A 459,428-nucleotide genomic window follows, 5' to 3' on the forward strand; every position below is an offset into this window, starting at 1 on the left:
ATATTTTTTTTTTCAAATTTAGGTGTGAAATTTTCTTACCGAATACCACGCAAGCTTAAATTATTCCTGGAAATTTTCTTTCGGGCACGAATATTTTAGGAAAATTATCTCTCGTCTTCGACTCGGGATAATTTTCAAAATATTCGTGCCCTCAAAAAAATTTCCGAAAATAATTTAAGCTCTTGTGATATTATAAGTGAAAATTCGGAATTTTTTTAGTTTTTATTAAAAAACATAATTTCTTGATAATATGGCAACATTGGTAGTAGACTAAATTTACAAGAAAGAAAATCCAGAAAAGATCCAGTGGTTCTCAAAATTTTTGCAAAAAATCATTTTTTTTGGAAATTTAACTTTTTTTGTAAAATAACTCCGTTATTTTGGACTTATTTGAAAAACGATAAAGAGAAAATATGTTTCTTTTATCGAGATATACCACTCCTTAAAATACTTGCACTTATTTCTGGGACACCCTGTATATCATCTCTATTTTTTTCAAGCCCTGCACTGGCACAAAATTCTGTCTATAATCTTCAGTTTGATCATTACAGTTCTAAATTTACGCAAATGACAAACGCGTTTGTAGTATTTGAAATAAAACAGAAGTTTTAGATAATATGAGATAAAGTGTATAGTTTTACTCACATTTTATTTTTTGAGTGTCTTGAGAGAGACTTTTTTGGAAGACTGTAATTAACTTTCTCTTTAATAGAATATTTCATGGCACGAAAAAGAAATATTTTAGACTTCAATGCTTCAAAAATATATCAATATCGATACGTATAATAATAAGTTTAATAAGTTACTGGTGGCCAGAGTGTTTACCACTTTTAACGTTGTATAAATTTCTTCTTTTAACACAGATAACAGATTATATGTTATATGTGCTTTTAAGCACTTAATTTTCCTTCATTAAAAGTTTCTTCTCAAATCAATTTTTGTTTTTTAATCAACATGTTTGTTGAAACATACTGTATGATCTATGATTCTATTCCACCTGTTAAAATTGACATATCCTATAAAGATTATAATAAAGGAACTCTCAATGGATTTGCCGTCCAATGACAAAAATAAAACAAAAGGAAACTTTTTTCATTAAACACACACATCCGCACAAACGCACCGTTTCCGGTTCGATTCTCTACCATTTCCTTTAGGCATTATCCCGGAAAACTTTCCTAATCCGTACGTCGTGTTGCATCAATCTTTGTCCGGCGTCCTCCAGAGCGGTCCCTGCCTTTTTCCCAAGATGCCAGATGCGAGATACGATGTCCATATAATTGGTTGCCGAATATGGTGACATTTGGTTCAAAATAAAATATTATAGATGAGATTTTTTCTCTTTTAACTCGGAAATGCGTGCATGTTTCGAGTTAAAATTAAAACCATATACTCAGGTCTACAGTCTTTTGGAGCTGGAAAAAATAAGTTAACTTAAAAAAAAAATACGGCCGTTTATGCCGCAAAAAAACTTTATTTCGACACTTCCAAAGGAATCAAAATTTATAGGGTATTTTCCGTTGACTTAGAGCTAAGTATGAAATTTGGTAAGTAAAGGTCGAGGTAAAGGTATGTCCATAGTGCACCGACTTTTCGCTTTCCGGCGACCGGCTTATCTGGAGCCAGGTCTCATCGCTTTGTGAACCTGCGCAATTGACGCTGGTAATGGCCATTAACAACCGCTTGCGGGAAGCGGGAATGTTTCATTTCGCACCACAAAGCTATTTCTTGAAATTATATTATGTTTCTTATTAATTAGCTATTGTTATAGTAATCATATTTATATTATTATATTAAACTGAAATATATAAATACTCACGTTCATGAAATTAATAGGTCTTATTGTGAACATCATAAGTTATATCCACAACTAACAGCTCACCCTCAAAAAATTTCGAATATTTCCGCATAGAGAAAGAAGCGTTCAAGTACATTTTAAACCTTTTGTGAAACAGTGCACTATGGACGACCTTTATTGGTTCAAAAAGTTATACAGGGTGAGACAAAATTAATATTGAACATTGGTCACCTTCAAAAGTATTTTACTCTTTTATTTTAAATAGAACACCCAGTATATTATTCCGATATTCAATGGAGAATTCATGTCTCTTCAAAATACTATTAAGGTTGCCTACCCCCTAAAACAAAGATTTTCCTAGATATTTTCATTTACATGATTTGATCTGAGTAGATCTTTATTATTTGATAAAATCTAGGTGGCTGGTGATATGGTCTGACGTTATTTCAACATAGCTGTCTAATTAGTCCAACTTTAACAACTAGTTATCATTTTGTGTCAGTTAAAACAAAAAACAACCTCAGAAATTTGCCGAAAATGCAAACTTATCCTATATCAGAGAGAATTGATATGATTCTATTAGTTGGTGAATGCAGGGTGCATTCATCAATTAATAGAATATGTAAATGCTCCTGATTTTATCTAGTCTGGGATTTTTATGGGGATATGTTAAAGACAGTGTTGCCAAAACTCGACCAACTATTGTCAACAACATAAGAGAAATTATTATAGCTGCTTTTCGAGGTAGAACTCCACATATGCCTTTTAGAATGAAAAGATCCTTTTGAAAAGACAATCATTTTATGCAGTTAATAAGACAGGAAGCATTTTGAGCATTTGATATATGATCTAGCTTATTTTTGTCACATAATTATAGGTTTATATTTAGTTTTAATCCTATAATAATTAAAATATGTTTTAAACGTGTATCTTTTTATTACCGTTGACTATTTTACTCTACAATCTTTAATTTTTGTTAAATTAACAATAGGTATATCACAGCCACCCTAGATTTTTTCAAATACTAAAGATCTACTGACGCAAAATCATAGAAATTAAAATATCTAGGAAAATCTTTGTCTGAGGGGTAGGCAGCCTTAATAATATTTTGAAGATATATAAATTCCCCATTGAACACCGGAATTATATTACTAGGTGTTCCATTTAAAATAAAGGAGTCGCTTTTAAAAGAGACTAAGTTCCATATTATTTTTTTCTCACCCTGTATAACTTTTCGGGTCAAATTTCAATTTGGTTTAACATACAATGGTTACTGTAATTAAATTTCAGGCTATACAAGGTCAACTAAAATTTAGGTAGCTGTTATCGAAATTTAAAATTTACTCTTCATTTTCACAAAAGGTGATATATGTGGAAATGCTTAAATTTTATTTAGGTATTTATGCTTCCTTAATAAAACTCACCTTTATTTTTTTCCTAGAATCCGTAAATCAATTAATATATAGGATGTTCCATTAGAAAAAACACAACTTTTATGTGTAACTTTTTTGGAGGACAGCCTGTATAATTTTATATATTTTTATAAAATGCTTTCAGTTAACCTACGCATATGCTGCTAAAATCTCATTTCGATAAAAACTACCGTTCTTCTTGGAGCTTCCGCGGCGTTGAAAAGCGCCATCCTGTATAGGAAAAAAATCTGAAAACTATATACATTTGTAATTAAATTATAAAAAACTTAAATAGTCTTTATATAAAGTATGTAATCAATCATCGAAGTTAAGCATAGATGTCACCATTTATATTGAAAAGGTTGTAGTTTTGTGAGGTATACTTGAAGAGGTATACTTGTATTCATTTAAAACTTCCCAATATGGCGGACTTCAGTATGGGAGGCTTAAAAAACGAAAATCTCTAAACTGGAATCGACTGTACTTCAAATCGTTCAAATTGATAATCTGTGGTAAATCCAATTGAACTCTGACACTTGGCTGACATTGACGTTTACGGTTCCTTTTTCTAAATATTTTCATTATTTTTTGAGTTTTTATTCTACTTGATTTTGTTCTTTCATTTAACCTGCAACCTGCAGTACTAATATATAGTTATACATAATCTTTTCACCGATCAAGAATTGACGAATAGGCTGGAAGATATTCAAAATGTGTAAAACGCTTAAAAACGTATTAGAATGAGTCAATACTCGTTCACAAATTCGTGAAAATAAATTAGTCCAGATGTTTGTAAAAAGGTTTCTAATTATTTTGAGAAGTTTCATCAGTAATTAAAAGAAAGCCATGTATATTAATGAATGTTTTTATCCATATTTGTTAGTTAATTCACCAACAGAAAATAACCTATAGTTGTGGTTGTGATATATTCTGATGTGTTTCTGGCAATTTAAAATAAGTTAATATTTAAACAAACATTTCTGGCTTTCCTGACAGGAGTGTGGACACAAATTTAATAAAGGTATAATGTGGATAATGTTCTGATTATTACAGTTTGCATGGATGTTTTTGTATGTTGTTATATTTAATAAAGTATATTTAATGAGTTTTTGAGTATTTCTTTTTCCTTCAGAGGATTGTGTTCTAATCTTTATATATTATAAATTTTCATAAATTATATCTACAAAATTTATTACCTTATAATTTGTTTGGTTTAAGTTTAACAGTATATAAAAGAACTATTTAAATAAGATGTTTGAAAATATATAGCTGTTTTTGCACACATCAATTCAATTTGTGATAACTGTACTGAAATAAAAACAAATTAAGAGAAATGGGGTGATCTATCAACTATAACATGAAAAGCATCATCCTATTTCCAAGTGTTGTATTAATTTCACTTATTAAACAACTATAATTATTCAATAATCTTGATAATTCTAGGAACTCTCAGATATCGTCAAAACATGAAAACAAAAATTTACTTCCTATAGTTCTTACGTCCCTTTAACTGAAATATAAAAAACAGGGCAGTTAATACTGAGAAAGTTTTTAAAATACCTTTAAGTAAAATCTCTTCTGATCTGCGGTAAAATACCTTTATTCTTATTAAATAATTTCAATAATCTATGTTTTTATTTATGACAACCATCTAATAACCTAACTTTAACGTCAACTTGACAATCCTGAAAAATATTATTGTTAACCAAAGAGTAAATCAATTTCTGAATTCGCTAACGCCAACTTATTTTTCATTAAAAAAAATTACCAATTTTCGTAACTAGGTCGGCCATATTGAGGAACTTTTAAAAGAATAGTACTATATGTAATAAAACACTGAAATGTAAAACAGAAGCGATATATAATATATTTTTTCCTATTTACACAACATGTACGTTAAATAATAAGTGGATATTTTGCGTAAGTCTAGGGACTAGGCGCTGAGTCTGACAGTACTTCCGAGGGCGTACCATCGCTGGAGTTGATGGAAAAGGTCCGGTTGGGCGCACGCCTCTGTCTTAGTACCGAGGCGTCGAAATCCGGGTGTCTTCTTGCATGTTTGCTGAAAAAAGAAATAAAATTTGTTAGAATTGTAGGAAAAGTTACAGAATTAATATTATTTAACAAATTGGCTAAGTTACTGCCGGCGGCATTAACTTAGCCAGTTTAGCGTTAAATTAATTCAATTTTTCACCGGCATTTACAGATTTCAGGCATGTAATACCATCGGTTATAATTTTTTTTTGTATACCTTAGCCTGTGTGGTGATTTAAATAGGGTTCTTTAGAAAAATTTATAAAATGTTTTAATTCAAATTATACATTTTATCCCTTTCAAATTCCCTTTTCATGATTATCGCGCGATTCAGACACACATTCCAGGTATAACCAACTTGAAAACTTATTAAGGAGTAGGATATAGCTTGAGGAAGTACCCCATCCCCTCTTCAATTCCCAAGAAGCCCACTTTATTGATGTAATTTCCACAGTCCTGAATTTTCCCTGTCTGGCGTTACATAATTCACTTCCAGATTACTTCATATAATCTTATAATCTAACACATGTATTATACGCTTGTTCAAAGAGTCAATGCGTATATTAAGAGTCAGTGACGCAATATAATATATAATAAATAAATTTGATTGTTTAATGTTTGATTGTCTAATGTTTTTAGTGTCTTGTCCTGGCCGGTTAAAAGATTCCCAAATCGTATTTTTAATCATATTATCTCAATTTTTTCAAATGGAACGAAGGTAACTCATTACCATATTTGCAAAAGGCATTCTTTTACTAATAAGTTTGTACCACACACTTGGTATTTCGAGTCAAAATGTCGTTATCAACCGTATGATTCAATTTCAAATAAACCATATACGAAAATGTCAAAAGTTGGCATGTGTCAGTTGGCGTCATTCTATTCAGAGTTCCATTTTCTATCTAATAAAGTAAAAAAAAATACCGGGTGCCATTTGAAAATCAAAAGTTGTAATCATTTACACGAAGCGACGGAAAAAAATAATTGAATAAGTCAATCAATCCTAATTTATGTCATATACTAATATACCAAATCTGGTTTTTATCTGAAAAAATAAGAAAGTAATTGGGGTGAGCCCCTTTTGAGACGACCCGGATTATACAATATGATCGAAAATAAAAACGGTGTCAGCGATGGCTATGGAATGAAGATCGTTGTCATTTTATATGTAAAATTATAGCGGAATGTTTTCGATATTCATTTCCAAGCCAACCGGATGCCGTTTTTATTCGATTATACAGTTATTTCATTGATCCAAAATGAATTCAAGTGACTCAATCAATTGGGTTGTGAAAACGCGCTTTTACGCTTTCAGATTATTCATACTATTGAAAACTTCTCACTCTATGATTCGACTCTGTTATAATTTACGAACCGAAAATTCACTCTGGAACAAATCCAGATCCAGGCGAGGCAGTAATCAACTAGTGGAGCAAGATAATCCGGTCCAGAAACAAAAGCCGATCGATCGGCTCGAACAATAAGGCCCTATCGGTCAAACTAATGGATAACGGAGCTTTGGACAGAAAGGGAGGAGGAGGGTAGAAAAAAGGGCTTGTTTCGAATTAGGACATTGGTAATAATGGTGTTGATTTTGTATTACATATATTAAACAGATGGATAGCTTTTCCATGATTTTCTTATATTATTGTTAATTTTAAATTAATTTAACTTGAAATATACATAGATTCAATAGTTTTCCATCACTCTGTTTTAATATCAAATCATTTTTCGGGAAAACTATTTTTTGTGTGCTTACTTGTGTTAATGTTTATCATAGTAAATCATCGCATATTTTAGTAAAAAATTGGTGCCGGGAGGCACGTATAGCCGCCCATACTAAAATATGTTAATAAAAAGTTGGTAGGCAGTTCTTTTAGTTTCAATTATCTCAAAAAACTGCGACTTTGACTGATTTTGATGTTATTACAAATTTTGTTGCAAAAAATTGAAAACCGCGTTTCGCTAGCTACTGTAATTTTGGAGTTACGATTTTTTTAAATTTTTAACCCCTCCCATACCCCTTACCAACTCCCCACCCCCACCAAAAACTAATGGCCAGATTCTCGGGTGCCACAATATTTTTGTGCCAAATTTGGTTAAAATCGGTTTAGCGGTTTTTGAGTTATCGTGTTACAGACAGACGGACAGACGGACCGACACCATGAAAATATTTTGTATTTAGGTCATTTACTTATGACCCAAATAACTTATTTTGAGTGAAATTAAAAAAAATACTCTTTTTTTGCCTGTCTTAATAGCCTGCCATACCTGTTGGTATACCTGTTGGTTGGTTGGTACGGTAAAAATGTTTACTTCAATTATATCCGATATAACCTTTTCAGTGTGACTATTCTTATAGCAAAGTCAGTCTAATTTTACGATATAGAGTGTCAAAATCAATCGTCATGTCATAAGTAAGCTCTGGTTGAAGAAGGTCACTCTAAAAGATTCGTAGCTGATAGACTTGGTATTTAGCAAACTGATGTGTTACGAATATGGCATCGCCAGTATAAAATTATCAAACTTCCAGACGAATTCGCTGAATGATAGACCTAAGAGCGGTCGAAGACGTATTACCAATCAACGGCATAGCCGCTATATCCACTTAACTATGGCAATACCAGCCTTCTAAAGAGATATGAGACAAACTTTGAAGCTTCGAATATCGAGTTGAAAGAATGGCCCAAAGTAACGCTAAAATACGACCGAAAAAAACGGCACCAGACATGGCTTGAAATTGAAGACCACTGTCTTTTTTATGTCAAATTATATGGTGAGTTTTATCGATAGCAATGTTTACAGAGTTAAAAATATAGTCATGAGACGCCTATATCATGATCTAAGCCGTGTCTTAGATCACAGATATTTCTTATCCTTTCATAAGTAATATATTTCAGAAAATCTATATTTTCAAATGTTCTTTCTGTCCATATAATTTTGAATATTTATATTACATTTTAATTAATTTTTTTGTGGAGGTATTTATTGAATTCTGATTCCTAAAAAATATATCTCCAATATAATATATTTAAATATCTAAAAATACTAAAAGAAACGAACTCGCGCAGCTTTTGAAATATATTTTCTACTCTATCTTTCTTTGGCTTTCTCGCTTACTGACAACCTATAAACTGACAAAAAAAATGCGAAAAGAAGATGAAAATTTGCCCACAAATAACTTTCCAATTTCTATATCATCTTTGAGAAGATAGAGGAAAACAAAAACGAAATCCTTTCAATAATGGATGCGGATGTTGGTCCAGATTAGGGGCCGTGTCTGTTTTCGTGCGATACGAGAGATCAAAAAAGAAAAAAAAATGCGGCTAGTGGGTGGTTGGAGGGTTCTATATCCTAAGATAAACTAAAAGTAGTATAAACGGATTTATTTTTTTAGTATTTACGTAAGAAGGTATTTATTAGTACATTAGTACTTAACGTACAGAGTGCCATAATTTGTTACGGCACTAAAAGGGATGTAAATACAGAAAAAATCCGGTGGCTCTCAATTTTTTTTTTAAAAAGTACATAAATCATTTTTTTTTTAATTTCAAAAGTTGAATAAATCGGTTGTTTCGGACTTACTTAAAAAACGATAAAGAGAACATATATGTTTCCTTTATCGAGATTTACCAGCCCTGAAAATATATATAAAAATATGTCTATGAATAAGTCTGAGTCAATATGTAAATGACTTTGACTTACTTGACCAAACGACTCAGTTTTCCTGTTCCAATAAATGACCAAAATGTATTTAATTCAATTTAAGATAAAGAACTGAAAATTATTTTATAAATTGATAGAAAAATCTATCTCGATTTATTATAGCAAAAAGTGGCTTTCGATCTGAGATTAGGGATGGGATTTTTCCTATATATCGATAACTATTGATTAGTAATAGGGAATATTATTAATAGGAAATCCCCCAGTAGATCCGGTAGTCATTTAAATATTCCAACAAGAATTATTGGACGGGAGTGAAGAACGTAGGGCAAATTTCTTAATTTTATAATTAACAAGTACTTAATTCTGTGAATTTATTAGTGTTTAATAAATACATTTTCTTTTGAAGTAGTATGTTTACTTATCTATGAAATATATTTTATTTTTTTAAAGATCCTATTATGTTTACAGTGTACTTTTTGTAACTTTTTATAGAAAATATATATTAGGACATTTTTGACAGATCATTGTAGTAAATCATAATATATTTGTTATATTGTGACGTAATTTCTGACTGTGCTTGTTTGGCTAGGGCGGGATTATTTTAAAGTTTCACCTAATTTAGTATTTTTGTATCTCATATATCTAACTCAAAAAAAATCGTATGAACCATTGAAAAATTCGTATTTCCATTTAATCGACATTTATTATATTTTAATTTACCTAAAGATTCACCAAGGGATAAATAATATGCAAAAAAACATAACTATAAAGTTATTGAAGTCACTTCACAAGGTTCAAAAAAGAAGTTTGATCTAAGCAAATGGTAATTATACCAAATACGTCTTGACTTAGATACGATGTTACATGTCGATGTTATCGAGTTATCCATTGTTATTCGTTTACGATTACTAGCTGAGATACCAATAGTTACTACAATAACACTTATCGATATATTGATAGTTATCGATAATTATCGCTATATCGATACCTAAAATCTATCGATAGATAAATTGCGATAACTTATCGAGTCTAATTCCATTACCGCGCCTCCCTAACCGAACGTTTGAGCAATGAAACCTCTGCCATGGACTTTATTAAAACGATCATTTTTAGCGGAAGAATTTATAGATTTATTTAGAAAATCGCCCGGAAAATACCTCGGGAAATTCTCTTATAGAGATTTTCCGAAGAAAAGCTAATACCTCAGAGATAAAACGTTGTCGGCTAGGTGTACCGTTCTATCTCTATCCCGCTCTATCCATGACTCTATCGCTTGATCTCTTTCCCGACTCCCTGGTGCTCTCCCGAAAACAAGCCAGTAATGAGATAATCTTTTTAGGTTTGTTTTTTTCTAACTCTTTCTTATAAACACTCTTTGTTTTCTTTGTTAAAAATCTATTTTTAAACACTGTCTTGTTTATACTTAATTTAATTCGAAGAAATAATTAAAAAGATAGTTAATTGCCTGCAGTTTTCTCATAAATTTAATTAACACTTAGAAGACTCCCTGTTCTTGGTAGATAAAAATATATTTTAGTTTTCATTTTTTTTAAAAGTAGAAGTAAAGAAAGATTTGCCTAAATTATTATTGGTTTTCATCAGAGTTCTGAAAAAGCAACTTTTTAGTTTTTCTCTTCATGTTCAAAATTAGTTTCGCGAAACTTATTAATAGATATTTATATCTAATATTCCCTGATGTACCGACCGGCCAGGCAAACTCGATATTAAATAGTTTTCCGTAAGTTTCCGCAAAATTTTTCGTATAATTCTCAAGTCGAACTTTTCCAGGCCCTTTGGGATAATTAAATGTTTAATATAAAGAAAATATATTATTGATTTAAATATTAATGTATTTCGAAGTACTTCCAGTTCAAAGTGATATGAAAGTCGTCTATTAGTGTTTAGGTAGTTATAGAATTTTTTGTTATAAATATTGGAGAAAATAGTAAGGAGTTTAGAAGATATCATCCATGGTTTCAACAGAAAAATTATGGTACTACTTCTCAGTTCCAGTGAACATCGTAATTTGCGGAGGTAACTTGCTGTACCCTATCGAACGTCATTGATTTCATAAAAGTTTCATACACATTGTGGGAATGAATGCAATATATCTCGTAAACTGTAAAACATAAAAAAAAATACATGTAAATTTGATAGCTTTTTTTATACTCTTTACTTTTAAAAACTTTGCGACATTAAAAAAATGGTTTCACCCGGAAAAAAGCAAAAAACTGCGTTTGAGTGATTTTGGCGCCCTCCAACTTTGTCCCCGTGGTTTAGAGGTTTGTTACTTAGAAATTAAAATGTAGAGAATTTAATTCTCTTAATTTTTTGTTCCAGGAAATTTTCTGTGGGACCTACGGTTCAGACAGAAAATTGAATCCAAAATTTTTTGAGTTTCTCAAAAACGGTGGGGTCGGGTGGGGGTACGAATTTTCGAATTTAATGTTTTCCACTGGACCACTTAATTTTGAGAACCACTGGATCTTTTCTGGATTTTCTTTCATGTAAATTTAATCTATTCCCTATGTTGCCATATTATCGAGAAATTATGTTTTTTAACTTAAAACTAAAAAAAATTCGAAAACCCAAACCATATATTTTGTCGCAAAAAAAAGCTCATAGGCTTGTTTCTGAGGCCGAAATATACCAACAGTTAAAATACTTGCACTTATTTTTGGGACACTCTGTATGGACGATCCTGACATTTATTGTTCCTAAAACTTTTAGTTCAAATAAAGAGAAATTATATAATACTTTCCTAAGATTTCTGTTTGAGTTTCTTTTAGATCTTCGTTAAGAGAAAAATAAATAAATGGGAAAATGAGATTTTCGTTGGCAAAACCGAGATATAGAACCAACGCCAAGAAAATAACAAATCATCTATCTAAATAAAAATATTTTTAAGAAAAAATTAAATAAAAATATAATACAATTTCCAAGCTATAAGTCGAATTATTTCATTAAAAATGGCCATAAAGTTTGATTTGTTCCATGATACCAAAACTTTTAAATCGAATAAAGACAAATTAAATAACGCTTTTGTAAGATTTCTGTTTGAGTTTCTCTTAGAAACTTTACCGGAGAGAAAAATGGGAAAAGAAAAAAACTGCCACCACATCAATTTAACTTATTTTAATTTCCCACTGATCGTGGCTTCAAGGGGAGTGAAGGATGACGAGGGAGACAAACACCCCTTGAAACTTTTTTATTGCTTTTAATTGGGCAGCAAAACTGGCAACGAATTTGAAATAATGAAGCGATGGCTCAGCATAAATTTTTATCTAATTTTCATAATGACCGGGATCGAAGAAGGATTAGAGCAAAGTTTGTGAGAGAAGAGGAATGAATATATCTTAGATTAGCCTCGTTATTTTTACTTCATCCCTTTTTTATTTGGGAACTGGTAATTTAATCATCTCGTTAATTTTGCTTCAGGTTTTTTCTTTGAGAATATATGTAATTTGATAAAAAAATATAAGGAAAAAAATGAACTGGTATTTTGTTAAACATAATATCCGCTAATTATGTTGAAAATACAGATATTTGTCAAAAAGTTTGGGTAGTATTAATATGTTGTTATGTATTATAATTAAGGTAACCCAAATATGCAAGACATCTGCATACTAAACATAGTAATAAGTAGTAACATAGTAGTTACTTAGTTAGTTTAGTAGGTTTGTATGTGAAAAAATCTACGGAACTCAGTTATAAGATAACCGAGCAATACTCCCTTCGTATCGAAAATTGCAAAGTTTTAAAACTGTATTTGAAAAACCATGTTTAGTTTCATAAAAAGTAGTGCAGTGATGTGAAAACTCCCATTTTGTATCTCTACACCTAAACGAGAATCCCTGTACAGGGTGGGTCAAATTGGACGCTTTTAAAGGGAAACGCAATTTTCTATAGATGGAGACGAAAACTAATATCGGTGTCTGGAGCTCAATTTTTATAAAAAAACATGATTGTGAAAACCGCACATCGATATTTGTTACCGTTTCAGAGTAACGGGGTGTTTTTCAAAAATGTGCATAATTAATAAAATGCTGTAAATTATTTGCTACAGAAAATTTTATATTTTTATGAAATCATTTCCAAAGCCCCTTTTTACGTAGAATTTAATTATTTAAGAATATATATTTTTTTTAAATTAATAATTTAAGAGTTATCAACAGAAAAATTGATCTTTTATTCGGGACACCCTGTATATTTTAAATTAACCGAAAAGAACTTACGAATTACCTTTCCAAAAAAATATATAGCACACTTGATATTTTGTTATAGTCCTCTTCGAAATAGAAAATTTTTAAAAGTTCGCCACTTTCAACTAGTAGGTTTTGGAGTCCTTATTGATGATTTGCTCTTTATATGGAACTCGAAAACATATTTTTTCCAGAAAGACGAAGCACCGCCTCAGAATGCTGAAGTTATCAGAAAATGTTTGCAGCCAATTACGGACGGGCATTATTTTACATAAATTCTACTAGAAGTTAACCAAGATTCTAGCCGTTGGCCGTCCAGGCCGCCTGATTTAGCGCCTGTGGAATTTTATCTTTGCGGAAGAATAAAGGTTATGTTTAAATTGTCCGTATAGTCTAGACAATAATTCGAAGTACTTAGCGGTTATGCTCAAAATGGTCCCGTCTGTCCATAACAGAAGACGTCGAACACCTTTAGCAAAATCTCATGTCATGGTGTGCTATTTATTTTTATTGTAACCAGATTTAGTTTAAATGTGTTGTTAAAGAAGTTGTTAAATATAGTTTAAACTGTTATAAAATTCTGCGTCTCTCATTGCAAATATTATTTTAATTTTAATTGCTGCTCACAGCTAGAATTTTCTTGCAATACAGCCATCAGGCGCCGCGGCCGTTCAAATCCTACTTATTCAAAGTGAGCAAATTTTAGAAGCTAAAAATTTTTTGAAAGGTAATTTTAAATTATTTTCAATAAATTAAAAATATACAGGGTGTCCCATATAAAAATCAAATTATCTGTTGATAATAATTCTTAAATTATTAATTTTAAAAAACTTAACCATTAAATTCTATGTAAAAGGGTGCTTTGGAAATGTTTTCATAAAAATACAAAATTTTCCATAGCAAAAAAGTTACAGCGATTTGTTAAAAAATGCACATTTTTGAGAACTTCGAAACTGTAACAGATATTGATGTGCGGTCTTCACCATCATGTTTTTGATAAAAATTAAGCTCCAGACACCTATATTAGTTCTCGTCTATCTCCAATAAAGGGTGTTTCCTTTTAAAAGCGTCCAATTTGACCCACACTGTACACTTTCTAAAATAAAAAAGTTTAGTCATAAATACCCGACAAAAATATATACTCATACGTATTTACGTCATCTGGCCGACCTTAAAATCGCTCTTTAGGTCTAACAAGCGAAGACACGTCGTCGTAACGAGACGTCAAAAAACACCTAATAGTAACCACTTACGTCAAATGATCGCTCCTCATAAATTTCTTGTTGCAGACTGGACACGCGAAGTTTTTCTCGCCGGTGTGGGTGCGGGTGTGCCTGGCCAGCTCGTCGGACCGCGCGAACTTCTTCCCACAGCCCGTCCACTCGCACGGGAACGGTTTTTCGCCTGGAAAAAAGAGGAAAATGTAGCATAGAACGGCTCTAAAACAGTGGAAATAGCGGAAAATGTTGGGTTTTTGTTGAATTGAAGAAAGTTTACACTATTAAATTAATCACTGTTACTTTTCTTTGATGATAAAATGGAGGAATGTGAAACATCGGAAAGGTTTAAGTTAGTAGAAAGAGGTTGTGTTTTTTTATTGAATGTGGGAAACTTTACACATTTTTAAAATAATTTGTGTTATTTTATGAAAAAAGGGAAACAATAAAGGCAATAATTATTATTATTTCAGATATTCCTGATTCCAGTTACTAAACAGTGTGGTTTTCTATTAAATGCTACACTATTGGTAAATTTTAATATTGCACCCTATAATATACCGTTACTTCGAAACCAATTTACCGGTTGCATATACAACTAGCATGAACTTTTATATTCATGAGGTTTTCGTAATCGGGTTTCGTAATAATGGTAATTTCGAAGTAAGACATCTTTATGAAACCTGATATACATTTTCTATGTATCAAAAATACCTTTTTTGGTGTACAAAGAATATTGATTATTTTTGGAGAAAAAAGTGTCACACCTTACACCTCGAACTTCTCTTAAAATAAAAATTATATTCAAAATCTCCATTCATTTCTAAACATTTTTTTTTCTCTTGATTTTTTTCGTCCGAAGTATAGTTTTTGCTTAAAAAAAAAGTCAGTTTATTTCTGGGTCAAATAGCTGAAAATATGATGCGGTGACTGTTGTGTGGATATAATTTCTGCATCGCGCATCGGCTGGAAGGAAATTAAGAAATAAAACAATTTTTTTGTATATCAAAATAAGCATTTTGATGCATGGAAAACGTGTATCAAATATACCATCAGAGATATTTTGAAAAACAATTAGAAAAACAATTAGAGAAATTTGAAAAGTTAAGATATTTAAGACATATATTCATATGAAGTTTTTTTCTTAGAATAGGTCCAAAAATCACCTTAAATGTGCATGTCATTAAGGAACACCCTGTATAGTTGAATTTTTTTTAAGTCTTTAAAGTAATTTTATTATTTTATTTGTAGCAATCCATCTATGGACATTTCAACTATATGGCAACCAGTTAATAAAAGGCACCAATGCTGGAGTCTGATTGCAAGCATCTCCGTGACAGGTGAGTAGCTTTGTGTATTATACAGGGTGAGTCTTAAATAAGTGCAAATATTTTCAGGGATGGTATATTTTCACCCCAGGAACACGTCCATGAGTTTTTTTCGCAAAAAGGTGTTGAAAATCGTGTATTTTCTTTTAAATTTCCTGTATATTTTTCGAAACCTTTTAGAACTGCCCGTTCACCGCACGTATTACCATAGTTACGGCTTTACTCCATGGTTACGGCGCTAAAAGGAATGCAAATAGAGAAAAAATCAATCAATTTTTTTTAAATTTTAAAAACTTAAATAGCTCGATTATTTTGGACTAATCTGAAAAATGGCAAAGAGAAAATATGTTTTTATCGAGATCTACCAGCCCTGAAACTATTTGCACTTATTTACGACTCACCCTGTATAATTTTAGAAGTTTTACTGTTTAGATTACATCATGGAGGAATAAGCGATAGTAGCGCTATAGCTGTGGCAAAAACGGGATTAGCCAGCCATTTTGGTGTTAGTTTTGTGTCATTTGTGCATTTTCCCCAAAATTTAATCAAAAATTTGAGTATTTTCTGTTAAAAACCTATTGAGTCGTGTGCTGTACGCAGTTGTAGTACTAGAAAAGGTATCGATTCCAAGAAAATCACATTTGGTGGATTAATATGACAATATCGCAAGGCAAATATTAATCATTATATTTGCTTTTATGATTTGAAGTTTCCGTAATGTGGTCCTGATGAAGTAGTTCACTGGCAGGTCCCGTTTTTATTTTATAGAAATAATTATTCTAGCGCCTCCCCTCTCTTATTCCTCTATGGTTCACGCATAATAGCGACTCTCATATACTAAATTAGGGACTTTTTACATATGAGACAAATAAAAACAACCAAATTTTTAAAAAATAATTAGTAAGATTAATAAGAAGAAACCCTATTCGATAACGAAATTAAGACACTCCAAAAAATATATTTACGGCAATTATTCGATTCTGATTTGAAATGTCTTCGTTTTAATAATATTTCGTTTCTTTGAAACGAAAGGAAAAACATGTTACATAATAAATGAGACCGGAAACTGAAGGGACAAATTTAATAATAAGTAGGTCTTCGATTATCAGCTGGCCCTTCGATTGGGTATTTCTGTAAAAAGGGACGAAAATTCCCATTTCGGGTCTCGTTAGGGGCGGAAATATTTGAATTTTTTATTCAAATTTTTTTTATCGACGACTTTCAAGAGGGTCGCTTGTTTTTTCATTTTTTTATCGTGTATATTCCTAATGCAAATATAAATACATAATGCATGTAAAAGTAGATACAGAGGTATGTAAAATGGGACAAAATTTGATAAATACAAAAAATCCATACAATTTTTTACAGTTATTTTAAGTATTTAAGTCCCGTCTAATCGCTGTCTGATTTTAAAATCTATTTGAAAATGAAATATTTAACTCTTCTTAAGATAAAACTGCAAACATTCTCGAAATATCTCTGCTTTCATTTTCAAAATGTGCATTTTAAGTATTTAGATATTTTTTCCATAGCAACTGTTAAAATAGCCTTATAACTAGTAAAAATAGTAGGTAAAATAGTACTTTAACCGCAAGGGTAGATTAAATGATACTTTAACAGCGAGGATAGGTTAAAAACTTTATTTCTTCTCGCACGTTTTTTAATTGCTTCCATTTTTGAAAATGTTTGTATTCCTTTTCATAAGTTATTCGGGATTTAAATGGAAGTAGTTTGGATATGGAGTTTGTCGTCTCAGCCTGAATATCTGTTGGTAATTTACTTATTTCGTTTTGAGCCATTTCTGGCTCCAATTCAATCAGTAATCGACACGAAAGAGAATTAAAAAATATTGACTTGAAACTGACAACTACAGAGACAGCTTTATTTATTTGTCAAATTACATAGAAACCAACGCCAACCCAGCACAATATTTTTTCTACTAGTAATAAATTCCTTGAAATAAGAATTTCTGAATATTTTTTACTCCCGAAATTAATTCACTCGCGATTTCATCGCTCGTGAATTAATCTTTTCGGTCGACGATAAAATACCATTTTATCGTCTTGTATAAAAAATAACTATTAAAAAGCTTATCCTTTGTTCTTTGTGGTTTTTTTGCTTCAGACGACAGGAGGAGATATAACCAAACCTCCTGAATTCATTAAGCAGTTTTTGTTCCTTAGTCGAATTTGCTTCATTACATACTGACTGCCATTACTCGTTGACGAGTATTTGACATGCATCAGATGATGGTTACGCAAGGCGTTTTCTTTCATGAGCTATTCTGTGACCGAAAAGCCCGATACGTGATGTTATCCCTCTTCCGCACTCCGGTCATTCAAAAATCTCATTACTTTGTTGCCTCTTTACTCTTTGGTTGTCGTTGTTAACTGAGTTTACAATAATTTTTGTTCTCCATTGCGTTCTATTGTGCGCTGCTTACTCCCACTGATTCTGCATGCTCATCCCCTTTAATTTTTCATGGAAAATATTCTCTTACCCTTATTTGCTTCATTAATAAAAATACCGCTGACAAATTGGTTTCATTTGGATCAACTCAGCTCGGTGTTTACAAAAAATAACTATTGGATTTTGTAGATTTTATTCGAGTGGCGAAATACCCAGAAGTTTTTTTTGAAGAAATAAAATAGCCACAAAGGTATACCTAGAGAATATTTTAAAGTAAATTTACACAGTTATAAATTAATTAATTTCTTTAGTGATTTAACAGAAATTTAGTGTAAGTTTTCATCAGCCGAGTACCATATAATTCAGTTAGAAGAGTTTAGTTTGCAGTAGGAAATAATTTAGTTAGTATATTAATATGGTATAGGTATATAACCATAAATCAAACTGGTTTAAATTATATTACTAAGAATGACGAAACTAAAATTTTAAAACAAATTAAATTACCGTAACTTTATGCTTGTAATACAAATATATTTAGTAGAGATGTTAATTTTGTTACATAGCATCGAAACAAACACTCTTGCTCTATGTTTTAGAGAAGCATTGTTAGACAACATAAATATGTTATCATACAATTCCCAAGCATTCGAAATGTGTCCCAATGATATCAACCACCGCTTCAAGTAATAGAAGGATTTTGAGGAAGTAATCAAATTCAGTCATATCATAATTTCATTCATTTTATATTAGTATGGTCATAAACAAGCGAGGCTATTGTGTTTTACTGTTGGAATTACACGTACATTTTCTTGGCAGTCATTGGCAGTCGTTGGCATCACTCTTACGGCAGTCGACAGTCGACTATAATTATATGACAGACATATAAGACGCTTGGCAATTAAATTATATTTAGGCAGTAGGTACATGTACATTTTTTACTCAAGTAAGACACCCCTCGTAATCAAGGGAGCTCCTGATACTATGTGTTTATAATTAGGTAGTTAAGGCTTATTTTCTTTTTCTTAGTTTCTCGTACTTATTACTATTTTGCTAATATCTTCGATTTAAAAAAGAAAATCGATATGCTGTTTTCTCTTATTAAGCTTTTATACAATCTTCAGGGAAAATTAGATATATTGTTACATTTAAATTTTTTGAAAAAATGCTCAATGCTCTAAGACAGTCTCCCTTAGCTTAATTTCTTAAGGTGCGAACAGACCTGACGAGACGAGGGCGAGACATTAAAAATTTGCTCAGTGTGGACGAGTCTCGCGAGGCAACCCACGGAGTCTCGTTGCTATTCATTCTCTGTCGGATTTTCGACCGTCGATTAAAGAAATCTCGAGGCAAAGTCTGGACGTGTTTGTGGTAGGCTCGCTCAATGCGAGATATTAATGCATGATATACATAATTTGCTTGTGGGAGGCGTCCCTAAAAATGGAATGAAGCAGTCTCGCGCTCGTCTCGACAGGTCTGTACGCATCTTTAGTGGACAGTCGATCGGAACGCTTATTCATTTTTCAGTTTATTCAGTGAGTTCACAATCCAATTACGCATATAATATCGATTTTTGGTAAGTTTAGAGAACCTAACACGTGGAATATCATGGTTTAAACACTAAGGGGGTCAATTTTTTATTTCCCGTTTAAAAAAAATTATAGAAAGAAACTTTAATTTTTAAATAAATTATGTTCGGAACTATGCCATCTTCCGCAACTGATAGCTTCCGTCACTTGCGTGTAGGACCCTTATTGCCTATTTGTAATAACTTATGATCAGTGACCTACTAGACATTGTAGAATAGAAATTGAAAGGAAAATAGTGAATATACCATATTACATTTTAGAAAGATATTGAAATATACAGGGTGAGTGTTATATAAGAGCAAATATTTTCGGGGCTGGTAGATCTCGATGAAAGAAACGTATTTTCTCTTTATCTTTTTTCAAATAAGTCCAAAATATCCGAGATATTTTACTTTCAAAATTTAAAAAAATATATATTTTTCGCTTAAATTTTGAGAAGCACTGGATCTTTTTGGGGTTTTCTTTCTTGAATAAATTTACAAACTCTCCTGCCTATGTTGCCATATTATGAAGATTTATGTTTTTTAACTTTAAAGTAAAAAAAATTTCCAATTTTTTTTTATTTCGCAAAAAAATCTCAGATGTGTTTCTGGGGTCGAAATACACTATCCCTAAAACTATTTGTACATATTTAAGACTCACCCTGTATAAAAAAAAAACACTTTTGTAACGTTTTTAGTTCGTTACATGTCTTTTTTATATATAATATATGATGTCTGGCCTATCATCACCAGATTCCCTCTCGTTCAGGCTGGATAGATTATTTGACGCGTAATTTTTACGTTCCCTGGTCGACAACCCTGTTATGGTTTGGCACAACCCTGTTATTGCTCTGTGGGAGCGCGCGCTGTCAACATCGCTTCTGTCAATTCTCTGTGATCTAACTTCACTTTTGGTTAGACTGTTTGGCCTGTCAGACGCCATTAGTCCCAGTTTTTGAGAAATGGTGATTATTTAAATCTTGCTGTGTAATCTGAATCAGCTGCCATTCGAAGCTACAGGTAAAGCTGAGTTATTTTCCTTTTAGATTCGATATTATTAGTGAATATTTTTAGGGTAGAGTTACGGATGTCCCAACTTGTATTTGTATTTGGCTGGCACGTTGGCGTCCCTTTGCTTTTGTCCTCCAGAATGTCATTTGGAAGAAAGGACAGATTGTTTATTATTTATTGAGCCCTCGGAAGTATTTCGAGGTAGGTTCATTTTGTTTATTAGACGGTGTTTGATTTTAAACAAGAGTTTCGTGTTCTTAGGGTCTTACGGACGGACATTGTCTTACGGACAAGTGTCCAAGGTATGGACTATTTTTCAAGGTCCTAGTAGTGTTCTCTTGTGCCACTATCTTATGGACGGATGTCCCATGGACAAGTGTCCCCAGTAGGATTGATTTGTCTTACACATAGAGTGCCCCAGCGTGGATGTGGCTTGAGCCCCGTGCTGCTTCACCCCCATTTCTAAGCCTGGATCGCCGACAGACAGTACAGAGATGCTAGACCTCCTCGCGCTGCTACTGTTTGAAGCAAGATTACATAAAGAACAGCTAAGTGTAGATTTACGTTCTAGTTTTTATGTTTTAGATTTTCTATATTTTCAGTCTTAAACAGTAACGTAATTTTAAATAATATCGTACGGACTATATTTAGTGGTTAGATTATTAAGAACATTTATGTCGATGCAGTAGTTGCAATGTGATTTAGATTTTAGGTTTCATTATATTACGCCTTGTAATAGTATTACTTTCTATAGATATTATTATTGGGCTATATTAACAGATGAATAACGAGACATAGATTCTAGAATCTACAGGTTGCAACACATCAGATTTAACACCGCATAAAATTTAACAATTTAAATAAAGTAATGCTACTTTTCTTATATTTTCTATAACGTTACACGCATTGTAATTTTTCATAGTCTTTTCATAGAACATATTTAATATTATTTACATACATAGTTTTACTCAGCAAATAACCACTATAATAATAATAATAATTATTATTATTAAAATTGTACAATGCTATTTACCATCAGAATTCATCATGAATAAATATAGTCATTAGTTTTAAGTATTATACAACTGTGTTTTCTTTCTCTGTACATGCCTGGCGCCCAATATCTATTTTTTTGTTTATTGTTCTTAATTAGTTTTCTTCCCAGTGAAATACCTTATCCACGACTGCTCTCCGATGAAAAGCTGCCGTTCGCAGTGGTAGTTGTTTAAAAAACGCTACACTTTAATAGAAATGTAAAGAAAAATACAGAGAACAAATGCTAGTTTTTTAATCATTCCAGACCATTCGGCTAAGCAGTCATCTGTATGACAAGGCCGATAAAAAAACTCTCACTTCACTTTACTATTATGCGGTACAAAGCAGTACAAAGACAGCCAGGTGAGCTAGTTTAACAAAAATTGAATTAAAATAGAAAAAATCTATCTATATTTTATACCAATTATTTAAAATCCTATTACCTGAGTGTGTCTGGAATAAACTACAGGCCAAGGTCGACCTCCATAAACCTTCCCGAGGGGAAAATTTTGGCGCTAGGCCCAATAAGGAAAAGGGGAGAATGCCGGGAGACGAGGGGACTAACTGGGGGGTATAAATTAGTTTAGTTTCCGTTCCAAAAACTTGCCTCGGTCCGGATATTTTAATTAAAGATTGTTGGAGAAACTTATGTCGTTACAAGATAATTTACTAGAGTGTGAGAGCGCGACGGGGGGCCGGGAGGGAGAGCGGGAAAAAGCAATTAATATTTCCTATAAAATTACACGCCATACCGTTTCGCGTCTTTAATGGAGCCAGTTAACGATCCGTTATATATTTCATACGAGAGTTTTTAGTATTAGTTGATTATATATAAGGAAAGTTCGTAAGTTTCGTTGGAAAGTCTCTTTCTCAAAATAATTATTGAAGTTAATTAACTAATCTACATAATGTTTGAACGTTTTTAGAAGTAATTAAATTTCTATAGGCTTTTGAGCTGAGGAAAATGTTATAACGACGCGCGACGTCTAGTGGTAGGGGGGATATTCGAATCCTTGTATTCAAATTTTCTGGTTTATGTTACTATCCGAATCATTGTACTGAAGTCTTCCTAGACAAAAAAATTGACTATATTAACAGAATTATTATACATTATTATATACAGGGTGTCCCAGAAATGAGTGCAGATATTTTAAGGGGTGGTAGATCTGGTCAAAATAAACATATTTTCTCTTTGCCATTTTTAAAATAAATTGAAAATAACCGAGTTATTTAACTTTGAAAATTTAAAAAAATAATCGCAACATTTTGAGAACCGCCGGCAGATATTGCCAACTACATCCAATTACCCGGATCAAGCCCGGATTTCAGTTAAATCGACGCACTGTGTTGCCATATGGACAAGAACGTGTATGTTTAAAAGTAAGTCATAAAATCACAACACCTGAGGAGTTTGCAGAGATGCATTACATTTTTAAGATTGTGATATTATTACATAAAAAAAATTAAAAGTTAAACGTTTAAAAGTTAAAAAAGTTAAATTAAAAAACTTACCCAACATTAAAAAAGATACTTATGACAGATCGATGTAACTGCGACAGTTCTCTTTTTCGATACACACTTAACTAAAATACACTTCATTGTGCTGCTTTACTTGTACATGCTATTATAAAAACTGTTAAAATAACAGTCCCCATTTTTAACTTAACACATTATTTTCATATAGGCTTCATCACAATTTGAACCACTGATTTACAAAACACCTTGAAAAGCACACATTACACATTACTTTGAATACCTTTCTGAATGAATAAATGTTGAGAATTATTGTCTCTTACCGCCACTTTACGAACTACTTTCAATCTAAGAAAATACATGTTTCACTCAACAATTTTAAATACGTATTTTGTTTTTTCGCCATTTTTTCGATGTATTTCGACAATTCCGTTGACAAACCAACCGTCGGCCAAGACAGTCGCGCATCACTGGTTGGTAACGGCTCACTGCTCCTTTGTCGCGCCGGCGTGTCGAGCTTGCGTCATGCGAGGTTGCCGCAGTTTCATCAATTTCAAATTCAAGACACTCGAAGCAATCAAATTCTTATTAAATTTAAAAATTAAACAGAAAAACATGAAAGGAAACAAACAAAACACAAATGAATTGATTATTCGAATGTCTTGAATTTGAAATTGTTGTAACTACGGCAACGTTGCTTAACATCGTCGTCTGACGCAAGCCCGCCACGACGGCGCGGCTCAAAGGACCAGTTCACACGAGGCACTCTTGGCCGGCGCGCGACGGTTGGGCTGTCGAAATACATCGAAAAAATAGCGAAAAAACAAAATGTGTATTTAAAATTGTTGAGTGAAACATGTATTTTCTTAGATTGAAAGTAGTTTGTAAAGTGGCGATAAGAGACGGTATTCAAAGTAATGTGCGCTTTTCAAGGTGTTTTGTAAATCAGTGGTTGAAATAAAACAGAGAAACATGAAGGAAAACAGACAAAACAGAAATTAATCGATTATTCGTTGGGCTGTTTTCGATATATTGAATTCTAAATTACGATAAACACTTTAGGAATTTCTTTTTTGTGACCTGGTTGTAAATAATATGATGAATAATTTTCGTAAACGTCATAAACGTAACGTTTTAGCCTTTTAGTTAATTTTCGGTAGTTTTTGTTAAGTTTTCGTTGAAAGGGTAAGTACTAAAAATAATTAATGTGTTTTTTTTCTATAATAATTATTAATAATGAGCACTGATAAAAGATTAAATTTAACATTCCTAATTTTTGAGTAGAAATTTGTCTATGAATTTCTAAATGTAGAACTATGTAGAATGTGGATAACATAGGAGGTTGCAACACTGCAAGGTTTAGCTACACTGTAGAGAAATCTGAGGTGAATAAACAAGTGGCACTAAAAAGTTTTTTCAAATTTCCCGGAAAATGTCAAGAAAAATTTTAAATTTTCAACATTTTTTTTTCGCAAAAAAAACCTCATAGGCGTGTTTCTGGGGTTGAACTATACTACCAGTTAAAATATTTGCACTTATTTCTGGGACACCCTGTATATGATAGAAAAAGTATGGTGTCTAATGGGCTTGGAAATTATGACCTATAACATTTCCCGTATAATTTTACATATAAAATTACTCCGATCTTCATTTCCACTTCATCCACAATGCAGTTTTTTGGTATTATTTACCCTATACAGCGTTGTTCATCACCTACGACACGCAGTATTGTAGCTAAACGATTAGATTTTTACAATTTGTAAAAATATACAGGGTGCTTCATTTCAATTAAACTAGTTATTGCCGTTTATATCTATTTATTTAATATACATTTTTGGACACTCTGTATAAGGTAGTATAATTTTTATTATTGCAACACAATATCTGATCAATAAATAATCTTCAGTAAATATTTAGTATTAAAAACGTTGATACCCTTGGAGAAATGAAGCTTTAAATTTTTTAACTGCAATTTTACAAAATTGAAAATATTTCAAAAACTGTTTAAGTTTGGTAAACTTTAATCAAATTTGCCTTTATTTCAATCGTAGAATCTAAAGATAGAATAATATACAGGGTGTTCCATTTAATAAATAGAACTATAATATTTTTTACTTATTAGGGACACTCTGTATCTTGTAAAATTATTTTTAAATTGTAGCTCTAATAGTCCATCAACGAACCCAAAACTTACAATTTGTAAAGATCTCATCGTTTAGCTATAATACTCCCTGTCGTATGTGGTGAACAACCCTGTATAACTGCATACCAGAGAATATAAAACGTCCACAGGTAAAGAAGTGATAATCACAGCCATATAAATTATGACTTTTAATAAAGAACTTATATTTATATTGTTAAACTTGTACTAATACTGTAATTTTTGTACCTAGTTAAGGCTTCAATTCTTAATTAAAAAAGAACTGTCAGCATATTTTCTTATTGCCTAAGGGACTACTGATTGCTAGACTACTGTTGGCAGGTATTGGAAACAAAACAAAGTGTATCATTGATAATAGAACTTTAAAATTTCTCAATACTTTTTATAATTCAATTTTTCGCATATTTATATAAAGTTTTAGATACTGATAGAAGCTGTAGTGCGTTGGACAATATTGCTAATTTTATTAGATAAACACTAAATTTTAAAAGCACACCGTTTTAAACTTTTTTAATAACGTGTCATTTATCATAACCGAAAACTTTATGCTGGAAAATTTAAATTACGTCCGGAAAATAAACTGGAAAACGTCATCCGAAAACATATTTTTCTCGTGCGAATAATAGATGATCTAACATTTTTAAAAATGTAATTTTCCAGATAAAATGGACCGAAGTAGCCATACATTATCTTATGTATGTTGCACCCTAACTTGTGATTCTTTTTCACTTGAAGTAATATTATAATACTTTTTGTAAAATAAATTATTATACAGGGTGGTTCGAACTGTATTCTGTAAACTTTGGCAGTATATTCGGTAGATAAAAATAAGTTAAAACGTTCGTATAAATGTATGTCCTAAAATACTTAGTTTCGGAGATACAGGGTGTAGAAATTTTATTTTTATTTCGATTTTTTCCAAACAATTTCTGAAGTAACGTCAATATTTGGATGAAAATGACGTCTGGGAGTTTTTTGACATAAGAAAAATAACTGTATAAAAGTACTGAGTAAAAAAAATACATTTCTCTGACTTTTTACTTAAAAAATGTCTCTTGGTAAAAATCGCTACGAGTAACCGTTCTCAAGATATTTAGAATGGAAATAGTCAATAAATATCATTCATGACAAAAAATAAACACGTTGAGACGATAATTATTTGACTGAAATAATAAATTCGGGATTTTTTTTTAAATTAATCATTTTAAAATTTTTCTGAGAAGAAATGATATGAAAACAGTTTCTGTTGAGCTTTTGGCACAAAAACATATCAAATTTATGATTTCAGTCTAATAACTATTTAGTCAACATGTTTAATCAACAGTTTAGTCAACATGTTTTAACATGTTTAATTTATAAAAATATAAATAATATTAATAATACTAAAAAGAAAAAAGAATTTTTGGTGCACCCTAAATTGTTTTCTTTACTTTATTTTTCCTCCATTATCTAAATCACTGAACTGCGCGTCAGTAATCCGACCTAATGTAAAACCGTCCACCCTTTGGCTCCCGCACACGCAGCGGGACGGACGCGACCCTAATCGAAGTTAAAAGTTCATGAAGTGTATAAAGGGCTTTAGTAGTGCGAGGAAAATCCGGGGATTTTCGGAACCATTTCCCTTTTAGGGATCGGTGTATCGCAACTCAGATTTTTCACCTTTTTTCTTCTTTTTTTTTCTCGTTTTCAGTAGCGTAACAAGAATATTTTTTGAAAATACTTAGTTTTTTGCTACTAGAAAAAAATCTATTAAATAAAATAGTTATTTTTTCACTTGTGAGCAGTTCACGTGTTTATCAAAAATATTGACATTTTAATACAAATTTTGTAAAAGTGAATCAAATTATTACGTGTAAAAAACCATTTGTTACACGTAAAAAACGATTTTTTTTTTAATTTTTTATCTTAGGCGAATAAAGCTGTTAGACGTAAAAAACTATATTTTACGCGTAAAAAACAATTTTTTTTGCGTAAAAAACTATTACCCGTAAAAACTATTTTTATGGGTATAAAACTATTTGTTACTCGTAAAAAAAAACATATTTTGTCATATAGACTAATATATTATTGAATATTATTTTTGTATAAAATTTTACTTCAACCCACCAATGTCCACTGTATTCTATATACAAAGATGATCGTATATGTGTATGGAGACGATTTTAAGAGATTCGGTTTATGAAAAAACGGTAAAAATGGATAACAACCTAACCAGTCTTCCCATGGAAGCTTATTAAGTAGCGCTTAAAATGCATCGTAGTTCCGATCCACACTAAAGGATTATCTTAACCAACCTACGAAAATGGAAGAGGGTATTTTTAAGTCTTTGTGTCTGTATCTATATAGTAGATTATAAAATAGGGGATGATAAGCAAAAAAATGGGAAATTGTGCAGTTGTTTTTTATGTAAAAAATATTATCTTTGAAACAAGTTGACTTACATCAGTCGTTGATGTAAGTCAATGACCTAGAGATCAGAATCATTAATTTTTTCTATATCTAAATTAATGGCTACTACTAGTGGTTTCTACAGATTATTGGTAGTTCTATAAATTTGTTGACTACCCACTCTTCCATTTAACCACCACTAATGAACTGTTCTCTCCTTTCCCTCCACCTTTTTATCTCTTTAATTCATTTTTAAGAAAGAATTAATTCGCCATGGTGCGCGCTCTACCTTAAATCCACCGAACTACTTAACGTCTGACCGTGGCTCGTAAATCATGCGATAAGGGGGCGCCACCGTGTGCCGCTGGCTTACGACATCGGCGGAAGCCTGGGCAAAGCCCCCGACCCTACAGATTAATTAAATTACAGCGAGCAGTCGGAGCGGTGTTGTTCTTGTAGTTGTCGTAAAGGTGAGACTCTGGTGTCGGTAGGAAAGAGAGATGGCGCTGGGGAAGACTTAATTTACTTAAAAGTAGGGATGCCTACGTATAAAATACATCGTTTTTGACATATTTTACATTTTCTAAGAATGATGACTAAATTATAAATATCAATAAAAGACACCTAAATAATTATAATTTCTTCATTTACCCTGTATATGAAGTTATACAGAACTTTCACAAGTAAGTTAGTGTGATTTAACGAAGTTGTTTATTAAAGAAGTGGTATCCACATCCATATAAATTGTGACATTAACACAGAAATTATATTTGCATTGGTAGATTTTTTTTATCCCACTTTTAACAAGCTTCAATTTTCAAGCTTCAAGTAGTTTTATACAGGTACGGACAAAAAGTTATTACGCTTCAAAACAGTTAAAACACATGTAGGTGGTAAACACATAATACGCTCTCTACTAGTAGGAGTCATATTGACATTAAAATCAAATTTCTCATGTCAAAAAACTCCCAAGCACCAATTTTCATCCACATATTGACGTTACTTCAGAAATTATAAAAAATCGAAATAAAAATGAAACTTCTACACCCTGTATCTCTGAAACTAAGCATTTTAGGACATACATTTATACGAACTTTTTTACTTATTTTTATCTGCAGAATATGCTGCCGAAGTTTCCGGAATACAGTTCGGACCACCCTGTATATTATTATATTATAACTATATCGCCACCGAAACGAAAATCTATTTTTTTTGTAATTAGATTTATGTTTATTTATTTACTCTGGATATTATTTTGAACATGTAAATTTAGACTCTGTACTCTCTAGTCTGATGTGTAGTTAAAATAACTATTGTACTTTAGATCAATTTAGCAATAAAAGTTAACTAAACTTCAATTTCTTTATTTATACTACAATAAGGTTGCTGTTATTTTATATGTAAAATGGAGAATCTAATCGATCGTAGCCATCACAGACGCCGTTTTTTTTCCGATTATACGGTATTATTTACCCTGTACAATTGCATCCCAGGGTATACAGAACATCCACAGGTAAATTAGTTAAATTTAAATATTTTTATTAAAGGAGTGATAATCCCATCCATATAAATTATGACTTTTAATACATAACTTATGTTTATATTGTTAGTTACTTTGTTTCAGTTTTAACAGTTCTAACGATTTTTTTGCTAGAAAATATATTAATAACAAATTAGAGAGTGTTTTGTTCAAAATTTAACACGTATATCCAAGAATGGCTAACATCTGTCACTCGTCTAGATAAAAAATACAACATTTTTAGATTTGTGTTCCTTTTATTACCCTATATGTTAGGTATTTACCCTGTATAGTTTAATGTGTAGTTAACATAATTATTGTACTTTAAATCAATTTAAAATTTGACCGAAAACTGATACAGGCCGAAACAAAATTGAGGAAAAAAAACACTCAAGATTGTTTTTAATTTATCTAACTTTATCTAAAAATCTCTTGCAATATCTCAATAATCACCCTGCATAATCAGTTCATAACCTTTCCAGACTATGATAACACACTAATTCAAAGAAAATAACGTTTGTGTGTACCATTATCTTCAAATTCTTAACTCCAAAAAACCATCAACCGTCGCTTAATACCAGCAAGCAGCAGGTCGAATCAGAGAACGCCAGATATAATGACGTAAGCTTTGTTCCCTAACATCAACAAAACCTGTTCCTTAATGAAGGTATTATTCCCGCGGCGTTAGCAGTCCACTTAAAACCACTAATGGTCCAAATCCTGAATTGGATTCCTCTCCGCTCCGTCCCCAAGTTTCGTTCTCCCCCGTAATTACCGCTCGTAATTTAATTAATAACTGGAAATTTATAACGACTAACTTTGCGAGCTTTGACTTCTGTACCTCGAATTTCTAAGAGGACATACAAATTATAGGTGTTAAGTACCTTATACAGCTTAGTGTTTAAGTACTTACACGTAAAAAATAGTTTTTTCTATGCGTAAAAAGTGTTTTTTTCTGCGTAAAAAAAGTTTTTTTAACAGAAATAAATAGTTTTTTACGTGTAACAAATAATTCTTTTACACGTGAATTTTTTTTTTGGGTAAAACAGTTTTTTATTAGAAACAATAAGTTTTTGACGCGTAAAAATTAGTTTTCTACGTGTAACAAATAGTTTTTTACACGTAAAAAATATTTTTTTTGCGTAAGAAAGGTTTTCTACCAGAAACAATAAGTTTCTGACGCGTAAAAAAATAGTTTCTACGTGTAACAAATAGATATCTACACGTAACAAATATTTTTATACGCGTAAAAAATGGTTTTCTACCAGTAACAAACCAGTTTTTTACGTGTAACAGTTTTATTCGTGTAAAATAATAAAAATAGTTTTTTACGTGTAACAAATGTTTTTTACACGTAATAATTTGATTCACTTTTACAAAATTTGTATTAAAACATCAACATTTATGATAAACACGTGGACTGCTCACAAATACACGTCGCGTCACTACGTATTTCTAAGCCGTTAACACGTTTCGTTACAACGAGGTCGTGTGTCAGGGGCGTCTCACCAGCTCGTATGTCACGGCCTTGAATTTTTACTCCCATCACGCGTAAAGAAGTTTTCCAAAATGTTTCATAAATCACGTCCTAAAATTACATCAGCAACTAGAAATATTTACTATTCTATTACATAATTATAATTATTTATTATATTATATTATAATTATAACAAGTACTGACCACACACAATACAACATAAAAAAAAAACTATAAACATATAAGCTAAAATTCGTAAAATAAATGGCAAATAATAATTATTATTATTTTTACACACACCACTGGCACTAGCAGTGGGATTGTGTTTGTCTCCGAATATATGCCCCGGCCCGTCCACAATTCAATCCCAGCATCTTCTATCTTCGTCACTTCAACGCTAACGGCGCCGATCTCGCCTATCTCTTTTTCACAGGATTGATTGTTGGACGGGCCGGGAATCCACGAGCTTGCGACGTTACTAATTGACATCTTGATAGAAACTGCAACAACCTGCCGCGTCTTTTCCGTGTTTTTAATGGACACAAATCGAAAAAAGCGCTTGAAACGGTAAAATCGCAAAAAACGCTCGAGACGCAAAAACGCAAAACGCTAAAACCGCTTTCTGTGTGGTCGTGGGCTAAGAGTCCATTTCACTAGTCCAAAAAAGTAGCAAAATAAGAGTTCGGCATTTAACGTTTTATGTAAAACTGGCTAGGTATTTTTACACTTCATTTGTGTAAAAATACCTAGGAAGTTAAAGATAATAGTTATTTTTTATACAAGACAAAAAATGGTAGTTTATCGTCGACCGAAAAGATTAATTCACGAGCAATGAAATCGCGAGTGAATTAATTTCGGGAGACGATAATGCAATTTTATCGTCGTGTATAAAACAATAATTTTTTCCATAGCGAGTTACGTTTTAAAAAATATTCAGAAATTATTATATCAAGGAATTTATTACGAGTGGAAAAAATATTGTGCTGGGTTGGCTTTGGTTTCTATGTAATTTGACAAATAAATAAAGCTGTCTCTTTAGTTGTCAGTTCTGAGTCAATATTTTTTAATTCTCTTTCGTGTCTATTGCTGATTGAATTGGAGCCAGAAATGGCTCAAAACGAAATAAGTAAATTACCAACAGATATTCAGGCTGAGGCGACAAACGCTATATCCAAATTACTTCCATTTAAATCCCGAATAACTTATGAAAAGAAATACAACAATTTTCAAAAATGGAAGCAATTAAAAAACGTGCGAGAAGAAATAAAGTTTTTAACCTATCCTCGCTGTTAAAATGTCATTTATCTACCCTTGCGGTTGAAGTGCTATTTTATCTACTATTTTTGATAGATATAAGGCAATTTTCAAAAGTTGCTATGGAAAAGGATTATACTATATCCGTATTGTAGCACATTTTTAAACAACTTATTTATTTTTAAGATTTTGATGGTCAAACATCAACAAAATATTCCTTATGTTTGGACTAAATTTTCTCCAAAATAAAGACATAATTTAAAATTTCGTTACAATTCTAACCTACTAACGATAACATTTCCTACGGAGGCTTCTGCGAAACTACTATATTTTAAAGTCAGTTTGTTGCTTTCAAAATCCTTTTCAAGAATATTTTTTTTATTATGGTTTTAATTATCTATTTTACTGTATTTTCTCTGTTTAAAATACATATATTTGAGTTTTATATACATCAGTATTTCATTTAATTTTCTACTATTCCATAATAATAAATTATTAAATACGACCCTTCGTGTTTTATGTTACCTCGTTAATTATTATTATATAGAGAAAATAATTCATTATCGTAATATTATTAATATTTTAATTAACAAACAGTATATCAATTTGTGAATTTAGTTTGTGCTAAAATAATGAAAATAATATGTAATATGGTGAAAGCAGGGTTTCCAATTTAATTATTGGTAAAGAGATTATCTATTCATTAGCGTTATTTAATAAAACGTATATAGAAGGATAGTAACACCATCTATTGACACATTAATATCCTTTTAACTTTTAGTTCTGATATTCGTTAGTTTTCACGGGTATTACTATAATATCTACAGGGTATCTCAAAAAACATGTGCCATTTCTCAGGTGAATATTCCTTCCTCCGTGGGGTTGATTCTGCTTTGTTTCGTAGCTACAGGATGTTAAAATTTTTAATATTTTTTAGATTTATTATAATTTTCTTCCAAGTACTTCTAGCCTTTCGAATGAAATTTTGGGGGTAAAAGTTACTATAAGTGCTAAATATTTTAATGCTAAAAAAGTGTCTATACATTCATCAAAGACGTGCATATGGGTTCACTGGAATAGTTTTCAAAAGAAACATGTGTGCCACTGACTTTTTTTTTTATATCAAAATCGTGTAGGCCGTTTAATGCCAATTAAAAGTTAGGTCTCTTTGATGAGATAAACACAATTTTATTAATCACAATTAGTAAAATTAAAATTAATATATTATATATTTCACCTAATTTCTTGTTAAATATTATTACTATCAGTTTTTATTACTATTAGTCCAACCTACAGCAATTTCAAATAAAAAAATAATGGTATTTAAGATAATTACAAAAATCCTATAATTTGAAAATGTTTTAACATCCTGTAACTGTAAAACTATGCATTTCCATACCCATGTTTATAGGAACTTTTTTCATATTTTTGGATGAGGAATCAATGAATACTTATTTAAGACTTTCGCAAGTTAATGATATTAATTTTTTTTAAAGGTTGCAATTAGACTTGCATCAAGGGTAATAAATAGAATCGCATTTATCTCATCAAGGAGGCCGAATTCGACAAAATATCAAGAGACAACTTTTAATCGGCATTAAATTGCTTACACTATTACGCTAACAACAGAAGAAAAGTCAGTGGCATAAATGCTTTTTCTCAGAGAAATATTCCATTGATAACACATATGCACGTCCCTGGTAAATATGTATGTCGACACTTTTTCAGCTTTAAAATATGTGGCATTTATACTGTAGTAACTTTTACCCTCAAAATTTCATTCAAACGATATAAGTACTTGCAAAAAATTTATAATAAATCGAAAAAATATTAAAATTTTAAGACCCTGTAGCTACGAATCAAAGCAGAATCATTTCTTCGAAAAAATTTATGTTAATTAAAATCGTTTTTTAAACCGTCTTTTATTGTATGAAATGTTTACTTAATCAATTTTATAAACATTATTATGTAATTTACCTTTGAAAAGAAAATGTTTGTGACTTGATTTAGAGATAATCAACATTAATGTGAAAATAAAAGGTTTTTTTCACGTTATTTATTTCTTCGATATTATTTCAAATCAGTTGTTCTACTTATCGCTTTAAATCTCCTTCTATATCTCTTAAAAGAAAAACTTTTCACCCTCCCGCTTTTATAAAAGTCAAAGATAAGCTTTTTCTGATGCGGAAAAACCCCAGGCGAAATTTCCATTCCCGCCTGTTTTCCCCGCCGAGTTTTCCTCACAACAAGACTCGCAATAAATTTTAAAGGAATACATTTTAATATCATTAAATTTATTTAGTTTTTTTTGTTTCCTTCGCTGTTTCTATCCTTTCCTCTCACATACTCGCCCACGCATCTGTCTGTTTTGGGAAAGGAAACGACATATTTTCCTTGTTTCCCGAACAGATTTCCCGCAGATTTTCCGGTGGTGGATGTGGAGAAAATGTATGGCATTTTTAGGGAAAATTATTCTAGATAAGCGTGGGGCAAAGTATTTATGAATTTGGTGTTTTGGTGTTTAAAACTAACGGACGGCTTCCTCTTTTTTTCTTTCTTTAAAGAGAAAATTGCAAGTATCGAATCCCTCATTACCAAAATTGTATGCGTTACCAAAAATTCATAAGCCGGATAAGTCTATGCGCCCAATTGTTTCGGCTGTAGGTTCTCCGACTTATAATTTGGCAAAATGGTTATCAAGGGAGTTCGAAAGTTTAGCTGTTTATGAACCCTTTTTCTCAGTTAAAAATAATATTGAATTTATTAACAAAATTAGAGATATAACATTGCATGAAGGTTAAATTTTGGTCTCCTTTGATGTATCTTCGTTGTTCCCAAGTGTTCCAATTCCACATACTTTAGGCTACTTGAAGGAATTACTGAACGCAAATGGTCTCGACAACAAAACTGTGATTGAATATATTGAGCTTACATCGTTATGTATGAAACAAAAGTGTTTTTAATTTAATAACAACTTTTTTGGACAGCGGGATGATACAGCAATGGGTAATCCATTGTCTCCATTTTTGGCTAATTTATTCATGAGCAGGTTTGAACTGGAAGCTAAGAATCAGTTTGAGTATTTTCCAAGAGTATGGTTTAGGTATGTGGATGATATTTTTGCTGTTTTTGACACACATTCAGACACCATAGATAATTTTATTTCTAAGTTAAATAATCGTTTTCCTTCCATTAAATTTACGCATGAAATTGAAAACAACGACAGATTACCATTTCTAGACTCGGTTGGCTAGATCTTGCCACGCCCACTCGCTGTCCACTGAGCGAGTATATAAACGCTCAACTTGTAGATTGTATTTTAGTTTATAATCATCTGCTGATGATGCTAACATGGTTAGCGAAACGCGCGTCCAGTGTAAAAGTGTTTTGGTGTATTGTGGTGATTTAGTGTTTTTTCAACAAAATCGACTATTTTTTTTATTTTATACTCTGAAAAAAAGGTTGGTAGACACCTCAAAAAATTCTCTCCAAGTATGAGCTCTTAATTTTAATAGGAAGGTCCTCCGCCTTTCAGTTTTCTATTTTTTCCTTATTATTAGAAAGAAAAATTCATATCTCGGTATCTACTATTTGGAAAAAAACATCTCGTCCCATATATGTTAGTAGTAAATTGAATTCTCTACAAAAACGATCTCTTACAATTTTTTTGTAAACCTCACCGTTCGAAAGTTAATGAAGGTTGATTATTTTAAGGCAGATTTCTTTTTTCTTGAGAATCTTATAACAAAAAAACAAAACTTATTATGAAACACGCAACTCAACCATTTAAAAATATTTATCGTCAAACATATACGGGGAAATTTTTACAAATTTACATTTCTATCCTTAAACTAAGGTTGTCGCCCACTAGACCGCTGCGCGGCGCGGCGCTGGGAAGAGAATTTTTTCCGGCTGCGAAGGAACTGCGCCCACTATAGCGCGCTTTTGAAACGCGGCAACGCTATTTAGTTATAGTGTTTTTTACTTACTGTAGTTTAGTTTTTAAAGCAATGAGTTCAAGTACGGACGAAAGCGTATTTTTTGTGCTCTTCTAACAGAGGAAGAGGAAGAGGGGGTGAGGAAAAGTTTGGACTCATACGATTAACAAAAAAAAAGAAAGAAGTTTGGAGAATTTTACCATCTTTTTCCAGATTTAATAAAAGACAAAATCATTTTTTTCAGTATTACAAAATATAAAAGAAACATTTTACGCACTCCTCAATTGAGGGTTTTAGAAGGAAAAACACCGGGTATATCTACTCATCATATTTTTTCAGAAGAGACAAATTACTAATATTTTTGATAATTCTTATTTATTCTGATGATGTATATTAGTTATGTGGTCAAAAACCCTGATCTTTTTATATATTTAGGTAATTAGAATTTAAAAATTGAGATTGTCACTTTTGTTAAAAAGTGGAGATTGCCAGTTTTGCCTCTACATCTCTCAATTATATTAAATCTTTGATAGAAAGGCATTTCGTCCATCTGTCTCTAGTGAGGGAAGACTAAAAAAAATATCATATTCCTTTATGAAAATCGATTTGCCTAATTTACCTTTAAAAATACAATTCTGCCATTGATACATATCACTAGTTCCTAGTCAAAAAGCCAACTGAAAAGACTCGAATGCAAAATTATTTCCCCTTGTGAGTACGCACACTGCAACGCGCCGAAACGCGGGAGACGGAAAAAAGTTGCTAGAGAAGTCTTCCGACTTCTTGACGGAAATCCCGCGGCGCGCTTCTGCGCTGCGCGCTCTAATGTGCGTTGGTCCATTTAAATACATGGCAAGCAGACAAAAGAAATTTCCACATGGCGCCGCGCCGCGTCGCGCCGCGGTCTAGTGGGCGACAACCTCTACTATGGAAGTTCTCTATTCGAAAATTTATTGGAAATTTATTATTCTTATAATTTTGTTAGGGATCCCGTGGGTCCACTAATTTATACTACAATAAAAACATGCTTAGGACTAAAAAAAACTAGAAAAAAATTTAAAACATTTCTTTGTTCATAGAAACACACTCTTACATTACAAAAAATTGTAAGAGACCACCTTTTTTGTAGATAATTCTATTTCCTACAAATACATAGGACGAGATATTTTTTCCAAATAGTAGATACCAAATATAAATTTCTCTTATTTCTTGTTCTCTTTTTTTTTCTTTTTCATTTATTAAAAATTGACATAAAATGTCGAAAATTAATATTCAAAATGTAACAACCGTTCTCTAAAACCTGTGCTTCTTTAAATTCCATATTTTAAATTAGACATTTTCGTCTTTCACTTTTCCTTTAAAGAAAGAAAATTATGTTATAAAATTAAATCACGCAAATGCCTACAACCCACAAACGTTAATTATAATATCTTCATTAAAGCTCTAAACATTCACAGAACGTAATTAATTACAGAACCGTCACCGAAAATAAGACAATACCAGTTTTCTACTTGTCTTGTTCGCTTCCTGTCTCTCTACAAGCCGAAACACTGTCCGTACACAGTGTTCGGCGGTCCTCCGGGTGACAAACTGCCCATCAGTGCGGATATGCATAATACACGAACAAGACCGTAAATTTCGCTGCTGGTCACGTCGTTGACAGGGGGTGGGGATACATGGTTCTCCCCGTTCCCTTTATACACCCCTGTTCCTTTACAGCGCCATGAAGTCTCCTGTGGCTGTCGGACATTGAGAAATCAGAAAATCTCAATTTGTGTTTAATAATAGATAGTTCTCTTATGTCCCCCTTTCTTGAGTCATAACTCATCATAAAGTCTCAGGGCTTTGGCAAAAGCCAGTATCTGTGACGGTTTTATAGTGGATAGTTCTCCGTCTTACCAAAATGTATTGCACGACTGGTTGTCGTCTTGAGACACTCACACCGGTATGCATAGTCAATCGCCAGCGAGTCGCCAAAGAAACGCCGTACGCTGGGTGAAATTTGTAATGCATAGTTCTTCGTTCGCCGACTTGACGCATGCGCATTTTGATATTCCTCGGCGCCGCGCTGGAGATTTGTTGGATGTGGAAAAGACCATCTCCGTCGTTTCGCCGGAAAGTCGGATTGCGGTAGTTTTGATCGAGTTTAGAATTATTGTGTGTACAATTTAGAGGTGAAGGTAAAAATGGATCGCGATTTTGACATGATTTATAATGTAAATAGAGATATTGTGGATTTGGAATTGATAATAAACATACCACGTAGGTAAGTGATAAAAAATTCACATGTGTACTGTTAAGTATGGTATGTAGTAATATATTAAGTAAAGAACTAAACATGTATGTACGTATTTTTAGATATATTAGGGACATGGAAAATCCCATAGAAAAATATAATGATGTGGAGTTTAGAAAACGATTTCGCTTCTCGAAACCTATCGTTCAACATATTTTGTTACCTATAGTTGAAGATCAGGAACAAACGACCAATCGTGGGCTGCCTGTTCCACCAATAATAGGTTTACTAGTGACTCTGCGTTTTTACGCGACCGGAAGTTTCCAGGTAAGTAGGTATTTACATTATTAATTATCAACTAGATATCGCCGCTTTGCAATGTTTAAAACACAATTTATAGTTATCAGGTTAGACAAAAGGGGCATAGTTCCTAATATTTTAAGAACGGCGAGAATATTTAAGCATTTGCAAGCGGGGAGCAAAATGTATTGCTGTTTATAAAAATAAACAAAATACATAGGATATAAATTAATTGTTTTCAGATAGTGTGTGGAGATTTAAGAGGATTCCACCAAGCCACTATAAGCCGTGTAATAAAGAAAGTTACTAGAAGGATTTCAGCCAACAGTCGACAACATATAAGATTTCCAAATAATTTGCAACAAGTTCAAAGACATTTCCAGAGAATTGGAAACTTCCCAAACGTGACTGGTTGTATTGACTGTACACATGTCCCTATCATTAATCCAGGAGGACTGAATGCGGAACTCTTTAGAAATAGAAAAAGAATATTTTCAATTAATGTACAGGCAGTTGCTGGGCCTGATTTAAAGATTTACGATATTGTTGCTAGATATCCGGGAAGCTACCACGACAGCTATATTTTTAACAGAAGCTCTGTTAAAACCAGATTTGAAAGAAGGCAGCTACCAGGATATTTGCTTGGCGATGCCGGATATCCATGTCTGCCGTATCTTTTAACTCCTTTTCGAAACCCACAAACTGAAGGAGAAAGAAGGTACAACGAAGCTCAAATAAGAACAAGGAATGTAGTAGAACGCTTGTTCGGGGTTTTAAAGCGAATGTTTTCTTGTTTGCGAAGAGGGCTTGCAAATAAAACTTCTACGAGTTGTTATATTATAGTTGCCTGTGCTGTACTTTACAACATAGCAGTTACACATCGTGAATTAATGGAACCAGCAGAAGAAATTGATGATGATATACCAGCAATTCCATTCCATGCTGGAAACTATAATCGTTTAGGCCAATTAATGAGGGCAACCATAGTGCGGAACCATTTCCAGTAGTAAATAATTTATTTTTAGATTTAAACACCCACCTACAGGGATAATAAATATAAGATGTATTTTAAAAATTTTTGAGGAATAAAACATATACATAAGCAATTGCTAAAGGGATTTATTTTGCGTAAACACAGTCAAGTTTTTCACGTATACACTTCGCGATTAACACATAATAATTTGTCTAATTCTCATTTTGCAACTGTTTTAACTTCAATTCTTCCTGAAGCATCTGCAATCTGGCCGCTTCTTTTCTATAAATAGCTTCTTCTAGCCGGATTTTATGCAGTTCGTCCATCTGTTGTTCTTCTTTTTTTATTAATGCCAGCCTCGCTTCAGTAAGTTCTGTAATCTGTTTATTTTTAATTTCTTCTCTTGGAATTGTTTTTCCTGAAAACATTGGCCACTATTAAAAAATATGTACGAGCCAAAGGCGTGCTTATAACTCAGATTTCACTAAATATTTTACACTAAGAGTTATTAAGTACTTACCTAATCTTTTAATTCCTTGTGAAGAAACTGGGGATACTTTCCTCATAGAAGTAGATACACAAGGTTTGTCTTGCTCAAGAACAATCACTGGTGGGAGCCGCGGTGTAGTTTGACTCGAGGATGAGGCAAATGCTGTTCCAGATGGTTGCATACCTGAAAGAATTTTAATTTAATTTTAGTTTTGAAATTTTAAAAGATCAATTTGATTTTCAATACTTAAATCATTGGATAACTACCTTGCTCCATAACAATCACTGGTGGAAGTGGCGATGTATTTTGACCCGAGGATGAGTCAACTGCAGTTCCAAGTGGGTGCATATCTGAAAGAATTTTAGTTTATAATTTTAAAACATCAATATTGACTGTCAGTACTTAAATCATTAGATACCTATCTCATTTTAGTAGAAAGTGTTACCGTTTAAATAAAAGAAAGAAAACCAACATGCAACTAATTAATTTACTAGAACTTTATGTCATACCTTCTATTTTATTTAAGTTAACTCCATCGGAATCATCTGTAACGTCTACTTCAAATGCAATATGCGGAACCAAATCATCAATAACTGGTTGAGGTGGTGGTGGAACAGGGGGCGGTCCACCACCTGTTGCCAACAGATCCCGTCTCTCCTGGGCTAGCTCAGCCTTTCTCGCTCTCTTCATTTTGTCCCATAGCCTTTTTAATTGGGTCATTGTTCTCTGTAAATACAAATAAGTATTAACACTGAAATGCTTATAGTTGATCACTGTTGCTTTGCCCTGTAGCGGACGTTTTACAAACTTGAAAATGATTTCCAGCATTTTTTTTTTCGGGCAATTTAATTAGGGAAAAATTTACGCCAAACCTCTGATTACTACTTCGTGAAATATACCCGGTACCCTTTATTAATGGATTACTCATTACATACATACATACCTTCTCAGATGTTGCAGCATTGAAATCCACAGTAATTTTCTCCCAAGCATTTCTTTTTTTTTCGATATGATTAGCGTCTGTCCTCTTATTTTCCAGTATGGGGTAATTCCCTATAATTTGAATAAAAAGTTCTTTGTCTGCCACGGAATATTTAATTGCCATTTTTAAACGTATTTGCAAGCGGCCCGAACTGTTAACTTTATTCTAAACAACTATGCACTTTCCAAAACCATCGGTACCGAAAAGATAACACATAATAATAAACAAAACAAGAATCCACAAATCGCCTGTTCAACGACACGGATAAAAAGATTACAGCGGTCCAAATCTAATTCCGCTGTTCAGAGCGCGACAATTGATTCATATTTGGTATGGGCCACCTTTAAAATACGTATATAAGGTGCCGCGCAGGTGTCGGCGTGACGCCGGCGAGCCTGCGGAGTAGAGTACGACTATGCAACGCAAACAGATCGCCGTCAATTCGCTGGCGACTCTCTCAACTCTTCGCCGGGCGATTCCTCCGTCAACTCGCTGGCGACTGACTATGCATACCAGTGTCTCAGTGATGAGTATTTCCGCAGTTTCCCTACAGAATCTGCATTCGCCGTTATTTCTTATGCCGGGTCCAGATCAAGCAGACAAAACAACGACAAGACAGAAACATTCATGTTTTACGACAAGTTGTGACAAATCCAATACATTTCTGCGACATTTTTGTCTCATTTTTGTTTTGTTTCAAAATTCAGAGACATTTCAATGTCCCGTCTCGAGTCGGTAAAGATCAAAGTGTCTATATTTGGCGCGGTGTGGACAATTTGTCTCAAGTTTGTCTTGTCGGAATTCCCCATTTTGTCGCAAGTTTGTCTTGTTTTTGTCTCAAAATTGTTTTTACTTTTTGTCGTCTGGCCCCGGCATTAGCTTCAATCTACTACCGTCTTTATCTTAAAAAATTAGCGCCGGGAGGCACGTATAGTCGCCCATACTAAAATATGTTAATAAAAAATTTCAAACACTGTCAGGCTGCATTTCGTCATGTTTCTGTTTAAGGTGCTGAGTACATCCACCCCTATATACGAGGCATGTTTTTTAAGTAAGTACCGTTTTGCGATTCCGCCGCCGCAGCGCTACGGTCGGCGTTCCGCGCATGCGCGCAGGTTACCTACATCTCTTGTCTATGCACAGACACCAGTACAGTCTGATTCTTCATTGTATACGTTGTTTATTGAGTGTTTAAGATGCTTCCGACAATCGTGAGCCCCGCCGATTGTGAAGTACGGGCTGTCATACGATTTCTTAGTGCTAAAGGCGTAAAACCGATCGATATTCATCGTGAGATCTGTGAAGTTTACGGACAAAACATTATGAGTGATGGAATGGTAAGGAAATGGGTGAGAGCATTTAAAGATGGCCGCACAAATGTGCATGATGAAGAACGGGGTGGGCGTCCTTCGGTCGTTAATGAAAATTTGGTGCAGAAAGTGGACGAAAAGGTGAAAGAAAACAGACGCTTTACAATTTCATCATTGTGCGACTACTTTCCTCAATATTCTCGTAGTATTTTGTATCGCATTGTGACCGAGAACTTGAATTACCGGAAATTGTGTTCACGTTGGGTTCCGAAAATGTTGACGGATTTGCACAAAAACCCAACGTTTAGGCAGTGCATTGACTTTCCTTGAGCAGTACCACAATGAAGGTGAAGATTTTTAGACAAAATTGTTACTGGTGACGAAACATGGGTGGCCTACGTCACACCAGAATCGAAACAACAGTCCATGGAATGGCGACATTCATCATCACCCAAAACAGTGAAGTTTAAGCAAACAATTTCTGCCCGGAAAATCACGTGCACAGTTTTTTGGGACAGAAAAGGAGTATTGCTAGTGGAGTTTCTGCCTCGTAATGAGACAATCAATGCAGCATCTTATTGTGAGACATTGAACAATCTGCGCTGTGCAATCCAAAACAAAAGACGTGGCAAGTTGAGTAAGGGTATTGTTTTGCTGCATGACAATGCCCGTCCACATGTGGCTAATCGGACCAAAGATCTCATCAAATCTTTTAAATGGGAAACTCTAGGTCATCCTCCATACAGCCCTGATCTGGCGCCCAGTGACGACCATCTATTCCTGCACTTGAAGAAACACCTGGGCGGTCAGCGTCTTCAAGACGATAACGAAGTCAAAACAGTTGTGATACAGTGGTTAACCAGTCAGGCGGCAGAATTTTATGAGGAGGGTATTAAAAAACTGGTGCCACGTTATGACAAGTGCCTCAATATTCACGGAAATTATGTAGAAAAGTAGATTAAGGTACAGGCTTTCATGTAAAAATAAAATTATTGCGATATCTTTGCACGTTTTTTTTTAAATTCCAAAACGGTACTTACTTAAAAAACATGCCTCGTATCTGAGTGAAAAACTTATTCCTCGTAATGTCATGCATAATTGTAATATAAGACACCATAATCAACTGACGATGCCTTAACATAGATCCGCACTTTTTCAGAGAAGTTTTACCTATATGGCCGTCACTAGTTATAATTCCCTTGATAATGATTTCAAACAATGTAATTTTGGTCAATTGAGGAAAAAATATAAAACGTTTCTTCTATCTTCACAGGAATGATGATGGTTTTGTATTTTTTGTTTGTGTTTTAAAATTATTATGTCAATTTTCTGTGATGTATAATTTTCTTCGATGTATAAGAATTAACTATGTATATTTTTTAATTTGTTAGTTTGTAGAACATTTTTTTGTCTTGCTGTAAAATTGCGAAGAAGATATAAAAATTCTTTCTCGAGATATTTTCATTAGATAAAATTTAAACCAAATTGTCTTTTCAATAATTACTTGTATATATGTATAATAATATATATACATTATATATATATATATATATATATATATATATATATATATATTTTTTTTCTCCTCCTTTCATGGGTGTGAGGTTATTAATTAAAAATGGAATTTTTTTTTTATTATGCGACGTTTCGCCTCATCATGGTGGGCTTTCTCAGGCACTTTATTCTTGAAGCCGCAGCCGCCTTGCTACCACCAGTCTATATAGAAGAATGTGTCACATTCTTCTATATATTCTTAATAACCTCATACCCAAGAAAGGAGAAAAAAAAAATATATATATATATATATATATATATATATATATATATATATATATATATATATATATATATATATATATATATATATATATATATATATATATATATATATATATATATATATATATATATATATATATATATATATATATATATATATATATATATATATATATATATATATATATATATATATATATATATATATATATATATATATATATATATATATATATAAATTTCTAAAGGTTTAATCATTAATCCTCATACCCAAGAAAGGAGAAAAAAAAAATATATATATATATATATATATATATATATATATATATATATATATATATATTATATTATATATATATATATCGCCACCCTTGTTGCATGATGTGTAATATATGTAATGTGTTACACATTTTTTTTCTTCAATAAAGACGATTATTATTATTATTATTAAAAGTTGGTAGACAGTTCTTTTAGTTTCAATTATCTCAAAAACTGCGACTTTGACTGATTTTGATGTTATTACAAAGTTTGTTGCAAATATTATTCCTAATCTTAAATTGAAAACCGCGTTTCGCTAGCTACTGTAATTTTGGAGCTTTGATTTTTTTAAATTTTTAACCCCCTCCCATACCCCCTTACCAACCCCCCACCCTCACCAAAAACTAATGGCCAGATTCTCGGGTGCCACAATATTTTTGTGCCAAATTTTGTTAAAATCGGTTCAGCGATTTTTGAGTTATCGTGTTACAGACAGACGGACAGACACCATAAAAAAATATTTTGTATTTAGGTCATTTATGACCCAAATAACTAATTTTGAGTGAAATTAAAAAAACGTTTTTTTTTGCCGATCTTAATAGCTTACCATACCTGTTGGTATGGTCGGCTAAAAAACGGGTTTTCTGGTCGAACTTTGAAAACAGTATTTAAAATGACAGACAACAGAGAGTAACAAGTTTTTTTTTGTTATATGTGATTTTCAATTCAAAGCAGAGACTATCATTGAAATAAATTTGTGTGTGTGTGTGTGTGTGAATTCATTTATTAATTAAGTCTCATATGATGCAAACTTTATCTCTGACACTGTTTGGACGTTTGTATTTGTATTTTTTTATTTACTAAAAGTGGAACCTACCACTGCGACTGCATGGACCTAATGTGCCTCACTTCTGCAAATTTTAACTCTTTGGAGATTATTCCAACAAAAATCATTATTAATTGTCCTTTCAAAGATATCTTGAAAGCATTTTTTATCTGAAATTGTGTTTTGGAACAAAAGAATCTTCTATAATAAAACAAATCCTTCTTAAAACTTTCCGAAAACAAATTCTCTCCAATCCTATCGCCCAATCTCGTTAAGATTAAAAGCCAAAAATCGGAGAGCGGGAGCAAAAAACAACGAAATGATTGATTAAGTAAACGGTTTGCGGCATTGCTCCGCGCCGCGCCGATCGGCCACCCCAATAATCAAATTGGATTTTTCCAGCCCCGGGCAAAAGTTTGCCGGTACGGATCTGGAAAAAAGAGGGCGAAAAGGTTTGACTGCGCCATGTAATCAATGTCGTAATTAAGGAAAAAGTCGATTGGAAATTACTGAATCGTGGCATTATAAATGGGAAAGTAAGAGAAAGTCGTTTTAAATGATACTAGATAGATTTCAGAGAAAACAAGTTTAATTTCTTTATTTCTCTACAAAACATAGAAATTAGTTTGGCATAAGATTCGTGACAATTTATTTAAGTGTGCTCAAATTGGAGTTAGCGTCCTCTTTTTGCTGCTCAAGCTAATCCGGGCGGGATATACTTTGTCCACGCGAAAAAGAACGATATAGTTTCCAGTCGGTCACCTGTCCATCTACTCACGTTTTTTAAAGTCGCTTAACTTCGGTGATCTATTAGGAACCTTTGTTTCGACATAGCTGGATCGTCAATATTTATTTAAGAGTGTTTTTTTTCATATTAGTGATAATAATACACTCACCGGCACGAAAAACGGGCACGTTAAAATTTTCATGTATTTCAAAGTTTTATATATTGTGTTCTGATGATCTTTTAAGCTGTTTGTAGGTAAATTATTTGACTTTTTAGTATGTCTTTCTAAATTAAAAATGAAAGTTGCAATTTGTAAATTATACGGGGGAAAACAAAATCTTAATATTTTGATGAAAGTTTGAAACACTCTGTGGAGTACGTTAGGAAAGCAAGAAATTAAAAATAATTTTGTCATCTAGGTGTATCTTTTCTCGAAAGTTTATTTTTTTATTCATCTCAATAGCTTTATTTTTTTTTTGGAGATATTTGCTTTTGAAGAAGACACTAACATTTTTTCATATTTTTTACATTAAAACCATGCGTTTGCTTTTTGTCCTAGTCAACAGACCTATAAAATAATGTTTGTGATTTATGTAATGTCACTACCTTTGAAGAATCATATTATTATTGTCTGTTTGGCAGTTACTCTAGTAGATATGGTTTTAAGTCCAAAAGTTAATCTTTACCATGATCAATTAAAGTAACAATAGGCGATACTTCAGTACTTAAAACCATCTCTACTAAAGTAAACATTAATAAACAGTAATAATATGACTTTTCAATAATAATGACATTACAAAAACAATAAAAACTATTCTATAGGTGTGTTGATGAGAAGCCAAAATTAATGGTAAAATTGCTGTAAACTACTGTCTTAATCAAAAGCGAAGGTCTCCAATAAGAATAGAGCTATTGAGATGAATCAAAAAACAAACTATCGAGAAAAGACGTACCTAAATGACAAAATGTTTTTAAATTTCTGCTTTGTTAACATATTCCACAGAGTGTTTCAAACTTTCACCAAAATATCGACATTAATTGCATTTATTTCTGAGTAGACTGACTCATTGACAGATATTAACTTGTTCCTAACACATGCGAAAGCCTGAGTACAGGGTGACTCGAATTCGACGCTCATCATTGGGATTTCGGAAACCGTAAGAGATACAGGATCGGTTAAATGGAGGCAAAGTTGCGCAATTTGATGCTCAAGGAAATGCCGTATTGCATTTTTATTTTTTATTTTTTTTTCCATAAAATATTCTGGTGATGGAATTTTCTGTACGTAACGTCGGCAAATATCAAAGTGACTATATATAGTGTTTTAAGAGTGATGAAAGGGTTTAATTAAATTGAAAAAAAATCAGGTCCGTATTTAAAAAAAATTAAGTTGATGATGGTCGCCAGAAGGCGAAACGTCAGAGTCAATATTTAATCACACAGAGTTATAGAGCAGAAAAAGTGGCCATGAAAATGTGTTTTTCATTTTAAGTTATCTTAACAAATAAAGCCAGGAAAGAAAACTGAAAATTCCGGTTTTTTTTTCGAATATATTTGGAAGTATTCGGAATTTTTAAAAATGCAATACGGCATTTTATTGAGCATCAAATTGCGTAACTTTGCCTCCATTTAACTGATCCTGTATCTCTTAGGGTTTCCGAAATCCCAATGATGAGCGTGGAATTCGAGCCACCCTGTACAAGGGCACGTGGATCTCAAGAGTAACGAAAACGACTCAAAAAATTAATATTCCTAATTAAAGCAAATTTCTTTTAAAAATACAGCACAAATCAACAATCTTATTGCAAAAATAAAACACCTTTTCATTCAGTGCACTCGTTACCCCGCTGAAAACCTTATTCATGTCCGACAAAGCTCCCCTCTCCACTACAAACGAACGAGACGATGCCGATGGACGAACAAGCGGCACATATAAAAGCTGTAGGTTAATTGAAAAGCCGGGAAATATCTCGTCCCTTATTGAATTTCCTTTCTTTAACCGGACAAAGGGGTATCTCTTGCTCTGCTGTCGTGGAATCGGAAAGGAAGGGGAAGTGGAGCACTTGAATGCCCGGCGGCAAGCATTGCGATTTGTTCTGGATGGTCTTATTTGAGGAGGCGAGTCTTTGATCTCTTCAACTTGCGAAGGGAGGTGTTTTTAATTAGGCGAAGTCGATGTAATTTGTAACGTTTTGAGGCGAAATTGAATTGTGTCAAACGGTGTTGTTTGAGGAAAAAGACGAGTTGTAAAATTGTAGTGTTTGAAGCACTTTAATAATGTGATTTAAAATATTTCTTTAGTTAACTACTCAACCAAGTTATTTTTATCATTTGTAAAATGGACTGTATTACATTTATAATTATTCTTTTAGTTGTCTCAATACTGAACGTTTTTCTAGGTTTTTTCAAAAACAACATAAACTTTTTCAATAAAGCTCCTCATTTGCTTTTTACAGTAGAATGGTAAAAAAATCACTAAGAGAGAAAAGCATTAAAATAGTAGTTAATCAACTTACAAGGAATTGAAAACTCAGTTGTTATTTAAAGCTGATGTGATTAGAAAGAAATAAACAATAGAAAATATTCTGTCAGTGGGATGGTCTGACAAATGTGCAGTTTTTTATACCAGGAGGTGATAAGCCATTGGTACAGACCTTTATGGAAGGTTTAGTATCCAAAATATTATATAGTTTCAGCAAACGATACCTCTGGATAATATAATATATTATTTTTCTTTTCATCTTCTTCTTCTTAAAGTGCCTTCTCCATTCAGTGAAGATCGGCAACAACCATGGCAAATTCCTCTCTATTTTTCGCTCTTCTCAGCAAAGTATGTGAGTCCAGGCCTGTCCAATATCTAATGTTCTTCAGCCAGGAGCATTGCCGTCGTCCGGGTCCGCGCTTTCCCTCAATTTTACCCTCGATGATGAGCTGAAGGAATTCATACTTGCTATGTCTCATGATATGGCCCAAATAGGCTGCTTTCCTCTTTTTTATTATGTCGAAGAGTTCTCGGTCCTTGTTCATTTGGTTTAGAACTCGTTCTTCGAGACACGGTCAGTCCATGGTATTCTCAGCATTCTGCGATATACCCACATCTCAAATGCTTCCAACTTATTCATTGCGCTTACTTTGAGTGTCCACGACTCAACCCCTTAGAGAAGTGTGGAAAGTACGTAGCACTTGACGAAGTTGTCTTTTATATGGATGTTGAGACGTTTATCGCACAGTAGGTTCCGCAATTTTAGGAAGTTTGATCTAGCCATCTCAATTCGAGCTCTGATCTCAATGTCTGGGTTTAGGTCTTCACTAATCCAACTGCCCAAATATATACACTTTGAGACTCTTGCTATTGGTGTCCCACCTACGACTACCTCCGTTGCCTGTCTTGCATCTCTATTTATCACCATGACTTTTGTTTTGTTTGGATTTATCCTGAGACCCATTGAGTCGCCCACCGAGGACAGTCTATCAAGAAGTCTTTGCAGGCCCTCAGTGGTGTCTGCAATAACGACGGTATCATCAGCATATCTCATGTTGTTGATCAGCCTGCCATTCACTTTTATGCCGTCTTCTGATCCCTCAAGCGCATTTCGAAATATTAGTTCGGAGTACATATTGAAGAGCATAGGGCTCAATACGCATCCTTGCCTAACTCCACGCTTGATAGGTATTGCTGTTGTTTCAGTTTCCTGTAGTTTTACTGTCGCTACTTGTTGTTCGTATTGCTTTTGGATAATTTTCAAGTCTTGGGTATCCAGGCCTCTTCTTTCAAGGATGCTCAGCAATTCCCTGTGGTTGACGCAGTCGAATGCCTTCGTGTAGTCTATGAAGCATAGGTGTACCTTCTATCGTTGATCTCTGCACTTCTGCAAAAGCACCGATAGCGCAAACAGGGCTTCTCTTGTCTCCAGTCCCTCGCGAAATCCCATTTGCCACTTATGTCTAGCTCACATTTTCTTCGGATTCGATTATGCAGAACCTTTAAAAACAGCTTTAGGACTTGACTTATCAGACTTATTAAACGAAACTCATCACATCTTTTTGCACCAGTTTTTTTAGGAATATGTATAAATGTCGACCTTAGCCAGTCCTGCGGTATGTTTCCGGTATTGTATACAGAATTGAAGAGGTTTACCAATAACTTTAAATTGTCTCCGTTTATTAGTTTTATCAATTCTGGGTAGATGTTATCCGGTCCAGCTGCTTTCCCGTTTTTGGTGTTCTTTAAAGCTCTCTCGATTTCTGAGATCATTATATCTGGACCATTTTCAGTTTCTATTTGAGAGTGAAAAGAGGGGCCACCGTCATCGAACAGTTCCCTTATGTAATTGGTCCATACATCCTCTAGTTTTTGTTCGGTTAGGATTGGTTTATTCTCACCGTCCACGATTCTGATACATGTTCGATGTTTGTGTTTCCCAGTGACTTCTTTGACTTTTTTATGTAGGTTAAACAAGTCATGTTTTTGGTGGAGCTCCTGGACTTCGCGGCACCTCTCCGTCATCCACAGTTCTTTGGCTTCTTTGTTCTTTTCATCATCTCATTTAAATAATACAACAGAATGTGCGAACTGGAAACTCCCACTCTATGTTTATATTACAGTGTATTAACTAGAGTATATATAATTGACATTGTGTACCCATCTAATATGATGGTCTTAACTTTATGCCTTTTGTGTTAATTTTTAAGCTAATTGTATTTTATATATGGATTTTATTTTATATTTTGACTTATGTACGCCACTATTTGTATGGTACTGACATCAATAAATTATTCTATTCTATTCTATTCTATAATTCGTTCCGTACTCCTACAGAAAAATTTAAAGAAGGCGTCCATTCTTCTCAAAGAGACATGGTTTAAATTAAAAACTAAAAACTAAAAAATTAAAAACTCCTACAGAAAGAGAGAGAAACTACTAAAAGAATAATTATAAATGTAATAAAGTCCATTTTACAAATGATAAAAGTAACTTAGTTGAGTAGTTAACTAAAGAAATATTTTAAATCACATTATCAAAGTGCTTCAAATACTACAGTTTTACAATTCGTCTTTTTCCTCAAACAATACATTACAAATTACACCGATGCCGCCTAATTAGAAACACCTTGCTTCATAAGTTAAAGAGATCAAAAACTCGCCTCCTCAAATAAGACCCTCGTTTACAAATCTCAATGCTTGCCGCCGGGCATTCAAGTGCTCCACCTCCCCCTCCTTACCGATTCTACTTGTATATTTATTATGTTCCTTTAGAACAAGTAAATGTTTATCGTTAGTCCATTTTTTATGCGTGTCTTTATCTGTGACTGGTACTTTTACAATTTGTGACTGTATTTTTAACTATTTTTAAAGTAAAGTAACCAAGAATTTTCACTACAATATGTTTTTTACTAAACTAGAATTTACTAAAAAAAATCAGTTGTCGAACACAATGCTTTTCAAATAAAATTCCAGGCATTTAAAGCACACAAAACGGAACAACCTTTACAACATTCTATTCTAGTAAAAAATCCGCTTAATAGACTTTTATTATCGCATCCGAATTCCGTTTTCCATTTGGTCAGCCCTTTTCCAACCACGGAACGCTTCAAGTGATACATCAAAAAAGCCGTTTTTTAAGCACGGGCGCTTTTTTAGTCAGTCGCGCCCACAAAACCGACTAATGAAATGTGGACTTCAATTAGTTTTTATCGGGAAACACGGACCAAGTTTTCCCGGCCGTTCGTTGTGTTCGCTTTTCCACAGAGACAGAAAAGGGGATGAATGGGAGAGAGACGGGGATGGGGGAGAGGAGGATAGAACGTGAAAGAAAACTTGAAACGAAAATTTAATTACCGGGGCTCTGTGTCCGGACATTGGAAAATGCAAATTGAGTCGGACGAACCATCTGTTTTTCCCTGTGGTGGAAAAATCTGCAAAGAGAGTGGTAGTGTGTGGGTTGTAGGAGTACGGGACGAATTATTTAAATGACATGATGAAAGGAAAATTTCTATTATATATATTTGTTGGTTTTCTTTATTAAATCTTGATATACAGGGTCCCCGTCCATAGTGCGTCGGAGCTCTATAGTTCCTAGAATAGAAACAAAATTCCCAAGATTTTTTTGTTTAAATGCAAACCTAAAGTATGTACGAGGATGTATTTCAGGAAAATATTTTAACCTCTATAGGGTGGCTCAAAAAAGTGTCAAATCATAATTATTAATGATTTATATTACAACTAGCGTGTGTTCGCGTCGAATTAATCATTTGTAATGGTGATAATAAAGCAAAGCAAGAATTTCCATTGACATACAAACTGGTTAAAATTTTCTCACATTTATGTCAGCATGAGAAAAAACAATATGGCGATATTATTATATAACTTAGTAATATTTGAGGGGTAGTTTCATCTCCTTGGAATTTGACTTTTGAAAAATCCGATTGCCAAAAATATGCTTTTTACGTCAAGCAGTTTAAGCCAAATCGTGGATAATCAAATCAAACCCAACTTTTTGAAACACCCTTATGATTTTTTAAAAAATTTCCAAATATGTTAAAAAAAAAACAAAATAAACTATGCGTGTCCAAGCGTTTTCTCGAAAGACTAACCGTTTTTTAAATAACAATTATTGTAATATTTGAGGAGCGTTTTCACCCTCTTGGAATTTGAGATTTGAGAAACCCCTCCTTATCGAACCTCTACACCCCACAGTCAATCCGTTCATCAAAAATCAGCTTTAAACGTCAAGCAGTTTAAGCAGAATCGTGATTACTCAATAGTCATATTTTATGAAACACCCTGTATAAATTTTTAAAAAATCTGAAAATATGTAAATCAAACAAAATAAAATATACGTCATTAAGAGTTTTTCCGAAAAACTCACCGGTTTTTAAATACAAAATATTCTAATATTTGAGGGGTGGTTTCTTGTCGAACCTCTACACCCTAAAGTCAATCTGTTTTCCAAAAATCAGCTTTTTACGTCAAGCGCTTTAAGCAGGATCGTGATTAATCAATGACCAGATTTTTCGAAACACCCTGTATACATTTTTAAAAAATCTTAAAATATGTAAAAAACAAAATAAAATATACGTGATTAAGCGTTTTTTCGGAAAATTGACCGTTTTTTAAATAAAAAATATTGTAATATTTGAGGGGTGGTTTCACCCCCTTGGAACTGGAATTTCGAAAAATCGCTTCTTATCGAACCTCTACACCCTAGAATCAACCTGTATGCCAAAATTGAGCTTCTTACGTTGAGTGGTTTGAGCAGGGCCCGAATTCTGTAACTTTGACATAAAAACGTTACGTTTCAAAGCGGTGAGCGAAAGTATGCGATAAGCGGAACGTCAAGCAGTCGATTTTGGTATTCTCGTTGCTGTGCGAATCGTTTTCTGGATACGCGTTGAGCACATATTGACAGCATCGTAATTTCGCAGGTATCTAATAGTCAAATGTGACTAAAACAATGAAAAAGGTCAATGTTACGTGAATTTTATAACCTATTGTTGAGTTATGTCAACCTATTTATCTATGGATATGTCATTATTCTTATTATACGAGGGAAATGTTGAAGACGCTTCTCAGCATTTTCGATGTTTTGAACAATATTTATAGCTACCAACTTGTAATTTGTCGATTACTTATTTAGGAATTTATAGAACAAGTAGTAGTTTTAACTAAAGAGCAAGATAACGCACGAAATCACAATTTTTTCGATTTTCACTGACAGTTCGACAAGCAAAACGATCCTTTAAGGCAACCGTTTTCAAAGCGCTTAGTGCAATCAGTAAAGACGCTAAGCGCGTCAGACGAGAATACCCAAATCGTTAGTTAAGTGCGCGCTCAGCAAAAATTAACGTCATATACGTTGAGCGTCTAAAAGCGCTTAGCGTTTTCTACGTTACAGAATTCGGGCCCAGGATCGTGATTAATCAGTGAGTCAGTCACTTAAGGATTTTATATATTACACACTAATCCTTTCACATGAGCAAAAGCAACTTTGCACATCTTTTTACAAAAGACGTTTTTTTCGCGTTTTTATTTACATTTTACTTTTTATAAATAATTAAAAATAGAAAAAAAATATTTGCTATTTTTAATTATGCTACATATTATTGTTATAAATTTTATTCGAAGTCCAATTTGCAAACTTTGCAAATTGGACTTCGAATAAAATTTTAAAGCAAGATGAAAATTCTCAACAGACAAATATTTTTTCTTTCTTTAAAGTAGCATCATCATCATCATTTTTAGCTTGTTCAATAATTTCCAATTATGGTATGGCCTCCCTTACATATTTAGATTCTCTCTTTGTAATTGGGCCCATTGTTGTCTATTGTAATTATCCCTGCTAATTTCGTAATATCATGGTCCCAACTCAGGTTTGGTCTCCTTCTAGGTCTCTTAATTCCTCGTGGGTACCATGCTGTAATTTTTATGGTCCATCTGTTGTCCGTCCTTCTTGCCTGGGTCCTGCCCATTGCTACAAGAGAGATTTGATTCTGTTGATGATATCTATTACCAGGGTACGAGCCGCCACCTCAAGGAAGGCAATGGCAAACCACCTTGAGTATATTTGCCTTGTACAGCCTCTCAAATAGTGCCGTTCGGATTCGGCAATAAACTGTAGGTCCCGTGTACTTGTGAAACACTGATGACACACATCACAAATACATGCGAGAGGTAGCCAACGCTCTATACAGGGTTGTTCACAAACAAGATACAGAGTGTCCCAAATAAGTAAAAAATAACAAAGTTGTATTTTTTTAAACGGAACACCCTGTATATTATTAAATTTTTAGTTTCTACGATTAAAATAAAGGTAAATTTGATTAAGGTTTATTATACTTAAACCTTACCGTTTTTGAAATATTTTCAATTTTGTGAAATTGCAGTAAAAATTTTAAGGCCTCATTTCTCCAAGGGTATCAAAGTTTTTAATACTAAATATTTACTGAAGTTTATTTACTGATCAGTTATTGTGTTGCAATAATAAAAATAATACTACCTTATACAGAGTGTCTAAAGATTTATTTTAAATAATTATTAGCTTCAAACGGCAATAACTTGTTTAATTTAAATGGAACACCCTCTATATTTTACGAGAATCAGATGCACAATTTAATTGTCTATCAAATTATATTATACCATTTTTTACCTATCTCTTTAAGTTTCCGTAGAAAATGCATTTTCTTGTAATTTAGAACTTATTTATCAATATACCCATGGACTATTGACATTTTAGATTATTTTTAAAGATGTACAAATTTTTAAAGAGTACAAATATTAATATTGTCGATATAATTCGTTTATTTCATTAAAAAATAAAAAAAAACTGTTTAAATATTTGTTAAAGAGGATCAGTTAATATGATTCCAGTATTCAAACAACATTAACTGACTGTTTGCTTTGATTAATAATAATTGCTCCAAATACTAAAAAACTGAATTTTGTATGGGCATTAGACAGTGTGATAAAAAGTAACACCTTAAAAATGATATTTCATTTTTTAATAAATGCTTATTTATAACTACAGAGACTTTAATTTGATAACTTATTATTATATTGATTTCTGACTCAAATCCACATTTATTTATAATAATTTAATAACGAACACAATTAAGTATGTAATTAATTAGTATATGGGCGCAAATAATGGTGTTATATTTAATTAATGGTATACTCTTTTATAAAGATTTAAATAGTTTTCTTTTTGCATACAAATGGGCTAGTAATATTATCGTTTTGCTAAAAACGATAATATTACTAGTCTGTACATTTTGTACATTTGTTGCTTTAAAAACAATCTAAAATGTCAATATTCCATAGATATATTGATAAATGAGGTCTAAATTAAAAGAAAATGCATTTTCTACGAAAACTTGTAGGGATAGGTAAAAAATAGTATAATACAATTTGATAGACAATTTAATTGTGCATCTGATTCTCCTAAAATATACAGGGCATTCCATTTAAATTAAAGAAGTTATTGCTGTTTGAAGCTAATAATTATTTAAAATAAATTTTTAGACACTCTGTATAAGGTAGTATTATTTTTATTATTGCAACATAATAACTGATCAATAAGTAAACTTTATAAATTATTAAATATTTAGTATTAAAAATATTGATACCCTTGGAGAAATGAAGCTTTAAAATTTTTACTGCAATTTCACAAAATTGAAAATATTTCAAAAACGGTAAGGTTTATGTATAATAAACCTTAATCAAATTTACCTTTATTTTAATCGTAGAAACTAAAAATGTAATAATATACAGGGTGTTCCATTTAAAAAAATACAACTTTGATATTTTTTATTTATTTGGGACACTCTGTATCTTGTAAAAATATTTTTAAATTGTAGCTCTAATAGTCCTTCAACGAACCCCAAACTTACAATTTGTAAAAATATCATCGTTTAGTCACAATACTCCGTGTCGTATTTGGTGATCAACCCTGTATAGAGTATGACACTGTAAGAAGAAAGAAGAATATTATCAGGGTCTTTTGTCGTATCCACTATATTCTTTTACGGTCTTTCTTGAGCCATTGAGCATTGTGCGACCTGTAGTTTCCTTATAAGTTTTAAAGTATAATTTGTATTAATTGACTTCTTATTCTACTTATTTTAATTTTTTTTATATAGAAAGCATCTCTAACAAAAATATATTAAAAAAGTGCAAGACATGCCAGAGTCTTACAGCAAGACCAAAATCAACTCCAAGATTAATTTAATTGTGGTCTTACTATTCCATTTGCTTATCACTATATGTTTGAGGTTTCTCATAATAACAAAATATTTTAATTTACTGTTTTAACGATTACTACCATTTTCTAAACAGCCCTTTGCTTTAAAATGCTTCAGCACATCGCAGAATTTTATTTTCTTCCCCTTAAAAAGAAAATTCTCTCAACAAAATTTCCCTAACTCCATCGAGAACCAGTTTGGAAACTTACCGGTTCCAGTCCTAACTTTCCAATAATATCCCTCCGATCGCCAAGCCATTAACGACTTGAACGAAATACTTTAAACTACTTAAGCCTTGCCCTTCGACAGTCGATTTACATCGACGTCGAGTTTCCATGGAAAACTTTGTTGCCACACTGTACAGTTTCCATGATAATGGAAACGGTCGAAGATTGAAGAGGGGGGAGGTGAAATGGTCAGTCTGTGGACTAGATCGATTGTTGTTTGAAAGCCGATTAATTCGAAGGCAGTGTATCTGATTGGTCTTTGAGTATTGAATGTTGAAATGGATTTGATACCCGAGCTGCAACAAGTCAGTTTTAAAAAGACTTACTTTAATGACTTAAATCAAATGACTTAAGTCATTAAAATTATTTAAATCAAAGAAAAACTTAAGTTTTCTGTGAGCTTGCAGCTCTGTTTGATACTTCTTAAAGGGTACTGCTGTGTCCCCATATAAGGTAATGCAGATTTTGGTACCGAGATTTAACATTTTTTGTTCCGTAAAATCAAGTCAAAATCTATCTACGCTCTTGCTTTCGTATCTACAGGGTGTTTCAAAAAACATGTTCCATCTCTAGTGGGGAGATTCCTCACGTAAAAATAAGACTTATTTTTCATATCAACATAGGTCCGATTCTACTTTGTTTCGTAGCTACAGGGCGCTAAAGTCTTAATAATCTTTTGATTTATTATAATGTTCTTCCGAGTACTTTTAGTGATGCGAATGAAATTTTGGGGGTAAGAGTTACTATAAGTGTAACATATTTTAATGGTAAAAAAGTGTCAATAAATTTATCAGGGACGTACGTCACTAGAATAGTTTTCAAAAAAAAAACATGTGCACCACTGACTTTTTTCTTTTGATATCAAAATTGTGTAGGCTATGTTTAATGACAATTAAAAGTTATCTCTTGATATTTTGTCCAGTCGGCCTCCTTGATGAGTGATGAGATAAACGCAATTTTATTAATCACAATCCATAAAATTAAAATGAAAATAAAATTAATAAATTTTATATTTTACCTAATTTGTTATTAAATATTATTACTATTAGTTATTATTACTATTAGTCCAACATTCAGCAGTTTCAAATAAAAAAATAATGGTATTTAAGATAATTACAAAAAACCTAATTTTAAAAAGCTTTAACATCCTATAACTCGAAAACTATGCATTTCCATACCCATGTTTATAGGAACTTTTTTTCATATTTTTTGATGATGAATCAATGAGTACTTATTTAAAACTTTTGCAAGTTAAATGATATTAAATTTTTTTAAAGGTTGCTATTAACTTGGATCAAGGCAAATTAATAAAATTGCGTTTTTTCTCATCAAGGAACCCGAAATCGACAAAATATCAAGATACAACTTTTAATGGGCTTATACTATTTTGCTAACAAGAGAAAAAAAGTCAGTGGCGTACATGCTTTTTTAGAAAAATATTCCATTGATAACCCATATCCCATATGTCCCTGGTGAATATGTCGACACATTTTATAGCTTTAAAATACTTTTGACTTTTATAGTTTTTTACCTTTATAGTTACTTTTACCATTAAAATTTCATTCGAAACGCTAAAAGTACTTGGAAGAAAACTATAATAAATCAAAAAAATATTATGACTTTAATTAACACACTGTAGCTATGTAAGAAAGCAGAATCGGACCTACGTTATTATGGAAAATAAATCTTATTTTAATGTGAGGAACCTCCCCACAAGAGATGGCACATGTTTTTTGAAACAGCCTGTATAAATTCGTATTTTAAAAAAGTATTGATAAGTTAAATCACAAAATACTTATTTTCAATTTTCAAAAAAAACCCACAAATTAATTTGACAAAAGACAATCGTTCGTTCGACTTCTCTTTAACTTTCCTAGCCTCGTTTGCAGAAAGGCTTTTGAAGTGAAGGTCTCGAAAAGAAAACCTCAAAGCAGTTAGAGACTATCGAGAAGTGCCCTACCGTGGCGACGTCACCGATGACGTTAACTAATGAGGTTTATTCATCAGATACACGCGAAAACTGCCGACGACGCCGCGCCTTCAGCTCCCTCTTGCGGCCGTCTGACGCGAATTCAATTAACCTGCAGTCGATGACTAATAGGCGTCGGTTGTCGTGACGTTTCTCCATTTCAATTGCTAATGCTGCCGAGGAAGGAAGAGCTGAAATGGATGGATAGTGCGATAAAGATGGAGAATTATATTTTAATACCAGTTGTTTTTCACAATTGGCTCACCCCTATGACTTTCTGATTTTTTCAGAAAAAAAAATTGATATTTTAGTGTAGAACATTAATCAGGTTTAATTGATGTTTTCAATTACTTTCCTACACTTCCTGTTCCACTGGAAATAGATTTCGGGAATTTTTATATGACATTCTCGTTTTTTACTACATTTCATAGAATTGATATTCCGAATAAAATCACATGTCAACTTTTGACATTTAGTCGAGACTATTTAGATGACTCTTTTCTGCTGTACGCCCGCCGGAGTCTTTATTAGTTATTAATAAAATAACAGTGGTAAAACTATACAGAATCAGTCTCAAATAAGTGCAAATATTTTCAGTGGTGGTATATTTCGACCCCAGGAACACGTCTATGAAGTTTTTTTTGCAAAAAAAAGATGTTCAAAATCGTCCTTTTTCTTTTAAATTTTTCTGTATATTTAAGAACAAATTTTAGAACTTCCTGTTCATCGCAAATTTTCCCACGGTATAGTTTCTTAATCTTTAATATTACGGCACAAAAAGAGATGCAAATACAGAAAAATTTCGGTGGCAAATTTTTAAAAATAAATCAGATTTTTTTAAATTTCAAACGTTAATAACTCGGTTATTTTGAACTTATTTGAAACACGGTAAAGAGATTATATTATGTTTCTTTTATTCATATCTACCAGCCCTGAAAATGTTACACAAAGCAGCACAAATAAGGTGCACTTATACATAGACTCATCTTGTATAATAAAACATTTCAAATGGAACAACAAACAACAGAATGTTTATTAAAATTATAAGTCTCTCAGAGAAAGACATCTCTAACAATAGTTATTTTACAAATTGGTGTTTATGTTTACTGACGATTATATTGATGCAAATTGATTAGTTAGTTAGGCAGTCACTAAGAATCTTACGTAACTTTAGTTAGAAGATTAACAATTTATTTTATTGCTAAATCAATCTTTTTTGAGCTCTTATCGGGACCGGCCGCGGCCCACCGGCCCACCGGGAATTTTCCCGTTTTCCCATATGGCCCATCCACCCCTGCCTTTGATTAATTGTTATTGATAGATTTTTAATTAACTTTATTTTTATTGCCATTTTAAAATGTTAAAGAAGCACAGCATTTATTTAGCTCAATGCTACCGAAAAGATGATAATAGTTATCAGAAAATGTAGTACTTTAACAACAGCAAAAATATGACGTTAATCAAAATTAATAATAGTAGTCCAAGAGTAAGGTACAAAAACATGCAAGAGAATTTTCGGAAGGTTCGTATTTTCAAAATCGATTGCATTTTAGTGTTAAACAGCAAAAGTGCAATGTAAAACAAAAATATAACAGACAGACAGAGCAGTATGGGGACACAAAGCGTTAGCGGTACCTACCTACCCGAAACTGAAAGTCTGGGTCTCATACATTTATATTAAAACTATACTATATGACATGTGTTTCGCTCATATACCATCATAGACTCATTAAAACAACACGGGGTAATTGGGGTGTTGTTTTAATATTTAAAATGTAAACGTATGTGTACAGGGTGGGTCAAATTCGACGCTTTTAAATGGAAACACCCTTTTCTATAGGAGATAGACGAAAACTAATATCGGTGTCTGGAGCTCAATTTTCATCAAAAACATGATGGTGAAAACTGCACATCAATATCTGTTACCGTTTCGAAGTTACGGGGTGTTTTTCAAAAATGTGCATTTTTAACAAATCGCTGTAACTTTTTTGCTATGGAAAATTTTGTATTTCTAAGAAAACATTTCCAAAGCACCTTTTTACGTAGAATTTAATGGTTTAAGTATAACTTTTTTAAAATTAATAATTTAAGAGTTATCAACAGAAGAATTGATTTTTTATTTGGGACACTCTCTATATTTTTAATTAATTGAAAAGAATTTAAAATTACTTTTTCAAAAATATAGCACACTTGATATTTTGTTATAATCCCCTTCGAAATACAGAATTTTTAAAAGTTCGCCACTTTTAATTAGTAGGCTTCAGACCCCTTATTGATGATATGCCCTTAATGGAACTCGAAAACATATTTTTCCAGCAAGACGACGCACCGCCTCTGAACGCTGAAGTTACCAGCAAATTTTTGCAGCCAATTTCAAGAATAATTGAATAGGTAACCAAGATCCCTGCCGTTGGCCGTCGAGGTCGCCTGACTTAGTGCCCATGGATCTAATCCTATGGATATATTTGAAGAAGAATAAAGGTTCCTTATTCTTCCGTATAATCTAGGCAAGAATTAGAAATACTTAGCAGTTATGAGAGGGTATCTTTCACCCCTACTGAGTTAATGAATTCCTCGAGAAATGTTCAAAAACGGCCCCGTCTGTCCATAACAGAAGACATATGTCGATATGTCGAACACCTGTAACAAAATCTCATGTCTTGGTTTGCTATTTATTTTTATTGTTATTAGATATTGTTTCAATGTGTTGATGTTGGTTGAATATATTTTAAATTGTTATAAAATTCTGCATTTCTCAAAGCAAATATTATTTTCGTTTTAATTGATGCTCACAGCTAGAATTATTTTGCATTACAGCCGGTGCCATTCAAAGCCTACTTATTTAAAGGGGGCGAATTTTTATATACTTTATATCTCGAAGAGGAATCGCGCAAAATATCAAGGGTGTTATATATTTGGAAAGGTAATTTTAAATCCTTTTCAATAAAATAAAAATATACAGGGTGTCCCATACGAAAAATCAAATTTTCTGTTGATAATTCTTAAATTATTAATTTTAAAAAAATTATACTTAAACCATTAAATTGTACGTAAAAAAGTGCTTTGGAAATGTTTTCATAAAAATACAAAATTTTCCATAGCAAAAAAGTTACAGCGATTTGTTAAAAATGCATATTTTTGAAAAACACCCCGTAACTCCGAAACGGTAACAGATATCGATATGCGGTTTTCACCATCATATTTTTGACAAAATTGAGCTCCAGACACCGATACTAGTTTTTGTCTATCTCCTATAGAAAAGGGTGTTTCCATTTAAAAGCGTCGAATTTGACCCACCCTGTACTGTCATTATAATTTTATTTTTGTCTGATGCTGCTTGTATGAGGCAAACATAAATATGCCAACTAGTTTAGATTTAATATAGGTAAATATATGAGGCCTAGACTTTGAAATCTTTTTTCTTTTTAATTTAAAAAATAGCATGTTCTATTCGGACAAAAAAAATCGTCTCATAAATATAATTTTTACTCCTAATGAAAAAATTAATTAAATATTATATACAATTTTTGTTTAATGTTGAGAGGGTTTAAAAATCACGGAATGGTTATAAAGATGTCACAGAAACTTCACATTTAAGGGTTGGCTTTAAAAGCAATAACCAATAAACAGAAAAGACACTAGTATACCGTACATGGACTAAAATTAAACTCAGTAAATCATATACATACACATGCAAATCGCTCAGCGTCATCGCTTCACACCCTTTTTCCCGAAACAAGGGAAGAAAAGCAAAACGGCAGAATTTTAAAACAATAAGCGTTGGCCCCTCGTTATTATTCATCACCTCGTGGCCCTTTGAAGCGGATAACGGGCCGTCAAAGTGGGAGAGAGGCCAGACCGGCTTTCATGTCAAAAACGTACAAGTTTCAAAGTCTTTGTACCCTCCGTCTGCGTCTATCTGAGCTTTTTACTTAATTGTTTAAAATTTAAAGGCTTTTGTCTCTTTCATTGCATTTTTTATAGAGGAAATCTCTGGTTGTTATTAGGCTAAAACTAACATTGTTTTGAAGATTAATAACTTTTCTTCCGTACCTATATAAAACTACTGAGTGAAAAAATATACATACATATACATTTTCCTGACTTTTTACGTAAAAAATGGTAAAAATATTGGTAAAAATCGCTACGAGCAACCGTTCTCAAGATATTTAGAATGGAAATGGTTTATAGGTCTCATTATTTACAAAAAAATAAAACACGTTGAGTAGATAGTTATTTAACTGAAATAATAAATTAAATAATAATAATTAAAGTGGGAAATTTTTATTTTTTTCAATTAATCATACATTTTTCTGCGAAAAAACGATGATAAAACAGTTTCTGTTGAACTTTTGGAACAAAATAATTTCAAATTTATGATTTTAGTGTAATAACTATTTAGTCAACGTTTAATTTATGTCAATAATGACAGGCATTGATAATTTCGATTCCAAATATCTCGGGAACCATTACTCGTAGCGATTTTTACCAAGATACCTTTTTTACATAAAAACTCCGTATATCTATTACTAAGTAGTTTTATACCGGTACGTACGAAAAGTCATTACACTTCAAACCAGTTAAAAAATATGTAGGTGGCGCCCTCTACAAGTAGGAGTCATATTGACATGAAAATCAAATTTATCGTGTCATAGAACTAACCCAGACACCAATTTTCGTCCAAATGTTGACGTTACTTGATAAATTATTTGAAAAAAATCGAAATAGAAATGAAATTTCTACACCCTGTATCTCAGAAACTAAGCATTTTAGAACATACATTTATACGAACTTTTTTACTTATTTATTATCTGAAGAATATGCTGCCGAAGTTTCCGGAATACAGTTCGGACCACCCTGTAGATATACGAGTATTTTTCAAAAAAATAGTTAATTTTCTTTTTTTTTCTTTTGCGAAAAAACTATTACACAAGTTCCGGGATCGACATACCATCTCTAAAAATGAGAACTTATTTTAGACTCACCAGGTATATTAGCTGAAGTATTTTAAAATTACCTACCTATTTAAAAAAATTGTGTACAGCTTGAGAAAAATATTTTCAAATTAAAATTATAATTTCAAAAATAATCCAAAAAAATATCTATCCTACACCAGTCTATCAAAGACATCGCAAGAAATACGAAGCAAATTATAATTCAAATAAAAACTCCCCCCTACGTCAAAGAAATCGTTCGCAGCAATCTTCCTTTCGCCGAAATACAAATCCATTCTAATAAGCAAAATTTTCCTCAGTCAGGATATCATATTCGAGATATTACGGCTTCAAAAGAAAGACACACAAAGATGTACAGCGACGCGGATGGGAGGCACACAAGGAGGAAAAACTGATAAAAATAAAGAAAAAACTTTTATTTTATGAGGGGGGGGATATTCCCCACTCTATATAGGTTTCGTCGTTTTCATTAAAAAGAGCAGAATAGGGATGTCTATTTTAAGAAAAAAATTCGATAAAAATTTGCCTTTTTTTCCATAAAATTATAATGCAATTCTCACCCACTTTAAGACTTCAGGTACATTGAAACATTACAAGTTAGCTTATCTAAAACCGATGACAATACCGGGTGCGTCTCAAAAGTGGCTCACCCCTAAACCTTTTTTATTTTTTTAGATAAAAAACGAGATTTGGTATGTTAGTATATCACATTAATTAGGATAAATTGACTTATTCAATTGTTACTTCCTGTTTCACCGAAAATGACCACAACTTTTGACTTTTACATGGCACCATCGGTATATTTCTACTTTATTGGATAAAAAACGATACTCTGAATAGAATGACATATCATATGTCAACTTTTAACACTTTCTCATATGGTTTATTTGAAATTGTCACATGCAGTTCATAACGACAATTTGACTCGAAATACCAAGTGTCCAGGTACCAGGTTATTCGTCAAAAAATGCTTTTTGCAATGAGCCACCCTTGTTCCGTTTGAAAAAAATTGAGATATGATTAAAAATACGATTTGGAGATCTTTTAATCGATAATTGAAGGACAAGACTCGAAAACTATTAGACGGTCAAATCTATTTTTCCAAAGCTCTTTATTAAAAATTGGTGATTTTAACACAGCCATGGCACTCTAGATTGAAATTTAAATACGATTTTTTTAAAGCAAAAATGTCAAAAGTTGACATATGATACGTCATTCTACTCAGAGTGTCATTTTCTATCAAATAAAGTAGAAATATACTAAGAGTATTTCGTATTTCTTAGTCGATGGACAGATGACATTAAGAGGGTGGCTGGAAACTGGATTCAAGTGGCACAAAATAGAAAGAAATGGCTAGAGTTCAGGGGGGCTTTTTTTTAGCAGTGGACGGTATAAGCTAAATGATGATGATGTTACCAAGAGTGCCATTTAAAAATCAAAAGTTGCAGTCATTTCCGGCGAATCAAGAACTGACCAAAAACAATTAAATACGTCAATCAATTCTAATTTATGTTATATACTAACATATCAATTCTCGTTTCTTATCTGAAAAAAATAAAGTTGGGGTGAGCCACTTTCGAGACGCACCCGGTATAATGACATACAGATGGCAAAATATTTAAAAAAAAATTTCAAATTATTCATTTAATATAAATTTACTAGATAAAAAATACAAAAGTTTTATACAGGTACGAACGAAAAGTTACTCTTCAAACCATTTGGAAAATATGTAGGTGGCGCCCCCTATAAGTAGGAGTCATTTTGGCATCGTAATCAAATTTGTCAATAAAATTCATATTCGTTAGGCAAATTTGTTTAGTAGTAAACTACTGCTAACAATTAGTTTCCGTTGGATTAACGCGGAAGTGTTTACAAAAAATAACTATTTTATTTTCGATGTACTTAAACAGCCGTTAAACGGTAGCCTACTAAAATGCCGTTAATAGATATTGTGACGTCGTTCATGTCGGCGGAAAGTAATGCCTAGCCATAAGCATTTTGCAAGAGCGTTTGCAAGAGCCACTTGCAAGAGCGAGTTTGCAAGTGGCGAAATACCCGTAGGAATTTTACCCGTGACAAATTTTTCATGTCAAAATTTCCCGGACTCCATTTTTCATCCAGATATCGTCGTTAGTTCAGAAATTATTTAGAAAATATCGAAATAAATATGAAAACTCTACAGTCTTTATCTCCGAAACGAAACATTTTATATTTTCTTTTCCCAACCGATCGATATTTAAAAATGTCGACATTTTTAGACATCTCTAAATGAAACTCGCGAATAAAAAAAACTTCAAAGACTGGCATGACTATTTGAATTATTTTTCGCAAAAATCTCTTTTGTTTCGCTGTTATTTAGACGAGAAAAGTTTCTTTTTATTATTTCTAAGAGAGCAAATCGATCTAGATCGAATTGACGTGTTTCTGTTGGTTTCGAAGTATTTTCGCTCAAGTTTTAGCATTCTTAAATTGAATTTTGAATTGAGGGATTATGTCGTAGTTTCCTTTGAAATCTGGCTTAGTATTTAGATTCGTTTTTCTTTCATCTATTATTTTTATAATCAAGAATCTCAAACTTTTTGGTTTTCATTATTTCATCATTGAAACTGGTCTATAAACGATACGGTCATTGAGGGCGCGATTTTTAAATGCATTGTTACCAACCATAGACATATAACTGGAATTTAAATTTCCTGCTGGCGATTCAGGTGGTAGCTCTGCTGTAAACAATGACAAGTTGCTGTAAAAATGTCAAGTCGCCGTATTTATTTATTTATTTCCTGACATTGTCATTCGTTTTGACACTTTAGTTTTCTATTACGAGTTTTTGGTTTAAGTGAATTGTGTTGGGATACTCTAAGCTTAAAAAATTTTACTACCAGACCTTGCAGTGGAAAATTGTTCATTTTAGAACCGCTTGTAGTGCGATACCGAAGGAGCTTAACAACCGTTGCAAAAAATTCATCACAATCTTATTAGATATTTTGAACGGGAAATTGGTAATAATGACCCTTTATGTCCTCTAAGTGCTGTTAAAGAGATGAGTTTTGTTGATGTAAATAATAACTGTTTATATATTTATAATTAATTCATTTTTGTTTCCTAAACTATTTTGATTAAAAGAAAATACGTAAACTCGACTTAAGATTTTTGAAACTTGTCAATCATTTGTCAAATTATTGCAAAATAACCAGAGAAATATCTTTGAAAGTTGATACTATTTGCAATATTGCTTCTATGCTTTTGTACTAATTTTAGTTTGTGTTATTAGGTAGGTAGCTCAACCCTATTAATATAAAATACAATTTTTTTTCAGATTATAGGTACCTTCCGGACTTTTAAATTGAAATGTACCAACTTATTTCTTTATAAATCAAAATAATCTACTTTAGAATTAAAATGACAAACACATTTTCATCGCTTACAAGGATTTTCTAGTTGGACAGAATATATCAGGCATATTTTAGTTGTTGATATTAATATGGCATTGTATAATTTCTGGAATTTGGTGGTTTTATCAAAAATTTAATAAAAAGCCCGATTTAACTTTTAAGGAATAAATCCACAATTCTAGCTCAAACTCCCAACAAAAACCTAGTTATATGTGTGTTACACCGACTAAAAACCACCGCAAACGATTTGGAAAGCGGTAATTATTACTGCAATTTAGTTGCGGTAGAGTTTCCTATATTTTCCGATCTGTGCTGATATAACCGTAGCACAAATGCAGGGTAGTTAGATAAAATCATGGCGGTTTATCAGCGGGTGGGGTGGTGGAAATAATAGGCAACGTAGATGAATTTGGTTTTGGTGTAAATGGAAAACGCAAACTAACGCCTACCTTTGATTGCTCAGAGTGATAAAAGGAACATTGCTTTTCACCCTTCAGATTTTCAGTTGTGCTCTATGGATACAACCAAAGAATATTTTTTACAACTGACTACCTTAAGCTGTTGCTACGATATTCTATTAATTTTAATTGTGTTTTTTAGACATTGTGAATGATCGTAAACTAAAAAGTATAAATTGTAATTGAATACACTAATTTATTCCACTAATTGCGAGGTTCTGAATGAAGTTTAGGTTTTTCAATACCAAAATAGTTTTTTTTTAAATTTTAGGATTAATTGAATTGGTATATGAAAATAATTGTCACATTTTCTCCTTTACAATATGGAATTATTACTTATTCATTTGTAATAGGTACTATGTTATACCTGGTGATCCGAATTGTATTCGTGAAACTTCGGCAGCTTATTTTGCAGATAAAAATAAGTAAAAATTTCGTAAAAACGTATGTCCTAAAATGTCTTATTTCGGAGATACAGGGTGAGAAGTTTCATTTTTATTGCGGTTTTTTCCAAATCGTTTCTGAACTATAGCGGATATTTGGATTAAAATTCGTGTCTTAGTTTTTTTGACATGAGAAATTTGATGTTAACATGAATCATACATGTTTTTGTAAGTCTTTTGAAGAGTAATAACTTTTCGTTCGTACCTGTATTAAAATACCGAGGGGTGTCCCACTGTTGGGATTACATCAAATTCTCTTCGCAGTCACTGGCAGTCTTTGGTATCAGTCTTAAGACAGTCGACTATAATTATTTGGCAGACATAGGCAGTCTTTTTTGCAATCATTGGCAGTCTCCTGGCAGTAAAATGATATTTTGACAGGACATGTACTTTTTTTACCCAAATGAGACACTCCTCGAGAACTACTGAGTAGTGTTGCACACATAACTTGCGCAAAGACCTAATTATCACTTAAAAAAATGTATCATTTCTAACTTTCAAAATATCTTGAATTCAAGAAATCTTGCAAGACTCTTGAAATTTCTTGCATATTAAAGTCTTGTCTTGTCTTGAAATTCAAGTATGAAGGAATTCTACAGGAATTCCAAGGAATTACGAGGAATTCCAAGGAATTACGAGGAATTCCATAGGAATTACTAGGAATTCCAATTATTTCCGTAAGAATTCCTATGAATTCCAAGGAATTCCTTAGAAATTTAGAGGAATTCCACAGGAATTAAAAGGAATTACAAGCAACTTTATAAAAAATTAACGAACATTAGTAAACCATGAATACTATAATAGGTAGTACTAAATTTAAAGAAAAACGTTTTGCAGGCGATTTTTTACTATCCGTTTTTCGTTTTCGCTTCCAAAATTTCCCAATATCAAATATCTACAGGTTAGATATTCTTTTAATTTAATATTGTACTCTCGATTATATATCTAAAATATTTTCCAATAGTACAGCCGAACCACCCCCGAGAGATCCACTTATAACGTTCCCTGATTTGGCCATTTTAAAGAAACCCTCATAAGATTTTTTTATTCAGTACTCAGAAAGTGTAAAGTTAATTTTTTCATTTCCTCGGAATAATACCTAGGTATATACTATAGGGAAATTAATACAACTTTAGGTGCACTTCATCTATGATACCATGCGTAATCTTATGGAATTTACTGGTGATCGTATTATGACGCGCAACTGAAGTTTTATTAATTTCCTTTCCTATAGATACGAGTATAACTAGGTACCTATCATTTTCAAAAATCCCGAGAAAATTAATTTTAATAAGTAAGTGCCGACATATTTCCAGTATTTTTACCTCATTATCCCCTATTAGTCCTAAAATTTAACTAAAAAAACGTAAATCTCGCAATAGTACTTTTTATTGTTAGATCTAGTACTTATAGAGACATTAGACATTTATAAAAATCACCAGAAAATTCATAGCGGAACTGCGAAACCGAAGTGGCAACGCTGGTTCAGACTGAAAGAGTTACCGAGTTCGTACCAAGGAATTCCAAGAAAGACCTTGAACGATTGACCTTGACCTTGAAGACCAGGAATTCCAAGGAATTCCGAAGGAATTACGAGGAATTCTGAGGAATTATTTGAGTAAAAGGAATTACGGTGTACACTTTTCCCTCTGCGGTTTACCCCTCGATAAAAATATTAAATTTTAATACTGCCATAATTTCTTAGAACCTACAGAACCAAAATAGTAAATTACAATACAGTATGCCTTTATACCTGAAGATCTGGGTATGATGGTATACTAAGATAAATAAGATAAAACTCTAAACCGTATTTTTAAAGTTTTTTTACATACAACTGTTTTTAAATTATCACCCGTTAAAAAATGTATGTCATCACAACCGGTTCTCCCCTATATATCTACTGCATACCTACATTGGAGCAATTTTGTCCCCCAATTTATCACTCTGAGCTCAGTCTAGTGCATTTACAGATCGTGGCTGATTTTGAGTTTGGAACTAGGCGGCGGCACAGCGCTAGCCTAGCCATTGTAACGCTGCGGTTCCAGCCTAGATTAGCTACACCGCCGAAAGGTAAATCGCATATATAAACGTGCGAAATTGTACGATTTCAGCTTATTCCAAGGTAAATTCTCGTGAGAACAATGCGATATAAATCAATAATAGCCAGGGTTTGAGCGCAGTGATTGATTTGATTAACCGATATAACGCTTAATATTGGCCTTTCAGGTCGCTTTTCATAACAAAAAAAGTCCCAAAAAGAAGCACTTTAAAATTAACCTATATAATGTGTGTCAGCCAAATGGAATAAATTTGATAATAACTATCGATTGATATTTTAAGTAAGGTATTTTTTCAAAGTTTTCAAATTCGTTGTGTCATGTAACCATTGGCCAATACCAGCTTTTATTTTGAATGCGTCATCCGTCATCCTGTATATCATTCAATTTATTTATTTTACAATAGAATGACATATGGAGTGGTCAGAATTAAAACCAAGTTCCATTTCTTACTATTTTAAGATAATCGTCTTTATACGTTTATAAATTATTGTTTTTTCCAGTAGAAAAATGGAATCAAGTCATACTTCACGCATTAAGCAGCTATAGCCTGTTTCTGTTTGGTTTCTGAATATTCTGTTGATTCCTTTCAGATGTGAACTGGATCAAGTCCATAAAATTTAAAGCTGTGCGCGACTTTAACACGCGTGCTAAAGTTTAGAGCTAAAAAATTCTTTTTTTGATAAAATGGATGACAACGAAACAAAGTCTGAACCATTTGCACCAAGCGAATCAGATTATCAGCCATCTGAACGGTCTGATTCTATCGATTCTGAAAGTATAGTTTGATTTACCATTATTTTCACTAATACTACATCAATATGTTGCTGTTTTTCTTACAAATACTTTTTTGTAGATATCTGACATGTTGATCTGAAGAAAACTGCATGAGGAAGAAAAATGTTATCATTTTATATAGACGTAACGTAACACACTCTAAAAGAGTAGTGAATATTAGGGACATGCTCCTCATTTGAAAGAGTCTCTCAAGGAGCCAATAGCGTAAGGGAGCGTTCACTCAATATGGACGTATAAATTCGATATTATCGATGGTGGGGGGAGGAAGGAGAAAGAGAAAGAGAAACAGAGACAGACAGACAGACAAACAAAGAGAGAGAGAAAGAGAAAGAGAAACAGAGACAGACAGAGATATTTATGCTTACCCCCACTCACTTTGGGCTGTCTGCCTGTCTCTGTCTGTCTCTGTCTCTGTCTCTGTCTGTCTCTGTCTCTGTCTGTCTCTGTCTGTCTCTGTGTCTCTTTCTCTCTCTCTCTCTCTCTCTCTTTGTCTATCTGTCTGTCTGTCTCTGTTTCTCTTTCTCTCTCTCCTTCCTCCCCCCACCATCGATAGTATCGAATTTATACGTCCATATTGAGTGAACGCTCCCTTACGCTATTGGGTCCTGGAGAGACTCTTTCAAATGAGGAGTATGTCCCTAATATTCACTACTCTAAAAGGCAACACATGAAAGACCTTCTTCCCTTTATCCCGCCTATATACCATAATTTTTATAAAAATCGAACAAAAAAAAACTCTTTAAATAGGCTAATGTGAAGTCAACAAATCTCTTAATGACGAAGAACTGAACAAATTTATATCTAAAATTTCAAATATTTTCAGAGATAAAACGGTTCAAGTCCAAAAAAGTATAAACAAACATTCTCAAAAATGACCACAGTTGTATTTTGGGTTACTCCAGTTTACAATTATACAATTTAAAATATAATAAAGCATTGTATCAAGTTTTCTTCTCCAGCTTGCTTTATTTTAATTTAGTAATATTAATAAACTTTAATTCTCATTTTCTCCATAATTATCTTCTAGGGCTTGGTCCAGTTCACTTCTGAACCCCTCGTGACCTCTGAACTGTTGACATTATCCCATATGGGTTATTTGAATTTGTAATATGCTGTTCATAACTACCATTTGGCTCGAAAAAGTGTTTGGTACCAAATTATTCGTAAAAAATGCTTTTTCCAAACATGGTACCCTCATTCCATTTGAAAAGATTGAGATATGAATAAAAATACGATTCGCGCATCTTTTACCTTACCTTAGATAAGACCCGAAAAAATTAGACGATCAAATATATTTTTCCAAGACTCCTTGATTAAAAATGACTGTTTGTTGTCATAAACACCCATGGCACTCTAAATTGAAATTTAAAATACAACTTTTTTAAACGAAAATATCAAAGTTGACATGTGATATGTCATTCTATTTAGAGTGTCATCGAATAAAGAAAAAAAGTTCTAAGTGTGCCATTTAAAAATCAAAAGTGGTAGAAATTTCCGATGAAACAGAAACAATTCACCGAAAATAATTGAATACATCAATCAATCCTAATTTATGTCATATACTAACATACCAAATCTCGTTTTTTATCTGAATAAATAAAAAAGTTATAGTATAGAGTAGCGACAGTCCCGTTTTCAATTTTCTTTGCGGCTGCGCGAAATAAGTAGGTTATCTGTCATATGAAGAAGCGAAGTTGCCACTGTTGCCATTTATCAAATATCTCTATATACTTTATTTCAAGTATACCTCAGGCAACGAATCGATTTTTTAATTATTTATTAGCTGTAAGATATTTTATACATTCAAATTTAGAAATAAGGATAAAACAAAACAAAAAAAAATATGTATAAAACTTTATAATTAATTCCACTTCAAATTGTGAGCAGTGTATACCATGTTTATAGGACCACTTCAAAAGTTGAGCAGTTAAATACGTAGTCTATCTGTCAAACACGTCAAAAGAGAGAGAAAGAAAATTTGGTCCCACCACATCAAAAGAGCCGACGGTTTCTGTCGCTACTCGGCGATCTACTTATTCTGGTATAACTTTGTATAAATATATTTAAAATTGAGAAATACTGAAACCTACAAAATATAACAAACGCACGTTTACATTTATTGACATACTTATAAAACTTACAACCCAATATAAAAACCATCGCCCCGAGACAACAAGTTTTCCACTTTTATGCTGAACCAACGATAAATTATTATATATGTCCATGTTTCCCGTACTCCAATCCCTTTTCATCCATACTCTTGCAACCGCCTTCTCCACCATAGCCATCTATAAAGTTTGAGTGTTATTGACCGTCCTGTTTTATACTTTTCGAGTACCGGGTACTCGAAAGCCGTAATGCCCTGAAATATTTCAGTATATATATCCAGACTGGATTTCGTGCAAGGAGGATATATCCTTCGCATAAGTTTTCTATTTCTTTGAAACGGAGCGGGAGAAAACGATAAAATTTCATTCGGTCAAAGTACGAGTGTTTTTCTTCGGAAAATTCTACTGCTTTACTGTATTTTGTCGATCCATTATATTGTTTTCTTTTGCTTTCGTTTTGCTGGCGAATCTCGATCGATGAACTGGTTTAAATCGCATGTTTTCTTTAGTATACAATACAAATATTTGCGACGCGTTGCTGTAAGCTGTCCAAAGAAATTTCGCAATAAGCATGTTCCAAAAATATATGTAAATTCGCAAATAAATCATTGTATTTCATAGATTAAGCCTTCATTACTTGCAATACATAGGAAATTATGAAAAACTCTATATCTTTTTAAAAATTAAATTATAATTTCAAACTTGAACATTCCCGTATGAGTGGTGACGTACAGTGTATCCCACTAAGAATAGCTCTCGGCTGTATCTCGGAAAGTATTACCCGTAGGGCCTTCGGAAAAAATAAGAAAATTGAATTTTTACAAAATTTTGCCTAGATGAGGGGCACTATAAATAATAGCTTCAGCTTCTTCAGTAAATTTTGAATATAATCGGTAAATTTTGAAATAATCATAATCATAGCTGTCAATGATGAAGGAAGGATCAAACCAACAATGATAATAACCAACAATAATGATAAGGCAATGAGGAAGTTGACGCACCGTCAACTTACCTACACTGCATGGTGTTTAAGTTACAGTAACTTAAACACCATGCAGTGTAGGTCTGTTTTGTCCGAAAATTTTTTTAACTGAAAGTATATTATTGGTGTAATGAATGTGTATATTGTAAGATACGACTGACTTTTAGTTTTTATATCTCCTGATGAAGTAAATAAAGATTTACGAAATATTGAGACATAAACAAATAAGTTTTTGAGTCACTGACCGCCAACCTGAAAATAATCCAAACAATCCTTTAAAAACAGTACGGTCGATATTCAATTTTCATTTATATATATATATATATATATATATATATATATCTAGCACAAATATAGTAGATAACATAATATAATCAATTCCGAGAATTTATTTCTTTAAGTATTTAATTTAAGTTGCAGTGTTTTGAAACAGCTGGAACAGTTGGAACTGGAACTGGTATAGGAAAGCACATAAACCTGTTCCAAGCAAAATATTCCTTATGTTTGAACTAAATTTTCTCGAAAATAAAGACACAATTTAAAATGCCCTTACAATACGGAAATACAACGAAGTTTTGTGATTACAGTGATAATTTATTTGGCTTTGTAACAAATTACTCGCTACTTTATGGCAAATGCTGAAACTCTGCAAACCTTAATCAAGACTTAATCAAAGCACGTGTGTTTGGAATTTTGGGTGTGGCTTAACACGACAGGATCGGGCTAAGTCTTAGGCAGATTTCTGAAATATAATATAATTTCCTTACTTAGCGTCAGATAAGTAATTATTGGTCAAAGTTTTTGTGTATAGATTTAAAATATTGGGCGAATTGTTTTTAGGAGAAGTAGAATTAATGAAAAATATTAAAATTTGAGAAGAGACATTAAATTTGGTTTGGTTCACGTGTACCTGTGCATTTATAGAGGAACCGCCACTGAGTATAGGCTAGTGTGGATACATTAAATGAATATCAGGATGTTTAAACTTATCCGAACTATTAATTCAATTCCGCATAAATCTTGCACGGCACACCGAACACAGATAAATCGAGTTAACGAGCTTCCTCCCTCTACACGGTATATATCATCTATCTTAAGAGGAACACGTACACTTCCAATAGGAACAGATTGAAACGCCAGCAGTGGCGGCCTTGCTTTGTCATATTCCCGCTTCGTTTCCGCTTGATGAATTTAATATTCGGCAAAGCGGTCTAGTCGCCTGCGTTACCGCCGCAAATTTACGGGCCTGTTTTCGACAGCTCGGCCCTTCTGCTTCTGTTGCTGTTGCTTTACTGACTCTGCTCTTCGTGCTGCCAGTGACGGGGTTTGTTTGTGACTTGCACAGACGGAATAACATGATTGCCGGGGAATTTTTAACTTATTTGATTATCGTATACATACTCTGTTTTTTTTTCTCAGGTAAGATTTCGACAGACGATGACAGAAGAAAAGCAGATGACGTCCCAACCAATCTATTTATTTTATTAAAAAAAGTTTCTAATAATTTTTAAGTTAACTATGGATGGGTTTAAATATAAATCTGTCATGTTGTCTCTTGTTGTTTTTAACCAGTGTTATTGGTTTATTTAAAAAATGACAGATCGTATTTCAATTTTATTGGTTTGACGAAACGATGAACGACAAATGAGAGACGCTGATGCGTATGAACTCGCCTTTAGAATTTTGACGCTTGTGGAAGTCTTTGTCAACTTTTGTCAAATAATACCCTGCGTTGTGGAAGATGATGCATTTTGTTTCGTGTTATTACGTATGTTTTGTGTCTTTTGAAGTCAAGTGGAGGAAAAATCGAGTGAAAATTAACTGTAGACCCAGAGCACAGTTTATGGTTAATACTAGCTGCCCAGGCAGAAAGTCTTATACACCAATAAAGTTACCATCAATAAAGTTTGTATACTATCTCGTCTTAGATAAGTGCATCTCGTATATGGTAGAAGGATCATACTAAACACATACTAAAAACTGCCCAGTAGCTGTAAGATGTCGAAATTACACGATAGGTAAATAATGGATTTTAGTACTGCAGAAAAATAATGTCAAAAGGTACTGGTTTAAAAAAAAGTAAGATTAAAGTTGATTAATCAACCTTTAAGGTATAAAATTTGATAAGTGTTATTATTAATAAAATAGTTTGTTTTATTTATTCCTGTGGTATATTACAAATTTGTATTTGTACATATAAGTTATATTGATAAATATAATCATAAATGCGGGAAGTCTCATGAAGCTTTAAAGTAAGAAATAGTTCTTTTTTATATTTTGGTATGTGGTGTCTTGTTTTTGTTTGTTTTGTATTAACACATACCGTTTTTTGTTAAATAAAATAACTGGATTATATTTTTTCAGTTTTATACAGTTTTTTTCACAATATTTTGAAGTAATCACTTGTCAGTCAAATTTTAAATATATTAATTTTCTGCTATGCGTTCCAGTTATACCAACTTATTTCTTTGTAAAATAAAATAAACTGCTTTGAAATTAAAATGACAGGCACATTTGTAAAATCGCTTATTTCTGGGGCTTACTCAACCGGGTCTCACAATACAAATTCACCTCAAATATCCATTTAGTTGGTCATTGGCAAGCACTCTCTCATTGTACATGAAAATAACAAAACAAACATTTACTGATCTGGATAAAATTGATAGTTAAATAGTAAAACTCACCCGGCGGTACTCCGCCCCCTAGCCACTGACATCACTGACATTCTATTCAATATATCTCATTCTATATCTTTCATCTAATTCAAATATTATTCGGATTTATTGGTTAATAATCTTCAACAACTAGCTAGGGTCACCTGTAATAGTATAGGGGCTTCCCCCGGACGCAAATCTGCCGCTAAACAGATTCGCATCCCAATCGAATAGGCCAATTGGGGTACCTCACTACCCCAACGCCGCATCGTGTCAATCGAGAAGACAAGGGAGACCTCAAACTCCCAAGACCAACCTCGAAGGCAAGACGTCACAAGAGGTTTTCTTCTCATGGTCAAACGACCCGTTGCCTTACAGTACATGCAACGTTTATAGTCAAAAGACTCTCAACCCCCAAATGTCAGCTCTATATAACAAAACACAACACAACAGCCGGCCGGCCCGTCTACTACTGACCTGCCGCAGGCAAGCTAAGCCTCCTCTTACATCACAATTTTACCTGATCACAAATATTTACATCGCTTGCCAATGAATCATACTATTTTCTCTAATCGACTTTCAAATAGAGTGTTTTAGCATTACTAGATAAATAAATAGAGAGTTTCCGAAGGAATGCATATTATTTATTAGAATACTAAATAAATAAAAGCATTATTATAACATAACGACATTGTCAAGGATCTTGTCGTTGGATACACTATACTCATATCGTCGCCTTCCAAACAAAGTGTCCTAACTAACATTTTGAGAATTTTACTTACTTACTTACTGCCATTACTCGCTGACTAATATTTGACATGCATCAACAGATGGTTATGCAAGGCGTTTTCTTTCATGACATTTTCTGCGACTGAGAAGCACGATACGTGATGTTATCTCTGTTCCGCACTCCGATTATTTAAAATCTCATTACTTCGTTGCCTCTTTACTTTGTGATTGTCGTTGTTAACTGAGTTTACAATTTTTCTCCATTGCGTTCTATTGTGCGCTGCTTCTTCCCACTGATTTTGCATGCTTATCCCCTTTATGTTTTCATGGAAAATATTGTATCTTTTGAGTTGTCCACCCAGTTTCCTCTTAACGTCTACAAGCTCACCGTAAAGAAGAACTTTCGGTAGGTGGTTCTCTTGCATCCTGCATACGTGACCAGCCCTTAAGCTGGGTTTCATGATTTCAGCGCTCTAGCAACTAGCTTTTTCAATGGCTGATACGTTTGAGACATCGTGGTACCATTCGATTTTTAACAGTTGTCTAAAGTGCCTCTGTTGTAATTTGTTTAATGCGTTCGTGTGCTGCGGTATGGCACCCTTTTAGTCACGTGATTAAGCTTGACCGGCACACCGTGGCCCACATTTACAGTTATTATTTACATCAACAAAACTCACCTTCTTAACAACACTTAAGGAAGATAAAGGGCCATTACTACCGCTTTCTCGTTCAAAATATTCTAATAAAGTTGTGATGAGTTTTTGACGGATATTAAGCTTTTTTGACGTCTATTACAGAGAATCGCACATTAGCCAGGAAAAAAGGTTTTCATCCGAGCACCTGCAAAGAAAGCAGGTTTCATCCAGTAATCGGATTAAGTGGTTATGTAATAAATAGTTCGCATTTTTCGGCCTTCAACTTACAAGATTGTCATAGCGATTCACTGCTAAATATGCCGACATTAGTCTGTCGCTTGCTGGCCAATAGGGTATATTATTTTATACTAATTAACTCTCTTTTTCATCAAAAGATAATATGTTTGTTCCAACCGGACGAGAGAACCGTCCTAGAACGGTAATTTCCTATCAGTCAATTCATGTGTTAATCTTGACAAACGATCAAACTTTTCAAACAATAAGTGGGCAACTAGAAATTACTGTCCCAGGAGCGGTTCTCGGCCCGCTTGGAACGAACTTAATATTTTACACTGATGACGTTGGAATAGGTATCTTCAATTTGTCTTTCATTACGAAAAATATATAATACCATAATTCGGTGAGCAGTAAAAACACACTTTGAAGAACAATAAACCGCCAGAACAAGCAAAGTAATTAAACAGAAAGTTAGTTCTAGAGAATAGAAAAAAAGCTCTCATATTGCAGCTCTCTTACTCTTGGACGAATTTAATGCCGCCCAACTTAACTGTTTGTCTCTCTCGTCAAAAGATAATATTTTACGCTAACGACAAATTTACATAATCAGGCTTAGTTACATTAGCGCGATAAAATGATAAATTACGAATTCAACGACGGTCTCAGTCGCGTTGTTTGGCGCTCGAGGCGAGACGACGCCGACGCTGAAGACGCTGTTACAGACGACGTCGTCTTCTCCCAAGACTTATTTGTTTTCCCCTGCTTTCTTAATGCTACAGTAATTTGAATGGACGTATTATTTTTCTTTTGTTCCTTGTTTAGCAAAATCACTCTCGATCATAATATTATATTCAAAAATCCCGCAGTAATATTGAACGGCGCATACCTGGGGCGTCACAAAAGTGGCTCACCCCTATAATTTTTTTATTTTTGGAACAACAAAATTTCTATTTTTTAAATAGAACCTTACGTATATTCCATATTTCAATTTTTCCTTCAATTCTAAGCACAAATCGAAATACACACAATGTACCTCAAATCAACTATTTCCGTGTTATTTACTTCTGAAAATATCACTTAAACAATTTGATTTAATTAATTTCGATATGTTCAGCTTCATTTAACGATGTCATTCTGCCGAAAATGTGATACTTAATGATATTTGGCATTAGTTCTCAAGTTAGCATTTATAGATGTATAAAATGGAAACAAATCAACAACAAAGTGGAAACAACATGGGAAGCCTTGATCCTGTTGACTTTCTCGACATGATATTGTCGACATATCCGGCATTACATTGTCGACAATCTCGAAATTATACAAGTCGGCAACAAAATTGAAAAAAAAACACTAATACAGTGGAAACAAAACCTGCAACAAAATGGAAACAAAATGGTAATAAATCAGCAACAAAGCGGAAAGAAAATTAGAACAAATTGGAAACAAATCGGAAACAAAACGGGAACAAAATGGAAAATTTTGATCCTGCCGACTTTCTTGACATAATATTGTCGACAAATCCTACGTTCACGACATAATATTATCGGCATTCTTGACATTCTCGACATACTTTACATTCTCGACATGGTGTTGTCGACATTTTCGACATGACATTGTCCACATACTTGAAATTCTCGACATGACATCTCGTCGACATTGTCGACATATCCGGCATGACATTGTCGACAATCTCAAAATTATACAAATTGGCAACAACATTGAAACAAAATACCGATAAAATGAGGAGGTATAGTCGACATTCTCGACATGCTATTGTCGACATACTCGACATTCTTGACATGATATTGTCGACATTATCGACATGATACTGTCGACATTCTCGACATACTATTGGCGACATACTCGACATGTTATTGTCGACATTCTCCACATGCCATTGGCGACATCATCGACATTCTTGATATGGTATTGTCGACATATCCGACATGATATTGTCGACACTCTCGACATGCTATTGGCGCCGTTCTCGACATGATATTGTCGACATTCTCGACATGATATTGACGATATACTCGACATTCTCGACATGATATTGTCGACATTCTTGACATGATATTGTCGAAATTCTCGACGACATGCTATTGTCGACATACTCGACACTCGACATTCTCAATATGGTGTTGTCGACATATCCGACATGGTATTGTCGACATATCCAACATGACGTTGTCGACATTCTCGACATGATATTGTCCACATACTCGACACTCGACATTCTCAATATGGTATTGTCGACATATCCGACATGGTATTGTCGACATATCCAACATGACGTTGTCGACATTCTCGACATGATATTGTCGACTTACTCGACATGGTATTGTCGACTTACTCGACATGGTATTGTCGACATTCTCGACATGATATTGTCGACACCCTCGACATGCTACTGTCGACATTCTCGATATGATATTGTCGACATGTTCGACATGCTCGACATTATCGACATGATATTGTCGACATTCTCGACATGGTATTGTCGACATACTTGACATTCTCGACATGTTATTGTTGACATATCCGACATGACATTGTCGACGTTCTCGACGCGATATTGTCGTCATTCTCGACATGCTACCTCTATACCTGCCGCTACTGATTCATTCTTTACACAATATTCCCGACTTGATAGAACCATCATAATGTTCGGAGGAATAATGCGACCACAGAGCGGAATTAATGATCGCTTCTCCATCGCATTACTGGAACTAAGCACGACCGGAATCGCATTAGATACCGCGATTGGCTTGAAATTAGCTTGGAGAATGCCGTAGATCGAGTTGCTAGCCTGCGGCTCTGGAAACCAGACAAATCGATACACGCAGCATACCGAATACTATTTTGCCTAATCCGATTACATAATATCTTCAGTGACGAGGAATAGGATTCGGTTATGCACTTTGCTACGAGTTTCGTTTTATTCTATTGTCAATAATTTATTGAAGAAAAGAGGTTGAAAGGGTTTATATGTAGTTCACAGAAAGGTAAGATTAAAGGTAGCCATACACATACAGTTTTTCCTCAAGGCTCAAGAACCACATACGTACGGATTTACACGGATATGTTCGAGTTTTTAGGATGTCCAGGAGGAAAAATCTAACCTTAAAAACTACTTAACTCTGTTGAATATTTTAATCGTTACGATTTACGATGTCACTCGTGGATATATATTGTAAATTCCTTTTTTCTTGTTTTGTTTATTTATTATTGCGGTTTGTGAATATAAGTCTTCCAACGATCCATTACCAAAAAAACTCGTAACACAAAATTAAAGTGTTAAAATGAATGACAATGTCAGAAAATAAATAAATAAATGCGGCAACTTGACATTTTTTACAGCAGAGCTACTACCTTAATCTCCAGCGCGAAATTTAAGTTCCAGTTAGTCAGCATGGCGCGGCATCGAATATGTCCATGGTTGGTAACAATGAATTTAGAAATCGCGCCCTCGATTGCGTAACTAAAAGTTTAACTGATATCAAATATACGTCAGTCTGCGACTTGAATATACAGGGTGTTAAAAAATGTTATATTAAATTGCAGTGATATTACGGATAAAAGAAAAAGTTCCTATAAACATATAACCTAAGATGCTTTCTAAAGAAGTTAAAAAAACCCTTGAAAGTTTTTATAGCACTTATAGCCCTGACTTGGAACCTATTTTGAAAAAATATAGAGCTTATCTGGTGTGTAACTAACATTGTTAATTAGTTTGATACACTTCATCTATATTTGTACTAGTACCTATTAAAAAAATTGTGATTATGCTAATACTAAAATTGAAGTACAGACTGCATATCTGGGCCATGTCATGCGGAATTGTAGAGCAAAGCTCCTGAAATTAAGTGTTGAAAGGAAGTTAGAAGATTGGAGAGGACTTAGGAAACATGTTTGAAAAACATAAAAGATTGGATTGTTCTAGACTCGCACACATTGTTTCGAGCTAGACAAGACATAAAATATTACGGCGAAATTGTTGCCAACTTTGTTGAGGATGGTACTATAAGAAGAAGAGAATTAAGATTAAAAATTAATTAATTTTATATTAAGATTGAAAATTTGGCTTCAGTAAAATCTATTTCGTCTTGATTTTTAACTGAGCGTTTACCGGGGTTTATATAATTTTCACATTTATTTTGGTTGAGATTTAACGTCAATTTTTTTTATCGAATATCTATTAGGACATTTAAATAAAAACCGGCAGACAAATACTGCCAACTAACTGCAATTGCAATTTTCTATATTTAAAAATAACTTTCTATTAATAAATTAGTTTCTGTCAATAATTACTAATTATCTTCACTGGGATTATTCCTAAAATTAAAAATGATTTAATCCCCATTCGCTGCAAACAGATTGGACGAATTTGCCAAATCGAAATCATATAAATCGTTAGCAGAGATAATTATATATGAAATCGAAATCATTTCGGAGATATTATTAATAATTAAGTGATGGCGAAAATGTATAATGTATTTTTAGAATCTCTGGTTTATTCACAACTTTATTTCTGTTGCAAATTTTCTAAAAATGGAGAAAGATTTATTGAAATATAAACTCCAACAAAACAATCAGTATTTCTTTATTAAACATTTTCATGTCCAGGATATTGCAAAATGAGGAAATTTTGATCGTATATTGACATAAACTCACTTATATTACATTTTTCCACGGACTTTGTAAAACCCTATTTCAAATAACTGGATCACTTAAATTTTATATAAATATACATATAAAACTAATTTTATTACTTTTGATGGACAGTACATGTTTTTACATCAACATTTTTTAACATGTCAATTTTGACAGATACGACGCCCGCGCCATCTTGATTTTTTTTAAATGTATAATAATTTCAAAAATGTATAGTTTAGTATATTTTGCACTTACCTTTTCGATATACAGTGACTAAAAAAACTACACTGACTAAAGTGCTCGGGTACCTCATTGGAAAAAGTGTAAATTTAAAGAAGCCGTTTTAAAGCAAACAATAATCGCATCTTTAGCCCTCCTTTTAACCATTTTAAAAGGCCATCCTTTAACCCGAAGCCAAATTTTCGATCTTAATATAAAATTAATTAATTTTTAATCTTAATTTTCTTCTTGTCTTGATGTGCCGACTTGTATAATTTCGAGATTGTCGAACATATCACGTCGAGAATGTCGACAATATCATGTCGAGAATATAGGGTATGTTAACAATATTATGCCGAGAAAGTCGACAGGATCAAGGTTTTCCTTTTTGATTCCGTTTTGTTTCCACTTTGTTGCTGATATGTTGCCATTTTGTTTCCACTTTGTTGCTGATTTGTTGCCATTTTGTTTCCAGTTTTTTGTCGTTTTGTTTCCACCTGGACCGGTCAGATCGGACCGGTTAGATTAGGGTACAGACACCAATTTTCATCCAAATTCTGACGTCACTTTATGAATTATTTGGAAAAAATCGAAATAAAACAAATTTTCTACACCCCGTATTTCCGAAACTACTACTACTACTACTACTACTGCCATTACTCGCTGACGAGTATTTGGCACGCATCAAAAGACGGTTACGCAGGGCGTTTTCTGTCATGAGCTTTTTTGTATTTCTGTATCTCCAAAACTAAGCATTTTACGACATATATTTATACGAACTTTTTTACTTATTTTTATTTACAAATTTACAAAATATGCTGCCAAAATTTCCGTCCTAAAAATTCATAAACAATTATGCATTATTGATTATAATAAATTCATTGATAATAAACTTCATATTTATATTAATATGTTTGAAAATGGTAAATCATGTTCAAATATGGAATAAATGAGATTCTTGGATTGACATTGTCGTTAATTTTCTTTTTAAGTTTATAGTTGATAGAGTTAGAACCGACAGATAGTTGTGGAGAAAGATCTATTATTGAGAAAGTAAAAAACTAAAGTACTTTATCACTACCAATGTCTCCGATTGTTCAAAGGATTGTGACATCTCTTATTATTTTAGATTGTATTATAAATTGATAAGTACATTATATTCAAAAAATACCGTAAAAAACTGACTGTGGAGAGTATATGATTGTTTTATTCAGTATATTTATTTTAGCACGACTGCAAATAACCCAATAAACAGGAATTTCGACAAACGAGTGTTTACACAAGGCCGCAGCGTCCGATTATCGTCGGTAATTCGTTGTCCGGCGCAATTTGTGTGCGTAAATTTGCACAAGGTCCCCAGGTGGGGCCGGTTAAATTCTATTTTGTTGTTATTGGGCCACTGGTCGTGATAATGTACCGACTAAACACAATTTCGACAGAAACGTGAATGTATTTTATTAAATAATGTGTGTCTATCTTTTTTTTATTTATAGTTTTTTTAATTGAAATCGGTAATAACTAATTAGTAATTAGTAGTCATGGGATAATTCAAGTTAAAAATTATTGTGTGCAACATGTGCAAAAAGCATATTTGTGGCATTCAGCATGATTGCAGCTCTCGACTTTGTCTCGAGCTGCAAAACTCATGCCTCTTGCAACAAAGATGTCTTTTTTTGCACTAGTTACACAAATAACTATTTTAAACAATTTCAAACCATTTGAAACGTCGAAAATAGTAATAAAAAGTAATACTAATTACATATCGAGAAACTATGGTTACGCTTGTTCAATTTGACACTTAATGTCAGTTTAATAATATATTTTTGTAGTTTTGTGCTTAGGCATAAAAGTGCTTTACTTTTATGCCTAAGCGTAAAAAAGACGTTTTTATATTGTAAACCAAGTCGCAAAAATTAATACTTTTGTGACGGTTGAAAAAAAAAATTCACGAACAAATTTCAAAAGAAAAAGCCATAAAATGTCGCTTTAAAAATTATACCTACTTTTATGTTGACGACTATTTCATTATTCGAAACTCCTCTTAAAAATCTACTTAATATTATTTACCCTCCGCTTTCGACCAAAACCACTTAGTTTATATTAGTTTATCTCCAACTTAAACAGCTTTTTTCCTCTCGTTTTTCAGATCCGGCCTTGATGATGAATAATGGAACGCCAGAAACCGAAACACGGTAAGTACCCTGAATATTTCGTTTCGTCTGTAAACATTTTCAAAGTCATCATCGTCTCCAGCGTTCTTTGGGCCGAATCGAGAAGCCGTGTAGGAATTACGTATGCGATATTAAAGTCATTCCTCATACGTTTGGAACGTTGCCTAAATAGGCCTTTTAAATGTCAGTCAAAAAAAGATAAGAAAAAATGGGGTGTATCAGGAAATGGTAGGAAACACGTCGAGAACGGTTTTGATTAATCTCGGAACACCCAAACAGCTGATTGACGTTTATTTTCGGGTTCATAAATCTAAATCCAGGATTCATCGTCACTGATGATACTGTATATATTTTTAGAGTTTCCTACATTAAACCGGTGTAGAGTTTTTTGTCACCAATTGACTCTAATTGCTTTCTGTTCTTCCGTTAATAGATGGGGTATCCAACGAGAAACCTATTTTTTACAGATAATTCTTCATGTAAAATTTTTTGAATTGAGGTTTTGAAAATGCCCAATGATGCTTCAATTTCACGATACCTGACATGTCCATCTTTTTGGATCAGCTTACGTACATCATCGACATTTTCCTGGGTGACTGTCGTTGTTGGTGGACCTGTTCTTGGATCGTCTCTGTATCAGTTCCATACTTTTTATTATACAGGGTGAGTCAACAATAGAGTAAAGTCCATTATCTCATTTGTTTCGAGATTTACAAAAAAACTTTAAATATAAAAATTATAGGGAAGGTTAAGATACACACTTTAAAATTATTATAGAGTATACAGGGTGCTTCAAAAAGGTGTGGCCGATATAACATATGTTTTTTTAAATGCAATACCCTATTTTTTATTTCATTTTTAGATTCTGCGTAAAATTCCATAACTTTTTTATATATAATGTTATATACCTAAAATTAATAGTTTTCGTAATATTTAAATTTGTTTAAACAAATGTTATTTTTGCAGTGTGATAAAAAATTGTCAGTGGTACCATTGTTTCTGAAGTTGGAATATCAAAATTTGGTCTGAGAGTTTTATACAGGTGAAGAAAAAGATATATGTAAAGATATTTTAGTTAAATGCTACAGGGTGTTCAAAATGTATTTATGAATTCCAGCTATTTAAAATTAAAAAATTTAAAAATTTTTAAATGGTACACCCTATATATTTTTATTTTTTCTGATAGATTTTGCAAAGCTCTTCAAATTTTATTAAGTATGTCATATACCTATTTTTAATAGTTTGCGATTTATTCCAATTTTTTTCTATTTTTACCCTAATTTTTATTAAAATTACGCTATAATATCATAGTTGCCGTGACGAAACAAAAATATTAATTACTTATTTTTAACAAGTAGTTTAATAGTTAGTTACAATTGTTATTATTAGTTAAAATTAATTAACTTTACTCAAATAAACTAAAATCGTAGTCGTGAATTTCTTGGTGTATTTCTATATTATGAAAGATGACACTTGGATTTTCCGTCGGGGCGAATAGCCACAGATTAGGGTAATACTACTAGATTACCTAATTGTTGACGACTACTGATGATATATCGCAATTTGAGCCATAATATTACTGAACTATGAAATCAAAACTCTACTAGTATAGGTATTTACTATACAGGGTCGCTGATATGTATGGGAACGGTCGATTATTAGGGAAAATATTAGTATAGATAATCTTATAAATATATTAGTATAGATAATCTACCATTTTGATTACTAAGTAAATCTAAACAGTGCCGTTAAAAATAAAGTTTTTTAATTAGTATAGAATATCATATCGTACATTTGTCAACTCATTATAATTATTATAGAAATAAAGATAACTAATATTGATACTAACAAATTGTAACAAAATTGTTGAATAGGCGCTTAAAGAGAAACTAAATCAAATAAACTGACTTGGTTTTACATGAGATCAAAGAATTGTGTTGCGAGACTTGGCATTTTTTACATTCTATGTTTTTGATGGGATAACATTTTCAAATAAAATTTTGTAAAAGTTGTTCAGGATTGCACTAACAAATTCGAAACAAAAACCGTCACAAAATGTAAAATTTCATCAAATACAATAATAGAAAAAGTTTAATATTCTATAACGTACTTTAAAATAGCCGAAATTCTGCTTTTGATAAAAAAATATGTATATGCAATTAATTTTACACTATTGTTTTATTTTTTATTCGAAAATTTCACAAAACAAAAACAAATTTCGTTGGTAAATGGTTCGATTTTTTTCCATTTCCTCTATTATCTCGTTTTGCCTATTTCATAAAAAAAAATATTCCGCACGTCAAAAAAATACATCCGCGCGTGATTGAAATTCTCATCGAAATAATATATCCGGCCCGAAAAAGAATGAGGATTATTAATTCGAAACGGGGCGCTATGCCGTGTATCGTATAAAATGGGGCAAATTAAAAATATTTCCATGGAAAATAATAAAATCTCTATCTGCTGGCGTTTTTCATCGGAAAAGATTAATTGGCAAAATACGAAAACTCATTGGGAAAGCGCCCGCGTTTTTTCCGCGCACGGACCATTGCCCAAATTGAACATAAATTTAATATCGACAGCCAGTGTGCGTATGGAATGGTTAATTTTTAGTGCTTGTTCAAAATACCCGGCCGTATTGTATTATTTTTATTCGTAATTCAATAATTTTCGAAAGCCGTTTGGAAAATGTTTGAAAGTGAATAAAAATACAGGGTGGCGCACCTTATTCGCCTCTGTTGATTATACGAAAACGGAAAGATGTAGAAACAAAATATTTTATGGGTATATGTGGGGAATCAATGTACACAATTTAAAATTATTTTGAAATATACAGGGTGTCTCAGAACTAAGATCCATACCAAAGTTATAGTTTTTCTTATGGAACACCCGGTATTTTATTTCATTTTTGGATTCTTGGAGCCAAAAAAAGACATTTATTATAAGAGTTAAATATGTTTAAAATCATTGGTGTTTGAGATATTTAAAGATATTTAAATATGCATGCTACAAGAGAATTGATTATCAATACCCTGTACATTACTTTTCAGAATTAATTCTTGTGCTGAGTTTAAAGGCAAAGAAATAAACTTTACTGAAAAATGTTATTGCTTCCTTAAATTTATACAGGGGTACCAAAAATTAGTGATCAATTTTAAGGATTTATTTTACATTAAAACTTTGTTATTTCAAATGCAACACCCTGTATTTTTTTAAATAAATCGAAGCAGATTTAAATGCTCTTTCAAACTATATTGGGGTTTCCTATACCTATACAGCTCAGATTTTGAATAAAAAGCGATTTTTAAATAAAATGGCAATCAAGATAGTAACTATTTTCAAAATCAACATTAGTTTATAGACTTATTTAAATCTATACCAGTTTACTTTTATTTAATTGACCTACAATAGTTAAATAAATAATATTTATTTAATATGTATTTATTATTCTCTCAAGGAAAAAGAAGAAGTAGTTCTTCGTTTTATTTTACGATAACTTGTAGATATATGAATTTTTTTATAAAAGAGCCAATTACGGCAAATTCAATTTCTTCACTTCCAACGACAGGTTTCTGCCTAATAGGTTTTTTATAAACGACATTCCCAATTCTGCGAAATAGCAAATAGGACAAGTAGTTTTTCAAAGGAACGCTTATCAGGAAGATTCCTATTTGGATATCGTTAGCTCTTGAGGCCAAGAAATAATTTTCCTCACAAAATAAAATCACTAGTAACATATCCATTCGTTCCACCAGCAGATATGGGTTTATTTTTCTTCATAAAATAAAGAATACGTACTTATTAAACTATTGTGGGTAAATTTTAGTAAACTATTTAAATAATAATGTCCACACACTAATATCGATTTTGAAAATAGTAACTAACTGTCACTAAAATAACACTCTGAATAGAATGACATATTATATGTGAACTTTTGACATTTTCGCATATGGTTTATTTGAAATTATAACTTGCGGTTCGTAACGAAAATTTGACTCGAAATACCAAGTGTATGGTATCAAATTATTCGTAATAAAATGCTTTTTCCAAATATGCTAATGAGCCACTCCCGTTCTATTTGAAAAAATTGTGATATGATTAAAAATACGATTTGAGCATTTTCTCACTGGCCAGGACAAGACACTAAACACATTAGAGATCAAATCTATTTTTCTAAGGCGCCTTGATTAAGAATTAGTGTTTATAACATAGCCATGACACTCTAGATTGAACTTTAAAATACGATTTTTTATTAAGCGAGAATGTCAAAAGATGACACATGATATGTCATTCTATTCAGAATGTCATTTTCTATCGAATAAAGTAAAAAAATACCCATGGTGCTATTTAAAAATCCAAATTTGTAGTCACTTCCGGTGAAACGGAAAGTGACCAAAAACAATTGAATACGTCAATCAATCCTAATTTATGTCGTATACTAACCTAACCTAACATAAACCAAATCTCGTTTTTTTATCTGAAAAAATAAAAAAGGTATAAGGGTGAGCCACTTTTGAGACGCACCCGGTATAAAAATGCTGAGAAATATTATTAAACGAAAAACAGTTATGTGGCACATCATTGAAATGCTCGTTAAAGCATTTCATTTTTCCTCAAAATCTGCAGATATTTGCACAGTCACACCTTCAGATAGTTTTCTAGAAACATTTTGGAAACAAGGTTTCTATTTATTATCGAGTCATTTTCGAAACACGAGTTTCTCTCTTTTTAGACACAAATATGATATAATGTAGATGATTTGTGTCCGACTCCATGTCAATTTTATAAAATAATGAATTAAAATTCCGTCATGTTGGCGTTTTTAACTAAAAATATATGTTTTTACCGGCTCGGCTGTTGAGCTTTTAAACTCATAAGAACGCGTTCTACCTATATTAATTTATATATTTTTATTTTCAGAACCACCAAACCATGATACAGAAATAAAAATCTATATTTCAAACAAAAATATTTTGTAGCAACAAGTAATGATATATAGAAGAGGCATTAAAAATATGAAAGTACATTATTAAATTAAACGACGAATTTGCCTTTGCCAGAAATTTTTTGTGCGAGAAAACCTAAAAACAAAGATCTTAAATCTCAATTTTGTGTCAAGAAACAGACACGATTATTTCATTATTCAAGGCATACGATTATTAGAAACATTACCTATGATGTGTCCAAAAATGCTACTTGGGTATGATACAAAATTAATGCAAAACTGTTAGAATTTAAATAAACGGAAAAACTTAATCTCATACTTTGTGGTTTTAATAGCCAGAAACCGTACTATATCTTCTCCCTTTAGAAATATTTAAGAGCATAAAAAAGAGGGGAAAAAGCGGAATAAAATAGCCATACGGAGTGCAAGGAGAGAAGAAAAATTTAAGCAAATTCTCGAAAATTACATGGCAGCCACTTTAAACGCCCCGATGGCGGACGTAGACATATGGTTTCTCGTTGAAAAGTTCTACAGGAAACAGTATTACATTCAAAAATAAAATGCGAAAAAAACGGGGCTACTATTTGTTTGTTCGCGCAAATTTCAAATGTACGGTGAAAAATTGGAGGAAAGTTTGCCAATTTCTTTCTTTTTTTTTCGGTGTGGTTGTTTAATTTATTATATATTTCGAGTTTGTTGTTTGTTTTGTCGGGGAAATTTGTTTAAAAGAAATAAAAAAATGGCAGACTTTTAGAGAACTTTATTAGAACGTTTGCGTGAAAATGGAAGAAAGGGTGAATCGTGAAATAAAATATACAGGGTGTTTCAAAAACATGTGTGCCATAAATGTGTGCCATAATTTTTTTTTCATACCAACATAGCTCCGATTCTGCTCTATTTTGTAGCTACAGGAGGATATAATATTCACTTCTTTTCAATTTATTACTACTGGAATTGTACATTTTCTTGGCAGTCGCAATTACAAACACAAATAAACGAACTAAATATAGCCAGCAATTCAGTAATTCTCAAAAATAAATTTATCAAAAACTAAAGTAATGGACAACGAACTAGTATACAGAAAAGACATTTTAGTAAATAACACAACACAGGAAATAGTAGAAGAATATATGTACAGGGTGTTCCTTAATGACTAATATTAAGGAGGTGAGATTTTTGGACCTATTATAAAAGAAAAAAAAATTCATATGAATATAATATGTCCTAAACATCTTAACTTTTTAGATATAGGGTGGTAAATTTTTTAGCCGACCATACCAATAGGTACGGCAGGCTATTAGAGGATCGGCAAAAAAAAGTTTTTTTAATTTCACTCAAAATGAGTTACTTGGGTTATAAATGACCTAAATACACAATATTATCATGGTGTCTGTCTGTCTGTCTGTCTGTCTGTCCGTCTGTAACACGATAACTCAAAAACCGCTGAACCGATTTTAACCAAATTTGGCACAAAAATACTGTGGCACCCGAGAATCTGGCCATTAGTTTTTGGTGGGGGTGGGGTGTTGGTAAGGGGGTAGGGGAAAGGGTTAAAAATTTAAAAAAATCGTAACTCCAAAATTACAGTAGCTAGCGAAACGCGGTTTTCAAATTAAGATTAGGAATAATATTTGCAACAAAATCCATACATATATATAAAAGCTCAAATGCTTTTTTTGTTACATCCATCCCGCCGAAACTGCTTTACCAATCTTTATGATTCTTTTTTTAAATGAAAGGTATATATGTCTAGATTTGTTATGAAGTATTTTTAAATTGTTGTATGGCTATTTCTTTGTGTAAATCGACTAAATATTAAAACATACCTGAAAAACACCTACACACAATACCTCCAGAAATAAATTATTTGTCATTGTCAGTGGTTTGTCAGTTAGATTATATATCAAGTTTTTAGATATTTTAGGGATTAGTTCATACAGCCAGCTTTAGATACATAAATATTAGAACAAAGGTTCGTTTAAACGACATTAGTGAATTAGCTACACAAAGCGATTTTAGAGAGTAAAAGTCCTCTTAGAGAGTAAAATTATGTCGGAACAATTTGTTGTATGAAAATTCCTTACTATGTGATCTAGAAGAATGAAATCCAACAAAAAGAATTAGAAGAGATTTTTGAAATTCATCAATCAAATGGGTAAAGTTAGTAAAAATTTATATAAAACTTGGTGACCTCTGGATTAAGTATACACATAAAAACTGGCACAAAGGATCATTTAAAAGACATGAGTTAATTATTTGGATAAAGCGATTTTATGAAATTTATAATCTTAGGGAGTAGAATAGGGAATGAAAGTTTGCTGTACGAAAATGCATTACTATAACATCTAGCAGTATAACATTTTTATTTTTATTCGATTTTTTGTCGAGCGAGTCTTAAATAAGTGCAATTATTCTTAGCGGTAGTAGGTATATTTGACCACAGAAACACGATTATGAGTTTTTTCGCGAAATTTTTTTTGAAAATTTGGAATTTTTTGAAAAACCTTTTGGATTTTTTTTAGTTTTTAGTTAAAAACCATAATTTCTTGATAATATGACAACATAGATAGGTAGTAGATTAAATTTACAAGACAGAAAAAACCGAAAAGCTGCAGTGGTTCTCAAAACTTAAGCAAAAAATATTTTTTTTGGAAATTTTTAAAGTAAAATAACTTAGTTATTTTGGAGTTATTTAAAAAGCGGTAAAGGGAAAATATGGTTTTTTTATCGAGATCTACCAGACCTCAAAATATTTGCACTTATTCAAGACTTGCCCTGTATAATACCCGGAAAATCGACAATTGATAATTTTCATATGAAATACGAGTAGCTCTAAAACTCTTAAAGACATAGTTTAAATAGGGCATTTGTAAGGCTCACTAGCTCTATATACAAAGTAAATCATTTAAATCAATGCATGAACTATACGAGGAACATAGTCGCGGGAAAAACCTAGTTTATAATAACATCAAAATCAGTCAAAGTCGCAGTTTTCGAGATTTTAACGTATAATTAATATTTTAGTATAGGCGGCTATACGTGCCTCCCGGGGCCAATTTTTTATTTTTTTTTCAAAATATCTCTGATGGTAGGTATATTTGATACATTACTTCCATGCTTATATTTGTATATCAAAATGCTTATTGTGATATACAAAAAAATGTTTTATTTCTTAATTTCTTTCCAGCCGATACAAAAAAATGGTTACTACACAAGAGTCACCGCATTATTTTTGCAGAGATTTAACCGTGAATTAAAGTGACTTCAATTTTTGAAGCAGAAACTAGGCGTCTGTCGCGTCCGTCGTACGAAAAAAAGCAAGAAATAAAAAATGTTTAGAAATGAATGGAGATTTTGAAAATAATTTTTATTTTAAGAGACGTCAGTGGTGTAACACTTTTTTCTCAAAAAATATTCAATGTAAAACCCGTATGGACGGCACTGGTTGAAATAAACAAAATTCTTTGTCCACCAAAAAAGATATTTTGATGCATAGAAGACGTGTATCAAGTTTCATAAAGATACAGATTTCTTTACGAATCAGAATAAAATCAGAGTTATTATGAAAAAAAAATGTTTTTAGAAAAAAATTACCACTTTATACGTTTGCTTATTAAGAATGCACTTTATACGTTTCATCGTATCTTAGAGAATTTTATAATGCTTTGATAAAAAGAAACCTCACAACCTCCAAGAATACTGTCCTAAAAACATATTTTATCATAGTTGCTGTGTCTTTTTTGAAGTATATTTTAACTTTACGGCACTTTTTTGGTTCTTTACATAAATAATAAATTTTTGTACGTAATTCTCGGCAAAGTTTTGCAAGATAAACAACATAAATTATTTTATTATATGCGTCTGTCCTTTAGCAGAAAATATAAATTTCGCCGACATAATATTATGTCGTTTGGCATATGTTTCTCGGTAGATTTTCCGTGAACAGCTGTAAAATGCAGAATGCAGCTTTAATATCATCATGGTTGACGGTGATATAATAAAATATTTTATATAAAATTTACAGTAGACCACCGCGGTTATAAAAACCGACATACGTGTTCTTTATGCATTTTTATTTAAATATGGTTATATGTTTATTGATACGGGGTTAGTGCAGTATTTGTCGGCTTGTGCAGATTGGTACAGATCGACTACTCATAAAGCTATATCAAATTCGTATAAATTATTGAAAATTAGCAATTTGATTCATTTTAAGGAGTTCTTTCAAAAGTTTCAAATAAAATTTTCTGTAAAATTATTATCCATAGCTTATTCAACAATTTTGAATTGTGATATAGCCTCCCTCACATCATTAGGTTGTTTTTGTAGTTAGTTAGCATGGTCCCATCGCAGGTTTGATCTTCTTCTAGGTCTCTTAATTTCTCGTGGGTACCATTCTGTAATTTTTGTAGACCATCTGTTGTTCGTCCTTCTTGCTAGGTGTCCTGCCCATTGCCACTTGAGGGATTTGATTCTGTGGACATCTATTATCTGGTTTGTTTGTCGTAACCACTTTATTCTTTTACGGTCTTTTTTGACATTGAGCGTTGTACGACTTGCAGTTTCCTTATAATCTTTCTGTAAAGTAAAATGGAGAAAACTTCAATGTAATTTTTAAAATTTCATGGGATTTCCTGTGTTCAGGTCGACGATGAGAAACGACAACACACGGTATAAGAAGTATCCTCTATTTTACAAATTTTAACTCTGTATATTTTGATAATCTAAGTTTTTACTGTCTTACATGGTCCATTGGATTCGAGCCATTTTCATATATCTTTAAAGAACCTTCAACCATGGATGATCATCATCATTCATAATAACTTTCTTAACGACACGGATTTATACCCCACAAAGACAATAGATTATCTCCTTCGTCCTCACACCCTCTCATCCCTGGGGGGTAACTTTAAGACAGTTTAAAATGACAGCCATTTATTCCCGAATTTGTTGCATCAGTCATGGCGAAGATCTTTCGCCATTTTGTGTACATTAATAAACGTCTTTCATGCCCCCTCCCGCTCATCTCATTCATTTTCTGCTTTATCTCGCGGGCCGTGTTAACTGTTTTTTCTGAATAAAGTTTCATAATAATTAATAGTATGAGATTATGATGGAGAAATTCAAATGGGTATTAAATTTTAGTCATTCAAATGAGATAAATTTTTAAAGCATTAAACTAATACGAAATTTTTGACAACATAAAATATATCAATTATTTAAGACTTTGCGATTTGAATTAAATATTTATTAAGATAAAGTATCCTCTTGGACACACATTGTGTTTAATTTCTGGCACGCTTGATTTTTAGAATCTAATTTTGTAGACTGTACAGACCACCGGAAGCCTCAAGGTTTATTTCAAACATGTTAAGAAATATGTCAATGTTCAACTACAACAAAAACAAAAAAAAAAGATCTACAATAATTATTAATGATAAATTAGATCATCCTTTACTGATTTTGATGAAAATTGAGAGCTTGTCAAAAGATAGGAGTACAACAGAGTACACTAAAAGTACGAAGAGTGCAATTGCTGAATACTCAATTGCTGTCCTCCTTTCACGCAGTTGAGCAGCTCTGAACTGTTTAAGAACGCGATACTCTCACTCCATTCAATTGAGTCATAAAGTTCCAGAACTGTTCCGCGTCATATGGAGGCACCAGGCTATCGCGCACCGCTCCTTTCAGAACTGTTCTCGAGTAGCCCCAGGGCGTAAAGCCCGGAACTCAAAGTTCGCGAATGGAGGACAGCAATTGCCTCGAAGAATTAATTGAGAGTCTTAATTGTTTTAATATTTATATACTTGTATACAAATTCTTAGTAGTTTTATTAGTAAAAATAAATACAGAGATTGCGAAAATCCAAACCTAACCAAACCTGAAAGAGAAAGAGAAAGAGAAAGAGAAAGAGAAAGAGAAAGAGAAAGAGAAAGAGAAAGAGAAAGAGAAAGAGAAAGAGAAAGAGAAAGAGAAAGAGAAAGAGAAAGAGAAAGAGAAAGAGAAAGAGAAAGAGAAAGAGAAAGAGAAAGAGAAAGAGAAAGAGAAAGAGAAAGAGAAATGTAGCCTTCTGTGATTAATCTCTCTTAGGCTGACGCGTCAATGAGTCTTTTTTTATAAATATCCATACCCTATTATACATTGTAAATGACTTTTATTATTACTATTTATATTTATTATACTATTTTCGATAACAAATACGAAATATTGAAATTCGAACTTGAATTTTCCGGAAAAGAAAATGCCTCGAATATCACCTTCCCTTTTCCTTCGGCGGAACTAAAGAAAAGCAGCCGCATTTTTATTATTTATGGGGGCCATTCGCTGTTATAAAGTGGCGCCGTTACTCTTTATCTCACAGATAGGACTTTTTAAATAACGACTCGGTTTTGATTATTTATTTTGCGTGCTGTTTCTGCGCACCCCCCTGTCCCGATCCCTGTTGCCACAGCCCTGTGATTTATTCCTTTAATTCTTGGGTTAAATGGAAATGAATTATAGGTCAGCGATAGTCTTTTGGTTTCCTCTGAGTTTTTAAAAGAAAGTTAAAGGAAACAATTCTAATAGCAACCTTTAATTTTTTTAAAGTCATTAACTGGCCAAAATGTTAAGTAAGTATTCATTGATTCCTCATCAAAAAAGATGAAATAAAGTTCCTATAAACATGGGTGCGGAAATGCATAGTTTTAAAATTACAGAAAGTTAAAACTTTTAAAAAATAGGCCTGTTGTAATTATCTGAAATACCATTATTTTTTAGGGGAATTTACTGTAAGTAGCACTGTACATCAGTGTGATAAATTTTAATAAAATTTAGTAATAAATTAGATTAAATAAATAATTTGTTAATGTTATTTTTATTTCTATTTTATTAATTGTGATTAATAGGAACTCGAAATGGATAAAATATAAAGATACAACTTTTAATCGGCATTAAACGGCCTACACAATAATTGTGCTAATAAAAGGGAAGAAAGTCAGTGGCGCACATGTTTTTTAGAAAAATATTCCAGTCATACATAAATCTGTCGACACATTTTTAGCATCAAAATATGTAGCACTTATAGTAACTTGTACCCTCATAAAAAACAACTCTTCTAAACATCTAACTGGAGGAAAATTATAATAAATTGAAAAAAATGTTTTTCATCCCCTGTAGCCAAGAAACAAAGCAAAATCGGGCCGATGTTGATATAAGAAATAAATCTTATTTTTACGTAAGGAATCTCGCCACGAGAGATGGCACGTGTTTTTTGAAACACGCTGTATCCCCTTCTGGTACTGACAATGAGTGCACAAATAAATATAATAGTATCAACAAACAAACTTAAGCGTATTTAAAAATACTCAATTTTTTAATAACATAAATTTTTATCAAAAAAATATGCTGAAACTGTTTTCATTTTCTCAACTTAACACATTTTATTTTGTAGTTATCAAGGGCACTGATTAACCACATTTATATATTTAGAAAGTTGCTGATCATCTATCAAACGCTCGATAAAAAATAATTTTCTATATAAAATTGGATTTGGTTTATTTCTTCGTCTCTTAACTCAATGTAAATTCCGCAATGAAATCGTTACGCTAATTTGTGTTTAAAACAAACAAATGCCGCACCAAACAATCACCATCCAGAAACAAAAGCAATTCCAGGACCAATAATCCGGACTCCGGACTGCGACGATCCGCAATTGTGTGCAACTCGCCACCAGCGCCACCTTGACGTTGATTGATGCAACGAGAGATTACCTTGAGTTTTCCTATTAAGGGCTGTGTGTGTTGCCACAAGGAATGTGTCTTGGAGCGAAATTGTTTGGGGAAAGGCGCTTAAAAGGAAATCAAATCGAATTTTACTGCTAAGAGCGGAGATTTTTGATGTTGTTTTATAGTGTTTAAAAAACTACTTTGTAGAGGTATTTTACAAATACTTTATCTTTACTTTCCTATTTCCCTACAAAAATACCAAGACTTTTTTTAGTAATTTGGATAATATTATTAAAATTGCGTTTAAGATAATATATCCAAAGCTATTTACAAAATGACAGAGATTGTTTTAATATATATACTGCCATTACTCGCTGACGAGTATTCGACACGCATCAAAAGATAGTCACGCAAGGCGTTTTCTTTCATGAGCTTTTCTGTGACTGAAAAGCCGCACTCCGGACATTCAAAAATCTCATTGATTTGTTGCCTCTTTACTTTTTGGTTGTCGCTGTTAACTGAGTTTACAATTCTTCTCCATTGGGTTCTATTGTGAACTGCTTTTTCCCAATGATTCTGCATGTTAATCTCCTTTAAGTTTTCGTGGAAAATGTCCTTCTACCTTTTGAGTTGTCCACCCGGCCTCCTCTTATCGTCTACAAGCTCACCGTAAAGCAGAGATTTTGGTATGCGGTTTTCTTGCATTCTGCATACGTGACCAGCCCATCTTAAGCGGGATTTTGTAACCATGACTTCAATACTCTCGCAGTTATCTTTTTTAAGGACCGATACGTTTGAGACATGATGGAACCACCGGATTCTTAAGAGTTGTCTAAGGTGTCTCTGTTGCAACTTGTTTAATGCCTTCATGTGTCGGCGGTACGGCGCGGCACCCAGGTTTCGCTCCCATATAACATGGTGGGGATTATAATTGCTCGGTACACTGCCAGTTTCGTTTTTGTACTCAAGTCATGATTGTAGAAAACCCTGTCTTTTAATTTCCAGAATGCTCTTGAGGCGCTGCTAATCCTGTGCTGAATTTGTTTTAATATACAAATTATGAAAAGTAAGATAATGTATGACAAGGACAATGATAAAAAATCAAACGTCACAAAAGTATTAACTTTTGACCAAATGCATAAAAGTAAAGAAATATGGATTCAAGCAGTTTTGCGAAACAAGTGCACATTACATAATCATAAATATAATTTGCAATATTAATAGTATACTTTTTGTAATCAACTAGTGCTTAAATGTTTTATGGACATCTTCTAAAATTATAATTAATATCTTTAAAAAATTTAGTTATAGCCGAAATAGCGCCAGTTATGACCCCACTAGCAAAACCGGTGCGTAAAACTACTCTCGCTACCGTAGTTGAACTCATCTACAAAGTTCTTTTAGCTGGAATAATACATTATAATACAAGTTAGACCTTCTGAAGATATCGAATTATTTACTTTTTTATTTTTATTTTTAAAATTTTCACAAATTATACTACCCAACACTTTTAGAATAATTATATAATTTTTTTTCGTACACTCGCTGTTTAAACCTGTGTATCTGTATAAGCCGGTTGCCTACGATATTTTCCGATGGTGGCAGCACCAACGGAGAATGCACCAAGTCTACAAAAGTACAAAAATATGTTATTCTTAAAAAAAACTAATAAATAACTTAAAAATTAATTTTATTTATTCATAATATTTACGTCAATTGTGCATTTGTATGCAATGATTGTACAATAAGCATAAACGTTAACACGTTTTGACGAGTAGCACAAAAATCGATAATTTGTCTTGTTAAACTGATATTAAGTATCAAATTCAACGAGCTTTATTTATTGTTTTCCCGCAACCATCCTGACAAGCGAAACCTTGGGTCGGCGTTTACATGCATAGGAGTGAATCGTTATGGCAATCTAGCCGGAGAGAGCAAAAATGCGAAATATTTATTGCATATCCACTTAATCCGAAGCTAGATTTCATGCGCTTGGGAAAAACACTTGCTTGTCTTTATTCCGTACATTTTATTTTATTAAGAGTGTTGACCGTACTCTTCATACACACGAAAATTGGCACCCACGGCTAGAAATGTCGACCCTAGTATAACTACTTACAAAGTATTACGTTTTATTCATTCAAAGCATTATTTGCAACGTTTGTTCCTTGCCTATAACGTCAAACCTACAGCCAAGCCACAAAAAGCATCATTTTTACTCTAATAAACAGTGCGTTATTTTGCTAGCAAGCAGATTTTGTTTTCTTAAAAAAGTATAAGGCCAATAAATAACATATTTATCATACAACAAGCCCGAATTTGGTCTCAATTGATCCCTCTAGTGCACTAAAAGACCGAAAGAGCCTTTCATATATACATACGAAATGAGAAAAAGCGAATAAAAAAATATCAAGGCATGTTTTCAGAAGTTCCAGTTAGAAGTACGAAAAAGAGAATATATTATACATATCTATATAAAATCCCTTAGTATTTATAGTTAATTATAACTTTCTTTCTATTACAGTATTTAATCTTATATGATTATCAATTATTTAACGCTAGTAAACCAATAAAACCACCTAATTTATCCCCTTTAAGCAGAGTTACCTAATTTTTCATCACTCACTTTCATTGTCCGTTACGTCCCATTTAAAATCGCATCGACAGCATAAGGTTTCCACAGTTACCATGGCCGAGGTGGATTATTGTAAATGAGAGTTGGTGACAAACAAATGAGGGGATGCAATAGGGTGAAAAAAGAAAGATGGCCGGTATTCGGTACATCTATCACAGACGTATGTTATACGTATTTTGTCGTGGGGTGATCGTCGGAAAGGGGATAATCCTGTCGAACCGGGATTTACAGCCAGTGGCGTATTAAAATCAAAGGAAATAGTTGATTAAGTAATGCTATTTTTTGGAGTGAAACTCCTTTAGGTGCGATGGGAGTAAAAATTCAAGGCCGTAACACGCCGCGGCCTTGACACTTTACGATCTTGACAGACGAGCTAGCGAGGGAAAAAGTGGTAAGAATTACACTATCGCACAAACACCAAAAAACATTTGATTTAAAGCTAAGAAAATCATTATAATAACCTTGATACTGTACCTGATACTTCTGACTACTACGGGGTGAGTCTTAAATAAGTGCAAATATTTTCAGGGCTGGAAGACCTCGATAAAAGAATCATAGTTTCTCTTTACCGTTTTTCAAATAAATCCAAAATAACCCAGTTATTTTGCTTTGAAAATTTAAAAAAAAAATTTTGATAAAATTTTGAGAGTTACTGGATCTTTTCTGGATTTTCTTTCTTGTAAATTTAATCTACTACCGATGTTGCCATATTATCAAGAAATCATGTTTTTTAACTAAAAACTAAAAGAAATTCCAAAATTTTTTTCAAATTTTTTTTTTCGCGTCAAAAAACTCATAATCGTTTAAGGGGTCGAAATATATACTACCCCTAAAAATATTTGCACTTATTTAAGACTCAACTGTATATACCTGCTGAAACTCTAAACAAAAATTGATAAATTTGTATTACAATTCAAATTCAAATTAACAAAATCGTGCATAATTTGTCCGATTGTGAGAGACCTTTTATTATTTATATTTATATTTTTAAGAATTATATAAAAATTTTATGCTAATAATTTTATTTATTTTTTTTAAACTATAAAAAATACTTTTGGCTAAATTAGAAACAGAAATACAAGTTTTAACATACGTATTTTTTTTTATAAAATGTTATGATATATGATGCGAATATGTAATAACGAAACATGAATTATATATTATTTACTGTCAGTTATGATTTATTACCTCGAAAAATATACTATTTATGCAAAATATCGACTAAAGTATACACATATCCCTGTAAATTTATGTGCCGTTGTAAATCTACGCCTATGCTTCATTTTTTTTCCGTTGCAGAGTTGTATTTGAAGCGTTAAAAATGGATCTGGCAACGAAAATGAATTGATGCGATATACCTGTCGTTAGCCTTAAGCGGATTACACCGAGTGAGATATTTGAAACAGCCTGTTTATTTTTATTTCAACAAGCTCTTGATAAAATTGATTGACAATTTATATTGTCATGGACAATTTTATTATTTAAAATAAATAAAATACATTAATTTTTTATAATCAGGCACGAAAAAAGAGCACCTTAAAATTTTTATGTATTTTAAAGTTTAATATAGTTTTTTGTTCTAGTGGGCCGATTTTGATGATTTTTCAATAATGATAAATTATTTGAGATTTTAGTTTCTCTTTCTAAATTAAAAATGAAAGTTCCGATGTGTCTATAGGAGGGCAAACAAAACGTTGATATTTTGGTGAAAATTTGAAACACTCTGTGGAATATGTTAAGACAGCAACGAATTTAAATATCATTTTATCAGCTTCATTTTTGGAGATATTCACATTTGAATAAGACACTAACATTTTTTCGTAATTTTTCACTAAAACCATGCCTTTGCTTTTGGTTCTAGCCAATAAACTTTTGGCCCTAGTTGGACCTATTGTTGTCTATAGTTGGCTATGCGGGTCTAAGTTATCCCTGCTAATTTTTTAATATCATCATGGTCCCATCTCAGGTTCGGTCTTCCCCTAGGTCTCTTCATTCCTCGTGGGTACCATGCTGTAACTTTTTTGGTCCATCTGTTGTCCGTTTTTCTTGCCAGGTATCCCCCCTTGAGGGATTTGACTCTGTGAATGACATCTATTACCTGGGTATTTTGTCTTATCCAATCTATTCTTTTACGGTTTCTTTTGGTTATTCCCAGCATATTTCGTTCCATTGAGCGTTGTATGACCTGCAATTTCCTTATAATGTCCGTTTTAACTGTCCAGGTTTCGCATGCATAGGGCATGACTGCCAGAACACATTGGTCGAATTGAGTTTCTTCCATAATATTCTTTTGTTGATTTCTGGTAGTAGAGTTCCCGAGCTGTGTATTAGTTGTTCCAAACATTCTTCTACAATTTCCAGTGTTGTGTTGTTTATTAGATTGACTTTTCGAATTAGAATCTTTATATATTTAGAGATAATTTTCTTGGAAATTTTAAGTTCTTAAACCTTGGATCGATGTATTCTTAAATTAATTTTCTTGGGACATTTAGGTTCCGAAAATACTAAAATTATGTTTTCATCCTGTTTAGAAAACTTTATTTAATCTATAGACAAACGTTTCGGCCCACAATACAGCCTTCATCAGTGTTATATATCATAAAAGAATTTACAACAATTAATAGCCAACGACAGACAATCTATCACAGTACACTGACATGATTTTCACTAAAGTTTTTCGAAAAATATGTTCATATTGAGTGTTGAGTTTCGAACAATCATACTGTTCGAAAAACTTTAGTGAGAATCATGTCATTGTGCTGTGATAGATTGTCTGTTTCTGGGTATTCATTTTTGTAAATTCTTTTATGATATATAACACTGATAGAGGCTGTATTGTGGGCCGAAACGTTTGTCTATACTATAGACAAACTTTATTTAGTATATAGACTCTATAGACTAAGTAAAGTTTTTTAAACAAGATAAAAATATAATTCCAGTGTTTTCGGAACCTAAATGTCCCAAGAAAATTAATTTAAGAAAATTAGAGTTAATTTTTGACAAATTTTATGTCAATTTTTAATGAAGTCTAGATATTGACCTCGCCAAAATTATCATCGATTGTCATTATGGTATTCATGCAGTTTAATGAAATCAATCCAATAATCACGACTCTAATAACGAAAATACGTGTGGAAATTGAACCGATTGACGCTTATTTATTTAGAAGCCCTTTCGTTTTTATTGCCGCCATACAACCGACATTCGTGACGTAATATCTCAGTTGTCGCACGTGTAGCCGGGCCTTAAAAAGCACGCTTCGCGACAAAATCACGAAACCCGATTTTAAAGGAATTGAATTATTGATGATTTTCGAGAGCAATGGGAAGCAAAGGAGAAAAAAAGCACTCCCTGTTGGGAGCTTTGAAGATATATATTGTAACTAGATAGATAACTTTGAAGATGTCATTTTTTGGACATATTTTTTTCTTTTAAACATGCTGTTATACAGGGTGGTCTGAATTGTATTCAGAAAACTTCGGCAGAATATTCTGCAGATGAAAATAAGTAAAAAAGTTCGTATAAGTTTATGTCCTAAAATGCTTCGTTTCGGAGAAACAGGGTGTAGAAGTTTTTTATTTCGATTTTTTTCCAAATAATTTCTAAACTATAGTCGATATTTGGATAAAATTTGGTGTGTTTTTGAATATAAATAAGGTGTTAAAATATAACTAAGGTAAAATAGGGTGTTTTTTGACATGAGAAATTTGATTTCGATGTCACTATGACTACTAGTGATGTAAAAATTCTAAGTAATCGTTACAAAGTAACCGTTACTTTACGAGGACTCGAAGTAACGCTTACCATTTGAATTTAGGGCTCGTTACTCGTTATTAAGCTGATTCGTTACTTTTGCGCCGGCAGTAATCGTAATCCCGGGAAATGCACGAACCGAGGACTCGAAACTCGATTCTGAAATATTCCTTACTTCGACGTAGGTCTAGTTGTTATCAATATGTTTATGTTTAAAGTGTTGACTTGACGCCGGCCGGTGTTTTGGATGGCAAATGTGTGATATTTTTATTACAATTATTATGGGATTGGCTCATGCCGACCCGGCGCCGGCGGTCTGTCCCTTTGTCGTTTGTTGCTGCTTTTTATTTAGGTAATTCCGCACGTTTTTTCAATTTTAGTTGAAATAATTAAGTAATATAAGATATTATTTAGGGGTAGTGTGTGTTTTATTTTTTGATTTATAGTTGCTCGATGGGCGAAGAATAGAAAATGTCAACGAGTGTCCGCGCATGACGTGACAACTAATCTTTGGCAGTTCTGTTTACTATTTATTTATTTTATGGATTGGGAATGATAAATAAAATAAGTATTTTTCTTGTGTTGTGCATTAAAATTTGTCTTGTCTTATTAAATTTTAGTCTAAATTAAGAAATTCTATTACAAAAATTGTTCCAATAGTATAGAATAGTTTAAATATATAAGTATAGAAGAGTTCAAATATTCATTATAAACTATTTGTTCCTATTGACTGTTCTGCAAACGAAGAGGTTATCTCCGAAGAGGTTATCTCCAATAGCTCAGAAGACTAGTCTCTGGTAGTTGTAGCATAGTTTTGATAAACAATTCAAACATGTGCGGTGTGTAGGTATGCATGCACAGGACAGGTAGATATAAAGTCAGCTGTTTAAATTAATGAGCTTTCATTCTTACATGCAGGCAGTCAGACCAGTCTAGTTTCAATAATTTTTATAAAAGAGACTTGAATGAAGATCAGAATCTCACTTATATAACATAAAATAAGCAAATATCTAGATAGGACTGGTTGTCTAACGAATAAGCTGAAATAATACTTACGACAAAAAACTCTTTATATACATAATCCACAGATTACAAAACTAAATCCTTCCGGGTAGACCAAATCCATAGAGACGGAAATAGCGCGGTAAAAAGACTTCAATATATAGGCTTATTCGCCTCGTTTCTTATTTTTGCTTTTTGTTGATGGAGAAATCGGAATGACGAGGGAATTATGAAATATTCAGCTGGGGAGAGGGATAAGGTGGAGAGCAAACGAAAGAGGATCGAAGGGTATAGGCTTGGAGAGACGGGAGGGCGTTTTGATTGGATGACTGATGAGATTGGAGAGATAGTGGCGGTCTGGCGTTCGGCTATCGGGCCCTTTTGGGAGTTATCCTCATCTCTATTTACTTTGGAAAGAAAATTAGTATGTTAATATTATATTTCCTTCTTTCTGATATTCTTTATATTCTTTTATATAGTTAAGTACGGGTAAAGTGTTTACTTGGCTTATTTATTTAACCTACTATTCAAACCAATGAATAGCATGATTAAAAGGGAGATCTCGATCTATCACTCGAGCGAATTTTTCGAATTTGCGTTGATACGGGTTTTATATAGAATACATTTTGAGAAAAAATGGTACGCCACCAACTTGTTTTATAATAAACATTGTTTTCAAAATCTTAATTTATTTTTACACAATTTTTGTCTCATTTTTGTCATTTTTTTTTTCATTGAACGTATACTTTTTGCTTAAAAAACATTTTTTACCCGAGTGAGACCTCTCGTGTAAATCATTTTTGCTTCGACTGGTTGGAAATTGAGATATACAAGTCCCTTTTTTTGGCTTCAAAAATAATAATTTTTATGCATAGAAAATGTGCACCAAATTTCATAAGACATCTATAAAAACATCAAACATCAGAGTTAGTATATTAAAAAAGATTTTTTTAGAAAAATCACAACCATTTTTTTGTATCTCAATACTTAATTAAGATGTTTAATATATACATGTTTATTTTATGCCACATTCTAATAAATAAGAAAACTTTAATTTGAGAAAAGCATATTCAAGTACAGGTTTTATTTCATAATAAATATAATCGTGTTTTTGGGGTCGAAATATACCTACCACCAATAAAATATTTGCACTTATTTAAAACTCACCCTGTATATAATTTTTAGTGTTCTTGAGTGTAAATAAAATTCGCAATTTAAATAAGAGTTTAAATTATCCACACGGAACCAAGTAAGAAAAAAAAGATACGAACAAAATTGATGTAATTTGGCAAAGGATATTTAAAATAACGTAAAATATTTTTTTTAGCATTTCCTTAGATATCGATACCAGAGAAAATATATAAATAACAAGAAATCTCCCTGGATTAACCATCCACCGTTTCATTTAATCCTTTTTCCTTCGAATAAAAAAGAAATGTTAACTACGACGAGTAAAATGGAAATAAAAAAGGGTAGAATGAGTAGGGAAGGAGGTGTGCAGGCGAAGGGGAACATAAAAAGCTTTGGGAGATTAAAGTAAACGATTGGGTTGTTTTCCAAAGGTGTATTATCCAGGAAAAACGTCAGCGAATTTGATAGCCGACTAAAAAATACAAAAAAGGAGCTGGCGAAAGATGGAAAAAGGGGGAAATGGGATTTTTTGCAAGCTTTTTCACTGTCAGATTCACTGTCTGTTTGTTTTGTAATCTTGGAGAATTATTTAGATTTTGGAAACCTAACCGAAATTCGAATTTATCTGGTTGTATAAGCTAAAACAAATCGTGGATTTTTGTTTGAATTTCCAAAAATTTCATAAGTTAAATTTGCCGAAGCATGGGGTAATGCCAAGAGATTTTCCCAAAATATGCCACCTATTTTTATTAGGAATAATTGAAATCTGGAAAAAACTTGTCCATGTTATAATTTTTGACACGTTTTGTTAGTTAACTGCATTAAAAACATATTTTTATAAAATTACAAAAGTTGTAGTAGGTAATTCAATTCTCTACAAATTTGTTAATAACCGTTTGCCGAAAAATAGTCCAGTAAATGAAAGTTGAAAGCACGGCCTAATTCGTCGATCGTAACTTTTCAGGCGTCAGGTGGATTGTGTACCTTTTGGGGAATAGTTTTAAGTGAAAAAAAAAATGCGGAATAGTTTAGGCGAAAAAACCGTGCTCGGCCGAAAAAATTGTCCCAAATGGCCGAAAAATCAGTTTTTCGCAAATATCTGCCAAAATATGCAATTTACAAAATTTTTCTTGGATTAAAAAATGAAGCAAGTAATTACCTACAAAAATGGTCCTTATCATTTTTTACGTAGAATTAGTAGTTTTCGAGATATTCCGCTTCGAAGATCCCTGAATTTTATCTTCAAGTCTTAACGGCTCCGGAGATAGATTTCGTAAGCATATCATTGATTAATCAGACAAATTGTTTAATAACTCTGCTAAAATTTAATATTTTTTGATTCAAAGTTCATTTAAAAGCTAGAATCGACATATATCATATTTTGGAACTTGTTGGAATTTTGTCATATTTTATGATAATAAAAAAAGCGGTCAAACTATTCCTTGGTCCGAAAATTTTCAGATTTTTTTAAACTTATTTATATTTTCGCTAATAACAGCTAATTTGTCAAGATTTTTTTGTGCGCGGGTGCCAGATTTCACAAGCATTGTCACACAATTTTATGTGTCATGATTCACAGCCCCTAGGCCATCAAGGGGAGTAGGACGTCCCTTGGATGCTAATATTTCAGACCAAATGTTGAAGGTAGTCCATTATATCCGGAAAAATGGACAAGAACAATATTCCCGGAAAGAAAAGTAAAGTAAAGATTTCAGTTAACATCTCCTTTCTGCTGCCAGGGCTAATCTGGACGGGGCCTACTTTTGTTTACGCGGAATCCGAACAGCGGTCCTCGGCCATATTATGGTCAATGGCCTACCGACTTGGCAAGTGTCTAAATCAACTCTTACTCACGAGATATTCGATCTCATCTGGCCTCAAACCGGCGTGAATGAGCCGTGTGTGTCAATAGATTTTACACTTTTGCCTTTATTGGACCACAGCACGATAAAGAGTTTGAAACCGGTCACCGGTCCATCCAGTAGTATCCCCTTACGTCGCTTAACTTCAGTGTTCTAATGGAAACCGGTGTTTCGACGTAGCTGGGCCGTCGCTCGTACCCCGAAAGAGTTGCAAGATATTACAGGTAATTTTGAACTTCTATCATGGATTTCCAACTCCTCATTGCTGTTTGTTACTTATAAAGTTATTATAAAATTTTCTTTTGTTTAAGAGACTTTCCGGAAATCCCAAAAAAGCTGAAGAAGCCACTCACGAATAGTCGTTTTTTATTAAAATGTAATTAAACTAATACTTCAAACTTTCTGAGTTGCTTAAAGAGACTCTCAGAACAACTGTTAAAAAATATTGACAAATAAGCTATTATTAGTGGCTTGGGTCATTTTGTGTCATTATTTACTGGACTAAAATGCCAGGTGAGCGAGCATGACAGTACAAAAAACTTAAATTCGAGATGGCGAAAACTTACAACAAATGCGCCGATAAAAAAAATTCTGAATATTTTTCTGCGCATGCCTAACATTGTTATAGAACGGTTCAAAATCGGTAATAACAAAAACCCGAAGTAAGCTATTGGCAAAACAGTGATTTGCATGGTGATTGTGTCATCAACATGTCAAATAGAAACTAACCGCGCCAAACAGCAAAAAAACCATCAACTGCGTTTGCTAGGCTTGTTTCATCAAACTAAAACTTGTTGATAGTGTTTAACACTTGAAGGGCAGCAATTTAACAAACTTTCCTTCCTTGTAGAAGGGTTCCAGTTAAAGGGGCATTATTTAACATTTAACTGGGGTTAAGGAAGGGTCGTCTGCATAAAAGGCGGGTCGACCTATTTCCTTGGACAGAAAGGATTTATTTGAAGGGTCAGCGAAGCCGAAAGAACTTGAAGCCGACTTATGCAAACGATTTCCCGATATAACTGAGCTTAGTTATAGTTATTTTACTCTATTTTAGCTGTAGTAAATCTCAGAATATACTAAAACACATAGTAACGTCAGTAAAAATATAATTTTAATGTCTTAACAAGATATTGCCGTTTAAAGCTAATAATTATTTAAAATAAATTTTTAGACACTCTGTATAAGGTAGTATTATTTTATTATTACAAGACAAAATTTAGTAAATAGAAAGACTTCAGTACCAGTATTTAGTTTTAAAAACTTAAATACGTCCAGAGAAATGAAGTATTAAAATTGTTACTGTATTTTTACAAAAACGTAAATTTTTCAAAAACGGTAAACCTTAATTATTTTTACCTTTATTTTAATCGTAGAAACAAGGTAGAAACTAAAAATGTAATAATATACAGGGTGGTCTATTTAAAAAAACAACTTTGATGTTTTATTTATTTGGAACCCTCTGTACTCTGTACCTTTTGAAAATAACTTTAAATTGTAGCTTTAGTAGTCCTACAACCAAATTGTCCATTACCATGTCCAATACCATACAAGTTAGAAGGGGGGTGCGACAGGATTGCGTGCTATCTCCACTCCTATTTAATTTATACTCAGAAGCTATTTTCCAAGAGGCTCTGGAGGACGTGGAAATGGGAGTCAAAGTTAATGGAGTGAGGATTAATAATATCCGCTATGCCGACGATACGGTCTTAATTGCAGACAATATACATGACCTACAACAACTGGTCAACAAGGTAGGAGAACAGAGCAAAGCAATGGGTTTAAACATCAACATAAAGAAAACCAAATTTATGATTATATCCAGAAACCCAGATGTGTTTATAAACTCCATTCTAACATTTAACTCAAGGCCCATAGAAAGAGTAGATAAATTTAAGTACTCGGGCATCTGGCTTTCTGAAGATTAGACATCAGACAAGGAAATTAAATGTCGTATCGAACAAGCTCGGCAGGCATTCTTGAGGTTTCGAAAAGTACTTGTCTGTTCTGAATTTGACCTTAGCCTTGGATTAAGATTCGTAAAGTGTTATGTGTGGTCGGTGCTCCTTTATGACATGGAAGGTTGGACATTGAAAGCAGCTACTATCAACAAATTGGAGGCTTTTGAGATGTGGCTATATCGCAGAATCCTGAAGATATCTTGGACGGCTAGATTGACAAATGAGGAAGTTCTCGAAGAGCGTGAATTATTTGAATTGATTAAAAAGAAAAAACCGCATACCTGGGGCACATAATGCGAAACCCCAAATATAAATTCTTGCATTTGTTGATCGAAGGCAAGATCGAAGGCCGGAGGGTTATCGGAAAGAAGAAAATGTCTTGGCTGAGGAATATTAGACAGTGGACAGGGCTACTAGATGTTCAGTCGTTAATACACACCGCCCGGAACAGAGAAGCAATGGAGAATGTTATCGCAAACATCCATTAATGGATTTGCACTAGAAGAAGAACTCCTACAACGATCCCATCAGCCACAATTTCTAACAATTTAATCGTGTGACTACCATACTCCATGTCGGATAAGGTGAATAACCCTGTAAAATATCAATTAAAACAGAAAATCCGAGCTAAACCGAGTTTTTTTTTACATTTATAATACGCATTGTAAATTTAATTTAAACCTATTACCTACTTTACTCAAATATTGCCACTGTCCCTTTCAGACTCAGACTCTGGATGCGTCACTGGACCCTCCATGTTAATTTGTCGTTACATTATTAGTAGATATCACGATATAACTCACCTGAAAAAAAAAATTTAATAATTAATAAAATATGTATAAATAAATATTCCTTTAATGCCAGCAAAGATATAATTATAATTAATATTTGCAAATAGCGCTTAAAAATATAGTCGGCTAGAAACATTTAGGTAGAATATGTTGTAGATCCTTAATAGTTAGTATACAACAGGTAAACGGAAAACAAAATATATCTGAGGCTCTGAGAAAAGCAAGGCTAGAACCAGAGGAAGTATACTCCTATTCTATCAAGCACCTGCACAAACCGGTGCGAGGATAGGAGACTGGATGCAGGCATAGAAAGGGGACATGACACAAGGTGATAGTGTTTCCAGTATAGGACTTCTCCTTAAAATTGGGGAAAAATACTACTTATACTTTTACTAACAATATAAGTTGATTCTAGTTCTGTTTTAATTATATGTTGATGATAATTAGCAAAACATGTGTTCTTCAAAGTTTATGATACGAATGGTTGTCGTCTTGGCGCACTAAATCACAAGGTGTTCTGGTTTCCCCATTTTCCCAAAGAATTCGCTGTTGTTTTTTTGCCTTTAATCTACTGAGGTGTTTATTAAGGAGATAATATCCTGTTAAAGACCCCGTGACAATCCAAAGATTGTTCTTACTTAAATTATGGAAAATCTTTGATTTTTCTCGGTCGTAAGTTCTAAAATATATATTGATTTAAAGATGTTCTATTGGATTCAAGTATATTGACTTATTTGAAATAAAAAAAAATCAGATACAATTCAGTAATTCTGAACAAACTTTTTTTAAATTATCTAGTTATCTTTAGTTAAAACGCACTTTCTTCTGCATGGATCATGATGCCATTTATAAGTTTTCAATACTCTTTCTTCTATTATTTTTTCTGGATCCATCGAAAGCAATGATGACCGAACGTGACTTGAAATAGATTGGGGCGAGGTGTATTATGACAGTAGGGGACGGCGCGGCGCGGCGGGTTGTTAGTGGATCGGTATGTAATTAGTATCGGATCCCCTGTGGGCTTCACTCCACCAGATTGCTTTCGAATGAAGTCGTGGAGCGAAAATACGATATTCGTTAATTTTGTTCAGGAATAGATTTTTATTTTTATAAATTTGTAATTACCTGTTTTCAATTTCTAATAATTACATATATTGATCCAACAGCTTTTCAACTTTTTAGGTTAAACCACAGCTTACAGAATAATATAGCTTGGACACTCGCCAATTTTTCCCACGCTCGAATTTAAAACGCCCTACTCCGACGATGCGCTAAATGAATTAAGCGACCGACAGTCAGCCTCATTCAGTCGATGCATAGCCTCCACCGGTGGCGCGTAGGGCCGTATTACGGAAGATTTTAATTCGATTTTTTTTCTTATATTTAACCATAGGTATTTGTGCTTTTATTTCAATTTTATTTTTATTGATGGAATGGGAAAAGGTTTTCCGGGATGTGCGGCTGCTGTTGGTGCACAAATAATTATGGAAATAATTCAAAATATAGTCTGTTTAAAGAATTTTGGTTTTTCGGGTTATTAGGCCGTCGTCGGTTAGAATTGCTTCCTAACGTTTCGCTAGCACGAGTGGCTAGCATCTTCAGAGGTGTGTTTGCTCCGATTGCTCACACTAGACTGTCTAACAGTCTAACAGTCTAGTGTGTCTGTCTAACAGTCTAGTGTGAGCAATCGGAGCAAACACACCTCTGAAGATGCTAGCCACTCGTGCTAGCGAAACGTTAGGAAGCAATTCTAACCGACGACGGCCTAATAACCCGAAAAACCAAAATTCTTCAAACGATGGCCGCGAAAGCCTAAACTACTACATTATAGTCTGTTTAATTTTCAATTCAAAATTAATGTTCAATTCAAAAGTATATTCACACTTTAGAGCTTTTCAAAACGATGAAGACTACTTATTTGGAGGCTTGCTAATGCCAAGTGACCATTTTTTTATTTAGTTTCCTCATTGGAGGCTATTTTTATAAGCTTTTATTTAACTTGCTTTGTATGTAACTATCTATGTATGTATGTATGTTTGTTCGGGGCAAATCTTGTAAGCTAAATTAAAACCACTTCCTTTTATTGTAGGAGATTGAAATTTGGCATGTAGGTTCAGTCCCGATGACAATACATTTTTTTGCAAGGCATGACCCGAATTTTTGACAGCTGTCAAAATGGCGGCATTTTTGAGGTTTTTGATTTTTTAAAATTCTATTTATGAATGGATTGGGCTGAAATTATATATATATACAGGTTGTTAACTCGACAGTTACTTATAGGGAAACAGAATGGCAACACTGCCTATTGAGAACGTATGCATTATTGATTTTTCTGCCGACTCGTCCCGTCCCGTCGTCTATCGACGAGCGGGCCGAGGTTATTTCAACCATAAAACTCTTGCCGCGAGTAATGAACAATTTAACAACCTGTATAGGTATATTGTGGGTATATACATATGAAAAAAAAAATGACAGTTTAATGACATGTCAAAATTTCAAAGTCAACCGATTTTCATAAAAATTGATATATGGGATGGCCATGGGCTAAAATGAAAGAAAAAAAAATTGAGCTGTCAAATTTGACAGCTGTCAAAAAAATTTCAAAGTTGTCCGATTTTGATAAAAATCGATGATGGCCGTGGGCTAAAATGAAAGAAAAAAATTTTGAGCTGTCAAATGTGACAGCTGTCAAATAATTTCAAATTTGTCCGATTTTGGTAAAAATCGATATATTGGATGCCCCCTACCCCATAGTCGGTTTTCATTTTATTTGTCTCACATTTGAACTGTCAAATTTGACAGCTGTCGTTTTTTTTAAGTTCTCCTTTTTTAATGAAAATCGATATACATATTATTAGGATACCCGTAGAAAGTTATTTAAGAAAAAAATTGAGTTTAAGTGTGTGGCACTGAGAAACCAGCATAACTAAAAAGTAGAAAATAAATTTTATAAAAAAACCTTTTTTAAAAACAAGTTTTTATTTAAATACACTAAAAAGAACAAAATAAACTTTTTCTTTAAAACTTTTATTATGAACTTAGAACGTCATTACACAATTTTAATATTAGATATATAAAAGCTTGACGCGAGATTTCTCTACATCGATAAACAAGTAAATTAACTAAAACCTGTGTCTACCCTGTCTCATTCTCAAAGTTTCTGTTATGATAGACCACTAGACCAGGAATTACAAGATAAAGTTGTCGTACCAGATTTTTATGAGTGCAAATGTACACTCAAATCTCGCGACAAGCTTTTATATAATATTAAAATTGTGTAATGACGTTATAAGTTCATAATAAAAGTTCTAAAGAAAAAGTTTATTTTATTCTTTTTAGTGTATTTAAATAAAAACTTGTTTTTAAAAAAGTTTTTTTATAAAATTTTTCAGAACAATTTTGAAGAACTTTTCTTAAATGAAAATATATTATGTAAATTCGTTAAATTATTTCAGACAATTAAATTCAACCATCAATCAAAATTTTCCTATAATGTATTTTTTGTTAAATTTATACGCAAAAGTTAGAAATTATTATACCTTAAAGAATATTACTAAGAACTTAAATGTAGCAAACAAAAACCGAAAGCTCCTAATTTAGAAACATTCGTAAATAACTATAAGTAATAATGTACCTATTTCATTTTGCTGTTATTTCTAGAAATAAATTAATTAATTTGTTTTTTAAATGTTTTTCTTTGAGAATGCATATTTATTTAAAGTCAACAATTTAAAACACGTGTATCTAAATTATGTTCTAGCACCAGTCGAATAATTTTTTACGTCACGTGTAAATTTTTTTTGAATACTATGAATACATCTCTGGGCTGACTGGCGCTTAGGCGGCTATTGGTTTTGGCGAGAGAGCTCGCCGCTCTAGTGTTCCCCCTCTTTCGAATCGCAAATCCGAGCGTAAAAAGATCAAAGCGGCACGCTACACTGTCCGAGCTGGTTTTTACTTAAGCTGTGGTTAAACCAAATAATTTCAAAATTGATATTAGTTGGCTATTCTAATTTTGCTCTGTGATATACAGATCTGATATAAACCTGATATGCAGGGCGGTCCGAACTGTATTCCGGAAATAGCAGCATATTCTGTAAATAAAAATAAGTAAAAAAGTTCGTATAAATGTATGTCCTAAAATGCTTAGTTTTTAGAGATACAGGATGTAAAAGTTTCATTTTTATTTAAACGTTTGCAAATAATTTCTGAAGTAACATCAATATTTGGATGAAAATTGATGTCTGGTAGTTTTTTGATATAGAAAATTTGATTTGGATGTCAATATGACTCCTACTCAGGGGGCGCCACCTAAACATTTTTGAACAGGTTTGAAGAGTAATAAATCTTCTTCTGTACCTGTATAAAACTATTCAGTAAAAAATATACATTTATGAGTTTTTTTTCGTAGAAGAGGTATCTTGGTAATAATCACTACGAGTAATAGTTCTCGAGATATTTGGAATCTAAATTATTTATACCTGTCATCATTGACATAAATTAAATATGTTGACTAAATAGTTATAGTTGTTGACTAAATAGTTAATAGTTATTAGACCGAAATCATAAATTTGAAATGTTTTTGTGCCAAAAGTTTCCATAATTTTTTCGAAGAAAAATTTATGATTTATTTAAAAAAATGAAAAGTTTTTAAATTTATCATTTCAATCAAATAACTATCTAGCTTTAGCTACCTCTTGAATCGCCAGCGGGAAATGTAAATTCCAGTTAGTCAGCCCGGCGCCGAACATATCCGTGGTAGTAGATAAACTTATCTACTCATGGCCGGCAAGAATATACTCAATAATGGGGCTCTAAACGACGTAACTAAAACTTTATTTGCTATTGCTTAGGACGCATCGAATTATAAAAACAATATTATACACAACAATCTTTATTTGAAGTGATAATACGTCTAATTAGAATCCAATCGCACCGCGCAGGCAAATCCGAGATGTACTTCACGTCGACATCGGTCCCAGGTCTAGAATTTAAACTAGGTTTAGATAATGGATAGAGGGTAGCGACGGGTCCAGGGCCTAATCTCCGGCAAAGGTCCGGACCATGGCGTCCAGAAATCCCGCTGTACCTGTCCAGAGGTCTATCCCGTCCGGGAGGGGATTAATTTGAGGTGGGGGAGGTTTGGAAAGTCTAGTTATTCGGTGAGTGTTTGTTTGTTGTCTTTGGGGGAGCGTTATTTGCAATTTGGGAAAGATAATCGTCGATTTATTTTGAGGATGTTTATTCTAAACTGATAGTAGTATAGTTTTTTGACATGTTTTCGGTAGGAAGATGATTTTATAACAATAATATAAAAATTTTAATAAATATGTTTGAAATTTTAAAGTTTTTTTTTTAATTTTAGAATAAAAAATGTGTGGTATTAAGTTCATCCTTCGGTCTGATGAACTTAATTGAGAAATTAGTATGTAGGAGTGTAGTATGACACTATAGTTAGGAGCACACTTACTTATGGCGCTGAAGTATGGTGAGCAAGTCCATGGAAGGAAAGCTTTTAGCAACTGAAATGGACTTCCTCAGAAGATCGGCAAGAAAATCAAAATTGGAAAGAGTGCGAAATGAAGAAATAAGAAGAGTAACGAAGAAAGAGATAACCATCATAGAAGAAATCCAAAAAAAAACAATTAATCTGGTATGGGCACGTAAACAGAATGGGAGAGGAAAGGCTACCAAAGAATATAATGAAATGGATCCCGACTGGAAAGAGAAAACGAGGAAGACCCCGAGAGACATGGTTAAAGGGGGTAACAAAGGCAATGTAATTGCGCAATTTACAAGCCGATGACTGGATGGACAGAAGGCAATGGCGGCAAGGAACCGGACTTATATATATTATATATATAGTATGTAGGAATTAAGGCATTTTTACCCTTCTGTATAGGTGGTAATAGATGTGGTAAAGCAAATGCTTCCTTTTAACACTAATATTGCTGTAAATACTCTAACTCTCTTCTTGAAAAGTGTATATCTCAAAAAACTACTCAGATGGATTTAAAAAATCAAACGAACAAAAAAAAAGTACCTTGATGATAAAGTGGTATTTAAATCTTTTCCTTTGTTAAAGTAAACCAAAGGGTGTTTCAGACCTTCGTATAACAGATACATGGAAAAATTTAAGGCACAAAAAAATAAACATTGTAACAAGAGGCTAAAAACAAATAATTTAGCTACAAATTTCAAAAAAAATCACCAAAATCTGCTCTCTAGAACAAAATATATTGAATTTCATGTTCCAGTCAGTGTAATTTTCTAGTTATATTTGCAGAAAATATATTATTTAATTTTATTAAGGAACATAATATATGTCATAAGTAGTTGTAATAAAATATTTTGTTACGTTTCTTTACATATGCCTCAAAATATATATTTTACGTAAACAATTATAATTAAACACCAAGAAGTAAAAATTTTGTGTTATACAGGATGAGTCTTAAATAACTGCAAATATTTTCAAGGCTGGTAGATTTTCGCAAAAAAAATTTTACAATTTTGTGTTTCTGGGTCAAAATATACTATTCCTAAAAATACTTGCACTTATTTACGACTCTGTATATTAAATTACTTTTTTAAAATTACAAATAAATATATTTCCATTAAATAATATTATCGTACGTAAATATAAATTTTGTCATATTTTCATTAATTTTTAGAAACGAGCCTGGCTCCATTTTGAACTTTTCACAATTAGCCGACACTTTTTTAATTAAAAATTAAACGCAGACATGGTATTTTCAAAAACACAGCACGAATTTAAAATAAAATTGAATCGAATTAAATTTAAATTAAAAAGCCTAAAACGGCGTCACGTAGCGTCGAAACGTAAACATTTTGTTACAATTAAGCTGGAACGTGGTGTTGTGAAGTCTAATCAGTTTAAAAACGATTTTGTGTATGGATCTAACAATTTCTATTAAAAAATATTATGCAAAAAATATCCAAAGAAATTCATTTTACATCATTGGTTAAACACACCGATTGAATTAGGCAATGAAAATGATAAATTATTATAAAAACGTTAATAACAAAATGTCCATCATAATCTGACAAGTTATGTATTATGAAGTTTAGAATTTTTAATCAATTGAAAAAGATAAAATTAATTAAACCGAAAAATTAGACAAAGGGACGAAATAGACCAAAATCCGATCCGATTTTAAATCGATAAGTTTCAAAATCTATCCGATAGGTGTTGCACGACCGCTCTTGTCGAAAATTAATTAGGCACCGACCATTAGAGCGGAAATCGCTGTTGGAATAGAAAACCTAGTCCAATTTAAATGCAAACCGTGTGTAAAACCAACAGTTTGCAACCGTTAGAGATTCCGGTAGCGTTCATTATTTCTTCCGTGGTTATAAAACAAGGGCACAGCCAATCACAGCATGCAAATTCGGGTGACTAATACCCTGTTTGGTTTTATCCGTTGCTTTTCGTCTATAAAACGGGTAGAAAATGCTAAACCGATACTTGATAGGTGAATGAAAATTTAAAAAAAAGCTTTTTGTGAAAGCGTTTTGAAATTTACAGTTTTTTATATTTATTTGAGATTCGAAATGACATTCTTTTAGGCACTAGTATCTAAAAGTGACACTTGTTTACGCACTAGTGCCTAAAAGTAAAAAATAAAACGTTATAAATAATGAAAAGTGGTCTCGTATAAGTTTTTCGACTTCTCGGGCACTAACGTGGATAGCGCAGTTTCAGCAGCTTGTTAAATATCCAAAAACTCATCATTATCACTTATTTTTCACAACACTTTTTAGGAAATACGTCGACGTGTGAACCTGGCAGAACTTTGTCATTAAACAATGCATAAACAATGCCTTAGAAACCGATTACCAGAACATTTTAAAAACTGTTTAAAAATAAATAATAATAATAGCATGAAAATCTCAAATTATCCGCTTTCGCAAAAAATCTTGTAAGAAATTCGTTGCGAAAAGAGTGTTTTAAGCACTCGACGCATTGTCCCGACAATTTTGCGTCCCGTACTTAAAATACATTCATTTCGCAACTTGTTACATAAATAGCTATTAAAGGCCTCCATCCTGATACTCTTACAGTAATTATTAAATTGAAATCTGTGTCTTTAGTGATCGATTTTGGCGTGATTCGTCAGAACTTTGTCAAAACGCTGTTCGTTTAACAGTTTTATAGTAGTTTGATGTTGGTTTTTATTAATCACATTTAAGTTTGATTATGAGCCACCAATTTCAGAAAATGAACAGACCCTATAACTCCATAATTATTACTCTATTCAGGCTGTCTGAAATGTGAGACTGACTATTAGAATCTCGGAAACTATGAGAGATACGAGGGAAATAAAATTATGACATCCCTCGTGTACCCATGTTGTCGGAGTATCTAGTTTTCGATCCAAATACCTGTTCTGTTCCTGCTTTTGTTTTGGAAGCATCAGTATACCACGTTATAATAATACTTTTAACCGCAATTCTTTTTATTGTTCAATACTACATTGAAGCGTCTCTCATAGTTATACATTCTCTGTAGTCATCCACTGGAAGTTGGAGGTGTGGAATTGGCTTTTTGGGGTTGTTTAGGGAACAGTATCTGCGTTTTATTCATTTTGATCAGGCCAAAGAAGGGCCTGGTGTAACGACGCCACCTAGAACACATTTATCTTAAAGGTGTAAAGTGCTCACTGGGTATCCAATTTCAGTTTTTGTTCTGTTATTACTAGCTTCCCAATCTTCCCTGTAAGAATTGTTGCTTTTGACTGGAGCTATGAATAAATATGCTACCTGAAAAGTGAACGGTTTTGTGTAGTCTAGCTGCATAGTGAATGTTTTCGCAAAAAAATCTAAAATAAGCTTTGTCCACCTTACTCTGTTAATTTCTCGCTCTAGAGTCACCTAGAAAAAGCCTTCGATTATGTAAATAGAGACAAGTTATGGAAAATAATGATAAAGAAGGTATTCCCCATGCACTTAATTTATGTATTAAAGAGCCGTTATCACAGATGTTTAATATAAGTTCTGTACAATTCCACACAAAATAGTTTTAAGAAATAAACCACTACAGCAAATACCGCACTTCAGCTTCTTGGGATGCGACGTAACCTATGATAAAAATAATGACTACATAAAAAAAACCCAGTCAGTGTATGGAACTATTGCAAAAACTTTTAAAAACAAAGCACGGCTAGAAACGCAAGTAAGTCTATATAATACATTAGCGGTACCGATATTATTATATGGAAGTGAAGTTTCGACTACCACAAAAGTTAAAGAACAAGGACTCAGAACAACGGAAATGACATTCTTACGAAAAATAGAAGAAATAAGTAGAGAAGATAGAATAAGAAATTACACAATAAGAAATGAACTTAAAATACAACCATTAAAAGAAAAAGTAAAAGTATATAAAAACAAATGGAAGGAACATGTAGAAAGCATGACAAATGATAGAATTCCACAGAAAATGCTACGATATCAACCTCCAGGAAGGAGAAGTATTGGGCGACCAATACTGAGATGGTGACGCGGAACAGGTTTTTAAACCTATACCGAAAAAGGGTACGACGAAGACGAGAGGTAGTCACGCTTACATTTGTAACACCCCGTAAATACTAAATGATATCAATTTAACCCGTTTTTAACCCTCTTACACCCCCACATAAAACGTGCGCATAGAAATTAAGCGATAAACTGTCGCCGAAGGCTCGACAGCGGCACCCTCTATACCGTTCCGTTTCGTCGATTCGAAACAATCGCCGTAATTAAGTGGCAACGTTGCGACGGTTTGGGCGTAATGCTGTTGACGTTTTCATGTCCGATCGTAGTCGAATGTGCGTGTGTAGATGGCTTTATGTGGAAACTAATTTATTTATTTTCTATCCGGATGAAAGAGAGAAGAAATGTTTTTGACGTTAACCGCAAGTTATTAACTCAGTGAACATTTTCACAATACGAAAAGTGGCACATGACTCTAAAGGCGCACGAGCCAAGCGAATTGATCATGATCAAGTCACAGAAATTCAACTGACTTCCGAGTTTACATATTTCATATCAAAAAGCTTCCGCTAGTTGATTCAGAATGGCGATAGTGCGTAAGGTTGTACTTCAGACTGCCAAAATTCTAGTATTAGAGTTGAGAAAAAGTTTATAGCTTAACGTACGTCTACTGGATGTGTGCCTACAAAAATAATTTACGCTATCTGTATCAATAAATAAAATAGTCGGTTTAAAATAAAATTAAGTTCGAAGTCAGCCCTGGTCTAAATGAAGTTAAGTCACGTCAACGCAGTTTGGTTCAAACATTTTTTCTCTCTATTATTTTGTTTTTTTTTTCTTAAAAAAAGAACGTCAAACTCTCAAACAAATTCTGCGGTTTTCGGTTCACATTTTTCGCATTTAAGTCGATCCAGTTCTGCCTGATTTCCTCGTTTTTTTTCCTTACTTTTTCCCTATCTGTCCATTTTCCCTTTACAGCGTAGAACGTTCTACCGTTGAAATTAATTAATTACGAAATAATTCGCGCGCTTGCCGAGATAAAAGTTGCCGGGAATTAGCGAAAACAGGGACAGGCGAAGGAAAAAACTTTTAAAAAAATGCGAGATGTCCTTGTTAAGGGACGCGGCACTGAGAAATGTATTTAGCCAAATTAAAAGAAGGAAAAAAAGTTTAAAAGAGCCATAAAAACAATCGTATTATTTTTGTAAATTGAAATAGCACAAGTTTAACGGGGAGGACATTAATATTATACTTAATTGCGACAATTTAATAGATCTAAGAGATTTTTCAAAATCTCTTGTACGCGATTTTTCTCTAACAAACGATATATACTCTGTTTTACACCTTTTTATATTATTACGGAATACGATTTCTGATAAATATACAAGGTGTTTCAAAAAACATGTGCCACCTCTCGTGGGGTCATTCTTCACGTAAAAATAAGATTTGTTTTTCATATCAACATAAGTCCGATTCTGTTTTGTTTCGTAGCTACAGGCTGTTAAGTACTTTTAGCGTTTCGAATGAAATTTTTAGGGTAAAAGTTACTATAAATGCGACATATTTCAAAGCTAAAATTGTGTCGACATATTCACCAGCGACGTGCATAATATGGGTATCACTGGAATATTTTTCTAAAAAAAGCACGTAAGCTACTTACTTTTTTTCATGTTAGCGAAATAGTGTAAGCAGTTTAATGCCGATTAAAAGTTGTCTCTTGATATTTTGTCGATCTCGGCCTCCTTGATGACATAAACGCAATTTTATTTGTCGTGATCCAAGTCTAATAGCAACCTTTAAAAAAAATTAATATCATTAACTTGCGAAGTTTTAAATAATTACTTATTGATGCATGCATGGGTATGGAAACGCATAGTTTTAGAGTTACATGATGTTAAAACTTTTTAAAATTTGTTTTTTTGTAATTATTATCTTAAATACCATTATTAGTCGACCATATCAATAGGTATGGTAGGCTATTAAGATCGACAAAAAAAAGTTTTTTTAATTTCATTCAAAATGAGGGTATAATATATAATTTATTAATTTTATTTTTATTTTAGTTTTGTTAATTGTGATTAATAAAATTGCATTTATCTCATCAACGAGGCCGAGTTCGACAAATTTAGACAAATCAATGGCGTACATGTTTTTTTGAATATTCATGTGATAACCCATATGCATAACCCATATGTCCCTGATGAATTTATCGACACTTTTTTAGTATTAAAATATGTAACACTTATAGTAACTTTTACCCTGAAAATTTTGATCGAATCACTAAAATTACTTGGAAGAAAATTATAGTAAATCGAAAGATTATTAAGACTTTAACACTCTGTAGCTACGAAACAAAGCAGAATCGGACTTATGTTGATATGAAAAATAAATCTTAATTTTATGTGAGGAATCTCCCCACGAGAGATGGCACAAGTTTTTTGAAACACCCTGTAGAGCATTTTGGTCACCAGATTGACCAGGAAAAAAAGCTTAGAACAAGATTCGGGAGCCCCCAGATTTATTTTCTTAACAAATAAAATACAATATGATTGAAAAAAGTCAGCGGCGTAATTTTTACTTATAATTTTGATAATATTGTTAAAAATTAATAATAAATACTGCCAAAAAATTTCTATCGGCATTAAGTTTAGCATTAAGGTTGTAAGTGCAAACAATATTTATTACATATACGGGATGTATATCAAAAATGGCTCACACCTTTAACTTTTTATTTTTTTGAGATAAAAAAAACAAATTTGGTATGTTAGTATATGAGATAAATTAGGATTTATTGACGTATTAACTGTTTTCGGTCACTTTATGTTATACCTGAAATGACTACATCTTTTGATTTTTAAATGACACTCTTGGTATTTTTTTTTCTTTATTGGACAGAAAATGGCACTCTGAATAGAATGACATATCATACGTCAACTTGACATTCAAGCTTAAAAAATCGTATTTTAAATTTCAATTTAGAGTGCCAAAACCATATATTAGGTATAGTTCAATACTATGGAAATGGTGATCGGAAAACGTGATGCTTTAACAACCTAAAAAATATTGCGTTAATCAAAGTTAATAGATAATAATATAGATGGTTATTAATCTATCAAAAAATAAAATCGAAATTATATTACCATAGAAACGCCGCGAAAAAAATTTTTTCGACTAAAATTCAACCATATTTTCATGTTTTTTTAAATTTCTCTAAAACTCCATGGAAATTTGAAAAAGTATTAACGATATTAACCATTTTAGAACGAGCAAACATTTTAATGAAGAATATTTTTCTCAAAATGTCAATAGTAAAAACGCTTTTCCGTTTGTCCGGGGACATAATGTAGTCTTCATTTAAAGTCTATAATATATTCCTACAAATATGTATGGAACTCTCGGTGGGCGAGTCTGACTCGCACTTGCCAAGTTTTTTAACTCTTTGAATTGGTGTTGGACATTCGGTCCACTACATCCCATTTCTCTATAAGAAGAAAAAGCATCCCTTACTATTCCAACAAAACCTGAGCTTTCTGTGCTGCAAAGGGGTTTGAAATAAAGCAACAAAAGCAACTTACCCTCCCCCCACCCCTGGCTGCGTCAATGTTCGTTAATTAAACTGATTAATTGTCTCGCAACTCGACATGACGTAGAGATTTAAAAGATTAACTCTCTCGAAAAAGGGGTTGCTGCGCGATGAGCGCAGAACGTATCCTTCCTGTTTCCTGATATTTCTGGATTCCAGGTTGAAGGGGTGAGCTGGATTTGGACTGAACGGTTCCCGAATCGTAATTTAAATTTTAATCAAGCCCGAGACGTTCGCTGTTGGTTCGAATTCCGCTCGGTGGGCAAAATATTTGTATTTCTAGTGAATTTCGGTCGGTAAATGGATAGCGCACGTCGAATTTCTTCGTGGAAGCGATGCATCGAGGCAGAAGTGATGTTATTCTTAATCGATTTAGATCTATTAGGGCGATGTTTAAAGAATTAGAAATATAATAGTAGAAAATATGCTAGATGGAGATTTCTACGAGCGTCGTGAGGACCTATTGTAATATGAGAATTAGATACTAAAAATAAAAAAAAATTGTGCGTGCACAATGTGCGTATATTTGAGGTAAAACTTCTTACTAACAGCTAATAAATTGAAGTATTTTGTTTGGAAAAGTTTATTTTTACGTGTAATAAATTGTTTTTTACACGTAAAAAATAGTTTTTTACGTGTAACAAATAGTTTTATACGCGTAAAATAAAACACGTCGCGTCGCTAAGTATTTCTAAGCCGTATCTATCTATCTAAGCTGTGTCTAGCTAGCTCGTATGACGCGGCCTTGAATTTTTATTCCCAGCGCGATTCCTTACCACTTTTCGTCTCTCTAGCTCGTGTGTCACGGCTTTAAATTTTTACTCCTAGCGCTCGTAAAGAAGTTTCACTTCAAAAAAACGTTATATGCCTTTTCACACTGATTAATTTGGCGACATGTGACGGGTATTTTTCAGGAACCGTGTTCCACAATAGTACAAATTTTAGGAAATTCATATAAAAGGAACAGAAAGATATAACCAAAGTTAGTGCCTGAGCCCTAGAGGGATAACGGATAGTATGGTGGCGGTAGCCATAAAAAGGAGTAGAAAATGAGAAAAAAAATCAAATACGTCAGATATTTAAACGGATGTTAACTGAGTCCTAAAAAAGCTCCTATTCAAAAAACTGACAACTTGGAAGCGAATAAAACTTATGACAGATTTTTTAGAAATATGTAATTTTTAACATCATATATCGATTATTTTACTACTACTTCGGCTTGTGGAAATCTGCAGATTATGTTATTCTCGTAAAGTTTTTTCATAAGTTTATTTTTAAAATAGGTACGGACATACCTGGAAAAAACTGATATATGCACTCAAATTATACAGGGTGGTTCGAGCTGTATTTCGGAAACATTCGCAGCATATTCTGCTGATAAAAATAAGTAAAAAAGTTCGTATAAATGTATGTCCTAAAATGCTTAGTTTCGGAGATACAGGGTGTGGAAATTTAATTTTTATTTCGATTTTTTCCAAATAATTTCTGAAGTAACGTTAATGACACTCCTTATGGAACTTTTTATTTTTTTTAAATTAATCATACATTTTTCTTCAAAAAAATTACGATAAAACAGTTTCTGTTGAACTTTTGAAAATTTTACCATGTTATGACCTCAGGTCGGTTATTATTGACTTCATAGCCCATATTTCATACAAGACATTATAACCTGTTAATCTGTTTTTAACTTCCAAATTACTTTAGTTTTATTCCCCACTTTGGAAATTTTAACGTCAATTCTTGGAAATTTCGACCAATTTCCAGTTGGTCAATAGTAGTCCAGGTGGTTAATTTAACGTAATTTTAACTTCAAATGTTTGTTGCGTACCCTACATGAATTTAATAAAAACGGAACTCACCCAATTAATAATTTCAGAACGTACTTATAATTTTCTAAACAATATGAACTGATCTCAGACACACCCTAAAACGCATAACGACGTAACGTTGAACGATCGTTGAGCAGATAGTAAATTACTAAGTAAAAATTCCACAAAATATTTTCTCTTGATAAACAATAAATTCCAATGTCATATAAGTTTTGTTTTAAAAAGTTTGTTTTCTTCGAGGAAAATTCCCGACAAAATTAAACCAGAAAATACAACATTTTAGTTGTGCACGGGGTTCGTCGTACCGGAAAACCCGTCGCCTTTAACAAAATATTTATCCCCCCTCCCCTCCACTTTATTTCACCCGCCCTCCCCGGGCGTACAAACAGGAACGACTGGCGTGGTGCTCGCGGCTGTCGCATTCCTGGAACTCTTTCCAGAAGAACAAATATATTACCCAGGATGCTGGCGGGAGGGAAGGCATTTTTTTAGCTACTTCCCTTTGAGTTGATTTTATTAAAACGCTGCAAGGCTACTGTCAAAGTATGCAAGCTATATATTATTCATAACTTAATTATGGTAGAGCGGTAGCACTTGGACATGAGAATTGAATGGACATAAAATCGAAACCAAGCCTCTTTAAATATACTCAGATGCAAAAAAAACAAGGGAAAAAATTTTGGTCAAGTTTAAAATGTTATATATTCTTTTATTTTCAGTCTTATTTCGTTGATTTTTTAGCAAAGTGTATATACATATATCAACTTTAATTCGTACTTATTATACAAGGGTATATTTTTTACCCTCTCTATAAAACACCATGTGCAATAATTTCGAGAGCAAATTTTCCTAAAACATTATTTTTCGGTCATCAAGGTTTTGCAATTTTATCAATTATCGTTACTTTTTGATGTTATTCTTCATAATGACTAGGTGGCTTTGGTGATTATTGTTGTGTACGATTGAATATGGTTCCTAGTGTCGTAGATTGTGCAAAAGTCATTGATCTTGTTGAAAATGGCCGAAATTATGAATATTCGCTTGGTCCTTGAAGTAGAACGGGAAATCATAGCACAACACATTTGCAGCCTTATTAATATTCAGGGTGGTCCGAACTGTATTCCGGAAACTTCGGCAGTATATTCTGCAGATAAAAATAAGTAAAAAAGTTCGTATAAAAGTATGTCCTCAAATGCTTAGTTTCAGAGATACAGGGTGTAGAAGTTTCATTTTTATTTCGATTTTTTCTAAATAATTTCTGAAATAACGTCAATATTTGGATGAAAATTGGTGTCTGGGAGTTTTTTGACATGAGAAATTTGATTTTTATGTTAATATGACTCCTACTAACTGTTTTGAAGCGTAATAAATTTTTGTCCGTACCTGTATAAAACTAACGACCGAAAAAATATACATCTCTGTGATTTTTTACGTAAAAAATATTTCTTTGTAAAAATCGCTACGAGCAACAGTTCTGAAGATATTTAGAATGGAAATAGTAAATACATGTCATTATTGACGAAAAATAAACACGTTGAGTAGATAATTATTTCACTGAAATAATAAATTTGGGAAATTTTAATTTTTTTAAATTAATCATAAATTTTCCTGCAAAAAATGATGATAAACAGTTCCTGTTGAACATTTGACACAAAAAGATGTCAAATTTATGATTTGAGTCTAATAACTATTTAGTCAACATGTTTAATTTATGTCAATGATGACAGGTATTCATAATTTATTTTCCAAATATCTCGAAAACCATTACTCGTAGCGGTTTTTTACCAAGAGACCTTTTTCACGTAAAAAACGTCGTAAATGTATATTTTTTACTCAGTAGTTTGATACAGGTACAGACCATATGTACAGGAATATGTAGGTGGCGCCCTCTACTAGTAGAAGTCACATTGACATCAAAATCAAATTTCTCATGTCAAAAAACTCCCAGACACTAATTTTTATCCAAATATTGAACTTACTTCAGAAATTATTTGGAAAAAAATCGAAAAAAAATGAAACTTCTACACCCTGTATCTCCGAAACTAAGCATTTTAGTACATACATTTATACGGACTTTTTTACTTATTTTTATCTGCACAATATGTTGCCGAAGTTTAAAGAATACAGTTCGGACCACCCTGTATAATTAGGATTGATTGACGTTTTCAATTGTTTTTGATTACTTCCTGTTTCACCGGAAATTACCACAATAAAACTAACGACCGAAAAAATATACATCTCTGTGATTTTTTACGTAAAAAATATTTCTTTGTAAAAATCGCTACGAGCAACAGTTCTGAAGATATTTAGAATGGAAATAGTAAATACATGTCATTATTGACGAAAAATAAACACGTTGAGTAGATAATTATTTCACTGAAATAATAAATTTGGGAAATTTTAATTTTTTTAAATTAATCATAAATTTTCCTGCAAAAAATGATGATAAACAGTTCCTGTTGAACATTTGACACAAAAAGATGTCAAATTTATGATTTGAGTCTAATAACTATTTAGTCAACATGTTTAATTTATGTCAATGATGACAGGTATTCATAATTTATTTTCCAAATATCTCGAAAACCATTACTCGTAGCGGTTTTTTACCAAGAGACCTTTTTCACGTAAAAAACGTCGTAAATGTATATTTTTTACTCAGTAGTTTGATACAGGTACAGACCATATGTACAGGAATATGTAGGTGGCGCCCTCTACTAGTAGAAGTCACATTGACATCAAAATCAAATTTCTCATGTCAAAAAACTCCCAGACACTAATTTTTATCCAAATATTGAACTTACTTCAGAAATTATTTGGAAAAAAATCGAAATAAAAATGAAACTTCTACACCCTGTATCTCCGAAACTAAGCATTTTAGTACATACATTTATACGGACTTTTTTACTTATTTTTATCTGCACAATATGTTGCCGAAGTTTAAAGAATACAGTTCGGACCACCCTGTATAATTAGGATTGATTGACGTTTTCAATTGTTTTTGATTACTTCCTGTTTCACCGGAAATTACCACAACTTTTGATTTTTAAATGGCACCCTCGGTATATTTTTACTTTATTCGTAAAATTTATTACCGTCAAATTTCCTGTAACAAATCGATTTATTCGAAATATATGCGACTTTGGAACGAAATATGTAGAACACGCAGACAGACATATTGGAAATTAAATTTTCAATTAGTTTCAAGGACGATAGACGGTTCGGGCATCAGTCACACTCTGGCTGCAATAGTTTCCGGTCGGAATTTCATTGGATCCGCGTAATTTCACCCAAATCGTAGCCCTCTGTGCCCTCTAGCCACCCTTTAACCACCCTTTCACGCTCCCACCCAAGTAGTTAGGAACAAGTGTCGTCATTATGGAGTTAACGACGTTAAACTGAGTATAGTTGCATCTCTGTAACCGGTTTTCTTGGGTTAGAGAAAGAGGGAAAGGGGAGAAGGGACTAGAAACGGTTAGATAACTTATGGCTAGGTATCGAACACACGGGTCGCAAACGTTGCAGGTGTTTGGTGTTAAAGGGATGAGATAATATATCAAAGGGTTGTTACCTGAGGGCACTTAAATAATAGTCCAAGATCTCAGGGCCATCAGACGTTAGTTATCTTCGCACAAATAAAATATATAGACGTATAAGGTGACTAACAATGACTTCTGCTGATCAAACATAGTTCGTTTAAGTAGAAGTTGAATACAAACTTTTGAAGAGGAACTACACTCTGATGCAAAAGAATACGACGGAAAATTTTTTCGTCAAGTTTAAAGTGTTATATTTCTTTTACTTTTAGCCCTATTTTCATGATTTTTTTTCGCTTACTCTATATAAATATATCAACTTTAATTCACACTCTCAATTTTTTTATAAACTTTAGTATTTGGCTTATTTTATAGGGTTAATTGATTTGACTTTAATTTTAAAACATACTCTGCAATAATTTCGTGAGTAAATTTTCCTAAAAGATTTTACTTTTCGATCAGAACCATGTCACCTGAGCATTTTGTTTTTTCATTCATGTCAACAGATGATTGGGTTAATTTTTAAGGAGCTTAACCATAGTTTCTCGATATATGTACCATATGATCGAATAAAAACGGCGTCAGCGATGGCTATGAAATGAAGATCGCTGTCATTTTATATGTAAAATTATATGGGAAATGTCATCGATTGTCATTTCATAGCCATCTCTGACGCCGTTTTTATTCGATCATACATAATTACATACAAGGTATGGCTTTTAAATCTTTTTCTATTATTTGGAACGTTTAAAATTGTTTAAAAAATAATTTGTGTCGATTGAAAAAATAGCATGTTCTATTCGGAGTAAAAATGGCTTTAAGTGGCATTTTTACTCCTAATAAAACAATATACTAATAATTCAGGGATTCACGTGCACATGTGTCCTTATTGAGGAACCTCCACTGCTTTACAGTTCAAATTTTCTATTCTGCCATACAATATCGTCGAGATAACTGCAAAAACACTCTAAAAGATTATATGACATAATAAGGATAGGGAATTTCGCCAAGACCGCTCCTTTTGCATATTTTAAATGAAAAATCCGATTGCTAGCGCTGGAATATTTACTTTTGAATGCAGTTCGTGGCGTCGCTGTCTGGCAAAAAGTCAGTCTGCACGTAGACTTTTCTTTTTTGATTTTTTTTTACTTGCATTTGCATCTTTTATTAAGTCCTAATGTAATAAAGACGTCTTTTTATGTCAGGATTGTTTTTTAAAGAAAAATCGGACATTTTTCTTAGATTATAACTTTGAAAAACCACGACGTTATTAGATTTGTAACAGAAAATAAATGTCGTAGATGATATACATGGCAACACATATTTATTAAAATTATTATTTTTCCACTGCAGATTCCGTGTTAGAACCTTAATAAAACAGACATTTTTATAAAGTCATATCAACAGAAAAGTGAGTTTTCTACGATCTTCTCTATAGGTATCTTGGAAACTACTGAGATAGAGTGTTAATAGCAGTTTTGCGAGGACAAACAAATGCGCCCTTCGAATTTTTTAATTTGTGTAATGTAAATTGTAAAGTTAGGTTAGGTTGGGTTATAAATCATAACAAAATAAAAATACCATGCCAACTCAGTGAAATTATTCAAGAAAGATGAAAATTGGCTATAACTCAGTAATTTTTCGAAAAAAAAACATATAGCTTATATCGCTGAAAGGCTTAAAAATGGCGCTTTCTTGAAGTCATTGACAACTACGATTTCCGTTTAAAAAAACATATGTTTGTGTCATATCTCAAAAATGAGAGTCTTTAGAAAAAAACACAGTCTCATTAAGGATATGACTATCTACAATTTTTTGTCTGAAATAGATTATAATGGAATTAGGGACAATTTTTACAATAGCTGAAATTTGTTTTTTTCGAAATATTTAGTAAGCTATGAACTTTTTCAAAAATCTGAAAAGGGCATATATTTATGACCCCACAAAACTCACAAATCATCGCAGATAAATTACGATGATTCTAAGTTTAAGAACTATAAAGAATAATAAAAGTCATTAATCGCCGTTTCATCAGGTTTAATGATTAACTTTTCGCTTTACGATACAAAAAAGTAAAGACAACATCCTAACTCTTCTTAGTAAATTTTGACTTGTTTTTAACAATTGTTTATAAAAGTATGACACTAATGACAGTTGGGAGTTGGAACTTTTGGTGTTACAACAGGAAAATAAAACTCACTACAATACACCAAAATACTTTAATTTTAACACTACGCGCCGTTAACTATGTTAACATCATCACTTTGAAACTCCATAAATCAGTTCTAATAATTTGCTAATGATGCTAACATGGTTAGCAAAACGCAATAACGTAATGTTAAAAGTAAAGTGTTTTGGTATATTGTGGTGAATTAGTGTTTTATTTTGCTAAGACTTTAATATACATCCAAACATATGCTCTACATTAAAAAACTTTGATAAGTCAATTTGAAATAAAATCAGAATAAATGTTTTTTATAGAACAGACATGACACGCCAATATTCATCTTCAGAAACTGTCAACTTTAAAGTAATATTATGGGTTTGCAAATAATTCTTAAAAGTTTAAATTGGTAGGATGATGTACCATGATAAATAAAGAATTAAACAAATGTTATAGTTTAAAAGCAGATTCACTTACACATTTTACGATCTAACTAGAAATGCCAATAACTTTCCTACTCGATAACAGAAATCATTGGACCAGAACCGTTCTGTTTCTTAAGTGGAAACCAACTTAAATGGAGAACTCAAGAATCTGGAAGTCTCCATCCGTAACCTGTGATGAGAATCCTCCAACGGTCTAAGACACTCAAAGAAATTACTTAGAACTTTCCACCAAGAAAAATCAAAGACTTTTCTTGGTTTAAGTAACACACAGTGAACACCTTAGTCGATTGAAGCTAAGAAACAACGGCGAATGCAGATTCTGTGGGGAAAATGCAGAAACACCAGAACACCTATTTACTGAGTGCGCCGAGACAACAACCACCCTTAGTTCTCCAATCTTTATAAAACCCTCTCAGATACTTGCTTTTGTCAAAATTCTGAGACTGTATCTCCTCTAGCATAAAATCTAAAGTCTACATATTGCAGGATTTGGCCACAAATTTTCAAAAATACCCCGGTGTGTGTAATATGAAAACCGGTTGGCATTCGGTCTATTATAATAATCCATCTGCATTTATGTCAGCGAAATGGAAACGTAATATAAGTGAAATACTGCAACGAATTTACGCGAATATAATAATTAGTATTCCATTCCAAGGAAGGCAAATAGACCAGAGGGGCGGATGTGGGGTAGACCGAGAGCCACACCCCACTCTTGTCTTTCCAGCCTTGGCGCAGAGCTTTTACGAATATTATTTTAGTTCCTAGCTCGAATTTATTCGGCGATGATTGTTTTTGTTTTGTTTGGTTGCCTCTACCACGGTGTGCCTCGGCAATAAGACGGTTTAATTTGATTAATATATTCTCTGTTATTATCTTATACTAAATTTGTTTATAAGAGTGTCTCTTGTTTGCTTCTCCTTACAGTGACTAATTCTCGTATATATTGAACGAAACCTAGGTATTTACGGAAGTCTCGGGACAGGAATACACTTGGCCATACTAGGTTGTAGTTGGCTTAAATTAAATAGATTGCCTCCTGACTTGATATTAGTTTAATCATCTTGATCTTATAGATATATCCTTTCCCCCTTTCATGAGTTATAACTTATCATCATCACAAGACCTTTACAAAAAGCCCGTATCTGAAACTGTTTTACAGAGGTTAGTTCTCCATTATTTTATTTCATTTCACCTACATATGCTTGTGATATGAATGACGTTATTTCAACATAGCTGTCTAATTAGTCCAACTTTAACAACTAGTTACCATTTCGTGTCAGTTAAAACAAAAAAAAATGTCTCACAAATTTGCCGAAATTGCAAACTTACCCTACATCAGAAAGAATTGATATGATTCTATTAGTTGGTGAATGCAGTGTGCATTCACCAATTAATAAAATACCTAAATGCTCCTGATTTTATACAGGGTGAGTTTCCTACGATGTTCTCTATGGGTATCTCGGAAACTACTGGAGATAGAGAGTCGGTTAAATGGGGAAAGAATTGCAGTTTTGTGGGGTCATAAATATGCGCCTTTCAGATTTTGGAAAAGGTTCATGGCTTACTAGATATTTCGAAAAAAACAAATTTCGGCTATTTTGAAAACTGTCCCTAATTCCATTATAAGCTATTTTAGACAAAAAGTTTTCAGATAAAAGTTGTAGATAATCACATCTTTCAAGAGATCGTGTCCTCCGCTTTTTTCTAAAGCCTGTCATTTTTGACATATAATACAAACATATGTTTTTTTAAATGGAAACCATAGTTGGTCATGACTTCATAAAAAGCGCCATTTTTTAAGCTTTTTAGTGATATAAGCTATAATATCTTTTCTTCGAAAAATTACAGAGTTATAACCAATTCTTATCATTTTTAAACAATTTCACTGAGTTAGCCATGGAAACAAGTTCAATCGCCGTTGCTCTCAGAAATGTAAAGCTGTCACATCCAAACTTTGTAAATTAAAATAAACAAAAATTGTAAATATGAATTTTTCAAATGAAAAAAAGCGCGTAGATACTCGCGCATCAATAGAGTGGCTCCAACATGACTTTCATTATGACACACTACCCCCCACTCCCCCATAATGAAAGAAATGTTAAAAATTATTTATATCATAATTATGCAAACGCAGGGATAGGAAGAAGTGGACTAATTGCATGGGCCTCCTCGATCAACTGACCTATCCATTTTAGAATTTTTTATGCGGTATGGTTAACAATAAGGTTTACAAAATAACTAATGAATTAAGAGAGGCACTCGAAGTAAGAAAGAAAAAAAGAGAAAAGTTTAATTAAGTCCTTCTGTGAGAATAGGCAGTAATTCAGTTTTAAAAAGATGCAACTCAAATCAATGGCGGATTTTTTGAACATTTTCTAAAATAACTTAAAGTGTATGTAGTGATATTCATTTTTTAAACTTTAGTTTTTGTAATGAAAATTGTAAACAACCGTTTAGTAATATATTCTGACTTTTTATAAGTTATTAATCATAACAGAATAAAAATACCATGCAATCTAAGTGAAATTAGCCAAGAAAGATAAGAATTGGCTTTAACTAAATTTAACTTTCCTAACATGTCTTGAAAACCGTTCTCTAAAAAACGTAAGATTCACCGGTCAACGTATCCTCGAAAATGTATGGTCAAGAAAAGTTGAACCAATAATCCTACACGCTTTTTTTCATTTGAAAAATACATATTTACAATTTTTGTTTATTTTAATTTACAAAGTTTGGATGTGACAGCTTCACATTTATGAAAGCAAAGACGATTAAACTTGTTTCCATGGCTAACTAAGTGAAATTGTTTAAAAATGATAAGAATTGGCTATAACTCTGTAATTTGCCGAAGAAAACATATTATAACTTATATCGCTGAAAAGCTTAAGAAATGGCGCTTTTTATGAAGTCATGGCCAACTATGGTTTCCATTTAAAAGAAACATATGTTTGTGTCATATGTCAAAAATGACAGGCTTTAGAAAGAAACGGAGCACACAATCTCATTAAGGATGTGATTATCCACAACTTTTATCGGAAAACTTTTTGTCTAAAATAGCTTATAATGGAATTAGTGACAATTTTTATAATAGCCGAAATTTGTTTTTTTCGAAATATCTAGTAAGCCATGAACTTTTTCAAAAATCTGAAAGGCACATATTTATGACCCCACAAAACTTCAATTCTTTCCCCATTTAACCGACTCTCTATCTCCAGTAGTTTCCGAGATACCCATAGAGAACATCGAAGGAAACTCACCCTGTATAGTCTGGTTTTTTACGGGGATATGTTAAAGACAGTGTTTACAAAACTCGACCTACTATTGTCGACAACATGAGAGAAATTATTGTAGCTGCTTTTCGAGGTAGAACTCCACATAATGCCTTTAAAAAGGAAAAGATCCTTTTGAAAAGAAAATCATTTTATGCAGTTAACAGTATAATGTTCCATATTAATTTTGTCTCACCCTGTATAACTTTTCGGATCAAATTTCAAGTTGGTTTAACATACAATGGTTACTGTAATAAAATATCAGACTATACAAGGTCAACTAAAATTTAGGTAACTGTTATCGAAATTTAAAATTTACTCTTCGTTTTCACAAAATATAAAATATGTCGAAATCCGTAGAGTTTAGGTATATGCTTCTTTAATAAAACTCACCTTTGTTTTTTTTTTCCTAGAATCCGAAAATCAATTAATATATAGGGTGTTCCATTAGAAAAAAACACAACTTTGATGTGTAACTTTTTTTTGGGGACACCCTGTATAATTGTATATATTTTTATAAAATGCTTTCAGTTAACTTATATATGCTGCTAAAATTTCATTTCGATATAAACTACCGTTCTCCTTGGAGCTTCCGCGGCGTATGAGAGGCGCAGGCGCCATCCTGTATTAAATAAAAATTTGTCATCGAAAAAAATAACAATATAAACATCAAAAGTTTTTTTTTATTTTGATATTGTCTCTTTTTAATCAATTTCTTTTTGCACGATACGAAAACATAAAATAAAAAAGTCATATAACCCGAACAGACGATGCGACGTTTCAAATCTTCTCGGCAACAGATGGCAAAAATCGTCGAACATGCTACAGAGAAAAAATAAATAAAATAAGAAAGCCCTTGGGATGAAATGTCTACATGTTTCCTTCAATCGGACTAAACTTTCCGCACGCCTTCCAGCAACGTTTGTGCTTCTCCTTGTCCCATTCTGGAGCTTGTATGATGCTTTTTATTAATCTGGATCGGCGGGGCGTATCTGGATGGATCGTTGAGCGATCCAGCAGATGTTGCGCCGTTTTGTTATTTTGTCTTATTAAATTTTAGTTTGGGTCAATGTTCGAAGATGACAAAATAGTTCAAGCTTTTAAAAGAAAAATAATAAAACAAATTTAATATAAAATTTACTATACAGGGTGAGTCTTAAATAACTGAAAATATATTTATAATTTTTTTTTCGAAAATTTGAAATTTTTTGAATAGAAATTTGGAACTTTTTTAGTTGAAAAAGATAATTTCTTTGTAATATGGCAACATAGGTCGTAGATTAAATTTATAAGAAAGAAAACCCAGAAAAGATCCAGTGGTTCTCAAAATTTAATCAAAAACCATTTTTTGGAAATTTTCATAGTAAAATAACTCGGACTTCTTTGAAAAACGGTAAAGAGAAAATGTTTCTTTTATCGATGTCAACGAGCCCTGAAAATATTTGCACTTATTTAACACTCACCCTGTATATTTGTCGGTTTTCTGAAAAAATATATGTGCTATCCATAAGTATAGCCTCGGCGGGTTGCCACAATATATATAATACTTTTCGTTTTTATGAATTATTATTGTTAGTTAATGGGTGCCTCCCATTTTCTTGTGTTATACAGGGTTTCTCGTTTATGAGTAAAGTTACAAAAAATGTGGTTTTCATATCACTTTGCTACTTTTTAGTAAACTAAAAGGTTACATATCCCCCTTAGTTTCTGAAATACAGGGTGAATTGGAAATTTTTACATTTTTTAACTCCCCTTGTATCTCGGTTATCTAATAACTTATCGAAAACGTGAAAACTGAGTCTCATAAAAAATTTACATAGGATCCAGTGGTGTAACTAGTTTTTTTTATTCAGAACTTTCATTGTTAAAATATTACCGAAAGTTATAATTTTTTAAACCGGAACAGAGGGTGATATTATTTTTCTAATTGCATTGTTATGGGCCTTCTAAAAATATAATATACTCTATACTTATTTTCATAAACAAGATAAAAAAGGTAGCCGTCTGGTTTAAGCTAGGTAATCAAAAGAATCGAATAATTTTTCATTCGACCTCACATTTTGGTTATTCGCTATTTGACGTTAGAGTCTGTATGTAAAATTATTGCATATGTGCCTCAAAAATATCAATTACCCTGATTGACAGCGTGTTATCTGAAAGCTGCACTAGTTCATTTTCAGTGCATATTATTAAGATAACACGATGAAAAGCAAAATTATCTGGTACCTTGTATATTATTTTTTTATTAGATGGACTTAAAAATGACTATTTTTTGTATTTCAAAAGTTTTTGAGGGTTTCGCAGATATTCACGGTAATATAGTACACATGGCATTTTCCATAGTAAATTTTTAGCAAAGCCACCTAGTGATGTTACTCTGGTATTTTACCGTTGAAAGGGCCATATGTAATAATATCGCGAATATCTGCTAAACCGTTAAAAATTTTGAAATACTTTAAATACAACAAATGTTCATTTTTAAGTCTCCATCTAACAAAAAAATAATATACAGGGTATTTCATTTAAAATAACAAAGAAAAATTATTTCATATTTTTGAAAGTTTCGCCAAAAATTTTGAACACCCTGTTTGATTTAAGATTACGATATTTATAATAAAGTAAGTACAGACTAACTATAGTAATTACCTAGCACAGTTTTGATTTTACGGCATCCATTATATTTTTAACATTTTTTTTAAGAATGGCTGAAACATTTTTTTTTCTTTTATTTATTTATATTTCTGAAATTATAAGAGAAAATTTAATAATATCTTAGGACTATGTAAAGTGATCAGGAAGAAAGCCAAAAATACAATAATATACAGAGTGTTCAATTAAAAAATCATCCCGATCCACTCACTTTTTTGAACCACTTTGTGAAATATAAAATATTTTTCTGAAAAACATCCTAGTACATTTTTTAGGTTTGCACTTAAACAAAAACCATAAGTTCTTTATTCTCGGAGCTACAGATGCCCGACGCACTATTGTCGAACCCTGTACTAAAAAACTTTGAACACTCTACTTCCGTTTCGTTAACCATGTTTGCATCATCAGCAGGTGATTAAAACAAAAAAAACTTACTTTTAATCATCTTCTGATGATGTTAACATGGTTTGACGAGCATCCAGTGTTTAAAAGTAAAGTGTTCTGGTATATTGTGGTGAGTTAGTGTTTTATTTTACTATTATTTAATTTTTTACGACTAGAATTATCTGAAATTGTTTCATCGCTAAGCTACATTGTAACTGTAACACTTAACTGCAACCGAAATTCAACACCATATTTCCGAAGTATCGCTCTAAACGTTTGAATGCACCGGAAGCTCATCGTGACAAAGAGACAGAAACGCGCGCAAATATACATTCGCATAAACACGAACGAAAATTATCGTTCAAACATTGCGAAATTAAACTACAAAGTAACAACACCAAACGCGAGCAATTACTCCAGTCATTATACCGTACTAATAACACTGAAAGCGCCCGGCGCCATTTTAATTTAGATATTAATCCGGAAAATTGTTATTTGTACATTACTTTATAAATGAATAAACATAATATAGAATGATATGGAAATGCGGAATAATTAAAGAAAAGTATATCAGAGTTTATCGAATTATGTTTATAATGTTGTAGTTCTTAAATGCAATTCTGTACTACAGAAGCAGATAAGTAGCAAAATATAGTTTTGGGAAAAACGAATTTAAATTTCTTTGTTGAATATATTTCCTAATTAATCAGTTATTTTTAAACCTAATGATTGTAATATTTGGTACATATATGAACAATTTATGTTGAACGTAAATACAATGTAAAACAGTTTTAAATAAATTATACCATTTTTTTGTGTGACAACATAATTTGCATATAAAAAACACTTACAGGACTTGACTTTTATTTTTATTAAAGAAATGTGTCTCATGGTTTATAGAATTATGTTTATAATTTTGTAGTGGTTAATGAAGTTAATCATCATGATCTTATAACTCTATTGTGCATGCTTGAGTTATAACTCATCATACAATTTCAGGGCTTTGATAAAAGCCAGTATCTGAGTCGATTTATGGTACGAATGGTTGTGGTCTCTGCGCAGTCAGTGTAGAGTTCTTGTGTTTCTCCATTTTCCACACAGAATCTGCATTCGAAGTTGTTTATTAGATACAATCTTCGTTAAGGAGATAATGTTCTGTTTAAAAAACCGTGACAATTTGAAAAATGTTCTCAATTAAATCAAGGAATATCTTTGATTTTTCTCGGTCGTACATCCCGGGTAATTTCTTCGAGTGTCTTAAAAAAGTTGGACAATTCCCAATCCAGAGTACGGATGAAGTCTTCCAGGTTCTTGAGTCCCGTTTTAAGTTAGTTTCCACTTGGGAAGAAGAACGGTTCTGGACCAGTTTGTGTAGTGTTCGCTCCTTTTTTAGATAGATCGTTTGCTTTTTCATTGTCTTTTGTCTCTTGGAGGCTCAAATAGAGCAGGGGAACTTTATTTTCTTTGTTTAATTTGTTCAGCTTCTCTACGCATTCTTTGACCAACTTTGAATTGATGTTTACTGAGTTGATCGCTCTCAAGGTTGCTTGACTATTGGACAAGATGACTATTTCTTGTTTCTGATAGTTAATATCTCAGATAAGTTATACGCATCTTTTGATAGCGTAGTTGTTGTAGTTGCCTAAAGTATTCCGGAGTAGTTGCTTATGGGTTCGAAATATTTAGTTTTTGGCCCAAATTCTCCTATCCTTTTTCTTACTTTCGTTTTAAAAACATCGGCATACTACATTATGGAATGGTCTTTTATCTTCCGAGCAGGCTAAATACAACATTATTATTGCTTGTTTACTAGTAAGTTATACATTACATTAATTTATCATTAAATAAAATATAGAATAACGCGAATTTATGAGCCACTTAAAAATATGTGTCTCGTACATTAACATATTATGGCTATATTGCAGTGCATTTTTTATTCATCAAATAGACAAATCATACCGTGTAAGACACAGATATTGAGGTTATAGAAACATATTTAAATCGATAAATGGCTAGGTTGTCACTCATAATAAAAGAATATCAACAAATATCTGTCTCTGATTAATTGTATTATGTTTATTTATATATATATATATATATATATATATATATATATATATATATATATATATATATATATATATATATATATATATATATATATATATATATATATATATATATATATATATATATATCAGTTGAAAGTATATATCTCGCAATGGAATATGATAATAATAAATAATACTTGCTAGGTTCATTACTTTGAAATAAATAAATACGCTTTTCTGAATGAAAAAGACAAATAAAAATGTCAAAGTTCAAAGCTTAGCGAAGCTCATCGAATTCGCCCGATTCATTAAAATTTCAAAGCGAAGCAACACTCCTAAGTAATGCCTTCTCTTTCTATTCCTCTATCCTTCTTCCCGATTTATCTGGCCTCTTTTTTGCTTGCACCATCCTACCGATTCTCTTCCTTTCCCCTCTCCCCAGTTTAGGGGTTGGAGGAATTATTTATATCGCTATAAATAAAAAGGGGGGTCACGTCGCTTACATCCGGAACGGATTTAGCCCTTTTTTCTTATTAATTATTTACTGGGAACGATTATTTTGATTTTTTTTGTTTTGTATAGACTGGCGATTTTTTTTTAAATACGTTATATGTGAATACGCTTAAATATACCTATAGTTAGTAATACGTTATTTATTATGTTCCATACTTTTTGCCTTCACTACGATTAGTTTTTTGTCTGCTTGGTTTTAGCTGTTTGTTGGTTTGTTAAAGTGGCGAATATGGCTGCTTGTTGAGCTGTACTTTTAAGGGAATAACTCTTCCAAGAACTTCTTAATTGATATCATTTTAATTTGAACAACAGTCTGGAAAATTATGATTTATTATGATAAACAAGTAATAAAATATTTATTCTCAAATTGATTAATAATTACCAGTTTTTTACAGGATGGCCCATAAGCGCGAGGAAGTCCAATATCGTCCTTGTTGATTGAACTATAGAACACCGCATAGTACTGGAAATAAAAATAGCATACTATATGGAGAATTTTATGCTGAATTTATATCTGTACAGACAAACTTAAAACTTTTTAAAACAAAAATACACCCTGTGTAAAACAAAATATTTTTAGGATATGCCCCATAGGACGATGACGACAATATTGAACTTCCTCTCTTTGCCACCCTGTATATCAACATTTGTAGAAATCTTTTCATATTAAATCTCATAATTCCTTTTTTAGAAATTTACAACCATATTTTGCTTAAATGGTAATTTTCTCGTTGGAACGTCTTTTGGATGTGCTCCAGCCAGGCCATCTGCATTCAGCATCGGAACGGCTATGCATGCAATTTGGCAGTGAGTCTAGACATAGATAGGAAGCGGTGAAATAGCGCTGAAAACACAAAAAAAACAGTCTACAGGGTACTCCAAATTTTTATATTATAAAAAATTATTTTATTTGTACAGGTGTCTAAGAAATATTGAAAATAATTTTTATTTATCATATCGTGGCACATAACACAAAAACAGTTAAGAACGCAATTGCCCATTAAGTCATAATAATTAGATTATTTTTTAAAAATCTAATTGTAAGATCACAATTATTATTATTTTTGATGCACTTGTGCAATAGTTTTACGCACAGAAATTCGCGTGGAATGACTAATAACCAAAAATTGATGTCGAATAAATTATTTCATATAGTTTTGGTTACCTAATTTAAACCGGCCGCCTATGTTAAAAAGTTAAATAACGTATTTTTTACCATATATGAATATGTGTATGAAGTGTAGAGTATATTATAGTTTTTTTATTCATGTACATGATATCTCATTTAGAAAAATATGTAAGTTTGGGTCATATTTCAAGAATAGAACTAGATACGTTACTTCACATTTTCGATAAGTTATAAGACAGCTGAGATACGAGGAAGTCGAAAATGCAAATAATTTCAAATTCGCCCCGTATTTTGATAACTAAAAGAGCTAGGACAAATCTGTATGTAGCATCGTTAGCATCTGTAGTCCTTGTAGTACTACTCTTAACCGAGAAACCCTGTAAAACACACAAAAATGGGACACACTGTACAACGAAAAAAGTTTATCAGATTTGGAAGAAAAATCCTTACTGTATATCAGAATATCACTTCAAAGAAAAGTCCATTCATACTCTTTGCAATACTATCAAAAATCAAACACTAAGAAAACTAAAAATATTCGTACATAAACCGCGAAACTAAGCTTCTCACCCACATTTTATCCACGCTCATATCGGTTATTTGCAAGTGAAAGCGCGTTTCATTTACGCGCTCTCTCTCAGCCTCAAGCAAACTTACCCTATTTCCCTCTTTGTTCGAATTTGGATTGGGGATTCGCTGGAGTCTCTGGGTCTGGCACGTATTAAATTATTCCAGCAGGTTTCCTTAGCATTGCAAACTACTGTCACGATGACGCTTTTAGATTTGTTCACTTGGCGAAGAGGATGTGCAAACCAGGCAGAGTGAAGGAGGACAGAGATACTGGGGGAAATTTGCCTTTACTTGTGTGGGAAATTTCGAAGAATTAAGAATAGTTGCTGTTAGTAAATTATATTTTTGTTTAGGGAAGAATAGTTTTTTGGTGAATTACTAGTTACCTATTTTTCAATTTAAATCGAGGTTTAAAAATATGAAAAAGAAGTATATAAATATCATATCCAATTATTTATATCCGATATGTAAAGGGTGAGTCATAAATAAGTTCAAATATTTTGAAGGTTAGTATAATTCGACCCTATGAGTTTCTTCGCGATAATTTTTTTTAAAAAGTTTTCAGTTTTTTGAAAAACATTTTTGATTTTGATTTTAATTTTTAGTTAAAAGAAGGTTCCCGAATAAAATTCGTACCACCCTGTATAAAATTGGCATAATAGAGCATAAAATTATACTACATACTATTAAAATAATAAATTTCCCGTTTTACTAATATTTGGGTACCCAAGATCATAGTTTATAATAATTCTAATACTTAATTTTTGAGTAGCCGTAGAAACAAACGAGACGCATTGTGATCCGATTCAATTCTTACGACTCTTTTTTATGACTCTTTAGTTCAAATTTTATGGATCCGTGCTGGCCACGATTCAATTGGATGAATTGTATTGTAAGCAATGAATCACTTCTCACGACTACGACTTTTTAAACAAACGAGCCGTAGAGACGAACGAGTTGCATTGTGATCCGATTCAATTCTTACGACTCTTTTTTACGGCTCCTTGGTTCAAATTTTAATGAATCGTGGGTAGATAACCAGACAATTCGGTATGTATTGCTGGCTGCATTACGTGTATTTGTCGTGACAACGATAATAATCTGTAGTTGCAGTTAGTTTATAGTCTGTCTGTCGTTTTTCAATAAAAGTTTACAAAATTTTGCGCTTACTCCTGGTTTATTCTCAAGCCGAGTCTCTGTTTTCTGAAAAATAATACAACATACCGTGCTGGCCATGATTCAAACGAACGAACCGTATTCTAAGCGCTGGCGCTGCGCGCTGAATCGACTCATTTTTAATACTCGTTCTGATGAACGACTCATTCGATCTTTGCCCACCTCTATTCAGAATTATATTATCATGCATATTTTATTGATACACAATAAATACTTCAAAAACAAATTTGCCGCTTTATAGGAACGAAAAGAAAAAAGATTAACGAGTTAGTTGAAACAAATCACATAGCAAGGGAATCCTGGATTGATTACTTGTCAGAACTATACAAATCAGAATAAATAGAGGTTGAACTAAATACACCCGAAATAATGACCAACGGCAACGTACAGATTGAGGCAGCCGATATAATTACATCCCTTCGAAAGCTAAAGAATAGGAAGAGCCCAGGGCAAGATGATATCCCAAACGAATTACTTAAATATGGCGGCCAAAGTCTCATACAGTAGCTAACATCCCTGATTCAAAAAATTCTTTACCAACACAGGATACCCGATGAATGGCGAACCAGCACCACTATCTTGATGTTTAAAAGAGGAGATAAGAAGCTGTCCTCAAACTATAGAGGCATAAATCTTCTAAGCACCACACTAAAACTTACGACAAAAGTGATAACAACCAAAATAAACGACTTAATATGCTTAGCAGATGAACAGCAAGGTTTCAGATCGGGCAGATCATGCACAGACGCGGTTTTTGCCAGAAGACAGATAACAGAAAAATCAATCGAATATAACAAACCAGCGTATATGTGTTTTGTTGATTTAGAAAAAGCGTTCGACCGTGTGCAGCTAAGAGACGTTGTACACCTTCTTTACAATAGGCAAATCCCACACAACCTCGTTAAAACCATACAAAACATATATGAAGCGAACCAAATTCAAGCTAAAATTAACGGGGTCCTGACCGAACCAATAAATGTAGGCTGTGGTATCCGACAAGGTGACTCCCTGAGCCCTCTTCTTTTCAACATCATTATGGACGAAATAATAGGAAATGTACGTTTACTGAAGGGATACAGTATAGGCGACCAGGAAATTACTATTCTATGCTATGCCACTGACGCCGTATTGGTAGCTGAAAATGAGAACGATCTACAGCGCTTATTACATCGATTTAATTGCACTGCCAAATCACTTAATATGATAATATCGACCCAGAAAACTAAATGCATGACGACATCAAAACTACCACTAAGATGCAAACTGGAAGTCGAAGGCAATATTATTCAGCAAGAGATAAAGTTTAAGTATCTAGGCATAGAAATCTCAGGATATGCTGATGTAGAAGCGGAGGTGCGAGAACGGACAACGAAGGCAACCAGAATAGCAGGATGCCTGAATGATACAATATTGCGAAATAAAAACATTGAGGTGGAGACTAAAGCGAGAATTTACAAGGCAACGGTACGACCAATAATGACATACACTGCAGAAACTCAACCTGATAGCGAAAACTAAACAACTACTAGAAACAACCGAAATGAGAGTACTACGCAGAATAGCTGGAAAGACGCTTCTGGACAGGGAGAGAAATGAAAGCATAAGAAGAGCGTGTAAGGTGGAAAATGTAAATGAGTGGGTACTCAGCAGAAAGGAAGAATGGAACGAGCATATCAGCAGAATGGACAACAGAAGGATAGTGAGAGTTGCACGCGACAAATCACCGCTAGGTCGCAGAAGCTTAGGACGTCCACGAAAACGATGGAGCGACAACTTGTCAGTCTGACCGGTAGAGACGACGAAACCAAACAGACGATTCGCCTAGTATGAAGAAGGAAGAAGAAGAAGAAGACAATAAATACACTGATAAATTCAAAGTTTACCTCGCAATGGCTTAATCAAAAATAAATATAAGCTGTGTTTGCACGAATATCGTCAAAAAAAAATAAGGAAACACTTGTCGTCCTCCCCAGAGAAATGGAATGATGAAAAAACGTACCGCTTTTATTGGGAAAATTACAATTGGCGCAACCGTTATTATGAAGAGGACTGGGGCCGACCGAAAGTCCCAGAAGATTAGCCAAATGGCCCGGAATTTCGGATCAAAGAAAACCTCTTACCGTTTCCCTATCTCTTTTTCACTCGGATCTTTGCCCGGGTTTCCCGGAAACCCTCTTTATTTTTCCCTCTTTTTTCCTTCGTGTATGACTTTAAGGCTTGACTTTACCGGCCCGAAAGATATCTTTTATCGAAATGGCGCGTATTCCTGTGAAGACGGAAAAAAGTTAGAGAAACTTTTTTTTTTTTAAATGGAATGGGTAATATTATCAGAAAATGCCAAACAGTATTTATTTTTCAAACTGGGAAAAAAATCACTGCCGGCAGTATAAACACGGACGTTAGATAGTTTTATATGTTCATTAACAAGAATACCGCGAACAACGAGGTAAATTTTTCAAGTTCAGCGGTTGTTGCTAAATATATAAAGAATACCGCCGCAAAAACCGCCATTGGGAGGTATACTTTTAAAAAAACTGAGATATGGCCTTTAATTACATTGGAAAAATAGTAATTTCCCAACATAAATTCATTAACCCCCCTCCCGAACATTCTACAACATGCATATTATAATATACATACACATACAGTTCACACCAAATAAACTTTTAGTCACGTCATTAAGCATGACCGGCACAGCATTCCCCACTTTTATTTATTTTCTTTTAATCAAAATATTTTAGGAAACAAAAATAAATAAATTATAAAAACAGTTATTATTTACATCAATAAAATTCACTTTCTTAACAGCACTTAAGGGACATAAAGGGCCATTACTACCGCTTTCCTGTTCAAAATAGAGGTGGGAATTCTAGTTCCTTAGTTCTAGTTCCTCCAGAGGAATAGTTCCTTGAACAAAGTCGTTAGTTCACAATAGTTCCCGACTAACATTGACATCTCCCTTGCTTGCTAATGTGTTTCGTTGTCAGTCAGAACTATTCACAGTATGATCTGTATAATTTTTATAATGTACGGAGATATAACGAGACCTGTAAGTGTGTATGTTAAAAACATATAGGTAAGTTTTATTGCAGATAAAAAAAATAAAAAAAACTCAAATCAGAATTTAAAAAACTATATCACAAATCAATTGGAGCAAAAATTTTACGAAAAATTGCGTTTTTCCTCACTTCAAGCTTTTTATTTTTGTCTAAAAATTCAGAATATCTACTTCGTTTTATAAGATGTTTCTTAATTTTAGGGACCTAAAGTGAAACCCCTAAAGTTATTCCCATAAAATATTTAAAAAACAAAGTAAAATCAAAAACAGTATCCACGACAATGTTCTGTGGTAATTACGCCGCGCCGGCTGTAGCAATAGACAAGGCCGAATCCATATACTTGTCTTGTTGAATCCATATGCTTTGTCTTTTAATAGTTCCTCTATACGCCCGCTATATTAATAGTTTCTCCCCACGCCTGCCTAGCATCAATCTCGCTGGCTGATCCATACGTAAACTAGTCTTTTATTTAGTTCCTCTAGTTCCTTTAGGTCCGGATCCGATAACATACGGCATACGGCTGGCACTCCCCACTCTTGCCTAGCGTCGATCGCGCTGGCCCGATCCGTTCTTACGTAAACTAGTTTTTTATTTAGTTTAGTTCCTCTAGGTCCGGATCCGATAACGTACGGTTGGCACTCCCCACTCCTGCCTACCATCGGGCTACGCGCGCTAGCCGATCCGTCGCCGTCGCATATTATTCTATATCGGTCACAGCCTCGATCCCGGAACAGGTCCTGAGGAACTAGTTCTTTGAGAAACCAGGAACTAGTTCCTTTCATTCCGGGGTCGGAATAGTTCATTGGAACTAGTTAAAATATTTTAATAAAATTGTGATGTGTTTTTAACGGCTATTAAACTATCTTGTACAGTTCGCACTAAAAGAGGTTCCCAAAAACCACAAGTTCGACTGCAAGGTCTGCTAGTAAAGATTTTCAAGTTTAAAGTGTCACGACACTATTTATTTAAACCAAAAGCTCGTAATACACAACTAAAATGTCAAAACGAATGACAATGTCAGGAAATAAATAAATAAATACGGCAACTTGACATTTTTTACAGCTGAGCTAGCACCTGAATCCCCAACGCAAAATTTGAATTCCAGTTAGTCAGCTTGTCGCCGAATATGTCCATTGTTAGCAACTATGAATTTAAAAATCGCAAATCTAGTATATCGCAAAGGTAGTATATTAATATTTCAGGCTTTAAAATATTATCACCCTACAAAATACCACTACAACCAGCAAATAAAATCCGAAAACAGCGTTAGCGAATCGATAAACACAAACACGTCTCCAAAATGAAATTTTATCGCATGGCATTTCGCCTGCCGTGTAACGCTTTAAATCAATTTGCGATCGCCTCCCTCCACCACCCTCCCTTCGGGCCGCCGTTCTCCCACTTGAAAGTTGGAGCGATTGCGGCTGGAGAGGGTAAGGTAGACGCTTATAGACGTCCCGACGCCGCGCCGGCAGCAGGACGAAGGAAAGCGAAAATAGGACTTCGAAGGGCTAAAAAGGGAGAACCTTAGAGTACATAGTGCCTAGACACTTTTTTGATATTAATTTATATAGTTATATAAGTAAAAACTGTGTATAAGAGACATCTTGATACCTCTGATTTCTTGTTTACATTCTCTAGTCGTATCCATTGCAACAAGTCTAGTAACTTGAAGACTGAACCCCCATATTGCTCTCTGAGTATAGCTTGTAAAGTTGTCAAAAGACACCATTCACGTCTTCTTAAAACCATCACTTTCTGGACATCAATATTTTAGCGCCGCACGTTGGGCGTCAAAACGTTTTTTATTAACAGACAGCGAAAGGTAGCGCGTATTCCGGAGTACTGGATAGAAATGGATTTTTATAGAGATGTTAAATAAATACGGAAATGGTAAACATTGTTCAAAATATTTAAACCACTAAACTTGAGAGACTTACCTATATGGACTCAAATAATATCAAATCGGATGGCGCCTAACATTTATATTTGTTCTAATTAGAGTCAATATTACGTCGTTTTAACATTGTTTGTTGAATTATTTTAGTATACCCATTATACACTCACATGCAAAAAAACGCAATGGAGAAAAAGTGTCATATTTTTGTTATGTTTAGCCCTATTTTCATGATTTTTTCGCAAGCTGTATATAATTATATCAACTTCAATTCGTAAACTAAGTTTTTAATAAACTTTAGTAATTGGCATATTATACAGGGTTAGTCGAGGGGTTGTTTTTTACTCTTACTTTAAAACATCCCATGCAATAATTTCGTGTGTAAATTTTCCTAAAATATAATTTTACGGTCAGAAGCATGACTCCTGAAACTAATACTAAAGTTTATAAAAAACTGAGGTTAAGACTTAGAGTTGATATAATTATATACAGCTTGCTAAAAAATTCATGAAGATAAGGCTAAAAATAACAAAAATATAACACTTTAAATTTGATCAAAAATTTCTCCGTTGCGTTTTTTTTCATCTGAGTTCAGTTTGACAGTCGTTGCTTATTAGGTTTAAAGTAAATTTTGGCCACCTCCACTATTTTGTAGCCATTTTTGTAATTGCATACCACACTGCACAAGAGTTCTAGATTTTGGAGCGTTATGCAAAAATAATATTGGCTTATTTTATGCTCCTGTCAAATCTACTTTTTACACTGGTTTTGGTTTTAACTGATCCTCATATTACAAGTCTACTATCCTTGTAGCTTTATTTTATATATATATATATATATATACATGTATATATATGTTGTAACATATATATATATATATATATATATATATATATATAACATATATATATATATATATATATATATATATATATATATATATATATATATATATATATATATATATATATATATATATATATATATATATATATATATATATATATATATATATATATATATATATATATATATATATATATATATATATATATATATATATGTATGTTGTAATACGTTCATTTCATAGTTCATTAGATTATTCAAAATGTTAATATAGTATCATCATTTAGCTTATTCCGTCCACTGCTGAACAAAAGCTTCCCTCAACTCTAGTCATTTCTTTTTATTTTGTGCCACTTGAATCCAATTTCCAGCCAGTCTCTTAATATCATCTCTCCATCGACTAGAAGGTCGTCCTCTGCTTCTATAGTCTCATGTCTCGGTCTCCATTCTACAAGTCTCTTTGTCGACCGTCCATCTGTTATCCTAGCTACATGTCCTGCACAATTCCATTTAAGATGTAACACAGATATCACCGCATTCCTTACTCCTGTGCGATTTCTTATGGTATGATTGGGTACCAACTGCAACCTAACCTAACCTAACCAAGTGTAATTCCCAACATTGATCTCTCCATTTTCCGTTGCATATCCTGCATTCTATGTATGTTCTTTTTTGTCAAAGTAAGTGTTTCAGCTCCATACGTCAGGCAAGACACACTGGTTAAAGACCTTTCTTTTTAAATTGGAAGATCAGATCTCAACTATAATATAGTATATCCACTATATATTGTTGTAAAAACTTTTAGTAAAGGAGACTATACTAAGTGTATTTATGATCTAAGGTGAAAAACAACATAAAAGAAAAGATAAGGCAGGGAAAAGTGAATTCCTTATTCTTTGACGTGGAGCGATGAGGGAGAAGGGCTCTTTCTTGCGGTTTTCATCCCCTAGAATATATTTGCGTGATGAAAAGCGGAAAAATATACTTAATGGCACGTTCGAGATGCCAGCTTCTTGTTTTAAAATATTTCTAGTTTAGAAGATTGACATTGTATAGGAAACTGAAGTTCAGTAACCTTCGAAATTTGTCTAATAAACTCAAACATCTTATAGAGACCTATCTAGCATATTGCATTAAATTGTTTGAAAGTGGTATACAATGATGAATTATGAATAAAACCTCCTTAGACTGACTTTATCTTTAAGCTTCATTCAGAACCTCGAAATTAGTGAAATAAAGTAGTGGTTTCAATTAGCGTAGAAGTTTGTTCATTTACTGTCAGTGTAAGCATTCAGAACGTGAAAATTAGTGGTAGACATTTTCAATTAGTAGAAAAAGTTATCAAACTTTTAACTTTTCCGGTAATTATACTTCTTGGTCTTTGCTCTTTTTTCATTGTTGACATTGTACCTAGAAATCAAAAGTTGATTGTTTTATTAGCTAAATATTAGGCTTTCTCTATGTATAAAACTAGGATATTCTATTAATTTTAATTGTTTTTTTTTTAAATATTGTGAATGGTCGTAAACTAAAAAGTTTAAAGTGTAATTGAAGCCATTTATTCCACTAATTGTGAGGTACTAAATGAAGCTTTAATTTTTAAATTTTATAGAATATCTTGGTAATATCAGTTTATTTTTTTACAAAACCAAAACCACCATCATTAATTTTATTAGGCTTTTTTCCTGTTATATACCCTTCAACCATCCCCACCACCCCTGCGTTATAATCGTGGCGTAATTTAAAGTAATTAATGTTTGCGCAAAAGGAAATGTGGGCAGCAAGGGTCGCCCTTTTATCGGCAGAGAAAAAGATAAATAAAGGGAAGTGGACTGACTGTTTGGCAATGGTTTAAATTAGTGCTAAAAAGGGGCAAGGAAATATGCCTTTTATTGCGTTCTGTAAGGGGCGAAAAAATACCAAAGAGGCTGTTTTATGCGAGGTTTTATGTTAAAATTTTTGTTCGAAAAAATGTATAATTTTGTGATAATATCCTAAATTGTAGTAAAAAATAGTTCTTTGTTTAATAAAATAAGATATTTGACTTAAAATTCAATATAATTTGCAAATAACCTCCTTAAAACTCCAATAGCCATGGAACACCGTTCTGTTAGGACCATTTGGATGAATCACGTTTTTTTTTCGATCACAATATTTCGATTTTGGAAGCTGATTAAAATTGTTTATTGTTTTATTAGGTGTAAAAATGATAATTTTTGTGACGAGGCTCAAAAAGTCATTTTTACTCCAAAAAGACCACGCTATTTTTTTTTCAAACTAATTTTTCACACGTTCTAAATAATACTAAGACCGAGAAACTATGATTACACTCGTTGAATTTGATATTTTATGTTAGTTTAGTAATATATTTTCGTACCTTTATGCTTAGGCGTAAAAGTGCTTTACTTTTATGCCTATGCGTTAAAACGACTTTTTTATATTGTCAATCACGTCGCAAAAATTAATACGTTTGTGATATTTGAAAGAGAAACTATATTTTACTTTAGAAGACGATAACTTCATCAAGACATAGCAATCTACTATATCACTGAAAAATAAATGTAGTTAAATGGAACAGCAGAAGCATTGTGTTTCTCAATTTTGCTCCACTCCAAAATTAGTGTTTGCTTATTTATAGGTGTATTCATTTCATTTATATAAATTATCTATAAATCAGGGACAAATATTTTATCTCACAATAAAAAAAAGTGTAGAAGTGGAAACAGTAAAAAGTCTTTTGCCTTTACTTTTGATTAATTATTAATTTCCCAAACTTTCTATTAAAATCAAAGAACATTTTTTGCATAAAAAAAACAGCCGAAAAAGATGGAAAGAAAAAGGAGCGTAATGTAAAAACTTTTTAATTTTATATGGCGAAATTTATTTTCCAGACTGTTACAATTTTTTCACGTCTCGAGCGAGGGATTTTTCTGAAGGTGATGAAGGGAGAAATGTGGGAAATTGTAAAAGAAGAAAATTGTCTACGTGTTTTAGAAAACAAATTAAAACAATTTTTACAGCTTCGGCAACATTAGGGAGTGTTTTAGATGAAGGCAAGATACATAGGGCAAGTAAACCAAACTTTATCAAGTGTTCTTTGGTAAAATATTGAACTTTTTTACGAAATACAAATAATCGTAAGAAATTTTTTTTTGTATGTTTAATCTTAAGTGGGCACTCAAATATTTTTTCGCCTGAGCTATTACTTAAAAAAGTAATAATTTCTTAAAAATCCAAAGCCAATGATATTTTATTTGCTTGAGTGTATATATTATGCTGTACTTTCGGATGGCTCTCAGGGGTTGGGTAAAGCGAGTGTGTGGCCGAAGAAAATATATATTATATTTCAGAAGCCTAAGGCTTAGCCCAATCCTGTCGTGTTAAGCAATACCCACAATTCCAAACACACATGCTTTGATTAAGGCTTGATTAAGATTTGCAGATCTTCAGCATTTGCCATAAAATAGCGAACAATTTGCTGCAAAACTATATACACTCATCGGCAAAAGTCTTGCACCCCCCAGACAAATTTATTTCTTTGCATCGCATATTGTTGTGGCTATGTGTACAAATACCTTAATATGTGTCTACAAAAAATAGGTCACAAAAGCAATGGAAGAAAACCTTATCGATGGAATGTGTATGGTTTTGCTATTTGCGCTCAAATTTTGTTTCTCAGTTCGAGTTCAATCTTGTAGTAAGTGTTGTGAAAGGGGACAAAAATGCCAAGGCACGAAATTTCTGCCTTCGATAGGGCCCGAATTATCGCTTTGTATGCTCGTTTAAATTTAGTGTGAAGTACTGTAAGCGGAATTATACAACGGTATATGGATACCGGAAATGTAAGATCTCGTTCTAAGTTGGGCCATCCAAGCGTAACGACTGAACGACAGGATCGCTACTTAGCTCAATTTGCCAGAAGAAATCGGTCAGTTCCAATTCGAGAGCGACGATCTCAGTTTCAACGAACTTACCACCGAGTGATATCAAGCCGAACCATTTCCAGGCGATTTTCTAATGCTTGATTGCGGCGTAGACGTCCACTGCGAGTCCCTCTATTAACTTTACATCATAGGCAAAGGAGGCTACAGTGGGCTAGAGAACACCAGAACTGGTTATTACCTCAGTGGAGAAACGCAATTTTCACTGACGAAACCAAGATAGGTTTGATCAGTGATGACTATCGTCAGCGATTATGGAGGGAGGCAGCATCGTTTGAATACAGCCCTTGCTGTTGCTCCTTATCAAGGAGGAACTGAGATGTTCTGAGGTGGCATCATGTACAATAGGCGAACAGAGCTCATTCATATTCCTGAGGTGATGAACGCCCATTTGTATGTGGGAACTGTAGACCAATAATTTATCCACTGCGAGAAGAAATCGGCAATAATTTTATTCTCATGGATGATAACGCTCATCCTCACAGAACTAGGATGGTCCAGGAAGCATTAAATGAAGGGGAAATAACTCGTCTGGACTGGCCTCCACTCTCCCCCGACATGAATCCTATTGAATATGTCTGGGACTACATCACCAGAGTTGTATTTCGCAGAAATAACACACCAATAAATCGCCAGGAGTTGATCATTGGCGCTCAAGAGGAATGGCAGAACTTACCTCAAGAACCCATAAACAACCTTATAGTGGGGATGCTCCGAATTTTGTCAGAATGTATTATTTATTTATTTAATTTCTCTTTTTTGTCAAACATTTTTCTTCATGGAATTTTCATTTTTTTGTATTTTGACAAAATATATTATTAAACTTGGTGAAAATTATCCCTTTTTTGTGTTATTTTTTAACATAACTTTAGCATCTATTGATTTCCACGAAAAATAAGTTTGAAATGTAATTTTATATTAAAATAGTAAGGGGGTGCAAGACTTTTGCCGATGAGTTTAAATTGTATATCACTGTAATCACAAAACTTCAGCCTATTTCCGTATTGTAACGAAATTTTAAATGATGTCCTCGATGATGTCTTTATTTTCGAGAAAATTTAGTCCAAACATAAGGAACATTTTGTTGATGTTTGACCATCAAATCTTAAAAATAAAAAAGTTGTCTAAACATTGTGCTACAATACGGATATAGTATAATCCTTTATTTTTAATTGTCATCTTCATTTTTGCGTAAAAATACCTAGTTAGTTTTACATAAAACGTCCAGCAAGTCGGATTTTAAAGAAAAATGATTCAGGAATATCTTCCGCAAGAAATTATTAACCAGGCAGAGGCGGCTACAGCACAAATACTCCCAGAAAAATCTTGTGGTGTATATGATAGGGAATTCAAGACGTGTTTGAAGAGTGGATAAAAGTAAAACCTGTCAAAGGTATAAACGAAACTATCTTGCTTGCTTACTTCTTTGAACTACAGAAGAAATTTGTTCCCTCATCCTTATGGACTAAGTATTAAATTATTATTTTTTTTAGTATTAATTTCATTTAATGTTAATGTTAATTTAAATAAATAATTGAATTAGTAATTTATGAATAAAGCTTAATAATTTCTATAAAATGGTGTGGCTTTGAAGTTATAAAACACTAGTTTGTTATCTTCAAAAACTCACGCATGTGTTATTATTTATTTTATATTCATGTATACATGTGAGTAATGTCTGTATAAGTAGTGGCTGTTGAATAAAATCTATACTAATATATAAAATCCTTAAGTGACTGACATACTGATTAATCACGATCCTGCTCAAACCACTCAACGTAAGAAGCTCATTTTGGCATACAGGTTGATTCTAGGGTGTAGAGGTTCGATAGGAAGGGATTTTTCGAAATTCCAGTTCCAAGAGGGTGAAACCACCCCTCAAATATTAAAATATTTTTTATTTAAAAACCGGTGAGTTTTTCGGAAAAACTCTTAAACACGTATATTTTATTTTGTTGTTTTACATATTTTAAGGTTTTTTATAAATTTATACAGGATGTTTCATAAAATATGACCATTGAGTAATCAGGATTCTGCTTAAACTGCTTGACGTAAAAAGCTTATTTTTGGCAAACGGATTTTTCGAAAATCAAATTCCAACAAGATGAAACTACCCCTCAAATATTACCAAGTTATATAATAATATCGCCATATTGTTTTTTCTCATGCTGACATAAATGTGAGAAAATTTTATCCAGTTTGCATGTTAATGGAAATTCTTGCTTTGCTTTATCATCACCATTAAAAATGATTAATTCGACGCGAACGAAGTCGCTGGTACACGCTAGTATTAAAAAAAAGTAGTAGTACGCGTGTTCTCCCTTTAATGTCTCTATAGCAACAAGGTTGAAAACTACCAGACAGGTGTTTTTGGACGCAGCCCACGTACGCTAATTCAATCGATACCTTTTCAATCAATGTCTTTTCCGTCGCCGGCGAATGTGCGTGAATTTTTAAAGTCATTTTTCAATTCGTCTCTCGTCGAGACTTTTTCTCGCTTTGCCTCGATACCGGCTCCATTTTCCAGCTCTAGCTTTTTTATTTTTAAGCTAGACGATTTGTTAATGGTGATAGATGGTTTTGGATACAAAGAACTAATTTGGAAATCGACCAACAGCGAATGAAAGTCGATAATGGTTTGTGTGGAGTAATTTTTATAGAAAAATGATATATTGTACTTACTGGTTGTTTTTCAAATTGGAGCAGTCAATGTGTTTACCTGAAAATTAATGAAAGGTTGTGTTAGAATTAGATGACTAAGGGTGTGCGAAGTGAAACCAAATCGTTTATGTGGATCTCATTGAAATAATATTGCTCCATTTTGATCATCAATAAAAGTTGAACCCTGTCTGTGACATTTTATTTTAAAATTAAGACATAATATTTTTCAAAATAAGACATTCAAAATAACAAAAATCGTATTAAAATAAAAAAAAATGAGTGTGCACTATGCGTGCATATTTGAAGTGAAACTTCTTACTAACAGCTATTAAGTTGAAGGATTTGAAGAACATGTTTGAAAAAGTAATAATATAGCCTACGTAATAACATAGCCTACATTCCATCTACATTCCGAGTTTCAGCCCCCTAGCTCACATAGGGCTCGAGTTACGACGCTCCAAAGACTCATCTCAACTTCCTCATTGCCTTATCATTTTTTCGATCGTTACTACTTTTCGTGGCGCTAGCGTTTGTCACGGCCTTAAATTTTTACTCCCAGCGCGCGTTTTATTTACTTCAAAAACATTACCATATTTCTAATATTTATCAGAACCATCCGCATTAAAATACCAAAATTAAATTGATTCATAAATTATGGAATAAAAAGGCGAATTTTCAGCTTAAACGGTATATTCTCATCTATTTTCTTTTGCTTTTCCACCAAAACTAAACCTCCGAATCGTTTTAGACCGTAAACACCGTCACCAACACCACTCTATCTTTTAATTAACGAGTGTTTTCGACTGTTTCGCTACGTTTTATTTCCGCTCGAGTCGCGTACGTACCACCAGCGAAGTTTTCCACCCGAAACTTTGGAGCCAAGCAACGAAACTTAAACCGTAATATCCATTGCGACCGTGTCTTGGCGCTGGAAAACACTGGAAAATAGTAAACAAAACGTTATTGTTCGGAAAAGTTACCCTGGCGCCTCAGGGTTAAGAGGAGCGGGTTTGTGAGTCTAAGGTTTAAGGCTTTTCGAGTTTAGAGTAATAATAATACCTGCTGGGTTCTGAACCGTTATGTTAAATGATTGCTTGCGAAAGTTTTCGAAGGAAGGAAAGTTTGTAAATCTTTTCCAACTATCAAAGATAAAAATCTTCGGAGAAATCGACAATTTGTGTTAGGAATTATCTCAGTATATAAATGTTGTTCGGGGCAAAATAAAAATATTTAATGCGAACGAACTAATCTCTAAAGGCGGAGATTTACTTAAACCGAGCGTTGTAATGTAACGAGCATTTGGTACGGCCATAGTGCACCGGTTTCCTGCTTCTCGCTTTATCGCGGTAGACTAGCGGTTAAAAATAGAGGAACAACTGTATGCGTGTAGCTCTCGGTGTAGCCATAGTGCACTAGTCAGCCATCTTCAACAAGTTTAAACTGCCTTTACCCGCTTTTACCGGAATTTTTTTTTCTTGTCGCTTACCCGCTTGACTCGCTCAACAGTTTTATCATCGCTACCCCTTTTGAAACCAATTCAACTCCCTCGGTCTCCTAAACTTAATCTACCCTTCTCGGCTCATTTCTAAACTTTCAATAAAGGTTAAACTTTAGCACAATTCAAAGTATTTACTTACAAAATTGTTAAAATTTAATCGATTTTAATCATAACCATTTTGTGTACATCTATATATTTTGAAAATTGCAGCCTTTATAAACGGTTTTCAATCTTGTAAGAAATATACTTCAACGTTTTTTTCTCCATGCGGAAATATTCATAAAATTTTGGATGATGAGCTGTGAATTGTGGATATAACGTATGATATTTACCGAGTTAAAAATGAGATCGATTAATTCCATGAAAGCGAGTAGTAGTTTTTTGTATTAGTTTAATACGAACATTATCACTAGCTAATAAGAGGCATAATAGATTCCCACGGGATAGTTCCATGATGCCAAATGACATTCCTGCTTCCTACAGGAGGTTGTTAATAGCCACTACTTGCTTCAATGCCGCAGGTTCACAAAGCGAAGATTTGCCGCGAGATGAGCCAGATACCTGAAAGCCGAAATCAAATGCACTATGGACGGACACTAAGGACTTAAAGCCTTAAGGCGGAGATTGACTTGAGCTGAGCTCTGTAATGTAACACGAGCATTTGTTAATTGCCAGAAAATAAAATTACTGGAAAAAAAAGTTATAGGGTTGACCACTTTTGATACGCTCCCAATATAGATAAATTATTTTATTGTATGAAGAAACATTAAATTTGAGAGGTCATATGCACTGATTGAGGAACAGCCACTGTTGAAAAGTCAACTTAAATTTCGCACACAACTATCTGACAAAAGCCCAAGTACTACGGAAATATTCATTTTAAAGCAGTTGTAAATAAACCCTAACAATTGCCAACGATGAAAAGGATAAAAATACCCGTTCATATTTCACTGAACAAACAAAAACCCGCTCTTTCACTGGAAAACACAAAACGGGAAGCCGCCTGCTTACACAAACGTTCTAGGGCCCTAGAAAATTAATTGGACACTGCGAATCCGCCACTCGTGGCCAACTTTTACGTGTAAAGCCCTGAAAAGTTGGGTGGAAAGCCTTTCTAGCGAGAGCTCAGAAGAAGACTTTTCCTTAACTTTAGATCTACTTAAGGGTGGCCAAAGCGCACGAGTGCCTTTTTTGTTCGAAGGATGGATTTTACATTCCTATGCCTGAAATTGGAAAGTTTTGTATTTTATAAAAAGTTTTAAGGTTTTGGATATACATAATATATAATAGAAATCATATACACTACTGGCAAAAGAATATTAGCAATAGGAGGTTTTCAATGCGATAAAAAAAGATGGTAAGGCTGCAAAATACACTGCAGTGCAACAGAGACGGATAAAGTGCCTTTTCCCTACCATCGTATAGGGGAAGTGATCATAGAAGTGATACGACGAGAGAGCCCCTGCGAGAGGGGGCGCCGGGCGGGTCTTTAAGACGCTTGTGTGGGGGCTACCGCCTACTAATAGAACAGAATCGAAAAAATAAAACAGGACGGACAGTGTTGCCATTCAATTAAATCGAAATTATGTTGGCTTGTCAAAATCCTAAATCTTCTAATCCCATTATCTTGCCTACTTAATGAAATATTAAATAAAGTACGAAACAATTTTACGAATGTTTTCTCTAGGCACATAACTTCTTTCTAAAACGAAAAGTAACATGCAAAACTTTGATATCATTTCTAAAATAGCAAGTGCAATTCTATGAAATGGCAATACTGTACGATCTTCCTAGCAGTCGCCCCGACACAGTCGGTCGGCGGCGGCGCTTCACAAAGCCGCGGCTGTGACAAAGGAATTAGGCCGAAAAAAACTTTATAAGGAGTAGACGAACAGGGTTGCCGGGTTTGTTAGATTATAATTCCATACGAGAACAAAATTCTCGGTAGATCTTCAACAAAAATTAAAAGTACAGAAACGAAATAAAATATAATATTTAAGTCCAAAATTAGCATTCCTATGTGTCGTAATAATAGATCACTCAAATAAAATACAAATATAATAAATATAACAAGAATTAGAAATAGCTAGGTATATTATTTAATATTAAAAAAAATATTGAATTAAATAATATTAATATATTAATAAAAACATATAAAACTATAACAAGTAGGTAACAACAATAGCAGTCACAAATTAGTGTAGCAGTCACTTTTTACCTTTGTACAAATTTTGATCAGTGATATCTAAAATTAATTTCATTTCAATGGGAAAGCTGTAGCAACTCTCAACTCTTTTTTCATATTAATATATTTTTTTGACGGGAAAATCACTAAAATATTTGTCCGAATTTAGGTTGTTTCTTAACTTAAATTTTGTTTTTTGTTTACATTTTTTGGGGGAAAATATGGGTTCAACTTTAGTAGATGAATGAAATAAAATCTTTTCAAAAGATATCAACTTCTTCGGGCATGTCGCCAATACCGCGCCTAATAAGGAGTAATAAGGATTTTTAGGAATATCTCTGTAACTCTGCAACTAGACAGAACGATGACCTGTATGTGTGTTATTACTAAATAAAATTTAATGAAACAATAATAAAGTCAGATTATACAGATTCCAACGCGGCAGTCGCTTAATTTTTAGTCAAATAAGTCAGCTTTTTAAAAGTGCTTCTATTGTAAAAACTAAAGACGCAGTTGAATATATCGTTAGATTTTTCTTTAAATCGGTAGATCGGTAGCTTACAGACGAAACCGGTAGACCTGGCAACTCTGTGATGAACTGTCGGGAGTCGGAATAGCGAGGTGCGGAGGCGCGGGAAGGGAAATAAAATAATGCCGATAAATAAAGGGCAGGGAGATGGGTATCATGAGTGGATGGGAGGTGGTGGAATTTCCAAAATTTGTTATCTTATTGGAGTTTGTCTAAGTAGACAGTCGTAGTGGAAGTGGAAACGGGGAAGTTGTTGTCCATCTCTGTTTAAGCATAGACTTTTATAGGCGTTTCATTCCAATGCATGTAATTCCCATGCCTAGAGATCCATTGCCGGGCCCGTATACCTAAGATTCTTTTTTTTCTTTATGTCTATAAAACTCATCGAATAATTGAGGAGTTGAGAATCAAAACTCGCCTTATCCATTTTTCGTAATCTTGAGTAAAAATATTTATACTCTAGTATTGGCTGCTTTGTACAATATGAGTATTCTATCATCAGAAAAATAACTTATTTTTGACCACAATAGAAAGTTTAATTTATAAAAGGAATATTAAGCAAACTATTAGATTATAATATACCGGGTGCGTCTCAAAAGGGGCTCGCCCCTATAACTTTTTCATTTTTTCATATAAAAAAACAAGATTTGGTATATTAGTTATTGACTTAAATTGGGATTTATTGACGTATTCAATTGTTTTTAGTGACTTCCTGTTTCACCGGAAATTACTACAACTTTTGATTTTTAAATGGCACCCTTGGTATTTTTCTACTTTATTCCATACAAAATGACACTCTCAATAGAATGATATTTCATATGTCAACTTTTGACATTTTTGCATATGGTTTATTTGAAATTGTGACATGCGGTTCATAACGACAATTTGACTCGGAATACCAAGTGTGTGGCACCAAATTATTCGTAAAAAAATGCTTTTTCCAAATATGGTATTGAGCCACCCTCGTTCTATTTGAAAATATTGATTTGATTAAAAATACGATTTGTGCATCTTTTAATCGGCCAGGACAAGACACTAAAACATTAGACGATTAAATCTATTTTTCCAAGGTTCCTTTATTAAAAACTAGTATTTGCAACATAGCTATGGCACTCTAGGTTTAACTGAAACAGGAACTGACCAAAAAGAATTGTATACGTCAATCAATCCTAATTTATGTCATATAGTAACATACTAAATATCGTTTTTTTATCTAAGAAAAATAAAAAAGTTATAGGTGTGAGCAACTTTTGAGACGCACCCGGTATATAAAAGCGATTTGGCACTTACTAGCTCATCACGATATTTCCAAAACTACATGGAATATTGAGCTGAAAATTAGTACAGTTAAACCTTACGGGACATAGACGCTCACTGAGAACGGATTTTGATCAAATCCCATCCAAAGAATAGTTTTCTAAAATTTTTCGGAAAATTATGAAAAACTTTTTTTATCTCCCATATAAAATGCCAAACGATAATATTAAACCTTAAAACATAAATTTCATTGATGTTTTGTTCATTTGGTTGTTATTAGCATGGAAAAAGAACGCATTTCAATATTATTTTTACTGAACGGTGTATAATAAACTAATTCGAGTTCGATGAGATTTGTTTAATAGATTAGAGATGAGTTTAATAGCAGGAAGTCATAAAAAGTGCCATTTTTATAAATACAGGGTGTTCGGAAATTAATGCAACAAAATTTGGTCATAGATTCTTGAAAAAAAAAATAGGTGACCCGTATTTTTTATTTTGTGGCCCCCCTTTTCGGATTTACGGCCCCCTGAATTTCGCCACTAAAAAAAGCTTTTTTTAATATCTCGGGGCCCTGTTTGACGAAAATCACTAAATTTGGTACACGTTGTTTTACCATAAAATGACATTTTTTGATGCTATTAACTTTTTTTTATTTTCATCAGTGGCGTCCCTACGGCATTTAACCTAAATATTATTGAAGAAAAAAATGGTACGCCACTGTTTTTTTTTTTAAATAAAACTCATACTTAAATAAAAATTATTTTTAAAATCTACATTAAATTTGGAACAAATTTGATCTCTTGACTCATTTTGGTACGACGCACCGTTTTCGCGTAAAAAAATAAAAACCATTTTCATGCATGAATAAATCGCTAAAATTTTACCGTAAATTTCAATAGCAAAATTTTTAAAACGGCAAGCTTAAGTTTAAAATAATTTTTTATTTTCCAAAATCTTGTTTTTATTTCCTAAGTACGAACCAAAATATCCAAAAATCTAAATTGCCGTTTTTTAAATGTTGCTACGAAAATTTACATTAACATTTTAGCGATTTGGTCATGTATGAATATGGTTTTTATTTTTTTACGCGAAAACGGTACGTCGTATCAAAAAAAAAGCCAAGAGATCAAATTTGTTTCATATTTAATGTAGATTTTAAAAATATTTTTTATTTAAAAAAAACAGTGGCGTACCATTTTTTTCTTCAATAATATTTAGTTTAAATACCGTAGGGACGCTACTGAAAATAAAAAAAAGTTAATAGCATCAAAAAATTTCATTTTATGGTAAAACAACGTGTATCAAATTTAGTGATTTTCGTTCAACAGGGTCTTGAGATATTAAGAAAAAACTCTTTTTAATGGCGAAATTCAGGGGGCTGTAAATCCGAAAAGGGGGGCCACTCGCCAAAAATAACAAATACCGGTCACCTATTTTTTTTTCAAGAATCTATGCCCAAATTTTGTTGCATTAATTTCCGGACACCCTGTATAAGTAAGTAAAAACAAAAGTAATTATTTAAACAATTAAAAAAAATATCTATAAAATAAAAAAAAATGTCAAAAGTGACAAATACATATTTTTCGACATTTTAAAACCATCGACATCGGGTGAAATATACAGTGCATGTCTCTAAAGTGGAATAAATTCGTTATATAATATTATTATATGAATCGCAGTTAAAAATGTTTGAACACATTAATTCCTGTTATTTTAGATTATTAATAGTAATTAATCCCCGTTTCATTTAATAAAAATTGAGTTATGATTAAAAATACTATTTGGGCGTCTTTGTAACTGGCCTTTATATTTTCATATTTTCTTTATTTTTCCCTAAACCGGTATAGAAATTTAGAAAAGTATAATCGGGATTAACTATTCCTTAAAACAAGCAAAAGATTTTATGTAAAAATAAATTTGTCTCAAAAAGGTAATAATAAAAAAGTTTTCCCCTTATAAAAACGATCCGGGAACGAACTGTATATCCACTCCCGATTTGTTTATACGCTTCTAAGGGCGCGTCTCTACAGGCCTTAATTGGAGAAACACGCAGAATCGTTTCCGCTTTGCTCTTATCTCGCAAAGCGCCAAAGAGATATAGGAAGGGTTAAAGCAGTCATGGGAAATGTTTTTCACTTTTTTCCCTCATTTTTTTCTCCTTTACTGCGTTCCTCTCGCATTTTTAATTTCTCTCTGAAATCCGCGAGGGTCGATCTCTTTTAAATTTCCTCCGGCTTTTAATAACGATATTTCAGTAAAGTTGAAGTACTTTTCTAAGCACCGTGTTTACTGTTACGCAAATAGTAAGTTGAGGAACAAAAATTTAATTGTACCAGATCATTATGTGCATTGTTGAGATAATATCTTCAGATAGATTTATTATTTTTAAACTATTCTTCAGATGACTTGGTACTAGCCCGTCGAGGACATAATTACCGGGACCACAATTACCTTTTTCATATCCAATATTTTTTGGACTTCTCGAAGTTTACTGTATTTTTCTATTTTTTCGTGATATTTCTGATGTATATTATTATTTGCAGAAATTGATATATCAATCAGGTAAGCATTTTTTTCCTCTTTATCTACCAGAGTAATGTCAGGCCTATTATGACTCACTGTTTGGTCGATAAGTATAGCCCTATCCCAGTAGACTCTATACCTCGAATCCTCCACACACTGGCCACAACACTGGCCGGCTCATATTGATAATATGGTCGTGTATCTTCCTTAATTCCTGTCTGAGTCATTAAGTTCTGATGAATGAACCTGTCACTTGATTATGCCTCTCTAAATACTTTGTTCGTGCTAATATCCTACAGGCTGATAAAATGTGGTCTATTGTTTCTGGACATTTATGGCATTTTCTGCATAAATCAGAGTCCACTGCCTCACCCAGGATATATTTGGCATAATTGCGGGACTTAAATACCTGGCGATGAGGAAACCTTCGGTTTCTGGATTTAGGTAACCCTAAATTGCCCATTGAAGTGATTGAGGAATATCAGTTTCGCCGTCGTATAAGAAGCGATAGAAACGCCCATTCTTTGTTGACCACAATCGGATCTTTTCTCTGGTAGTGGAATCTTCTGGAATTTTTATGTTGTTCCGTTGCTTAAGGTTGAGGGGGGTGAAATTCTTGTCAGCTTTGACAATTATGCGATGCAGACAGCTTCGCTTTTTGTTTTTAAAGAAATAAGTCACTAATATGTCGGTAGCAAAACTCTTTTGTATCTTGAATACCTCTTCCTCCTTGGTTGCGTGGTAATGTAATCCTTGCAGGCCTTAGGGTGATGTTTTCTTGATCGGGTCAAAAGAACGCGTATTCTACGGTTTAGTTGGTCCAGATCGGTATTGGTCCATTTCACAATACCGAATGTGTACCGCGTCGTATATGAGAGGCGCCAACCTGTATAAAAATGGCATTCGATATGTTCCTTTATTAAGCTGATTGCCATAATATCTCTTTCTTTAACAATTCGCCCACTCAAGAAAATAAAAATAAGTTTTTTACCTATTCCACGAAAAATTTTACGATCCTTTTTATTTATGCCATATGCTTATTGAATTCTGATTAAAAGTCCGAGACCGTTCATAAATTATCTTGAAGGCAAGAAGGGATAAAGTTATGTTAGACGTCCTGATCGAAGTTATGGCTGGCTTGGACTGATCCTACACACACACCCTCCCCCACTTAGTCCCCACATCCCCTTCGGTAGATTTACGGTCTCGGTCTCATGAAAATATTTCAAGTTTTCTCCGCCAATACGCTACTGACACGTTTTGAGTGGGCCGGCATTCGATTGATTAAAATGGTTAAAGTATGATGTAAGAAGAAACTAAAATTAGAACGTCGTACTACGTATTAGATCTTTGTAATAACGTAATACAAAACTTAGAATTTCAAGGTATTTTAATGGCTTATAACCAAATACACTACTATATTAAATTGCTTAAATTGGGGTGACAATAAATGAAAATGCTAGAATAGCTGTTTAAGTTTTAAAATAACTCTAGTCGCCATGCTAGTCTGTTGCTTATATCACTGAAATGCATAAAAAAGGCACTTTAAGTCATGGCCAAATATGGTTTCCATTTAAAAAAAACATATGTTTGTGTCATCACACACAGGATAATTCTTAAAGAAGTGCAAATATATTTATGGCTGATTATGTCTTAAATTAACCAGCTATTTTACTTGAAAATTTAAAAAAATATATTTTTTGCTTAAATTTTGAGAATCACTGGATTTCTCTGAGTCTCTCTTGTAAATTTAATCTACTACCTATGTTGCTGTATAATCAAGACATTATATGTATCCCCTCTTACCTAACCAAATTAAATTTGTTGCATCCTGTCGTGTTAAGCCACACCCAAAATTCCAAATACAACAAACAAACAAACAACGCTTTATTGTGCAAAAAGCCAAAACAGCTTCATCGACAAAGCACTCACAAAACAAACAAAAGCACAAAAAAATATACAAACAACAAAAATACACAATACAAATCATACAAATGCTTTGATTAAGACTTGATTAAGGTTTGCATAGCTTCAGCATTTGGCGTGAAATAGCGAGCAATTTGTAACAAAACCATATAAATTATATATCACTGTAACGAAACTTCCATGTTTGACCATCAAAATCTTAAAAATAAAGAGGTTGTCTAAAAATGTGCTATAATACGGATATAGTATAATCCTTTATCTTTAATTTCCTTCTTCATTTGTGTAAATACCTAGCCAGCTTTACATAAAACGTTAAATGCCGAACGCTTATTTTGCTACTTTTTCGAACTACTGAAATGGACTCGTAAGTACCTACCTATCCAAAAGCCTCTCTAGCGTTTTCAGTAGGAAGGGCAGGCATATCGGTCACAGCACAGGGTGGCCCATCGAAAGCGTTCCGCAAGGCGTAACGGCCAGGGTATTTATTTTTTCAAAAAATCCAAAAAGACGTCAATTTTGTTTATTTTAGGGGGACAACTTTTGCCCCAAAAATGATTGCAAAATATTCAACCATCTAAGCGGGGGTGTCATCCCCCAACTTTTTTCAAATGGAAAGGGGAGTCAAGTGGCACCGCAATGAAAAGAGCTTTCTATTCTCTATATTTCCCCGCTTCATTTTTGAAAATCGGTCGAGTCATTGAGAAAATATGAAGGATTGAAATTTGAAAAGTTTATTTAAGCATTTATCAGAATAAATGATAATTAAGGATAAATTCCACCAATTTGCTGTTTTTTTATTATTTCTAGATGTTTACGCATTTTTTCATTTGCCACAACGTTGAACGATCAGGTGCGGTAGTTGCTAGATAGCTGTTCTGTGACTTGTACGTTGAAGTTCTCCTCAATATCGTTAAACTGACCCACAATAGAATTTCCAAAAATACCAGCCCACACGTTCAATTTCTGAGGGTTTTGTGTGTGCACCTCGTGAAAAACCCTGGGGTTGTCTTCAGCTCAGTACCGACAGTTATGCCGATTAACTACACCGTTCAAAAAGAAAGTACACTCATCCGAAAAACACACATTAAATAGGAAATTATTATCATTCGCCACTCGTTCACTCATAGTTTCACAAAATTGCAAGCAACGATCAAAATCGTCTTCGTTGAGTTCTTGTACCAAATGAATTTTGTACGGGTGGAACTTGTGTTTTTTTAATATCCTTTGGAAACTTGTACAATTCCCGCCGGTCTCATTGGCTAATTTTCTTGTACTCAGAATACTGTCCATGGCAACTTGGCCCAATACGAATACCTCCATAGCTTTATTTACTACAGGATTTTCCTTCTGCCTCTTTTTATTCATAACGGAACCAGTTTCGCGAAATTTTGCTACTAACTCGCGAACAATTTTGCCATAAACGATTGCAAACATCTAGAAATAATAAGAAAAAACAGCAAATTGGTCGAAGGAATTTATCCTTATCATTTACTCTGATAAATGTTTAAAAAACTTTTCAAATTTCAATCCTTCATATTTTCCCAACGACTCGACCGGTCTACAAAAACGAAGCAGAAAAGTATAGAGAATAGAAAGCCCTTTTCACTGCGGTACCACTTGACCCTCCTTCCCATTTGAAAAATATCGGGGAATGACACCCCCGCTTAGAGGGTTGAAGATTTTGCAATAATTTTTGGAGCAAAAGTTGTCCCCCTCACAAACAAAATTGACGTGTTTTTGAATTTTCTGAAAAAAAATTACCCTGGCCGTTATGCCTTGCGGAACGTTTTCGATGGGCCACCCTGTATATGACTTTAGGATTGTAGATTAACTTGGAGATTTATACGACTGGAATTTATTTCATACCTACATTTTAAAATATTATTTTAAAATGCGTGTATACGTTTAATTATTCAGACAATAATTTGTATTTCAGTAAACAGGAATTTTCCTTGTTTTTCCCTCAGCATTCCAGTAATTTTCATGGTGGAAAATAATTTAACGCGCCCTGTACTTCCACGCCGTACAAAGAAGAGAAGGACACGCGGATTCCGGCGAAGTTGGCGAGATTAAAGGCGAACGAAAGCGGAAAATTGCACTAATCAGGATGGATTTGTTCGGGAGATAAGTCGGAAAATTTAACTAGTCCGCTAGCTTTTAGGCGAAAACGCGCGTTAAAATAGCACTAATGCCACTGCACTTGTTTTAGTTTTATTCCTTTCAACGTTCGAAGTACAGGGACATCATTTTAAGTGTCTCACTGGATTTATAATTTTCCTGTTTGGTATTTAAAGATAGTAGAAAGATTTTCTAATGTAATTTTTCGAGAGGATGCCGATTCTCTACACCAAAATTTTTTAAAACGTCAATTTTGACAGATACGACGCCATCTTGATTTTTTTTTAAATGGAAACCCCCACATATTTTAGCATGGTCCGGTAGACATATTTTAGCTAATTTCAAAAATATATAATTTAGTATACTTTGCACTTACCGTTTTCGATATACAGTGGATTTAAAAATGAATTGTTCCAGAATCATTTTAAGTGTCTCACCCAATTTAAAATTTTCCTCTTCTCTATTTTAAGATAGTAAAAAGATATTTCAATGTATTTTTTTGCGAGGATGCCGATTATTATTATATTGATTTCTGAGCCAAGTCCACATTTATATAGAATACTTTATTAATAAAAACAATTTAAAAGTAAATAATGGTGGTATATTTAATTGATATACTCTTTTACAAAGATTTAAATAGATTTTTTGTGTGCCAATGGGCTTGCAATATTTACCACCTGTACATTTTGTACATATATAGTGCTATAAAAAAACTGCAATGTCAATATTCCATGGGTATAGTGATAAATGAGCTCTAAATTCTAAGTAAATGCATTTTCTACGAAAACTTAAAAAAATGGTATAATAAAATTTGATAGACAATTACATTGTGCATCTGATTCATGTAAAATATATAGGGTGTTCCATTTAAATTAAGCAAGTTATTGCCGTTTAAAGCTAGTAATTATTTAATATAAATTTTTAGACACTCTGTATAAGGTAGTAAAATTTTTATTATTGCAACACAATATCTGATCAATAAATAATCTTCAGTAAATATTTAGTATTAAAAACTTTGATACCCTTGGAGAAATCAAGCCTTAAAATTTTTACTGCAATTTTATAAAATTGAAAATATTTCAAAAACGGTAAGGTTTAAGTATGATAAACCTTAATCAAATTTACCTTTATTTCAATCCTAGAATCCAAAAATAGAATAATATAAATAATATACAGGGTGTTCCATTTAAAAAAAAACAACTCTAATATTTTTTACATATTTGGGACACTCTCTTTCTTGTAAAAATATTTTTAAATTGTAGCTCTAATAGCCCTTCAACGAACCCAAAACTTATAAATTGTAAAAATCTAATTGTTTAGCTACAATACTCCGTGTCTTATGTGGTGAACAAACCTGTATATGATACATATATGATTTCAGATTATATGATGAGATATTAAATAAATAAAAAATATATATTTTTTAGCTTTTTTTAACAAATTATTAAAAATACAAGAATTGTCCTGACATCAAAACTATGTTAGATATTTACTTTAGATGGTCTGTGCTTACTTTGCTCTAAATATGGTAATCGTAAATCATGCAGGATGTACAAAATTATACGCTAAATCTTCTAAAATATAAAATAATTTTTCTTCGTTATTTTTTTAAATGGAACACCCTGTATAGTATTTAATTAAATTATTTTTGTATTTAGAGTATTTCAAAATTTTTAACGGTTTCGCAGATATTCGCGGTTTTATATTTCATATGGCATTTTCCAGGGTAAATTTTTATCAAAGCAACCCAATAATTTTTCTCTTGTATTTTACGCTTGAAAGAGCTATATGACATATATACTGCCTAATAAGCCTCGCCACAAAGGGTATCATTTTTACTCCTAATAAAAGAATATACTATTTTTTGATCATAAAATTGCTCAACTTTGTCAATATTTGATCTCCTCTGGTTTCCGAGTTCTTAATGATCACACTCAAATTTAGGACACCGTGTAATTAGAATAAAATACCGAATACGAAATAAAAAAAAAGCCCTACTTTGTACGTAATTAATTTATTCAACCGGTTGAAGCTTAAAAAGAGTATAAAATAAAAAATGCGAGGTCCAAAAAAGGATAACAATGCAACTGACCATTTTTTGTTTGATGTAAGTGTAGCGCGAAAAAAGTGTTCGCTCCGCAAAAGAGGGAGAATTTACAAAATGGTCTACGTTTTCTAAATGAGCATTACGCGTATTTGCCTTTTATCATCCCCTGTTTTATTTCGCCATTCAGTTAAGGGAGAATTAAATAAAACAAAAAGATTTTAATTTCTTCACGTAAAAAGGATTACGAAAAAAGTCAGAACATTTATAAAATTTAAAAAGTAAGGCAAATTAATGTTTTATTGTACTCTGCAGTTTTATATTCTTACTTAGAAGATAGAATAGAATGATCAAACTTAATTTTATATTAACTTTATAGTTTTCTCTAAAAAAAATATTGATTTTTTTTGAAACTGAATAGCTTTAATATGAATGGTGCACTTATTTTACACTTTACAAATAATCCTGAGATATTAAAAATAGTATATTTTTTATTAGGAGTAACAATGACACTTTTTGTGGCGAAGCTGTACGTTTGACAGACAAGCGTTAGCGAGGCATACAGCCGAGGCACAAAAAGTCATTTTTACTCCGAATAGAACATGCTATTTTTTTGAAACGCCACAAATAATTTTTTAAACAGTTTCAAACGTTCCAAATAATATATAAAGATTTAAAAGTCATACCCTGTATGTAATTATATATTGAGAAACTATGGTTGCGCTCGTTGAATTTGACACTTTTTGTCAATTTAATAATATATTTTCGCACTTTTATACTTAGAGGTAAAAGTGCTTTACTTTTATGTCTAGGCGTTAAAATGACTTTTTTATATTGCCAATCACGTCGCAAAGATTAATACTTTTGTGACGTTTGAAAAAAAATATGGCAGTTTCAGATATACCTATTACTGGTAAATAAATAAAATATATATATTTTCAAACTTTCTAAAATATTTTTCTTCGTTTGTTTTTTTAAATGGAACACCCTGTACATTATTCTTTAGATAGTGAAATAAAAAATAAAATAAAATATTTTACATTTTAGAGAACGTTTTAGATCTTGATAAAAGAGACATTTATTCTCCTTACCGTTTTTAGTTGTAGACTTTAGCAAGATTTTAATTGTTATTTCCAAAAAAGTGCTTCTTCTAAATGCCTTAGGAACCCCAAATCGCCTTAACTTTATCGGGTAATCTCTCAGTAAAAGTCGAAAACCTGGAAAATCACCGCGACTGTTATTTTCGGGGAAAATCTAAGCGCTTTTCACCTGCAGATTTTTGAAAGCCTCTCTGGGAAATTGTTTACAGAAAAAATAATACGCACGCACGCATCGAGGAAAATGAGGGGAAATGCGGAAAATAAACCGTTAAGAGCCGAGCTGTTTTCCTCGTGTTTGAGAGAATTTCCAGCCCTAGTGAAAACAAAACAGAATGTCCGTAATAAAATCATTACGCTCCTGTATATAAACAGTTTCTTTTTTGTTACAGATTTTTTTGTATTTTTTTCTAAAGGAGTTGTGATGTGTGTTGTTCAATTATCTATTTTGTATTTGTTGAAATAATATTATTTTGACGGAAGAATTTTCAAAGATTCACATTCATCACATTTGTAAGGCTGGAATAAATAAAAGCAAATTTTGTATATTAAGATTTCCTAACTATGACATTTCCATTCTAAATATCTTGAGAATGGTTGCTCGAAGCGATTTTTACCAAGAGACATTTTTTACGTAAAAAATCACGGAAATGTATATTTTTTTCACTCAGATGCAGGTACCGACGAAAAATTATTACTGTTCAAAACAGTTAAAACACATGTCGGTGGTGTTCCCTACAAATAGGAGTCATATTGACATTAAAATCAAATTTTTCATGTCAAAAAACTCCCAGATGCCAATTTTCATCCAAATATATATTGACGTTATTTCAGAAATTATTTGGAAAAAATCGATATAAAAATAAAACTTCTGCACCCCGTATCTCCGAAACTAAGCATTTTAGGAGATACAATTATGGGAACATTTTTATTAATTTTTATCTGCAGAATATGCTGCTGAAGTTTCCTGAATACAGTTCGGACCACCCTGTAGAATAAATATTTTGAAGTAGTGCATAGAATAGAGATATACTAAAAAAGGTGGAAATTCCAGTTGTATTCTCAATATATCTAAAAAAATTAAAAAGTTCTTTAGTAATCTAACATCTTATGAAAATATACTCACAAATTATTTTACATACAATTGAGGTTTTCCACAGGAAAAAAAACTACATGAATTTCCCCGGAAGGTAAACCGAATTTTTAAATAAATAGACCAGTGAAGATCTGAACAAAGATGGCATTCACAGTGCTCTTGAAGCTGCCACCTGTTTCAGTGGAAAAGAACGAGACAGCTTGCACAATTCAATTAAAAAGGGTAAACGCTTGGTAAGGATTCTGCTAGTGCTTGCCTAAGCGAAAGCAGTTTTGCTTACGTTGCATCGTTTTACTGAGAACAATCTCGTTTTGATTGCTCTATTTTTACCTGTCCTCAGAACATTGTTGAAAAATAAATAAATATGTTATTAATCCAACATTTCACGGAGAACACTGAAATTGATTATATCAAACACAGTTAAATTTACCTATAACGGAAAGCAAATTCTAATATAGTCTGTGAAACGAATAACTTTGAATTTGACAGTTCCCGCGGGCTTTTCTAGTGTAAATTCTATTAGGTTAGCAGCTTGCGGCCATGCTGATGCAATGCCGTCTCTAATAGAAGAGCCTCGGAGCGAGATTTATGACGTCACGCTAGTTAGATACTACGGATTAATTATGTTGTAGAATACATGGAAAATATAATTATTCAAAATTACATATATATTTATATGTAATTTTTTGGATTATATTCGACACTATTTTTTTCATATGACAGAACACGGATGACCAAAAAAAATAATGAAAAACCAAATGAAAACTTAATCAGCGTTTTTCCCGAATCTAAATCACAAGAAAATCAAAAATTTTAGAATAATTTTAATCGCTGATGCCTTTTTTTCTATGATATTGTATTATTTGCAAATATCATTTTTCGAACATTGATGCTTGCAAAATATACATATAAATTTTGTGAATGCAAATAATAATATATCACTATTAGTAGATATTGAATGTTTTTTGTTAAATTAGATCGATTTTCAAGCCCCAAAATTTAAAATATTTTTTACATTTTACCCATTATCTTATGTACCTATTCATTATTTGTAATATTATAAAACATTTGCTGCATTTGTATGGTTGATAGTTTATTTGCCAAAGAATTTATTACTATAAATCGGTATATATATTGTATTTATTAACTGTATATTATGTGTATTTCATGTAAACTATATCATTTTTTAAATACAAACCAAAAATACAAGGAATAATTATGTTTTCCATGTATTCTACAATATATTTATTAATCCGTGGTATCTAACTAGCGTGACGTCATAAATCTTGCTCCGAGGCTGTTCTATTAGAGAGGGCATTGGTCTAATATTTAGAAATGTCAAAGGCTGATGACATTTTACTTTTGTGAATTTATGACATTTCGCGTTGATTTTTGCAAGAAGAGGAAGAACTGTCACTTGTTTTATTATTTTCCTTTTCTATTTCACGAAAATAAAAAGAGTTACCTATCTGATTCGTTCAGGCACTCATTTTAAAGAATATCAGTAACTTTTTGGACAGAGGGATTATATATTTGCCATGTTGGTAAAAAATAACGGTCAAAATTCAAAGTTATTCATTTTATAGACTATAACTAGGATACTGAACGGTTAAAAATGCTAAAAACAAATATACAAGGTAGTTCGAATGTATTTCGGAAACTTTGATAGAATATTTTGCAGGTAAAAATATAAAAAATAAAGTTCATATAAATGTATGTCCTAAAATGCTTCGTTTCGGAGATACAGGGTGTAGAAGTTTCATTTTTATTTCGATTTTTTTCAAATAATTTCTGAAGTAACTTCAATATTTGGATGAAAATTGGTGTCTGCGAGTTTATTGTCATGAAAAATATGATTTTGATGTCAATATGACTCCTATTTATAGGGGGCGCCACCTACATGTGTTTTAACTGTTTTGAAGAGTAATACCTTTTGGTTCGTTTTCTGTATAAAACTACTGAGTAAAAAAATACACATTTGCGACGTTTTTTAAGTAAAAAATGTCTCTTGGTAATACTCGCTACAAGCAACCGTTCTCAAGATATTTAGAATGGAAATAGTCAATACATAATCATTACTGACAAAATAGAAACATGTTGAGTAGATAGTTATTTGACTGAAATAATAAATTTGGGAACTTTTTATTTTTTCAAATTAATCATATAAACAGTATCTGTTAAACTCTTGGCATAAAAACATTTCAAATTTATACTTTCAGTCTAATAACTGTTTAGTCAACATGTTTAATTTATGTCAATGATGATAGGTATTGATAATTTCGATTCTAAATATCTCTAGAACCATTACTTGCAAGTGATTTTTACCAAGTTACCTTTGTACATAAAAACGCCGTAAATCTATATTTTTTTTTAAATGTAGGTGGCGCCCTCTACTAGTAGGAGTCATATTGACATCAAAATCAAATTTCTCATGTCAAAAAAACTCCCAGCCACCAATTTTCATCCAAATATTTACATTAGTTCAGATATTATTTGGAAAAAATCGAAATAAAAAATAAAAGTTCTACACCCTGTATCTCCGAAACTAAGCATTTTACCACATACATTTATATGAACTTCTTTACTTATTTTTATCTGCAAAATATGCTGCCGAAGTTTTCAGAATACAGTTTGGACTACCCTGTTAAAGCTTAAAAATTACTGTTTTCTTTTCTATTTTACCTCTTCTATATCTACTTATTTTATAATGGGAAGTTTTGTTTTTTGAGAAGACAAAGTTTTTTTTCTGACTCAGATACATAAATTTTTTACTTTTAGTCCTATTTTCATGATTTTTTTAGTAGACTGTATATAAATATATCAATTTCAATTCGTAAACTGTAGTGGTTGGCCTATTATAGAGGGTTAATCAAAGCAGCGTTGTTTTAGTTTAACTTTAAAACACCCTCTGCAATAATTTCGTGAGTAAATTTTCGTGAAACAATATTTTTTGGTCAACACCATGACTCCCGAGCATTTTGTTTCTGACTCATGTCAACACATGCCTTACAGCACAACACATGGTTAGTTTTTAAGGGCAAAATAAACTTGCTACAAATAATTTGCAATTTTTTAAATTATTACATTTTTATGTTATTTTTTAAAGGACATCTATACTAATATATAAAATCCTTAAGTGACTGACATACTAATTAATCACGATCCTGCTCAAACCACTCAACGTAAGAAGCTCAATTTTGGCATACAGGTTGATTCTATGGTGTAGAGGTTCGATAAGAAGGGATTTTTCGAAATTCCAGTTCCAAGAGGGTGAAACCGCCCCTCAAATATTACAACATTTTTTTATTTAAAAACAGCCAAGTTTCCGAAAAAACGCCTAAACACGTATATTTTATTTTATTTTTTTACATATTTTAAGATTTTTTAAAAATGTATACAGGGTGTTTCGAAAAATCTGGTCATTGATTAATCACGATCCTGCTTAAAGCGCATAACATAAAAAGCTGATTTTTGGAAAACAGATTGATTTTAGGGTGTAAAGGTTCGATAAGAAGGGATTTTTCGAAACTCGAATTCTAAGGGGATGAAACTATCCCTCAAATATTAAAATATTTTTTTATTTAAAAACCGGTGAGTTTTTCGGAAAAACTCTTAAACACATATATTTTATTTTGTTGTTTTACATATTTTAAGATTTTTTATAAATTTATACATAGTGTTTTATAAAATATGATCATTGAGTAATCACGATTCTGCTTAAACTGCTTGACGTTTAAAGCTGATTTTTGGCAAACGGATTGACTGTGGGGTGTAGAGGTTCGATAAGAAGGGGTTTCTTGAATCTCAAATTCCAAGAGGGTGAACGCCCCTCAAATATTACAATATTTGTTATTTAAAAAACGGTTAGTCTTTCGGGAAAACGCTAGGACAAGCATAATTTATTTGTTTTTTTACATATTTTGAATTTTTTTAAAAAATCATACAGGGTGTTCCAAAAAGTTGGGTAATTTCTTAACCACGATTCTGCTTAAACTGCTTGACGCAAAAAGCTTATTTTTGGCAAAAAGTCAAATTCCAACGAGATGAAACTACCCCTCAAATATTACCAAGTTATATAATAATATCGCCATATTGTTTTTTCTCATGCTGACATAAATGTGAGAAAATTTTTTCCAGTTTGTATGTTAATGGAAATTCTTGCTTTGCTTTATCATCACCATTACAAATGATTAATTCGACGCGAACAAAGTCGCTGGTACACGCTAGTTTATTTATAAAGAACACAAACGTTTTTTACTAAAACAGTCTTACTCTGTCTGTGTGCGCCCAGCCTAAGCAAAATCGTTGGGATTGCTCCATTTTTATACCTTTCGTCAGAACATTATTGGAAAATAAATCAATATTTTTTTAAATAAAACCTTTCACTAAAAAAAATAAAAATTCAATAAACCAACCAGAGAGAATTTTTTTACCTATGATGAAAAGCAAATTCTAATTAAAATACTGAACGATAAAAACGCAAAAAATAAATATAGAAAGCTTGTTTAGCATTCTCTCCCTCTCTCGAGGCCCATCGTTCTGTTTAGCCAGAGTTTTATAGTCCAGAGCTAATTAATTTCCAGAGATCATCTCTGGAAAATATTGGACGACTCGGAGAATTATTTCGAATATTAATCTAAGGAAAGAAAGAGAGAAAGAGAGTTGAATAGAGAAGAAGGAAAACCGTAGTTTCTATGAACGAGCTTTGTTCTGTTTTTCTTTCCTTCTTACAAGCTCATTTTCCTCTTGATGAACCTCGACTGGTTTTGGAATTGATATTAAAAGTCGAAGAAAAATGAAAACTGAAGCTTATACTTTTTTATTTATCATCGAACTTCTATTTTTTTAGAGTATCGGTATTACTACTGTCTTCTTTCTTGCCTTTATTGGTTTTTAAATAAGATAAAAATTCAAAGTTCGTTATTATTATTTCATTATTATTCTACTTCATTTTGTTACTTTTAGCATTAATCATCATACATTGTAAAAACTCCATATTAGGTTTTTTGATTGTTAATAATTTCATTTCAAATATTTTTTACATTAACAAGCAACGGTAGCGCACATTTTGAAAATATTTTTGTCAACATACGGGGTGATTCAAACATATTTTCAAACCAAAGTTGTATATTTTTAAATGGATTACTATACAGAGTGTTTCAAACAACATGTGCCATCTCTCGTGGGGAGATTCCTCAGGTAAAAATAAGATTTATTTTTCATATCAACATAGGTCCCATTTCGCTTTGTTTCGTAGCTACAGGGTGTTAAAGTCTTAATAATATTTCGTTTTATTATAATTTTCTTCCAAATCCTTTTAGTGGTCCGAATAAAATTTTGAGGGTAAAAGTTACAAACAAAAATGTCGATTGCGTTTAAAAAATGTCGATAATTTTATCAGGAACGTGCATATGGGTTATTCTGGAATATTTTTCAAAAAAAAACATGTGCGCCACTGACTTTTTTATATTGATATCAAAATTGTGCAGGGCGTTTAATGCCAATTAAAAGTTGTCTCTTGATATTTTGTAGAATTCGGCCTCCTTGATGAGATAAGCGCAATTTTATTAATCACAATTAATAAAATTAATAAATTATATTATATTTTGCGTAATTTATTAGTAAATATTATTACTATTAATTATTATTACTATTAGTCCATCATCAAGGAGGCCGAAATCGACAAAATATTAAAAAACAACTGTTAATCGACATTAAACTGCTTTCACTGTTTCGCTCACAACACAAAAAAAAATTCAGTGGCGTACATGCTTTTTTAGGAAAATATTCCAGTGATAATCCATATGCACGTCCCTGGCGAATATGTCGACACTTTTTTAGCTTTAAAAGATGTAGCCTTTATAGTAACTTTTACCCTCAAAATTTCATTTGAAACGCTAAAAGTACTTGAAAGAAAATTATAATAAATCGAAAAAATATTAAGACTTCAATACCCTGTAGCTACGAAACAAAATAAATTCAGACCCAAGAACAGTTAACCTAATAGGACTGCTCATTCAGCCAAAAGTGTCCGCCAGGTGCATGCGAAAACTACTCGCTTTGTGACGTCATTGTAGTCCTTGTCATGGTTATTAGTCCTTATCCGGCAACCAATAATACACACACGTGCATTATTGGTTGCCGAATGCAAAACGTTCATTATTTAGTTTATTTATTTAAACACCTTATATGTATGCAGTATAGAAAATTAACTGTATAAATCGTATTAAATACTCGGATAATGCATTTTTAAGAACAGCAGTTCCCAGCATGACCTTTTGCAAACATTCTTTTTAGAGTACTTCCATATTTTGCTTTAAAATAACTAATAAACAATATCGTAGGCACTTAGTAAGCACTTATTATTATTATATTTATACACTCTATAGCTCTAAAAACTTTAAAACGCCTTCTTCACATTTAAAATTGACAAAATAATTAACTCAAAATTTCTCAGCTGTTATTTTGATAAGTTTGCCATAGGCAACTATAATACACACTATCATGACAAGGACTGCAATGACGTCACCACTGCCAGCTGAAGCGCGGGAAGAGGCGAACGTACGTCTTATGAGGATGAGCAATCCTATTAGTTTACCGTTCTTGATTCAGACCTATGTTGATATGAAAAATAAATCTTATTTTTACGCCAGGAATGTCCCCACGAGAGATGGCACATGTTTTTTGAAACACCCTGTATTTTATACACTCGGTGGAAGGGAATAAAATTTAATTCCATTCCAAAAATACCATAATGTCATATATTTCCTATACCAAGTGGTTTTTGGAATATAACTCTTTTTAAACTAAATTTGCTGCTTATTTAAAGTCCTACACAAGAAAGAAAACCTAGAAAACATTCATTGGTTCTCAAAATTTAAGCAAAAAGTAAATTTATTTTAATTTTCAATATAAAATAACTCGATTATTTTGGACTTATTTGAAAAATAGCAAAGAGAAAATATGTTTCTTTTATCGGGATCTGCCAGCCCTGGAAATATTTGCACTTATTTAAAACTCACCCTATATAACCATTCAATCTATTTCCATTCTATTTAATTTAAAGTGTAAAACTTTTCTTTTTTTCCAGTAATGAACTTTCCATCTCCCCTTTCAGGCAAATTTGTTGGAGTAATTTCAAATGATTGGAAAATAAGGAAACCCTTTTACCAACATCCCTTTTTATTTAAATAGAAAAGACCAATTGAAGGCCCTTTTTCTAACATAAAAATACCTTTCCCCTTGGTTTCTATTTTATAAAAAGGAGCCCTCATTTTTTTAATATTTTTTCAATACCTGTAGTAGGAATATTATTGGTTCACTTAGTCAAATATTTTTATTTACGGAGATAACAAACTATGTGAAATAAAAACAAAAGAGGTAAATTCCATTAAATTGAATGTGCACTAAATATTTTTATTTACGGAGATACAAACTATTTGAAATAAAAACAAAAAACCTAAATGCCATTAAATTGAATGTGCATTTATTGATAAAGTTGATAATTGAAAGAAAACTCAAATTATTTCAGAATCAGAAAATATTTTACTAATATTTTTTTTTCATTATTAGTCATTATTTGTCATCAGCAATAATTATAGCAAAATAAACAACACTAAATCACAACAATACACCAAAACACTTTTACTTTTACACTGGACGCGCGTTTCGCTAACCATGTTAGCATCATCAAACTCAGTTTATAATCATCTGCTGATGATGCTAACATGGTTAGCGAAACGCGCGTCCAGTGTAAAAGTAAAAGTGTTTTGGTGTATTGTGGTGATTTAGTGTTGTTTATTTTGCTGTGTTTTTACCACCCAATTTATTTACTGATATAGTTCATCATTAAACCTAGTGTTTGTGATTAATTCGATAGCAAATGTAAAATCCAAATTGTCATTTTTTTATGTGAAATTTATCCAATTTTTTATTGAATCAAAGTCTTAAGTCCAAGAAGGTTGATTTCGAAGTGAAACAACATTTGTTAAAGGAAACGTCATAGAACATAAAACAAACAGGAGCAAAATGAAAGGGGCAAACATTCAACAGCGACGAAGTAAGTTAAAGTTTAAAGTGCGAGATCGGGCACAAGTTGAATGGATAAAAGATGTCAGGTCGCGATGTACGATGTAGAAATCGAAGATATCTTCTTTCGGAGGGATGCAGGGTAAAATTTCCGCAGCAAAGGGGAATTTTTACGCGATATAGTTTAAGAGGAACGTGGTTAGATTTTACCCATATTGATAAAACAAAATTTAAAACAATTCATTTTTAATATTTCTTTTTTATTTATGATATAGGTTAAAATAAGGATATACAGGGTGTCACAGACTGAGCGTACATTATAAGTTTCTGGAGAACTACAATATCTGGATCGGAGATTTTTTGCACATAATTGTTTCACAACTAGATCTATCGATTAAAAATATTTTCAATATGACTGCTCTTCCAGAAATACCGGAAGTTGACAGCTACTTTGATTTTTTAAGTGGGTACACCCCATTTTTTTATTACATACTTAAATTCACTGTAAAATTTTATAAATATTAATATTAAATACTCTTTACCTAACATTAACCGTTTTTGAGAAGAAAAAAGAAAAAATATTTAAAATTTTTGGACAAAAAAAACCGCCTGTCAAAAATTTAGTGATAACTACAGTCACTGCGACATAAAGACAAGACATGTGACAATCATTTCCAAAATTGAATTGCTAGAATGTCATATAATACTAGCCGTAGCTCAGGGAATTGAGCTATTAAAAAATTGTCATAATTTTTCTCTAGTGAAAAGGTTTTTTAATTCGTTACTTTTTTAGTTATACATGCCTATACTTAAAATAAATCGGTTTTATGTTTTTTAACATTTAGTTTTAAAGCATTTATGATGAATTTTTAGTTCCTCAATTTCATGACAACTACGACCAATATTGACACTTGAACAATTTAATTTTTGAAATAGATAGCCACATGTGTTCCCTTTATATCTTCTTTTTCACTTGAACAATTTAATTTTTGAAATAGATAGCCATATGTCTTCCCTTTATATCTTCTTTTTATAACACAGTAACTGTGGTAATCACTAAATATGACGTTTAGGCTATACAGATTATTTTTCATACAGAATTTGAATCAAAAGCGAAACCAATATTTGGACAGTTCAAAATTTGCATTGGATTTCCTATATTTCCAACATCAATGCACCACCTGATATATATATTGATTCTATCTAATATTACAGTATATCTTTTTTTTTTGAAGTGAAACTTTTTTACGCACGATGGGAGTACACACCACAACCTTGACACGACACGGCCTTGACGCATGAGCTAGCAAGAAAGAAAAGTGGTAATAATTGCAAGATCGCGCAAACGCCAAAAAACATTTAATTTAAAGCTAAGAAAATCATTAAAATAAACTTGATACTGTACTGTACCAATATCCTCTAGTTATTTATTTATTTATTTCCTCGTGTCCAACTCAGTATATATAAAAAAAATGAAGAAACACAAAAATATATATAAAATATACAAAACGGCTAAATTAGTAATAAAGGCACATCATACATTTTAAAAAAACATAGTCAAGCAATCAATATAAATAGGGACAATACTTGTACAGAATTAGACAAACTACAAAAAATATATATGCATACAGCAGTTATATACAGGATATCCAGTACTTGGTACACTCCAGAGCGTTGGTTATTTCCCTCCGCGAGATCACTCTGATTGCATATGTTTGGGAGATTTGGGCATACGAGAAGATGCCTCATATTTTGTTCCTCTCCGCATTCACAGGGTACAGATCCGTCAAGGTAGCCCCACTGGTTCATGTTTGTCTTGCATCTGCCAACCTGAGTACGCAAACGGTTCAGACTTTTCCACACCGGCCATGCCTGTTCCGCACCAGCTGATAAGCTCTATTTTGGCCTTAGCGCAAATTCATTTGGAGTTATTGAAGTTGCTGACCACAACTCCAGTCTCTTTGCGGATGTCGTGCTGCTATCAAGGGGCTGGACGGCAGAAAGAAAGCTTTTTCGGGATTTATAATAATAATAATAATAATAATAAAACGTCTTTATTTATTAATCTCAAAAATTGAAACAATAATTGAAACAAACGGTATAGGGCGAAGTTTAGATAGAGAGCTATTCTACCACTTAACCCCTTAAAACTAACCAAAACAAAAACAAAGCAAGAGAAAATAACAATTGAATAAGTAACATAAAATATACAAATAGATCATATTATAGTACAAAACAAAAGAAAATCACAAATTAATTAAATTAATATAAAATTTACTAATTGATTATATTATTATGTATAATATATGGATTTATTAGTAGAACAGCAAATAAAAAATATACATATTATATTTCAACCTGGGTCCAGCGGCGTGTTGTCCGAAGAGCGGGTGCCGGGTATCGGAAAGAGCTTGCTGTTTCTCTTTCATGCTGGAAACTTGTCTCCTTATGTGGGGTGGAGCTATCCTGCTGAGGAGGTGTAGCTGTTGGGCCGATGTGGGTTTTAGGCATCCGCTGATTAGACGGCACGATTGGTTCAGCATCGGGTCTATCTTTTTGGCATGACAGGAGCGTTCCCAAATTGGTGCGGCATATTCGGCAACAGAATAGCAGAGTGCAAGAGCAGTAGTTCTTAATGTGTCTGAATTAGCCCCCCAGGTGGAGCTTGCCAGCTTTCCCAACAGGTTGTTCCTTGTAGAGATCTTGGCCCTAGTATTCTCGACATGATGTTTAAATGACAGGGTCCGGTCTAATGTGACACCTAAATAAGTTGGCTGTGGGCAAAATCTGAGTTGCTGGTCGTTCCAATTGAATTTATAGCTCTGTTAGCTTCCCTGTTATTTAGATGGAACAAGCTAGTGACTAGTTTAAGGCTATTATCTCTGTAATATTGGGTTAACGCGGTCAGGTGTAATGTTAAATTATCTTCAATTTTACAGAAATCCTTATCTTGGCTAACTATTGCTAAATTGCTAAATTTTAAATTTCATTAAAAACTATTCAATTTATATATTAAGCTTTAAAATTATTAGGCATTTGCATAAAAGTATGTGTTTTGGGTGATATTCCACAAAATTTGCAGGCTATTGAGGAAACAGAAAATGTACGGATTACAGAAATAAATTGAAATTAATATTTATATTAAAACAGCATTACATGTCACTTTTTCAAACATGTCCTTCAAATCCTTCAATTTAATAGCTGGTTAGTAAGAAGTTTCACTTGAAATATGCGTACATAGTGCACAAATTGTTTTTTTTTCTTAAACCTATTCGTATTTCCGTTACCATCTGAAGACACAAGCCGTCTTTCATGTCCCTAACCGTATTTTAAACGTCTCTATGACACCGAACATTAAATTTACGGTAATAAGTAGCTGCGACCCGCAGAGGGTCAACGTATTCCCTCGGGACTCCGGACGGGCACTTAGTTTAATTGCCTGGAATACCACGGGCCAGCCAGCCTGTCCCAACAATAAATGTAAAGTGCCCCGCTATTCTTTTATATCTGGAGATTACATTATGAAAATTAAAAAAGTCTCTTTTCTCTATGAGATTAGGAAAAAAATTACTCGCTCTAAAAAAGGGATAAAGAAGAGGATTGTGAAACTAAAGAGATGAGTGATTATACTACATTTATTTTTTTATGTCTGTTTGTAGAATGTAGAAGGAGTGAGGGGTGTTAATCAAGTTCTTGAGTTATAAATAAATAAATAAATAAATGCCTTTATTGTCAACAAATTTTACAATTTTTATAGACAACGGTAAAGTAAACAAACAAAAGAGAATACAAAACAAGTATACAAATTACATTGTCAGTCTTATTGTTTAAAATAAATATTTATAAATGTTTCCAATGTCAAAGAATAAAAAAATAAAAATAAGATTCAAGAATATTTAGTAAGTTTATAGTAAAATATAGTAATAGCAAATATTAGACCACTGTTTACAAGATCAAAGCCGATTATCAAAATATAAGTCATTTACGGCATAGAAAGCTTTGTCTAGCAAATAAAATTTCAATGCTTTGCGAAATGAAGAAAGAAAATGATGTTATGGATTTGATTTCAAATAGCAGGTGATTGTGCATTTTTTTCGAGTTGTGTAATATTGAACTTTTAACTAACTGTGAGCCTGTAGTAGGTAGATAAAGATCTTGCTCCGTGTTCCTGAGTGGGTAAGTGTGAGATGGCCTTTCTTGAAAAGCTGATACATGCTTACGTATTAGGCAAACGGATTCAAATATAAATAAGGAAGGAAGAGTTAATATTTTTAATTTTTTAAAAAAGTTCTGGCAATGAGTTCTGCTGTTTAGTCCCAGTGATTATCGAACATCTCTCTTCTGGAGCTTGAAAATGCGGTCAAATTGAGTCACACAACACGTACCCCAGAATGGAAGAGCATATCTGAGGTGCGACTCAAAAAGTGCATAATAAAGAGTTCTAGCCACTGACAAGATAAGCTCCTAGAAACAAATCTTAATGCAAAACAGGCAGAGCTTAATTTTTTCGACAAAACGTCGATATGAATGTCCCATTTCAGAGAATTGTCTACAACAAGCCCTAAGGATTTTACAGATTTTACGACGTCAATGGTGGTGTTATTAAGTACAAAAAGCTGTAGCAAGCTTTTATACGACAAAGCTTTAGTTTCAGAAATGTTGAGACTCACGAGGTTCGAATCGCACCAAGATTTAATGCTGATTAAGTCATTTGATATAATCCTATGAAGTGAAGTTAGTGTCGTCCGCAAAAAGATATATTTTACCACTGATGTTTATGTTAGCAATGTCGTTAATAAAAAGAAGAAACAAAATAGGGCCTAGTACTGAGCCTTAAGGTACTCCACATTCTATTGGCTTGCTAGAAGACAACGTGGTATCCACCCTCACAAGTTGACTTCTGTTGCTCAGATACGACTTAAACCATTCGAGAGATGTTCCCCTGAACCCATAGTGCTGCAGTTTATTAATTAGGATCTTATGATTCACACAGTCGAACGCCTTAAAAAAATCACAGAAAATTGTTGCTGTAGAATGATGGTTATTTAGGCTGGAGTAAACTATTAAGGACTCATAATACTCATAATACATTACATAACTCATCATACATGGGGATTTTATTGTTGTAGCGGAGACAAATTTTTTCCCATCCCATCGAGCATTTTATCATGGTTTCTTTGTATTTTTTCCGCATATCCTACAACTAATACTATCTGAGATACAGCCAAGAGTCTTTCTTACACCCGGTACAATCCTTCATATTTAACCCTTATGTTACTAAAAAAATCACTAATGTAACCTTTGTAAAAATCACCTTTGTAACGGGTTTATTTTTTGAAATTAGATATATTAAGTTCTATTAGTTTGGTATTTAGATATTTTAAATAGATTTTTTTATTGTTCTTTGTATTTTTTTGCTTATGATGACGGAAGAAGATATACTGAAACGTTAAGCATTTTTGTCTCTTGCACATTCTGGCAAATTTGTTTTATTAGGTAAACAATCACTGACAAATTGGCCTTCTTTGGATGACGCAGTGGTATTTACAAAAAAGTAACTTTTTTCTTTTGTGGCTTTTTACAAGTGGCAAAGAAAACACAATTCTTCTAATAAAAAGTCGCAAATCAAAACGAATATATTTGAAGATATTTGAACACCTTTCGTATTTTATCTAAAAAGTCTCCTACTTAGATACATAAAAGAAGAGTTAAAAAATAAATGTATAAGAAGCTGCATATTCGCTTTGTATATATTTATTTTATATTTTCATTTTTATTTCTTACAGTAGTATCTTAAGAATAGATAAAATACCTCGAACAAAAAGCTTTCCAGATAAAACTACAGCGTTGGTTAAATTTTCTCTCCAAACTACAAAGCAGATACAGAGAGATTTTTGTATCAAAAGACATGTAAGTACGTACTTTACTCTTGTGGAAACTTAAACGAAGTTTGAAATGAAAAAAACCCTCGACGAAATTCAGTTGAAAATCAAATTGGATAGCACGTTTTTTTTTTGTTTTGAATAGAAACAAAAAGTTCAGAATCCGTAAAGACGTTTATTTTTTTGCTGTTGAGAAATTTGAGGTATAAAATTGTCATTTTATAACAATAAAAGGTTATCTGAAAAAAGAGACTCTGAAATTATGTAGCAAACTGCAAAGGCGTGTAGCTCCAATCAAAGCAAGGTAGGCAAATTAATACAATAAAAACAGGACTAGTAGTCAATTAAGTAATCAATACAATGTATAATTATTATACTCTCAATTGAAGGAAAATTTGCAGATTTGTCGGCTGAAGCTGAACACTGCCACGCCACAGCACTAATAATGTTAGCTATAGCAGTAATTATTAATTATTTTTATAACACTCTTAAAATATAAATGTCCCAAATTTGTCAACAAAAAAATTAGATTAGATTACAGTTGTCAAAACATTCGTAATCGCACGAAAAGTTAAATTTATTTTAACTTTCTCCGTTAAAGGACAGAAGTTAGCGCCTCTCCAGTTCATATTCATGTCTTAGCGCCTCTCCAACATATTCATAACTCATAGCGCTCCCTATTTTAGTGTACAGCAATCTGCAGGAAAGAGGATTGGGCATTAGATACAGATACGACGTCGGTCTGTTCAACATAAAAAACCCAGGGCAAAAACACGTGTAAAATTCATCACAGAACTCCAATACGCTGATGATTGCGCTCTAGTTGCAAAAACGATTAGAAGAAATGCTGAACACATATACCTGGGCATATGAGGCTTTGGGGCTTAAGCTGAACATCGATCCAAAATCACAAACTAAAATCATGTGCACTCCCCCGAGAAATCACAGCAATGCTATAAAAATCGAAGAAGAACTATTGAAATACGTAGCGGAATTCAATTACCTTGGCAGTTTGATCTCGGAAAAGGCTAATATCGACTCAGAAATTTGCCACAGAATTAGCCGCGCTTGAAAGGCATTCCGGAAATTATAAGACATGGTTTTCTACAATCATGACTTGAGCACAAAAATGAAACTTGCAGTGTACCGAACAATAATAATCCCCACCATGTTTTATGCAAACGAAACCTGAGTGTCGTATCGCCTGCACATGAACGCATTTAAACAAGTTGCAACGGAGACACGTTAGACAACTGTCAAATGTCTCAAATGTATCGGTCCTGTAAAAAGCTAGCTGTGAGAGCGCTGAAGTCATAATTACTAAATCCCGCTGGATAAGATGGCCTGGGCACGTATGCAGGATGCAAAAAACCGCCTACCAAAATATCTTCTTTGCGGTGAGTTTGTAAAGAGAATAAGCATGTAAAGGTGATAAAGCTTTGTAAAGGGATAAGCATGCAGAATCATTGTCAGCGATTAATGACAGTAAGCAACATTATATTATAATAAGTAACATTAACGTAGTTAATGTAGTTAATGTTACTTATTAGCGTAGTTAATGTTACTTAAGTAATATTCCCTGATACTTAGAGGTCACGGAGCTTTTGAACACTATTTATATCAAGATATATATACAAATATTCAAGTAAAGAGCTAGTGCAGCCTGTAAATATTGCAGCAGTGCCATCGACAATGTCAGTCACACTATTTTTGAATGCTCGGCCTGGGTACCAGGTAGAATAAAGACTAAAGGGATTTTTAAGGTACTCTCTAAAAAAGAAAACCTAATACCCTCTATTGTGGATTACGAAGATATATGGGAGGCTTTCGTGGCGTTTATATCACAAATTCTAAGACAGAAAGAGCTTGATCAACGAAAGGCTGAAGAATGACCAAAGACCAAAGTCTAATATAGAGAGGGGCATCTGCGCCCAAGTAATGCGTGAACAGTTCCAGAGCTGTTTGTCAACCAAATAGGGTGGATTTTTTTAGTCGGTAGGAATCCGGCACAACTCTGTCACTAGAAAAACAGACCAGGCGTCTAAGATATTTTCACCATCCCCAGAAAAAAAAAATAACATTATGTGCACGCCACTGGCATATCGATAAGAATATCTCGAAAATGTGTAGCGAGAAAGATAGAGAGAAAGAAAGAGAGTGGCAGAAAAATATATCGAAATATTCCTAAAATACACTTTGAAATATATAAAATATGTAACGCCATCGAAGCCAAGCAAATGGGCCGGAAAATATAGACAAATATATGAATCGTTCGGGGTAGTGGATTATTTCTCTTTCGCGTGTGTGCGTTACTCGAGAGATATTTTTCCTTTTGCGATCGATGGCACGTTTAAACATGTATGATATGTTAAAACGTAGGGGAAATTCGAAAATCAAATATCACTTTAGCTTTGTTTAATATTGATGAAGAAATAATCAGCTTTAGGGGAATCTTCAGATGGATGGTATGTGAGATCTTATTTCTGTTTATCGTAAAAGCTGTTTTCAAGTTAAAAAGACGAGGTTTTAGAGTACAATGGTAGTTCTGGTAATGTGATTGACCTAATTTTGAAGAGATGAATGGCATTTTAAACACTCCATGACATTGCAGCCGAAATTTTTGTTAAGCAATTGGAATTTTGTAGCGCAGTTTTACTAATTTCGTTAAAACAAAATATCCATTGGACGTAGGTCGGTGGTGCCATTAAATATTCTTATTTAGGGATATTTGACACCCTGGGTCGTAGTATTTGCGTATCCAGTGATTTTGTTTCAGTAGTAATTCTGTCGTAAACCTGACAACTACAGAAGTTGTGGTAATATTCAAATTATTTAATTATTTTGCTTAATGCTTCATTGAGAACCTCGCAGCCTAATATTTAGACTATAAAACAATAAACTTTTGATGTCTAACCAAATGTTGTCTTGACGGATGATAATCAAAGGCTAAAATGACGTCGCAACTTAGTATAATTAGTGGAAACGTTAAAAGTTTGTTAACTTTTTCCACTAATTGAAAGTTCCTACCACTAATTTTGTCGTTCTGAATGCTTACATTCAAATTACAGGAACAAATTTCTACGCTTTAAATTGTAAATTAATTATTATTCTGTCAAAAGTTGACATATGATATGTCATTCTATTCAGAGTGTTATTTTCTATTGAATAATAATAAAAATATACTGAGAGTGCCAGTTAAAAATCAAAAATTGTAGTAAATTCCGGTGAAATAAGCAGTGACCAAAAACAATTATATACGTCAATCATTCCAAATTTATGCCGTATACTAGCATACCAAATCTAGTTTTATTTATCTAAAAAAAAATAAAAAGGTGAACCGCTTTTGAGACGCACCCGGTATATTAAAGATGTAGCTTGTTACTGTTTAGCATGCTAAATTTTACAATAAAATATTTCAAATTACAGTATACATAAATAATATAAATACGGTATGGAATACCTCTACGGTGGTGTGATTCTAAAGTACGCGCCTGCCTGAAAGTTAAAGTTGTCGTTAACTAATAAATAAATAGCAAAAAAACTACAAATAACTAATAATTTATACTTTGAACCTAGAAAAGAAACAAAGTATATTAAATATTATAAAAATATTAAATTACTGTTATATTATATAAATTCCGGTCAGAACGTCCTACGACGTTGTCCGATGCCTAACTTCCACCCTGTGCGATTTTCCCATTGATCTTCGGTCAGATTTTTCTCGCTCATCGACCTTCTTATTCGTTTCATCCATGTTTTCTGTATTACTCTGTTGCTTATTGCTCTATCGTCCGTTCCATCTCCTGTAAATATCGATCCCAGGTACCTGTAATCTTCACATGCCCTAATTTCCATATTATTGTCTAAAATAAGATTTACTGTATTAGCTCCATTTTGGAAGGTATTTTGTTTTTTCTGTATTTACTGTGAGACCCCATTTAGCATATTCTTCAATTATTTTCCGCACCATATATTCCATGTCATCTTTGTCGTTTGCAATTATGGCCTGGTCGTCTGCAAATTGCAAGGTGTATAGGCATATGTCATTTAGTTCTATATCCATTCCGTTACATTTTCTTTTCCATAGATGTAAGGCCTTGGCAATATAAATTCTAAATAGTGTTGGGGATATACAGCAACCCTGTCGGTGCCCTTTAGTGATAGAAATTTCCTCTGAGAGACCGTTGACCGTTTTTATTTGTGATTTTCCTCCATGGTAAAGATTTTGTACAGCTTTTATCAGAGCTGCGTTAATTCTTGATTCGTGCAATACTTCCCATAATTTTATTATTGGCACTGTATCATATGCTTTTTGTAGATCGATGAATGTTATATGAACTTCCTGGTTCATTGCAGATTTCTTCTCGATGATCTGTTTCAATGCAAAGATATTATCTGTACATGATCTTCCGCTTTTGAAACCATTCTGCTCTTCTTCTTCGTAGCTGGAGTATTCCTCTTCAATTAAGTTCCTCAGTATCCTTTCATAGAGGCGACTCATAGTGCTGGTGACCGAAATTGCCCTGTAGTTATTGGGATCCTTCCTTGAGCCCTTTTTATATATAGAGGAGATATATGCTTTTTTCCACTGTTCAGGTACTAGATGACCATTTAAGCACTGCTTAACTATGTTTGTTAACATTCTAAACAGTTTTTTGCTTCCAGATTTTATGAGTTCCTCATATACTCCCTCTGGGCCACATGCTCTTCCATTCTTTAAAGACATTATAGCGGTCTTTATTTTGTTGGTATCCACGTAGATTTCCTCTCCTTCAATATTTATTTCTGGCTGTGGCGGTTCTTGATACTCAGGTCTGTTCTCTGACAACAATTTGGAATAATATTTCACCCATTCTTTGTTGGTTATTATTTCTATAGGGGCTGACTCCTGTTTTTCAGTTGTTGTTGTTTTTATAAATCTCCATACTTCCGTATTCCTTCTTCCGCCTATATACGTATTAATTTCTTTGCATTTGTCATCCCACACTTTATTCTTTTCTTTTTTTACCATTCTCCTCACCTCATTTTTCTTGTCATTATAAGTGCACTTGTCTAGTTCAGATTTCGAAATTAACCATTTCAAATACAGTATCTTTTTTTCCTCTACAAGTTTTTCAAGTTCATCAGTCCACCACAACTTTCTGCTCTTTCGTCTCCCTTTTATTCCTAATGCTTCCTCTGCGGCTCCATGAATACTGTCAAAATTATATTATTGTATGTTAGGTGAAAAGGCCTTTCCGAATCTTCTATAAGTTTTTCATCAAGCCTGTTCTGATAAAGATATTTGACGCTGTCATGCATTAGACTTTCTAAATTATATCTTACTGTGGTAACTGGCTTCGTTCTTCCTGTTTCCTCTTGTTTAATTTGATATGGTGGAAAGAGAATTTTTGATCTTAAAAGGTAATGATCTGAGTGGTGTCCGGTGCCCCTTAGGATTCTTACATCATTAATTTTTATGTTATTACTTTGTTTTGTAATTATATAATCTATTATTGATTTTAGGTCACGTGTTGGTTGAATCCAAGTATATTTATGAATTTCTTTATGTTGAAAGAAACCATTTTTTATTGTTAAGTTGTTATACTCGCATATGTCAATAAGCCTATATAAATAAATTACTGTCACTTAAGTTAATTTTATAGCAATAATATCAACGTTATAAAGGTGTGTGCATCGTAAACTAAAATATTGTGAAAAACGGAAATAACTCTTTCTCATTAGTTTCTTTCTCGGTATCTTTACAATCATTTTGACAATACACTACTTTACTTGCTACTTGTAGTTTCTTGAAATAGTTAATGATTGTAAAATAAAACACTAATTAAACATAATACTTCAACTCACTTTATTTTCAACACCGGAGGCGCGTTTGGCTAATCATGTTAGCATCATAAAAAGGAGATTAAAACCGCGCGATTCGTGCCGCTGGCTCTTGGTTGTCGCACCTTTTTTTGATTGATTTTGATTGAATGATTTCAGTTTTACCTTTATAATAAAGAATGCAGAGCAAAGCAATTTTACCAACTTTCTCAATGAAAAACAAATTCAACACAAAACTCTTTAATTTGTTGACCATAATCGATGATAAACACCTCAATTTTTACCAGTTACTGATATCTCGTAAAGCCCATTAATCTTGACACACATTTTCTGTAACAACACTCAAAACGAAGCAAATGAAATAAAAATAAAAAAATGTATTTTTTCGCAGTAAACGTGCCCAGCTTCTAAACGTGACGTAACTGTCCAATTTTTACGGTCCATCGAAGGTAGAAAACGAAGCCAGGGGGGACGGTGGGCGACAAAACGAGCCCCCTTCCAATAATTTTGATTTATCGGATGGCTCGACGATGTCGAAAATAATTCTCGTCGCTCGCATTTATTGACAGTTTGTAACCAATTTGTCGACGCCATCGATCGATACAGGGCATAAACTTATAATGGAGAATTGATTTGGAATATTTGCACGCTATTACTTGGCTATTTGGGATTCGAATTAATTACGCGTTGTCTGGAACGGGTCCTTTGATGAAGACATGATGATATTGGGGCTTTAATTCATAATAGTTCGACGAGGTTACAAACATGAACCAGGAAATTGGTGTTATTCACTTCTCTAATTTGAAAAAAAATAATGAAGCCTTGTTATTAATTATACAAGGTGGGTTTTATTTTCGTTTTTTAAGTCAGTTTACATCAGGGTCAAATCGCTGAAAATCTGATCCAGTGATTGTTTCGTGGAAATCGTTTCTGCGTCGGTTGGAAGGAAATTAAAAAATAAAACATTTTTTTGTATATCAAAATATGCATTTTGATGCATGGAAGTTGTGTACAAAAAAAACATCAGAGATAATTTGATAAATAAAATAGAAAATTTTACCACCCTGTATCTGAAAAGTTAAGATGTTTTGGATATATATTCATATGAATTTTTTTTAGAAAAGGCTCAAGAATCACCCTCTCAAATATTAGCATGTCATTAAAGAACACCCTGTATATTAAAACAGCATTACAGTATGTCTCCGGATTGTCTTTACAAGAGGATTTTTTTTCTTGACATCTTGAGAAAGATGTATTGTTTATAAAAAAAAAATACTTGTTGAATCATGAAAAATATGTTTGAAATTTTTCCTCCTCCTGAAGTCCTAAAAATCAAAAGGCGTTTCTATAGTAATATCAATTCGATTTTATTATTTGATATAGGTTGTTATATTAATTTTGATTAACGTCATATTCTTTGCTGTTGTTAAAGTATTACATCTTCCGATAACAATCATCACTCTTTCTGTAGCATTGAACTAAATAAATTTTGTGTCTTCTTTAACATTTTAAAACAGCAAAAAAATAATACGTTAATTTACGACGTTAATTCAAATTCTATGAATAACAATCAATCAAAGAATGAAATCGAAATTATATTACCATAGAAACGCTTTTTGTTTTTTAGGACTAAGACTAACATTCAAGCACATTTTTAGTGTTTTCTTAATTTTCCCTAAAACGGTATAGAAATTTGGAAAGGTATAAACGGGATTAACTATTTTAGAACAAGCAAAATTTTTTATGAAGAATGCATCTTTTTCAAAATGTCAATAATAAAAAAGTTTTTTCCCTTTTAAAGACAATTCTCTTGCAAAGACACTTTTTCAAACATGTCTTTCAAATTCTTCAATTGAATAGCTGTTAGTAAGAAGTTTTACTTCGAATATGCGCACATAGTGCAAACACTGTTTTTTTTTCAGAGAACATCTTATAAATATAAATAATGTATAAAAAATGAGTTTTTTCTTAAGTTTGATAACTTGGTAATAGTTAAAGTTTACCCTCGAATAAAAAAAGAGGATATGATAAAGGAAAAAAGGGATGACGCTTGGGTCATATGTATGCTGCGGTCTCGATCCGAATCAATCAATTTTAATATCCGCGCCGTCAGGGAGGTATATTTTATCTGGCCAACGAGACTGACGTTTTATAAAAGGTCCTCAGTTTTTACGGTCGTTTTTGTAGGAAAAAAGAGCGATATATTCGGAAATTTTGTAATTTATATTAGCTGCTCTGTAACACGGGTTTAGCAGTAAAATTTATTGGATACGGGCACGTAAATAACGTTTTTAAATCATTTTTGTTTGTCCCTTTTCTTTTTTCAAATGCATTGTAATTATAGGTTCTGGAATTTATTGAATTCTATAGAGTTTTAGATAACAAACGGGGGATGTTGAAACTAAAAGAATTTCGGACTTCCATTGTCTTTATTTATTTTGATTAACACAACTTTCAGTAAAAAGGATTACCGACCGTTATCAAGTGCAAGATAATCCAATTCCCAAAATTACAAAGTTTTTTATACTACACCCAGATATTCACCTGTGAAGAAGTTGAATGCAGTCAATAGTGAGGTTGTCATGCATTGGTGCTATTATCAGTGTATATACCCTTTCGTAGATATTTCCGTACTTCTTTAAATTTTCGCTTTTTCAAATAAGATTCCATGGGGACAACCCGAGCTTCTAACCACTTTATATTGTGCTATTTTGACCTTGAACATGGTCCTTAATACCTAACTTTATTGTTTCACCTTTTTGTTCATGTTTTTTGCGCTCGCTATATCGTCGTAGAGGACGTTTAGTCTCTACAATACCGGGTGTGTCTCAAAAGTGGCTCACCCCTATAACTTTTTTATTTTTTCAGATAAAACAACGAGATTTAGCATGTTAGTATATGACATAAATTGGGATTGATTGACGTATTCATTTATTTTTGGTCACTTCCTGTTTCATCGGAATTGACTACAACCGAGACTACAACTTTTGATTTTTAAATGTTACCCTCGGTATTTTTTTACTTTATTCGATAGAAAATGACATTCTTAATAGAATGACATATCATATGTCAACTTTTGACATTCTCGCTTAATAAAAAATCGTATTTTAAAATTCAATCTAGAGTGCCATGACTGTGTTAAAAATACTAACTCTTAATGAAAGAACCCTTGGAAAAATAGATTTGATCGTTTAATGTTTTTAGTGTCTTGTCCTGGCCAGTTAGAAAATGGTCAAATTGTATTTTTAATCATATCTCAATTTTTTCAAATGGAACGAGGGTAGCTCATTAGCATATTTGGAAAAAGCATTTTTTTACGAATAATTTGATACCACCCACTTGGTATTTCGAGTCAAATTTTCGTTACTTACCGCAAGTTATAAATAATAATATCAGTTAATAATAATAATATCAAATAAACTATATGCAAAAATGTCAAAAGTTGACATATGATACGTCATTCAATTCAGAATCCTATTTTCTATCGAGTAAAGTAAAAAAATACCGAGGGTTCAATTTAAAAATCAAAAGTTGTAGTCATTTCCGTTGAACAAGAAGTGACCGAAAAAAAAAATGAATACGTCAATCAATCCTAATTCATGTCATATACTAACACACCAAATCTCGTTTTTTTAACTGAAAAAATAAAAAAGTTATAGGGGTGAGCCGCTTTTGAGACGCACCCGGTATACGACTCACCGCATTCACAAGGTATCAGGTAGATCCGCTATTTCTCTTGTTTCAATGATTCTGGTCATGTTTTTGTTAGAACGCTTCTTAAATTCGATCCAGATTTGAAGACAGTTTTAATGTTGTATTTTTTCGCTATTCATCTGATCTTCTCTGACGTTCTTTTTACATACGGAATAGTCAAGAAAGAGAAAGCATTCTCCCCAGGTCGATGAGTCAAATTTTTAATGAGTCAGTTTTATAATTTAGTGACTTCTTAGAGTTACCATTCTGAATCAAATCCATTTTAATATTATTTAATTAAACAGTTAGTGATGCTTGATCACTGCATATGGTGTTTGCTCGATGACATAAAGTTATAACTATTCCTTTCTTAGTTACTTTAGAATGGTCTGACTGAAAACTTAAATATTGTCCCGTTTGTGTGGGTTTTCTTTATACAGAAGTTTCAAAAGGTCCCCTATTTCTACTAACAAGGACATCTAGAAACAGCAGACAGAGGTGTTTCTCTTTTTCAGTAGTAAATTTGATGAAATAGTTTTGTGAATTGAAAAAGGGGTCCAACTTTTCCGGTTCAGTCCAATCGGTTCCGTTCCAGATTCTGAAAGTATCGTCAACATATCGAAGCCAGATTTTAGGTTTGACTACTGCAGAGCTAATGGCATGGCTCTCAAGAAACCGAAACGCTGTCTTAATCAAAATAAATAAAGACAATAGAATTCCGAAATTCCTTTAGTTTCATACTAAAAGAGTTTCTGTCTTCGTCTTTATGTAGCTTTCTTATCAAATTCCAAATGTACTACTGACTGAACTGCAAAAATTCGGAAAACGCTTTAGTTCTATTAAAAACTGAAACAAGCACGACGCAACTGCGGCATAACCTACGTTTTGGAACAGTTTAGAACTAAAACAGGTTTCTTGAAAAAAGTATCTTTTGGAACTAGAAGAGGTTGACCTGTTAGTATGAAATTGCTCTTCCAAACATTCCTTACGGTTGTTTTTCTTGGGTGGAACTGGTTGCTTCACTGTATACTGTGCTGCGTAGAAAGCACTAAAGCAATGCGAGAGAGGCTCTCCGGTGTAAAGTCGTAGTTGGAGAATATTTTTTTTAACCGGTAGGAATTCTAGCAAAATTTTTCCCTTCTCATCGAAAAAAAGAAAGATAAATAGACTGAATCATTGTCTACCACATTCAACCAAAAATGGGATAACCAGTATTCCGGTCGAGTGACACAACCGGTAAGAATATTACATGACGTCATTATTAATCGTGTCAATTGACGTGTTTTAATCACCCTAATGCAGTTCCCTTCACAAACACGCGTGTTTTTCGATCAATAATAATTTCCAAACCGTTTAAATTCCAACGCTGCTGCGAATTGCAAACAACCTACACGCGCACACGCTTGGCTGTTATAGTAGGGAAGCCCAAGGGGAGATTTTGGGAAAAACTCAAGTACGCCAGAATAGCATAAGGGGAGAAAGCTTCCACCTTGTTAAAACCCCTATCAAACAACATGAAGCTTTTATACAGAGTCATACGTAAATATAGCGCAACCGATCAGTGTAGTAGAAAAATAATCGTTTGAAAAACTCGAATGTGTCAGATTAAGGCAAGGTAAGTTAATTACATGCATAAAGGGTATTTTTGAAAATTTTGCAATTTGGGACACCCTCCGTATTTTTGTTAATGTGAAAGGTATCGAGAAAGTGAAAACTGGTTCTTGTAGAACTTTTTTACGTAGAGTGCCACTATACTCTATAGTCTGATTTTCTACGAAAAAAATTTTTTTTTGGAATATATGATCTAAAGTTATGTTTTCTCAAATGGAATACCCTGTATATTTATATATTTATAAAAAAATCCCAAAATGGTATTTACTAAAATATTCATCTACATATTAAAATTTTGTTTGAGACATTAAAATTTTGTTTGAGAAAATATTTTGCTTTTAAACTGTTACCACTGAATTTCTGAATATATTTTTCTTTTTTATAACGAAACTTATAACGGGATAGCTTTTCAAAAATCTAAAAGCTTGCCTGATAGCATTTTCCAAGTTTTCGACATTCTTGTAGTTTTACCACGATATACTTCATATTTCCAAAATCCCCAAATACAGAAATCGAGAACGGGCAAATCCGGGAATCAGGGAGGCCATCGTATGGGTCCATTGGTCCAAATTCATTGATTTGAGAAATAGTTGTTTATAAAATTCCCATATTTTCAATGTTGTGAGCTGGGGCCGCATTTTGCTGAAAGTATATTTCACGTAAATTATAAGGACTATCCTCTAAAAATTCCTGTAAGATAACTTCCAAGATTTACAAAGAGCGGTAGAGTGTTAAGTTTCTCTGATATATAAAGAATATATTAGTGGCTCCTAAAATAAAACAAAACGCGGATAGCAGTGTATTTTAATAATTCTTTTATGTATTTTATTATCAATGACGGTCTACTAATAAACAATTTTTTTAATGAAATAAATATTTTAAATATTGCAGTAAATAGTGAAAATAAGTATAGAGTGTTGTATATTTTTGAGAAGCTAGATCTTACGGTTTATAAATATACAGGGTATTATATTTAAGAAAACATAACTATAGTTAAAAAATATTCTTTTCGTGGAATTACAGACTACGCCACTGTATTATACGTAAAAAGTTCTATAATTTACAATTTTCATCTTCTTAAAACTTTTCGCAATAACAGAGTATCCCAAAAAAAATTTCAAAAAGGCCCTGTAGCTCATAAACAAAGAGGGATATGAAAATTTTCTTTGCAGCACCCTTCGTTTCACAAAAAATTGTTATAGATTTGTGCAAACCGCATCCCTCTATATTCACTAATAACGGAGATACCATAAGATTTCAACCAAAATGTGGCACCCTGTACACGCTCCCGCACCAGTAAAAGGGCATACTTCATATACTAACCTTTTTTCTTTTTAGCATCTAACCAGTGGGCATTTTATTCCTTTAAAGGAAATTTGTTCTAGGTGTCGTTGTTACGTCACCAATCCCTTCTTGTGCCTGACATGAAGCAATAGAATGCAGATACGTAACGGTTCCCTAATGTTCCCTAAATGTGACAAAACTTTACTCACTGGGTAATTTTCACAATCGAATAGGCTCCTATGACGCTCGAGAAATTCCCATTTAGCATCTTTGGCTCCCCTACTATTACCTTGCACGGTTCTTAATAAACATGAAAATTGCAATTAACGTTTTTTTTTCATCCCTTCATCTCTCACCTAGCGCTAGTATGGATTTTTCTGCATTTAAGCCTTTGATCGTCGGCATGTTTTTGCAGCACGTAAAACCAGATATACGGTTAAAAGCAAAATTAACTTGATATTTTTATTTCAAAACTCATCATAGTGACATATTTATTTTGTTTGTTTTACTCTATAGTTATGCCGGGTAAATATTTTTTTCAATTTTTATCAGAAGAGTTTTGAAAATTTTTATTTCCATATATTTCCCGATTATTTACAGCTATCAAAACAAGTACTAAAATTGTAAATTTTTATTTGAAATTTTAAAAATTCGAATATTCATTCTTTACAATATTTTTTATGAATATGTGGTTTAGATAAAAATCTGGTCCATAAAAATTCATACAGAAATATGTAATAATTACTTTTTTTCAAATATGGCGATAATTATTTTGTGCAGTATATCTTACGAATAAAGTCCGATGTCCGGTTAATGTCGACATTAACAGGTTAATGTTTGGGTTCGGTTATGTTTTTGGTTGTTTTGTTTTATTCTCGAGATTAACCGGGTAATGTCGACATTAACCGGATATCGGACTTTAACCGTAACATTTTTTATTTCAACTTCATCATTTTCAGCTTATTCAACCATTTCCAATTATAGTGTAGCCTCCCTAACATATTTAGACACTCTCTTTGTCCCATTTGGCCCATTGTTGTCTATTGTTGGCTATATGGGTCCAAGTTATCCCTTTTTAATTTCCTAATATCATGGTCCCATTTCAGGTTTGGTCTTCTTCTAGGTCTCTTAATTCCTCGTCGGTACCATGTTGTAATTTTTGTGGTCCATCTATTGTCCGTCCCTCTTGCCAGGTATTCTGCCCATTGCCATTTGAGGGATTTGATTCTGTTGATAACATCTATTACTTGAGTCTTTTGTCGTATACACTCTATTCTTTTACGGTCTTTCTTGGTTATTCCCAGCATATTTCGTTCCATTTAGCGTAGTACCATTTGCTGTTTCCTTATAATGTCCGTAGGTTTCGCATGCATAGGTCATGACAGGTAGTGCACATTGGTGGAATGTTTTATTCTTTAGATGAGGTGGCATTCTATATATAGAATATATAGATATATTTGAATATAATTGACTTTCTTCCATGCTAACTTAATTCTTCGATTGATTTCTGGTATTAGAAATCCCGAGCTGTGTTATTAGTTGTCCCAGATATATTTATTCTTTTACTATTTCCAGTTTTGTGTTATTTATTAGAATGTCTTTTCTGTTTACTATTTAGTTTTTCATAAATTTATTCTGAGACCTACTTTATTGCTGGCTGTATTTTGTTCGTTAATTTGTGTTTGTAGCAATTAGGACTATGTCATCAGCGAATATTAGATGGTTAAGATATTCTCCATTTATTTTAATCCTTTGGGATTATTTTTCTATTTTTTTTGTAATTAAGGCGTTTTTATTCATCAACTGATACATTTTGAGAGATTGTTTGAAAATAACTTAATACTCTCAGGCAAATTTAACTTTTAATGTTGTAAAAACTTTGCTCCGTAATTATACAATATCAGATATCAAATTAAGGAGAATGTTGGAAAGACTGCAAGAAAGCAGCAGCTCTGTTACATTTTCCAATTACAATAATGAATGTTATCGTAAACTTTTCTTTTTTGTCTTTATATAGGGATTTAGAAAAAGTTTTTCTTTAGAAAAATTTGTGGATTTTTCAGTTTTAAAACTAAAGTTTTTAATTTAAATTTTATCTTAAAAATAAATATGCTATGAAGTAAAATACAAAATACATACATATAAAATAAAAGTAAAGTAAAGATTTCAGGGGCTAAAGATTTCAGGAAAAAAACAGGTGGCCGGCCGTAGCTCCAGCGTTTGTGTGTCGATCTGCGGAGCGGAAAGTACTGGGTTCGATCCCCAGCCAGTACGGTCGCTTTATTTATTAAAATAAAAATATTTATTTATCTAAATAGAGCGACCAACGAGCCGCCACCTCAAGGAAGGCAATGGCAAACCACCTTGAGTATATTTGCCTTGTACAGCCTCTCAAATAGTGCCGTTCGGATTCGGCAATAAACTGTAGGTCCCGTGTACTTGTGAAACACTGATGACACACATCACAAGTACATGCGAGAGGTAGCCGACGCTCTATATAGAGTATGGCACTGTAAGTAAGAAAGATTTCAGTTAACGTCTCCTTTTTGCTGCCAGGGCTAATCTGGACGGGACCTACTTTGTTTACGCGGAATTCGAACCGCGGTCCTCGGCCATATCATGATCAATGGCCTACCGACTTGGCAAGTGTCTAAATCGACTCTTTTTTTTTATAGATGGGAAACGCCTTTAGGGCCGGAGTGTGGGGATCTCCCTCTCTACTCTACCCGGAGGGCCTACCCACTAAAAACCCATCTTTATCAAACCTCAGTCTCCGTCTCGGAACCGCCCGGGGCATTACTTCAAGACAGAGGGTTGTCTTATGTATGCATCCTATGTATTAATCGTTGCGCCAACTCTTCCTGAAATTTGGTTTTCATAATAACCCCCTAAAAATCGACTCTTACTCACGAGATATCCGATCTCATCCGGCCTCGAACCGGCGGGAATGAGCAGTGTGGGTCAATAGATTTTACACTTTTGCCTTTATTGGACAACAGCACGATACAGAGTTTCGAACCGGTCACCCGTTCATCCACTAGTATCGCCTTACGTCGCTTAACTTCGGGTGTTCTAATGGGAACCGGTGTTTCGACGTAGCTGGGCCATTACCTACATATAAAATAAATTATAATATTGCTAAAAAGATAGTACAGTTGTATTGAATTATTTTTTGAACAAATAATAGTAATAAAATTATAGTTTTTATATTATTTTGTAGCGTTTTTTAAACAACTACCACTGCGAACGGCAGCTTTTCATCGGAGAGCAGTCGTGGATAAGGTATTTCACTGGAAAGAAAACTAATTAATAACAATAAACAAAAAAATAGATATTGGGCGCCAGGCATGTACAGAGAAAGAAAACACAGTTGTATATTACTTAAAACTAATGACTATATTTATTCATGATGAATTCCGATTGTAAATAGCATTTGTACAATTTTAATAATTATTATAGTGGTTATTTGTTGAGTCAAAATTATGTATGTAAATAATATTAAATATGTTCTATGAAAAAGACTATGAAAAAATACAATGCGTGTAACGTTATAGAAAAATATAAGAAAAGTAGCATTACTTTTATTTAAATTGTTAAATTTTATGCGGTGTTAAATCTGATATGTTGCAACCTGTAGATTCTAGAATCTATGTCTCGTTATTCATCTGTTAATATAAAGCGCAATAATAATATCTATAGAAAGTAATACTATTACAAGGCGTAATATAATGAAACCTAAAATCTAAATCACATTGTAACTACTGAATCGACATAAATGTTCTTAATAATCTGAACCACTAAATATAGTCCGTACGATATTTAAAAATGTACGTTACTGTTTAAGACTGAAAATATAGAAAATCTAAAACATAAAAACTAGAACGTAAATCTACACTTAGCTGTTCTTTATGTAATCTTGCTTCAAACAGTAGCAGCGTGAGGTGGTCTCGCATCTCTGTACTCAGCCATCCAACACAACCAAAGGGGCCAGAATGAGACACCATAAATTGGTACAACCGTAACTAACTAGCTTACAGCTGGGAACGAAGCAGCATGAAACTCAAGCTACATCCACGCTGTGGCACTTGGACACAGTCCGTACCTTGGACACAGTCCGTACCTTGGGCACAGTCCGTACCTTGGAAGCAGTCCGTACCTTGGATACAGTCCGTACCTTGGACACAGTCCGTATCTTGGACCCTAAAAATATGAAACTCTTGTTTAAAACCAAACAAGGTCTAATAAACAAAATAAATCTACCTAGAAATACTTCCGAGGGCTCAATAAATAATAAACAACATGTCCTTTCTTCCATGTGACATTCTGGAGGACAAAAGAAAAGGGACGCCAACGTGCCAGCAAAACACAAATACAAGTTGGGACATCCGTAACTCTACCCTAAAAATATTCAATAATAATATCGAATCTATAAGGGATAATATTTCATCTTTACCTGTTGCTTTGAAATAGCAGCTGATTCAGATTATACAGCAAGATTTAAATAATCAACATTTCTAAAAGCTGGGATACAACAGAGCGTCAAAACAAAGTGAGGTTAAGCACGGAGAGTTGACAGAAGCGATGTTGACAGCGCGCGCCTCTACAGAATAGTAACAGGGTTGTGTCGAACGATAACAGGGTTGGCGACCAGGGAACGTAAAAATTACGCGTCAAATAAACTATCCGGCCTGAACGAGAGGGAATCCGGTGATGATAAGCCAGACATCATATATTATATATAAAAAAGACATGTAACGAACTAAAAACGTTACAATTTACTAATATTTTTCATATTTTTTATTTCAGATGACATAGTCAATCTCTGGAGACACATAAATATCGGTGAGTGATATATTTTTATTAATTTAAGTCAAAAATTAACAACGGAGAATATAAAAAAAACAGAAAAAACTTGCAGTAAAATAGAAGACAAAATATCATTAGATGGTTTTGTTAAAAATGTATTGTTTAAAGAGTCATATATTATTGTAATATAATACCCTGAACACTTGGAAAAAGTTAATACATTAGATATAAAAAATGTTAAATTGAAACATTCATTCGCCACAATAAAGCATGTCTCCGGATTGTCTTTACAAGAGGAAAAATTATTATTGCCATTTTGAGAAAAATGCATTCTTCATAAAATATTTTGCTTGTTCTAAAATTATTGTCAATTTCTTGTATAATTATCCAAATTTCCAAACCGTTTTAAAGAAAATAAAAAAAAAACAGGAAAGTTTGGTTGAAAATTTGGTTTTATATCTAGCAGACTTTTGAAGTAATTGACTTTATTTATGTGCTCCCCTGTAGTTTCTTTTTATCTGTCTTGACGTGGCAAATAGCAACCCTAGTTTATTCGATAGCGACAATGTATTTGTGTCACACACAAAGAACAGCAGGCGGGGCAAAAATAAATATCGCGTCTAGACAAATATGAAGTCCGTTTTTCTTTTTTTCTTTCTTTCAATGGATAAGTGAGGAAAATAATAAGATTGCGAACGTTGTTTGTTAAAGGATAGAATTTCTTTAATCAGCAGAATGTCGGACAATAGAGAAGTAAAAGTATTGTATTTTACGTCTCTATATTGCTGCTAAGACTAATTTGGACGAGGCCTACTTTGTCTATGCGGAATCCGAATCTTATGCTGTTCTCGGCCATATCATTATCTATCAAGCCTATCGACTTGGCAAGTCTCTCAATTGACTCTTACTCACGAAATATCCAATTTCATCCGGCCTTGATCGACCCGAATGAGCAGTTTATGTCAATAGATTGTACACTCTTGCCATGGACGACACTCTTGCCAACGACAGTGTTTTCAGACAGCCAATGTTTCACTTATAATATCACAAGAGCTTAAATTATTTTCGGAAATTTTTTTGAGGGCACGAATATTTTGAGAATTATTCCGAGTCGAAGACGATCGTCCATTTCCTAAAATATTCGTGCCTGAACCTTCCAGGAACAATTTAAGCTTGCATCTGAATTCGAAAAGAAAATTTCACACCTAAATTTGAAAAAAATATTAATCCAACATGACATTTTAAAATAATTTCAATTTGTTAAGTTGGCCAAGGTATTGATGTTTTTGACATATTATGTTTTTTGTCATTTTTGTTTGCGATTCTGTCATTAAGCTATTACTAGTTTTAAAACGTCTGTACGTAGAGTAAGAAGTGTATAGCGAAATGTCGCGATTTGGAAAAGTAAACCAACAAGTCATTAAAGAAGAAATTGAAAATATAAAACCAGATAACACCCGAAAATCAAAATCAAGTGTATATCCATCATATTTCGTTAAATAGAAAAAATACCAGCTTTAGTTAAATAAAGGCGGCAGAACTATATTTTTAGAACATGGCAATTTCTGAAGAAATTCATATGTAGGTATATCTAACATATTTCCTTAAATAAAAAATATTACCAACCTTAGTTACATCAAATGCTAAACTCAAATGGGTAAATTTCAGTATATAGACATTGTAGTTCATTCACATTATGATTGTAGATCTTATGTTTACCTTTTCAACTGTCAAAAAATTTCCACTAAAGTTTCGTGGCGCCTCGAAAAAATTTCCGGAAATTTTTTCAGTTGCCATGGTAACTAGTCAACATTAAAGCATGTTATTGGTTGAAAAGTAGAGGTGTGAAATTTTCAACAAAATTTATAATCTATATTTTTCTGAAAATATAAATAAATCATATAAGATATTGAGTAATAGAGCAGTTTTTAAACATCCATTTCATATAATTAATTACTGAACCTTCCCGAAACAAAAATCGACTATATCATCTGAATTTAGAGCGACACATAAATAAGCAAATCGATAATACATATTATATTGTCGCATTGGCCGAATGAAATTCTATTATTCGCTACCGTCGTTGTTGTCGTTGCTCCGTTGTTTTTCTTTGTTTTTGTTTATCTTGTTAGTTTGTCATCGGGGAAAGCGAATCGATGGGAAAATAATTAAAATCGGCAGCGGCGGTCGTTTTTCTTGTATTTTCTAATTTTCCGCGTCGGAGATTTTAAATAAACAAGGGAGGCGGCAAGGAAAAACAGATTTTTGGTTCTGTGCCAAATGATTCTATGAAAGGGTTAGTCTGAGAAATATACCTTTTTTCTGATACAATAGGAAATTATGACTCTAATAACAGTTTATACCTACATGAGTTAGATAATGCAATTATTTTTTTTTACTTAAATATCAAATTTTAGCCAGATTTGTAAGTGGCGATTGAAAAAAGAATGAATAAACAGAAACAAGGTCTTTATGCCGTCCCTTGCATAAAGACCCTGTTTTTTGCAATTTAATAAAAGCAATTTACTAAAAAATATACAGCTTTCAGAATTTTCTCTTCTGTAAAATTAGTAAATGTTTAAAAAATCTACAACATTTGGTCACGCGCATATCGTTCCTTTACGTCGATGATTGATTTACTTATTTCACGTATTTTTGCTTAAAATGTCGTTTTAAATTTCAATCTAGAATGCCATGGCTGTGTTAAAACAGTAATTTTTAATCAAGGAACCTTGGAAAAATAGTTTTCATCGTCTAATGTCTTTCGTACACCCGATGGACCGACGACCTGAAACGAATAACAACTAACTGGATTGCAACAGCTAAAAACCACGAGAACTGGAGACGTTTAGAGGAGGCCTATGTTCAACTATGGACGTGAAAGGGGGCTGCGTGATGATGATGATGATGATGATGATGATGATGAATGTCTTTTGTGTTTTATCCTGGTCGGCTAAAAGGTACCCAAATCGGGTTTTTAATCATATATCAGTTTTTTTTTCAAATAGAACGAGGGCAGCTCATTAGCATATTTGAAAAAAAGTTTTTTTTTATAAATAATTTGGTACCATACACTTGGTATTTCGAGTCAAATTGCCGTTATGAATCGCATGTTACAATTTCAAATAAACCATGTGCTATATACCGTGCTTTTATTTTAATTGCCAACATAGGGCTTAACAGAGTGCAATGCTATTTTGCTAAGTATGTTCATTTTTAAAGTGAAACAGCCGGTGCATTGGATTTGAGTGAATAGTATGGAACCAATACTCACACAATAAGTAATATTTTTTGTTTAGCTAAATATAGTTCTAGCTCAAAAAATTACCAAAAATTCTAAATTTCGATGACAAAAAAATATTTTGAATTTTATTTCATAAGTCTATTAATTTTTCGGGGAAACAATATTGCCTGTCGGTAGTTTATCAATGGATGATAAAAGGTTGGTTATAGACTGACAACAGGGTATTTATTGATTTACAAATTACAATGATTGACGCCGATGTTCACAGTTAAAATAAAAGCACTGTATATACAATTTCAAAAGTTGACATATGATCTGTCATTCTATTCAGAGTGTCATTTTCTATCGAATAAAGAAAAAAACCAAAGGTGCCATTTAAAAATCAAAAGTTATAGTTATTTCCGATGAAATAGGAAGTGACCGAAAACAATTGAATACGTCAAGTCAATCCTGATTTATGTCATATACTACGTATCAAATATCGTTTATTTATCTGAAAAAATAAAAAAGTTAAAAAGGTGAACTACTTGAGAAATACCCGTTATACTTCCGCAATTTTTTTTATTCTTCTCGTTTATTTTTTGGAATCAAGATAATCTGTCCATTACATTTAAAACTTCTTTAAAAAGAGATAACCTATACAAAAAAGTCCTCATTCACAATATACGTATTTATATTACATCCTTCTCAATGGAAAATATCCCGGAAATTGACCGAAAATTTATGAAAAACCTGGTCTTCCTCGTTCATTAGTTCACGTCCATTCGCTTGCAGTCCCTCTTTCGCTATTAAACTTTAATATGGACGTTGTATTTAGTGGAAGATTAGGCTTTGGCTCTCCTCTATACGTATATAAAAGCCGCCTTTCGAGCATTACAGCATTACGTTTTACAAGGGACCGAAATCTATAGAGTTGTTTATAAAATAAATACCAGAAAATACTATTTATGAGCTCATAAAGCCTTATGGTTGATATAAGTACTTTTAGAAGTCTTATTTTCATGATAACTTCGATTAATGTTCGACTCTACGTTTTGTAAGTAATATTTGATTGGGAAATATAAAAAAATCCGAATTCTACATATTTCTGTTTATCATAATATAGTAAAGAAATATACAGGGTATTTCTTAAATAAATGTATGCGTTTTAAATCGTAGTATACTAACTTGTAAAGCTAAAATAAAATATATTTCAGTTTCAGAAAAATTCTCATGGGGTTCTTCTGCAAAATTTTACATTTACTGTACAGGGTGGGTCAAATTCGACGCTTTTAAATGGAAACACCCTTTTCTATAGGAGATAGACGAAAACTAATATCGGTGTCTGGAGCTCAATTTTCATCAAAAACATGATGAACTGTTACCGTTTCGGAGTTACGGGCTGTTTTTCAAAAATGTGCATTTTTAACAAATTGCTGTTTTTTTTTTGCTATTGAAAATTTTCTATTTCTATGAAAACATTTCCAAAGCACATTTTTAGGTAGAATTTAACGGTTTAAGTATAATTTTTTTTAATTAATAATTTAAGAGTTATCAACAGAAAATATAGAGGGTATATTTTTAATTAACTGAAAAGAATTTAAAATTACCTTTCCGAAAATATAGCACACTTGATATTTTGTTATAATCCCCTTCGAAATACACAATTTTTAAAAGTTCGCCACTTTTAACTAGTAGGCCCTTATTGATGATATGCCCTTAATGGAACTCGAAAACATATTTTTCCAGCAAGACGACGCGCGACGCACCGCCTCTGAACTCTGAAGTTATCAGCAAATTTTTGCAGCCAATTTCAAGAATAATTGAATAGCTAACCAAGATCCCAGCGGTTGGTCGTCGAGGCCGCCTGCCCATGTATCTAATCCTATGGATATATTTGCGGAAGAATAAAGGTTCCTTATTCTTCCCTATAATCTAGACAAGAATAATTAGATATACTTAGCAGCTATGAGAGGGTATCTTTCACCTCCACTGAGTTAATGAATTCCGCGAGAAATTTTCAAAAACTGCCCCGTCTGTCCATAACAGAAGACGGTCGATATGTCGAACACCTGTTGTAGCAAAATCTCATGTCTTGCTTTGCTATTTATTTTTATTGTTATGAGATATAGTTTAAATGTGTTGATGTTGGTTAAATATATTTTAAATCGTTATCAAATTCTGCACCTGTCATAGCAATTATTATTTTCGTTTTAATTGATGCTCACAGCTAGAATTTTTTTGCATTACAGCCGGTGCCGTTCAAAGCCTACTTATTTAAAGCGGGCGAATGTTTATATACTCTATATCTCGAAGAGGAATCGAGCAAAATATCAAATGTGTTATATTTTTGGAAAGGTAATTTTAAATTCTTTTCAATAAATTAAAAATATACAGGGTGTCCCATATAAAAAATCAAATTTTCTGTTGATAATTCTTAAATTATTAATTTAAAAAAGTAACCTAACCTAACAGATATCGATATGCGGTTTTCGCCATCATGTTTTTGACAAAAATTGAGCTCCAGACACTGATATTAGTTTTTGTCTATCTCCTATAGAAAAGGGTGTTTATATTTAAAAGCGTCGAATTTGACCCACCCTGTACATTTTCCTTTGTGCAGATCTACCGCCCCTTAAATACTCGCATTTATTTAAGACACCCTGTAGAAACATGGCGATACTGTTTTAGAGTTTAATGATTGGAGCCGATGTTAAAAATTTTTAATAAAAAAATATCTTGATGTTTTCAAGATATGAAAATATCTTTAATTTATTACCTACATACATATTTTCAATAATTTCCGAAAAATGTCAAGAAAAATATAACATTTTTAACATTTTTTTTTCGAAAAAAATACATCATGGACTTGTTTCTGGGGTCGAACTATACTACCAGTTAAAATAATTCCACTTAATTCTGGGACACACTGTATAATATTAACACTGTACAAAGCTTTTTGTATTTCTAACGTTATTTCAGTTAAATATAAACCTTTTGCTGTATAATATTAAAGCAACATTTGCATTTTCCCAATTTATATCGATATTACCAATTATTCCCAGTCTTTTAACCCAAAAGATTGTTGCGAAATCCCCAAAACTTCAACACAAATATTTACCGGGGTAAATAAAACCGCCGTTTGCGTCCTTTGTTGGAGGTCTTAGTGCGAGGTCAATTAATTTTGATTTACCTTCTCCTCGGGGAAAGGTTTCCAAATCCGCATAATATTCCGTTTGTAACGGTTTATAAACGCACACGGTCCCGTGAACACTCACACAGCCGCACACACCGACCAACACTATTAACAATTTATTAGCAGGGTGTAAACTAAGAGAGAATTGCTTTGTTCGTAAAGGCCCTAAAATTCGGTAGGGTTCGTTTTAGATGGTAATTTCTAATGCGGTTAACGAATTACGGAGATGTTCGTGTTCAAAGTACATTTCTATTGTTTTTTTTATTTACTTACTACTTACCTACTTACTGCCATTACTCGCTGACGAGTATTTGACACCCATCAGAAGATGGCTACGCAAGGCGTTTTCTTTCATGACCTTTCTTGTGACTGAAAAGCCCGATACGCGATGTTATTTCTTTTCCGCACTACGGACATTCAAAAATCTCATCACTTTGTTGCCTCTTTACCTTTTGGTTGCCGTTGTTAACTGAGTTTACAGTTCTCCTCCATTGCGTTCCATTGAGCGCAGCTTCCTCACACTGATGCTGCATACTTATCCCCTTTAAGTTTTCATGGAAAATATCCTTGTATCTTTTGAGTTGTCCACCCAGTTTCCTCTTACCCTCTACAAGTTCACCGTAAAGAAGAGATTTCGATAGGCGATTTTCTTGCATACTGCATACGTGGCCAGCTTAAGCGAGATTTAGTAATCATGACTTCAGCGCTCTCGCAGCTTGCTTTTTCAAGGGCTGATACGTTTGAGACATAGTGGTACCAACTTGTTTAATGCGGCAACTTGGCAACTTGTTTAATAAACAATACTTGGCAATTTGTTTAATGCGCTCGTGTGCCAGCGGTTAGGTTTAAAACCCAGGTTTCGCTTCCATATAACATGGTGGGGATTATTACTGCTCCATACACTGCAAGTTTCGTTTTTGTGCTCAAGTCATGATTGTAGAAAACCTTGTCTTTTAATTTCCAGAATGCTCTTGAGGCGCTGCTAATTCTGTGCTGAATTTCAGAGTCGATATATAACATATCGTCAGTTTTAATCAAATGATCTTGAAGTGAAAAATGTTTTTAAATACAAAAAAATACACTTCTCGTGCTTTTGTTATTACAAGAGCTAATTACAAAGACTAAAAAGCGTTTCAGGGTGAATGATTGGTTGTTATAACGTGATTCATTATCTCGTATGAAGTGCGAAAATTAAGAACTAGTGCAACAGTTGACCTTAAAAACAACCTCAGAATGAATGAAACATATTTTAATAAACTTCTAAAGATTGATTTTTTGACGAACGCTCTGATTTTCGCGCTTTTTAAGTTCCTTTCGGAAAGCACTTCGCAAATTGTTTATTTTTATCTTTACAGAATCAATAATTAATTTAAAGCTTTAGTTTTTTCCTGTCTGCTTGAATAAACTTTACTTCTAATTTTCCACAGACAGGGCAATTGCCTATACAAATCAATAAAATCGGTTACTATTATTACTGAAATCGCTCATCTTTATAGTACAAAACTGCCAACTTGTTTAAAGATGGAAACGTAGGATTAGAACTGTCGATTTTTCGCTATACACTTCAGTCTTAAGTCAGCTGTGAGATTCAAGAGATCTGCAGATTCACACCTGTCGACGGCCTGTTGTGTATTAGGGTTTCGATACCGCGCCTCTTAGGAACCGAGATTTCCCCGTTTTTTCGGTACTGACTTAATTTTTGTTCAATGGTGGTGCAGTTCAGCAATCAGAAAGCAAATTTTTCAAAGTAAAATTGATAAAAAATTTAGAGATTTTTAAAGAAAATAATATCAAATTATTAAGTCATGAGAAAGGAAGCATGGATATAAATAATGAACACAAGCGAAAAAAAGAAAACACATGGCTAGTTTAAACATCATCAACCAACCTCGAAACCAACTTAACTAAATTAGAAAAAAAACTTAACATTTTCAATTAAAAATCCAAATGCCTATAAAAACATAACACAAAAAAATATAATTAATACATTTACCAATATTATACTAAATAAGAAAATAACATATTTAAACTTCAATAATTGCTAATAAACATTATAGAAACTTCAAAATAACTTCAGAAGGAAGAACAGTAAGAGATAGCTTCACTACTTATTTAGAAGAGTTTGATTTCGACCGCTAGAAAGTATCAAAAGTCTTTCGCAAGTAACAAAATATTTGTTTTTAATTATTATTACCGAGTCCCGAAAGTACCGAATAAACCGGGAATTGTTTCGAATAAACCGGGAATTAATAATTTCAAGTCCCGGTTCTTTAATGTGTCTAAAGAACCGGGAATTTCCGGTACTTTCGGTATCGGGACTTAACCAAATACCTGGACCAAACCAAATAAAACGGTACTGGAATTTCCGGCTTAAAACAATTTGATAGACAATTAAATTAATCAAGTACATCTGACTCAGGTAAAATCTACGAGGTGTTCCATTTAAATTAAAAAAGTTATTGCCGTTTAAAGCAAGTAATTAGTTAAAATACATTTTTAGACACTCTGTATAAGGTAGTATTATTTTTATTATTGCGACACAAAATTTAGAAAACAGAAAAACTTTAGGTAATATTTAGTTTTAAAAACTTAAATTCGCCTAGAGAAATGAAGCATTAAAATTTGTTATTGCATTTTTACAAAATCGTAAATATTTCAAAAATGGTAAGATTTAGGTGAGATAAACCTTAATCAAATTTACCTTTATTTTAATCGTAGAAACTAAAAATGTAATACTATGCAGGGCGTTCCACTTAAAAAATACAATCTTGGTATTTTTTTATTTATTTGGAACACTACAGACTCAAACTATCGTCTTGAAATAATCCTCGCCTGATTTCTACTTCATATTATTATTATTATCATTTCATTAGAAAGGCCCCATTACCTTTTTTATTCGAATATTCTGCCTTGTCAGCTTCCCGTCACTCAAACACTGAGTATCCCCACCCCCAGCCACCTTTTCAATTGAAAAGTCCATCCAGTCTGGATTGTCAGGGCGTCATTATAAATTTTCCGGCACAATAGCAGCGTTGCCGGTCCCGTTTTGTTTTTCACATTCTTTTATTATTATTTTCCGTTATGCGCCCGTTTGCGTATTTTTTCTGTTAGTGAATAGGGGGCGTTTAGCGGGTGACAGGCGTTTTTTTATATTAAAAGCTCTGAAAATGGCAGGTCAATATTGGAAGGTAGAGGAATAAAAATGATGATTGTCCTGGGTTGTATTTTTCTCGCTCGTCAGTGTGTCTTTTTTTATTATTTGGGTTGCAGTGTTTTTTATACATAATACTTTATACAGGGTGTTTCAAAAAACATGTGCCATTTCTCGTGGGGAGAAGAAGAGAATAATATTTATTGTTCATATCAACATAGGTCCGATTCTGCTTTGTTTCGTAGCAACAGGGTGTTAGTCTTAATAATGTTTCGATTTATTATAATTTTCGTCTAAGTACATTTATAGTCTGTCCAACGAGAAGATCCTTGACAGTGATAGGTGTGTCTGTCATTTTAATTTCAAAGTAGTTTATTTTATTTTACAAAGAAATAAGTTGGTACAACTGGAACGCATAGCAGGAAATATTTAAAATTTGATTGACAAGATGACAAATGATTACTTCAAAATATTGTGAAAAAAACTGTATAAAACTGAAAAAATGTAATCGAGTTATTTTATTTAATCAAACCGGTATGTGTTAATACAAAACAAACAAGAACAAGGCACTACATACCAAAAAAATATAAAAAAGAACTATTTTTTACTTTCAAGCTTTATGAAACTACCCGCATTTATGATTATATTTATCAATATAACTTATGTACAAATACAAATTTGTAATATTCCACAGGAATAAATAAAACAACATAGGTAAATAAAACAAACTATTTTATTAATAATAACACCTACCTAATTTTATACCTTAAAGGTTGATTAATTAACTTTAATCTTAATTTTTTTAAACCAGTACCAGTATCGTGTGATGTCGATATTTTACAGCTACTCCAGTTTTTAGTATGTGTTTAGTTTGATCCTTCTACCATATACGAGATGCACTTATCTACGACGAGATGGTATACAAACTTTAACGATGGGGTGTATAAGACTTTTTGCCTCAGCGAGTCTAACCATAAGCTGTGCTCTTGGTCTACAGTTAATTTTCACTCGATTTTTCCTCCACTTGACTTCAAAAGACACAAAACACACGTATAATACGAATCAAAATGCATTATCTTCCAAAACGCAGGGAATTTAACAAAAGTTGACACAAAATTATAACTTATAATTTGGCAAAACTTTGACAAGCGTCAAAAATGACAAAAATCTAAAGGCGAGTTCATACGCATCGGCGTCCGTTTGTCGTTCATCGTTCCGTCAAACCAATAAAATTGAAATACGATCTGTCATTTTAAATAAACCAATAAAACTGGTTAAAAACAACAAGACACGACGCATGACGGATTTATATTTAAACCCATCCATAGATAACTTAAAAATTATTAGAAACTTTTTTTAGTAAAATAAATAGATTGGTATGGGACGTCATCTGCTTTTCTTCTGTCATCGTCTGTCGAAATCTTACCTGAGAAAAAAAACAGAGTATACTCTTAATGATCCGTGATTCGAATGAAATTTAAGGGAACAAGTTCCTATAAGTGCTACATATTTTAGTGCTAAAAAGGTGTCGATAAATTCATCAGGGACGTGCATATGGGTTATCACTGGAATATTTTTCAAAAAAAAAACATGTGCCCCTCTGACTTTTTTCTATATCAAAACTGTTAAGGCCGTTTAATGTCAATTAAAAATTAACATCCTGTAACTCAATAACTATCCATTTCCATACCCATGGTCATAGGAAATTTTTTCATATTTTTTGATGAGGAATCAATGAGTACTTATTTAAAACTTTCGCATGTGAGTGATATTAATGTTTTTTAAAGGTTCCTATTAGACCTGGATCAAGGCAAATTAATAAAATTGCGTTTATCTCATCAACGAGGCCGAAATCATCAAAATATCAAGAGGCAACATTTAATCGGCATTAAACTGCTTAACTGAAAATATAAAATATCATTAAAATGCTTTTCCATCTGCATTAAACTATTACACCAGTCATGGTTTTATAAATTCTGCATTAAACTGCTTCGAAAATATTTACATGTGCTCATTATCGGAAAACAATTTTCCAGGGATATAAATTATATTTCGAAATATCGGATGAACCGAGAACATCGTTAAAAACGAAGTATTACAACCATTACACTAATGGAATATCGTTATCCCATATCGATAACATAAATATATCTGTAAAAGAATGACAGTACGACCGCATTAACAGATTATGTACAGTTGGTTAAGTAAATGGATTCGATTTGTAGCAATGACAGTAGTGTACACAGATTTGTACACACAAATGTATAATTGAAATATTTGGATTAAAATAAAGCTAGTTTTGTAACCACTCAATGTTTAAATTTTATACTTGATGGTTTTTATATTTCTATACAGTAAAAGTAAATACTAGTGATGGGCATTACAATTCTCTTTAATGAAACGAATCACACGATTCAATTTCTCATATTGAATCGACTCCTACGATTCGTTCTTTTGAACGAACCACATGCATAATTTACGTTTCATAAAAACAAGAATCGTAACTGGCCCTACCTAACAATTTTAAGAGACCGGAAAAAGAAATATACAATTCTTTCATTTGTTTTTCAACACTTTATGACACTGGCGTAATTGGATTGATTATTTTACAAATAATAATTAAATTAAACAATCCAATTCATATGTACTATTTAATAAAGATTTCTTAATATCAATTTAATATTTTCAGAGCCATATTTTATTTCCGATTTAATAATCATATAATAAATAGTATATAATACCCCATGATCGAAAAAAATGACATCCTGTTGGCTTGGAAATGAACATCCATGACATTGTCCATATAATTTCACATATAAAATGACAGCGATTTTCATTTTATAACCATCGCTGACGCCACGTTTTTATCCTATTGAGCAGAGGCCAACAATATTTATTTGGAGTTGTATAAAAACACGATTTCGTCTTATAGTCCGACATTTAATGGTTGATAGCCGATAATATTATTTTAACAAAAATATTAATGTAAAAATTAGATACCTTACATTTACTCCCGTATTAAGCACAGTATGAATGTTTTTTTTGTAAATAACATTCTTATTGTTTGCATTTTATGCTCTTGATTTTTGTTTAGAGCTTTTGTTCAAGTCTAAATATTGGAGCCTGAGTCTATGGGTACGAACATAGTGGAGGCAGGTTTCTGCTTTCCGGCAACCAGCGCCGTCTCTGGGGACATATTCTTGACCACTCGCATCTTCAAATATCGCTCGCATCTCGCATCTCCTAAAAAGCCATATAACAATACACAGATGCGTAACTTTGCGTATATGCATCACGTGTATTGTATATGGCTATTTCGGAGATGCGAGAAGGGTTCGGAAGTAGATAATTAAAAGGAAATTTACCTGATTAACTAACCTAACCTAACCAAACCATATTCAAACGCCGCGCCCGCCTCACCGGGGCCGCGCATAGGTGTATTTGGTCTATAAACCTGGCCTAAAGTGATATTTTTTTATTTTCATTTTTTATCTTAACTGAATACAAATCTATAAATTCTAAATGTAAGCACGTTTATTAGTTATTAGCTTTTTTAAGTCGTAAGTTGACTATCAAATAAATAATATATTTTAGTTAAAAGTATGAATTATCTTGAGTGTATTCTGAATACTTCTAAGATTATAAAAATAGTGGAATTGTTTGTAGTGCTTTTTTTGCAAATTGTTCATAATAACTGTCATGATGGATACAGAGCCAGCTTTGTTTGTTGGCTCTGTTCTGTTTTATGCCATATTTTTATTTTGAAACGTTTCCTTCTATTCTATTTTTTTATAATGTTTTATATTTAAAAAATCAGTGGCATTTTTATAAGGTGTAAGACTATTCGGCAATATTCCGCATGGAAATTAGTATCCGTTCAATGCTTAAAGTCTCCAGCATTGGAATATGCACAAAAATCTTGCCAATATTTGCCACTGCCAAAAAAAACATTGATTTAAATAGATTCTTAAAGGAAATAGTCTTTACCCTATTAACACCCATCCTCGCTCAAATATCGTCTATAATATACAAATTACTTTCTTGTTCTAGCATCCTCATCCAATTGCTTGGTTTTGCACAGAATGGCCCTATTTGATCGGTGGAAAGGGTTTCAGAGTAGAGGAAAAAATATTGTGTAGGAAAAACAAAATGGGGTTCCATATTAGCAACCTCTCCTCTAATTAATAATTAATATTACTAGCAAAAAAGCAAAAAAATCATAAAACATAATTTTGGCCAACTTTTAGTTCTTAATACCCCCTGTGCGCCGTCGGCGCGTGCAAAAGCAGAAATAAATAAATTTTCGTTCCGGTAAAAGCGAGAACGCCGATGAACGCTGGTTGACGGTGCCTGCCTGCTTTCACTGTGAACTAGCCGATTTGATAACACGCTTTAATTTTTCAAGGTTATAAGCGCGAGGCGGCGCGGCGCGGCGCTACTATGTAACCATATACAGGGTGTCCCAGAAATAAGTGCAAGTATTTTAACTTAACTGGTAGTATAGTTCAACCCCAGAAACACGCCTATGAGGTTTTTTTCTAAATATTTTTTTTTGAAAATTCGGAATTTTTTGAAAATATTTTTGGAATTTTTTTGCAATTTTTTTTAGTTTTTATTTAAAAAAATAATTTCTTGATAATATGGCAACATAGGTAGTAGATTAAATTTATAAGAAAGAAAATCCAGAAAAGATCCAGTGGTTCTCAAACAAATCTCGAAGTATTGGAAAGAATATGTAAGGACCAAGAACTATTGACTACAATAAAACGACGAAAAGCAGCATATTTTGGTCATATTTTTCGAAATAACAAATATAGTTTCCTACAGCTGATCGTTGAGGGAAAGATTGAAGGACGACGAGGCATCGGGCGTAAACGGTTTTCCTGCATGCGGAATTTGCGCCAGTGCCATGGTTTAATATAGGAGAGGCAAGTGCAATTATCCGTTTGGCTCAAGACAGGGAGGAATTCCAATTGATGGTCGCCAACCTCCGATGAGGAGAAGGCACATGAAGAAGGTTCTCAAAATTTTAGCAAAAAATCATTTTTTTTGGAAATTTTCAAAGTAAAATAACTCCATTATTTTGGACTTATTTGAAAAACGATAAAGAGAAAATATGTTTCTTTTATCGAGATCTACCACCCTTTAAAATACTTGCACTTATTTCTGGGATACCCTGTTTATAACAATACACGTGATGCATATACGCAAAGTTGCGAACGATGTCAAGAATAGGTGCCCAGATTGGCGCTGACTACCAGTAAGCGGCAAACCTGCTTGCACTGTGTTCGCACACTATGCCTATATCACCGCCGAAACGAACGATCGCATTGTGATCCGATTCAATTCTCACGATTCTTTTTTACGGCTAATCGTTCAAATCTTATGGATGAGTGCTGACCACGATTTAATTGAACGAACCGTATTTCAAGCCATGAATCAATTCTCACGGCACTTATGGATCCGTGCTCCGTGCTGGCTACGATTGAATTGAACGAACCGTATTATAGGCAGTGAATCGAATCATACGATTCATTTTTAATACTCGTTCAAATGAACGACTCGTTCAATCTTTGCCCACCTCTACTATACACGGTCCGGGAATACGTACATACATACATACCGCCATTACTCGCTGACGAGTATTTGACATGCATCAGAGGATGGTCACGCAAGGCGTTTTCTTTCATGAGCTTTTCTGTGACTGAAAAGCCCGATACGTGATGTTAACTGTCTACCGCACTCCAGACATTCAAAAATCTCAGTTGCCTCTTTACTTTTTGGTTGTCGCTCTTAACTGATTTTACAATTCTTCTCCATTCCGTTCTATTGTGAGCTGCCTCTTCCCACTCATTCTGTTTGTTAATTCCCTTTAAGTTTTCGTGGAAAATATCCTTGAACCTTTTGAGTTGTCCACCCGGCCTCCTCTTACCGTCTACAAGCTCACCGTAAAGCAGCGATTTTGGTATGCGGTTTTCTTGCATTCTGCATACGCGACCAGCCCATCTTAAGCGGGAGTTTGTAATCATGACTTCAATACTCTCGCAGTTAGCGTTTTCAAGGACCGATACGTTCGAAACATGATGGAACCATTTTATTCTTAAGAGTTGTCTAAGATGTCTCTGTTGCAACTTGTTTAATGCGTTCATGTGTCGGCGGTACGGCACCCAGGTTTCGCTTCCATATAACATGGTGGGAATTATTATAGCTCGGTACACTTCAAGTTTCGTTTTTGTGCTCAAGTCATGATTGTAGAAAACCCTGTCTTTTAATTTCCAGAATACTCTTGAGGCGCTGCTAATCCTATGCTGAATTTCAAAGTCGATATTGGCCTTTTCCGAAATCAAACTGCCGAGGTAATTGAATTCCGCTACATATTCCAACAGCTCATCTCCGATTTTTATTGCATTGTTGTGATCCTCCGGGGGAGAGCACATGATTTTAGTTTTATTGCTGTTGAGCTTATGTCCCAAAGCCTCGTATGCCCATGTATATGTGTTCAACATTTCTTGCAATTGCTGTAACTTATTTCCAACTAGGGCACAATCATCAGCGTATTGAATTTCTGTGATGAATCTTGTACGTGTTTTTGCCCTGAGTCTTTTTATGTTGAACAGATCGCCGTCGTATCTGTATCTAATGCCCAAACCTCTCTGCTGCAGTTTGCTGTCCACTATAATGGAGAGCGCTGCCATGAATATATTGAATAGGAGAGGCGACACAAGACACATCCCTGCCTAACGCCTGTGTACGGGTCCGGGTATACGGTGAATACGACAATCAATCGTGGTTTTTGTCATATACTAACAAACTCTCGTTTATTTATCTGAAAAAATAACACTCGGTATAGAAAAATTAACGAAGATTTATTTTCAAGCATATATCTTATGTTTTTTATTTTGCACAGTCCCAATAGTTACAAGTCTTTTTTTTCAATCAAAATTTGTTTCTTTTCATCCTTTCAACTGAATCCTTTTAATAAAACTCGGCCAGTGCCTAGACAAAGGACCGCAAAAATCCGCCACGTCCAACTAATAGTTCAGATATAACACGGCCCATAAAAATTTAACGAAGTCCTTTTGTAGTCGATTCAAAAAGAAGGGCCACTTACTCTTCCCGAGGGCTTCAAACCGCCATTCAATCGAAAATGATGATTAAAATGGAAATTTTACGTTACTTTTTCGCTAATTACTGTATAATAGGTGGTCATTGTCCGCTTTTTTAATTAGAGATTTAAGAAAAATAATCGGTCTAAAGTTGAAGGCATAAAAAAGAAATAACTTGAGAAGAAATACCATGACTGGGTGAATATTTTAGCAAATAACTGAACAGTCTAAAGCAAAAAATATTATACAGGGTGGTACGAACTGTATTCCGGAAACTTCGGCAGCATATTCTGCAGATAAAAATAAGTAAAAAAGTTCGTATAAATGTATGTCCTAAAATACTTAGTTTCGGAGATACAAGGTGTAGAAATTTAATTTTTATTTCGATTTTTTCTAAATAATTTCTGAAGTAACGTCAATATTTGGATGAAAATTGGTGTCTAGGAGTTTTGTGACACGGGAAATTTGATTTTGATTTTAAAATGACTCCTATTTGTAGGGGGCGCCACCTACATGTGTTTCAACTGTTCTGAAGAGTAATAACTTTTCGTCCGTACCTGTATAAAACTACTGATTCAAAAAAATATACATTTTCATGATATTTTACGTAAAAAAGTCTCTTGGTAAAAATCGCTACGAGCAACCGTTCTCAAGATACTTAAAATGGAAATAGTCAATATGTGTCATTATTGACACGTTGGGTATAGTTATTTGACTGAAATAATAATTTTTTATTTTTTTGAATTAAACATAAGTTTTTCTGCAAAAAAATTATGATTAAACAGTTTCTTTTGAACTTTTGACACAAAAAGATTTCAAATTTATGATTTCAGTCCAATAAATATTTAGTCAACATGTTTAATTTATGTCAATGATGATAGGTATTGATAATTTCGATTCCAAATATCTCGAGAACCATTACTCGTAGCTATTTTTACCTAGAGGCCTTTTTTATGTAAAAAAAGTCGTAAATGTATATGTTTTTACTCATTAGTTTCATACAGGTACCGACGAAAAGTTATTACTCTTCAAAACAGTAAAAACACATGTAGGTGGCGCCACCTACAAATTGGAGTCATATTGACATCAAAATCAAATTTCCCATGTCAAAAAACACCGGTCCACCAATTTTCATCCAAATACTGACGTTACTTCAGAAATTATTTGGAAAAAATCTCCAAAATTCATTTTATGTTTTATTAGATCATTAGAAGTATAACATAGTCAAAACAAAAATAAAATTAAGCATACATACATTTTAAACACCAACAATAGAGTACATAGCGACTATTTTTTTGATTTAACAAATAAATTATAATATAGTAAAGATATTATAAATTACTTTCATTTGGTTTATAGCTTTGTTATTTCTAAAATGTCAAAATGTCTAATAACAAAACTAAGCCTTTTTGGACGTACATTTATACGAACTTTTTTTCTTATTTTTATTTGCAGAATATGCTGTCGAAGTTTCCGGAATACAGTTCGGACCACCCTGTATATGATACTGTGAATGTCCGAAATGCGGTAAAACCTAAGATTTACCAAAAGCAAGTGGTAGTAAAAACCAACCAACCTCACCAAATAACCACCTAACCAATGCATTAACACCCTCCAAATAACCAGGCTAACCTAATTAGTTAATGCTTTTGGTAAATCCTAGGTTTAGCGCGCTTATCCTAGGTTTTGCCGCATTTCGGACATTTACAGTAACATATATATATTTTATCCCAGAGTCTACAACAAAGACTGCCTTGATACAGGTTGAGCTTGTTCAGGCAGCACTTGACAGCCCTATCTGAGCTTGTATAACGACACCTGTTATAATGGGAACTTTATTCCTGCTAGTGATTTTATAGAATTATGTTCTTGAATGAAGACCTTGCTATGCCTGACCCCTGTTTGTTCCTCCATTGGACATTGTGCTTTTCCCCGTTCCAGAATTTTAGTTGGGATAGTTACAAGAACATAACAGAATTGCAGGCCACCTCGATATATTCTTCCCACAACGATTGCATCTATCGCTCCTAATTTCTATAGTGTGCACGCGAGTGCATCAGGGTGCATCTCTACTTAATCCCCCCATCATCCCCACTAATTATTATTAACTGCGGCGGAAGCCGTGACGGCTTTATGTCCGTAAATGCGCGCTGCCTGTTTACACAATACCATGTAATTAGAATTCGTTCGTTTCCATTGCCATCCGACCGACGAGACGACCGACGCTTGTGTTTATAATTATCATTTTAGTTAATAGAAGCAGAAAGAAAATGACGTGCGTAATTTGTATCCATTTGAATGCCAGCTTGTGGAGACATGCAAACAGTTCTTTTTTATCAAATGCCTGAAGCGTATTGTGTAACTCAAAGTCATAATAAAAAATACGAATGATATATTGAAGCTCGTTTGTGACATGTATATTATAATCAAAGGCGAATATATGTATAGGGATGAATGGACATGCGGAGTTGTCATACTAGCTGGAAAAAAAGCAGAAAATATTTATTTTAATATAAATCCTTAATGATCATTTATTTTAATACATTCACACCGACGGTTTCTAAGGAATATACGGTACTAAGAATACATTATTAGATGGCAGACGTGTTTCTGCAGATACTGAAATGTTCCACAATTACTAATGATAAAATTTAGTCTCGAATTTAGTTTTGACTAGGGTAATTAAAAAAAAATTCTTGCGAACAGACTCAAAAGTTTCAATTTGACCTAAAAAGATACCAGTTAATATTTGAGCACTTAAAATTAATATTAAGAGTGCCCACATCACGTTTTTCTATTTTCCATAAGAATACCATGGAAGAATGTTGTTATAAGAATACCATGGAAGAATGACCTTACGTTGCGTATGCATTTTAAAGTTGCACGTATTTCCAAAATAATCACAATTTCTACGGTTTAGCAAGTACAAATTATACATTGTTATGGAAACCAATGTTATGTCATAATCATATGTCATAATCTGTCATAATCTTATTTCCATTATGTAACAGCGCTTGTTTTCATTAAAATTACTCTTTTATCGATCGCTTTTATACAGCCAAGGATACAAGTGTGTTCAGTGAGAAGTTAATTTTAAGTTTGAGCATTTATATTTCTATATTTTTTTCGTTGGATTTTTTAAATACTCGTAAAAATGACTAGAAAATGTTTTGTGTGTGGAAGTTCTAATATAAAGGTCCCCGAATTACCTTTTCATAGGCATGAAAGTATTCAGCTTTTATTTATATTAAACCACACGCATACTTTCTGGTTAGATGTCCTAAGAATATTGATATTCGTTCAGAGTAGCTAAATGTATTTTTTATATAATTTAGTTTTTTGTGACACTAAACATTCAATTTATTTTCCAAATATATGCATTTTACAAATTAAATTTTTTAAATTAGTATTCAAATTTGGCGCGTGGACGATATAGGTCCTCGACAAGGATAGATAGGATAGATGCACGACGTGTACAACAAAGAAAGAAGATAAATGTAAGTCGTTGATATGTTTGCGACAGTTTCCATAGTGATTTACGTATCTACGTATGTTTATAAATATGATCTAGGGTTTAGACGACAATAACAACAATTATGTACCCTATTCTAACGACCGTAGTTTCATTTTTTGACTCCACTCTCCTTTATCGTTCATTTTTCTATGCGAAAAATTCCGACAATCTGGCAAACTTCAAGATAATGAAGCATCCAATTATCCAGAGAGAAGAGGAGAGGGGTTACGGCAAAAGCCATGCGAACCGACCAAAGAGATTGTTTAGGGGTTTGCCACGCGACGTCCAGAAGATTTTCTTATGATTTATTTGTCCATTTACTTTTATTTCTTTGGCGGAGTTTTCTTTAGAGAGGAGGATGGTCATCAGCATTATATGAGGCTTGGCCATTATGTTGTTTATTATATTAGTTTTGTCGTTAAGGGCCAGTTATATCTTTTATTCTTATGTTGTGTATTTATACAGAAAAAAGTTTCATTTCTCAATTTTAAATTATTCTATCGAACACGACACGTTGCAATTAAAAATTAAACTAAATAAAATTTATAAAAAAATAAATTTACAGCTACGTCAAAACACCGATTTCCGATAGATCACCGAAGTTAAACGACGTTAGACAATGAGTGTGAAAAGATGGGTGGCCGTCTGGAAACTTTCATGTTGTTCCATAGCAAGAGTGTAAAATCTATTGACACACAATGCTTATTTCCCCCGGTTCGAGTTACAGGTAAAAACCTATTTTTTTATGCATAAATAGTATATTAAACAACGAGTTTCGAAAACGACGTTTTGCAAACGAGTTCGACAATTTGTTGGCTCGAGCCGCAGGCAAGAGCCACAAGTTGAACCAGTGTACAAAGAAGTTTTCGAATGAGTTTTCTACGCTATTTTTTCTACGACTACAAATTAGCAGCAGACTCACTCAGTTTTTGCCAGTTTTGTGAAATAATTTGCGATGTAATGATGACACTTTTCTAACGGCTGCGTTGCGTTTGGCGTTTCAGCTAAACATTGGAGGTTAAAAATGTTAAAATTGCAGCATGACACATGTCGTGCACTAAATCCTTAGCACACAACAGTTTGCAAAACGCCAATTTCAGATCGAGTTTCCGTGAGTCAAACTGCATTTTCTAGGCTAGTCGTAGAAAAAAAACTATTTGTTACACGTAAAAACTATTTATTACACGCAAAACCTATTTCTTACACCTAAAAATTATTTGTTACACGTAAAAAACTATTTTTTACGCATAAAAAATATTTTTTTGATATTTTTACCTTTTCAACATTTCAAACTACACTTTTTGAAACATGCCCTTCAAACCCTTCAATTTAATTAGTTAGTAAGAAGATTTACTTCAAATATGCGCACATAGTGCACACACAATTTTTTTTATTTTCATATCTTTGTCAACAACGACGATATTGAACTTCCTCTCACTAATGGACCACCCTGTAGGTTCCTGTATGAATACAAAAATATGAGCTTCGAATCGTGTATTAATTAACCTGTAACATTCTTTTTTCTCTTCAAAGATATAACTTCTTGATATCACGAAAAATGATGTCTTTTTAAAGCTTGAATTTTTTATCTCAAAAATTACTTTTTTTCAATTTGGCTGAACAGAGGTAGTTCGCTTTTTATGTATTTTAAATTTCATAAACGATAAGATCTGGAAGAGAAGCCTAAATGTAAAATGGTAAAATCATCTCTTTGATATGTGTGCTTTTATATTTCAAGGAAGATACAGGAGAAACGACTTTCAAAAAAATGAAATTTGAAAATCGTTTTTTCAGCTATGAAATGCTTTTGTTTAAATTTCTTTAAAAAATACTATGTAGATAAAAACAGAACGAAAATTTAAGGTCATTTTTTACTAGTTATAATGAAATACAGTGTTACAAAGAAAATCTGCATCATATGGATTATGTATTATTATTTATTATAGCCTAAACCAATTAATAAAAAAATACAATATGATGAAGACTTTATCTGTAACACTCTATAAAAGTAGATCTTTAAATAATCGTACTATAATTTCAACCAGATATTCGAACGAAAAAACAACATATAAAAGCAGAATGTGTCTCTTTTAAATTGCCGCCATCTGGAATATGAAATTTAATCAAAAACTGAAACGCCCAACTCGATCGTTTCCGCCAGGGTTGGGTAAATTGAATATTAAAAATATATTTTATGGCCAAACACTTCCACTGAATATCAAGTAAGATTTTCTATTATTGGCCTTAGCTCTACAAATATCAATGTTGCCACTAAGAGATATGGTTGGCTATTTTATGATCTGGTAAAATACAATTCTAGTTTCATTGTTAAAATAAACAAGTCTCAAATTACACTCAATTAGATGCATATGAGTACGTTCAAATTAATAAATGTAAAAATAATATGAAGAGAGACAATGACCCAATTCCTTGCTGTTCTCTGTTCCCCTGTTCCTCTATATAGTCTTGGTAATTAATTGTTACGTCCAGTTGGTTTTAACTCGCTTGGCTAGTTTTGCCATACTTAGTCAGTGCCAACTAAGCACATATATAAACGCTCAATTTGTAGATATTAGTTTAGTTTTAATCATCTGCTGATGATGCTAACATAGCGAAACGCGCGTCCAGTGCAAAAATGAAATATTTTGTTGTATTGTGGCAAATTAGTGTTTTATTTTGCTGTTGTAACACGTAAGTTCCCCCACTGTATCATTGTTAAAATGTTGATTTTTTAATTAAAAACGAACCAATCTAATCGATAATTAGCTTTCCAACATTTTTCTCCAAGTGACCTCTCTAATTTGATTGGCCTACTTATGGAAATGGGCAGTTTATTTTATTTCCGTGATTCCCGAATGATTTCCTTCAAAATTAAAAAATGTGTGTACACTCTGTACGCACATTTGAAGTGAAACCTCTCTCTCTCTTGGTACCTCTATCCACATGCCGGTTTTCCTCTTTTGCTATTCTGTCGGGCTTGAGTAAATCTGAAAATCCTTTTTTGGGATTCCTTTATTCTGTAAACCTTTCTTGCCTAGCAATACGCTGATGATTGAGCAACCTTCAATACGCTGATGATTGCGCTCTAGTTGCAAAAACGTTACAGCAATTACAAGAAATGTTGAACACATATACCTGGACATACGAGGCTATGGGTCTTAAGCTAAACATCGACAAAACTAAAATCATATGCACTCCCCCGGAAGATCACAACAATGCTATAAAAATCGGAGACGAGCTATTGAAATGTGTAGCGGAATTCAATTACCTCGGCAGTTTGATTTCGGAAAAGGCCAATATCGACTCTGAAATTCAACACAGGATTAGCAGCGCCTCAAGAGCATTCTGGAAATTAAAAGACAGGGCTTTCTACAATCATAACTTGAGTACAAAAACAAAACTTGCAGTGTACCGAGCAATTATAATCCCCACCATGTTCTATGGGAGCGAAACCTGGGTGCCGATGCCGTGTTGCCGACACATGAACGCATTAAACAAGGTGCAACAGAAACACTTTAGACAACTCTTAAGAATCAAATGGTTCCATCATGTCTCAAACGTATCGGTCCTTGAAAAAACTAACTGCGAGAGTATTGAAGTCATGGTTACAAAATCCCGCTTAAGATGGGCTGGTCACGTATGCAGAATGCAAGAAAACCGCATACCAAAATCTCTGCTTTACGGTGAGCTTGAAGGCGGTAAGAGGAGGCTGGGTGGACAACTCAAAAGGTACAAGGACATTTTCCACGAAAACTTACAAGGGATTAACATGCAGAATGAGAGGGAAGAAGCAGCTCACAATAGAACTCATTCGAGAAGAATTGTAGACTCAGTTAACAGCGACAACCAAAAAGTAAAGAAGCAAGAAATCAATGAGATTTTTGAATGTTCGGAGTGCGGTAGGCAGATAATATCACGTATCGGGCTTTTCAATCACAGAAAAGCTCATGAAAGAAAATGCCTTACGTGACCATCTTCTGATGCTTGTCAAATACTCGTCAGCGAGTAATGGCAATATGTATGTATCTTGCCTAGCCTACAGTTGTCAAACCCTGTATATTAAATATGACAAAGTAATTTTTATCAAAATTTTCAGTGAAAAAATATTTTTACAACCCTGCTCTGTATCACCGTCTGCCAAGCTTGTCTTTCTATGTCGTTCGATCAACCATTTGGAGCTTGTTTGGCTCTCTAAGTGAGACTATCGTAAAAAGTAACGACCGAAATGGTAATGCGGTCATTCTTGAGCCAGTTGGAGCGACGTCGCCGCCATTCGATAAAGTCGTATTTTAAAAAGCGTGTTATTTTGTTGGAACGTGAAATCGATAGAAAGGCAATTGATTTAGCTTAACTTAAATTCATACGGTGTAAGATAAGAAAATATTGTTAAAGTATTTTCTGTTTATTACCAGTTATTATTTTAAATAATTGCTGATGAACGATTACAATTTTATATTTTTTTTACTTTTTTTACATATTTCATATTATGAAGCATGCATTTTTCTGCCTTTCTCTTGTGAGTTTTTTTAGGATAATTAGGGTACGCACTGGCATGTAATTTATAGTCGGCCGACTATTTAGTTGTAAAATTGAAAACAATACATTCTTATGGAGCCGATCGGCCCAATATTTGATTACATTGCGTAGCCGTAGGTTATGTGCTAACAGGCAATTTTTAATCGGCCGACTGTTTAGTTGCATATTTCTAACCAATATATCCTTATGGAGCCGCGGTCACATGCAATCAAATATTCGGCCGATCGACTTCATAAGTATGTAATGTTTTCACTTTTGCAACTAAATAGCCGGCCGACTAAAAATTACAGGTCAGCGTGCAGGCTTATTGTGTCAAATCCCCTCACAGTATCCATGGTATTCAAATTCAAAATGTCTTGTTTTTCAAATTAATATTTTGTAGTTAGTTACCTAAGTTTTAGATATTTTTTTTGTAGCTCGGTACCTTATCTTTGTTGTGTTTTATTTATTCCTATGCAATATTATTTTTTTTAATTGCACATAAGTTATATTGATAAATATAATAATAAATGTGGGAAGTTTCTTGAAGTTTGAAAGTAATAAATAGGTTGCTCTTTTTAATAGATTTTTTGTATGTGGTGTTTTGTTTAACACACGCCCTTGTTTGTTTTGTATTAACACATACCGTAATTTTTTTTTAATTTTAATTATATTTTTTCAGTTTCATACAGTTTTTTTTAACAATATTTTAGGGTAATCACTTGTCACTCAGATTTTAAATACAGTTCATACCAAATAAACTTTTAGTCACGTGATTAAGCTTGACCGGCACAGCGTTGCCCATTTTTTATATTTTCTTTTAATCAAAAATATATTAACAGTTATTATTTACATCAACAAAACTCCACCATTCATCAACGGCCATTACTACCGCCTTCACGTTCAAAATATTCTAATAAAGTTGCGATGAGTTTTTTACGGCTATTAAGCTATCTTGTATACTTCGCACTAAAAGAGGTTCTAAAAAGAACAATGTTCGATCTGCTACTAAACATACAATAAATGCGGCAACTTCACATTTTTTACAACAGAACTACCACCTGAATCCCCAGAGCGACATTTAAATTCCAGTTAGTCAGCAAGGCGTCGAATATGTCCATGGTTGGCAACAATGAATTTAAAAATCGCGCCCTCGATTACGTAATTAAAAAGTTTAATTGATATCAAATATATATGAATTTCCTGCTATGCGTTCCAATTGTACCAACATATTTCTTTGTAAAATAAAATCAACTACTTTGAAATTAAAATAACAGACACATCTATCACTGTCAAGGGTTTTGTCATTGGACAGACTATAGCAGTAAGCGCAATTAAAAAATAAGGAAGAATAGGAGCCAAGTCTTGACGTCTAGGGTTGACCCTTGCCAAAATTATTATCGATTTTCCAGTCATCTTTGACGCCGTTTTTTTTTCGTTTGTATGGACAAACGAAAAAAAAAAACGGCGTCAAAGTTTTACCATTAAAACTCTAAGAAATATATTGATCTAATTCTTTTGATCAAACTATGATAATAGATGTAACAAAGAAGAACCACACTAGTTCAAACACTGCCATATTAATATAACCTCCCTTTTCAAACCATCGTAAAACTTTTTTAATTTCACCATCCTCTCGGTTCCAACCTGGCAAAAGTTTCCGCATTCTTTCCACAATTTTCCACTCCGAATTTGTGGCCGTTTTAGACACAGCTCAATTATTTTCCCTAGCTCCGAACCTGCTCCCAACAGGTTCGGTATAATTCTCGTTAAACCTTGAGCGGGGCGCTTATTGTTCTGTTTGTTCGACTTTTGGCGACCTTAAGGATTTCTCCCTCTTTAAGGTTACCAGGTTACGAAGCTCCTCATTTTCTCGTTTAATTGGGAAATTATTTGTTTAATTTGGTTAGCTTTAACTGGAATTATAATGAAGTAAGCGTAGCTGCAAGAGAAAGATCTATAAGAAATATGTAATTCTCTATTTACAGGGTGGTTCGGATTGTATTCGGAAAATTTCGGCAGCATATTATATTCTGCTGACGAAAATAAGTAAAAAATTGATTTAAATGTACTCGTATATCCTAAGATGCTTCGAAACGAAGCATTTTAGGACATAAATTTATTCGGACTTTTTTGCTTATTTTAATATGCAGAATACGCTACCGATGTTTCTGTATATCAATTTTCTTTTAATGAAATCTACAAAAACTTATGCCGATTGTGTCACCGAAGGTCACTAATAAAAAAATAAACTCTCTTGAGTAAGTAATTAAAAGAGTATTGGTTGGTAAGTAAATAGTGAAAAAGTAATAAAAGTAATTAGAGTAAACTCTTGAGTGAAATTTTTACTTTGCTATAGTTTTTGCTTTAAATTGATTTAAAAATTACATATGAAAAATTAACCTGTTGCGCTTGGGTATCTGTCAAATTTCTCATTTATAGTAATAAATGGTAATAAAATATGTACCACTTAATTTTAGGACATGTAAAAAATACAACATCTATTAGCAGCAACAACAATAAAACAGTTAACATTTCCTCAATGTCTTTGTTAGCTTTCTAGTGGACGCTGACTTTAACACTTAATTGATCAAGACAGTAAAAGCATTCAAATTAATATTAAAATTGAGATATCCGATCTCATCCGGCCTTGAACCGGCGTGAATGAGCAGTGTGTTTCAATAGATTTTACACTTTTCCCTTTTGGACAACAGCACGATGCAAAGTTTCGAACCGGTCACGCGTCCATCCACTAGCATCGCCTTACGTCGCTTAACTTCGGTGTTCTAATGGGAACCGGTGTTTCGACGTAGCTGGGCCGTTGCTATAAAATATATATGAATAAAGTTTTATTTTTTTAAGTATTGTCAGTTTAATCATATTTGAATCAAACACATTCATAAACAATCCATCCTTTGTGTTAGGGCGTTATTGATCAAATAGGACCAGCAAAACTAGTTGGACATTTTGAAATGCACCAAACTAGTTTTGCGCAATTCAAACTGTACAATACTAGTTTTGACTATTTTGTAATGCGCAATACCCGTTTAAATATACAATTTCGGGTTTGGAAAATATTTTTTGCTCAAAACTAGTTCTGTGCATTTTTTTCGGGCATTCCCGAATTCGTGTATTGTGCGTAACATATACAATAATGACCGGTCATTACTGTTAAAGGCCGGTTCTAAAAATCGTTTGACTAGAAATGTAGTATTTGTTTGTGTATTCTATGGATAGTATAATGGGTGTGTCTCAAAAGTGGCTCATCGCTATACCTTTTTTATTTTTTCAGATCAAAAAAACGAAATTTGGTATGTTAGTTAGTATATGAAATAAAGTAGGATCAATTATTGACGTATTTAATAATTGTTTTGGTCACTTCCTGTTCCACCGGAAATGATTACAACTTTTTATTTTTAAATCGCACCCTCGGTAAGTTTCTACTTTATTCGATAGAAAGTCATACTCTGAATATAATGATATGCCAACTTTTGATAATTTCATTTAAAAAAAATCGTATTTTAAATTTCTTTCTAGAGTAACATGATTGTGTTGAAAACACTAACTTTTAATCAAGGAGCCTTGTAAAAATAAATTTGATCATCTAATGTTCTTCGTGTCTTGTCCTATGGATAAAATGCCCAAATCGTATTTTTAATCATGTCAATTTTGGGTGGCTCATTAGCATATTTGGAAAAGGAATTTTTTGCGAATAATTTGGTACCGCCACTTGGAATTTCGAGTCAAATTGTCGTTATGAACCGCATATGTTACAATTTCATATAAACCATATTATGTGAAAATGTAAAAGATTGACATACGATATTTTATTCTATTCAGAGTGTCATTTTCAATCGGATAAAGTAGAAATATACCGAGGGTGCCATTTAAAAATCAAAAGTTGTATTAGTTGTCATTTTCGGTGAAACAGGAAGTAACCAAAAACTATTAAATACGTCAATCAATCCTCATTTATGTCATATGCTAACATACCAGATCTCGTTTTTTTATCAGAGCAAATGAAAAAGTTATCGGTGTGAGCCTACCTAACTTTTTTATTTACTTTAACTTTTGAGACGCACCTGGTATATTAAAAAAAGCAAAATACACCCAACATTTCTACAAATAAAAACACTATTGGATAATAGACTTACCTGTATGCGTTCTGAGGTGCGCTTTTAAATGCGAACTCTTCCCATAAGCCTTGTAACACCCTTCGTACGAACATTTGTGCACTTTCCTCATGGACATCCCATACCTCTGTCCACCCTGTGACCTCCCCACCGTAGCTTTTTTAACCCCGAACAACTTCTCCCGCGAATTCAGCAGTTTCTTCTCCACTTTACTCCTGTTCAAATGCACCGCCACAACCGACACTTTTTTCGACAATTTTTTCGACAGATCTTTTCTCCTCTCCTGTTCAATTTTCGTTTTATTGTCGTTAGAAAAGTTCACGCGAGTCCCCTGGTTCTCTGTGTCTTCCGAAGGTACTTCCACTTCCGGTACTGGTTCCTGTTTGATACTGTTCAGGTCTGTAAGGATGCGCGCCACCATATATGAGGAGGATTTTGAGTTTTTCATTTCGTTATCGTCGTCGTCAAGGTTTTTGGTCGTTGTAGGAGTGATGGTGTCATGGTCTTTGGCGTTGGAGAGGTCTAAGGGGAGGTAGGGGTGATGATGGCGGCTGTAGGACATCTGGACCAGGCATTGAGCGGCGAAGTTGATATCGTCCATGTTGGAGGAGAAGTATTCTGAAAAAAAAGTATAAGTAAAGAAATAGTAACGGTTTTCTTTGTGGTATGTTTATCAGTTTTTGTAGTATGTTCTTTTAATAGTTTTATTATTTTTATTATCTAAGGTTGCACCATGTGGTGAATGCGCCACACACACGACAAAATGGTATGTTTAGCTTGACAAAAATCCAGATTAGTTTTTTTTGTCGTATGATTCACACATTGATTTTCTTATTATAATTTTTTCTTTTTAATTAGAGTAGTACAAGTGTTACCGAAAATTGATGCAGTTCGCACTTTTCGTGGAGCGCAAAAGAGTGTCATTTACACCCAGCACTGCTATTTGAATTTTTCCTATTGTCAATAATATATAAAAAAAAATTGTAATAAACTTATAAATTCATAACTTAGAATATATGTCTTCTTAAAACCCAAAATTTGCGATTGCTGATTCTTTTATACCTGTATCAACATACATTAGATATTTTAATTTTAATAAACCAAAAGCGGACCTCCGTGGAACTCACTACTATAACTCATTATGAAAACAAAATTATAAAAAAATGAACCCAAAATAGTGTGTTTAAAATATATTTTATCTACATTCAAAACAGTTCAAATTTATTATATTGATGTTATTTAATTATTTGTACTATATGGCTGTAGCTATATTATCCTTAATAATAATTAATTTTCAAATGGCTGTGCTGGGTGCAAATGACACTCTTTTGCGCTCCACGTTTGTGCAAGGCTAATGCTCTATCCAGAAAGTGTGAAAACTATCCATTAACTTTCAGTAGCACTTGCGCAGTTATAATTGCTCGGAAAAAATTATAACATTTAAAATTAGGTCCACAGATCTTATAAGAATGACAGTGAGTGGATGAACATGCAAAAAAAAATATTTCTAATTTTAATTTTGTCAAGCTAAACATTTTGCCGTATGAGCGCCGGGTCTAAGGTCTAAGACTTATTTTTGTTGATAGTCATTCATGATACAAGAAGGTTAGATAAGATCGCGGTCGCAAATCTGTTCTCCGCGCGCATGACGTCACTAGGGTACTAGTAATTTTCTGTTAAGCTCCGCCCATTATATGCGTATTATCTTATCTAACCATCCTTGTATCATGATAGTAATTAAACAGTTAAGCGGGTGTTGTTTAGGATTCAATGTCTTCTTGTTGTTGGCATAATCAATCAATATCTGAAGATACGAAGATATAGTTACGTCAATGCGGCAATGATTAGAATGGTCATTGACGGAAACAGTACTGGAAGAATTTTTAGGTCAGGGGCTTGGAACACTCTCAAAAAGAGAATATTCCACTTTTCCAACTCCCAGTGGATGACATACCAAGAACGTGGTATACTGATGCTTTCTGAACCAAAGCAGTCAACCTTGTCAACAATGAAAAAACAAACGATCTAGCTAGAAAAAAGTAGCGAACACTCCACTAGATCAAAACCTTTCTGTTTTCCAAGTGGAAACCAACTTAAAGTGGAACTAAAAAATCTGGAAGACTCCATCCGTAACCTGGAATGGGAATCCTCCAATGGTCTAAGACACTCGAAAAAGTTCCTCAGAACTTGCGACCGAGAAAACTCAAATATTTTCCTTGATTTATGTAAATGACAATGTCTCCTCAACGAACACTTCACTGAGAAGCAACAACAAAATATGCAGATTCTGTGGGGAAAATGGGGAAACACCAGACCACCTTATCACTGAGTGTGCCGAGACGAAAACCGTTCGTGCCATAAACTTTGATACGGCTGTTGTCAAAGATGGAGAGTTGGCCTCTGTGAAGCCGTCGCAGATACTGGCTTTTGTCAAGAAAGGGGAATACACAATAGATTTGTAATTATTTATGCTGAAGAATTCTTTATCATTCCAGTCAGAATTAAAATTAAATGGTTTATCATTGTTGATTATAACCTAAAATATTTTTCAAGACTAACCAACACAAACACAAAAATCGATAGGTTTCAGTTTAGAATTAATAAAAATCAGGGCGGAGAAAGGATCTGGAAATCCCTAAAGTAGGTCCCTTTAGCATCGCCGCCAGTTGTTTTCAACGGTCTAATAGAATAGAAATTGGCTGCGAGAGGGCCAGCTTCTCCCCAATCTCCCCCGCGTCTTGCAGAAACTCCTTCAATTATACGATGTAGGCCAAGTGTACACTTAGCATTCTGTGTTAAGTCGGTGGCGAGTTGTGTAACTACAAAAACATGCTTGAATTTTATTTTTGTTTGTCCTTTATTTGAAACTGGAACGTTTTCGAGTAATGTACTAAGGTAGCGTGTTGTTTTATACATATTGATGATATTTTGTTGGTGTCACATGTGAAATAAATTTTTGATGGGGAAAAATAAAAACACTAAATCACCACAATACACCAAAACACTTTTTCTTTTACACTGGACGCGCGTTTCGCTAACCATGTTAGCATCATCAGCAGATGATTATAAACTAAAGTACAATCTACAAGTTGAGCGTTTTTATACTCGCCCAGTGGGCACCGAGTGGGCGTGGCAAAATCTAGCCAACCGAGTCAGAGCCCACTGAGCGTAACAGTTAGATTTCCGCCACTAGAGTAGTAGGAACAAAGAACTTGAAGGAATTGGACCGTTGACTCTGTTCATACTATCTTTACATTTATTAATTCTGATGCTTTCATATGCATCTAATTGCTTGTAATTTGAGACTTACTTGTTTAATTAATTTTAAATTATTAAGTTCTATACAATGTTCTTTATCAACAATATGTTCGGCAACGCAAGATTTATCCGGTCTACCATATCTTATCTGAGCAAAATGTTCTTTAAATCTAGTTAATATTGATCTTCTAGTTTGCCCAACATATTTCTGATTACAATCTTTACGGGATAACACTCTATCAAACGGTATCGAAAAATATTTAGACGTATCTTTCTCCACTTGAAAAGTCGAATTTTCAGAAATCATTAACCTATACCTACGTTTTCTAATTAAATTATTAACTAGTGAAGGAGAATATCCATTACACTCAGCTACATTCCTAATGTCATCTCTTTCTATTTCATATCTTTCGTTGGAAAGTGGGAAACTAAGTAATCTATGAACTAAGAAATTTAAACTAGCCATTTTATGTTCAACACTATGATGATACTATGATAGGAATATATCTGCGTGTGGTCGTATTTTTCCTATAGATTCCAGGCAATTATTAGTATTTCTAATAACTAATACATCTAGAAATGGTAATCTGTCGTTGTTCTCAATTTCATGCGTAAATTTAATGGAAGGAAAACGATTATTTAACTTAGAAATAAAATTATCTATGGTGTCTGAATGTGTGTCAAAAACAGCAAAAATATCATCCACATACCTAAACCATACTCTTGGAAAATACTCAAACTGATTCTTAGCCTCCACTTCAAACCTGCTCATGAATAAATTAGCCAAAAATGGAGACAATGGATTACCCATTGCTGTACCTTCCCGCTGTTCAAAAAAGTTGTTATTAAATTGAAAACAATTTTGTTTCATACATAACGATGTAAGCTCAATATATTTACTCACAGTTTTGTTGTGGAGACCATTTGCGTTCAGTAAACCCTTCAAGTAGCCTAAAGTATGTGGAATTGGAACACTTGGGAACAACGAAGATAGATCAGAGGAGACCAAAATTTCACCTTCATGCAATGTTATATCTTTAATTTTGTTAATGAATTCAATATTATTTTTAACTGAGAAAGAACGTTCATGATCAGGTAAATTTTCGAACTCCCTTGATAACCATTTTGCCAAATTATAAGTCGGAGAACTTACAGCCGAAACAATTGGGCGCATAGACTTGTCCGGTTTATGAATTTTTGGCAAAGCATACAATTTTGGTAATGAGGGATTGGATACTTGCAATGGGGCATTAAATAACAACATACAGGGTGTCCCAGGCTGAGCGTTCATTTAAAGTTTCTAGATAACTACAATATCTAGATTGCAGATTTTTTGAACATCATTGTTTGACAACGAGATCTATCGATTAAAACTATTTTCAATATGGCGGCACTTCCGGAAATACCGGAGGTGGACAGCAACTTTCTTATTTTAAATGGATACCCTCATTTTTTATTACACAATTAAATTTTCTGTAATATTTTATGAATTTTGATGTCAAACTAAAAAAAAATATTTAATTTTTTTTCCAAACCAGATCAAAAAAATGAGTATAGCCTAAACGTGACATAAAAGCCACTGTGACATAAAATGAAGACATGTTTGAATCACGGCTTTAAATAAGAAAGTTGCTGTCGACATCCGGCATTTCCGGAAGTGCCGCCATATTGAAAATATTTTTAATCGAAACATCACGTTGTAAAACAATAATGTGCAAACAATCTCCGATCTAGATATCGTACTCCAGAAACTTCTAATGCACGCTCAGCCTGGGATACCCCTATATTCCTGCACTGTCAGTTTTTTTACGTCATCTAGGGACCGAGTTGAAGTTGGCGCTAAAGATTTTAGTCAGTGACAGTTATTTTTGCATTTGACGGACGAGCGCACAGTGCGTTAGAAGATAAATTTAGCGGGACAAAAGCGTTTGGTTAGAAATAAGCCAAAAAATGTGTACTGTAAGAATTAATAGTAGACATTCCAATTGATACAAAAATGCATGAATATTCTTTGTATTTCGATACATTTTTATCAACCAAATTTGGTCGTTTTCTGCTCAGCAAGGCGGAGATCATACGAAAACAAAATATTTACAAGTGCATATACATTTTATTAGAAAGCCAAATTATGTTGACGATTGCCAAAGGTATGTACTTTTCTACTGTACATATATTATTGTTAAAATCCTTCGTGCCTTTGTTCTGCAGATATCAAACTTTCACTTTTTTTCAAATATCGATATATTGAATGATGTAGATCTTTTGAGTTACCAATAGTTACCAACACAGGTAGTCACAGTCACAGGGAGTCCAAGCTTAACAGGTGAATGTCCAAAAAGATTTATTTCAATCGGATTGTATAAAAACAAAACAATTCCATCAAAAGGCACTGAGTTTAAAAAATTGTCTTAGATCCTTACTATATATGAATTTACAATTACCGAGTGTTAAAATTAAAATTAAAATATCTATCTTATTTATTATTTTCAAAATAAAATATAATTTTTTAAAATAAATTATAGAGGGTGTCACATGATTACAAAGTAATTAAAAAATAACTGCTAAAGAGTTTTTTGTAAGTATTTCACCTGATATCATAATTTTATGTGTTTGGCAATAGTTTACAACACAGTTTTTGTGTGTCATGTACGAATAATATCATAGTTTTATTATATGTATTTATTTATTAATAAATTAAGTTGTTAATAAACAAATAAATAAATTTAACCATATGGTGGCTATATATTAGACCATTTGCTACGTTCTTAGATTTTAAGTCCTAAACATTGCTCTTGACATTTTGTCCCGCTAGAATAACCATCTGCCGCACTGTGGAGCGCTGGTCCCTGCATGACGTAAGCATCCACGGCCAAGAACTGTTAACTAATAGGATTGCTCATCCTCAGAAAACGTACGTTCGCTTCTTCCCGCGCTTCAGCTGACAATTGTGACGTCATTGTAGTCCTTGTCATGATAGTGTGTATTATTAGTTGCCTATGGTAAACTTATAAAAATAACAGCTGAGAAATTTTGAGTTAATTATTTTGTCAATTTTAAATGTGAAAAGGGTGTCTTTAAAGTTTTTAGAGCTATAGAGTGTATAAATACGTTAATTTTGGTTGCCGAATATAAAACGTTCATTATTTAGTTTATTTATTTAAACCCCTTATATGTATGCAGTATAGAAAATTAACTGTATAAGTCGTATTAAATACTCGGATAATGCATTTTTAAGAACAGCAGTTCCCAGCATCACCTTTTGTAAGCATTCTTTTTAGAGTACTTCCATATTTTGCTCTAAAATAATTAATAAACACTATCGTAGGCACTTAGTAAGCACTTTGTCACAATCCACAACACAATAATGCACGTGTGTGTATTATTGGTTGCCGGATAAGGACTAATAACCATGACAAGGGCTACAATGACGTCACAAAGCGAGTAGTTTTCACATGCACCTGGCGGACACTTTTGGCTGAATGAGCAGTCCTATTAGGTTAACTGTTCTTGATCCACGGCGACTACGACAGCGGGGATTTGACGCGATCGAACAGTCCTTTAGAATATATACAGTCCTTGGGGATACCCTGCATAATGTTTGGCATTTTTAATAATACTGTCATAAAACTTCTGAAATTCCTGTAATTTATTTTGTCATTTAATGAACGTTTTATCTTAAAGTATAAAAATGATACATCCCTTGTCAAGTAGGATATGGGCACCTACTCCAGCATCCTTCAGGCAGATATCTACGCTATCGAGAGATGCGTACAACACCTCGTTAGATTGAAGCTAGGAAATAGCAGATTCTGTGGGGGGAACACGAGAACACCTCATCACTGAGTGCGCCGAGATGACAACTATTTATGTCATAAACTTTGGTACGACTGATTTCGAAGATGGAGAACTAACCTCTGTAAAACCGTCTCAGATACTGGCCTTGTAGCTATAAAAAGGGGGACACAATAGATCTACAAGGTCGCTCCCATAAAGTATACAATCTAAAAGTGGTACAAAATAAAAATGCTAACACTGTATAAAAATTATATGTCTTTAAATGTGTCCAAAAATATACAAAAAATGTGTCCAAAACATCCAAATAAAAAAGTAAAATTCTGTTTAGGATAGCCATGTTCAGAACTACAAATGAAAACAAAATTACAATTACTTTGAAGCGCAATACACTTTGGCCAGAGTCAACGTACAGAGCGCCAAAGCTGAAAAACGACGTGAAAATCTCTATGTTCACTCTTTACATTTGTTTCCTTCATACTCCAAAATTTCCCTATTTTGCGGAAAGCCGTTTGTATTGTAGGAAAGAGGAATATACGGGGAACGCCCACTCTTCTTTTTATTTTCGAACTTTTCAGCGCCGCGTTTCCGACGTTGATTTGTAGATGGCGCGGTCGAATTGCCATCGGCGAAATTAAAAACAATGAAAAATTACCCGTTCGATTGTTGTTGTTGTATTTGTTTTGGCACCACGCTTGTATGGCTGGCTGGAATTATTTATTGGCAAATTTTCGAACGCGATCAAATGAGAATACTCGGCCTGTATTCCGTTTCTTACCTTAGTAGTAGTTTTCTGTTCCGTGCCTATAGACTTTTACCTCGGAATTCAATTACTGTGAATGTATTTTCGGAACACGGAGCCATCATATATGTATGCATTTGTATATGCGAGTTTATTTTAAATACTAAAGTGAAAGCAACGAATTTAAATGGGTAAACTTTGTAATATATCTTATTAAAAATACAGTGCAAAAAGTTTTATAAACATTCGTTCACAGTAAATGAATTTCCGATGTTTGTATCCCATAAGGGCTTAAAGCAGTCCACTATATGTTTTGTCTGAAATTCTTATTATAATGTTATAATGGATCAAGGTTTCTGAAAAATATGTATACTACAAAGATACAAAGAAAAAAAATGGTACAAATGTATTAAATTCTCGACAACTCATTCGACTCGTATTTCCGCTTGTAAACAATGCTTTGGATTGGCCCAGCGAAACTTTAATTAGTGTCAAACTGACCCGAACGATAAAAAACAACGAAAGTCGTATATATTTCCTCGAACTCCGGTCCTCAGTCCGCCCGGAAAATACAAAAGACCACGACGAGGAAAACCTTAATTATTTTCTCTTTTGCGTTATTGAGTCCAGACGCAGCGCACGACAAAAGATTCGAGGTCCGCTAGTAAGGATGTGCAAGAATATCGATGTTTTAAAATATCGATATTAAAAAAGTGTCGATATTCATCATCGATATTAATATTATTAAATCGTAACACGTTAACGTCATATGCAGTTGACGCAGCGTACGTCAAATTTTTTTAGATCCGCTAGTAAGGATGTGCCAAAAAATCGATTCATAAAATAATTATCGATACTTGAATGTCGATATCAATATTATTTCATCATCATATCTTTTTCTTCCTACTCTATATATTAGGCAGATTGCCTGTTAATTATTCACAGCATGCCTACAGTTTTAATCGATGGTAAGATCATGTTTTGGAAGAACTAGTTTGAATTGTTCAGTAAAAATGCGTAAAACTTCTTATTTTACACCATCTTGTTATCATCAGCATCATCGTATTCAGTTTTATTATATCACTAATAAATGGTGATCCCGTAGAGGGTGCTCCAAGGAGAACGACAGTTTGTATCGAAATGAAATTTTATGAAGATATCTAGGTTAATTTATGTAGAGCATTTTTTAAAAATATAGAGAGTTCTACAGGGTATCCCCAAAAAAGTTACACATTAAAGTTGTGTTTTTTGTAATGGAACACCCTATATATTAATTGATTTTCGAATTCTAGGTAAAAAATAAAGGTGAGTTTTATTAGAGAAGGTTTTAGTAAGGTTTTTGACAAACATTAACAATTTTGAAATTTGAATAAAAACTACCTAAATTCGAATTTACCCGGTATAGCCCAGTATGTAGTTAACATAACGATTGTACTTTCAATCAAATTAAAACTTGACCTAAAATGTTATACAGGGTGAGACAAAATTAATATTAAACATTGGTCACCTTTAAAAGCAAATTACTCTTTTATTTTGAATGAAACACTCAGTATATTATTTCTATATTTAATGGGAAATTCATGTCTCTTCAAAATACTATTAAGGTTGCCTTCCCCTCAAACAAATATTTTCCTAGGTATTTTCATTTTTATGATTTAAGGTCAGTAGATCTTTATTATTTGATAAAATCTAGGTGGTTGTGGTACGTTTTCAACGTTACTTCAACATAGTTGTGAATTAGTTCAACTTTAAAAACTAGTTATCATTTTGTGTCAGATAAAATATAAAAAAAAATCTCAGAAATTAAAAAAAAGCCAAAAATGGAAACTTATCCTAGATCAGAGAGAATTGGTACGATTCTATTAGTTAGTGGCTGCAGTGAGCATTCACCATTTAATAGAATACTATAACATTACTTCCTAATTTATCTAATCTTGACTTTTTTATTGGGGTATCTTAAAGACAGTGTTTACAAAACTCGACCAACTATTTTCGACAACATGAGAGAAATGATTGTGACTGCTTTTCAAAGTAGAACTTCATATATGCCTTTTAACATGAAAAGGTCTTTTCAAAAGAGTATTTTATGTAGTGAACAAGAAAGGAAACATATTGGGCATTGGATTTCATCTAGCTAATTTTTGTGTCATAATTATACGATTATATCTAGTTCTCGATCTAGTTGTAATAATTAAAATATGTTTTAAACGTCTATCTTCTTTTCATTTAACTTTTGTTAAATTAACAAAAGGTATATCACAGCCTACTAGATTTTATCAAAAAATAAAAATCTACTGAGGCAAAATACCCAGGAAAATATTTGCTTGAGGGGTATTAACCTTAATAGTATTTTAAAGATATATAAATTCTTCATTGAATACCGGTATAATACTGGGTGTTCCATTTAAAATAAAGGAATGACTTGTTTTTAAAAGTGTTCAGTATTAATTTTGTCTCACCCTGTATAAATTTTCGGGTCAAATTTTAATTTGTTTTTACGTACAATGGTTACTGTAATTAAATATTAGGCTATACAGGATAAATTACAATTTAGGTAGCTGTTATTAAAATTTTAAATTTATTCTTCATTTTAACAAAATGTGAAATATGTCAAACTCCTTACAATATAGACATATGCTTCTTTAGTGAAACTTACCTTTATTTTTTTCCTAGAATCCAAAAATCAATTAATATAAAGGGTGTTCCATTACAAAAAAACAACTTTGATGCGTAACGTTTTTTGGGAACACCCTGTAGAACTCTATATATTTTTATAAAATGCTCTCAATTAACCTACATATGCTCCCAAAATTTCATTTTGATATAAACTCCCGTTCTCCTTAGAGCCTCCGCGTCGTATGAGAGGCGCCATCGCCACCCTGTATAGTTTTCGTTCATTTGCACTCATGTGACATTTTGTAATGCCATTGTATGTAATTTTCTTGTCGTAGTTTATCTTTTTTGTTCTGTATTTTTTACTAGATGACCTTCCCTTGCTATACGAGATATTTAATTTTGTAGAGTACGTTTATTTATTAACCGAGTCTTCTGTTTTATTCATTATATCCTCTAATAGCATTTATTTCTTCTAGTTTGATGATTCAGAGCTTCAAAAGAACTAGTTTTATTGAGTTCGTTCACAGCCATTAGTGTTTTAGTGATTATCGATATTTCTCTTATATGAACATCTCTAAATTTAACAAAAGCCTCTATGTCCGACAGTCGTTGGCTGCAGCTCTGTTTATCACCCTCCCTCCGCACCCCCGTCCCACAAACTTCCTCCTTTACAAAACTTCACGTCACAATTTTTCATCTCCTTACGTGGGGATTTCCACGTAGGGGATGAAAAAGGGGAAAAAAGCCTTCGGAAAATGTCTGTTAACAATGCCAAGTTTTTCTCATCCCTCTTTCACTCTGATCCGTTTTCCTTGCCGAAAAGAGAAAGATTACTTTTCTGCATATTCCGAGAGAATATCTCCAAAGGAAATATCTTCTTCTTCCATTTTTTTTCTTATTTTTCCGAGGGTTTTGCAATTTTCTTAATAGTTGTGTCGTGGATCTGGTGCCAAGGCGGCTGATTGAAATTTGTGACAATTTACGAAAATACGAAAAAAAAGCTGGAGGAAATGAATTTTTATTGTCGGAATTACGTCATCTTTAAATCCATAAAGTAATCCCACCATACCACTCGTGACATCTGGCTTGTAGAATGTGTTCCCCTTGATTCTTGAGTTATAACGAGTTATAACTCATCATACAGCCTCAGGGCTTTAACAAAAGCCAGTTGTAACAATCTCCGACATCATCCGTAACAAAGTTTACGGTACGAACGGTTGTCGTCTCGGCGCACTCCGTGATGAGGTGTTCTGGTGTTTCCCCATTTTTCCCCACAGAATCATCATTCGCCGTTGTTTCTCAACTTCAATCTACTGAGATGTTCGTTGAGGAGATGTGAGTGTCCTGTTAGAAACCCCGTGACAATTAACGCAACATGCCGCCTGAAGTTGTCGTAAATTATGAATCTGATCTCTATTATCTTTGTCTCTCACAAACTCTGCTTGTTCGTGTTCGGAATCTGTGGTTGTATCTTTTTAATGTATTAGAATGAATATCTGTACCATAGATCCAAAATTGGCATATTTGAGTCACTCCAAAAAATGTTGGTATACTTTATTTAAAAAACTGTTTTACATTTCATTTCAGTTCAAAATAAGTTAGTTATTTTGTTTTTTTCTAATAGCGCGACCACTGTCGAACACCAACTAAATTCCACTTATTTTTACTAAAAGTGCAAGTGTCTCTAACTTGTACTTAAAAATTTACTAGCTATAGGGAAAATTAGAACGACTCGTTAACAAACAAATAAATAAAGTATCACGAGACGTAATTAAATTGTGAACCTGAACGCATGATGTACACTCTTCCCCTAGAGTTTAAAGTACTGATATGGTACTGATTGAGACGACAGCTCGACCGGTCGACCGCGATGAATCTGCTATATCTCCTTACACGTATCTTAGCAAAGTGCACAGTTTCTCGGTTTATTTCATACATTTAGCAACGTTTTTACTGTTCTCTCTCTGTTCAGTACATTATAAACGCATTGTACTCTTCATACATACGGAAATCTCGACCCAATACTAACCTTTGCCAGCCCTTAGTATACCAAATATTACAATCATATATAGGTTTAAAAATAACCGAGTAATTAAGAAATAACTTGTGATTTAACACAGTTTGCTTCTGGGGTACAAACATAGAGGTAGACCAGTCTCTGAGTTATTGGCCATTCTTCCATATCGCATTACATAGATCATTTAAGATTTTAATACCATGTTGATCCAGATTCTGTAATAGTTCCCCCGTGATATCGTTACAGCCTAGAGATGTTCCTTTTTTCAAGAGTACAGATATTCGTAAATATACGATGATAAATAATTAATCAGGAGAAGCTGAATAAAAATCCAATTAGTTTCTCTTACAACAACTTCGTTACTTCGTTACTTCGTTACTTATTTATATTAAATCATCTATTATCTGTATCTGTTTACACATGTACTCGAGAAAACTCGTGTTTTCCTTCCTACATCCCCTCACTGCACCTCCCCCTTCTTTGCTGTATCTCGTCCGAAAAATACGAAAAGCCGAAATCCTCGGAGCTCATAAATAATTTGATTTGGGCCGGCGACTAGGACGATCGATGCGGGCGGTTGTTATTTCGAACGGCACGGCTCCACTCGTGTGTTTGTGTGTGCGTGTTTTTTATTATTATTTCGGAAACGGTTCGTGATTTGTGGCCGCGAGACGGTCTAGAAAACATAAATGGCAACAGCGCACCCGTCGATTTATTTCCTAGATCATTCTAAAAGATTTTCTAGGAGCCGGTTTGTTTTTTAGCTCAATTTGATCTAATTCTTAAAGCGTTCTAAAAAAAAACAAAGAATATTCTCCAAAGAATGTTTTGGACGCAAAGGGAGACACAAAGTTTAGTATTTTCGTGTAAAGTGATTAATCTATAGCTCACTATACAGGGTGGGTCAAACTGGACGCTGTTAAAGGGAAACACCCTTTTCTATAGGAAATAGACGAAAACTAATATCGGTTTCTGGAGCTCAGTTTTTATCAAAAACATGATGGTGAAAACCGCACATCGATATCTATTACAGTTTCGGGGTTACGGGGTGTTTTTCGAAAATGTGCATTTTTTACAAATCGCTGTAACTTTTTTGCTATGGAAAATTTTATATTTTTGTAAAAACACTTCCAAAACATCTTTTTACGTAGAATATAATGGTTTAAGTATATTTTTTTTAAATTAATAATAATTTAAGAATTATCAACAGAAAATTTGATTATATTTTTTATATGGGACACCCTGTATATTTCTAATTCATTGAAAATAATTTAAAATAGCCTTTCCAAAAATATAGCATACTACTTGATATTTTGCTCGATTCCTCTTCGAGATATAGATTTTTTCAAATTCGCCCACTTTGAATAAGCTTTGAATGCCGCTGTAATGCAAAAAAAAATCTAGCTGTGAGCAGCAACTAAAACGAAAATATTATGTATTTGCAATGTGAGATGCAAAATTCTATAATAATTTAAACTATATTTAACAACATCAAAAAACACATTTAAACTATATCTAATAAAAATAAAAATTAATAGCAAACCAAGACATGAGATTTTGCTACAGGTGTTCGACAGGTCGACCGTCTTCGGTTATGGACAGACGGTACCCTTTTGGAACATTTCTCGCGGAATTCATTAACTCAGTGGGGGTGAAAGATACCCCTACGTATAAAGTAAACATACCACTAAGTACTTCTAATTCTTCTCTAAATTATAGGGGAAATTTAAAAATAAGAACCTTTATTCCTCCGCAAAGATATCCATAGGATTAGATCCATAGGCACTAGGTCTGGCGGCTTCGACGACCAACGGCTGGGATTTTGGTTAGCTATTCAATTATTTTCGAAATTGTCTGCAAAAATTTGCTGATAGCTTCAGCGTTCTCTTGTCTTGCTAGAAAAATATGTTTTCGAGTTCCATTAGGGGCAGATCATCAATAAGGGGTCCAAAGCCTACTATTAATGTAAATTTGATATTATATAATCTATTATTGCTTTAATATAATAATAGCTCCCGTATATAAAGTTTAACGCCTTGGGAGTAGCAAGGTACAGCTTGCTATGCTAGAGCCGTTCGGTATACAAGGAAGGTAATGTGGCTAGCACTACGCTTCAACCGCCTATTATTACCTCAGGATTGTGAATCCCAAGTACTCATTTAAGGCTGAGTCGACCTAGGTACCCAAAATATTTTTATTTTAATAAAAATAATCGGCTGATGAAATGCCGGGTGTGGGATTCGAACCCACAACCTTGAGATTGGTAGACGAGAGCCTGTACCTCTACGCCACCGGGCACCTTTATTATATTAGTGCTTATTACGGGCATCTTTATTATATTATTTGCTATTTTATTATTGCTTTAACGTTTTAAATTATCCGCCATTAACTCGAAAAACACTTCGATCCGGAAATAAACGGGACATACGCTATAACAGTACAATTATTTGCGCAGTCATTTGAGTGCCTCGGAAACTATAGCCAAGGCTGACCAAGACTGGCCGAGGCTACATTTGGCAAGTGTACGAATAATTGTGATCCTTTGACTCGGGCTATGTTTACCGACAGAGAGTGGGAACGCGACGACAAATAATTGCACAAGGAAACCGTTCTCACAACATGGTGACTATATTCCAATAACAAATGTTTGTCAAGTACACGAGTCGCGAGAATGGGCCTTTAAAAATTATTTAGAATAGTAAAAAAGCCCTCCTAAAAAACTCACTGGATTTAATATCTGGACCGGACTATATGTTACTAGATCTTCCATATGAGTGAATTTATCTTTATAAAAAGCATATTAACACAGACACATTTATTGTAAAATTGATATTCTTGTTCATATTTATATTCAGATCTGTTATGTTTAAAGTAATTCCAATTACGCAATTTTCAAATTTGCTTAGCTAATTCAATAAATTTAATTAAAACTTAAATCAACCATTCGTCTATAATTTGAAGCAACAATTATTCCAGACTATACAATTCAACTCCCTTTCCAGTTTAATTTAATACAATTGACATGAAATTGCTTTCCTTAACTCTTAACTTCCATTGTCTCTTAGAACTTCGTTCAGCTATTATAAATATTTTACCAAGTTTACGCGTCTGTAATAAAATTCAAACGTATTATCAAACTTACTTTGTTATAACGAAATATTAATTTATTTTGTTTATTTAAATATACAGAATGCAGGATGTGATTTATTTATATAAAACAAATATATAATTTACATATATATTCGAGCTTCATTAAATATATATTTTTCATTATTATTTGAACACGTATGAAATTTAAAAAATAGGTATCTGACATGCACTACGCGGTATATTGAACTAATTTCGTTATATTTTAATTTAAAATAACACTAGCGTAAATATATGATTTATATTACGATGCTCAATGTACGCCCTTTTTATTTTAAGTTTAAATCAAAATTAAAATAAATATAATTTGTTTAAAACTGCCTAGTACTATTTATGTTCGTTAGTAATAAATTTATTGTTTTATTTACACAAATAATTTCATTAAAATAATAATCGTCTACATTAGGGTGTCTATATTAGAAATATATTTATTGCTTTTGCTTGTTTTAAAACCCGTATTTAAACCTAATATTTATTTCTTAAACCCGAAAAATATTAGGCCCAATAAATAAAAAATAGCCTAAGGCCACAATGGAAACCGATAAAAATAGTTATCGAAACATCCGTTGGATGATGTCAAGTTGACTTATTGTCAGGTAGATCCTATGTAAACATTATTTTTTCTTCGTTTTTTTTTGTTAGCATTCTCCTTTGCTTATTCTTGGGATATTTGGGATAAGATTTTTGTTTTCCTTTGAGAAAAGAGAAGGTAAAAGAAAACAAACAGTCCTTCTGTTGTTCTTTAATAAATTATTTTTTGTTGTATTAAATTACTTTGTTAGATCTATTATTATTAGCTCTCTATGATATTTTTTTATATTAGAAACTAGTTTTAAAATATATTTATATTTAATAATTTTATCTGTATATATATATACAGGGTGAGTCTTAAATATGTGCAAATATTTTCAGGGGTGGTATATTTCGACCCAAGGAACACGTCTATGAAGGAACAAGTCTTTTTCGCAAAAAAAATGTTGAAAATCGTGCATTTTGTTTTAAATTTCCCTGTATATTTTTCGAAAACTTTTTAGAACTGCCTATTCACCGCAAATTTTCCCACGATCTAATTTTTTAATATCTGATATTACCATGGTTACGGCACTAAAAGGGATGCAACATTACCACTTTCTAAACGACCTATATTTGGAATTATTCATCTGAGAAAATGCAATTAACAAGTCAAAATTTCTGAAAAGGGGTGAAAATTTCAAAAAAGGTGTGAATAAAATACGCTGTATTAAAAAGTGCAGAAATACTAGTTGTGCCATTATGATTAATTTATCTATTTCAGTATTCACATAATAAATAACTCTAGAATAAAACACACCCCTTTAACTGGTTTTAAGTTTAATTATAACTTTATGTATAGCATACATTATTACATCTCTACTTAGTACCTGTAATAACAAACACCTAAAATGTTTGTTTTGCGTGTAATAAATTGTTTTTGCTCGGTTTTTAGTGTCTTACCTTGTCAGCACAAGCCAATCTCTATTAAATGTTTATTTTTCTGAGAGTTTGCGTGTATTAAAATAATGTGGATGGAATTCAAAATGTTCTACTTCCTACCTATCCATCTCTTATTGTTCACATGCAATGTATTGCAATTTTTCAAATGAGAAAATAATGAGCTTAACAAAATTAAAAACGATTTTTTTAACGATCTATGAATGAATAAATGAATTTAACATTTCTGATGTTTGAAATTCGTTTGGAATACCTATAATATGATAGAGTGATATGATTTATTAATGTAATAATGTATTAAAAGTTGGCAAATTATAACCAAATCGTATATTACGGAAAATAAAAATGCTTCATACACAAACTGTACATATTATACCTTTCATTTAAAACAAGAATCATCAAAATTGGTGAAACCAGGTGATGGATGGGACAAAAAAAACAGCTTTTAGTTTTTAGTATATTATTGAGAAAAGTTAAAAGTTTGTTAACTTCTTCTATTAATTGAAAAGTACTACGTCTAATTTTAATGTTTTGAAAGCTTAGAAATTAGGGGAACAAACAGTTAAGCTTCATTCAGAACCTCGCAATTAGTGGAATAAATTAGTGGTTTCAATTAGCGTAGAAATTTGTTCCTTTAATTTCAATGTAAGCATTCAGAACTTCAAAATTAGTGGAAGACATTTTCAATTAGTAGAAAAAGTTATCAAATTTTTAACTTTTCCACTAATTATATTTAAAAATTTGCGAGAAATATCATTTTGGCTTTTGATTATCTTTCGTCAATAGAAATTATGGTTAGAAATCAAAAGTTGGCTGTTTTATAATCTAAATATTAGACTTATGGATACAACTGAGTAGCCCAAGCTGTTGCTTGGATATTCTATTAATTTTAATTGTGTTTTTTAAAAATTGTGAATGATCGTAAACTAGAAAGTATCAAGTGTAATTGAAACCACTAATTGCGTGGTTCTGAATGAAGCTGAATCCTAATTGAAACCGCTGAATGAAGCTGTAAACTAATTGAAACTTATTCCATTAATTGTAAGGTTCTCTCTGAAACCTAAGAAAATCATGTTTTTTTAATTTTGTGTTAAATCGTAGTGAAATCCAAATTTCTACTTGATTATTACTATTTGTTTTCTATATTTCTCCCTTATATTTTCGTTATTGCTATACTGATTTAAAACAAATATTTTATTATGGGAAAGTCGGAAAGTCAAATAACGAAAATATCAATACTTCTGTTTATTCTAGCGATATTTCGTCGTTATATCTTCTGTCTGTCACCTTTGCTCTTCTAATATTAAATCGTGATTGAATCAGTGCCTGGGCGTCCCCAAAGGGAATACGCTGGCCCTTCGAGACGAAACGGAAAGATATGTCGAGAATTTTTTGTGTAAACACGCTGTAATTTTTATTGAAGAAAATCGGATTTGATTTATATCCTCCCCTCTTTCTTCTTTGATCGTTCTTTCCGTGGAGCGTTTGACCCAGATTTGTTGACTATCTTTGTAATTTGTTTTAACTGGGGTACCTACTTTGAAATTATAATATTCATTGATTTTTATTCATTCCGTTATATTATTATTTACAAATTTCTTTCCGCCTAGATTAATTCATTTATTTTCCGCGAGAATTCACTTCCTTTTAACAGAGTTTCTTTTATCTGTACATCTAACTCTTCTTCTAGTCCTGTAATTGCGCTTGATTAACTATTCATATTTTTATGTTCAAGAATTTTATCAAAATATTTCCATACAGAGCGTCACTGTAATTTTGTTTTCTTTTACGAAGATTGTCCATCACCATCATGTATAATTATACGTGGTGCGTCTCAAAAGTGACTCACCCCTATAACTTTTTTATTTTTTCAGATAAAAAAAAACGATATCTGGTATGTTAGTATATTACATAAGCTAGGATTGATTGACGTATTCAATTGCTTTTGGGCACTTCCTGTTTCACCGGAAATGATTACAACTTTTGATTTTTAAATGGCACCCATGGTATATTTTTACTTTATTCGATAGAAAATGACATTCTGAATAGAATGACAGTCAACTTTTGAAATTGTCGCATATGGTTTATTTAAAATTATAACATGCGATTCATAACGACAATTTGACTCGAAATACCAAGTGTGTGGTACCAAATTATTGGTAAAAAATACTTTTTTCAAATATGGTAATGAACCACCATTTGAAAAAATTGAGATATGATTAAAAAAACGATTTGGGCATCTTTTGACCGACCAGGACAAAACACGAAAAACATTATATGATCAAATCTATTTTTCCAAGGCTCCTTGATTAAAAATTAGTGTTTTTAACACAGTTCTTGATTAAAAATTAGTGTATTTAACACAGCCATGACACTCTAGATTGAATAATAAAATACCATAAAATACCATATTTTTTAAGCGAGAATGTCAAAAGTTGACATATGAAATGCCATTCTATTCAGAGTGTCATTTTCTATGGAATAAAGTAAAAATATACCGAGAGTTCCATTTAGATATCAAAAGTTGTAGTCATTTCCGGTGAGACAGGAAGTGACCAAAAATAATTGAGTAGGTACGTCAATCAATCCTAATTTATGTCGTATACTACCGTACTAAATCTCGTTGGTGAGCCACTTAGTGAGACGCACCCGGTATAATGCTAGTAGCATGACATCACCGTTCTTATTACTGAAATCACTAGAATGGGAGCTTAAAATAATATCTATAGTGTTGAACTGCTATACTAGGATTGGCCATAACGAATTGTCTAGAGTTAAACCCGTAAAAGTATTTTTGTAAATCTCTCAAGGGGTTGTAATAAAATTAATTATTTTTTTAGAGAATTGTAAATAAACAATGCTAATTTATATTTTCTTCTTTTTACTTATTGTCAAAAATTGTGATCTAGCTAAGTGAGTTACTGGCTTAATAATTACTTTAAGGCTATTTAATTATTTTATTACTTACTAGGTTAAATAATGCTACTGATGACATGAGGAGCAGACTTTCTAGATGCGTTTTTTTTTTTCATTTTTTCGAATTACGTCAAACAAAGCCACGCTTTTTGCAAAAAACCTACCGAGAAACTAGTATACTTGTAAAATGGATAAAAAATCATAAAATTACACTTACATCTGAAAAATCTAGTTTTGATGATATCTAAAAAAATTAAAAAAACTGTTGACTGTCCTTAATTCGAATGGGATAAAATGTATTTAACACGTCGCTTCTGGCATCATATTGTAATTCTGTGTATGTAGCAATATATCCAATATTCCATCAACATCCAAAGACACGGATCGTTCTTTGTACACCTTCTGGTTTTATAGTCGTATTCGCTCTAAAAATAATGGGTTCTCTGAGTCGGTGTATTTGTACCTGTATTATTTATATTTTTTGTTGTTTAGGCAAATTTGTTTTGGGAGTAGCTACTCCCAGTTTGGGAGTAGGTACTCCTACTTTTGGGTGTCAGGTACTGACAAACCAGGTTTTATGTGGTTTCTAACGCAGTGGCATTTTACAAAAATTACTTTTTTTGTTTTCTAGATTTTATTTTTATTGGCAAAATGCCCAGGTTTCTTTCTAATAAGGCCTAACAAATCCAATTGATTTAAAAGGACCTAAATATTTTTTAACGAAAAAAAACTCATTTAAACCATCAACTCTTTTTTAGACTTACAGTGCCGAAACTTGTTAAGCACTCTCCTCGCTAGCCACCGCCTCACTCCAGCTCCTCACACCCGCTCATAAAACCTCTTTAGCTCTTAATCTCGCCCACGTCACCTGCGACCGAAGAAACAAACAAACACGACGACCAAGCAACACGTAACCGGGGAGGCGTAACTCGCCGAATGACCGCGGGGGCGCTGCACACCCCTCTCGCAACAAGTTTCCACGAGCAGACGCACCGCCAAACTGATATCTTCGTCGCGACGCCGACGCCTCCGTAAGGGTGACTCTATCCCCCCTCCTTGCCGCCCTTGCTTCCATCCCCTCCGCCCTCCCGGAGGAGACCCTCTATTTGTATTCCCGCCCGATCCAGTATTGCTCTCTGAGCTTTCTGCTTATTCTGGATTAGGAGGAACGACTGGGTCGGCGGTCAGGCGAGTTTATTATGTTAGGTCCGCACCTGCTGCGCTTTTGCCTGGTGCAGTCGATCTGCGGTCGGGATTTGATCGGTTCATAACCTACGATATCCACAAATGTACAGGGTATTCTAAATTCTGGAGTGGCTATTTAGTCTGGTCATCTTGTACTCAAAAATGCCTTTTGGAGGAAAGTTTTGATGAACCGGAATATCGGAAAGACCAAAATAACAGTTTTGGTTGTTCTGCCAGTGAGCATATACCTCATGATACCGTATTAAAAAATGTAAATAGAAAGTGCTCGTGCCTGTAACGTTAAGTAAATACGATAACGTAATAAATACGGTATTTTGAGATTCTCATTGTTTACGTCCACATTTCCGGCATATTTTTGATTTCTTGTCCAACATTCTCTTTACTTATAAACAATGGAAAAAGTACTGAAATGCTGCTGTTCTTGAAGATATAAATAGAGCGGAAATAAGATGCTATTTTACATATTTTAAATAATAGAGTAGATGTTATTGATATACTAAAAAAAGAAGACTAGATTACTTGACCAAAATAGACTAGCAATGCCTTAAACATACATCAAAATATTATACCGAATGATCGTTAGATTCGCACCTGCTGGGCTTTTGCCTGGTGCAGTCGGCCTGCGGTCGGGATTTGATCGGTTCATAACCTACGATATCCACAAATATACAGGGTATCCTAAATTCTAGAGCTGCTATATATTTAGTGTGGTCATCTTGTACTCAAAATGCCTTTTGGAGGTAAGTTTTGGCCTAGTTCTGATTTCTTCAATTTATTATGTTTTTTTGGGGTGCTAAATTATTCGTATCTGATGTTTGCTAATAAAATTTCGTGGCGGAACATGAATATTATGCATTTTTTCTAGTCAAACTTTTTTAACTTCGCCAAATTCACTCGCCGTCATCAAAATTCTAAAGTACTTTAGATGTGTCCCTAACTTCGAAGTTTGAATTTTTGGTAGCTTTAAGCTAAAATCTCGAAATATCCATATGGATCAAAAGTCAGCTATCTAGCCGCTACCGGTAACCGACTTTCCGGCGATGATAATAGGTGATGGATTGTTTCGAAAATTTGGATTTTTGTATAAAAGCACCTGCTCCATCTATCTAAAATTTTATCAACGTTACAGTGTTGCCTGATTATTTGAAAAGTGGTAGCATCTTTGTTATTTTAAATGGAACATCCACTATATTATTACATTTTTGGAAACTACTCTCACATCATATAATTTTTTTATTACACTAACCTATCTCTTATAGTTTTCGAGATAAAAAATAAAAATATGTGTAAAATTGACAAAAACGTGATTTTGAATACGCAATGGTAATATTACGAAATGAACATTTTTAAAGTTGATATTTAGGTTACAATGAAAGTCGGAAACACAAGTTGTTAGAAAACTAGAATTAATCAATTTGATATTATCTAACTTTATACGATAATTCAAAGTTTATGAATAAAAGCTAGTCAAACTTCTTTAATACTACAGGGTGACCCATCGAAAACGTTCCGCTAGGCATAACGGCCAGGGTAATTTCTTTTTTCAGAAAATTCAAAAACACGTCAATTTTGTTTATGAGGGGGACAACGTTTGCCCCAAAAATGATTGCAAAATCTTCAACCCTCTAAGGGGGGGTGTCATCCCCCAATTTTTTTCAAATGGGAAGGGGAGTCAAGTGGTACCGCAATGAAAAGGGCTTTGTATTCTCTATACTTTCCGGCTTCGTTTTTGAAAATCGGTAGAGTCATTGAGAATATATGAAGGATTGAAATTTGAAAAGTTTATTTAAACATTTATCAGAGTAAATGATAAGGATAACTTTCTTGGACCAATTTGCTGGTTTTTCTTATTATTGTTTGGTTTGGTTTGGTTTACGCATTTTACGTTCCTACTACTCTAGTGGCGGAAATCTAACTGTTACGCTCAGTTGGCTCTGACTCGGTTGGCTAGATTTTGCCACGCCCACTCGGTGCCCACTGAGCGAGTATATAAACGCTCAACTTGTAGATTGTACTTTAGTTTATAATCATCTGCTGATGATGCTAACATGGTTAGCGAAACGCGCGTCCAGTGTAAAAGTAAAAGTGTTTTGGTGTATTGTGGTGATTTAGTGTTTTCATTTTACAGAAAGGTAATATATATCAATTTGGAAATAGCGAAAACTATTTTAATATGGGTAACATAAGAGGCTTCAGAAGAAGCAGACGCAAAAGCAATGGCAGAAGCCAAGTGAGTTAAATGGGTGAAAGAACTGTAAGATTGAAATTATAGTGGAAAAGATGAAGCTTTCAAAATTTTAATAATTCTATTATATTTACATTACAAATGTGGCTTTAAATGAAGGAAATTACTGCACGTGTGACCGAGGAAGGGCTGCGCATTAGCTTGGTGCAGTTTGTCTGTGGTTAAACTGGAGACGATTCTGCAACTGGATACTGCACGATATTTGAGTTTGGAATACGTTTATGTTACTGCTACGTTAAATTTGCGGTTGCTGATTGTTTGTGTTGTCGCAGTTCGGATGCGGTTGTTCTATAATAGTCTTACGTGAGTTTACATGTGAGACTAGATTAGTGCCAAAGTAACAGGAAATTTCAAAATGGGCGAGAAAATCGGCAAACTATATTTATTAAAATATTTTTCCATTATTTGGAAAATTTCTCCGGAACTTTATCCAAGAAAATTATTCTTGTCAGCCATTGTTTTCACACCTGAATTATTTTGAAAGTAAATATAGTCTGTGTTGGTGTAGTTTGACTGTATTCACTATCATTTTTTTATAATTTCATATAGCCATATTTCACATTATACCTATGTGTGTATATATCCTACGATCTGAAAAAAATGGAATCAAAGACGCCTGGGGAATGACAATCGATGATAATTTTGGCGAGGTCAATCTCTAGACGTCATTTACTAAAAATTGACATATAAAACTTGTCAAACATTAATACTAATTATAGGTACTTGTAAGGTTTAACAATAACATGTTTTTTAATGAGGACTAATATTATAATAATGTGTATTAATTTAATAGAAAATTTTAGCAAAAAATATTTTTTGGGATATTTTCAAAGTAAAATAACTCGGTTATTTTGGATTTATTTAAAAAATCGTAAAGAGAAATTATGTATTTTTTATCGAGATCTACCAGCTCTGAAAATATTTGCACTTATTTACGACTCACCCTGTATATATTGACACTATATCGCAGCAGGTCGTAAACGACTCTACCGGGTGTCTCACTAAGAATAGCTCTCGGCTGTATCTCGGAAAGTATTAGCCGTGTGGCTTATGGAAAAAAATATTTATAACTAAAGGGGCTATAAGAAATTGATGGAAATTATTTTCAAGTTTGTAAAACGGCCGCTAGGTGGCGCAACAGCAATTTCCCATAGTCTCTTCAGTTATAGATATTTTTTTTCCGTAGCCGCTACGGCTAATACTTTCCGAGATACAGCCGAGAGCTATTCTTAGTGGGACACCCTGTACAGCCCATAGGCCGCGAGGACTGGTGCGTCAAAATTTCGACTTATTATCTGTGTATATGTACATATATGTTCGCGAACGTTCTGTTCGCCTAGCTTGGACGCGACTTAAGAAAAACTCCTAATTACCTTCTTTTTCTTTTCAGGTCTGTACTCTCCAGTTGGCTAAACATCTATGGTAAGTTTGAAATTTTTTAAATTTAAATTTGAATAATATACAGTGCTTGTCTTCACAACAAGACATACTTTTTTATCATTAAACTCTTTGAAAAAAAATGAACTCAATTTTTTCTGTAAAATAGCATGTAAATTTAGAAAGGTATAAAAGAAATTAAGCATATTAGAACAAGCAAAAACTTTGATTAGGAATACATAATAATAGCTCCCGTATATAGCGTTAAACGCCCTGGGAGTAAATTAAGTTGATTAGGAATGCATATTTCTCAAAAACATGTTTTCCTCTTGTAAGGACAATATCTAGACTTATGGTTATGTTTAGTAATTTACTTAAAAATCTTTCTTTTGACTGCCTTTTTATGTGCGTTGGTGCTGTTAATCCATTCCGGTAGAGGCTAAATCTTGAAGAGTTGTTCTTTCGTGTTAATTAATTTGGAAGATAGATCCGGTGAGGAAGTTGGAGGAGCAAGGGGAGGATGAATTGGGGAAGAATTTTAGTTTTATTGCGGTCGTAAATTTGCCTCGATTTGCAAGAAACTTTTTGGGTGGTCGTTTTTCTCCCTCTTTGGGGTTAAAACGGTCATGTAATTAGTTTTTTGGGGTGATATTTTGAGGAATTGGTTGTGCTGTAATATTTGTATTATTGTATTATAAAATTTAATACTATAAATTTATTTTAGACTTTAGATTTTTCAACAGTTATTTAAATAAATTTATTTTGAATACACTGTTCCTGCATGAAAATCGACCCAGACACTATTCCTGCCGATTCTTATATAAATTTTGACATCTTGAATCCAAATATGATCTCCGTAATTATAATAAAATCAATAGACGTGATCGACTTATATTTTACATATTTCAGCTTCTATCCTTAGTAGGTACCTATACAGGGTGTCCCAGAAATAAGTGCAAATATTTTAACTGGTAGTATAGTACAACCACAGAAACACACCTATGAGGTTTTTTTGCGAAAAAATGTTGAAAATTTAAAATTTTTCTTGATATTTTCCGGAAAATTTGAAAAACTATTTAGTGCCACTTGTTTAATCACCTGAGATTTCTCTACGGTGTATCTAAACCTTGCAGTGTTGCAACGTCCTATGTTATCCACATTCTACATAGTTGTACATTTATAAGTTCATAGACAAATTTCTACTCAAAAAAAATTAGGAATGTTAAATTTAGTCTTTTATCAGTGCTCATTATTAATAATTATAAAAAACACATTAATTCTTTTTAGTACTTACCCTTTCAATGAAAACTTAACAAAAACCACCGAAAATTAACTAAAACATTACGTTTATGACGTTACGAAAATCTTTGTTATACTGCAAAATAACTTTATTTTGGAATAAATTTAAATAAAATGATTCTTCACATTATTCACAATCAGGTCACAAAAAAGAAATTCCTAAAATGTTTATCGTAATTTACAATTCAATATATCGAAAACAGCCCAACGAATAATCGATTCATTTTTGTTTTGTTTGTTTTCTTTCATGTTTCTCTGTTTTATTCGAACCACTGATTTACAAAACGCACATTACTTTGAATACCTTTCTGAATGAATAAATGTTGAGAATTATTGTCTCTTATCGCCACTTTACGAACTACTTTCAATCTAAGAAAATACATGTTTCACTCAACAATTTTAAATACTTATTTTGTTTTTTCGCTATTTTTTCGATGTTTTTCGACAATTCCATCGACAACCGAACCGTCTGCCAAGAGTGCCGCGGTCAACTGCACCTTCGAGGCGCCGCGCCGTCGTGGCGGGCTTGCGTCATACGATGTTAAGCAACGTTGCCGTAGTTTCAACAATTTCAAATTCAAGACACTCGAAGCGACGGAAAGTAGTTCAAAAAGTGGCGATAAGAGACAATAATTCTTAACACTTATTCATTCAGAAAGGTATTCAAAGTAATGTGCGTTTTTCAAGGTGTTTTGTAAATCAGTGGTTCAAACTGTGATTAAGCCATATTTTTCTTATATAAGAATGTGTTAGAAATGGGGATTGTTATTTTAGCAGTTATTATAATAGCATGTACAAGTAAAACTGCACAGTGTAGTGTATTTTTTATTTTATTAAGTGTGTATCAAAAAAGAGAACTGTCACAGTTCCATCGATCTGTCATAAGTATCTTTTTTAATGTTGGGTAAGTTTTTTTTATTTATTTTCTGTAACAATATCACAATATTAAAAATGTAATGCATCTTTGCAATCTCTGCCAAACTCCTCAGGTGGTGTGAGGTGTGATTTTATGACTTTTTTTTAAGCATGTACTTTCTTGTCCATATGGCAACACAGGGCGTCCAAATACCTGAGATGCGGGCTTGATTCCGGTAATTGGAGGTAATTGGCGATATCTGCCGGCGGTTCTCAAAATGTTGCTATTATTTTTTTTAAATTTCAAAGTTAAATAACTCGGTTATTTTCAATTTATTTTAAAAATGGTAAAGAGAAAATATGATTATTTTGACCAGATCTACCACCCCTTAAAATATCTGCACTTGTTTCTGGGACACCCTGTATAATAAAGTTATAAATATAAATGGGGGGGGGGCATGTTGCTATACAGGGTGTCCCAGAAATAAGTGCAAGTATTTTAAGGGGTGGTTTGGTTTGCCATTGCCATTTTTTTAAATAAATTGGTAATAACCGAGTTATTTACTTTTAAAATTTTAAAAGAATAATTGCAACACTTTGAGGGCTGACGGCAGCAATCGATATGTATGTGCAAATACCAAGCAATTACCAGAATCTCAGCTTGCTCGACGCGCAGCGTTGACACACGTGGAAAGTGGAAGACGTGGAAAATTCAGATAAAAGTAAAGAACTTACATAACATTAGTAAACGGGACTCCGTTTCACCAGATTCTTTATCAGCTTTAGAGCGGTTTCGGCACATGCGGGCGCAGCGTACAGCCTATACGAAGCGTGCGAAACGTATACCAAGAGACATAAAGAAGCAGTGTTGCCAACTTTCTGAAATAGATTTTCTTACGAAGAGGGTCAAAATTTCCCGTTTTTTTCACATTTCCCCAAAAATTCCCACGAGTTCTCAAATCCGAATGGTCTTTCCAAGACAAATTCCGAATGGTTCTCAAATCCGAATGGTCTCCGAATGGTCTTTATAAGAAGAAACACTTTTTTATTAATGGCATTTTGAGAAAAACGAATTTTCCATAAAAATATTTGTTCTTTCTTAAATGGTTAATTCCGTTTACAGGTTTCTAAATTTCCATACTGTTTTTAGAGAAAGTTAAAAAAAAATTAAAATATGGTTGATTTTTTTAACTCTTAAAAATCACAAGGCATTTACATCATTTCGATTTCACACTTTGATAGATGGTTATTATTAATTTTGATTAACGCGTCTTATTGTTAAATGTTTACATTGTTTATTAATTATCATCCTTTCCATAGCACTGAACTAAAAAAAATTAAGCCTCTTTAACATTTTAAAACAACAAAAAATATGATGTTAACTAAAATTCTATCAATAACAATGATGAATTCAATCTAATGAATGATGAATGATCAATTCTATTAATAACAATAACAGGAATGAAAACTAAATTATATTACCATAGAAACAAGTTTTGATTTTTAGGACTTCAACTATATTTTCATGTTTTGTTCAATTCTAAAACGGTATGGAAATTTGGAAAAGTATAAACGGGATTAACCATTTTAGAACAAGCAAACATTTTTATGAAGAATGCATTTTTCACAGAATGTCAATATACATAATAAAAAAGTTGTTCCTCTTGTAAAGACAATCCGGGGACATACTGTAGTGTCTTCAACACAACAGATATGGTTTTTAACTGAATCGAAATAAACCATCCTTAGAAATACCGTCTGATCGAAGAAGTCCAGTTGGCTTGGAAATGAAGGGATCGCTGACATTCCCCTTCTAATTGTAAATATAAAACGAGAGCGATCTTCATTTCGAAGCTATCACTGACGCCATTTTTTTCAATCGTATGGTATTTGCACTTTTTTAAAATTCATTATGTATTTGAGGAGAAGAGGTACAAGAACAATGTCCGAAGCCAACCGAAAATGTGTATTTAGTTGCGGTAATGCTAGTTAGAATTTACTCACTTTGCTGAAAAATGCTTATACGATAACTATTTTTTAATAAAAAATTTTAAAAAACTTTTTTTAAGAATAATACATGCATTTACAATTTTCCACGAAAGGGGAATTTTTAACGCAAAACAGAATTTGCGTAAAAATTTCCCTTTTCCTACTGTATCTCGAAATTTCCCACGAAACGGGAAATTTCCCACGAGTTGGCATCACTGTAAATAAGTGTAACGGTTTTTTTTCTCAATATTTGAGCAGATCGAAGTGGATACATATCAGCTAGTTAACTATTTCTAAGATCAAGGAAAATCAAATATTGTTTTTCCAAAAAAATCGAAACAAAGTCGGGTATTTGACCAGCTTTTAAAATAAAAAAAAACTGAAATATAACCCAAAGCTCTGCCTCTTTAGCGTCCAAAAAGAAGACTAATTGAAATGGCCCTTTCCACAAAAGAGAAACAAAAAGAAAATAAGACCCGTTTTAATATAATTAAACGATGGAAATTTGGCCTGAGAAGGGGGGCTGGCAAACGAGGCTTATCTGCGCGAATTAATTATTTAATTCATAAAGTTGGCCTCCCTGGTGTCCCTGCCTAACCCTCCACTTATTTTTCTTCGAAACAAATTTCAGTTTAAGTCGTTTAATACTTGAAGTGATCACGATTCTAAAAATTAATTTTATTTTTTTTTCAGCAAAATCTTGGACTTATTAAGATAATATACCTACAGGGTGAGTCCTAAATAAGTGCAAATATTTTTATGGGTAGTATATTTCGACCCCAGAAACACGTCTATCCTATATATATCTATCTATATAAAGAAAAGAAAACCCAGAAAAGATCCAGTGGTTTTCAAAATTTATACGAAAAATCATTTTTTTTTTAATTTTCAAAGTAAAATATCTTGGCTATTTTGGACTTATTTAAAAAATGTTAAGAGGACAACTATACACAGGGTAAGCCTTAGATAAGTGCAAATATTTTTAGCAGTATATTTCTACCCCAGAAAGACGTCTATGAGGTTTTTTTTGGCGATTTTTTTTTGAAAGAATGGATTTTTAAAAAAATGATTTTTTTTTAATTTTTATTTAAAAAAAACTTAAATATCTCCATAATATGGCAACATATGTAGTAGATTAAATTTACAAGAAAGAAAACATCCACTGGTCCTCAAAATTTAAGCGAAAAATCAATTTTTTGGATTTTTTTGAATTTCAAAAACCGTATAGAGATAATAATATGTTCATTTATCGAGATCTATTAGCTCTGAAAATAGTTGCACTTATTTAAGACTCACCCTATATGTAGCCATAAGATTTTAATAATTCTTACTGCATTCAAATAGACCAAGAAAGCTGGCAACTTCTGACTTCCTAAGCCAACATCTTACATTTGTTTAAACAAATTGAAATATTACCAAAAATTATTAATTTTAGGTATATAACATTATATATGTTGGAGGCAGATGCCGAATTTCGGCCAATGTCCAAAATAATTATACATATGGCGATTTGTCCATACTGAACTTGCCAGGGGGTTAATCTTTTTTTGGTATAATATAACAAAGAAAGATTAACACCTTCCGCATAGAAGTTGAAACCAATGCAATCAAAACTTTTCCGCGTAACTTTGTAGATATAGGTAGGTATATTTAATTATAATCTCCATATGTTTAATTTTCGGAATCTGCCTCCAACATATATAAAAAAAATTATAGAATGTTACGCAGATTCTAAAAATAAAATAAAAAAATGGATATTGCGTTTAAAAAACATATGTTATATCCGCCACACTTTTTGAAGCTCCCTATATACTCTAATAATTTAAAATATGTACCATAACTTTCCTTTTTATTTTTTTTAACGTTTTTTCATAAACCTTCAAACAAATAAGATAATGGACTTTACTCATTGACTCACCCTGTACTTACTACTCTAATATTCAAACCAGTTGCATTTTATCATAATGTATTTCTTGTCTTTTTGTCAGTAATAATTTTATAAAAACATTTTAGTATTATATATTTTGTTAATAATACTTTTATAAAATCATATTTTAGTAAAAAGGTTTCTTTTACTAAACTTCAAGGATTTTAACAAATGTAAGATTTCCCCTACGTTCAAGTAATTTAACTGTTATTATGTCCACTTTAACACAAACTTTAGCAAGTATAATTTCAGGCGTTACACTTTACATGGCGACATCTTGCGGTTTTATGAGCCTTGAAGGATCGTTTTAATTGCTTGAACTTCTGTGGATGAGCGCTAGAACAACGCCAAAAGAGTAAGCAATAATCAGGAAGTTCTTGGTAAAAACTAAGCACTAAATTTCCCATTGAACACCGAAATAATAAACTGGGTGTTCCGTTTAAAATAAAGGAGTAAGCTTTTAAAAGTAACCAATGTTTCATATTAATTTTGTCTCACCCTGTATAACTTTTCGGGTCAAATTTTAGTTTGGTTTAACATACAATGGTTATTGTAAATAAATATCACGCTATACGGGATAAATTAAAATTTAGGTAGTTCTTATTGAAATTTAAAAATTACTCTTCATTTTCACAAAATGTGAAATATGTCAAAATCCTTACATTTTAGGCATATGCTTCTTTATTAAAACTCACCCTTATTTTTTTCATAGAATCCGAAAATCAATTAATATATAGGGTGTTCTATTACAAAAAACACTTTGATGTTTAACTTTTTTTGGGGATACCCTGTATAACTCTATATATTTTTATAAAATGCTATCTATATATTTTTATAAAAAAAATTTAGTTAACCTATAATATGCTCCCAAAATTTCATTTTGATACAAACTACCGTTCTCCTTGGAGCGTCGTATGAGAGGCGCCACCCTGTACTTATTATGGGTATACAGTTTTATATACTAATAGTAATAAGTAATTGACAAAGAACTATATGGAAGGTTCAGTCTCCAGGTATCAGGCTGGAGGAGTTGCAGTGGAATAGTCCAACAGCTACCTTGTAATATCTGTCCACATCAATATAGAAAAGTATCAAAATAAATAGACTGTAGCCAGAACACAATATTCCTGAGAAAAACTTCATAATGAAGACATAAATCTAAATGAGACTCCAAAAGGTGAAAAAGTCGAAGGAAAACTGAAGAAAATTGTAGTTATATTTTGCAAACGGAGTGCGAAAACGAAAGAAAAGACCTCGGTAAAACAATGCTTTGAAAACTGGGAAGCCTTTGAATGAAGAATGATATTTACTTATAAAGGCTGTTTAAAAACGACTTTCCGGTCGAGCTACGCGACGTTCGTTTCTTTGTGTCGCATATTTTTGTCGAGAGTAATCAAAGTTGCTCAAAGGCAGCCGGTATCGTTTTGATATTTGCGAAATTTTATTGAAACAAGGATCGTATTACGGTTACAATCGGTCTCTTGGAAACATCGACATTCGGATAATTTAGTTTTGTTTATTTTTCTTTGCGAATAAAACATTTTGAAGAAAGATTTATGAACCCGTCTGAATAATATGAATTTTTCTATGTTTAAAAGATATGGTAGACAAGGGCGAATTACGAAATAAAATATCTTCCTTGGGACTGACTTTGTCTTTAATATTAAAATTTTACATAACTGATCGTTATTAAGAGTCTATTATGCTGTACTGTTCGAGTCGCTCTCAGGGGTGGTTTGGCCGAAGCGAAGAAATTTGGAAAGCGGGTGTATGGCCGAAGGAAATATATATTATATTTCAAAAATCTGCCTAAGGCTTAGCCCGATCCTGTCGTATTATTTTTTTAGTTTCAATATTTTAACGTATCTCTCTCAACTTGAAAAGTCGCAAAATGCATTTCCGGCTTCATAAATACAATAAATTCTGCAGTTTTACCTAAAGCAATAATTAGAATATTTTACGGAGTATTTCGACGACAAAAATTTGTTTTATTTCTGTTATACGTCGCTGAATTTTCATTAATTTTCTCTTTCGCCGTCTTTCCAGGATATTTTCTATTAAACGGAATGTTATTAGATCTCGTCAACTCATTAAAATGCCTCATCACTAAAAAAGGATATTAATTACCCAGCTTTAGGAATCTTCCTTGAAAAGATTTGATATATTAATGTCTACCGAAAAATTTTCATAATAGATAATTTTTTCTTTTTATTTCCGACGAAAATAGTGGCGAAAAATACGATAATGGTGTTATGCAAATTTGGAAATTTTCATAAAACTCTCATGCATCGAGGATAGCGTGGATGACTTTTATTATTAAAATCTTGGTAGCAAAAACATGTTTGTTTTTCAAAAATATAATTTTCTTATGTTTCATTCTAGGTTTTATCAAATGAAGATACTTTTTCTTTACAAATATAATAAATATTTCTCATATGTTTTTTAACCTTATTACTACTTTCCAAGTTGCAAACTGTTCGTTTGACGGATGGTTGGCATTTTGAATCTAAATTTAAGCAGAAACTGTCACCGAACTAAAATTTCACCTAAATTAATAAATAAAAAGTGCCATATGATAGGGACTTTATCAGTAACACTGTATATCTAGGTAAAACATTCTCATATTTTTTTATATTTAACACATAAAAAAGTTATACTTCATATTTTTTTTTAGTATGTACGCAGCTGTGTCTCTGTGATAGAGGCACAAATATCTGGAAAAGTAAGGGTTTATAAAAAGACTGTAAAATTTCCTGTTTACTCGCTTTAAGCCTGCCTAATAATAAAAAAGGGAAAATGAAAGTGTAAAAGGGATTTTTAATACTCATAAGATTTTTAGATTTTTATTTGTTTTGTGGATATGTTAATTAAATGGTGTGAAAAACATATAACTGTAATACTAGTAAGGTAATAAAACAACTATCCACCATATTTTATTGACAAAACCATTAAATGAAATGCAAACTCAAATCATAGGCAGAATACACACAATGATAACAATATATAATATATAATTTATAATATATAATATATAATATATAATATATAATATATAATATATAATATATAATATATAATATATAATATATAATATATAATATATAATATATAATATATAATATATAATATATAATATATAATATATAATATATAATATATAATATATAATATATAATATATAATATATAATATATAATATATAATAATATATAATATATAATATATAATATATAATATATCATATATAATATATAATATATAATATATAATATATAATAATATATAATATATAATGTATAATGTATAATATATAATATATAATATATAATATATAATATATAATATATAATATATAATATATAATATATAATATATAATATATAATATATAATATATAATATATAACATATAATATATAATATATAATATATAATATATAATATATAATATATAATATATAACATATAATATATAATATATAATATATAATATATAATATATAATATATAATATATAATATATAATATATAATATATAATATATAATATATAATATATAATATATAATATATAATATATAATATATAATATATAATATATAATATATAATATATAATATATAATATATAATATATAATATATAATATATAATATATAATATATAATATATAATATATAATATATAATATATAATATATAATATATAATATATAATATATAATATAATATATAATATATAATATATAATATATAATATATAATATAATATATAATATATAATATATAATATATAATATATAATATATAATATATAATATATAATATATAATATATAATATATAATATATAATATATAATATATAATATATAATATATAATATATAATATATATAATATATAATATATAATATATAATATATAATATATAATATATAATATATAATATATAATATATAATATATAATATATAATATATAATATATAATATATAATATATAATATATAATATATAATATATAATATATAATATATAATATATAATATATAATATATAATATATAATATATAATATATAATATTTATATATAATATATAATATATAATATATAATATATAATATATAATATATAATATATACAACTTACAATTCCACACATACGAGGCGTTTCGGAATATAAAAAAATATATAAATAATATATATGAATAAGAAGGATAGGAAAACAATATAAGATACGAACATCCTTCAAAACACAGAATACACTTAGATCCCTTTTAACCCATACTAAACCAATCCAAACATCTAGACCTTTAAGTGTTAGAATTAAAGAACATAAAGATTATTTAAGAAAAGGCGATTTTCGCTTAAGGCGATATCACATATCTAAGATTTCTCAGCATTCCCAGAGTATATTTTAACAGCGCAAAAATTATTGTGAAAGAAGCCCTAAACGAAAAATAAGAGTTTTTTTAATACTACTATTATTAACTAATTTTATTTTATTCTTTTATTTTATTTATTTTCAAAGATTTGTCAGTATTCGTGGGACACAGGAAGAAAATCCTAATAACCAAACGACCAGGCCCCACAAATTGCAATTATACTATATTTGTGTCTATATTTTTCTACATATACAGCATTTATAGTTGATAGTTATTTTACGTTAACAATGCAAATATACTTTTATACAAAATCAAGATTACAGTTCAGGGTTGGAACCTTTAGTGTTACAACAGCAAAATAAAACACTAATTCATCAGAATACACCAAAACACTTTACTTTAGCACTGGACGCGTGTTTCGCCAACTATGTTAGCATCATCAGCAGATGATTAAAACTATGTTCAGTGCAAAAGTCAACTGTTTCGGTGTATTGTGATTATATACTATATATCAATTGTATTTGGTATGCTATTGATATAACTTTAACTAGCTACAAGTATAGAACTTTCCATTATGCTATAGGAACCGATTGTGCGGTTGTTTTCCAAAGCATTATTTTTGTAGGTCAAGGTAAAATTCGAAGCTGTCCGATTGAAACGGGGTGCTGCATCGGCCTTCAAGGCTTGGACTGTTGTATTGGATGTGAGATTATCCACTGTAATCACGTATTGGACTGTGTCAGTTGGATAACGGATCAATATTTTGAATCCTACTACATCTAAAGAGACAGAAAAGAAAAACAAAAAATGTTACAACAATAGACAATACTAGGTATATTTACAAGCTACACCATAATTGGAAATTGTTAAATAAGCTGGACACTATGATGATGATTATATTATATATTATCTCGGTATATCTTAATCAAATATCATGTTATTGTAACAAATTTCATAGCAAAACATCTCGAACTTTAAATGTTATGGGAGAGAATTAAAGTCACTAAAAATATCACTAAATATAGTTTTTCAAATCTCATTGAAATGCAAAACAAAAATAAGATACAAAAATATAGAAATAATAATAAAAAATTAATAAACATTCATAAATGTATTTCTGTTCTTATAACCTATTTTGTCTTGTTCATAACCATATAATATTTAAATACTCACATGTTAGGTAGACAATAACTAAAATATTGATAATTTTTAAATGACACATTTTTTACGCTAATGATGCTTGTCGAGGCGTGAATAATAATAGTTTATTTAATGAGTTTGTACAGTTTTTTATGTAATAGGCTATTTAAATAAATATTTATTTAAATAAAGGCATTTTTAAAGTAGGTACACTGCTTCGTCAAAAAAACAGTTGCAGTACATCACGTATGTACCCATCTGCATTTATATCACATGGTATAATTATTATGTGATAAAATTTATATTGGTGAAACATCTAGACCGTTGAAATGTTCGAATTAAAGAACATAGAGATTATTTAAGGATGGACGTTTTTTGCGAATCTAAAATTTGTCAGCATTCATGGAACGGAGGGTACAAAGTAGATTTTAACAACGCAAAAATTATTACGAAAGACTAGAAACATAAAAGAGGATTTTTAATATCCTCCTCCTCCTTCCTATTACTCTATAAGAGTATGGTGACATTATGATATCGCATTTATTGTGTCTCCCCATGTTGTTCTGTCTTGCGCAGCAGTACTGGCCTCGTGCAGACTAGAACCTATTATCGTCTTCATTTGGTCCACCCAAGGGTTTGGAGATCTCCCTCTAGGACGTTTCCCGTTCAATTTTCCCTCCACAATTAGTTTTTCTAGGCTATTGGTGTTCCTGGATATGTGGCCAAAGTATCTTAAGTATGATTGATTTATTGATATCGACAGTCTAGATTCGATATTCAGTTGTTCGAGTATTGAAATATTTGTTACGGTGAGCTGTGTACGGTATTCGCAGCATCCGTCTATAACACCACATTTCAAAAGCATCGATTTTACGTTTCATTGCCAACTTTAATGTCCAGGTCTCTGAGGTATAAGTGGCAATAGGCAAAATTAGGGCTCTTAGTAGTCTGAGTTTGTTGCTAATTGAAATGGCTGAATTTTTCCATATTTTATTGAGTTTGGTCATGAAATTACGTGCTATACACAGTTTTCTTTTGATTTCTGCGTCACATCCTCCTTTGTTTGATATTAAGGAGCCGAGATATATATGTATATTGATCTACAACATCGAAACCTGCTATTTCTGTTGTATTCGTGGGTTCTCGATCGATAATCATTAATTTTGTTTTTCTTTTATTTAGTTTTAACCCATATCTATCGCTGACCACCTCTAATTTGTGCATAATGGATTTTAATTCACTAGCGGAGGATACGAGTATAAGTGATCATCTGCGTACATTAAATTTGTTATTTGTTTACCGCCTATAGTGATACCGCCGTTGTAGTCTTCCATTTTTAATATAGTCTAATATAAATAAATGTATTGCTCAGGCATCTGTAGAGGTTAGTGATGTATGGCCATCTCTTATTGTTGGTTTTATTTCATTAAGTAATTGTTATCAGATAGTAATTGTTAATTTTGAAGTTTAACTTGATATAATGTCATTTTAACAGAACGTCAACGGTTTTTATAGACGTATCTGTTGAAAAAAAAACTGAAGTGTTCTTGAATAGTTCTTGTTTATTAGTAAATCACTGCTTACAAGTTGGTCTCCGTTGGATTAAAGCCAGCTGTGTTTACAAAAAATTGGTCAAGTACGAGTCGGACTCGCGCACGAAGGGTTCCGTACCATTCATTATCTATACAACATTAGACACTATATTATTATAAACTTTTTTCCGATTTAGCTGAAATTTTGAATGCGCGTATAAGTAATTAAAAAAACGAAGAAACACATTACTAAGAATTGTATTAATCAATAATAAATATGTAAAAAGTAAAAATAAATATGTAAAAATATGTAAAAATTAAAAAAAAACGATTAAAAAAAAGTCGCCTTGATTAGGATTTGAAACCTGCCTTACTACGGCTCCAACGTCATAGCAGCGTAAAGTCCTAACGCTTTAACCACGCGGCCACCGAGGACTTGAAAGATTCTATGTAAAATTCTTACTTAAAAGATAATGTTTAGTGAAAGTACTTTTTTATTTATAAACATTTATTTAATTCTGTTTTTAGTATTTGTTCTTATAGCGGCAACATAGATACATTATCTGTAAAAATTTTATCTGCCTAGCAATAACGGTTCATAAGATAGAGCTTTGTGACAGACGGACGGACGGACAGCGAAGTCTTAGTAATAGGGTTCCCGTTTTTACCCTTTGGGTACGGAACCCTAAAAATAACTTTGAAGGTTTTCTTACAGTGCAAGTAGCGAAATACCTATGGGATTTTTTGAAGAGTATTTTTTTTCTTTGCAACACGTATTTTTTGAGCTACTATATAAACAGTTATCGTTTAAACAAAAATTCGGTCCGTCTTTCTTTCTGATAAGCCTTTTAACAACGTTTCGTGCAACATAACCAACTTGGTTTTATCTGTTTTTCCACGCAATTCACTTCGTTAGCGATATAACGGAATTGAGCACGTGGAAACTTAATGCGATTTCCTTTATTCGTTTTTGCCAATCGAGTCTGCAGGAGTTTTCACCGTTTCCATTAAACGGGTAGTAAACGGTGGTAGTAAACTGATTTAATTAAGGGAAGTTTTCAGGGCCTGAAAATGTGACTGTTTCGTCTCTGACATATTGAAATAAATTGCAGAAGCTTTTTTTAGTTATTTCCTGATTTGCTATATCTTTATGTTATTATTGAATTAGTTTTTTTTATACCGGGTGCGTCTCAAAAGTGGCTCACCCCTATAACTTTTTATTTTTTTAATTTAGAAAGACGAGATTTGGTTTGTTAGTATATGACATAAATTAGGATTGATTGACGTATTCAATTGTTTTCGATCACTTCCTTTTTCGCCGGAAATGACAAATTATCATTTTTAAATGGAACCTTCGGATTTTTTTTAATTTATTCGATAGAAAATGACACTCTGCAAAAAATGGCATATCATATGTCAACTTTTGACATTTTCGCATATGGTTTATTTGAAATTGTAACATGCGGTTTATAACGACAATTTGACTTGAATGAAATACGGTGGTACCAAATTATTCGTAAAAAAATGCTTCTTCCAAATATGCTAGTAAGCCACTCCCGTTTCATTTGAAAAAATTGAGATGTGATTGAAAATACGATTTGGGCATCTTTTAACAGGCCAGGAGAAGACACTAAAACATTAGACGATCAAATCGATTTTTCCAAGGCTTCTTGATTAAAAATTAATGAAAAATCGTAATTTAAATTGAAATTCAGTTTTAAAAAATGCATTTTATGTACTCAAAATTGGCGGATTTGGAACATATTAAAATAATTTAAAGTGTATGTGTGGTATTAGTTTTTTAAGTCGTAATTTGTTTAATGTAAATTTAAGAACCATTTATGAACCATATTCTGTTTTTTTTTATAAGATATAAATTATAATAGGAATAAGAATACCATGCCATCTAATTTTTCGAAAAAACATATTATAGCTTATATCGCTGGAAAGCTTAAGAAAATTGCACCTTTTATGAAGTGATGACCAACTATGGTTTCCATTTTTAAAAAAAAAAATGGAATGTTTATGTCATATGTCAAAAATGACATAAGAGCAATTTATAAAGTCCTTGTGGAAAGAAGTATCTTTCCAAACATGTGCTTCCCAACCAAATACATTTTTTTAGAATATCATACCACTATTCAGATTTGGCCGCGAGTGACTTCTTATTATTTCCAAATTCAAATAAATGACTATCGGACATATATTTATACATATTTTTAGGAACTTCCGAAATACTACTTTCCTAAGGCTTTAAAAAATAGTAGTATCAAACTAGAAGAAGATTATATTATTATACTTATTAAACAGAATTCAATTTCCTATTTTCAAATTAACCTTTTAATGGTTATCGTTGCAAGAAAATAGTAAATTTTCATTGGAGTTTGTTTAATTAACAGAAAACTTCCAGGTAGTATTAAGCACGTATCGGAAGAGCTATAAAACTAATAGCGTTCGCTCTAACTAGTAACTTTTTTATCGCTTTTAGTGTCTCCCGTCAAAATTTTACGACCTGTGGAGCGATTACACCTGGAGACGAACATTTTACGATGACATATACATGCTCTACAGGCTCGCGAATAATTTAGCGTGAATTGGTGTAGAAAAAAAAGTCCCTCCGTGTATATACATTTTAACAAGTTCATTTATATCGCTTTGAGTGAGATGTATGACTCGATGCAGACAGAAAGAGCAATGTAATTTCAAAATCGATGTTGTCTTTTTTAAAAGCATTTATAAAACTGCCAGTGGATGACATACCAGGAATGTACAACTTTGAGTACACTTTACACCTCACTGTAGAATTGAGCAATAAAAAGTATTGGAAGAGAGAAACGTTTGCTCAGCAGGTAAAAGACCATATTATAATGTGGTATAGTGATGCTTCTACAACCAAAGCAGGGACAGGGATAGGAGTATTTGGGCCAAAAACTAAATACTCCGAACCAATGGGAACCTACCCCAGCATCCTTCGAACAGAAATCTACGCTATCGAAAAATACGGATAATTTATCTTAGATAGGAACTATCAGAAACAGGAAATATCCATATTATCCGATAGTCAAGCAGCACTAAAGGCGATCAACTCAGTAACCATCATTTCGAAATTGGTAAAAAAAATGCCTAGAGAAGCTTAACAAATTAGGCAAAAGAAAATAAAGTCCTCCTACTCTGGGTGCAAATTCGCCAAGGGATAGAAGACAATGAAAAAGCAAACGATCGAGCTAGAAAAAAAGCGAACGCTCCATTAACTGGACCAGGACCGTTCTACATCCTAAGTGGAAACCAACTTAAAACGGAAATAAAGAACCTGGAAGATTCCATACGTAACTTGGCAGCGGAATCCTCCAACGGTGTAAGAGATACTCCAAGAAATTTCTTAGAACGTACGACCGACAAAAATCAAAGATTTTCTTTGATTTCAGTTAGAACAATCTTCGCATTGTCACAGAGTTGTTTGATAATGTCTTCTCAACGAACACCTCAGTAGATTGAACCTAAGAAACAACGGCAAATGCAGATTTTGTGGGGAAAATGGGGAAACACCAAAACACATCATCACTGAGTTCGCCGAGATGACAACCATTCGTGCCCTAAACTTTGGTATGACTGATATTGGAGATGGAGAACTACCCTCTCTGAAGACGTCTTAGATACTGGCTTTTGTCAATGCCCTGAGACAGTAGGATGAGTTTCCAAAGGTTTTCTTCTATTCCAGAGATTTTCGTCTATTCCTCTTGTTCTAATGTCTCCGTCTATTCCTTCTCTCCATCTCCGTCTAGGTTTCCCTCTCTTTCTTTTACTTTGTAGTGTCCAAATGAGTACTTTCTTTAGGATTCTGCTCACCTCTATTCTTTGTACGTGCCCGTACCACCTGAGCTGGTTAATTTTGATGTCTTGTTATTCTGTGTTTAACGCCCATGATGTTCTGAATTCTCTCCATTTCTTACTCTATCCAGTTTCGATTTGCCGACCGCGCGCCGCCAAACGATCATTTCTGTAGCTTCAAGTGACTTAAGATTTTTTTTTAATTTAAGGTGCCCGGTGGCGTAGAGGTGCAGGCTCTCGTCTACCAATCTCAAGGTGTGGGTTCGATTCCCACACCCGGCATTTAATCAGCCGACTATTTTTATTAAAATAAAAATAGTTTGGGTACCTACGTCGACTCAGCCTTAAATGAGTACTTGGGATTCACAATCCTGAGGTAATAATAGGCGGTTGAAGCGTAGTGCTAGCCACATTACCTTCCTTGTATACCGAACGGCTCTAGTATAGCAAGCTGTACCTTGCTACTCCCAAGGCGTTAAACGTTATATACGGGAACTATTATTATAAGATTTTTTTTCTTTCAAAGGCAATACTTCACTACCATAACTAATGATGATTTTAACTATGCTATTATAAATTTTGCGTTTGTTTTGTTTTGATACTGCCTTATCGCATAGAATACTGTTGAGTTGTCTAATTGCTTGTCTTCCCTGGTTGTTTCTGTACTTAATTTCTTCATCAAGGCTACCATCGTTAGTAATGTACATGCCAAGATATTTACATTTTTAGCAGTGTTTAATCTCTTGCTGTTGGTGTTCTAGGATTAAGTTCTGTTGTTCGCCGCGGATACACTTATATTCCGTCTTCTTAAGGTTTACCTCCTAAATGAGCCTAAACCTGTCTTCAATTTCGCAATTGATCAGTGTTCTTTACCCCATTTAATTTGCATTGAGGCATCACATGAAAACAGGTTTTTTTAGTCAAAAACGTTTTTGACTCAAACTGTTTTGCTTTTTCTGTGTGCGTCCAACCTAATAGCGAAACAAAAATATCAGTGCTTCTACAGGAATTGTAAATGTATTTCAACATTTCAACTTACTGGGGTGTTTATTAAAGAGAAAGTGTCCTGTTAAAACCCCGTGACAATCCTAATTGTTCTTACTTAAAACAAGGAAAATCCACAAAAGTTAAACATACTTGGTATTTCGAGTCAAATTCCCTAGATTGAAATATGAAATGCAATTTTTTTAATTGAAAATGTCAAAAGTTTACATATGATATGTTATTCTATTCAGAATGTAATTTTCTATCAAATAAAGTAAAAAAATACCGAGGGTATAGTTTATCTGAAGTCAGTTGGAATAGATTTGGACTCTTAATTTCGGCACTATCTTTGTCGGCATCGTCGGTACAAAGGAATTAAGAGTCTCACTACCTTCAATTGACTTCCGCAATACACTACCATACTATTATATCAATCAAAAGTTGTGATAATTTCCAGTGAAACAGGAGGTGAACGAAACTAATTGAATACGTCAATCAATCCTTATTTATGTCATATACTAACATACTAAATATCTTTCTTTTATCTGAAAAAAAAAGTTAGTGCACCACTTTTGAAAAACACCCGGTAAAATGTTTTAGTTAAATTTTTCCAGGGCTGTAACTTCTCCGGAAAGCATTTTACCGCATATATTCATAAGAACATTCTTTTTTATTTTTATCTGTCACCCACCAAAGTTAGGCACACTATTTTCTGCCACCCTGTACAACAATCTTTTGTTTCTTCCTACTATATTTGAATCTACTACACATTTAGTTTAATCAAATAGGGTACAGAACTACCTCTTCCATACTTTTCATCCCCTTGTCCCAAACTCATAAAACACCTTCGACGCTTAGGTGCGAAATTTTATTATAATTTTGACGATCGTGTCAGTCCTAAATTCACGGTTTTACAACCCGGTATGCTAAAATCTTGCAATTAAACAGGTTTACGATTCGAACCAGAACGTTCTTAGACAGTATCTTTATGTTACAACGCGAAATGAAAGGCGATAGGATTGAAAGTAGGATTTTAAAAGACATTTCAACAACTTACGGAGAAAGATACGAGTTATGTTTTGATAACAAGTTATTTAGTGTTTAAGAGTTAGCTACAGTTGGGAGTTGGAACCTTGGTATTATAACAGCAAAATAAAAACACTAATTTACCACAATATACCAAAATACTTTAACTTTGCACTGGACGCGCGTTTCTCTAACTATTTTATAACTTAGTGCTGGGTCCAGACGGTCCAGACCAAGCAGACAAAACAGCGACAAAACAGCGACAAAACAGCGACAAAACAGCGACAAAACAGAAACGTTCATGTTTTACGACAAAATTGCGACAAATCCAATACATTTCTGCGACATTTTTGTCTCATTTTTGTTTTGTTTCAAAATTCGGAGTCGTTTCAATATCCCGTCTCGAGTCGGTAAAGATCAAAGTATCTATGTTTTGTTCGTATATTTTACGGCAGTATGGATGGCGTGTGCTGCCAATAGTAGGAAACCAGTGAAATCTCACATGGTTGTAACAAAACTCATTCGCAACAACTAAACTTTTGACTTTGTTGTACTCCTTGCGGTGTGGACAATTTGTCTCAAGTTTGTCTTGTCAGAATTCCCCGTTTTTTGTCGCAAGTTTATCTTGTTTTTGTCTCAAAATCGTATTTACTTTTTATCGCCTTGGTCTGGACCCGGCATAAGAAGTTTAAATAATCTGCTGACGATGCTCACATGGTTATCTACTATATAGAGTGAGTTTTAATTGGAAATATTTTTAGAGCTGCTGGTAGATCTCGCTGAAAGAAATATAAGAGCGTCCATAAACGGGTCGTCTGGCTTTCGAAGCGGAAGTGTCTTGAACGCGAATTCCGCTCTACCTTTGGCTTCGTAGGTAAATAATAGCGTTGATTGAAGAAATAAGAAGATGCGCAACCTTATGTGTGATTTCGTAACACAAAACATGTTCGAGATGTAGCTGGCGTTACCGTCAGCCTGTCCGAGATTTAGTTTAGCTCTGCGCCGCTGAGCGCTGATCGACGATGAGTCGTTTACAGCGCAACTGATAGAGTTCTGCTTTCAGTCGACAGAGTGGTTACCGGAGACAGTGTTGCCAGAGTTACGGATTAATCCGTAAATTTACGGATTTTGGATACAGTACGTTAATAATACGGATTTTCTATCATTAAACAAGTTAATATAATATTATATGATTAAACAAAGAACGGCGTCAGACTTGGTTTGGAAATGAAGATAGCTTTTCGATAATCGTCATTTCCAAGCCAACTAAACGTCTTTTTACGATCATACGACATATTCAGTACCTATAAAAGATTTTTCAAATTTGTTGCGTGCGGCTTAAAACGAGCAACTCCTGTACTATACCATATTATTCATTTAATATATTTGTGTCTTTTATTTCACGTTATACCATTTTTCTTTATCAACTATTATTTCTACTTTTAGCATTCATTAAACTAATTAGCCAGTATTATTACTCATACCTAGGTACTATCTTTTCAAAAACTACATGCTGTTTAATTAAACATTTCAATGAGTCCTAACAGAAACAATAATTCTTACTAGTTAAACTATTGTTCCAATATTAGCTAAAATTTTGACATGAAAATTTTATTATTAATAATTTTATTTTCATCTGGTGTATACTGTTTATCAATTGCGAATATTTATATAAAATATTTCAAAAATAAAGCCCATGAAATTGTTGATAAGTCAATACCAAAAGGATCATGTTCGAGGCATTTAAAATACCTTATCACGGATGCATTAAATATAAAGAATATATGGGCATTAAAAAGTGAGTATCCACAATTTTTTAAGACTAAATATTTAAATTTATACCGGGTCTTTCTTAAAAGTGGCTCACTCCTATATTTTTTTTAATAAATTATCGAGATTTAGTACGTTAGTATATTATGACATAAATCAGAACTGATTGACGTATTCAATTTTTTTCGGTCTTCTTCTTTGTTTCACCAGAAATGACTACTTTTGATTTTCAAATTGCACCCTCGGTATTTTTTTACTTTAATTCATAGAAAATGGCACTCTGAATAGAATGATATATCATAATAATAATAAAATAAAAAAGTTATAGGGATGAGCTATTTTTGAGACGCACCCACTATACAAGGTGTGTCCCCCGATTGTTGTTACAAGAGGAAAAACTTTTTTATTATTGAAATTTTGAGAAAAATGCATTCTTCATAAAAATTTTTCCTTTTTCTAAAATGATTAATGCCGTTTATACTTTTCCAAATTTCCATACCGCTTTAGAGAAAATTAAGGAAAACATGAAAATATGGTTGAATTGACTATTCACTATATTGACTATGGTTATATAACTTCGTTTTCATTCTTTGATAAATTGTTATTTATAGAATTTTAATTAACATAATATTTTTTGATGTTTTTAAATGCTAAAGAAACACAAAATTTATTTAGTTCAATGCTGCGGCAAGAGTGATGATAGTTATCGGAAAATGTGATACTTTAATAACAGCAACAGCAAAGAATATGACGTTAACCAAAATTAATAATAACCATCTATCAAAGAATGAAATAAAAAATATATTATCATAGAAACGCGTATTAATTTTTAGAACTTTAGAAAAAATTCAGCCATATTTTCATGTTTTTCTTAATTTTCTCTAAAACGGTATGGAAATTTGAAAAAGTATAAACTGTCTTTAACAAAAACATTTTTATGAAGAATGTATTTTTCTCAAAATTTTAATATTAAAAATGTTTTTCCTCTTGTAAAGGCAATCTGGAGACATACTGTATATTAATTTAGTAAATATTTAGGAAAAGGGAAAAAATTACTAAAGTTTTAAAAATTCCGGCAACAGCTGTCCCAAGTTATGATAATTTTATTCCTCCTTCAAGCACGTTTTAATTTTATTCTTTAGCATTAAAATGAAAATGAAAATATTTCTACAGGTTTTCGCAATTTAATTAATTGTTTTCCTGAATAAATTTTACCAAAAAAAATTAAAAATAGGTATAATTATAAATTTAAATATTTCTTCCGTTTATTCTTATAATTGCCATTTAGTTTGATAAAAATATATAAGCAATTTATTTTTACTTGTTACGTTTTTCTTTATTTTTACGCGTAAATCCATTAAAAAAAAGGCCTAATGACATATTTTCATTATTGTTGCAAATCCCGTATTTTTTCATATAGGCTTTTTACACAAGTATAATATTACTACTGTTGTCTTATCCATTTCAAATCCTTATCCAATTTTAATAAAATAGCATACCTAATAAATCCAATTTAGGATGCAAATATCTTGATGTGGCAAAACCCGCAATTACTGCAACAAAACCCACTTTATCCGAATTATTTTTGTGTTTTTTCTCTTTAAAAATTAAATATTAATATTTGTTTGTAGATAAACGAGATACAAAATAATGATTTTCAAAATAATGTCTTTTAGAAAATAGCGCTTCACACATTTGCTAAAACAGTTTTTGGGTGTTATCACGAAACAACGTTTTTAGGATAAGACGGATTTTGCAATCTGCAAGAATTTATCATATAACACTAACAATCTGATACACCCTGTATATTTTTATAGTTCTTATATCGATTGTATAAAAATATCCATATTTTTAGATACCATATAACTCTTTATATCTTCCTTTCCTTAATAACTTATACACATATTACTTTAACTAATAAGAAAAAAAACTCAATAAAAGTTTGTTTCGAGTATTTTCTCTTGGGAATCCCTTTAATAAATCAAATTTCTCTTGAGAACGTGCCACAAAAATATAGGGAGGATATTTTTCAGTGCTGGATGCCTCGGCAAAATTACAACCAGGAATTTTATATGGTGGAACTCACAATTTGGGTAATTTTGATCAATGCATTCAAATAAAGAAACAGAAAAATGATGACGAAGTTATCGAAGGACAGTACTGTACAGTACTTTTGTCGCCAGTTAAGATTTATACCACAGATTCAAACTCGGCTGTAGATATATTTCAAGTACCAATATTAAAATTATATAAATACAGGATGGCCCATTATACAGAGTTCCTCAAAAGCTTAATGTATTTTTTAATTTGATATTTTTACTTCTCTCATAAAACCGAGAAATCTGATATAACGGGTGGTCCGAACTGTATTCCGGAAACTTCGGAAGCATATTCTGCAGATAAAAATAGATAAAATAATTCGTATAAATTTATGTCTTGAAATGCTTAGTTTCGGAGATACAGGGTGTAAAAGTTTCATTTTTATTTCGATTTTTTCTAAATAATTTCTGAAATAACGTCAATATTTGAATGAAAATTGGTGTCTGGGAGTTTTGCACATGAGAAATTTGATTTTGAAATTAATATGACTCCTATTTGTAGGGGGCGCCACCTACATGCGTTTTAACTGTTTTGAAGATTAGTACTGAAAAAATATACATTTCTGTGATTTTTTACGTAAAAAATGTCTCTCGATAAACATCGCTACGAGCAACCATTCTCAAGATATTTAGAATGGAAATAGTCAATATATGTCATTATTGACAAAAAATAAACATGTCGTGTAGATGGTAATTTGACTGAAATGATAAATTTGGAAACTTTTTATTTTTTTACATTAATCATAAATTTTTCTTAAAAAAATGATGATAAAACAGTTTCTGTTGAACTTTTGGCACTAAAACATTTGAAATTTATGATTCCAGTCTAATAACTATTTAGTCAACGCATGTTTAATTTATGTCAATGAGTCAATGACAACAGGTATTGATAATTTCGATTCCAAATATCTCGAGAACCATTATTCGTATCGAATTTTACCAAGAGACCTTTTTTGCGTACAAAACGTCGTAAATGTATATTCTTTTACTCGGTAGTTTTATACTGGTACGGACGAAAAGTTATTACTCTTAAACCAGTTAAAAAATATGTAGGTGGCGCCCGCTACAAGTGCGAGTCATATTGACATCAAAATCAAATTTCTCATGTCAAAAAACTCCCAGACACCAATTTTCATCCAAATATTGAAGTTACTTCAGAAATTATTATTTGCAAATCACGGCAACCAACAAAAAGCAGGAATGGATGACACAGGAAATATGAGACCTCATGGATGACAGACGGAAGCAGAAGGCAAACCCGATAGAATACAAACGTTTAAATGGGATCATTAGGCAAAAGTGCCGGGAAGAGAAAGAGATCTGGATGTCAACAAAATGTCAAGAAATAGAGCAACTACAAGCAAAGTATGACACCTTCAATGTTCATAAAAAAGTGAAAGAATTTACAAACAGACACAGAAAACACCAAAAAACAATCCTAAGAAACGATAACAACGGGATAATTCTAGGAGTAAAGGCTAAGCTTGTGAGATGGAAAGAATATATCGAAACACTTTTTAATGATGACGGACCCTGTTCCCCACCAGTAGTTTGGTAACAGCATTATTTAACAAATTATATAGCTCAAGCAAAATACGGTCAGATTGGCTTAAATCAACATTCGTAACCCTGCCAAAGAAACCCAACGCCTCACAATGTGATGACTATCGGATGATAAGTCTTATGTCCCATGTCCTCAAAACCTTTCTTAGAATCATCCACACTCGAATCTACAAGAAGTGCGAAAATCAGATGGACAACACCCAGTTTGGCTTCAGAAACGGACTCGGAACGCGTGAAGCACTCTTCTCCTAAAATGTAATGACACAGAGGTGTAGAGACATGAATGTGAATGTATTTGCATGCTTCATAGACTATCGTACGGCGTTCGACTGTGTTAATCATCAGAAGATGATCAAAATTCTAAGAACAACCGGAGTTGACGAACAAGACCTACGTTTCATATCAGAACTTTATTGGCATCAAACGGCGGTAGTTGAGATGAAGCAGTCAACATCGGAAGATATACAAATCAGACGGGTTGTTCGGCAGGGTTGCGTCTTGTGTCCGCTCCTGTTTAACCTGTACTCGGAGACTATATTTAGAGAAGCACTGGATCGAATTCAGGGCGGAATCAAGTTCAATGGAATCTCAAGAAACAATATCAGATATGCCGATGATACGGTTATAATAGCCAACGATATACAAGAACTGCAAAGCATTATAGATTCCGTAGTCCACTATAGTGAGATGTTTGGACTGCATCTCAATGTCTTCAAGACCAAACTATTGGTCTTTTCTAAGACTCCAATAAATGCACACCTGCGTGTCAAGGGACAAACAATCGAACAAGTGACCTCAATAAAGTATTTAGGAGCTAACATCAATAGTCAGTGCGACCCGAAAAGAGAAATATTTTCAAGAATTGAGCAAGCGAGAAAAATCTTCGTGAGAATGAAATCATTTTTTACAAGAAGAGACCTCAGTGTGGATCTCAGAACTTGAATGGCCAGATGATACGTCTTTTCTGTGTTCCTCTATGGATGTGAGAGCTGGACACTGGATTCACAGACCGAGAAGAGAATAGAAGCCTTCGAAATGTATATATACAGATGGATGCTGCGAATCTCATGGGTACAAAGGATCGCCAACAATGAAGTACTCCAGCGCATGCAGAAACAAAAAGAGATACTGAACACCATCAAGGAAAGAAAAATGCAATACCTGGGTCATGTGATAAGAGGTGGTAGATACGAAATACTGCGCCTCATAATAGAGGGCAAAGTGCAAGGGAAAAGATCAGTAGGAAGACGCCAGAACTCATGGCTAAAAGATTTGAGGAGGTGGTTTGAACGCTCGTCTGCGGAAATCTTCCGGGCTGCAGTTTCCAGAGCCACAATTGCCATTTGGATCGCCAACCCTCGGCAGGAGAGGGCGTGATAAGAAGAATACATCAGAATAATATATAGGCTATAATTTATAAAGATATTTTATATAAATAAAAAGATAAATACCAGGATAACAATAATCTATTCATATAGACTATCAATTACAACTAGACTGTAAGTACCAAGCAAGTTAAACTATTTCAATACAATTACACCATAAAGAGACACTATCATTAAATACAAGAGTGCTTCTATAACCCGCACTTTTTGTAAATAAGATTGTAGTAAAAATATCAGCGAAAAATCTCGATATAGAACTTGAAATACTGGGCCATCCTCTATTCAGAATTTAAGTTTTTATACTATATACTCTTAGGTTCTACCCAGACATTTAGAATTAGAAGAAAACGTAGATTTTGAACGAATGTTGAATTTTATAAAAGTTATTTTCGGAGTCTGCTTGCCCAAGTCTTGCAGTACAGCCAATTTACAAAAATTATGGAATTATATAGAACATACTTTTCATATTCCTGTTCACGTGACAGTCGATGACCATCTTTGTTCTTATAAAGGAAAAGTACCTTTTGTCTATGATTTCGATTCATATGTTTTGTAGGTAGAATATAAAGATTTTTATAATTTTATTATTACTTTTTCTTTTTTAGTTTAATGTTTGGTTTGTATGGTATTTTTGTCATGCTTTCGACAGCTTATGACATGTTATACTATTCATATCTTGAAGGTAACTATATAAGTTTATTCTTTAGATTTTTTTCGCATTGTGAATGATGTTGGGAGTGAGATTTGTTGTATGTTATTCACGCTCACAGATAAATTGTATCAAATTTTTGGATATCATCAATTTTGATGTATATGAAAAAAATTGTGTGTGCACTATGTGCGCATATTTGAAGAAAAACTTTTGTTTGAAAAAGTGTAGTTTGAAATGTTTAAAAAGTAATAAATTAAAAATTAATAAATAATTTGATTCACTTTCCCAAAATCTGTATTAAAATGACCGTCTGTCCGTCTGAGGACTCCATTCGAGTACCTCTATCCACGTTGCGTCCATTTTGAGGCATTGCTTCGAAACGTCGAGGGCGTCATCCCCTAATGAGGGCCCGTCCCTAATTATGGCGAATTCAACCCACATTTTTCTTTAATATCAAATCCTTAGTCCCACTCTGATGAAGATGTAAACGGAACGTCGCGTCGTATCCAACGTCGCTCACATAGCCTACCCACCAAATTTGGTCGCGATCGGATGACATCAATTTTTGACGTTAATTACGTCAAAACTAACTATCACAATGACACGGGTCGTACACGGTCAAGTTGGCCTTGGTCCAATCTCTTGACATACCAAATTTCATTTAAATCGGACGATTTTTTCTAAGCCGTAGGTAGTGTCATTATAATTTTTCCTGTCGCGTGTGGTGTCGCGTGTCGTGTCACGGCATTGAATTTTTACTCCCAAGTTTTACTTCAATAATAGCGTGAGGTTATTCATCACATTCTGTTTTCACAAAAGTACTGATATAATAATAATTTTGAATGAAATACCTACTATATTCGAACGATAACTACCCTTGAATTTTATTACATAAAAACATCCAAATAAATATATTTCTTTCAGTCCCACGTAGAGTATTCTTAGAGGAATGTTTCGTTGCCTTCTCCTTGCACAAAAACTTCAAAAAAGTCTTTGAAACACCTCAGACCAAAGAAGGCGACCTTTTCGGCTGTTTGAGTGGGATGAAAACCCTAAGTATGCTATGGGTTATTTATGGCCACAGATTTGCTTTTAACTACATGAGCGGAAGCATCAACACAGTGGAAATCTTCCAGGTAAAGGGCTACAGATTATTCTTTATATTATTTATTGTGTAATTATGTGTATTAGTAGTTTACGCTTACGTGAACCTCCGAGAATGTGTAAAATTTACGTTGTATACAGATTATTCGAATTATTAATTTATTAATAACACCTATACGGAAGCTCCAGTTCTCTGTAATAGGAATTTAATTGTTGATAGAAAAACTTACGTCTGTGTTTAGGGTTTGGTTTGGTTTAAGTCCGGAGAAAGTCCGGACTTTTCTGTTTTGTGTTTAAATTTCTCAATAAAAATTGCAAGTAAACTAGTCAAAACGAATTATGATAACCTTCCAGGTCTTATAATGCCCAAAATGTTTTCACACTCCACATTCACGAGAAGATAATCCCAAACGCCACACACGTAAAATACCTCATATTAGGGAAGTATCAGGCACCAAAAACATTTACAAATATCCAAAGAAAAGAAAATCCTGCAAGGTTCTTCAAACAATGTATTTTGGTTAAATACACTAAGAAAATAACCAACCTAATTGTTAACTATACATAAAATTCCAGGTTATACGTTTAAAAATGCCAATATATTTATTAAATATAAAAAAAAAAAAAAACAGCATGAAAACAATTCCTGAAAAATCAAATGTTCCACCTACCCACCAAATTTGGTCGCGATCGGATGACATCAATTTTTGACGTTAATTACGTCAAAACTAACTGTCACAATGACACGGGTCGTACACGGTCAAGTTGGCCTTGGTCCAATCTCTTGACATACCAAATTTCATTTAAATCGGACGATTTTTTCTAAGCCGTAGGTAGTGTCATTATAATTTTTCCTGTCGCGTGTGGTGTCGCGTGTCGTGTCACGGCATTGAATTTTTACTCCCAAGTACTTCAATAATAGCGTGAGGTCATTTATCACATTCTGTTTTCAGAAAAGTACTGATATAATAATAATTTTGAATGAAATACCTACTATATTTGAATGATAACTAGCCTTGAATTTTATTACATAAAAACATCCACATAAATATATTTCTTTCAGTCCCACGTAGAGTATTCTTAGAGGAATGTTTCGTTGCCTTCTCCTTGCACAAAAACTTCAAAAAAGTCTTTCAAACACCTCAGATCAAAGAAGGCGACCTTTTCGGCTGTTTGAGTGGGATGAAAACCCTAAGTATGCTATGGGTTATTTATGGCCACAGATTTGCTTTTAACTACATGAGCGGAAGCATTAACACAGTGGAAATCTTCCAGGTAAAGGGCTACAGATTATTCTTTATATTATTTATTGTGTAATTATGTGTATTAGTGGTTTACGCTTACGTGAACCTCCGAGAATGTGTAAAATTTACGTAGTATACAGATTATTCGAATTATTAATTTATTAATAACACATATACGGAAGCTCCAGTTCTCTGTAATAGGAATTTAATTGTTGATAGAAAAACTTACGTCTGTGTTTAGGGTTTGGTTTGGTTTGGTTTAAGTCCGGAAAAAGTCCGGACTTTTCTGTTTTGTGTTTAAATTTCTCAATAAAAATTGCAAGTAAACTAGTCAAAACGAATTAAGGATCACTTTGATAAATTCCGTTTAAACAAAGAAAATGTATTTATTTGAACATATAAACGTAGCAATATGTTCCTTAAGAATTAAATTTGAATTTAGTGTATGGTACTTTTTTGTTCATGACGAAAAAAAGTGTCAATCGGCTGAAAATTGTATTTTTATTACGTTATGAATGACTACAATATGTATCGAAAACAATGCTAAACAATTTTTATCGTAATTGTCAACAGATTCTTTTGCCTAATAATGTGTGTCTCCTAGACCTCTAGATTTGCCATAGACTGAATGAGGTTCCAAATAATCTCTTGAGGAAAGGCGTTCCACTCCTCTCAAAAATATTCTCCCAAGGCTTGAAGATCTGGTGCTTGTGGACGACTTTTTAGTCTTCTCTTTAGTAGGTTCCAAAGGTGCTGAATAGGATTCAGATCAGTGCTATTGGCAGGCCAATCCATAATTGTGATGTTGGACCTTTCAAGGTACCGAGTCACTACTCTTGCAATATGAGGCCTGGCCTTATCCTGTTGTAAGATGAATTCTGGCCCATGCTGAGCATCAAATGGAATAACATGTGGTAATAATTATGCCGTCTAGAAAGACATGCAAGTCCGTACGCCCATTTAAAGTTATACTTCCCTGTACCATAACGGAACCTCACAAATCCCTTCCAAAATGCATCGCTTCTCTGACTGCTGTGTTCAGATACCGTTCATTCCTCTTCTGTATACTCTCTGTAAGTCTTGTACGTTTCTGGTGGTAAGTGTTCTTTCACGAAGAGCGGCTTAAACAAGATACCGATCTTCCCGCCTCGTCCGCCTTAAGCTTGATTTTCATGCATCCGTTGTCCGACGACACGTTGATACGATATTAATTTTATTGGTTTAATTTAAAGACTTTTATTGGTTAGAAACGGTTAACCAGTCAATGTCCTTAAATTCAACCAATAAAATTATTATCGTATCATCGTATCGTCGGACAACGGATGCATGAAAATCAAGCTTTATTCAATGAGGATATGGTCTTCGGATAAAAAAAACATATTTTCTGTGTAGATTCTATAGTCTGGAAATGACCCATTGTGTAACATGAAAAAGTTGCCACACGTATCATTGCGACCGACCCTCCTACAATAAAGTCATGGCTCTGATGACTTCTTCAGTATTTACGCCTTCTGGCACCGTTTAGTCTTCCCAAAACATCAAAATTGACGTATTTAACACCAATTTTGACGATCAAAAGAGCAAAATCACACTAAATAAGAAATTGAGTTTATGGAATTTATGCGTCTTCGAGTGCATCTTTACAATTATTTTTTATGACTGGAAAGAATTCCATTTTTTCATCAATTTAGGCATTAAAAAACATTTTTTTTTCATGGTCGGTCTATAAACATAGTAAATACAGATACACATATAGGTGATTCCTAATTCGTTTTGATTAGTTTAGTTGCATTAAATTTATGAAAAATATTTTTATGTAAAACTTTTAAAAGCAAAATTGATGTAGGATTATTTGTAGTGGCGCAAAAGTTATGCCGCTTTGCCATTGGTGATGGCGCCGTTCTCGGTGGACACATTCCTCGTCATTAGCGGCCTGCTTTTGGCATACAAATTTATGCAAATCAGGGACATTCTGCCTGAAAGCCAGCCCATGCCCTGGTACGTGCTATATTTGGCGAGAATTGCCAGGTGAGAATCTCTATGTCGATGTTTTAATCGTGAATTAGCATATTATTAATTCTTGTTTAATTTTAAACACTACACTGAAAAAATTAATCTCTGAATTTAATGACAATATTGATGGTAATTAACAGATTACTGTAGTAAATTTACCATCCTTTCTTTACTTTTACAATTCGTTTGTAACATCGCTGTATGGTTAATTTGCGGCATGTAAGTAAATATGTTAAAATATCTTTATATTCACCAATATTCTTTGTGAATTTATTTAAAAAATGTGTGTCTCATAGTAAATTTACTTATTTATTGTAAATATCTTTTAAAATCGCCAACTTCTTGTACTATTACTCAGGGGTGGATGGGGAAGTGGAAACCGGCCCGGGAAAAACAGGCAACCAGCCCAAATCACCAAAACTAAATGACCATAACGAAGAAACATATTTTATTTATCAATATATAAGTAAGGGTGTTTTTCGCTCGTGCGAAAAAGCTCTTTTGCCTCCGGTTTTTTTTTAAATAAATTGTCTTTTTTGAAATGTTTTTTCAACGTGTTTTTAACTGAATGAACCGCGATCTCCATTAAAACTGCAGCATTTTTAGGTTATTATATAGTTCTTATCACGAAACTTTTCCTCTATACTTTTCTACATTTGGCATCTTGTATGATAATGCCATGAGTCAAACGTTACAGTCCATAAAAAATGTTACAGTCCATAATAAGAATATTTGGATTATCGAGACATATTAATATTTTATTATCTAATATAGTTTAAACCTTATTTAATTCTTCTCTGCTGTCTCAGTAATTTTTAGCAAATTCATTTTAGCAACATTTTAAACAACAATTTAGACTTGGCTTTTAGTTCTCAGACTTGGCTTTTAGTCCGTTCCTAATTCAAACCAAGCATAGATATGTTTTCTCCGTCAACCGCAGAGTTCGCGTCAAATTCGTGCTCGGAACATATTGCACTAAGGCCCCCAGTTGTCAATCTACGCTATCGTATTCTTAGTATACATTTAGATCGAGACTATTTAAATTTACCTAATGCTATTCATTCTTTTTTCTGATGCCAGTCAGTCATATTTATTAGTTATTAATAAAAGAATAGTGGGTAAAACTATACAGGGTGAGTCTTAAATAAGTGCAAATATTTTCAGGGGTGGTATATTTCGACCCCAGGAACACGTCTATGAGTTTTTTTTTGCAAAAAAAAGATGTTATAAATCGAGCATTTTCTTTTAAATTTTCCTGTATATTTTAGAAAACTTTTTACAAGACTTTTTAGAGCTTCTTGTTCGCCGCAAATTTTCCCACGGTATAGTTTCTTAATCTCTGATATTACGGCACTAAAAGAAAAAATATAAATCTATTGTTTTTTTAAATTTCCAAACTTTAATAACTCGGTTGGACTTATTTGAAACTCGATAAAGAGAATATATTATGTTTATTTTATTGAGATCTACCAGCCCTGAAAATATTTGCACTTATAGACTCACCTTGTATAATAAAAATTTTCAAACCGAACAAACAACAGATGATTATTAAAATTATAAGTGTCCCACAGAGACATTTTACAATAGTTATCTTCATGCAAATTGATTAGTTAGTCATGGAGTCACTAAGGATCTTACGTAACTTTAGTTAGACGCTTAACCATTTAATTTTTGCTAATCCAATCTTTTTTTGAGCCCTGATCGAGACCGGCCCACCGGCATTTCCCGTTTTCCCATATGGCCCATCCACCCCTGCTATTACTATAGACTAACAACAAATTTAAACATTTTATTATAGTGAATTTACAATTACTTTTGTAAATTCACAAAGCGTTTTAAATACATTTGATATAGAGAGATCATGGAACAATTATGTTTACATAAAGAATCGCTAAAATTAAAATACAAATAATTATAATAAATGAAGATTGTGTTTTCTAAGAGGGCTGGCTTTATATTTACAGAAACTTCATATAAACATAATTAATATAAATTAATATAATATACTTACCCTTAAATTATAAAAACCCTAATCGCCCACGCTCTGAGACTTTCTCCTGAACTGTTCTTCGCTTTTCCTTCTCACTACCTTTTCAATCGAATACTTAATGCCGCAGCAGCTTTACAAGATATCACGTGACGTGGCATCATTTTTTACTAAATATATTATGGTAAATTTATACAAGTTTTGTGTATATGTCTAGACACACGCAGATTTACTACAAGATTGTATTTCTGATTTAAATTTAATTTTTAAACTCAAAAAACTCATTGTAAAAATAATATCGTTTAGTTATAATAATTTAATATTAATAAACTGTTTTGCGAAATTACATTTTTTTTTGTGAAACTATGCAAAAATATCTTATTTTTACAAGTTTTTTTTAATTAAAAATACTATATCAATATTTTTTTTTGTAAAATTACTTATATTTTTTCAGTGTACTTTTTAAATACTTTTTGTTGGAATTTTCTTCAGTTATTTCAATCTAAATTAGAGTTTAGTGTGGTTTAGATAAATACTAAAAACTACAACGCTCGAGTCCTGACACCATTCCTGGTAATTCTTCTATAAAATGACTTCTGTCACTCACCATTTTAGGAACAGCGCTCAGTACCATAGTTTAAGGAAAACCAGTACTATTTATTGAACTAATTTTGTACTATTTATTTGTAGATTATCGCCTGGCCTTTTAGCAACAATTTTATTTTACACCAGCATCATCAAATATTTTGGAGATGGACCACTTTGGCCATTAATAATGTACCAAGCGGCCCACTATTGCAATAAAATGGGAATATCATCTGCATTATTTATAAACAACTTGTTTCCTAAATACCAGGCTAGTTCCTTGTTTCATTCTATATTTTTTTTATTAATAAATCAATTAAATAATTCTATTTTTAGTGTCTTGAAAAAATCCCGGATATTTCGCGGATGAAACAGAGTTTTTTTTTAGTAAAAAATATATAGTTTTATATTTTTTTAATTTATAACAGTGGGGAAATATCCAGGCTTTTATCAAGAAATAAAGATGCCACAAACATATAGATATTAGTTGCTAAGTTGTTTAACTCTTCATTATTTAAAACTAAATCGTTTATTTAAATAATATTTTCAGTGTATTCCGCAAACTTGGTATTTATCAGTGGACACTCAGCTGTATATGATAGCACCAGTGATTTTACATTTTCTTATAAGATATCCGAAGAAGTCAGCAATGTGCTTAACTCTTTTATCAGGAATATCTATGATTTACACCTATTACATTACAGTAACGTATAAATTAAAATGGTTCTTTCTTGAGTAAGTTAATTATATTTGTAGATAAATGTTGTGTCATTAAGTGTGCTAATTAGATATGTTTGTACAGGGTGGGTCAAATTCGACGCCTTTAAATGGAAACACCCTTTTCTATAGGAGATAGACGAAAACTAATATCGGTGTCTGGAGCTCAATTTTCATCAAAAACATGATGGTGAAATCCGCACATCAATATCTGTTACCGTTTCGGAGTTACGGGGTGTTTTTCAAAAATGTGCATTTTTAACAAATTGCTGTAATTTTTTTGCTATGGAAAATTTTGTATTTCTATGAAGACATTTCCAAAGCACCTTTTTACGTAGAATTTAATGGTTTAAGTATAATTTTTTTAAAATTAATAATTTAAGAGTTATCAACAGAAAAATTGATTTTTTATTTGGGACACCCTATATATTTTTAATTAACTGAAGAGAATTTAAAATTACCTTTTCAAAAATATAGCACACTTGATATTTTGTTATAATCCCCTTCGAAATACAAAATTTTTAAAAGCTCGCCACTTTTAACTAGTAGGCTTTGGACCCCTTATTGATGATATGCCTTTAATGGAACTCGAAAACATATTTTTCCAACAAGACGACGCATCGCCTCTGAACGCTGAAGTTATCAGCAAATTTTTGCAGCCAATTTCAAGAATAATTGGATTGCTAACCAAGATCTCAGCCGTTGGCCGTCGAGGCCGCCTGACTTTGTACCCATGGATCTAATCCTATGGATATATTTGCGGAAGAATAAAGGTTCCTTATTCTTCCGTATAATCTAGACAAGAATTAAAAATACTTAGGAGCTTTGAGAGGGTATCTTTCACCCCCACTGAGTTAATGAATACCGCGAGAAATGTTCAAAATCTGCCCCGTCTGCCCATAACAGAAGACGGTCGATATGTCGAACACCTGTAGCACAATCTCATATCTTGGTTTGCTACTTATTTTTATTGTTATTAGATATAGTTTAAATGTATTGATGTTGGTTAAATATATTTTAAATTGTTATAAAATTCTGCATCTCTCATAGCAAATATTATTTTCGTTTTAATTGATGCTCACAGCTAGAATTTTTTTGCATTACAGCGGGTGCCGTTCAAAGCCTACTTATTTAAAGCGGGCGAATTTTTATATTCTCTATATCTCGAAGAGGAATCGAGCAAAATATCAAGTGTGTTATATTTTCGGAAAGGTAATTTTAAATTCTTTTCAAAAAAGTAAAAATATACAGGGTGTCCCATATAAAAAATCAAATTTTCTGTTGATAATTCTTAAATTATTAATTTTAAAAAAATTATACTTAAACCATTAAATCCTACGTAAAAAGATGCTTTGTAAATGTTTTCATACAAATACAAAATTTTCCATAGCAAAAAAGTTATAGCGATTTGTTAAAAATGCATATTTTTGAAAAACACCCCGTAACTCCGAAACGGTAACAGATAGCGATATGCGGTTTTCATCATCTTGTTTTTGACAAAAATTAAGCTCCAGACACCGATATTAGTTTTTGTCTATCTCCTACAGAAAAGGGTGTTTTCATTTAAAAGCGTCGAATTTGACCCACCCTGTACATAAATGATTGAAGGCATATATTATTATACCGGATGCGTCTCAAAAGTGTCTCACCCCTATAACTTTTTTATTTTTTCAGATAAATAAACAAGATTTGGTATGTTAGTGTATAACATAAATTAGTATTGATTAGCGCATTCGATTGGTTTTGGTCACTTCCTGGTTCACCGGAGGAAATGACTACAACTTTTGATTTTTAAATGGCACCCTCAGTATATTTCTACTTTATTCGATAGAAAATGACACTTTGAATAGAATGACATATTATATGACAATTTGACTCAAAATACCAAGTATATGGTACCAAATAATTTGAAAAAAATGCTTTTTTCAAATATGCGAATGAGCCAGCCTTGTTGCATTTGAAAAAAATGAGATATGATATGATTAAAAATGCGATTTGGGAATCTTTTAATCGGCCAGAACAAGACACGAAAACATTAGATGATCAAAACCATTTTTTCAAGGCTGCTTGATTAAAAATTAGCGTTTTTAACACAGTCATGTCACTCTAGATTGAAATTTAAAATATTTCTTAAAAATAATTTCTTTTAAGCGATTTTCATCATTACCTTTAATAACAGGTATATAATATATTATGCCTTCAATTAGTATTCCTAAATAGGATATATGAAATCTTTTTGTCTTTTTAGCGATGGTTTAAAGTTTGTATCTTTGATTTATGAATCATCCTTTGTCAGATTGCCGGTTTGGATGTTTGGAATGCTTACAGGAGCTTTACTATATAATTGCGAGCACATAAATATTTCTAAGGTAAAAGAAGGAGGAGGGGGGGTTATCGCGGTTAATCACCGTGACCTTTCAGATCTACACACACCGGAAAAATCTAGGGATATAATTTTATTAAAGTTAAAAATAAATGTTTTGAATAAACAACCACATATTTGTAGGCCAATTCTTTCTACTTCGATTGAAACGAAGTAGTCACACTAGATATTTCTAAATTTGGGATATTTTCAGAAGTGTTTGTGCATTTTTTGTCAAATGTGTAAAAAGCACCCAGCATCAATTGTTCGAATTTAACCTGTATTGGCTATGTTTTTATGATAACTGGCCAGAATTCATTCAAATAACTCTGTTTAGTATTAAACGACATTATGGAGCGTAGACATCTTAACAGAGACGAAATGCTAAGGGCCATAGGTATGCTCGAAGCTGGAATGCGCCAAATCGACGTAGCTAGAGCATTAAATACAACGCAAAGTGTATTATCGCGATTAAGTGCATGCTACCGTGAAAGTGGTGATGTTGCTGAAAGGCACACAGGGCGACATCGCATCTGTCAGATCATTTTTTACAATTAAATGCTCGACGCCGACCGACTCTTACACCACCAGAGCTTAGTTTAATTCTCCAGGAAACACATAATGTAACCGTTAGTCTTGACACTATTCGCAATAGATTAAGAGAGGTCAACTTAAGAAGCAGACGCCCCTGGAAAGCTCAAACGAGAGGAAATCGAGAGGTACGCTATTTATGGGCTCAAGATCATGTTCAGTGGTCGAATGAACAATGGGCCAATGTTCTCTTCACGGATGACTCACGCTTTGGAATTCATCCAGATTCGAGAAGGCTTATGGTATGGAGAAAACCGGGAAATATTATTCGGTTGGATCATATTCAGGAAGTGCACTCTTATCAAGGTGGAACAGTTATGGTCTGGGGAGGAGTCCAGTTAGGCCGAAAAACAGATCTCGTTTTTCTTGAAAGGTTTCTAACAGGAATCACATATCGTGATTTAATTCTTGAGCCTGTCGTGTTACCATATGCCAATGATTTTGGGAGAAACTTCATTCACATGCATGACAATGCAAGGCCTCATACAGCCAGAGTGGTAAGTGAGTTTATCAATGCTCATCAATTAAACATCTTACCCTGGCCGGCACAATCTCCTGACCTCAACCCCATCGAGCACGTATGGGACGCGGTCCAAAGAAGAATTTTGAGAATGGGTATGCCTCGTGAAACTCGTAGGGATCTGGTTCGGGCCGTGAATGCAGCGTGACAGGCTGTACCTCAAGAAGAAATCGACAACCTGATCAGGAGCATGGAAAGACGATGTAGGGCTGTAATGAACAGTAGAGGAGGCCATTCCCTTTATTAAGTAAAAATGGTTGTATCTTTTTTTTTAATTCACAGTTTAGAATATAAAAAAAAATGTGTGTATTTTTTTGAGTTCAATAAAAATCAAGGTAAATTTGAAAAATTCGGTAAATTTCGCATTTTTATTTCCAATACGTCTTGTAAACTATTTGTTTATTTTAATTTTATTATATCAGAAATGCAAATAATAAAATTACTGACGATGGCTGGATAAAATTGTAATATCCCTAGACTTTTCCGGTGTGTGTATTTTGTCTACCCTTCCTGAGTTATAACTCATCATACAGTCTCAGGGCTTTGACATAAGCCAGTATCTATGACGGTTTTATAGAGGTGAGTTCTCCATCTCTGATATCAGTTGTACCAAGGTTTATGGTACCAATGATTGTCGTCTCGGTGCACTCAGTGATGTAGGGATCACAGGATCTGCATTCGCCGTTGTTTTTTGTTTCAATCTGTTAAGGTGTACGTTGAGGAGGCAGATAAATTAACTCTGACACTTCGAAAAATGTTCTTACCTAAATCAAGAAAAATCACTGAATTTTCTCGGTCGTAAGTTCTGAGAAATTTCTTCGAGTGTCTCAGACCGTTGTTGGATGATTCTCATTCTAAGTTATACTACTACAGTATAGAGTCCTACAAGTTCTTGAGTTCCGCTTTATGTTGGTTTACCTATAGTTCATATCTAAGTTGTACTCATTTTTCGATAGCGTATATTTCTGCTTGAAGGATGCTGGGGTAAGTGCCTTTTAGTTAGGAGTATCTAGTTTTTGGCCTTAATATTCCTATCCCTGTTCCTGCTTTGACGGTTTTATAGAGGTGAGTTCTCTCTTTGAGTTCTGAAAATCTGGAAGCATCAGTGTCGTAACGTTATGGTATTTTTTTTAAGTTACTAATAGGTCACAATAATTGTATACAAACTTTATTATTCATTTTTGTCTGCAGAATATGCTGCTAAAGTTTTCCGAATACAATTTAGACCACCTTGTATATTATTTTTTAGGATTTCATACATTAGATTTGTCACATATGTCACTCATAATTTCAGATTCCAATTTACAATAACCATTATTTAACAATTTCAGCCGTTAGTCGCAGTTCTGTGGTCATGTTCAGTCGCTCTGCCGTTCGGCATTGCTTGGATCAGCATTCTCATGACGCGACAGCCTTATAATGAACATGCTTCAGCATTGTACAATTCGCTGACTGGTCCTGCTTGGGCACTGTCCGTTTGTATTATTGTATTTTTCTGTTGTACACAACGGGGAGGTTAGTTCTAGTATTATTATTAGTATTCTGAGAATAATCGTCAACACCCCCTGTATATTATTGCATATATCAATTCTTCTTTCAGTTTTAAGCAATAATCGTAGTACATAAATTGAAGAATTGAAATGTTAAACGAAGATTTTGTAATTTCCAGATTTGATATAATCTCATTTTATACATCTATAAATGCTAATGGCAGTGTTAAATGAAACTGAACATATCGAAATTGACTAAATCAAATTGTTTAAGTGATATTTTCAATTCAAGTCAATAACTGGGAAACGGTTGGTTTCAGAAATATTGTTTGTATTTCGATTTTTGCTTAGAATTGAAGGAAGAATTGAAATATGCAATAATATACAGGGGGTTCTATTGAAAAAAATGAAACTTTTATGTGTCACGACTTTATGACCGATCCTGTATACTTAAATTTATTACTCGCTAATAGATATTTAAAAATCCTATAACTTTTGTATTTAACTTTTTGTGGTACCTCCTATATTTTACCTAATAATCGACTGTTTCCATACATAACAGCGACCCTGTATAAACTCGGCCATAGTTACCTTAAAAAATGTTTTTTTTTTAAATCTATTAAAAAATACTTCTTTTTTTCTGAATAGATTTAGTTTAGACTCTATCTGCTTTCCTTCTGTCATCGTCTGTCGAAATCAAAACTTATTTTTTACTTCTATTTTAAATAACTTTTAATTTACATAGATCCTTTAATTCTTTGTAGGTATTCTTAACAATTTTCTATCGTTGAGCTTATTCAAAATATTGACTCGAATATCCTACAGCATCTTTCTAATTCATTTGTCTGTCATTTCTATGATAGATGGTAATAAGAGGTCTGTTACATCAAATAACAACTTCAAATCAGTAAGTTCGTTATAAATATCGATTTATAGACAGTTTTAATTGTTTTATTCTTTGTAGTTCCATGCCTTTTTAGGTGACTTACCTTTTATTTTCGCAGTGGGATTGTTATGGTGCCTGTTTTTTGAGTCACCCTATATAAACCTAGCGAAAATCTGTTTTAAGTACACTTTTGGTGACGGTAAGATTAAAAAATATCATAAAATGCTTTATATATTTTATTACTATTCATTGAATAATTGTAAATTATAATTATTAGATAATACCATACGATCGAAAAAAAACGGCGTCGAAGACGGCTGGGAAAGTCAATCGATGATAAATTTGGGGAGGTCAAGCCCTAGACGTCATTACTTCGCCCGCACTCTAAGCTTACTGTCAGTTAGCCTCAAAAATGTTGTAATTTATTTTTATATTGAGTAAAAAATGATTTTTAAGTGGTGTAATTTGTAATTCCAGAATTTTTTTTTTTAAATAGATTTATGTATCTGGAAACGTTGTATCCTTTTATAATCTTTCTATAATTAGTGTAAATTTTTGACAAATTTAATGATAATTTTTAGTGAATGGCGTCTAGAGATTGACATCGCTAAAATTATCATTAATTGTCATTCCCCAGCCGTCTATGACACCGATTTTTTTCGATCATATATAAAAAATATTAAAAACAATTATTTTTTCAGATATTCTTGCTGCTGTTTCATTTCATGGAAAATCTAGAGCTGTAGTCGTTTACAAACCCAAGAAAATGAAATGTCAATGATATTCTGAGAAATAAAAATCTTAAGATCGTATTTTACCTTTATACAAAAGAATATTTCCGAGTTTTTTAAAACAATTATTTAGAGTGTTGTACAGGGTGTCCCATTTTGTTTGAAATCTCGTTTGTATATCCGTCATTATAGAATGATTAAAGGTCTTGACAGAGAGACAGACGGAAAGACTGAGCGACAACAAAGTGATTATATAAAGGTTTCGTTTTTTCTTTTAGAAGTACGGAACCCTAAGATAAGAATAATATATTCAGAGAAACAAAATGAGACACCTTATACAGATAGTTTTAAAAAGAAGTGCCAGTGTTTAAGATATTTATGTTTCAGCTTTATTACAGTTTTTGCATATTAAAATTGTTTAGTAAATATACAACAAAAAGAAATAAGCTAAAACAAATAATAAAATAATATGTTTAAAAACGACAAAAATTTTGATTAAAAATGGTCTATTTTAATCTTTTTTTATTAGTAATAAAAAAACATTATTATAAAACTTTTTCCCACGATATATCAGGTATTTTTAAATTAAATAAAATTTATTGTGGTTTTACTGTCCCACACTTTTTGAATAAACATATTTTTCAACATTGTTTATTAAAGTTATAAAAGACTTATCAATAAATTCGATAACTATAATCACATAACTTATATATGCATTTAAATCACAAATTTGCATAACAATTTCCTATTATTTCTAGTCCATAATACTTGTCAATAATAACATTAAATTAATCTGTTATTAATATTTAAAAATTAACATTTTTTAAGTGCTTTGAAATCTCAAAAGCAATTTGTTTACAACACAGAATTTTTGTAATCAATAAAACCACCAAATTTTTAAAATATTTTGCGGTACAAACATCCGAAAATTTCACTATAAAATCACCTGAAGTCAATCAATCCACTCAGTAAACTCTTTCATTTCGAATTTTAAAGTTCTTCAATGGCGTTCAACAAGAATAACATCCTGCTGCTCTACGACAGACCTAAGGAACCAATTTTCATCCCTAAGGGTGACGAAAGAAAAGGTTTTGACGTCCCTGCCGAGTACTTTAGTGACAGATACCGTCCTTTAGGAGCTCAACTGTCCAACAGATTTGGTGAAGAAGCCAATGAAGTCATTCAAATTACCAGAATTTCCATTCCACCTCTAACTGAGATTCTTGAACTGGCTCGTGATGAAAACTTTTCTTTATTTCTTCCCAAACACCGTACCTACGCCGGAAGGATGATTGATATATTCCTGGGAGTTCGAAATGTAGAAGACTTGCTTTCTGTAGCTGCCTATGCCAGGGATAGAGTGAACCCTTACTTATTCAACTATGCTCTATCCGTTGCATTACTTCATCGAGAAGATACTCAAGACCTCGATGTTCCATCAATCATAACATCGTTTCCTGACAAGTACGTTGACAGTAAAGTGTTTGAAAAAGCGCGTGAGGAAGCCAACATCGTTCCCGAAGGCTCCAGAATGCCCATCGAAATTCCCAAGGACTTTACAGCTTCTGACTTAGAAGAGGAACACCAATTAGCTTATTTCAGAGAAGACATCGGTGTAAACCTCCACCATTGGCACTGGCATTTGGTTTATCCCTTCGAAGGTGCTCTCACTGTAGTAAACAAAAACCGTAGAGGTGAGTTATTTTACTATATGCACCAACAGATCGTGGCTAGGTACAATGTTGAGCGTTTCTGTAACAAAATGAAGAGAGTAGAACGCCTCATTAATTGGGACGAACCAATTAGAGAAGCTTACTTTCCTAAGCTTGACAGTTTGGTAGCTAGTAGGTCATGGCCTGCTAGAGTTAAAAATCAAAGACTCTCGGATGTTCGCAGGGAGATAGACGGTGTTATTGTTGACATTGATGACATGAGAAGATGGAGGGATAGAATATATGCAGCCATACATGCTGGAGTGGCTAGAGATAGAAACGGACGGGATGTTCCATTAACTGAATTTGAAGGTATTGATATTCTTGGTAATATGATCGAATCTAGTATTCTATCCATCAATAGAGACTTTTATGGCGACATGCACAATACCGGACATATCATGCTTTCTTATATTCACGATCCTGATCATCGTCATCTTGAATCCTTTGGTGTTATGGGAGATTCAGCAACAGCAATGAGGGATCCAGTATTCTACCGGTGGCACGCCTTTGTTGACGACATGTTTCAAGAATTTAAAGCAACCCTTCCAAGATACACAGTAAATCAACTTAATAACCCTGGAGTAACTGTCGTGGAGGTCGAGGTTCAGACCCAAGGAGGTCATCCAAATATTTTACAAACTTTCTGGCAACAATCTGACGTGGATCTTTCCAGAGGTATGGACTTCCAACCTAGAGGAGCTGTTTTTGTTAGGTTCACTCACCTCCAGCACAGACCTTTTATGTATAACATTGCTGTAATGAGCGACGCACCTAGACAAGCAACCTGTCGAATATTCCTTGGACCGAAATTCGACGAACGAGGTAATCCGTGGTTGTTTAGAGATCAGAGACTTCACTTTATTGAACTTGATAAGTTCATGGTGAATTTGAGACAAGGACCCAACACTATAGTTCGTACTTCTGAACAATCTTCTGTCACTATACCGTTCGAAAGAACTTACAGGGACTTAGATGCTTCTAGGCCTCAAGGAGGAAATCAGCTGGCTCAGTTTAATTTCTGTGGATGTGGATGGCCTGATAATCTCTTGATACCCAAAGGAACTGTGGACGGTTACAAATGTCAATTATTTGTAATGATTTCCAATGTGAACGATGATCTAATACAGCAGGATGTTTCTGGACAGTGCAACGACTCATATTCTTATTGTGGTCTTAAAGATAAACTCTACCCAGATAAAAGGTCTATGGGATATCCATTTGACAGGATGCCCAGAGATGGAGTGGATACTTTACAGCAATTTCTAACTCCAAATATGAGGGTGCAAGATATATCTATAGTCTTTGAGAATAGAACATTTAAACCCCGTCAATCTTAAAGATTTATTCTGTTTTTTTTATGGTATATATTAAATAAAATAAATGTTTTAAACTACTACAGATTTTTTTTTATTTTTTAATCTATATACAAACGAATAAGATATATTTTCAATACCGAAGTAAGTCTTTATTCGATACCGAAGTAAGTAAAATTCTATAGTCAGTGTTTCTAATACTATGTCTCCGGATTGTCTTTACAAGAGGAAAACTTTTTTATTGTTGATATTTTGAGAAAAATATATTATTCTTCATAAAAATGTTTGCTCGTTCTTGGTCTCAATAATTAATCCAGTTTACGCTTTTCGAAATTTCCATACCGTTTAAGAGAAAATTTGAAAATCCATGAAAATGTGATTGAATTTTTCCTAAAAAGGCGTTTCTATGGTGATATAATTCCGATTTCATTCTTTGATAGAGATGATTATTATTAATTTTGATTAACGTCACATTTTTTTTTTGCTGTGGTTGAAGTTTTACATTTTCTAAAAAAACTATTATTACCCTTTCCGTAGAATTGAACTAAATAAAGTTTATGCTTTTTTAACATTTTAAAACAACAAAAATATGACGTTAATTAAAATTCTATCAATAACTCTCAAACAAAAATGCATTACCATAGAAAGGCGTTTTGATGGTACTTTAAAAATTAAATTATATTTCCATGTTTTTTTTTATTTTCTCTAAAAAGGTATGGAAATTTGAAGAAGTATAAACGAGATCTACTATTACAGAACAAGCAAAATTTTTTATGAAGAATGAATTTTTCTCAAAATGAAATAAGAAAAAAATGTTTGCTCTTGTAAGAACAATCGGGAGACATACTGTTGATATTTTGAGTTTTGTGAAAGAAACTATTCATTATTAAACTGTATTTTACACGTAATGTTAACTTTTTCTATTTTTTGTTTTGAGAGTTATTTTATAATTTTCAATCAATACTTAGACAGTGTGAGTCTTAAATAAGTGCAAATATTTTAGGGGTGGTATATTTCGACCCCAGAAACACGTCTATTAAGTTTGTTTTCTAAAAAATAAATTTTTGAAAATTCAGTATTTTTCGAAAAAAAAATTATATGGATTTTTTTTTTATTTTTAGTTAAAAAATATATCTTGATAATTTGGCAATATAGGTTGTAGAGTAGATTTACAAGAAAGAAAACTCCAGTGGTTTTCAAAATTAAAACAAAAAAATTATATTTTTTTAAATTTTAAAAGTAAAATAACTCCTAAATATATCTGCACTTCTTTAAAAGTCACCCTGTGTATGTAAGCTTAAATGTCTAGTGATAAAAATAAAATATGCTGTTGTGTACTAACTCTTTATTAAAAATTAAAAGCATTTTTTACAATTTAGTCAAATATGTTTCCATTTAATAAAAATTTAGGTAACTTACGAATGATCATTTTGTACAGTGCTCTATAATTATTAACAACAATATAATAATCAATAGCAAAATCTTAATTTACAAAATATCAGAGATAAATAGAATCAAAGTTAAATTCTTATGAAATACTCTTACAATATTCTAACTAAATACAATAATATATAATATAAATGCATAAAATAAAGTAAAATCTACTTGAACACATCTATTATTCGAATTATTAAATTAACAAAAAAAGCTTAATATGGCAGTTATATATTAGTATAAAAAATATTCGACTTTTTTTATTTTGTTAGTGATTTATGTCATTTTATTTTTTTAATATTTTATTATCTTTTATATAAAAAAAGGTTTAAATTGCCGAATATTTGATAAAATATATTTTTCTATGTTGGCAGTGATATAACTTAGAAATTGAATGACTACATATCACTTAAAATTTTCGTTGAAATTTGAAATAAATTAGCTAGAGTAAAATTCGTTTTAAAATATTATTCGGTGACCTTGATTTTCACCTTTAGAATTAACGGTTTTTCGTAGGGTTTGTCTGTGACCTCGGACGTTTCATTTCTTTCGAATTCATCCTCTTCAGGTTTGCCATGGATCAATAGTTCGAAGTCTTCAGGCATTTTTAAACGTCGTTTGAAGTGTAGGGCCCAAACGCCGTGCTTTTTGATTAGCTGGAATTTGTTGTGTTCGTTGCCTTTGACTATTTCGTACACCATTGGTTTCTGTAAGAATAAATAATATTATTTTTATTAAGTACACTGCCATATACAGGGTGTCCCAATATTCCGTGGACATAGAACTACTACGTATTTTTGGAATCAACATAAGTTCATTGGACACAATTTACCTCTATACAGAGATGAACCTGCTATTTAAAAATAAACATATTTCTTTAAATTCAAAACATTAATTTTAAGACATCCTGTATACATAAATAAAATTATTGATTTTTAAAATATTATTCACAAACTAGGGACTAGGACGACAAAGAGAGATAATACCTACTTATAATATTAAGTAATAGCTTTTAGACTACCATTCGAGACGTATTGATGTTATTTTGGTTCCTAAGTTTTGTGACAAAGAATGTTATTAAAGGTAAAGAAAATGTTTTCTCATTATTTCACTAGTGTTAAGTAAAGCATAATACAGGGTGGCCCATCGAAAACGTTCCGCAAGGCATAACGCCCAGGGTAATTTTTTTTCAGAAAACACGTCAATTTTGTTTGTGAGGGGGACAACTTTTGCCCCAAAAATGATTGCAAAATGTTCAACCCTCTAAGCGGGGGTGTCATCCCCCAATTTTTTTCAAATGGGAAGGGGGGTCAAGTGGTACCGCAATGAAAAGAGCTTTCTATTCTCTATACTTTCCCGCTTCGTTTCTGAAAATCGGTCGAGTCATTGAGAAAATATGAAGGATTGAAATTTAAAAATTTTATTTAAACATTTATCAGAGTAACGATAAGGATAAATTCCTTCGACCAATTTGCAGTTTTTTCTTATTATTTCTAGATGTTTACGCATTTTTTCCCTTGCCAGAAGGTTGATAGCTCTTTTGTGACTTGTGCGTTGAAGCGGTTGAAGTTCTTTTCAATATCGTTAAACTTTTTAACAATTATGGTGTACTCACTTGTAGAAAGAGTGGAAATAATCGAACTTTATTTTAAAAATAATGAATGTGGCAATCGGGCTGCGCAGATATTCAATGAACGCCATCCTGACAAACACCTTTATGGCAAAATTGTTCGCGAGTTAGTAGCAAAATTTCGCGAAACTGGTTCCGTTATGAATAAAAAGAGGCAGAGGGAAAATCCTGTAGTAAATGAAGCTATGGAGGTATTCGGGGTCAAGTTTCGTTTAGCCGAAATCTGTTAAAAAAGAAAAAAACAATTTTTTGTCATTTAGGTACCTCAGGGAGTACATTACTGGAAAAAATTTGCAGCGGAAATGCGTCACCATTTTTTGAATGCGGTTTAAAAGTAACGAAAAGACATACATGAAAAATTAATGTTATTCCATATGTTAGACGTCTTTGTAAATACGAATACGAAAATGAACTTCCGCGGAAATGCGATGTTGCCATTTTTTTGAATAGAGTTTAGAAGTAACGAAATGAGATATATAAAAAATTAATATTACTTTATAATGTAGACTTATTTTTAAGCACCGATACAAAAATGAAAATCCGCGGAAATGCCTTTTTTCACCACTATGCAGTGATCTTCTTCCCGACCTTTGACACAGATCAATGAATAATATCTATTCTTATCAACTTAATATCGCTATGGTCAATAAATGCGAAAATTTAGAAAAAATTGTCAATAAAGCATAAAAACGACAACTAAACCAAACCAAACCCTAAAAAACAACCAAATCAAACCAAGCCAACTAAACCCACTACACCCAAATCCAATAAAAACAACCAAACCAAACCAAACCGAAAGTATGCAAAAAAGTAGAGAATACTATGGAAAACTTCGAAATATTGAAGATTTTCCATTACACCGCCCTTTTCCCACATTTCCGCGGCAATAGTTATATAGAAAAGTTATAGCAAATTATTAATCAAACAAAAATATGTAGTTTTTATCTTCCTATCACATTTCGGCACTTCTAAACCCGGAAAAATCAATGAAAATTATTGTGATAAAAATATATTTTTGAATAAAAATTAGTTCACATCGTTGAATTAAATGTTTTTACGTCAATCTATAATGAAAAAACTTTTAAAAATACCGTAAAGTTTCAAATTTTAGTTAATAATAGAAAAATTAAAAATTCGAGTTTTCTCAAAAACAAAGAATTTCCACGGCAAAAATCAAATTATGTAGTGCTAGTTTTCTTGTATAGAATCATCCTATAAACCGATATTCTATGTAACTGATTTCGGCTAAACGAAACTTGAGCCGGTATTCGTATTGGGCGAAGTTGCCATGGATAGTACGCTGAGTACAAGAAAATTAGCCAATGAAACCGGCGTGAATCGTACAAGTGTCTAAAAGATATTAAAAAACACAAGTTCCACCCGTACAAAATTCAGTTGGTACAAGAACTCAACGAAGACGATCATGATCGTCGTTTGCAATTTTGTGAAACTATGAGTGAACGTGTGGCGAATGATAATAATAATTTCCTATTTAATGTGTGTTTTTCGGATGAGTGTACTTTCTTTTTGAACGGTGTAGTTAATCGGCATAACTGTCGGTATTGGGCTGAAGACAACCCCAGGGTTTTTCACGAGGTGCACACCCAAAACCCTCAAAAACTGAACGTGTGGGCTGGTATCTAGGAAATCTAGCAGGTGATATGTACTTGGATTTACTGGAAAATACCATCGGCCCAGCCCTAACTGACATCATAGAGAACAATCCTGGATACGTTGAAGCGGAACTAATTTAATTTAAATTTAATTTAAATTTAATTTAAATTTAATTTAAATTTAATTTAAATTTAATTTAAATTTAATTTAAATTTAATTTAAATTTAATTTAAATTTAATTTAAATTTAATTTAAATTTAATTTAATTTAAATTTAATTTAAATTTAATTTAAATTTAATTTAAATTTAATTTAAATTTAATTTAAATTTAATTTAAATTTAATTTAAATTTAATTTAAATTTAATTTAAATTTAATTTAAATTTAATTTAAATTTAATTTAAATTCAATCGTTTATTGTCCAATCGTGTCGATGTTTGTGGTTCAGTGTGAGAAAAGGCCTTGTTGAATGAACTAACACTTTTCGACTGTGCATGGGCAAATATCTTAGCTCGCAAAAGGGCAAATAAAAACAATAAATAGAATAACTCAGAGAATAACTTATAATCTAAAGATATTTGCACCAAACCTTCAACTTTTCTTAGGTGTGGGGGTAGTTTTCACCCTTCACTAACCTTTTCTTAATTTTTGTGAAAGCCAAATGTTAAAGCACTTAGCAAAACATAGACACCCAAAATCTCATTCAGATCGGAATAGCTGTTTTTAAAATATCTGAAAAAATGTGTTTATTTTTTAAAGTTTGATGCCTTATCTTTGTTATTTTAAATAGAACACCTAGTATATTATTATATTTTTGAAAACTACCTTCATATCTTATAATTTTTCTGTTATACTAACCTATACCCTTATCTATCACTTATAGTTTTCGAGATAAAACATAAAATATGTCTAAAATTGACAAAAACATGATATAAAAAAATAAGCATTGGTAAAATCATGAATTGAACATTTTTATAGTTGAAATCCGCCTGTGTATTATTATCATATACATTACATATATAATGAATCGTATCATATACTGTAATCTTTTTTCTGTAGATATCATATTTTATGATATCTTGTACGTTTAGTTTCCACTATTAATTCATTAATAATAAAAGTACGCCAATGACACTGTAAAACTCTGATAAAAGGACTCGAATAGGTCTGTACTCAATCATACTGTAAATAAACAAATGGTCCCTTTACATTTTGCTAATATGCATATTGCCAAATATATATACCTATTGCTATGTTGTGCCAAAACATGGTATCTGTATTTAAAACGCCTTACCTTAACAGAAGGTTGTATTTTCAAAATCCTGATTCTGTGCCTGGTCTGGGCCATGCTTATTTTCAAGTCCAGTTCTTCGCCGTGATGATGACGACGCACACGACGTTTCGACACCCGTCTTCGGAACAAATACGCTATGGTGTCATTTCTTCCCGATTTGTTGACGAGATGACGTCTGCGAAGTCTGGAATCACGTCGATGGCGACCGTTTATCTGCAAAAAACAACAGAAAATGTAAATAATATCTATAACAACGACTCAGAACCTTTTTGTGACCTAGGTCAATTTTTTATACATTTGTTTTACTGGTAAGAAGCCACAGACAAGCTGGTTACTATTTCGTTTCGACGCAGTGATGTTTACAAAAGATAACTTTTTTATTTGGAAGATTTTCTTCCAAAGCAGTGGCAAAATCTAGCTAGATTTTTTTTTTCAAATACACAAGATGTATCCAATATCGAAATTCAATATTAAATATGATAGTTATTATGAAAAAGATCATTTGTTGATTTTTTATTCTTTTTAATAAAACTTCTGCGAAAAAAATCTAAATATAGGCAGCACTACGAAAATACGTTTATTTTTTTATTTAATATAAGATGTAATTGTTTGTTTGTAGCCTTATGGTGTTTGTAATTCAGCCTTATGGTGATACTAAATATTTAATGTCTTTTCTTTGTTTTCAGACAGTTTTTTATTTTTAATAAAAATAGTCGGCTTATGAAATGCCGGCTGTAGGATTCGAACCCACAACCTTTGGATTGGTAGACGAGCTGTACCCCTACGCCACCGGGCACATAGAAATATACTATGCCTAAATTTCCACTTACTTAAGACTCACCCAGTATATACAATATTTTTATGTATTTTTCTAAAACAAAATATTGCCATCAATAAATACAAAAATACATATCAGACTAAACAAATTTAAATGAACTAAAGATTCATAAAAATTTAAACTAAAGAAATATCCAAAAAATTCTAAAATCCCCACAAGAGTATTAACCTTCCAGCAAAAAAGTAATTTTTCATCATTAAAAATCCTAAGTTTGACGTACTAATCTCTCTGGCTCAATCACTTTTACTAAACCATTCCGTCCTTGTCGTTCGCCATTAATATTCATTTTTTCCTTTTATTTTTCCGGAAAAATATATACATGTCTATAAAATTTAAAGCGCCATTCGTCAAGCTTTTCATTAATAAAGACCTAATATTTATTAACGCTTTTTGTAAATTAATTTTGGGTCGTTTCAAATCGTATCTGTCTTCCTCTGATGAATATTATTTTCGGTCATTTATCATCGTTTGGGCTTGAAATCTGATTATTCATTTTTATTTTGTTTATTTTATGCGAGCTTTATGCGACCTGCATTTTCCTTATGATGTCCGTTTTAAGTGTCTAGCTTTCGCATGCATAGGTCATGACTGGTAGTACACATTGGTGGACTGTTTTCTTCTTTAGATAGAGGGGCATTCTAGATTTGAATACGATTGACTTATAAGTAGGTACTCATGCTAACTTAATTCTCCTATTGATCTCTGGTAGTAGATATTCCGAAATGTGTATTAGTTCTCCCAAATAAAAAAAAAATAAAATGCAAAACCCGACAAGGCACACATTTTTGAAAACTGAGTTCTATACACCTTTTAATTCGTTATCCCAAGAAAAACTCTCTGAATTACATTTTTATGCGAGATATTTGCAAAAAATACTGCACTGGATAAATTCAGTACTTTCGGTTTATTATTCTTTTTAATATTCATAATATTTTAACTCATTTTTTGTGTATTGCGTAAAATTTATTTCGATGTGGACTTTTTTGCATTTTTTTGTATTTAGACGCCTGATAGACGGGGTGTCCCAGGCTGAGCGTGTATTAGAAGTTTCTAGAGAACTACAACATCTAGCTCGGAGATTTTTTGCACGTCATAGTTTCACAATGAGATCTATCGATTAAAAATATTTTCGATATGGCGGCACTTCCGGAAATACCGGAAGTTGTCTACAACTTTCTTATATTAAATGGCCGCCCCCATTTTTTATTACATATTTAAATTCTCTCGAAAATTTTATGAAGTTTGATATCAACACTCTATATCTAACATTGACCGTTTTTGAGAAAAAAAATATTTAAAATTTTTTGAACGAAAAAAACTGCCTGTCAAAAATATGTGTACAGCCTAAAGTCAAATTTAGTGATTACCACAGCCACTGTGCCGTAAAGAAAAAACATATGGCTATCTATTTCAAATATTAAATTGTTCCAATGTCACATAATAATGGCCGCAGCTGTCATGGAATTGAGCGTTTAAAAAATTATCATAAATATTTTTTTCTCAAATGGAAACACCCTTTTTTATTTCACTAGTGAAAAGGCTAGAATTTCGTTACTTTTTGACTATACATTATACATGTTCCTATACCTAAGATAAATCGTTTTTAAGTTAATAAGATTTAGTTTTAAAGCGTATATTTTCCTTGATTTTAACCAGTAGCCTATGACCACAGAATATCTAGCTACGCAACAGAAAAATACTCGAAATGAAAGAGCTAAAATTGCACAAATAAAATACTAGATGGCGCTACAATATCATAATCAGAATATAATTGGAAATTTTCAACTTTTTCAACAAACTGGATCGACTGTACGTCGACGGCCTTGAAGCTCGGCAAAATATGCACAGTTGCCTGATTCAAACAGACTTTAATTGGCATCCCATTCTTTTTCTGGTGTATAATATTTTTTTTTTCTATTCTTCGTTTGTTGTCAGATACGCTTATATTAATTATTCGTTTGGCTTTTAAAATTAGAATAAATTAATAAAAATAAAAAAATAAATTAGAAAACATATGCTCTCAAAATACATATTTTTTAATATACACTACTTTATTATGTTAACTAAGAAAATAACTTTAATTACCTTTAAAATTAATAATATACAGGGTGATTGATAGTGATATTTATTAATGCTGAAACGTTAGTAATGAAATATACGTTTAATAATAATGGAAATGATTTATTAAAATGCAGTACAAAGAATGTTAATTGAGTAAAAAAAATACTATAATAACAAATTTTTTCTGTTTGCCATGTTATTTATATATACCTAGGTAGATTTTAAAAAGTGACACAGGTACAATTAATAATATATTAGTTCGGCATAAAAGTTGCTGTCACGACATCGTACAATAAATTAAAATTATTAATTAAAAAAATCTTTATAAAGAAACACAAGTATATCAAATTTGGGCCCAATCAAACGCCAGGAAATGGTATCGTAATATGGTACTACATTATGGTACCCCTTGATATGCTTCATGGTACCATAATATTGCAATGTCATCAAAAATACGCAAGTATAATCAAATATGAGCCCAATCGAACGTCAGGAAGTGGTATCGTAATATGGTACTATATTAAGGTACCATTTTATATATGCATCATAGTAGATGCATCATAGTACCATCATATTACAATGTCACCGAAGATACTTACTATACCAAGTATAAGTCCAATCGCACGCCAGGAAATGGTATCGTATATGGTACCTCTATCGTATATGGTACCTCTATGTACTATTATGGTACCTCTTGATATGCTTCATGGTACCATAATATTATAATGTCACTGAAGATACGTAATATACCAAGTTAAAGCCCAATCGAACGCCACTTGATATGCTATATCACTATATTACGGTATATCACTTGATATGCTTCATGGTACCATAATATTGCAATGTCATGAAAAATACGCAAGTATATATCAAATACCGTATGATACCGAAAAAAACGGCGTCCAGTTGGCTGGGAAAAGACGATCGATGACATTTCCCATATAAATTTACACATAAAATGACAGCGATTTTCATTTCATAGCCATCGCTAACGCCGTTTTTTCCCGATCATACGATATGAACACAATCGAACGTCAGGAAGTGGTGTCATAATAGTAGAACAATACTTATTATATTGTCGCCGAATTACAATCAAAATTTAGGATTCAGTTAGAATCAAACGCCAGGAAGTAATTTTAATTCAGCTCGTAAAATTTAACTCCAACTAACATGGCAAGTTAAATATTTAAACGTTTGAAAAAAGAGCTCTAATCTATTTTAATATATTTAAATGATGTAGCAAATTTGAACGTAGGCTTTATCAGGAAGTATTACACTATAAATTACACAATGGCAACACTGCATAAAATTCTTTTAAATTTCGTTTGTAGAAAACTGTTTTCTCTTAAATTTATCGCCCTCTGTTATGTAGTAGTGAAACTACCGCATCAAAATATCTGATTTGGAGACAGGCTTTAAAAGCCTGTCTCCTTTTGAGACCTACGATTTTTTACATGTAACGAGGCTTCTGTTGCGTAGCTAGATATTCTGTGCTATGACTTTAAACGTCAAGTGATGTAAAGCAATAGATCTGATCATGTCATATTGTGACGCTTTGTTCGAAAAGCAGCATCGTTTCCGAGCTAACTTTGCGCTGTTTTTTTTTATCATACGGAATATTACAGGATATCACTAAAGAGCGAAAATACGAGATATATTTTTTTATAAATATACTTTTTACAGCGTTTTCACATACGACGGACCGTCCGTCGTGTATTTTCAAGATAGCCGTCGAACAAATTCCGTCGGACGGAGCATACGCGCCCATGTGAAATTGTTCATATAAACTCATGGTACTTACTCGAGGTCACGGACGCTCCGTCGCGGACGGTCCGTCGCATGTGAAAGCGCTGTTAAACTCTTAAGGCAGGCAGTATATAACATAATATAGGATATTTCTACAGATAGAGGAAATAGATAGAGAAATATAGATATAGAAAATTGGAAATAGACATATGGAAATAAATTGTCTGACCGTTTGACACTTAATGTCAAAGGAATCTAGATAAAATTAAAAAAAATATACGTTTTCAAATTAAATCTTAAATAACTTAAAAACTATTTATTTTAGGTATAGGAACATGTATAGTTAAAAAGAAACGAATTGAAAAACCTTTTCATTAGCGAAAAAAAAAGTGGGTTTCAATTTGAAAAAAATGATTTATGATAATTTTTTAATCGCTCGATTCCATGACAGCTACCGCCATGTCTTTTGTTTATGTCACTGTTTATGTCACAGTGGCTGTGGTAATCACTAAATTTGACTTTTACGCTATACAAATTTTTTTGATAGGTAGTTTTTTTTCGTCCAAAAATTTAAATATTTTTTTCTCAAAAACGGTTAATGTTAGGTATAGAGTGTTTAACATCAATATTCATAGAATTTTACAGAGAATTTAAGTATGTAATAAAAAATGGGGGCACCCGTTTAAAATAAGAAAGTTCTTGTCAACTTCCGGTATTTCCGGAAGTGCCGCCATAGTGAAAATATTTTTAATCGATAGATCTCGTTGTAAAACAATGATATGCAAAAAATCTCCGATCAAGATATTATTGTTCGCTAGAAACTTCTAATGCACGCTCAGCCTGGGACAGCCTGTATATTCTTCTACTATTTCCAGAATGTCTTTTCTTTCCACATATTTGTTATAGGATTTTTTTACCTTTATAGGAGAAACTCTTCTACAGATATTTTTCGATTTATTATAAGTTTTTCAACAAGTTGATTTTTTTATTTCAATCCATGATTAAAATAAAAATCCGTTAATTTAAATCACGATTTTGATTTAAATCAACGGTTGATTGAATCGCGATTTAAATCGTGAACTATTGGAAAGTGAGAGACAGAGAGATCTCACCATAACCTAAAAAAGCTGCGGAAAGAAAACAAAGAGTGAACCGAATGAAGGAAACAGATGAAGAAAATGAAAGCGTAAAGTAAAAAAAAATAAAAATAATATAAAAATAAAAGATGTGTATAAAACAGTCTCTAATTTCTCCACAAAGCTTTTTATTAGCACTGAAAATTCTATTAGTTATCTCATAATGTCCCCCAACGTCAACTTATTTATCCTTAAAGTAAACCGACTTTTCAGCGAGGACTAATGGCCCGATTATCGGGCTCGCAACGTCGGAAAATGGAAAAATTCGATGAGGGTCTCCTCTTTCGGCGCGTTGTTGTCGATTGTTGTTTTCGTCCCGAGAAATGGAAGACGGAGAAAATAATCTTTAATTGAATGGAATCGAGTTTATTATTCAGAGGACGAAACGAGGAAATAAGAAGAAAGAGCGGAGCTTAATGAAGAATAATAATGTCTTATTTATGAGATTTGGTTCTTAATTAGATGGAATCTTAAAATGTACACAGTGTCCTTGAGGAAATTGCTCTGGTTGATAAAATAAATAGGTAATCATTTATTGCAGTGACAGTACCGAAATTTAATGATCCTTTATGAATTTTATATTTTTCCTACATACAGTATGTCCCCGGATTGTCTTTACAAGAGGACAAACTGTTTTATTATTAACATTTTGAGAAAATTGCATTTTTCATAAAAAAATTTGCTTATTCTGAAATAGTTAATCCCGTCTATACTTTTCCAAATTTTCATACTGTCCTAAAAATCAAAACGCCTTTCTATGGTAATATAACTTCGTTTCCATTCTTTGATAGAGTGTTATTCATAGAATTTTAATTAACGTCCTATTTTTTGTTATTTTAAAATGTTAAAGAAGCACAAAATATATTTAGTTTAATGCTACGGAAAGGGTGTTGATCTTTATCGGAAAATGTGATAGTCAGCAAAGAACAGCAAAGAATATGACATTAATCAAAATTAATAATAACCATATGAACCATCTATCAAAGAATGAAATCGAATTGATATTACCATAGAAACGCTTTGGTTTTTAGGAAGAAACTCGCCATATTTTCATATATTTCTTAATTTTCTCTGAAACGGTATGGAAATTTCGAAAAGTATAAACCGGGTTAACCATTTCAGAACAAGCAAATTTTTTTTATAAAGAATGCATTTTTCTCAAAATGTCAATAATAAAAAAGTTTTTCCAAATACAGTTCGGACCACGCTGTATATCAAAAAACTATACGAAAAATTTATCGGCGCATGTGCTGGAGGAAGAACATTATTTTAAAGTCACTACGCCTAGCTTACTGTTAAAATACAGAAGTTAATAAATTTTATCTTTTTATGTGTAGCTATTTAAAAATAAGTGCCATGATGTTTGTTTAGGATTAAAAAGGTATTTTTATTTCTATATTTAATGTAGTTTTTGTCGCGTTTTTTTTTGTTCGCCCGCTACACGCAGAAGCAGACGTACGACGCGACGAGTGAGTCCAAGAGTAGTGTTCGAACCGTTGTAGTGTGCACACGAATGATCCGCTGTTCCTCTTAAACCCGTTGTTAAAAAAAGGTAGGCGAATAACCGATTATTTTCTATAGTATTTTTTTTCCGCATCGCTATTGCAAAACGCTATATAACTTGTTATAATTTTGCGACAACGATGTGTGAGAGAATAATTATCTTGATAAATTTGTAGTATAAAAAAGAGTGATATTGTGTATTACTTTACGCTGACATTTGCTATAGGCATAAATAGGGAAATGCTTCGGAAATGCGTCTCCAAAAATATCTTTTTTGGAGACGCAAAAATATCTTTTTTGGAAAAAACACATGCATTGACAGAATTCCTAATTTTTGCCTAAGATGCGTTGTGTCACCGTGCTTCACTTATTCCCACGTATTCTGGGCACATAAAAGAAACAATTGCGAAACAATGTGTGCAATTGGTCGCATGAATAAAACGCAGATAAGTAACTGCATGTTCCCTAAAGCTGGATTTATAAACTCGGGAGTTGAGGTTCAGTTGCCTTTCAAAATGTTCAAGGCTATGAAATGAACGCGCGCATTTATAAAGTCAGTTGGTCGAAAAGTTGGCAGTTCGTTTTACGTTCAGCGGAGTTCAAAGATGGTCAATGTTTATGTCGGCAGTTGCGGGCAGTTGACGACCGCTGGCGACGTTCGGCGACAGCCAATGAATAAGCGCTTGTCGATCACGTGAAGCACAGTACGCCGATGCGTTGGAAAATGACCCTTATTGTTGTTTCATTATTTCTGTTAATGTATTGTTTATATTTTGCGTAATCTTGGATTACTGTGTTTGAACTTTGACAAATATCAAGAGTATTTTTGAATCGAAAGAAAAACGTTCGAAATTTTCACAATTCCAAACCTAACCTACAACCGAAACTGATAGTTTATAAATGCAAAAATATTGAACCTCAACTGCCGCGAACATCCAACTGCAACTGAATCTCAACTGAACGCCAACTCCCGAGTTTATAAATCCAGCTTAAATGTGACAAACCTTTGCTCACTGGGATACATAATTATAATTTTAGAAGATGTTCATAAAACCTTTAATCCGGTTGATTAAAAAAAGTATAATATTAATATTTCACACACACACACACAAATTCTATTTCATCCTCTCATGGTATATGTCTATTTAATTTCTTGATCATGTAACGAGCACTTTGTTTACTCACTTGTTTCGTCGAGTTGCTTGAATCTTGAATTTATTTTTGCTTTTGAACAAATCGGTGTGAGAAACTATGAACCTATAAAATGTTGTTTCGGAAGAGTTGAATATCCGAAAAAGTTGAGTTATTCAATGTTATTGCACCCAACAACGCCCTAATTACGCTCTCCTTGCGTTAACATTTTTTTCGGAAATTTTATTAACATTTGAAATTGTCACAACACAACACGACGCCCAGTTCGAATTCTTTTTCACATATTTTTTACTACCCGCAACAGCGTTACATCACACAAACCTCGTACCTGTGTGTTTGATACTCCCAATAACTGCATTAGCAAATAACTAAAATACTTATATAATATTATGACAAAACCACGATTTCAATATTATTTTAATGCGATTAACATGACGGCGGCATGAAGTACATAATGATAATTTCTGATTTAAGCCGTTGAAGCGCTGCGGTCGGAATTTGTTGAAATCAACAGAAATGCACCAAACCTATACAATAATGCAAGACGCGAAAATCCGGATTTTTATTAATCCGGATTAACCTTGCTTTAACTAAGTCAGATTATCGAGTCTTTACTATACTGTATGTCCAAATTATTGAAGTTCTACTATACAAAAATTATATTAGCGTACAATATTTAAAAAAGTAAGTTTTAGCAGACAGGTTTTTTATTTTTTTAATAAAATATTTTTTTTTAATTGACAATCTTAGATTAATGATTTGGTATATATACTGGTGTTGCACAATTTTTTAATTAAAGTTTTGAGCATTTAAAATAGTGTCTTTAATTAATTGTATCACCAATTTTGTTTAACAACAAAGAACATTCGTTACTTATTCCAGGTACTTACAGTAACAGAAAAAATATCAAAAAATAGAGAGAAAATTCAATTTATACCAGAAGCTAATAAAATGCCTTCCACTATATCCTCCCCGGTCCATTCTCTGCGATAAAATATCCATTCCGTGCGAGAATAACAGGACAAATTAGACTATCTTATCCTCGCAGACGTCCAGGCCCTAATCCAGGGTTCTGTTCTGGACACGCGGACAAGTAGGACAACCGGATCTGGATAGAAACAGAGAAAGAAAGAGAGAAACGATCCAGTCGTTGGCTTAAAGAGAATTAGCCCTTTTTCCTGCTTTGTAGGAGAGAATAAGAGAGTTGCTTCAAATGGGAGTCTTTGAAAGAGTATTTTTTAGAGTTTTAAGAATAAATCTCACAAAGTTTAAATACATATAGAAAAATCAATAAGAGATGGCATATACGTCATCAAAATATTCGACGAATGCACGTCACAATGTTGCCACGGCTATATTTCACTTTTTTATGAATCGATGAACGACATAGGTTAATAAATTTTAATTAGGGTTTATGAAATTTATAAACGCAACTTTGTTGATTTAAGGATATATTATATTACACATTAATTTTTGTTTGTATTATTGTAACGTTGGCAGTTAAAAATCATAAATAAATATGTATTACATAATCAGAGTTTATCGAAAATAAATGTAGGTATACTATAATAAGGTATATACTATAATGTATATATTACTTCTTATCAAGAGGCTTACTTCTTATCAAAGAGGGCGAATTTGAAATGGCTGTGTTGTAGTAAAATGTAGAAACAATTCGAACAATTATTGTAGTTTTAGTTTCTTCAGATTTTCAGCCGGATGTGGCCCACGTACGTTGCTAGTTTTAACATAAAATTATAAGGTGTTGTGTATAGATTCATTAGCAAAATATGAAGCGGTAATAGGTGTTACGTTGTATAATAACAAATGTTGTTTTTTAATTGATAATTACAATTATACACACACACGCATACACAGGGTTCGGCAATGGTGCGTCGGGCATCTGTAGCTCCTAGAATAAATAACTTAGTAATTTTGTTTAAGTGTAAATCTAAAGTATATACGAGGATGTATTCCAAGAAAATATTTTAAGGTGGAAAACAGTGTGGGTTGATTGGAATGATTTTTTTTAACTGGAACACTCTGTATATTATTGCATTTTTGGCTTCCTTTCAGATCACTTTACATAATCCTAAGATATAAATAAATACGGTGATGGTCCACTTTAGGTACGTCGTCAATCTTGAAGTTATTGATGTAAATTTGATATTAATATATTCTACAATTAATGTTTTAACGTTTTAAGTAGATATCGTACGGATACTCGGCTAAATGTTTGAGATTTCTGCAATAAAATTATTTATTTTTTGGGGTTAGAATATAGCTTTCCTTATTAAGTTTAATAAGAGTGACAAGGAAGATGCAGATTTAGGTTTATTTGTCTTTTGCTCGCGTCTGCGTATATCGCTGGCGGTAACAATGAAATATTGAAAATCGGAATTTTGTTTTATCTATACTTTCCTATTAATTTTGAAAAATAGCGGTAGCGATATTAAGCTGATGAGAATAGATATTATATTTTGATCTGTGTTAAAGGTTGAGAAGAGGATCACAATGGTAAAAACGTCCGCCGTAACTGAGTTTCGATTGCATTGGTTACAACATTCTTTTTGGGGGATTTGTTTTTGGTGTTATTTATGGACGATCCACAATTTTTTTGTTAGAAAATGTCATTATAAGTGTTCCTCTCCTCAATTCTGTATAGAAAATTTTAAAATTTTGATGTACCTAAAGTGGACCAGACCCATAAATACATTTCGATTGTTTCAGAGATATTAATAAATAAATAAAAATAGACATTTTTCAAACTTTCTTAAAAAAAAATATTAAAAATACAAGAACTGTCCTGAAATCCAAACTATATTTAAATAATTATTAAAAAAATTATTAACAAAACATTGCTTTTTTAGAATAATTTGGTATTTTTTAGTTCTCTTTTGTATAGAGAAAATATGCAATACCTTCAATAATTAACTATTAGTTCTACTTTTTTTATAATTACCAATGTTTTCTAGCTAATTACTAAATACGCTGAAAGATCTATTTATTTTCAGTTATATTATTAATGTCATATTTAAGGTTATTTATATACTTTATAGTCATCTTGTGGCAGTGGGAAGCTTTACTTTGCTCTTGAACGGCCATTTTATGTATAAAACAAATTCTATTTCTTCGTAACGTTGAAAATATCTTATCTGAAGTTGTTGCCTGCAATAATACTTACGTTACGTCTTAACTGGATGATATTCACCATTCTCAGTACTTTTGTGCTGTAAAACCTTAAAAAAATTACGCAACCAAGTTCAAAAAAAGATATTGTTTTAGGTTATTAAATAATCAATCTGAGGCTTCAAATTAAAGAATTATTTTACTTATTAAAAACCAAGTTTAAAGTTATCATAACTGTTAATAAAAAAACAAACTTTGCCGCGTATTTTATCAAAACTAAGTGGAAAACAATTTAAAACTCCATAATAACTGCGCTAATTCACTTAATCCCGAGCAGCAGCAACATCTCCAGTTGCAATTAGAGCCGTTGTTGGCAGCACTGTCGCAACTTCTAACGACTAAGCGCGTCTAGTCCCGTCCTTAGAGATATAAGTTAACATAGAGGTGGATACAAGGAGATACAAATATTTTCTTTGCCAAAGAAACTAAATATCTTGGTGCCTATTTTGATCAAAGACTTACATGGAATTATATATTGAGGGAGCATTCAATAATGCTACTACTGAGTCATTAGTAAATGCAATAGAAGAGAACATCTGCTATACCGCTAGATGCAGAAAGGAAAGACTTGATAAAAGGTGTACCCATTCAAGCTGAGGCAACCTGGTATACAGACGGCTCAGGAACATCGAAAGGTATAAGAGTTGGAATAGTAGGGCCGAAACAAGAAATATTTTTCCACACTAAGCTAATTTCTGGAATTTATTGTCAGCCAATTGAACAAAATCGGAATAGCTAACATTTTCAATCGTTTTGTACATTTCCTACGTGATAATAGGTATATTACTGCGCTTATATTATGTAAATACTGCTCTATGTTTACTTATTTCTCTTAGGTCCCGTTTTAAGCGAAAACTTAATAAACATACAGGCGCGCAAAGCCGAACTAATGCTGTCAAATCCCATTCCAAGTTTTAACCGGCCGACAAAGGATTGTTTTATCTAAATCCCCTTAGATTTTTTCTACTTTCAACTGGATGCGGTAGTTATCCAGTTTATCCAGGTTTTAGTTTTAAGTCTCTTCTGTATTTAATCATATCTGTCTAGAATTAGCCCTAATCCGGTTATTTGTTGAATTAATTAAATTGAGATAACATTTCAAAAAAGCGAATGGATTTTTTTTAGTTTAATAGCTAATAAACAGCGGATGACCAAGAAATATCCAGAGTAGTGGAAAAATTCACCAGGACAGTGGCCGACGGAACAATTAGTAGGAACATACCGGTCTATTTTTAAATTAAAACTGAACAGGTGACAATGCAAAACCAGGCAAATGCCAACATACCTTTAAGTTGTCATCCTATAATCTTGTCAATGTCAAATTGTATTTTCTAAACGTTAGGCTTTTCCTCATTCGAACTAGTTTTAAATTACAAAAATACATTTTAGGGCACTAAGCGTAGGGTATTATAACGTAGAAGTATAGACAGCACAACAAATAACATTTGACAATGATAAAATCATAGGTTGACAATTTAAGTTATATTGACATTAGACTGGTTTTGCTAACCTGTTCAATTTTAATTTAAAAATAGAAGCAGTTTTTCTTAAATTACTTAAAATCGGCTTGTTCAAAATTATTCAAATTTGGCAAATTTGACATTTAAAAAACCTATTTACGATCTTGATGTAATAATAGGGCAGCCAATATTTGGACAGTTCAAAATTTGCACTGGATTTGCTATATTTCCAACGACAATGCACCACCCGGTATAGTAGGACATCTTTTTATTTATAGCAGACCAGATAAGCAAAGACAGGAAAACTGTCCTAAACCTAACCTAACCTAACCAACTCAATAGGTACAGTTTTGCTGTTAGAGCGGCAATACACCGGAAAACAATAAACATATATTTTCGAATAATTAATTAATTAATAATTAGCTGATTTTGATCAATGTGATTTTTTAAGCGATATGAAGTTAAATTATTTGAATTTTTAGTATCTCTTTCTAAATTAAAAATGAAAGTTCCCATCCTGATCAATTAAATATGAAGGAAAACAAAATGTTGATATTTTGGTGGAAATTTGAAACACCCTGTGGAATATGTTAAGACAGCAAGGAATTTCAAAATAATTTAGTAACCTAGGTATATTCTTTATCAATAGAGCGTTTTTTAGTTCGGCTCAATAGCTTTATTTTTGTTGGAGATATTCGCTTTTGCAGAAGACACTAACATTTTTTTTGTAATTTTTACATTAAACTATGCCTTTGCTTTTGGGCCTAGTCAACAGACCTAGTAAGTTGTGACCCCGAAGCAGGCCTTCTTGACATAAGATTTGCTTCATTTAACCTTCCTTCTTCAGTACGTTCACTTACATGTACGTTTTTTAGGTGCAATTCATTACAAATTTGAAAACGGCGGTTTCTTAGGCATAAACTTACAATAAATCGATCTTCTCGAGTTGAATACGAAGATCAACGTATTAAAGACATTTTTACAGCAAATTAAAGATAACGATCTATAGAACAGATTCATGCAAAAATGCCTGGCAAATGTCGCCTTCATGCAAAAAAAATGTCGACCTTAAGGTTCTCAGCCCTCGATCTATCATCTTCAATTAAAGCAACTATAGCGGATACAGCTTCTGGTTAGGTTAGCAGAAGCAGACAACATACAATAATATGATTTTTCAATAACATTGACATTACATAAATCATAAACACTATTTCATAGGACTGTTGACTGGGACCAAAAGCAAAGGCGCGGTTTTAATGTAAAAATTATGATAAAATGTGTTAGTGTCTTCTTGAAAAGCAAATATCTAAAAAAAAGAGCTATCGAGATGAACCAAAAAATAAGCTATCGAGAAAAGATGCAACTAGATCATAAAATTCCTTGCCTTTTTAACATAATTCCACAGAGTGTTCCAAACCAAAATAACAGTTTGTGTTCCCTCGTATAATTGCTTTTATTTGACGTGTCCAAATTCAATGTATATTGATCATATTTGTGGATAAATAAATATATATTATTATTATATTATTATTATTATTATTGCAAGATGAAAACTCTCTTTCATTTTTAATTTAGAAAGAGATGCTTCTTAGTCAAGTAATTTATGTAGCTACAAATTGCTCAAAAGATCATCAAAATCGGTCCACTGAAACACAATATATAAAACTATAAACTACATCAAAATTTTAAGGTGTCCGTTTTTCATGCTCGTGAGTTTAACTTAGTTGCCAGTTATAAGTAAATGCAGTTTGTATATTCCTTGACTACCTCGAGCTTTCGCTCCAAGAGAGAAACCTTAACCGTTCGTTCGAACATTGACAGCTGACGTACAGGCGTGCAAACCGTATCCACGCTTTTAAGATCATGCCTTTAACTCGATTAAACCCGTAAATCGGTCAGCTGAAAGACAGGGGCTAAATCTTGGATTCTGTTTCTACCCTCGCTTTCCAATATTGGATTTTACATCCCTTATTTATATCCCTTCACTTGCCTACTCTAATATGGAGTTTAATCAAGGAATGTATTAATAGAAAATTAAGTTTGGAACCATGACATTTTTTTAACAAATTTAAAATATCCATTGGTTCGTTTTGTTCGTTTTGTTCGTTTTGTTCAAAATCAATTTTTAGTAGATATTAAATTAGATATTCGTTTTTAAATAAACTTTTAACTTCTCTTAAAGAAAAAAAATCATCTTAAAATTCAACTGTAATATTAAAATTAAATTCTTAAAATAAAGCAGTATTAAGAAATAAATGCTATACGGAAACCTCTTTATGACTGACTCACCTGACATGAAAAGCACCCTTCAGTCGTGATAAGTTTGTCATTGGACGCACTGCCGTATCTCTGTTCTTCTATGGGGTAAGTAGGAACGTCACCTATGTCGTAACTAGCCAAAGCAGGCGTGACAGTTGACAAGCAATGTCCTTGACCTATACGCTGGTATCCTTGAGGACACCCACAGCTAAAACCACCCCCTGAAGAAGTACAGCCAAAGGCGCAAGGAGATCCTATACAGCTAGGAGCAACCTGGAATAAATGTTATAGGTCTTAATTGAAATTGTCACTGAAAATAATCAATTAAGCAATATAAAACAAATATTAATAAATGTTCGTATAGAATATTTAGAATTAGGACATTCTACGATTTCTGCCTCGAAAATTCTCGAGAAACGAAAAAAATTGCCAAAATGGCAATCAAACCTGAAAGCTGGTTATGCAGCTTTTAGATTTGATTGCCAACATTCAAAATAAAAATGCTTATGCTCATTTTCAGTGCAGTTTATGAAAAAAAATATGGAAAGCAAAATTACCTGATTAATTAAAATAAAATAAAATACATCACTTTTAAACTAGGTGGTTTGATGTTAAAACAACCCTTGATCACTGGAATAGAACGATCATAATATGCTTTTTTACTGTTTTTATTGTTATTTCTCCCAGAAATAGAGAAATGAATATCGTAAATATTGTGCCATGCAAAAAACACGAAAAATATCCTCCCATTTCATTTCACTCGCCCCACCAATCACCACTAGGATGGAAAAATATCAAATTTTATTATTCGGAAAAATTGACTCGAGATTGGTGCAAGGATGATGAAATTTCTTTAAAGCGACCCACGATTCAGGTGCATTGTGAGCGGGAAGACCTTTGAAGAATCCGCTTTGCCGACGGCAGAGAAAAATTATAGAAAAAGATCGGAAAATTTTCCTCTTCGGTACAAAGAAAGCGTTTTCCTATCTTGCTTTTGCTTAAAATAAATTGTATCGAACAATACACCTTTGGAAATAGTCAGTACAAAGGATGAAACGGAATACGACAAAAAATATGTTTACTGGGGTGTATCGAATAAATCCATTTTTAGACGAAATTTGAATTGAAAAAAAATGTTAAATAAAAAAAATCTTATATAAATATAGAAAAGAGTTCATATTACTCAGGTTGGCCTCATGGTATGATCATGATTAATTTGAATTAATAAAATATGAAACAAATATACTAAAGCATGTTCAGCGGACAGAGACATATTAGGCTAAGAACATAGTGGAGCGACGAGGATAGCGGCGAGCAAGTGCTGAAACAAAGTACAGCGGCGAGGAATAGCGAGGTACTTGCAACTTTATTATTTTCATTTGCTTATTGATTATTTAAAATGTTACCAGTGGCTAAAATTCTGGACAGTAGTGTCGCAAGCATTTGATTTATTCAAAACTAACAAACCAGAAGGTGTAGTGTCCTTGAAATTTTCACAACCCGGAGAGAGTGTGGCAAGTTTAATAACCCTTACGAAAATTTGTTGCCACTTCATCTCATAACTTATCTAAAATGTACCGGTTATGGTGATTATACTATCTTTTTAGTCCCATAAAATAAAATATCTCTTACAAAAACTAAATCTATTAATTTTTGGGAATCCATCGTTTTCTACAGCGCGACAGAGCGACGAAAACAAAATTATTTGAATCGATCTCGCCGTTCGATCTAACCGCCCGAGCATATTGCTTTACTATGTTCACACGAACTTGTCCTCACAGGTTTGTTTTAGACCCGATGTTGCGCTGCTTGCTAGCCGCTATCCTCGTCGCTCCACCATGTCCTTAGCCTTAAGACAACTGTTAAGAATCAAATGGTACCACCATCCATCAAACGGATCCACCATGGTACAGGATACCATCATTTGGTTTGGTTTACCATCAAACGGATCGATCCTTGAAAAAGCTATCTGCAAGAGCGCTGAAGTCATGATTACTAAATCCTGCTTAAGTTCGGTTGGTCATGTATGCAGGATGCAAGAAAACCGCCTACCGCAATATCTTCTTTACAGTGAGCTTGCAGATGGTAAGAGGATACAGGATGGACAACTCAAAAGGTATAAGGATATTTTCCACGAAAACTAAAAAGGGATACGCAATGCAGAATCAGTGGAAGAAGGCATCTCACAATAGAAGCCAATGGAGAAGAATTAAATAAACTCATTTTACAACGACAAATAAAAAGTAAAGAGGCAACAAAGTAATGATATTTTTAAACGGTTTTATTTAGCTCGACCCGTACGGTATTTATTTATTTGTTTGTTTATTTGGGTCAAAATCAGAAATTGAAATTTAAGTACCTTCCTGTTGTCAGATTGATCTGAAATTTGGTACACACCTTTAGTTCCGATGACAATACAATATAGTAATATCAATAACATTGTAAATCTAAGATGGCCGCCGGTACAAAATGACGGATTTCATATTTCTCCACAACCCCCTCAATATGGGTATCAAATGAAAGGACTACACTAGTAGAATACTGTGATTATGACAAAATTTAGAATCCAAGATGGACGTCGTTACAAAATGGCGTATTAGATGTACCTACGTAGTTAGCAGTAGCTTTACCACCCAAGTTAAGGTAATAGGTTAAAACGTGCTGAGGACTGTATGGCATTAGGGTGGCTAAAAATGTAATGTCGCAAGCGTTTTCCCCTCAAGATTGGGCGGCTCTTGTTGTATATTATAGTCTTGCCCCTCTACTCAACCTCTGGGGGGGGGTCGACCGTTAAAATATCCATTACTCGTGGGAACAACATGGAAACAATAAATAAAAAAACAAACAAAAATAAAAACGAAACTGCTACACAACGAAAAAGAAGGCTCGAAAAGGCGAAAAAAAAGTATAGAACGAAACGTGCAAAAAAAAGTGAAAATGAAACCTATAGTCGACTACAGAAACGAAGAGAATGGTTAGCAACAGAAACACCTGAGCAACATGATGCCAGGTTAATAGCACAACGTGAGAGACAAAGGCAGCTGGTAGAGTCAGAAACACCTGAGCGTCATGAGTCCAGGCTAGCATCACAACGTGACAGCCAGAGAGAGTTGTTAGCGGTAGAAACACCTGAGCGTCATGAGTCTAGGCTGGCATCACAACGAGAGAAACAAAGAGAGTTGTTAGCGTCAGAAACACCTGAGCGTCAGATTGTAATAAATTATGAGGTAAAAAACCATGTAATAATGATGCACTAAATGAATTAAATAGAATGAGGAATATTCGGTAGGCATTTCCGTTAAATACTAAAAAATAGAAAATAAAAAATCGGTAAAAAAACCTTTAAGTTAAACGGTTTTATCTTATGTGCACTGAAAACTAGAAAATAATAATAACAATTAGGTATTTTGAACTTCTAGTTCAGAAATATTTTAGTACTAGGCAGAATAGCTTTTAGGCATATAGACTAAAATAAAAACGTGGGGCCCATTAACTATTGCTGTAATACTTTCTTTTATACTAAGTGTGGATTGCATCGACTTACTATAATCGTAACTGGAGATTCTTGACAATCAATAACCAGCCGTGGCGGCTTCACCAGCGAACGCCGAGCTCATGATCTACCAAAGTATAACGATATGCTTTGCCATAGGTAGGATTTCAGAGGGGCCCCACGTTTTTATTTTAGTCTAATATGCCTAAAAGCTATTCTGCCTAGTACTAAAATATTTCTGAACTAGAAGTTCAAAATACCTAATTGTTATTATTATTTTCTAGTTTTCAGTGCACATAAGATAAAACCGTTTAACTTAAAAGTTTTTTTACCGATTGTTTATTGACTGTCTAGAGTGCGGAAGAGAAGGTAACATCACGTATCGGGCTTTTCAGTCACAGAAAAGCTCAAGAACGAAAACGCCTTGCGTAACCATCTTCTGATGCGTGTCAAATGCTCGTCAGCGAGTAATGGCAGTAGTAGTAGTCTTTGTTACTAATCATACAACGTAACTGTGGAGATCTAGCACTAAGCACAATCGAAGAGGACAAGCTGTATATGACCGTGCCAATCTAATGAGGTGTTCATTAAGGAGCGAGGTGTGTATTAAATCCTAAAATATGTCTTTACAATCTTTTACAAATGACGTCTAGAGAAATTATGGCCACAATAAAATAAATTTTAAGAAAACGTTACAAAATATCTTTAAGCATGATAACTCCGGCCATTCAATTCGTGCACCTATGCGATATAAAAATTCCCAAGCGTCCCTATCAAGGATAATAAAACCTTTTTATTACATTACTCTATCGGCATACAAGATGTTACATTTTAGTTCGATTTTCAAACGATTTCAAGAAAGCAGGAAATATTGTACACTTTATCGCATTTATAAGCTATAAATACGCAATTATAAAGAATGTAGAAGTTTTGAATGGAATGGAATTTAATAGGATATATAACAATAAAATTTTAGTATTGAATATCCAGAATTTTCTAGTCTAATATGAGTTATTCATGTTAATATTTCCTAAAAAATAAGCTAGGAGAGGTGTGTCATTCAACATTGTCCGTCCAAATTTTCGTCAAATTAACTCAATCAATTCAAAATTCGTAGAGAGAGAGCAGTAAGTATACAAAATGTAACTGCCAATGTGGTTATGCCAATAGTGACCAAAGCCCCCTCCTTATATTAAAAAAATAACATTAAAAAATCATGATAATTGAAAAAATTGCAAATTGTTGCTGGTAAACTCATTTCGCACTTAAAAATTAACCAAGGCATGTGTTGATATGAACTAAAAAACAAAATGCTCAGGCATCATGGTTCTGACCAAAAAATAATGTTTTAGGTAAATTTATCAAAGAAATTATCGCACAAAGTGTTTAGCACCAATTAAATTAGATATATTTATATACAGTTTGCCGAAAAAATTCGTGAAAATGGTAAGTTCATTTCGCTTTTAAAAATTAACCAAGACATGTGTTGATATGAACCAAAAAACAAAATGATCAGAAGTCATAGTTCTGACCAATGAATAATGTTTTAGGAAAATTTACTATGAAATTATTGCATAAAGTGTTTAGCACCAATTAAAGTAGATACAGGGTGATTATTAACCTATACGCATAGTTAGGAAATTATTGCTGATGACAAATAATGACTAATAATTAAAGAAAAAGTTAGTAAAATATTTTTATTTACGGAGATAACAAACTATTTGAAATAAAAACAAAAAAAGTAAACTCCATTAAATTGAATGTGCATTTACTGATAAAGTTGATAAATTTTTGTGAAAAAAAAACTCAAATTATTTCAGAATCAAAAAATATTTTACTAACATTTTTTTTTCATTATTAGTCATTATTTGTCATCAGCAATAATTTTCCAAGTTTATGCGTATAGATTAAGAACCACCCTGTATATTTTTACCGGATGCGTCTCAAAAGTGGCTCACCCCTATAGCTTTTTTAATATTTCGACGTCCCCCATCATTCCCCGAAAGCATGACCAACTTACAGGAATCACCCTGTATATTGAAGCATTTTATAGTAAACTGCGTAAAATTTTCTCTTTGATATTATTTACTTATAGAGAAGGTATTATTTTTATATAGCACGATCATAATATACCGGGTGTTTCTGAGAGTGGTTCTAAGAGTGGTGACCTCTATAACTTTTTTATTTTTTCTGATAAAGAACGATATTTGGTATGTTAGTATATGACATAAATTAGGATTGACTGACGTATTCAATTGGTTTTAGTCACTTCCTGTTTCACCGGAAATGACTATAACTTTTGATTTTTAAATGACACCCTCGGTATTTTTTTACTTACTTACCAAACCAAACGAAACACTTTAAATTTGATGAAAGCATTTTCCGTTGCGTCTTTTTGTATTAACACCTAGTGATGGGCAAAACTGTTATTTTTAGATAACAGTTGAAACTGTTATAGTTATTTATAAAAAATAGCTTAAAATAACAGCTTAAAAATAACAGGTTTCTTTATTTTACTGCTAAATATCTGAAAGAGTATGAGGCGGTCACCGCCAGGCGTATTAACGCAGTTGCAAATTGCAACAATGACGTGCTCGGTGGTAGTATTTCCAGGGTGTCAAAACATTTCTAAATATCGATTGTTATCTAAAATACCTCTCTTAAAATGGTGGTTGTTTACAAATAAGCGCTGTTTACAAATGGCGATATAAAAAAAGCCAAAATTCCGCCATTCGGCTATACCTATATATTCCGATCTACCTACGCCCTGCCTCCCGATCCGCGTAGATCATAAATTGCATAGCAGTGTACAGGGTGCATCTCACTCGACGGACGAGAAGCTCTTAGTGATGATTTTACCATTTGCGGTCAAAAAATAGCAATATAAGAAAATGTGTAGTATATTCTTCATAAGTAAACCAACTACACACTAGAGTTCGAATTAATTTTAGACTTAAACTAGCGTGTACCCGCGACTTCGTTCGCGTCGAATTAATAATTTCTAATGGTGATGATAAAGCAAAACAAGAATTTCCATTAACATACAAACTAGATAAAATTTTCTCACATTTGCCAAAAATAAGCTTTCTAACGTCGAGCAGTTTAAGCAGAATCATGGTTAATCAATTACTCAACTTTTTGGAACACCCTGTATGATTTTCTAAAAAATTTCAAAATATGTAAATTAAACAAAATAAATTATGCGTGTCCAGGCGTTTTCCCGAAAGACTAACCGTTTTTTAAATAACAAATATTGTAATATTTGAGAGGCGTTTTCACCCTGTTGGAATTTGAGATTCGAGAAACCCCTCCTTATCGAACCTCAACCCCATAGTCAATCCGTTTGCCAAAAATCAGCTTTAAACGTCAAGCAGTTTAAACAGAATAGTGATTACTCAATGGTCATATTTTATGAAACACCCTGTATATATTTTTAAAAAATCTTAAAATATGTAAAACAACATAATAAAATAAACGAGTTTTAAGAGTTTTTCCGAAAAACTCACCGGTTTTTAAATAAAAAATATTCTAATATTTGAGAGTACTTTCACCCCCTTAGAATTCGAGTTTCAAAAAATCCCTTCTTATCGAACCTCTACACACTAAAGTCAATCCGTTTCGCAAAAATCAGCTTTTTACGTCAAGGTCTTTAAGCAGGATCGTGATTAATCAATGACCAGATTTTTCAAAACACCCTGTATACATTTTTTAAAAATCTTAAAATATTATTCTGAAAATTTTTCAGAATAAATAAATACCTAAATATTGAAACTTAATAAGTAAGTACTGAAACATACAGCGCCATAATATCTCGACCTCCGCCCGTTATGCTCCTAACAGGTTGAAACAGAATGTATCTAAAACAACTGATGCGTTATTCTCCAACCTGTTTCGAACCGCCATCGACAATCGACCGATGCAGCAGCGTTCCTTTCCCACTCCTGTTATTTCGACCGCCAGGCGTTATGCCCGCAACTGTTTCAAAAAACCTGCTTCTTTTATATCCTATTATTTTTAAGCTGTTGCAAACCCCACATGACCATTGACCGATGCAGCTACGTTCGCCGCGCCGCGCCTTAGCGCATTCCCCACTCCGTTGTCCATTGTATCTCTCCGCCTGTATCGATGGTTGTCGAAATAACATGTTTTCCATCCATAATCCATACTAGTTGTTTTTTGGAATTGCTTCGAGCAGCATAGAATTTCGTGGCGGTGCAGAGCGCCAACTTCGTTTTTCGTTTCACGAGCGGCTGATCTCTACGTGTCGTTATTTTATATCTGTTATTTTTTAGAAGTAGTAACGGTTGCGTTATGTTATTTATAAATAATTGTTATAAAATAACAGATAGTTAAATAACAACCCATCACTATTAACACCAATAAAAAATTATTATTAATAAAATATTATAAAACATCTCTGAAATTTCTGCATGCGCAAAACTCGCGAAAAAAAGATATATTATCTTTATACAAATCATAGAAATTTAAAACCTTTTAAAACAGCCACGTCCAAGCACATGCATAGAGTGAATTTTTAGTTTAACACGTTCCAACACTCTTTTAAGCCGCTTAATCGAATACCGCCATATGAAATAACGGCACCAACACTAAAAAAAAAGAAGAGAAATAAAAAAAGATGCGCGTCCATATTTCCAATCGTAGTGAGAGCTTTTTAATTTTATAACTGGATTCGAAAAGCCGGCCATATATCACGGTTTGGCGCTCCGTCGATGGAAGCCCCATGTTTATAGGTTATTTCTTTTATTTTATTACCGGGCATTTATCAGCGGGAGAGACTTCCACGTTCGACGTGTCGATATTGGGGCGAAAACAGTTCTTTTTTCTCATTTTCCTTTGTCGTCCTCGTTTACGCCCTCCATTTTCTCTTTCCTGTTCTATTTAAATTTACATACATAACAATAAGTTTCGTCGTAAAAGAGAAATATAACGGAAAATACAGTTTCTGAAAAGCCCTGTAGATATCCTTATAAAATTATACCGGGTGCTGTATCGGCGTTGGAAACATAGGAAAGCCCATGCAAATTTTGAATTATCCAAATATTCCCTGCTGAGTTTACAGCGAAGTCATAGTCATAAATAGGTGTTTTTAAAGAACTGCATATGGCTGAATATACACTCAGTTGCAAAAAAAATGCAACGGAGAAATGTTTGGTCAAATTTAAAGTGTTATATTATGGTTATTTTTAGCCCTATTTTCATGAATTTTTTAGCAAACTTTAGATGATTATATCAAATTTAATTTTTTATAATTAATTATAAATTTAATTTTAATAATAATTAATTAAAAAATTACATCCAAAATAAGGATAATTGAAAAAAAAATACAAATTGATCGCAATCAGTTCATTTCGCTCTTAAAAATTAACCAAAGCATGTATTGATATGAATCAAAAAACAAAATCCTCAGGAGTCATGGCTCTGGCCATAAAATTATATTTTAAGAAAATATACATACGAAATTATTGCACAGGGTGTTTTAAACGTTAGGGTAAAAAACAACACCTCGATTAACCGTGTATAATATGCCTAATACTAAAGTTTATAAAAAACTTAGTTTACGAACTAAAGTTGATATAATTATATACAAAAATCATATATACAAAAATCATAAAAATAGGGCTAAAAATAACAAAAATATAACACTTTAAATTTGACCAAAAATTTCTCCGTTGCGTTTTTTTTTGCATCTCAGTGTACCTACATGCCAAATTTAAACAATTTTGGACAAGTCGATTTTAAGTAATTTAAGAAAAACTACATCTATTTTTAAACTAGCTGACACTTGCCCACTTCGCTGTGCATACAAATTTGGAACGATATATTTCTTTATAAATCTTGTAATGTTGGTATTAGAGATGAGCAAAACAACTGCGATTGTCGCTGCGATCGATTATTAAATCGCAGCGACTGTAACCTGCGATTGCGATTTTATTATTTACCAACCAAATTATTCGTAAAAAATGCTTTTTCTAAATATGCGAATGAGCCACCCTCGTTCCATTTGAAAAAAATGAGATATGATTAAAAATACGATTTGGGCATCTTTTAACTGGCCAGGACAAGACACGAGAAACTGTAGACGATCAAATATATTTTTCCAAGACATCTTGATTAAAATTAGTATTTTTAACACATAGCCATTATATACTAGATTGAAATTTAAATAAGTTTTTTTAAAGCGAAAATGTCAAAAGTTGCCATATGATATGCCATTCTATTCAGAGTGCCATTTTCTATCGAATAAAGTAAAAAAATACCGAGGGTGTCATTTAAAAATCAAAAGTTATAGTCATTTCCGGTGAAACAGGAAGTGACTAAAACCAATTGAATACGTCAGTCAATCCTAACTTATGTCATATACTAACATACCAAATATCGTTCTTTATCAGAAAAAATAAAAAAGTTATAGAGGTCACCACTCTTAGAACCACTCTCAGAAACACCCGGTATATTATGATCGTGCTATATAAAAATAATACCTTCTCTATAAGTAAATAATATCAAAGAGAAAATTTTACGCAGTTTACTATAAAATGCTTCAATATACAGGGTGATTCCGGTAAGTTGGTCATGCTTTCGGGGAATGATGGGGGACGTCGAAATATTAATTTTGATATAGCACACTATGGGTCGGACATGCCTCTTACGCCAGATACAGGGTGTTAAAGTTTTTGAAAAATTAAAGAAATTCTTTAATAGTTTTTTAACAATTGAAGATATCGTTATAAAATTCTATTATAGGAGTCTACCTAACAGAAATACTTTAAATGTAAAAAGAAGAGGTTTTAGTTTCAATCAGTGGCGTAGATGTGATACACATCAGGTAATTTTTTCAAAAAAAAATAGTACGCCACTGATAAAAATAAAAATTTCGGAGTTTTTTTATTTACTTGGCTTATTTTCAAGAAAAAATGTCTCTTGTGACTTTCTCCTATCTAACACTATTTTTTCACAATTTAAAAATAAATATTTTTTTTAATGAGAACCTTAAAACTGAGACAAAATGCTTGAACATGTCACAATTTTTTTTATTTTAAGTTGCTTATATTTTTATACAAATTTTTTCGTTTTTCTTCTTAATTTTGTTAATTTTTATAAAGATTATCTCATTTGCTTGGAAAAAACATTGAGAAAATAAAACTGATTGGATATTTTTGAAATTTTTGTACGTCATGATCATTTTCAGCTTATTCAACTATTTCCAATTGTGGTGTAGCCTCCCTCACATATTTAGATACTCTCTTTGTAGATGGGCCCATTGTTGTCTATTGTTGGCTATGCGGGCCTAAGTTATCCCTGCTAATTTCCTAATATCATGGTCCCATCTCAGGTTCGGTCTTCTTCTAGGTCTCCTAATTCCTCGTGGATACCATGCTCTAATTTTTGTGGTCCATATGTTGTCCATTCTTCTTGCCAGGTATCCTGCCCATTGCCACTTGAGGGATTTGACTCTATGGATGACATCTATTACCTGGGTCTTTTGCCGTATCCATTCTATTCTTTTGCGGTCTCTCTTGGTTATTCCCAGCATTTTTTATGAGAGGAGAGACCATAATGTGAGAGACCAAAGTGTGAGAAACCGCAATTCTCACTGTCAAATATTAATATTTAGTGATGGGCAAAACTGTTATTTTTAGATAACAGTTGAAACTGTTATAGTTATTTATAAAAAATAGCTTAAAATAACAGCTTAAAAATAACAGGTTTCTTTATTTTACTGCTAAATATCTGAAAGAGTATGAGGCGGTCACCGCCAGGCGTATTAACGCAGTTGCAAATTGCAACAATGACGTGCTCGGTGGTAGTATTTCCAGGGTGTCAAAACATTTCTAAATATCGATTGTTATCTAAAATACTTCTCTTAAAACGCTGGTTGTTTACAAATAAGCGCTGTTTACAAATGGCGATATGAAAAAGCTAAAATTCCGCCATTCGTCTATACCTATATATTCCGATCTACCTACGCCCTGCCTCCCGATTCGCGTAGATCCTAAATTGCATAGCAGTGTACAGGGTGCATCTCACTCGACGGACGAGAAGCTCTTAGTGATGATTTTACCATTTGCGGTCAAAAAATAGCAATATAAGAAAATGTGTAGTATATTCTTCATAAGTAAACCAACTACACACTAGAGTTCGAATTAATTTTACACTTAAACTAGCGTGTACCCGCAACTTCGTTCGCGTCGAATTAATAATTTCTAATGGTGATGATAAAGCAAAACAAGAATTTCCATTAACATACAAACTAGATAAAATTTTCTCACATTTGCCAAAAATAAGCTTTCTAACGTCGAGCAGTTTAAGCAGAATCATGGTTAATCAATTACTCAACTTTTTGGAACACCCTGTATGATTTTCTAAAAAATTTCAAAATATGTAAATTAAACAAAATAAATTATGCGTGTCCAGGCGTTTTCCCGAAAGACTAACCGTTTTTTAAATAACAAATATTGTAATATTTGAGAGGCGTTTTCACCCTGTTGGAATTTGAGATTCGAGAAACCCCTCCTTATCGAACCTCAACCCCATAGTCAATCCGTTTGCCAAAAATCAGCTTTAAACGTCAAGCAGTTTAAACAGAATAGTGATTACTCAATGGTCATATTTTATGAAACACCCTGTATATATTTTTAAAAATCTTAAAATATGTAAAACAACATAATAAAATAAACGAGTTTTAAGAGTTTTCCGAAAAACTCACCGGTTTTTAAATAAAAAATATTCTAATATTTGAGAGTACTTTCACCCCCTTAGAATTCGAGTTTCAAAAATCCCTTCTTATCGAACCTCTACACACTAAAGTCAATCCGTTTCGCAAAAATCAGCTTTTTACGTCAAGGTCTTTAAGCAGGATCGTGATTAATCAATGACCAGATTTTTCAAAACACCCTGTATACATTTTTTAAAAATCTTAAAATATTATTCTGAAAATTTTTCAGAATAAATAAATACCTAAATATTGAAACTTAATAAGTAAGTACTGAAACATACAGCGCCATAATATCTCGACCTCCGCCCGTTATGCTCCTAACAGGTTGAAACAGAATGTATCTAAAACAACTGATGCGTTATTCTCCAACCTGTTTCGAACCGCCATCGACAATCGACCGATGCAGCAGCGTTCCTTTCCCACTCCTGTTATTTCGACCGCCAGGCGTTATGCCCGCAACTGTTTCAAAAAACCTGCTTCTTTTATATCCTATTATTTTTAAGCTGTTGCAAACCCCACATGACCATTGACCGATGCAGCTACGTTCGCCGCGCCGCGCCTTAGCGCATTCCCCACTCCGTTGTCCATTGTATCTCTCCGCCTGTATCGATGGTTGTCGAAATAACATGTTTTCCATCCATAATCCATACTAGTTGTTTTTTGGAATTGCTTCGAGCAGCATAGAATTTCGTGGCGGTGCAGAGCGCCAACTTCGTTTTTCGTTTCACGAGCGGCTGATCTCTACGTGTCGTTATTTTATATCTGTTATTTTTTAGAAGTAGTAACGGTTGCGTTATGTTATTTATAAATAATTGTTATAAAATAACAGATAGTTAAATAACAACCCATCACTAAAATATTCTCACGCTAGACACACTTTATATACCTAAAAAGTCCCAATTCTGTTCGGGTTGTATTTTCGAAATATTAAATCATTCAATATAAAATTTTTCAATTAAAAATTGATACAAACAAATTAGAAGAAACTGTGTCTGTCGGGTTTTCTATTTTAATATCAATTACAAAAAACCTTGTAGTAAAAGAAAAAGTTTTCGATGAGAAGAATACATTCCTAGAACGGCGTACCTACTTTTTTAACAGGAAACTTCTCTAACTCCGTCCCCAGAGAACCGGATTAGTTCGCAATGAGATTTACTCCGACGAAATTACTTTTATAATTCTACAAGAACCTGTCCGAACTAGTCGGGCGATGCATCAGCCGACGCGCAATCTAACTTTTCTTATTTACATGTAAAATGGCGAGATAGCGACGCGACGCGGCACGTTACAACGCGTATAGTGATATTACGTTTGTTTACGAAAAATGAAGGGTATAGGGTGTATAACAATAGATTTAGAAAAGTGGGGTATCAATTTAACTGGGAATGAAGTATATTCTGTCAAATATTGAAAAAAATACATTATATGTTTGTTTTTCTTTTTAGAAAGTAAATGTTCCAGTGCTCGGCACATTAAGAAAAAGTCAAAATACACACACCGGAAAAATCTAGGGATGTCATTTTATTAAAGTTAAATATAAATGTTTTGAATAAACAACCGCATATTTGTAGGCCGATTCTTTCTACTTCGATTGAAACGAAGTAGTCACACTAGTTATTTCTAAATTTGGGATATTTACAGAAGTGTTTGTGCATTTTTTGTCGAATGTATAAAAAGCATCTAGCATCAATTGTTCGAATTTAACCTGTACTGGCTATATTTTTATGATAACTGGCCAGAATTCATTTAAATAACTCTGTTCAGTATTAAACGACATTATGAAGCGTAGACATCTTAACAGAGACGAAATGCTAAGGGCCATGGGTATGCTCGAAGCTGGAATGCGCCAAATCGACGTAGCTAGAGCATTAAATATAACGCAAAGTGTAATATCGCGATTAAGTGCACGCTACCGTGAAAGTGGTGATGTTGCTGAAAGGTACACAGGGCTGAAAGGCACACATCGCATTACTACCCCTCAGCAAGATCATTTTATACAATTAAATGCTCGACGCCGACCGACTCTTACAGCACCAGAGCTTAGTTTAATTCTCCAGGAAACACACAATGTAACCGTTAGTCCTGACACTGTTCGCAATAGATTAAGAGAGGTCAACTTAAGAAGCAGGCGCCCCTGGAGAGCTCAACCCTTAACGAGAGGAAATCAAGAGGTACGATATTTGTGGCCTCAAGATCATGTTCAGTGGTCGAATGAACAATGCGCCAATATACTCTTCACGGATGAGTCACGCTTTGGAATTCATCGGGATTCGAGAAGGCTTAGGGTATGGAGAGAACCGGGAAATCTTATTCGGTTGGATCATGTTCAGGAAGTGCACCCTTATCAAGGTGGAACAGTTATGGTCTGGGGAGGAGTCCAGTTAGGCCGAAAAACCGATCTCGTTTTTCTTGAAAGGTTTCTAACAGGAATCACATATCGTGAATTAATTCTTGGGCCTGTCGTGTTACCAATATAATATACGACGTAATAATATGCCAATGATTTTGGGAGAAACTTCATTTTCATGCATGGCAATACACGGCCAGAGTGGTAAGTGAGTTTATCAATGCTCATCAATTAAACATTTTACCCTGGCCGGCACATTCTCCTGACCTCAACCCCATCGAGTACGTATGGGACGCGGTCCAAAGAAGAATTTTGAGAATGGGTATGCCTCGTGAAACTCGTAGGGATCTGGTTCGGGCCGTGAATGCAGCGTGGCAAGCTGTACATCAAGAAGAGATGGACAACCTGATCAGGAGCATGGAGAGACGATGTAGGGCTGTAATGAACAGTAGAGGAGGCCATACCCTTTATTAAGTAAAAATGGTTTTATCTTTTTTTTTTAATTCACAGTTTAGAATAAAAAAAATGTGTGTATTTTTAAAATGTGTTTATATCCCCAAATATGTTTACAGTAACACCTTTCGTCAACTGGACTAGACCAGCAAAGGATTAAAAATAGATGGAGAATATCTTAACCATCTAAGATTCGCTGATGAAATAACCAATAGTCCTGAAGAACTACAAGCACAAATTAACGAACTAAAAGCAGCCAGCAATAAAGTAGGTCTTAAAATAAATTTAGCAAAAACTAAAGTAATGTACAACGAACTAGTAGACAAAAAATACATTATAATAAATATCACAACACTGGAAATAGTAGAAGAATATATATATTTGGGACAACTAAAACACAGCTCGGGATCTCTACTATCAGATATCAACAGAAGAATTAAGTTAGCATGGAGTACTTATGGAAGACACTCAATCATGTTTAAATCTAGAATACCACTTTATTTAAAAAAGAAAACCAATGTGTACTACCACCATGGCCTATACTTGCAAAATCCGGACATTATAAGGAAACTGCAGATAGCACAATGCCCAATGGAACGAAATATGCTGGAAATAACCAAAAAAGACTGTAAAAGAATAGAATGGATACGACCAAAGACTTAGCTAAATAGATGTCATCCACAGAATCAAATCCCAAGTAACCATTGGCACAACACCTGGCAACAAGGACTATACAATAGTCCTTGTTATACCGTGCTGGCAACTGTTACTTTTGGGTCGGCATTTACATGTGTGGAAGTAAATCGCATAGGGATCTTATTAAGTCGGAGTGAGAGAAATGCGACCGACCGACGCGACGCGCGACGGTGTGCTTTTGCGGCGTTGCCGATACGCCTTTCCGTATCAAGTAAAGTAAAATCACGATCGCAAACAAAATATTTTTAATAGACTTTTTTTTTCCAAGAGATAACTAGATAAAATCATTAGATATGTTTCTGAGCATCTGAAATGGAATTATAAGGATATCGTTAGGGTGTCATTTTTTATAACGAGAAAACGTCAGTAATCGCGATAATTTAAAAACTCAACTTTTTAACACATAACAGGCCATAACTCAAGAACCACTTTAGATATTGAAACTTTTTTTATTTTCAAGATCGCACATTTTACAATATGTTTACATAAGAAAAATTCGATAAGGTTGTTTTTTCCATTCAAAAATTGTAAACAATCCATCCATTTACTTTTAGAGCATAGCAATTTTCAGCAATCGTGTAATTTTTTTATTGATAAAGATTTTCACATACTGTCTACAAAGAAAATACAGCACAAATATTAACAAAGTTCTTGAAAAAACTACAATCTATTATTTCTAATAGATTTCGAGATATCCATTTTTGAATTCAGAGTTCTAATAGGGCGACCACTATCGAACACCCACTCAGTTTCACTTATTTTTACCAAAATGCAAGTGTTTCTAGCTTGCACTTAAAAAAATCAAGCTATAGGGAAAATTACAACGACTCGTTAATAAATAAACAAATTAAGTATCACGAGACGTAATTAAATCGTGAAGCTGAACGCATGACGTACTCCTTTCCCTAGAACTTTAAGTACTTGGTTCGACCGGTCAACTGCGACAAATCTGCTATATCCTCTTCCACGTCTCTTAGCGATGTGCACAGTTTCTCGGTTTATTTCATACGTTTGGCAACGTGTTTACTGTCCTCTCTTTGTTCAGTATATTATAAACGCATTCTACTCTTCTTACATACGGAAATCTCGACCCAAGACTTGCCAGCCCTTAGTATAAATATTTTAGATTGTAGTATACAAAATGCTGAAAATAACCAAGAAATACCGTAAAAAATACAGTGGTACGACAATAGACCCAAATAATAGATGTTATCTACAGAATCAAATCCCTCAAGTGGCAATGTGCAACACACCTTGCAAGAAGGACGGAACCAAGGATACGAGGACCTAAGAGACCTAGAAGAAGACCAAGCCTGAGATGGGACCATACCATGATATGGAAAGCAGGGTTAACTTGGGCCCGCATAGCCAACAATAGACAACAATGGGCCCAGCTACAAAGAGAGTATCTAAATATATGAGGGAGGCTACACCGTAATTGGGAGGCTACACCGTAAAAGAAATGGAATTTATTATGCAACGTCTCCAAGAAACTAGTACAGAATTTGGGCTAAAACTTAATCCTAACAAAACTACTGTCATGATTGTGGACCGACAAAACAACAACCAACCTCACGTGGGAAACATAGCTGGATTTAAGGTGGTTAATAAATACTTATATCTGGGATCGCTAATCGACAACAGCGGCTCATGCGAAGGCGAAATAAGACGTAGAATTGCGCTGGCTAGAACAGCCGTAACTAAATTAACTAAGATATGGAAAGATACAGCCATCACTAAGAACACCAAACTAAGACTGCTGAACTCGCTTGTTTTCCCGATTGCTACGTATGGGGCGGAAACATGGACGCTGAAGAAAAGCGATACCAGGCGAATAGATGCTTTTGAAATGTGGGCATATAGACGTCTGCTACGTATACCTTGGACAGCCCATCGTACGAATGAGTCAGTTCTCCAAGAACTAAACTCACAACTCAGCCTCTCAAAAAAAAATAAACCGATGTTTTCTGACATATATTGGTCACATTGCTAGAAGAACGGACTCACTGCAGCTGCTAATAGTCGAGGGAAAGGTAGAGGGAAAGCGACCACGAGGAAGATCACCCAAGAGATGGGTTGATCAAACTAAAGACCTAATCGGCCAAGGCCTTCATGAAACCGTCAGCATGGCTCAAAACAGAGCGGACTGGCACAATACGATAAAAACAGCTACAGGAACATCATAGTCACTAATCCCTCTTCAGGGAAACGGGCCAAAGAGAGAGAGACACCGTAATTGGAAATGGTTGAATAAGCTGAAAATAATGATGATAATATCAAATTCAATATCTAGGTCATATTTTTAAGTTTCTGCTTAAATGCTCTCCTGGTTATCATCATTATCATCATAATAAGACGTTTTTTTATCCCAGTACATTTTTTGTTCACACCAAAAAATGCTGCAGAAACAAATTATGACACTTCAGAAACAAATTATCACACAACCTCGTATATCTTCTAGTTTTCCGAGATTCATAATGATGAACCTCGAATTTGGCACACCCTTAGATCTAAAACGTATATTCTAACAGTAAAAATAAAGAAAAAGAGTTAAAAGAACTTTGAAAGGAAACTCTGATTACCTAAACTATCAAAAGCACATATACTTTCAAAGCTATTTTTATTTACTGAAAGAAGAAAAATCACAGGGATTCACTTATATCTCGCAGACATATTCGCCGTTTTTATTTTTCCTAGACTTTTCCCGTCCCTTTCACTCTGTCGACTTTTCCGAGGCGACGCTTATCGTCGCGGTGGAAATTTCCTTGGAATATTTTCCACACAATCGACTTTGGAAAGAACAGACGCGCGCTAGAATACAAAAATTCCTTGTTCGGCGATGCCTCGGACGAACAAATTGAAATAATTTCCGGTTTTGACAGAATGGAAGTGGGTGATGAGGTAAGAAGAGGATAAAGTAAGTCGAAGTAAAGACACTGATTTCTTCTTCTTCTTTTACTTATTTGAGATCTTTCGACCTGTTAATTTTAAGGTTGCCTCTGTAGGAGTTCTTGGGAGATGGAATGCCAACTGTCTTTCCATCTTTTTGGGGGTCTTCCTGGCTCTCTCTTACCCCTGGGTTTCCCTTCAAGAGCTATGCGCGGTAGCCTGTTTTTTTCCATGCGTCTTACGTGTACGAACCATTGTCTTTTTCTTTGCCTACCCCATCTGATTCGTCCTGTATTCCACATTGTTGTCTGATATTTGTGTTTCTAATTCCGTCTCTTCTATTCTTCCCCATTATGGTTCTTAGGTTCTTCATTTCAGCGACTCTTAACATGCTTTTGATTTTGTTTGTTTCCTCTTTGATTTCTATGTCATATGTCATTATTGGTCTGATGCAGGTCTTATAAATTTTAATTTTTCTGTCTGTTCGCATGAACGGGTTTGTCCACACTATTTGTCTCAGACATCCTGGCATGGCCGTTGCTCTGTTTATCTGGCTTCTCAGATCTTTCTCTGGATCATGGTAGTGCGACATATCTGTTCCTAAGTAACACTGATTTCGTACTAACAAAAATAAGTGGCAATGCATGATATTTTCCGTCTTAAAAAGGTACACTTTTTGGTATCTAAATAAACGGGAATATCGATAGCAGTCACATGGAAACAGGTATTTAAAAATGGGAAAAACTGTACCTAAGTCCATGCATAATATTTGAATTAAAAAAAACGCTTTCCTGAACATTTATCTTTGGATACTTATGTATATACTAGCGTGTACCAGCGACTTCGTTCGCGTCGAATTAATCATTTGTAATGGTGATGATAAAGGAAAGCAAGAATTTCCATTAACATATAAACTGGATAAAATTTTCTCACATTTATGTCAGCATGAGAAAAATCAATATGGCGATATTATTATATAACTTGGTAATATTTGAGGGGTAGTTTCATCTCGTTGGAATTTGACTTTCGAAAAATCCGTTTGCCAAAATGAGCTTTTTACGTCAAGCAGTTTAAGCAGAATCGTGGTTAAGAAATTACCCAACTTTTTTAGAAGAACACCCTGTATGATTTTGTAAAAAAATTCAAATTATGTAAAAAAACCAAATAAATTATGCTTGTCCAAACGTTTTCCCGAAAGACTAACCGTTTTTTAAATAACAAATATTGTAATATTTGAGGGGCGTTTGCACCCTGTATAAATTTATAAAAATCTTAAAATATGTAAAACAACAAAATAAAATATACGTGGTTAAGAGTTTTTCCGAAAAACTCACCGGTTTTTAAGTAAATAATATTTTAATATTTGAGGGATAGTTTCACCCCCTTAGAATTCGAGTTTCGAAAAATCCCTTCTTATCGAACCTCTTCACCTAAGTCAATTACAACCTAAAGTCAATCTGTTTTCCAAAAATCAGCTTCTTACGTCAAGCGCTTTAAGCAGGATCGTCATTAATCAATAACCAGATTTTTCGAAACACCCTGTATACATTTTTAAAAAACAAAATAAAATATACGCGTTTAAGCGTTTTTTCGGAAACTTGACCGTTTTTTAAATAAAAAATATTGTAATATTTGAGGGGTGGTTTCACCCTCTTGGAACTGGAATTTCGAAAAATCCCTTCTTATCGAACCTCTACACCCTAGAATCAACCTGTATGCCAAAATTGAGCTTCTTATGTTGAGTGGTTTAAGCAGGATCGTGATTAATCAGTATGTCAGTCACTTAAGGATTTTATATATTAGTATAGATGACAAAATTTAAAGATCTTGGTTCTACCTTCTAAATGAACAATTTGTCCTATCAATCAATGATACGCTTATGAAATATCTCTTCGGAGTGTTACGACTTGCAGCGAAAATTCAGGGACCTTCGAGGCGGAGTATCTCGAAAACTACTAATTCTACGTAAAAAATGATACGGACCAATTTTGTAGGTAATTACCTAAGCTTAATTTCTTATTCCAAAAAATTTTGTAAATTGCATATTTTGGCAGATATCTGCGAAAAACTCATTTTTCGTCCATTTGGGACCATTTTTTCGGCTAAATCTGCCCGAGCACGGTGTTACAATTTTTTCCCTAAAACTACTCCCCAAAAGTTACGCAATCCTCCTGAAAAAAAAAATTTACCTATACGCTATAAATTTTGATTCCCTGAATGACGTCAAGAATCTTTTTCATCTGGTTGGCAAGTGAAAGAGAGGGTAAGATAATATATTATGACGTAACGATTACTAAACAGTTTTTACTTAATCTCGTAAGTAGAGTGGTAAGAGAATTTTAAAAGATCTAACGCAAACCTGTATCCTATAATATGCACTTCTAGTTGTGTTATACCAAAGACTCACCTGAATGCAAATGTTGAGTTTAGCATCAAATTGATACCCATCTGGACATCCACACCGGAAACTTCCAGGCGTGTTGAAACAATTTCCTGAAGTTCCACATGGACTATTTAGGCACTCGTTGTTGTCCACGCACTGGTTGAAGTAGCCATTGAGAACGTAGCCTGCTGGACAACCGCATCGGTAGCCACCGACCAGGTTTTGGCAGCCTAGAATAATCCAGAAATTTGTTTTTAATGATATGCTAAAAAATTATCAATTTAAATTTTAGGAACAATTTTAAGTTTTACATAAATAATTATAAAATGCTTTAAATATAAAAAATGTTTATTTTTTAATTCTCCATCTTACAAAGAAATAATAACAGGGTGTTCCATTAAAAAACGAAGAAATAGTTACTTATGGTACTAGTGTGCTATCTTACTTATGTCACGCTGGGAAATGTTTAAGATCATCAAATTTAATTTTCTGAAGTTACTTATATGATATAACACGCGAGTGCCATACAAAATTTTATCCCAATCTCTAAAGAATAATTGATTTAAAAGGATCTACCAGTTCTAATTTCATTGTTGCGAATTAATAAACTATCAGTGTCTGTCTAATTATGTAGACTCAGGGAGGTGAACCAATTGCATGGGTCTCCTCGGTCACCTGACCTATCCATTTTAGATTTTTTTTATGCGGTATGGTTAACAACAAGGTTTACAAAAAAACTTATGAATTAAGAAAGGCACTCGAAGAGGCGGAACAGGAGAAGTTTAATTAAGGCGACCGGTCGTTCTGTGACAATAGCTAGAAATTCAGTTTTAAAAAGATGCATTTATGTACTCAAAATAATTGCGGATTTTTTGAACATTTTCTAAAATAACTTAAAGTGTACGGAGTGATATTATTTTTTTGAGTTTTAGTTTATGTAATCTAAATTGTAAAGAGCCGTTTAATAACATATTTTGTCTTTTTATAAGTTATAAATCACAACAAAATTTGAACACCATTGATAACCGTTCTCTAAAAAACGTAAGTAACTTTCACCGGTCAACGTATCCTGTATGGCCAAGAAAAGTTGAACCAATAATCCTACACGCTTTTCTTCATTTGAAAAATTTTTATTTACAATTTTTGTTTATTTTAATTTACAAAGGTTGGATGTGACACAATTTCACATTTCTGAGAGCAACGACGATTGAACTTGTTTCCATGGCTAACTAAGTGAAATTAGTCAAGAAAGATAAGAATTGGCTCAGTAATTTTGTGAAAGGAACATATTATAGCTTATATTGCTGAAAAGCTTAAAAAATGGCGCTTTTTATAAAGTCATAGCCAACTAAGGTTTCCATTTAAAAAAACATATGTTTGTGTCATATGTCAAAAATGACAGGCTTTAGAAGAAAACGGAGGACACAGTCTCATTAAGAAAAGTTCATGGCTAAGTTTTTGGCTAATTTGTCTAAAATAGCTTATAATGGAATTAGGGGCATTTTTTAAAATAGCCGAAATTTGTATTTTTCGAAATATCTAGTAAGCCATGAACTTTTTCAAAAATCTGAAAGGCGCATATTTATGACCCCACAAAACTGCAATTCTTTCCCCAATTAAACGACTCTCTATCTCCAGTAGTTTCCGAGATTCCCATAGAGAACATCGTAGGAAACACACCCTGTATAACCTGTATGGTTTAAGATTACGATATTTACAGCAAAGTAAGTACAGACCAACTATCTGTTCTATGAGTCGTTATCTTTAATTTGCTATAAAAATTTCTTTAATACGTTAACAGATTATTTATTATTATTATTAAAATTACAATTATTTCCAAATTTTACTTTAGCTTTCTTTAAACAACAGATTTCTTTTTTTTAACAGAACCATAGAGTTTCAAGTATAGCGCTTACAGTGCCACAAGGTTCCAAGTACAGTAACAGATTTTTCAAAAAAACGAAAAAATACATAATTCGAGTTTTTACAGAAGCTTTTTGGGGTATTTTTTTATAGAGAAATCCCTATACAACGTTCCCAAATATATTTCAATTTGATTTCTGTGGCCATAATAAATTTATCGAGTATCAAACTTTAAAATTCATTTTTCTAAGAAAAGTGAAAAGTGGCTTGAAACCTTGGAACCCTGGGGTACTCAGGTACTTTCGTACATTGTAGGTTTAGTAGATACGTAGCACCGTAACAATTAAAACATCCAACAAAGCTAAATTTTTTTAAAGTTAGAATTGGTGGACATTTTTTTGGACAGTCCGGACGTATGGAAACTCTAGCCATTACCTCCGCTCTTTCCACCTGACTGATGATTTCATACGACAAAAAAATTTCTTCTTTTTTATAGTCCCGTTTTTCAAAGTGTTTTGCCAAAACCACACCCAAACTCTTTAAAAGTCCAACATCAACTGAATCAGTTCAGATAACAACAACTTGGAAACTTGCATTCGCAAACTTGGCATTTTTCCCCATCATTCCCATCAGCCTGCCGCTCCTATAAATCCCGGATATTCGACAGTAAACTTGTTTAACAAACTATTTCGCAACTGATTTCTCCTTCACATCGCATGGAAATATGAAAAGTTATTTATCTCTTTCCATTTCCATCGTTAAATTGAAGCGGCCCGGTGGAGAACGCCGTCGCCGCGGAGATAGAGCGGCGAAATTGACTTTTCTTTTTGCGTTTTTCTTGTTTTTCCCACCGAAAATATTCAATTTTCCTCTCGCCTTAAGAACGCCCTTGCCATATAGCTTTTGGCGGTGATGAATTGAGGGATATTCGTATTCTCTTGTCTTTCGAGCTTGCTCCGTGTATGAGGGTCGATTTTAAAGAAAAATGTAAGTTCTCCAGGTGATTTTAGTACGAATGATTAATTTTAATAAGTTTGCGTTTGAAAGAAATATATCACTGTCATGAATGACATTAAATGAAAATAATTTTTATAGAGTTTTTTTTATTAATGTAATTAGTTATACACTCACCGGTACGAAAAACGGTTACCTTAAATTTTTATGTAATTTAAAGTTTAATATAGAATATGTTCTAATTTTATTCCAATGAGCCGATTTTGGTGATTTTTTAAGCAATTTGTAGCTAAATTATTAACTTTTTCTTCTTCTAAATTAAAAATGAAAGTTTTCATCTGTCAATTATACGAGGAAAAAAAATGTTGATATTTTGGTGAAAGCTTGAAACACCCTGTGGAATATGTTAAGAATGCAAGGAATTTAAAAATCAATTTATAATCTAGGTACGTCTTTTTTAGATAGTTTGTTTTTTGATTCATCTCAATTAGCTTTATTTTTATTGGAGATATTCCCTTTTGAATAAGATAGTAACAATTAACGAGTCCTCATCAACACACTTATAAAATACCGTTTGATCGAAAAAAGAACGGTGTCAGCGATGACTATAAAATGTATTTTTCCAGCCAACTAGACGCCGTTTTTTCCGATCATACGGTAGTACTTCTTATTTGTTTATTGACTTTTACTCTGGTTGAGATGGTTTTATGTTCTGAATAATCGTCTATTGTTGCTTTAATTGATCATGGTAGAGTTCAACTTTTGGACCTAAAACCATATATCAGCTAGAGTGACTGCTCAACAGACAATAATATGTAATTTTTCAAAGACAGTGATATTACATAAATCATAACCACTATTTTATAGGTCTGTTGACTAGGAGCAAAAGCAATGGCATGGTTTTAATCGAAAAAATGCTAAAACATATCTTCTTCAAAAGCGAATATTTTCCAAAAAAATAAAGCTATTGAGATGAATCAAAAATAAACAATCGAGAAAGGATACACCTAGATGATAAATTGATTTTTAAATTCCTTGCTTTGTTAATGTACTCCACAGGGTGTTTCAAACTTTCACCGAAATATCGATATAATTGACAGATGACCTCGTATAATTGACAGATGGTAACTTTCATTTTTAATTTCGAAAAAGACACTAAAAAGTCAAATAATTTAGCTAAAAACTTCTTAAAAAATCATCAATATCGGTTAACTAGTACACAAAAAAAGTACAAAACTTTAAAACACATGAAAATTTTAAAGTGCCTGTTTTTCTTGCAGATTAGTGTATTTTTCCTTTTTTTATTGGAATTTTATACCAACAGTGTTTAACACTGAAGACTAACAACTAAACAGAGAAGGTTAGTTGTTATGATTTAGGATATATCTCACCTTCAGGACATTTTGTGTCGTCCAAGCACTCATCTGCGTCGGTACAGTAGGTTCCTGTAGAGTCCAGTTTGAACCTGCGTGGACAGATGCACTTGAAACTGCCCAATGTGTTGACACAGCGACCTGGTTTAGGACATATTCCTGGCTGATCACATTCATTGATGTCTGTAAAAAGAAATGTGAATGAAATCAATTTTATATATCCTGAAATTTAATTTCGAGATTGAAGTAAGTGAAATAAGAAGTGAATGTTGTATAGAAATAATTAATATTTGTCCAATAAGTATACAACTTTTCACAGTTGGGAACTTGGGAAACGAAAGTGGAACTTCAAAAGCGTTTTTTGGAAATTCAACTCTTTAAGGGGATGAAATCAAAGGTTGTAGTCTTAAAGTTTGTATATTTTTTATTTAAAATCTATCCTAAAAATATGAAATCCCTTAAGGGTCTATTACGCTGTACTGTTCGGGTCGCTCTCAGGGGTCGGGTAAAGCGGGTGTGTGGCCGAAGGAAATACATATATATTATATTTCAAAAATCTGCCTAAGAGCCGTTGCACACACGCCGGAACCGGATGGACGGCACCGGCTACCCGGTTTCACTATGACCTTTCACACTAGTCCGATTTTACACCCGGTTTGAGCCAGTACAATTGCATTTTTGATCGCGACGCCGACGAGACGGTATCGAACGTGAACATATTATTGTTTTGTGGTTTTGAATCGTCGCTGTCGTTATTAGAAAAGAAAAGCAAAGAAAATCATCTTTCAGTTTGATGCAAATTTCTCTCCATACTTGTATTCGTACTCCGTACTTTTTCGTTTTTGTATTTTTATGAATACAAGGTTTTATGCCAGTGGACTGGTCTGGCTTCAAAAAGTGGTATTAAAATCTTAGTATCTACTTCCAAAACACCACTTGCTGTCGCTATAGTTAACTTACAACGTACAAATTTCCAATAATGCGAAACGCAAAGTCTCTCTCATATGAACGAAACCGGGCGACTAGGACGGACAAGTGTGAAAGCGTCAATCTAAAACAATGTACTAATACGAATTCGGAACGGACGGCGCGCCATCCGGCGACCGTACTGGCAGTGGTGGTATCCGGTGACAACCCGGCGCGAATCCGATTCTTGTCCGGCGCCGGTCCGATTCTTGTCCGGCAGATGCTTTGCACCTCATCGCCGGACGGCCGGAACCGGATAAACGACGCCGTCTAACCAGTGATGAGGTGCATAGCCTCTTATGGGAGCTTTCACACGTGCCGGCGCCGGCCAAGAATCGGATTCACACCGGGTTGGCACCGGACACCACCACTGGCAGCACGGTCGCCGGCCGGTGACCGTGCTTTTAATTGTACATTGATTTAAATTGACGCTTTCACACTTGTCCATCCTAGTCGCTCGGTTTCGTCCATCTAAGAGAGATTTTGCGTTTAGCATTATTGAAAATTTGTAAAATTTATACATTGTAAGTTAACAATAGCGACTGCAAGTAGTATTTCGGAAGTAGATACTGCGTTTTTAATACCACTCTTTGGAAACCAGACCAGTCCACTGGTATAAAATCTTGTGTTTCTAAGAAGACAAAAGCGAAGCTTATAAAGCATGGAGAGAAATTTGCATTAAACTGAAAGATGATTTTCCTTGCTTTTCTTTTCTGATGACGACAGCGATTCCAAACCACAAAACAATAATATGTTCACGTTCTATGCCGTCTCGTTGGCGTCGCGATCAAAAATGCAACTGTACTGGCTCAAACCGGGAGTAAAATCGGACTAGTCTGAAAGGTCGTAGTGAAATCGGGTAGACGGCGCCGTCTATCCGGTTCCGGCGTGTGTGCAACGGCTCTAAGGCTTAGCCCGATCCTGTCGTGTTAAGCCACATCATTGTGTTAACTATAATATTCTTTGGCCGCATCCAATATTCCATACACACGTGCTTTGATTAAGGCTTGATTAAGGTTCGCAGAGCTTCGGCATTTGCCATAAAATAGCCAGCAATTTGTTACAAAACCATATAAATAAATCACTGTAATAACAAAACTTCAATCTATTTCCGTATTGTAACGGATTTTTAAATTATGTCTTTATTTTTGAGAAAATTTAGTCCAAACATAAGAAATATTTTGTTGATGTTTGACCATAAAATCCTTAAAAATAAAAGAAGCTGAAGTGAAAAATGTGCTACAATACGGATATATTATAATCCTTTATCTTTAATTTCCTTCTTCATTTGTGTAAACATACCTAGCCAGTTTTACATAAAGCGTTAAATGACGAACGCTTATTTGTAGTAAACACCACGAATGTTTGGGATTGATTCATCGGTCGCTACCATATGAACTAATCTGTTCAAGGTCACATAAACTTAATTCCAGTGCCGTGGTGTTTCAAGTCATATAATAATCAATATATAATCTGTTTTAAATATCTTAAAAACATATATTTGGTTATAAATATAAAATGGAATGCCCCATTGGTCGCACTGCAAGCACACAAATGGACTGACGCACAAAAACGAATCAATCAAAGAAACGCGATATAGTATCGTCTTTGTCAATCACGCCAACATTTTAGAATAAGTAGGAGGAGCGCAGGCAGATGATTAGACCGGGCCTTTAAAAACCTACGTCTGCGGTAAAAATTTACGTTTTAATATTACGTTTTTTAATTTTTAAACGTAATTTACGTTTAAAAATTAAAAATGAAAAAAAAATGAAAAGAAACCAATGAAGTCAATTCTAACTTCATCAAGCGATGAATCACTCCCAAACATTCGTGGAATTTACTATATCTACTTTTTCGCACTAGTGAAATGGACTCATAAGTGATAAAAGTGAGTACTCAGAAGCAATGTTTGGAAATGCATCCCTCATGAGCTTCCCCTAGGAGATGCAAGACCTTGTCGTTGGTGAGGAAGCTCCTGGTCAGGTGCTGGGGGGAATTCCCTCTAGCACTTGGCTTGGTCTAAGAAGCATCTCACTCATCGTCTTGTCCCTGACTGTAGTGTCGTGGCCAGGGAATTGCACCAAGACATATAACGATACCGGGCGGGGCTACGGACAGCCTCAACCTTGGGGCACCGGGGGGCACCCCATTGTATTTTACCCCTTACTTCTACATGCGGGGCTCTGTAGAAGTGGACCGACTGTCCCTAGCGACTCATAGGAACACTATGAGATCTGGTAATAATAGTAATAAAAACATCACCGGTGAAGCTGTGGGGAAACCCCCTAGCGACACTGGGAACAGTAACAATGAAAGTTCCAAGGGGCCAAACCCAAAGAGAACTACAGGAGAGGTGGCTGACACTTGCGTGAGACCATCCTCCGCAAGTGGCATACAAGCTACCACCTCCTCCAAGGGTCGGGAGCCTACCTCCTACCTCTAAACCCAACAGGCGACACAAGCTACCGTTTCGTCTACCCGGCCTGGGTCGTAGCTCCTCGACTGTGAGGGACACGGGTCTCCGTAGGAAGTCCTGGGACTGTATGATGAGTTATAACTCAAGAAAGGGAGACACGATAGATCTCTAAGGTCGCAGAGATTAACCCCCTCCCACTTATTCTAAATTCTAAATCCCTCATGAGAGAGAAGTTTTTTGTGCTGACAAAGCCGAAAGCTATTGCTAGTATTATACAGGGTGTCCCAGAAATAAGTGCAAGCATTTTTAGGGGTGGTAGATCTCGATAAAAGAAACGTATTATTTTTTCTTTATCGTTTTTCAAATAAGTCCAAAATAACGGAGTTATTTTACTTTGAAAATTTCCAAAAAAAAATATTTTTTGCTAAAATTTTGAGAACCACTGGATCTTTTCTGGATTTTCTCTCTTGTAAATTTAATCTAATACCTATGTTGCCATATTATCAAAAAAGTATGGTTTCTAAAACTAAAAAAAATTCCAAAATTTTTTTCAAAAAATTTCGAATTTTATTTTTTTTTCGCGAAAAAAACCTCATAGGCGTAGTTCTGGGGTTTGGTTTTTGGAACACCCTGTATAAATATTTATAATAACTAGATAAATGTTACAGGGTGTACATAAAACGTGATAAAAATCGCAGTTAAACCAATAATATAATTTACCAGAATTTGCCCTATATAATAATTCTTATATGTAGAGTTCAACTGAACACATTGCAATTCCCATTAGAGATTAAACAAAGTCAACAAGGGCCAAGCGAGTACACTCGTGTCCGTAATTATGTTGAGATATTGCAGCAAACATCGGTATTTATCGGGCCGAAGGGTAGTTAAAGCGCAGCCCTTGTCTCGAACGAGGAAAGAATGGACCTTTAGGGCAGATTGACGACTTGGGGAATTCACCTGCGAGAGCGTTAAGCCTGACGTTAATTGAGGAAGGGATCGGCTGGGAGGCAATAAATAAGAAACTTTTTAAAATAGGATTGATGGATACTTGGTATAGACTTGACCTTATAAATAATATGTAGGTAAATGTTAAAATTGTCTTTCTTCCAAACCTATTTTTAATAATTTAACTAACACGTGTGGGGTGAGATTTAATAGTTATTTTTTATACAAGACGATAAAATGGTATTTATCGTCGACCGAAAAAAAAAAGATTAATTCACGAACGATGAAATCGCGAGTGAATTAATTTCGGGGGACGATAATGCAATTTTATCGTCTTGTATAAAACAATTTTTTTTTCCATAGCGAGTTACGTTTTAAAAAATATTCAGAAATTATTATTTCAAGGAATTTATTACGAGTAGAAAAAAATATTGTGCTGGGTTGGCGTTGGCTTCTATATAATTTGACAAATAAATAAAGCTCTCTCTTTAGTTCAGTTTTGAGTCAATATTTTTTAATTCTCTTTCGTGTCGATTGCTGATTGAATTGGAGCCAGAAATGGCTCAAAACAAAATAAGTAAATTACCAACAGATATTCAGGCTGAGGCGACAAACGCCATATCCAAACTACTTCCATTTAAATCCCGAATAACTTATGAAAAGGAATACAAAAATGTTCAAAAATGGAAGCAATTAAAAAACGTGCTAGAAGAAATAAAATTATTAACCTATCCTCGCTGTTAAAGTATCATTTAATCTACCCTTGCGGTTAAAGTACTATTTTATCTACTATTTTTTACAGTTTTTACAGTTACTAATTTTAACAGTTGCTATGGAAAAAAAATTATCAGCAACATCATAAAAATCTTAAATATACAGGTTGAGTCTTAAATAAGTGCAAATATTCTTAGTGGTAGTATATTACGATTCCAGAAACACGTCGAGAGTTTTTTTGAATTTTTTGAAAAATTTTATGGTCTTTAGTTTAAAAACATAATTTCTTAATAATATGGCAAAATTGGTAGTAGATTGAATTTACAAGAAAGAAAACACAGAAAAGATCCAGTGGCTGTCAAAATTTTGGACTGTTGAACGGTTGTTTTGGAATTTTTTCAAAAAGAGTAAGTATGTTCCTTATAGAATATATCTACTAGCTCTGAAAATATTTTCATTTATTTAAGACTGACCCTGTAAATAAGAAGATTTCAGACGGAATCGAAATGTGGTATTTTTGTCCCACTCAGTATCATTCCATAGAACAGTGGTGGGGAAAACTCGTGGGTCAGACACTAACCCACGCAAGATTTTTAACTGATCCACGATCGCTAGGCAACCATTTGTAATAACAGTAAATAAATATACAACGAACAAGTAGACAGAAAAGACATTCTAATAAATAGCACATCACTGGAAATAGTAGAAGAATATATATATTTAGGACAACTAATACACAGCTCGGGATCTCTACCGTCAGAAATCAACGGAAAAATTAAGTTAGCATGGGGTACTTATGGAAGAAACTCAATCGTATTGAAATCTAGAATGCCACTTTATCTAAAGAAGAAAACATTCGACCAATATGTACTACCCAGTCATGACCTATGCATGCAAAATCTGGACACTTAAAACGGACCTTATAAGGAAACTTCAAGTAGCACAACGCCCAATGGAACGAACTATGCAAGAAATAACTAAAAAAGGCCGTAAAAGAATAGAATGGATACGTCCAAAGACTTAACTAAATAGATGTCATCCACAGAATCAAATCCCAAGTGACCATTAGCAGAACACCTGGCAACAAGAACGAACAACAGATGGAGCACAAAAATTTCACCTTGGTACCCACGTTGACTGAAGAGAGCTAGAAGAAGATCAAACCTGGGATGGGACCATGATATTAGGAAATTAGCAGAAATAACTTGGGCCCGTATAGCCAACAATAGACAACAATGGACCCAACTACAAAGAGAGTAAGTAAATATGGGAGAGAGGCTACACCATGATTAAAAACGGTTCAAATAGCTGAAAATAATGATGATGAACAAACGTAAATTAAAAACAAAAACTGAATACCTCTATCAAACATTCGTAGGAAGCTTATTGTATTTTCAACTTACCTTCGCATTTATCTCCGACTTGTCTATATCCCTCATTACAAGAACAAGTGTAACTTCCCTCAGTATTCGTACAGATCTGCTGACACAGATTCTCACCAGTTGCACACTCGTCTAAATCGTAGCAAGTGACGCCATCAGCGTTAAGAAGGAAACCAGATGGACAGGAACAGACAAATCCACCGTCAGTATTTAGACAGTTGTACTGACAGGGAGGATGAGCGCTGTTGCATTCGTTGATATCTAGCAGAAAAGAAAACAGAAAATATTATCTATTTTGTCAGGAATAATCTGGAATTCGTCAAATATTTTGATGACATCCATACCAACTTTTATTGATTTTTCTATACAATAATGTAGGTATATTTACCATGACAGTATAATCCCGAAGCATCACTCTTATAACCTTTGTTGCAAATACACTTGTACGATCCTAAAATATTGATACATCTGCCATTCTTACACAGATCCGAGATTGTTTCACATTCATTAATATCTGAAACAATTTAATTTTTATCAATTTTATGAGGATGTTTCATTGTTCATTATTTTTAAGTTTCCATATACTTACCTTCACCAGTTATGAGGTACCCACTTTCCAAACATAGTTCCTGGTACTCTATGGAGTACCTGGATGGACAAGCTTCACATCTAGGACCCCAAGCTTCTCCCATAGTACAGCAACAATTTGCCTTTGTAGATTTCTTGAGATAGTGTCCATTGGAGTTTGAACATTCCCTGTTTCTGTAGCATACTCCTTCCCTACGATCTGTAAGAAATACATCATTTTTCTTGTTGAGTTGTCCTATTATTTTTCTGTATATTTCTATTTTAAAAATCTACAGGGTGTTTCAAAAAATTGTTTATGTTTTTTGAAACATCCTGCATATAAATGAATTACACTTACCAATACAGCGTTTTCCGTCTTCACTATGTTCATATCCGTCCAGACAATCACACCTGAACGATCCTGGTAAGTTGATGCATCTCCCGTTTTCGCAAAGATTTGGATCTGTATCACATTCGTCTACATCTTTGCATTCGTCACTGTATCCCACTTGGCTGTATCCCTCTGGACAGATGCACATGAACGATCCCACCAAATTCTTGCACATGAATCTACAGTTGTTGGCTGGAGTGTTGCATTCATCCACATCTTTAAAAAACAGGTGTTTCGTTAATTAAAATAAATATGTTTATTTACGTTTACGGTTAAATATTTTATATAAACTTTAAAATGTATTTTATATAGAACTTTAATAAATCGTGGGTTAAATGAACGTTACAATAAATGGTTTACATACCTATGCAGTGCCTACCATCTGGGGCTAAGGCATATCCATATGGACAGATACATCTAAACGACCCAGGAACATTATGACATCTGAAGGCACATTGATTTCCTAGTTCTTGGCATTCGTTTATATCTTCACAGGTCTAGAAAATATATGATTGAATTTAATCCCTGATAAAGGAAACGAAATAGGAAGCACATCAAAAAGAATTACGTGTATGTTTCTTTAAAAATTCCAAAAATGTTTTTTAAAAAAATCCAAATGTTCATTTTTTTAAACTCTTGAGGTCTTTCTGGGGACGACATATACTACCCCTACAAGTATTTGCGACTCACTCTGTAAATCTGTCACTACAAATTTATATATGTACATATGGTACAGTAAAATTTGGAAATCAGTGATTGTTAACAAAGTAACTAGTAAAAGCTCACATTCACTGATTTGCTAAAACTACTCCAATAAAAGTTCAACAGCTATTTTTGAAATCAACTTTTACTAGTGAATGCTAGCATTCCCTGGACGATAGCAATGAGTTTGAATGATTCAGTTAGCGCGGTTGCCACATATGTTGTAAAATATAAGGACAAATAAGGATAAGTTGAATAATAGGCAATACAAGGATACCATTAAATCGGGCTAAACGTTGGCAACGTTGACAGACATCTAGCGTAAATTCACTTTATCTTTTGTGGTTATATATAATTGTATTGTTATCGTTGTAAAAAGTGCTGTATTTTTCATATAGAAGAAATTTTCTGTGAAAAATTAAGATAAACTAGGCACTCCCAAGAATGTAGTAGTGCTTGTTTTTTTATTTTTGCAATATAATAAAGTCATAGCAAAAGTTAAGCGTGCAAGAGAAAAAGATATTAAGGAACCTATAGTAGTGACTATGAATTTATTAAACCTTTTGATATGCTTGAAATAGCGGGTTTGAAAAAAACGAATAACTGCCGTTGAAGAAAATTCGGGCATACTTTATTTTGTCGACTATGAAGAACTTTATTAAAAAACCTTGTACCAATAAGTAATCTTATGCTTATGAATGTTTCTTTAAATTGTTTTGTACGCTTTAAAATGTTTACTATGTTTTCTCTTTTAATACTTAGAAGGTTATGTCATTATTTTCTATAATTTTTAGTAAATATACTAAAGAAGTAAATTGTATTTTTAAGATATGTGGATCAGCTTGAATATTGAGGTGATCCAATATTCTTAAAAGTTTTATTTGTTCTAACTTCCACCAACATTCTTCCTCACCACACTCGCCCTGTACAATAGAATGACTTTTATTGGCCACCATTAGTAAATGTTACTTTCACTAATAAATGTTAGAAACATTTGAAGTTTGGTTGGAGGGAAAGCAAGAAGTTCATATTATGCAGGCAGCGAATTTGGAACAGAGGCATGTTTGGGTAAACGAAATTAAGAAAGTATTGTTCAATCAACTGGAAGAAATAAAAGGAGAAAAAAATAAACAGTATGCTGCTCTTACTCACAGACCTTTAAGACAGACCACGTCATGGGAAACTCAAAAGTATGGTTCGATGGCAGGGGCAGTTGAAGGACACCAAAGAGCCATGAGTTGTGACGTTGAAACAGCAAACCACACAGACGATAGTGTTGAATGTTCGGAGGATGGTAACTGGTCATCTGACTGTAGTAACAGCGACGACGATGACCACACACCTACTTCGTGGTATGTGGTGAAGGGTTCAAGCACAGTCGTGGATCGCGTGGTGACCTATTTCATAGGCAGTAGTGTTAACACTACCACCACCTTTTATGTTAAGCATTACTAGCCTGCCGTTTTTTATTTAGTTCTAAGAGGAAGATTCATAGCTTTGGCTGACAACTGTGCAATAGGCATCAGTGTCTATATGAGAGAAGGGGATATAGTTGAATTACTAAAAAAGGGATGTGCTGGCTGGTGGTTTGTTAAAGTTATTGGAAGTTCTGTGGAAAGTTGGGCTCCAGCCTCGTATTTAGAGTGTCTGAGCAGAAAATCGTTTCGAGGAAACAGTAGAAGTCAGGATAGGTTAAATGACCATTAGTGATCAGTCCATTTAAAAGACTTTGTTTCTGTACATAATTCGTGATATTGTTTTAACGTTTTATTTGTAAATTATTTATTTATTTATTCATAGGTTGCGCTTGCGTAGTATTATGTATGTAAAACTTTCACTAGTAATACCACTAGAGGTCAAATTATTTCCGTAATTTTTTTCGACCTCATGAATATTTTGAAAATTATCCCGAGTCGAAGACGAGGGATAATTTTCTAAAAATATTCATGAGCGAGAAAAAATGTCCGGATTTAATTTGACCTCGTGTGGTATTCGGTAAGAAAATTCCACACCAAATTATGTTTGAAAATGAAATAATTAAAATGAATTTTTCGATTTTTGGTTAAATTGATTATTTAGTTACTATGATAACTAAGTGACACCCAAGCCTAAAAACTATTTCAGTTTTGAAGCTGTCAAGCGGCACGGCTTAAAAAAAATGTTTCGCTTCGGTCATGAAAGCAAAGAAAATATTCGCCAGGAGATTAAGCAGTTGACACCCGCGAATACTAGGAAATCGAAGTCAAGGGCATGGAAGCAGTTTACAAACTTTCATCTCAGCTTTGTAATTGAAATGTATCAAAATTATCATGTAAACAAATAAAAACCAGACTCTCAAAAAGATATTCTGTCATTATAAACGTCAAAAAATTTCCAGTATAATTCGCTGTTGGGTGCTCACAAGGAAAACATTTTCACTTATAATATCACAAGAGCTTAAATTATTTTCGGAAATTTTTTTGAGGGCACGAATATTTTGAAAACTATCCCGAGTCGAAGACGAGGGATAATTTTCCTAAAATATTCGTGCCCGAAAGAAAATTTCCAGGAATAATTTAAGCTTGCGTGGTATTCGGTAAGAAAATTTCACACTTAAATTTGAAAAAAAAAATATTAATCCAACATGACATTTTAAAATAATTTCAATTTGTTAAGTTGGCCAAGGTATTAATAATTGTGTTTTTAATATTAATAAAACCTATAATTACTAAATGTTTTTCGTTATTATTTTGCTATATTAGTCGATATCATTAAAGATTTGGCATTGAATATAATTCAACATGAAATAAATTCTAAAAAAATCATATAGATATATTCATCATATTTCGTTAAATAGAAAAATACCAGCTTTAGTTAAATAAAGGCGGCAGAACTATATTTTTTAGAACATGGCAATTTCGAAGAAATTCATATGTAGGTATATCTAACATATTTCCTTAAATAAAAAATATTACCAACCCTAGTTACATCAAATGCTAAAACTCAAATGGGCAATATTTCAATATATAGACATTGTAGTTCATTCACATTATGATTGTAGATCTTATTTTAATCTTAAAATTTCCACTAAAGTTTCGTGGCGCCTCGAAAAAATTTCCGGAAATTTTTTCAGTTGCCATGGTAACTAGTCAACATTAAAGCATGTTATTGGTTGAAAAGTAGAGGTGTGAAATTTTCACTAAAATTTATCCATGGTGATTACACGTTTTGATTGGTTAAAAATTACAGGTGTGGAATTTTCCTATATATTCTGACTAGGAAAAGTTGACAAATCTCTTTAAAATACCACATTAACTAGTCCAATGCGTAATTGCTAGCATTTCCTAGTGAATATTAACAATCACTAAATTTCCGACTTTCACTGTACCATATATAACACAACCGAAGTTTTATGTTACAAAAATATTTTATTTATTTTATATTTTTTCGGTATTTTTTCTATTTTATTCGCACTACTATATAAATTCGGCGCGGTGTTTTATGACACCCCAAGGGGCATAAAATAAATATCGAAATACGGTTTATATTGAATATATTCGTCATAAATATTTTACGGTGCCGGATCCATCCATAGATTTATAGTAAAGTGATTTGTTTTACGCCCGAATTTAGTTTTAAAGCCAGCGTTCCTTTACGACGAGATATATACTGCACCGTGTACCTATACCTTTTTATATACGACATAAATAATTTTATAAATATATAATATATAAGTAATCAAAGTTAACAAGACTACATTCTCTATATTTAAGCTCTTTTGACGTTAATAAAATGTTATTTATTATATTAATACCTACTAAATAAAATTAGGTATTTTACGGTAGTGTTTTTTCAATAAGCAATTGAACTAAAAGGGACCTGAAAGGGAGTTGTTTAGTATACAGAGAAGACCAGGCTACTAGTAACATAGCAAGTTGCCGGAAGAATTTATGTTTACCCGTTTTGCGTTCGTACTCGAGATTCACTGCCGGCTAGTCGCTGGTCAGGCAATACGCAGTTGCAGTTGTGCTTGGACGGGTCGGTCATGACAGACTAGGAATACGACTCCAGGAGTGGTATTTATTATTTTCATTTTAAGTGTTTACCTTCACTTAAGGTAACATTTAAAATGAAAATACTTAAATATTTATTGAGTGTGTTTACAAGCCAAAACTAAAAATAAATAAGTTCTCTAAACCCAAAAAAAACTAAAATATTACTCTAAATAAAAAAAAAGTTATAAAAAGTGTTCAAAAAGACCATCTTCTTGTGCTAGACAGAAGCCGAGGCGGTCGTAAAATCCCCGTCTGACATTGGCTAACATATTAGGGCTAATAGCACAGAATATCTAGCTACGCAACAGAAAAATACTCGAAATGAAAGAGGTAAAATTGCACAAATAAAATACTAGATGGCGCGACAATATCATAATCAGAATATAATTGGAAATTTTCAATTTTCGGTTTCGGATCGAGGGCACGTCGACGGCCTTTAAGCTCGGCTAAAAATGCACAGTTGCCAGATTCAAAAAGACTTTAATTGGCATCCCATTCTTTTTCTGGTGTATAATAATTTCTTTCTATTCTTCGTTTCTTGTCAGATACACTTATATTAATTATTCGTTTGGCTTTTAAAATAGTTTTAAGTTTAAGTATATTATTAGAAAACATATGCTCACAAAATACATTTTTAATATATGTACACTAATTTATTATGTTAACTAAAAAAATAACTTTAATTACCTTTAAAATTAATAATATACAGGGCGACTGATAGTGATATTTATTAATGCTGAAACGTTAGTAATGAAGTATACGTTTAAAGTAATAATGGAAATAATTTATTAAAATGCAGTATAAAAATGTTAATTGACTAAAAAAATACTATAATAACAAATTTCTTCTGTTTGCCACGTTATTTATATAGACCTAGGTAGATTTTAAAAAGTGACACAGGTACAATTAATAATATATTAGTTCGGCATAAAAGTTGCTGTCACGACATCGTAAAATAAATTAAAATTCGTAAAATAAATTAAAATTATTAATTAAACAAATCTTTATAAAGAAACACAAGTATACCAAATTTTGGCCCAATCGAACTCCAGGAAATGGTATCATAATATTGTACTATACTATGGTACCACTCGATATGCTTCATAATATTGCACTATCATCGAAGATCCGTAGTATACCAAATTTAAGCACAATCGAACGCCAGGAAATGGTATCCTAATATGGTATTATAGGTAGGTACCACTTTATATGCATCATAGTAGACATATTACAATGTCACTGAAGATACGTAGATACGTAGTATACCAAGTTTAAGCCCAATCGAACGCCAGGAAATGGTATCGTAATATGGTACTACATTATGGTACCTCTTGATATGCTTCATGGTACCATAATATTGCAATGTCATCAAAAATACGCAAGTATAATCAAATATGAGCCCAATCGAACGTCAGGAAGTGGTATCATAATATGGTACTATAGAAGGTACCACTTTATAAGCATTATAGTATCATCATATTACAGTGTCACCGAACATATGTAGCATACTAAGTTTAAGCCCAATCGAACGCCAGGAAAGGGTATCGTAATATGGTACTACATTATGGTACCCCTTGATATGCTTTATGGTACCAAATATTGCAATGTCATAAAAAATACGCAAGAAATATGAGCTCAATCGAACGTCAGGAAGTGGTATCATAATATGGTACTATAGAAGATACCACTTTATAAGCATTAGAGTACCATCATATTAGAAGTCACCGCAGTGTTACACAAGTCACACAGTGTCACCGAACATACGTAGCATACTAAGTTTAAGGCACAATCGAACGCCAGGAAATGGTATCGTAATATGGTACAACATTATGATACCCCTTGATATGCTTCATGGTACCATAATATGGCAATGTCATAAAAAATACGCAATTATAATCAAATATGAGTCCAATCGAACGTCAGGAAATGGTATCATAATATGGTACTATAGAAGGTACCACTTTATATGCATCAAAGTACCATCATATTACGATGTCACCGAACACACGTAGTATACAAAGTTTAAGACCAATCGAACGCCGGTAAATGGTATCGTAATATGGTACTACATTATGGTACCTTTTGATGTACTCCATGGTACCATAATATTGCAATGTCATAAAAAATACGCAAGTATAATCAAATATGAGCCCAATCGAACGTCAGGAACTGGTATCGTAATATGGTACTATATTAAGGTACCACTTTATACGCATCATATATAGTACCATCATATTACAATGTCACCGAAGATACATACTATACCAAGTAGTCCAATCGAACGCCAGGAAATTCAATTACAATCAAACATCACAAAGTGATTGTAATTCAGCTCGTAAGATTTAACTCCAACTAACATGGCAAGTTAAATACATAACGTTTGAAAAAAGAGCTCTGATCCATTTTAATAAGTTTAAATGATGTAGCAAATTTGAAGGTAGGCTTTATAAGGAAATATTACAATAATATTTAAACAATGGCAACACTGCATAAAATTCTTTTAAATTTCGTTTGTAGAAAACTATTTTCTTTCAAATTTATCGCCCTCTATTATGTAGTAGCGAAACTACCGCATCAAAATATCTGATTTGGAGACAGGCTTTAAAAGCCTGTCTCCTTTTGAGACCTACGATTTTATACGTGTAACGAGACTTCTGTTGCGTAGCTACATATTCTGTGCTAATAGTTTGGAAAGCCTCTCGTATTTTTACTTTAAGCTCATCCAGATTATTAGCCCTATTATGACCATACACTTTGGATTTTACATAACCCCATAAAAATAAGTCATTGGGAGAAAGATCTGGTGATCTAGCGGGCCACGAAATAGTTCCATATCCACTAATTAAACGGTTGGGAAAAGTATTCTTCAAATATTCGTGAACAATACGGGCATTGTGGGCGGGACAACCACCTCAGCAATTTGATTACTTGAAAAGGTGGGATTTTGATCCGCGGTAGCACAAATGAACACTTGTTTTAACTCCTGATCTTCATTAATCAACACATCAGGCTTTTTGTGTTTTTGTGGGAACACGCACCCATGTGTTTCAAAATTATTAATAACTCTTGATACAGTAGGTAAAGATGGAATTGGCCTGTCTACAAAAGTTTGTGAAAAATTGTTTGTATATCCCGATAAGACCTATTTTGGAAATACCATTTTACAATTTGAATTTTCTCAAGGACTTCGTAAACATCCATTATTTTACTTAAAAAATAAATTTTACACGAACACGTGTCGCTATAAAAATAAACTAAAAATATTTTTGGCAAAAAAAAATAATTATAATTTTAATAAATATGGAAAAAATCTCCTGCAGCCCAAAGGGTAATTATTTCTCATTATTAGTAAATAACAAATTAAAAACAAAATGATCTCCAACCCAGTGTGAGTACATATGAAAGTAAAACCTCTGACGAGGGGTAGGGGCCAAAAAACGCACAATCTTTTAAGATGTTTATTTAAATTTAATTTGCTTCAAAAAAAGAAGGGCGGCGACATGTTTCGGGACTTAACATTTCCCATCTTCAGACCCAAGAAAGCTAAAATAATTACAATCAGCTATAGCTTGTACATTTTTAAGTGCAAGTTAGAAACACTTGCACTTTTGGTTAAAATATGTGGAATTGATTTGGTGTTCGATAGTGCTCGCGCTATTAGAACTCTATTTTTTTCAAAAACTTTCTTAATATTTCTGCTATATTTTCTTCGCAGACATTATGTGAAAATCTGCATAAACAAAAAAGTTACACGATTGCTTAAAATTGCAATGCACTAAAAGTAAATGGATGGGTTTTTGGTTTGGTTTTTTAAAAAAATTTAATTAAAAAAACAAGCCTATCAATTTTTTCTTATTTAAACATCTTGTAAAAGATCCGAACTTTCAATATCTAAAGTAGTTCTCGAGTTATCGCGTGTTATGTGTCAAAAAGTTGAATTTTTAAATTATCGCAATTACTTCTCGTTATAGTGACATCCTAACGATATCCTTATAATTCCATTTCAGATGCTCAGAAATATATCTAATCATTTTATCTAGTTATCTTTTCGAAAATAAGCCTTTTAAAAATAAGCGGTTTGCCATCATGATTTTACTTTACTTGATAGAAAAGTAAAGAAAAATTTTCAGTTAACTTCTCCTTTTTGCTGCCAGGGCTAATCTGAACGGCGCCTACTTTGTTTACGCGGAATCCGAACCGCGGTCCTCGGCCATATCATGGTCAATGACCTACCGACTTGGCAAGTGTCTAAATCGACTCTTACTCACGAGATATCCGATCTCATCGGGCCTCGAACCGGCGTGAATGAGCAGTGTGTGTCAATAGATTTTACTTTTACCTTTTTTTGGATTTTTGACTTTTGCCTTTTTTTGGATTTTTGACTTTTGCCTTTTTTTGGACAACAGCACGATACAGAGTTTCGAACCGGTCACCCGTCCATCCACTAGTATCGCCTTACGTCGCTTAACTTCGGTGTTCTAATGGGAACCGGTGTTTCGACGTAGCCAGGCCGTTGCCCTTTTACTTGATAGCACACTGTCGCATTTCTCTCACTCCGACTTAATAAGATCTTTATACGATTTCCACATATGTAAATACCGACCCAAAAGTAAGAGTGGCCAGCACGGTATACAATTAAGGCTTTAATATTCAAGAAGGCTTTCTTAGAATTCTCAAGCTGTATAAATTAGATAAAAAATACAGGGTGTTGATTTCATAATAACGAAAAAAAAACATCATAATTAGTTTTGACTAAAACACTGTACACAGACCGGACCACCGTAGTAGTAACATAGGCAGAACCGGACAAATTAGCGTATACCCGTCCGCCGCACAGTGTAGTGCTCTATGGACAAAAACCAGATAAAACCTGTTTCGCTTTTATACAAATATTATTATTTATCGCTTTAGGAAGGCCCTGTATTTCACCCAACAAGGTAGGCGATCAATCGACTTTTTTTCTATTTATTTAATGTATATATATATATATATATATATATATATATATATATATATATATATATATATATATATATATATATATATATATATATAAACGGGATTTGGTTTAAGTATTTAATACTCATTTCCAACTACAGCCTATTGCTGCCTTCCCGTTACCCTACGTCACACATCTCGATTTAGAGGGTCATCAGCTTCTAGGTTACGAGCTTCCATTGCTTCCGTAACCGTTCCGTTCCAGGATTTTCTAGGTCTACCTCTCTTTCTTCTGCCCTGGGAGCCCATTGAAAAACTCTTTTGGCCACCTGTTCTCCGGCATACGCAGAACATGTCCAAACCATTTTAAGCTGGATTTTTCGATTCGATCCAGTACTGTCTCCTCCGATGCATTCATGATACGCCTGACCTCGATGTTTGTCTTTTTTTCCATCCTAGATATACCTGCACTTCTTCTAAGGTAGTCCGTTTCAACAACTTGGATTTTGCGCTTCGCGTCTGCACTCAGAGTCCACAGCTCTGAACCATAGCCAAGGACTGACTCCACCAATGTTCTTCCAAGTCTCTTTTTAGTTGTTGCAGATAAGTTTCGGTCCCACCAGAGGCTGTTAAGACATCCAATAACTTGTTTGCTCTTCTGAATTCGGGTTTGTATTTCTTCTTTGCCCAAACCCTCGTTGTTGATAGTAGCACCCAGGTATTTAAATTTGTCTACTTGTTGAATCTGGACGTTATCATTAATGAAGACTTCAAAACAAGCGTTGGAATTGACAGCTAAGTATTCGGTCTTCTTTAGACTAACCTGAAGTCCCCATTTGTTGTATTTTTGATAAAGCCTCTTAGTCATGAACTCTAGATCGTATGAGTCCTGCGCAATCACGACCTGATCGTCTGCAAAGCTCAGGGTAAATAGTGTGTTGTCCCCAATAGGTATTCCCATACCTTGACATTTTGTCTTCCATTCCCTTAGGGCTACTTCGACGTAAGCGTTGAAGATCAGAGGAGATAAGCTGCATCCTTGTCGCAACCCTTTTGTGGTGTTAATTGGATTAGATAGCCTGTGTCATAACTTAACGTACGATTCATTTTCTTTATATAGCTCTTTTATTATCTTAAGCAAAGGTCTATCTACTTCTAAGATATTCAAGACTTCCCATATCTTGCTGCGGGGAATAGAGTCGTACGCTTGCTCAAAATCAATAAATGCTAGATGGACTTCTTGATCTACTGCTATCTTTTTTTCCATCACCTGCTGCAGGACAAAAAGGTTATTTGTGCAAGATTTCCCCGGTGTGAATCCGCTTTGGTCTTCCGAGATTTTGTCACCAATACTGTCCCTGAGCCTACCCTGTAACACCTTTCCAAAAAGTCTGTTGACCGAACTGTTAATGCTTAGGCCTCTATAACAAGTGGGGTCGTTACGATTTCCCTTTTTAAAGATGGACACTATGTGAGCCACTCGCCATTCTCGGGGTAGTTTACTTTGCAGGCAGCATTGGTTAAATAGCTCTGCCAGACGCCAGCGTAGTCTTTGGGTTCCACACTTTAACAATTCGGCTACAATATTACCAGGACCTGGTGACCGTCCATTTTTCATTCTTTTGAAACTTTGATGTACTTCTCTTTTGCTTATCATTAAAGTGCCTGCAAGGTTGTTCTCATCTTCTACTGCTTGGAATTCTGGTCGGTTTTCTGTCAGTAATTCTGCATAGTAGTTGCGCCATTTTTCTATATCCATTCTATTCAAGAGCTTGTCCGTTTGATTGGTTTTCATTTGTCGGATTGTTCTCCATAACCTCAGTACTCCGTGCGCCCCCTATTAGGCTTTCCACTTGCTGGCACCTTCTTTCCCAAATATCTGTTTTTCCTACCTTAATGGCGGCTCGTACCTCTCTATTTTTTTGCTTGTACTCCTTGTACTACTATGACTCCAGTTAGTATCTGTTCGGTCTGAGAGCCATCTTTGATAGAATTTTTGTTTGTCATTGATTAAGGCCTTTATGCTGTCAGTTATCCAAGCTGGTTCATCTGCATGTTCTGTTCACCTAAAACTTCGAAAGCTACTTTTTTAATTAGGGTTTTTAGGTTGGTATACTCTAGTTCTACATCGTTACAGGCTTTCACTTCCTCTAGGGCTACATCTAATCTTCTCTGGTACAACCATTTAATACTGGCATCGTGTAGTAAATGAAGCTTGTACTTAATACGCTCAGATTCTTCAATTTCCAGTTCTTGTGATGTTGTGTATTCTATACTTTTGGCTCTGCTCTGGAAAGGTACTACTAATTCTGCAACGACCAGACGGTGGTCGGATCCACAATTTGCTCCTCTCTTAACTCTGCAGTTTTTGAATTTGAGTTTCGATATTTGTTTAGCAATCATATAATCAATTATAGATTTTTGTTGCAGAGAGGGCCTTTCTCGGGTATATCGATGAATTAATTTGTGTGGGAAGAAGCCGTTAAGTATACGTAGACCATTCAGTTCGCAAAAGTCATTATTTAATGTAATTTCTCAATTCTATCGTATTTTTTCCCGCTTCGCAAATTATCTCAAAAACGCATTTTTCGCAAACGAACTGCACCTATTAGTTATACAATCCACTTAGTTTAATCGCAAGCAGTTATGTTTGGTTACCTGTAATGCCCCTGGTGCAAATCCGTCATTACAGCTACACTCAAACCCTCCAATCAAGTTAGTACAGGTTCCATTTCCGCAAATATTCGGGTTCGTGTAGCACTCGTTTTCGTCCACGCATTTCTTCCCACTGGAATCTAGGGTGTAACCAGCTGCGCAATCACATCTGAAGGAACCATCAGTGTTGACGCATTCACCACCATCACAAGCGTTGGGCATCAGCTCACACTCGTTGAGATCTTTGCCAGTGTCCATACGTCCTGGACCTTCAGGACACATTTTCTGAAACTCGGCTGAAAAAAGCATCAAAAATAAAATATTTATACCGTCATTTTTGGGATGTAATAATTCTGCAGCAAGTTTTTTATTGCTAGGGGCCGGTTACATAAATCTTAAAATAGTAATAAAAACTTTCCTCCAAGTATTTTATTTGTATACTATTATACCGAGTGCTTCTCAAAAGTGGCTCACCCATATAACTTTTTTAGTTTTTCAGTTAAATAACGAGGTATTTGGTATGTTACTATATGACATATATTAGGATTGATTGACGTATTCAATTGTTTTCGGTCACTTCCTGTTTCACCGGAAATGACTACAACTTTTGATTTTTCAATGGCACCCTCGATATTTTTTTACTTTATTCGATAGAAAATAACACTCTGAATAGAATGACATGTCATAATATGTCAACTTTTGACATTTTGGCATATGGTTTATTTAAAATTATAACTTGCGGTTCGTAACAAAAATTAACAGACTCAAAATACCAAGTGTGTGATATCAAATTATTCGTAAAAAATGGTTTTTCCAAATAATATGCTAATGAGCCATCCTCGTTCCATTTGAAAAAAATTGATAAATAATTAAAAATACCATTTGGGAATTTTTTAACCGGCCAGGATAAGACACTAAAAACATTAGACGATCAAATCTATTTTTCCAAGGCTCTTTGATTAAGAATTAGTGTTTTTAACATAGCTATGGCACTCTAGATTTAAATTTAAAATGCGATTTTTTATTAAGCGAGAATGTCAAAAGTTGACATATGATATATATCATATATATCATTCAGAATGTCATTTTCTATCGAATAAAGTAAAAAAAAATACCGAGGGTCCCATTTAAAAATCAAAAGTTGTAGTCATTTCCGGTAAAACAGGAAATGATTAAGAACAATTGAATACGTCAATCAATCCTAATTTATGTCATATACTAACATACCAAATCTCGTTTTTTTATCTGAAAAAATAAAAAGTTATAGGTGTGAGCCACTTTTGAGACGCACCCGGTATACAGGGTGTTTCAAAAAACATGTGCATCTCTCGTGAGGGGATTAAGTAAAGATAAGATTTATTTGTCATATCAGCACAGATCCGATTCTGCTTTATTTCGTAGCTACAGGGTGTTAAAATCTTAATATTTTTTTGATTTATTATAATTTTCATCCAAGTACTTTTAGCGTTTCGAATAAAATTTGGGGGCAAGAGTTACTATAAATGCGACATATTTTAAAGCTAAAAAAGTGTCGACATATTCACCAGGGACGTGCATATGGGTTATCACTGGAATATTTTTCTAAAAAAAGCATGTACGCCTCTGGCTTTTTTTCTCTTGTTAGCAAAATAGTGTAAGCAGTTTAATGTCTATTAGAAGTTGTCTCTTCATATTTTGTCGGCTTCGGCCTCCTTGATGAGATAAACGCAATTTTATTAATTTGCCTTAAGATGCCAGTTTAATAGCAATTAACCAAAAAAAACAAAATATCATTTACTTACAAAATGTTTAAATAAGTACTTATTTGATTTCTCATAAAGAAATATGAAAAAAAGTTCCTATAAACATGGGTTACAGGATGTTAAAGATTTTTAAATTAGGTCTTTTGTAATTATCTTAAATACCATTTTTTTTATTTGAAATGACTGTATGTTAGATTAATAATAATAATAACTAATAGTAATAATATTTAGTAATAAATTAAGTGAAATATATAATTTATTAATTTATTTTTGTTTTTATTTTATTAATTGTGATTAATAAAATTGCGTTTATCTCATCAAGGAGGCCAAATTTGACAAAATATCAAGGGATAATTTTTAATTGGCATTAAACATCCTACACGATTTAGATACCAAAACAATAAAGTCAATAGCGCACACATTTTTTTTGAAAAATATTCCAGTGATAACCCATATGCACGTCCCTGATGAATTTATCGACACTTTGTTAGCATTAAAATATGTCACGTATATAGTAAATTATACCCTCAAAATTTCATTCGAATCGCTAAAAGTGCTTGGAAGAAAATTATAATAAATCGAAAGATTATTAAGACTTTAACACCCTGTAGCTACGAAACAAAGCTGGCACATGTTTTTTGTAACACCCTGTATAATATTAACCCTCTAACACTCTAGTAGAGCTTAAATTCAACTTAAAAACCAGAAACTAATACTTACGGGATTTTTCTGATGGACATTTTTCACAGTATCTTCCCCATGCAGCTCCTTTTGAACAACAACACTCTTTAGCTGTAATCTGCATTCCTCTGGGTTCAGTACATCTTCCTTGATTTTGCGAATCATAACATTGGTCTTGTCTAAATATCAATAACATCTTATTCACATTTAACTTTTTCATTCATTCATTTTTTCTTTTTGTTTCTATGTTTATGTAAGTTAAAAGTTATTTAGATTTTGCAAAACTTCATATTGTACTGTTTTAAAATCTAGCTTTTTGTATATTATTTTAAAATAGATGATCTAATAAAGATCAAAAATTAAAGACGATTCAAACGCCCTCTGTGCTATCTGTACCTGTAGTCGGTGCATTTCATGGTGTCTTGTTCCAAAATAAATCCATCGGGGCAAGTACAGAACGCACCGCCTTCCGTGTTGGTGCAGACGCCGTTTTCACAGATGCCCTCGTTAGCTGCGCATTCGTCAATATCCTCGCAGGTTCCAGTGGCGGAGTCCAGGGTATATCCGTCGGGACACACGCATAAATAGGAACCCATGACGTTGGTGCATATTCCTGGTGATGGACATGTGCCAGGAGACTGAAAATTATTATTTTGATTTATTATTGATTTTAAAACTGTATAAAATTAAAGACAATTAAATACAAACATCAGTGGCGTAACTATCGATGTGCCGTGTGTGCGAAGCACACGGGCCTGGGCCTCCGAGGGGCCCGGGCTGCATTTCCATATCTATCACATGCTATCGCGTTCAACAACCAAACCAAATCAAGCAGAATCCTTCTGTTTCTGATGAGGATATATATGAAATGGGTCAGGTTCTATACCTTATATACCCCGATGATATTGTCTATACGATTTCTTCTCAATTACTCTCCTTCAGGCAATGTTGCCGAAATAATATATATGAAATCAATTGCATTTTTGAACCACTGAATTTAATTTAATTAAAAACCTTTCATCGTCTTCTAGTTTCAGCGAGATTTTAACAGCGTGTCATATTTTTCTCACCCGGCTGAAAAATCTTTTTCCAAATTAAAGCTTGTGAAAAATTGTTTAAGAAATACTATGGACGAAAAACGGTTATCAGCTTTGGCAATTATTTCAATAGAAAATGAACTTGCAACGTGTCAACTTTCGCCCATACTAAAGCAAGGAAAAAAGAATTATAACATGTTCATGTTCCTATTTACATTGTTTATTTTAATTTAGTTAGTTTTGTTGTTGTTTTTTGGTTTGGTTTTATTTTTTTTTATTTATTTGATATTTTATATGTTTGGGGTTACATATTCTGTGTTGCAGTAATAAATAATACTATATAAAAATTAATTTGATAATGTTATTTCTAACCTAAAATACGAGTGCATATTATTCAGATTAGTATATAAGTATTGAAATATGTAGGTGTAATAGGGGGCCCGGTAAAATTTTTGCACACAGGCCCGTGAGTCTGTTGTTACGCCACTGACAAACATACAAGCGTGACTCACGTGAATAATTAAGTAAAAATTTATCTTTTCTATATCTACATATCTACACATCTACACACACTATACATCTGCTGACGCGCGTCCAGTGCAAGTGCAAAGTGTTTTGGTGTATTGTGAATTAGTGTTATATTTTGCTGTTGTAACACCAACCCTCAACTGTAATAATATTATCAAGTAAAAAAAACTTGCTACATTTTAAATAAAATTGTATGGCAATCGCTTCTTTGATTTTAAAGACATAACATAAATAAACATAATATACGTAAAAATGAAAAATCTACATATATAAAATGCTAATGTTTATCTGTGTCGTCTCTACTGAAGTAACGACTTGCTCTAGAAAGTTGCTTTTTCTACTAAAAGATAGCTAATTTGCTCTTCTAAAAACTGTCGTCGCCGGATTTTTTGTTTTTCATTTACATAAAAAGTATTTTTTTTTCTGATGTCATGGCGGATGCGCCAGGCTTCAACTAGTAAGTTATAAATAAGTTTGAAGCTTTTTGGTTTTACATTATTAAGTAAGTAATTGTTATCAGGTGGTTTTGAAGGTTAACTTGATAAAATGTCAAAAAATGTCTATACCTATGTGCATAGATAAGTGAAACAAGTTTAGATTGGAAAGTGCCCATAAGGAAAATGTAAACACTATTTGGCGCTATTCATGCAACGGTCGCGATTCAAAACTTTTGAAAATTTCGGAGCGGTTCGGCTTTTTCCGGAATGATATCGCCAAATATTGTTTATTCAAATTTATTATTATTTTCGTTATATATTATAAATAAAATACAGTGTGTTGCATACAAGAAACTTTATTTTATATAAGGAGGCATGTATGAAATACCTATGAAACATTGGAAACCGACGTTATACCACGATCCACGATGGTTTTTGCAGTTCACAGCACAGCTTTTTAAGTTTTTAATGCCACTTTTTGACAATTATCACCGGTTGGAGTAAATAAAACTTGAATTAAACTCACAAAGTAGCAATAATTACTTTGAAAATGGACGCTATAAACATTTTTCGGAATTTCTTTAGTGAGAGCGGTTTAGATTTTGAAGATTATTATGATTTTTGAAGATTCGGGCCATAGATAAAAGAAAATAATCTACTATTAAGATAGATATGAAACTTAATAGTAAAATTTTGGGTCAAAGCGCCCTTCCGTGTTTTTAGTGGAGACTACGTTTACCCCAGCGCCTTCGCCTTTTCTGCTGTAAATGTTTTTTTTTGTTTATATTTGAATTCAAAGGATTTATTTTTAAAGTTACACTGATATATTAGTATATCAGAGTAACTTTAATAAAACATAAGAATATATATATATTTTACAATTTATTTTTTATTTATTTTACAGAGTTTCATGTAAATCATCGTAAGTCGACTGGCTGTCTAATGAATAGACCGAGATTTATAGATTTTAAAGCGAACGAAAAAAAATCAAACAACGAATACATACCATATATTTTTCTTTTATCTAAGATACATACCTGATCGTCTTTTGGAAACACGTACATGTCTGCAGTTTTGTTAGTTTCTTTGCAAGATGCAACACAACATGAAAACACCATTTTTACAGTTAATAAATAATAAAACTATTTCTGACTATCATATTTAAAATTTAGATAGATAGAAAATTTAAAAACAAACGAGTATTTGCAAACGCAGGCCCAAATTCAATAAAAATCAAAATTTTTCCTGCGAAAATCAGGCTTTTTTCACTGAAAAGGTATTTTTTGATTTATCAGCAGTCATTGTCAAGTTGACAATATACAGGGTGTTTTCTAATTAGTCTAAAAAAATATGGTGTGATTCCTCATGTGTTCTTAAAACTATTTTTATATAACCATTAGGTCTAAAGTACTTCCTTTCTGATCTACGGGGTGTTAAAAATTAAAAAAAATCGATTTTTTTGCTTAACATAAATGGTACACCACTGCTTTTTTAAAGAAAATATATTTTTTTCTTGACTGGCAATATTTTTTTCTTGACTGGAAAATTGATCTTTTGCGTTTTTCTTGTTCATCAAACGGTTGTCCAGAAAAAAATAAATATACTTATTAAGAGCCCGCCTTAATTCGTTTTCTAACGATTTTTTATTTTTTAGATTAATTAGGAAGCACCCTGTATATGCATATCACAGGCAGCCAAATAAACTAGTAACCTCTAAAAATTATTTTTCCTACCACTAGCGACATACCGTGTTTTTAGTGTATACTAAATTATTTTATCAAAATTTCACCATATAAATTCTGACTTTGACAAAAGAAAATTATTTCTGTTTGTTTTTGCCGTTGTTCTTAGCGACCGCTATAGCAGCGCCAGATCGCGTATAACGGTCGCGACCCAAAATAATTTTGCGACCCAAAATTTTTACGGGCTTTCCAATCTAAACTTGTTGCATTTATCTATGCCTATGTGGCATACATTTTTTTATTATTTTTTTGCAGTGCAGTGGCGAAATACCTATAAAGGATTTTTTTGGATTAATAAAATGTCATTTTAACAAAACGTCAACGGTTTTTGTAAACGTATCTGTTTAAAAAACTAAATCATTCTCGAATAGTTGCATTTAGATATTTTAAATAGTTTTTTCTTTACTCTTGGTTTTTTTTTCTTCCGACGATGTAAAGAGATATACTTTCCGAAACGTTAAGCATTTTTTGTCCGTTAGGCAAATTTGTTTATTAGTAAGCCACTGCTGACAATTAGTCTCCGTTAAATTAACGCAGCAGTATTTACAAAAAATTACTTTTTTATTTTGTAGATTTTTTTACAGTGGCGAAATACCCATAGGAGTTTTTTGGAGAAAATTGAACTTGATATCATATTTTCTGTTTCTGAAAATAGTGAAATACTCTGCCTTTCTTCAGGAACCTGTTACTCGAAACACTCATTAAACACAAATATAAAGGGTTCCTTTAATGTTACCTTAAATTAAAGACCCTTTAAGTTCCAATCGAGCCACTCTTATTTCTCCTCTCAGCCAAGCGTTCCATTATTTCAGTGAAGTTGGCCAAGAGGACTTTTAATATTGTCGAAAGAAAGGTGGCTCTAAAATGGGTTAAAAGCTTGATGCCAGTTAATTACGGGGCAACTATCTACAAAAGACTTAAGCTGCTTTAGCGTCGTAACTCTCAGATAGTATTAGATTATCATTTTAGTTGAGGGATTAAATAAAGCCGAGCTTGACGTGTCGTGTTTACTTTTTGTCGACTGGATGGAGATAGTTAAGAAAGTTTTGTAAGGGAATTTGTTCTGTGCATAGAATTTGTTTACAGGGTTTTTTTTCTTTTGATTTTAATTAACTTTAAAATAAATGAGAACTTCATGAAATAATATATCACGGACCCAGCAAGACAGTGTCTCATTACTGTGGAGAGAATAGTTATATTTCATGACAGTATATTGTATGTGAGGGGGAAGATAATCACCGCGATCTATTGTGTCCGCCTTTCTTGAGTTATAACTCATCATACAGTCTCAGGGCTTTGACAAAAGCCAGTATCTAAGACGGTTTTATGGAGGTTTGTTCTCCATCTCCGATATCAGTAATAACAAAGTTTATGTCACGAATGGTTTTTGTTGTTTCGACGCATAGGGCTTGTTTCTCTCTACAATTTCCTATTTCACAATGTACTGTTTGTCTCCGGGAAGGGTTCATAGTTTCATAGTTGTCGATTTTCGAAATAAATCAGTACATGTACGTATTATGGAAAGAACTGTTCATTAAAATGTTGTATCCTATGTTATAGGGCTTGTTTCTCTCTACAATTTACTGTCCCACAATGTACCGTTTGTGTCCGGGAAGGGATCATAGTTTCATAGTTGTCGATTTTCGAAAGAAATCAGTATATGTATATTATTTCGTATATTTTTCATTTTATTGATTTTATGGAAAGCACTGTTCATTAAAATGTTGTATCCTATGTTATAGGGCTTGTTTCTCTCTACAATTTCCTGTTTCACAATGTGCCGTTTGTCCGGGAAGGGTTCATAGTTTCATAGTTGTCGATTTTCGAAAGAAATCAGTACATGGACGTATTATGGAAAGAACTGTTCATTAAAATGTTGTATCCTATGTTATAGGGCTTGTTTCTCTCTACAATTTACTGTCCCACAATGTACCGTTTGTGTCCGGGAAGGGATCATAGTTTCATAGTTGTCGATTTTCGAAAGAAATCAGTACATGTATATTATTTCGTATATTTTTCATTTTATTGATTTTATGGAAAGCACTGTTCATTAAAATGTTGTATCCTATGTTATAGGGCTTGTTTCTCTCTACAATTTCCTGTTTCACAATGTGCCGTTTGTCCGGGAAGGGTTCATAGTTTCATAGTTGTCGATTTTCGAAAGAAATCAGTACATGGACGTATTATGGAAAGAACTGTTCATTAAAATGTTGTATCCTATGTTATAGGGCTTGTTTCTCTCTACAATTTACTGTCCCACAATGTACCGTTTGTGTCCGGGAAGGGATCATAGTTTCATAGTTGTCGATTTTCGAAAGAAATCAATACATGTATATTATTTCGTATATTTTTCATTTTATTGATTTTATGGAAAGCACTGTTCATTAAAATGTTGTATCCTATGTTATAGGGCTTGTTTCTCTCTACAATTTCCTGTTTCACAATGTGCCGTTTGTCCGGGAAGGGTTCATAGTTTCATAGTTGTCGATTTTCGAAAGAAATCAGTACATGGACGTATTATGGAAAGAACTGTTCATTAAAATGTTGTATCCTATGTTATAGGGCTTGTTTCTCTCTACAATTTACTGTCCCACAATGTACCGTTGTGTCCGGGAAGGGATCATAGTTTCATAGTTGTCGATTTTCGAAAGAAATCAGTACATGTATATTATTTCGTATATTTTTCATTTTATTGATTTTATGGAAAGCACTGTTCATTAAAATGTTGTATCCTATGTTATAGGGCTTGTTTCTCTCTACAATTTCCTGTTTCACAATGTACCGTTTGTCCGGGAAGGGTTCATAGTTTCATAGTTGTCGATTTTCGAAAGAAATCAGTACATGTACGTATTATGGAAGAACTGTTCATTAAAATGTTGTATCCTATGTTATAGGGCTTGTTTCTCTCTACAATTTACTGTCTCAAAATGTACCGTTTGTGTCGGGGAAAGGATCATAGTTTCATAGTTGTCGATTTTCGAAAGAAATCAGTACATGTATATTATTTCTTATATTTTTCATTTTATTGATTTTATGGAAAGCACTGTTCATTAAAATGTTCTATCCTATGTTATAGGGCTTGTTTCTCTCTACACTGTTTTACAATGTACCGTTTGTGTCCTGGAAGGGATCATAGTTTCATAGTTGTCGATTTTCGAAAGAAATCAGTACATGTATATTATTTCGTATATTTTTCATTTTATTGATTTTATGGAAAGCACTGTTCATTAAAATGTTGTATCCTATGTTATAGGGCTTGTTTCTCTCTACACTGTTTTACAATGTACCGTTTGTGTCCTGGAAGGGATCATAGTTTCATAGTTGTCGATTTTCGAAAGAAATCAGTACATGTATATTATTTCGTATATTTTTCATTTTATTGATTTTATGGAAAGCACTGTTCATTAAAATGTTGTATCCTATGTTATAGGGCTTGTTTCTCTCTACAATTTCCTGTTTTACAATGTACCGTTTGTGTCCGGGAAGGGATCATAGTTTCATAGTTGTCGATTTTCGAAGGAAATCTTTATGAAACTTGATACACGTCTTCTATGCATCAAAATAGTTTTTTTGGTGTACAAAGAATTTTATTTATTTCAACCAGTGCCGTCCATACGGGTTTTACATTGGATATTTTTGGAGAAAAAAGTGATGCACCACTGACTTCTCTTAAAATAAAAATTATTTTCAAAAAATATCTATTCATTTCTAAACATTTTTTTCTCTTAATTTTTTTCGTCCGACGCATAGTTTTTGCTTAAAAAATTAAACTCAGTTTATTTCCGGGTTAAATCTCTGAAAATATTATGTGGTGACTGTTGTGTAGAAATCATTTCTGCACCGGCTGGAAGGAAATTAAGAAATAAAACATTTCTTTGTATATCAAAATAAGCATTTTGATGCCTGGAAGACGTGTATCAAATATACCATCAGAGATATTTGAAAAAAAATAGAAAAATTTACCACCCTGTATCTAAATAGTTAAGATCTTTAGGACAAATATTCCTATGAAGTTTTTCCCTTAGAATAGGTCCAAGAATCACCTTCTTAAATATTAGCATGTCATTAAGGAACTCCATGTATAGGTACTATATAGGTTATGTAATTTGGACAAATCTTTGAATAAGAAGACTAAGGAAGGAGCATATCAAAAATCTTAGGTACACCGCGATGGGCCTCAAATATGGCCGACTTAAATTCCGGTTTATCAGTGTCGTTCTAATTTTATTTAAAAAATGTAAAACTATGATGTAGGGTAGACTCAATAATTTGTTGTTTTATTTTACGTTGTGAATAAATGTTGGTAGTTATTAAAATTGTTATAAAAATATATAATTCTAATAAAAATAGATAAGTTATAATAAGTATTTATTAACACAAACATCCGATACGCTACTGAAGCAGGTAAGTCAAATTAACGTATCTAAATTCTTTGACATATAATCTTTGACAAGTAATAAATAAAAGCTAAAATGCAAGAAAAATATATAATTTAGTTAATTTAAGTGAATTTCATAAATGATCGGTTTACTACACGTATGTATATTATATAGGCACTTACTAGCGAAAATTTGTTCCATTATTTCACTCAATTTTTGCCGAGATCTACCGCACGCTACACAACCAACTATTTTAGAGTTTTTTTCGATAAATCGCGATAGTGTCACTGTTAATTTAAGTTCTGCCACAATTTCCATCTAGATTTACTACCTTTATACAACTATCAGTAGTAGAATAAATAATAAATAAAATAAAATAAGCTCCGTAAAGACTGACAAATCCACAAAATTTCAAATCAAATTCAAATGTGTCAAATGAATCGTCAAACAGAACTGTCAAGGATCCCCACCCTAGAGTGCTTTTATGGTGCTTTTTCCGCCCACCATGCATGAATACATGGATAACATTATGCTCCTTCCTTAGTCTTCTTATTCAAAGGGACAAATCAAAGGGAAAAATAATAGGTATATACAGGGTGAGTCTTAAATAAGTGCAAATATTTATAGAGGTAGTATTTTTTTGCAAACAATTTTTTTTCAAAATTTGGAATTTTTTTAAAAAAATTTCTGAAATTTCGGAATTGTTTTGTTAGGTGAAAAACATAACTTCTTTATAATATGGCAATATAGGTGGTAGATTAAATTTACAAGAAAGAAAATCCAGGAAAGATCCAGTGGTTCTCAAAATGTTATTTTTTTTAATTTTCAAAAAAAAATCACTCGGTCATTTTGGATTTATTTAAAAACGGCAAAGGGTAAATATGGTTTTTTTATCGAGATCTACCAGTCCTGAAAATATTTGCACTTATTTAAGACTCGTCCACTCATCCTGTGTATACAGATAAAATAAAACTATTAAATACCTCATGACACTCATCAATATCTCTGCAATTATGTTTGTCGGTTGTCAAAGTGTATCCAGAAGTACATTCACAGGAAAACGATCCCAGATTATTCCTGCACCGGCCATTCCTGCACAAATAGGGCATCATATGACACTCATCTATGTCAACGCAGTCATTGGTGTTGCTCAGTTTGAAACCAACGTTACAGTGACACTTGTAACTACCAATCAGGTTGATGCAAGTTCCGTTATTGCAAATGTTCGGATGTCTTATACATTCATCTGTAAGAAAAAAGCATTTTCTGTTGCTGTTTTAAAGAGACGGTAATTCAAAATTATAACATTTAGAATCGTATCCAAGATTTTTTAAATAGAATACTTACCAATATCCACGCATGTGTCTCTGGATGGTGTAAGTCTATATCCAGTATCACAAAGACATTGAAAACTACCCTGTAAGTTCTTGCATTCGCCATTTTGACATACCTGAGGTCGTTCTATGCATTCATTAACATCGATACAGTCTAAAACAGTTGAATAGTATTAAATTAAAATATTTATTTAATTGAAAATGTTACCGATAAATGAGGACCCATGCTTATATCCTTCGGGGCATTTACATTCAAAACTCCCGGGTAAATTAACACATTGAGCGTTTCCTTCGCACGGGTTTCTATTACATTCGTTGTCATCAATGCACTGATGCGAGTTGATGTCATAAATATATCCTCTATTACACATACACTCAAAACTGCCTGGTGTATTCATGCACTGGCCGTGATTGCACATAGTTGGCATCAGCTCACATTCGTTTATTTCGATTGACTTGTTTGTCATTGGGTTGACAACAAAACCTGGAGTCCCTCCACATAGAGAGGTATGATCACCTAAAATAACAGTGTGCCTCTTAATATAAATAAACTAGATTATAATTAAAATACTATGCGATCAGTCAGTTTTTTTTTTCTATCTGTCTTATGTACAGGGTGTTCCATTTTTGTGTGTCTCGTTTATGAGTTGAGATGCAAAGATACGGTTTTCATATCACTGGATGAGACTAAAGATGCTACAGACAGATTTGTCCTAGCCATCTTAGTTTCTGAAATATAGGGTGAATTTGATATTTTTGCGTTTTTCGACCCCCCTTTGTATCTCGGTTAGCTTTTTATTTGTCGAAAAGGTGAAAACTGTATCCCATAGAGTTTTTCAAGTGGCATCCAGTAGCGTAACTAGGCTGGAAGCTGTCATTTTTTATTTTATTTGGATTATTTTGTGCCCTTTCTAAAATATCTCTCTATATTATGTCCCCGGATTGTCTTTACAAGAAGAAAAACTTTTTTAATGCATTCTCTATAACATTTTTTGCTTGTTCTAAAATGGTTAATCCCGTTTATACTTTTCCAAATTTCCATACCGTTTCGTTTTAGAGAAAGTTAAGAAAAACATGAAAATATTGTTGAATTTTCCTAGTCCTAAGAATCAAAAGGCGTTTCTATGGTAATATCAATCCATTTCATTCTTTGATAGATGGTTATTAATAATTTTGATTAACGTCATATTCTTTGAGGTTGTTAAAGTATCAGATTTTCCGATAACTATCATCACCCTTTCCGTAGTATTGAACTAAATAAATTTTAAAAAATGCCTATACCTATATTAACATAAATAAATGTTGTGCTTCCTTAAAATGTTAAAACAACAAAATATATGACGTTAATTAAAATTCTATGAATAATTTTTACGGGACTTTGGAAAAAATTCACCAATATTTTCATGTTTTTCGTAATTTTCCCTAAAACGGTATGGAAAATTGGGAAAATATAAACGAGATTAACCATCTTAGAACAAGCAACCATTTTTATGGAGAATGCATTTTTCTCAAAATATCAATAATAAAAAAGTTTTTCCTTTTGTAAAGACAATCCGGGAACATACTGTATACCCTATCCTTATTTTCATAAATATGTTAAAAAAATGCATTATTTAACTTCTTAACATAAATCAACCTTAAAAATTAATTATTGATTTAATCAACCTGGTTTAGTACCACTATTATTTTATTTAATGTAATTTAACCACAAAATTTTGATTTTCACCGCGTTATCTGTACTGAGAATGAACTTGTGCACTTGTAGATAACACGCTGTGAATTAAAGTTATTGATATTTTGCACTTGTGCAATAGTTTCACGCACAGAAACTAGCCTGGAATAGCCCATAACCAAAACTGGACGTCAAATAAATTATTCGAATGTTTTGATTACCTAATTTAAAGCGGCCGTCTATTTTACAAGTTACAATGCATACCTTGCTCATGAAAATAAGTATAGAAAATATTATTATACAGGGTGTCCCAGAAATAAGTGTAAGTATTTTAACTGGTAGTATATTTTGGCATTAGAAACAAGCCTATGAGGTTTTTTGCAAAAAAAAGTTTAGTTTTAAGTTAAAAAACATAATTTCTTGATGATATGGCGACATAGGTAGTAGCTTAAATTTACATGAAAGAAAATCCGGTGATTCTCAAAATTTTAGCAAAAAATATTTTTTTTTTGGGTTTTCAAAGTAAAATAACTCGGTTATTTTGGACTTTTTTTTTACGGCAAAAAAAATGTAAAAAAAAACGGTAAAAAAATGTTTCTTTTGACCAGATCTACCACCTCTTAAAATACTTGCACTTATTTCTGGGACGCCCTACCTAAAAAGCAGCAAGGTAAATAAAATTAAGAAATAATGTACAGGGTATCCCAAACTCAGGCATCCTTACTTAACCACCGTTAAAGTGAAAAAGTATATGTAGGAAAAACGATAAATACTCCTACTACCATATTTTAACAATTTTTATATTATACCTTATTATAAAAACCTTCATATTGTTTTTTTTTATAAAAATACTTCAGCCTTTCAATCTCCGACGAAATTTTACTGTAAAATTCATATTGAAGGAAATGCTTCAATTCCGGCAACACTGATGTGATGTGAAAACCGCATCTTTGCGTACTCACAAGCGAGAAACCCTGTAAAACACAAGAAAATGGGACATCCTGTACTTGTGATGTGTGTCATCAGTTTTTTTCAAGCACACGAGACCTACAGTTTATCGCTGAATCCGAAAGACATTATTCGAGAGTCTATACTATACAAATATACTCAAAGTGGTTTGCCATTCATTTCTCCATTTTTAAACATACATATATTTATTTAAAAGATGAAGAATGGAACCCGGCATTCTCGGGGTAGCAGCAGACACATTTGGCATTGAGCCTCTACCGGCCACGAAAAAATTTCAAGGACTGATCTTAGTAAAGTAATTCTTTTATTTATACCTACTGGTGCCTTGGATTGGACATGGTTCGCATGGTTGGCCCCAAGCTTGACCCATCGAGCAGCAACACACTTTCTTCGTCTGATTCTGAGTCATCGGAGTTGAACACTGCCATCTACTGTAGTTCAGATAACATATATCTTTGCGCATGTCAACACATTCTCCTGGTATTCACAAAAAAAGAGTTTAAAATTAATGTTAATTTGGTAAAAATATAGTGCAATGCTCACTTCTTCCTGGAAGAGGCATGTAGCCTTCTGGACACTGACAGTAATATCTTCCTTGTTCATTGACGCATTCTCCAACTCTACAGATGTAAGGGTTCTCAGCACACTCATTGATGTCAACGCAAGTATAGCCAGTGCTGTCCAGTCTGAATCCTTCGTTACATGAACACATAAAGCTGCCAAAAGTGTTGGTACAATGTCCATTCTCGCAGATATTTTCATGCTCTTCGCACTCGTTAATATCTTCTAGTACTACCTAAAAATCAAGAGGATAAAAAGAACCAACTTAAAAAAAAATAATGTGGTTAACTTACAGTAATGTCGTTTGGTTTATATCCCAGACCTCCTGGACAAAGTTGTTGATACTCTTCACTGTGTGGTGCAGGACATAGCTCACATCTGGGTCCCCATCCTTTACCCACAGAGCAACAGCATGAAGCTTTAGTAACATAATCTGCAGTGGGTCCTTCGCATCTTCCTCCAGGTTGTACTTCCAAATAACATCTCGATGTTCTTCTGTCTACAACAAATTAAGAACTTAGGTTTCTGTTATCTAGACTTGGAGAAATATACATACCTATGCAGGCGTTTCCTTCTGCTACCAGTTCGTAATTTGGTGGACAGACGCACTTGAAGCTGCCTTCTGTATTGCTGCATTCTCCATACAGACATGATAATGGACTCTCGCACTCGTCAATGTCAGTACAGTTGCCTCCTGAGCCGTCAAGTTTGTAGCCCTCGTGACATTCGCATCGGAACATGCCGAGTGTGTTTTCGCAGCTCCCGAAGACGCAGAGGTTGTTGAACATGTCGCATTCGTTGATATCTTTGAAAAATAGGCTGATGTATATCATTTTTTAAAGAACTTTCTAAATTATTGTTAATAAAGATACGAATTTAAGTATAATATAACTAATATTATTTGCTAGAAACGGATATACATTATGACCCTTATTTATATGTGAAGTGGTATATTTCGATCCTAGAAAATAATGTTAAAAATTAAGTATCTTTTGATAAAAAAATGATTTATTTTATTTAATTTTTTTATTTTCAAAGTAAAATAACTCGTATATTTTGGACTTTTCAAAAACGGTATATATTAACGTTCTGTTAAAATGACATTATATCAAGTTAAACTTCAAAATTAACTATTAGCTACCTGATAATAATTACTTAATATACAGGATGTCCTAATATTCCGTGGACATAGAACTACTACGTATTTTTTGAATCAAAATAAGTTCATTGGACAATATTTACCTCTATACAAAAATGCCTTGTTAGTCCGTTAGAGGAAATCAAACTTTAAAAAAATAAACACATTTTTACAGATATTTTAAGAAAAGAACCGTTATTCCGATTTGAATGAGATTTTGGGTGTCTATATACAGGGTTGTTCACCACATACGACACGGAGTATTGTAGCTAAACGATGAGATTTTTACAAATTGTAAGTTTTGGGTTCGATGAAGGACTATTAGAGGTACAATTTAAAAATAATTTTACAACATACAGAGTGTCCCAAATAAGTAAAAAATATCAAAGAACGGTAAGGTTTAAGTATAATAAACCTTAATCAAGTGTACCTTTATTTTAATCGTAGAAACTAAAAATGTAATAATATACAGGGTGTTCCATTTAAAAAAATACAACTTTGATATTTTTTACTTATTTGAGACACTCTGTATCTTGTCAAATTATTTTTAAATTGTACCTCTAATAGTCCTTCATCGAACCCAAAACTTGAAATTTGTAAAAATATAATCGTTTAGCTACAATACTCCGTGTCGTATGTGGTGAACAACCCTGTATATTGGCAAGTGCTTTAACATTTAACTTTCCCAAAAATCAAGAAAGAGTAGGGGATGGGTGCTATTATACTCTAACAATCTAGTTGGCTAAAATATGGAATTGTATGTTACTTATATATCACAAATTATATTCGACAATAAGCTTCATAAAAAAAACTTTAAAGAATTAATAATTTTTAAATTAATTAACGTTCGGGTTTATTTTTTATTGATGGCCTCTAACAAACAAACGAAGCACTTTTGTATAGAGGTGAATTGTGTGGAATGAACTTATTTTGATTCCAAAAAAACGTAGTAATTCTACACATTCCGCTGTCTTTCATAATCAAAATTAAAACTTTTTAATACAATATTAAGCAAATAGTTTAATACGCATGCCTTTCAGTAAATACAAAATATACAGGGTGGTCTGAAATGTATTCGGGAAACTTCGGCAGTATATCCTGCATATAAAAATAAGTAAAAAATCCTAATCCTTTGGGCCTAATAAAAACCGAAATAAAAATGAAATTTTTACAGCCTGTTTCTCCGAAACCAAGCATTTTGGGCCATAAATTTATACGAACTTTTTTACTTATTTTTATCTGCAGAATACGTTGCCGAAGTTTCTGGAATGCAATTCGGACCAACCTGTACCAATAGCGCTCCTAGATACCTACTAGGATAAAGCACTGTAAGCCTCTCTCTCCATCGATGTTAGTAGCTTCTGTTAGACACACGTTTCTACATTCTATCCTTATAATTCTACGTATATATGTGTTAAAAGGTATGGAGTTAGTTATGTACAGGAGGAGATGTTAATGAAGTTATTTCTTTCTTCGAGAGCTGACTCTTACTGACCGACACAGGCCTGCTCGTTGCCCTCGTTCGGGTGCATGAAGCCCATCTCACACTCGCACCTGAACGAACCCGGGTAGTTCAGGCATTGCCCGTTTTCGCACAGGCTCGGGTCGTTGGTACATTCGTCGATGTCAGTGCAAGTGTACCCGTCTCCTTTGAATCTGTGTGGAAAAGGCAAAATTTTTAGAAAAATATGGCAAATAACATGGCGATACAAATATAAAGGATTTTTTTAATGGATAGATGGAGGTATTCATCAGAGCTGCAACAAGTCAGTTTCGAAAAGACTTAAGTCTAAATCTTAAGTCTTAAATCATTTCTAAAATCAAAATGATTTAAATCATAAGTTAATTTCAACATAAAGTTAAATGATTTTAATCTTAAGTCTATGACTTAAATCATTTTCTTTCAAGCCAATCCATTTTTGTAAATCCTTCAATATTAATATAATTTAATAATTTAAGTCGTTTTTATGATTTAAGTCTATATTTTTGATAAACATAATGATCTGCGTGTTAAGTCGGCAAAATAACTTAAATCAAAATAATTATCTTCAAGTCAAGACAGCTAAAATTCAATTTAGGTACTTATTTTTTAATGTTAATATAAATTTTATTGTATTTCCGATTGGGCAATTTTCTTATTACCTATATTAGGTATTAATATTTATTGTAAGTACTAATAAGACTAGAACCACATAAAATAAAACTAATCATTTTCAGAATATCTACAAACACAAAAATATGTTTTTTTTTTATAAAATGTATCGATTTGGAGTTCTTTATATGTATCCATTACAGTTTGGATGTCATCTAATACGTGTCCATTAAAAAGTGGTAATGTGTTTTGATCATTATGTAATATGTGGATGGTATAAGCTCAGGGCTAGAGGATTTTAAGGTACTCTTCAATATATTCGAAATCAATTTTTTTCGTTCGTCTTTCGGGCTATATAACGGAGTTGGGGATTCACTTGATTCGCTTGGAAAACAATAGACTCACTACGCACGCGTATCACGACGAATAATCAAAACCGGTTCCGAAAAACTAACTTTTTATTTCCTAGTGATATGGTATTGAGTGTTGATTTTTTTGTTTAACGCCTAACAGTTTAAAAAGAAGTTAAGAATATTTTTTTCCATAGCGAGTTACGTTTTAAAAAATATTCAGAAATTATTATTTCAAGGAATTTATTAAATTACGAGTAAAAAAAATATTGTGCTGCGTTGGCGTTGGTTTCTATGTAATTTGACAAATAAATAAAGCTGTCTCTTTAGTTGTCAGTTTTGAGTCAATATTTTTTAATTCTCTTTCGTGTCGATTGCTGATTGAATTGGAGCCAGAAATGGCTCAAAACGAAATAAGTAAATTAACGAAACACAAGTTTAAAGGGTTGATGATATATCTTACCCAGCATCACATTCACATCTAAATGAGCCATCGTTGTTGATGCATTGAGCATTTTGATCACATCCTCCGTTATTTGTTAAGCATTCGTTGATGTCCCTACAGCTGATACCGTTTCCTGTGAAACCATCTAAACATCTGCACTGGTAGGAACCCTAAGACAAAGATTTATAAACTTCATGAATAATTTCGTACATGTGAGTAAAATTGTTAAGATACGTTTATTATAATATATATTTTCATCTGCAAAAATGTTTGAAAACCGTTTAACAAAATAAAAAAAAATTTAATGAAAACCTTCCTGATATGCAACGTGTGGTAGATTCGAGATTTTATGAAGTATAGCAATGTAAAAGAGAAATAAACCTATATAATTTAGAAGAATAATCTTACAGGGTTATTGATACAATCTGCATTCTCATCACAGTTATACGTTCCTAGATAGCATTCGTCATCATCGGTACACTGTTGACCACCATCTGGTTTGACGGAATACCCTTCTTCACATCTACATTGGAACGAACCTATGGTGTTAGTACATTCTCCTGCACCGCATATGTGTGGGTTCTGTTTACATTCGTCGATATCTAAAATTTAACAGAAATATTATACTTTTTATTGGCCTCGTTTAAGTCCTATTGTTTCGGAGAAATATGTAGACATAGAGGAGCTTTATTACATATTATATAACATTTGGTTTGATTTATTTATTTCTCTAAACCTAATACCATACCTAAACAAGAGGTTCCTGAAGGTCCAGCCAGTAAACCTTCAATACAGTGACAAATATAACTTCCAATAGTGTTGGAGCACTTTCCACCATTACAGATTCTTGTGTTCTTGCATTCATCGATATCTGAGCATGTTCTTCCATCCAAATTGAGTTGATAACCTGGCCTGTAAAGAAATTCTTTGATTAATCTTCTTGGTTGCGTGTTTTCAATCGAGATCATACCCACAAGAGCATGAATAGCTTCCTGGTGTGTTTAGACAGATGTCGTCGCATGGTTCAGTGTCACATTCATCAATATCTACAAGAAACATGCTTTAGAATAACTTACGACACCCAAAAGGAATATTTTATTTTTCATTAGTAAATATTTAGGTTAACATTAATGCACAAACCTTCACAATGTGATTTTTGACCAGTTTGTTGATATCCTTCATTGCAAATACACTGATAGGTTCCCATCATGTTCTCACAGACTCCATTGGAGCATATTCCGCTTGTCCTTGAACATTCATCAATGTCTTTGCAGGATTGCTTGTCAGATGCCAATTCGTGACCTTCCGGACATTCACACTTGTAAGAACCTTCTGTATTTATGCACCTGCCACCTCTACAAAGACCTAAATAACATATATTTCTTAATTATATTATATCTGTTATTTTATTGCAAACCTTATTTTACTATTTTTAACTTTAGACTAAAAAATCATGAAAAGATCCAAAAAAACTCGCATGTGTCAAGATTTAGAAATTATCGAACAAAAATAAGTCAACTAGACTTCTTTCAATCTTGATCACTACTCAATATTTTTATAATAAAATAAATTATGCCTTTTTACCTGGTATTTCTTCACATTCATTAATATCCATACAAGTCTGCATTGGAGGCTGAGTTCTAAATCCTTCTTGACATTCACAATAGAAATCACCTGGTGTATTCTTACATACCCCATTACCACATACATTGGTTGTTGTTATACTGCATTCATCAATATCTAAGTCGGAGAGTAGTATCAAGAAATATATCCAGGAAAAAAATCTAAATTACGTATTTCTTACCAACGCATTTAATTTTTGCATCGTCATAGTCATATCCTTTGTTACATCTGCAATTGTATCCTCCCATTGTATTCCTACATCGACCGTTCTGGCACATTTCAGGAAATTCTGTACATTCGTTAATATCTTTTCTATCCAAAAATCCCAATCCTTTGGGACATAGTTCTAAATATGCTGCTGATCCTATTCGAGGACATGCTTCGCATTTATGACCCCAGGCTTTTCCAACTGAAGAGCAACAGCAAAGATTCTTGTGGAAGGCTCCTGTGATAGGATTGGTGCATTTTCCATGCTTGTACCTTGTAAAGCATGGTTCTTCTCTAACATCCAAACATTGAGTTCCTAGGTACAGAGAAATATTTTAAATGGTACTACCAAATATTTTCAAGTATGTTCGTTACTCGAGAAAATATCAATGGAAAAAAAATTGTGAGTTTTATTATCGTTTCTTATCGATATTTTTCTAACTTAGACAAGAGACTTACTTGTATCGTCTAAAGTTAAACCAGGTGGACAAGTACAAGTAAAGCTGCCGTCAGTATTAACGCATAGTCCACCTCCTCTACAAATATTAGGATTTAGATCACATTCGTTAATATCCGTACAAGTCTTCCCGTCAATTTTTGCATATCCGTGCCTACACTCATTGCAATCGTTCTTGTTGCATCTTTCGCACGGGGATCCCCAAGCTACACCGATAGAACAACAGCACTCCATTCTCCTGCTGAGTTGAGGAAGATTGTTTTCGCATCGACCATGATTAAGTTTGGTCCAGCAGGATCCTCTTCTGTTATCTGAAATTATGTATTAAAAAAATTGTTTAATATCTGAAAAAAAGAACATTTTTTTGCTTACCTATACAAATTCTTCCGGTGTTGTCCAGGACAAATCCAGGCTCACACTCGCATTTGTACGACCCCAAAACATTGACGCATTCTCCATTGAAGCATGCTTCTGGTCCAAGCTCCCTACACTCGTCGATGTCTTCACAAACAAAAATATTCGGATTCAGTTGTGTTCCAGTGGGGCAAATACATTGAAAGCTTCCTGGAGTGTTTTTGCATTGACCTCCGCCACAAATCTACAAACGAAATCTGAGTTTTTATAATGACATAGTCGTGAGTTTATTTTTAAATAACTTAAAAGAAATTCAAAGAAAATGGTCTTAAATATGTAAATGCTTACCACCTCTGCTTCAACTTCACATTCATTGATATCAGTACAAATTTTCCCCGATTCATCAACTTCATAGCCGGGATTACAAATACACCTATAAGTACCAATAAGATTCTCGCAAGCTCCATTCTGACATATGTTCGGATTTTGGGCACATTCATTGATATCATTACCATCAAAAGTCGAACCTTTTTGAAAATTTAAGCATTATTTTATCAACTTGAAAAAATAATTGAAATTAAACCAACCAGGTCCATGAGGACATAAGAGATCAAAATCCGTTGTCCCAGGCATTGGACAGGGTTGACAGGTCTGTCCCCAAGCCATTGGTTTCCCTGTCACGATGGTACAGCAACAACAACTTGATTTCGTCACTGCAGTTGTTGAAGGATTGATACATTGTCCGTCACGATATTCCTTTAAACAATTTAATATATTCTGATGTTTCTGAAAAGTGTAACCTTACCTGATAGCACAGATCTCTTCTAGTATCCAAACAAGATCTTCCATCAGCTCCTAGGCTGAATCCAGAGTGACATTCACATCTAAAGCTTCCAGGGGTGTTGAAACAAGTGCCGAACTGGCATGGATTACTAATGCATTCGTCTATATCCATACAGTGTCTTCCATCTAATCCTAATCGGTATCCAGAATCGCAAACGCACCTGAAGGAACCTTCCATGTTGATACATTTTCCATGGTCACACATTCCTGGATAAAATAAAACAAAATAAAATTGCGCTATATTCTATTTCTGTAAAATTTACCTGTGGTAGAACACTCGTCCATGTCAATACAAAAAGTTTTATCGCTTGATTCAATAAATCCAGGTAAACACTGACATGTATAGGACCCCGGAGTATTTTCACATCTTCCGTTCAAACATATCCTTGGATTTTCATAACATTCATCAATATCTACAAATAAAAATATAATTTATCTAAAATAATTATTATTTTGTTTCATTCACCGATGCATGCGAATCCTGTTGAGCTCAGTTTGAAACCGCTTTTGCATTGGCATTTAAAACTGCCATCCATGTTGATACAGATGCCGTTGGTGCACATGCCTATCTCGGCACATTCGTCGTGATCAGTGCACATGGTACCATCGGGAGAGACGTCAAAACCTGGAGGGCAGAGGCAGTTGAAGCCTCCAAGGGTGTTCGAGCATCTGCCATTAAGGCATTTTCCTTCATTGCATTCGTTGATATCTGAATAATTATAGGTCAAAAAAATTTAAATAATTTGTATATTTTTTTACTTTGTTAATTCATTAACTTATTCTATATTTTGGAATAAAAACTCAGAACTGAATCAGTCAAAAATGAACGAATAACAGTAAACGTGTAAGTAAGAATGTGAACATGATCAGTACATTCATACTTTCATTTAAATTTTAAACTCCTACTACTTTTGTTTATTTTATCTGAACAATGAATTCAAATTGAAGTGTGAAAAATATATATTTTTTCGTATTTCTTATACTTTTCCAACGTTTGAGAAAATATTAAAAGAAATTGGCTTCAAAAATAATTATTCTTCAATATAAAAAGATTAAATTTTGTTTTATACATTTTATGCTTATAAGATCACAGACATAAAGATCTCTGAACCAACTGAATGTACTCAACGTGTAAACACAAGCGCCATTTTCTGTCTTTCGTGAATAATGAATCGGTGAAACTGCCTATTGACATAGTAACAAAACATATACTCAATGTACAGAGTGGGCCAAATTGGACGCTTTTAAAAAACTAGTATCGGTATCTGGAGCTCAATTTTGGAGGAACCAATGGAACTCGAAAACATATTTTTCCAGCAAGACGAGATAGCACCTCACAACGCTGAAGTTATCAGCAATTTTTTGTAGCCAATTTCGAGAATAATTGTATAGTTAACCAAGGTTCCAGCCATTGGCCGTCGAGACCGCCGGACTTAGCGCCTAAGGATTTTTATCTTTGTGGAAGATGAAAGGTTCTTAATTTCAAACTGCGCGTATACTCTAAACAAGAATTATAAATACTTAGAGGTTAAGCTAGAGTATCTTTTACTCACACTGAGTTAATGAATTCCGCGAGAAATGTTCAGAAACGGTCCCGCCTGTGTATAGCACAAGGCGGTCGACATTTCGAACACCTGTAGCAAAATCTCATGTCTTGATGTTGCTATTTATTACTATTGTTATTATATAGAGTTTAAATGTGTTGTTATTGTTAAATATAGTTTAAATTGTTATAAAATTCTGCATCTCTGCATTGCAAATATTATTTTCGTTTTATTTGCTGGTCACAGCTAGCATTTTTCTAAAAGACTACTTATTCAAAGTAAGCGAATTTTAAAAAACTCTATATCTCGAAGAAAAAATATTTTTGAAACGGTAATTTTAAATTATTTTCTGAATTTAAAATACCCTGTATACACCATATAGAAAATAAAACTATCTATTGATAACTCTTAAGTTATTAATTTTAATAAAATTATACTTAAACCATTAAATCCTGCGTAAAAAGTTGCTTTGGAATTGTTTTCATAAAAATACAAAATTTTCCATAGCAAAAAAGTTACAGCGATTTGTTAAAAAAACAGCATTTTTGAAAAACACCCCCTAACTCCGAAAGGTAACAGATATCGATGTGCGGTTTTTATCATCATGTTTTTGATCAAAATTGAGCTACAGACACCGATATTAGTTTTAGTCTATCTCGTATAGAAAAGGATGTTTCTCTTTAAAAGTATCCAATTTGGTGTACAATCAACACGCTGTATATACAGTCAGAGTAATAATAAAAAAATATGTGATTTTTATTTTATTAAAAAATTCTTTAGATATGCAAAACTTTTAATTAGATATATTTTATCCAATTAGAGGTTTATTGTTATAGTATCGATTTTGTGTAGTAATATTTCTTTATTTGTTTCAGATATTGGTTCAAAAGTGGACTCTTAGTGACGGTAAGTTATTTTTTTATTTCGATAGATAAAAATATTATATTTTTATCAAAAAGCATGTATATAAGCAATATTGCCAACTTAGTAAATAGGTTTAGAAGAAGCTTCGGTAGAAAATTTTATCGTTAGTAGGTGAGTACAACTTTGGTAGGTTTTGTCTTTAACTTTAAAATATATTGGAACGGTTACTGGTTTGATTAAAGGAAAATGCGAAAAAGCAAAAATAAAAATTTGCATCACTAGCCTTCACACACTTGTGATTTTCCTTTCCTGAATCCTGGATCGCAGATGCAATCGTATCCCTGCGCCAGATCCACGCATTTCCCGTGTTGACAGATGTCAGGTCGTAGCATGCACTCGTCCACCAAAGTCGTACCGGTCAGCTTGGTCTGAGGCTCTGGTCCTGGTAGGCTGGTGATGTTGAAATCCTTGCTTTCGATCACGTGATACGGTGGTTGGGTGGAGCACAGTCTTCTGTGATCATCTGTATGGAAAAAAGTCGTTTTATTTTTTTTAGAAAGTCAAACAAAAAATAAAATTAAAAAAATAAATTATCTTTTACCACTTCCATAATCTGGACAAGGCTCACAATCTTCACCCCACCCTTGTCCAACATGCTGTCCGCAACAGCAATCCTTTTTGGACAGTCTGTATTGTAATTCGTCTCTGCAATACCCATCAGATCGTCGATGAGTATAGCATAAACCTTGCCGTCCATCTAAAATTGAAACAAATACACATTAATTCATATTTAATAGCCTGAACATTTTTTTGGGGTTTTTGATAATAATCACTTCATTTGGCAGTTTCATTGAATGTGAATTCGTACAAAAATTTGTTCACACGAGCTGGATACATTGATTAAACAAATATAGAATTCAAAGTTCATATTCTCGTTATTCAACTAATTGACTGGACAAACAAAAGATTAAAAATATGTGGAGAATATCTTAATCATCTAAGATTCGTTGATAACAGAATCCAAATTGTCAATAGTCAATTGTCTGAAGAATTACAAGCAAAAATCAACAAATTAAGTACAACCAGCATTAAAATAGATCACTAAATGAAATTGGAAGAAAAACTAGTCATCAAAAAAGACATTCTAATAAATAACATAACACTATGCCTGGAAATAGTAGAATACAAAGGGTGCAATACAGGCTGCTACAAATTCAGGGTACGAGCATTGGTATGGTTTACTCGATAACCGTAATAGATATGGCTAAATATACGTGGGTAAAGTTGTGCTTGGGATTTTCACCAAGATGTCATCAAAAAAGTTTTAAAAATTACAAGGATTGCTGTTTTTTTTTTAAAAAAAAACGGGTTTTTTGAAAATCAGTTTTATTTTTTCCTGTCGTTACTTTTTAGAAAATCAAAAAACTAATTGCACATTCATAGTCACTTTATTAAGGCTATCTCATAGTATTTTTAGATTTTCAAATTAGCTGATAATTTGTGAGATACAGAGGCAAACTATTTTTTTTAAATACGGATCTGCATTTTTTATTTCAGGTTTTGAAAGAACTCGGTCTCCTGAGTATAATGATATGCCACACTTTATACTTTTTTTGTTTTGGGTACTTTAACAACAACAAGACTATTTATTATTATTTAAAATAATTTCAAATCCGACTCTGTTTTTTTTTAAATTATTTAATCTAATTATATTCATCGCAACAATATTGATCTAATTAACGTTGAATAAGGAAAGTCGAGCCAATTGGAAGATTCAAATAAATAATATCCAAGTCAGCAATTCGAAGATATTATTTTTAACTTTTTTATTGTGAGTTTGAAATCTCAGTGTACGATCTAATAATATGAATAATATTAATCGTAGTGATTATAAATAAATAAACTTCTACAAACTACTTTCTAATGCTGTACAGGTTCGAAAGGGTTACCACCCTCCCTATTGCACAGATTTATTTTTCGTTCAATTTTATTTACAGCTCTTTGAACTTTCTTCTTATACTTCCGAATGCATTTTGTACTCTTTATTGTAAATGTTAAAATGTATTGATTTCACTTTTAAAAATGACGTCAAGTAATGAACCCAACTATAAAGAGAGTGTGTGAGTGAGGCGACACCATAATTGGAAATGGTTGAATAAGCTGAAAACGATGATGATGATGATGATGATGATTTGGGACCACTAATACACAGCTCAGGAACAACAGAAAAATTAGAAACTTTTTAAATTTTAAGCAGTTCAATTTTTTTGTCTATTTTTGATGATTTTTTAGCAAACTAATGTTATTTAATTTTTCTCTTCATACCTATACAGTATTTCTTGTCTTGACTCTGTATAAATCCTGGATTGCAAAGACAGAAGAATCCACCGACTGTATTGACACAAGCGCCATCTGTACAAATTCCATCGTCTTCGCATTCGTTCCTGTCGTCACATCTGTTGGTCTGAGGATTCCTAGCCTGACCAGGAGGACACTGGCAAGTGAAGGATCCAACACTGTTGACGCAGTGACCACCAGAGCAAAGATGGGGAATAGCTTCACATTCGTTGATATCTAAAAAGAAGGGAAAAACAAAGGTTTTTAAGTTTATGAGAAAAAAAACGACTATTAATAGCTAACAACTACTTCAGAGATAACTCACTGTTTCACTGGATTTGGTTTTATACAATTGAAAATAGTATGTTTAGTAGTTTAAAAAATGCAAATTAAGTCCTTGTAATAAAATAACTATGTATTTAAAATAATCAGCCTATTTTAAAATATTTCTTACCAACACACTCTCCTGTCTTTTGATTCTTTAAAAATCCAGTGTCGCATTCGAGTCGCGTGGGACAGTGTTCGCAGGGATGGCCCCAGGCTTTGCCCACAGTGGCGCAACATAGCGTTTTCGTACAAACCACTCCCTCCAGTTGGTTCACGCATAATGGTCCTCTTATTCCCGTGTAGCAAGGTCCTGTTCTGTAATCTGTAATAGACAAAATTGAAATTATCTTAATTAATATTCAAAATTTTTGCAGGAAAAATCTTTTTTCTACAAAGGTCAGTAAAAATGTAATTTTTAACGCATGCTGTCAGTGCCTAAAATGATGCTAAAATGTGACATTATGTCACTGATGGTAAAAGTCATTTACTTTTAGCATTACTTAGTAAGTCACGCGATTTACTTTTAATACCATAGATAAAAGAAAATAATCTACTTTAACCTTTGAATAAGAAGACTAAGGAAGGAGCATAATGCTATCCATGTATTCATGCATGGTGGACGGAAAAGCCACCATAAAAGCTCTCCAGGGTGGGGATCCTTGACAGTTCTGTTTGACGATTCATTTGACACATTTGAATTTGATTTGAAATTTTGTGGATTTGTCAGTCTTTACGGAGCTTATTTTATGTTAATTATTATTTATTCTACTACTGATAGTTGTATAAAGGTAGTAAATCTAGATGGAAATTGTGGCAGAACTTAAATTAACAGTGACACTATCGCGATTTATCGAAAAAGACTATAAAATAGTTGGTTGTGTAGCGTGCGGTAGATCTCGGCAAAAATTGAGTGAAATAATGGAACAACTTTTCGCTAGTAAGTGACTATATAATATACATACGTGTAGTAAACCGATCATTTATGAAATTCACTTAAATTAACTAAATTATATATTTTTCTTGCATTTCAGCTTTTATTTATTACTTGTCAAAGATTAGATGTCAAAGAATTTAGATACGTTAATTTGACTTACCTGCTTCAGTAGCGTATCGGATGTTTGTGTTAATAAATACTTATTATAACTTATCTATTTTTATTAGAATTATATATTTTTATAACAATTTTAATAACTACCAACATTTATTCACAACGAAAAATAAAACAACAAATTATTGAGTCTACCCCACGTCTACCCTACATCATAGTTTTATATTTTTTAAATAAAATTAGAACGACACTGATAAACCGGAATTTAAGTCGGCCATATTTGAGGCCCATCGCGGTGTACCTAAGATTTTTGATATGCTCCTTCCTTAGTCTTCTTATTCAAAGACTTTAACACTGAAGCGATATGGAATCTTTCAATTACCCTAACAACCATAAACTTCATAATTAAGTTGATTTCAGAATGACATATTATGAATTATTCATTAACCATTCATTAACGTAAAAGTAATAATACCTTGATATATACGAGCATAAACTTGTTTGTAGAAAAAATAGTGTATGTTATGTGTGCTAAAAGTGATTTTATTTTGTTCGAAGAGCTTCCCTTCAAAATAAGATACCACTTTTAGCACTTATATCATAAATAACTATATTATATAATATATAATATATCAATTTAATGATATACTTTTATTATTTTTTCAATTTATATTTAATTTTACTAATTAAAAATAATGAAAAACGGAAACTTACACACCTACTTCACAGTGATTGCCAGCAAACCCATACAAACAGGCGCACCTATCTGGAGAAATACACCTTCCTCCATTTTTACAGGGTTCCTCGCAAATAGCTGCATAAACATAAAAGAAGAAAAAAAGTTTAAATAAAGTGTCTTAAACAATAATTAAATGATTTCATACGTTCTGTACAGAATTCTCCGGTATATCCTGCTACACAGCTACATTGGCCATTTACACATGTCCCACCGTTCATACAGATGGCTCTACATGGTCTGCCTTCCTCTGAAATAATAAAATTTTAGGTCATAAAATAAGAAAACTATACTCTAAAGAAATTATAAAGTTTAACTTAAACACATTTCTTTATACAGGTTGGTCCAAATTGCATTCTGGAAACATTGGCAGCATATTCTGCAGATAAAAATAAGTAAAAAGTTCGTACAAATGTAGGTCTTAAAATGCTTCGTTTCAGAGATACAGGGTGTAGCAGTTTCATTTTTATTTCGATTTTCCAGTCATTTCCTATTTAAAAAAGTCTCTTGGTAAAAGTCGCTGTTAGTAATGGTTCTCGAGAGATTTGGAATCAAAATAACCAATACATGACATCATTGACAAACATTGAACATGTTGACAAGATTATTATTGGACTGAAAACATAAATTTGAAATGTTTTTATCATATTTATTACTGTTTCATCATAATTTCGTCGAGAAAAAAGTATGATTATTTAAAAAAAAATGTTCCCAGATATATAATTTCAGTCAAATAACTATCTATTCAACATCTATATTTTTTGTCAGTAATCGACTATTTCTATTTCAAATATCTTGAGAATGGGTGATCGTAGCGATTCCTATCAAGCCTTTTTTGAATAAAAAATAGCGGATATTCTATATTTTTTCACTCAGTAGTTTTATACAGGTCGGATGAAAAGTTATTACTCTTCAAATCAGTTAAAAAATATGTAGGTGGCACCCTCCACTAGTAGGAGTCATATTGACCTGAAAATCAAATTTCTCATGTCAAAAAACTCCCAGGCACAATTTTCATCCAAACATCGACATTAGTTCAAAAATTATTTTGAAAAAATCGAAACAAAAATGAATCTTCTACACCCTCTATCTCCAAAATGGAGTATTTGAGGACATACATTTAAACGAACATTTTTACTTATTCTTTTCTATCTGCAGAAAATGCTGCCAAAGTTTCGGAGTACCCCGTATGTCAAGATACTTAAATTAGTAAAATTAAACAACAAAAATTATTATTTTATACTAATTATAATGTTCATTTTATTAGCGTCAGAACTGATATTATTTCCTACGATTATTTCCTATACGATGTTCTCTCTGGGTATCTCGGAAACTACTAGAGATAGAGAGTCGGTTAAATGGGGAAAGAATTGCAGTTTTGTGGGGTCATAAATATGCGCCTTTCAGATTTTTGAAAAAGTTCATGGCTTACTAGATATTTCGAAAAAAACAAATTTCGGCTATTTTAAAAATTGCCCCTAATTCCATTATAAGCTATTTTAGACAAAAAAATTTCAGATAAAAGTTGTCGATAATCTAATCGCCGTTTTCTTCTAAAGCCTGTCCTTTTTGACATATGACACAAATATGTTTTTTTAAATGGAAACCATAGTTGGCCATGACTTCATAAAAAGCGCCATTTTTTAAGCTTTTCAGCGATATAAGGTATAATATGTTTTCTTCGAAAAATTACTGAGTTATAGCCAATTCTTAATATTTTTAAATAATTTCACTTAGTTAGCCATGGAAACAAGTTCAATCGCTGTTGCTCTCAGAAATATGAAGCTGTCACATCCAAACTTTGCAAATTAAAATAAACAAAAATTGTAAATATGAATTTTTCAAATGAAGAAAAGCGTGTAGATACTCGCGCATCAATAGAGTGGTTCTTGCATGACTTACATTGTGACTTCCCCCACCCCCTCCATAATGAAAAAAATGTTAAAAATTATTTATATCATAATTATGCAAACTCAGAGATATGAAGAGGTGGACCAATTGCATGGGCCTCCTTGATCATCTGACCTATCCATTTTAGATTTTTTTTATGCGGTATGGTTAACAATAAGGTTTACAAAAGAACTTATGAATTAAGAGAGGCACTCGAACTGGCGGTACGAGAGAAGTTTAATTAAGTCGACCAGTCCTTCTGTGAGAATAGGTAGTAATTCAGTTCTAAAAAGATGCAACTCAAAACAATGGCGGATTTTTTTAACACTTTCTAAAATAACTTAAAGTGTATGCAGTGATATTATTTTTTTAAGTTTTAGTTTGTGTAATGTAAATTGTAAGGAACCGTTTAGTAATTTGACTTTTTTTTAAGTTATAAATCATAACAGAATAAGAATACCATGCCATCTAATTTAAATTAAGCAAGAAAGATAAGAATTGGCTATAACTAAATTTAACTTTTCTAACATGTCTTTAAAACCGTTCTCTAAGAAAAGTAACATTCACCGGTCAACGTATCCTCGAAAATGTATGGTCAAGAAAAGTTGAACCAATAATCCTACACGCTTTCCTTCATTTGAAAAATTCATATTTACAATTTTTCTTTATTTTAATTTACAAAGTTTGGATGTGACAGCTTCACATTTCTGGGAGCAACGGCGATTAAACTTGATTCCATGGCTAACTAAGTGAAATTGTTTAAAAATCATAAGAATTGGCTATAACTCGAAGTAATTTTTCGAAGAAAACATATTATAGCTTATATCGCTGAAAAGCTTAAGAAATGGCGCTTTGTATGAAGTCATGGCCAACTATGGTTTCCATTTAAAAAACATATGTCAAAACTGACAGGCTTTAGAAAAAAACGGAGGACACAGTCTCATTAAGGATGTGATTATCTACAACTTTTATATGAAAACTTTTTGTCTAAAATAGCTTATAATGGAATTAGGGGCAATTTTTAAAATAGTCGAAATTTGTTTTTTTCCAAATATCTAGTAAGCCATGAACTTTTTCAAAAATCTGAAAGACGCATATTTATGACCCCACAAAACTGCAATTCTTTCCCCATTTAATCGACTCTCTATCTCTAGTAGTTTCCGAGATACCCATAGAGAACATCGTAGGAAACTCACCCTGTAGATCAGATTAATTTACCTGTAGTAAGATTATAGATATTCTTGATGTATTTAGTCGCGTATACTAATTATATATAACATCTTTATGATGAAAATGATTAAACACTTACCTGGATAACTCAGTTTTTGTGCCTGACATGAAGCTGCTTTGTGACCTCCTGCGCATAGGCAAATGTTGGGAGAGACGCACTGTCCTGGAGAACATGTCCTTGAACACACGGCTGCAAATATTAATATTATTTTCTAATACCACAAATATTGAAAATACCGACAACCCTTACTAAACAAACAATACTTACGTATAATACATAATCCTAAGGCCGCATGTCTTTGCCATCCTGGACAACAAAATGTCCTGCCTCTACTTCTACAAACGTTTGGTCTGAAAAAAAAGGAATTCTGAATTTTTTTCTAAATGATTTCTGAACTAATGTCGCTTTTGGATGAAAATTGGTCTTTGGGAATTTTTTGTCAAGAAAAATTTGATTTCGATGACTTTTCGTCCGTACCTGTATAAAACTATTAAGTAAAAAATATACAATTATGACGTATCTTGGTAAAAATCGCTACAAGTAATGGTTCTCGAGATATTTAAAATTCAGGTAATCAATATACAGAGAAGACCAGGCTACTAGTAACATAGCAAGTTGCCGGACGAATTTACGTTTACCCGATTTGCATTCGTACTCGAGATTCACTGCCGGCTAGTCGGCTGGTTAGGCAGTACGCAGTTGCAGTTGTGCTTGGACGGGTCGGTCGTGACAGACTAGGAATACGACGCGAGGAGTGCCGAGTATTTATTATTTTCATTTTAAGTGTTTACCTTCACTTAAGGTAACATTTAAAATAAAAATATTTATTATTTGAGTGTGTTTACAAGCCAAAACTAAAAATAAATAAATTCTCTAAACCCAAAAAAACTAAAATATTACTCTTAATAAAAAGAAGTTATAACAAGTGTTCAAAAAGACCATCTTCTTGTGCTAGACAGAAGCCTAGGCGGTCGTAAAATCCTCGTCTGACATCGGCTAACATATTATGGCTAATAGTTTGGAAAGCCTCTCGTATTTTTACTTGAAGCTCATCTAGATTATTAGCTCTATTATGACGATTATGACCATACACTTTAGATTTTACATAACCCCACGAAAAAAAATCATTGGGAGAAAGATCTGGTGATCTAGCGGGCCACAGAATAGTTCCATATCGACTAATTAAACGGTTGGGAAAAGTATTGTTCAAATATCCTTGAACAATTACGGGCATTGTGGGCATGGCAACTACCTCAGCAATTTGATTACTTGAAAACGTGAGATTTTGATCCGCGGTAGCACAAATGAACACTTGCTTTAACTCCTGTTCTTCATTAATCAACACATCAGGCTTTTTGTGTTTTTGTGAGGACACGCACCCATGTGTTTCAAAATTATTAATCTTGATATAGTAGGTAAAGATGGAATTGGCCTGTTTACAAACGTTTGTGGAAAAATTGTTTGTATATCCCGATAAGACCTATTTTGGAAATACCATTTTACAATTTGAATTTTCTCACGAACTTCGTAAACATCCATTATTTTACTTAAAAAATAAATTTTACACGAGAACTGAAACACGAATAAATAAATTCTGAAACATTCTTAGCACATATCTACCTATTTTTATTTTATCGCATTTTTTTGCCTGCTTTCTATCCGGCGGACGGGTATACGCTAATTCGTCCGATTTTGCCTAACAAACTACTCGATAAAAATTTAACATTTTGTGAGAGAGTTATATAGACTGAAATCATAAATTTGAAATGTTTTTGTGCTAAGGGTTCAACCGTAACCACCGTTCAACACAAAAAATATACCAAGGTTCAACAGAAATTGTTTCAGTAGGAGTCATATTGACAATTAAAATTTCTCATGTCAAAAAACACCTACCTATTTTCATCCAAATAATAACCTTCAGAAATTATTTGGAAAAAATGGAAATAAAAATGAAACTTCTATACCCTGTATATCTGAAACGAAGCATTTCTGGGCATAAATTTATAGAAACATTTTACTTATTTTTATCTGTAGAATACGCTGCCGAAGATTCCCGATACAATTCGAACCACCTTGTATATTAATGAGAAAAACAACAAGGCAACTTGAATTATCATAATGTTTATTAAAAAAAAATACTCAAATCAATATGAGGAACTTTTTTAAACATTTTAAATTCAAAATTAAATATTCAGATTCAAATGGCCGAAGGATCATTGGAATTATTATTATTTTAGTAACTTTGTAATGATAGAGGCTTACGAAAATTATTTAAATTACTGATATTAGGGGACCAGATAAATTATTTTTGAAGATATGGTTTAAAAACTCCGTTATGAACTTATGGAAGACATGGAAAATAATAGTATATTCTTATAGCCTAATTCTAAATATTGTTCAACGGTATATGAAATTCCATTTATAAAATTTTTGAAGATAATCAATTTAACAAATAGTCTATAATCTGAAAAATTCTTTTTATTGTCGCTGAAAATGTAAAAGCTCTTTTACGATTTGTAAGTGGGTTTCGATTAAAACTATGATATACAGGATATTTTCTGAATTCCCGGAAGAACTTATAAACATCAACTAATCTATGAATTAACTAATTAGTTAGCCGCATCAGCTAATCCGGGTAACTTTTTATCGCCTAACAGTGAACTGAAGTGATTCTTGTGTCAATCTTATGGTACGGATGACTGACTGAGCGAATGATCTAGAATGATTGAGATCCATCGATATGACAATTGTTGCTATATGTTCTCAATATTTTTGTTTATATTTTCAAGTTTTTTCTACATACACACAACCAAACTTATATGGAATCGCTCTTTATTTCTGTCTAAATTTCTTGCAAGGATAAAAATTGGTATACAACTTTAAGATAAGGCTTTTTTGTTGTAAATAAACATGATAATAAAGAACAAACGACTGCTGCGATTTATTTTCTTTTGAATTTTGTGTTCAGTAGTAAAATCACGATTGTCCGGTAATTTTCATTCGATCCAAAAAAAATAAAAAAATGTCTTATGTTAGATTAACAGATGTATAGAGGGGAAGAATTATTGCTCTCAGCCAAAAAGGAATGCTCCAAAGAAACGTAGCAAAGATAGTAGGCGTTACCCAGGGCGTTGTATCGAAAATATATGCAAGACACTTGGAATTAGGAACACACAAGGACAGGCCCAGACAAAGTCATCAAAGAGTCACAACTAAACAACAAGACCGCCTTGTATGCCAAATTGTTAGAATAAATCCCAATGTTTCTCATCCAGAGCTAAAAGGACAACTTGTGGCAACTACAAGTGTGAACGTTTCAGTTGAAATCATAAGAAAAAGGCTTTGTGCTCGAGGGTTTTACAGTAGGAGAGAGTTACGGATCCCACAGTTATCTCGGCAAAATTAAATTGACCGGCTTAATTGATGCCTTCAACATCAATACTGGACAAATGAGAATTGGCAAAATGTTCTTTTTTTCGGATGAAACCAGAATTGGCCTAAGATCAGGTAACCATCAAATTCAGATTCTCAGAGATCCAGGAAGACGAGCGAGACTTCAGGCTGCCAAATCTGTATCAAGATATGAAGGAGGAACTGTAATATTCTGGGGAGGTATTATTCTGGGAGCAAAACACTCCATTGTTACTACTTCAACAAACTTTAAGGGGTCGGGGATCTGTTGATTTGGTGCTAGAACCAATCGTTAGTCTTTAGAGAGCAGCAAATGGAGATAATTTTAACTTCTTGTACGATAGTGCACCTCCCCATACCAGCAGAGTGACTAGAGAATGTCTTGAAACGGAAGGTGTCAACGGATAGTTTTGGACTGGCTTGCATGTTCACCAGATCTAAACCCTATCGTACACTTGTGGGACTAGCCCAAAAGAAGGGTTAGAGCTCGTCGAAACAATCCAGGAAATCTTGCACAGCTTATTGATGCAGCATTAGCAGAATGGGAAAACATACCCCAAGACAACATTGATAATTTAATAAGAAGCATGCCAGCGCAGATAGAAGCTTGCATAAGGGCTAGAGGTGGCAAAAAGGAATATTAAAATTATCAATTTTCTTTTTGTTTTTGCTTTTTGGTCATTAAAAATTTAAATCTTAATTTTGTTTCAGAAACCAAAAAATACCATTTTGTTTATTTTGGGAACCTATTATTTTTTTTACTACTATATGGATTATTTTTTATTAAAAGTCATTGGTAAGGACTGAGTTTTGTTCATAAACACTAAAATTTTCAAACATCTCAAATATTATGAAAAATAATAGATGATTCCATATAAGTTTGGTTGTGTATATTTCAATACATTTCTAGATTTGAAAATTCCATTTTCCAACTATTTTTTGTTGAATTTCTATTCTAGAATGTCTAGTAAGTCCTGTGAATAAAAGTATTATAGAAGGAGTATAATGCTGCCCATGTATTCATGTATGGTAGACCGAGATGGGGACCTACGGTGGGGACCCTTGGCAGTATTTTTTAACGTTACATTTGACACATTTGAATTTGATTTGAAATTTTATGGATTTGTCTGTCTTTACTGACCTTATTTTATGGTATTTCTTTAACATATAGAAAGAAATTGTATCAGAACTTAAATTAACAGTGACACATGACACTATTGCGATTTATCGAAAAAGACTGTAAAATAGGTAGTATTTTCTTATATTATTTATTACAGGTAGTAGATTTACAGTGAAAATCGATTATTACAAATAAACAATGGGCGTGCGTATATGACGTGAGATGTCAATTACGGAAGATAGGCGTTCTAAACCAGCAGAAAAGGCGAAGGCGCTGGGTTAAACGTAGTCTTGACTAGGGACACGGGGGGGCGCTTTGACCTCAAATTTTACTATTAAGTTTCATATCTATCTTAAGTTTATTTTCTTTTATATTCCTTCTTACTCCATTTTATTAAAAATAAAAATAATATTTAAAATTTGATTTTTTCTTTATTTTTATTTGTAACTTGTGATTAACCTTATATGTTTTTTACGTGTTTTTTATTAATAATTAAATTTACCTTTCTATGTCAAAATAATTTTTAGTAATGTCAGAAATCATATTTAAGAAGATTTTAACTTTTATACAAAATTTTAGTTCCTTTCTTCCATATGGAAATTGATATATTTTTCTATTTTTATAATTAAACTTTTTACACGTAAGTTTATATAATATTATATTATATTCAGTTGACTTTTGTGATATGTTTTAGCCTTGAAAAAGGAAATATATTTTCCGAAAGCTCGGCGTTTGTAATAAATTGTTTAATTATTTGCCTCTAGACCGCTATCCCCAAGAATTTTCTTCTTAGTTTTGGTTATAATTGATCGGTCAAGACTTCCTCTTTGTATAATATATATATAATAAGGGAACACATATCAATAAGGGAACACTTATATCCATTGTTGATGGCGATTTGTTTAATAATATTTAACTCTTTTTTAAAATTCTCTGGGCTCAGTGGAAACATTACTAATCTGTGAATTAAACTATGAAAGGGTGACATTTTGATTTGCCAGGATTGGTGTGATTGACTATGTATTACAGTGTCTGTGGTAGTGGGTTTTCTGTTAATATCAAATTGTAATCTATTAGACTGTTTTATAATTGTAACATCAAGAAAATTGATGGTATTAATACCTTTTTCAATACTAAATTGTATTCTCGGGTTAATTGAATTTATTAATGTTAAAAAACTGTTTAAATTTCTCTCGGTGCCTGACCAAATACAAAAAATGTCATCTACATATCTTGCCCAATAATTTATTTTTGATATTAAACTACTCTTGTTTTAAATAGCTTCTTTCAAAATCTGCCATAAATATTTCTGCGAATAACGGTGAAATTGGGGAACCCATCGGTAACCCATCTTTCTGTTTAAATATTTCATTGTTATACTGAAAATAGTTTTGTTCTAAACAAGTTTCAATTATTGTTATTAAATCTGATTTTACTATTATATTAAGATTAGATTTATCAATTAGTTCATAAATAATAGAGGACAATTCATGGGTTGGGATAGAAGTGAACAGGCTTTTGACATCGAAAAAGAAACGAGTGTTGCATTATGTGGAACTTCAATATTTTTCAAATTATCTAGCAACTCAAAAGAATTCTTTATGGCAAATTTTGATTGAAAATTGATCATGGAAGGAAGTGTTTTAGCTAGTATTTGACATAATTTATAAGAGGGAGCATTTATGTACGAGACGACTGGTCTAACTGGATTATTGTCTTTATGTAATTTTAGTAAACCATATACTTATATCATTTAGTAGCCTTTTAGTATATCTTTGATTTATCTTTTAGTTAAAAATACTTTTTTTAATAAAAGTTTATGGTATCGAAAAAAAAATGCGGTTCAATTTATGAATCCACAGGAAATCTTAACTACCATAAGGTTCTCGACGGATTTCAAGAAATTTTAACGAACGCCATGAAGAATATAAGCTTTCAATTGGCGATTAATCTGAAATAAATTTAGTGGGCCAGCCTTACAGTTGTTGCCGCCATTTTTAAATTGCATTTGGGATGCCTTTGTGATTTATGGTACGGATATTTCGTAAACGAGAATTTTTTCGACAAGCATTTTTTTTATCGAAACAGTTATTAAAAAGATAATTAAAATGATGGTTATTTATTTCGTATTATTAGCCTGAAATTTTCTTTTCTTGAGGATTTCACTAATGAAATCTAAAAAATAAAAAAGTATTTTTTGTATAAAATGCCACTGCCTAGAATACCGAGTGTTTCTCAAATGGGGCTCACCCCTGTAACTTTTTTATTTTTTCGGATAAAAACGAGTTTTGGTACGTTAATATATTATGACATAAATCAGAATTGATTGCCGTATTCAATTGTTTTCGGTCACTTCCTGTTTTCCAGGAAATTACTAAAACCTTTGATTTTAAAATGATACCCTCGTTATTTTTTACTTTATTCGATAGAAAATGACACTCTGAATAGAGTGAAATATCATATGAAACATATGAACAAAAGAATGCTTAACGTTTCAGAAAATTTATCTCTTTCCGTCGTCGGAAGCAAAAAATAATAAAAAGAATAAATAAAAAAACTATTTAAAATATTTAAATTCAACTATTCGAGAACACTTTGTCGAAACAAGGACGCAATATCCACAGAAAGTAAATGTTTGGGCAGGGATACTCGGATACAATATTATCGGGCCATTATTTCTTACGCGAAATTTAAATACAGAATATTATTTGGAACTACTCGAAAATCATATTTTACCTGCTTTACATGATGCCGCTAGGGAAAATCAGGAAGTTTGGTATCAAATGGATGGCTGCCCGGCACATAGTACCCAGGCTGTTCGGGAATATTTAGACAATAGTTTTAACCGAAACGTTATTGGCCTAAATCATACAGTAAATTGGCCAGCAAGGTCTCCTGATATTTCGCCAAATGATTTCTTTCTCTGGGGCCATTTAAAAAACAGGATATACAAGGATAAAAAATATCCAAATCTAGACGAGTTAAAAAATGCTATTTCTGCAGAATGCAATAGAATTTCAGTTTACCAACTAGCGAATGTAAGAAGAGAATTTTATGGTCGCCTGGGTTATTGTCTAGCAGTCGATGGAGGAATATTTGAACATCTTAAATCCTAAAGTTCTAACAATTTAATAGTACCTAAATTAATAAGTTATTGAATATTGTAATAATGATATAATTAACCTTGTAATTGATTACTTTATTTTACTTTAATTCATATTAATTTGTATTTATAAATACATCTTTAAGATTTCCGATGTAGGAATGAGTTTTCAATAATAATAAAGCACTAAATAGGTAAATTTCTCATATGACAACTTCATTTGGCAGTTATCTTTTACCTTGACTGGTGCTCATAAGTAAATACAGGGCCATAAGAAAGGAGAAATATTTAAAAAGAAATCGGCGATAACTCGTAAACGGGCTAATCAAAAATATCCAAAGTTACTCTTTTGAATGTGGGTTTTAGTGCTCTTCAATAAACCTAAATAGAATTATTCTCTAAAATAATTAGGGAAGCCAATAATTGACCCCATTAAAATTTACATGGGATTTCCTATGTCCCACTCGACGATGCAACCCCCGGTATATATTTTTTGAATGGAAATCATAGTTGGCTATGAACTTAAGAAATTGCTGGTATTTAACCCTTTCCAGCGATAATCGTGATAATAAATTTAACAAAAATCAACATAGTTTAAAAGAATATTATTATTTAATTTAATTTAATTTAACCAGATCATTTTACTTTCCATCGTGAAATCTTAATAAACTGCATCGAAAATGAACTTGTGCAGGTTTTAGCTAACACCCTATCAATCAAAGTTATTTCTTTTTTTGATAAGCTTCTGCAATGCAATAATTCTACACACCGAAACTAGCGTGGAATAGCCAATAACCAAACTTGACATCGAATAAATTATTTGATTGTTTTGATTACCTAATTTAAACCTACCTCTTATGTTAAAAAGTGAAATAATGCATGTTTTTAACTTATTTTTTAGAAAGCTAATAATAAGACAAATAAAATAAAATAATAATATATAGGGTATTTCATTAAAAAAAAATGAAAAAATTCATTTACATATAAGTATAGGGTATAGAAGAAGGGTATAGAAGAAGAATTTACAACTTTGAGAAACACCTCACTGTAGTATTGAGTAATAAAAAGGATTGGAAGAAAGAAACGCTTACTCAGCATATAAAAGACCATACCATCACGTGGTATACTGATGCTTCCAAAACCAAAGCAGGGACAGGGATAGGAGTATTTGGGCCGAAAACTGAATACTCCGAACCAATGGGCACCTACCCCAGTATCCTTCAGGCAGAAATTTGGGCTATCGAAAGATGCGTGCCTTGATCTTGGATAGGAACTATCGAAAACAGGAAATTGCCATCCTATCCGATAGTCAAGCAGCACTTAACGCGATCAACTCAGTAACCATCAATTCGAAGTTGGTCAAAGAATGCCTAGAGAAGCTCAACAAATTAGGCAAAGAAAATAAAGTCCTCCTACTCTGGGTGCCTGCTCACCAAGGGATAGAAGGCAATGAAAAAGCAAATGATCTAGCTAGGAAAGGAGCGAACACTCCACTAACTGGACCAGAACCGTTCTGTTTTCCAAACGGGAACCAACTGAAAGCGGAACTGAAGAATCTGGAAGACTCCATCCGTAACTTGGTAGGACAACACACTGTCTCCTCAACGAACACCTCAGTAGGCTGAAACTGAGAAACAACGGCGAATGCAGATTTTGTGGGGAAAATGGGGAAACACCAGAACACCTTATCACTGAGTGCGCCGAGACGACGACCATTCGTGCCATGAACCTTGGCACGTCTGATGTCGAGGATGGAGAGCTGGCCTCTGTGGAGCCGTCTCAGATACTGGCTTTTCTTAAAGCCCTGAGACTGTATGATGAGTTATAACTCGTTATAACTCAAGAAAGGGGAACACACAATAGATCTATAAGGTCGCGGTGATTAACTCCCCTTCTAAACATTCTACATTCTACATAGGGTATTTCATATAAATAAGTTTGGGTCATATTTCAAAAACGACAGCTCCTAGCGGAAATCTAGTTACACCACTGAGTTCTACGTGAAAAACCCTATGGATTCAGTTTTCACCTTTTCCATAAGTTATAATCTTATAACCTGTAACTTATAAGCTTATTTCAGTCAGTTATCAAACTGCTATACGAAGGAGGTCGAAAAATGCAACATTTTGAAATTCGCCCTGTATTTTATAAACCAAGGGAGCTCAGACAAATCTGTGTATAGTACCTTTAGTTTTATAAAAAAATTGTACAGTGCTGTGAAAACCGCATCTTTGTACCTCTACTCATAAACTAAAAATACTGTAAAACACACGAAAATGGGACACCCTGTATATGTGTTTGTGGATAAAACTTCGTATAGTATTTGTGTTAGTTGGATTTTATCCTTTTAAGAAAATTAAACATTCTTGAGTGGATAAAATGGTAATCACTAAATCACTTATTTAATATATAACTATAATATTGTTGAATAAAATAAGATTAACAATAACTTTGAATAATCAATAATTTCTTGAGAAAAAAACGCCTATTTTCCTCTATACCGTACTATAGGTACCCATTAAACTATTAGTAGTGACACAGTTTCCGAGTTATGGTTATCCGAAGGTAGGAGTCAGTTCTCGTCTAATAGCAAATGAATATGTAATTTTCTCTAATGGCATAACTACTACTTTAAACTAACCATAGCGTATTGTGTTTAAGTTCATTAGGTATGCCGAAAGGTAGATTACGATAATTCACGCTGGGAGCGATACGGATGGCATGTAGCTCTGCCCTTTATTTCAACAATCGACCCAATTTGCCATCGCAGACTTTTGGTTTCACTTGGTTGTTACGTTCGAGACAATCGCCATGCTTACCTACGTAAATTCAATGCGAAAATTGAAGCTCAGAATATTAAAAAGCATATTTGCATTTTTTTAACTGAAAACTTTTAACTGAAAACGACTTTCACATCCCAATTTTCTATTATTCTGCTAGACTCATCCCCTATAATTTTTTTATTATTTCAGATGAAAAAACAAGATTTGGTACGTTAGTATATGACATAAATCAGGATTGATTGACGTATTCAATAGTTTTCGGTCACTTCCTGTTTCACCGGAAATTACTAAAACTGGTGATTTTAAAATGACACCCTTGGTATTTTTTTACTTTACTTGAGACAAAATGACATTTTTTATCAGAATGACATACGACACATATGACGAATGACATATGTCAACTTTTGACATTTTCGCATATGGTTTATTTGAAATTGTAGCATGGGGTTCATAACGACAATTTGAGTGTGTGGTTCCAAATTATTCGTAAAGAATGCTTTTTCCAAATATGCTAATAAGCCACCCTCGTTCCATTTGAAAAAATTGAGACATTATAAAAAATACGATTTGAGCATCTTTTAACCGACCTGGACAAGGCACGAAAAATATTAGATGATCAAATATATTTTCCCTGGCTCCTTGATTAAAAATTAGTGTTTTAACACACCTATGGCACTCTAGATTCTAATTTAAAATACGATTGTTTTTAAGCGAGAAAATCAAAAGTTGTCATATTGTGATATGCAATCAGGCCCTAGATCCTGAATGGTAATTTTATAGACCTACAAATTTAGTTTCTTCCGCATCGCCAGACGGCGCAACAGGCATTAAAATATCTACAGATTTCTAATTTATACCTATATGAAGATGATATGATAGCCTCTATGTTGACTACCGTCTATGGTCTCGTTTTGGTCTAGTTGGCAAAATATCGCTGATCCGTCAAGTGATTTTCAAATCCTTTTTAATTATTAATTCAGATATTCCTGATTTGTCGGAAAGTTCAGTGATTTGTAGTTTGTGTTTTTATTAGTTCACGCGATGACCAAAACCACACACCAAACTCTAGCCATACTGGCGCTATTTATTTGATTTCCTAAGTTCCCGATCGTGAAAAAATCAAGTCCTCAATCCTAATCTCGATTATTTTATGGGCTCGTAAACTTTTTACGGGTGTTAGAGAATAAATAGGGTCTAATTTATTTAAGTCGTTCCGAACAGCGAAAGAGTCGTAAAAATTAAAAAGCGTCATGTAGAATGTGGGACTCCTTGCTCGCTTTATCGTGCATTTTGATGGGAAAATGATAGGTTTGTCGAAGTGGAGTTTGTTTGACCCATATCGGTTTAAAGTGGGCAAAGAGGCTTTTCTTTGATAAATGCAATTAATTGAAACTGTTATTGCCCTAAAATAAACACAGAGGCTTCGCAGGCGGTTTCAGTATGCGGTTCCAGTCCAAACGGGAACCAACTGAAAGCGGAATGGAAGAATCTGGAAGACTCCATCCGAAAACTTGGAATGGGTGTCCTCCAACGGTCTAAGACACTCGAAAAAGTTCCTTAGAACTTATGACCGAGAAAAATCAAAGGTTTTCCTTGATTTAAGTAAAAACAATCTTCGGATTGTCACGGGGTTTCTAACAGGACACTGTCTCCTCAACGAACACCTCAGTAGGCTGAAACTGAGAAACAACGGCGAATGCAGATTTTGTGGGGAAAATGGGGAAACACCAAAACACCTTATCACTGAGTGCGCCGAGACGACGACCATTCGTGCCATGAACCTTGGTACGTCTGATGTCGAGGATGGAGAGCTGGCCTCTGTGGAGCCGTTTCAGATACTGGCTTTTCTTGAAGCCCTGAGACTGTATGATGAGTTATAAATCGTTATAACTCAAGAAAGGGGAACACACAATAGATCTATAAGGTCGCGGTGATTAACTACCCTCCTAAACATTCTTCTACATGCGGTTCCAGAGTAAGTAAACCGACGAGTAGCGACAGGCCACAGGCCCGTTTTCAATTTCTGCTTATTTCGCGGCTGCGCGAAATAAGTAGTCTATCTGTCATGAAGAAGCGAAGTTGCCACGGTTGCCATTTATCAAATATCTCTATATACTATATTTCAAGTATGCCTCAGGCAACGATTCATTTTTTTAATTATTTATTAGCTGTAAAATATTTTATACATTCAAATTTAGAAATAAGGATAAAACAAAACAAAAAAAATATGTATAAAACTTCATAATTAATTCCACTTCAAATTATAAGCAGTGTATACCATGTTTATGGGACCACTTCATAAGTTGAGAAGTTAAATACGTAGTCTATCTGTCAAACACGTCAAAAGAGAGAGAAAGAAAATTTGGTCCCACCACATCAAAAGAGCCGACGGTTTCTGTCGCTACTCGGTGATCTACTTACTCTGATGAAACTCTCGAATTTAGAGCCTTTTTTTTTTTTTAATAATTAAATACCATAATTTTTTCATTAATTCTACACTCACCGACACGAAAAAACGGACCCCTTAAAATTTGATGTATTTTTAAAGTTTAAATATATTTTCTTTTCTGGTAAGCCGATTTTGATGCTTTTTTAAGCAATATGTAGCTAAATTGTTTCAATTTTTAATATCTTTTTCTAAATTAAAAATGAAAGTTCCCATCTTTCAATTATGCGAGGTCAAACAAAATGTTGATATTTTGATGAAAGTTTGAGACACCCTGTAGAATATGTTAACAAAGCAAGGAATTTAAAAATCATTTTTTCATCTAGGTACGTCTTTTCCCGATAGTTTGTTTTTTGATTCATCTCAATAGCTTTATTTTTATTCGAGATATTCGCTTTTGAATAAGTCAGTAATGATTTAAAGCAATTTTAGCATTGATTTTGGGTTCTCATCACTACACTTATAAAATAGTGTTTTTGTACGACTAGCTTAGAAAATGCAGTTTGACACACGGAAAACTTGATCTTAAATTGGCGTTTTGCAAACTGTTGTGTGCTAACGACATGTGCCAATTTTAACATTTTTAACCTCCAATGTGTAGCTGAAACGCCAAACGCAACGCAGCCGTCAGAAAAGTGTCATCATTACATCGCAAATTATTTTACAGAACTGGCAAAAACTGAGTGAGTCTGCTGCTAATTTGTAGTCGTAGAAAAAATAGCGTAAAAAACTCGTTCGAAAACTTCTTTGTACACTCGTTCGACTTTTTTCGACAACAAACTGTCGAACTCGTGTGCAAAACGTCGTTTTCGAAACTCGTTGTTTAATATACTATTATTGTTTTTGTAATGTCACTGTAATTGAAAAATCATATTATTATGTTTATTAATGTTTACTTTAGTAGAGATGACTTAAGTTCTGAAGTATCGGCTATTGTTGCTTTAATTGATCATGGTCGAGATTAACTTTTGGACTTAAAACCTTCTGCTAGAGTATCTGCCCAACAGACAATAATAATATAATTTTTCAAAGACAGTGACATTACATATATCATAAGCACTATTTTATAGGTCTAGTGACTAGAACCAAAAGCAAAAGCTTGGTTTTAATGTAAAAAATACGAAAAAAATTTAGTGTTTTCTTGAAAAGCGAATATCTTCAAAAAAAATAAAGCTATTGAGATGAATCAAAAAACAAAGTATTGAGAAAGGATACACCTAGATGATAAAATTATTTTTAAATTCCTTGCTTTGTTAACGTACTCCACAGGGTGTTTCAAACTTTTCAAAAATATCAACATTTTTTTATAATTTACAGATGTCAACTTTCATTTTTAATTTAGAAAGAGATAATAAAAAGTCAAATAATTTAGCTACAAATTCTTTAAAAAATTATCAAAATCGCTCCACTAAAACACAATATACAAAACTTTAAAATACATGAATATTTTAAGGTGGACGTTTTTCGTACCCGTGAGTTTATATCTAAAATTTTAAGAGATGGGGCTATTTAATTTTTTTGTTACAATTTTTCATAATCTATTCAAACATCGATTAACATACAAAGAGCATAGTTCAGAAAAAGTGTGTCTTGAATATGAAAGAGACTGGAGCGACGTTCTATTTGCAGTTCGTTTTACAACCTACTGGCATTGTTCCTCAATGTTCAAACATAATCTTGGTTGTTTGGTCTATTTATGACAGCAGTAATTCGTGATTCATATTACGAGTAGTTGATAGTACTCAACAAGTGATTTATACTTTGTATTTATCTCAATATTACTCGTATTTAAGGTTTTTTCTTTGCAATCTTTGTAAACAAATTAATTTAACACAATGTTGCATTAGACATTTTTGAAGTGGCTTTAAAGTTGTACTTTTGTCTAGTTAATTTCGTTTTATTTGGAATAGTAATTTAAAAAGTTATTTGCAAACATCTACCTTCAAATTAGTAAAATTTATAATACGGCTCAGAGAAAGCTACAAATTGTGTCATTGTCAAATTCGAGGTCACACTTTGACCGTACCAAACAGAGTAATTTTGTATAAAATAATTAGTACAAGTTACAATGGTTAAACAGCATTTTGCTGAAAATAGTATTACCGCTGTGTTAGATAGTATGTTCGCAGCTCACAGTCTCCGGAAAGCCTATACCTTTTGGTTTGAAACTAACAGCACTAAGGTATAAAGAGTCCATTTTACTAGTCCAAAAAAGTAGGAAAACAAGCGTTCGGCACTCAACGTTTTATGTAAAACTGGCTAGGTATTTTTACACAAATGAAGAGCAAATTAAAGATAAAGGATTATACTATATCCGTATTGTAGCACATTTTTAGACAACTTCTTTATTTTTAATATTTTAATGGTCAAACATCAACAAAATATTTTTTATGTTTGGACTAAATTTTCTCGAAAATAAAGATATAATTTAAAATTCCGTTGCAATACGGAAATAGATTGAAGTTTTGTGATTACAGTGATATATAATTTATATTGTTTTGTAACAAATTGCTCGCTATTTTATGGCAAATGCTGAAGCTCTGCAAACCTTAATCAAGCCTTAATTAAAGCACGTGTGTTTGGAATTTTAGGTATGGCTTAACACGGCAGGATCGGGCTAAGCCTTAGTCAGATTTCTGAAATATAATATATATTTTTTTCGGTCACACACCCGTTTAAACCGACCCTTGAAATGTGAAACCGACCGGAAGTGTGAAGACAAAAATAATTTAATGGGAAGAAAATAACAATGACTTGAATATTCTTCATGTTGAATAAAAGAAAATCATTTACCCCCCTTATTGCGGATACAATAGAAAAAGACCACAGGATCTTTCACCGAACGACTTCTTCCTGTGGATCACACTCAAAAACCGTCTTTATGAGCATATTAAATACAGGAATTTAGGTGGACTGAAAATGAAACTTTTGTGGAATGCTAAAGAATCTCCTCTTAACAGTTTTGTATTAGGAGGCGTGAATTTGACAATCATTTGGGATATTGTTTGGCTGTGAATGGGGAATTATGTAAACATTTTAAAATTAGTATAGTTTAATAAAGTTCCTTGTGTTACAAATATTCCCATTATTGTTTGAATTATTATGGATGTATGTGGTATGAGCGAGGCTTGCAGGAGATCCAGTAATGAACAGCAAACAAGTCATAGACCGCGAATACTATTCTGTGTTCAAATAATTCTTTTGTAGATTATCATTCTAATTCAGAAAAAAATTTAACAACCTTTTTTAAACCACATAAATTATTGTAAAAAAATGTGACATCGAATTTGACAATGACAAAATCATATTTTTGCTGGTACTTTAATTGTAGCCATAGATAAAAGAAAATAATCTTCTATTAAGATAGATATGAAACTTAATAGTAAATTTTGGGTCAAAGCGCCCCTCCGTGTTCTTAGTAGAGACTACGTTTAACCCAGCGCCTTCGCCTTTTCTGCTGTAAATATTTTTTATGTTTATATTTGATTTCAAAGGATTTAGTTTTAAAGTTACACTGATATATTTGTATATCAGAGTAACTTTAATAAAACATAAGAATATATATATATATATTTTACAGTTTATTAAATATAAATTTTGACTACAAGGTAGAAAGTAAATCACAATATTTGATAAAACTTATAAGTATACTATTTTTACAGTTAATAAATAATAAAACTATTTCTGACTATGATATTTAAAATTTAGATAGATAGAATATTAAAAAACATACCGGTATTTGCAGACGCAGGCTCAAATTCAATAAAAACCAAAATTTTTCCTGCGAAAATCGGGCTTTTTTCACAGAAAAGGTATTTTTTGATTTATCAACAATCATTGTCAAGTTGAAAATATACAGGTTGTTTTCTAATTAGTCTAAAAAATTGTGGTGTGATTCCTCATGTGTTCTTAAAACAATTTTTATATAACCATTGGGTCTAAATTACTTCCTTTCTGATCTACAGGGTGTTTAAAATTAAAAAAAATCGATATTTTGCTTAACATAAATGGTACACTACTGCTTTTTTAAAGAAAGTATATTTTTTTCTTGACTGGCCATCCTTTTTCAACAAAATTGAAAATTGAAAATCTTTTGAGTTTTTCTTGTTCATCCAACGGTTGCCGAGAAAAAAAAAATATACTTATTAAGAGCCCGCCTTAAGCCGTTTTCTAACGATTTTTTATTTTTTAGATTAATTAGGAAACACCCTGTATATGCATATCACAGGCAACCAAATAAACTAGTAACCTCTAAAAATTATTTTTCCTACCACTAGCGACATACCGTGTTTTTAGTGAGTACTAAATTATTTTATCAAAATTTCAGCATATGAGTTTCCAGGCAATGATTGTAGCTTTCTCTGAGTCGTATTATATATTATTAGTAAGTGTCGGTGAGTGTATATCGAGAACTTTTATTATTAAAAATTCGTGTATTTTAATTTCAATTAATACATTTCTAACAGTATAGAAATAACGATAAAATCATCTAATTAAAATTTAAAATAAATATAAAAAAAAACTAATTCCCGATTATGTTGAGCTACTTAAACAGCTGAAAAGATCATTGACATCTCCATTGAGCACTCCGAAGTGGCACTTTACGATATTAATTAGTACTTGACGTGGATGGGCTTCCAACTTATGTCCTGTGATACAAATACACTCTCACACACACAGGCATAGAAGGAGAAAGAAGTGGGAATGAGAGAAGAACAGAAATATGGTTCGTTGTCGCTTGACGATTGGATTTCTTTCTTTTTTGCAATGTGAAGTTAATTGGAGTTATATCAACTCGTAGCAGGATATATCGATTAACGGAAAATGATTCTGGATTGGTACAAAATGATTGATGAGCTCTAGAATTAATCCACAAGAAATGGGTCAATTTATAGTTACTTTTAAGGAATAAACTACACCGAGTATTTCCCAAAAGTCGCTCACTCCTATAACCTTTTTATTTTTTTCAGATAAAAAAAGATAAAAAAAGTATTTAGTATGAGATTTAGTATTTATTTATTTATTTATTTCTAATCGGAACACACAACAGGAAGTCCCAAAATTAGTGTCCACAGCTTACATATAATAACTAAATACCAATAACAATAGTAATAACCAATTTTAAAATTATAATACTATTTTTCTTAAAATTACAATTTTTCTATATATATATACACAAACTAAGTCAATATCAACACCAATATGTTTAAGATTTAAGCAAAAAAATATGAAATGAAAACACTATGAAATAACAAGCAAAGGAATCGCGATAAGGAATGCAATAATTATATATTAAAAGTAAACAATTAAATTATAGATATTAAACCATAGAAAAAAGGAATTAACTTAACATAAATACAAATTTACTATTCAGGAGTATAATAACTGGATATGGCTATACACTCACAAATTGTCGTTTTAATTTACATTTTAAGGCAAACAAATTATCAGAAAAAAAATCAAAATCCGTGCAGTAGGAATTGGCAAACTCCAGCATTCCGTTAACTGGTGAATTGGCAGCACTATTTGTGTGAAAAAATGTCTTCTTGAAAAGGGATTTGAATCTTAAATTTTTGTTGGAACATTAAATGAAATCATAGACAAGAGATAAGGTGAATCGATTTGAGAATTTATTATTTTGTATAATACTGCTATATCAGTAATTATTCTACGATGTTCTAAAGTTAATATATTAAATCGGTTGCACATAGATATATAAGAGTCGTTAATATTATTTTTATATCCCAAATATTTAACAAATCTTTTTTGTACCTGCTCTAGCCTATTTATATAAATCTGGTACATTGGATTCCACACTGAGGATGCAAAGTTCAACTGACTGTAAACATACGCATAATATAAAGAGAGCGAAGCTTTATTGCTGGTGAATTGTCTAGCCTGTCTGTGTATAAATTCCAGCATTCTAAATGCTTTAGAAACAATAGCCTCAATATGCTCGCTAAAAATCATTTTCTCATCAAAGAATACACCTAGATCTCGTGCTCTTTGTTTTCGAAGTAAAGTAGTATGTTAGTAAATTATGATTGATTGGCGACGTACGTATTATTAAAGACGTACTGTACGATTATTGGTTCAACTTTTCTTGGCCATACATTTTCGAGGATAAGTTGACCGGTGAACGTTACTTACCTTTATTAGAGAACGGTTTTCAAGGCATGTTAGAAAATGACTTTCATTATGACAACCCGCCCAACCCCCCCACCACACCATAATGAAAAAAATTTTAAAAAGTATTTATATCATAATTATGCAAACTCAGGGATAGGAAGAGGTGGACCAATTGCATGGGCCTCCTCGATCACCTGACCTATCCATTTTAGATTTTTTTATGCGGTGTGGTTAACAAGGTTTACAAAAGAACTTATGAATTAAGAGAGGCACACGAAGAGGCGGTACGGGAGAAGTTTAATAAAGTCGACCGGTCGTTCTGTGTGAATAGCTAGTATTTCAGTTTTAAAAAGATGTATTTATTTACTCAAAACAATGACGGATTTTTTGTACAATTTCTAAAATAACTTAAAGTGTAAGTAGTTATATCATTTTTTAAGTTTTAGTTTGTGTAATGTAAATTGTAAAAAACCGCTTAATAATATATTCTGTCTTTTTATAAGTTATAAATCATAAAAGAATAAGAATACCATACCAACTAAATGAAATTAGTCGAGAAAGATAAGAATTGTCTATAACTCAGCTTATATCGATGAAAAGCTTAAAAAATGGCGCTTTTTATGAAGTCATGGCCAACTATAGTTTCTATTTAAAAAAATATATGTTTGTGTCATATGTCAAAAATAACAGGCTTTAGAAAAAATCGGAAAACACAAACTTATTAGGGATGTGATTATCTACAACTTTTATCTGAAAACTTTTTGTCTAAAATAGTTTATAATGGTATTAGGGACAATTTTTAAAATAGCCGAAATTTGTTTTTCTCGAAATATCTAGTTAAGTAAAACTTTTTCAAAAATCTGAAAGGTGCATATTTATGATCCCACAAAACTGCAATTCTCTCCCCATTTAACCGACTCTCTATCTCCAGTAGTTTCCGAGATACCCACAGCGAACATCGTAGAAAACTCACCCTGTATAAATAATAAACTGATAATAATCGACTGCTCAGATCAAATTTATTTTATAGAATCTTAGACATCCTGTATATAGGTTACATTTTACCCTAACAAGGATTTTACTAAAGCATAATATCGTAGTAAATCAAGATAAACACTGTCTTGTACGTAACATGTTAATCGCGATGTAAAGTAAGCTTGTTGAACTAGAAAACCAGAAAAAATAGATTGTTTATCATATTACAAGGAAATTACACATAGTATGTTAAAGCGGGTTAGAGACAACATGACATTTGAGACTGACCGACGCGACGCGGCGTTTTAAGTGAAGTTATTGCTTGTTAATAAGGAACTACTAACCGTTTTTTCATCAAATATTATACAGTTATTTACTTTAAACTTTTGTTATCTTTAGATTAGTCAGTTTTATGAAAACGAAACAAATAATATAATTTCCCGAACTCTCAAGAATGTATTTCAAAAATGAGAATAAATACCAATAAATACCATGGTTATCTTTTATATTTTGCATATAGAAAAATATACAACAACCTGTTAACATATATCAAATGTCAAAATTAACTATCATCTATAGCTAACATAACACCAAAATTTTAGACCGCTTTGTTTAAAGCTGTACCTAAACTGAATTTTTGAAGTTGACAAGTCAATCGAAAAATGAAATTATCCCGAGAAAATTTTACAGTTTTCGAAGTTTTTTCAAACGACAGTTTCTTCAAAACCAACTCTCATCGACGAATGATCCTCCACCAAGACCAATGCAAGTTCTCACACAGCTCGAAAAACAATCGAGTTATTAAAGCAAGAGAACTTCGAATTGTTGGACCAGACTCCATACAGTCCCTGCCTAAGTTCTAACAACTTTTTTACTTTTCCAAAAATTAAGAATGCACTCCGTGGTCAAAGGTTCCAGTCCACAGAAGATGTAGTAAACGCCTTCAAGAACACAATTTTAAAGGTACCAACAAGCGAGTTGAATAACTAACTGCTTTTAGAATTGGTTCCAACGGATACAAAAATGCATTTCTCTTCGTGGAGAATATTTAGAAAAACAAGACGGGGTTTAAAAGTTATCTACTGTTTTTTTTTCTACCTCTACAGGGTGAGTTTCCTGCTTATGTTATTATGTATCTCGGAAACTACTGGAGATAGAGAGTCAGTTGATGGGGGAGGGGTGGTGTGTCATAATGAAAGTCATGTTAGAACCACTTTAATGCGCGAGTATCTAAATTTAACTTTCTAACATGTCTTGAAAACCGTTCTCTAAAAAACGTAAGTAACGTTCACCGGTCAACTTATACTCGAAACTGTATGGCCAATAAAAGTTTTTTACTAGCTTCTACACGCTTTCCTTCATTTGAAAAATTCATATTTACAATTTTTGTTTATATTAATTTACAAAGTTTGGATGTGACAGTTTCACATGTCTGAGAGCAACAACGATTGAACTTGTTTTCATAGCTAACTAAGTGAAATTAGTCAAAAAATAATAAGAATTGGCTATAACTCAGTAATTTTGCGAAAAAAAACATTTTATAGCTTATATCTCTGAAAAGCTTAAAAAATGGCGCTTTTTATGAAATCATGGCTAACTATGGTTTCCATTTAAAAAAAACATATGTTTGTATCATATGGCAAAAATTACAGGCTTTAGAAAAAATCAGAGAACACAAACTCATTACGGATATGATTATCTTCAACTTTTATCTCAAAACTTTTTGTCTAAAATAGATTATAATGGAATAAAGGACAATTTTTAAAATAGCCATTTTTTTTTTTGAAATATCTAGTAAGCCATGAACTTTTTCAAAAATCTGAAAGGCGCATATATTTATGACCACACATAACTGCAGTTCTTTCCCCATTTAACCGACTCTCTATCTCCAGTAGTTTCCGAAATACCCAGAGACGACATCGTAGGAAACTCACCCTGTATATGCAAAATATAAAAGACATCCCTCGTATCATACTAAAAAAATAGATTTTATAGAAATTCTTTATCCCTACAACCAAAATCTTTATTAAACAGCTTATTCGTGAGATGTCAAAGCAGCATTAAAAATGATCTCTTCTTTTTATAATTTGCCTCGTTATTCTAACCGACATTAAACGTAGAAAGATAAGGCCAGTAATTACAACCGCCTCTAGAATTATACACGTCTCGTAGTTTAATTAGTTTACATTTGTGTTTGTCCGTTGTCTACGTGCTAGTGTGTCAGTTAAAAAAGAGTTAACGTTTTTTTTTTCTGTTGCCTTTTTTTGTTTTTAGTTGGTTTAGTGTATTATCTTCACTTTCCGATGTCTGTTGTTATTATGATGATAGATTTGTTCTTCTTTTTCTTTATAATTACTTACATGATTATACAGGGTAGCTGTTATGAATGGAAACAGTCGATTATTAGGTAAAATATAGGAGGTACCGCAAAAAGTTAAATACAAAAATTAGGTTTGGTTTGGGTAATAAATTTAAGTATACAAGGTTGTAGTGTCATTTTTTTTAAATAGAACACCCTGTATATTATTGCATATCTCAATTCTTCCTTCAATACCAAGCAAAAATTGAAATACACACAATATACCTCAAACCAACCGTTTCCTAGTTATTGACTTTTGAAGATATCACTTAAACAATTTGATTTAATTAATTTCGATATGTTCAGTTTCATTTAACGATACCATTCTGCCAAAACTGTGATACCTAATAATATTTGACATTAGTTCTAAAGTTAGCATTTATAGATGTATAAAATGAGATTATATTAGGTCTGGAAATTACAAAATTTTCGTTTAACATTTTAACTCTTCAATTGATTTACATCGTGTATTACGATTATTGCTTAAAATTGAAGGAAAAATTAAAATATGCAATAATATACAGGGGGTTTCATTTAAAAAAATTAAGTTTGATGTGCCACAACTTACACATTACAACAGTATCACAGTTTTGGCAGAATGGCATCATTAAATAAAACTGAACATATCCATATTAATTAAATCAAATTGTTTAAGTGATATGTTCAAAAGTCAATAACTCGGAAACGGTTGCTTTAAGGTACATTGTATGTATTTCGATTTTTGCTTAGAATTGAAGGAAGAATAGAAATATGTAATTATATACAGAGGGTTCTATTTAAAAAAAAATAAAACTTTGATGTGCTACGACTTTATGAACGCTATTATTCGCTAATAGATATTGAAAAATCCTATAACTTTGGTATTTAACTTTTTGCGGTACCTCCTATTTTTTACCTAATAATCGACCGCTTTATTACATAAAAGCGACCCTGTATAAAAGTTTTTGAAGTTCTAGTATAGCTTCTGTATACCGTGTGGTGCATCGGAACACGGGACATAGAAAATGCCATCCAAATTTTGAGAAGGTCAAATATTATCTCCCTAGATAATTTTATGCAAAAGTTGTATTAGACTTTTTTTGAAGAGGCGTTGAAGTTCTAGTTTTGTCTAGAACTTCATTTCATTTGAAATCGGTACTTAACAGGTATTTGCAAAAGTCTACTTTCAAATTAGTAAAATTTTTAATACAACCCAGACAAAGCTATAATTATATTAGCAGCAAAAATGTGATGTTGTCATTGTCAAATTCACAATCACATTTTGTTTACAAGAATTTGCAGGTACCAATTAGAATAATTTTTTATAAAATAATTATGATTTTCACAACTTCTGAAAAAGTTACGATGGTTAAACTGTATTTTGTTGGAAATAGTATCCCCGCTGTGTTAGATATGTTCGCAGCTCAGTTTCTGGACAGCCTATTTAGCGAATAAAGCTTGATTTTCATGCGTCCGTTATCCGTTGATACGATGGTCCGATATTAATTTTATTGGTGTTGACTTTCAAGACTTCAATTGGTTAGAACCGTTTAACTAATCGAAGTCTTTACATTCAACCAATAAAATTAATATCGTATCATCGTATCGTCGGACAACGGATGCATGAAAATCAAGCTTAAGTCAACAGTTTACAGAGTAAATGAGAGATTTGAAACTAAAGGCACGTTATTAACCACATTGAAGTGTAAAGAGAAAAATAATAAACAGGAAGAAAACAAGAATAACTTGAATACTCTTCTTAATGAGGAAGAAAAGAAAAACATTGACACCCGTCTATTGGGGAAGCAGCAGGAAAAGACCACAGGATCTTCCGCCGAACGACTTCTTCCTTTCTGTGGAGCACATTTAAAATCCATTTTTGTGGGCATCCTGCATAATACAGAAATGCAGAATTGAACTGAAAACGACGTCTCTATGGAATGGTAAAGATTCTCCTCTTAACAGCTTTGTATTGTGAGGCGTAAATTTTACAATCTTAAGATTAGCTACTAATAAGGTTTCTACACCACCTTGTATATGGAACTAAAAACTGATGGAGTAGTTGTATATAAGAGATGTTAGTAAAAAAAATAATAATAAAGCACGGTAGGTAAATAATAATAGTTTTTAATACTGAAGAGAGATAAGCCCAAAAGTTACTGGTTTAAGATTAAAGTTAATTAACCAACTTTACGACATAAAATTTAATTTTTGGAAATTACTGAATTTTAATATTAATAAAATATTTTGTTTTATTTATCTTGTGCTGTATTTATTCCGGTGCAATATTAAAAGTTTTTTATTAGTTCATAAGATATATTGATAAATACATAATAATAAATTAAGGAGGTTTGTAAGTAAGAAATAGTTTTTTATTGATTTTTCTTATACCGGGTGAAGTCCTACCGGACCACTTTTGAGACGCACCACTGAGACAAAACCACTTTTGAGACGCACCCGGTATAGTGTTTTGTTTAGCATACCTTTGCTTGTTATTTATTAACACACACCCTAAAATAACTTTTTAACTCCCTTTTTAATAAAATAACTCTATTAGATTTTTTCAGTTTTAAACAGTTTTTTTTTTCATATTTGAAGTAATCATTCGCCACTAAAAATAATTGTACCGACTTATTTCTTTTATTTATACCTTAAAATGCTTCGTTTCGGAAATACAAGGTGTAGTAGTTTTATTTTTTTCAAATAATTTCTGAAGTAATGTCAGTATTTGGATGAAAATTTGATTTCAATATCAATATCACTCTTTTACTTTTTTTGGGCGCCACTGTACCTATATTTACTATATTTTAAATTTTAGGGTTATAACTAAAAAACATACTATTTATTCCTTCTTAATTAAATTAACTGCAAATAAATGTAATAAAAATAAAAATCATGATTTAAGTGAAAAATAAAATGTTCATAAATTATAAAACACTCAAAAGATTAGATTAGATAATCAAGGAAATAATTAACAAATTAACCCAATTAAACGAACAATTTAACTAATTTAAAAATCAGAATAAAGAGAGAATAAAAAATTGCAAAAAATGTTAATGAATCACTATTAGTCATAATCTAAAAATACGAAAAAAAGATGCCAATTTTCACAGTAAATTTTCGAATTCCAGTGGCGTGTAGGCATCGACGTTTTAGCATCGTGTATAATTAATTTGATAGCGACCTTAACCGCATTAACCTAATTTAAGAAAATTGTTCCTAAACTATATTTAGTTGTCGTAACATACACCTACGGATCGCATTTTCTACTTCCTCGGATATCGCTCGCATATCAAATCGTCGTTGAAAACACGTAAAAACATATCTCTAGTCTCTTTTTTAAAACATATCAGTACATACTATTTATATAACCTAGAGATGAGCAAAAAAGCTATCTATATAAACTAGAGATGAGCAAAAAATCCCAAACTGCGATTCAATCGCAGATATTTTAAAATCGCAATCGCAACCTGCGATTTGCTCTCATAGGAAACTGCGGTTGCGATCTCATCTATTTGCGAATTTCAATTTAGGCAACCAGTATAGCTGCGATTTGCGACTTTGTTGTGATTTGCGATTTTGCTGTGATTTGCTATTTTATTGCGATTGTGATTTTTTTAACTGGGACCATGATTTTTAGAAGTTGCTATTTTCAATATGGTTGCGAATGTAATTTTGTGGTCTATGGTGGCATTTTCTAGTAAACTGCGATTTAATTTTCTCTCTCACGATCATAATATACCGGGTGTTTTTCAAGAGTGGTTCACCCCTAAAACTTTTTTATTTTTTCTGATAAAAAACGAGATTTGGTATCTTGATATATGACCTAAATTGGGATTGATTGATGTATTCAATTGTTTGTGGCCACTTCCTGTTTCAACGGAAATGACTACAACTTTTGATTTTTAAATGACACCCTCAGTATTTTTTTTTTACTTTATTCGATAGAAAATGACACTCTCAATAGAATGTAGCATATCATATGATAACTTTTGACATTTTCGCTTAAAAATCGTATTTTAAATTTCAATATAGAATGTCATAGCTGTGTTAAAAACACTATTTTTTAATCAAGATACCTTTAAAAAATAGATTCGATCGTCTATTGTTATTCGCGTCTTGTCCTGACCAGTTAAAAGATGCCCAAATCATATTTTTAATCATATCTCAATTTTTTCAAATGGAACGAGGGTGGCACATTGGCATATTTAGGAAAAAAAATTAACGAATAATTTAGATTGGTAAATAATAAAATCGCCATCGCAGGTTACAGTCGCGTCGATTTAAAAATCGCAATCGCAGTTTCAATTGCGATTGGAGAATCGCACTTTTGGTCATCTCTAATAGAAACATAGAAGGCGCCTATCAACATATATCAAATGTCAAAATTAACTGTCGTCTTTAGTTAACTTAAGGCAAAATTGTAGACCGTTTCGTTTAAAGCTGTACCTGAACGAAATTTTTATAGTTGACGAGTCAGTCGAAAAGGGAGAAAATTTTTGTGCAATATTTTTTTACTGAACTGAATAAGATAGAAATAGTTAGTTAAACTCGATGATATACCCGAATATCATAATATCAGATGTATTAATATCTAATAATTAAGATATTAATAATAGTGAACAAGAAACCATCATTCAGTGAAGTCATGGTAGGCTTTGGAAAAAAGTTGCTTTTGACGTAATAGTATAAACGTCAAATTGTTATTAGATCAACATTTTGTTATCGAAATGTTGATCTAACAATAAGACTATTCTTAGCAGCGTTTTTTATCTTTTGATTGTCTTTTCAATATGTCAACAACTTCAACTGCTTCAAATAATAAAGGCATTTTGAAAAAGCATTTAAAAGATAAAAAAACGCTGCTAAGACTATCAAAATGTTGATCTAATAACAATTTGATGTTTATACTATTACTCGAAAAGCAACTTTTTTCCAAAACCTACCATGACTTCACTGAATCATCGTTTCTTGTTAACTATTATTAATATCTTAATTATTAGATATTAATACATCTGGTATTATGGTATTCTGGTATTTCGTCTATTTTAAAATAAACTAACTGTTTCTATCTTATTTTTTTGTTAGAATGGGCCAAATCAAGAGGGCTACTGATACTGTATTGTAAAAATAAGGTAATTAAGCTTGGCTTATTTCTTGGTATTTATTATAATTTCGCTAATATCTTCGGTTTGAAAGAAGATAAGATTAAACGAGCCCTCGTTTGTTGGATTCTGATGATCCAGTCCGGAGTTATTAACATTTAAATAAAGATAGATCTAACCTTCCCCCACCACTTTATTTTAGCAGATAGGGGAAAATGGTTCTAACAAAAAAAATCCAAAATTTACTGAAGATTATGAAGCTATTATTTATAGTACCCATTATCTAGGCAAAATTCTGTAAAAAATGTATTTTCTTATTTTCCATAGCAGTTGCGCCACCTAGCGGCCGTTTTACAAACTTGAAAATAATTTCCATCAATTTCTCATAGCGCCTTTAGTTATAAATATTTTTTTTCCGTAAGCCCTACGGCTAATATAGAATACAGCCGAGAGCTATTCTTAGTGGAACACCCGGTACGTAAGCTGGTCCAAGAAGATCGACATGTCACATACTGTAAAATTGAAGAATCATTGGGAATTTCAAAGACTTCAACTCAAAAAATTTTACAAGAATTATCTATAAAAAAATAGTTTCTTGTTGGATAGGGCATCTGTTGACAGAAGAATAGAAAGCAATTGAAGGGGTGGCTGCAATAACCAGGCAGCTCCACTTTTTTCGAAAATGAGATTTTTAAAGAATTAGCCTTTAATGAAATTGACTTATCGTTTCCTGCAATAATCAGTTCTCTCAATATAACAGTACATAAATGGCGACGTTAGTTGGAGCTGCCTTGCTCTGGATTTGCGGCAAGAACCAAGCAGTTCTTTTTCGATTTTCCACAAATTTATTAAAATGGAGCTGCCTGGTTATTGCAGCCACCCCTTCAGTTAGAGTCAATTATTGATGTCAAAAAACTCTACACCGGTTTAACGCAGAAAACTCAAAAAATATACACAGTATTGTCAGTGGTGATGAATCTTGGATTTACTCTTATGAACCCGGAAATAAACGTCAATCGGCTGTTTGGGTGTTCCGATGTATAAATCAAAACCAACGAAACTTATCCATTCCCGAAGTGTTTCCAAAAACGAAACACTTCGGGAATTAGTTATTTTCACTAGGTCATCTTGCAACAGTTTCTCTGCAAGATCAATGATCTACTGTTACAACTGATTGGTACATCTATTTGTTTCCCGGATGTAATTCCTGAGTTTCAAAAAATCAACCTTCAACACGACGAATGCTCCTCCACCAAGACATTGCAAGTTCCCACACAGCTCGAAAAACATTTGAGTTTTTAAAGCAAGTAAACATCGAATTGTTGGACCATCCTCCATACAGTCCCGACCTAAGTCCTAACGACTTTTTTTTTTGCTTTTCCAAAAATTAAGAATGAACTGCGTGGTCAAATGTTCCACTCCCCAGAAGATGCAGTCAGCGCATTCAAAAACGCAATTTTGAAGATACCAGCAAGCGAGTGAAATAACTGCCTTCAGAATTGGTTCCAACGGATGCAAAAATATATTTCTCGTAGAGAATACTTCGAAAAACAATAGTGTTTAAAGGTTATCTACTGTTTTTTTTTTCTACTGAGTTTGTTACCTTTTACTATTAATTGAAAAATAATTTAGACTTTCTGAATACATGCATTGAAATTAAAGCAAGAAATCTCAACGCTAATTGAAAACATTATTTAATCCACTAATTTCAAGGTCCTGAATGAAGCTTTTAAGTATAAAATCAAGGAATTGATGGAAAATTTAGAACTGTAACAACATTCTTAACACCATACAGTTAAATCCCTTGATTGCAGTACCTACTAGTTTCTTTGTGCCGTTCACGTCAACATTTTATCTATAAATCTTCCGATAGAAAAACAACGATTCGGAAAAAAAGACGTCGAGTAGGCCCGAGTCAATCTCGAGATCCTTACGGTACCGATAAGCCTAATGGTCCTAATCCCCCATAAGTCGGTTGGTGCTCGCCCATCCAGCAGAAGGTAATTAATGAAAATCGCACCCATCTCTCACAGCGCCGCCCATTAACATATCCTCTCTTCTTATTTACCAACAAGCCTAATCAGAGGGAATTAGTCTATTTATCATACGGCGCGGCGTTTCGAGTGGTTTCTTTCGCTCTTCTTCGTCTTGTTAGTTACCGCTGGCTGCCGCTCACCGCCTTCTTTTTTCTTCATTTTTTTAAGTCTTCTTCTTATGCTTTGCCTTCGACGGTAATATAATTCTGTTCCTGGATCGTGCTAGCTGGTCACGCTTGATTAATTGTTGAGCTCTATAACATCATTGTTCAATTGGGCGTTCGGGTTTTTCTTTTGTTGTTGTTTCGGTGATTGTCACGAGATGGGAGAAGAATTTTTTTCACGCTAGCAGTTGTATGTGATTTACTTTTTCTTTAAGCATTTCTTGAGGCAATTAATGATGTATTAAAAAAAATAGTTTGATCACTTAAACTATATAAATTATAATAATGGTTCTCAATTGCGTAGATTAAGTTAAAGTTAAATGTTGTGTCAACGTCTTTTTTTACGAGGGTTGTCTTTTATATCTTGCAAATAGAGGCAAATACACAGTAGAGGAAAAAGTTAAAAGTTTGCGAATAATGTCATTATGGCCATCTCCGTTTCCTCTATACTCAAAATTTGTGAGTAATGTCATTATGACCTGTGTTTTTATGGGAAGTAATTTATAGGATGGATTAAGGGCTAATCATCCATACAGGAGTCCCCCTAGTATGACAACGGGGCTAAGCGTGGCCCAATCGCGGGAAACCAGACTTCGGCGCACCAACATTGGTCCAATGCTGGATAATTCAGGCTCGGCCAATCCTATGTTCACCCTATCTTGGGCCACGGCTGGGAAATGAAGTCTTGGCCATCTCTTAATTCACCCAACTTTGGTCCAACATTGGGAATCTCAGCTCCGGCATGCTACGGCGACCCAGCTTTGAACCAAAATTGGTTAACCAAACCTGAACCATTTTTTGATAATTTAGACTTGGCTCAATACTGGGAAATCGAGTCTTGCCCATCTCTTAATTCACCCAGCTTTGGATTCACTCTGGCCATCTCAGCATGTGGGTGTACTCCCCCTATTTGAAACGACGAGATCGTTTCAACTGACCGATTCCTCTAGTATCCTGCCTTTTTCGTTTATTGTCAATGACCCAAAGATACTAGATTTAGCATTCAATTTAATTCTGACAAATACCAAAATACATATATTTTGACACTCATATAAATCGAACGGACAGGACACTCACAAGGTATAAAATATATCACAGTTAGATTATTGGTATGTACGAAAATATCACCATAGTCTTTATCACAATGGTTATTAATCACAGCTCTATTTTTTGGGAATTTGACACAATTTGACATCGCTATTGTGGCTATTAGTGATTTGATTGAAGAGGTCGCATATCGCTTCTTTACAATTCATGTGTACCTGCATAATTTGAATGGTGTGTTTCTACCCTTTACTGTTCTGGTTCATGATCTTGCGCACCTTGCGCACCTTTGAGTCTTGTTTCTTTCGAGCCTGTTTTAAGGCTACTCTAAACTTCGGGCATCGCCCACTTTTCGCCCTATGGTCATTAGTCTCGCATAGGAGGCAATATGCTTCACCGGGACAATCCTTTGCGGCGTGCCCCTACTTGCCGCAGTTCAGGCATAATTTTTTCCTATCTGGGCCTTGACACTTTGAGATATTGTGCCCGTACTGCCAACATTTCCCGCATCTTTGCAACTCGATCCTTCTCTCGATATTGCATCGGACCATTCCAATGGGAATGCTGCCTTTTGTTTCCAAGGCCTTGGCATCGCTTTCACTAAGTGTAATTGTGACCGCCTGCGTATTAATTCCCCAATCTTAATATCTCTATCGCCAATATCCCCTAGGTGATCCATTAGTGAATCCTTGATCTCGATACCCGTAGTTGTAGCGTCGATGCCCCTTATATGAAGGGTACATTTCCTGTCTTTCTTTTCTCCTGCAATTCGAATATTGCGTCCTGTGTTTGCCGCATTGAATGTGCTTTTTAATTGCTCCAAGGCCTCTCTATCTTTATCTGTTGATATGAGGTGATCACCCTCTATGGTACTCCTAAAATTTTTAACAATGCCTCTGTCTTCACTGGTCTTTAGTATTTCTTTCACGTTTTTTAGGGTTTCCTTATAATCTTTTCCTTTAGATTCAACGATAAGTGCGTATGAATTATACTGTTTACCGGGCTTTTTTGCAGGGGATTTTTTTTTGGTTTTCCGGTGTGAATATCCGTACTTTGGTATTCACCTTGCTGAAAACACATTCCGTCATTTTCCGAAGTGTATTCAAGGGTATGCTCCTGGTTTGATGTATGGATATATGTTCCTCTCTCATTCTCTCATTTTTTAACAGCTGAAGCTTTGACCAAAATTCACCAAGGTCCTTACCCATCTTTAACTTGATGATCTTTAGTCTTCTTGGGGTTTCTGCCTGTGTTCGCCTCAAAACTTGCTCTAACACCTCCATGTCACCCTCAATGTCCCGGAGATCAGGGTACAAAAAATAATAACTTATATATGCCTGTATAATTTTAAATTCCATTCTCATAGACCGATCTCTACCGACAAGAACGCCTGTACACGCACACAAGCTCAATTCGTGAACGCACGTAAAAAGCCAGTTATTAAAGACAAATAAAAAATTAGTTTATGTAACGCAATTAAGACGTTCTCAGTTTTAAAGTCGTCTAATGAATTACCAACGATCAATCTTGACGTCTGATGCGCCTTGAACGTGTGTGAGTTAACAAGATGACGAATAGAAGAACGAAAAAAAGAAGAAAAATGATTGTAAAGGAGCGGAATGTGCGTTGAGGAACACTGTAACTATTATTTTTGTCGGTGCAGCTTTTGAGAAATAGGCGGCAGAAATGATATGGTGCCTTTAAAAACGAATTAGACTCGAGAGATTTTATAAATATCTTCTTTTAGTTATTAAAGCATTTATATTTTTTTTTGTTAATGAAGACGCACATTAAATCGTGATGGAAATAAGTACTGTTACAAAAAGGGCTTATTGAATATAAAGAGTGGTCCAAATTGTACTGTGAAAATACACCGCAGATAAAAATAAGCGAAAATGTTCGTATACATTAATATCCTAAAATGCTTCGTTTCAGATAGAGAGGGTATAGAAGTCTCATTATTATACTTTTTCCAAATAATTTCTGTACTAACGTCGATATTTGGATGGAGATTGACGTCTGGATGGTTTTTGACATGATAAATTTAATTTCAATATCAATATGACTCCTACTTATAGTGGAGCGCTACCTGCATGCCTTTTAGTTGTTTTGAAGAGCAGCCCAAAAGAAAATTCTACCCCTTCCCGTGGATGACGAACCAAGAATGTTCAACTTTGAGAAATACCTCCCTGTAGTATTGAACAATATAAAGTTGTAGCATTAGAAGTTATAAAAAAAGATGGAATGTTTTTTTTTATAAGAATTTTCTTTTGGATAAATATTAAAACAACTAACACTATGCGACGGAGCTGTTCGCCGGTGACCAATGGGTCGTAAGCTAGTGAAACTTATGTCTTTATAAGATACTGGGCACCACTCAGTTCTCCATTTAATTTCGAAAACTTCTAAGTTGAAAACTGAGAAATCAATTCAGGATATACCGGGTGCATCTCAAAAGTGGCTCACCCCTCTAAATTTTTTATTTTTTTAGTTAAAAAAAACGAGATTTCGTATGTTAGTATATGACATAAATTAGGATTGATTGACGTATTGAATTGTTTCCGGGCACTTCCGGTTTCACCGGAAATGACTACAACTTTTGATTTTTAAATGGCACCCGCGGTATTTTTTTACTTTATTCCATAAAAAATGTCACTCTGAATAGAATGACATATCATATGCCAATTTTTGACATTTTCGCATATGGTTTGTTTGAAATTATAACTTGCGGTTCGTAACGAAAATTTGACTTGAAATACCAAGTGTGTGGTATCAAATTATTTGTAAAAAAATGCTTTTTCCAAATATGCTAATGAGCCACCCTCGTTCCATTTGAAAAAACTGAGATATGATTAAAAATACGATTTGAGCATTTTCTAACTGGCCAGGACAAGACACTAAAAACACTAGACGATCAAATCTATTTTTCCAAGGCTCCTTGATGAAAAATTAGTGTTTTTAGCATACACATGGCACTCTAGATTGAATTTTAAAAAACAATTTTTTATTAAGCTAGAATGTCAAAAGTTGACATGTGATATGTCATTCTATTCAGAATGTCATTTTCTATCGAATAAAGTAAAAAAATACCGAGGATGCCATTTAAAAACCAAAAGTTGTAGACATTTCCGGTGAAACCGAAAGTGACCGAAAACAATTGAATACACCAATCAATCCTAATTTATGTCATATACTAACATACCAAATCTCGTTTTTTTATCTGAAAAAATAATAAAGTTATAGGGGTGAGCCACTTTTGAGACGCACCCGGTATATAGGTATTACTTATTTAGGAATTACACAAATGACACGCTGAGATAAACTAATAACTCAGTATAATTAATAATTAAATGTAAATCAGAATTAAATCAGGCTATGAAAAATATAATGTGTGAAAATATTTGTTGGTAAATTGTATGTATCAAAGTAGATCACTCTTAATGGTAAGTTAAATCTGCACACTTCTGAATATTATTCTTTATTAATTATTCCGCGATAAGTCTTGGTACCAAAATGTAGGGACTCTTTATATTCCAAAAAAAACGTACTATGTGAATATCAGAAATATACATGTGTAAAATTTATCAAAGTGATTCTTAATCAATTAAATATATAATATACCTGAAGGGCTTAATGAAAACTAAATAAATTAAAATTATATAGATATAAAATCAAATGATCTGGCCCTTTTATCCGTTCTGGTCACAAGCTGGTTGTGGTGAACTGCTACCGTGGTATAACTGTTTCTGAACAGACAAGATCGAGAACTTGGATGGATTCAGGAAATTCCTCCGTTATTCCCGGTGTAAAATGTAGGGACAAACATGGGCTCAATAACAGGTGCAAAAAAAGACAAAAGGCACCATAAAATAAAGCCACCATAAAATATAACCCTAAACAAAGAAAAAAAGATATTAGGAAACGTTACTTAACGTTACGTTTAAAATAAGAGTCTTACCTCTGCTCAGAGGATTTTTTCAAACAAATTGGCAAAATGCCAACAAACCGATATCTATCGGGTTCAGCCTTTAGCCACCAATATGGCGATGAAGGTAGGCTTGAGGTATGTCCATACCTATACCGTCAGAAATAAAGTGACGAACGAACTTTGACCGGACTCAAAAATCTCGCCAGAAATAAACTTGAAGAAAAAACAAAAGATAATAACAATACTTAGAACGTCATCTCGGTGCGAGGACTTAAACTTGAATTATTTAAATAAAATAATGTCTGTACATTTATATTAATTATGTGAATTTTAAATAAAATGCTAGAAAGTATTGGAAGAGAGAAACGTTTGCTCCGCAGGTAAAAGAGCATACCATAACGTGGATACTGATTCTTCCAAACCCAAAGCAGGAACAGGGATAGGAGTATTTGCGCCGAAAACTAAATACTCTAGTTAAATACTAGCATTTACGCTATCGAAAGATGCGTATACCTTACCTTAGATAGGAGCTTGCGGAAATAAGAAATAGCCATCTTATTTGACAGTCAAACAGCATTAAAAGCGATCAACTCAGTAACCCTAATTTCAAAGTTGATCAAAGAATGAGCAGAGAAGCTTAACAAATTAGGGAAGGAAATAAAGTCCTTCTACTTTGGATACCATGTCACCAATGGATAGAAGGCAATGAAAAAGTAAATGATTTAGCTAGAAAAGGAGCGAACAGTCTACTAACTGGACCAGAACCGTTCTGCTTCCCAAGCGGAAACCAGCTTAAAGCGGAACTCGCTTAAACGAACTTGCTTAAAACGAAACTGGAAAACTCTATTCATAACCTGGAATGAAAATCCTCGAACGGTCTAAGACACTCGAAGAAAATTCTCAGAATTTACAACAGAGAAAAATCAAAAATTTTCCTTGATTTTTATTGATCGATCTTCAGATTGTCACGTCTCTTGTTAAAATTCAATGTGTTTAGTGAAAATATCTACATTGAAAAATAAAGCCCATGAAATTACAGTTCCATTAGAACGCGTATTTGCACAGGAATAGTTATTTAGATCAAATAGTTTGTTTTTACAGTACAGAATATCAAAAAATCTAGTAAATTTTTCTAAAATTGATTCTTAAATTTCTGTTAAAAATATTTTCCATATAAGATTGGCTACGTTTTTCAAATAATCCCATAATCTTCTTTTTTGCAAATTAACGTGTTCGTATAGGTTATATCGGATTATTTGCATGACAATGTCAGCCGTTTAGTGTTGATTTGTTGCCGCTGAATGGCGCCCTTGTCTCTAATCGAACAGTTTACACCTGCGAGCTCATGTTGTCACAATGTAGATATCATCTCATTAACAATTCTAAGATGTAATGTATGCTTTTCATCGTGACGTCTGTTACCGTCGTTTATGTTTTGGATTATTTGGTTTTGTTGTTAATAATCCTTTATGAATATTGAAGCATTTTTAATTTAGGGAAATTGTATTATTAAATAACGAAAGTGGTTTCATTACTATCGAAAAATTAAGAAAAATCTCCAGAGAACAATTCAAACTTTTCTTCAATTGTATATTATTTTGTTTACAAATATCGCATTAATTAAAAAGTAAATATGATATTTAAAAAAATATATAGTAGGAGAGCTCAAGCGAGGATTTTACATAAGAGGAGATACAGAATAACATAAGGGGAGAAACTTACAGCTGGTTCCAATAAAATTGAATACGATTTAGAACATATTTTTATTATTTCGGGCAGTATATTCTATGATACCAGTCCCCCATTTCTCTACTCATGTCATGCTGACGTTCTGAAAAATTTATCTGCCACTTTGTTAAAAAGCAAAGTTGATTTATACAATGTCACAATAACCTTAAACTGTCAAAATACTTGACACATAGATATACACTGCCCAAATGTTCGAAAAAAATGTGTAAAGAGTCGTATTTATTTTTTTTTGGAACCAGCTGTAGATCATGTTCAGTACCCCCACTATACATGGAACTTTCATATAGGATTGTGCGTGTAGGACAGGCCAAGTAAAAAAATTGATCGTTAGAAAAATTTTAGCGCGTCAGATTAAGGTAAGTAAACAAAAAAGTATGCATTAAAATTATTAAAATAATTTTAAAATAGATAAATATATCTACTACCAGCATTATGTAGTATGTTTTAATTATTTTATTGAGGTGAAGTAGTCATTATATGGATATAGTGCCACTGTACAGGGTGTCCCATTTTAGTTGAAATCATGCGGTATCTCCGTTATTAGTAAAGATAATAGGATGCGGTTTGTACAATCCTGTCCCACATTTTTATCAAACGAAAGATGCTGTAAACAGAATGTTCATAGCCCTCTTCCTTTCTGAGCTACAGGGTCATTTCGAAAATTTTGCAATTTGGGACAGTCCCCGTATCTCCGTTATTGTGGATGATATCGAGAAGGTGAAAACTGATTCTTGTAGAACTTTTTACGTTAAAATTTTATTTGGGATTGATTTATTTTACTTTTGTTACCACTGAATACTGAATCTCTGAATATATTTTTCTTATTAATTAATATATTTTTCTCTTTCTGAATAAATATCTAAAAGCTTGCATTATTAAAGCATTTTCAGGTGTTCGGCATTGTTGTAGTTGCCACGATATATTATATATTTCAAAAATCCCCAAAATTAGAAATCGAGAACGGTCAAATCCGGGAATCCGGGAATCCGGGAGGCCATCATATGGGTCCATTGGTTCCAATTCATTGATTTGAGAAATAATAATTTAACAAAATTCTAATATTTTCAAAGTTGTGAGTGGGAGCCCCATCTTGCTGAAAGTATATTTCACGTAAATTAGCCAAAGGAATATCTAAAAGTTCCGGTATGATAGCTTCCAAGATTTTCAATAACGGTAGAGAGTTAAGTTTCCCTATATATACAGAATTTATTAGTGGCTACCAAAATAAAATAAGAGACAGATAACAGTATATTTTTAATAATTTTTTAGTTTCTTTTATCATAATCATGGCCTACTAATAAATATGTTCTCTTAATAAAAACTTTTAAATATTGCAATAACTAGTGAAAATAAATATAAAGTGATATATATTTTTGAGAAGCCAGATCATATAATTTATAAATATACAGGGTGTTCCATTTTAGAAAACACAACTTTAATCCATATCTTTAAAAATATTATTTTCGTAGAATAACAGACTACGCCACTATATTCTACGTAAAAAGTTCTATAATAAACAGTTTTCATCTTCTCGATGCCTATAATAATAACAGAAACATAGGGGGTGTCCCATTTTGCAAAAATTTCAAAAAGACTGTAGCTCAGAAACAAAGAGGGCTATGAAAACTTTGTTTACGGCATCTTCCGTTTGACAAAAAAGTGGGACAGGTTTGTGCAAACTGCACCCTTCTGACTTCACTAATAACGGAGATACCGAATGATTTCAACCAAAAAAGGGACAGACACCCTGTACTTATCTTCATTTAATTGGAGAGAGTCAAAAATAAAATTACTAAATTAGATTTTTTCTTACTGCTTCTCAGTTTATATTTTGATGCAAAAAAGTAAATTGAATATTCAGATTACCATGTTATCTTTCACTCTTCACCAAATAGATACTAACATAGTAACTATTAGGGCTCAGAACCGGGATTCGGCACTTACATTTCCGGTACTTCAGGAACAAAATTAAAACATAATTTTTTGTTACGGTCAAAAATTTTTGGATACTTTCTGGCATTCAACTATCTACTAATATCAAACTCTTCCAAATCTTTTTCCTTTTGAAGTTGCTATAATGTTTTTTATTTAGTATAATATTGACTAATGTATTAGTTACGCTCACTTAACATCTCTAGAGTTTAAATTTTAAAACTAGGTAACGAAAAAAAAGACACAAATGGTATTGAATTTTTTTTATAACACATAATATCGAAAGCGTGCTCGTAATGAAGAACAACAAAGGAAAACAAAAAGTTTATCTTGTTCTAGAAAGCCCACGCGAGCTGACGCGCTTTTTCTGTAACAGGAACTTCGAAACTATTTGGTTGATATCTCCGTGCGAAATCCTACGATCAAGGTTGCGTAACTCGTACTAATTGTTTTAACATATTTTCAGTTGTTCTGTGCCCAATTCGGTCACACACGAATGAATGAATTAAAATTAACGCCGCATTGAAAAAGAATAAAGGCCCTTAGGCTGACCACACAGTGGAAGCGTCAACATAGAGCTGTTGTAAAATAAGTAACCAATTGTGAAAAATAAAGTTCCAGCCCTAGATGATATTAGATAAATATTTTTCGTATACGCTTACTTGTACGATTTGAAATTTTGATGGAAAATCCGGCAATACCGTATACAGTATGTCCCCGGATTGTCTTTACAAGAGGAAAAACTTTTTTATTATTGACATTTTGAGAAAAATGCTTTCTTATAAAAATTTTTGCTCGTTCTTAAATGGTTAATCCCGTTTATACTTTCCAAAATTGCTATAGCGTTTCAGAAAAAAATGAAAATATGATTGAAGTTTCCTAAAAATAAAAACGCGTTTCTATGGTAATATCAATTCAATTTCATTCTTTGATAGATAGTTATTATTAATTTAATGTCATAGTCTTTGCTGTTGTTAAAGTATCATATCTTCCGATAACCATTACCACCCTTTCCATAGAAGTGAACTAAATAAATTTTGTGCGTCTTTAACATATTATAACAAAAAACATTACATTAATTAAAATTCTACGAATAACAATCTATCACAGAATGAAAACGAAGTTCTATTACCATAGAAACGCGTTTTGATTTTCATCATTTTTCATTCATAAAGAAATTCATCCATATTTTCATGTTTTTCCTAATTTTCTCTAAAACAGAACAGAAAAATGGGATTAACCATTTAAGAACGAGCAAAAATTTTCACGAAGAAAGCATTTTTCTCAAAATGTCAATAATAAAGAAGTTTTTCCTCTTGTAAAGACAATCCGGGGACATACTGTAGAAGAAATGCACCAAGCCAACTTTTATCTCTTTTTCATATATTTGATTTTACATTAAGCTGTCTACCTCACTGTCTTACACGTTAAAATTCGGGTTTTACACGTTTTTCACGCAGTTTCGATGACCAGACCGGTATATTAAGCACTAAAAAATATTTTTAATTTTTAGAAATTTTATTTTTAACTCTCTTCAATTAAACGAAGATAAGTACAGTGGCACTGTCCATATAATGACTACTTCAAGTCATTAGGGAATAATTAAAACATGCCACATCATGCTGGTAGTATGTTTTTCTGTTCTAAACAAAAATAGAGGGATATCCCGTAAAAGTTATTCATATTCTTCCGATTTAAATTTCTTGAAACTTTTACTTTAAAGAATAAAGATATACAGAGTGATTTTATGATATTCCACAGTGATTTATGATAAAGCAGTAGGTGTTCTATTTTGTATATCACTTATTAAATCTTTTTTGTATAATTAAATGATCAAAAATTGGTTATAAGCAATATATTTCATTTAATATTTATTATTCTTTATGACTCACCCTCCTGGTGATAAGGAACCAGCGGAGTGGCCACTTCCATTACTACTTTCCTCTTGTTCCCTAAAATTCCTGCTGTATCTATTGCTGGCATCCACCACACTTAAACTAACTAAATAAATAAAAATGAACCATATCGTCTTTGTCTGCCCGATGGCGGGCATCTTCACTCGAACCTGAAACCAAAAATGAACCGTTAGAAGACTATTATTGATGACAACAATTTTTAGAATTGTATATTAGTAATGAGCCAATTCAAGTCCAAGACTAAGACGCGTAGATTTTTCTAAATACCAAGAACAACAGCTCCTTCAAAGAAAATTTACGTTATCTTACACAGGGTATTTTTTATGCCATCGTCAAATTCGCAATATTTAAAATGATACATCTCTATTTTTTAAATACAACTAACCCAATCAATCTAAAACAAAAGCAAATGTCCATATTTTCGTATACCTCGATCCACTGTGCAGCGGTTGTTTAGCTTTGTGTGTAAAAATTAAGTTATATTTTGGATAGAGTAAAGAAATAATCAAAACAATTCTAAATATTCTTTTTATTCTTAGCATTATTCAATTTACATTTTTATGGTTTATATAAAAAGAACGTTATAATAACTAATTGAGTTTGAAACTTCGTATAACAGAATCCCCATACATCATTTTATTTTAATTGGTTTGCCCTGCATACTCTATCCTCTAATAGTAAATTTATCACGAATTTTATCACACAAAAGTCTTTCTGTTAAGTGATTTTAATTGAGTCGAACGGTTAGAGTTAATATAAGTGACGTTGCCCGAACATTAATCTTCCTATCAACGGTTTTAGATTAATAGAAAATGGTTTGTTGCAGTTGCATAAAGATTAAAATTGCAACGGTTAGATTGTTATTGCAGAACTGTCACATCTCTTATATTCTTCGTATTAGTTCTATTAGTTTTTTTAACAAATTTAGATACATTCAAAATATAGTTCATAAAAACTCACAATTTCCTTAAAAATATAACGTAAAATATGATATCATGTTAATGACATACAGGGTGACAATTTGAAAACGGACAGTATTTAATACTGCCTCGACCGATGATAGTATGAAAATTTGGCGAAATACGTCAATTTACATATCAAGGGGGACAATTTTTGAGGCATTTGTTGTCGTGTTACTTTCAACCCTTTGACCCCCAGGGCACCTACCCGTAAAATTTTAAATGGCAACCCCTATTTCTGTTACCATTTTTGTGTTCCTTATAAAATTCTCAAAAAATAATGCAGTTTATGTAGAATTCGGAAAGGAATGGAACGGAAAGGGAATGTATAGTCAGAATCAACTTTAAGATTGAACCAACTGTATTATTATCTGATGCACATAAAATACACAGGGTGTTCCGTTTACATTAAACAAGTTATTAATAAAGCTAGTAATTATTTAGAATATTTTTAGACAGCCTGTATAAGCTTTAAAAATAAAAAAGTATTTGTCCCATCTCAGGATTTCCGGTGAAACAGGAAGTGACCAAAAACAATTGAATACGTCAATCAATCATAATTTATGTCAAATACTAACATACCAAATCTCGTGTTTTTATCTGAAAAAATAAAAAGTTATAGGGGTAAGCCACTTTCGAGACGCACCCGGTATACACTGACTCCAGTATTTTTTCTAAATAAATCGGATATAATGAGGCAAAGCCCTGCAAGAAAATAAATATACGTGTAGATTTACATATAAGTCCGCGAACTGACGCATTGTCAATCAATGTCTATCTTCATTACCAGCGTAAATACTAGTCACACGCCACGCTATATGTATATTGTTTCCTAGGAATATAATATTCCAAAACCGCCTATGAAAGAACGTGTAACTCGAATAGATAGTTTTGAGTCCTCGTATATCTTCCATTTCATTATCTCGATATAGAATTTTATAGGAACTTAGATTTTTATTTTTTACTTCGTTGGTATTTCATATTAATACCTAGAAAATGCCAAATACATAACAAACATATAAAAGCAACTGGCAATTGTTCCATTTTACTGAGAATAATACAAAAATAATACAAATTTGATAAAAAAAATGCAAAAATAAGCCATCTGAAATTTGTGTAATTTTATAGAGATCCTCCTTTATAAAGATCATTTTATAAATCATCCTTTAAAAGTATGACACTAAAAATAAAAATGTAATAAATTGTTACATTTGTGCAACAAGTCACTTTTTAGTAGGGAGCCTATGATGCTAAATGGAGATTTACTCGAGCGTCGCGTCGTGAGGACCTATTGTATTGTGAAAATTAGATGCTAAAAGAAAAAAGTGTTATATAAAAGTGTTATAAAAGTGTTGTTTTACTGGTGGGACGGAGAACTGCTCCATAAGTAATCATGGGTCTTACCTTAGGGTCTTACTATCATGGTACATATTCAGCGCAAAATATTGGCGGCGCAGCCCCATCTATTTCCCGCCAGTCTTCTGCATATCACGAGAGCCTTTGTGGCTTTGCTCGTAATGTTCTTAATGTGTCTGTTCCAGAGAAGTTTACCGTCCAGGGTTATTCTCAGATATTTGACTTCCTGTGATGGCAGTATTTTCTTTCTATCTAGATGGATTCTTTTCAAGCTTTTCAGACTTTGCTTTCTGGTGAATGGCACTACCGCGTTTTGCCTGAGTTGGTGGTCAGCACGACAGTCCTACACCATCTCTCAGTGATACGGAGCCCTCCTTGGATAATATTACATAGGGTGCCTTCATGTTTCCCTCGAGCTGTCATGACTATGTCATCTGCATACCCTGTGCAGTGTATTCCCGATAGAGTTAATTTGTCTAGTAGTTCATCCACTACCCAGCTCCACAGTAGGGGGAGGTTACTCCAGTTGAGTTCCTTACGTTGTTTTAACAACGACAGTTTTGTAGGTGCCCATACAAAGGGGTAAAAAATTATATAAAGAAAAAAAAATAGCGTACGGTACATTAAAAAATAATATACAGGGTGGTCCGAACTGTAATCCGGAAACTTCAGCAGCATATTCTGCAGATAAAAATAAGTAAAAAAGTTCATATAAATGTACGTCCTAAAATGCTTAGTTTCGGAGATACAGGGTGTAGAAGTTTTATTTCTATTTCGATTTTTTCCAAATAATTTCTGAATTAACGTCAATATTTGGATGAAAATTGGTGTCTGGGAGTGTTTCTTGACATGAGAAATTTGATTTTGATGTCAATATGACTCCTATTTGTAGGTGGCGCCACCTACATGTGTTTTAACTGTTTTGGAGAGTACCTAATAACTTTTCGTCCGTACTTCTATAAAAAAAACGACTGAATAAAAAATATACATTTCCGTGAAATATCTCTTGGTAAAAATCGTTCACAAAATTCCCCATCACTTCCGGGGTTACAATCTCGAAATCATCGGAGCAACATTTGTCTTTTTAATATAAAAAGGACGCATTAAACGCTTTATTCACTTTCTGTGTGAACGTGGGCCTAAAATGTCTATAGTATATTCGCACATAAACCAATTTGGACATCCTTCTACAACATATGCATAGATATAAATATAGGCGCAGATACAAAGTTATTTACATTGCCGCAATTAGAAAATTAGAGCCGTTTAAAGCGGATAGTTTGTGTCTTTATTTTGCAAATAGAATGGCTCGGTATTATGTCATGTGTTTGTTTTTCTTCTTCTTGCTAAACATCTCGAATTAGGGCCATTAGCGTCCAAGAGATACCCGCATTAATTTGAAATAAAGTTGTTTTGACAATTTTATTGACATCCAACGCGATGACATAATAAAACAACATTAAATATACAGTAAACAGCAAAAGTGTCAATAGAAAAAGAATTTAAAAGGCATGTCAACGTAGTTCGAATGGCAGCGCATGGTCCAATCCAGAGTCAAATATTTTTTGAGGGTGCAGATAGAAATAAAGGTCAAGCAACGCTTCCAAACGAACTCTTTTTGGTTTATCAAATTATCAATCTAAGGCTCTAAACGAGGGATGACTGCCTATGTCTGCCATATTATTATAGTCGACTGATGCCAACGACTGCCAGCGACTGCGGCGGCATATTCTGCAGATAAAAATAAGTAAAAAAGATCATATAAATGTTAAAAACTAAAGTAATGAACAACGCACTAGTAAACAGAAAAGGCAGTCTAATAAATAGCACAACACTGGACATAGTAGAAGAATACATATATTTGGGACAACTAATACACTTCACGGGATCTCTACTACCAGAAATCAACAGAAGAATTAAGTTGGCATGGAGAGAAATAAAAATATGCTAAAAAATATGCTAGAATGTATCTATGATTACTTATTTTTCTGATGGCATGCTTAATTATGCCAAGAATCGCCTAATAAACGAAATTATCTCGCCACCGATTTTTTCTCCGGCGCGGTGACCTAAAAAACTGCGGTTCTGTGTACACAAAACGGTAGATTAAGTGTTTGAATTGTGTCAAACATCATAAATATGCATCAAACAATCAAACACGGGCCTTATCGCTAGAAAATTGAGTCGCTTAATAATCATATATTTCGTTTTATAATTTTCACCTAGTTTTAAAAATCTTTTTCACGCGCTAAAAATAGGCCCTGATGATTTTACATAACTCTGCCTTTATAATAAATGTCGAAATGATTATTATTGATTATTTAAAATCGCGTTTTTGTGAATTTTACACATTAAGAAAATTTCGCCAGTCCGATAAAGTAGCAAAATAAGCGTTGAGGAAGGAAATTAAAGATAAAGGATTATACTATATCCGTATTGTAGCACATTTTTAGACAACTTTATTTTTAAGATTTTGATGGTCAAACATCAACAAAATATTCTTTATGTTTACTAGGACTAAATTTTCGCGAAAATAAAGACATAATTTAAAATTCCGTTACAATACGTAAATAGATTGAAGTTTTGTGATTATAGTGATATATAATTTATATGCTTTTGCAACAAATTGCACGCTATTTTATGGTAAATGCTGAAGCTCTGCAAACCTTAATCAAGCCTTAATCAAAGTACGTGTGTTTGGAATTTTGGGTGTAACTTGACACGACAGGATCGGGCTAAGCGTTAGGCAGATTTCTGAAATATAATATACATTTCCTTCGGCCCCACACCCGCTTTATCCGACCCCTGAGAGCAACCCGAAAGTACAGCGTAATAGACTCTTAAACATAGGTATAAGATAAAACAAATATTATACAATAAAAAAGTATTAAAAATGGAAGTAGTTTCGAAAAATGTAACAGCTTACGGGGTGTCTCATTTGAAATATCAAAGATGCTACTACTGTTAATATGAAGCGGCATCACACACTGTAACGCTGAAAATTATTTAGTCAGATAGAGAAGGTTCCTTTATGTAAAAAATCATCTATAAACGCATAACGTACCATGGCAGTGAATCACACTGTATATAATCATGTTCTAATATATTTTTCTGTTATTATGATTTATTACAACAAAACAAACTCCCTTTCAGTTACTGAAATCTATGACAATTCGTCAGAGATTACTGGTAATCTAACCAGATAACTTTTTTTCACGTTTTCGCACGTATCTTAAAAAACTCACGAAATACTTCGATAGATTAAGGTTATTTATGAAAAAACCCTGATTTATCTGTGACAGTTTCCTTTTTTCCACGGTACAACGAGACAGGATTATAGAAGAAAGAAACTGCAATACCTACTTCGTTCTAAATAGTAGAGAACCCAGTCCAAGATACTAAATAGGGAGCCGTAGTATATACAGGGTGGTCCGAACTGTAATCCGGAAACTTCAGCAGCATATTCTGCAAAGAAAAATAAGTAAAAAAGTTCATATAAATGTATGTTCTAAAATGCTTAGTTTCGGAGATACAGGGTGTAGAAGTTTCATTTTTATTTCGATTTTTTTCAAATAATTTCTGAAGCAACGTTAATATTTGGATAAAAATTGGTGTCTGGGAGTTTGTTGACATGAGAAATTTGATTTTGATGTCAGTATGACTCCTACTTGTAGAGGGCGCCACCTACATATTTTTTAACTGGTTTGTAGAGTAATAACTTTTCATCCATACCTGTATAAAACTAGTGAGTAAAAAAAACATTTATGAGGCTTTTTACGTAAAAAAGGTATCCTGGTAAAAATCGCTAGGGATAAGGGTTCTCGAGATATTTGGAATAGAAATTATCAATACCTATCATCATTGACATAAATTAAACACGTTGACTAAATAGTTATTAAACTGAAATCATAAATTTGAAATGTTTTTGTGCCAAAAGTTCAACAGAAACTGTTTTATCATCATTTTTTCGAAGAAAAATGTATAATTAATTTCAAAAAAATAAAAAGTTCCCAAATTTATCATTTCACTCAAATAACTATCTACTCAACATGTATATTTTTTGTCAATAATGACATGTATGAACTATTTCCATTCTAAATATCTTGAAAACGGTTGCTCGTAGCAATTTTTACCAATTTTACGTAAAATATCACGGATATTTTTTCACTCAGTAGTTTTATACAGGTACGGACGAAAAGTTATTACTCTGCAAAACAGTTAATACACATGTATAGGTGGCGCCCCCTACAAATAGGAGTCATATTGACACTAAAATCAAATTTCTCATGTCAAAAAACTCCCAGACACCAATTTTCATAAAAATATTGACGTTACTTCAGAAATTATTTGAAAAAAAAACCAAATAAAAATTAAACTTCTACACCCTGTATCTCCGAAATTAAGCATTTTAGGACATACATCTATACGAACTTTTTTACTCGTTTTTATCAGCAGAATATGCTGCCGAAGTTTCCGGATTACAGTTCGGACCACCCTGTATAGTGTAAAGTAATAAGTGGGGACCTATAGTATTATGAAAATTAGATGCTAAAAAAAAGAAAAAAGGTCACATGATATACGGTATATTAATATTAAAGATTAGAAAAAAGTTCAAATAAAAGTTGTAGTGCGTCATATTTAACATAAAAATGATTATTTACTCAAATAAAAATTAGCTGGCTAGAAGCTAGAGGATGAAGAGTAGAAATTTAAAAAAAATCACAAGTTGCTGAAAAAATCATATATTTAAATTTTGTTTTCAATTTGCTCGGAAAATTATAAATTTCAAATAACATTCTTTTAAATTCACCCCTGAGAAGAGGTGAAAAATATAAATAAAGTGGATTTTTCCAAATTTCAGAGAAACTGTGCCCTAACTTCTAGCCAACCTATCTCGGTTAATTTTGATTTGAGCAAAAAAGTATAGAGACCATTTTTGCGAAATCTAACGCTCTACAACTGCTTTTATTTGAACTTTTTTTGGAATTTTATTTATTTATTTCATCCCTCGTCGGGGGTGAATTTAAAAAAAAATATTTCACAATTCCTTTTTAGATAAATTTTATTTATGTTTTTAACAAATTTTTAAATATATTTATTTCTTTTTTATCATTCTCTAATCTTATTGGTATTTAATTCATGTCATATAACAATTTTTCCACAGCAATAGTTGGAACTTCGTTATGGATTCAGTGGTAACGTAAAGCAAAATCAAAATAACGTGATAAAACAAAACAGGCGTGATAAATATTATATAAATATTGGAGCATATACCTTCATTCATGCATCTGTTAGTTTTACCTCATTAACTAATATCTTTATCAAACTATGTCAGCCATTGTTAAAAGTGGTAAAAAGTACACAGCTTAAAATATAAATTTAAATAAATATATTGCATAATTTAACAATTTCAGGGTGTTCTTAAAGTTACATGGACAGGTTGTTCTAATATTCTGTGGACATAAAAACCTCAGATCCAAAGTTTCATACATATTGTAGAAACGAATGCAATATATCTCGTAAACAGTAAAACGTAAAAAAAATCAATCAATTTGATATATATATATATATATATATATCTTTACTTTTAAAAACTTTACGACAGTAAAAAAATTGTTTTCATTGTCACAGGCACAAATGCAAAAAACTGCATTTGAGTGACTTTTGCGCCCTCTAACTTTGTCCCAGTAGGTTTTAGAGGTTTGTTACTTAGAAATGAAAATGTAGAGAATTTAATTATTTTGTTCCATAAAATTTCTGTGGAACCTACGGTTCAGCTAGAAAATTGAATCCAAAATTTTTTTGAGTTCTCAAAAACTGGCAAAGTATGAGAGCGGGGTTAATTTGATGGAACTCTAGACCTTTTTTGATGCCAGATTGACTGTACTAATATTCTTGTTACTAATTCAATAATTATTATTACACACGCAGTTATCAAGCCAATGTACTTTTAAAACCGAATCTCTCTGTATTTTTCACGCACAATTCGCATAATCACAAAATTCGTTAGGCTTATCTCGTCCGGCCAATATGTTATCAGAATAAAATAGAAAAATAACTATTAAAATAGTTAGATAATGTTCGACATTAGTAAATTCCTAAAACAAACAGGCCACTATGATTTGAAAAAATGTTAAAATAATGAAATTTGCTGTTTTTTATTTAGTTGTGATTTCTTTGATATTTTAAGAGGCTACTGACATTTTTTTATATTCAGTTTCATTTAAAGTTCTATTCTATTTCATTCTGGTACTAACAAAGAAGAAGTTATCCCTTATATAGAGATTTTTTAAAATTCTAATATACAGGGTGTCCCAATATTCCGTAGACGTAGAACTACTGTCTATTTTTGTAATTAAAATAAGTTCATTGGACATAGTTTACCTTTATACAAAAATGCTTCGTTAGTCCGTTAAAGGCATTAAACTTTTAAAAAATAAACAAATTTTTTAAGATATTTTAAGGACCGCCATTCCGATTTGAATGAGATTTGGGGTGCCCATATTTTGCTAAGTGCTGTAACATTTCTATATTTCCATAATCTAGTTGGCGAAAATATAGCATTTTAAGTTAGTATGACAAATAATATTTGATGATAAGCTTCACAAATTTTAAATTAATTAACGTTCAGGTTTATTTTTGGTTTGGTTTTGTAAAGAGATAAATTGTATCCAATGAACTTATTTTGATTCCAAAAATATGCAGTATTTCTATGTCCACGGAATACTGGGACACCCTGTACTATAAAATATGTTTCATTAGATAAAATTTAAAACTACTCTTGTATTACATAATTTATAATTATTATTGGCGTATAATATTATAAACAAATTCATTAAGTTTAATAAAAATTAATGAAAAACATTAAATGAACATATATATCATTATAATAATGTGATAAAATTTTTCTTCCATGATTATAAGATTTGTTGTTAAAATTAAATAATTATTAAATTAATTATTTCATAAACTTCTAAATATACGGGGTGAGTTTTAAATAAGTGCAAATAATTTTAGGAATAGTATATTTTGACCCCAGAAACACGACTATGAGGTTTTTTTCGCGATAAAAAAATTCTTGAAAATTTGGAATGTTTTGAATTTTTTTTAGTTTTAACTTAAAAAAACATAATTCCTTGATAATATGGCAACATAGGTAGTATATCAAATTTACAAGAAAAAAAATCAGGAAAGATCCGGTGGTTCTCAAAATTTAAGCAAAAAATCATTTTTTGGAAGTTTTCAAAGTAAAATAACTCGGTTTTTTGGACTTATTGGAAAAACGGTAAAAAGAAAATATGTTACTTTTATCGAGCTCTACCAGCCCGGAAAATATTTGCAATTATTTAAGAATAAATTGAAGAAAGATATTTGAGAATTAAAAAGAGTTGTGACAAATATTGAAAACCAACGTTTCTTCGTTCCTTTAAATTTAATCCACTACCTTTGTTGCCATATTGTCAAGTTATTATGTTTTTTTAACTAAAAATTTAAAAAAATTCCAAAAAAGTCATAATATATAAAAACTTTCAAACTACTAAAATATGTCTACTTATGGAAAGACCCATCCTGTATAGTTTATGTAATATATAGTTTGTTTCAATATACGCGCTTTCGGTTTTCAAGGAACGTAACATCGAGGGACTCCTGTACTTTGTAAATAAAAAAATTGCCAATAAAAAAAAAAAATTATTAGGACAATAATTGTTGGATTATAAGAATATTTTTTTATTTAATATTATTAGCAATATTTCTATAAAAGCATAATAATATTTATTATTGTTCTTCACGATAAATTTTCTAATTGTAAGTATGAAAATAACAGTAGAAATAATTCTGCAATAAAATCACAGAAAGGAATACGAAGCAACAAATGAAAATATATTAAAAACTAAAATAATCACACAAATTAAGTAGAAAATGATGAATGAAAAACAATCTTTTTCTAGAAAATTCAATGTGCGTTTATAGAGTATAAGTGCATCTCAATATTTAAACAAATAAAAAAATAATACTCACTTAACCAATCCCAGAACAAACCAAATAATCGTGAAAAAATATTTCGAAAAAAAGTCTTAAATTTTCAATTCGCGCACGATACCGGTACTACCGAAATCTCGCATCTCCCTTCCCAGTACTTCTGGCACACTATATTTCCTTCAATATTACCACCACCTCAATGACTATCAATACCGCCCTTAACGTCTGGACTATCTATCCTGCGACGACTTTCTTAGTCCTGACGTCCTGACCGAGTCTGCTGCGGTACGACTTTCGAGAGTACTGAGGTACTGATAGTAGCCGGGCTATCGAGGAAAGAGAAATAAGCGTGTGGGATGCCGGAAATACGCGTAGTGGCATACGGAACGCAGCAGCAGCTCTAGTTTGCGCTACGAAGATGATCGGCTTGTGGTACGACGTCGAGTAGTACCCGACGGCGACTGTTAAACCTCTCTATCTCTTGTTTTAGTTTTTCGATCTTAATTATGAAATATCAACTCTACAGGGTGATCCAGCGAGCCCATAAAGCTTCATATCTATGGTTAAATATTACAGATTTTCTATGGAATTTATGTTATAAAATATGAGTAGAACATTTATGATATGTATATTTTTTTATACAGGGTGTGGTAATCATGTCTCATTTCTCATGGGGAAATTCCTCACGTAAAAAAAGATTTATTTTTTATATCAAATAGGTCCGATTCTGCTTTTCTTCGTAGCTACTACAGTGGGTTAAAGTTTTCATTTTTTTTTTATTTATTATAATTTTAGTAAGCTATTCAAATGAAATTTTGAGGGTAAAAGTTACTACAAGTATTACATATCTTAGTACCAAAAATGTATGAACAGATTCACCAGGAACGTTCGTATGGGTTATTACTGAAACATTTTTCTTAAAAATTAACATGTGCGCCACTGGCTTTTTTCTCTTGTTAGTAATACAGTTGTATAGGCCGTTTAATGCCAATTAAAAGTTGGGTCTTAATATTTTGTCGATTTCGATCTCCATGATGAGATAAACGCAATTTTATTACAAACACAATTAATGAAATTAAAATAAAAATAACTTTAATAATATTTTAATTAATCTATTTTATTATTAGCCATATTCAGAGAGAAGCAATATTGAGTCTTCAAACATTACTGCAGAATTGTCAAGATTAGAGAAAAGATGTCTTCATGTGCTTTATAGACTATGAAAAGGCGTTCGATAATGTTTAACATAACCTCCTTATATCATACCTCAGAGACTTGGGACTTGATGGAAAAGATATAAGGCTAGATAAAGATCAGTCATTTGTATTGGAACCAAATATGGCTGAAATTCGTATACCTACATAACGTGGAAGTAGCAGAAGATTTTGAAATAAAAAAGGGGGTAAGGCAGGGGTGTATTCTGTCTCCAATGTTGTTTAACTTGTATGTGAAAAGAGCATTCATTGGCTTGAAAATAAATGGCATTCCAATTAATAATATCCGATATGCGGATGACACAGTGATATTGGCAGACAATGCAAATGATCCCCAAATCCTTCTAAATAAGGTTAACAATGAAAGCCAAAGACTGGGTTTAAACATTAATACTAGAAACGCTAAATTTATGGCTATCAGCAGAAACAACATTCCGAACACCAGAATTTACTTAAATGGAGAAGTGATCATATGATCAAGCAGGTCACACAATTTAAATACTTGGGATGCATGGTTAACTAAACGAGGAATCCAGATCAGGAGATCAAATGTAGTATCGAGCAAGCAAGAACAACTTTTCTAAAACTTTGAAGGTTTCCCACAGATAGGAACTTGAACTTCGGCCTTAGATACAGAATGGTGATGTCTGGTCCGTTTTGTTATATGGTGTGGAAGCATGGGCACTGAAGGTAGCAACAATAAACAGAATTGAAGCCTTCGAAATGTAGAACCTACGACAAATGCTAAGAGTGTCCTAGGTCGACCGTGTGAGGTATAATGACATTCTCAGAAGAGCTGGTCTAGAAGAACGTTATTAAAGTCACGAAATCATCAAGAAGAGGAAAATAGTCTATTTGGGACACATACTACGAGGAAACGCTATCACTTTCAGCGTCTAAATCTCCAGGATAAAATCGAGGGGGGCAAAAGGGGAATAGGCCGAAGGAAGCTATCCTGGCTGAGAAATATTCGTCATTGGACAGGCATACAGAACTTTCAAGCACTGCAAGTCGCAGAAAGATAAATAGAACCATCTGATGAGGAAGAAAAGATGAACGCCTACGCAGGAATCTGCACGGCACCTTAAGAAGAAGATTATTAGCCACTTTTGAAAAACACTCGGTATATGCATTAAAAATAAATTGTATAGTATATCTAATTATTTTTTAGTAAAATTTAACTGGCAAAATATATTAAAGCACTTAAGAGCTTGCATTTTTCACATGGGAGACTATAAGCATTTTTAAAAGAACTAAGTAATGTTCTAATTTTAAAATAATTCAAAAATTACACGTGTCTAATACAAAGTAATGGTTGTTGCACATAGCAACAAACTTCACACAGGCGTCAGATTAGTATTTTTCAAAGGTGTCAATTATTTTTAATGCATCTAGTAAGGACGCGGTTATTTTGAAATCTGTGTTGTACTTTGAAGTATTCCTCTTGCGTGACATACCAATTCTAATTTATCAGCAATGGCGTAGAGAGGGGCTCCAAAATTCTTATAGAAATAATATAAATCGATAAACTTTACCCTATACAATACGAATGTATTCAAGATATACAGGGTCCGGCCATAGTGCGTCGGGCGTCTGTAGCTCCTATAATAAACAACATAGAGATTTTGTAAAAATGCAAACCTAAAGTATGTATGAGGATGTATTTCAGGAAAATATTTTAAGTTCTACAGGGTGGCTCAAAAAAGTGTGAGCGGTTTGGGATGATTTTTTTAAATGGATCACCCTGTATGTTATTGCATTTTTGGGTTCCTTTCTGATCTCTTTACATAATCTTAAAATATTATTAAATATGTTTAATAAATAAATAAAAAAGTATATTTTTCAGTCTTTTTTTAAACAAAATATTAAAAAATACAAGAAATGTCTTGAAATGAAAACTATACTTGGTATTAACTATACTTGATTTGTACTTACTTTGCTATAAATATCGCAACCTTAAACCATACAGGGTGTTCAAAATTCTATGACGTACTTTCTAAAATATAAAATAGTTTTTCTACGTGTTTTTTTTAAATAGTCATTGGGGGAACAAACTGTATATTATTTCTTTGTTAGATGGAGAATTAAAAAATGAACTTTTTTTGTATTTAAAGTATTTTATTCGTCGTTTTATTACATATGGTTCTTTGAACGGTAAAATACCAGACAAAAATCATGAGGTAGTTTTGATAACAATTTACTGTGGCCATATGAAATACATATGAAGACTACACAGGAAAACCAGATATGTCACATTTTCATAGAAATTAAGATAGTGACACAACTTTATAGGCAAATATTAACATTATTCGAGGCACCATCAAAGAAAGCAATAATACGCTTAGTCACAGAGATATTACAGCTTGGTTATTTTGCCGTACAAGAAAAAAACCAGAGTAGTCCTCACGTAAATGGCAAAAACCAGTGATGTCCTTACGCATGAGCGACAAGCATGCCACTTGCAATTAGTATTACATGCAGTAAATGTATGTATTCTAATAAAAACCTACTTAAATATTATTTTTTTTCCTACAACAAAAAAGTAATAGTTTAGATTATTTAGATTTTATACAACCATTAATTGGATATCCCTGGTTTTCCCCTGTTTTGTTTTGCATTTTGACATTTTTATTTCGGTATTTCAGAATATTACGATAATTAACAATATTAATAATTCAGAATTGGTAGTAATATATATTTTTCTAATTATTCAACCGAAAATAATATATTCCTTTAAACATTGACGAATGGGAATAAGATTCTAACACTAAATTGCATTTTCCTCGGCTCCAATTAAAATGGACAAAGCTGGTTTTTCCCGTGTAGTCTTCATATGTAATACAATAACGCGAATATCTGCAAAACCGTTGAAATACTTTAAATACAAAAAATGTACCCGGAATGAACTCCGGGTGAACAAAGTTTTGCTTTCTTTACATTATTAGCGCTGGCACAACAACAAGCAACGAGACGTCCTGGTACTTATTAAGCTGTGATAAAGATCTTGAAATTGGACAAACATTTTTTTTATTCAAATGAAACATTTTATACAACCTTTCTTTTAACTATCGTATGGCATAAGTTAATATATTAAATAATATTTAATGCAGTACGCCACTGGTGCCGTTATTGCCAATGGGATTGTTAGTAAATCTTCTTTTTAACATAATTTGACGGATTTTTATAGTGTGTGGGCGCCCTTAAGGTCTTATTTAATAAGATAACGATGGAATGATGCGATATAATTTAATGTAGTTATGTAATTGGCAGGTTAGCGGTTCAGTTCTTTTTTTATTGGCTTGTTTTGAAATCTGACAAAAGAAATAGGTACAACTGAGTTATGAGAATAAAATAAAAAGTATAAAAACGTATATTAAAATTATTAATAATATAATAACGCAATTAAAACGTAAATATTATAAATATATGCACAGATTTTAATAAAAAGTGATAAATAAGATTTTAAGTTAAATTTAAGGGGCATTATTCGATGAAAAATATTTTAAAAAAATTCTCAGATATTTGCCGAAGATGGAAACTTATTCTACATCAGAGAGAATTGATATGATTCTATTAGTTGGTGCATCAGTATGCTTTCACCAATTAATAGAATACTTCAATACTCCTGATTTTATCTAGTCTGGGCTTTTTTATGGGGATATGTTAAAAACTGTTCACAAAACTCGACCAACTATTGTCGACAACATGAGAGAAATATGATTGTAGCTGCTTTTCGAAGTAGAACTCTACATATGGCTTTTAAAATGAAAAAATCTTTTGAAAAGAGAATCATTTTATGCAGTGAAAAGTAGGAAAGAGATGCATTTTGAGCATAGAGGATTTCATCTAGCTAATTTTTGTCACATAATTATATGTTTATATATAGTTTTAATTTTGTAATAATTAAAATGTGTTTTAAACGTGTATATTTTTATTACCGTTGAGTATTTTACTCTACATTCTTTAATTTTTGATAAATTAACAAAAGGTATATCACAACCACCTAGATTTTTTCTATAATAAATGCTATACTGAAATAATATGCATGTACTGATTTCTTTCGAAAATCGACTATGAAACTATGAACTCCTCCTGGACACAAACGGTACACTGTGAGACAGAAAATTGTAGAGAGAATCAAGCCCTATAACATAGAATACAACATTTTAATGAACAGTGCTTTCCATAAAATCAATAAAATGAAAAATATACGAAATAATATGCATGTACTGATTTCTTTCGAAAATCGACAACTATAAAACTATGAACTCTTCCTGGACACAAACGGTACATTGTGAGACAGGAAATTCTAGCCCTATAACATAGGATACAACATTTTAATGAACAGTGCTTTCCAAAAGAAATCAGTATATGCATATTCTAATAATAAAGATCTACTGACGCAAAATCATTAAAATATCTAGGAAAATCTTTGTCTGGGGGTAGAAAACCTTAATAATATTTTGAAGATACATGAATTCCCCATTGAACTCCGGAAGAATATACTGGGTGTTCCATTTAAATAAAGAAGTAATTTGCTTTTAAAAGTGACCAATGTTTCATATTAATTTTGTGTCACCCTATATAACTTTTCGGGTCAAATTTTAATTTGATTTAACATACAATGGTTATTGTAATTAAATATCAGGCTATACAGGGAAATTAAAATTTAGGTAGGTAGCTGTTATTGAATACTAAAATTTACTCTTCATTTTCACAAAATGTGAAATTTGTCAAAATCCTTAGATTTTAGGCATATGTTTCTTTAATAAAACTGAAATCCGAAAATCAATTAATATATAGGGTTTTCCATTACAAAAAACACAACTTTGATATGTAACTTTTTTTGGGGACACCTTGTATAACTCATATGTTTTTATAAAATGCTTTCAATAACCTACATATTATATGCCAAAATTTCATTTCGATATAATATGGATATAATCTACCTTTCTCCTTGGGGTCTCCGAGTCGTCTGAGAGGCGCCACCCTGTACAGTACATAAAAGTTAAAAAAAATTGAGAAAAAAATAAACCCGAGAAACACGGGTCGAAATATGCCATCCCTAAAAATATTTGCAATTATTTAAGACTCACCCTGTATAGCAAAATAAAAACACTAAATCACCACAATACACCAAAACACATTTACTTTTACACTGGACGCGCGTTTCGCTAACCATGTTAGCATCATCAGCAGATGATTATAAACTGTATCACCCTGTATAGTTAGCGAGTAAAAAAGCAAAATAAAAATCGTTTGCGAGTCATCGAAAATAGGAAATAATTTAGACAGCGTTATTGCCAAATATCTACAGTAGATAGCAGAAAAAATATAATAACTACAAAATAAACAAATAAAAAATAACAACACAAAATATGTGAAATAGCGAAATTATTGGTTAAACTCCCACAATTTCTTCTATATCAATATTGAAAAATGTAATCTGTTATTAAGCATGTAATGCAATGTATACTTTACTCTGATGCTTAGAATACAAATAAATATTCATAACTTGTCTTTACAGAGTGTTACCGTAGCAATAAACATTTTTAGCGCCTTCGTGACGGTTTATCACACCGATTTCACTCGGCCATCCTCCAAAATGTAAATATTTGTTATTAACAGTCGTCTATAAGACGGGAAATTTGCATTTAAAGATACAGATTGCTAGCTAGGAATTTTTACGATTTCTTAATAGACTCGAGGCAGCGTTATGAGTAGAAAAAAGCGCACGCGATTACATTTACTTACTAAAAGGTCTTAAAGGACCATAAAACGCTAAGTTGTTCGAGATAAAAACATAAATGCGACACTATTACAACCGGCCATAAATTGTGGCAATGTGCAATGTGAATTTTCTGGTCTGAGTGGCCACTACACGAATGCATTTTCCTTAAAAGCATGGTTTTACTTTTTCTGCACTGGTGGAAAAGTGTACAAAAATGTATAAACTCCCCGACACAAAATTCCGCCACCCTAAAATTTTGACTAAGTTTGATGTTTCATGACTTTTGAATTTGTAATTCGATTTCTATGATTATGGTATTGGTTTGTAGATAAATTTGTTGGCATTATTTTTTGGGACACCTGGACAGGGTGTCCCAGAAAGAAGTGCAAGTATTTTAACTGGTAGTATAGTTCAACACCAGAAACAAGCTTATGAGGTTTTTTTCGCGAAAAAAAAATTTTTGAAAATTCGAAATTTTTTGAAAAATTTTTTGGCAATTTTTTTAGCTTCTAGTTAAAAAAACATAATTTCTTGATAATATGTCAACATAGTATTAGATTAAATTTACAAGAAAGAAAATCCAGAAAAAAATCCAGTGGTTCTCAAAATTTTAGCAAAAAATCATTTTTTTGGGGAAATTTTCAAATTAAAATAACTCCGTTATTTTGGACTTACCTACAATAGTTTAATAAGTAAGTATTCATTATTTTATCTAAAAAAGTAAAGCAGTATCTGCTGGCGGAACGAATATTTTGTGAGGAAAATTGCTTCTTGGCCTCAGGGGCTTATACTCAAAGATATCCAAATAGGAATCTTCCTGATAAACTTCTTGTCCTATTTCGCAGAGCTGGTAGCGTGGTTTATAAAAACCTATTAGGCAGAAACCTGTCGTTTGAAGTGAATAAAATGAATTTGCCGTAATTGGCTATTTTATAGAAAATCCGTATATCTACAAGTCATCGTAAAATAATTCAAAGAACTACTTCTTCGTTTTTCTTGATAGGATAATATGCACATATTTAATAAATATTATTTATTAAACTATTGCAGGTAAATTAAATAAAAGTAAACTGGTATAAATTTAAATATGTCCATAAACTAATTTCGATTTTGAAAATAGCTACTAACTGTCACTAGAAACTTGCCATGACAACACTAGCCATCTTGATTACAATTTAATTGAAAAATCGCTTTTTATTCAAAATCTGAGCCAGATAGGTATAGGAAACCCTAATAGAGTTTGAAAAAGCATTTAAATCTGCTTCGACTTATTTAAAAAAATACATAGTGTTGCATTTGAAATAACGAAGTTTTTATGTAAAATAAATATTTAAAATAGACCAGCAATTTTTGATACCCCTGTATACGTTTAAGGAAGGAATAACATTTTTTCTGTAAAGTTTATTTCTCTACCTTTAAACTCAGCATAAGAACTAATTCTCAAAAGTAATGTACAGGGTGTTAATAATCTATTCTATTGTAGCATGCAAATTTAAATATCTTTAAATATCTCAAAAACCAAAGATTATAAATATATTAAAATACTTTTTTTTTTGGGCTCAAGAATCCAAAAATGAAATAAAATATCGGCTGTGTTCCATAAGAAAAAATATAACTTTGGTATGGATCATAGTTCTGAAACACCCTGTACATTTCAAAAGAATTTTAAATTGTGCACATTACCTCCTCATATATTGGAATAAACCCATCTAAATGAAGAATATAAGCCAATACATTATCTTCACACTGATAGCATAATCATAAAAATCAGATTACAAAATAAAAAAAAACATCAAACTTTGTGGCAAATAAACAATAAAGGTGACAAAATCGAAAATAAAATATAGAACAAAAATTAAATTTGTAAAATCAACTTTTCTCTAAATTTGTTCGCGCTTCATTTACTCCCTGTATACAAACTTGCAAATATCTTTAAAAAAATATAAGTAAAATTAATTCATAACAATAATATTTACATAAAACTCTGCTATATTATGTTTAAGCTAAACACATACTAAAATCTATAAAATCTATAAAATATTCATTCAAAAAGTGTCACCCTGTATAATTGAATAGCTTTACAATAAAGAAAAAGATATAAAAAACATTTATTAAAAAAAGTATAATTGGATGACTATTTCGCGTATAATTACACCCTGTATAATATACTATATACTAGTGCCTATTGTTTTTACAACAAATTTACTCAAATTATACCAAAATCTCTAATGTGATTTTTGTTTCCACCCTATAGAACAAAATAAATTTATATAAAAATGAGAAAGTTTCAGACAAATTACGATAGATGGCACACATAAGAACTTTTATAGGTTACTAT

At 32.7% G+C, this 459,428-nt stretch overlaps 6 protein-coding genes and 1 long non-coding RNA gene across 8 annotated transcripts; 3 read left to right on the forward strand and 4 right to left on the reverse strand.

Annotated features, from left to right (window-relative positions):
- Positions 1–5,074: 5,074 nt before the first annotated feature.
- Positions 5,075–253,429, reverse strand: LOC115886059 (Krueppel-like factor 9). The gene is made up of 4 exons (XM_030905087.1): positions 253,138–253,429; positions 232,437–233,033; positions 14,366–14,516; positions 5,075–5,272 (listed from the first exon to the last, which is right to left on the reverse strand). Exons 2-4 carry the CDS (start codon positions 233,014–233,016, stop codon positions 5,137–5,139), a joined length of 867 nt encoding a protein of 288 aa, XP_030760947.1. The 5' UTR covers positions 233,017–233,033; positions 253,138–253,429; the 3' UTR covers positions 5,075–5,136.
- Positions 38,042–39,449, forward strand: LOC115886063 (putative nuclease HARBI1). Its single transcript, XM_030905091.1, has 3 exons — positions 38,042–38,155; positions 38,248–38,452; positions 38,668–39,449. The coding sequence occupies exons 1-3, from the start codon at positions 38,076–38,078 to the stop codon at positions 39,430–39,432; spliced, it is 1,050 nt and encodes a 349-aa protein (XP_030760951.1). The 5' UTR covers positions 38,042–38,075; the 3' UTR covers positions 39,433–39,449.
- LOC115886060 (fibrinogen silencer-binding protein-like) lies at positions 39,531–41,083 on the reverse strand. Its single transcript, XM_030905088.1, has 5 exons — positions 40,832–41,083; positions 40,398–40,614; positions 40,155–40,238; positions 39,919–40,071; positions 39,531–39,816 (listed from the first exon to the last, which is right to left on the reverse strand). The coding sequence occupies exons 1-5, from the start codon at positions 40,991–40,993 to the stop codon at positions 39,611–39,613; spliced, it is 822 nt and encodes a 273-aa protein (XP_030760948.1). The 5' UTR covers positions 40,994–41,083; the 3' UTR covers positions 39,531–39,610.
- A 14,726-nt stretch (positions 253,430–268,155) lies between the features above and the next one.
- Positions 268,156–268,930, reverse strand: LOC115886043. The gene is made up of 2 exons (XR_004050827.1): positions 268,824–268,930; positions 268,156–268,429 (listed from the first exon to the last, which is right to left on the reverse strand). It is a non-coding gene; the product is annotated as an uncharacterized LOC115886043 (long non-coding RNA).
- Positions 268,931–277,676: 8,746 nt separating this feature from the next.
- Positions 277,677–298,321, forward strand: LOC115886049 (nose resistant to fluoxetine protein 6-like). Its single transcript, XM_030905076.1, has 13 exons — positions 277,677–277,958; positions 279,964–280,160; positions 283,294–283,529; positions 283,583–283,659; positions 284,554–284,765; positions 287,836–288,005; positions 290,668–290,833; positions 291,113–291,297; positions 293,528–293,648; positions 296,084–296,267; positions 297,007–297,149; positions 297,207–297,327; positions 297,830–298,321. The coding sequence occupies exons 1-13, from the start codon at positions 277,763–277,765 to the stop codon at positions 297,907–297,909; spliced, it is 2,088 nt and encodes a 695-aa protein (XP_030760936.1). The 5' UTR covers positions 277,677–277,762; the 3' UTR covers positions 297,910–298,321.
- Positions 298,322–298,615: 294 nt separating this feature from the next.
- LOC115886021 (phenoloxidase 1-like) lies at positions 298,616–300,973 on the forward strand. Its single transcript, XM_030905052.1, has one exon. The coding sequence runs from the start codon at positions 298,863–298,865 to the stop codon at positions 300,909–300,911; it is 2,049 nt and encodes a 682-aa protein (XP_030760912.1). The 5' UTR covers positions 298,616–298,862; the 3' UTR covers positions 300,912–300,973.
- A 1,616-nt stretch (positions 300,974–302,589) lies between these two features.
- LOC115886065 (fibrillin-2-like) lies at positions 302,590–450,595 on the reverse strand. 2 transcript variants are annotated; one of them, XM_030905094.1, is made up of 45 exons: positions 450,185–450,595; positions 439,827–439,999; positions 399,939–400,021; positions 399,750–399,860; positions 396,699–396,800; positions 396,533–396,628; positions 394,894–395,088; positions 394,428–394,676; positions 392,704–392,859; positions 392,386–392,625; positions 390,161–390,403; positions 389,958–390,107; positions 389,657–389,901; positions 389,439–389,607; positions 389,200–389,378; positions 388,870–389,095; positions 388,500–388,808; positions 388,015–388,356; positions 387,795–387,950; positions 387,351–387,575; positions 387,181–387,256; positions 386,959–387,122; positions 386,619–386,812; positions 386,229–386,380; positions 384,819–384,979; positions 382,742–382,990; positions 382,479–382,684; positions 382,168–382,420; positions 381,943–382,101; positions 379,192–379,500; positions 378,997–379,137; positions 378,633–378,895; positions 369,923–370,164; positions 369,566–369,705; positions 367,107–367,399; positions 355,139–355,271; positions 354,742–354,990; positions 354,406–354,603; positions 354,205–354,330; positions 353,838–354,077; positions 347,406–347,570; positions 343,222–343,427; positions 322,233–322,475; positions 306,859–307,071; positions 302,590–303,028 (listed from the first exon to the last, which is right to left on the reverse strand). In XM_030905094.1, the coding sequence occupies exons 2-45, from the start codon at positions 439,985–439,987 to the stop codon at positions 302,789–302,791; spliced, it is 8,652 nt and encodes a 2,883-aa protein (XP_030760954.1). In that variant the 5' UTR covers positions 439,988–439,999; positions 450,185–450,595; the 3' UTR covers positions 302,590–302,788. The 2 variants fall into 2 exon arrangements, with proteins under 2 accessions (XP_030760954.1, XP_030760955.1); XM_030905095.1 differs by lacking the exons at positions 392,704–392,859; positions 394,428–394,676; positions 394,894–395,088; ... (4 more) ...; positions 439,827–439,999; positions 450,185–450,595 and having other exon boundaries at positions 302,591–303,028; positions 392,396–392,584.
- Positions 450,596–459,428: the final 8,833 nt, after the last annotated feature.

The sequence above is a fragment of the Sitophilus oryzae genome, unplaced genomic scaffold, assembly GCF_002938485.1.
Source record: "Sitophilus oryzae breed Bouriz unplaced genomic scaffold, Soryzae_2.0 scaffold_466_pilon_pilon, whole genome shotgun sequence".
Lineage (NCBI taxonomy): Eukaryota > Metazoa > Arthropoda > Insecta > Coleoptera > Curculionidae > Sitophilus > Sitophilus oryzae.

Bases quoted from the DNA above. Each gene is read 5' to 3' on its own strand.
- LOC115886063 (XM_030905091.1), top strand. From the start codon at position 38,076: ATGGATCGCGATTTTGACATGATTTATAATGTAAATAGAGATATTGTG. The intron at 38,156-38,247 runs GTAAGTGATAAA...ACGTATTTTTAG, and splicing joins ATAATAAACATACCACGTAG to ATATATTAGGGACATGGAAA. The intron at 38,453-38,667 runs GTAAGTAGGTAT...AATTGTTTTCAG, and splicing joins ACGCGACCGGAAGTTTCCAG to ATAGTGTGTGGAGATTTAAG.
- LOC115886060 (XM_030905088.1), bottom strand. From the start codon at position 40,993: ATGGCAATTAAATATTCCGTGGCAGACAAAGAACTTTTTATTCAAATT. The intron at 40,239-40,397 runs GTATGACATAAA...AAATTCTTTCAG, and splicing joins TAACTTAAATAAAATAGAAG to ATATGCACCCACTTGGAACT. The intron at 40,072-40,154 runs GTAGTTATCCAA...AAATTCTTTCAG, and splicing joins AGTGATTGTTATGGAGCAAG to GTATGCAACCATCTGGAACA.
- LOC115886059 (XM_030905087.1), bottom strand. From the start codon at position 233,016: ATGGACGATATCAACTTCGCCGCTCAATGCCTGGTCCAGATGTCCTAC. The intron at 14,517-232,436 runs GTAAGTCTATTA...TCTTTTTTCCAG, and splicing joins GCACCTCAGAACGCATACAG to GCGAAAAACCGTTCCCGTGC. The intron at 5,273-14,365 runs GTAAGTGGTTAC...TTCTTTTTTCAG, and splicing joins ATGAGGAGCGATCATTTGAC to CAAACATGCAAGAAGACACC.
- LOC115886049 (XM_030905076.1), top strand. From the start codon at position 277,763: ATGAAAATTTTATTATTAATAATTTTATTTTCATCTGGTGTATACTGT. The intron at 277,959-279,963 runs GTGAGTATCCAC...GATATTTTTCAG, and splicing joins GAATATATGGGCATTAAAAA to TGCTGGATGCCTCGGCAAAA. The intron at 297,328-297,829 runs GTAAGATTAAAA...TTATTTTTTCAG, and splicing joins TAAGTACACTTTTGGTGACG to ATATTCTTGCTGCTGTTTCA.
- LOC115886021 (XM_030905052.1), top strand. From the start codon at position 298,863: ATGGCGTTCAACAAGAATAACATCCTGCTGCTCTACGACAGACCTAAG.
- LOC115886065 (XM_030905094.1), bottom strand. From the start codon at position 439,987: ATGCCCGCCATCGGGCAGACAAAGACGATATGGTTCATTTTTATTTAT. The intron at 389,902-389,957 runs GTAAATTTTACA...TATTTTATCCAG, and splicing joins GGACGAGTGTTCTACCACAG to GAATGTGTGACCATGGAAAA. The intron at 367,400-369,565 runs GTAAGTATTAGT...TGCTTTTTTCAG, and splicing joins ATGTCCATCAGAAAAATCCC to CCGAGTTTCAGAAAATGTGT.